Raw genomic sequence first — 576,716 nt, 5'->3', positions numbered from 1 at the left:
AGGGGCGAGGACCCAGGCCAGGGGCTGCTCTGACACTCTGTCACTGCCCAGGGCAGGTGGACAGTCGAGGGATCCCCACAGTGGCCCAGACTTCCTGGGCAGCTCTTCCCACAGCCTGGCCCTGGCTTTGAGGTGGGGATCTGGGGGCCAGGAAGAAGAGAAGGGGCAGACGGCGGGGCCTTAGGGGGAAGAGAAGGGGTAGGGGGGTACAGAGGGGAGTGGGGCTCCTGCATGTGTCCTACCTTTGCCTTTTGAAAAGATGGTCATCCTGACCTAGGCACCTTATACAATGAATAGGCAGAGACAAGCAACTTAAACTGTGATTCACAAAAGTCCACATGCTAGGCAGGGAGCTACCAACAAAAAGAGATGTGTGCTAAGCCCCATCCCTCACATGGCTACAGGCACCTCTCTGCTAGCCACCCACAACTGGGATCCCTTGCCTAGAGTCGGGGGCCTGTGGAATGTCTCACAAAAACATGGGGGGCAGGGGGAGTATAAATTTTATATTTTTAGCTCAGTGTGCAGGTACTTACCTGGGATGTGGGAGACTTCCGTTCAATTTCTCTCCCTGCCCCCATATGATGCAGAGAAGGGATTCAAGGAAGGCTGTGCCACCTCTCAGGTGAGTGCCCTGACCGCTGGGCTGTAGTGTATTCGGATGCTGGGCTCCCTCAGTCTCTCCCATTGAAGCTGCTCCACTGTGGATAAATAAATGGTCATTTGTGCCAGAGGGAGAGGGACGAAGCACAAGTGTGAGAGGGACTCTGCAGCCTGGTGGTTAGAGCACTCAGGCAAGAACCACTTCTCTTTACCCCAGTGGCTAATTATTGAGCCAAAGTGCAACACCTTCAACCTGAGAGAATGAGGGCCCTCTCCTACCAGCAGAATATCTCCTAGTCCACTGCTTAGGGTAGTCACGTGAGAGCTGGCAGATCCCAGTTCAAATCCCTTCTTCTAATCAGATGGTAGGGGGCAATTAGGCTATGGGAGGCCCCCAGCTCCAGTGAGTACCTAACCACTAGGCTTCCTTCACCCCTACTTGTTTGGTGTGAACTCCCCTACAGGGCACAATCTGGTAGCCTGGCTCTGAACACACCTACCAGAGCGAACCCTGCATAGGGCGTCAGGTGGCTGAAGGCCTATCTTCCCCCGGTTTGTGAATTCTTCTGGGGCTCAGGTGGGAGTTAGGCGTCTGGACACCTAGAGAGCACCAGCAGAGCAAGTGCACAGAGTTAGAAAATATAGGTGCTCAAGGAACTTTTTACTCCAAAAACTACGGTGCTGAGTGAATTTAGGCAACTACAGGGTTCAGCCGGAGTTTTGTGACTTGCAATGGAGCCTAAAACTGGGACTTCGGTGCCTAAACGCCTAAGTACTTTTGTGACTCACCATACTGGCTAAGGTATTATGTATACAAACGAGAGTGTTCACTAGTATCACTACTCATTTGCATAAAAAGCTTTAGCCCTCCAGTCTGGGAGTAGAACAATACCATCTAACTTATGTGACGAGTCACCCACCATGAATAGCAAATAGCTGAAGTGCAGAGTTTGCAAACAACCCACTGGGCTGAAATTTGTTCATACACAATTCAGCAAGTACCAGTGAGTGGCTAAACTCAGGCACAGTTCACAAACAAGTGGTGTGAACCAAAAGAGGGCTAGATGTGTCTGATAACTGATTTACAGTGAATAATTCTACCAGCCCTAATTCTAATTATGCATTTGTAAATCTAAGTACACTGTGCTAATAATAGGCATGAAGAAATATTGTGACCCAGTTCTAACAACAGATAACTGTTTATGTTTAGTCACATTTTTGAGTTATGGAGCTTTGAGATACATGAGATCCTGAGAAGATTTCTTTAATGGGAATATAGGCATCTTGACAACACAGCTTGTGATCTTTGTTCAAGTCATTTAGTACAGCATCAAGAAATCTGGTCCAAGCTGTTCATGACTGGGGGATTGGGGCAGATCCAGGACTAGAGGTCAGGCCAAGTTCGCATTCATACACAATGTATGTTGTGTTTTAATAAGGGCCTTTTCATACTTCAGTCTGCCTCGCTTTGCATGAAGCTGTAAAGCCACAGGCAGTACTAGTTAAAATGAAAAAGGAACAAATAAAACCTGAGCCTCTCGCACTTTTAAGTTCCATCTATTTTCCAGGTTACTTCATCAAGACCCATCACAGCTGTAAGTCAGATGTGCAGTGTGCTTACCCTGTGCTGGATGGGAACGCCTCCCCCTGAGCGAACGATCCAGTTCTTGGCTTTAGTGTCTCCATTTGCTGAAGGCATGTCAAGCCTGGGAAAATCCAACAGCCTTGATTTGCTGATAGTGGAAACACTCTTTTTTTTACACACAGTTTAAGCCTTTAAAAATGGTTATTAAAACCCATTGATATGGGTGGATCCTTCTCACTGTAGGGTACTGACAAGGGAAACTTCACTCTCTCTCCCAACTATTAAAATGGTACCATCATGGGATTCAATACTTCTATGCTGGTGCTGGCAGCAGCACTACTCTTCAGAGCTGGGAGGCCAGAGAGCGGCGGCTGCTGGCTGGGGTGCCCAGCTCTGAAAGCAGCCCTGCCACCAGCAGCAGTGCAGAAGTAAGGCTGGTATGGTATTGACTATTGAGTTTCTGAAAGGGATACAGTGTGTACAATACAAATTCAGGCACACATCTTGCAAAGACTTCATGGCTACTTGATGAGCAATCACACTCTACAGAGAAATATACATGGTCACAACAGGGAGAAGCGCAGTAGGAAAGAACTGAATGAATGTAAAAAGGTACATTTACAGTTCATTTACTTTTATTTTTAAGGCCATTAAGCTTGTTATTTATAAATGTTAGACATTCAAAGTAGAAAGAAACTGTACCCGCCCTCCCCTTCCAATTCCCCCTTCCCTCGGCAGTGTCCTCTATTTGGGAACTTGAAACATGGTAATCCTACACTAGCAGAAGTCTGCAGCTCTGGGCTGGGAGGTTTGCTCCTAGATGCAGGGTAGCACTGCCCTTAGTGGATTCTGTGTGTGATGAATTCAAAGCTCATGAAAGGAGCCATTAAACCTAATCAAGAAACTATTATAATACATCACACTTCAGTTGTGCCCTTCTATGCAGAGCTGCACTCACTCATAAGAATATCCAGAGTTTCAGTAGTTAGGATTTAAAGAACAAAATCTCCAGAAGTTTAGAAACTCAAACTGCAGGGCGTAAACCAACTTCTGATTGATTAGGATTAGGAAGGAACTTTCCCTGGAGGCAGGTTATACTGCACTTTCCTCTGAAACATCTGGTGCCAGGAGACAGGACGATACTAGACTAGACAGAATTGGATCTGATCAACTACAAAGATCGCTATGTTCCATAAATCAATTAAAGCCCCTATGTGATAATTAAGTATTATTTCCCCCATTTTCTAAATAGAGCAGTGTGGCAGGAAAGGGGTGACTTGTCTAAGGTCACAAAACAAGTAGGACTCATATCTCCTGAACTTGTCCCATTCCTTGACCGGTCATGCAAACAGGTGACCAAGAACAGATAATAGCACACACAACTGATTATCTGTATTCGCAGTTGTCTGTGGAGAATGTGACTGCCCATTCATGGATGCAAATACATAGAATCATAGAATATCAGGATTGGAAGGGACCTCAGGAGGTCATCTAGTACAACCCCCTGCTCAGATAAGGAACAATTCCCAACTAAATCATCCCAGCCAGGGCCTTGTCAAACCTGACCTTAAAAACCTCTAAGGAAGGAGATTCCACCACCTCCCTATGTAACTCGTTCCACTGCTTCATCACCCTCCTAGTGAAAAAGTTTTTCCTAATAGCCAGCCTAAACCTCCCCCACTGCAACTTGAGACCACTACTCCTTGTTCTGTCTTCTGGTACCACTGAGAATGATCTAGATCCATCCTCTTTGGAACCCCCTTTCAGGTAGTTGAAAGCAGCTATCAAATCCCTCTCTCATTCTTCTCTTCTGCAGACTAAACAATCCCAGTTCCCTCAGCCTCTCCTCAGAAGTCATGTACTCAGTCCCCTAATCATTTTTGTTGCCCTCTGCTGGACTCTTTCCAATTTTTTTACATCCTTTTTGTAGTGTGGGGCCCAAAACTGGTCACAGTACTCCAGATGAGACCTCACCAATGTTGAATAGAGGGGAATAATCACAACCCTCGATCTGCTGGCAATGTATGCACCTGCCATTGACAGTTTTTTAGTGGGGGCCTTTTTATGATAAACAATTGTCTAATCCATTCACAAATGAAAAATCAGTGGCATTTTATAGTGAGTGTCTAATAAACTGTAATAGGAAATATAGTACTGGATAAATACAGTAACTACAGTATATAAGCACACAGTTGTTTCATATCCTTAAAATGTAACTGCATGCCAAATAGATGAACGTACCAGACACCTGCCAAACTCATAAACTGTTACAATTTCTTTACACCCAGGGCAATATTCCAGTGTCCTCTATAAGGAACTCCCATTATATACCAAAATATGCACAAAGATCAGAAGAAGATAATGGCTAGGATCCTAAATGTGCTTAAAGCATTTGAAACCTCATTTGATGTTTACTTGCATTGCATAGCTACTGTAATTGTACATCACTAACTGGGTCTTGTGACCATATCATACAGGTTCTTGCACATCTACTTACGTGATTAATGTACTTTCATGTGGCCAAATCCCAGAAATTAGCATATAGGTAGAATAAATGGGTTACACACACAGAAGATGCATGGGAATGAAATACAGACTCCTCTGGCTCATCATAAAACCTCTACTGAGGGAAGAGCAGAGATGGTCATGCCTAAACTACACTGAGAACTTTTAACTCTTGCATATGATGACTGGCTGCCATGGTGAGCTGCACACAGATCTGTGTTATGATTTTCCAAAAATAAAGAGCAGCCATATACACCCAGTCTGAAATAATACCAAGCTCCAATAGAGCATTTTTGTAATAAAACAAGAAAGAACAAATGCTGAGGCTGTATGTGAGAGCCCAGCAAGCGTGAGTCACTCTGGGCCAACAGACACTTCGAAGTACTTTCCAAAATAGAGAGCCTAACAGCAGCTTGCTTGGAAACTTAAAGCAGCAGTGCACAAAAAGAGACAAAACCAGTTACATAACTATATACACTAGATATAACACGCAGTGGTCAGTTGACAAACAGGCTATGGTACTACTAGAGCCAGGGCCGGTGCAAGGATGTTTCATGCCCTAGGCAAAACTTCCTCCTTGCGCCCTCCCCCGTCCCCGAGCCCTGTGGCAGGTCCCCGACCCCCCCGAGATGCCCCCCCGCAGCACCTCCCCACCGTCCCTCCGCCCTGAGGCGCCCCCCCTGTGGCAGCTCCCCACCCCACCACCGTGAGGCACCCCTCCCGCAGCAGCTCCCCCCTTCTGCCCGGGGAGCTGTGCAGCATCTCCCCACCCCACCTCACCTCTGCTCCACCCCCTCCCTGAGCCCTGCAGCAACTCCCCACCCCCGCCTCCGCCCTGAGGCACCTCCTCCATGGCAGCTCCCCACCCCCACCCGGGGAGCTGTGCGGCAGCTCCCCACCCCAGCTCACCTCTGCTCTGCCCCCACCCCAAGCCTTGTAGCAGCTCCCCACCCCCCCTCCGCCCTGAGGTGCTCACCCCATGGCAGCTTCCCCCTCTGGCCCAGCTCACCTTTGCTCTGCCTCCTCCCTGAGCATGCCATTGCTGCTCCACTTCTCCCGCCTCCCAGGCTTGCGGCGCCAATCAGCTGTTTGGAGCCACAAGCCTGGGAGGGAGAGAAGCAGAGCGGAGCAGCATGCTCAGGGGAGGAGGCAGAGCAGCGGTAAGCTGGGGCGGGGAGTTCCCCTGCATGCCACCCCCCAACTTACTTGCTGCAGGCAGCCCTCTCTGCGCCCCCCTGCCCCAGCTCCCTCTGCCTAAATGCTGGCGGTGACTAGCGCAGCCAAAGATCCAACCGCCACAGTCGCTGCCGAAGAAAATGCCGCTCCCCAAATCCTAGCGCCCTAGGCAACTGCCTAGGTCGCCTAATAGGTTGCACCAGCCCCGACTAGAGCAGTGGTTCTCATATTGTGAGTCGCGACCCCAAAATGGGTTGCAACCCTGTTTTAATGGGATCACTAGAGATGGCATGAGACTTACTGGGGCCTGGGACTGAAGCCCAAGCCCCACCACTCAGGGCTGAAATCCTTGTTCCTGTTCAGCTGCACTGGCCAGCATTTAGGGGTGAGGGACCCAAGGCTCCACCCATTCCCCTGATTCTGTCCACTCACCTGCTTAAGCAGATGCACCCCACTTAAGCAGATGCACCCCACTTAAGCAGGTACATTGGCCACTTACTTCTGTGTCCCCAGATCCAAAGTCCAGGTAGTTGTGAAGGGTAATTCTTATTCCCTTGTGCAGGCACATAGCCCAAATCACAATCTAGACCCATGTAAACATAACTTAATTTCAAAAGTTAATTACAAGGTATTTACCATGTGATTAAAAAGATAATTCCCCCAAGTAAGATTTTATAACCGCTCTCCAGTCTCCCATACAAGATATGTGATCTCGTGTGATGTGCTTATATTGCTAGGCCCATTACTTAAGACATTTAAAACTAACTTTTCCAAAGCACTAAAAAACACATAACAAGCCTTCACTAGACTAAATGATTTAATGAGGCTTTTCCATTTCTGACTTCTAAAACTCAAAGGTCAGCAGAGCTCAGAGTGAGGATTGCTTAATTCATTATAACCACAATGAACTTCCCTTAAGTCCCTAATGATGATGCAACAAACGCCAACTCTAAATTCGCCTTGTTTACAAGAGCTGAAATTTTCCAGCTAGTCCCTTTTTGAGCAGATGTTTCTTTACAGTTGCGGTGCATGACTGACATTTTCACTGTTTCCCTAAAGGTAACAAAAAACTTGTTGAGTCTCCCAAACTTAAGGGGGTGGACGGGGAAGCAATTTTGTTTGTTGATAAACAAAGCCCTTTTATATTTAGATACTGCTTCCCAGCAGCCCTCTGCCTCCTCAGGCCTTATTTGCATATTCTTGCAACATTTTCCAGCAGTACCACCAGCGCCATATTGTTGGCTCCCAAACTGGTTTGTAAAGAGCCAGCAACATTAACTTTTGACAAAGCCTTTTGAGGGTGGGAAATCTTTATGCAGGGGCTTTCATACTGGGAAAGTGTTTTGGATCCATCTTATTTCAAATTTAAAACTGTTGACCATTGACAGGTTTTTAATTCTTCTGCCTTTCTCAAAGCAATTTGCTTTTCTTTTAGCGTCAAAAACATGCAGATTATTTTTAAAACCCAGGTTCTCCTCTTTCCCAGGCCTGCTCTTAGTACCCTAGATGCTGCAGTGACATAACAATACATACTATGTGATGTCACAAATATTGCAGATGATGTCATCAACACAGGACTAAGACTTCACTGCTGGCTTAAGAGGAAACAGAGGCTAGAGTGGTAAATTCAAGTTTGCCTAGGGCACTATTTTATCTAATGCCAGCCATGCCCAGGGGAGGGGCAATTGGAGAGGGAGAAGGTATAGTTTCTACTGCACTTTCTTGCTACTTTGAATATCTAACATTTATAGATAACAGGTGTAATAGCCTCAAAAATAAATGTAAATGAATTTTAAATGTACCTTTTTACATGCATTCAGTCCTTTCCTACTGCCCTTCTTCCTATTGTGCCCATGCATATTTCTCTGTAGACCATATCTTTCTCAGCAGTGGTTGATTGCTCATCAAGTGGCCATGAAAATCTTTTGCAAGATGTGTGTCTGAAGTTGTACTGTACACGCAGGATCCCTTTCAGCGACTCAATAGTCAATACCATGCCAGCCTTACTTCTGCACTGCTGCTGGTGGTGGGGCTGCCTTCAGAGCTGAGCAGCCGGCCAACAGCCACTGCTCTCTGGCCGCCCAGCTCTGAAGGCAGTGCCACGGTCAGCAGCAGTGCAGAAGTAAGGGTGGCAAACCAATAAACACACATGCTGCTACTAGGGCACTCTGGGAATTGCAGTTTTACCAGTGTCTAATCTGGGACGAGAAAGGAAAAATCCTGGACATTTGTTCATATATCAAAAGTCCCTTCAGATGGAGATCAGAGGACCAAGAAAAGAGGTCATGTCTGGCGAAAACCCAGACATATGGTAACCCTACTAAGCCTCCCTAGATTGGGGAGGTGGGGGAGGAGAGTCTCTAAATCCTGGTCCAGATCCCAATGTTGTGGCTCCAGCCCTTTTCTAAAATTTTTCTAAAATAAAATCTCTAGATAATGGGGGGTGGGAAACCATTAAAATCTCCTTTTCACCTCTCAGAGGCTTGAAAGTTTATCACAGCACAAAAGGAGGGAGGGGCAGATTAATTGTTCCTTTCTGAGACTTGCATTTGAAATATACATCAACTACACCATTGAAGTTGGGTGAGATTGTGCCATTAAGTCTACACAGAAAAAAGAATTCCACAGCAGCAAGTCTCAGGGCCCAGCTCAACTCAGGCTCCTGGGGCTCGCACTAAGCTTATAAAGGACTTCTTTCAACCATAGATGGGAAGCAACACAAGTCTTAGTAAGTATAAACTTTCCTCCTGGGGAATTCTGCACCAAAACATTACATTCTGCACCAAAAAAATAAAAATTCTGCACACAGTATTCTACAATTCTGCAAATTTTATTTGTCAAAATAACATTACATAATCATGCCAGTTTCAATTATTTTGGTGATTTATTTCAAAATACCTGTCGGCAAGTATGTCTGTAACAATACAGACACACACAAATTCCCCAGGGAATAGAGAGTTAAAGAAACCCCTATGACAACCCAGTTCCTGCTTCTCTGCCCCCCAGAGCCCAGGGATAGGACTTAGAGCCCAGGGGCAGGACTTGGACCCGTTCTGGGCACCACCAAAAATTATACAAACCTACCGCCCCATCTTGGTGACGCCCCCAGACAGTTTGGAGTCAGCACTGCCTAGCCTGCTTGGTGGCCCATTAAGGACCATCAGCTATACAACTGACCCATTGAGAGAAGGTAAGGGCAGCTTGTGTTTGGGACAAAGGAAGTGCAGGCTGCACGGCAATACACTATAAAAGGCAGCTGCATCTTCTACACAAGTTCTGGAGGTAATGTTACGTTTGAACTTTGGCAGTTGATTCCCAACTTTCACCCCCAAGAAAGGTCTATAAGGCTTGTCTACACATGGACTTGGTCCTGATTTTCCACACATGGAGTTACTTTTGACTGAGACAGAAGAGCATCCATACAAGCCCAGGACAACAGACAACTTGGATTGTTTTGCTCAGTTCTTTGTAACAATTTCTCAGTTGCTTTTTTGACCCTGCCTCTCTACGGCCTGCATACATAACAATCTCACCTAAGTCACCTCATTCAAATTGTGGGAGGCAAAGGATTATAAATGACATAAACCAGAAATATATGTGATGATGTAATTCTGCGCAAGTTTCATTAAAATAAACTAGCTAAGCGGTGCACAGGTAGACAAAGAACCGACTAGAGTCTGAGGGTCAGATTCAGAGCTGGGGCATGCACATGAAACTACACTCTCTTGGACCAGTCCTCAGTTTAGTTCCGATAGGGGTAGAAAGAAGTGTTACATCAAACAGATCAGTGGTTCTCAACCAGGGGTCTGGGCTGTGACAGGGTCCATGTACCCCTTGGGGTATGCAGAGGTCTTTCAGGGGGTACATCAACTCATCTAGATATTTGCCTAGTTTTACAACAGGCTACATAAAAAGCACCAGCAAAGTCAGTACAAACTAAAATTTCATACAAGGACTTGTTTATACTGCTTTATATACTATACACTGAAATGTAAGTACAATATTTATATTCCATTTGATTTATTGTATAATTATATGGTAAAAATGAGAAATTAACCACTTTTTAATTTTTATGTCTGATTTTGTAAAGGGCTGCAGTAGCCTGGAAAGATTGAGAACCACTGAATTAGCTGACATGGTTACTCAGTGAGGGCTAAATGTATCCTTCCAATATCATGGTCGTCTCCTAAATGTATCTCTCCCCAGATTAGCACCCAGGGCATAGCTAGTAGCATGGTCTAGTAGATAGGGCTAGGGATCTGGTATTGGAATACCTGGATTCTATGATAGATCTGCCCTGTGACTGGGGGCAAATCACTTAGGGTGGGATTTTCAAAAATATCTAAGTAACTTGGGGGGTGAAAGTCCCAGTGAAAATCCATGGGATTTGTGCTCCTATATCACACAGGTCCTTTTGAAAACCCCACCCCTAATCTCTCTGGGTTCCTGTCTGTTTAGATTGTAAGATTTTTGGGGTAAGGACTGTCTCATGCTATGTGTGTTCGCACAAGTGCCTAGAATGCACAATGGGGCTCTGATCCTGGCTTGGGCCCCCAGATGCTATTGTAATACAAATAATATTAATATAAACATTTCCAGTGGCACACTGGTTGTACAGCGTGTAGCATAGGAAGAACATAAGAAAGGCCATACTGGGTCAAATCAAAGGTCCGTTTAGCCCAGTATCCTGTCTTCCGACAGTGGCCAATGCCAGGTGCCTCATAAGGAATGAACAGACTACATAATCATCAAGTGATCCATCCGGTCACTCATTCCCAGCTTCTGGCAAACAGAGGGTAGGGACACCAACCCTGCCCACCCTGGCTAATAGCCATTGATGGACCTATCCTCCATGAACCTATCTAGTTCTTTTTTGAAGCCAGTTATAGTCTTGGCCTTCACAACATCCTCTGGCAAAGAGTTCCACAGGTTGACTATGCATTGTGTGAAGAAATACTTCCGTTAGTTTGTTTTAAATCTGCTGCCTATTAATTTCATTTAGTGACCCCTAGTTCCTGTGTTATGAGGAGTAAATAAGACTTCTTTATTTACTTTCTCCACACCAGTCATGATTTTATAGACCTCAGTCATATCCCCCCCTTAGTCATCGCTTTTCCAAGCTGAAAAGTTGTAGTCTTATTAATCGCTCCTCATATGGAAGCCAGTCCTTGCCCCTAATCATTTTTGTTGCCCTTTTCTAAACCTTTTTCAATTCCAATATATCTTTTTTGAGATGGGGGTGACCACATCTGCACACAGTATTCAAGATGAAGGTGTACTGTGGATTTATATAAAGGCAATATGATATTTTCTGTCTTATTATTTATCCCTTTCTTAATGATGCCCAACATTCTGTTTGCTTTTTTGACTGCCGCTGCACATTAAGTGGATGTTTTCAGAGGACTATCCACAATGACTCCAAGATCTCTTTCCTGAGTGGTAACAGCTAATTTAGACCCCATCATTTTATATGTAAAGTTGAGATTTTGTTTTCAGTGTGCATTACTTTGCATTTATCAACATTGAATTTCATCTGCCATTTTGTTGCCCAGTCATCCAGTTCTGAGGGATCCTTTCATAGCTATTTTCAGTCTGCTTGGGACTTAATTATCTTAAGTAGTTTTGTACTATCTGCAAATTTTGCCACCTCACTGTTTACCCCTTTTTCCAGATCATTTATGAATATGTTGAATAGGACTGGTCCCAGTATAGACACCTGGGGGACACCACTATTTACCTCTCTCCATTCTTAAAACTGACCATTTATTCCTACCCTTTGTTTCCTATCTTTTAACCAGTTACCAATCCATAAGAGGACCTTCCTTCTTATCCCACAACAGCTTACTTTGTTTAATAGTCATTGTTGAGGGACCTTGTCAAAGGCTTTCTGAAAATTTAAGTACACTATATCCACTGGATCCCCCTTGTCCATTTGCTTGTTGACCCCCTCAAAGAATTCTAGTAGATTGGTGAGGAATGACTTCCCTTTACAAAAAACATGTTGACTCTTCCCCCAAAGAATTATGTTCATCTGTGTGTCTGACAATTGTATTCTTTATTATAGTTTCAACCATTTTGCCCGGTATTGAAGTCAGACCTGTAATTGCCAGGATAATCTCTGGAGCCCTTTTCAAAAATTGGTGTCTCATTAGCTAACCTCTAGTCATTTGGTACGGAAGCTTATTTAAATGATAGGTTACAAACTACAGTTAGTAGTTATGAGTTGCACATTTGAGTTCCTTCAGAACTCTTGACTGAATCCATTTGGTCCTGGTGACTTATTACTGTTTAGTTTATCAATTTGTTCCAAAACCTCAATCTGCGACAGTTCTTCAGATTTGTCATCTAAAACGAATGGCTCAGGTTTGGGAATTTCGCTCACCTCCTCAGCCATGAAGACCGATGTAAAGAATTCATTTAGTTTCTCCACAATGTCCTTATCGTCCTTGAGTGCTCCTTTAGCATCTTGATTATCCAGTGGCCCCACTGGTTGTTTACCAGGCTTCCTGTTTCTGATGTACTTAAAATTTTTTTTGCTATTACTTTTTAAGTCTTTGGCTAACTGTTCTTCAGATTCTTTTGGCCTTCCTAATTATATTTTAATACTTCATTTGCCAGAGTTTATGCTCATTTCTGTTTTCCTTACTAGGATTTAACTTCCACTTTTTTAAAGGATGCCTTTTTGTCTGTCACTGCTTCTTTTACTTTGTTGTTTAGCCACGGTGGTACTTTTTTGGTTCTTTTATGTTTTTTAATTCAGGATATTGAGCCTCTGTTATGGTGTCTTTAAAAAGTTCCCATGCAGCTTGCAGGGCTTTCGCTATTTGCGCTGGACCTTTTAATTTCTGTTTAACTAACTTCCTCATTTTTGTGTAATCCCGCTTTCTGAAATTAAATGCTACAGTGTTGGGTTGCTATGGTGTTTTCCCCACCACGGTGATGTTAAATTTAATTATATTATGGTCTATTACTATTACCAAGTGGTCCAGCTATATTCACCCCTTGAACCACATCCTGTGCTGCATTTAGGATTAAATCAAGAATTGCCTCTCCTCTTGTGGGTTCTAGGACTAGCTGCTCCAAGAAGCAGTCATTTAAGGTGTCAAGAAACTTTATTTCTACCTCTTGTCCTGAGGTGACATGTACCCAGTCAATATGAGGATAGTTGAAATCCCCCATTATTACTGAGTTTTTTATTTTTATAGCCTCAAACATTTCCCTGAGCATTTCACAGTCACTATCATCATCCTGGTCAGGTGGTCAGTAATATATCCCTACTGCTATACTCTATTATTAGAGCATGGAATTACGATCCACAGAGATTCTATGGTACAATTTGGTTCATTTAAGATTTTTACTTCATATGCTTCCATGCTTTCTTTCACATGTAGTGTCACTCCCCCACCAATACAGCCTGTTCTGTCCTGGTATATTTTGTACCCTGGTGTTCCTGTGTCCCATTGATTATCCTCATTCCACCAAGTTTCTGTGATGCCTATTATATCAATATCCTCATTGAATACGAGACACTCTAGTTTACATATCTTATTGTTTAGACTTCTAACATTTGTATATAAGCACTTTAAAAACTTGTCATTTTTTAGCTGTCTGCCATTACATGATGTAGTTAAATGGGACTCTTTTTCATTTGACTGTTTCTCATCAGTTCCTACCTGTATTTTATCTTCCATCCTCTCCTCTTTACTAGGACATACACACTCTCCATTAATAGATCCTCCCCTAAGGGATGCCTCTGTCTGAACCACATGGTCTTCCGCACCTGTCAGCTTTCCCCCAGCTCTTAGTTTAAAAACTGCTCAATGACCTTTTCAATTTTAAGCACCAGCAATCTAGTTCCATTTTGGTTTAGGTGGAGCCCATCCTTCCTGTATAGGCTCACCCTTTCCAAAAAGGTTCCCCAGTTCCTAATAAATCTAAACCCCTCCTCCCTACACCTTCCATGCGTTGAGACCCTGCAGTTCTGCCTGTCTAACTGGCCCTGTGAGTGGAACTGGAACTGGAAGCATTTCAGAGAATGCTATCGTGGAGGTCCTGGACTTCAATCTCTTACCTAGCAGCCTAAATTTGGCATCCAGGACCTCCCTCCTATATTCGCACCAGACAGGCAAGTCACCATGTGGTTCTCCCGGTCATCACAAATCCAGCGAGCTATGCTTCCAATGATTGAATCCCACATAACTATTACCTGTTTCTTCCTAATAACTGGAGTTCCCTCCTTGGGAGAGGTATCCTTGGTGCGAGAGGATACCACAACATCATCTGGAAGGAGGGTCTCAACTATGGTATCTTAAAGACTAACAAATTTAGTTGAGCATAAGCTTTCATGGGCTACAGCCCACTTCATCGGATGCATAGAATGGAACATATATTGGATGAAGTGGGCTGTAACCCATGAAAGCTTATGCTCGAATAAATGTTAGTCTCTAAGGTGCCACAAGTACTCCTGGTCTTTTTGCAGATACAGACTAACATGGCTGCTACTCTGAAACTATGGTATCGTTTCTCTCTGCTCCAGTTGGATGTTCTCTTTCCCCGAGTCTTTCATCCTCCTCAACAGGACAGAGGCTGTTAGACTGGGACTGGGACCATTCTATTGTGTCCGAGAAAGTCTCATCTATCTTCCTCTCTGTCTCCTTTAGGTCCTCCAGTTCAGCCACTCTGGTCTCCAAAGTTCATACATGGTCTTTGATGGCCAGGAGCTCCTTGCACCAAATGCACATATACATCATCTGTCCATAGGGCAGGTAATCATGCATGCTGCATTAGGTGCAATAAACTGGATAGCCCCCACTCTGTTGCAGGACTTCTGCCTGCATTCTCTTTTTACTCCTGCAGTTTGTTCCTTTATTGATGTTTTGTTTTTATCAGGGGGCATTTTTGACTTTAAGCTTAAAGAATGTTAAGTGTATCTAGCCCCTACACGCACACACGCTCTCCCTCTAAACTCCTTCACATAACTCCCCCATTAACCACTCCTATAAATCCCCACCCCACTTTCCACTCTGATCTAGATGAAAGAGAAACTAGCTAGGTTCTCTGCTTCTGAAATGAATATCAGTCTCAGTGAAAAACTGCTGAAAAAATTACTATGTTAATAAAGGATTTTTCCACTTTTGTGACCACTCCTGGATGTAACCTTCTGTTCTGATTTCCTCTATATGTCTGATCCCCTGCCCACTTTGGCTGTTCTCCATCCCTCTGAAAGACAGACAGTTCATTTTCTGTTGGGTATTTTCATTGTCACGCAGCCTTGTCTCGTCCTTGTTGTTTGTCTCTGAATTTTATCCTTAATTCATCTAAAAAGAACTAAATTAAATGTTTGTTTGAAAAGTACTTTGCCTTTTACCATGCTGTATCACTCTGATCTGCTGAGATCAATACCTGCAGTTAGCTTGGCCCAGCTGTGATCCTGTCAGTTCTCCCAAACTATGCAACATAGGACCAGCATAGGATGAGAGGGTTCCAAGAAACACCAGCTTGTTTCTGGATGTGGTGCTGGTGATTCAATAGGAGGTGCTCTTCTCTCTGAGTCAGCATTGACCCAGTGTCCCAGCCTGCTGCCAGAGAGCCCTTTTCTACCACTGGAGGGGATATTTTAGGGGTGGTGGGATGTTATTAAGATATTGAGTAAGATTTTCAAAGGCACCTTAGGGTTGGATGCCCAGTTCCCTTTGAAAATCCACCTAACTGCCCCAGGCACCTTTGAAATTCCAACCCCTTGTGATTACCTGGGCTGGATTTAAAGCATAAAGGAAAAATGTACATTGCCTATTTAAGACAACAAATGCAAAGCTACCATTGCCCATTTCAGAGGAGAAGAGCAGGTAGAAGGTAGCGAAATAAAGTATCTTTCCTCCCGCGACCTCCTCCTGTCCCTCATTCCTGCCACCCACCTCCCTGTTATTCAGGCCTGTAATCTGAGTCATTTGACTCCTCCCTCTCCATTGCCTCACACAACCAAGCTGTGTCCAAATCCTGACACTTCTTGCTCCGTAGCATTTCCAGTCTATATTGCTCAACCTCGAGGTCCTTTCTGGCTTTCCCGGTGCCCAGTTCGCCCCTTCTCAGGTCCACTCAAAATGCAACTTCCACAATCATCTTCTGGCCTGTTGCTCAGACCATGTTATTCCCCCACTTCTGTGAAAACATTTTAACTTAAAATGTATTTTCCAGTCCCTTCCTCCCCGCTCCCTCACCCTCCCTACACACACATTTTGACCAATAGAAACATGGATACAAAATAAGTAGGTGAATCAAATACAACGTAAAAGGGAAGTATGACACATGGGTATTTCTTCAGCAATATTAAATATTAGCTGACATTTTTTATTTCTAGTATTCAGTGGTATCAATACATCAACATAGTGCATCAAGATCGTTCTAGATACTTATATAAGCTCCTTGCAGTCTTTCATGAATTTTCCCTCACAGCATCCCTGTGAGGTAGGGACATGCTATTATTCCCATTTTACAGCTGGGGAATTGAGGCATAGAGAGAATAATTGACTTATCCAAGGTCACATTGTGCAAGGAATTAAACCTGGATCTCCCAAGACCCACATTAAAACTCTAACTGCTGGACTTCCTCTCAGGAGCCAGCTAATACGCAGCTAAGGTGCAACTAATTTTATCCATCTCTGAGCTGCTTGCTTAAATACCTGTGACCTCTTTGTATGCAGTGTTGTTGCAGCCATGGTGAGTCCTAGGATATTAGAGAGACAAGGTGGTTGATGTAATATCTTTTATTGGACCAGAAGTTGATTAATAAAAGATATTACTTCACCCATCTTGTCTCTGTGACCTCTTAAAGAAATCTAACAAAGTGCCTCTATGGTCCACATCCAAACATAATCCACTTTGGGGTGCCACATTGTAGGAAATATGTTGATAAATGGGAGTGAGTCTAAAGGAAAGCATCAAAAATGATAATAGGTTTAGAAAACCTGATCTATGAGGAAAGGTTGAAAAGTTGGGCATATTTAGTCTTGAGAAAAGAAGACTGGGGCAGGGGACAGGTGAGGGAGAACCTGATACCAGTCTTCAAATATGTTAAGGGCTGTTATGGTAATCAGTTCTCTTCCCTAACTACAGAAGGTAGAACAAGAAGTGATCAGCTTAATCTGCAGCAAGGGAGATTTAGGTTAGATATTAAGAAAAACTCCCGAACTCCAAGGGTAGCTACATACTAGAATAGGTTACCTAGGGAAGTTGAGGAATCTCCATCACTGGAGGTTTTTAAGAACAGCTTTTTCAGTGATGTGGGCTGCATGCATAGTTGTGCAGTACCTCAAGGGGAAACATTCAGAAGCAAAATGGCATTTTCCATGTGGGATGACCTCACACACATGGTGTTTGCAAGGTCATGCTGTACTGAGAGAGCCATTTTGAAAGCATCCACACAGTGTGACCTTGCACGCACCATATGTGTGAGGTCACACTGCATGCAGGATGCCATTTTGTAGAGCAAAATGGTGCAGAGCCAGACACATTCAGGAGCTGGACAGAATTATCCTGAAGGCCAGATCCAGCCCATAGACCACCAGTTGGACCACCCTAGATCACTTGTCAGGGATTGTCTAGGCATACTTTATCCTTGTTCAGTGCAGCAGCCTGGACTAGATGACCATTGGAAATCCCTTCCGGCCCTGCATTTCTATGAGTCTGTTATGGAGTAAACCAAAACTGTAAAAAGCTGATCCAGTTCATGAAATGGCAGAAAAACCTATTTTAGATGAGATTATAATCACGGGTATATGTCCCACCTCAGCACTTACCTCAAAAACAAATTCACTATTGTGCTTCTGAGATTAGAATCATAGAATCATAGGACTGAAAGGGACCTCGAGAGGTCATCTAGTCCAGTCCTGCACTCAAGGCAGGACTAAGTATTATCTAGACCAGGGGTTCTCAAACTGGGGGGTCGGGATCCCTCACGGGGTCATGAGGTTATTACATGAGGAGTCACAAAGTGTCAGCCTCCACCCCAAACCCTGCTTTGCATCCACACTTATAACGGTGTTAAATATATTTAAAAGTATTTTTAATTTATAAAGGGGTGAGGGTCGCACTCAGAGGCTTGCTACGTGAAGGAGTCACCAGTACAAAAGTTTGAGAACTACTGATCTAGACCATTTATTACAATTTATTATTAGAATCGGACTTCTTTTTAAGTCCTATGCCTTATATTATTGTTACAAAAACTCTGAGTGCTGCTGTCAGTTTCTCCAGTTGTGTTATAGCTGTTGGGAATGTTACAAAGCTACATTAGAGGGAAATGCCTAACTTCGGCATATATTGATAGTTATATATTTAGATATATAGTACGTTCAAAAGCACCCATCCAGGGTCCCAGGTGCCTTTGGCATGTTAATCAAAATACAGTGAATACATCAGATAATTGCAGCAGCCTCCCTGAAACCTGGAAGGGGTGAGAAAACCCCACCTCCGTCACATTCCCAGCGTTCAGTGCATCCCTCCGCAAAAGTCTATGAAGAGAGATGGGATTTGCAGTGTGTCCTCTAGCTCATAGGCATGGACTTTTTCAGACCAAAGCGAGAGCAAATTCCAAAGCTGGGCTATGCTCCCCCATGGAGAACATCCTGGCAGGGTAGTTCCCTCTCAAGTTCTAAGAGGCCTCTGGCTCTAGCATCTCCGATGATCTCAGTTGCAGCAGGATGGCACAGGGAGATGCTGTCTCTCAGGAAGGCAAATTCTAGGCTATTTAGGGCTTTAGGTCAAGATCACATGCCGGGCAGCCTGGGCAGAACTTGGAGCACTCGTGTCATGTGCTGGCAGTATGAAACTCATATTTATGAGCAAGTGTTGCATTCTTCACAACATGCCTGCCTTTACTGAACAGCATGGTCTCATTGGTGTAAAAGAATAATCCTAAATGCCTGGCTATGATGGAAAACTAACAAGGCTCATGAGATGTCAGAGCCAGGGGCTATTTTACTCTGCAGAATCTTCTCTGCGCAGCTTGTAGGATTCCACCATCTGCTTGAGGTTCACTTAAAACTTTGTTTGTGTTGAGCAAGGAGCCAGACTTGTGGTCTCTAAGGACACTAATGGGCAAAGCAAACACTGTACTTGGCATCGTTCCGGGAACAAGAACAAAGAGGCAGGTTGTAGAGTTGTTTTCGAACAAGAAGATAGTGAGAGATCTAAAACAACAGGAAAGCCAAGTTGTGCAAGACTGTACAGTGCGTCCCCAAAAGCAGTAAACATAATTAAAATGATTTAGCTTGTAGCAAAAGATAAATATGCTACTTATGTCCATACCAAAAGTCATAGCTACGCTGACGCATCTTCTGTGGTGTGTTAACCCTTGTCTACTATGCAAGCCATCTCTCCAGGAATAATCTCTTTCTATACAGTGTATACTCAGTTCAGACTTTTTCCTTTCTTCACCAAAGAAAAATCCTTCATGGCAGTTTCCTGGCTCAACAGATAAAAGCTGAGGAGTACAAGATGGTTTTCAAAACTATAAAACAAATTTTCAGTGACTATTTCAGTTAGTGACTACTGCAAAGCTGTAACCGTTTGACCGCTAAAGATGTTCCCAAAAACTTGCTCAGCATGATAACACAGGGCTGAGAGCCAAGGCTGAGGTAATACAGTAATTACTTTACCAACACAATAGCTGAGCCAAAAGAAAAATGCAGTTCAAATCACTTTTAATTGAAAGTGCTTATTGAATTTTAGAATACCCTGACCAGGCTTTAAAGACCTATTTTCCTTTGCCCCATCTAACCTCTGAATGACTATTCCCATTAAAATGGGCTGGGGATATGGTAAGGAAATTCCATGTGAAGATGATTGCTGAAGCAAAAATGAGTAGGAGGTTCGGACACCATACAAATGTTTATTATTTATAACATTAAAAGCAGCCAGAGACTAGGGTTTCCTTCACTGAATTCCAGCCAACACTAACAGCCTCGGTCATCCCCATGTCATCTGCCATCTCTGTGCCATACCCTGGAGCCATGGGAAGGCAGGAGAGGACTCCTGGTTTGCTCCCTGGAGTGTATGTAACTATGTCTTTAAGGATTTTGTTGTCGGTTGAACTGTGCATTTAAATTTCTAGGAGTCTGCTGGAGACAGCTTCCATTTTGTGTTTGGTTCTAATGGTGCCTGTTACAGAGGCTGCTCGCACTATGCTCTTTCTCATGCTGCTTTTACACTCATTCTTCCTTGTTTGGTGGCTCTCTTAGGACCAGATCCTCAGCTCACAGCAGAAAGCTCTTGTTAAACAATTGTTAATTAAGCTGTACAACACCTGTGGGGATAAGCAAGGCTTTGCTTGCCACTGAAAAGCAACTGCTTCTTGGTGGAGCTACACTATCCCAGTTCAGGACCAGAAGTGAAGAACACCATTTCCAATTGAAACCCCAGGCGGCTACTGAGGCAGGGAGAATAAACAGCTAAGTTAACAACCCTCCTCTTACACAAAAGTCCTACGGGATCTTTAATGCAACACAGCTGGTCTGGGCCTTGATTTTAATCTTAGCGGAAAGGCAGCCAGTTAGCTAACACCATGCTGGGGCACTGGGTTTAGTCAGGACCAGAGGGCAGAGCACTCACTGCTGAATCCTCAACACCTCCTCTGTAGTATTTAGATATGTGTGCTCAGAGATCTCCCACTCTGGAACTGAGTCAGCACAATGTGAGAGCTAACAGGTTCACAGCATAAGCAGGCAGCAATTAACGAGACACCGGCCCTGTTCAGGAATCTAGTCCTCATCCTTGCCCATGAAATGTCCCCAAAGCACTGGGGTCATCCCCCTTATCCCTTGGGTGTCTCCTCCACAGCCTGACACGTTCCCCTGTCACGCGGTTCTTCTCAATAGCCTGCACATTGCCTTTCATGCTGTTGTTCCTCACATTAGAAGTGATACCCTGCTTCATAGGCCCTTGTGGGTAAAGCTTTGGCTGCCTCCCTTAAAAAAAATTAGGAGAAAGATCAGCCCCATATGATGTCAGAACACTACAGATGCTGCAGGACGAATGGGTATAAACTGGATATTAGGAAGTTTAGACTTGAAATTAGACGAAGGTTTCTGACCATTAGGGGAGTGAAGTTCTGGAATAGCCTTCCGAGGGAAGTAGTAGGGGCAAAAGACTTTCCTGGCTTTAAGACAAAGCTTGATAAGTATATGGAGGGGATGTTATGATAGGATCGTTAATTTGGGCAATTGATCTTGAATTACCACCAGACAGGTCTGCTCAATGGTCTGCGGGGAGATGTTGCATGCGATGGGTACTGAGTTGCTGTGGAGAACTCCTTCTTGGGTGCTGGCTGGTGACTCTTGCCCACATGCTCAGGGTTTAGCTGATCGCCATATTTGGGGTCGGGAAGGAATTTTCCTCCAGGGCGGATTGGCAGGTGCCCTGGAGGTTTTTCGCCTTCCCCTGCAGCGTGGGGCACGGGTCGCTTGCTGGTGGTGTCTCTGCAGCTTGAGGTCTTCAAACCATTTTTGAGGATTTCAATAACTCGGTCCTGGGATAGGGGTTGTATAAAATTGGATGGGTGGGGTTCTGTGGCCTGCCTTGTGCAGGAGGTCAGACTAGATGATCAGATTGGTCCCTTCTGACCTATGAGTCTATGAGTCTATGAGTCTATGAGCCTCTGTGGCTGGACGGTTGTGATTACAAGAGGTATTTCACTTGATGTGCTGGTACTTACACACACAGTGGGCGCTGCAGTGTGTTTCTTGCCTCTTTCACAAGTGCCACCCCTACCAAAGTGGCACTGCCGAGGACTAACATGGCGGGATTAGAAATGAAGATTGGCTCTGTTTGTGACATCATGCCTGGAAGTCCCCGCTTCTGGACATGGCATTTCCAGGGAAAATATTGCAGCACAGCTGTTCAAAATCACTGCAGCTAAGTGGGAGCATGGGGGATGGGAAGAGATGTCTACAAGTGCTAGTGGGTATTCCAGACCATCCCTGGATGGAGTTAATCTGTGTGAGTACAAGAATCATGCCAGTAGGAGGAGATAGCTATTATCACTGATTATAGGAGCCTTTGATTAAGATTCTAAAACTCAGTCTTAAATTAGACAACTAGCTTTACTGAATACAACAGATTTACTGCAGGTCTACACAGTCCTAACAAACTCCCAGTGTATCCAATGGAGCCAGTAGTAGATCTTGTCTGATGTAAAATCTGGGACACAGGGTAACATTTACACAAACACCATTTTCAGAAGTGACTTAAGCACTTAGAAGCCTAAGTTCCATTGACTTTCAATGAGATTTGACTCCTTAGAAACTAAGGGCCAGAGCCTCAAAGGTATTTAGGCACCTAACCCCCACTGATTTCAGATCTTCTAATCCCCCCCCCTCCACTCCCCAGAAAAATAAAAAACATTTGTGGGTATTAAATGATTGCGCGCTGAAATGCTGGTATATTTATTTGTGTTCCTAGGCTGGAAGCAGACAATCTGCAAGTATTCATTGACAGGTGCTGTGCTGTGGATTGTTGTATGGCCTGAGCAGAACAGCTCACATGGTTCCACAGCAAACCTTACAAAGCCTTGTCTACACTAAACCGTGTTCCATGGATTGAGACTATCCCCAGTGGGGGTCAAATACTGACCATGATTCAGCAGCTGTGCTTGTTTTAGCTCCATTTCCCTGACCAGTGGTAACAGGGAACTGTTGGTCCCATCTACACTACAAATACTGGGCTAAGACACTGAGCAAATCCCTGAGACCTTCTAATAACAGTTTTTTCCTCCTGTGTGGGTGGAACCAAACCATTGGATGGTTGGAACTATGCTAAAGCCCTGAAAAAATAAGGTTGTGTTCTTATTGTTCTGTAAAATGGTTAGGCTAGAGTATGGGCCTATCCATACAGGTAAGGCCAAACCATGTGATAACACACTAAAGACACTACTACCCCATTTACACTCGGTGATAAAACGGACTAAGAAATGGTGCCCACACTCTGTGCTTGGTGGTTTTCCATTTCAGAGGAATTTGTGTATTACACTAGAAAAGAGGTATAGGCAATACTGCTGTAGCTGTGTCAAAAAGCTTGTCTTTCTCTCCAACAGAAGTTGGTCCAACAAAAGATATTACCTCACCCATGCTGGCTCCCTAGAAAGAGCTGTAGGTTGACAACAGCGGTCATCAACAACATAACCAGTCTCAGTATCTGTTACAGAATCACCTCCTTCCATACAGCATGTTATTCCACCAGAGGATCTAGCACGCTGATAACTGACCCCTGTTTTCAGTCATAGGTAGGGCTGTGTTTATGTCACGGAAGTCATGGAAGTCGTGGAATCCGTGACTTCCAGAGACCTCCGTGATATTCTCTGCTCCAGCCCCAGGGGCTGCAGGACGCTGAAGCTGACAGCCAGTGAGGCTCTGGAAAAGTTCCAGCAACAGCCTTGTGGGGGGGGGGGGGGGAGAACCTCGGGCAAATAGCTGGGGTGTCCCGTTTTCTCTTTACGGTCACTCTGCAGCTCCCAGCCACCGTAGGCAGAGGGAAACCATGGAGCCGCAGCAGCAAAAGTCACAGACAGGTCACGGCTTCTGTGAATTTTTGTTTATTGCCTGTGACCTGTCTGTGACTTTTACTAAAAATAACCATGACAAAATCTTAGCCTTAGTCATAGGTCACTTTCTTTATGCAGACAGAGCTGCTGATGCTGCCTGCGTGGCAGGCACTTGTCACTGAGTGTTGATGGCTTCTTGTGAAAATCAAAGCAGAAGGGGTTTTAAAAAGCAACTTATCTCAAAGAGAATCAGGCAGGCAATTGCAACATATTATACGAGTTACTAGTGTACTTGGATATAAAAGGGTTGTCCCTGGACAATTCCCCAACATGGACTGCTGCCTGAGCCTTCAATGCCTTGTTTGATCATCAGGCAGAGATGGTTTTTCAGCTCATTGCACAACACTGCAGCTGGAGCCATCAAACCAAAGGTGATTACACCTCCTCTCAGATAATCAAGTCAGTATTTGTTCAATAGGCAAGGGGTTTAGCAAGGGTGCTCCCTTCTCTTCACTTGGCCCTGGTCAACGCTACGAGTTTAGGTCGAATTTAGCAGGGTTAGATCCATTTAATCCTGCACCCGTCCACAAGACAAAGCCATTTTTGTTGACTTAAACGGCTCTTAAAATCAATTTCTGTACTCCTCTCCAACAAGGGAAATAGTGCTGAAATCAACATCACTGGGTTGAATTTGGGGCAATGTGGATGCAATTCAACTGTATTGGCCTCCAGGAGCTATCCCAGAGTGCTCCATTGTGACTGCTCTGGACAGCACTTTGAACTCAGATGCACTAGCCAGGTACACAGGAAAAGCCCCAGGAACTTTTGAATTTTATTTCCTGTTTGGCCGGCGTGGCGAACTCAGCAACACACAGCAGCACAGGTGACCATGCAGTCCTCCCAGAATGTTTCTATGCTCCCCCATCATCTCCATCCCTGAGGTTATCGCAGATTAGAAGGTGGAAAAAAATGCAGTCGTGATGACAAGTTTTCCGAGCTCATGCAGTCCTCCTGCACTGACAGGGCACAGCGTAATGCATGGAGGCATTCAGGGACAGAGGCCAGGAAAGAATTGCTGTGTTTGCTTAACGGCAAAAGTATCATGCCTCACTGGTGACCCTACCTGAGCCAGGTCGCTGTGTCACATGCACTCTGCGCTGCATCAGCCTTGTGCGGGGGCATGACCGCTTTGTGAGCACGAAGGCCGTAGATATAGACACTGCATTAGGTAGCTTCTGTAGCTAGAGAAAACATTCCTGTGCATTTGGCAAAGTCTGTGGCAAAAAAAGAGAAGCCCTGTAGTGTAGTGGTTATCACCTAATACATGAAAGCCCTGTAATGTAGTGATTATTATGTTCACCTAACATGTGATATCCCTGGTTCAAAACCAGGTAGAAACAGGTCACTGTTCCTTTTTCTGACTCCCCTCCTGCATTTTTAGTCTTAGAACAGACCGCGCTGTGAAATTTTACTTTGAATTATATCAATTATGAATTAAATAATAGAGTAGGTACTGCTGACTGGGAGAGCAGCCTGAGGCAGAAGCCTCCCGCTCGCAGGATATTCCAGGCAGGACTGAATCTCCATGAGATGAAACTTAAAGAAGAGAATGACCTGGAGTTACTCCCATTCGGTCCTCTAAGAGGAGGATAGCCATGTCTGTTCAGGCACCCCTGATCGACCCCGGAAAAAAAGAGCGAAACTATTGTCTGCTGTTGCTTTCATGGAAGGAGGGTGGGAGGGGGATTGGGAGCTTAACCCAGAATTCCAATAGGCAGCGGAGACTGCGGGAACTGTGGGATAGCTACCCACAGTGCACTGCTCTGTAAGTCAATGTTAGCCACGGTAGTGAGGACGCACTTTGCTGACTTAATGTGGACATACGCAATAGACTGTACAAAATTGAATTCTAAAAAATCGACCTAATTTCATAGTGTAGACACACCATTAGACTCACAAGTGAAATGTCCCCTCTCAGCAAACTGAAAAGAGCCCAGTCAGTATTTCCCTGGTGGGCCTAGTGCTCAACTCCTAAAGGTTTATTCATTACTGGAATGCCAGCAAGTAAGTGTGTGTGCACGCATATGCCCACACACATAGAAAGGAGGGATTCTACTTATGTTTTTTCTTTATATATTTGATGTACAAAATGAGTGTATTAAAGAGCAACCATTTTTTAAACGATTACTCAGTTATACAAGCCAACCATCAAATCAAAATATCAGTCTGTCCATTATTACATGTGCATTATTATTACATATCTATGGGCCTCCCCTCACCATGGTATATAGCTGACGATTATTACAGTGCTGCCGAGAGGCCCTGCGTGAGTCCGGAACCACGTTGTGTGAGGTGCTTGGCGTAGGGGTAGTAAGAGACTGTCCTTGCCCTGAAGACTGTAATCTAAACTTACAAAAGAAGGGTGGGAGAAGGGATCCCCTATTTTCCAGATGGGGAATTGAGGCACATATTAATAGGGGGTGGCCCCCATCAAAGTCAGTGGGAGCTTTGCCATTCATTTCAAAGGGGCCAGGATTTGACTCCAAATGTATAATCCAAATCTCATTGAAACCATTGAAGACTCCCAATGGGCTTTGAATCAGGCCCCTTCTTGGTCCATCTCCCAAGGACACATACGAAGTTCATTATAGAGTGAGGACCTGAACCTCAGTCCGACTTTAGTGACATCATTTCTCTTGGTACATTTTAATAGACTCCTAAAGCTAAAAAACTGTGCTAAGCGTTTGAGTGAATAAAATAGTTGGTCATATTATTGGGCAGAAAGACAGTACAACTACTGGTTCCCTCTAGCACCATGATCTAAAGCAGTGTAGAGCATCCCTTGTTGACTGCCCCGTCTTTCAGTTATGAGGGAAAGGAGCATCAAGTGCTGTGAAGAAAAGCTGGCAAACTCTTCGCTGTTCTGCTGCTCTCCGTATCATCTTCTACCAATCCATTCCCTTCCTAGTGTTTGGACAGAGTGTGATGGCACAACAGCTAGCAGGAGGGACACATAGGGATGACAGTTTAAAAGCAACTAGAAGTGAAAGAGAGTGGGGATGATATATATGGAGATTGGGGAAGGATTAATTACAGCACAGATAAGACACTTGGAATCCTTCCAAATTCTGTAACATATAAAGAGAGCTATGAAAAAAAATCTCACAGAGAGAAATCAAACGGCACTTTAAACAAGCAAGCGGAAAAGTTGTGGCTGGAATTAGGATTTTGTAACAGGCTGCTTTAAAGAGGGACTAGTAATGGCATGAACCTTTCACCACCTGTTCAGATTGAAGCCAGATCAGTAGGGGCTGGAAGGCGCTGCCACCTGATGGCCGTCCAATGGCACTTGCAAAATGTAATGAATGACAACATGTCACCTCCTCAGCAATAACAATGGAATGGTACTTCCCAGCCGGAAGAGAGAGAGATGCAGCTGCTAGTTGCAAAATGGCCACTTTTGGGCTGCAGCTGCTTGGCTCAGCCAAATTTAAAGAGCCAGTCGCAGAAAGGCATGCTAGGAAAACAATCCTCTACTGTATGGAGAGTTAGAGTAGCACATGCTGTTGGGACAGGGGTTACTTTGCTGTTGTGCCTGTCACTATATCATAGGCTAGTCTAGTTAGTAGTGGAGAGGTGGCCACACTACACGCCCAAAAGGACTATTGTTTGGCAACCTGTTTGGTTGGATTAGCATCAGCAGTGAGGCTAAGAATCGAACAGGCATGGAGTCTTCCATAAAGGGAAAAGGGGTCAGTGGTTTTAACAATTATATATTCAACCGCAGCTAGAGGCCAGCACGAGAAAGGCCCCCATCATGCTAGGTGCTGTACAAACATATAGTAAGTGTCAGTCCCAGCTCAAAGAGATGGCCATCTCCTGGTGCTCAGTTATTAGGCCACTTTTCTTATTCGTTAACCATCCATTTTATGTACATATATAGCCCCCACATTGTCATAGTATGTGAGCACCTCTCAGCCTAGGATGCATTTATCCTCGCATGTGGGGTAGGGATGTGCTACTGTTCTCATTTTATATATGGGGAACTGCAACACCCAGAGACTAAGTGACTTGCTCAGGTCACAAATGAAATCTGTGGTGGAGGAGGAAATGGAGTCCAGGTCTCCCAAGGCTCAGGACAGCACTCTAGCCACCAGAGCATCCTTCCCATTAGGGTCCTACTGTAGATGGATCTAAAAGACAACACATACCAGTGGTCATAGGTGCTGGAACTAGGGGTGCTGCTGCATCCCCTGGCTTGAAGTGGTTTCCATTATATTCAGGGTTTACAGTTTGGTTCAATGGCTCTCAGCACCCTCACTATATAGACTGTTCCAGCACTCCTGAATACCAGGTTGACAAGATGAATAAGTGGACCGGAATTCAGGCAGTAATCAAAATATCAGTTTTGTTTCAATTTTAAACCAAATCGGAAGCCATTTTGTATTTAGGAGGCAGCTAACCTAAGTGGTTCTTATTGTGTAGCACATCATGCAGCACAAGTAATACCCTCACCAGTACTGGAAGCTGTGGTTCTAACACAATTAAACATGACTTTTGTCTTCTGACCTCTCCACCAACACACTTTGTCCCTATAACAGGGTGTGGCAATCAGAGTCTACAGGGTTTGTTTTAATGAAAGCCTATTGAAAATTGTGTTAGTGGTCTCACGAGACTGCACTGGAGAAGAACTGTGGACATAAGGCTCATAGAGAAAATGATGACCATAAATGAAAAATATGGCATCTGCTCCTGCAAACTGCTCCATGCAGGCAGGGCCCTATTGAGGGCAAGGGGCTCTGCATGGACACAGGAGGGTGTTGGAGGCAGTTTGCAGGATTGGGGCCTTCGATCAGAGGCCATTTTTACCATTTTTAACATAACCTAACTTTGTTTTTGGAAAATGCCCAGCCTTCCCCTGTGCCAATGGTAGACATGCTAATCTTCTCTCTCTGCATTTTGCTGAGCTCTTTGCTTGTTAACTGAGTAATCTGTCACCAGCCACTAGATGCACAAAAGATGTGAACTCCCAGCATGACTCATAGAATCATAGAAGATTTGGGTTGGAAGAGTGTCATAAACAGATAGCTAAGGGTTAATGTCTCTTCCACCTGAAGCACCTGACCAGAGGACCAATCAGGAAACCGGATTTTTTCAACTTTGGGTGGGGGGAATTGTGTGTCTGAGGTCTTTTGTGAGTCTGCCTGCTTTCTCTGAGCTTTGGAGAAGTACTTTCTACTTTCTAGTCTTCTGTTTCTAAGTGTAAGGACAAAGAGATCAGATAGTAAGTTCTATGGTTTCTTTTCTTTGGTATTTGCATGAATATAAGTGCTGGAGTGCTTTAATTTGTATTCTTTTTGAATAAGGCTGTTTATTCAATATTCTTTTAAGCAATTGACCCTGTGTTGTATCATCTAAATACAGAGAGAACATTTGTATGTATTTTTCTTTCTTTTTATATAAAGCTTTCTTTTAAGACCTGTTGGAGTTTTTCTTTACTTCAGGGAAATTGAGTCTGTACTCACCAGGGAATTGGTGGGAGGAAGAAATCAAGGGGAGATCTGTGTGTTGGATTGCTAGCCTGATTTTGCATTCCCTCTGGGGGAATAGGAAAGTACTTTTTGTTTTCAGGATTGGGAACAGAGAGGGGGAGTCTCTCTGTGTAGTTTCACAAAGCTTGTGTCTGTGTATCTCTCCAGGAGCACCTGGAGGGGGGGAAGGGAAAAAGGATTATTTCCCTTTGTTGTGAGACTCAAGGGATTTGGGTCTTGGGGTCCCCAGGGAAGGTTTTTTCAGAGGGACCAGAGTGCCCCAAAACACTCTAATTTTTTGGGTGGTGGCAGCAGGTACCAGGTCCAGGCTGGTGGCTAAGCTTGGAGGTTTTCATGCTAACCCCCATATTTTGGACGCTAAGGTCCAAATCTGGGACTAAGGTTATTACAATGAGCTCTTTGCTTGTTAACTGAGTAATCTGTCACCAGCCACTAGATGCACAAAAGATGTGAACTCCCAGCATGACTCATAGAATCATAGAAGATTTGGGTTGGAAGAGACATCAGGAGGTCATCTAGTCCAACCCCCTGCTCAAAGCGGGACCAATCCCCAACTAAATCATCCCAGCCAGGGCTTTGTCAAGCCAGGCCTTATCTCCTCATCAAAGTGTAGTGTGAAATTTAGAGCCTAGAGTTAGGATCATCTAAAAGGTAGTATATCAAACAATCTAGAAGGAACATTCAGCAGGAATCAGACTGTCCTACTTCACTTTAGGGAGGAGGCTGGGGTTACTCCTTCTCAACACACTTCCTGTTTTAACTCCCCACCCCAGGCTGCTTTCCCTGCAGTATCAGCAACATTCTTGCTTGATCTCCAACCTAAAAAAGTGCACATGGATTCATTTAACTTGCTGTTACCCAATTAATCCCCCAGCATGGGACAAGGTTTGCGTCGGTCCATCGGCAACTCATTCCTCTTTTATTACATGCTTGGGGTACTCCAAGGGATTATCGCACCATCACTATGCTAATGATCTGTCACGTCTTATTCTTCATTGCAGTGGCCAGCAAATCACTTCCATGGATGTCCCAAAGAAGGCCTGAGGGCAGGTGAATAGGCTGGGGGAATGGCTGATAAGCCACAGGGCCAGGAAAATAAAAAGCAGGAAAGTCCACTCCATAGAACTGCAGAGGGAGACAAAGATGCACTTGGACCAAACGTTCCAGTGGGAGGGAGAGAAAATGAGGCCTGCTTATGAACAGCAGGATTTACCTGACTTTTTAATGCCCATTTTAGTGCCTAATGCGTTCTGTTCCCTGAAATGTGTGAGCAGAGATCAGTCATGCTTGTACGTCCTGCAGCTCCTGAGAATTATACAAATATCGTTGAGCTGTCAGTTCCAGTCCCAGCCCATGTCAAATGCTTTGACGCCTTCGGGGGGAGACTAGAAAGTATGAAAGAGGATCGCTCCTAGTTTATTTGTTCTTTCCCAAGTAAAGTGGTCATCTTTGCAAGTCTTTCAATTAGAGTCATTAAATATTGAGCCACTCCTTATTCCTTCACCTCTCACCCAGCAGCTTTATTTTATTAGGTGAATTTATTGCTGACAAAAGGTGTCAGATTATCAGCCCCAAAGGCTCTGATTACCCACAGAAGTACCATAGCACGATACATATGGAGCAGTATCATTTTCCTCTGCCATTACTAAAGAACCAAACACAAAATGAAACAAGCCCCAAATGACTCCATCACTCTACAGCTGCATTTTCAGACTCAACAATACTAACCTTCAGAAGAACAGAGCCAACCCACCCCCCACCCCACCACTACCCACCAAAATCCAAATGCTACTTAAATCTCTAGACAGAAACCTAGACATGCAACATACAAGTTGCTGGGAAATCTGGATTTGAACTCACAACAGTATCCTGTTCACAAAATATAAAGTAACCAATGGGGCTAGTCTCAGGTTTTCATCTAATGTCCCATTGTCTAAGGAACTTCTTCCAGGACACTTGAAATGTCCCAGTTTTTCATTTCAACAATCAGACCTTTTTTCTTTTTTTTTCAATAGCTAGTGTTTTTTCAAGATATATTTTGAAGAATTTGCTTTGTATTTCCAGGAACTAACAGTCCAATGGAACTAAGGTTCAGTAATGCACAATGTTTGGAGAGAAAAGAGAGCTGAATGAATGTAGATGTTGTCCGATCTGTACTTTTGCTCAAAAATGTATGTTCAGTGTGCCATAATAAACTCACTCCGATGCAAAACTATGGGGAAAAAGCTTCCTCTCCGAGAAATGGGCAGAGGTTGCCACTGAGTCAGAAGCTGCCAGTAGTGATACTCACACACATTTTTTAAGAATGTACTTCTGTAGGAGTATTTCACAATCTTGAAAAAATGTCACCACAAAAATGACCCAGTTTTTGCTTTCAGTATGGTCACCATACCTAAACAGAACTTTCTTACTAGCAGATCACCACCCCAAACTCAGTAAAATAGGCAGGACACAGACAAACCTTCGTGAATCATGACTCCTTCAGACTAGAATACAGCAAAAAGACAGTTCTGCTGGCATTGGAGGATGGCTTTCTTTTGGACTTGAACAGAAACCCACCGGCCATGCTGCTGCTTTGTAATAAAGTTTTGTGAGAGTATAATTTAGTGTCCATGATCATCAGTCCTCGGACTTTCCATACCAGCTAGGTCTCAGTGGTGATGGTACGTGGGGCTGGAGACAGCTGCCTCCTAATTCATTCTGCATAAGCCACTGTCTGGCTGTTAACAATTTTTGTCAGTATAGCCCTTGGTCACAACGCAAGTGGTAACCTCTAGGCCTATAAAGCCCCATCTAGTCTTGTGCCAGTTGAATAATAAACATATAGATTTTAGATATCTGGTCAGAACTTGAGCACACCTTTATTACACCTCCTAGTAAGTACAGTAGTGAGGATGATATTTAAACAAGATGGGGCTGCTATAAACAGCTAAAATACTGAAAGACTCAGTTCTGAAACCAATATTAGCCTGAAAACACTCTCTTGACATAAGGAGACATAGTTTAGCATTTGTATGGCTAAAAAGGGGATACAGAGCAACATCTGTGTTCTGTTTGCTAATTTTGCTTTGCAAATATATTCCAGCAGTACATACCACAAAAGAGTCTTAAAGAATAACAATTGGTGGCAAATTAAATACAGAACAAACAAACACTGAGCTATAATTGATTCCACCCTCAGTGAGGTGGAGGGACAAATTCTTCACATAGTTATCCCAAATGTTACTTGTTTATCTAATGATGTTATTTATTGTTGACCTACAGCATCATGATATTTACTCTGGAAAAAGTCTGCTTTTAATGCCAGAGCTATTTTAGGAAATTCAGAAATTAAGGGCTTTATTCTGATCTCATTTACAACACGGTAAATCAGCGGTAACTCCACTGACGTTGTTGATTGAGCTACACTGTTGTAAAAACTACTGTTAATGAGATCAGAACTCAGCGCAGAATGCCTTTCAATAAGGATACTTAGCACTTACATAACTTCACTGTACATCTTGAAGGTATTTTGCAAAACACTGGTTGTGTGAGATTGGGCAATTTCCCTCTCTGTTCCTCATGTATCAGAGGGGGAGCCGTGTTAGTCTGGATCTGTAAAAAGCAACAAAGAGTCCTGTGGCACCTTATAGACTAACAGACATATTGGAGCATAAGCTTCATGGGTGAATACCCACTGCGTCGGACGAAGTGGGTATTCACCCATGAAAGCTTATGCGCCAATACGTCTGTTAGTCTATAAGATGCCACAGGACTCTTTGTCATCTGTTCCTCAGTTTTCCCTATCTGAAAATTGGGATAATGATACTCACTAACCTTCTTAAAATGCTTTGAGATTATGATGGGCTCCATCAGGCCTTCTCTGCTCCATGCTGATGGCATCTGCACCCTGATATCCCCTTGCTCAGGCCAAGCTACCAACAAGACTTAGTCCTCCAGAAGCCTACATAGCCAGGAGGAGACACTGACCAATCAGAAGCCAACAGACCAGTTAAGAAGACTTACTTGCTTTCTCTCAGGAGCAATGTTCAATGAGACTGGGACAGAGAAGGAGATCTTCAGTGCCAACCCAGAGCCCCAGGTCAAGGCCAGGCCTTCAAGCACTGCAACTAAGCGCTTGCCATTGAGATTTTGTTTGTTTATTTAAAGGCTCAGACAGCCACTTTCTGAGTTTATTTTTATTTAACTGTGTAGAGACTGTCGCCGAGCTTACAGCACATGCCATCCTACTCTAAGCAGGCAGCCACAACTTGTGGACTTAGGCAGGGAGTGGCTGCAGTATCACGCTTGGACCTGCAGGGGATGCTTCAGAGCAGCCCCACCTTGACAGAGATCCATGGATGAATAGCACCCTACTGTCTGCTAAGCATTAGTAATTGAGGCCTGGTCTACACTACAGAGTTAGTGTAACCCACACACCTCCTGGATGTGGTGTTCTGTCCCCTCTAGTGGCACCGAAACCACTTAGAGAGAGAGGTAAAATGAGAATGTTCCACAGCCTTAGCTAATAGCCAGCTAGCTTTTAACTCATGTGGTAGAGGCTCATGCACTAAGTTCCAGGGGCCCCATGTTTGATTCCGCCCACCAACGACTGGGATCTGTCAGCATTACATTCGGTTGACATAAGGCAGTTTACGTCGACCTAATTATGTCAGTGTCCACACTACAGCCTTGCTTCCGCTGATGTAAGTGCCCCACTACACCGACATAATAATGCCACCTCCACAAGAGGCATAGTGCTTATGTCAGTATAGTTAAGGTGACCTAGTGTCCACCTAAACATTGTGATACTTACATCACCTGTTGGCTGTTATTCTTGTCAATTTCACAGCGCCACTCTGCTGCAGATGACTCACAGCTGGAGCTGTGAAATTGACAAGAAAGGCTGGTAGGCTCCCTACTATGAAATTGAGCCCAAAACTTGGCTCACAGCTCTCCGCCCACCCAACTGGAGCCCCGATCGCCCACCCTGTGGCAACAGCACCAGCTCTGAGCTTGTTGCAGAACTCAGAGCTCTGGCAGTCACCCCAGGGTGGGTGGGAGGCTCAAGCTCAGAGCCTGGCTACCTCCCGGGTGCTCAGTTCGCAGAGCGAACAAGCTGGAGCCCAGATGCTGGAGAGCAGGGAGCTGAGAGTCCAGGCAGCAGCTGGGCTCGCAGCTGGGAGCTCCATGCAAGGCTGACAGCCTGGACTCTCAGGCCCCCTCCCTGCGCCTCTTAAGTTGGTGCAAGCGCTCCTGGTGAGGATGCATGCCACTGACAGAAAGAAGGTAATGTGATATGAAAAACCATAGTAACTCCTGCAGTGGCTGTATGTCAACTTAAGTTTGTAGTATAGACATGCCCTAATCCTTACACTGCCACTGTGGCAAAGGGAAATTTTATTATCCCCATTTCACAGATGGGAAAGTGGGACAAACTGGTTAAGATAAAAATTTTCAAATATGGCTGCCGCCTTGTAGGGCTCTAACCCCAGAGTGATGCAGCTGTGGGTGGGGTGATTTTCAGAGCAGGTGAGTTCCTGCACTTCCCATTTCCCGCTCGGTTAAAATGGGCTGAGTCAGTTGTGCTGAGAAGTTTCCACTGACGAAGTGAGTCAGTGGCACAGTCAGCATCAGAATTTGGGGGCTTCTGATTCCCTGCCTGAGCTCAATCTGCTAGACCAGAAATGAATAGGGAGCTGATCCCACATACCCCCTGGAATCAGTGCAGCCAAGCCAGGATTTTCAAAGAAACCTAAGGGAGTTGGGGTCCTTGCTCTCTTTGAAATTCCTAGCCACGATGCCTAGCACACCCTGTGGAGGGAAAACAAAGTAGCCTAAATGCTCACAGAATCACACAAATTATATATGGAAAAGTGCAGCTATGTCTTAGCTGTACCCTCCCTTCACCAGCAGCTTTGTCCCTAATTGTGTGTTTTCTGGGGCTTTGTCCAGTCCACTTTTAAATATCTCAGACAGTGAGCTTCCACCAGCAAGTACAGAGCATGTCAGTGAAAGCGTCTCTTTCTTCCCCTAATATACATTCTCTGTATGTTAGACTAAAGCTATTCGGCCACACCTCCATTAGAAATCCAGAAGAGCAATGAAATTCCCTACCCCAGGAGAGTGGCATGAGTTCATATCTTGCCTCTTACAGGGCACTAGATACGCCACATTTTTGCTGACAATCACAAGTTCTTGCTCCCATAGATGGCTCTCTCTAAAGAAGACCCACAAAATAAAACCCACCAAGGGAAAAGCTGAGGCATTCATCTCACCAGGATGATATGGAAATGCTAAGGTATTTGGTACCTAGATAACATGGCAACTGGCACTCTAGATAGAAAGAAAATGCCACACCATGTAACTGATCATAATATGACAGTGGCTTGTACAACATATGGGTGGAAACCTGTTCCCTCTCACACCGCTCACATGAACATATTTGCCTCACAACATAAGGAGGCAATCAAACGTAGTGGTGGGATCAATCCAGCACAGGAAGACTCCATCTCTTATGTAAGCAGAGTCAGGATAAGCTCTACCCTGACATCTGGTGGGAAGAATGTCAGAGAGTGTATTTGCATAGGCACGCCCACCCTATCCCAGACTGCTGAGCGGTGGGACTGCTTGGTGACAAATGACTCACCCTCAGTTGGGTGGTACTTGCTAGACAAGGGACATGGGTTCCAAAACCCAGTGAAGTAGAGAGGCTGGGGACAGGTATCTGTGCCTGGTGGTGCAGTCTTCTTGTGGAGCCAGAAGCACCAGTTGCACCCCCTCCTCTCTCCACTGTAGAATGTCAGAGTTGATTTTTTTTATTCCCTCAAGAATCTAAATACAGGTTACTGAGCTAAATGCACTTTGGGCTAATGGTGCACTAGCACTGGGGCTCCCCCACTAAGAGCTGAGATCGCTAATCACAAAAAAGCTGAAATGACTGAGCTGAGAGCACTGAGTACTGTGCTAACTAGTGGGGGAGCCTGAAGATATGCTGTGGAACAGAGCAGCTGGTGGAGTGGAGCAGTTGCGGGGACGGCTGGAGCGGATCACGGGACAGCTGGTGGCAGCAGAGCAGCTGGCAGAGCGGAGTAGCTGTGGGACAGGTGGAGCGGCCCACAGAGTGAGCAGAGCCGAGCAGTTTTGCAGAGCAGCTCATGGAGCAGAGCAGCTGGTGGAGCGGAGCAGTTCCTGAGGACGGCTGGAGGAGCAGAGTGGAGCGGCTGGTAAAGCGGAGCAGTTCGTGGAGAAGGCGGAAGCAGAACCCACGGAGAGGCAGGGCAGTTGGCCCTGGACCACGTAAGGTGCCCCTTTCTACCCAGGCTGGGGGGAGGGACCTCTACAGATAGACTCTCGAACTCTGGGGTGGCATTGACCAGAGACTTTTGGGTTGTTGGACTTTGGGGTGATTGGACTTAAAACCCTAAGCGGAAAAAGGACAGTGCCAAACGTACTTGGAGGTGGGTTTTTGTTTATGGTTTGTGTTATAACCCTGTTTGTGGTGTTTCTCCAATGGGATGCCGCATTGATTCCTTCCTTTATTAAAAAAGATTTTGCTACACTCAGACTCCGTGCTTGCGAGAGGGGAAGTATTGCCTCCTAGAGGCGCCCAGGGGGGTGTGGTATGTGAGTGTCCCAGGTCACTGGGTGGGGGCTCGAGCCGGTTATGCATTGTGTTACTGAAATGGAACCCCTGGATACTGAACCCGGCCCTTGTTGCTGCCAACTAGAGGGGCAGAAGGGTTACACTTATTTTTATACTTCTGGGATGATTACTTAAATAAGATGATTGGAATAACAGAGACTTGGTGACTCACATGACTGGAGAACTGTCATGGATGGGTATAAATTGTTCAGGAAGGACAGGCAGGGCAGAAAAGGTGGGAGAGTTGCACTATATGTAAGAGAGCAGTATGACTGCTCAGAACTCCAGTATGAAACTGGAAAAAAAAGCTTGTTGAGAGTCTTTGGGTTAAGTTTAGAGACGAGAGCAACAAGGATGATGTTGTAGTGGGTGTCTGCCATATACCACCAGACCAGAAGGATGAGGTAGACGAGGCTTTCTTAGGACAAGTAACAAAAGTTTCCTGATCACAGGCCTTGATTCTCATGTGGGACTTCAATCACCCTGACATCTGCTGGGAGAGCAATACAGCAGTGCACAGACAATCCAGGAAGTTCTTGGAGAGTGTTGAGGACAACTTCCTGGTGCAAGTGCTGGAGGAACCAATTAGGGGCCATGCTCCTCTTGACCTGTTGCTCACAAACAGAGAGGAATTGGTAGGGGAAGTAGAAGTGGGTGGCGACCTGGGCAGCAGTGACCATGAGCTGGTTGAGCTCAGGATCCTGACAAAAGAAAGAAAGGAGAGCGGCAGAATATGGACCCTGGACTTCAGAAAAGCAGATTTTGACTCCCTCAGGGAACTGGGAGGATCCCCTGGGAGGTTAATATGAGGGGGAAAGGAGTCCAGGAGAGCGGGCTGTATTTTAAAGAAGCCTTATTGAGGATGCAGGAACAAACCATCCTGATGTGCAGAAAAAATATCAAATATGGCAGGTAACCAGCTTGGCTTAACAGTGAAATCTTTGGTGAGCTTAAACACAAAAAGGAAGCTTATAAGAAGTGGAAACTTGGACAGATGAGTAGGGAGGAGAATAAAAATATTGCTTGAGCATGCAGGGGTGTAATCAGGAAGGCCAAAGCACAATTGGAGGTGCAGCTAGCAAGGGATGTGAAGGGTAACAAGAAGAATTTCTACAGGGATGTTAGCTACAAGAAGAAGGTCAGGGAAAGTGTGGGACCCTTACTGAATGGGGGAGCAACATAGTGACAGATGATGTGGAAAAAGCTGAAGTACTCAATGCTTTTTTGCCTCCATCTTCACAGACAAGGTCAGCTCCCAGACTGCTGCACTGGGCAGCACAGTATGGGGAGGAGGTGAGCAACCCTTGGTGAAAGAACAGGTTAAGTACTATTTAGAAAAGCTAAACAAGCTCAAGTCCATGGGGCCAAATTCAATGCATCTGAAAGTGCTGAGGGAGTTGGCTGATGTGATTGAAGAGACATTGGCTATTATCTCTGAAAACTCGTGGTGATCAGAGGAGGTCCCGGACAATTGGAAAAAGGCAAATATAGTGCCCGTCTTTAAAAAAGGGAAGAAGGAGAATCCAGGGAACTACAGACCAGTCAGCCTCACCTCTGTCCCCAGAAAAATCATGGAGCAGGTCCTCAAGGAATCCATTTTGAAGCATTTGGAGGAGAGGATCAGGAACAGTCAATATGAATTTGCCAAGGGCAAGTCATGCATGGCCAACCTGATTGCCTTCTATGATGAGATAACTGGCTCTGTGGATATGAGGAAAATGGTGGACATGAAATACCTTGACTTTAGCAAATCTTTGATATGGTCTCCCACAGTATTCTTGCCGGAGAGTTAAAGTATGGACTGGATGAATGCACTATAAGGTGGATAGAAAGCTGGCTAGATCGTCAGGCTCGATGGGTAGTGATCAACGGCTCAATGTCTAGTTGGCAGCTGGTATCAAGCGAAGTGTCCCAGGAGTTGGTCCTGGGGCCGGTTTTGTTCAACATCTTCATTAATGATCAGGATGATGGGATGGATTGCACCCTCAGCAAGTTTGTGGATGACACTAAGCTGGGGGAGAGGTAGATATGCTGGAGGGTAGGGATAGGGTCCAGAGTCACCTACACAAATTGGAGGATTGGGCCAAAAGAAATCTGATGAGGCTCAACAAAAACAAGTGCAGAGTCCTGCACTTAGGACAGAAGAATCCCATGCACTGCTACAGGTTGGGGACCGACTGGCTAAGCCGCAGTTCTGCAAAAAAGGACCTGGAGATTACAGTGGACAAGAAGCTGGATATAAGTCAACAGTGTGCCCTTGTTGCCAAGAAGGCTGACAGCATATTGGGCTGCATTAGTAGAAGCATTGCCAGCAGATCAATGGAAGTGATTATTCCCCTCTATTCGACACTGGTGAGGCCACTCCTGGAGAATTGCATCCAGTTTTGGGCCCCCCACTACAGAAAAGATGTGGACAAATTGGAGAGAATCCAACAGAGGCCAATGAAAATTATTAGGGGGCTGGACACATGACTTATGAGGAGAGGCTGAGGAAACTGGGCTCATTAATCTGCAGAAGAGAAGAGGGAGGGTGGATTTGATAGCAGCCTTCAACTACCTGAAGGGGCATTCCAAAGAGGATGGAGCTCAGCTGTTCTCAGTGGTAGCAGATGACAGAACAAGGAGTAATGGTCTCAAGTTGCAGTGGGGGAGGTCTAGGTTGGATATTAGGAAAAACTTTTTCACTAGGAGGGTGGTGAAGCACTGGAATGGGTTACCTGTGCAGGTGGTAGAATCTCCGTCCTTAGAGGTTTTTAAGGCCCTGCTTGACAAAGGCCTGACTGGGATGATTTAGTTGGGGTTGGTCCTGCTTTGAGCAGGGGGTTGGACTAGATGACCTCCTGAGGTCTCTTCCAACCCTAATATTCTATTATTTTATGATCTGGCACCATGGCAATGGGCACGGGCTGACAAGCAGAACAGAATAGAATTGCTACCTTTCTGAATCATGGTGAAGTTTATCTCTGTGTATGTGCGTGCACATACTCATACTTTTTGAGAGTGGGAGGGGAGTTTGCTATCCACAATGCCATTCCTTGAAATCTTCTTAACCAGAAGCCAAGTATTGTGGTTAACCAGAAGCCAAGGAATTCTCTTTTTTTTTCCTAACATGAACAAATAGACCATGGTAGTAAAGTTGAACAAAAGCTCCACATTTGCTTCTCCTGTTGCTGCAATAAATTATGCTGTCAAGCTGTCACAGAACCTGATGTCATCACAGACATGAAGCAAGGATGAGCTTTAAAGGACATCTCTTCTCTTGTTATTGTCGTGCAAATTTCCCCTTAACAATGTAAAAGCACCAGAATGCAAAAGTGAAACAAAACATTGACACGAAATGTACGAAGACAACAAAGTTTTGCTCTCTTCAAGGAGAAGCTTCAGCAAAAAGGACTCATTTCAAAACAATGTCTTTCCTGACATCCCTGGTGCCTCTGACATACTCAGGGCACAGTTGCTAATTATGGATTCAAACTTAGCTTTGATTTGAACAATTGTTATTGTTTGCAAAATTGTCCAGTTAGTCAAGAGGACTTTGAACAGCTTCAGACAGACATAACAAAGAGAGGGAAGCAGGTGACATGAGGGCAGATTAAATTCAATGTAGACCAGCATTTGGTGATGCTCGTTGGCAGGAACGATTTGAATTACACATGGATGGCTCCAGATTAACAGTAATTGTTCCTGGGTTGAGAAACTAAGGGCCAGATTTTTAAACATATTTAGACACCTGTGATGAAAGTGCACAGTTTTTGATAATTTTTTTTATTAATCCTATTTGTGCCTCGGTTTCCCCCTATATTTTGCATTGCTACCCATTGCAGGGAAAAAGGATTGAGTTTGCTCACAGGGCAAACTAAGAGACAGAGAATCATAAGACTGGAAGGGACCGCAAGAGGTCATTTTAGTCCAGTCCCCTGCACTCATGGCAGGACTAAGTATTATCTAGACCAGTGGCTCCCAAACTTTAACAACCTGTGAACTCCTTTCACTAAAATGTCAAGTCTTGCAAATCCCTTCCTAAAAATGAATATTTCCAGGGATTTTCTCCTTTACCTGAATATAAATTATAAAAGCAGTGATCTTGGAAATATAAAATTTGTTTTATGGCATGCTTATTACACACTATTTATTATTTATCATTACAATATTTTTATTACATTATGAAAACTGCAACACTCTTCCAAGATTTCACTTTCGTCGCTTGTATCACTTTGAATAAGCTTGTTATAAGACAAGGCCCATATGTTTCATCAAAGAGTATCAGATGTGAAACAGCATGAAGCTATTTAAGAAGCCAACTCAAAGAGTTCCTCCTACACAAACATTCAGGTCTTGAGCAGTCCCAGCAAACAGTGCACGTTACAATAAAGCTTAAACTTGTTCTTCATAATCATTTTAAAAAAAACACTAGCTGCCTAAATAATTTTAAAATCAGCAAAAAAAATCCACCTCCCTTTCCATCTCTTATAAGGAGTCTTGAAGTTTAAATCTCCTCAGTGTGATAGATATGCTTGCTTTGATCTGCTTAGCTCTTGGAAGTTCAGGGCTCCAGGCTGCTGGCCCCATGCTGCCTGGGGTCCCTAGGGACAGCTCTGTCTGCCATTAGGTAATTTTTTTCCAAGAATCTCCTGCAACATTTCACGAACCCCCAGGGGTTCCTGAACCCCAATTTGGGAACCACTGATCTAGACCTTCCCTGACAGGTGTTTGTCTAACCTGCTCTTAAAAATCTCCAGTGATGGAGATTCCACAACCTCCCTGGGCAATTTATTCCAGTGCTTAACCACACTGACAATTAGGAAGTTTTTCCTAATGTCCAACCTAAACCTCCTTTGCTGCAATTTAAGACCATTGCTTCTTGTCCTATCCTTAGAGGTTAAGAAAAACAATTCTTCTCCTTTCTCTTTGTAACAACTTTTTATGTACTTGAAATCAGTTAACATGTCCTCCTCTCAGTCTTCTCTTCTCCAGACTAAACAAATCTATTTTTTTTCAATCTTCCCTCATAGGTCATGTTTTCTGGATCTTTAATCATTTTTGTTGCTCTTCTCTGGACTTTCTCGAGTTTGTTCTCATCTTTCCTGAAATGCGGCACCCAGAACTGGACACAATACTCCAGTTGATGCCTAATCAGTGCAGGGCAGAGTGGAAGAATTACTTCTCTTGTCTTGCTTACAACACTCCTGCTAATACGTCCAGCTAATGATGTTCACTTTTTTTGAAACAGTGTTACATTGTTGACTAATATTTAGCTTGTGATCCACTATGACCCCCAGATTCCTTTCCACAGTTCCCCTTCCTAGGCAGTCATTTCCCATTTTGTGTGTGTGCAACTGATTGTTCCTTCTTAAATGGAATACTTTACACTTATCCTTATTGAATTTCATCCTATTTACTTCAGACCATTTCTCCAGTTTCTCCATAGGTGTGTGTCACTCTGTCTGTGTGGAATGAATAGATTCATTAAGGGACTGGCTGAAATCAACCTAGATCAACAAGGAGGCCATAGAGACAATGGAAGCTCTAACGACTCCTGGATTTTTTCGCCTCTCAGCAGGAAGCTGAGCAAAGACCCTAGCAGGAGAACAAAAAACTGAACTTACATTCTTAAAAGTTTTGTCACTCAGGGAAGGGTGTGAAAAAACACACACCTGAACGACAAAAGTTTTAATGATGAAAAGCGCCAGTGTGGACAGTGCTTCCTCAGCTGGAGACAGTCTCCTGATGATCTCTACCGTGACCTCCCATAATTGCATGCAGCTCACAGTAGAAGTGGAATGTATGGGGCTGTGACCCAGAGCACTCATTCGCATCCCTGGCTTTTTGGTACGCTTGCCAGAGCTCCTTGATTTTTCTATGACACTGCTCTGTGTCCCTGGAGTAGCCTCTTTCCATCATGGCCTTGGAGACTTTAGCATAGGTCTTTGCCTTCCTTTTTTTGGAACTTAGTTCTGCCATAACAGACTCATCTCCCCAACATGCAATGAGATCCAGTACCTCCCATTCAGACCATGCTGGAGCTCATCTGCGAATCTGGGACTGCGTGATCTCCTGTGATGGTGGACGCTGCATGGTCGCCTGTGTTGGTGGACTGTGCTGATGGTCACCTCTGCTGATGGTGACCAAACAGGAAATGAAATTCAAAAGTTCCTGGGGCTTTTCCTGCCCACCTGGCTAGTGCATCGGAGTTGAGAGTGTCGACCAGAGTGACCACAAGAGAACATTCTGGGATAGCTCCCAGAGGCCAATAATGTCAAATTGCATCAACAATACCTTTAACCCGGGATTGCGTTCTCGATTTAAGTGGTACTCCACTTGCCGAGGTGTAGTACAGAAATCAGATTAAAGAGCTCTTTAAATTAAAAAAAACGGTTTGGTCGTGTGGACGGAATCTTTTTTTTTTTCGAATTAACTCAGCTAATTCCAAAATAACAGACTAGCGTAGACCAAGCATGGTATAAATAGCAATGATTGCCTTAACCTCAATCAAGGACCTTCAAAAATACTGCTTTTGTTTTTTATTAAAAAGCCATCTTCATTTCATTCTCTTTGCTTACGCTAACCACATGTGTCAAGTTTGGAAAACAAACAGCACATTCTTTCCAATGATGAGTATTTACACAAGGTCCAGCTTATCTGTGTAAAGAATAATCTGTGAACTCTGTTTGGCCTCTTGAGTAGCAAATATAAACCTTGTTTCCCCGTAGTGTTGACTTGACATAATAACTAGCCTGGACAAAGGTCTCTTCAGTATGTCTCCTGGGGATTTCTGTTAATGACTAAAGGGTTCGCTGCTAGAGCTGGCTGTATCCACTAATGAGGGCATCTTTAGCTCTCTTCATACCAAATGCCTCAAGATGAACAGCGATCAGCTTAATCACCATAACTTTGTGGTAAGCTTTTAATAACAGTCATCATAAAAATAATACTTTGTATCTTTCATTGAGGCTCTCAAAGCACATTACCAAGGTGGGAATTCCTAGCTCCATTTTACAGATGGGCAAACTGAGGTCCAGAGAGTCTGTGACCTTCTCAACACCCCAACACAGCTGGAGTCAGAGCTGGGAATATTATTGCTGATGTTTATTATTTGCAATGCACTGATGGTGTGCTTGGCACTGTAAAAAACACAGAAGAAGACATGGTCTCAGGAGTTTATAGTCTTAGGACCAGTTCCAAAGCCCATTGAAGTTATTGGGAATCTTCTCTGTTGATTTCAGTGAGTGTTGGATCAGGTCTCAAATGGGCTGACAATTAAAACCAAATTCTAATGTACAGATTTTAATGCCAGAAAGCACCATTGTGATCATCTAGTCTGAGTTGCAGTATGATACAGGGCTAAGAGTTTCACTCAGTGATTCCTGCATTTAGCTCAATGTGATTGAGCTCAAGTCTGCTTTCCAGGAAGACATTCCATTTTGATTTAAAGACTTTGAGCAAGGGGGGATCCACTACATCCGGTGGTGATCTGTTCCAATGGTTAATTAACTTCACTGTTCACAAATTGCAGCTTGTTTCCAGTTTGAATGTGTCTAGCTTGAAAATGGGGGGTTTCCAGTATTTTGGTGAAGCAGGTTTATATCTAGGCTTGACAGAATTCAATTTTTATTTTTTTTATAAAATTTCAGCGGCTAATAGAGATGTTCATTTTTAAGCAATTTTACCAATTTGTATCTATTTAAGTTTTCACAGTTGTGGGAAATTATGGGCAGGTCAGGCAATAATTATTTAACGATAGTAGACCTTGAGATTCAAAAAGTTAAAGCTTTATAGCAGTTAAACACAAATTGTCAACATCACATGTCAAAACAGAGGAAGTAAAGATCCTTAAACCCAAACTCTAAGACACACTCTCATTGAGAACTTTTGTTAATTTGCCCAGCTGCACATTTTGATTATTATCGGTATAAACATGTTTTCCTTGGTTTGGATGTGTATGGGGAAAATGACATTTACCAACATTTAACCAATAAACATCTACTCCTTCCAGGCCTGTCTATATCTGTAGGCTTCAAAGAAGAAATATACTTTAAAAATGGGATATGAAAGCAGAGAGAGAGAATAGATGGTTAGACCCCAGATATGGACCTCAAGTCTCCTAGTTCCCAGTTCCCTTTTCTAACCACTGCATGACTGGCTTGAAAATGCTGAAAGAGTTATGCTGGAAAAGATGCCTTGACTGCCCCCCGCCCCTCCAGTCTTTTTCCACCTGCTGCAGCCTTCACGGTGGCTCCTTCGAAATCCAAATGCTCCCAGTGACTCATTGGGAAATGATGGGTTTTAGCTTCTAAGAGTTGTGCTAAGCGAGAGGGAAAAATAAATGCTATATTTTTTTCCATCTTCAAATACATTTACATAGCAAGTATCAGCAGCAAGGACTGTGTTCTGGTGACTGCGTGACTAAAGGGTTTTAGCTTCATCTTTCCACTTCAGCAACTTTCCGGAGAAGTCTCTATTGAAAATCTTTCTTCAACACTGTATTTTCCATTTTGCTTTGTGGCCACCCATAAGGACCTTGATCCTGCAAGTGTTTGTGCAATGCACAGCCGGGTGTGCAAGTCTGTTGTGCTCCAGGACAAGCAGAGGCTATGTGTGAAGTTCGGTAAAACTAGATGTAATGTGAATCTCCACACACCCTCTGCGCTCAATCCCTTACTCACAAGTACACAGAGGGAAAAGAGAGGTGAGGTGTAAGCAGAGAATGGGAATGTCTGACGGGCTTAGGGATGTTCCTCATCCAAAGCTCACAAGGTGCTTAGTAACAGATGTGATCCTCCTTTCAGGGCTGATCCAAAGATGGTGGAAGTCCAGGAAAAGAGTCTCACCGACTTCAGTGAGTTGAGCATCAGGCCTGTTGACCTTCCACAAACTGCAGTCATGCAGCAGCACTCCTAGTAATGTGGAATTGGGTTCCCCATGTCCTCAGCTGTTATTACTTTGCATATGTACACAACACTGACCGATGCAGGAAGGCACCTAGGGCAGTGGTCCCCAAACTTTTGAGGGTCATGCCCCCCCACTTGTGTCCAGTCCCCACCTCCAGAGCTCGGGCCAGGTACAGGGACAGGACCTGGGGACATGGCTAGGGGTGGGACTGGAGCAGAACTGGGGGTGGGGAGGGGCTGGGTGATGCTCCTTCCCCACCTCCCATGGGGGCTGGCTCAGGCCCCAACGTGCCTCCTCAGATGTTCTTCTGCATCCTCTATGGGGGCATCCCCACAATTTGGGGACCTCTGACCTAGGAAGTTAATACAGTAGATCTCAGCACACCCAGAAGCAGTGCTGCCCCTTCTCACTTCATTATTACTAATCAAACACTTACCTCTGTTGCACCTATACCAGCAGCTCTGTGCTTCCTGCTCCTGTCTGTACACACGGTGCCAGTATTGGCTGGATCCCACTTCCAGAGAGAGGACCAAATAAACAGAAAATAATAAAGAAACTCTTCAGTAGTGGGGGCTTGGGTGTCCTCCTCACCCCCGGGAACTGACTTTGCTAACAAAGCTCAGCCAAGGGCTTATCTGCACTAGAAAACACCGGCAAGTTAGAACAACCCCCGTTAGGAGTGATATTAACTAACATGATGCTAATTATGTCTTTACAGTCAGTCCCCCAACCTCGCAGGCCCCAGTGCAGGTGGTGTGACAGGTCAGATACGGGCATAGAGATGGGAGGAGATGTGCCTGTGACACTCAGTGCTACAAGGATTTGGGCTGCAGCACAACCCATAGGTAGCCTCGAGGAGGCTGTCAGAAAGTAAAGTAGTTCCTGGGGCTGCTCTAACTTACACTGGAAGCCATATTGGCTCACACAGCAGTCCAGAATCTGGGTGGCACAGCAGTGGCTTAAAGTTATCTTTGCCCCCAGCATCCTTGGGTTGCTCAGAAAGTGTAGTGCAGAATCTGCCTTACAATCATGAACACAACTTGTTTCTCTCTCTGCCAGGAGAAGGGATAGCTCAGTGGTTTGAGCACTAGCCTGTTAACCCTAGGGCTGTGAATTCAATCCTTGAGGGGACCATTTGGAGGTAAAAATCAGTACTTTGTCCTGCCTAGTGAAGGCAGGGGGCTGGACTTGATTACTTTTTAGGGTCCCTTCCAGCTCTATGAGATAAGTGTATCTCCACTGACTCAATGTTAAGGTCAACATCTTATTTCTCTGCAACCACCTTCCAAAGGTCTCAGCTTCTGGTTAGGCACCTACGTGAACAGGTTTTTTTCAATGGGAATTGTTGGGTGCGCACTTCTGAAAACCTAGTCCTATAACCATAGCTCCGTAGCAGATTCAGCAGAAAATCTGAAAGCCTCAAAGAGGATGGAACTTGTGGCCAGAGAAAGTCAAGTGAGTCCATTGGCTGGACAAAAATGGGAGGACTCCCAGCAAATATTTGGTTCCATCTTCGGTTTAAAACGGTCCAGCTCACTGGAGGGCTTGAGAAATGCTGTCACGCAAAGTCCAGAAGAATAAGCTTCCTTTCCCACAGACCCCTGACATTACAAGTCTGAGGCAGTGACAAGAGCTGCAGAGATGCTACTGACAAATCTGAAAGCTACAGAGGAGTCTAGTTGAGTTAAGCAATACTTAGTTGTGAATTAGCCCCTTAGGGGATCCCTGAGCTAGAGAAAGTGGAAATCCATCAAAGAAACAAACAAAACCAAAAATAAATAGCTGAGGAGAAGGGAGAAGGGCCAGCCCTAAGGTCAAAGAAAGAAAGTGAAGATCCGGCTAAGAAAGCAGCAGGGTGCATTAATAGACAAGCTGCTGAATGAGGAAGAACAGGCTTAGAACCACTTCTAACCAGAGATGGTTCCAAACTCAGATAGTCTTACCCTACACTTCAGATAAAGTTTATAGTTAGACTTCCTAGGGCTTTTCAATACACAGATATGGCAGAAGTAGAGATTATATAAAGCATAAATGGCCATGGTTTGGAAAGGGGGTATCTAGGGTTAAAAGAGGGGCGAGTGCTGGAACTTAGGTCCTAGTTCACTCACACATTTAAGCACCTGTTTGAACCCATCTCTGTACAGCAAAGCTCTGCAGCCCAGGGGTGGGGGCTGCTGATTGGAGGCTTTAAAGAGTTACGTGATAGGTCTTGCTACATGCAGAAATTCTCCTTTTCCCAGCTCAAATGCTGAATCCTGTACAAATGCTGACTTTCACCGCTTCATCTGCCCTTCCCTAACGTCCTTCTCAAGGCGTCTGCAAGCAGCTGGCTGATTAGTTTCTCTGGTGCAAGGTGTTTTGCTTCTGAATTTTCTCATATTTTTCACCAAACCCAATTGAAAGAACACTGTAGAGATAAATGATGCTTTACAGGGACTATCACGCAGACATCCAGAGTTATTTTTCTGCCCACATGTTCCCTTTAGGGTCTGACTGCGCTGATGTACCGAGTGACTCATCACATCGCCTTTCACAAACGGGTTACTAAGCACCACTAGCACTGCCTACCTGCGTAGTGCACTAGGTAACAACCACCATGGAAAACTTTCCTTTAAGTAGGTAGCTGCCAGGATGTGGATTCAAACTATTTAATTAAACTGCAGGGTTTTTTTATCTGCAGTTAGCCTTTGGCTCATCAACTCCATTTGTTCAATAGCTTCATATTTCAATCAATTATTTCAGATTAATCGAATACTCTCATTGACCTTTACTTTTATCCTTCTACTAGTCTGTACACTAAGACAAATCAGAGGACACAGCCTCAGAATAGGTGTTTTGCATGAAACCCATTTCCTGGTCAGTACTTGTTGGAATGAATGTCACATTTTGAAAAAAGCAACTTTGGGCTAGATTGTGACTTCAGGAAAGCAAAGGACATTGTCCAAGCCACATCATCTCAGGAGTGGCCTAGGAAGGCACTGTACCTTACAGTCACCCATCTGAGGCACAATTCCTTCCCTGCTTCCCCCTTGCTCCAAGAGGGTAGGAACAGGCTGCTGGCCTACACTGGCAGAAAATTGTAACATTCCCATCTACCATATAAATCAGAAGCTAGGAATAGTAGAAAATTGATAAGTGAAGCAAACGGACACAAGGAGAACTCTATGGCCAGCAGAGTTAAGGAAAACAAGTGGAAGTTTTTAAGGAACTCAAGCTATTTAGCTTAACAAAGAGAAGGGTAAGGGATGACTTGATTACAGTCTATAAGTACTTAAATGAGGAATATATATTTGATAATAGGCTCTTCAATCTAGCAGAGAAAGGTAGAACATGACCCAATGACTGGAAGTTGAAGAGAGACAAATTCAGACTGGAAATAAGGCATAATTTTTAACAGTGAGGGTAATTACCCATTGGAACAATTTACCAAAGGTCAGGACCGGCGCTAGGGGTTTGAGCGCCCTAGGCGGACGGCAATTTTGCCCCCCTGTGCGCTGGTCCCGCGGCTCCAGTGGAGCTGCTGCAGTGGTGCCTGTGGAGGGTCCAGTGCTCCACGGCTCCAGTGGAGCTGCCGCAGTGGTGCCTGCGGGCGGTCCACCAGAGCTGCGTGAGCAGGCGACCGTCCGCAGGCACGACTGCGGCAGCTCCACCGAAGCCACGGAGCACCAGACCCTCCGCAGGCACCACTGCGGCAGTTCCACCGGAGCCACCAGCAGCCCTCTCTGGCAAAACGGTGCCCACCATTTATTCTGGCACCCTAGGCGATCGCCTAGGCTGCCTAAATGGTAGCGCCGGCCTTGCCAAAGGTCACAATGAATTCTTCACCAATGACAATTTTTAGATCACGGTTGGATGTTTTTGTAAAAGTTCTGTTCTATGAATTATTTTGGGTAAGTTCTATGGCCTATACTGCCCAGGAGGTCAGAGCAGATGATCACAATGGCCCCTTCTGGCCTTGGAATCTATGAGCCTATGAACCACCACCACCACCATTCCCACAGCATCTGCTCAGTTCTGCTAGCTGGCGCATAGGGGGCATGGCCAACGCTTCACCCATTTCCTCACTGACCTGCTCCAAGGGAAGGGTAAGTGACTGAGCATGTTACTCCTGTGTGCTGCATCCCAAGATCTGGGTAATCCATATGCAGACACATAGATCAGTTTTCTAGCAGATAGTTTCACAGGCTTTTTGTCCTTGCTAAAATCTTCTCATACCAAGTAACTGGATGTGTTGTAACCCACTCTGCATCATAACAAAGCTTGAAATGTAAGCTTGTTAACAACACCTGATTCTCCTCTCAGTTATATTGGTTGTACACTGGTGTAAAGTTATGGACTGAAGTGGAGTTGCTCCGGATTCATGCCAGTTCATGTGAGAGAAGAATCAGGCTTGTTACTGCTCCTTCTTTGGTTGTTCCGTCCCTCCTGCAATTTATTCTTATTATCCTTTTGAAATAACTGAAAACCTAGCAGTTATTCAAGAAATAACTAGCCTGGATTACTAACTCATCACATACACTGCAGTTCTCAATGACAAATTAATGCCTGCTATGAAACTCCACAAAAAGATGCCATAGTGAAAGTCTGATTTAAAAAAAAAAAGCAAATATCACTTGGAAAAGTACATACATACATACATACATACATCATATTATCAAATTGAGCAGAGTACAGTGTAATTTGGGATTCTTAGCATATTATTATTATATTTGTTTCCAACAGATTGTGCTAGGCAAAGTTTTCAGCAAAGAATGTAAGCACATGCTTAACTTTAAGCACATATAAATTCAGGCCTGTTCAGCAAAGCACATAAGCATGCCCACGGGACTTAAACATGTGCTTATAGTTAGCACATGTGCTTTGCTGAATCAAGACTCAGGTGCTGTACTAAAATGAAGGCACAGTTCCTGTCTCAAAGTATTTATGCTCTAAAAAGACCAAGCTGAACAGAGAAATGGATGGGAACAACTAACTAAGGTGACCACATGGCGATTGGCTCCATTCTGATAACACTAAGTCTGAATTGCATAATGGTATATGGATTTTGTTGGAAGTCTTTTAAAGAAAAGTTGTACAGACTGTTCCAACTTACCCTTCCTCCTAATCAATATCAGCTTGTAGGCATCGTGGTAGAAGCAGCTGTTCCAGAGGGACTGGAAAAAGGAACGGGTAGCCGCTTTGCAGATGAGGTTGGCAAGAGGTAGGGGATGATGTGGAAGGAAATGCAAAGGTGTGTTGTGGGAGAAGCAGATAGGTGGCATGTCAAGGCTGGCAGCATTAGCAGAGTGGAAGAGACACATGGAACGAAGTGAGTGAGACCTGGATGGACAGGGTAGGGAAAGATATATTATGCAGGGCCTTGAAGGCAAGGACAAGAACCCTGAAGCAGCAGAGGAAGAGAAAGTGAAATACTGAAGAACTAAGGATAATGGCCCACAATGCATCCCTGGTGTAACTCTATAGATTTAATCTGTGATACATATGGCTCAATGTACACATTCTATATTCTAAAGTAAACAGAGAGTCAGAAAAACTTGGCTCCAGTCCATTCCACCCTCCCCTTCTTCCCTTTCCCTTGTCTCATTGCTATTTTGCTTTTTGCAGCTAAGTGCTTTCTCCTACTTCCTGCTTTCTCCCTCATGCTGAGCTAGCCACAGACTGCTCCAAAATAGGCTCCTTAGCCTTCCACCAGCCTGCCCTGAAATACGAGGTTCAAAGTGCCTTTTTGCAGCATTTCCAAAGAAAAGGTTGGAATTCAGCTGAAAGTATTCCAAGGAAGGCCTAACTTGCAGTACTTTCATTTGGCAGAGAAATGACTGTCATTCCCTGAAGCTTGACACACTCCAATACCACAGTGATGGGGCCCACATGAGTAAATACATGAGTAGGTAGGTGGATTCCTCTATTTCTCTAATGGGATGTTGCAAGAAAAAGGAAATCAGAAACTATTTGTGCTTTTATTTTTACTTTTCCGTGGAAGGAAATATTTCTTCTTCCACAACCGTCCATTGCTAACTTATATCTACTCCTTAGTGTTCGACAGCACAGTGTGAAGACTCTCAGCAAGAGTCCATCATATACTAATATGAGCATACTGTGTTAAGTAAACATTTCCAGTTATGCATTTTTTTCACTAACAACATTCCTGCTATGATAGGCTCCCTTTGGAAGATTTGCTTTCTGAAGAGTGCAAGAATTGGAGACAGGCTGTCACCTCTGGAAAATTTCATGGCAAGTAGGGGAGACCTGCTTTTCTTCAAACATGTTTGCTGTTATTGGATGTAGGAGCTCAGTTGTGTGTGGAAGCATATTTCACAATGCCAAAGAATGAAGGATACTGTTGCAGTCCAGATTCTGATCCCAGGCACACCAGTGAAGAGACAAAGTAACTCTTTTGCCTTCTGTAACTGAGGGTGTAACTGAGATCAGAATCGGTCCCACACACTGCTGGTTACAGGCAAAATTAAACAAGCTACCATACAGTGCCATGAAGTGCGTATTAAAAGTATACATAAAAATCTGCATTAGATTAGTAATTAGTGACTGATTGCAAATTGTGATAGCTGGGAAATAAAGAGAATTTTTGAAAACGTAAGGTTAGATTGTAACTCCAATAAAAGCAGGAAATGAACAACAACAATAATCTAAATGTTGGGGAAAAAAAGTGCATGACTCAAAAGTCCTGCACCAGAAACTGCTGTAAGCGTCTACACTTGTTAATATGATTCAAAACAGATTACAAGACACTAGACAAATGCCAAGTTCAAAATCAAGTAAGAGCTAGAGACTAAATATAACACTGAACTTCCAGACAGCTATTGGAACTGGAATTGAAGGACAAATGCTATCCTGGTAGGATTTTCTTTACCCATTCCTCACGAAGGCCAAAGTTATCGTGCTTGCCAAGCAGGAAGGCAACATGGACACTCACTTGACATGTCTGCAAATTCAAAGGCTGTCAGCATCTGCCCTGTTGCATCACTGGAATGTTTAAGGCAATTTGTTCAGCACTGCACAGCTCATCAAGTGTGGAAAATAGCCATCCACAAGAGCTGGGAAAACAAACCATTATAGCGATTGAAAGGGTGGATGTGAAAGCGTTTATAAATATCCGCTGCAGTGATCTGTTTGTATGTGGGATTTATTGGCTCACAGTGAGAAGAAGCACGAGCCATTACTGGATTAAATCCCCAAACAGCTACATGTGGCCCCGCCCACACTCCACCTAAAGGCCCCTTCCTGCTGCTAGTTGGCCCCAGCCCAAGCAGGCTGCTCCTCTTCTAGGAAGCAGGCTGCTCACAGACTGGCTAACCTAGTAAGGAGGGCTTAAACTAGGTTCGACGAGGACAGGTGAGCAAACCCCACAGGTAAGTGGGGAACAAGACCTGGGAGATGGGTTGGAAACAGAAGGCAGCACGGGCTATAATGGCAGAGAGAAAGGAGGGTCAGGGCAAAGCTAGGAGGCAAGATCAAACCAGTATCTTAGATGCCTATATACAAATGCAAGAAGTATGGGTAATAAGCAGGAAGAACTGGAAGTGCTAATAAATAAATACAACTATGACATTGTTGGCATTATTGAAACTTGATGGGATAATACACACAACTGGAATGTTGGTGTGGATGGGTATAGTTTGCTCAGGAAGGATAGACAGGGGAAAAAGGGAGGAGGTGTTGCCTTATATATTAAAAATGTACACACTTGGACTGAGGTGGAGATGGACATAGGAGATGGAAGTGTTGAGAGTCTCTGGGTTAGGGTAAAAGGGGTAAAAAGCACGGGTGATGTCGTGCTGGGAGTCTATTACAGGCCACCTAATCAGGTGGAAGAGGTGGATGAGGCTTTTTTCAAACAACTAACAAAATCATCCAAAGCCCAAGAATTGGTGGTGATGGGGGACTTCAACTATCCATATATATGTTGGGAAAATAACACCGTGGGGCACAGACTATCCAATAAGTTCCTGGACTGCATTGCAGACAACTTTTTATTTCAGAAAGTTGAAAAAGCTACTAGGGGGGAAGCTGTTCTAGACTTGATTTTAACAAATAGGGAGGAACTTGTTGAGAATTTGAAAGTAGAAGGAAGCTTAGGTGAAAGTGATCATGAAATCATAGAGTTTGCAATTCTAAGGAAGGGTAGAAGGGAGTACAGCAAAATAGAGACAATGGATTTCAGGAAGGCGGATTTTGGTAAGCTCAGAGAGCTGATAGGTAAGGTCCCATGGGAATCAAGACTGAGGGGAAAAACAACTGAGGAGAGTTGGCAGTTTTTCAAAGAGACGCTATTAAGGGCCCAAAAGCCAGCTATTCCGATGGTTAGGAAAGATAGAAAATGTGGCAAAAGACCACCTTGGCTTAACCACGAGATCTTGCGTGACCTACAAAATAAAAAGGCGTCATATAAAAAATGGAAACTAGGTGAGATCACAAAGGACGAATATAGGCAAATAACACAGGAATGCAGAGGCAAGATTAGAAAGGCAAAGGCACAAAATGAGCTCAAACTAGCTATGGGAATAAAGGGAAACAAGAAGACTTTTTATCAATACATTAGAAGCAAGAGGAAGACCAAGGACAGGGTAGGCCCACTGCTCAGTAAGGAGGGGGAAACAGTAACAGGAGACTTGGAAATGGCAGAGATGCTTAATGACTTCTTTGTTTCGGTCTTCACTGAGAAGTCTGAAGGAATGTCTAGTATAATAAATGCTTACGGGAAGAGGGTAAGTTTAGAAGATAAAATAAAAAAAGAGCAAGTAAAAAATCACTTAGAAAAGTTAGATGCCTTCAAGTCACCAGGGCCTGATGAAATGCATCCTAGAATACTCAAGGACTTAATAGAGGAGGTATCTGAGCCTCTAGCTATTATCTTTGGGAAATCATGGGAGACGGGGGAGATTCCAGAAGACTGGAAGGGGGCAAATATAGTGCCCATCTATAAAAAGGGAAATAAAAACAACCCAGGAAACTACAGACCAGTTAGTTTAACTTCTGTGCCAGGGAAGATAATGGAGCAGGTAATTAAAGAAATCATCTGCAAACACTTGGAAGGTGGTAAGGTGATAGGGAATAGCCAGCATGGATTTGTAAAGAACAAATCATGTCAAACTAATCTGATAACATTCTTTGATAGGATAACGAGCCTTGTGGATAAGGGAGAAGCGGTGGATGTGATATACCTAGACTTATAGTAAGGCATTTGATACGGTCTCGCATGATATCCTTATCGATAAACAGGCAAATACAATTTAGATGGGGCTACTATAAGGTGGGTGCATAACTGGCTGGATAACCGTACTCAGAGAGTAGTTATTAATGGCTCCCAATCCTGCTGGAAAGGTATAACAAGTGGGGTTCTGCAGGGGTCTGTTTTGGGACCGGCTATGTTCAATATCTTCATCAACGATTCAGATGTTGGCCTAGAAAGTACACTTATTAAGTTTGCGGACGATACCAAACTGGGAGGGATTGCAACTGCTTTGGAGGACAGGGTCAAAATTCAAAATGATCTGGACAAATTGGAGAAAAGGTCTGAGGTAAACAGGATGAAATTCAATAAAGATAAATGCAAAGTGCTCCACTTAGGAAGGAACAGTCAGTTTCACACATACAGAATGGGAAGAGACTGTCTAGGAAGGAGTATGGCAGAAAGAGATCTAGGGGTCATAGTAGACCACAAGCTTAATATGAGTCAACAGTGTGATACTGTTGCAAAAAAAGCAAACGTGATTCTGGGATGCATTAACAGGTGAGTTGTAAACAAGACATGAGAAGTCATTCTTCCGCTTTACCCTGCTCTGGTTAGGCCTCAACTGGAGTATTGTGTCCAGTTCTGGGCACCGAATTTCAAGAAAGATGTGGAGAAATTGGAGAAGGTCCAGAGAAGAGCAACAAGAATGATTAAAGGTCTTGAGAACATGATCTATGAAGGAAGGCTGAAGGAATTGGGTTTGTTTAGTTTGGAAAAGAGAAGACTGAGAGGGGACATGATAGCAGTTTTCAGGTATCTAAAAGGGTGTCATCAGGAGGAGGGAGAAAACTTGTTCACCTTAGCCTCCAATGATAGAACAAGAAGCAATGGGCTTAAACTGCAGCAAGGGAGATTTAGGTTGGACATTAGGAAAAAGTTCCTAACTGTCAGGATAGTTAAACACTGGAATAGATTGCCTAGGGAAGTTGTGGAATCTCCATCTCTGGAGATATTTAAGAGTAGGTTAGATAAATGTCTATTAGGGATGGTCTAGACAGTATTTGGTCCTGCCATGAGGGCAGGGGACTGGACTCGATGACCTCTCGAGGTCCCTTCCAGTCCTAGAGTCTATAAGTCTATAAGGGAAGCCTGCTGGGGCTGAGGCTAGGGCTGCTGGGACTTGGGTGGCTGGGGCCTCCTAGCACTGTGGGGACCCCAGCACTGAGGTCATGCTGCCAAGTGCTCCAGTTCTGCGGAGGAGGGAGGGAAGCTGTGTGCCACCTGCCCGTCCAGTGCTCCAGGGCTGGGGGTGTCTGTGCACCGTGCACAGGGCATGCTGGGGCTGGAGGCACTCGGGTGACCCAGGGTTGGGGGGGGCTGGCGGCTGTAGAGAAGGGGGCCTCTGGGCTTGTGGAGAAAGAGGGAGTGGGGCCTCGGGCAGAAGGGGTGGGCTGGGCTAGGCTGGGGGCTAGCCTCCCTGAGTCCGTGGTTCACCACCACCCATGGGTGGTACATAGGTCATGTGATGGCCCCTCTGCATGGGGTGTCTTTCACCGAGGGTGGTTAACTCAAGAATAGGCAGAGAATACAGGACCGGGGTAGAAAGAGTAGAGTTGAAATAATCAAGAGCTGTTATTATTTTTTAAACAAGTTTCTGGGTCAGAGGTTTTCTGCACTTTCTGGTGGGTTTTAGAATATTTTCTGTCTTTTATCTCACCCTTCTAAGGAGAAAATAACCTACATTTTTCCAGGATGCACGTCAAAGCCTCCAGTGCCTTGAGGGCACAGAAGCACTCAGACCTACAGCTTAGTAGAAAAAATTGTCCTGTGGAACACACTTTGAAATGCTGGACACTCTAAGCTATTACTGAGGACTTGATCTTGGCTGGAATTGATACAGGTAATGTAACTGATATCCAAAAGGCATACCCCAGTAAAAATCAAGCTTGTAAATACCTCTATGCCAAGATACATTAGGAAACTATCTTGGTGCCAGGAAGAATGGCAGCCCATCATTTCTTTTGAAAGAGAAAAGAGTGAGAGGAGCCCCGGGATGGCTGATTTCAGAGTAGCAACTGTGTTAGTCTGTATCAGCAAAAAGAACAGGAGTACTTGTGGCACCTTAGAGACTAACAAATGTATTTGCGCATAAGCTTTCATAGGCTAAAACCCACTTCATCGGACGCATGCAATGGAAGATACAGTAGGAAAATATATATACACAGAGAACATGAAAAAATGGGTATTGCCATACCAACTGTAACAAGGATAATTAATTAAGGTGAGCTATTAGGTGAGCTATTATCAGCAGAAGGAAAAAAACTTTTGTAATGATAATCAGGATGGCCCATTTCCAACAGTTGACAAAAAGATGTGAGTAACAGTAGGGGGAAAAATTAGCATGGGAAAACAGTTTTACTTTGTGTAATGACCCATCCACTCCATCTTTATTCAAGCCTAATTTAATGGTGTCCAGTTCGCAAATTAATTCCAGTTCAAATGGACACAAATCAGAGGCCAAGAATTATAACATTCAAAAACCAGTCAGAGAACACGTCAACCTTGCTGGTCACTCAATTACAGATCTCAAAGTCACAGTAGTCCAACAAAAAAGCTTCAAAACCAAACTCCAATGGGAAACTGCAGAATTGGAATTAATTTGCAAACTAGAGTTACTACTGATGTGAGTTTCATAGATTCATAGATTTTTGAAGCCAGAAAGGGACCATTAGATCATCTAGTCAGACCTCCTGCATGTCTCAGACCACAGAAGTTCACCTAGTCACCCCTGCAGTGAGCCCAATAACTCAGAGTTGTAATCAGACAAGTGAAATTGAGCCAACCAGTTCCCCTAACGAGTCTAGTTCAGGAAAGGGAGCTGAGTGCATAGAACCACATCTCACTCAATTAAGACCCAATCCTGTTCCCATTTAGGTTAATGGGAGTTCAGTATTAGGCTCATAACTATTAGTAGTGGAACAATAGGTTAGTCCACTATTATCATTATGTATTATGCTGGCAAACTGAGACCCTGTCCAAGATCAGTCCCCATTGTGTACTCCTGGGAAAATTCTGCACCACTATGCGTGTGCATAATTAATGTGCTGTGCATATTTTTAATTTTGTGTGTGTGTGCAGAAAATAACTTCAGCTGGAAAGTTTCTGCAGTTTCACCTTTTGCCCACCAGAGGGCATTGTGGTGTTAGAACAGAGCAGTCACTCCCAGCTGGCTAGGAAAGAATCATAGAATGTCAGGGCTGAAAGGGACCTCAGAAGGTCATCTAGTCCAGGGGTTGGCAACCTCTCAGAAGTGCTGTGCCAAGTCTTCATTTATTCACTCTCATTTAAGGTTTTGCATGCCAGTGATACATTTTAATGTTTTTAGAAGGTCTCTTTCTATAAGTCTATAATATATAACTAAACTATTGTTGTATGTAAAGTAAATAAGGTTTTTAAAATGTTTAAGAAGCTTCATTTAAAATTAAATTAAAATGCAGATCTCCCTGGACTGCTGGCCAGGCTGGGCAGTGTGAGTGCCACTAAAAATCAGCTCATGTGCTGCCCTTGGCACGGGTGCCATAGGTTGCCTACCCCTGATCTAGTCCAACCCGCTACTCAAAAGATGAGTGATCTCCAGGCAGATATTTACCCAGCTCCCTAAATAGTCCCCTCAAGGACTGAGCTCACAACCCTGGATTTAGCAATCCAATGCTCAGACTGCTGAGCTATCTCTTCCCCTGCACCTGCTGTGCCTTCTTCAGAGCACCTACTGTGCCAGGTCAGGAGACAGGGGCTATGGGGAGACAGACAGCGTGTGGCTGCTCGGGGGTCACAGATAGGGGGTCATAAGGGCTTTTGGGGGAGGACAGACTTGGGCAGGGACTGAATGGGAGTGGAGGCGCAGGGCCACAGGGGGACAGGGAAGGAGGTGCTGGACCACATAGGGAGTGAGTGGGGGCACAGAGACACATAAATACAGGGGATGCAGAGACACATGGGGATGGGGAGTCTGAGTGGGGGTGGAGGGACATGTGGACAGGGGCAGATGTGCCTGACTGAATGCGAGAGGCTAGGGTCAGCCAGGCTCTGCATGGAGGAAGCTCCCGAACAATCCCTCCCTGCCACCCAAAAAAACCTGTTCCATACTTTTCCCACCAACAACCTACTACCTTCACACCCAGGCTCCTTCCCAGCCATTATTTCCCTCTCCCTCAGCTCCTCCATTACCTCTGACTTCCCAAGCCTTTGCACTGCTTCTGAGGGGTGCAGGAAATACGATTCTGTATTGTAGTTTAAATGAATTATTACTCAGAGTTCTGTATTAATATGCCTAGTAAGGAATCTGCCAAAAAACATTTCCTGAATCTTTTTCTGTTGTCTGTATTGTTAAAGCCATACTTGCTGTCAGGTATATTGAAATAAATTACCAAACTAATTGAAACTGGTGTGATTATATCGTGTTATTTTGACAAATAAAATATGCATAATTGAAATGTGTGCAGAATTTTTAATCTTTTGGTGCACAATTATATTTATGTATTTATTTATTTTTGGTGCAGAATTCCCCCAGGAGTAACTGTGTCAAGCATTATAAAAAACATAGTAAGCAACAATCCCTGCCCTGATGAGCCTAACAGAAGAAAGACACAGAGTGGGAAAAAGGGAGTATTATTAGCTCCATTTTACACAAGGGAAACTGAGGCATAGAGAGATTAAACCCAGGGTCACAATGAAAGTCAGTGGCAAAGCTCCTAAAACCACATCAAGCATGAAGAGCTGTTCATTCTTAACAACCAACTCTGCAAATGTTTCTACAACAATTAAAAATAGTCAACATTTTAATCAGATTTGTTCTCTGATATTCAAGAATGAACTCAAATCTCACAGCACTGGAGAACCACCCCATTGTCAGTGTATTTCAATAATAAGGCCAGAGCAAGTGAAATGTCTGGTCTAACTTTGAAATTTCTTCCTTCTTCTTGTTCTTCTTCTTAGCCCCGGTCTACACTACGAGTTTAGGTCAAATTTAGCAGCATTAGATCGATTTAACCCTGCACCCATCAACAAGACGAAGCCATTTTTGTTGACTTAAACGGCTCTTAAAATCAATTTCTGTACTCCTCCCCGACGAGGGGATTAGTGCTGAAATCAACATCGCTAGGTCGAATTTGGGGTAGTGTGGATGCAATTCGAAGCTCCAGGAGCTATCCCAGAATGCTCCATTGTGACCACTCTGGACAGAATTCAGATGCACTAGCCAGGTACACAGGAAAAGCCCTGGGAACTTTTGAATTTCATTTCCTGTTTGGCCAGCATGGCAAACTCAGCAGCACAAGTGACCTTGCAGTCCCCCCAGAATGTTTCTACGCTCCCCCTAACATCTCCATCCCTGAGGTTATCGCAGATTAGAAGGCAAAAAAAACGCACTTGCGATGACATGTTTTCCGAGCTCATGCAGTCTTTCCTCACTGATAGGGCACAGAGTAATACATGCTGGCATTCAGTGGCAGAGGTTGTGTTTGCTTAACAACAAAAGTATCATGCCTCACTGGTGACCCTACCTGAGCCAGGTCGCTGTGTCACATGCACTCCGTGCTGTGTCAGCCTTGGGTGGGGGCATGACCGCTTTGTGAGCAGGAAAGCCATAGGCATTGCATTAGGTAGCTTCTGTAGCTAGAGAAAACATTCCTGTGCATTTGGCAAAGTCTGTGGCAAAAAAAGAGAAGCCTCATAGTGTAGTGGTTATCATGTTCACCTAACATGTGAAAGCCCCACAGTATAGTGGTGATCATGTTTGCCTAACACATGAAATGGGGTGGAAACAGGTCACTGTTCCTATTTCAGACTCCCTTCCTGCATTTTTAGTCTTAGAACAGACCACGCTGTGAAATTTTACTTTAAATTATATCAATTATGAGTTAAATAATATGGAAGCTCTCTCTAAGTTATAGTCCCAGGTTCCTTACCCTTTCAGCTGCTCTGATAAATTAACATTTTTGTTAGAGGTGGGGGAAAATGTTCATGAAGCCATTTATAGGGACTAAATGCTATCTAGGACTCTGAAATAATCTTAACATGGCCCATAGAGTGCAATCCTTTGTTCTGGATCTGTCATTCCACAAGTTGAACTGCTCCTTACTACTGTCAGGCTTCATGAGCCATGGGAGCAAGGGGCAGGCTGGGGTAGGTGCAACTGTGCGGTGCTGCCGGCTGGGAGAGCAGCCTGAGGCAGAAGCCTCCAGCTAGCCTGATATTCCAGGCAGGACTGAATCTCCATGAGATGAAACTTAAAGAAGAGAATGGCCTGGAGTCGTTCCCATTCGGTGCTCTAAGAGTGGGATTGCCATGTCTGTCCAGGCACCCCTGATCGACCTCATCGAGGTCTGCCAGCTGAGCGGGGCTAAGCGGGACCCCAGCTGGCAGAAGACGGTGAACGGAGCCCCAGATCAGCAGCAGTCTGAGCCACTCAGCCCACTGCTGGTCTGGTCTTCATCCGCCGGCCCAGCTCAGCCCACTGCCTGCCTGGGGTTCCAATCATCCAGGCAGGCAGCGGGCTGAGCGGGGCTGGTGGACAGGACCCCGGAGGAAAAAAGGCACAAAACTGTTGTCTGCCTTTGCTTTCACGGAAGGAGAGAGTGAAGGGGGCCTGGCGACATGTACCCAAAACCACCCGCAACAAAGTTTTTGCACCATCAGGCATTGGGAGCTTAACCCAGAATTCCAGTGGGCAGCAGAGACTGTGGGAACTGTGGGATAGCTACCCACAGTGCACCACTTTGTAAGTCGATGCTAGCCACGGTAGTAAGGACACACTCCGCTGACTTAATGAACTTAGTGTGGACATACGCAATAGACTGTATAAAATCGAATTCTAAAAAATCGACTTCTATAAAATTGACCTAATTTCATAGTGTAAACATACCAATAGACTTTAAGGGCAGAAGGGACCATTGCGATCATCTAGTCTGACCTGCTCATTGCCGATATGGAACCTCACCTACCCATTCCTGTAATAGGCCCATAATCTCTAGCTGAGTTATTGAAGCCTCAAATCATGATTTAAAGACTTCAAGTTACAGAGAATCCACCATTTCCTCTAGTTTAGAGCAGCAAGTGATCCATGCCCCACACTGCAGAGGAGGCAAAAAGAAAAAATCAGACCTGGGAGAAAATTCCTTCCTAATCCCAAATATGGTGATCAGGGGCGGATCTAGGGATTTTGCCGTCCCAAGCATGGCAGGCAGGCTGCCTCCGGTGGTTTGCCTGCGGATGGGCTGCTGGTCCTCCGGCTTCTGTGGACCTCCCACAGGCATGCCCACAGGAGGTCCACCAAAGTGCAGGAGCAGCGGCCCCGCCGCAGGCAAGCCTGCAGGAGGTCCACCGAAGTTGTGGGACCAGCGGACCCTCCTCAGACAAGCCGCCGGAGGCAGCCTGCCTGCCGCCCTCGCAGCACCGGCAGAGCGCCCCCCACGGCTTACCACCCCAAGCACGCGCTTGGCGTGCTGGGGCCTGGAGCCGCCCCTGATGGTGATCAGTTCAACCATAGCATGTGGCCGAGACTCACCAGCCAGACACCTGGGACAGAATTCTCTGTAGTAAACCAGAACCCTCCCCTATCTAGTGTCCCACCTCTGGCTGTTGGAGAGATTTCTTCTTCTTCTTTGCAAACACACAGCAGGTGTTAAATGTCAAAGCAGTGATTTTCCATCTGCTCTGTTAAATGTTTTTCCCCACTGAAATGAAAGGGAGAAAGATGTCTGTCTCTATTGATATCTCTGTTTTCTTTTCTCACCTTCCTTTGTATTTCAAACAACTCATTCACATTTCCCCAGACACAGAACTAGACACTGGCATCAAAAGGTATGTTTCGGATGGCCTCTTTCAATGGCCTCGATTCTGTGTGTTCTTTTATTCACACTGTGTGCAAGCAGCAAGGTCAAACAGGCATCTGCCAAGGTGCTCTGGTAGTGACATAATTCACAAGTACAAAGGCTGAGAGGTGTCATGGGAGACTCTCCAGGGCATTGTGTTGCACAGCATGCTTTGTGTTCACCACCTAGTTCCTCTTAATCCTTTACAGCTGCTTTATCCCATTGACCTCCTCTCAGTTTTCTTTGCAAATGAATCCAGAAAGCTCTTTATTTTAGCAAGTTGGTTATAATGTTATCAGTGCCAAGGCATGTACAGTACTCATAGAGGCAACTTACAGAAAGGCCCACACCCCAATAGGCTAATATCTGAATGAAGTCACAAATAAATGCTGCACTTTTATCTTGTGTGGAGCCCAATGGCAACATTTTCTTCTACCTTACATACTTATCTGGCCCCATTCATAACCCTGCGATGCAGGGAAGTGCTGTGATTCCCATTTCACAGATGAAGAAGTGAGGCACAAGAGAGTCTAAGTGACTTACACAAGGTCATCCAGGAGGTTTATGGCAGAGCAGGAAATGGAATGTGGGTCTCCAAGTTCCTAAGCTAATGCCCAAACCAACAGCTCATCTTTCCTTTCTAGCCACAATTGGCCTCAAAGTGGCAAAGCACTTAAGTGCAAGCTTAACTTTAGGCACATGCTGAAAGTCAGTGAAGTCAATGGGACTTGAGCATGTGCTTTGTTGAATTAGGCTATTTAATGTACTTCTAATTATATTCTTCTTGTTATATTACTGTTGTGCGGTATTAACTATTGACCTTTATGCTAAAAATTATGTTAGCAACTGAATGTACTGAAGAATTTTACAGTAAAGTTTTGATAGGCTTATGCTTTCTCATGACTGCCCAATATTAGGGTTGTTGCATGAAACAGCATCTAAGACATACATTTATGGAATGGGTCTAATTTAATAACAGTTGATAAGCTTGCCATAGAAAGTGTAAACCAGCCTATAGCAAGTAAGAGACAATGCTCTAAAATTTCTCAATTCTAGGGCCCAGATTCACAAAGATACTGGGGCACGTAACTCTCAAGGAAATCAGTGCCTAGGCAGCTAACTAAGAAGCTCTCCAACTCCACCTAGATCCTGACAACATCCTGGACCCCTCCCACTCAGGTTTCAGACCAGAGCATGAACATGGACTAGGCATGGTAAGAGGAGGTCATCATGAAATAAATTGCTTAGGAAGGTTGTGGAATCTCCTTCACTGGAGATTTTTATGAGCACATTAGACAAACACCTGTCAGGTCTAGATAATACTTAGCCCTGCCTTGAGTGCAGGGGACTGAACTAGATGACCTTTTGAGGTCTCTTCCAGTCCTATGATTCTATCAGTGCCAGGAGCCAAAGATCACTACTCATGTTGGACCTCTCCACAACATTCAACTGGCTGACCAAAGACTTCTGCTGTCCTGCCCCAGAGGTGGGGAGGGAGAGCAGGCGCATGTGGAGATGGCTTTGACCATTTCTCTCAGACTGCACCCAGAGTGGCATGTTGGGACCCTGCTCCTCCATCTCCAGAGCTCTCATCTGAGTCACACAGCCACAGGGGGGAGGGATAACTCAGTGGTTTGAGCATTGGCCTGCTAAACTCAAGGTTGTGAGTTCAATCCTTGAGGGGGCCATTTAGGGATCCGAGGCAAAACTCTATCTAGGGATTGGCCCTGCTTTAAGCAGGGGTTGGACTAAATGATCTCCTGAGCTCCCTTCCAACCCTGGTGTTCTATGCTCTCCAACATCTACATACAGTCAGTAGGGGAGATTGTGGAACTGTATGGACTTGAAAGCCAATGACACCCAATTCCAAGGGTTTCTCTGAGATGAGCAACTGGATGTAGATGACCTGACAAAATCTGGAAATAATAGAGTAATACTGGTAGAGAGAGGGAAGCACTTTGAAGAATGCACAACCTCCATGCATCACCCCCCATCAAAGCAGATGGCCCTAAAATTGTTAAGCTGGTCTACAGCCTTGGTGTCCATCTACATTCTTCATGTCCATGTCTGCTGGAATAGCCACAGCCATGAAAAATGCCCTTTACCAACTCTGGCTGGCAAGGTGGCAGTGCCTCCTTCTTTTGGATTCAGCCTTATTCATAGTGATCCATGAGCCCCAGCCTCACATATTACAATTTTCCATGCTTAAGAATGAACTCACAAACCCTAAAAGATCCCAGATCCCAGCAACACAACAGGCTGCCAAGAGCCCATCAAACCTGTGCTTCACTCTCTTCACCAGTTCCCTGTGGAATACTGGTAAGATGTCAAGGTTTTGGTTCTCATCTTCAAAGCCCTTCCTAGCACTAACCCAAGTTACCTGAGAGATTGTCTCTCCCTCTGTAACTGTGACCTCTCAGGAGAGCTATGTTCCAGTGGAATAATCAAACTGAAGGATGAGATTTGCAAGGATAGCAGCCAGGACCACAAATCTGGAACTCACTCTCCCAAGAGACCAGAATAACCCTGAACTTCACACTTTCGGAGCAAAGTGCAAATCCCACTTTCTTTGGTTGAGTTTTACCACCATAAATCCAATCTGAAAAATAAACAATTTGACTAGGTCCAATTCCTTGTGCGCTCTATAATTTTGAGAAGCACTCTGACAGCAGTGTTGGGGGCTGTATAAGACTTGGATGTGGCAGATTAAAAAAATTCTTTGAGAAGGATAATATTCTATTCAATTCTGTTGGTTTCAAAGTGTTTTCTATAGAACTATACTGGCTCCATCCCTATTAATTAAATTCTATAGGATTCTTTCTACAGTGCCATGTATACCTTCCCCTGGTGCAACTTAACCAATAAAACAAGAGAGTGTTTTAGTAAAACATTATCAAAGTGTTATTGAATGCATGTGAAAGCAAAGTTACAATAATGATTGGGTTAAATTATGTACTTTGCATGCCTTGGCAATAAATCCAGATTATTGGGCTCTAAAGGTTGCCAGAAAAGGCTTTGTAGAATACCATACTGCTAAAAACTTAATGAGTTTTAGTAGAGAAGAACATAATTCTAAAGTTCAGCAGAAGGTGTATGTTTGTATGCAGTGACTAAGTGTATGTGAGTGGGAGGCAAATGCAGATGGTTGGAAATATGCTACTACTGCTAAACACATATGATGTTTAGTAGTCTATACCAGAAATCAGGACTTGTCTAAAATACGCAGTTCAGTTACTAGTTATTGGTTGTGATGCTGAGTCATCTTCAGAAGCACTGCATCCCCCCAGTAACAACATTTTCCATTCTTTCTGGAAAAAAACGAGGTCATATTAAGAATTTGTCTCACAGAGAGTTTGCAGAAGTATAAGGGGAACCAGACAAAGGGAAAAAACAGTTCAATAAACCACACTGTGTAAATTTTCTGTTAAAAGCAAAGGATGTACAAGTTGGTTAGAAAGCAATTTGCTTTTGGTACATAGGAAATTAAACTTAAGTACATTCCCAAGAGATTCTCCATTTAGGCTCAGCCCTGTCTTCTCTTTTAGGTGCCTTTTAGACAACTAGCTAATTAGGGAAAGGAGTGTCTCACTTTGTGTCTTGTACTGCTCCTGGATTAGTTGATGCTTATTGATATTACTAGTGAAATTACTAGTGAAATTACAGAGAAATCACTGGTGAGTGACTGTTCAGTAAATCCAACTTGTGGAGTTTCTAATTCTATCCGATATCTTTTCTGGACATAATTTTTACCTTTAGTTAAATAATCTTCACCCTAGGGGTTGAGAAGCCAGTTCTACAGCTCTGCCTAATTAACACAATACCCCAGTGAGGCCTTTCAAGGGTCTTTTTTGGAATAGTTGAGTGGCTGATGCCATTAATGTGAGACTTGTTAGTGTAGTGGGGGAAATGGAGAGCTGGGAATACTTGATGGGAAGAGCAGTGACACTTCCTTGGGAGGAAAGTTTGTATTGGAAAAGAATCCCACTGTGAAATGAGTATTTAGAGAAAACATTACCTGATAGTTAGGTATGTGTGAGTGTCACGTTATTGACTTGAACTGGGACTGTATAGAACATGGTTGCAACCAAAGTCCTGTAGTGGCGCCAAATCTTGTATAAAGGGGGTCAAATGAGGGTCTAAGACAAGGTTGCTAGTTATGATTTAGCTATCTGTATGTATATATCATTTTTGTATTTAAAGTTATAAGTATTGGCTCTATACTGTCTGTATTTCAAAATTATGCTGTGCTTCTGGGTGACACCCCAGACAAGTTGGTATCTCTACCTAGCCTGCTTGATGGCCCATTAAGGACCATCAGCTATACAATTAACCCATTGAGAGAAGGCAGATACGCCTTTTAACTCAGAAAAGTATGCAGGAACTTGCCCATGTGACTCCAGACTCCATTTTGCTGTAATTTTCCACAGTAAGGACAAAGAGGTGTTCTTACACCTGGAAAAGATTATAAAAGGATGATACCCCATCTCCATCTTGTCTTCAGTCCTGCTTCTTACCTCTGAATGGATTTTGCTACAAACTGAAGCTCTGAACAAAGGACTGATGACCGATCCCTGCAGTTTATTCTATCGCTGCTACAAGCCTGAACCAAGACTTTGCCATTACTGTATGTAATTGATTCCATTTAACCAGTTCTAGCTCTCATTTATATCTTTTTCCTTTTATGAATAAACCTTTAGATTTTAGATTCTAAAAGACTGGCAGCAGCATGATTTGTGGGTAAGATCTGATTTGTATATTGACCTAGGTCTGGGGCTTGATTCTTTGGGATCGAGAGAACCTTTTTTATTTTACTGGGTATTGGTTTTCATAAGTATTTGTCCCCATAACAAGTGGCACTGGTGGTGATACTGGGAAACTGGAGTGTCTAAGGGAATTGCTTGTGTGACTTGTGGTTAGCCAGTGGGGTGAAACCAAAGTCCTCTTAGTCTGGCTGGTTTGGTTTGCCTTAGCGGTGAAAAAACCCCAGCATTGGGCTGTAACTGCCCTGTTTTAAGCAATTTTGTCCTGAATTGGCACTCTCAGTTGGGTCCCACCTGAACCAGCATTGTTACAGTGAGCCAAGAAAAAATATAATGACATTTTTTTCAAGCTGAAAACAAAACCCAGGTCAAAGGAAATCCTACTAATATTTATGGATTGACCAGAGGGTGAAGTAAATGGAGAACTAACTACTGACCTTCAAAGGTAAATCTGTCTCTATGAAGGGAGAGTCACATGGCCAGGACACACACTCTGGCAGAGCCAGCTCTTCGGCTAGCTGGGGGAAAAGGCTGCTATGCAGTGGTGAGCTGGAGCCGGTTCCCACCGGTTTGCAAGAACCGGTTGTTAAATTTAGAAGCCAGTATAGAGCCAGCTGTTGAAGGACCCACTGCTGAAGTGCCACTGAAGACCCGGAGAGAGTGAAGGACCGAAGTGCCACCAGAGACCCAGTAGGGAACTGGTTGTTAAGATTTTGGCAGCTCATCACTGCTGCTATGTATGGTGGCTGGGTTCTCGGCACGTTTAAACATCCACCTGCTTGCACCTAAGAACTCAGGCATCAAAATCTGAGGTCAGCTTTGAAAATTTTAGTCTAGGTGAGATGCCCAAGGCCATAGAGAGTGTCAGAGTCAGCACTAGGGTCTAGCAGTTCCCACTCCTGTGCTCAGTCAGCTAGACCATTCTCTCTAGTGCACAGTGTCACCACAATAGCTACATGAGTAACGAATCCACACACCTGCCCCCCCCACATCAGCATGAGAAACAGACAGCACAAGCTATCATTCTATCTCTGCTTGCATTTCACAATAATCAGTTTCTGACTTTTAAAACACCACTTAGAGTGTGTATGAAACACCAAAATGGAATAGAACTGGGAGACTCTCAGACAAATGTGTGCCACTGCAATTGGCCTGAGTGGGAACTGCGTGAATGCGTTGGAAGAGTAGAATTTAGCCCATTGTATGCGAAAGCAACCCAAATTGTGGGGTGGGGGCTTGGGGAGCAAAGTCATCTCCCTGGGTAGGCCACAGCAGCCGTGGGGCAATAGCATTTCTCCTTAGATATGCCACCAGTGGTTAATAGCCAAGTGCTGGGCTTGGCTGGTTGTCACAGGGCCCGCCCATCAGGAAAAACAGCAGGAGGAAGTGTCACTAGAACGCTTCACTGCTCAAGCAGACAGAAAACATATTTCACATTGGGACAAAGGCAGACACTTTTGTATATAGAAAAACTAGACCCAGCAGCTCTGGGAAACTTAGGGTGACTAGGTGTCCCAATTTTATAGGGACAATCCTGATATTCTGGGCTTTGTCTTATACAGGCACCTATTTCCCCTCACCCCATCCCGATTTTTCACACATGCTATTTGGTTATTCTGGGGAAAATGTATATGATGTATTTCTGGAGGGACAGCTCTGACTCTGAGAATGGAAGGGTTACGGTGCCAAGAAGTACACACAAATGTAAAGTAGTTTAGCTGAACGAAAATACTAACTGCTTGTATGAATACTTTAATTCTGGAGGCCAGAGCTAAAGCCTATAAAATCTAAGCCCAAAATTGGATTGGGCTTAGATTGGAGAAAGAGCCACTGATCAATCAACAATTAGTCTGTGGAACTCATTGCCACAAGATATCATGGTGGTAATGAGGAATATAAATCATCAGGCTTTGGGGTATGAGATAACTTCCAACTAATGGGATGTAGGAAGCAATCTCCCCGTGGACATGTAATTTCATAACTGCCTACTGCAGGGCTTCTTACACCTTCCACTGAAATAGTAGATTCAGGACACTCTCCGAGATATTTGGACTATTGGTTTGAACTAGTATCACTCACTCACTCATGCCCGTCACCCCAATTGGGGTATGGGCCGCCAACCACAGATCTCCAGAGTCCTCTATCCTGGGCCATTCGATCTAGCTGGTTCCAGGTATAGCCCATTTTTTTGCTATCAGCCTGAAGGTCGCGTCGCCAGGTGTTTCTTGGACGGCCTCTTTTCCGCTTGCTTGGGGGTTCCACAGCAGTGCCTGTCTGGTGATGTTAGTTGGCTGCTTACGTAGTGTATGTCCTATCCAACCCCACCTTCTCCTTCTGATTTCTTCCTCTGCTGGGAGTTGACAGGTCTCTCCAAGAGGTGGATGTTACTGATGGTGTCTGGCCAGCGGATCTGGAGAATCCTTCTGAGGCAGCTATTAATGAAGGTCTGGATCTTCCTGATGGTTGTTTTGGTTGTCCTCCAGGTTTCAGCTCCACACAGTAGGACTGATTTCACATTGGAGTTGAACAGTCAAATTTTTATTGCCAAAGACAGCTCTCTAGAGCTCCAGATGTTCTTGAGCTGTAAGAAGGCTGCTCTTGCCTTACCAATCCTTACTTTGATGTCTGCGTCTGTGCCACCCTGCTGGTCGATGATGCTATCTAGATAGGTGAAGGACTGCACTTCTTCCAGGGGGCTTCCATTCAGTGTGACTGGGTCATTGCTGATGGAGTTAATCCTAAGGATCTTGGTCTTGTCCTTGTGAATGTTGAAGCCAACCTATGATGACGTGGCTACCACTACGTTGGTCTTCTCTTGCATCTGCTGTTTACTGTGCGGAAGGAGTGCAAGGTCGTCAGCAAAGTCCAGGTCATCAAGCTGGGTCCACAACGTCCACTGGATTCCGTTCCTATGCTCGTAAGTGGATGTCTTCATAATCCAATCGATGATGAGGAGAAAGAGAAGTGGTGACAACAAGCATCCTTGCCTGACTCCAGTTTGCACCTGGAAGCTGTTAGTAAGCTGCCCTCCATGGATCACTCTACAGTGTATACCGTCATATGAGTTCTTGATCAGGTTGACCGCCTTTGCTGGGATGCCATAGTGCCGAAGGAGCTTCCAGAGGGTCTCTCGATCCACGCTATCGAACGCTTTCTCATAATCAACGAAGTTGATGTACAACGAGGAGTTCCACTCCATAGACTGCTTGACTATGATGCGAAGCGTTGCTATCTGGTCCATGCATGATCTATTCTGCCGGAAACCTGCCTGTTCATCTCGTAGCTGTGGATTGACGGCATCCTTCATTCTCTCTAAGAGGACTCGGTTGAAGACCTTCCCTGGCACTGACAGGAGTGTGATTCCTCTATAATTGGCACAGTTGCTAAGATCTCCTTTCTTGGGGATTTTGATGAGATATCCCTCTTTCCAGTCTACCGGAATCACTTCTTCTTCCCATATCTTCTCAAAGAGGGGGTACAGCATTTCCACTGAAGCATCCAGGTCTGCTTTCAGGGCCTCTGCTGGGATGTCATCAGGTCCAGCCGCCTTCCTATTCTTCATCATGGTGATGGCTTTTCTGATCTCATCTCTGGTTGGTTTATCGCAATTAATTGGGAGGTCCTCGTTGGCTGGGTTGATATCTGGTGGATTTGGTGGTGCTGGTCTGCTCAGGAGTTCCTCAAAGTGCTCCGCCCATCTGTTCATCTGTTGTTCTATTCCTGTTATAGACTTTCCCTGCTTGTCTTTAACGGGACGTTCTGGCTTGCTGAACTTTCCAGACAGTCGCTTGGTAGTATCATACAGCTGTTTCATATTACTGCTGTATGCTGCCTGCTCCGCTTCTGCTGCCAGATCATCCACATACTCTCTCTTGTCCTTCCTGATATTCCTCTTCACTGCTCTATGGGCTTCAGCATACTCTTTTTGAGCTTTGGTCTTTGCTGCTCTAGTCCTGCTGTTATTGACTGCTGCCTTCTTCTTCTTTCTGTCTTCTATCTTGATCAAGGTCTCTGCTGTGATCCACTCTTTCTGCTGGTGTTTCTTAATTCCAAGCACTTCCTGGCATACTGACCTAAGTGTGTCTCTCGGTTTCTGCCATCTGTTTAGTACACTGTCTTCCTCTTCCTCAGACCGATCCTGTAATACTGAAAACTTATTCTTCAGCGTCAGTCCAAAATCTTCCTTGGTCTTATGGTCCTTCAGAAGGCTGACGTTGTACTTCACTCTTCTGTCTGACGCGTCTATCCAGTTCTTTTTCAGCTTCAATCTGGCCACCACTAAGTGATGGTCAGACGCCGCGTCTGCTCCTCTTCTAACTCTAACGTCCTGCAAGGATCTTCTGAACTTCTTGCTAATGCAGACATGATCGATCTGATTTTCTGTCATGTCTGCTGGTGATACCCAGGTACTCTTGTGGATCCGCTTGTGAGGAAAGATGCTACCTCCTATGACCAGGTTGTTAAGTGCACATAGATCCACAAATCTCTCTCCATTCTCACTCATCTCTCCCAGAGCGTGGGTCCCCATGACTTGTTCGTATCCTGTGTTCTCAGGTCCAGTTTTGGCATTAAAGTCTCCCATAAGGATGATGATGTCTTTGTCTGGGAGAATCTCTAATATTTTCTGGAGTCTGTTGTAAAAATAAACTTTGTCCTCCTCTTCGCTGTCATTAGTTGGAGCGTAGCACTGAACAACATTCATCTTAATCCTCTTCATTTTAGTTCTGAAGGATGCTGTGATGATCCTGGGACCACGTGCCTCCCAACCAATCAGTGCTCTCTGTGCCTGCTTGGACAACATGAAGCCTACTCCGTGTGTGGGGTGCGTCGCTCTCTTCATGTCCTGAATACAGCAACAGCTCTCCTGTCAACAGTCGTCTCTGTCCCGCTTGCGTCCATCTTGTCTCGCTAATGCCTAATAGGGTCAGGTTGTTGCTCCTCATCTCTGCTGCAACCTGCGCCGTCTTTCCTGACTCGTACATGGTCCTCACGTTCCATGTGCCTATGGTAATCCTCCTGGTTGCAAGAAGGGTAATCGGCTTAGTGGCTTCCTCACGGCTTTTACCACCCAGCGTCATGCATCTTCGAGTTGAAGACCGTTCTTTTTCCAGGGTAAAAGTCTCTGTTGTCTCTATTGTTGGCGTTTCTGTAGCAGGTTGATTTTTTACGAGGTGGAGTTGCTAGCCCCACGCCCAACCCTCCTCCTTTATCCTGACTTGGGACAGGCAGATGGCCCCAAAGGACCTCTCTGGTGGAGTTTTGAACTAGTATGGCAATCGCTTTTGTTCTAATTCTAGTTTAGTTTGGAAATTTTGCAAAATGTAATGCTCCTCCATAGTCATTCATCCATTTAGTTTCTTATACAACTTGTGCACTTGTGTCAGTGCAGTGTGTTTACAATTCCATCCGAAGAATCAAGTGTGTAGACACTCTCATGTCACACTAAACATTTTTATTAGCCATTACTCACTATTAGTCACACTATTAGTCTGGAGACAAATTAATTTCCTTTGCTCAATATTCATTAGTATACTAGTATCATTCTCTCTCTGGCCCAGTGACTAAGTATTTATCCAAAGTGGAACAACTTTAATAGGAGAGACTGAGGGAACTCCACATCAGAATATCTCATAGCTCAGTGGTTAGTGCACTCTCCTGCGAGGTGGGAGACTGCTGTTCAATCCCTTCAGCTTGAGGGGAACTGAACTTGAATCTCCCACGTCCCAGATGAGTGTACCAACACCACTGGCTTTAGAATTATAAGGTGAGACGTGGCAGCAGCACCTCCTCTTCCTCCACCCCAGCTTTGTATGGAGCCCCTGCCTCAATCACGCTCACAAGAAACAACTTAGGCACCTGACTCCAGGAGAGGGGTTCCCAGTTGTGGATTTCTAGCAGAGGTAAGTGCCTCACTGCAGCCTAGACTTCGGTGCCTATCTCCATGAGAGGAGAGGGGCTTAAGATACACCCTTCTCCTTGGTATCTCCCACTGGCTAACTTAGACAGCTCCCTACCTAGCATGCTGGCTTTGTGGATCCTGTTCTAAGGGGCCTGCCTCTCCCTACTCATTGTACGGGGAGCCTAGGCACCTAACTCAGGTTTTGTGGATCGCTGTGTTGTTCCTGTAATTTTCTAGGTCCCTAAAAGTTAGGCTTTGCTCAATGTCACAACACCTAAGTCCATTTGTGGATCCAGGCTTAAGTCACTTTTGAAAATGCTCTTGAGAATTTTACCCAACACCTGTCTGAAAAATCAAGGAAATAAGATACAATAAACATTGTCAGACATTTCTTTGCATTTTCATAGTATGAAAATTATCTCACATTGTTAACAAATTAGCAAGGAAGAAGTAGGTGAGAGGTCACTGCTTCATGCCCTGTGTACTTGAAGCTTTCTTCCCAAAATAGCTCTTGAAAATGCTTCTCTATGCAGAAACATTCTGATTACAAGCTCAGCAGACTATAGTTAGAGGATTACTTGCCAATTCTCTATTTCAAATTAAAACTAACCCCTATATTACATTTTGCTTACTAGTTAGATTGTTAATGCAAAAATTACTGTCTCTTGACTCTTTCATATAACAAAACTGAAAACAAGGAGCAGAAGGTATAAAATTGTATGAATATGGAAATAATTCCTGACAACACTCAATCAGAAACATCAAAACTTAGGCTAGATAGCAAGTCTTCCACAACACAAGCACATATTTTAATGGTCCACATGAATTAACACTATTAATTTTTCATTTACCATGTGTAGGTTCCAGGATCAGGTCTTCTTGCTCTCAATACATACATACTCAGTATTCAAAAATGCCCTGCACAACAAGTGGAGTTGCTGATGAAAAGGCTTGGTTGTTCAATAATCTGTTTATCAGAATTGAAGTTATTATGCCCTTAAAGCTTCAGGAGTCAATTCAAGGAGACCTCTGAGTTCATAAATGATGACATGAATTATATCCTTTGTTGGCAAGACCACATGTTCTCAAATATATCTGCTACTACAATCAGTTTGGAAGACATCTAGATCAGAATTATGTGAAAGAGAGAAAGAAAGAGGAACATAGTCAAGTCTAATTAGATTTAGTGCCAAAGGGGTACTTCTTTTGCCGATATATACTGAACGGGGAATATGGCATTTAAATTCCAAAATTATTTATTTCCCTGTTAATTTATATAGAAACTGATAGCACCGTCCAGTGGCTAGTGCCATAGCTGGGCATTAGGAGACCAAGATCCAATTCCCAGTTCTACCATTGCATTGCTGCTTGACAGTTACCTCTCGGCCTCATAAAATGGGAATATATTTTTCTCTGAGTACAATGATTTAAGATCTGTGGCTGAAAAAAAATCACAATTTAAGTGACAAGAATTATTGAATTACTAAAAAGATTTTTAGTTTGTTATCCAAAATAGCTTTTGTATTTTCACTTTACAGATCTACTAAAATGGACCTAGAGAATATAGCAATTTAAGCGGCCAAGGTGTTTTTATTTTGCTGACTTTGGAAGGACAGAGAATTCCTAGCTCTCCAATGAAATCTCTTGTGTCGCTGCGGGATGTGTGCGGCAATACATTGTACAGCATATGCTTTGGAGAAAGTGTGTGGCTGAAGCAACATCTAGTGGTTAATGCTGAACAAGCAGCCATTCACATTCAGCTCAAGGCTCATTTTTAAAATTCAGTGTTTAGGTAATAAGGGCAAGGACTTGGGTAAACGTCACAATATGCTTTCTGTAATCAACATTCAAAGGAGAGTTTGCTATAAACAAAACTTTCTGTGGACATGCACTCACTGTCACACTGTCTGGAGTGGCTCACAACTCTGAGTGCCTCTGTAAGGCCAAACTGTCAAAAACAGGGTGGACACCCCAAAGTGGTGATATGTTCTATTATTACATTTCACCAACCCAGTAATAAACAAACTCCCAAAGCACTACAGTAGTCTTATAATGGAGTTACAGACAATCCCCTTAGACACGCTGCTCTATCTTGTCACCCAGGCAAGCTGAACTCTGTGATAAATGGTCATTACGCCAAAAAAATCACAAAAAATTCAGATTACACCCAGTCTCAAGGGACCAGTTTCTCACCTAGGTCGATTTGCATCCTAGATCTCACACCAAAGACAACACTGGTAGCCAATCCTATAGTAAACTAACTAAAGGTTTGTTAGCTAAGCAAATGGAATGAGAGTTCTTGAGAGGCTAAAGCAGGTAAATATATATGTACAGGTGAGTCAGTCTACAATTTTGAAAGGTAGCACAGATGTAGTAATCTGCCAGCTTCCCAAAAGTCTTAACTCTGGGGATCTCCATCTTCTCATTCAGTTATGCTGCCCTGTTAGAATCCAAACAGTCCAGAGTTGGAGAATTTGTTCCTTGTGTCCACACTTATAGCTTCTTTTCACAGAAGAATAAGTTGACAGTTCGGCTACCCATGTGGGCTCTTTGATGATGGAGTGGGGAATGAGGCATTTAGAGTCTTTGATCTCTGATCATCACACACAATGGCCACTTGCTTTGAAATGTGCAGGAATTAGCACCTTCCTGTTATAGTCTGAATCACACATGGTTTCCTTATGTTTGGTCAGTCATTTAGGTATAAGGTATATACAATATAAATGTTTGCTATTTCATTCTAACATGATACAGATAAGTGAATATAATGCATGCAACATCTCATTCGTTTTCATGAGGTTTAAACCCCAAACACATTCTAACGCATTCAACAACCACTTTCATCTATCCTAATACACAAGTGAATTGGCCTGGATTCCAGCTGCAAGTTTGTCAGTTTTTTGCTGACGCCTACTGTCGGGGTTCCCTCCCCACTCTGAACTCTAGGGCACAGATGTGGGGACCCACATGAAAGACCCCCTAAGCTTATTTCTACCAGTTTAGGTTAAAACTTCCTCAAGGCACAAATCCTTTCCTTGTCCTTGGATGGTATTGCTGCCACCCCCAAGTGATTTAGACAAAAATCCAGGAAAAGGGGCCACTTGGAGTCCCCATTTCCTCAAAATATTCCCCCATCATCCTCTTTCCTGGGAAGGCTTGAGAATAATACACTGGGGGAGGTGTTGGATCCATGCGTGGTCCCATATTAACACAGGGACCACGTTACCATGGATTGCAATGAAGGTAATTAAATTTGTGATCCATGCGTGGTCGCGCGCTATAACCGAATTCGCGCTATAAATATGCACGTTTAGCAAGGGTCTGCTGTATACTAACAAATTAGTTACAAAGTGAGCACAGACCAAACCCTTGGGTTTTTAGGACACTGAAAATCAATCAGGTTCTTAAAAGAATTTAATTTAAAAAAAAGTAAAAGAATCACACCTGCAAAATCAGGATGGAAGGTAATTTTACAGGTAAATAAAAAGATTTTAAAACACAGAGGACTTCCCTCTAGGCGCAGCTTCAAAGTTACAAAAAACAGGAATAAAACTCCCTTTTAGCATGGGGAAAATTCACAAGCTAAAACAAAAGATAATCTAATGCATTTCCTTACCTTTACTTACAATTTCTGTAATTTTAGATGTATCATTTCAAATATCTTTTCAGGAGATGGCTTACCTGCTTGGTCTCTCTCTGTCCTGAGAGGGGAACAAACAAAGAGAGCACAAAAACCTTCCCCCCCTGCCCCGATTTGAAAGTATCTTCTTTCCTTATTGGTCCTTTTGGTCAGATACCAACCAGGTTATTTGAGCTTCTTAACCCCTTACAGGTAAAGTGATTCTGTACCTCTGGCCCAGAGGGATTTTATGTTACTGCATACATAAAGGTTGTTACCCTTCCCTTTATATTTATGACACCTACACCTTGGCTACAGCTGGCACTCAGCTCACCAGCACCACACTCCCTATCTTCAGTACAAAATGGCTGAAAAAGTGAAACAAGTGATATTAAGAGTCATACTCCACAAACAGGACTAGTCTGTCACTGAAAGAACAAGATTTTTTTTAAAAAAAAAAGTGTAAATTCAGTGCTTCTTGGAGGTGCTGCAGACTGTCAAGAACAGAGATCTTGTTCATACACAACTTTCACCAATTTAAAAATCAGATTTTATTAAACAATACAAACTCCTGTGCAGGCACTCTTAATTGGGTTTATTGATTCATCCGGTGACTCAAGTCTACTTATGTAAACCAGGTTTAAAATGAGTCATGTCCACACATGCAGCTCACTCTGCTTTAAAAATCACATAATTAGAGACACAAGGTAGGTGAGGTAATTTTTTTGAATTGGACCAACTTCTGTAGGTGAGACAAGCTTGTGAGCCACACAGAGCTCTTCTTCAGCTCTGGGCCTGACCCAAGTTGCACTGGCCTAAGAGCATTGTTCTGTTGAGACTGGTTTCATTGTAGTGATGACAGGATTCGTAACAGCAGTGGCTGGCGCCTGAGCTGAGCCAAGCCAAGTAAACATACTGAAGATTGTAAGATTAATATCAGAGTCCTTCCAATAATGGAATGTGGGTCAGTTTAAGCAGTTTCAAAATTCACAGGATATGACCTCACATTAATTCCAAGATGCCACACGTTAATAAGTCCATCCAACGCATTTCCTAGAATGGTGATGTGGATGGTTCATATATGTAAAAAGAGTTTAATGTAAAGCAGGCTTTCAGAAAATAATGGAAACATTATTTTGGAAGGCTGAAGTTAAGGGCAAAGTAAACTCCAATAAAATATCTTGTTCTCTCCAGAGAGAACATAAGAAGATGATAAAATGAAGTAATCAGGTTTTTGAAGGTGAAGCATGTGGAATAGAGAAATAGCCTGCAGTTTAATGAACCAGCTCTATCAAAACTAAATATGAGGAAATTCTGTCAACTTGGATGAGAATCTTTCAGTTAAACTTTCCCAATTTTACGGCATCTAAGGTTTTGTTGAATGCTTAGGAAGTCTCACGAAGGGTATGTCTACACTACAAGCATTACTGTAACGCAACTGCAGGGTGGGAGCTAGACCCATTGTAGTGCAGACACTTCAGCAATAAAAGGGGTTTTTCCCATCGCTGTGGTAAATTTGACACTCAAGACAGTAGCTAGGTCAAAGGAATAAGTCTTCTGTCAGCATAGCTGCATCTACAATGGAAGTTAGGTCAGCTTAACTGCATCGCACAGAGTGTGAAAATTTTCACAGCCTTCAGCGATGCAGCTAAATTGGCCTAAGTTTTAGGTCTATACCAGGCCTATTTCTCGAGTTACATATGTAGTCACTGCCCTGAAGCAGTTCCATGCATTATCACTCTGTACATTGTAACAGAGAAAAGAAATAATTTAACATATTGAGTCACTAAAGTAGGTAATTATTCCAAAACTATCACTTGTTGCAATTTGAAGAATGCTCCATGTATGTAATTTCTGTGGCAGCTTGGTTCTTTGAACAGATCCTTCACGATTCCCCTCAAAAGCACAACTGATGTTGAGTGCTGGTTAATGTTTGACACTACAGATGTTTAAAACAAATTATGACTTTGAGTAATATAAAAGAGGCAACTAAACGTTTTGACAAGCTTTTATTGTGAAATATTGGATTTAGAAAAAGGTACAAAATGTCAATCAGATGTGTGTCAATACAGTATTTCAATAGTCTATACATGTGGACAGCTGAATAGCTTCACTGCAGGATGCATATTTAGACATACTATCTAAAAAGGGACCGCAATATTCACAGACTTAAAATACATAAATAACTTGAGCCAAAGTGGCAATCACCTGTCAATGTTAATTGACAACTAAACACAGGCTAAAAAGCACATTACAGTACAACATCTCTCTTTCCAGATCAACATTAAAAGAACATCAGTTCATTATGTCAATAGGCTACAGCTCCAGGATCGCATTAGTCAGGACTGGGATTCAATTTGCTAGTTTACAAACTTTAAAATTTAAAGTTAAAAGTTAGGTTACAGAATAAAGAGATCAAATATTTAATTATAACTAAATACTGTGAAGCCCCTAAATGTTTTTAGCATTGGGTTCTATAAAGCTCAAGAATAATATTGAACTTTTCCTTAAAAAAAAAACGACAATTTATATTGCAGCTCAAGGTTGTTTGAATAAGAATCACTTAATGGGATAATTCATCAATTTGATGTGCATGGTTCTGAATTAGTTTTTAAAATCCACATGCACCATGGACTGGTGGCCAATAAACAGGAGAAAAAAGCCCCCAGTATCAAAATATTATTCTGAACTAATGAAAGTCAGAAACACTTAATTTTTTTTTTTTTTTAAAAACCTCTCAATACAACAAACATCCCAATAGGATAGCAGCAGCATTTTCTATCCTAGCTGTATTAGTAAGTTTAAAGAACAGTTTTTATAAACTTACAAAGTTGATCTTCATGTACAAAAAAAATCAAATACACCTTCACTGTAAGAAACAAGCTAGCCTGATTTTTCCAATTTATAATTATTCCATAGACTAAGTGTTTTCTAAACTGTTGAAGTTGTTCACAATTCAGTAGCATCTGGGTAGATAACTAGAGGACTTTAGATTAGTCCTCCAAGCAGCAAGATATCAGACAACAAAGCTAGCTGAAGTGCAAGCAGCTCCCAAGTCACCAAATCAACATCCACATCTGAACTACAGCTACCATCTGACAGACAACTGACTATTCCAAGTTAGGCTGGTTTAGAACTTGCCTTCCTAAACAGTGTACCCCAGTTATGTGAAGTTGTTTCATCCTACTAAGACACTTGTACTGATGTCCATTAGGAGCAGAGCTAAAACTGAACTAAGTGAATGTAAAAACAGAAGATTCCATTCAAGGGTTGAACAATAAGCTCTCATTTGACACCACATCCATTCTGTTTATTTATGTACTGACCACTACAGTTTTGGCTACTGTTTTCTTGATGTGTATCTTTACTAAACTAAGTACGTGTCAATCTAATTACTTAATTTTTAAAAAGTGACCTTAAGTTACAAGTACAGTTAAAACCAAGACAAACTGAATATGCAAGTTTTAAAAATAGAGTAGTGAGTATTAACTATACTGCTAATTCAGGATATAACTGTGGGAGTACAACGCTTGCTATGAAATTTTAAAAAGTTAGCCCTGGGCCAACAGGAAAAATACATAAAACATGATAGTTTAGTGTGGCAAAAACCATACAAATTGTTTATTTAGGAAGTGTTTGGCATAATAAGCACTAACCAGATTCAACAAACCCTACAGATGCAATCTAATAAGGTTAAAAAAGGCAATACACATCTGTCCATCAATTGGCTAGTTCTTAATGCTGCTTCAAGCACTGCACCAGCAACTTTGATCTTTGTTTTTGATTTCTCTGTACACACATTTATATATACACAAACATTTATTAAACATGATCTTAAAACAAAAACATTATGTACAAAATACCAACATTCCTATAAATTAACAGTTGGAGAAAGGCACTTGCAAGAAAAAAGTCTACAGTAAATCTTACAAAAAACCACACTTTGCCTCTGGTACTGTACAATAGATAATTTTTCAATAAATTCCTATCACAAGAATGTAAAACACTAGTTACTCACTTGTTATCACTAAGAATATAACTGTTACAATTATATTTACACATATGTATATATCTTTTGAGTTTCATTTAAGAGCACCATGATTTCCATCCTAAATGTCCTATATTTTAATACAAAGCAAAAGAACAGTTGCCAGAACCCACTGTCCATATTCCTATTCCAAAAGCGTTGTCCTTGCAGATTTACAAACTTGAAACTGAACTTTTGGCCAAACTTAGCATAGTTTAAGGGATTCAGCTGCTGCTTTGAACTCTGTAGAAAGTACACCTATTGTGTTATTGCATGATGTGTTTTGAAGAGAGCACTGTTGTATTACCCCTCTGCAATTGTTAAATACTATTGCTGGCAAAAAACGTTCCCAATATAAAAAAAGTAAAATAAAAAATTTCTTCAAGCCAGTTGAAGTACTTTATCTGAACAGTTTAACTAAAAAGCTGCATATTAGTTATAAAAATGTGTAGGAAACATGCCGAGTAATCTTGTGTGCAAAAATATTTTTCCACTACACAGGATTTTAAGGGCTTCACAGAATTACTCAAATTTACATTGAGTAGTAATCCTCATGTAAGTAACCAGGTCCTCATGGAGATGTTAGTATACTTCCACTTTTATCAAACTTTTTACCCTTTGATAGTGCGGCAACCTGCTTGAGTAGTTCTCTGTTTTTGGCCTGTAATATAGATAAAAAATGATTTATAGAAAACACTTCCTCTTCAGTTTAAACATAACAGAAACACCATTCAAAAGTCCTAATAGTTACTCTTAATTCCAGTACTATATCCATCAGTGATACACTGCAGAAAGAGCAACAAACTTCTTGAATAGGAGGGAGCAATTATTCAACAGTGCCATGCACAACTGTCTTGCTGAAGTTATGAAGCTACCACCCGTGTAAAACTTTGCATTATGTTGATTTATTCTCAGGAATAGAAGTTTTCAGCACAGCGCAGGTATTTAAGCTCCACATCTTCCACTAGTTTTATAAAGGAAGATATAAAGCCAAATCTCTGACATGGATTTGCAAAATCAATATATCTACTGCATTGTAGATAGATATTTCTGTTCATTCCAGAATTTATCATTTCAGGTTTTCCTGCTGCTTAAACAGTTGTACTTTCAATGTGGGTTACATCATTGCAAGATTAGCTTCTTGCACTGCAATAAAATTGTGCAGTTATGCTAGGTCATTATATCATCACCTAGAATAGGTATATCAGTGTTTCTTAAAGTATGAGGTTTGCCCCTTGAGAAGGGGGGCATGAGGAACTACCTGGGAGGAGAGGATATGCCTCAATTGCTCTAAAAAAGTATCAAGAGGCTATGTTTGAAAAGAAAACTGAAGATAATGCTGGTGTAACTCAGAGTGAGAGCGAGTGAGCCTATAACAGGTCAGAGATGGGAACTGACCCATCCATTTCAATGACTGGTAACTCATGCAAGGATGACAGTGCACAATGCTTCTATTTAAACTATTTCATTTCTCAAAGCAAATATACAAAATATTTTGACATCAACTCTATTAAAACTATTTTTAAGTATTTACCTGCAGTTGCTCCACTGTTTCCTTGTGAGCTTTTTCCATACTGTTCATTTTTGTCCTTAAATTAGACTCCTGGTACTGAAAGTCTGCCTTCAACTCTGTCAACTAAGAAAAACAACTTCTATGAGGATATTTTGGAAGCCTACCTCATACGTATTTTTAACCAACTCTTATGCCTCAAAAAAAATTATTTTATGGATCTTAAAAGAGTCTCTCGGGGACACTGACTACTTTTTTCATTTCCTGCTTCTAGTGTGGACATGGTTAAAAATATCTTACACCACAAGTCAAATATCTTTTACATGTGAAAGTCCCATTTGGGAACTGGATATGGAAGACTAGTCCTTCAAAGTATTTTCAGACATTGGATCACACTGATTCATAATACTCAGCTTTATTTTCAGCCACGAGACTTGTCTGACAGGCCTTAGCTATGACACTGGCACAAAGCTGTTTTTTGGGCAACAAATTTGAAGTACAGTCCAAAACTGATGTGCCAGTAGAAGAGGTTTTAGAACAAACTGATAAGTTAAACAGTTATAAGTCACCAGGATCAGGTGGTACTCACTCAAGAGTTCTGAAGGAACCGAAATATGAAACTGCAGAACTCCTAACTGTTGTATGGAACCTGTCACTGAAATCAGCCTCTGTCCCAGATGACTGGAAGGTAGCTACTATAAACACCAAATTTTTAAAAAGGTATCCAGAAGAGATCCTGGCCATTACAGGTCAGTGAGCCTAACTTCAATATCAGGCAAAACTGGCAGAAACTATAGTAAAGAACAGAATTATCACACATGAACAGGATTTGTTGTGCAATAGTCAATGTGGCATTTATAAAGGGAAATCATGCCTCATAAATCTACTAGAATTCTTTGAGGGAGTCAACAAGCATGTTGATAAGGGTGATCCTGTTGATACAGTGTACCTGGACTTTCAGAATGCCTTTGACAAGGTCTGTCACCAAAGGAAAGTTTCACCAAAGTTTCAAGGAAACTAAGTAGCCCCGAGTTAAGAGGAAAGGTCCTCTTACAGATCAGTAAGTGGTTGAAAGACAGGAAACGCGATAGGAATAAATGGTCAGTTTTCAAAATCGAGAGGTGAACATCGGGGTTCCCTGAAGATCTGAACAGGGACCCATGCTGTTCAACATATTCATTAATGATCTGGAAAAACGCGGTAAACAGTTAAGTGGCAAAGTGAGCAGATGATATAAAATTATTCATGCTAGTAAGTCCAAAGCAGACTGCAAGAAGTTAGAGGAATCACACAAAACTGGTTGACTGAGTTAACACTTAATTCTGCCATGAGAGCAGGGGACTGGACCAGATGACCTCTGGAGGTCTCTTCCATTCCTGTGAGTTGATGACTAGGCAACAGAACAGCAGATAACATTTGCCACTGATTCGTGAAAAGTAATGCACTGGAAAAAATAATCCATACTATACACATACAATGGTGGATTCCAAATTAAACATCACCACCCAAGATAGACCTTGGAGTCACTGGGAATAGCTCTCTGAAAACTTCTGCTCAATGCACAGCAGCAGTCAAAAAGTCTAACGTATGTTAGCAACTATTAGGAAAGGGATAGTTAAAATATCATAATGCCACTGTGTAAGTCCATGGTGTCCCCACACCTCGAATACTCCGTCAAGTGCTGGTTACCCCATCTGAAAAAAGGACATAGTGCAAAGTTCAAAGAAGGACAAAGATGACCAAAGGTATGGAATGGCTTCCATACAAGGAGAGACTAAAAAGAGTAAGACTGTTCAGCTTAGAAAAGAGATGACTAAATCTATAAAAATCAAGACTGGTTTGGAAAAGCGAATAGAGAAGCACTATTTACTCTTTCACACAATACAAAACCAAGAGTCACACAAGGAAATTAATAGCTTTAATACAAACAAGAGGAATTACTTTTTCCACACAGTGCACAAGTAACCTGTGGAACTCGTTGAGATGGTCAAAGGTATAAGAAGTATAACATAGGTCCATCAACGGCTATTAGCCAAGATGGTCAGAGCACAATCCCAAGCTCAGGATGGCCCTCAACCTCTGACTACCAAAAGCTGGGGTGGAAGATGCATAATTACTGCATAATTGCCCTGTTTTGTAAACTCCCCTGAAGCCCTACTACGGGCTGCCGTTAGATACAGGATACTGGCTAAGATGGACTATGGCAACAGTTAATTAGCATAAAACTGTAATTTACATGGCAAATATCTATAGACATAATAAAATGATTCTGAAGAATAAGTCTATTATATCTCATTCCTAAATGGAGTGTAAATTCCCATTGATCTATAATTGCCACTGCAAACATTGCATTGATAGGAGAATTAAAGCACAAGTGAAGTTTATATAGAAAAGTTACTTATCTTTTAATTCTCCTCTGAAGACTATCTTACAGGTTTCTTGACCCTGGGTCTCAAATACCAAGCATGAAACAGGGAGAAATAAATGCTTTAGAGGCACACTGATCCCCAAAGACAGTGGGCAGAAGCACAAACCATCTAAGACCTGTAGTGCCACCCTTGAAGCCTTCTAGTCAAGTTTGATTTATCAGGAAGTGAAGCCCCCCAGAGGCAAATAAGCCAGTCGTAACAAAAGGGCTGAAAAAGCAGTAACCTTACAAAAAGATTCCCCTCCACTCTGAATGGAGCTGGGAAAGTGAAAATCCTGCAAGATCACATCTTCTGACATACCAGCTATGTAATATTCTCAAAACAGACATTTTTCTGAATCTCCTTGTGGAACCCAGATACTTGCAGGCAAGGAGACCTACAGACATCCATTCATGAGGCAACAGCTCTTCGTACCTTGTCACTTGCGTATAAAAGAACACCTGCACCCAGTACTGACTCAGCCCCACACTTTTATCCACCATCTTTGAGTTCCTGGTATCTGTCCTGTGGACTACATTCAGTAAGTTCCCCAGTATTTAATATGCCATTGGGCCATGAAAGCCTGGCAGTTTCTGATGTGAAGGATAATTGTCTGATATTTTCTCTAGCTATGGTTGTCTTGACCACCAAGCTTTTTACTGGGATAGGAGACAATGATGGTAGAGTCCTGGGCAGCATGTACTTCTCAGCAATGTTTGACACAAAAGAAGCAGTGTGAGTTGTCTAACACACTTTTGCCAAGTGGTCCAAAATAGGATGCAAGAATATGGCCACCCTATTGGATGGATGTTCTTGTTCCACGTACGTACTAATTGTGGTCCTTGTAAATTCCTGGACTGGTGCTAATCCAGATCCTACCAACTTTATGCATTAGAGGAAGTCAAATCCTTATAGAGCATGTCTTGTTACTCCTTCAGTTAATCAGTTCTGCATCAAGGAGGCAGACACTATATCCCTCACTAACATCATGCTTCTACTAAGGCAGCAAAGTAGTGAGCCAAAGGGGCACTTTGGTGCATTAACTATCTCAAAAGGCATCAACAATGGCTGTGCCCAGATCCTCAGCACAGGAGCTGTGGGGCTTGTGTACTGCTATTAAAGGAGCCAATCATGGGGTACAGGTATCAAACTCAGGCTTATCTTGATGAAGGATCAGAGTGATGGTACTGTACTGTGCGAAATCACCAGGGGAGACATGGCTAGGTTGCTGAACACACCATAGAGGCTCCCCAAAGCAGTCTTCCCTGTCCTGAACCAATGTGAAGAGAAGATGCTGCAGTCTATAATGTGAAGCTGCCCAAAGTTTTTGGAAGTGGTGAACTGGAGGGCAGGTACCTCTCTTCTAGTGTCTCCTGCTAATTATTTGTTTGAAAGAAAATTCCTCGTCTGATGTGACAAAAGTCAGTACCATTCAGCACTGAGACCTTGATTTGTGGTAGAGTCGTATCTAGATGGGATGAAACAATTTTTCCCCCCCAATGGGAACTAGTTTGCTGGGCTTAGAGGGAAAAAAGGTCTGCACAAACGTAGGTACTGCAGGCATGGAGTCCAGGTGGTCAGAGGCTGACTGAGGCTTGTATTTCTATATTTTTTCTTTCAGAGCTTACCAGGCTGGCCACATGCTGGACTTATGGGAGTCTCTGGGGAATGTGTTAAGGAGGGCTTAAAGAAATTTCTCACAGTGCTTGGGTGCACAGGGCAAACATCTGAAGGCCCTGCACATATTGTCCCATTACTTTGAATTAACAACTCCCATGCTGAGGATTCTGTGAATATGATCATTTATAACGGACCTTTCAGCCATACAGATACTGGTCTTCCTTCTCACCCAGGTGCTGAGGAAATGGATGTTATTCTGAAAGAAATTAATACCTGAAAAAGCTTTGAAGTTCAGAGAACTGGGGTGCCAAGAAAAAGGTTCTAACAACAGTAATACTAAGACGCTGAAGCACAAGTTGCCAAAACAAAAACTCAGGCCAAACAGAAGTTTCTCTGTGATCCCCAGAGGTTGGCAACCTTATCAATGCTCCTAGGGAAACAGCGGCCACAGGGTAAGAAAAAATGTGAAGCCAAAAATATATTTATAACAGTTAGGTACTGAGTGTTTAAGAGCTGAAGAGGTGCAGCTCCTGTGGAGAGCTATGAAGATCAAAAAGGAACTGGAAGGTTCTGAAAGTAAGGGTTAAGGCATGGGATATCATACTACCACTAGCTGAGGACTACTTGTGCTGCTATTTGCTACTGCTGACCTAAACCTTGGGGAGTTCCAGCTATTTTGCATTAAGAAGCCGAGATCCAGGAGCGAGAATCCTCCACAGAGGAAAGTGAATTTACTTTTTCAGAAGTAGAATATATTCCATAATACGTCTTCTGCACCTTAAACTTAAAGTAATGAATAGCCATATTTACAAAGGCTCAGCTAGCAATTCTGAAACAAGGATTTTGCAATCACAATATTAAGTGACAAATAAAATGTAGCATGAGCCTAATCACTGCCTCTAACACAAGTATTGTCCTCTGTCTTCTCAATCATTCAAATTGTGAGATGCATTTTGTCTTTCGAATCTATACCAAACTGGACCTCCTAGCTAATACAATTAGCAAAACATCAGTTCTATCAAATATCTTCTTGGTGAGTTATGGAGAAAGTTGGACCAGTGAAGAACTGTATTAAAACAGCTCACAGTATTATATATACATGCACTCCGTAAATGTTTAGCTACAGTATCTACTCACTGGTCGTCTTTTAGTTATTTGATTATAGTGCTTATGTAAAAGGGCTAATTGCACCAACAATCACTATTCTAGAATTAAAGGTAAGTGTTCTGATAAATGCTTGGAACTGAATCACTACCAAGTTAAGAGTACATGAAGTGAAATCAAAGGGGGACATATGAACATTAATGTTAATAAATGGGACCAGCTAGATTAAGTACTGCATTAGCTTTCAGTGAAACAGTTATTTAATGAAAATTGTACTGTAAGGAGAAACTATGCGCAAAGACCAATGACTCCAGAATATAAAAACAGAGCAACAAAATTCAGTTTAGTGTTTTGCTTGTAAAAAGGGCACAAATGCACATTACTGTGTGCCCACTTTGTACTCCTATTGTTCACCTAAGCTTCCTCACGCTGCCCTTTTTGTGTTTCACCTAGATCAAATTTAAAGAGTCAAAATGTAGTTTCAGTTTCCATACTGATTTAAGGCCTCCCACTGACTGAATTCAGTGAGAATTTGACAAAACTCTTCAGAGGACAAGCATTGAGGGACTACCAGAAAAGGTAATGGTAGCTTTTGTATTATGAATTGGACTGCCCAATTCATTTCACTTTAGCCACTGAATAGCTAGAGATAAGGACCATTCTAAAAGTGGTCCAGATTAATTAGTTTAGACTCAAAGATTCAATATCCCAATACAAGACCCTAACATTGCAGTCCCAACAGCACCCATTTACACCAAGGACACAACCTTAACTGGTCAACAAGTCAGTTGTTTAAGAGATGAGCTTCTAATACAGCTTTAGAAAAATGAAAATATTTGGGATTGTTTTTAAAGATAGTATGCTGCCTGAAAGGTGGGTTTCTTGTATACACGTCATACTAGTCATTATGTTCAGGGAGAGTTGCCTTACAGCTAAAATACATACAAGCTGGGTAAGTCTGCTACTTAACTTTTAAAAAGGACAATCTGGAAATGTTATAATCTCTATTCACAAAACAAATTTTTGGTATTAATTTTGTTTTAACATTCAAACAATTGTAAGGTTGACAGCTCCTTGAGTTCGCAAGATACAAGAAAAAAATTAATAAGGTCTTATTAAGCAGCTGTAGCCTTTACCTTTTTATCTTTTTCTAAGATAGTTTGATCTCTTTGCTGCAAAAGACGTTTGAGTGACATCACTTCTTCTTTCAACTGACTTATGAGGACAAAGTTGTCAGTTCCCCCACTGTCTGTTGACTGATTTATAGAGCTACTAAAATTAAAAGAAAAATCTGTTACTTGCAAGATCAACAGAATAACACATTTTTCAAAGTTCAAATTGCTTAATTAACAATTCCACAAACATCCTTAAGGACTAATGCAAAAAAAGTATGTACCTGACAGAAATGGATGCAACTGGCAAATTACCTTACTAATGGCACACATTACATACACCTGCAGAAATATAATTGAGTATTAGCTTTGAGGGGGTCAAATTCTTCTTAAGTGAAGCAGCCTCTTTGTACATTTATTCCAACTGTTGATCAGAGACAGAATAAGTTGTTCAGTCTCACACATTTAGGCCCAAAGACATTTTCTAGATACTACGTCAGTTTAAAGCACCAGATTCAAAATCTATGTCCTTCTGAAAAAAGTCACTGATGTCAGAATATTCTTCGTTTGGTAACTGTGGCCTTATACTCTACTTTTGCTTCCCTTTTCCCAAAGCAGCTAAAAAAAAAAAAAAAAAAAAAAAAAAAATGGGGACAGTGCCAGATTTCTACTGGTAGCAAACATTCAACTGACTGACAGCACTCTGCCACAAAACCTTAAAAGTTACTAGGATGAAAGTGTAATTTTTCGCCTTTCTAATCTGCCAAGCAAAAACAGCAACTGGCAGCAAACCGATGGTCTACTTGGTTCAACTATCCCAGCTGCAGAATATAAATTTACCTATCTCCATTGGATGGCTTGGATTCCAGTTTGGGTTTTTTCTTTGGAGTTTCATTCTGAATAGCTGCAGAGGATTTATGGCTGAAATCAAACAACAAATATTATAAATCAAAAGCAGCAGAATGGTCTCAGAGTGCAAAATTGACCAACCTACTACTATTTACATATAAAATGACTCATACACATAGAGATTAGTCTTGAACAATCAGAGATGAAAGCATGAAAAAAAATTATCTTTCAAATAAAGAATACAAGATTCATTTGCTAAAAAATTCAGAAATGGGCAGTGTAATTACCTCTGTTTCCACATTCCCTGATCTTGTTCTGGACTCAGATTGCTGATTCTGAAATACATGTAATTAATATACATTCAGCATCAGGTCAACTTCCATTACCATTGTCTGAAACTGAAAAAGCATCCATATCTAAGTTTTGTGCACGAGAGCAGCTCAGTTTATAAATTTTTAATTGGATGGCTAATTAGCAAGGCACCTAGTAAGCACATTTGGGATTACTCCTCATCAAGGCCAGGCTCATTTGAAAACAGTTTTTAAACTATTGCATGCTGGCGTAAGGCACAAGGAGCAGAGTTAGGGTTGACAATTCAGCCTTGGTTTTAGTATTTCCCACTTCAGCAAACTTTATATTATTTTAATACTTGACAATTCTGAACAGAACTTAATTTTTTTTTTTTTAAAGTAGAAGTTGTACCTTCATTCATTTTCAAGGTAAGCTGACCGGAGAGCACAAGTGAAATGGTTACGCTCAACATATGTGCAACTAAGAACACTGCATTGGATGAAACTGAGCTCCTGCAGAGCCCAATTTAATTCATTACACACTTTAAACCTCCATGTGCACTGCCCTACCAACAATACTAATAAAACTGGATAGTGCAAGTTGATGGGAAACCACAAAGACTGTTTAGAAAGGAAGGTGCCTGTCCATTGGAGCTATCAACTCTGTTTTAAGTTTGGAATTGTGCATTTTAATAATTAAGCAAATACATGCATACACACTGAAGTTCTTCTCCTTATGACACCAAGAAGGTATTTGAAAATGTTTTATTTATTAGATATTTGCCACGCTCTCATGAAATAAGATTTGACCAGTTATATCTTGGGTAAGGCAAAATGGATTTTCATCAGATATTGTAAGGCACCTGTCCTTCCTAACATTAATCTGCTTGCCAAAAGTTACTTTCTTCTTCTGACTGAGCGATATAATGGGAAAATTGCAATTTATTTCCCCTCCCCGGTCTTCATTTTCAAGAGCAGCTGAACCAATTTTCCCCGTAAGCTTTAAAAAAAAAGTAGTTTTTCGTTAGATCAGACCTGCAAAAGTTTAAGCTTAGAAGATAGTAAGAATGTCTTTAGCAATTGAAAAATGAAGTTCGCAATGAAAATGTTTAGGGTGGCCTTAGGAATCTATGCATTCCAGCTATAATTTTTCATTGTTCAATCTGAGAAATACACAATGTTATAAAGAGGTGCTAAAGTACAACTATTTCAAGCGTACAGATAACATCTGTATGATTCTTACACCAGTGTCCTTTTAACAGAATGGTAAAACAAACACTAAATCCTAGGAAGCAGCTGCCTACAAAGACTGATAAGTGTTTACAAGTGGACAAAACTAGAGCTACATGACAAAGAAACTGGTATACTGTTTAACCCAAAGCCAGACAGCTGCAAACACTCTGAAGCATAATTAGAGTGACAAGTTTAAAAGTAAGAATTAAAATGACAATAGCATTGCCCTGCTACTGATGTGACAGCCAGTCATTGTAAGATCTGAGGCCTTTTTCTGCAGCCACATTAGGGGAGCAGCTGCCATGAGCTAAAAAGTAGAAAAATCACATCATCACATTCCATCTAAATTACATTAAAACAATGAAATATCTGTCTGTTAAGATGGAGATCCTGTCCTAATAGTACCCACTACCACTAGATAAAGAAACAGATCTTAAGATGTTTAAAGAAAACTTTGCTCAATAGCATTCTGTCTGGCAAGGAATCATTTTAACGGTTGTGACTGTGAAATCTATCTCTCTTTATTGTTTTGCCTTTATGGTCCTTACTTCCCTATTGTTTATTTGTATGGTTTCTGTCTGTTTCTTTGATTGTTTCTGTATGTTGCATAACTAGATTTAAATCTTGCAAAATAACTAAGGTGGTGGGGTATGATTGATTGAAGAACTGTTTTGCAATATGTTCAGACTGGTAAAAGAATTATTTTGTAGTACTTTAGTTTAAAATGACTGGTTAAGGTATAGCTAGGGCCCTATCAAATTCATGGTCCATTTTGGTCAATTTTACAGTCACAGGATTTTTAAAATCATACATTTCATGATTTCAGACATTTAAATCTGAAATTTCATAGTGTTGTAATTGTAGGGGTCCTGATGCAAAAAGGAGTGTGGGGGGAGGGAGGTCGCAAGCTTACTGTAGGGTGGGTTGCGGTACCACTACCTCTCTGTGCTGCTGGTGGTGTCAGCGCTGCCTTCAGAGCTGGCTGACCAGAAAGCGGCAGCTGCTGGCCAGGAGCCCAGCTCTGAAGGCAGAACAACCCACAGCAGCAGCACAGAATAAGGATGGCATGGTATTGCCACCCTTACTCCTGCACTACTGCCTTTAGAGCAGCCATCCCTCTCTGGTTGCCCAGCTCCAAAGGCAGCGCAGAAGGAAGGGTGGCAATACTGCAGCCCTCCTACCCCCTGCAGCCACCTTTTGGGTCAGGATCCTGTTTGAGAAACACTGGTCTCCCACATGAAAACTGTATAGTGTAGGATAAAAGCACACAAAAGACAAGATTTCAAGGTCCGTGATGCATTTTTCATGTGCATCTGTGAATTTGGCAGGGCCCTAGATAGAGTTAAGCAGACTCAAGTTTAACTATATAAACTGGGGGTCCAAAAGGAAGTTCTTTGGAACCAACTCCAGGACACAGCCCAAAATCAGAGCTGCGAATGATGTTGTACAGAAGTTGGAGGAGCCCCAGCTGACCTGATCTTGACTGGCCACCAGGAAAAGTTCATCTGCCTTATTGGGAGTGGTGAGCACTGTATGCTGCGTGTGTATATTCTGTTTTGGTAACTGTTAATAAAGAGATTAAAAATATTATTGTGTAAGGCTCTTTCACTGGTAAAAGGCCTTGCAAACCTGCAGAAGTTCACTCCGTGAGCCCTAAGAACTGGGTAAGGTAGGTGCCTTTGGCCCCAGGAAAGCGTGCAGGTGCCTAAATTAACCAGGTTACGTCCTGAGCCCACGGAATGGTAAAGGTGGGGTGCCCTAGAGTGTGCAAGTAATACCATGAATGTCCGTCACCATGGGATATTCTGGCATTTACTATAATAATTGGGGAAAATCAGAGGTGAACTGCTTCTAGCCCAAAGATGGTGCCATGACATCATTTATCTACTTCTCATATAAGTAAGCCCGTAAGCATTTCTAGACTTATGGGCAGTTTCAACATCAGCTAGTAATTAAACTGCCAAAAGGTTTTCCTTTCTACTAAGTCAATTCTAGTCCATTCCATTTATAGCAATACTGAAACTCTGCTGAATTTGTAGAATAAATTCACAGAATGTTATTCCTATTTTCAATTCAGTAATGTAAACAGCTACTTTCGTTTCACTAATAATCCTGTCACATAAAAAGTTGCAAGATTTTTCAAGGTCCATAAAGTTTCAGAGTATTTACTTGTGATGGCTGCTGCTGTGACGATGATGATGGTGGTGGTGATGATGGTGTTTCGAATGATGCTGGTCTTTCTCAGCAAGAGACGAGGATGACGAATTAGAATGTGAAGACCCTAGGCTCTTCCTCTGTTCCTTTGTCTTCTGCAGTACTCTCTTGTAGGACAGTGTACAAAGCCAACACAACAGCTTCCCATCAACCTTTCAGGAAAAAATTCACAAAGAGTGGGCAACTGTACTTTGTGCTAGGAGAAGGATCGCTTTAGAGGAAAAACTCTTACTTTTACTTGCACAGAGATAATAGTCTTAACTGGTTTGGTTTGAATTCTTTTGGCTAAACCTTCACAACCAAATACCACTACTGGGACTACAGAATATGGATTTTATTCTTTAATATACACAAAAAAGTTAGAAATATACATAGTAACAGTCCATTTTTGTGCTGCAATTTTTTTTATTTACTATACACTATGGGAAGTGGTAATGAAGGCCAGTAGTTACCTTCTACAATAAATGACACCAATGAAGTCAACTCAATATACTGCATCATCTTTTCTAGTTAAGTTACATTTCTGAAAAGTGAATCCTCTCCTCTTCAGCATTTTAGTTGCCTTGTAAAAGTGGCTATATAACATGTGTTGGACATATGTCAAATATTCCTTCCCCAATGCCAACCCCTCTCCCGCAAACACAAATTAAGAGGAAAATCCTTACTCCTAAGCAAATTTTTACTTTAGGCATCATGCACACTCAAGTCTTCTTTACTCAGGGCAGCATCAGAATTACTTGGTTTGTATTGCAGCTGGTCTAGGCAATTATTTTTTAGCAGTTAAGGAGAAAAGAAGTTTCCTGTTGACAGCACTGTTTTGGAGTTCAATTAAAAAGCACGATCACCCATAATGTCATTTTACCACCACTTTCTGGACAAATGGTTTTGGCAAGTGCCCCTCTAAGAAATTAAAATACACACGTCTGCTGAGAGCAGCCTCTTTCTTCTCTTCAGCCAAATTCTATGGTTAAAAGGAACCCTTGCAAACTGAAGGATAGGACAAGGTGGAAGCGACAGATCCAAGCTAAGGAAATTTGTAGTGTTGAAGGTTAGGGGGAGCGGTTAAAAAAAACAGACTACTCAACTGCCATGGTCAGATTACTTTTGGTTTATTAAAAAAGAATGAATTTATTCCAGAATAAGTCAGTACAAAAGCACTGAATCGCCATCAGGGGCAGCTCTAGGTATTTGTCACCCCAAGCACGGCAGGCAGGCTGCCTTTGGCGGCTTGCCTGCGGGAGGTCCCCGGTCCAGTGGATTCGGCAGCACACCTGCGGGAGGTCTGCTGAATTTGCGGGACCAGCGGACTCTCCGCAGGCATGCTGCCGAAGGCAACCTTCCTGCCGCCCTCATGGCGACCGGCAGAGCGCCTCCCGTGGCTTGCCGCCCCAGGCACGTGCTTGGTGTGCTGATGTCTGGAGCTGCCCCTTATCGCCCTGACTCAAAGTTTAATACAAAATGCTATGTCAGATCTTTGTTAGAAAGCCTAATTAAATTATCTTTATTCCACGTTGCTACTTGTGAAATTAAGTCCTGCTATTTTTTTAAGAGGGAAATATTTCAAACTGTATCTTTTGTTTTCAGACCCAGCCTTTACAGTACCACCACAACAAAGCATACCTTCCTTCTTCCCTCCTCTTTGCGATCAAAAGCACATTGCTGCTTGCACTGTTCACATGTCTGAGGTGGTCCATATTTCTTTTCTGAATTTGTGCAACGCTGGCATTTAGTGCCAATAAATGCTGCAATAATATTACAGTACTGACAAGGCTTGGGCTGAAAAATAATGGAGAATTAGAAATTAGTACATTAAAAAATTCTTAACAAATTAGCACTACAATTATTAAAAAAAATCATGCTTCTAAACTAGTTTTTAGAACTTGAAAGTAAGAACAGTAGGAAAATTTGATATTTAAATCAATGATGGCCCTAGTTTTTTTGCTTTGTTTTAAAGTGATGCTAGCTCAATTGAGACAAAAATAGTGTTTTGCACACAAACCTACGTACATGCTCTGTGAAAGAAGTGCACAAGTTTTTTGGATGTTGCCTTCTCCAGTTTATCTGTCATTTTTTGCGTCGAGAAATCTACCTAAACCTAGAAAGAGTAATTAGATCATTTGCACTTCCTGAAGGTTTCCGAGAACAAAGACGACCTTTCAGATACCTAAGGGACTTGATCACTGCAGAAATTAGAAGCACTGCAGGCACAGGCTTCACATATAATGCCTGCTTCTACAACCCTATGGGGAATAAAACAAACCTTCAGCTAATTAAGGGTAAGTCTACACTACCAGCCAGATCTGCAGAGAGCGATCGATCGATCAGAGATCGATTTATCACGTGTAGTGTAGACGCGATAAAATCGATCCCTGATCACTCTCCCATCGACTGCTGAACTCCAGCTTGGTGAGAGGCGAAGCAAAGTCGACGGGGGAGCGGTGGCCATTGATTCCGCGCCGCGAGGACACAAAGTAAGTGATTCTAAGTTGATCTAAGATACGCAACTTCAGCTACGAGAATAGTGTAGCTGAAGTCAAAGTATCTTAGATCGATCCTTCCCCCCAGCCTCCCAGTGTAGACCAGGCCTTAAAGTCAGTTAATTGAGTTTAACCTTTACTGTAAAATGAAGCCAATAAAGACCTGAAATTAGAAACTAAAATTACAGTAATCAGTTTCTAAAAAATTCCCTTCTAGTTCATATATGACCTTATTTTGCTTCGAGGAGGCTGCCTTTTTTGATAAAGTAGTGCCTCGAATCTTGGTGCATCTATATTATGCTTGGTGAGATGTATTACAACCCTTTAGAACTTCCAAAAGAGATCCTACTTTATCCAGTTTAAGTTTACACAGAGCTGGGTAAATTACATGCTGGTAATTTTTACACTGAACTAGTCCAATAAATTGAATATTACGTAAAAATGTGTTAATCTAAGGGCATAGTTTACAAGATTTAAGTGCTTCTGTTCACATGAGAAATTGCTATGCATTACCAACACCTTCTCTAAAAGCACACAGTGTAATTTAACTGTTCAAGAACATGGACTCAACTATTACATGCAAAACTTTTCTAATACAGCACTAAGTTACAACTAAAGATGAGGAAATATAAATAATTCCTACAGTAATATTAATCAGGCCACATTATACAAGTAGAATTTGATAGTACATTGACAGCACGTGGAGTCAACACTCCTTCGGAACCTTCATTTTTGTATTATTTAATAATGGAACCTTCATACTGCATAACCAGATTTTAACATTGAGTTGCTCATTAAAAAAAATACCAACGGAACACTAAGCCTCTCAGATAGCTAACATCATATCTTGTTAAGTGAGCATTTATGAAAACAGGCAGGGATTTACTGTATACATATAAAATGCACAGACTTTAATTTCTACTACATGTGCAGGATGAACAAGTTTCAATGACTCATAACTATTGAAGTTGGTTGTGAATTGCCCTGAATCGTTTGAAACTGAGCCATTTTTTAAATTTTGTGAAACAGTATACCATTTTTATAAGTGGGAAAAAAACGCAAATATCTGAGGGCTTTTTCCTTAAGCTTTTCAGATGATTTTTCTTAGGTCAGAGAGTAAGCACAGAAACTTTAATTTCAAAAGATTAATTTTTCAGGAAGAGGGGTATGTGTGTAAAAGTGTCTATAACTGAAAATATTTTACAATCTTAACTAGTGATAATCTAAATAAGCTTATAATACCAAGATACATGCTACTCTTTGCAACATCTTTTGCATCTGTAGACCAACTGAAATTTGTATGTATTTTTGACAATGAACTGCCAACTCACCGTTCCAAACTGCTTCACGTTTTGGGCACATTTCTTGCATATTGTGTTAGTTTTGCTAGAGAGAAGATTTTGCAAAGTTGAATTTAACAACAAGCACAAACTTTCAAATTCTTTCCCATACGCCATTACCATATAATATGCATGCAAACATGAGCTACACCCAATGTCTAGTTAAAGAAAACCAGGTATGGAGGGGGTCTGCCTTCTTTTATGTTTATATAGTACATTTGGGGCACTACAGAAAGCAAGGCATTAAACATAGTCACAATAACTCATAGAATACACTTCCAAAAGCCTAATATTTTCACTGATAATTAGTTTTTCTCTGCAGATATTATTGATAATCCACAACAATATTTGTGGATTTGAGATTTTAGCCACACACATGAAGGAAGTGTTTGGTGCCAATTTAAAATCTGAAACTATTTCAGCCTTCAGAAAGGAGAACACATACATACCTCTCTTGCTGGAATTCTGATCGGCAGTAAGTACATTTTACAATGGGATGTGCAATTCGACATTCCTGAAAGAAAAACGTCAGTAACTATTTATCAAAACAAACAACCATGACATTACAAGTTAGTCTCATCTAACTTCTTCAGATAGCTTTTATATATTGTTATTTTACACATCCGCTATGCACTATACATTCATGCTTGAGTGGTTTTAAAAAAAAAAAACTACACAGGCAGTAGTTTATCCTACAGCTTGCTCTCTGCCATCTACCTTTGTAGCAACTGTCCCATGTTACATATTTAATAAAGAACAAAACCCCTTTTTCCCACAGGAAGTAGAATGCAGAAAGCGTGAAGGGGTTATGACATTTATCATAAAACAGAAAACAATTTTTGAAGGAGGGATGTTTAAAACCCACTATTATCATTTTCGTCCAGGAAGAGCTAAGCAGAGGATTAGCGTGACTAATGCTCAACGCTGGTGTAAGGGTGAAGGTAAGTGCTAGTATTTAACCATAGCCCAGAAGTGACACTACAATGGCATTGCATCCTGTCACTCAGGCTGTAGCTCTAGGCAGATCAGTGAGCAGAGCCAGATGCTGGAAGTGCAACTGGTTTTGTAAAGTGGTGCGCGAGCTCGCCTTGGCTCATCCCTTCGCCAGGGCAAAAAGGCCCCTTCAAGCATCATCGGAAGCCGGGGGACTGGCTGTCCTGAACAAGGGGCAGCCTGAGCATTACAGACAGGGCAGGCAGGGAGCAGATGGGGTAGCGACAGAAACCCTGTGCCCAGTAACAGCCCCCCTCAGCCCCTCTTCTTCTTCCCCCGCCCAGGCCCCCCTTCTCCTTCTCCACCCTCCCCCGCTCCCCTCCTGCTTCCCCCTCACCACTTCTTCCTCTCGGCTGCCCCCCACCTCAGCACCCCCAGCCCTCTCCCTAGCCACCCCTCCAACCTACCGGTCCCGCCTCAGCCCCCCGGCGCACCCCCACCCCCCGGGCGGGCGGGAGGGAGGACCCCGCAGCCCCGGCCCCGGCGGACCTTGCAGAGCTGCTGGCCCTGGGAGAGCTCCTCGAAGGGGTAGCGCTGGTTGCACTTGGTGCAGGCGTACAGAGCCGGGGCCGCCGCCGCCGCAGCCATACGCGCCGCCGCCGAGAGGGAGGGCGCGAGCTGCGGGGAGGGAGCCGGGCGAGGGCAGGGGAGGGAGGCGAGGCTGACGCCAACGACTCAAGCGCGCCAATAACCCTCCGCCCGCGGCCTCCAGCCGTGCCCGCTGCGCCGCTAGGCCCCGCGCAGAGCCTTGGCCGCGAAGCCGCTTCCTTGTGTCGGCATCGGCTTCGCCCCGATGCCGGCCCCGCCCATACGCACCTCAGCCAATCAACGCCGCGCGCCAAGCCAACCTTCAAACCTTGTAACCCAATGGCAAACCCCGCCCGCTCCTGCAGTAGCCAATCAAAGCTCGGATTCACGTCCTGCGGTTTCTATTGATTGGATCTCTTACTCCCTTCTTCACTCGCTGCTCCGATTGGCCTGCTCAAGGCCTGTTCTGATTTCTCATTGGCTAAAAGGATACGCGAGCCTCTTGACAAAGACCGTCCTCTTCCGCCGGCCGCGATACGCGCCTGAGCAAGAAAGACCTTATTTCAACAACAAACCTTGACGTCACTACCCTTCTCCGATTCGGTTGGTCAGCGCAAGCGTTTTAGAACGAGGCTACGCCCCTTCCGCCAAACTTTCCCCTTCTATTGGACAAACTGCATCTTTATAATTTGATTGGACAACTGACACGTCAATCAAATGTCGGCTTGTGACGCACAGACGTTGTATTTCATAAGGGGCGGCATCTATGCTGGGCAACCCCTCTCCCTCCTTCTCATTGGTCAGTTGCGATGTCAGTCAAGCACCACCTTGGTGGCGTAGAGGCGCCTCTCGTACGGGAGTGGGGGTTGCGGCTGTATGGGCGTCGCGGCCTTAAAGGGGCCCGCACCTGCCGTGCCCGCCTTTTGGGGACATGGCGGCGGCTGGTGACCCCCAGCACATGGTGAGAACTGGCGACGGGATGGGCGCGCTCCCCTGTCCACCAGTACGAGCTGGGGGGCGAATGGCTCTGAGGGCCGGCGGGGGGCCAAGCTCCTGTCAGCCTAGCCCTGGGGAGGCTGGACCTGGCTGGGAAAGATCCCCCGGATCACCTGAGGCTCCCCCCCATCACAGGATCTAGTGGGGATCCCCCGGTTACCCCCAGAGCACGGATCTGGCTCGGAAAGATCCCCCTGGATCACCTGAGGCTCCCCCCCCAGCACGGATCTGGTGGAGGTCACCCCCACAGCACGGAGCTGGCTCGGAAAGATCCCCCTGGATCACCTAAGGCTCCCCCCATCACGGATCTGGTGGGGATCCCCCCGGTTACCCCCGGAGAACGGATCTGGCTCGGAAAGATCCCCCGGATTACCTGAGGCTCCCCCCCCCAGCACAGATCCTGGTGGGGATCCCCCGGTTACCCCCAGAGCACGGAGCTGGCTCGGAAAGATCCCCGATCACTCCCCCGCAGCCTGGATCCCCCTTTCATCCCCCCCAACAGGGATTCTGGGGGGACTCCCCCTGCCAAGATCCCCTCTGGACCCCTTCCTGAGCAAAAACAGCCAGATTCTGCCCTGCTGTGTTACTAAGCACAGAGCTGGCTGGGAAAGAGTGCTAGAATCAATTCCTTCCTCCAGCACAGTTCCTGGTGGGGAAAGACGCCCCAGGAGCACATCTCCTTTCCCCAGGACAGGTCTTGGTGGGAATTCTACCCACCACCCCTGAGCACTGACCTCGGTTGGTTGGAGGTGGGAAACGGTGCCCCCCCTCCTCCTCCCCAGCATCTCCATGTTTTGAGACTTCTGGGCACAACTGTAAAGCAAATAAATAATATTGATAGCTTTTATACATCTCTTGGTATCAAGCTGTTTCTTACCACCCCTCAGCAGCTTGGAGCTGGCTAAAGAATTCTGGATGGGTAACATGATTGTGATGTTGTGTGGAATCTAATAAGCTAATAGCACGTTTACTTACAAAGGGCTACAAATATCTATTAAGAAAACTTATAATATTTTGTGTGTGTGATGCAGAAAAATATACAGATCTCTGAGTGTAAAACCTCTCAGTGGTATTACTGGTTTTTAGTGGGAGTCTTTGTGTTGCACAGCACAGTCTGGTATCTGTGGCCACCAGAGAAGTAGTGGAGACCAACACAGTTTGATAAGAAGAGGTGTTTACGTTACTAAAAGCTGAAGCCAAAACCTAATCCAAGCAGAATAAATTGCTAAAAGATATTGAACATATAAAAAACATGTTTGCAAGATCAAGTGAAATTTTGAACTTTAAATGTCTTCAGTCTAGTGGTGCATTTGTATGACAGATCTGATAATGCTTCAGATGTTAAAAGGCTGGCCCTTTTAAAAGTGTTGCTGTTCCCTCAAACTCTGGTGTAGTGAGGAGGGTACATTCCCATCTAAAGGACTTTTTGATTCAAAAGAAATAGAATGTTCTAATAATTTAATTTTACATTGAATTTGTATTTTCCAGCACTTTCTGGTGTCTGCCAGAGTTGTTGGTTTGATGATGTCTGCACTAGGACTCATCATAGGCTCAGTTCAGCACTGCTCAGGCTTAAAATTAGGCATTTGCTTAAGAACCCTGCTAAATCAAGGCCTAAAAGCCCAAAGAATCACAATCTAGAGACCAGAAAGGTATGTCTTCATTGCAGCTGGGAGAGAGCCTCCCAGGCTGGGTAGGTGGACTTACGCTAGCTCAGCTTAAGCTAATGTGCTAAAAATAGTGCTGTAGACATTGTAACTCAGGCTTTCAAGCTTTCATGGCCCCCTGGCTCTGAATTTGGGAGTGCCAGGCTGAGCTGCAATGTTTACACAGTTATTTTTTATTGTGCTCGTTTGAGTCTTGTCTACCTAGGTTGGGAGGCTGCAGTGTAGACTTACCTCAACTGTCCCCACATGCACCTTTCCCAAGAAGCCTAGCTCAAGGAAGCACAGTGCGACCCTCCTCTCCCCTTCTCATGGAAGTCAGAGTAGGGAGAGGAAGAAAGCATGACTGTTGTGGGGAGCACAATAGGACACAATTGAGGGTGCTGTAGTGTTCCGTAGGCTACCAGGCAGGTGATCGTAGAGAATTGCTTGGCCAGTGAAGCTAGAATAGCCATGAGAATGTCGTTTCCCCACACTTTCCTGGTCTGCTGCCTTCACCTGACATTCGTGGCCCTCAGAAGTGAAGTCTGCTCTTTTTGCTAGCAACTGCGTTTGTGAGAGGACGTGCAACTGCTGGGAGGGCATGAGCCTGACTTCTGAGAACTTCTGGCAATCGGCCATAAACCATTCGATGAAAGTGCTGTTCCCACTTCCTGGGCCACAGGTTAGACTCAGCTGCCTGGTATGACTGAAACCTGGGCTACGCTTAAACTTAAGTTGATGTAGCTACAGTGCTATGGGGTGTGAAAAATCCACATGCTGAATGCTGGAGCGATCTGACCTAACCCCTGGAGTAGGCACAGTTAGGCTCATGGAAGAATGCTTCTTTTGACTTAACTACTGTTGACTGGGGAGGTGGAGTTCCTATAGCACCTGAAAAACTTCAGTTGCTGGAGGAAACCTCTACACCAGGGATCAGCAACCTCTGGCATGCAGGCCATCAGGGAAAGCCTCTGGTGGGCCGGGCCGGTTTGTTTACCTGCCGCGTCCGCAGATTTGGCCGATCGTGGCTCTCACCTGCCACGGTTTGCTGTCCCAGGCCAATGGGGGCTGTGGGAAGGGTGGCCAGCACATCCCTCTGCCTCTTCTGCTTCCCACAGCCCCCTATTGGCCTGGAGCAGTGAACCACGGCCAGTAGGAGCAGTGATTGGCTGAACCTGCAAACACTGCAGGTAAACAAACCAGCCTGCCATTAGCTTTCCCTGGCGCGCCGTGTGCCAAAGCTTGCCGATCCCTGCTCTACACTGTGCTGCTACAGTTGTTTGACTACAGCACTGTAGTTGTGCTGTTACAGCCCCTGTAGTGTAGACATGGCCTAACCCTGTTTAGCTTCCTCAATTTTGTCTCACTAAGCTTTCTCCACTGCTGTGGCCCCACCTTTCCACCTGCAGCAGTCAGAGTTTATAGGGGAGGGGAGTGGGATGTAGGGATGCTTGTAGTCCTCTCGGCATAGTCCCTAGGTGGGCATTCTGAATGTTATATTTTCTGATGGGACAGAAGTCAGAGCAACAGCCTTGGCCTCAAATCAGAGAGAAGATTGAATAATAAAGGTAATCTCAAATATACTGTTAAGATGTGGGCTTTTAAAAGTGGAAACCCATCCTCAGCTGGGGGTTTACTGTATCTGCTCTGTTAGAATTCTCAATGTTGGTGGAGTGAGAAGTGACAATGCTAACTCTTCATACTTTGGAATAGCAAGTGCCACACTAAGGCAGTTTTACTTCTGATTGTACTGGGTCTATCTAGAAGGTTGGCTTCAGTTACATGAGCTTGTAGTTGACCTTTGGCTGGCTTCTCTGTGAGCTTGCGCAGGTTTGACACTGGGCAGTGGATGGCTAAGACTGAAGTATCCAGGATGGGTTTCTTCAGTGTTGGTTGAACTTCCATGTGTGTGAAGGAAGAAGGGAAGATTCAGTCTCTGAATGAAGTGTTTTGGCCAGGAAGGGCATGGGTTGGATTTACAAGTGTTACATCAGGACTCCTTTATGGTGTCAAGAACTGCTTGATGAGTGAATGTATGGAACTCGGGGAAATGCAGGCAGGTGGAGAGCCCCTTGGGGAGGGATTTGGCACAGACATTTTTAGTAAAAGTCATAGACAGGTCACTGGTAGTAAACAAGAATTCATGGCCCGTGACCTGTCCAAGACTTTTACTATATACCCCTAACTAAAACATGGGTCAGGGGATGTGGGTGCCTGGGGTGGGGTGGAGGGACGGTCTGGGATGCTACAAGTGCTGGCGGGGGAGGGAGAGGTGGCCCAGGACCCCTGCTGGTGCTGGGGGGAGGCTACGGTGGCGTGTGGCTTTGGACCCCCGTTGGTGGGAGTGTATGTGTGTGGGCTGCAGCGTGTGGCCTGGGACCCTGCTTGGGGTGGTAGCATGCAGATCAGGGAAGGGGTGGGGGGCAGGGGAGAAGGAGAGTTGGTGGGGCTAGCAGGCTCCCTACCTGGCTCTGACCAGCGTGTCCCTGCAGCTCCTAGGGGAGGAGTGGCCGGGGGGCTCCACGCACTGATCTCGCCACAAGCACCAGCTCTACAGCTCCCATTGGCTGGGAACCGCAGCAGTGTTCGGAGCCCCCTTGCCCCTCCACCTAGGAGCTGCTCCCACACATCCAAAAAACTAAGGGTATCTGTGTTGGTGATGGCGAGGAAGGGTTAATTTGTAAGACAGCATGTCAATGCCAGAGGCCAGTGCAGAATGGTGATTATTCCACAGGTCCTTGACTCTCATCCTATGACTGGAGTATTGCTGCCATTTAGCAGGCTTTGGAGTTGGTTGGAGTTCATGAGTCCTCGTGGTCAAATCAGGATGACTGGTCTTTTCTATTGCCTGAGCCATTGGCTTTCGTGAGGTGATGGTCTGTCCAAGACAGTGTAATGTTCTCTATCTTGATATCTAGGCTGAAGATCAGGGTATGATTATTATCTATGTGAATCTGTCCCACCCTGCATTTGTGCCATCCAGCATAAGACAATCAAATTGCTATTCCTTTCCTCTAAAAAGGTACTGTACCTAGATACTACCTGCAGAAAAACTCAACTGCAAAATTCCTAGGCAGCTTTGCCCATTAGGAATGTAAAGGAGTTGGGTGCTAGTACCTGCTGTCATCTGCAGCTTCAGACTCCACCCACTTTCCCCATTCATGCCTGGATCCAAATTTAAAATCTCATGGATCCTCTCCCACTCCACTTCCCTCCCTGCTGACTCTCTCCATCTTGTGCCCACCTCTTCTTGCTGCCTTTATGCAAGGTTACTACAGTTACTTTCTGGAAGAACCTTCCTTTGCCTTTCTGCCTCCTGGGTTCTCCATTTCTTTATAATCTCATCTAACTTGTGTACAGCCTGTACAAATCTAATCTAAAAAGGTGTTTGCTCCCTTGCTTGTACCTCTTGATTTTTCTCCTGTTAAGTCTAAGAGTATTATTTATGCTATGTCCACACTACGGACCTTACAGCTGTACCGCTGCAGCTGCACCGCTGTAGGTCTGTGTAGCTGCTCTGTGCTCTCCTGCCAACATAATAAAGCCACCCCCAACGAGCAGTGGTAGCTATGGCATTGGAGACACTCTGCTGCCAACATAGTGCTGTCTACACGAGCACTTTTGTTTTCACAACTTATGTCATGGGGGTGACGCCCAGGAAAGGGAAGAGAAACTGTGCTTGGTGAATATGGTCCATGAGTTAGATTAACCCTGATGAAGGTCCCTCCATTTTCATGTTAATTTTTGTACATTTCAGGTTGTATTTCCTGAAACATCACATACAAAGGGGGTCCTTCCCATAAGAGTTCCAAAACCAGAAAAAAAATTAATTCTTTTTGTAACATTATTTCTTTTTAAGCCAATCTCATAGATTTTTTGTGGGGGTCGGGGGGGGGTCTGTCATGACATTTGAGTTGGTGAGGTTGTGATTTTATTGGGGTTATGAGTGCTCTCTTACTGCTGCTGTATATGCTGTTCTTGAAACTTTTAAAATTCAAATATCCAAATCTCTGTAAAGCTCACTATTTTTCAGTAATTTACAGAACATCTGGAACAGTTCAGTCCTGTCTCTCTTTGTGGAATAGCATATGAAACTGTTCCTTGGCCACATTCATAAGTAAAATGTACTTGACAGCATGATATTATTTGGACTGTGGCAAGAAACGTTTGTCTGAACTATACAATGGTATAGACAAGCTGGGGGTTGTCAACATTGATCCAAAGTGGATGGCTATATTGACTCTTCATTGCAACATTCAAACAGAGATTAACTGAATGAACATGATTTGTAGCCAGATTGTTCTCAAGGGAAATTCAAGTAAGTAAAAGGGGCAAATATTTATTTTGCTTATGGAATTTAATGTCCAAGTGTTTAAACAGACTATCTGAAAAAAAATTGTTTGTTGGTGGCTAGGTGCTACTTAAGCAAATAAAGAAAACCGCAGTTGATTATACGTCCCTAGGCTTTTCCATGCAAACATGTTTTCCTGAATGCTGAAGACCTGTTATATATATGCTGGGTGCCAGTATGCACCTAGCCTGTCCCCTTCAGTTGTGGGAAGTAAAGGGTTAAAAGTCTGGTGCTGGGGCAAGTAAAGTGAAACAAGGGAGCAGAACAATTTTTTTTTCTTATTTACATCAGACCCTGTTTTTGATATGATTTAGGGTGAAAATGAAGCTCATAGTCCCAGATTGTGGGGCAGGAAATCTGGCCTTTGCAATGTAATTATAGTGTTAGTCTCTTGCAATGCTCATGAAAATCAAAATGCAGCTGAGCACTCTGTCAGTAATTAGGAGCTGGGGAGGAGAATTGTGTACCATAGGCTGGAGTAATTTGCCAGCTCCCCTTCCCAGGCTCTTCAGAGGGCATCCATTAGCCTCTCCCCGTGCTCCTGTAGCAGAACCTGATGGCATAATGACCACCATATACATCTGATTCTCCCTGCTTGTTGCAATTAGTGACTGGAAAATGAGGGTTGCAAATAACAACTTTGTTTCATTTTTCAGGGTATTCTACGTGGAAGTTGTAAATCTGCATCAATCACAGATGGACTCTCTGCAGCGTCATTTGTAGATTATCCGAAATACAAACCCTTCATTAATTCTGATTTGCAGCGTTCCCCTGAGAAACCAGTAATTCCATATCCAGAAAGTAACAGCAGAGGTAATAGTTCAGTCCAGCATCTATTGCCGTGGGATCTAGGTGCCATGTAAGAAGCATAGAGCATGCCCACAAAGGGCTGTAATCTCACTGATTCTCCTGCTTTTACCCAGGGGAGGTGTAGTTTAATCTCTCCTCACTTTCATGTCATTTCTCTTTCCTTAGTTCCTCCTGTTTTGCCCTCCTCATTGTCCCATTATAAATCTGTCTTAGGGTGATACTGCTCCCAGGGAAAGGTCTAATCAAAGAGGTGCTGCTTTTATTTGGATCTAAACACTATTTAGTACAGCCCAGAGCAATATTCACTCCATAGCTCAGTGGTTCTCTTGTACTGGTGATCCCTTTCACACAGCAAACCTCTGAGACACTTTTTTTTTTTTTTATTAAGCACTATTATAACTGCTGGAGGTGAAGTGGGGTTTGGGGTGGAGGTGGACAGCTTGCGACTCCCCACTTAATGACCCCAACCTCCAGTTTGAGAACCCCTGCCATAGCTGGAGTCCCATGGCTGAGAATCTTTTACCTCCTGTGCCTAAAAGTCTGATTTTGAGCCAGTCATGCTGCACTGAAAACGAGTGCAATTTCCTGGATGGATGGGTAGCTGGCTAATGACTTTATAATGTAGCCTATGACTGACATATGGTCCTGCCTTCCCAGCTCCCCCAGTGATTAGGGCTTTAATTTGAGCTCAGAAGTAGGTTTGAAGGAGAGGGGAGGCACTCAGTGTAGAGGAAGGGGCAGGATACAAAAGGTAGAAGGGGAAGAATTGCCAGAGGAACATTTAGAGGACGCGGAAAAGCACTACATATGAGGGGGTATGAAATGAGAGCAGAGTTGTATGGAGGGGTGGATTTGTGAAGAGTTTGAGATTCCTGGAGGGAAGATGGGAAAAAAAGGAAGGATTAAGCCGAACCTAAACAACGGGATTCAAACTCTAGGTTATAAAGCAGCATAACGTGGTTGGAGTGGCTGTTGTAATGAGGTCTGACTTGGGAAAGGCCTGGTCCTTATGGCCAGTGTGTAGTAAACTCCAAGCACTTAGTGCTTCTTAAATGTAACATGCACTCTGGCACATAAACTGCTTTCTGTCCTGATAGTGCTGTTGATACATAATTAAAGGAGCACTGTGGCTGAAACATAGAAGTATTCAGTAGTGCAGGAAGAGCTCTCCTGAGAATTATTGATGAAGGTATATTTTCATATATTGCCTAGTGGTAAACTGAAGCCAGGGTGTGCAGCTGGTTGTAATCCCTTCTGGTTTTCATTGTTCAGCGCTGAAGACCTTTAACTCCAGAACATTGACTTGTAAAATAATAGTCTGGTAGCAAAAATGTGAGAGAGGGTTTTTTTAATTCAAAAACCGTGCTGTGTGATCTGTACCATAATGAAAAAACAAACAAAAATCCAGTCTCTTGCTGTCACATTGGGAACAGAGCCATACTGTCTAAAACCCTGTCTGCCTGTGAGCTCATCCAAATATTTAGCTACTTTCCACTGACTGTTTGTGTCCATACTTTTAAATCCTACAGTTTCTATAGCTGTAATGTATAAAAATATACATCCAGGCACTTATTTATTTATATATTATTATTTATTAATTAGCTACTTTAAGAGTAACAATGGTTTTTGTTCGTCTACAATTCAGAGTTTGACATCTTTGCTTCAGAATTTTCCCACTGTAGTATAGTAACTGTTCTTTCCCTTTTGTGATCTTATACCAAGATGTCAATATCCACCTTTTCATGTATTCATCTTTTTAATAAATGCACCTGCTTTATTACCTTCAGTGTGGGCTTCAGTATAGAGGGGTCATGTTAATGTGACTTTAACAATACTAATCTGCACATGTGGTCTCTGTGTAGATGTATTCTACTTTATTGGGACTTCACGTGGGGTATGGGTGTGAATCCTTTTGCAGAACTTGGGCCTGTATTAGACAATACAGTGTAGATCCATAGTACCTTAGATGACCAGCATAAGGTTTCAGCTCAAGAAGATGCAGTTTCTTTTTTTATTGTGGTTGACTGTCTAAAGATTCTGTGGGATAACTGGTGGTTTAAAGGAGGAATTTGAATTAAGGGTGCAAGTGAAGTGAGGAGGGAGTTCCAAATCCAAGGGGGAAAAAAGGGAAAAAACAGCAATGGGAGAAGGATACAAAAGTGGCACCCAGAAGGGCAGCTTAGGAGGAAAATAGAGCAACACTCTGGAGAAGAGGATTTTTGCATCTCTTCTGATTCACGTTCGCTTCCCTGGTTTCAGTGAGTATTCACAGTGTACACTCATGCACTGGTTGAGTCTGTAGCCACATTGAAATCCTAGCGAGTAATTGTTTATATCAGGGGAGGGCAAACTATGGCCCGTGGACTGGATCCGGCCCATCAGGGCTCTCAGTCTGGCCTGTGGGATTGCCAGCCCCATGGCGCAGCAGGGCTCAGGCAGGCTCCCTGCCTGCTCCGCTCCCAGAATGAGCTGGCACCACATCTCTGCAGCCCCTGGAGGGGGCGGGGGGGCAGAGGGCTCAGTGCGCTGCCCTCGCCTGCAGGCACTGTCCCCCGCAGCTCCCATTGGCCAGGAATGGGAAACCGCAGCCAATGGGAGCTTCAGGGGTGGTACCCACAGGCGAGGGCAGTGTGCAGCAGAGCCACCTGCCCTGCTCCACCCCACCCCAGCCCCAGGAGTCACTACCGAACATGCTGGCCACTTCCAGGAGCGGTGGGGGGCCAGGGCAGGCAGGGAATCTGCACCACGGAGCCACTTGAGGTAAGCGCCCACACCCTGAACTCTTCCTGCACCCCAAACCCCTGGCCTGAGCCCCTTAACCCCCTGGCACACCCCTTCTGCACCCCAACTCCCTGCCCTGAACCCTCTCCTGCATCCCGTACCCCTCTGGCACCCCAGCCCCGTGCCCTGAGCGCCTTCCTGCACACTGCACCCCCTCCTACACCCTGCACTCCCTCCCACACCCCAACCCCCTGCCCCAGCCCTACATTCATGGCCCTGCATGCAATTTCCCCACCCAGATGTGGCCCTGAGGCGAAAAAGTTTGCCCACCCCTGGTTTATATATCCTATTGAGCTTATAGTGGCGTATCAGTCTTGCACCTTACTACCACGTCAGTGCTAGCCTTCTTCTACCTATCTGATAGAATGTGAGATGCAGTCAGGAAATCTGTTGTAGATTATATTAATTTAAAGGCAATTTCTCTGTCACTGAGCACTAGCTCCAATTGTCCAGGATGTTTTCATTGCAGGTAGAGTTGAAGGAGGGAGGGGGACCAACACCACCCAGCAAAGATGGCCAGTGACTCTTGTGATATTGTCAAGGGCTAAAATCAACTTGTGGGTAAAGGGGCCTGGGAGTAGGGGCTGTCCTGTAGAAGTTGTCCCCAAACCGCTAACTGATTTCAAAACCGGATCAACTGAAGCAAGTTTGTTCAGGCCAGTGCAGTCTGGTTTACCCAATAATACCTCATGCACTTTGAAACTCTATTAAGCTGAGACTCTTTAAAAATCAGTTAGGACCTTGGGGGAAATTTCCCCAGTATTGACCAGACTTAAGGGACATGAGTGTTGCATGGGTCTTGGCATGTGGAGGGAGTGCAGGAAGGTAGCAAGAGGAGGGAATGGTTGCCATTTGTTAATATATGAACACATTTAGAAAGAAACCATTTAATATTCAGGTGGCAACCTGAGGGCACTGTCTCTTAGTGGCATGTAACAAGAGTGTCTAATTCAATTACAGCAATATTTTCTGCTCTGAAGAATCTTCAGGAGAAAATTCGCCGACTAGAGCTGGAACGGATTCAGGCAGAGGAGAATGTGAAACACTTGAGTAAAGAAACATCCGACTATAAGAAAGTGCTAAATGAGCAAATACAACAGAGGGAGCACTCCAAGACGGAGGTGTCCAAGCAAAATCAAGGTTTGTTTACATGTAGCCTTTGCGTGGTCAGGGTGCTAGCAATACAAACTCCACCCAAGGTCGCTGACTGGCTTTAGTGTATTGTGTGGGAACATTCTGCCAGGAATGAACTGTTTGTGTGGTGTGCCCACAGAGACTTAGGGCTTGTCTACACTTAAAATGCTATGGTGGCACAGCTGCGCCACTGCAACTTCACCGTTGTAGCACCTCGGCATAGACACAACCTACCTACCCTGACAGGAGGGGTTCTCCCATCAGTGTAGGGAATCCACTTCCCCTAGAAGTGGTAGCCAGGTTGATGGAAGAATTCTTCCAGTGACCTAGTGCTGTGTATCCATGGACTTACGTAGGCTTAACAGCATGTGACGATGCGGTTCTGGCGGGACCCAACTGAGAGTGCCAATTCAGGACCAATTGCTTAAACAGGGCAGTTACAGCCCTAGGCTGGGGTTTTTCCACCTCTAAGGCAAACCAAATCAGCCAGACAAAAATGACTTCGGTTTCACCCCACTGGCTAACCACAAGTCACACAAGCAATTTCCTTAGCCACTCCAGTCTCCCAGTATCACCACCAGTGCCACTCATCCTGGGGATGAATGATTATGAAAACCAATACCCCAGTAAAAGAAAAAGGTTCTCTTGATCTCAAAGGACCAAGCTTCAGACCCAGGTCAATATACACATCAGATCTTACCCACAAATCATGCTGTTGCCAATCCTTTAGAATCTAAAATCTAAAGGTTTATTCATAAAGCGAAAAAGGTAGAGATGAGAGCTAGAATTGGTTAAATGGAATCAATTACATACAGTAATGGCAAAGATCTTAGTTCAGGCTTGTAGCAGTGATGGAGTAAAGTGCAGGTTCAAATCAAGTCTCTGGAGAACATCCCCCACTGGGATGGGTCATCAGTCCCTTGTGTAGAGCCCTCCAGAGGTAAGAAGCAGGATTGAAGACAAGATGGAGATGAGGCATCAGCCTTATATAGGCTCTTCCAGGTGTAAGAACCTCTTTGTTCTTACTGTGGAAAATTACAGCAAAATGAAGTCTGGAGTCACATGGGCAAGTCCCTGCATACTTTGCTGAGTTACAAGGCGTATCTGCCTCCTCTCAATGGGTCAGTTGTGTAGCTGATGGTCCTTAATGGGCCATCAAGCAGGCTAAGCAGAGATAACACCAACTCGTCTGGGGTGTCACCCAGAACTACAGCACCAATTTGAAATACAGACAGCATACAGCCAATACTTATAACTTCAAGTACAAAATGATACAGGCATACAGACAGCATAATCATAACCAGTAACCCATAACCTGATCTTAGACACCTTATATGACCCCCTTTACATAAGATTTGGTGCCATTACAAGACCTTGGTTGCAAACCATGTTCTATATGGTCCCAGTTTATACCAATAACGTCACACAGCATTGCTCAGGGAGGTGGATTTTTCACACCCCGACTGATGTAGTTAAACCAACTTAATTTTCTAGCATAGGCCAGGCGTTAGGGCTTGTCTACACAAGGAAATTGACTGAAATGGCTATTGCAGAATAAACTATTTTGGAATAGCTCCCTGTGTGGACACTGTGATTCCAGAATAAGAGTGTCCATGTGGGGAGTTATTCCAGAATAGCTATTGTGCTTTAAATTTACACCCTACATTATTCTGGAGTAATTTACTCATAGGCTATGTCTACAGTACCGCAGTAAGTCGACCTATGCTACACAACTCCAGCTACACGAATAATGTAGCTGGAGTCGACGTGCCTTAGGTTAAGTTACCATGGAGGTCTACATCACTGGGGATTGATGGGAGAAACTCTCCCGTTGACTTGCCTTATTCTTCTCATCAGGGATAGAGTAGAGGAGTTGACAGCAGATCGCTCTCCAGTGTTGATTTGGCTGGTCTTCACTAGACCTGCTAAATCAACTGCGGGTAGATCAATCTCAAGCCTCAATCACAACTGTAGTGTAGACCTAGCCATATATACATTCCTTTAATGCATTATACCTTGTCTACACTGGGAAAAGTTAAATTTTTCTGCATTATTAGAGCTCTGGAAGGGCTGCCAACGGTGGCGCATCTTGATCTTGTTATGAGTGTAGCCTTGTACTAGGTTCAGCAGGATTGGAGATGAAGAGGTGAAGTCACTCTCTGGAAAACAAATGGAATACACCTCTACCACGATATAACGTGACCCCTCATACAAGACGGTATAACGTGACCCCTCATACAAGCTCTGAGCAGCATGTTAAGGGTGCCGGGGCAGGGCGGGGCCGAGGTGTTCGATAAGGGGCAGAGGGTCTCGGGAGCGGTCCAGGGCTCCCTTCCCCCTGCGGCTCCCCTTCCTCCCTGGTCTGGGGGGCAGGAGCTGTGGGAGGGCATTTTTGGGGGCCCCAGAGTCCCAGAGTGGCCCGGGGAATTAGCCGGGGGCTGGGAGCAGCCCCCTCTGCTTCCCTTGCCCCGGCCCCAGCTGTGTTGCTTGGGGGAAGGGACCCCCCTGCACTCACCAGAGGCGGCAGAAATGGAACAGCCTGGCCCCAGCCCGCTCCACTCTGCCAGCTCCCAGCCACAGCACTCCCTTCCTGCTGCAGGTGAGTATGGGGAGTGTCCTTTCCTCACCCTCCCCACACTCACCTGCAGCGGGAAGCAGAGTGCTGCAGCTGGGAGGTGGCAGAGTGGAGTGGGCTGGGGATGCCTCGCTCCGCTTCTCGCCATAGGTGAGTGCGGGGAGGTTGGGGAAAGGACGCCTTCCGCACTCACTGGCAGCGGGAAGCAGAGCAGCCCAGCCGTGGCGCTCCACTGCCCACAGGGCAGGTGAGTGCAGGACCTTTCCCAGCCACCCCCAGCGACATGGCTGGGGATGGGGCTGGTGAGTGCCTGGCAGGGGATGGGGGTGGATAGGGGTTGGAGCAGTCAGGGGACAGGGGGGTTTCATAGGGGGTGGGGTCCTGGGGTGATTAAGGATGGGTCTCTGCAGGGGGTGGTCAAGGAACAGGGTGGGCAAAGCAAGTTTGATATAATGCAGTCTCATCTATAACACGGTGAGATTTTTTTGTCTCCCGATGACAGCATTATATCAGGGTAGAGGTGTAATTCCAGTTGTGCTCAAATGAAGCTAGTGGTCTGTGATACATGCTAACAGTTCCTGTTGTGTGTCATTGAGCAGGATTTGCAGGATTCTGATTACTTGCCTAGTTGTAGAGACTGTACATTGTGAGTGTGAGAAAATTAGCACCAGGATTTTTCAGGTAAAGTGGCCAGACTGATTTCCTCAGAGTAAGAAAAGATGTGTTGGTTGTGCCACTGAACTAGAACTGTTTAAGACTTTTTTCTTTCTTTTTTTTTTTTTAAATCACAGATTACTTTTTCTGTTAAGCTATGGAGGGAGTGATGTCCTAGTTGACATGAAAGGTTCCTACAGATTTTACTTTATTGTAGTGCCCTGTGCAGGACAGTGTTTTTTGTTTTTTGTTCTTTTTAATCCTGGTCCCATGTCACTCTGCAATACCCACTCTCTCCTCCACCCACTCTCGTATTGTTTCTTACATTTTTATCCTGCTCCCATCTGCAAAAACCTTAGATCCTGTTTGAGAGTCATATTTTCCCCCGTGCTACAAAAAAAGTCAGTTAATATATTATAAATATAAATGGAATTCAGAGACCATTTTTACCACTACAAGAATAAAACAAATCTTGCTTAAGCCATGTAAAAAATATACTTTAACTGTTATAATAGACATCAAATCTTCTCGCTTAAATTTAAGTATTAAAAGGTTGTTTTTTTTCAGTATTTTCTTGCAAATTACCAGTGTCTGATTTTTTTTTGCTCACCCAATCTTGCCCATAATAAAATATGTTTTACCCACTCCCACTATTTTGGCAGTGGGTCCTGTGGAACACGCAGAATCCCAGTCCCGTTGCAAGGCTCTGCTCTACTGGATGATTGGTGTCATGGAAGGATTTTTAAACTGTGAGCTCTTTGGGGCAGAGACTGTTCCTTTGTTTTGGAGCAGCACTTAGGGGGATGCTATTGGAAGAGAATTTACTGACTGATCTCACATTTCCACTTTCTCTATCTTAGAACTGTCTTCTCAGCTGGCAGCTGCTGAATCTCGTTGCAGGCTTTTAGAGAAGCAGCTGGAATATATGAGGAATATGATAAAGCATGCAGAAAATGAAAAGACAAGTGTCTTGGAAAAACAGGTAAGTTCCCCAATCCAAGTTTACCTGCTAGTTATACTAGAGAAGTTTAATGAATTAAGGCATGATGTTGAGTAATCATTGTAATTCTGGCACCTTTAAATGTAATTCTCTGTGCTGTTTTAATTTGTCTTTAAGCTAAATAAATTAAGAATACAGTTCTCTGCTCATATCTGCCAGTCCTATTTCAACACTGATATTTTGCTTTCTCCTTATGAACACATCTCTTGTTGAAATCAGATGTGCTCTCACATTATGATGCTGAATCAATAAATCCTGAGTCTTAGTTCCTTCCAATGACAGATCCATACCTCTAGAACAGTGCTTAGTCCTGCCTGCAACCCCCCTAAACTCCTCGTTAGGGTGACCAGGCAGCAACTGTGAAAAATCGGGACGGGGTGGGGGGGTAATAAGAGCCTATATAAGAAAAAGACCCCAAAATCAGGACATCTGGTCACCACACTCCTCATCTATAAATAATTCCCCCCCCCCCCCCCGCAGATGTTTACATCCTTAACACATTTGTAGAGACTTATCTTGGTTTTCTCCTTGCATTATGTGATGCCTCTGCATGTTCTCAAACTCAAGGTTTGGATGATTGTTGAGGCTTTGGTGGTGCATTTCTAACAGTTTTTTGCTTTTTCCTTTTCTCTTTGTAGGTCACTTTAGAGAGAGACCGACTTCTAGATCAATCTCATGTTCAATCTAAATTGGAAAAGCTGGATTTGCTGGAACAAGAATACACCAAACTAACTGCAATGCAGGCTCTAGCAGAGGTCCGTCATTCCTCTTGCACACTAAATCAGATTTGTCTTGGTCATGAGTATTGAGCATGTTTTGGTCCTCTACCAAAAGATCACTGATAGAGCTGAATGTGCATCCTGCAGGAAATTCTGATATTTTTTAACATTTTTGACCCAAATCAGGATGTAAAGTTGAATTTTTTGTATGGAACAAATTCTGAATTGTTTACGTTTCATAGACCATCAGGATTGGAAGGGACCTCAGGAGGTCATCTAGTCCAACCCCCTGCTCAAAGCAGGACTAATCCCCAGACAGATTTTTGCCCCCGATCCCTAAATGGCCCCCTCAAGGATTGAACTCACAACCCTGGGTTTAGCAGGCCAATGCTCAAGCCACTGAGCTATCCCATTTAAACATTCCCAAAATTGAGAGGTTTCATTTTTTTTTTTGTTTAGAAGACCCCAAACTCTTCATTTATAGTCATTTAAACATTAAACTGCATTTTCTTACTGGCGCATATTGCTTTATAGGAGTTGTAGTTTGGGAACCTGCTGTATCTTTTCGCTCACTGACCAGGCTCCCTTGCTGGACTACATCTACCATGATGCACCACTAGGATTACCAGCTAGCTGGTATTTGACTGGCCTGGCCAGTTTTTTTTTATGGATTTGCCAGAAAAATATTTAATATGCCATTTTTTTTTAACGTGAGATTTGCATTCTCACAGTGCAGTGGGATATCTAATGTTAGAAGTTTGTGTTCAGTTAAAGATGCTACGGTGTTCCCACTTCCGCAGTTTACGCGATAACCCAGGGGTCGGCAACCTTTCAGAAGTGGTGTGCTGAGTCTTCATTTATTCACTCTAATTTAAGGTTTTGCATGCCAGTAATACATTAATGTTTTTAGAAGGTCTCTTTCTATATGTCTATAATATATAACTAAACTATTGTTGTATGTAAAGTAAATAAGATTTTTAAAATGTTTGAAGCTTCATATAAAATGAAATTAAAATGCAGAGTCCTCTGGACTGGTGGCCAGGATACGGGCACTGTGAGTGCCACTGAAAATCAGCTCGCGTGCCACTTTCAGCACGCGTACCATAAGTTGCCTACCCCTGTGATAACAGATCAAAACTGTTGAAAATACAGCAGCTTTCTGCTCATCAGCATGCAAGCACATCACATGCATGTGTTAGAGGGTTTGAGTCACGTGAGAGTGAGGAGACATGTCATGTTATCAATCTTATCTATATGTATTCTCTTTAGATACTATAAATGGGCTGTGGGGGGGGGGGGGAATATTGCCTTGGGGTTGGAGTTTGGGTTGTGGTGGGATGGCCTTGTTGGGGACCCATCATTTCAAAGGTGGTAACCTTCTGCACTACACGCAGTGTTGTCAGAGGCAAATCTATATTGCATTATGGAAGATGTAGTCCAGCCAGGGAGCTTGGCTCATAGGAGAGAATGGGGACTTGAACTACAGTGCCCAGAAGGCAACACACTGATAGTTTCATAAAATAAACTGTTTCCCTATTTGAAACTAAATATTTTGGGTCAGTTCAACATAATGCAATATTCTTATTCAGGTCCAAGTTACCCAAAAATGAAATATTTGTTTTCTTGAAGAATTTAGATATTTTGGGGCAAAATCAAATTGTTTTTTTCCCTCCCTGTGCAAAATCTGAGCCAGGAAGCTTTGATCAACTCTTGAGACTAAGACCTTTTCTAAACTACAGAGCTTTTGCTGGTATAGCAGTGCTGGTATAGCCCCTGGTGGAGATGCTATGTAAGACCAGAGTTCTTCTGCTAGCGTAAACAACACTAGCCAAGTTGACAGGCACTCTTCTATAGCATAGCTGTGTTTGCAACAGGGCTTTGCCAGTATAACTATGTCAGCTAGGGAGTGTGAAACTTCATTGACTTTAGTGCAGTTACACCAGCATAAAATAGGCTCTTAGTTTTCCAATGACTAGCAAGGTGCTAAAAATCATAGCCTGAGTAGAGAAACTGGATTTATGGTTTAGTACAACAATCTCTAACCCATTAACAAACCCCTCCTTCCTTCAAGATACCTTCTCTCCCATGTCTTTCCCCCTGTATATGGCAGGGTGCTAAACAATCTGTCCCACCTTGTCTTTAGCTTTGACACTGGGAGTACCTTTCCCAGACCTGACAAGGAGCTCGCTGTAAGCATCTCTCACCAACAGAAGTTGATCCAATAAAAGAGATTACTCCTTGTTTCTCTAGTATCTGGGACTAACACAGCTACAACAATACTGCACAGACTTAGTAATGCACATAACTGTGTTGGGGGGGAAATGTAATATTTAACAAATATGCTTCCATTTATTTACATAGCAATTGGAATACAACGTACATTTGTTTTCTGACGACAGCTTGATTTTGGATTATGTTAGGGTGCAATGTTTAATCTTCAGTGTGAAGGCTAAGTCATGTTCTAGAGTCCTGGGCCTTTTTTACTGTCCATTCTAAGGTTCTGATTTTTATGAGACCTGTCATGCTCATCACAAAGCTGTGACTTCATCTCATTAAGCCAAGGTTTTCACCTTAGGAGTGACTTGCACCGAGGAAAATGGGTGCTTTTTTACTGCTTCATGATGTATAAAGAATCCCTGGAAGGATTTTTCAAAGGGTGTGCTTTTTTTTTTTTTTGGCCTGGTATTTTACTTAGAAATGTCAGGAATGTGAAGTCAGTCTTCTCTGGCTTTGCTAGAAGACCACTTGGATGTCTCTTATGATTGTTTGACCTCTGTCGTCAGCTTACAGTCTGGATGTTCAAAGACCTCTATTGTCGCAAATGTTTGAGGCATTTTAGTTACACGTGTTTAAAAATAAACCCAAAATATGTTTCAGGTCTCTATTCTAACTTGCACAGTATCTGACATCAAAAATGTGCTGGTTCTTTAGCTGTCTCTTTGGCCTGAGACACTGGACAAGACCTAAATTTTAATGTAAAAAAAAATGTTAAACCACTTTTAGGCCTGTTATGTATTTTTAAAGAAAGGCAGTCTCCTCATTTTTTCCTCTTTGTAGGTTACACCCTTCACTAACTTGCTCTAGCCTTTCAGGCATTGTAATTAATGTCTTATTGAAATAAACTGGATTTTCCCATGTGTATTCAATTTTAAATATTCAGGCCTGCTTGTACTTGTTAAAGACAGATGAGACTCAGATATTCTGAATCTGAAGGGAGTCTTTGGTCTAAAACAATGCATTGAACTATTTAGTTTTAATTTTGTTCAAGTTCCTATTTTAAGACTTTAGAAAAAAGGAACCAGGCGTTCCACCAGTAACAACATTTTTCTTATTGAACTTCAATTAGAAAAAAATGAAAGAACTGGAACAGAAGCTCCAAGAGGAGGAACATGCAAGGAAGCTTGTGCAGGAGAAGGCAGCTGAGGTAACCAGCAAGTAATCTTTCCCTCTTATTAAACTTTCATTTAAGCTCACTGGTCGGATCTCTCATGTGCTATGTAATGAAAAGCTCGGTGCAGTCTGGTTGGTGATGGAATCCAAGAATACCAAAGGCACCACTTTCTCTTCTGTTCTTTTGCATGAAATGGTGGAAAACTTTCTCTGGCAGGGCTGGGAACTGGGGAAGGGTGACATTTTGTGACTTCCCCAGTCCTGTCAAGAAGAGGGTGTCCAGTAAGTTATATTTTACTATAAAAACACAAACTTAGTCTGGTGTTTACTTCAGATAATCTCCAACCAGGATGATGAGGATGCAGTTTACCATTACCAGATCTAGCCAGTGCACTCAGTTAACTGGATGGCTTTCAACTCCAGCTAAATCAAACTCCCTGGCCTATATAGCCCCCTCACCCTGAGCTGGGTGAAGCTTCTTGTCATTCGAGGCTTCCAAATCATCTGTTGTCCAGTTCCTTTCCAAGACTTCCTCACATGCTTTTACATGCTTCTTCCTCAAGCCCTTTTTGCCTTAGCAAAGATTAGGACTGCTGCCCTTCCTGAGTCTCCACATGGGCAGACATTTGCAACACATCCTACCCTCTCCTCCCCAGACTAAGGAAAACAGGTCTTTTTATACCAAGCATGCTTTAACGGCCTGCCATTCCCAAGGCTACTGAACTATAAGTCCCAAAGCACTCATGTTTGGTAGAGACCACATCACAGGACTCAGCTGAGTTAGCTTTGTTTGGTTCTGCTCTGAAAAGTTGAATAGAAAATGATTGACTTCCTAGAGGTTTTTGACCTCTCCTAAATGACCTAGGATGGAACTGTAGGCCTGTTTTAGGATGGATAGAAAAATATTTTCTACTGAATTCAAGGGTTTTTTTATTTTAAGTGATTTCTGTAGATTATCTATTGGTTTCTTGACAGTTTAAATTCACATCTCCATTAAGGGTGACTGTAAAAATAGCATGGTGGAGGTTCCATGTTTGTCAGAATCCATATTGCATTTGCTCAGTGTCCAAGTAAGAGCTGTGTTTTTTCAACTGCTAACCCTACAGACTCAACCTGGACTCAGCATAAAGCTGGATTCTTTCCCTTTCACATATCCTTGGAGGCCATAATAAACATCAGTTACATGGATACTGCTGTATTTGAAGGCTGTTTATAGCTGGATGGTTATAACTAAAGGCATAATTTGGCCTGCATCTTATTAGTGGGACTTGTTATTGGTGATGGGAGGCGGGGGGGGGGGGAGGGGGATCTAGAGCTGCCATTCAGCCCAGGTTAAGTTTGCAGGACTAGCAGTTTATGGAGATATTGGCACAATTAACAGGGAATCCCACAATTCTAAATTTAAAATCTCTTCAGAGCAGAACTATGCTTTAAGTAGGATCAAGGAAAAAAACTGAGTCAACACTTTACAATAACTAGCAATGACTAGAGGACAAAAGGATACCATCAAACCAGTATTGCCTGCATCAAGATATAAACCTCTCAGGCCAATGACCTTCTTAACTTTGGTGCCATGTACATCACTGGCACTATAATAAATAATACTCTGTGTGCTAAAGTAGCTGGAAGGTAACACCGAACACCAGCACTGGTGCTTATAGAGAGGTTGAGGGGTTCTCACATTAATCCTGCATGTTCACTGGTGGCTGGAAATAATGATTTCTGAAGTCATGTCTTAGAACTTTTGAGGAAAAGAATTAAACTTTTTATATTGATCCATTTGCACAGTGATCACTCCAAACCTCAACTTTTTCAGTAAAATACAGAATGTATTCAACACGAGTCAACCAAAGTGGAAGGAACTGGGATGTCCTCAGAGATGTGGCATCATTTACTGACGAGGCAGGGCTAACGCTTTGACAGTCAGCAGTGATGTAAAGGAAGTGCATGAATGTAATGTTATTTCACACTTGCCTGCAGGGAAGTGGCTTGTGGCTCATTCAGCCTCTCATTACGACTGGTAATTCTTCATTGAGCTAGAATTCATGGTAGTTGTTTAGATCAGAGGTTCTGAAACTGGTACATGAGTTTGATCCATCCATGCACTTTCCAATCACTTTTTAAGGGGGTATATGAACTAATAAAGCTTTGGAGCCCCTGGCTAGATGTACTTGGTGTCACTACTGTAGGTGTTTAACATTGCAGTAATACCTAGAGGCCTCAACCACATGGGCGTACTGTTGTTCTAGGCACGTACAAGACCTACAGTAAAGGACAGACCCTGCCGCAAAGAGCTTACTGTCTAAAACTTGCTCCTTGGTTGGCCAGTCCTAGACTGCAGGGTTTGATTGTTTTGGGTTTTTTTAATACCTTCCAGTTATTTTAAAAAAAATCATAATTCCCACTATTAACTCCATTCACAGCTTCAGACAGGACTGGAGACTAACCGCATACTGTTGCAGGCAGGAACGCCATCAGTTCCTCCAAAGCCAAGGAAAACAAAGAAGAAAGCCAAGCAGCCAGACAAGGTAGCACGCTGTCATTGTAAATTGTATTGGGAAGGAAGGAGGATGAAGTGGGTGGGTGAGAGGGAGAGATCAGGTAGCTGGCTCTTTTTTCCTAGAAAGCAGAGGGGTATGGGTTTGGCAGGGTCATGTCTAATGACAGTTTCTCTCTTCTTAGAAACGCCCTCTCACGAGACATTTCCATGCACAACCCCACTACAGGCTGTGTCTGGGTGACGTGCCATTTGTCGCTGGAAAGGTGAGTGGGGTTAATTCTGAATGCCTACAAGTAGCAAGCTCTGGAGAATTTTACACTTTGAGTATGAAGTTAGTTCAGAAGATGGGGCTCCAGGTCATGGTTGCCAACTTTCACACAGTAAATAAGCACCCCGACTTGCACAGTAAGCCAAAAATCAAGCTAATCCCATTTCAAAACAAGCCAATCCCTAAGAGCCCCAACAATGTGTGACTAGATCCCCCAGCGTGCAGTCTGGGACTGTGGTGGACCCTTTGTGCACCCCTGACACTCTCCCTCCCCTCCTGCCCACCTCGCTTGCTGGGAGCCAATCAAAAAAGAAGCTACTAGCCAACTAGCAACACTCAAGCCATTTAAGTAAAAAACAAGCCCAATTTCTGCATTTTTTCCCACAGGTTTGGCATCTTGTTTGGTGCTTTCATGACACCTAGTGGTCAGACTACTTAACAGTTCTATTTTCCTTTAAACTCGTAATTTTCCCTCCAGCCTTTCCTGCAATACTTGGTTTTGTCTTCTGTAACACCGAGCTGGCATGCTCAGAACCGTCTCCCCTGCTCTCAGGGCTGCTAGTCAAGCACTTTTCACAAGCATGGATTCACTCATACACAAAGCTCTTCTTAAAAAAGTCACTAGCAGCAAGTCAAGAGAAATACCACGTAATCAGAGTTGTTTCTAAATAAAATGTCCTACAATCGCTCTTGCTCTAGGTTGTTAAGAGATCTATTCACATCTACTTTACTTTTCCCCTTCAGTCTACTAGTCCCAGCCATTCTGTTGGAGCCAATGTACAACATGTGTTGCATCTAATGAAACAACACTCTAAAGCTCTGTGTAACGATCGTGTGATCAGTGATGTTCCACCACCTAAGCCGACTGGCAACGCACCTCACCCCAGCAAAGGCAGAAAGTCCTCTTTCTCAACAGACTCCTCAGTATCCCAGGAAGAGCTTTCTGAAGTGTTGCTGACTTTACAGGATGAATTTGGGCAGATGAGTTTGTGAGTCCTGTGATTAAATTACAAGAGTGAATGTTTTATACTGCCAGTGATTTTGGTTTGGTGGTGGGAGTTTTCTGGAGAGAAGGGGGTTATACAGTCCCTTATCCAAAGATGATGGATGCTTTTAGGCAGGGGTGGGTCAGAATTTAGTTCTGTCCAATCATGGCAGCCTTTTTCCCCTGTAACACTGATTAACATTTAACTTCGGTTATGACTACATACTAATGCACCGAGCCCTGCAGTATTTACAAGCAGCAGTTCCAAGAGGTGCACCTCTGAGTTTATTCATAACACATCAGACAAGTGAGTAAATGTGACTACTCTTTTGTGAGGGCTGCCTTGCTGTTCTTTCTGCTAAAATAGTCATCTAGTTATCAGGATCTAAACTGCTTCACTAGTCTCATGTATCATCCATAGTAGGAGCACAGACCTGAAATAGCAGCTAATGCAAATGAACCAAGGAACTGCAGAATGGGAAACAGGACTCTCCTCAGAACGGACTGAGCACTAAGACTATGGCTAAAGGAGGCCATCCATGTAATCTTAAATTAGTAATATTTAGGCCTAACTAATTTGATCAGTTATCTAGTGCAGCAGCAGTGGCCCATGTATGCATTCCACGTTGACAGCGCTCACCAACAAGAACATTACAGACTCCTGTTATGCCATCATAGCTGAACTATATTGAGACAGTTTCTGGTTACTAATAATATGCCTCCCTAGAGATGTCATTTCTCAGGCAAGTGGGCAAACAGTGTAAAGTTGAGAAAATCACACGCAGGCTTTTTTTCCGTCTTTTTGTAAGTGATCACCAACAGCTAGCAAAGCTAATCCACGAAACCCCAACTGCTGGCCTGAGGGAAGACCTGGAGCGGGAACTTGAGGCATTGGTGAGAAGAATGGAGGCAAAGGCAGACCAAATAAGTAAAGTCCGGAAACATCGGACCCGGGTAAGTCAGTTGCCTGTAGTTGCACTTCTGTAAAATGATTATTGTGAGGAATCTGTCACTGTCTGAACTGCTGCTATAGCTGAATTTGGAAGCAGCAGACATGACCTGCCTTGTGTGATCACGGGAGAGAGCCATTTGTACATGGGGGAAATCCCACAAAGACATTCTGCAAGTTGTCAAATGACTAACTTATTTTCCTCAAAGTATGTTAGTTTTGTTTTTTGGTCACCCAGACTTTACTCAAGAAAAGGTTTGGGTCTGTTTTCACTGTTGCACTACATTTTTGGGCAGTCCTCTGCTTTGCATATGCTGATCTATCTGGTCTTGCTTTAGAATGTACATTTCACAAATATTGGAGGGAAAGTTAGATAGATACTTTAATCCTGTATTGAATTCTTCTTTCTCTAGTCTTCCTTCATCTTACTGAAGTTTGTTTTGCCCCAGAGATCAAATACAGTGTGGCAAGCCTGTTCAGTTTACATTGCTGTGTAGCATATCTTTGTGCAGTTTTCAACCCCCTCATCTCCAGCTTTGACATTGTGTGTGCTCTAGAGACAGAAACTTCATCTGCCTAAAGTCAAAGTGTTGAAGACTTAAACTGCAGATGTCATCTGAAATCAAAAGCAGTTGAGCATGTTTCCCACACACTCACTAGGATCAGAGGTTCTCAACCTTTTTTCTTTTTGAGCCCCCCTTCCCTCCAAACATGCTCTAAAACTCCTGCATATAAAAGCCAGGGCTAGCGTTATGGGGCAGCAAGCAGGGCAATTACTTGGGGGGCCCCCATGAAGCTACATTGCTCAGGCTTCAGCTTCAGCTCCAGGTGAGGCTCAGGGATCTGGGTTTCATCCCCCTTCTGCTCTGGGCCCTAGTGAGTCTAATGCTGGCCCTGCTTGGAGGCGTCCCTGAAAACTGTTTGAGGACCCCTGGGGGCCCCGGGCCCCTGATTGAGAACCAATGCACTAGATTTCCAATCAAGCAGATGACTGAAGAATTCATAGCCATTAACCTATTCTGCAGAGGAATGTCTGGGTCAGTGGAAGAAGACAGTGTATAGTTATTCCTGTCAAGAAACTGAAACAGTTGTTGCAGACTGGCAGGTGTAGCAGCATTGACATTGTATGGCAATAGGCATGGTTCCGTGTGAATACTGTATGCCCCTGACTAGAAAAAAAATTTCCTGCACCACTGTAGTACTGAGAGTCGCATACTGTCCTATTTACACACATTTACAGCTGATGCCAGTTCTTTATACCACCAGTGTGTTTTAGAGCTCTTGAAAGTGATACCTCAGGTAGCTGCTTTCTAAGGACAGTGAGTGGCCTGTACAATCTGCAATAGGTAAATGGAAAACTTAATTTTTAGTAATCGCTGGGAAAAGGTGGGCAGTGGCTGTGTGGATTGGAGACTTAAGTCAGTTCTTACCCACATGGCCTCACAATTGGAGAAACTCCCCTAGAATCAGTTAGAGGATTTCTAAAATAGCTAACACTAATTCAGAACACAAACTGCATTGGAATCAGATTTTATCTCCATATTCTTAAAGATTTATGACATTATTACTTGGCTATAGCAGTAAATATATATGCTGTATAGGAGAAGTCTTCTTAAGTATTCCAGGAGATTGGCTGTCTTGGTAATAGATTCTCAGCTTTCTATCAGAGTCACAGGCACGAGTGAAAGGGGAGATTTTAATTCCATTGGGAGAAATAAGTAAACTGAAGCCGGGCTGCTCTTAATGTTTCTCTTTGGGCTTTCCTTTCAGCTGGAGAAACTCAAGAAAGAATGTAAGTCCAAAAAGTCTCGTGCTGAAGAAACACGAGACAGCCGGAGTGGAGTTAGTGAGGTGAAAGTAACAACCACTGTGACAACTAGGGGAAAAGATGCTGGCCCCATCAAAGTGAAACCTGGAGAGAAAAGCCGGAAAAACCTTCAATTGTTGCGGGACATGCAGAGTATACAGACTTCCCTTCAGAAAGATGATGTTAGCTGGGACTACTGATTTCTGTACTGGTTGATATTTTCCTTAAACTCCACCAGTCTGAACTTTACGTCTCACATTCCAGGTCTAAGAGATGCCTTTTCTACTGTGTGAAAGAGACTACTGTTTACGAAGTGCACTTTTTAAATGTAAACCCCACCCCCCATTTTGCATCTGTAGGTCTGATTTATTATGGTTCTAATCCATCCACAACACAGATTAGAGAAAGCAAGGCCTCATTTCTAATGTATCTAACTACTGAGTCTATATGTAACCCTCCATTATCTCCCCCTTTGTCAGCTGTATCCTTCCTCTAAGTCTTCCCTTCTAGCCTCCTCCTTCCATGCCTGCTGCACGATGTTTTATTTCATTATTCACATGGGTGGCTTGTCTAAAAGATGTGTGGCTTCACAACTCTTGCTATTGAACTTCTGCATGGGGCTGCTTAAAGGCATATCACCATTTGAAAATGAAGCTTTAGCCAAGAGTCTACAAGGTGTTATCAGTTGCTGGAAGTATACACAGTTGCTGACAGCACAGCCTTTGAGAACATAAGAAAAAGCAGGCGAACCTTATAAGTGTTTTGTTTAACTATCCAGTTCCAGGTCTGCTACCTTCCATTAGCCATTATTAATTGCAATGGACACTTCAACTCACTCACAAAGAAAGTAATTATCTTTTGGACTAGTTTTTCTTACCAGTTGACTCTCATTTAATAGTAATGATGTCTTAAGACTGGAGAGAGAAGTCTTCTGATGTGGAATATTGGGATAAAATCTATCATTTACTAGTGCACTTTGGCTGGAGTAGTAAAGTGCAGACATTTTTAATTTGCAAGTGCCTTAATCATGCCATTTAGTGCTGGCAGCTTGCTTAATTTTAACTTGAAATAGTATTCATTTTGACTTGGATATCTGCTTTTTTTAGTGGTGCAGGTATGAGTACTAAATGACTCGCACACTTAAGTGAATGTTATTTATTATATTAATAATGTAAAGAATGTCACAGTAATGGCATGTACAGAAGACAGATTCAAATTACCTGTGTCTATAAAGTTTTATGATTGGAAACCAATAAAATTAACTTGCAAATTTGAGTGAAGTAAGTTGAAATTTCTCTTTAACTTTCTAATTATCTAGCTGTGACTTATTACTCCTCATAAGACACTGATATTCAGTTCAAAGAGTAAATTGTATCAGTGTTGTTTAAAAAGTCCTGCCACACTAAAAAACTCACCTGAAGCATTGCCTGAGCAGACATGTTAGGTGGCATGAGTAGAGAGGAAGGATGGTAAGTAAGTAAGTAGTGAAGATGGGAGACTGGCACTTGGAAGACGGGGGTTAAATTTCCTGCTCTGCCACAGGTATCTTTTAACCTCAGGTAACTCCTTCACTCTGTTTGTTTCCCTACCTCGGAGGGGTATTGAGGCTAGATATTAAGTGTAAGGTGCTCATGTTAAATAATTTTGAGCTAGCAAATATTTGAGATAATGAGAAAATTCATGAACTGCCCAGGGATTGTTACTGGGACAATAGGCAAAGGAAAACACTCCCTTTGAGCAGGAAGTTGCTCTAGTCGTATACAAAGCAATTATGTTACAGTAATTCTACATCTACAAAGCTTGAATATCAGCAAAACCACATTGCTTACTGAGAATGCCATGCAGACGTTTCATCTTTCCTCCACTTTACTCTGACTCCTGAAATGGTTACGGTTCAGTGATGTGTCAACATTCAGGGTTTTGTTTTTGTTTTTTTAATAAACTACTACTAAATACTAGTGGAAGGGAGAGCAGGGCCCAAGGAGAAAAAACCACAGCCACTCACCACTTTGTATTAAACTTAAGGAAACAAAATATTAAAGGGACAGTAATACATACCTAGTGAAACTGCCACAGTGAGGGTAAAAAGGTAAATGACTCTTCCATATAGGTTCTCATACTGCACTGCGGTCCCTAAGAACTCAAGACCAATGCATTTTATATAGTGACAGGACAGGCCACCAGTCTGTCATCTCTCTCACACACGTGAACTTAAAGCAAGTTGTACACTCCGCATACATCATATGGTGCAAAAATGAGCACAACCTGATTATTTTTTTAATCTCATTAAGGCTCGTTACCCTAACAAATGCAGTGATAACCCTTCATCTTAATGCTGGGCCATCCACAAGAGAAAACTTCACCCTAATGGGTTGACATAGCTGCAGGAGAAAGAGGGAGGCCCACAGTAAACCACAAGTAGCTTTCCAAAGGGAAATCCACTGCCTTAGAGGGAATGCAGCCCCTCAGAGGCAATATACAGATACTGTCTGCACAAAAATCAGCCCAGCTACTCTGATCAGAACATACAGCTGCATATGGAAATGAGATCCAAAGGCAAAGCTAAGAAGCCCTTACAAATATTTTGACTTTTGCTACACCCCCCAACCTTCTCATTCAAGTGCATATGCCTGTATTTGGAAAGACACAATTAAAATGAAAAAATCAGTCCAACAAAAATAATCAACAAATTGTCTGTTTTCACCCTGATTTCTACAATAAAGTTATTAAACTTGATTTTGGACAAAGTTTAATTGATCATTGTGCAGTTGGCAATGATTCTTTGTTCCAAGCACACTCTATACTCTTCTCTGACAGAGAAAAAATTATTACACTAGTGCTGAAATATGCTAGCAGACTACACAACACCATCAACTGACCACTACTTTTACATTGCAATTGTAATACATGCAGAAAGCTTTCTTTGGTCAATACACTTACTGTCAACAGAAAAGAAGTAAAATAGTTTGAATTTTAAGTACATCATCACGATCCCGCATTGAAATATGGAAATAACTGTTTACACTTACCTCAGCAAAATTAAATTGAGTTGATCCCAGCAAGTGTTGCACTTGCCATGTTTTATATAATTTGCTTTGCCAGCTCTTGCATATGAGGCACCCCCTCCCGCCCCCAAAAAAGGGCTGCAGAAACTACTGGGGGATCTGTTTCCCACCCCCTTAGTAATTAACATTTGCTTCGTAGTACTGAATTGGATGAAAATAAGTGATGATTCCAGGTGAGGGGGATGGAGGTAAACTTGGTCCCAAAAAGGACAAGCTAAGGGAAACAAGGGGTTCATCCACTACCATGTCCTACAGGTAGAAGCTGCCCTTCCCGTAAATAAGGCATCGCTTTGCAGTATTGGGTATATACCTAACAAACAATGAAGTCTGTTTCTTTTAAGTTCCACCTCCATGACAGAAGTAAAGTTGCAGAACTTGGCCTAGCTTCCCCTGATGTATATCAAAGTGATAGGACAGAGCGAATCTAACTAGTAAAAAGCATTCTATTACTTGGGTCCTATCAGCATCTGCCTCTCAGTGAGACGTTGGCAAAACAATTCAACTGACAGTTATACTGAATAGTTTTGAATAGTTATATTGAATAGTTTTGACACTGATAAGTCAAAACTATTCAATGGCTCTGTTCTAAACGTTTGGATCAGATATGAATTCTGCAGACTGATTTCTTACTTCAGTCTTTTTTTGTTTCCTTTCAGCGAGGTGGAGAATTTTCAGAGTCTTCCTCCCCCTCTGTAGATATGTTCCTTACAGAATACTTCGTGCCAAGCAGTAGTCGCTCATTCAAAGCAAAATGATTTCTAACAGCTAAGTCAGTGGGAGCGCTTGGTTTTGTTTTTAAATGGCAAGTGCAATTAGTTTTAGCATCATCTAGCCACCAAAAAGATTGCATAGGGGTCTGCCCTTTTTTCAGCTTAAGCTTCCTCTAGTGCTACAGTACTAATAAATTACCCTGGAAAGAAATGTAATAAATAAGGTAGTTGGTGCCTCCAAGACACCAGGATCTAAATTCAAAGGGTTTCCTGCTACAGCTGCCCTTTTAAGGTGGTCGTGGGAAATAACAGAAGTCCATATTATACAACTGTCTGTACAGGAGTGACACACTGTGCAGGAGAGCCAGCTCTGTCCGAGGATGAGGTTGATCGGTTGGTAATCTCTCTCTGGAGCTCCTCCACTTTCTTCTGCAACTCGGCCCGTTTGGCAAGAAGTTCCTTGTATCGACTGTGGACAGGTTCCTGCAACGCAAAAGAACGTGCAGCTGAGTGGAAACAAAAGGCTGCACAGGCCAAGTCTGCTAAACCACTAGATGTTTTTGTTGCCTCAGTTGCTCTTTATCCATTTTTAAGTTTGTAGGGTATAATGGTTACACCATCCTCTCCTGTTACAGCCCAGAAGCAAATGAATTAGCTGTTCTGACTTCCACATACCTTGCCACTTATCTGTCACCTGTACTCTTGCAGCCTGCTAGTTCCAGGGCCCTGATGCTTATGTCCTTAGCTGCTGTATTTTATTTACAAAACTGATTTGGGAATGAGACAAACTAACAGGTTAATAACATAAGCACTGTGAATTGTAAAAGCTGAGACCTGCAGATCTCTCGGTCACCTATCCCCTTGGCATCTCAATACTGTTGATAATTAAGTAGATATAGAATAAGGGCACTTTGGAGATTCTTCTAAGTATCTCTAACTTGTCTTAAATGCTCAACGGTTTAGTGTTTAAAAACACTTATTTCTAGTGACTAAGATTTTCGGAAGTCAATGACTAAAGGTAGGCCCCAAAGTCTCTATTTAGGCATCTAGGGTAAACATTTCAAAAGTGCCTACGTGATTTGCGAGACTAAGTCCCACTGATGTTCAATGAGGCTCGGGTGCCTGAGTCCCTCCTAGAAGTGGGACCTGGCGCTTTTGAAAATTCTATGCCTGCTCAAGTGATTTGATTTCTCAAGGTGCTGAGCACCTACAGCTCCCAGGGATTTCCAATCCACTTACTTGGGAGTCTAAAGTCAGCCAGCCAGTTTTTAAAATCATGGCTGATATTTTTAAAACTAAAGTTGGCGCTCAGTTCAATTACACGTACCACAGGTATGGTGCTTGTAATTAAGTTTTGTTTTTAAACTGAAGCTGTGGCAGCTTGGGCTTGGAAAGCATTGCTTACTGTTGTGCAGCTCCCAGAGGCCAAGGTGACTGGTTCCTTAGGAACATCAGAGACAAGATTTTTGACAAACATAGTATTTTAGAAACAAAATGGTCACCTGTGGTTTCATCCTTGGATTCCATCTGATGTAATATCCCACCCAAAGCTCTAGGTGGCGCATGCTGGCCACAGGATACAAGACATGGTTGGCGTAGCACACATACAAGGGATTAGTGAAGTCTTCAAGTTGGCTATTGATGTAAGACCACAGTGACACAGTCTTTTTTGGAAGGCCCTTTAAGGAAAAAATAAAAGCTGTTTTACACACCCAGCCATATGAACAATAGTATTTATCCACACAGCTTTATGAGTATTTATACCAGCATACACATATGTTTAAAATACATGCATATGCATATGCATATTAATAAAAATCTGGCTGCGTTTCCATAACTAAAAAAATACATTTTATGCTTTTTTTTCTAGAATATAAACACATGCAGGCAGGCATACAGCGTGGCATGCAAACATCCCTTATTCCCAGCTCAACCTGCAACACGATCAAGGGAATCGCCACGGGCACAAAAAGGGGAAGGCTGCCCGGAGAGGAGATGGGGTTTTCTGAAGCTTTGAAGGACAGGAGGTACATGACCATTAATTTTGTTAAAGCGTCCCATCTTTCAAATGCTCTCAAAAGAGGGCCCAGGGTATTTAACTGCAAAGAAAAAACATGTGTTCTAGGCCTCAATCTAGCAAAATGGCCTAAGTATGTGAGTAGTCCTAGTGAAATCACTGGGACTACATATGGGTCTAAGTGCTTAGCTAGACTGATGAGCCTCAAAGAGACAGCGAACAGAGCATGTGTTTGCTTCTTTGGAATGACAAATATTCAAGCCTCATTTATACTGGGAAAACTGGGACACACAATTCACCAGCAGTGTGGTTTTAATAGTGATTTTGACCACTGTGTTGTTAAATTCAGCTCAGTGCACGTCTACGCAACACAGTGATTAAACACCATAGCCCTGACTAGACTACAGCCTCCACTGTTGCCATCCTCAGTGGAGAATTACAGATGCCATTTTTCCTAGTGTAGATGCAACCTCTGTGTAATTAAATGGTGCTTCCAGCATTAGCAAGCTGAGACTGAGTGAGCGCCATTCATTTTCCTTTTGATTTCAGGTTGTGGTTGTACTTGTAACTTTGGATTAGTGTTTTAAGTCATGCAAATGTACACAACATTCCTCCACTTGCACTGTGGGTCTTGTAACTGCTTTAAGCTCTGCCAAGGTAGGCCAGGCTAGAGTCCAGAACCATCCAATGTAACGAACTACAGCCACATTCCCTTTAATAGCTAGCAGTTCCATTCTCTCCAGGGAAAAAGGCACATCTGGCACCCTGTTACTTCCATGTTGTTGGATGTATGGTATGACTATGCACACATTTTAGTTTATACAATCAGTCCACTTTCTAATATTACTGGGCAGGTAGTTGAAAGTAGGATTTTGTTTGAACATTAGATAAACATCTCCTTGGCAACTGATAGCTGTTAAGACAGAGGCTAAGGGTTGAAGGTGCCTTTAGAGATTCTGAATACAGTGAAATGTACAAAAGTCTGAAGTATAGCAATTAAGCTATGAGTAGTTTACACCAGTTTACAGGGGGGAAGAATCCTGAATGCCAGCTGTTCGGTTGGAAGATCTGTTAGGACCAAAACGTGCTCCCACGGGAGTCACTGGGAATGGGAACAATTCCATCAGCATCATTCACCCATTTTAGGAACATTGAGAATTGCATTCATCTTGGAAAGAGGTGAGGCCTTACCTCCTTCACCCTCTGCTGCTCACTGCCACACAGGAACGTCCCAAACAAACAGCTATACAGGTGGTCCAGAATGATCATCAGGAAACAGTCATTGAATTCAAATGCTGTAGGAAACTTCAAACACAACCAGGAATATTGCAAGTTTATTTTTGTTAGTACATTGCTCGTTGCTAATGAACACACATACCACTGTAACAGCCAATCGTGTTAGTTAATGAGCTGAATACGTCCCCTATGCATTTCTAATACAGGATTCGTTTGTGTTATTTGGCTGCCCTGTCTCCAAAATCATACTACTACTTTCTCAGAGCAAACGCTTCACTCAAAAATCTGCTTTACATGTGCAATAAGGAATTCTGAGCAAAAGCCAGAGGCCTGAAGGGTCTGATCACTGTATTTATATATACCCAGAGCTGCTTAAACTGGAGCTCGCACAGGTCTCCAATGCCAGAACTGTAATGTGGTTATGAACAAAAGAGTGCAGCCGATATAAAATAAACAAACGCTAAGTAGGAATGAAAGCTCCATCTAGTTAAATGGAAACAATTCATGCATCCAATTGAGAGTTTTCCATGAGGCTGCAGAAGGCCATGAAACTAGTTCACATGCTGGGAATAGGTCGTGGGAACCTAGGAATTGCCATCACATGCAAGGCCTTAACATTGGCTGAAGCCTCTAGGCCTACTGTACCACAAATGTATAACAACAATCTGAGCTGCTTGGAAAACAGGTACAAAACTTCACAACATTTTTTCTCCTTTTGTTTTAAAAACAGTTTTTCAAAATTTCATCAGAACTTTTCTCAATATTGAATAATTCTGACTCCCTCTATATAGGGTGGAAAACCTGCGGGGGGGGGGGGGGGGGAAGTTGTGAAAACTGTGTTCCGATCTGGAGTTGTGTGTGAGTGTGATATGGTGTGTGTGTGGGTGTGGAGGGGGAGACAGTCAGAGCAGGGCCAGGGGACAAGAGAGAAGTGTGGGGATGATTTGAAATGATGTGGTGGGGGGAACACAAGGGGACAGCACGAAATGTTGTGCTGTAACCCTTCCCATCCTGTCCTCCCTGGCTTCAGAGCCCTATTCCCGAGGCCAGATTATATAACAGGTCTTTCCCATCTCTGATGCCTATGAGTCTATGTCACCGGCTGCCTTTCAGTCCATCCCAAACACCTACTCCGCCCAAGGAACTTGATGACCACTGCAAAAGATGCTTTAGCAACTTCCAAGAAAGGGATACGCTGCCACCTCTCCTGTTTGGCGACTGAAAAGTACCATCTAAAATGGCATCCCTCTTCACTATAGGCCATTTTTTTCAATGGTGTCTAGGCACCTTTGTCAAAAGGATAAAAATACAACCTACAGGCCCTGGCGCAGAGGCCAAATGCAGAATGGACACAGTGGCATGGCTCTCACTCTAAGCCACTAGAGACGTTCCCTCAAGAGCAGAGGAATTTAAGTGGCCCTGCTTGTACAGTACCTGGTCTGTGGGTAAAGGAGACACTCCAGTGTTGATAATCATGCACAATTTAGGAGCAATGCATTCACTTTTAGAAGAGGTTAAAGTGAAACAAAACCCAGCTGTCTTCAACCCCTTCTCCCCTCACACAATTAATACCACTCGGGGAAAATAAAATTTTCAAAAGCCACTAAATGACTAAGGAGCCTAAGTCCTATTTTCAAAAGTGTCTTAGGCCCTTAGGTTCCTAAATCCCATAGGCATTCAATGACAGGATCCTAACTTATTCAGTTACTTTTGACAATTGTACCTAAACAAAAACAGAAAAGAACAAAAAAAACCACACAGAAGATGCTGTATTTTAATTTAGAAGTTGAGCAGCAAGATCACTAGCCAGACGCACCCATTTAAGTCCTGCATAAAGCAAGTTTGTAGCTTAGAAATTTACCTGTCTTGTCATTTGCCAGACACAATCAATAAACTGGAGAAAAACGGGAGATCTGTCTGCATCTGCATGATTCTTATCTCCATGGCCAACTCGCTGATACAAAACAAAAAAAGGACATGAACTAGTACGGTGCTTCACAAAGAAATAGCTTGGACTCTGTATACCCAGGTTACCAACGCAGCAGCCCGCAATAGCTGTAAGATGGTCTAAAAGTGTCCTGATTTTGCTATGTTTATATTAGTAAGTGCAGAAGAGGAGTAGCTGTCCAGAACTAGTCTTTGAAGAGAGTTCCTTTCTCAGAGACTTGTTAAGTGCACTTAAGAAAGAACTAAAAACAAAAGTGATCTGAATAGAAGCTCCAGATGTTATTCTGGCACTGACTTCATTTAACAGTTAGTGTTCAAAAGACAAGAAAAAAAGTTTACACTTTTGTTCCTTTAAAGGATATATATCATCATCATCATCTTCATTCAGTAGTACAGTATAATGGATCCAAGAGTTACACAGAAACATAGCACCTAATGATAATTATAACATAGCACTTCCTAGCTGCCAAGCCCTGTACAAACACTAGCTCATCCTCACCACCCCATGAGAGGTAGTTACGAAAGTGCCCCTAAGAAGTAGGCCTCTGACACTGACCTTGCTGTGTGGCCTTGGGCAAATCACTTAAGGTCCCAATTCAGCAAAGCACTGAAAGCACAGAGGTTGTAGAGGAGGTTTTAAACTAAAGGCTGGAGGAAGGCTAAGAGGTATGGAGGACCACACGGTTTGACCCAGTATAGCCACTCATCTGGTCTCAGGCATGTAGGTAATAATAATACCTCTCTCTTATAGAATACTTTTCATATGTAGATCTCAAAGTGCTTTACAAAGATGATCAGCATCATTATCTCCGTTTTATAGATGGGACTAATCATCTCCTTACACCTTAAGCACATGGTTTACTGTTTTGCTGGATTGGGCCCTCAATCACTCAACTACCTCAGTTTCCCCACATGTAAAATGGGGGATAACATCACAAGTATGCAGATAGAAAAACTTCAGTGACCACCCAAAATCACATAATGAAATCAATGCTTTAGGGCAGCAGGTATAGCTCAGTAGTTTGAGTATTGGCCTGTTAAACCCAGGGTTCTGAGCTCAATTCTTGAGGGGACCATTTAGGAAACTGGGGCAAAAATCTGTCTGGGGATTGGTCCTGCTTTGAGCAGCGGGTTGGACTAGATGATCTCCTGAAGTCCCTTCCAACCCTGATATTCTATGATTGGCTGAAATAGGACTGAGTGGACTTGTAGGTTCTAAAGTTTTTATGAGGGGAGGGATAGCTCAGTGATTTGAGCATTGGCCTGCTAAACCCAAAGTTGTGAGTTCAATCCTTGAGGGGGCCACTTCGGGATCTGGGGTAAAATCAGTACTTGGTCCTGCTACTGAAGGCAGGGGGCTGGACTTGATGACCTTTCAAGGTCCCTTCCAGCTCTATGAGATAGGTAAGTATACAGTATTAGACCAGATAACCTTAACCAACATCAACTGACTGTAGTCTAAGGACGGTGAGGAAAAATCAACAAAGAATGTAATGTGCCAGAATACATATCAGTGGCATTCACCTTTACTCTGTGAGCTCAGCTGTGATCAAGTAATGTTGATTAAAGGAACATATATAACCATGTAACTAATCCAGTGAAAGGCTCTTCGTTGAACACCCAGCAATTGAATCTGCTCAAAAGGCTATTGACTCACCAGCTGAAATCTGTGCCCAAAGCTCAGCCATTCCTTCTCCACAAGCACCTCGAAGCCCCGTATTGTTCGATAGTAGCCATCGAGAATGAGCATGGACAGAGAAGTGAGCTGAGCTGTTCGGTCCCAACCATCGCTGCAGTGCACAACCACGGAGGTTTTCCCCGACTCCACCTTATCAGCAATCCGAAGAGCACCGGCAAGAATTAGCTGTGACACAGACAGGAGATTCGTGAAGTTTCTCCATAGAATATGAACTACAAGTGGAGAATTGCCTGTGACACCTCTAGACAAGACAAGGGCCATGTCTGCTTCACAATTATAACCGAGACAGAGGCTTGGTTACAAGGTGGTTATGCCCCAGTGAGGTTACAAGTTGTAGGGTAGACATGACTCTGGAAGTGTCCCAGTAGCCAGATTAAATACTTGGACAGTCCAGGATTTAAACCCAGTTACCTGGACAAAATTAAATCCCATCTATGCTACAATTTTAATCCTGTTTTAACCATGTCAGGGAACAGTGCTGCTGTAATTAAGTCCCTTGTTTCGGCTACAGCAGTAGTGTACATGGGAAAACTAGATTGATTATATTTTGCCAAAGGAAGAAACTGGCAAGCCTGCTTTTCCAAACACAACTCTGTACAATCATTTTTTTCATGTAAATGCATAATTTCAGGGAGGTGACCTTTATGTGCCAACCCTGCAAATACAGGTACTCTAATTTTGTCAGATGAGTGAGACTTGGGGCGTATGTACATAGGGAAATTGGCTGGTATAACGATAGAAGAATAATTATTCCTACTGCAGCTAAACTGGTCAATTTCCCCATGTAGACAAGCCCTTGTTCCAAGTGTTAGTGCATGAGACATTTTTACATTAATAGGTTATTCACCCCAAAAATTATCTACCTATAAACACAGGCACCTGTGGAATACTGATTTACTTTGGCTAAATATTTTCTGCCAGCCGAACAGCTGACATCAAACTACTCAGCGGTAGGGAACAGTGCAGGACAAACAACATAGTGTACTATTCTTCCCAAAGATTTGGCTTGCTACCTCCCACTTTTAGACTTGAAACTGCTGGCTTTACCTGGGACATCTGTGTAGTATGTACCCACACACAAAGTTTACATTTTGGAAAGGAGAAACCCTCACTGATTTTCAGTGAAATGACAACATGTGATAAAAATCATAGGCCAAATCTAGCAAAAATCTATGTTAATGTGGCAGCTGGAAGCTTCTTATTTATAAGTAAATGGCTTTTTTCCCCCCTCTCTAGGGCTGTTTGCAACTGCGAGCCCTTAATACCCATCTAAAGCAGGGGAAGCTGATGGTACTCAGCACTTTACACAAATAAGCCGGTCAATTTTTTTTTCTCTCTCTTGGTTTATCAGGATTATAGAGCATTTTATTTTAAAAGATTTCCCTCCGGGGGATGAAAGTGACTTAATAATTCATCTGGTGCCATTATATTTTCTCCCATACAAAGTGAAAAACATATATTTTCAGTGCAGATTACTTTTATAGAAAAGTAAGAAAAACAAGAATGAAAGAAAGAATTAATATAAAGTTTCTGTGAGAGAGAACACTTGGACTTTGGCTCCAATCCTGCGAAGACTTACACATGTGCTTAGCTATATGCATGTGCTTAACTTTACTCACTATCATGAGTCCCAATGAACTTCTCATTGACCACAATGGAACTCCTGAGAGTGCATAAAGTTAAGCAGATGTGTAAGTCTTTGCAGGATCAGGATCTTATACTATAATATTCTGAGTCTGAAATGAAACACAAAATAGCAGCTGCCTCACAGCTGTCCCAGGAGTAGACAGACTCTTCTGCTTTTATGTAAGCAGAATGACCCCTCCTTTCAGTTAGACAGATACATACATCACAGATACTAACACACATGCACACCTTGATATGTTCCAGCCAATGAGTGGATTCCAAATTGGACAGCCAATGAGTCTCCTCAATGTTAGGATATACGATCTCTTTCAGTTTTCTCAATGATTCTCTCATAACATGAATATTGTGAATGTCCAAGAAAACTAATTCAGCATTCTGATAGGCATCCTCACTTTCATAACCCCCTCCTTTAGCCTGGGAAATAAAAACAAACCCATAGGAAATCATTAACAAAAATGTATTTGGTCTTTCAATTCAGTAGCATTTACAGGACAAATATTATTTGATATGTATTATCAAAACAATTACAAATCAGCTATCAAAATCATGATGAAAGAAAGCAGGAAACAGACGTGTGCATTGTATTCATTTTAAAAATGGGGACAAGGCTATTCCTGAACATAATCTTAATAGATTTTTCCTGCAGAAATGGTTTTTCCTTAATACTATAATTTCACCTATGTTAAAAACTGCTGAATATCATATACAGGGGTTAATTTTTCTTTTTGAAAATTATTAGTTACCATGGCTGAAGTTACAAATTCATCAGACTCACTATATTACAGTCTGGCAGTCCCACTTTGGGATCCTATGGAAAGGGCTACATTTTCCCCACTGGTAATTGCCCTTTAAGACAGGGGTTCTCAAACTGGGGGTCGGGACCCCTTGGGGGTCACGTGGTTATTACATGAGGGGGTCACGAGCTGTCAGCCTCCACCCCAAACCCCGCTTTGCCTCCAGCATTTATAGTAGTGTTAAATATATAAAAGAGTGTTTTTAATGTATAAGGGGGGTTGCACTCAGAGGCTTGGTATGTGAAAGGGGTCACCAGTACAAAAGTCGGAGGACCGCTGGGGGTGATGAACATAGAGAAAATCCAGAGCCTAGGCAGCAAAGGGATTCTTGCATGTAAACAAAGCTCGATATCTATTGTATGCTATGTAACAACATTAAAACGCGGGTCTGGTCCTGGGCTGCATTCCTAGTCATTCTACTGAATCTCTGTCTGACGCTGAGAAATCACACGACAGGCCATCAAATTTTCAAAAGCAAACATGGATGTCAGGTGCCCAGCTTGAGGCATCTCAGACCCTATTTTCAATGGTCCTGAACATCCACAGAGATGTGCTCAATGCTTTTGGAATCAGGCCCAAGCTGCTGGGCAAGAAAAACAGAAGTATCAAAGATTCAAGGTGTCCGAATCTCTGTTCTGAACTGCTGATCAAAACACCCTGAACAAAGCCTGTTCTTAAACCCTCTGTCGCTGGCTTAATGGTCTTTTCTTCCTCTACAGTTTGTAGCCCTGATCCTGAAACTGGATTCATGCAGGTGGAGTTCCACTGGATTCAGCAGGACTGTGTGAAGGTGGCAAGGCTCTGCCTGCACGAATCTACCTGCAGGATTGGAGCCATTGTCAATGCAACAATTCTATCACGGAAACCGCATCTTCATCCTCACGGATACTACTAAAGGAGGGTGGTAGGCTAGCTCTGAATTGCAACATCCCCTGCCGCTGAGAGAGGAGAGCACATCTAACCTTATTGGCTACAGCATTAACGCTAGGTCTCGCATCAAAGATGAAGATTTTATGGGACTGAGCATTGGAATCCATGATGGACTGAAGATACTTTTCATCCTCTTTGCTTCGCTTTCCACTCACTCCAACCATCGGCTGGCTACAGCGCGTGATCGTAGCTTGGCTTTCGGGATGAATCCATGACAAAACCTTTAACAATACACAGGGGGAAAAAAGGGAGACAGGAACTCAGTAGGATAGCGAAATGATTCACCTGTAGCTGATTCTATTGGATCCATTCCTTGTATTTGATTTGGTTCCAGAGGATTGGATCACATTAAGTCATGACTGAATTAAAGTGACAACACTGTCCTGTATTTTGTTCTTTCACTTCAGTACGTTCCCAAAGCTGGAACCCACTTACAAACGTATGAATATGCTTAAACCTGACTTTTAAATGGAGTACAGCTAATTCTCCTGCCATTCAGTTATGAGCTGAGTAAGACGGACCCCTTTTCACACATGCCCATTGTGCTGAATTTTGTTTTAGTGTTCCCCATTTAAACTGTAAGCTCCTTTGGGCAGGGACTTGTCTTTTTATATATATGTGAAGCAAATAGCATAATATTGGCTGCTTCTGAAATAAAGGTAATGATTATGACATTCCTTATTTACAACCTGATGTTAAATAAGAGTCTTCTTTAACAGTAATAAAGGACTTCAGAAAAAAAAGTATTCAGTTACCCCCACCCCACCCCAGAAATCAGAAAAGGCAGAAAATTGTCAATAATTAACAGGGATAATTTTGTATCTGAGAAAATTAAGTCTGGATTTCGTTCAATTTTCTTATCTTCTTCGCACTTCAGTTTAGTTTATATCTCTTTCATAACATTAATTCCACAGAAAATGCTGCCTTTAAACTCCTTGAAGAGGTCTCCCCGTTGCTTTTATTATCCATCAACCATTTGGGTTTGCTCCTTGGCATCCTCTTTGTCTGATCATTGCATTATTTATCACAGAATCATAGAGTATCAGGGTTGGAAGGGACCTCAGAAGGTCAACCAGTCCAACCTCCTGCTCAAAGCAGGACCAATTCCCAACTAAATCATCCCAGCCAGGGCTTTGTCCAGCCTGACCTTAAAAAACTCTAAGGAAGGAGATTCCACCACCTCCCTAGGTAACCCATTCCAGTGCTTCACCACCCTCCTAGTGAAAAAGGTTTTCCTAATATCCAACCTAAACCTTCTCCACTGCAACTTGAGACCATTACTCCTTGTTCTGTCATCTGCTACCACTGAGAACAGTCTCGATCCATCCTCTTTGGAACCCCCTTTCAGGTACTTGAAAGCAGCTATCAAATCCCCCCTCATTCTTCTCTTCTGCAGACTAAACAATCCCAGTTCCCTCAGCCTCTCCTCATAATTTATGTGGTCCAGCACCCTAATCATTTTTGTTGCCCTCTGCTGGACTCTTTCCAATTTTTCCACATCCTTTTTGTAGTGTGGGGCCCAAAACTGGGCACAGTACTCCAGATGAGGCCTCACTAATGTCAAATAGAGGGGAATGATCACGTCCCTTGATCTGCTGGCAATGCCCCTACTTATACAGCCCAAAATGCCATTAGCCTTCTTGGCAACAAGGGCACACTGTAGACTCATATCCAGCTTCTCGTCCACTGTAACCCTAGATCCTTTTCTGCAGAACTGCTTCCTAGCCATTCGGTCCCTAGTCCGTAGCAGTGAATGGGATTCTTCTGTACTAAGTGCAGGACTCTGCACTTGTTCTTGTTGAACCTCATTAGGTTTCTGTGGTACAAAGATCTTTATAAAACCACATCAAAGTGTCTTCCTCTGTCATACTCACTGGTATGCGACCTCTTGATCTGAAAGATGCCACTCTCTTTAATTCTTCATCTGGAATATTCACGGGCACGACTAGAATGGCAGGATATGTATCACACAGCTCATAGCGCTCATTTATCTTGGTTATTCTCCAGCTTTCATTGGGAATTCCCTGCATATGAAACAACAGTAGCTTAGAAAATAAACTACTACAGGGTCCCCAACCCAAGGAAGAGAGACCAGTGGACTTTGCCATCACTTCTAAGAATTTAAATTCAAGGGCACATACAAGCGTGTCTGTATTAGGGAAGGAAACTTATGTCAGCAACACAGATTGTATGAAATGACCCGTTACCTCTCTTGTCTTTGTGATGAGTTGGTAAAGTGCTCCCCTGCGAGAGGGACAGTGATTTAGTTCATGGAGACAGAGCAGTGGAGAATATCAGGGGAGGTGGGTAAAACTACAAGACCCAAATCACACTCATGGAAAATATACTGTGAAGCAGGTGAAGCGATGCTTTGAGAGCAACTTTCCCCCTGCTCCCATTGTGGCCCCTAACGTAACAAGCTGCAGGAACAGCTCATGACTACAGAGCGCAGAACAGGAGCTGGCTAGCCCAATCTTCTCCTCTTCTCTGTTGCTCAGCTCAATCCTGGATGGTACCCCAGTGATGCTCGCCTTTTTGGTGAGTGGGATAGTGGGGATGGGAACCACCAGAGAAGGTGGAGGGGAGACCAGAAGGGAGAAGAGTCAGTAAAGCACATGGAAAAGAGAAGGGGATGGGGGGACAGACAATGGAAAAACGAGATTGAAAATAAAGGTGCAATGTTAGCAGCTGTGTCAGGACATGGTTCAGAGGACACGGGGTTCCCATCAACCAGTCACCCAAGCCAAGTTCATAAGGAACTGAGAAGCTCTGTTTTAGTGTGTCCACAACACCAATTCTGTTTTGACACAACTGTTTTGGCATGTGGCTGCACCTGTGAATTCTGGGATCCAGAAGCACTTTTTCCTATAGCCCCCAGTGTGGCAGTTGTGGAATTCGTATGTAATAATCTAAGACTACTGAGATGGAAGAGTTTTATGAACACTGAAAGGGGCCTGGTCAGCGAGGTAAGCCTACGTATAACTAGGGTAGGTTATTATAATTTCCTGTATAATTGTACTGATCTAACTTGTATTGGGAGCAGTGGAGTGTTTATTATATGCCTGCAATGCTTCAATTCAATGGGGGCTGAGCAGGAAGGCAACATAATGGCTTCCCAGATGAGAACATCCTGGTACACACTTGGAAGAGAATGAGGGAGGCTATGAGTTGCAAGGACCCTTCCTATCTCCTGTCTCTGTCAGGCTGCATGCCTTGTTTTGCTAAAGTGGGGCATTAGCAGATCAAAGGGCTATAAACAGTTATAACTGGACTGTATTCCTGTGAAGGGAGGTGATTAAAGGACTGAGAAAGATTTTAAGTGACAATCCCTGAAGCAGGAAGCAGCAGTCAGAGATCTGTGAGATCTGACAGGGAGACAAGCTGGCACACAGAGAGGTATGGATGCCTGGTAGGGAGATGGTTTATCTTCTCCAGGTAGGCTAGCACCACTTGCAGTCCCTGAACTCAGGAGCATCAAGAGTTGCATCTGTGCATACTCTCTGCGTGAGGGCCCAGGGAGGAAAGCAACTTATGCCCCCTCCATTCAGGGGCCAGACACAATCTGCCTCATAGTATTGACTCATGCTGTTCTTTAATCACTTACTTACATTCACAGCATCTAAACATGCAGCATATAAATTTTTATTCAACTGAATCACTCCCCCCCTGCTGGTCACATGGTGAAAGTGCAGACATTGAATCAGAGTGGGTATGACAGCAACAATCCCATAGAGCACATGTACTTAAAGTTAAGCATAAGTACTTTCCACTGACTAGTCTCATGCTTAAAGTTAAGCATGTGCTTAACTGCTTTACTGGATCAGAGTCTAATTGAGGGCAGATTCTACACTAAGCCTGATTTTGAACCGTTTCCGATCAATTCCTATTTTCCCTTCCTAGGAAATGTTCCCCTTTAAAAATCTGTTCTCTTTCTCTACCTTTCTGCTTGGGTAAGCACTGATGCTCTTCCCTCTACAGCACCACTTCAAGTATCTTTTCCTATTTGTTTGTTCTGAAGCCTGCATGCTGTGGTTCCACCAAGCATCTAACCAGAGCATAGTATCATTCCAGCATGGCTTCCTTAGGGAAACATCACACATTTCGAGTTTCAGAGCCCCTTGGAAGATTTTCCAATTGCTCCCCACCTTGTTTGAAACTTGAAAGCTTTACATTATTCCCAAGTAATCTAGAAGCCTTTTGGGTTTAACTGACTTTTATTCGTTTGGCAGTTCTGTTTCATATTTTGCCAGTCAGTGTGTAATAAAAATCAGGGAGCGATTTCAGTTTGAAATTTAATTTGCCACAGATGATCTCAATTACCAGCTCAGACCCAAGCCTCTCTGAGGTCCTTTTGTTCTCTACACGTTGTTTATTATTCTCCGTCATTTTATATGACCGATAAATTTTTAATAAGTTACATGTTTCTCTCTTTTCTCAGGGACATTTACAGAGTAGTTTTGGGTTCACTAAACATCCTTCCTAATCTCCAGGATCTCTATTGTAGCAATGTCCTCTAGATCATTTATACAAATCTGAAGAGAACACATCACATCCATGGTTTCAAACATCTGGCATTGGCAACCCTTTCCCCCTCCCGAAGTCAGGCCTTTTCTGAATGCCTGACAGCTGGATTCTACTTGTTGCCCTCTACTCCCACATCCAGAGGGAGAAGATTCACTTGGTCTGTGAGATGCCAATTAACGTGCAAGACCATGGGGTCCCCATAGAATCAATGCATTGCTTGTGCCAAGACCAGCTCTCAGAATTTTTTTAAATCCGTTCCAGAGGTTCTCTAGATAACACATACATTTTGCCTCTGTGATTTCTGTTCAAACTTCATAAGGACCTAAGCAAACCTCTAATTAAAGGGGGCCAGGTCATATCATAACTGCCTATTGAAGGGCTGCTTGCGTCTTGCTCTTTAGCAGCTGGTACCAATCATTTTGGAAGACAAGATGGATGTTGGGTCTGATCTGGTATGGTAATGACTATGTTCCATCACTGTCAGAATTCAGATTATGGCTCGTCTTCATTGCAAAACCCAGTGTGTTTTCACACCAAGATAGCTAACTCGATGTAACATCCTAGAGGAGACAAGGCTTTGTAATTTTTACCTTAATGTAACTAGTCAAAGTAAACCCTAGGCTTGAGGAATGGGGTGGGGGTGGGGGAAGAAAGATGGTTGATCTCAACTAGATAAATACCTGAGTGTTGTTTCCCCTCTGATTTTACACTGAGAGAGTTATCTCAGTGCAAACAACTCACTTTTCTTGCAGAGAAGACATAATCCAAGGCAGTATTTACACTAGGAAGAATTTGGTAGGGTTCCTCCACCGTGCGCCCTGAACATCTAGACTGCAATTTTATAGCCCAGCACCCCAAGCCCCACAACCTCAAGTCAGCCGACCCAGACCATGGCTCTTTTATTGCAGTGTAGACGTACCCCTTGAGTTCATTACCTCAAGTTAACTGATTGCCAATTAACTCAAAGTAATTAACAACTTTGTAAAGACCAGTCTGGATACACTCCAAACCTTTGTTCCAGCCCACAAACATTTGTACCTTACCCTGCCTAGGCTGATCCCTTAAAATAGCCACCAAGACAACATACAGTATCTATTTCAACATTTATATGGATTTTCTCCTTCCAATTTCCTACTTAAAACATTTTAAAAAAACTCTTTAAAGAAACTTTTTTATTTAAAACCAAAACCTCTTAGGAAACTGTAAATGTATAGAAAAAGGATTAAAACTAATTAAAGCACGATGGAAAAACTGTAACCCATCACTGAATAGGGGCTGACTTACACTGAAAACTTACATTGGTATAGCTATATCTCTCAGGGTGTAAAAATCCTCTTACCCCTGGTATAGACAGTGCTAGTCTGCCAGAAGAATTCTTCCATCGATCTAATTCGGGCAGGTGAATTAACTACAGTGATCAGAGAACCATGGTAGTGGTTTTAAGCGTAGACATATCCTAGAAAGTTCAATGACTTTGTGTCTCCACCAGCAAAATTAGCACTCATTTCAGGAGCTGCCAGCAACCGTGTAGCTCAGAGGTCCCCAACTTTTTTGTGGCCAGTAGCACATTCATGTTTTCAGAAGAGTGTGGCGGGCGCCAACAAATTTTCAAGGCTTATTTTGTATTTGTACATTAAATAATACAAAAAACATCGTATTTAATATTATATAATATATGAATCCAGAGAGAAGCCAGTGAGAAGCCGCGAGGACAGAGAACACCGGCGCCCGCAGCCCCGGAGTTCTCTGTCCCCACCAGGCGTGGGGCCCTGGCTTCTCTCCCCTGCTTGGCACTAGGTGGGCCCCACGCCTGCCGGGAACAGAGAACACCGCGCCCACAGCCTGAGTTCTCCGTCCTCATCAGGCGTGGGGCCATGGCTTCTCTCCTCTGCTGGGCACTAGGCGGGCGCACATAAATGCCCCGGCGGGCACTGTGTTGGGGACCATTGGTGTAGCTGATAATATAGTAAAAAACCCTGTGGCCCTGTCTACGCTATCATGAAAATAGCAGGCATCCTGAATCTCATTTACACTAATGTTTAAGGTGTTGTTACTGCCTGTGCAGCTGTACCTTTGCTGTCAGTTACTGAAATATGCTGACCAATGCCCTGATTCTGCAGACACTTCTGATTAGGGTTATTCCTCCTTACATACAATCAGTAATTATATTCCAGCAAAAACCTTAACTTTTGAAGAATAATGTACAGGAGCAAGAATGTGAAACAAGCACCTACCTGTCTTCTGTACTCCAAAATAGGATCGTACACCTTCCAGCCATTTTCAGGGAAAACCTCTCTGTATTCAAATGCAAAAAGGGGCTGAGAGAAAGAACATTTAGCATTAAATACTCCAAGTTCATTTTTCATGTTATCTGACATCTCAGATAATAACCTGCAACTCTTCTTTTGTTTCTACTACACTCCTTTTCTTTAAGCCTTTGTAAAGTAACTGACACTCCCGTTCTACAGTGTAATTAACACACTAACGTACATTCTTTCATGTTCATTATCACACTGCTCCATTACCTCCTACATTACAGGGACAAAAGATGTTTACTGTTAAAAGAAAATGACTTGTGTGGCAAGAAGGCTCCTCTCACACATTATGTAGAAGTACATCCTTTACTCACCAGCATCTAAAGCAGTGGTTCTCAAACTTCTTACTAGTGACCCCTTGCTCATAGCAAGCTTCTGAGTGTGACCTCCCTTATAAATTAAAAACACTTTTTTATATAGTTCACACCACTATAAATGCTGGAGACAAAGCAGGGTTTGGGGTGGAGGCTGACAGCTCATGACCCCCCATATAATAACCTTGCAACCTCCTGAGGGGTCCCAACCCCCAGTTTGAGAATCCCTGATCTAAAGCAATAACTGCATGGTCATCACATCCTTGAACGGACCAGCTGTTCTGCAGATGTGAGAGTAGTCAGCCACATATTGACTGTGAACCCCTAACAGATTTAATTGTATCCTGAACATTTTGCTCCATTACAAGCATGTGAGCATCAGTGAGAAAACTCCCTGCCCAGGCTTCTCAAATGTACAGTGACACAGAGGAGTTGCATTTCCTTGACACATGAAGAAGAATATTCCTTTCCACGGAAATCTTAGTAAAAGGCGAAAGATTTATACGAACTGAAGAGAAAGCAGAGTACATTTCAATTACAAAATATGGCATGATCCTGCAACTGCTTGCATGTGGATGCACCAATCTGTCTGCACAGAGCCCCACTGAAATAAGTAGGTCCCACTCAAGCGTGGCACAGGATTGGGGAATTTATGAACTGTGCATTCTCCCTTTGCTCAAACAATTTCATGTAAAATGTGACAAACTGCTGCTCTAACTCCCATGAAGTCAATGAAAAGACTCCCGTTGACTTTAGTAGAGTTGGATCAGGCTTTGAGGCCGTACAGGCATTTAATAACTATTAATAAATAATAATAATAATACTATACACTTAGAATACTTTCCATTTAACATCCTAGTGCTTTACATATATTAATTAATAAGGTCTCAGCACTCCTGGGGAGTAAGCAATTTATTATTGTTTTAGAAATGAGACAAAGAAGTGACTTGCCCAAGGTCATATTGGACGTCTGTGCAGATACAGGAACAGAAACCCACCTTAGGACTCCTGATCTTGTGCTTTAATCACTAGACCAGACCTCCTGTCTTTTTAACATACCTAGAATTTCAGAAGACCTCATTCTAAGCAGCATTTTGTCCAAAAGAGTACGTCTACGCTGCAATTAAAAACCTGCAGCAGGCCTGTGCCAGCTGATTCGGGCTAAGGGGCTGTTGAACTGCACTGTAAATGTCCAGGTTCTGGGACCCTGAGAGATAGGAGGGTCCCAGAGCTCTGGCTGCAGCCCAAGCCCAAATGTCTACACAGCAATTAAACATCCTCTTAGCCTGAGCCCCATACCCCAAGTCAGCTGGCACAGCGTAGACATACCCAGAAAGGATTTAAGATCAGCATGTCTCCTCTCACAAATAAAGTTGCCCCATAAAAATAGTGGATTATTTGAACAAAGCTGGGCACCAACATTCTGCATCTTCTAGTAACAGCAGGAGAAATACCTACCAAATTATTGGATACTGGAAAAGCGTATTTCATTAAGTTCTCAAATATGGATCGCCTAGTTCGTCCCTCAGGTTTATGAGCAAACCGTAAGTTTCGAATGTCCTAGAAAAGTTAAGCAAACCATCACATCAAACTGTTATTACCTTAAATACAACTTGAATGTGCATAGTGATTCCGAGGAATCCAAGGAGAACTGAAATACAGAACTGTAACCCGGGTTTCTAAATCTGAACAGTTTCTATGAACAAGGTCAATGGTCCGGCTAGATCATGAAGACCAATACACTGTACTCTCCTACAAAACCAGAATTCTGAAGCTAGAAGAAGGCTGGTTCAATACATTTTACCCAAAAGGGAGAAACTCCTCACTCAAAACACAGACATTTGTAGTAAACAATCTAAGAGCCTACAGTAATCAATGGAAAGTGGTGGTCACACTAGAGGGTTCATACATATGAATATCCCTCTTTCATGTATGAGGAGTCAGGCCAAAAGAAAAAATGAGAGAAACAGCTAAAGAAAATAGAAGGCTGCCTTGCTTGGATCTGGGTCCTGCTTCTCATGCAGAGGAAATTTCAGGAGACAGTGTCCAGAGAAGACAACAACTATGGTGCACTGAGGAAGAAACTAGAGGATTTGTCTCAGATTATATCCAATTCCCTTGACTAAGCATGTTCACAGTTTGGGAGCCTTGGTAGAATCCCACCTGCTCAAACAGTAGCAGAGACCAGGACTACCTTTTTTCCAATTGTTTGTCCAAGAGGCTGTAGTATCCTTTCCTCTTGGACATGGGCCTTGTCCTAAAGGCCTGAGTTCAGCTTACTTCAGAAACCACCTTTATCCCCATACAGGCCAACAGGGAGCTCCCTTGCTGTATAAGGCAAGGATCTACAGGTAGGGTGTTGCCTTTGGAATTCATTTTTCCCCTTCCCTACCTTGGTCTGACATAGCCCAGCTTTGATGATCTTCTGGGCACAAAACAGCATCTGCCATTGTGTGCAATCATTTGTGGTAGCTGGCTGGTGTTAGGTAGGGGCTTTATTTATTTATTTATGGCCTGGTTAAGTAGTGGCTAGATGTTAGGGAATAATATGCTGGTTGTACTAAGATCGTACAGTTAATTGATCCAAGATCGCTGGACAGGTATTCTTTTCAATTTATTAAATTGAAATAAATGAATAAATAAATCATTCAATGAAGGCCCTGGATCCCCTTGTCCTTCCCTTGCTATGGACTATGTACAAGAGGTGAAGACTGGTTAATGATCTGGAAGAAGACTCGTGTGCTCTCTAGGGCTGGCAGGGAATTTTTCAACTAATCATTTTATTGTTGGAAAATGCTGAGTCATTGACACCATAACTCTTTATGGAAATATATCGGTTTCGCTAAAACTTTCATCAGGAAAGTTTTTTGGGTCCAGGATGGAATTTCTGGTCAAAACCCATCCCATAATACCCCGATTCAGAGGAGGTACTTGAACCCGTATCTCCCACATCCCACGGGATTGCCCTACAGAGTCAGTTTCTCTCTCACACACACACAATCTCCCCTGTAAGAGCTGTTTCAGTGGGCCCCTCCTGAGAATGCCTCTGAGAGCAATGGACAATGGAGGCCCACTGATTCAGCAGAGCACGTAGAACATGTGATCCATGATTCCATGTTTGAGGCAGTAACCTTCCATACACATTGGCTGAGGATATAAATGGAGTCTGTGACACCACCTCTTTGCCTCTTTCCTGGTCCACCGGTCTGGATTATGATTTCTAATAAAGGGAAGCTATGAACAATGGACTGAGGACCCCCCATCTTTCGGGTGATGGAGATTTATTGCAAGATATTAGATTTAACATCACTGCTATTATCCCGATCGACAAACTCTGAAATCAACTATGATGTATATGATTCACTTTAAGCATTTAATAACTTTCTTCCCTTTTTGTATTAATAAACCTTTAGTTTTCTAAAGGATTAGCTACCAGTGTGGTTTTTGGATAAGATCTGAAGTATATTTTGACCTGGGGTGGGAGTCTGGTTCTTTGGAACTGGACGAACCTAATATATGTGATTTCTGGTTTTAATAATCATTTATAACAGAAGTCTGGTTAGTCTTGGTGGTGCATAAGGGGCTAGAGGGCCTGAAGGGAACTGTCTGTGGCTCCATAACAACTAGTATAGTATTTTGGACGCATACATTTGTCACTGGCTTGCTGAAATCTTATTATAGAGCGTACCACCAGTTTGGGGAACATGCCCTGTTTTCTGGCAGTCTGAGCTTGGCGCTCTTACCTGTGCCCCATATCAGGCAGCGGGACACTTTAAAAAGAAATCTTCTCCCCAGACCACTTACCTTGCATACAATCTCCAGCCCATAAGAATTCTCACCACGGCTGGAAGCACCTCCAATTTTCTCCACTCTGTTGATCACACCTAAAGAAGCATCTAGGACAAACGGTGGGTCCTGGAGACAGTTGAAATTTGTTAGTTTAAAAGGAAAAAACAAATAAACCAACCACCAAAACATATAACTGCTACTTATACAGAGTCATAACAGAGGGCCCAGCGCTTCAGAACATACAGTAGACCAAGAAATTAAATGGTTACAAAGCTTACCCTTTCCATGCTTTTGAAATATAGTCTGTAGTTTGTAACTGTCATTGTTCCTCTTACAGCTCCAGTGAACGGGCAGATGTAAGTCACATCTTTGGCTAATAAGTGAAAGAAAGAGAAAAGCAGCCAGTGCAAGTTTAAGGTTAATCTCTAGGAGCAAAAACCTAATAAGAGTAACTTACATTTACAGTTTTGTGACTCTTACTCATATGGGCAGCCCAACTGAAATCAATGGCGCGACTTGCATGAGCAAGTGCTTCCAGGTCTGATCAAGGGTTGCACAATCCTGCGCAGAATTAGGAGTGCAATTTCCATTATTGTTATAAAGTAAGGGTTCAAAGTAAAGGCTATTTGTGCTCCGGTACGAAACTGAACCTGCATACAAACACCACCACGTGAGCACATCTCTAGGTTACACACATTGCTCTCAATATCACTGTCCAGTCAATGCTTATCCAGAAATAAGGTAGAAGTTTGCAAAGGAAAGAGCATCTAAGTTTTAGCACAAATCACGCACCACACTAACACCAACAGAAACCTTGTGGAACAACCGTGCAATTTCAAGAGACATTTGTTTTACTACTAGCACACCAAAACAATATCAATCCTTTGATCTTTGTATGGGTGCACATGAGGAGATGGATGAAATGTGTTAAAAAGACGAGGGGAAAAACAAAATAAAACAACAGTTCACAAAGAGAAGAAGGCAGAAGTTATATATGGTTACACAGTTGATTCACAAAAACACAACCTATTACTATTAAAGTTTATTAAACATCCTAATGAGGACTGGGAGCCTCATTGTGTTGGACGTGACACAAACATAGAAAAGAGACCATCACTGCCCTGAAGGGCAAATAGTTAACGCTGTGTAAAAAACACCATCAAACTAAACATGGATCCTGGTCAGTGCTGTAATACCAATTCAGATACCATCATAAATGCAAGAAGCCACTTTTCCCATGGCTGCTTTTAGCATGAGTAGGTCCTGATCCTTCAATTAACTCTCAGACAGTGACCTTCTGCATCTGACTGGTACAAATAATCATAGCTCTGTTGAAGCCAATGGAGCTACACCAATTTACACCAGCTGTGGATCTGACTGAAGGAGTTTTTTTGCCAATTGCCAATGATTTTAATCGTTAATTCAGCAATAAAGTCAATCTGCCACACATGATTATTTTTTGAGTTGAGTGATGACGATTCAAAACAGTCTCCTTCTGAAAAGGCGATCAATGCTGCTCATTCATTCCAGGCAAGAGGTGCTGCTAGCTCTCTACTGGGAACACTTCCCCTAACAACCCTTCTGTTTCATGTCAGTTAAAAATGCCAACAGTCAAGTGACGTTTTACCCGCCCCCCACCTTCAGTCAGTGCCACTCCACATGTCATGTCACTAAAACACTCTGCACGTTCTGTGCAGTGGCACCAGCTTGCAGCACTCTGCAATGAGAGGTACCAGCATGCCCTCGCTGTCAGCGGCACAAACCATCTTTTCAGAAAAGGCTTCTTGACTACAGCGGCCAAATTCAAGCAGCTCACAAAGAACAGACCTCCTTTAGAAACCCTGCCGGACCCATTTGTCACAGCATGTGACTTCCAGTGAAGTCAGTGGGAGAGCTTGCCTGGCAGTCTGGCAACAAGAGCGTCATCACTGGGTTCCCCAGGCTGCCAGTGTTGGATCCGGGTGGAATAAGTGCACACAGCTCAGGGGTCGATGGGGCAGGAGAGGAGCATGGGCTGAAACAGTTTGTGTTGCTCATTACTGACCCCTTGAGCCAAGTAAGGAATTACATTGATAGGTTCCTACACTGACAGGCTAGACAGAGTCCTGATTGGTTACTTGAGGGTTCTTAGAGAGTGTGGAGGCAGGGGTTGGAGTAAATGAGGGAGCAGAGAATTTTTTTGTGGGGATAAGATTGCAATTTTCCACAAATTTGTTTTCTCACTGAAACTCTGATCAACCATTTTGTTAAATTTGCAAATTTTGAACATTTTTGACCAGTTCTAATTAAAATAAAAAATACTTAGTTCTTACAGAGTGTTTTTCGTCTACAAATCCCAATGGCATTTTACAAAGAAAAGGAAATATTTGAAACCAAATAATGGGGAGGAAAAAAGGCATCTTGGTAGAGTTTCTAAAATAGTGAAGCTAATCTAAACCATTTACAGGGCAAAAAACCTTTTGAAAAGTAAATAAAATATACTCCTATACCAGGGATCGGCAACCTCTGGCACGCGACTCGCCAGGGTAAGCACCCTGGCGGGCCAGGCTGGTTTGTTTACCTGCCATGTCCGCAGGTTTGGCCGATCACGGCTCCCACTGGCCACGGTTCGCCGCTCCAGGCCAATGGGTCCTGCGGAAAGTGGTGGCCAGCACATCCCTCGGACACGGCAGGTAAACAAACCAGCCCGGACCGCCAAGACGCTTACCCTGGCGAGCTGCATGCCAAAGGCTGCCGATCTCGGTCCTATACAATGGAATCAGAATGAAACCTATAGGGGTCTACAGAAAGGACTCAAACTTAATAGCATTTAATGGAAAAAGGTATCTCAGCTATGGAATCCTATAGACCGGTTTAAAAATTCTGTAATTCCCTATTATAACCTATAGCATGTGCCATCTTTCTGTATTTTGTTTTTAGAACCTATATATTCTGCAGTATCTTTTACAAAACAGATACAAATACTAGTGACTCTATATATTTAAACGGCATGTCTACTCAGCTAAGAAATCAAAGTTGTTGTCCTTAGATTTCCTGGGAAATGTCTGCAACCCCTTAATAGCTGAAGATATTTAACAACTATCCACATGTGAGAAATAACATGCACCTATGGGGCACAGGACGGTTTAAATGTCAGCCTCCAGCCACTAATTATTACTGAATGTTTGGAGTTTGAGGGGGAAAGGACATGAGTTTTTCAGCAATGATCTATTCTTCCAAGACTCCATAAGGTCACTTTTTAGGGGAAGGGAATGAGGCAAGGGAAAAGATTAGCATGGCAGATCAACTATCCAATGCTGTTATTTATGCGATGTCCCATTTTAGAATCTCCGAAACAAATCAAAGCATGAGAGGTTTGATTAGAATTTCATTCCATGGAATTCACCAGCAAACCTACTGTATTCAATCACATCAAAGAGCCTCAATGAAAAAAGCCAGAACAAAACCAAACCCAAGAAATTAGATGAAGGTTTCTAACCATTAGAGGAGTGAAGTTCTGCAACAGCCTTCCAAGGGGAGTAGTGGGAGCAAAAGACATATCTGGCTTCAAGATTAAGCTTGATAAGTTTATGGAGGAGATGGTATAATGGGATAGCATAATTTTGGCAATTTGTCTTTGACTACTAGCGGTAAATATGCCCAATGGCTTGTGATGGGATGTTAGATGGGGTGGGATCTGAGTTACTATAGAGAATTCTTTCCTGAGTGTCTGGCTGGTGAGTCTTGCCCACATGCTCACGGTTTAGCGGATCGCCATATTTGGAGTCAGAAAGGAATTTTCCTCCAGGGCAGATTGGCAGAAGCCCTGGGGGGTTTTTGCCTTTCTCTGCAGTATGGGGCATGGGTCACTTGTTGGAAGGTTCTCTGCACCTTGAAGTCTTCAAACCATGATTTGAGGACTTCAGTGGCCCAGGTCAGCTTCAGGCACCAGCCCAGCAAGCAACTGCTTGGGATGGCCAACCATGAGGGGCGGCAAGTCCAGGTCTTTGGCAGCAATTCAGCAGCAGGCTGCTCACTCCCTCTCGGAGCAAAGGACCAGCCACCGAATTGCCGCCGAAGACTGAAGCAGCGGCGGTAGAACTGCAGATCGCAATTGCTTTTTTTTTTTTCTCTTTGCTGCTTGGGGCAGCAAAAATCCTGGAGCCAGCCCTGTCAATGGCTCAGACACAGGTTTGATATAGGAGTGGGTGGGTGAGATTCTGTGGCCTGCATTGTGCAGGCAGTCAGACTAGATGATCATAATAGTCCCTTCTGACCTTAAAGTCTATGACTCTATGAGTCTAACCTTAAGCCTCCAAACTTTCCAGTTGTCTCAGTAAAAAGAAACACAGACAGGTCTAGACATTGACTTGCAGGACAAATTTGACTATTGGGCAGACTATAGTTACTTAGCCTTGCCCATGACTGTGGCTGACAATGAATCCATTCAATACATACTAGGGATTATGGGAATTCTGTCTAATCAATTAAAAAAAGCAATTAGAGCCATGTTCACATACCCATGTCTTTAATGGTTTCTCCTGGCAACAAAGGTGGTTCTTCCATTTCAGCCAATTTATTAGACTCCCTCAGGACCTATACAATAATGCAACAGGAAAAAAAATGAATCAAATTAAATTTTCATATATCAAAAGCTCACCCTTTTGATGTAATGCAATTGGTCAATAATATCAACAGAAATGAACCCTCAGCACTCTGATAGGACCTTCCACTTGGAGCTCTCAAGGTGCTTCTCAAATATGAACTAAGTAAGCCTCATGAGATTCCTATGACAACTACGATTATCCTACTGTGTAAAAGAGGAAACTGAGGCACAGAGATTAATGGTGGGACTTTACAAAGTACCTAAATGACTCAGAAACACAAGCCCTATTGAAAAAGGTGTTCCCAAGTCACTTAGGCACTTTTTGAAAATCCCACCCTAAGTTGTTATTATTTATTTGTACTGTCATAGTGCCTAGGAGTCATAGGCCTGGACCAGGACCCCCATTGTACTAGGCACTGTACAAACGCAGAACAAAAAGACACTCTTTAACCCAGAGTTTACAGTGTAAGATATGAGACCACAGACAGACCAACAGAAGAGTGCAAGAAAACAATGCGATAATACTGGTCAACATAAAAGGCAGTGTTTGTGGCTCACCAGCTGCCTAACTGCTGTCAATTTTTTTGTAGATATCATGGCGAAGGCGGGTTTTGACCAAGTCACTTGTCCAAGTCATACACCAGGACAAGATCCGAGTTTGCAACTCCCAGTCCTTGCTGTGTCAGGGGGCTGGAGCCCAGAAGTGAATGACAGAGGCTCATCTATATTAACTTTAAGCCACCTGGGGAATCTGCCTGCACAGGAGAATCCCCACCTACTAACTCTCCATCCCCTTGGGCACTGTGGGAGGTACACAAAGGAAACAGAGTGAGAGCTCAGGTCCTGGCCCAACATTCCTTAATTACTTTCCAGCAGATGTGGGGTGTGCATGTTTTGACCTTTCCCTTTCAACAGAAGGAGGACACTTGGCTCCATATGACGTCACCATCACGCACTGATGCTTGTGGCATCTGAACCAGGACAGATCTTGTCAGCTGAAAAGTTTTGTTGAGACAACATGCATTAAAACTCACTACCGCAGCGTGAGGGCTGGTTGATGTGTCTATGCCACCTCAAGTGAGTAAGTAAACTTTAGCACAGGTAAGATCCATTAGCAGGCAGGCAGGAGGACATACTGTTAATGAGCAGCCATACTGAAAGTGGCATAAGAGAGTGGACGGAAACATTTACATTCCCCTTCCCGGAAAAGAATTTTCTTGCTGGCAGTGATCAGAAAGGAAAAGTACAACAGCACCAAGCTATCTGCTTTAGAGGCATTTGATAGATACTAGCTGTCTACAGATGCCAGTTTTCCACCTTTTAAATATACTTGTAGAAGGGCTTATTTATCAAGATGACCTGCTAGTGCAGAATTTCCTTTTCCCTGCTTGAGAGACAGTTTTGACAGCCCATGCGCCTACTCATTCATTACCCTCTTCCCTCCAGGTCCTGCTCCCTTTTATGCATTCCACTTTAAAACCTCTTCTTAGTTCCTGAGTAGTACTCTTCATATCACTCAACTCCACACTGTGTTCTAGCAGTGCAGAGAAACTGACTAATCTCCCCAGCTGAAGAGTGACCAAGCACTTCAGAAATCTCAACCCACTCCTGCTTCCCTAGCACACTAGTGGGCCCAATCCAGAAATGGTTTAAGCGGCGGTGATTGTGACAGAAATTGTGTTTAAGCCAGCCCCTCCCAGCCATCTGTTTTTCATGCCATCACCCTGCTCCTCCTGGTGTATATGTTACACCAAATCAAACCCTTTACCAACATGTGATTTCTACCACCACTTATTTCATCTATAAACATGATCAAATGGACCAAATTCTTTCCTTAAACTGATTTTATTCCAGTCCAATGCTATCGAGTTAATGGAGTCACTTCTAATTTATACTGCTGTAAGTGGGAGCAGAATCAGAACTTCTGTTGAAGACAATGGGCTTAAGTCTACAAGAAATGCCTGATCTGGCTCAGTGTGAACACTTGTTACAAATGCCTTGTCACACTTCTAGCTACACCAGCATAGTTAAAGTGGAACTCTCTCCCCTCCCCCAGTGTAGACACAGATATATCAGTATTCTGGTTCAGCTAAAGCGAAATAAGCTATACCAGTATAAAGCACCTTACACTGGTATAACTGCCTCTACAAAAGGAGCTTATCTACAAATTCCTATGCTGGTACAGCCCCCTAGTGGAGACAGTCCAGCATAGCTAATCCATCTCCCTGAATGACACAGAGCAGGAGTTGTCAAACTGGGGGTCAGGACCCCTCAGGAGGTCACGAGGCTATTATACGGGGGGTTGTGAACAGTTAGCCTCCACCCCAAACCCCGCTTTGCCTCCAGCATTTATAATGGTATTAAATATATTAAAAAGTGTTTTTAATTTATTGGGGTGTCGCACTCAGAGGATTGCTATGCGAAAGGGGTCACCAGTACAAAAGTTTGAGAACCACTGACATAGAGGTGAGGTAATATCTTTTACTGGACCAATTTCTGTTGGTGAGAGAGACAAGCATGGATCCTTATGGGTATCTTTATTCAGGAAATATCTGAAGTATGGGCTTACCCTCAGAAAAACTGCATTTTGTTTTTATATACCCTCAGAACTGCCAGTTTGTCTCTCTTACCAATAGAAGTTGGTCCAATAAAAGATATTACCTCATCCACCTTGTCTCTCTAATATCCTGGGACCGATATGGCTACAACACCACTGAGAGAGACACACAAATTGCAAGGAGAATGGGATAAGGCAGAATGAAGACTTGTGTTTGTTTGTTCAACAGAAAAGAGAAAGAGCTGTTTTTATTTGCGATCAGGAAATCCCTGCAAAGGCAATTCAACAAGCCTGCCTGAAATCGTACTCTGGAACCTCACAAGTCTGTGGTCAACTTTCATGTAGGATCAGCCAATGGTAGAACTTTAGGAAAAATAACTTGCCTGCATTCTGCAAAATAACACACAGAAAAAAAAATATGTTTCAAGATTTTCTCATAAGAGATTTATGCATGCATGAAAAGACAAACAAGATCAAAGACTTCCTGGAAAAGACTTTTTAAAAAAAAATGCATTAGACTGAGGCTGTGAAAATAATATGTAGCACTGTCTTTATTACAGCCAACTTAGCAATAGCAAAAGTAAAGAAATGAAACTTGGATCCTATTATTGTGTCAAATTCTGCTCTCAGTCACATCAGAGTAATCCCGCAATAACTTTACTGAAGTCAATGGGTTGACTCTGGATTTACTCCAGTGTGACAGAGCAGCTTTGGGCCAATTATTCTTTATAATTTCAGTATTAATTGCCAACTTCATCTAGGGAGAACATCTTCACAGTACAGATCACCACACGTGTACACGACATTATGCAAAACACAGGAAAAGTTCCCCACCCCCAAACAGTTTGGGATGTAATGCTTTTAACACTTCTGCCAGAGCCAGTGCTTACTATTCTCCCATTGACATTAACAGCACAGTGCCCAACAGTAAGAGTGAGCAGTACTGGGCCATAATACTAGCAAAAACAAACATGAAGCTGGGGAGAGCACTTCATAACCCCAGGAATTGGCAATGAGTCCATGTAAGGAGGTCACCCAAAAGAAGTGGGTTCTAAACAGGACACTGCTGGAGAAAAAGGAAGAGGGCTTAGTACACAGGAAAAAGGAGAGCCTGCCTCAAGTATTGGGGCAGAAAGCAGTTAGGAAGCTGGCAGTGGGAGGAGACAAAGGGTACATCTACACTACGAGATTATTCCGATTTTACATAAACCAGTTTTGTAAAACAGATTGTATAAAGTCGAGTGCACGCGGCCACACTAAGCACGTTAATTCGGCGGTGTGCGTCCATGGTCCGAGGCTAGCGTCAATTTCCGGAGCGCTGCACTGTGGGTAGCTATTCCGTAGCTATCCCATAGTTCCCGCAGTCTCCTCCGCCCCTTGGAATTCTGGGTTGAGATCCCAGTGCCTAATGGGGCAAAAATCATTGTCGCAGGTGGTTCTGGGTAAATGTCATCAGTCATTCCTTCCTCCGGGAAAGCAACGGCAGACAATCATTTCGCACCCTTTTTCCCTGGATTGCCCTGGCAACCATGGAGCCCGTTCAGTTTTTTTTTTTTTTCTTTTTTTTCTACTGTCACCGTATGTGTACTGGATGTTGCTAACATACGCGGTACTGCAGCGCTACACAGCAGCATTCATTTGCCTTTGCATGATAGCAGAGACGGTTATCAGTCGTTCTGTACCGTCTGCTGTGCCATTGTAAATTGGCAATGAGATGACGGTTATCTGTCGTTCTGTATCGTCTGCTGCTGTCATGGGTGCCCCTGACCAGGAATCATTCCTATTTTTACCCAGGCGCCCCCGGCCAGCCTCACCTGAGGCCAGCCAGGAGCACTCACGGGCTCATGACGAGGATGGCTATCAGTCCTACTGTACTGTACCGTCTGCCACCAGGGAGGGGTGGAGAGAGGATGCTACTGTTTACTGCTGCAGCACCGTGTCTACCAGCAGCATGCAGTATACATAGGGTGACATATAAAAAAAGTCAAGAAACAATTGTTTCCCCTTTCTATCACAGAGGGGGAAGGGGGGTAAATTCACGAGATAAGACCCTGAACCACCCCAGACAATGTGTTTGACCCTACAGGCATTGGGAGCTCAGCCAAGAATGCAAATGATTTTCGGAGACTGCGGGGACTGTGGGATAGCAGGAGTCCTCGGTACCCCCTCCCTCCCTCCATGAGCATTCATTTGATTCTTTGGCTTTCCATTACACGTCACGCAGCACTGTGCTGTGGACTCTGTATCATAGCCTGGAGATTTTTTTAAAATGCTTTGTCATTTCGTCTTCTGTAACGGGAGCTCTGATAGAACAGATTTGTCTCCCCACACAGTGGTCAGATCCAGTATCTCCCGTACAGTCCATGCTGGAGCTCTTTTTGGATTTGGGACTGCATCACCACCTGTGCTGATCAGAGCTCCATGCTGGGCAAACAGGAAATAAAATTCAAAGGTTCGCGGGGCTTTTCTTGTCTACCTGGCCACTGCATCTGAGTTCAGATTGCTGTCCAGAGCGGTCACAGTGGTGCACTGTGGGATACCGCCCGGAGGCCACTACCGTCGATTTGCGGCCACACTAACCCTAATCCGATATGGTAATACCGATTTTAGCACTACTCCTCTCGTTGGGGAGGAGTACAGAAACCGATTTAAAGAGCCCTTTATATCGATATAAAGGGCCTCATTGTGTGGACGGATACAGCGTTAAATTGGTTTAACGCTGCTAAAATCGGTTTAAACGCATAGTGTAGACCAGGCCAAAAGGGGGAAATCTCAGTTGTTTATATACATCATTACTTGCACCGGTTTGCAATTGTTTTTTGTGTTGTTTCTACCTGACTTCTGAGCACCAAAATCTCCACAGTAAGCCATCAAGAAATGAAACCCAAGGTCACATGGTCTAATCTGGCCTGTGCACTTGAGTCCTGACTCCAACCGTCCTCTCCTTGTGTTATGCAAAGTAAGGGGAGGCTACAGGTTCCCATATGAAACTGCTATTTACAGGGTTGGCTCCAGGTTTTTTGCTGCCCCAAGCTGCCAACATTATGGTCAGGATTAACAGCCTCGTTTTACAAAGCCAAACTTGACCTTTTTGTTGGTTTTTCCATCCAGCTAATCCCCTCCTGACTAAGCCCCCACCCAAAAGGTTTGAAACAACACCACACTAAAAAGGACCAAAATGGTGGCACTAACACAGCATTTGCAAACTGTCGCTCTGTTCACTGTGCTTACAACATTATACCCATTTCCCCCACCCTGTGGCTGCGAGTCTCAGTTGGCCCCCTCAGCATACCAGAACAGAACAGTAATAATCCCTTTTGCATTCCCAGTCTCTGAACCCTCACCCATTCGTTTTTCAGAGCTCCCTGTCAATTTTACATTGGCCAACACCACGTCACTGACAGCTGAGACAGTATGGGCGAAGGGGTGGAGGAGTGAGCAAAGAAGGGAGTGGGCTAACATAGATTTAAAAAAATTAATCTTCCAGCTAACAATTCATTTGCTGATAAAACAGCCATGGATTCAAAATCTAGTCCCAAAAGGTCAGTAACGCTTTAAGCTCCCTCAGTAAACTCTTTATCTAATTGATTACTTTAATGAGTTATGCAAGGAAAACATATTCCTGAATATTATATCCAAAACTTTTTTTGAAAAAAAATGCAGTTCTTCTGGGTGTAAGCACATACTTCAATTCTTTCCCAAATAAAGATCCTTCCCTGAATCAGGGCCTTATATCGTAAACTGGGCCTTATATCGTAAGCTGTTAAGACAGGGACTGTCTCGTACTGTGTGTCTGTGCAGTGCCTAGTGACACAAAACCCCAATTTTCTGGACACTACCGTAATGTATATAATAACAGAGAATTTTCTTTTTGCATCTGTGATGTTTTTTAACCCCCCCCAGAATGTAAAAAGCAACATGCTCCTATAACAAGGTATCTAAAGACATTCTCCTGATAGAGTAAGGCCTCTGTGACCTTAAGAGCTCCCGTATGTCAATTGACAAAGAGCACCCCCAACACACTGTTGTCAGACTATCTAGCCAAACAATGTCTTGTAAGGTGACACACTGGTCACAAATATCACTGCAAGATGCATGTATGGGTTGTGTATATATAGAGTTGTGTATATGGGCTGGAAATATGTTTTGAATGCAACTGATGAACAAGCCTGCCCTAGACAACAAAATGTGGATTTACCTGCCCACATGGATCAAGCTGACAGGCGGATGAGAAAATAGCATGGCTTGATTACAAGCCAAGGGCAATGAAAATATATTTGCATCTAAGGTAAACAGAGTGGTCAAGTTAATTGAGAAAGCAAAGTGACCAGAGGATGAAGGAGGGGCTGGGCACTTGCACCCCGAAGGACAAGCAGCAGGGAAGAGGAACTTTGTCTGGATTTACCCATCAAAGAACGCATTTCAAAGATTTTGTGGATTATAAAATGAAAGAAAGGGACTCCTTTGTTATTCATCACTTAAGGGATAAAAGGGGCTGCGCTCTTAGAATCTGACAGGAGGATCCCCCAACCATGTGGGTTGCGGACGCTGAGAAATGACTGTAGGTGCAAAATTGACTAAGACCAGGATTGTCATCTGTTAAATTTTAAACATTAGGAAGCATGTTTTATATATAACTATTTTCTGTTTCTATTCTCTCTGCTTAGTATCACTTAATTTGCTGGTCTTTATTAATAATCTTATTCTTGTTTTATAATAAATCCATCTCAGTGCTATTATATTAAAGTAAGGTGTGCCTCCTCTGGCGTGTAGCCTGTGTCTTTGTAGTCAGAAGGCTTGGCAATTTCTGTGACAGGGGCTGGAGACTGCAGAGGAATGTTCTTCCAGGGTGCTCGGGAACTAGGGTTCACCGAACATTCCCTGCAAGACCAGGTTAAGACTGACAGAGTCTCAAGGAGTTTGCTGGGGCAGTGGACAGACTGGTGTGGCAGGGAGCTGACACACAGAGTTTAAGCTTCAGCAAAGCTCTCTCTTGCTGAGGTAGGGGGTAATACAGGGGCTTACAGTTCTGGGCACTCCAAGAGAGTATCACAGCCTCCTCCTCTAACTTCCTCCTTGATATAGCTGCTACCTTTGCACAAAGTTAGTCTCTCCTCCTGAATTTACAGTTCTCCACTGCCTTGTGTAGCTTTTTCAAGGCATTTAATCTTTCGAGTGAAACTCCATAAGACACTACCAAGGTGTATGTACCAAAATCTATCCTTAGCCTAGGATACTGTTAAATGGGTATTAAAGGATCTCAGGGGGGAAAAAGGGAAGTGGGAGTCTCCTTGCATTCACAACAATAAATAACGGAGGCCCAATTCTGCACCACTGAAGTCAATGGGAGCTCTTCACTCACTCGAATGGTTGCAGAATCAAGCCCTTGATGCTAATTTAAGAACAAAATAATTGATCACTGGTGCATTAATTTCTCCATTGATCAAAACATTTCCTACAGAGACAGAGAGAGCCAATTTTGAGGGCACTGTTTTTCTGGAATTTGCAAGATGCTTCTGTTTCCTTAATGCTAAATTAGATCAACTATAAAACAGTAATTATGTTTACTAGATAAATCCCACAGTGCTCTGCAAATATTGTACATCTTCAGAGAGATTTTCTGCTGTCATTTAGGACTATTTCAACGGCACTTTGGAAGGATTTTTGTGCTATGTTTCTTACTGAAAATGTAATAAATTATAAACTGAATGAGTAAATGGGCTTTTGTTGATTACTTTAGAATCACTGGGGATACCATGACCAGACTACCTATGGAGCATAAAGGCAGGACAACGGCAGGACTGAGCCATAGGGCCTTTTCTAGGGATTAATGACCAGATGGGCTGAGTACAACTATTCAGCCCAGCATGTCGTTAATCCCATGGAAATGACAGTGTCTTAATCTTTTGGCTGTTACAAAGTGAAAATGGGAATTGAACAAAACACCAAAGGCATATGGATCACTTCAGAATGGTACATCCAAGGGATCCAACATTCTGTACAATAGCCAATCCACCCACAGGAATTATCTCACAGCATTCCATTCAGTTTAGAACAGAACATCAGGCTGAAGACAGTCTCTCAACCTGCTTTAAGATAACAAAACTCTCGTTCCAATTATAATTAAGCCAGAGAATATTAGGCTGTGCCTTGCTCTATTCTGGAGAACCACCATCTGATAAAATGTACAATGCAAGTGCCTTCCAGTGATAGCTTTCCAAGCTTTAAACAAACACAAGCAAGCAAGCAAGCAAGCAAGCAAGCAAACTAAATAAAATTCATCGGCCGTTGCATCTTGTATGTTTCATGTAAGTATAACAAGGCTTGAAAAATCCACTTGCCTACTTGCCACTGGCTTGAAGAGCTTTAAAAAGGTTTATGGCCAGAAGATTAGGTTCTTTTTAAATAACTAAGACCACGAAGGAAATGAAGATGGTTTCCATTGGAGGGAAACAAAAATCTCACAGCAGTGTTTTCCTGGTTTATTTTTGTTTTGTTTTTCATGACTAACCTCCCCATCCACCCACTCTCAGTTCCAGCTATACAGGCACTTCAGTCATTTCTTGGTCTGTAGTAATTTCTGGGCCCTTCAAACTGACATGTGAATGTGAGCTGAGGGTTAGAAATTCAAAGGAATTCATTGTAGAGGGCCACCAAATGGGAGCTGACTGGTCTCCTTTCTCTCTGCAAATTTAAGTGGCTTGGTGCTTCCAAAATTGTCTCAATAGGCTCCTACAGCAAGCCATCACCTACTCAACATGTCAGCCCCTCCGGCACAGAACATCACAGAAAATATTTATTTAAACAAGTTCAAGGTTTTTAATACAGAGCTTTCTTCAGCTCTAATGGTGTCTCGGGAGGCAACTGTTCCGTTAACAAGCAATGGCTATCCAATATCTTTTGACAGTGCAGTGGCCTTTCTGCATCCACTTTTTAATTATTTTCCATTTGTTAAACAGATTCCTAGAGTGATAGGTTAAACCATTAAAGCTCCCAATGAAAGAAATAAACTAATCCTAAAAATGCACATTAATGAAGTTCAGAGCTCCAGTCTGCAGCAGGTAAGTTTACCTTTTGTGAATGAGCTGATAAGTAACAAAAAATTAAAAGTAAAAATCAATGCTCTGGTTGATTGAGCATTTGTGATAAACTCTGCAAACCATGCCAAACTATACAAAATTGGCTTTCAGATCAAGGTACTAATTTCACTTAGGAAATAGTGCTGAGTAAGGTAGAAGTTCCAGATGTGAAATAACAACTATTTATCTACAATCATGTAACACGTGCCAAAAGAGGAGGAAAAAATAGCTCTCCTAGTGCAAAGACAACTAAACCCACAAAAAATCAAATCTTAGCAAAGTATTGAATGCAGTCACCCTTACGAAGAGTCTTATTAGAGTACAGTACTGCACTCCTGCTGGCTTCTTATTCCAGCATACTGAATATTTATCTGGAAAAACCATAACCTCTTCTCTAGTTCTACTCAGCAGAAAGTAGAATTCAGGAACTTTGCAGCTAAGAAAAAATCAGCAGAAATACCTGAAGGCTATTTGCTTACTCTCTTTAGGTTTCCACTCCTTATGGATGACAATCATAAATGATTCCAGAGTTCTCTCTTTATTTTACATTAGTTTATATTAAAACTTTCAGGTATATTAATTTAAGCCACTTCTGCTGTCTTCTGACCAGATGAGTACTCAGGGGATATTATTTTCATCTAACAAAGACAGAAAATTGACCCCGTCTGGCTTTTTTTCCCCATCTAATTTGCATTAAATCAATATCCTGCAACCTTACGTTTAGCTGGTGCATAATGATGGAGGTATAAAAAGAAGGTGGGAAGACATGAAAAGGATAATCCTGCTCAAACAAGTAAAATCTTCCCCATCACAAGGCAGCTGAAAAAAAGAGATGGCAACTCTCATGAAATATTCCATATTTATAGTTCTGGAGACTTAAGCCTTCTCTCAGCAAAAACACTATTGCATAGGCAGGGGCTGCTCACTCATCACCAGCGTGCCATTCCAGACATGAGTGTGCTGAGGGACAAGAGCATAATTCAGTCTCTGTAACCACTCAGTCCTTTGCATCTCTGTTCATCGATAACTTATTGTTTTAGAGAAGAAAGCAAGTCCAGTTCCCACTCCAGCCTGTTCTCCTGCCAGATGCAGGACACAGTTTGGTGGGGGGAATGCCCATCCCATTTAACCAACTTTATCTTCTGTTTAGGAAGCAGAAAAAGAGAAGCAAGAGAAAAAACAAAACAACTGCTATGACTGGCTGCTTCCCAAAGGCCTTGCCTACATTAAAGAGGTAAGCCTGGTGAGGTAATATCCTTTAAAAGAACAACATCATCAGCGTAGTCAAGGTCTGTGAGCAAGAGATCACCAATCTCAATGCCTATGGACCTGACGGAATGCTGCATTATGAAATCCATTGCCCGACAAAAGAATGCAGGGGCCAGAATGCAACCCTACCTAACACCAGATACTGATTTAATACGCGCTGACATCCAGTTCCCCAAACGAACACAGGCAGTGGTTCCATTATGAAGCTTTCTAATCAAGTCCAGCAGAGTGGTAGGGATATCTACGCCCTTTAAGGCCTTCCATAACGCAATACGGTCTATTGAATCAAATGCAGCCTTAAGATCAACATACACTAAGTGCAGGGGCTTCCTGAACTTGCAATGTATCTCTGACAAGTGAAGGATCAAAATGGCATCTACGGTTGTCCTGTTCCTAATAAAGCCTGACTGTTGGGGACGACACTTTCAATGTAGCAAAGGTGCCAGGTGTGCCAGCAAAACATGCACAAACACCTTCCCTGGAACAGAGAGCAAGGTGATCAGCCTGTAGCTTTGACATTCACTGTGTGGTCCCTTGACCTTACAGAGTAAGATCACAATACTGTCCTTCCAGGCGGCTGACAGGGTTCTAGTTCTCCACATCAAACAAAAGATGGCCAGAAGTGATTCTGCTACAGGATCAATAGCACATTTTAACAGCTCCGAGGGGATGCCATCAGCACTGGCTGTGCATCCGTTTTTTAGTTTAGAGATGGCACACTTCATTTCATCCAGTGTTGGTGCATCAGTACAAATGTCTGGATCCAGAACCACAGTGACTGCCAGATCATCCAGCTCTGAACAAGCAGCAACTGGAGGATGGTTCAGGACACTGTGATAATGTTCCACTCAGCGTGAGAGAATGTCATCATCTGATTTATATGGATGGCTTTGGCTGTCATTCAGGATGCTGTTCATAGTGACTACTTCTTGACTGCTGAGGTTGTGAATGGCACGGAATGCTGGCTTCAAGTCGCCCCTGGCTAAGCAAAATTCAACATCATCCACCACTTGGTTATAATATGCCTCGCGATCGCAGAGTGCCAGGGTGTTTAATTTTCACTTCAACTGATTACGAGTGCGCTTATCTCCACGTTTGTGGGCTGTAGCCTTCAGTTTAATTATCTGGAAGGCCTCCTCTGATAGCCATGGTCAGCATGCTGGATGCCTATAGATAATCGTTTGCTTAGACGTTATCAGGGACCAGGCAACCTCCACGTCATCTGGCAAATTAGTTAGAGCTGAGAATCTGTCAATACAAAACCTGTTGGCTAAACTGGCACACAGAGTGCATCCATGTCAAATTTCTTCATCATTGCAGAGGGCTTACGTGCTCGTTGGAGCATCAACACCATAAGGTTGATCACTAGATGGTGATCTGTGTTCTCCACGCATTCCACACCACAACACACTCTACAAGAGGTGAAGAGACGCCTATCATGTGTAATGATGTGGTCCAACTCCTTCTGAGTGACACCATCATGAGAGATCCATGACATCTGGTGCATGCATTGCCACTTGGACCATGACCCAAGAATGGAAAGGTTCTGGGAGGCACAGAATGTATGCAAGTGGCAAGAGTTACCATTGGGTGTGCCTGAACAATAATGACCTGTTCAAACTCAGTTTGCAGGGAGACAGTAACTGCATTTAAGTCATCCAGGATCACAAGATTATCATGTGGAGGGACTGTGCACACTAAATCAATGCATACTAAATATTCCAATTGACCGTAGAAATGATCTTTAACGGAGTCAACAGATTCCTCCGTCGGCGCATAGACTACTATGACAGTGAGGAACCAAGCCAATGTTTAAGACATGCAGTAAGTAAACAAGGAGACACAGGTGTCCAGGTTGTCAGGGAGGACTTGGCCTCAACTTGCAGAAGTGGTGCTACCCTACATAGATGGTTGGGGCTGCTAGAATACAGAAGTAAAGAATCTTACACCTTGTGACGTCCGTGATCTACCAGTCTTGCTTCTGTTAGGCCTGCGATCGATATACCAAGCTGGTCCATTTCGCATGAGACAGCGACCTGATGACCAGGCCTGGGAAGAGTTGCAACATTCCAAGTTGCAATTTTGGTGGACTGTCGGAGACCGCACATACAATTGGATGTATTGTCACAGTGCCTGCCGACATCAGAGGATGCACATCCTCCGAGGGGCCTTGGCACAAACCCGTCACGTTTGCACTGTGGGGAGACAGCACCAACAAGGCATCTACGGTTGAAAGTAAGGCAGGGGCTTTAACTCTGGTGCTGAGTACTAGGTTATTCATGGTCCAAAAAACCCAGAGCGAATGATTATCCCAGGAAATACTTCGCCCCGCTGGGATGAGACAGAGGCGCAGTAACGCGACTCTTTTCCTGGTCTATCACTACTGGCTTCATGCTGTGTGACCTGAGCCACTGAGTCTGTCTCAGAGACTTCCTTGGCCTCAGGTAGAGAGGTGCAGCTGCTGCCCTGCAGCCTTTGTTAGCCATCATTTTCAGGGTTCATGTTGAATCTGTTCACCTTGCATAATGCTCCAGGCGATATTTCAGACAAGCCTTCATCGCTGATGGCATAGCTCCAGCAAGCAATCCCCTACTTCATAAAGTTTCACTGGGAGGTTAATATTGGCTATACTACCAGTAAACCATTCCTCTTCCCACTTCCCAGCAATATAGTTATGGGTCCTATTCCCTGCCCATAAAAAACAGCTCTGCTCCTCCCAGTTTTATAGTCCATAAAGGAACACACAGGCCTTAATGGAGGTTAAGGGCAAACATTTGACTATTCAGAGGAGTTTGCTGACAATTTCCATACCACCTTATCCACGGCTTTCTACCTGCAGGTGGTATCTTGGGAGTGAATTCGATCCTTTTACCAAGAACTACTCCAAAGTTTGAATGTAGTGAACCAAGCATTTTCCTATGAGTGAAGAGCCAAGTCAAGGTGGCAATCTCTAGGAATGTATCCCATAAGGATGACAGCACTAGCTACAAAATGACTAGTGAGATGTATAATAGCTAAACACACATGATCGTAAGCATTTAGGAGGATTTTCCAAAGCATCTAAGGGATTTAGGAGCATGATTCCCATTACGTACTTAAGTCACTTTGGTGCCTTTTAAAATCTCACCCTAACTAAACAAAACATCATGGCTTTTCCAAGGGATTTTCGCTTTGAATTAATTCTGTTCCTGTCTGGTAGCAGGTTGATGGTTTATGCTAATATATGTGGCAGGGGGAAAAAGTGCATTCCCTACATCAGATTCTAAACTTCTTTAGTCAAGAGACAATCCAACAATGCCTGCAGCTTAATACTGCCGATTGTAGCAGCTAAATATTACTTAATGTTGGATTTATGAAGTGAAAAATTCTGTAAATTGCAGTGAAGGGTGGATTTAATCTTAGATCCAGGTATCAAAATGTTTACTATAAAAAGCTTTATATAAGTTATAAGACGCATCAAAGAGATAAGAATACTGAAAATGCACACTGTAGGAATCACTAGTAATAGCCTCTCTTGCCCCCTCATCTCCAAGACACACACACACACACACACTTAAACTGTTGCCCAGAGGAAGTCTGCAGGCACAGAGACACTAGAGAAAAGTAAAAAGAACAGGAGTACTTGTGGCACCTTAGAGACTAACAAATTTATTTCAGCAGGAGCTTTTGTGAGCTACAGCTCACTTCTTCAGAGAAAAAGTAGGAATCCACAGGGGAGAACACAAATCAATTCTGCTAAAAATTCCCCACAGGAAGCGCTAGTGCAAATTGCCTTGCTGAAGCTACAATAGAGTGTTTTTCCATTGCCACAGAGATTTAATTTCTAGAATTGAGCTGACTCATACGCAGAGCAAGAGATCAAGCAGAGGTAGGAGTGACAGATCCCTGTAGCAGCTTATTCTAGCAGTGATGCTTTAGTTACACACCCACAAGTGCATTTTCAGTGATTGACAGAATCACTTCAAAATCTGAAAGATGCTTTTTTTTTAAATGCTCCTACAAGGCACCTTCTTTATAAGACCATCACAGGCCCCAAGCATTTTGTATCTATTGTCTCCCACGTAAGCGATTCCACACAGAGACAGAAGATTTTCAGAATAGAAAATAAATAAGATGCTCCCTCAAGTTCTCTTCAGATCTCAGGACCATCTAGGTGGAAGCCCTGTGCATCTACCCTGGCTTGTGCAACAGCGCACAGATGTGGCCAAAACAGCAAAGATGATGTTAGGATGTGAAAAAAAAATGGTACAGATAATTTTTGAATGCCTTTATATAAGTCAATAGTGCAGCCTGATCCGGAATACTGTGTGCAGCATTGGTCTCCTCATCTCAAAAAGGATATTGGAGCACTAGAGCGGGTTCAGAGGATGACAAGTATGATCAAGGGCCTGGAAAAATTCTCATATGAACACAGATTGAAAAGACTGGGATTATCTACCTTACAAAGGAGATGAATGAGAGGGCATGATAAAACTATATTCAATGGTCTAGAAAATGAGATCAGGAGCTTCTGTTCTCTTTGTCTCATAACACAATCACAAGGGGACACTTGTGAAATTAAAAGGTGGGGAATTCAAAGCCACTTAAAGAAATACGTTTTTCACCCCACACAATATGTGATTAAACTCATCACCACAGAAAGTCACTGAGGCTAAGACCTTAACAAGATTCCATAAGGGGTTGGGCATTTATGTGGATATCGAGAACATCCAGAATGATCAAGGATAACCAATTTTGTGGAAGGAATATTAAACCTACTGCTTCGGGGCTTACGTCAGTCTCTAACTATTGGCGATAAGGATGGCAGCAGATTACCCCTCCTCTGCTTACTGTGTAGTGATCTACTCCCATCCTTACACCTTCCTCTACACAGGGCTCTCAAACTGGGGGTCATGACCCGTCAGGGGATCGCAAGATGATTCCATGGGGATCAGGAGCTGTCAATTCCTTGGGGCTGACAGCTTCGAGCCCTCATTACATTAATTCTCTCCCATTTTTAATTGATAAGTGGTGGGGGTCACACTCAGAGGCTTGCTGTGTGAAAAGGGTCACCAATACAAAAAGTTTGAAAACCACTGCTTACTGCATCTGGCACTGGCCACTATTAGAGACAAGATACCAGATGAGATGGGGTTTTGATTTTGATCCAGTATGGCAATTCCTATGTACTAGTGCTTCTGACCCCCACCTGGCCCTCTTTGGCTTCACAGGACATGACACTGGGTACTCCCCTGCTACATGTTTTCCCCCTGAACCTGCTGTATGGAGAAATATCAGGCTGGGACGTGGTTCCACAACATGGATGAGGAAGGCACGCAAGTAAAATGATAAGAGCCTTTTTGGTGGGGTGCAATGAGAAGGGAGAATGATGTCAGAGAGCAGCAGTCTCCTCTTCTCCCACAGTCCCGACTCTTACAGTCTCCTCTCCAGGCATGGAGCCCAAGCACTGGAAATCCCCCCCTAGAGAGACTGTCAAGTGGTGAGGCAAAGCAGAGGGGGAATAATGCCATAGAGGTCATTCTCTCACCTTCCATGGAAGATATGTCCATGGCATAGAAAGGGACAAAAAGGCCTTGTGTGTATATGTTATAAAGATGGCTGCAACAGAGACTCCAAGCATATCAGAGCAAAGCAAAATAAATAAATAAATAAATAAATAAATCTGTTGAAGTAAAAATAGCAACAAAAAACCTCTTCCTTTTATAGACAGATAGAAAAAAATTAGTAGCCATGAACAGAAGTTTTTCTGTTTTAGGGGATCCCAGATTCAAGCAATAAAAATAGTTGCATTCATACCTTTCTCTCTCGTAGCTCATCATTCTAAAATCGGCAAATAATGGACGGTAAGCACAATTTGTTCTACAGTCCTGTGCTACTCGGGTTGCTTATAAAAACTGGGAACATAAAGGGGAAAAAGTAATGGTAACAAGAAATATCCTGTAAATGATGTAGCGAGGAGGTATTGTGTATACTTCTCTTGACATCTTGGGAACTCAAGACAAGTTATAAAGTTACATACAGCTACTTCTGTTCCATTTGGAGCCAGTGATTGAGATGGACCTTCCTAATGACTATATGAACACTCTGTATCTAAAGTAACAGATTCCATGAGCCATTTGATAGCCCCTGAATTGGACCATCCCTTGGGGCACTTGGACCACTGTGAAACATGTCCTCATTTGTTGGCAAAAATGACAAGAGCTGCTAGCATAGCAGGGGCTAGACAGCCATGCAGAATGTCCTACCCAACTTTCCTGCTGTGGGAAGGACTGAGCCCCACTCTCCATCCTGAACAGGGAAGCAGTACCTATTGATAGTTTACCAGAGCATTTTCACCAATTTTAAAGGTGTGCAGAGATTGGTATCTGTGGCTTCTAATGCCTTGTCTACACTACAGTATTGTCGACGCAAATTATGCCGACAATAAAAAACCAGTATAAGTACATTGCTTGTTCACGTTCACACAACACTCCACCTGTCAGCAGAGCACGTCCACAGTTGGTGCTCTAGCACTGACAAAGAGAGCAGTGAACTCTGGGTAGCTATCCCACTGTGCTACTCACCACAGCGAGTTTCTGCTGCTAGGAAGGTGAAGTGGATAGCAGTGTATCAGAAGCGCGCATTCAATGTCCCATTATGCAGTTTTTTCAATCCCATCTTTCCACAGGCTTTTGACTGCATTTCACAGCATTTTTCAATGACCCATTTACTGCACGCCCACCATCTCTATCCAACAGCTCTTCACTGTTGTTGTCACTCTTATGAATGCATCATGACTGGCCAAGCAGTATATTATGAGCACCCAATCTGAACAGGAATCAGAGGTGTGCCAGGGAAAGAAACACCACCAGGCTACTTTTAGCATTCAGAGCAGCTGCACATGGTGGACCATCACTTTTGGACTAGCACTGAGCGGTGGGATTGCATCTTTATGCAGGTCTGGGATGATAAGTAGTGACTGCAGAACTGGAAAGACACCTGGAACTGTGTGCAGAGCTCGCCCCAGCACTGGGTGCAAATACACCAAAATGAGAGCTGCTCTCTCAAAGGAGGAGCGCATGGCAATCATTGTGTGGAAGCTGGCAACTCCAGACTACTACCAGTCAGTCGTGAATCAATTTGTAGTCGGGAAGTCCACGGTTCAGACTGCGTTAATGCAAGTGTGCAGAGCCATTAATCACATCCTGTCACGAAGGACTGTGACTCTTGGCAAAGTGTGTGAAATGGTGGATGGCTTTGCAGCATAGGATTCCCTAATTGTGGTGAGGTGACAGATGGGATGCATATTCCAATTTTAACCCTGGACCATCTTGCGACGGAGTACATCAATAGAAAGGGATACTTCTCTATCGTATTGCACATCACTGTGGCTGTTTCACTGACATCAACGTGGGGTGATCCAGGAAGGTGCATGACATACACATCTTCAGGAATGCTGGCCTTTATGAAAAGCTGCAAGCAGAGGGTTTGTTTCCAGACCAGAAGATTCCAGTGGAGGATGTTGAAATGCCCATAGTGATCCTGGGAGACCCAGCATCCCCCTTATTCCCACGGCTCATGAAGTCTTACATGGGAAATTTGGACATAGCAAGGAGCGCTTCAACAATAGGCTGAGCAGGTACCGGATGATCGTAGAATGTGCCTTTGGCAGATTAAAAACACGCTGGCACTGCCTTTACAGCAGATTAGAAAATATTCCCATGGTCATAGCAGCCTGCAGTGCACTCCCTAATATTTGTGAGGCTAAGGGTGAAAAGTTGCCTCTGGGGTGGAGCACAGAGGCAGATCACCTGGTGGCTGATTTTGAGCAGCCAGACACCAGGGCTATTAGAGGGGCACAATGGGGGGCTGTTCGAATCAGGTAGGCTTTGAGGCACCATTTTGACAATGAGCTCCAGTAACAGGTCTTTCTATACAGTACTCTGCCATGATTTGTTAACTTGCTGCCTTGCATGAAAATATTGATGATTCCTGACCATGATCTGTACTCAGCAAATGATCAAATTGCCACTGTGTATAAATTCCAGCAGCAACTACAGATGTGAAGGAGACAAATAAAGATTGGTTATCTTTCAGAGAGTATGTTTTTATTAAATACCAATTAACAACACACACAAAAGGCTTGGTGGGAAGGGAGATAACAATGAAGGGCAGTGTAGGCTCTTATAGCTGCATGTTAAGTCCAGCTATTGTTTTGGAATCTGTCCGAAGGGGTAGAGTGAACAGGATACGGAGACAGGCTGGGATGTTGCACAGAATGTGTGGGAGGAGTTTGGAAATGGCATGGAAAGTAGTTCTGTATCAGCTGCAGGGGGAGGGAGGGTGTGAGTATGTTCGAATTCAGCCTGCAGCTAGATTAGAGACTTCAACATCTCAGTTTGCTCCTCCTTTCTGTACTATTCCATCATTTTCTTTTCAAGTTTCTCTCTGCACCCCGCGTTCCTGTTTTTTGGCCTCTGAGGATTGGAGCACCTCTGGAAACATGTCCTCTTTGCTCCTCCTTGGTCTCCTCCTTATCTGGCGGAAGTGCTCCGCAGGTGTGTAGGTTTCCTATGAAGGCCACATCTGCAGAAGTACAAGAAACAATAAACAGAAGCAAGATTGTTAGTGCACGCACAGCATCAAATCATTATAGCAAAATGCACCGTTTTTAAAAATATGAATCAGTTTCTCACTGTTCGTTGGCAAGTACACAGTTCGGCGGACACCCTGAACATGGTGAGTTCAGCTCAGGGGGGGAGAGCACTGAAAATGGGGAAAAGAATCTCAGTGTTTTAAAAGGGGATCACTGCAGACGACGAGGGACAAAATTGTAAATTCTGACACCATTTTCCACAGGTGGGGGGTCAATGAAGCTGATATGTCACTCCTGAGCATAAGCAAGGATGCAAGGGTGCATCTCCTGCATGCATGTGGTGTAAGACAAGGTCCCTATGCCGCTCACCTGTGTGCCGCTTTGGTTCCGGCACAAGTGATTGCCGAATGGCATGGGAAAGTTTTCTACAATATGGGGAAGGAACAAGGAAGCCTTGCCAAGGAACTTCCAACAGAAGATTGGCAAGTACATCCAGGAAAGTTTCCTAGAGATCTCTCTGGAAGTTTCCCCTGAAATCTCTCAGTTGTGCATTAACACACTGTTCCACCGCACTGCTTAGCTGCGCAAGGAAATGTGAAGCACACAAACACAGCTAGTCTTGTACATTCTCATCCCTTCACCCTCTTCTAGAATATACAGAGCAAAGGACAGCTCTGCCTCATGTAACCAAGCAGCATCAAAAGATCACTTACCAGACCTCTCCTCTCCTGCCTCATGTGCCCCAGAGACGGACTGCTGGGACTGACTGGACCCCTCCAGAGTGGAAAAAAAGATCCTGACTCACTGCACCACCACATGATCCTGCCATGTGCTCCATATCATCCTCCAACTCGACCTTCTCATCCACGACTTTGTCCTCGGGGTTGAGTCCGCAGCTTCCAGCCCTGCCGAAGTATTCACAGGGCTCTTGGTGGCGGATGTGGGCTTGACACTGAGGATGGCGTCCAGCTCCTTATAGAAGCAGCAGGTCTTCGCTACAGCACCAGATCAACGGTTTGACTCCCTTGCCTTCTGGTACGTGTTAGAGGGCTTATTCCTTCACCCTCTCACTCCCCTGGTCCTCCTCGCATGAACAGAGAGCAACAATACCTGAAGTCCGAAGGTGCAAACAATTTGATGTTTATTGGGGTGAACTTCCAGCAAGCACGATTCCAGTTTCCTTCCTCAGTGTCCCCCTTCCCAGCTCTGACACCACAGACCCTTGCTTGTGTCCCTGTTCCCATTCCCCCACTTAGCAAAACATGATTCCAAGTCCCCGACCTCCATTCCCTGTTCCCATTCCCCCTCCTTACTTCCTGATTGACTGCAGGCTATATAGTAAAACTTGAGTTCTGCTTATTTATACCTTAACCGATCATTTTACTGAAATGTAACTAACCAATTCTAACATATTGTAATATGATTATTTAACCAATTACATCCCACCACCTTAATTGGTTTACACCCAACAAAATTAATTATACAGCAGACAGAAACAATCACAGAACCAGAGAGAGATTATACAGAAAAACAATAGGGAAGTGGAGACTACAGTGATAGAACAATACAGAAATGAGGATTTCACATCCCAGCTATTGATAAGTGAGTTCTTGCCAGACAGGATGCTATCAAACAAAGTTTCCTTTTACATCTTTAGGCTCTTCCCTTTCTCAGGAGGTGATAGGAATACAATCCTGTCCTGATATTCCTAACAGCCCAATAGCACCTTATTTCAATGTGACTAGTTTGGAATGTGAGGATGTGACCATACACTTCCCAGCTTATGGCTGCCTCTGCTGCTCAGTCAAAGGCCTTAGCCTAAAAACAGGGCCTCAGACTGTCAGAGTAAGAGAAGGCCCTTACACAGGCAGACAGTAATTTTGATTCTTTCTTTTATACTTCTATAACTAGCTAAGTGATAAGAATACACCTAAATTCTTAAAGTATAGGCCTTTGCAGACAGGCCTGAATATCGATATCCTAACAGTACGCCTGCCTCAGCTCCTTTATCTTCACATGGCACCAATGTGTGTCTCGTTTGCAGCCCTTATCCAACATGCCAGGAGAAATCTGACCATAGGTATCTAAGTTCCCATAGCTGGAGCGGAGCTGGGGCTGCATAGCCTCTTCTCCCCACAGACCCGGCAGATCCAACAACTCAGGTATGCTTTAAGCAGGAGAGTGCTTGCTTCGTGATCTGCCATGGTCAGCTGGGAAGATGCCATGTGAGCTGTCCACACTGAGCAAACAGGAAGTGGAATTTTAAAAATTCCTGGGCCTTTAAAGGGAGAAGGACAGAAGCCTGTGTACCTGCTGCAGGGCAGCGGAGTTCAAACTGCTGACCAGAGCAGTCAGGATGGGCATTGTGGGATGCCTCCTGGAGGCCATTTACAGCAACATAACCAACCAGTGTCTACACTGACACTTCGTCAATGTAACTTTGCTGTAAAACGCTCTATGCCTCTCATCACAGTGGTTTTACTTTGTTGGCAAAGAGAAGAAATTGGTTGACGGGAGGAGCACTGTAGTGTGTACACCTCTACTGTTTTGTCGATAACAGCTGACTTTTGTCGACAAAAACTCTGCAGTGTAGACAAGCCTAACTCTCTTACTCCCTGCCCTTGGGCTACAGTAGGGAAAGTGGCATTTGGGGGAAATTAGGAATTGGGAGTGTGCATGTGATATTGTGCGAGGATTGTGTGCGTGTGATCCAGTGTGAGGTGTGAGGATTGTAAATAAGTCTGTACATTTTGGCTGAAGTGCATATAATGTAGCTGAGGTGATACTGCCATGGTGACCTTATTTTTGAATGTGTGTGTTTAAATACCCATCCCTAATGTTGCATTTTATGGGGCGAGGGGAGAATCAATTTATTTTTTACAGAAACACAAAAGCATGCAGTTAAGTACTAGCTATTGCAGCAGAAACCACTATGCACTGAAGAAAAAAAGAAAATCTAGAACAAGGCTGGGTTCTTTGAAAATATGCTCACTCTTACTGGCCAAAAACCTAAGAGAGGTGGCATATTTAACTCCTTTGCCCTCTGGTTCCGATTTAATTAAATGAGCCATTGAGCAAACTCTTCCATCTTTTTCGTGGTCAGCAAAAAATAAAGACAAAGCAAAAAAACCTACAGATGTATGCAACTTGAAAGGACATATCTGCCAAGACAGCTACCAATGTTGTCACTAAAATAAGGTAATACCGCACCACTTCTGGTAAGAAGAGAAGCTGGAAATCAAAAGGTCAGCTAGCAAGGTCCATGAAAAGTACCCGCACACAAACCAGATTTCACAATCTCAGATTTAGACAGATGCAGAATTCCTTCCATCATATCAAGAGGGAAATGTTGATTCTCTGGTGCAATCAAAACACAGGGGATCAAAAGTGGTATTAATGAAAATAAAATTGGCTGTTTAGTAAACTTACTGATATTTTCCTCCTTTCATGATATGGGCTTCATTAAAGCGGTACCACTGATGGGCCCCCTTCTCTAAGGTGCTGAGTGACCTCAACATCCAGTTCAGTGAATGGAAGGTAAAAACACCGGGCACTTTAGAGGATTGGATCCTAAAAGAGCAGTATTTAGTAATCTGTTCAGTACTGCTTGATTTTCCATTTGTGGAAGATAATCTCCAAGATAACAATAGGTGTTTACAGCATTTTCAATGGCAATAGTACTTGCTGATCTCCATTAAACTTGTGCATGAGGACAGAAAAGCAGAGTAACCATTTAAAGAGAATTCTTTCAGCTGAGGAAAAGAGGTCCAACAGAAATTTTTTTCATGTCCATTACTGCTTTTTCCACTCATCTCTCAATCATCTGTGTAGTTTTAGCCCAAGAATGAATGAATACATACATACATACATACATACGACGGGCTGGATTACAGAAACCCTCTTTGGGACTGCCACCTGATGTGTCGAGATTACCTCTGAGCCCTGCCTGGTTTGAGACAGACATGCTAGCCTGCTACAAACACAGACCCAGGTCTGAACAACATCCCCCAAAAGCTGCAGGATTAACTGAAAACAGCTTAAGAAGTGTTCCTGTCTCCAATACTCAGATGCCCAGCTTCCAGTGGGGTCCAAACCTCAAATAAATCCATTTTACCCTGTATAAAGCTTATACAGGATAAACTCATAAATTGTTCACCCTCTATAACACTGATAGAGAGATATGCACAGCTGTTTGCTCTCCCTCCCACAGGTATTAATACATACTCTGGGTTAATTAATAAGTAAAAAGTGATTTTATTAAATACAAAAAGTAAGATTTAAGTGGTTTCAAGTAATAACAGACAGAACAAAGTGAATTGCCAAGCAAAATAAAATAAAACATGCAAGGCTAAACCTAATACAGTAAGAAAGTAATTACAGATGAAAAGCTCACCCTCTGAGATGTTTTAATAAGCTTCTATCACAGACTAGACACCTTCCTAGTCTGAGCACAATCCTTTCCTCTGGTACAGCCCTTGTTCCAGCTCAGGTGGTAGCTAGGGGATTTCTCATGACTGCAGCCCCCTTTGTTCCGTTCCACCCTCTTATATATCTTTTGCACAAGGTGGGAATCCTTTGTCCCTCTCTGGGTTCCCACCTCTCCTTCTAAATGGAAAAGCACCAGGTTAAAGATGGATTCCAGTTCAGGTGACATGATCACATGTCACTGTAAGACTTCAAGCCCTCGTTCCTCCCAGCCTGACTCACAGGAAGACCTGAAAGCAAACAGAGCCATCCACAGTCAATTGTCCTGGTTGATGGAAGCCATCGAGATTCCAAACCACCATTAATGGCCCACACTTTGTATAACTACAATAGGACCTCAGAGTTATATTTCATATTTCTAGTTTCAGATACAAGAGTAATACATTTATACAAATAGGATGACCACACTCAGTAGATTATAAGCTTTGTAATAAAACCTTACAAGAAACCTTTTGCATGAAGCATATTCCAGTTACATTATATTTACACTCATTAGCATATTTTCATAAAATCATAAAGAGTGCAATGTCACAATACATACACACACACACACGCAGGCATGCACACATACAAATCAAACATTGGTTAATTTAAGTGGGAGTTGCATGGTCTGAATTGAGGGAATTAATAAGAATTTGATATAATTGCAGTTAAGGTTGTAACGGCGCTTCCAATCTTAGGCATAGTCTAAGCAATGAGACCAGGAATCAGACTGTCTTGTGATCTGGTCCCAGTTCTGAACATGAATAAACCACAACTTCCTTATTTCAACATCCCTATTTGCAGTGGGGGAAGCTATATATTTATATATTTATCTGCCTCATCAGGTTGTTGTGAGAATGAATTCATGAGTGTTTGTGTTGCAGATAGGGATCCTCAGACAGAAGATACTAAAGACATGAAAATCATCATCAGAAAATAGGAACATATGTCAAATTTTCAAACTGCAGCCTAATGTTTAACTACAAATGGCTGAAAGCCTCAAAGAGTCAAGTATCTTCTTCAAATGGAAACAATCAAGTCTTTGTAATAGTAAAACTAGGGGATTTTCTGTTAGCTGTGGAAAGATACCAGCCATGGAAAAAATTACACTCGCCAAAAGAGCACTGAGACTAAACTTAACACAAGCCACAGTATAAAAAAGAAAAAGACCTGTGTTGCTTTTGCCAACTCTTACAATTTTATTGTGAGCATATGCCGTTTGTTTTATAGCCCCAGTTCCTGGAGTTTTGTGATTATGAGAAACTCAGCTTTCATTTAGAAAAAAAAAGTTTCTAGACCTTATTATATTTTGCAGACAAGCTTGAGAACATGAACACTGAATAGAAAAGAAACTAGAAGGAAAAACAAGTGGATCCCTATTTTTTTAAAATCCCATGATTTTTAAGGAAGATGCATGATTTTTTAATACTTTTGGCAATACTTTAAGCTCTTCTTTGGGCAGAGATCATGTCTTCATACAGGTTCACAGAGCATCTTATACAATGGGCCCATGATCTTGACTGAGGCATCTGGATGCTATTGTCATATAAATAATAAATTAATACTAAAAATAATGAAAATGATATTAAAAACTTAACTACAAAGTAGTGGCCATACTTTGAAAGCTATTAATGGTTCTACCAATATCCTCCATTATAGGTACATGAAAATCTATTTCAAACCAGTACACACTTTAAACAAATGTGTAACCAATTTTAAGTACCGAAATAAATGGTCTGATATTCAAAAGTGCTGAGCATCCTCTGACGGAAAACACTCCAATGTTCACACACTACATGCCACTGCAATAATCTTTTACAAAATATGCCTTGTGGGGTATCATTTAAAAACTAATGACTCACTGGTCAATAATACCATGATGAAATGTGCGTAGCAACATTATATGTCAAGTCAGGAATTCCCCCTGAATAATGCTGGTAGCACAGGTTCAAACCCACGAAGCCCCAATAAGGACTGGTCAAGCCAGTCTTAAACACAGAAATGTGTGTTTACCTCAGTTTACATATAAGTTGTGAACAGGATCCTCAGATATCAAGAGGGGGAAAGACAGGAGACAAGAAAAATCTGCTTTTCAGCAAACAGAGGTGGGAAGAAACAGTGTGAGTCCTCTTTCACTGTCGTCTTCTTTACCCTTGGAATTAACTTTAACTGGGGGTAAGGTAACCCTCGGGAAAATGCATTTGAAAGGGTGACTGGACTCTAAAAGTGAGGGGCAAAACCACACCAAGTTCTCTCTCCCTATCATCTCTCTTTTTCACTTAAGATGACAAAAGAAACAGCTGTGGGACTTTGGGAGCAGATCTTGGCCTGAGAGTTGGGTCAGAATTGTTAATGGGAAAACGTGGTAATGGACTTCATCTTGAACAAAATCTAATTTGTTAAGTTTAGTACTAGGAAGCATTTTATCTTTATTTCTCTTGTAACCATTTCTGACTTTATGGCTTATATTTTTACTCAAATAAAACATCTCCCCTTCTAGTTAAATACATGTATTTTATTGTTTTATTAAAATTAATCCAGTCTTGTGAAATATTTGCATAATTTCATTTAAGATAGAAAACTGTTGTATGTTGATCCCCGTAGAGAGGCAATGCACATAATATGGTCTGGTTGTCCAGGAGAAGGCTGAACAGTACAGAACACAGATTTTGGGAAAAATTTGAGACTGGGAGTATGTTGGGATCACTCTGTAATTAGTTACCAAGGCTGGTGGAAGCCAGAGTGTGGCTGGTGTTTGCTGTCAGGCTGCTGGGGTCAGAGTTGCTGGACCAGAGCTGTAGCCATACACACACTCGGGGTGTGACCTGCATGCTGGCAGGCTGTTTGTGAGTGGCCCAGGTGGGAGCTACAGCTGCAAAGCATTGCGAGACACCCCAAGTTGCAGGGCAAGCAGTGACAAAGCACCTCACTGGTCTGGATACTCCCACAAATCCCACAGGCTTCAGTATGAACTGCAGGTACATTTCAGCATCCTGGCCATCAGACTACGTATTTAGGTGTCCAGCTATGGAATTAGTTGCCTGGCTCTAGGTACCCAAGTTTGATATTTTGATTTAAGAGGTCTTTGTTAGAGGAGAAGTCTATATCACTGGGGGTACCAGCTAGTATTTGTCAGTGATCATTCCAGTGCAAGCTATTTTAAGACAGATGTTAAGAGCCAGATATTTCAAGAGTTCAATGTTCACAAACGGGGCCAGATTTTCAGAGGATCAGCTTCCATCGAGGCACCAAATTAAGGTGCTGTGAGAGCAGCTGGGTGCTGAATCCGGCCCTTATTTAGGTGGGCTGAACTCTTGGAAGTTGAACTCTTAAAAGTCTGATCCCAAATGTGGAACCACTTACAAGACTGTTTATTCAGTAACAAAGGAAGCAATGGTGTAGAGATCAAACTAACTCCTATTTCAGCTGTTGGGTTCTGTGTCCCTCTCCAGCTCCTGCTAAATAAACTGTGCTGTTAATCTGGAGGCTGAAGTCTTAAGCCACCACCAAACACTGTACTTGGGATCTCACTGTAGCCTCAAAAAAGGAAATACGTACCCTCAAATCTGGAGAAAAGTTGTCTGTGGAGGTGGAGACAGAATCTGATGACACAACCGAAGCAGATTTTGTATGCACTGACTGGTCCGAGTGAGAGGTGGAAGCACTAGAAAGAGACAAATACACGTCAAACTTGTGCATTTCTGAGTTTAACTAAAGCGAAAAGCTTCAATTTCAAACATTTATATAAGAGATGTTACTGTGTTACTATGCGATTTACCGGCCTGACCATAGATTTACCATGGAAGTAGGGAAAATGAAATCAGAACAAAGGAAAAGTTTCTTCCATCAATTGTAACTTTGTTCCTTTGGGTTTTAATGTAACTCTCATGCACTACAACAGGCTCTTCCCCCTAGATCCTTGTACATCCCTGGTGACATGTAGCACTATTTGAGAAACTATAACATCATGGCAACATCCTGTTTTTCTATATTGCCCCTCCAGTATGGCTGTGCATAAATAAAATTAGTACTGTTGCACTGTGTATTCACACTGAAACATTCCCTTTAACCTTACCAGCTTACACCTAGCATTAGCACTCCTGAAATGCTGTGCAACTGTAGCAAAACATCCTATCTCCAATAGTACTCACAAAGGTCCCAATGCAGCAATCAACTCCGTATGGGTGGAACCTTGTGTCCACATGGAGCCCCACTGACTTCAGTGGAGCTCTGCATAGAGAGAAAGAACTTGCACACATAGCTTGCAGGGGCCAAGCCTAGCTTTGGCCAAGGGCCAAAGTCCAGCCTTAATGTCACCATCAATTGTTATATTAGTTGAGCATGTGACATCACATGCTGGAAACATCTAGGTGCAGGCTTTCGGATAGGTCTGGAGACCTGTTAGTTGTCTCACAGGTTTTTTTTCCCCCCCTGCTACTTGACTCTTTCACTGGTAAAAACAAACAAACATCAAATTACAAAAAACATTCAATTTCCCCGCTTTCAAGTCTGGGGAAATCCTATACTGGTGCCTTCTAAAAAAAAGCGAGGGATTACTACAGCAAATGTGGCTCTGGCTAGGAGTAAATACTTTGGCTACAAGGATAAAAATGCAATGGTAACTTTTTAATCCTACTACTAGGTGATGAATAATTATTTTCACTTGAAGTTTCAGAAATAGACTCAAGAATAAATTATTTAAAATATGAACTTGAGACAAACAATTCAATGTGGTTTATTATTGTGGACTGTTAATCACTTCATTTCCAAACTACTTAGTTCTGGGAATTAATATACACTAAGGCAATGCTGTATTTTGGATGTTATCATAGAACCACTTGTACATCCAGTGTTTCACAGACAGTAAATGAAGCAAAGTCCTGGAAAAAAATAATGTAAAGCCCAATCCCACAACATTCCCTCACTTAGGCATGGCCTTACTTGTGCAAGGCCTTGTCTACACAGCATGCACTGATTTGCTTATACCAGTTTAGTTAAACCAGTGCAAACCCCGTGATGGACCTTCTTAAATCAGTTTAAGCCTGGTTTATATCAGTTTGGCTTGTGCCTTCCAAGTAACCACCCAGGGATTTACAAAGGTTTAACTAATTCGACTGAAAAAAATAATAATCAGACCTTGAGTTCATCTGGTGCGACTTTGTGTGTGGACAAATCTTGAGCAAAGGTTCACAGGATCAGGTCTTTAGACAGACATCAGCTCACTGGCACTGTACGCACCTTGGGCACACAATGCCACCTCTTCTAACCCTCCTCTCTCACCACCTATGCAGACTCCTCCCCATCAGCATCAACATTTCAGTTATGGGAGTCATCCCATAAAGTGTCACTTTTATGCAAAAGTCCCCACCATTAATATCACTTCCAGTTCTCCTTTCTTCAATTCTTTGCATCTGAGTCCAGACCTATATGGCAGGTGCCAGATTCTCCACTGACTTGCATTTTGGGTCCACCTATGCAAAGTGTAAGTAAAATGCTATCAAATCTGGCTGGTAGAGTTTTAGGCTCATTTTGCACAGGGAGAAATGACTACCTAAGGGACAAGACAGTGGACGTTCAGTTGAGATTGTAAGAGCACTTGGTATTTGTTGATCATGCTTAGTCCCAAATGGTTTTTAATGCAGGTAAATGTTTGCACATTCTAAGCGAAATTTTCAAAAGTGCCAATCGATCATTGGTCTAACATCAGGGACAGCAGAGTGAGTCCAACATGAGCACTTTTGAAAGACCTACCCTGCATACACAGCAAACACCACTTATGACATAGCTGGATTAGGCAGCTCTGAAGAGTCTACATAGGTTGCATGTGTTTGGCTCAGTGCCTCTATTCACCTCATCAGTCATTAATACTAAACTGAAATGAAGCTAAGGAACCAACACTGACTTAACAAAGAACTTAAACTCAGTTGGCTCATGACATTCTTCCTCCTATCAGTACCAGTCAGGTTTGGGTTGACATGGCTCTGTTGAGCAAATTAATTAACCTGATGTCCCTTTACACACCACATTTATTACCTTCAGTGGTTTAGCTAACCTGGAGTTCTCCTATGTGAAAAAAACTGAAGCCATGTGGCCTAATACTCCTTGAAGGAAAAGATAGTTCTGCAGCTAATATACAGACCAGGAATGAAGAACTGAGATCTGTTCTTAGGTCTGCCACAGATATTGTTTGAGATTTGGACAAATTATTTAACCTCTCTGTGTTGTCGTCTCTCCAGCGTACGAAAGCCTTTGCCACCCTGAGATTAGACCACTATACAGCACTCTGCTTGGGCCCATTCAGAAGCTGCGCTTAGGCTGAAACATGGCAAATTACTTATCAGGGCTGGATTTCCAATTAGGTACAGTAGGCATGTGCCTAGGGGCACCAGCATTTTAGGGGTGCCTAAAAGCTAATACACACAGCTCTCCCGCGGGTAACCAGGTTCCTGGCACGGGTTGGTGGCTGCTCAGCATGTGGGGCTGGAGCAGGATGAGCGTCCAAGTCAGCCTGGGGGCGCCATGAGCCGCGGATGGTCGGGGCAGCTGCTGAAGGAGCTAGGAGCATCCCAGCCCTTTCCCAATCTCGTCCGCCCGCTGCCCCTGCCCCATGCAGGGGAGAGAGAGGGAGGGGCGTGGAGAGCACCCCGTTTACCTGCACAGGCAGACTGGGCTGCGGGAGAGATGGAAGACACCCAGGGACCATTCGCCTTGTGGAGAGGTACAGTCCCCCCTTGCATCTTGCCTGGGACAGGTGGGCTGCGCCCCAGCTCAGGCAGGGAGCACCATGCATGGCAGAGGGTCTTGTGCCTTCCTAGGGAGGCTGTGTTTATATTTCTTTTCATTTTATTTTTTACAGAAAACACAAAGGTCAGCTGTGGGCCAGGGGGGACGGGGATGCTGAAGAAGATGCTGTGCCTAGTGACGCATAAGATGTAAATCCAGCCCTGTCTGGTATATGGTGTTTTGCACTGGAAGCACATTATACCAGTGTTCTGGGAGCTGCACTGGCAGTCTGTGGGCATCTGGGTTCAGTTCAAGATGTTTGTTTGAACCATTAAATGACATGGGTCTAGGCTACGCAGCAGACTCCCTCTCTTCTTGCTCCACACTACTGCAGTTACAATCAGTGGAGACACTCAAGGTGGAGATTCCTTAATACGGAACAGAGAGAGCTGCTGCCCGGGCACACTCTACGAGGGTCCTTAGATTCTGCAATGCGCCTTCACTCCCAGGGATTTGTTTGCCTTCCAGACCCACTGTAAAACTGTTCATTTTTGCAGGTATTTAAGGAGGGGCTGAGACGAGGATGTCAAGGATGAATTTGTTACCTGGGGAATAATGGCAATATGGGATGGGGTGAATTGTGACTGTACGGATGGGTGGCTGTAGATTTTAATGGTCCTGTGTAATTGCTGGTTTTGAAAATTGGAAGGGGAACCCAAAAAATGGGATGGCCATGTATGTGTAAGAACTCTAACAGCAAGACCTCAGCAGGTGTAAATCAGCACAGCTCCACTGTAGTCAATGGGGCTACGTCACCATGGGGATACTTAGATTTCTGACCCCTCACTAGGATGCTGAGCACCTACATTCACTGATGTTTTCAAAATACCTGGAGCTCTTTGGAAGTGCTAAGTATTATATTACTGATCCTTTAGAATACACCTCAGTCTCCCAAGTACCTCCTAACCTCTGCTCCCCCCAAGCTCCAAAACTCAGCTGCTTTGCCTACTTCCTTTTTGCTACCACTATTAAATGGGAACAGAGCTCCCCCAAAGTGATTCAAAGGCACTGCTGAGGAAATGTCCAAGAATGACTCTTCAGAGTATTCTTGCTATTTCGATCCTAATTTGTTCCTGCAATCACAAGCAGTTTGGGGGTATGCCTACCACCGATGTACAGTCTACTCCTCATCCTGATAATTATATTTTACATTGGCAGAACAGTTAAATGCATTCCTAAAGACCAGGTTTCTAACTATAAATTAGACCAAGATTTGTCCAGAGGATGGAGTCTGCAATGCCCTCTTTTACTATTTACCCTCATTATTGAGCCCTGGGCTATGGGGAGCAGATATATGCAATTAATAAGGGAATTATAATGAGAACTAAATTCAGTGGCTCAGCTGTTGGTAGGGTGCCGATCATTACTAGGATTACCCACAAGAGGCTAGATGCCTTCCAAACATAATAAGATGCAGTCCTTGCTCCAAAGAACTCACAATCTAAAAAAGCAAGCCACATACAAACGGTGAAGGACAGAAATAAAACATACATTTTTAAAAATCTCTGTATTATCAGTTATTTGCTTTGCCCATTATTAGTTCATGGGCGGGTTGGGCCCCCCAGACTCATTCAATAGGGGCATTCCATGTGCAGAAGAAAGCATCGATTCTGTTTGGAAGAAGCATACAATCTGGCAGTGTGAAGATGGGAAGATGCAATAAGGAATAAGAGCAGATAAGGAAGGAAGGAAATAGAAGCTGAAGTTAGTCAAACTATGACGGACCTTAAAGGTGAAAAAAAAATGTAAACTTGATGCAGATTGCCACACTATTTAAGCAGTAATGAAATCTCATCCCATATAGTACCTAGCCTTCGCCTGTAGCAGGCAAATTGATCTATTTGGATATCTTTTGTACTTAAATAGTCTGAAATTTAGATTTTTCGAAAAAGGAAATAGATATCCTAGGGGAATTCCAGAAAGGTTTCTTCTGTGAAAATAAAACCTATGTTTTCTTTTTTCACATCCCAAGTATACAACATAACCTTTCCTCGCAGGTCATGGGTTTTGAAAATAAAGTTGTGGCAACAAATTTTACCGAGTTATATGAAGCTCAAGCACTGTGACAACTTTTGGCAAGAATTTAGAATAAAGTCATAACACTACCTTGTCCCTGTGAGAAACTGGGTAAGATGAATCAGCCACCAGGACTTGTAATTACTATAATGGTAATTTCGTAAGCAGCATCTTAATTGTTTCCACCTCTTGATCAACAGAAACACAGGAAAGCACACAAGTGGCAGACCAATAGCCTCAACCAACCCTGTGCAGCTTGGGATGGGGTGTTTCCCAAGGAAACCGTCCAAAACTTTCTTTTTCTGCTATACTTGTTCAGCCTCTGAAGGGTGAGAGTGGGACAGATGCCTCTGTCTCTATGAAATAAAAAATAATGGCCAAAATTTTCAAACTTGGGTACCTAATATTAGTCTGTTAAATCCTTATTTATGCTCCTAAATATAAGTTTGACTTGATTTTCAAAGGGGTTGAGCATCTGCAATTCCTAGTGAACTCAATGGGATGGGTGGGGGTGGTCAGCACCTCTGAAAATAGGGCCACTTTCATTTAGGGTGACTGAATAATGTGTTGGGTACCAAATTTAGTGTCCTAAGCTTGAAAATCTTTGCCAGGCTCATTCTCATGAGGAAAGCAAGCAAAATAACCTCATAGGACGCCAGATTGATGCGCCAATGCTTTCTTTATGAATGTTCCTGCCTGCTGCTGCAATGAATAGCTGCTTTTTGCTTGCAGAGGTGTGCCAGCTGCTCGAATACTAATTGGTATAAGCTGCTCACACATTTTCACTTCATCAAACTGTAAATTTTCTTTCTGCAGCCACTGAACTGATATGGAAAACAAGTGATAAAATGCAGCACTGTGCTCTGTTGTTTCAGCTGCAGAGGTCATAAAGGAGAGAAGCACTGCAGAATATACTTTCCATTTCCTCTCTTCCTGTTTTTCTCAAAGTTTCTCTTTATGTGCAATCAATCCTGAAAATGCAAGGTGAAAACTGCAAATTAATCATGACTAGTGGCAAAAACAATTTAATTTGGAAATTCCAAATGCCAGAAATCTGGCATCCAATTGGTTTGAATTTTGTAGTCGGGCCATGCATAGGAGCACTTCCAGTACCTCATGTACCTTCTTTTAAAGCATAAATAAACAGAGTTACTGAGCACTCCCTGCTCATTTTCAGCATCCAAGATGGCAACACTTCCCTTTCAACACTCTTCCCTGCTCCTCTCTCTCCTTCACAGAAGGAAAAAGAAATACTGAAGAAAGTTTGGGTCATAGCAGAACAGAACCCATTCCTCCGAGATATCGCTACTCCTCTCCATCCAGCCAACGCTGACCAGAAGACAAGAAGTCCACCTTGCTGTTCAATACATGTTTCCCATTCAGCAGTTTACTAAGGGCCTAAACATGAGGTGGGCAAACTTTTTGGCCTGAGAGCCGCATCGGGTTTTGAAAATTGTATGGAGGGCCAGTTAGGGGAGGGGGTCGTGGCCTGGCCCCCATCCCTATCCACTCCCCTCCCTGGGACTCCTGCCCCATCCAATCCACCCTGATTCCTGATGGTTCCACAGGGACCCCTGCCCCATCCACGCCCCCCTGCCCCCTGACTTCCCCTGAAATCCCTGCCCCTGACTGCCCCCCACTACCCCATCCAACCCCCCCTCTCATTCCTGACAGCCCCCTGGGGACCCCTGCCCCATCCAACCACCCCTTCTCCCTGTCCCCTGACTACTCCCCGCCGCCCCATCCAACTCCCCCTCCTTCCTGACTGCCCCCCCAGTACCCTTGCCCCCATCCAATCCCCTTGTTCCCTGCCCCCTGACCACCTTGACCCCTATTCACACCCCTGCCCCCTGATCACCCCACCAAACTCCCCTGTCCTCTATCCAACCCCCAGCTCCCTGCCCCTTACCGCGCTGCCTGGAGCACCGGTGGCTGGTGGCGCTACAGCTGTGCCGCCCAGCTGGAACCAGCCATGCCATCACCACCATGCAGCACAGAGCACCAGATCAGGCCGGGCTCTGCAGTTGCACTGCCCAGAGGCTCACAGCTCCGCCCACTCGGCGTATTGCACAGGCGGCAGAGCGAGCTGAGGCTGCGGGGGAAGGGGAACTGCAGGGGGAGGACCGGAGGTAGCCTCCTGGGCCAGGAGCTCAGGGGCCGGGCAAGAGGGTCCCACGGGCTGGATGTGGCCCGTAGTTTGCCCACCTCTGGCCTAAACCCTCATTCACGCAAGGATCCCAGTGACTATGCAGCACCCCTTAATGGCACAATTCTGCAAAGTACTGAAACAGATGCTTGCTTGGCCTATCGGCAGGAGTAGACTGTTTGTGCCTGCGTAAGGGCTGCAGAATAGGATCCCAAACTACAACATTTAAAGATTACTATTTTAATTGATTTGTAGACATTAACACCTAAAAGCCACAAGTGAGATTTGGGCCCCACTGTGCTAGGCACTGTGCATACACAGTGCAACAGGCAGTCTGGGCCCTAAAGAACTCTCTCAGTCTTAACCAGGGGTTTTCACAACAAATTTTTCCGTGGCCTCAGAGTGCGGCCACCAACGCTTGCTGTGACAATTTTTCCTAAAATACTTCATTAACTTTAGAAAAAAGAAAAATTAGCACGGGTACATGTCCAAATCATTGTAATCTATCTATGCAGGGTGGGTTTTTTTTTCTTTTTTGTTTTTAACAGACTCAGTAATAAAAATAGTGTATAGTTGTCTCTCGTCTTTATTGGACCTAAACGGAATAGAAACACAAATAAAGTGCTTTGATCATTCTTGTCATTTTTCTTATTGTTTCTGTTGCTTTTTTTGGTTGCTTTTTTTTTTTTTTTTAAAGACTTGCTAGCTACTAAGTGTGCTGTGAAAAGTTATATTAACAAACATACCAGTATCACTTTTCACAACAGACTTATTAAGCCCGGTGACAAATTAAGCCTTGGATAGGGAGGTAGGTACAGAGACAGCAGGGGCTAGGGGCGATGGGGCACTGGGGGAGGCAGTGGGGGGCAAAGGTGATGGGGAAAATGAGCTTGGGGCCAGAGCCCATCACCATACAGCCAGGGTATGGAGCCCAAAGCCCCATGCCCAGGAGACAGAGCCTGAAGCCCCGTGGCTGGAGCCTGCCACCTGAGGGCTGAAGCCCAATCCCACTGCCCCTGGGAAGGTGAGGAACTCACTGGCTGCCTGTACCTCCAGCTTGTATCTCTCCAAAGCGGGGCAGGGCCCAAACACTCCTGGTGGCCCCTGGGGACGGGCCAATGCTTTGCGTCTGCCCCGCCCCCCTAATCACTGCCCAGGAGGCTGTGGCCGTAAGAAAAGCCCCTGGTGGCCGCATGTGAGAAACACTGGTCTAAACAGAGAAGACAGACAAAGGAACCATTTTCCCCCATTCACTGATGAGTCAGACTTGAATCTTCACACCAAAATGGACCAAAAAAACAGATTATCCTACCAACAACAGAATGCACATACAGACCGTAACTTAATCTATTATACATTTATATAAAACGTACGCACATACAAAAGCTCAGCATATTGTATTTATACTGTACATGTACCCAGTATACAACTGACTACATTTAAGAGTTACCTAGAAGTCATGATTTCTCTTAACACTGTTAGATACTACTTTATCTTCTGCTCGACTTAACACATCTCAGGAAAAAAGCCACAGACAAATATATTTTTGAAATAAGAGACAGATAATTGGCAGGTGCCCTCTGGCACTCAGAAGAGGCAGATAGTTATATAACATAGGACTGTAGCCTTCCCCTTCAAAAGTTTTGGCCATGTCACAGTGCTAAACAATCTTAAAAGAAGCCACTTCAGCACACAAATCATTGTGCGTGTGTGTGACAGACTTAAAATAGCCCCCGCGATACCTGCCTGAATAAGAAAGATTCACTTCTGTTGCCAAGCAAACCAGGGTTTAAATCTGACTTCAGTGTTCCAAGCAAAGAAAATGTCACTTTCTATAAAGTTGATTCTTTTAAATAGCGTCCTGAGCTGAATATATAGTACATGTTTTCCCATTAGCAATAAAGAGAGTGCCCTATATTTTGACCGTGAACAAGCTTTTCTAGGAATGCAAATTTTGCTCTCAATAGTTACACAATGGACTACAGTCTCACCAGCATTGCTCATTCTCAATTAGTCATTCTTTTATTTTTTTTTTTTTTAACCAAGATTCACAAAACGCCTGCAGCACTGGCTAAACAACAGGCCAATTGTCTGAGATATTAGCAAGATTCCAAGGACAGAAAGCCAACACCCAAAGCCTAACTGAAAAGCACCACATAATTAATAACAACAAGCAGCCCTCGGTATCACGCTTTCCTGAGTTAAACAGCCCAGAAGGTAAAAACAGAAGAATACAAGTGTCATAGGCCCAAATCAAAAACATCACGTGGAAGACGACGACATCATGATCTGTATTCATGAGAGAAACAAAAGAGGAATCCGCCTAGTATTTTCCTCTCTAAGGGCGTGGCTACCCTGGAGAATTGTAGCGCCGGTGCTGGCTTTACAGCGCTGCAACTCACACAACGTCCACACTTGCAAGGCACATCCAGCGCTGTATCTCCCTGGATACAGCGCTGGCTGTACTCTACCTCTGCCTGGGGAATAACGACTGCAGCGCTGGTGATGAAGCGCTGCTCCGCCAGTGTGGCCACCAAAAGCGCTGTTATTGGCCTATAGAGGTATTTGGAGGTATCCCAGAATGCCTGTTTAGCCACTCTGCTCATCAGTTCGAACTCTACTGCCCTGGCCTCAGGTGACCCGCCCTTTAAATGCCCCGCGAATTTTAAAAATCCCCTTCCTGTTTGCTCAGCCAGGTGTGGAGTGCAATCAAACAGTGAATCTTTGCAGGTGACCATGCCTCCACGCGCCAAACAAGCCCCAGCATGGAGCTGGCAAATTGCTGGATCTCATCAGTGTTTGCGGGGAGGAAGCTGTGCAGTCCCAGCTGTGCTCCAGCCATAGGAATTACAATACCTATGGGCAGATATCAAGGGCTGTGCTCGAAAGAGGCCATGACAGGGACGTGCTGCAGTGCATGGTTAAAGTGAAGGAGTTGCGGAGTGCCTATTACAAAGCCTGCGAGGGAAACCACCGCTCTGGTGCTGCCCCCACGACCTGCCGTTTTTACAAAGAGCTGGACGCAATACTTGGGGGTGACCCCACCGCCAATCCGAGGACCACGATGGACACTTCAGAGCAGGGGGGAGGAAACCGAGAGTGAGGGTACTGGGGTGGGGGGAGACACCCCGGAGTCCCAGGAAGCATGCAGCCAGGAGCTCTTCTCAAGCCAGGAGGAAGGCAGCCAGTCGCAGCAGGCAGTACTTGGTGAAGGACAAGCAGAGGAGTGGGTTCCTGGTAAGCGGCTTTTATTTTCAGAATGGAAATGTTTCGGGAGAGGAGGGATGGTTAGGGCTGCATGCATGCATGCCTAGATGTGGAATAGCCCATTGATGTGGTCTATCACGTCGCTGTAATCGGCCTTGGTAATCTCTTCAAAAGTTTCAGCCAGAGCATGGGCAATGCGCTTGCGCAAGTTTATTGTGAGAGCCACTGTGGTCATTGTCCCAGTCAAGCTAACGCGTCCATGCCACTGTGCCGTGAGAGATGGGGGAACCATTGCTGCATACAGGCAAGCTGCATAGGGGCCAGGGCGGAATCCACATTGCTGTAGAAGACCATCCCGCTCTTCCCAGGTGACCTGCAGCAGCAAGATATCTTCCAGGATTAACTCCTGTGGAAAATGTTGGGACACTGTTCAGTGTAGGTGCCCCCTGCAGCTGTTTGCTTTCCCCAACGCACAGAAACCCCAGTACAGCCCTGAAGCAATCAGTCCCCCTTACTCACCATTTCGGGGCTCCTGTGGGTTATGTGCGCTCTCTTTGGTATGGGAAAATTATGCTATTGTGAAGACTGTAAACTCCTTCACTGTGTGGGAAAAACTATCTGATGTGATATAAACAATGCAGCCTCTGTTAACTGTTGCCTTTTTTGCCTTTCTACAAGCAACCTTGAGTTCTCAGATGCTCGTGTTATCAACAGCTGAAAGACTTCAAAACCTCTGGAAGAAGCCACGAAAAACCAAAGACGACCTGCTGCAAGCAGCTATGGATCACTGCCAGAGAGAATCAAAAAGCGCAGGACTGGAGGGAAAGGGAAAGCAGGATCCACCAGAAAAAAGCAGCGGCCAGGAAGAAAAGCACAAAGCAGCTGATAAGTATCCTGGCGCGTCAAGTGGACTCTATCCAGGCGCTCGTAGCCATGCAGGCAGAGCACTACTGTGCCGCCCCCCCTCCTCGACCCAAAGCTCTTTCCCTTGTGCTCCAATGTCAGCTCAAAACCCCCTTCCCCAGCATCCAGGTTCTTACCACCACCAGCTGCCTCCAACACCTGTATGTTCATCAACCAGCCCTGAGAACTACAACCCTTACCCTCTGCACTCAACCCATTACCATGCAGTATTGGCATCCTGAAGTGCAGTAGTCATTGCACAGCACTCCAGACATGACATATTCAAACCTGTGACTGTACAGTTCCCCACCGCACCCCTCTGCCCTTTAAGGTTCCCAAAATGTTGTGTGTCTGTCAATAAAGTTATTTTCTTTTCAATAAATGAATTCTTGGCTTTGAAGACAGCCTTTATTATTGCAGAAAGTCAAAAGATACCTTAGCCCAGGAAAGAAACAGGCACTGCAAATCAGCTTAGGAAAAACAGATTTCTACTAACATTGTAACCACTGCACTTCACTCCGGTGCAAGGCATCAAACATTACTGTTGGTTTTCAGCCTCAAATTCCTCCCTCAAGGCATCCCTAACCCTTGAAGCCCTGTGCTGGGGGTCCCTCTAGTAGCCCTGCTCTCTGGCTGTGCAAATTCAGCCTCCAGGCGTTGAATCTCAGAGGTCCATGCCTGACTGAATGTTTCACCTTTCCCTTCACAAATATTATGGAGGGTACAGCACGTGGATATAACCGCAGGGATGCTGCTTTCCCCCAAGTCTAGCTTCCCATACAGAAATCTCCAGCACTCCTTTAAATGGCCAAAAGCACACTCCACAGTCATTCAGCACTGGCTCAGCCTGTAGTTGAACCGTTCCTTGCTCCTGTCAAGCTTCCCTGTATATGGTTTCATGAGCCAAGGCATTAAGGGGTAAGTGGGGTCTCCAAGGATCACAACGGGCATTTCAACGTTCCCTACTGCGATCTTCCGGTCTGGGAAAAAAGTCCCGGCCTGCAGCTTCCTGAACAGGCCAGTGATCCGAAAGATGCGTGCATCATGCACCTTTCCAGGTCAGCCTGTGTTAATGTCAATGAAATGCCCGCGGTGATCCACAAGTGCCTGGGGAACCATAGAGAAATACTCCTTCTGATTAACGTACTCAGATGCCAGGTGGGGTGGTGCCAGAATAGGAATATGCGTCTCATCTATTGCCCCTCCACAGTTAGGGAAACTCATTTGTGCAAAGCCATCCACAATGTCCTGCACATTCCCCAGAGTCACGGTTCTTCTTAGCAGGATGTGATTAATGGCCCTGAAAACTTGCATCAAAACGATTCCAACGGTCGACTTTCCCATTCCAAACTGGTTCCTGACCGATCGGTAGCTGTTTGGAATTGCCAGCTTCCAGATTGCAATAGCCACCCGCTTCTCCACCAGCAGGGCAGCTCTCAATCTCGTGTCCCTGTGCCGCAGGGTGGGGGCGAGCTCAGCACACAGTCCCATGAAAGTGGCTTTTTTCATCCGAAAGTTCTGCAGCCACTGATCATCCTTCCCAGACTTCCACAATGATGTGATCCCACCACTCAGTGCTTGTTTCCCGAGCCCAAAAGCAGCGTTCCACAGTGCTGAGCATTTCCGTGAATGCCAGCAGCAATTTTGTGTCGTATGCGTCAGGCGCCTCGCAATCATCGTCGGACTCTTCATCACTTTGGATCTTAAGGAATAGCTCAACTGCCAAACGTGTTGTGCTGGCGAGACTCATCAGCATACTCCTCAGCAGTTCGGGCTCCATCTCCCACAGAAATCGCACTGCACAGAAACCGTTGAGAGAGTCAAGATGGCGCCAAACGTGGACGGAAAAACAGAGATTGCTGGGATGTGAAGCGATGCATCACGGGGCGTTGGGACAGGAAGCAGAATGACCCGCATCCTTCCCACAACCCACGGGGCCAAAATGGGACGAGGTGCTCTGTGGGATAGCTGCCCATAATGCACCACTCCCAACAGCGCTGCAAATGCTGCAAATGTGGCCACACTGCAGCACTGGTAGCTGTCAGTGTGGCCACACTGCAGCGCTTTCCCTACACAGCTGTACGAAGACAGCTTTAACTCCCAGCGCTGCACACCAGCAAGTGTAGCCAAGGCCTAGGTGTCATAAACAGATAGCTAAGGGTTAATGTCTCTTTCACCTGAAGCACCTGACCAGAGGACCAATCAGGAAACCGAATTTTTTCAACTTTGGGTGGAGGGAATTGTGTGTCTGAGTCTTTTGCCTGCCTGCTTTCTCTGAGCTTTGGAGAAGCAGTTTCTACTTTCTAGTCTTCTGTTTCTAAGTGTAAGGACAAAGAGATCAGATAGTAAGTTATATGGTTTCTTTTCTTTGGTATTTGCATGAATATAAGTGCTGGAGTGCTTTGATTTGTATTCTTTTGAATAAGGCTGTTTATTCAATATTCTTTTAAGCAATCGACCCTGTATTGTATCATCTTAATACAGAGAGACCATTTGTATGTATTTTTCTTTCTTTTTATATAAAGCTTTCTTTTAAGACCTGTTGGAGTTCTTCTTTACTTCAGGGAAATTGAGTCTGTACTCACCAGGGAATTGGTGGGAGGAAGAAATCAGGGGGGGAGATCTGTGTGTGTTGGATTTGCTAGCCTGATTTTGCATTCCCTCTGGGGGAATAGAAAAGTACTTTTTGTTTCCAGGATTGGGAACAGAGAGGGAGATTCACTCTGTTTGGATTCACAGAGCTTGTGTCTGTGTATCTCTCCAGGAGCACCTGGAGGGGGGAAGGGAAAAAGGATTATTTCCCTTTGTTGTGAGACTCAAGGGATTTGGGTCTTGGGGTCCCCAGGGAAGGTTTTTCAGGGGGACCAGAGTGCCCCAAAACACTCTAATTTTTTGGGTGGTGGCAGCAAGTACCAGGTCCAAGCTGGTAACTAAGCTTGGAGGTTTTCATGCTAACCCCCATATTTTGGACGCTAAGGTCCAAATCTGGGACTAAGGTTATGAATTCAAAGGAAGTATCAAAGTCAATGCATAGTTTGGTGGGGGAGGGGGATAAAAATAAAGCTCAATCTTTTGGCTCTGCCATCTTTGCACTCTGTGATTATTGTATAGGTTCCAATAAGGTGCTAGTGCTGTGGATTAGGGTATTTAGGCATTACCCACACATTGGCTTTGATGTGCAGAGACTCCTTTTGCATCTTCCTTAAGTGCTGCAGAAAGACTTGTGCTGAATCCACTCTGAGCGGCAAAGTGAACATAGACAGTAGTGGGAGCTCCCCATGACCCCTTTTTTATTCCAATTTTGTATTTAAATGATACAAAGTCCTAGAATCTGGCATGCAACTGTGCATTTTAAACAGTGGGAAGATAGAACACAGCAGTGAGCTATACAAAAAAAAAAAAAAAGAAAGAAAAGTCTCCAGGCTGGTGCAGGATGGCACTCAGCTGCAAAGGAAAACCCAAAATAATATTCTTATCCAAAAGATTTTAGACGAGTACTGGGAATACACCACATTTTACCTCTGCATCATCGGCTGAAATTCAGTCCATGTCAGGAGGGATCAAAATTTCTTACGATCTGAAAGCAGATGGATAACCCATGTGAAGTGACTTAGCTGGTCTTAGTCCAGTTCCTTCTGGATCAGTGTCTGCACTGCAAAAAACACCACCATCACTGGTCATTTCAGTTGCAGAATGATGGGCAGGGCAAATGAATCACCACTCCCAAGAAGGAAGAGTGAGAAGAAAAGATTGCTGGATGGTTAAGGCATTCTCCTAGTACTTGGGAGACCCAGGTTCAATTCCTTGCTCTGCCACAAACTTCCTGTGTGACCTCAGGCAAGTCACTCAGACCCATATTTGTAAAGGTGTTTAAGAGTTGCTCTGCTTAGCGGTGTACAGTCCAGGTGACAGACACATCGGGCCCATTTTGAAAGGTGACTTAGGCACTTAGGAGCCTAGGTCTCACTGAAAGTCATTAGGATTTAGGCCCTAAAGTACAGCCCCTCGAAGTTATTTGGGTGCCTAATTCTCATTGAAATCAATGGGAGTTAGACACGTAAATGCCTTTAAGAAACTGGGCCTTAGTCTCTCTGTGCCGCCGTTGCCTATGTGTAAATGGGAATAATGATCCCAACCTCACAGGGATTTTGAGGATAAATATATTAAAGATGGTAAGGTGCTTGGATATTATGATGAGGGCGGGCCAAATAATTTTCCCCAGCCACCCCAATAAAGATTGAGGCACACTGTTGTGCCAGCAGGGCTGGCTCTAGGTTTTTTGCCGCCCCAAGTAAAAAAACAACAAACAACAACAACAACAACAACTCTGAAAGCGCAACTGCCAAAGCCAAAAAAAAAAAAAAAAAAAAAGATGGCCACCCCAGCCACGTGCTTGGTTTACTGGTGCCTAGAGTCAGTCCTGTGTGTCAGTGTAAGGAAACCTAAGTTGGGCCTGTTTTGCACTCTGAGGTTTTCTGTTTATAGGATTTCCAATCTAGTCCCATTTTTAATCACTAAAACTTCACTTAACATTTAAAATAAGAAATAAATAAATTACATTTAAAGGGTGGAGGTTCAAAAACGTAGACTGGGTATGTAACCTAAATTAGAGTCCTCGTAGGTTACTGTCAGCTCAAACAATACTGCCTGCTGAGAGTTTACTCAGTTCAGCCCTCTCACACACAGTTGGCCACTGCTAAAAGATGGGGCAGAAGAGTACTGTGAAGGTCAGAAAATCTACCAGGCCTACTCAGTGCTTTCCAAAAGGTGTAACAAAGCAGAGAGCATACTGAACTCTGAATGAAGAAGGCTCCCCCTGAGAATAGAAAGTGGAGGTAGTATTTCAGGGTCAAAAAACAAACACAGAGAGAGAGATTGTATATGTTGCACACTTTCTCTGATGAGCAGGGATAGGGATGAAGCCGTGGCCAAAATGCTGATGTATTCCAGTGATTCCCCAGAGAACAGTTTGTTAGGGGCCCTTACTAGTTAGCACATTAGAACAGCCCAGTGCGTGCAAGGAAAAAAATCAGAAACTGAAACTAATTGATTATCTTAAATCTTTACCAAGTAATTATTAGGGCAACAAAACTTTCATGAACTGGATCAAGAAAAAGACCGGAAAACTTTGTACTTTTTGGTAGGACACCAAGGGAAGATAGCCCAAATAGGATGAACAGATAAAATAACTTCTAGGTACTACTGTACTACAAAGGAGTTCCAGTCACGGAACAGGACCCTCTTATGCTAGCCGCTGCACACACCGATTTAATAGTAAGTCTGTATACCTACCATAACTCAGTCCTTACTCTGTTGGAGTCCTTTTTCTATTTTTAAACACTCGCATAAGAAAATAACTTATACTGTCAAACATGCTGTTTATCTTTCATTAAAAAATTAGTTACTAAGAATACCAGCAAATGACTAATCACTGACATTTGTAATTCCAGACTGGGATTAATTAAAAGAAAGAAGAAAATGTATTTTTGAATACACCCCCCATTTGGAGAGTCACCTATTATCCAGTAGAAATCCTCCAACAGGATACCCAGATATTCTCTAGCAGTCAGATGTTAAGATGCAGTGTGCTCTGACTGCAGATGAAGCCTGGAACTGGGATCAGAAGCCTACTTTCTAATCCCAGGTCAGCCACTGTTACATGTCCCTAGGTAAATCAACATCTACTGGAGATGTGGGTTCTCAGCATTTCTGAAAATCAGACCCCACAGTCCAGATTTCCAAGTATTCAGCACCCACAACTAGGACTAGATTTCTAAAAAAGCGCAACTCCAATAGGTACCTAAATAAAGATTTTTTTAAAAAGAGCTCAGCAGCCAGCAGCTCCCATTGTGAAGCATGGGCAGGATTTCAAAAGAGTTTAGCACTTGACATACTCACCACTTCTGAAGGTGTCTAAATGGTGTTTGGAAAATCTGGTTCTGTCTCTCTCAAGCTGAGCACCCAAAAATGGAGACATCCAAAATGAGTGAACACTTTTGAAAAGGTGAGTCCCCAACCGCTCCATATATCAATTGTCACATCTATATACTGGGGATAATCTTGCAGGATTGCTCACCTAACAGTAAAGGTTGTTATCTCCATAAATAATGGAAGTTATGTTTGCCCCACCGAGAAAAGAATTTATCATGCTAAAGAAAATAACTACTCATCTTTCCTGAGCTGCCAATGGATTTAAACACCTAAGAAAGAAAAAAAAAAGTATTTATATAGTTCCTCTCCTCCTAAAAGAGGGAAAAATCTAAGGCTAGGGCACCTCTTTTGCTGAGTGGAGGTAACTTTTTTCGCAATGTAGCAATAGGGCAATCTGCTTTTCCTTGCTTGAGACCACTTGGAGTTATGGTCTGGAATCAGAACATATTAACCTAGAAATACATCCCTCTACTGCACTGGAGTGTAGCTGTCCTACCACAACCAATGAAGAAGTTGGTTATGATCCTGCCCCCATTAGATCACCAGAAGCTATACTGATGTTGCTAATGCTGTTCCTAGCCTGAAGGTGGGAATAGGCAACATGGGATGGAACACTTGACGATTACCTGTTCTGTTCATTCTCTCTGAAGCAACTGGCATTGGCCACTGTTAGAAGACAGGATACTGGGCTAGATGGACCTTTGGTCTGACCCAGTATGGCCATTCTTATGTAATCACATAAGTAAGGGTCACAGCTGATCAGCTGCTTGACAGCAGATATTAGCTCATAAGTGGTGGCATCCAGTAGGAAACTCTACTACATTTTCCCCCCTCTCCAGAATGGCTCATTCAGCATCACACTGTCCTGGGAACATTCCCCTCCAAATTCCTGATTGGGGCTTTGGAACAACCACAGAAGAGACTGCCGTCCCCTCCCACTGTGGGGCTTCCTCCTCTGAAAATTCTTCTGAGGTTTTACACAGCCCATTGCATGCTGGGCCATGACTTTCAGAGGTTAGTGAGGTGCTCTGGGGATACATCTCCAATAAAGCTTATACTTACATAGTTAATGTGGCCCAAATCCACAGAGGTATTTAGGTTCCTACTTTCTGTCTGTTACAGCTATCCCCTATTCCATTTTGTTTCTTACAGCTGTCCCCAGACTCCATTTTGTTTTCTGTTCTCCTGTGGCCGCCCTTCCCTGGCTGTTAAGTTGTTTACCAGGGCCACTGCCCTTCTCAAAGGGAGGGCCCCTTAAGTTGTTTAACAAGAGCCAATGCCCTTCTCAAAGGGATGGCCACTTGTGCTGCGTGCTAAGTGGGACCACTGCCCTGTTCAAAGGGTTAGTCCTGTTATCACCTCGTTGAGCCTGGGCTTGGCGTAGGGTAGGCAATGTCCAGAGCTGCAAGACCTAATGTGTTTTTAAGATCCTGGACATGAGTCATAGGCCTCATGTACTCTTGAGTCACCTATTGCACAGGACTATGTCCAGGCATGTTTCTGGGCTTACCTTCAGTTTTTTCCCTGTGCCCCCTCCCCTGTGACAGAAGGAGCCTATCAGGATTACTGGCGGGAAACTGCCCAAGTTTGCCTTTAAAACCAGACATTTTTGAAACACACCTCAGAGAGGTTCCTGCATTGCTGCCTGGTCTGATCAGCCAGGGGTTCTGGGGGGTCCTTTCTCCGCTCTTGTTTTATTTTTGAGCGTACCCCCGTTTTTTGAACGCCCCACCCCACGAAGAACGAATTGCTACTGAGAGATCTCCTGATTATTGAGACTGTACCGAGCCCTCCTTGCCTCTTCTGATGTTGCTGCTGCTTCTGCCTTTGCTGCTGCCTTGGGGACTGGTAAGAATCCCTCTGTAAAACTTTCTATACTTTTATTTTATTATTTTAGCTGCTGGCTCTGTTTCCCCAGCACACAGACTCAAGCTAAACCTTGGTCTGTGTCTTAAAACCTCTCAAACTCCAGGGCTCTTTGCCGCTAAAAATAAGTTTGTGCCGCTGCTAAGCTCTGCTCCTGTGGGCTTTGCCTTGGGGCTCTCTGCTTTCAGCTGTATCCATCGCTGTAGCCACCATCCCTTGGCTTCCTAGGGAGCTGGGTCCTGGACACATATCTCTCTGCCCTCTGTAACCTCCCCATAGCATAAGGTGCACCATAGGTCTTGTTTTTTTTTAGTTTAATTAGTCATAGTTTGTTAAGATTGTAGAGCTTGTAAGTTTCAACTGCCTTGTTATAGTTTACTGTTTTGTTGCTCCGTATAGTTGCTTGTTATAGCTTTGCTTAGAATTGTGATATTTGTTGTTTTGCCTAGTCGTTGGTTAAGACAGATAAGGTTTTTTGCTGCTTAAATTCGCCTTCCTGCTGTCCTGATCTCTCCCTGAACTTTCCCGTGTCTGTTTTTCCCCCGCTCCAATCTCCCTCTCTGTGTGTTCCTCCGTGTCTCCCTGTTATAACCCTTTGCTGCTTTTCCCCCACATCTGCACTCCCTCTGAACTTCCCAACTCCTTGCTGCTTCCCCCCTGCATCTGCATCACCCTCCGAACTTCCCAAACCCCTTGCTGCTTCTCCCCCTGTATAACTTCCCTAACCCTTTGCTGCTTTTTCCCCCGCATCTGCACTCTCTCCGAACTTCCCAACTCCTTGCTGCTTCCCCCCCCGCCCCGCGTCTGCATCACCCTCTGAACTTCCCAAACCCCTTGCTGCTTCTCCCCCTGTGAAACTTCCCAAACCCTTTGCTTTTTTTTTTTTTTACCTTTGTTTTTGGTGTCCGCTTGTTGCTTAAACCTCTCTCTAGCCCTTCTTTACACTTCTCCGCTGCTCCTCCCCTACCGAAGATCACCATCACACTGCTCCGTCGTCCTTACCCTGCAGGGCTTCAGAGTCTCTCGCTGCTTCCAGCCGCTCGTCTGCATACCACTAATCACTCACTCCCCCCCTCCTGTTTCTTGACCCAGCCTTTATATTGATATTGTATTGTTGTACTGTAACTCACATTTTACTTGTAATTATAACACCCCATTGGTTGCCTCCACTTTTCTGATATACTTTGTATTTACATTGATGCCACTGTGTTACATTGTGTATCTAGCTATTAACTCATATAGAAGCTACCATTTTATTTTGCATTTCTTTTGGGTACGCTTTGCATTTCCACACTGTATCTAGAGTTGCTTATTGACTGTACTGTATCCCATTGTGCTGAACCCCACTTGCTGTAGCCCACTATTAGAACTCCCTACACTGTTCAATAAGAAGAACCCCCCCCATCGTTGTCTATTGTAAACACCCTATACACCCCATCCCATCGTATTTCATTATTAAATTCCCACCATTTCCTTTTTTTTCCTTTAATAAAGAAATTAATTGGAACCCCAGCTGTGTGGTAATTGCTCCCCAAGATCCCATATACCTGCAGGCAGGGACACCTTCCACTGAAATCAATCGGAGTGAAGAGCCTAAATACCTTTGAGGATCTGGGCCTTTGAGCTTTTGTACATTGATGTAAGGTGCTCCCAGTAACTGGGGACACAACAGCTCTCCAAGGAGCTGAGATCATTCCTTCCCAATAAGGCAGTGGAACTCCCGTTTTCAGTTGTAAGGACAGCCTGAATTTCAAATCTCAGCTTACTCTGAAGTGTGACTTTGTTAAAAAGATATTGCAGAGGTTCTGGATCAAATGTGTTCAGTTTACAAGTAAAAAGATGACCTCTGGGTTTGTTTGCATTTTTTCAACTGTCAACCCAGCCAACACATGAGGGTTAAGCAAGGTTCTTTCTATCTTGCAGACCATCTCTAGTAAGAAGAGTTCAATTACATCTGTGCAACTGCATTGGCTTTAACTAATGCACTCAACACCACCTAGGCAACCTCTATTTGTCTTCAATTGGTTTGCACAGGTGTAACTGACTAAAACATAATAAATAAGTATGTTTATGAGTCACAAGATAGAGTAGAATCCAGCTCCCTCTCTCTCAGCTGTGTTGGCTCTACATGACTAACATGCATAAAAAGGAATGAGGATTTATTTTTCTCATCAAAGTCAACAGATGACTGAGTATACAGAGATCTGTAAAATGGCGACATTTTTACATAGTCACTTTATTGACTAGAACAGCATTTCAAATGTTATTTACTGCATCTGGGGGTGTAGATTAGAGAACCACTAGCTCTGTCGCTCCATAAGGTAGGTGGGAGGTTGGAAAGGAATGGAAAAGAATTAATGGAGTGTAAAAGACCAGAGAAAAGTAGGAGAAAGTTTTTAGTTAACTAGCCGTGGTGGGACTATCTGCCAAAAGAAAATAGAGACAGTAGACAAATGGGGAAACAAGAACACAAAAAATTCCACTGAATTTTTTTCTGGGTCTTGTTGCATTTTTTCAACCAACCCTTGCAGAAGTGTAGTGACAGTTATAGCAGCTAAAAACAGACCTGCCCTTCATTTTAACTGTCTTACAATGCACTACTGATTATTGGGACGTAAACTTAACTGTAATAGGATTCCTCATTTCATTTATTCCCACTTCCCCCTCACTTCCTGTGCTCTTCCTAAACCACCTACTTCTACTTGAGATTCTCCTATTTATGCATCCAAGCACCACTTCAGCTCTTCTGGCCAGAGTGTTGCACTGGGAACTCATGTTCAGCTGACTATCCACCACCACCCCTCAAATCTTTTTCATGCCTCTTTATACAGCACCAGACAAACTATAAGCACTGAATAAACAATAGCACGAAAGTAGGTCAAGAGAAAAAGGATCATGAAGGAGAAGCCAGGAGCTTATAGATCCTGCTGATTAGGCTGAGAGGGTGTGTTTGGCTTTTCCTTATTTTTCAGAATCAGTTCCTGTCTTTGCACAGAGGCCATAAATGAATTAGAAAAGGACAGTGATAAGAAAACAGCAGAAGTAAAAGTGATGCATAATTAAAGGAGCATAGCTAACAGGACAATAATTTAAAGGGAGAAAATGATGTAAGCAACTACTTCTGTGAGCAGGACATATAGTTGAGATGATGGAAGACAGATACCCTTATGGTGTCTGACTAAACAGAAGATGGAGAGAGAATGTTGACCAAAACCAAAGAGTTCTTAGTATGAATTACCATCATTGGGCAAAAAAAATGCCGAGCTGAATTGTGAGAGCAGCCAAGGACCTCCATGGTCTATAGGGCCAGGAAACAGCAGCAAATTATGTAGTTTGACAATAAAACAGGTAATTCTGAAGTATAAGTAGGTTGGATAATTATTTTTTAAATTGTAAATAATCTGTAGTTAAGGAAATTGTCAAGCAAACAGATTATTAAACACATAAAAGTAAGTTTCCATCTCTAAAAAAGGCAGCACGGTCAAGCAAATAGGCACCAGATTGGGAGTCAGGGACCTGCGTTCCAACCGTAGCTTTCTCTCTAACTAGCTGTGTGCCCTTGTGCAAGTCATGTCATTTCTGTGTGACACTGTTTCCCCTCCCCACCCTCTGCCTATCTTGTCTATTTAGACTCCAAAGGCCACATTTTTAAAGGTTGTTCGGTGCCTCGATCAATGGCAGTCAAGCAGCTAGGCACTTCTGAAAAACCCACTAGGCACCTATCTGGCACATCTGCAAAAATATCTTTAAAACCCTAGCCCCAAGCTCTCCAGGGCAGAGATTCTCTCTCCTCGTGCTAATTATAATACAAGAACTAAAAGCAGCAAAGGGTCTTGTGGCACCTTATAGACTAACAGACATATTGGAGCATGAGCTTTCGTGGCTGAATACCCACTTCGTCGGATGCATGTTCGATGAAGTGGGTATTCACCCACGAAAGCTCATGCTCCAATACATCTGTCAGTCTATAAGGTGCCACAGGACTCTTTGCTGCTTTTACAGATCCAGACTAACACAGCTACCCCTCTGATACTTGACAAGAATTAAAGGAACAGATGAGTGTACTGTATTTTATTGTTTAAATCGTCACACACAGCACTTTTTAAATACATAGTCCCTTGGAGACATCTTTTCAATAATAGTTGCATGAACAAAGAAGTTTGCATGTTTCTAACAGAAGAGAAGGTCAGAGCAGAAGGTGGAATCTTAGACTCAAGGACATTTAGAACCTACATCAGCTAAAAGTAGAGATTACCAAAGTGGGTTGAAGATTGCTATTTTGACAGCTCCTGGAAGATTTCATTTTTTCCTCAGTCAGTGATTCCCAAACTTTTCAAAACTGTCACCCCTTTTAGGCTACCAGTATTTTCACAATTCACTCCCAAAATCCTCAGCCCCTGATAATGGGCTTTCCCTATGATACAAATGAATTATTAGGTTTTATAATCCATTCATTATGTTAGCAACATACACAAAAATGTACAGTTGTACAAATTAGCACCCAAATATATTTCTGTTTCAATTAAGTGTAATAATTTATCTTTCACATATTAGCATTAATGATGATTGAAAATGGATGAGCCTCTCTGGAGTCGTTAACAGGTTCTAGACACAATGTGAAGTTTCTCAGACACAAAAGTAGCTCATTCTCAACACTCAGTTACCGACTGTACTTATTTCTAATGGCACCCCTCCTTGAAAATCCTGCCTCACATATATAAGAGGAACCAAAAGGAAGAAGCATTCTCACAGCCTATGAAAAAAGTGATGGATATCTGTGCTTCTCTGACCACCAAAACCAGCAAAAAAAATCTTCTCTTTCAAACTGTAACTTCAACAAGTCATCACAAGGCAACTCAATCCAGCCATGTGATACATCTGGCAGTAATGTGGTTTTGGTGTCAAACATTCAGAGAGAAAGCCCCCAAAGGGATTACAAATCCATCTCCTTCCGATGTTAGCCTTGTTCTCGGGGAAAAATTCTTCAACTAGGACCTTAAATTGCTGTCCAAGCAGGTGTCCACAGGACCATAATCAAGACGAACAGAGCCCCTCACACCACTTACAGCTATTGTTTCAGCCTGTCTGCAGATTCAGGCAAGCATCTCTGCATCTGTTTATGCTCAATTCATGTTATCAGAGTTATCAACAGAACCACAACAGTAAGTAGTATAATTATTTTAAGAAAGGGAAGAAAAGGGAGAATGATTGTGACTCTCCAGAGGTTACAATCCCTACTTTAAAAACCCCTGAACTAAACTATTGCTGTTAGAACTAGTTGTATTCTTCATGAAATAGGGTTAGAATATTAATTGTTACCTCTCTTCCCATAATATGGTTTATTTAGTATTCAAGTGCCTCCATAACTTCATACAGGTACTTTGAATCTGTTTCTTAGAACAGACTGTTGCTTGAGTATTGCATTGGACTATTGCTACTCAATGGGACAACAAACTTCATAAATCCTAACTGTAGGGTGTGTTCACATCACCTGTGTGGTTAGCTTGATTTCAAAATGAACATCACTCGTTGGAGGCTTTCGCTCTTAAATTTTAGAAACAGTTTGTTTTAACAATGGTTAAGCCAAATTCAGTTTATTTCTGAGTTAAAGTCATCGAGTAATTCTCCTGAAGTCAAAACTTCAGATACAAGGTCATTGTAAACTACAGATTCCAGGGTCCTGAAGACATTGCATGGTGAGCTAAGGCACTGTTGGGAGCATGAGACCTAACTTTCTCAGTTGATATATACATTTCAGTACCATTAAAGTGACCAGGGTTCTTGAGTGAGCAATAAACCTTTCCAGCTGTGCTAGGCCATCCAACATTTTGGACTGTGCCATAAAGACCTTTTATTACAACAAAATGGACTTATAGAAGAAATCAGGATTTTTTTAAAGGTTTTTTTAAAAGGTTAAATGCAAACTATCCAGTCTTTACAGTTCAAGACAACATCCACAAAAATGAGAAGTTCTGAGTTCTAGAGTTACCTTTCCTTTTGCAGCTAAGCTAACTTACATGCAGAAGTAGTAACACAGATGGACATGAAAACAAAGCAGAACCACCAAAATGAAAGAGCTAAGAATTTAAAGTATCACTTCTCAGAAGCAGGGCAAAGAATAACATGAGTGCTGGAGATACAGAGCTCTAGAATAAAGGAATTGGTGGAGGTTGCTAGCTGGTATGATTCCACAAAGCACGTGAATGCTCTTTGGTGAGAGATAGCTGAACACGTCCTCCATCTACTCCACCTCTCATTAGTTGTTAATCTCAACCCCATCCATCTGGCACAACAACAGAACCCAGAGCTGGAGATCTATTCCAAATACCTTTTAAAAATACTGTGTGCTACCTCAGATATATATGATTTGCATTCCTTTACAATCTGCTTTCTTTGTCAGACATCTTTAATTGCTTGAGGAAATTAAGTTCTGTTATAACCTATCTGAACACCAGACAGGTATTACTTTTTTTTAATATGCTAAAGAGAAACCCGTCAATATTTTACCATAAGTAAATTTTTCAAAAGTACTTACAGGACTTACACTAAGTCCCATTTTCAGTAGTGACAGGCACTTAAGGGCAGATTTTTAAAAGTATTTAGGCACCTGAAGATGCAGATAGATACTTTTGAAAATCCCATTAACTGCCTAATTCCTATAGGTGCATATCTGCATCTTCAGGTGCCTAAATACTTTTTTAAAAGTCTAGCCCTTAGGAACTTCAGAGCCTAAGTTTTCCTGAAAGCCAATGGACTTTAAGTCATCTTTGAAAATTCTACCCCAAAGCTCTATATTGTGATTGTTAAATGCAAGTTTATGGGCAAGGGGAAAATATTTTGCATTGTCTTTTAAAGCCAAAGCTAAAAACTCTATGGATAGATGGTGTTCATTTTCCATTCAACGACAAAGTCAGTTGTGCTGAGTAATGAATGGAGAAATCTCAGTGCCCAGGCCAGCTGATTGACAACTAGTGGTAAGTGAAAGCAGACAAATTCAGTGACATATCATCATGGGAGAAGACACAAGAGAAAGACTCCTCTATAACAGAGAGAAAAAATCACTAACTCCTTATCTGTCCTGTTGACAAAGATTTAACATCATACACTGCAAAAGGGAATCAATTTTTATGGTCAAGCTCGTCATCGCCTTCTGCGTGCAACAGTTTGTTTAGTCCCAAGAAGAGTTATTTCTGCATGTTACTTACTCACTGGAGTAAAAGTTGCATGAAATGCACACATACCAGGTTCTATTAATACACCTCTACCTCAATATAATGCTCTCCTCGGGAGCCAAAAAATCTTACCACGTTATAGGTGAAACTGCATTATATCGAACTTGCTTTGATCCAAAAGAGTGTGGAGCCCCACCCCCCTGGAGCGCTGCTTTACCGCGTTATATCCGAATTCACGTTATATCGGGGTAGAGGTGTAATAATATCGCCTAGCTCTTATACAGTGCTTCTCATCAATAGATATCAAAGCATTTCACAATCTGGAATGCATTTGTCCTACAAACACCACTGTGAGATAGGAAGTTTTACTATCCTCATTTTTAGAGATGGAGAACTGAAGCACAAGATCAGACAGGATGTCTGTGACAGAGCAAGGAACTGAGCCTAGAACTCTCAAGTCCTAGGCTAGTGCCCTAACCACTAGACCATCCTTCCATTTTAATGTACATAAAATGTCAAATACCACTGCTGACGTATCCCACACACTTCACTACAAAGAAAAAACTAACTCCCAAAAAACTACAGTATCATCCTGAGAGCACTTTCTCACGCAAGTACCTTTACTTATGTGAGTTCTAGGGTATGCACGTGTGTTTCCAGGAACACATCCTATGAGCTTACAGGCATACACAACTGACCTAACTTTGCAATCAGATCTAAGAAAGCTGTACGATGAAATTATGTCAGGGTGGGGTATAAATGCATCATATCTGTCAGGTCATCTTTCACTTTTCCAGTTTTTTAATGTCATTTAAAATGAATAATTATGCTCTTATAACCCAACAAGGTTTCATGCTTACATACGTAAGAGTAGTGAATTTTGAATGAATTATATCTGTATTCAGAAGGTGATTATTACTATTAAATAAGAAAGCCAGATTTATAAAACTAATTATGGCACCTGCACAGTACACTATACTCCCGACACCATCCCCATAAAAATGAAAGATTTTTTTATTAGCAAGCAGGTATAGTGCAACTATAGCACATCACTACAATCACACTGTAACAACTCAACATTACTGTCGTCTAGCAGATCAAACTATTATAAGTAAGACTTAAAGAAGTAAATCACAACTGTCTCCAGGGAAGGTGTTACTGGCTAGACCCCAATCCTACAAAATGTAAGTGCGTGTAACTTTATGCATAAGTAATTCAACTGAATTCAGTGACACTACTCATGTGCATAAAATTACATATATACTCACATCTTCACAGGACTGGAGCCTTAATTAATAAATAACCCTGTGTGAGAGACAGGCAAACAGAAAATCTGTTGTTTAGTCCATAGGAAAACTATTTCCTTCCGCAATCGAATCACTAGAATTACAGGAGGGGATGGTACTACCGTATATTACGCGGTAATACTTCCAATTAGAATACCGTTTTAAGTTGCTTATAACTTTACCAGACTTTAATAGCTTGAGATGAAATTTTTAATGCGAGGGGTCTGACTTGGCTGAATTTTAATGAAAAATTTCAGCTAAAGCAGTTCAGTCATTGCTAATAACAAGGCTAAGGAAAAATACATTGTTATGCTCATGTTAAAAAATTCTGATGACCTTCGGAGCAGGGACTTGAAATTTGTATGGGGAATAGCCTTTGTGTCAGGAATGTGATTTTTGTCATCCCCGTGAAAATCCACCCAAATTTGGCTCAGAGATAAGACTTGCGGGTGTGGGGGAAGACCACAGTTCACACATGCTTAGTAGAGACTTCTTGGATTTTAGCAGCTAAATCCCAAAGATTCCATCCACTCAGGGCATGCTCCAGCCCAAGGCTGAGCAGGACTTTCCCTGCAACCGCAGCTCTGGACCATGCTAGGTCTGGTCATCTGAACTGAGAGTGGGGAGCTGTCACTCGTGAGTTTTCAGGGTACATCTACACTTCAAACTGGGGGTGTGATTCCCAGTTCAAGGAGCCATACCAACGCTAGGTTTGACTGAGCTGGCCAGCTAAATATATAGACTTCAGCCATGGTAGTGCCACCAGCGGACGTGGCAAGTCACCCAGCTTCTCTGACAGGTACATACTTGGGATGACTAGCACCACCTACTGCTCAAACTGCTACAACTACAGATTATTTTTAGCATGCTAGCTCAAATCAGACTCATAGACGGACTTTAAGGCCATAAGGGATCATCATCTAGTCTGACCTGCAAATTGCAGGCCACAGAACTTTACTCACCCACCCACTGCTGTAATAGACCCCTAAACTCGGACTGAGTTACTGAAGTCTTCAAATCATGATTTAAAGACTTCGAGTTACAAAGAATCGACCATTTACACTAGTTTAAACCTGCAAGCGACCCATGACCCATGCTGCAGAGGAAGACGAAAAAGCCCAGGGTGTCTGCCAATCCAACTTGGGGAAAAATTCCTTCCCAACCCCACATATGGCAATCAGTTATACACTGAGCACGTGGGCAAGACCCCTCAGCCAGACAACGGGGAAAGAATTTGCTGCTGTAACTCAGAGCCCTCTCCACCTAGCATCCCATCACCAACCATTAAATTTGCTGCTAGCAGCCATACCTCAGCTATGTGCCATTGTAGGCAGTCTTGTCATACCATCCTCTCCACAAACTTAACAAGCTCAGTCTTGAAACAAGTTAGGTTTTTTTGCCCCCATTGCTCCCTTTGGGAGGCTGTTCCAGAACTTCACTCCTCTGATGGTTAGAAACCGTCATCTAATTCACCAGACCTAGGGCGGGTATGCCTCCTTGAGACGGGAAGCAAATTCCCAGCTCAAAGTGCAGACATACCCTCAACGATCAGCGTGGAGGAGAAAGCGTCTTGATTTTAATGAAGAGGGGTGAAGAGCTGGACCCATGGGAAGGAAAAGGGGAGTAGACTGGGACAGGGAGAAAAAAACTGGCACTGAAGGCTGGCATGGGGAGGTGTAGAGAGAAACTGGGAGTTGGGGTGGTGGTGGGGTGACGGGGACTGGGATCCAGGAAGAGAAACCAAGGGGTAAACTGGGAGCTGGGCAGGAAACGAGATTAGATGAGGAGCTGGAGCAACTGGGACTGGCTGGGCAAGGGGACTGGGAACCAGTAGGGTGGAGGAGATACAGATTTGACAAGGAGCCGGGTAGGGGAAGGGGAAGCTCTGTGATTCAGCAAGGGGGTTGACTTCAGGCCAGGGTGGGGAAAACAGATCAGATGAGGGCCTGGGAGGAGGGAACTGCGAATGGCTGGGCAACAAGATTGGGTGGAATGAAGACTCCAGAGAGTCAAGACTTACACTCCCCTCCAGAGCCTGGAATGGAGCCCAAGATTCCAGAGGCCTGGTCTACACTACGCGTTTTAACCGATTTTAGCAGCATTAAACCGATTTAATGCTACACCCGTCCACACAACAAGGCCCTTTATATCGCTATAAAGGGCTCTTTAAACTGGTTTCTGTACTCCTCCCCGACAAGAGGAGTAGTGCTGAAATCGGTATTGCCATATTGGATTAGGGTTAGTGTGGCCGCAAATCAACGGTATTGGCCTCTGGGCGGTATCCCACAGTGCACCACTGTGACCACTCTGGACAGCAATCTGAACTCGGATGCACTGGCCAGGTAGATAGGAAAAGCCCCGCGAACTTTTGAATTTCATTTCCTGTTTGCCCAGGGTGGAGCTCTGATCAGCACGGGTGGCAATGCAGTCCCAAATCCAAGAAGAGCTCCAGCATGGACCATACGGGAGATACTGGATCTGATCGCTGTATGGGGAGACAAATCTGTTCTATCACAGCTCTGTTACAGAAGACGAAATGAGAAAGCCTGGAGATTTTTTCAAGTGCTATGATACAGAGTCCACAGCACAGTGCTGTGTGACAAGCATAATGGAAAGCCAAAGAATCAAATGGACGCTCATGGAAGGAGGGAGGGGGTACTGAGGACTCCAGCTATCCCACAGTCCCCGCAGTCTCCGAAAATCATTTGCATTCTTGGCTGAGCTCCCAATGCCTGTAGGGTCAAACACATTGTCCGGGGTGGTTCAGGGTATATGTCATCAATTTACCGCCCCTCCCCCCCATGAAAGAAAAGGGAAAAAAATCGTTTCTTGACTTTTTTATATGTCATTCTATGTCTACTGCATGCTGCTGGTAGATGCGGTGCTGCGGCACTGAATAGCAGCATCCTCTCCTCTCCCCTCCCCTCCCCGGTGGCAGACGGTACCGTACAAAAGGACTGATAGCTGTCCTCATCATCCTGTGAGTGCTCCTGGCTGGCCTTAGGTGAGGTCAGCCAGGGGCGCCTGGGTAAAAACAGGAATGACTCCCGATCATTCCCGGTAGATGGTACAGAACGGCTGGTGACCGTCCTCATCATAGCAACTGGGGGCTGAGTTCCATCAGCCCCCCCGTTTCATGTCCAAAGAAAAGATTCTATACTGCCTGGACTATCACAGCAGCGGGATGCTGGGCTCCTCTCTCCCCCACCGTTTAATGTCCTGCCTGGAATATCACAGCAGCTGGAGGCTGCCTGCCCCTCATTTTATCTCACTAAAAACTCAGTGTTTCTTATTCCGGCACTCTTTATTACTTCATCTCACAAATGGGGGGACACTGCCACAGTAGCCCAGGAAGGTTTGGGGAGGAGGGAAGCAACGAGTGGGGTTGTTGCAGGGGCACCCCCCATGAATGGCATGCAGCTCATCATTTCTGCGGGATCTGACACAGAGCGGCTGTGCTCTCTGGTTCTCCGATACACTGGTTCTCTAGTACACTTGCCTCATATTCTAGGCAGGACTGACTCTATTTTTAGATAAACCATAAAGGAGGGATTGACTCGGGGAGTCATTCCCATTTTTGTCTTTGCGCCCCCGGCCAACCTCAGCAAAGGCCAGCCAGGAGCAAAGACGGTTACTCACCTTTGTAACTGTTGTTCTTCGAGATGTGTTGCTCATATCCATTCCAGTTAGGTGTGTGCGCCGCGCGTGCACATTCGTCGGAAAACTTTTACCCTAGCAACTCAGTGGGCCGGCAGGTCGTCCCCTAGAGTGGTGCCGTCATGGTGCTCGATATATACTCCTGCCGGCCCACCCGCTCCTCAGTTCCTTCTTGCCGGCTACTCCGACAGTGGGGAAGGAGGGCGGGTGTGGAATGGATATGAGCAACACATCTCGAAGAACAACAGTTACAAAGGTGAGTAACCGTCTTTTCTTCTTCGAGTGATTGCTCATATCCATTCCAGTTAGGTGAATCCCAAGCCTTACATAGGCGGTGGGGTCGGAGTGAAATGTGCAGAATGAAAACTGCTGAGCCAGAGACTACAGCATCTCTTGACTGTTGAACCAGGGCATACTGCGAAGCAAAGGTATGGACCGAGGACCAATGGAGCTGCGCGACAGATCTCGTGGGTAGGAACACGAGCCAGCAAGGCGGCAGATGAAGCCTGAGCCCTGGTAGAATGCACGGTGATGTGGCTTGGGGAAATATGAGCCAAATCATAACAAGTGCGGATGTATGCCATCACCCAAGATGAGATCCTCTGAGAGGAAAACAAGCAAGCCTTCCCTTTGGTCTGCTACCGTGACAGAGCTGGGGCACCTTACGAAATGGTTCTGTCAGCGCAATATAAATGCGAGCACTCTACAGATGTCCAGGGAGTGCAATTGTTGCGCCCATTGCGTTGAGCTGTGGGTAACATGAAAGGCCGAAACCACCCTAGGGAGGAAAGCCGGGTGCGGTCATAACTGCACCTTGTCTTTGTGAAACCTAGTGTACGGCGGAACCACCGTAAGAGCTCTGAGCTCGGAGACTCGTCTGGCCGATGTAACAGCTACGAGGAAAGTTGTCGTCCAAGACAGGTATAGCAGAGGGCCGGTCGCGAACGGCTCGAATGGGGGAGACATAAGTCTGGTTAAAACTAGGTTGAGGTCCCAGGTTGGGGCTGGGCGGCGCACCCGAGGGTGCAAGCGCTCCAAGCCCTTGAGGGACCTCGAACCCATAGAGTGTGAGAACACAGAACGTCCACCTTAGCCTGGCTGGAAGGTAGAGATGGCTGCCGAGTGTACCCTCAGCGATGATACCGCCAGGCCCTGCCGCTGAAGGCCAGAGGCAGGCCAAATAGAGGGGATCGAGACCTCGGTAGGAGCAAGATCGAGTGTATTGCACCTGTAGAAGAAGCGCTTCCACTCGGCCCAGTACGTCGACCAGGTGGAAGGCTTCCTGTCACCCCAGCTCAGTTACGCAGCAGCCACACCGTGAGGCGAAGAGGCTGCAAGTCCGGGTGACGAAGCCTGTCGTGGCCCTGAGTGATGAGGTCTGGGTGGGTTGGCAGGGTAATTGGGTCGGTTATTGACAGGCCGAGCAACGTGGTATGTCAGTGCTGCCTGGACCACGCTGGAGTGATCATGATGATGCTCGCGCTGCCCCTGCGGAGTTTGAGTAGGACCTAATGAACCAGTGGGAACAGTGGGAAGGCATAAAGGAGTTGGCCTTTCCACGGCATCAGGAATGCGTCCAAGATCGATCCCGAGGAGAGACCTTGGAAGGAGCAGAACATCTGGCATTTTCTGCTCTCGCAGTAAGCGAACAGGTCTATGTGAGGAAAAATCTCCACTTCTGGAAAGCAGAACGCCTCACATGGGGCAGAGTGACCACTCATAAGACAGTAAAGACCTGCTGAGTCAAAGCGCCAAGGCGTTCCGAACGCCTGGGAGAAAGGACATCACCAGCTCCATCGAGTGGGCCATGCAAAAGTCCCAGAAATGGATGGGCTCCTGACAAAAGGGGGGAGGACCATGTCCCTCCCTGGTTATTTATGAAGCACATGGCCGTTGTGTTGGCTGTAAACACCGAGATACAACGGCCTCGCAGCTGCCGCTGGAACCCCTGGCACGCCAGGCGGACTACTCTCATTTTTGGGGCATTGATGTGGAATGCCAGCTCCCGAGAAGACCAAAGGCCTTAAGCTCGGAGGTGACCATGAGCACTTGAGCAGAGAGATGACGCGTCCGTCGTCAGAGGCAGTGAGGGCTGGGGCGGATGGAACTGCATCCCTGCCCACACCAGGGAGGGAGTTAGCCACCACTCTAGGGAGCCTAAGGTGCTCGAGGGAACGGTGACTACCATGACCATTGGCTCCCTGTTCGGGTGGTACGCCGAGGTGAGCCGGACTTGGAGAGGACGGAGGCGGAGCTTGGCGTGTTTGGTTACAAACTTGCAGGCAGCCATGGACCCAGGAGACTGAGACAAGTGTGAGCCGAGGTCGCTGGGAAAGTCTGCGGACCTCGGATGATTGTTGCCATCGCCTAAAACCGCAGTTGTGATAAGTAGGCTCCGGCTAGGTTGGAGACCAGGATAGCCCCTAGTAAGTCCAACCTCTGCGTGGGAACCAGAGTGGATTGCTCTATAGTAATCATCAGGCCTAGACCTGTGAATAAGACCGTGACGATGCCCACGGGCTGAGTGGTTTGTGTCTCGGAGTCTCCTCGGATAAGCGGATCGTCCAGATACGGAAAAATGCATATCCGACATCACCAAAGGTAGGCGGCGACTATGGCCGTAAACCAGAAGTACTGACGGTTGGCTAGAAAGCGGAGGTATCTCCTGTGCAGAGGGAAGATGGCGTTGCGAAAGTACGCGTCCTTCATATCGAGGGCGGCATAGTAGCCCCCAGGAGGCAAGGATGGAATAATGGTTCCCAGGGATACCATGCGGAACTTCAACCTTATCCTAAACTGGTTGAGTCCGCGCAGGACTAGGAAGGTCTGAGACCTCCGTTCGAGTGGAGGACTAGGGCATAACAGGAGTAGACCCCCTTGCCCCTTTCGTCAGTCGGCGTCTGCACCTCTTGTACGAGGAATTGCTCGTGAGAGGGGTCCCTGAAGGGGGACAGGGCTGAAACAAATTAGAGGTGGTACCTATGCTCCACCGTGCGCAGGACCCAGCGATCTGAAATTAACTGGGGCCACGCCAGGAGAAAGCGGGATTGGGATCCCGGCCTGTGACTGGTACACCGCCCTCAGGCGCACCTTGGAAGGTTTGTCTTTGGTCCCAGTGGTAATTGCGAGGGACCTTGACCTTGGCTCTTTAGGGGTCCTGACGTTCGTCTGCGACCACCTTGGCCTCGCCGTTTGCCAAAGTCCTGTCTCTGGCTAGGCACAGAGTATGGCGGCTGGGGACAGAAAGGCCTGCGTTTGGTCGCTGGCATATGCATGCTGAGAGAGCGCATTAGGACCCTATTGTCCATAGGCTTCGCAGCCTGGGGCTGTCTTTGCCGCGAAGAGGCCTTTACCAACAAAGGGTAAATCCTGAATGGCCTACTGCAGCTCCGGCCGGAGGTTTGAAACCTGAAGCCATGAGATGCACCTCATGGCGACACCAAAGGCCAGAGTTCTGGCTGCTGAGTCTGCTGCGTCCAAAGAGGCCTGGAGGGACGCTCTGGGTACCTTTTTCCCCCGTCCTCCAAGACGGCAGCGAACTCTTGGCGGGAGTTTTAGGGAGAAACTCCATAAACTAAACTACCTTCACTCAGGTGCTATAATTATAGCAGCTAAGCAAGGCTTGTTGCTTTGCTACCCAGAGCTGCAGGGCCTCTGCAGAGTACACCTGGCGGTCAAGTAGGTTCATTCGCCAAGCCTCCTTTGGTTTCGGGGCTGGCGCCCGCTGGCCATGCCAATACCTCTCCTTAACCGATTGAAAGACTAGTGAGCAGAGAGGAGAGCGGACAGACGAGTAGTCGTACCCCTTAGAGGGCCCCATACCGGGTCCTCTACCTCTGGGACCTCCTCCACCTCAGGTTGTGGAGGTACTAAAAAAAGGCATGGGCAGAGTCTCTGACTCTATCGGACCTTGCCCAACTCAGCACCGGGGATCGGCACCAGGAGGCGTACCAGTACCTGGAACGAGATCCAGACCTGCAACCAGAACGGTGCCGGGAGGTCGACCGAGATCTCGAGGCTCGGGGAGAGGCTACGGGAGTCACGGTACCTGTCGCGGTGCAGGGAGTCGGAATGGTGCCGATAGTAGCGGGTCGGCGAACGGGATACCGACCGGTGCGGTGAGTGCGACCAGTACCGATGAGGAAAACAGCACCGGGACTGCAAGTGATGTCGGGTGTGCCGATGGGACCTGGAGCGTCTGCGGGACCGTGATCATGAACGGTGCCGCTCTGCTGTGCTGGCAGAGGATGGTCATATGAAGAGACTGTATTACCCGCACCGGCGGTGCCGGGGTCAGGCAGCATCGACTCTGTCATGGCAATGAGATCCCTCGCCGTTGGTAATGTCTCCGGCGTGGAGGGAACAGCAGGCTCAACCACAGTGCATACTGGGGAGCTGTCAGGCACCGGATTCGACGGCCCTCGTGGGACCGGGATCGACGGTACCGAGGTCGTCAGAGCTTCGGTAGGTGTCGGTGCTGGACGATCCGACTTAGACGAGCTCTCTGGCTGCGGTGCAGTTGGCACAGAAGCAGCAGGAGCAGTAAGCTCAACCACGGCGCGTGCCAGGGAGCCGTCAGGCACCGGATTCGACGGCCCTTGTGGGACCGGGATCGACGGTGCTGACGTCGTCGGTGCCTCAGCAGGTGTCGGTGCCGGGCGATCCGACTTAGACGAGCTCTCTGGCTGCGGTGCAGTTGGCACAGAAGCAGCAGGAGCAGTAAGCTCTACCACGGCGCGTGCCGGGGAGCTGTCAGGCACTGGATTCAATGGCCCTGGGGGACTGGAATCGACGGTGCCGATGTCATCGGTGCCTCTTCAGGTGTCGGTGCCGGGCAATCCGACTTAGATGAGCTCCCTGGCTGTGATGCAGGTGCCACGGAAGCAGCAGGAGCAGGGGGCTCAACCACGGCGCGTGCCGGGGAGCCGTCAGGCACCAGCAGGAATTGTAGGCTTTCTCGACCTCGGAGGAAGGGAGCGGTGCCGAGTCGACTTCGGTGCCGGCGACGGCCGGTGCCGAAAGGCCTTGGCAGTACCGGCGGGGTCCGGTGCCGAGGAGGCGCTTCTGCCAGCTGCTTGATCATCGCTCGGTGCCAAAGGTGGAGGGGTAAGTGAAAGTCCCGCTCCTTTTTGTTCTCGGCTTAAAAGCCTTGCAAATGGGGCACTTAGCTGTCAAGTGTGATTCCCTGAGGCACTTCAAACAGGAGTCGTGTGGATCTCCCTTCGGCATCGGCTTCTGGCAGGCCGAGCCCATTTTAAAACCCGGTGAGCCGTGCATGGGCTCCGGCACCGGGTGCAGGGAAGGGGCTACTTCCTGAACCCCGCTAACTATTACTAAACTAACTATGTTAGCAAAGAAAAAACGTATAACTATACAAATATATATATAAAAGGATTATAACTGCATAACTATATACGAGAACTACGAGTAGCTAGGGAAGTGGAGGTCAGCTAAGCCGCGCTCCACTGTTCCAACGACCGACACGGGCAGTAAGAAGGAACTGAGGAGCGGGTGGGCCGGCAGGAGTATATATCGAGCACCATGACGGCGCCACTCTAGGGGGCAACCTGCCGGCCCACTGAGTTGCTAGGGTAAAAGTTTTCCGACGAATGTGCACGCGCGGCGCACACACCTAACTGGAATGGATATGAGCAATCACTCGAAGAAGAACCCATGATAGCAGCAGACGGTACAGAACAACTGGTAACCGTCTCTGCTACCTTGCAATGGCAAATGAAGGCTGCTGTATAGCACTGCAGTACCGCCTTTGTCAGTGGCATCCAGTACACATACAGTAACAGTGACAAAAGGCAAAACAGGCTCCATGGTTGCCATGCTATGGCGTCTGCCAGGGTAATCCATGGGAAAAGGGCACGAAATGATTGTCTGCCGTTGCTTTCACGGAGGAAGGAATGAGTGACGACATTTACCCAGAATCACCCGCGACACTGTTTTTGCACCATCATGCACTGAGATCTCAACCCAGAAGGGGGAGACTGTGGGAACTATGGGATAGCTACGCAGAGTGCAACGCTTCAGAAATCGATGCTAGCCTCGGTACATGGACGCACAACACAGAATTATTGTGCTTTGTGTGGCCGCGTGCACTCAACTGTATACAATCTGTTTTACAAAACCGATTTATGTAAAATCGGAATAATCCTGTAGTGTAGACATACCGAGTCTCACCATTCCTCTGATGTCAGCAAACATCTGTAAAACCCACTGGCAAAGTGTCCCACTCCCTTTCAGTGCTGGTTCACAATAGAGGATGACAACCTACTAGTTCTATCAGTAACTCAGTTAGCTCAAGCGGCAGGGGTCCTTGTGGGAGAATCTAAAGCAGGGGTTCTCAAACTGGGGGTTGGACCCCTCAGGGGGTCATGAGGTTATTACATGAGGGGGTTGCGAGCTGTCAGCCTCCACCCCAACCCCACCTTGCCTCCAGCATTTATAATGGTGTATATATATATTAAAATGTGTTTTTCATTTGGGGGGGGGGGTCGCACTCAGAGCCTTCTTATGTGAAAGGAGTCACCAGTACAAAAGCTTGAGAACCACTGATCTAAAGGTTCCAACCTTATTGATGACCCATGCGAGTGTAAATATGATGCCACATGACAGAAATTCTGTTTTTTCTATTTGCTTTTTTGAAAACCTAGGAAATTAAATAGAAACAACAAGATTATCAAGGTTGTTACAGAGACAAGGTGGGTGAGGTAATATCTTTTACTGAGCCAACTTCCAATAAAAGTTGGAATGACATTCCAATGAAGTTGATCCAATAAAAGATATTACCTCGCCCACCTTGTCTCGCTAATATCCTGGGACCAACACAGTTACAACACTGTAAGCAAATTGTTAAGGATACAAAATCAACCACTCAAAAGTTATGAACTGCTACAATATAAATGGTCAAACATCACTATCAACATATCCCAGAGGCATTGTTATTGATAATTATACAAGTGTAATTTTGTAAACACAAAAACACAAATAATCACTTCTTAAGGGATCCAGTGGATAAACCAGAGATTTTTATGAAATTCTGAATTATATAATTACACAATATTCTTAGAGTTCTTACTGATTTTCAAGCAAAAGTTGTTTTAAAACAAGTTAAAATTACGCATTTGCAAACGCCTTTACAAAATATCAAGTAATCCCAAAAAATTGGAAGTCTTCAAACTAGTTCTTAGGGGATTTTCTTTTTCTTTGTCCATTTGTTTGTAAATCAACACAGATTCAACTGCAAATCACCACATTAAAAGTGCATATGCTATTCCTGAGCCTCAATTTCAGCTTCAGCAGGAGCCATCAATCCAGGCTGAATGCTTCAACCCACATCCAAGGGCAAATGTCAAATCACGGAGCCCTGCCCTACATGGGACCGCAATCCCTTCCCCCTGCTGGGTAAAAGCTGCACCAGTTCCATCGCTTTTATCCACCGTTTCTTTGCTTTGCTGGCAGTGGCTTTTTTGTTTTTTTGTAAAGACCCATCACTCACCGGACCCATAGCCTCTTCCAAGGGCTGTTTACGGGGACCACCCCAAATCACCAATGGACCCAGAAACCTGATTTCCACCCCCATCTCCAAGAAACTTCAGCCCAAATGAAGCAGCCCCCGGTGCCGGGATGTGACTGCTGGAGCCCGGGCGCCCACGAGCGAAGCAAGGGCGGAATCTCCCCAGCCCACCCGGCCTGAGGCTGGGGGGGAAACGGCCCCGGCAGCGGCAGCAGCTGCTCCCACGCGGGGGTGGGGGGCTACTGTAGGCTTTGCCAGACACCCCCCCGGTGGCTTCCTTCGCTGGCCAGGCAGCTCCAAAGCCGGAGCCCGGCCCCGCTGCCGCGGGCGGTGCTGGGGGGGAGCCGGGGTACCTGGAGAGCGAGTCCACGCTGGGCTGGCGGGCTGCAGCCGGCCTGGGGCCGAGGCTCTCGCAGCTGGAGCTCTTCTCCATCGCGGGCGGCGGCGGATGGGGATGGGGACGGGGCGGGCTCGCCGGCGGCCGCTCAGGCTCGGGGCCCGGGGCCGGCTGGCTGCCCGCGGGCTGCAGCAGGGCGGCCGAGGTGGGGCCGGGCGGCTGCCATGTCCGCCCGGCGTGCAGCGCGAGGGGGCGGGGGAAGAGCCAGCCCCCCGGCCCCGCCGGCGGCGAAGGGGAGGAGAGACGCCCCCGAGCTAGGAGGCGGCTGGGACCGTCCGACCACGCAGCCTCCCCACTCCCCCACGCGGGGCGTAGGCCGGGCCCCCGCTGGGCCGCCTGCCCAGTGCCCTCGGCCAGCCCCCGGGAGCGGGAGCGGGGTGAGCCCCTCAGTCAAGCCTGGGGAGGATGGATGGCCGGCCCGGGACGCCTGAGATCCAGGCTAGAGAGCAGCCACTCCCGCCCTTTCCCATTCCCGGCCCGGCGGAGGAGATGCCCGAGGCAAGGGACTGGTCCCGCAGCAGCAGAGATTGACCCCGGGAGATTGCTGCTAAGCGGGGTGGGCCTGACACTGCAAGAGCCCCCTCCCTTTCGCATCCCCTGGCCAGGCGTGCAGGACGAGGGTGGCCAGGGGAACTAATGCTGCTAAGGAAGCAGTGGTCGCAGGGTAGGTGGGACCAGCGCAGTGATTGGAGCCACACCAGCCTCAGCCCAAAGTGACAGTTTCTATGTAGGGCAGACCAGGAGGAAAGGCAGGAGGAGGGGAAAGGGGACCCCATTCATCCCTGATGCGTTTACAGAATCATAGAATATCAGGGTTGGAAGGGACCTTAGAAGGTCTCTAGTCCAACCCCCTGCTCAAAGCAGGACCAATCCCCAACTAAATCATCCCAGCCAGGGCTTTGTCCAGCCTGATCTTAAAAACCTCTAAGGCTGGAGGTTCCACCTCCTCCCTAGGTAACCCATTCCAGTGCTTCACCACCCTTTGATGCCAAAAGTGTTGTGTCAAGGGATTAACTTGGCCCATGGGAGTGATAAAACAGCCACCATGAAGTTGCTAAGAGGCAAGGGTGGGATGAACACCTTGCTGGAGACCACCGGCCCGTCCCCTCTCCCAGCCAAGACAGAAGGCGCAGGGGCCAGAGACCCATTGCTGGTGATGACAGCAGGAAGTGGGTAAGGGTAGGATCCTGCTGAAGGGGGGCCACAAGTCTGGAGATCCTTTCCTGCCCAGCAGAGCAGAAAGAGGAGAGAGCCCCAGGGAGATACAAAAGATGGATGGATATGGTGGTAACAAGCAGAAAGAATTAGGCCCAGGAGGCCTGTAATTTTCTGCTTAGTGGAGTTGCTGGAAGGACACTTCAGAAGCATTTATTTGGGATTTAATCTGTGATGTGTTATAGCCTCCTGAAGAGGTTGAGAGAGGGGCATCTGTTTAGTAGGAACTAGACAGATGATACCTTAAAGAAGGATTTTAACCCCAAGGAAAACATTCAGATCTCTTAAAAAAAAACACCAGCCTAACAGTCAGTCATGTTTCATTCTTGTCTATCATTTTTTGCCTTCCACATTTGTTAACTATTGTAAAATCATAGAGAACAAAGCTGGAAACACCCTGTCTAGAAGGCCCTTAAGGGGTTCACGTGTGTGTTTGGGGGAGGGGGAAGAGCAGGGTTGTGGAGGAAGGATTGCTCCCTACAGTATATTCTCCAGTGCTAATCACTAAACGTATTTACATTTAAACAAAAAGGGCTTTTCTTCGTCCTAGCCCCTCTCCCAACTTCATCCTGCAGATGCGATGACAGCGCATTTATTTCCATGTTACAGAACTGCAGGTGACAAATGCAGGGCTGTGACTGTTCTGTGGGATCACACAGAAGTTAGGCATGTGGGAGAGAGCTTGTTGAAGTGCTGGGCAGGAGGTCACAAGGAACCTTCCCCACTCCACTATGTGCCTCTTCCTCAAGGTCAGGTGCAATGGTAATCCCCAAACTCCCCTGTCTAGTGCCCTTGGAGATGCAAGCCACTTCCAAAGGCCATGGAATGTTGCACCAATTCTGCTATTCCCTAGAAGGGTTTGTGCCTACAAAACTCCCTGAGGTGACTGTTAGCAGTAATATTACTGTGATGGGTTTGGTCACAGAGAACCCCTGGGATTGTCACCTTACGTGCTAGAATTACCTTTGAGCCTGTTTTCCCTGCCAGCTTGGGACTCCAGAACCCTGCCTTGTTGAACCAGACACTCTAGCCTGCTCCAACGCAGACCCAGGTCTGGTCCACACCCCCAAAGTTGCAGATTTTAACCAAAAACTGCTCAGCAGGTCACCAATCTCCAACATCCAGACACCCAGTTCCCAATGGTATCCAAACCCCAAATAAATCCGTCTTACTCTGTATAAAGCTTATACAAGGTAAACTCATAAATTATCCTCCCTCTTTCATATTTATAGAGAGATATGCACAGCTGTTTGATCTTCCAGGTATTAATCACTTACTCTGGGTTAATTAATAAACAAAAGTGATTTTATTAAGTATAAAAAGTAGGATTTAAGTGGTTTCAAGTAATAACAGACACAACAAAGTAAGTCACCAAGCAAAATAAAGCAAAAACATGCAAGTCTAAGCCTAATACATTAAGAAACTGTTTACAGATAAAATCTCACCCTCAGAGACATTCCAATAAGCTTCTTTCACAGACTAGACTCCTTCCTAGTCTGGGTCCAATCCTTTCCCCGGCACAGTTCTTGTTAGTTCCAGCAGACATCTTAGGTGGAAAACAGAGGATTTCTCATGACTGCAGCCGTCTTTGGCACAAGGCTGGAATCTTTTGTCTCTCTGGGTCCCCACTCCTCCCTTCTAAATGGAAAAGCACCAGGTTTAAGATGGATTCCAGTATCAGGTGACATGTTCACATGTCCTGTGAGATCCCAGCCTCCGTTCTTCCAGGGCTGGCCCACACGTACCCAGGAACATAGGCGCCGACTCCATGGGTGCTCTCCCTGCTCACCTCCACTCCGCCACTCCGCCTCTTCCCCTGAGCGCGCCACCTGTCCTCTTTTTTCCGCAGCTCCCAGGGCTTGTGCCACAAAACAGCTGTTTTGCAGCGGCAGGCACTGGGAGGGAGTGGGAACGCAGCGCGCTCAGGGAAGAGGCAGAGCCGGGGTGGGAATTTGGGCAGGGGTCCAATAGGGGCATGGAGGGGGTGGAGTTGGGGCTGGGACTTTGGGGAAGGGGTTGGAATGGGGACAGGAGGGCGCAAGCACCCACCGGCTCCGGAAAAAGTTGGTGCCTATGCCCAGGAAGGTTCGCAAGTAAAGAGCCATTTACAGGTCATTGATTCTGAAGCACCTTTAATGGCTTTCACTTAATGGGTTTACATCAGTAATACAAGTTTATATCTTATTTTCCTAACTTCAGACATAGAAATAATACATGCGAACAAATAGGATGAACATACTTAGTAGATCATAAGCTTTGTAATGCACCTTACAAGTCACCTTTTGTATGAAGCATAGTCCAGTTACATTATATTCACACTCATAAGCATATTTCTATAAAACATGATTTCCATAAAACAGTTACACTACACCAGTGGTATCCAATGCAGTGCCCGTGGAGCAGGAGTGAGGCCTGGGGGGCAGGGCCTAGAAGGAAGGGGCAGGAGAGGGTTTTCAAGAGGAAGAGGCAGGGAAAGAGAGGTTCCAGCACTCCTGCTGGAGTGTCCGGCTTTTAGATATTACAAAGTTAGCAAACCTAACCAGGCCAGTGTGTTACACAGGTGTACTTCATGTCTTATGATGTTTACACCTTATGGCAGAAACTGGTTAAATCTGGTTATTAGTGTCTTGATAGATTGTCTTCTGTGCAGGCTGAAAATGACAGTTTTCACATGCTTGTAACTTCCTTAAAAAAAACCAATTTTCTTTTCAAACCAAGTAAACGCACCACTTCTAAGTGAGGAATCTGTGTCAAGCTTGTTTTAATTTCATCCATTTTTGCTGTGACCTTGTCATTTAAAAAAGTGTGTTTAGAAAAAAAAATTAAATGGGAAAATATTTCCCATAACTCAAACAAGGTTTCTAGCAAAAATTACAACTTTGTCAGGCAGGAACCATGGAAAATGTCAGACTAAACATATCAGTGTTTATGAGCAAGCAATAGCAGGGACTTATGAATAGGGAAGGATTTTTGCAAACTTAAATATACACCAACCTTGCTTAGAATAGGATCAGTCACCACTATAATAATCTGTTCTATCAGGGCTTCTGTACAGTATCCCTCTAATATGTGTGTGACTAATCACCTGCTTTAATAAGTTGTGAGCTAAGTCACAAGATTTCTTGTTTTCTCTGATACCTGTAGAAGTAATATCTCCAGATAATAACTCATCCAGCAGGAAGTGGATTTTGCCTTCTCCCATTCCAGTGATGCCTGTTTTCCCCATTCTGTTCCTTTTCCCACTCACCCTTTCCCACTATAAACTGCTATTGTGGAACGCTGGGTAGACAGGCAAATATCCTTCTAAGTAAATGCTGATATTTCTTCATGAATCAGCCATCAGGGGGTGCACTAACAGCGGAAAACTTGCATCTTTGTAAGAGATTAAATTAAATCTTACCCATTCCTGATGATACGGTCCATTTGCCAGCTCTTCTCAAAACTGAATTCCCAAGACAACATACATTTGTTTCTGTCTTCAAGACTTTTATTCAGAGTCTTTAATTATCTGTGTTTAGATATTACCTTTACCGCCTCTGTTGACCATAGTTTGATAATGGTGCAATCGTTACAAAAGTCAAGTAGGAATTACAAAAAATACATCCTCCTTTGCTATGTGAAAGTATTAAAGCGCCTTCCTTTCTTCCTAATTTGCCATTGATGTGGCATTGCTAAGTAGTTTATTGATGAAGTGCTCTGTTTGCTTTTCACTTCCCTGTTTTGTTCTTGGCCTTATCCCCAGGGACTGTGAAACCCTATAGAAATCCCCATTGATGCTTAGAAAATGAGAACAAAGCTAATCACCTCCTGGATCTGTCTTGCTGTTGAAAACAACTAACAATCTGCACAGTGAGTCTTTTGCCCAGCAATACCTCTTTTTTAAAGTCAGCAAGAATTTCTCTCTGTGAAGTGAGTTACCTCAGGGCTCTTACAAATGCCAGAGAATTAACGAAAGGCTCCAACCGTAACCAAAACCAATTAAAGGCAATTCACAGAACAGTTTTATAACTGGTGTAAAATGAGCAGAGCTCAGTCTCAACCTAGTTTTTCTTGCCAGATCCCTTACTATTGTCTTACAAATCACATTAGAAGCTGTTCCTTTAGAGAGGACAGCCTAACTGTGATGTAATGACTCAAAACATAGCAAATATTATTAGAAAATTAAAACCACACCAAATAAATAACACAGTCTCATGCGTTCATCTTTAAATATTTCCAGTTGACACAGGTAAGTTAAATGAAATCCCGAGAGTCAGAGATAGACAGAAAGTTGTTTAAGAAAATTCATTAAGGCTATTATCCGAAATGGAGGATTGTCAGATGTCCTAAAAAATCCCATTGTTAATTGTGCTTCATAGTCTCCCACTCTGTAACATCTTTTATGAGCTTAAAAAACATTTGACTGACTTTCAGAGGTGCTTAGCACCTGTGGCAGCCATTAGCTGAAAGATCAAAAGAAAGGGTGGGCTTGTGGTTTGGGAATTAGCCTGGGCTTTAACGGTTCTTAGTTCAGTTCCTACTCGCTATGTGAGCTTGAGCAAGTCATACAGGGTCTGGGTCTTCTCTTGCTGGTGTAAAACTGGTATAAGTGGGAGGAAAATCAAACACTGGGGCTCAATTTTGCATCTGTAAAATTCAGATAATGTTTGTCCTGTCTATTTAGACGGTAAGATCTTCAGAGCAGGGACTCTCTCTTACGGCAACATGGCCCTGGTACGTGCTTGGAACTCATAGGTTCTACTCTCTGCAATACAAATAAATCATCACTGGATCCTGATCGCTGTTGGAAATGGCCAAAGAAAAACTTCACTGGTGGGGTCCTGCAAAATCCTAAAACCAGTTCTGTCTGTTGGAGCTCTTAGAAGCCTCCATATTTCCTCTCCTTACTCATAAATTCCTGTGTCACTGCCTGACTCTTTCTAGCCAACTCTTTAAATAGTTCATGGCCCTCCCAGTTTCACACAGTGTGCTTGCGTCTGTAGTATCTGCATCAGGCTCCGACAAATCTGCAGCATGACTCAGTCCAATAATTGTTCTAAAACCACACAACCAGAGACACCCTGGTGTCTCCCTTAGATTCATTAAAATGGCTCTCAGATTTATTACATTTTCTTGTCTGCACATTTTAAGGGCAGTGGGCAGCTGTGGAAAAAAGGGATGAATTGTCACCGGCTAGACTACACAGGGATGTATTGTCCATGAATCACACTGGAGGTGGTAGGTGTTGTTTTTGTCAAGCTATATCACTGATTGCAGCATATAGGGTCAGGGTAGGAGCAGTGAGAGCCCTGACAACTCGCAGGGAGGCTGACAAAGAAACAAGCTGCCACGTATTGAATGTGGGATTATAGCTGTTGGTGGTTTCAGGAACACCTGTTACAAGATGGTCATGGGGAATGTGCAATAGTTCTTGCTCATGAATGATGCTTTTGTTGCCAGCATAGGTGCCAGTCAAAACCAGCGAAACCAGCATGGGGGCCTAAGGCTGCACTTAGGTTGTCCTCAAAATTGCTGGACAAGAGGTCACACTGAGGCAGATTAGTTACGCTAACATCCAGAGATGATCAGTCACAATGTCGTTCTTTTGGTCCTAACAGCACCCTGATGGTGCTTTCGCCTTGCATCTCATGCATGTCCACTAGAGGCAGAATGCAATGGCTTTTAGGCCTCAGTGTATGATATTTCATTTGTTTAGCACCAGGGGTGGAGATTGGGGGGTGCGGGAGGCAGGTAGGGGGGTTGCCCCTCAAACTGCATCTTTCTACTTCCCTCCCAATCCTGGCCCTTAGCACAGCTCCAGAGCACACAGTCCTGCCTTGGTGAAGAGAATGTGTAGGGAGGAGGTTGTTTTGGGGGGGAGGTTTGGAAGAGAGGGATTTTGTGGCAGGGGGGGAAGCTGGGGTCAGGGGAGCAGCAAAGGTACAGTTGGAAGGTTTCCTCCTCCCTTCCTCAGTATCTGGCTTGCAGGCAGCGAGAGAGAGAAGTTGCTATTTTGCAGGGGGGAGTAACAGAGACACTCCCCGCCCCCCCGTGCACTGAGCTGTCCCCCTCCATCTCAGTTGCCAGTGGCAGGGTGTGGGTGTGCTGTTTTGCAGTGGGGGGTTGGGGGACCCCTCTCCCCAGGGCACTGACCTGTCCTCTTCCACCCTCCCATCTCCACTGTCCATGCTAGGAGCCACTCCTCCCTCCATTGCAGGCTGTGCATGGTGCACTCCCTAGCCAGCCATCCCTCGCCTGGATGGAGCATGAAGCTGCCAGCAGGAGCATCCTTGGCCTGTTGCTGGCAGCTGGGCTCACTCATTTTGCTGACTGGGCACTCCTCTGACAAACCCAGGGTTCCCCTGTCCCAAACTTGGAGTTTCTCCGCTCCACACCTCCCATCGCTCACCCCACACTGCACTGCCCCACCCCTTCCGAAACACGCTTAACTGTTCATATGCCACAGCCCATCCCACCTCCTCCACCTCCCCGTGGGCCATCTGTCATCAGTGTCCTCCATCTTGGACCAAACTGGTCTCTCTGTCACCCCCCTCACCCCTCTACCCCAGTTCTCTAGGGCTGAACCTCTTCTCTAACTAGGATAACAGGCTCTGTCTTCTTTATCTGCCCCTCCCCTCCCCATCTCTCCTTGCCAGCTGCAGGAGACCCGGGCTCTGTGGGCTGAGCTGGCGCTGTGGCAGTCCCAGGGCCGAAAGGAATGTGTGTGATGGGCAAGACCAAGGAACCTCAGCTGCCTCCCCCTACAAGAGCCCCTGGGAGACAGAGGCCAGCTGGAGCTTGCTTATTGTAAAGGGGGGACCTGAAACTTTGGCTCTGTTTGGGGGAGTGAGGTCAGAGCTTTTGCTCCTGGCTCTGCAAGGGAAGGGGTGCTGGGCATCAGTGGGGTCCACTGCCTTTGGGGATGAGGGGTAGCATCTGCCCTCAGGCCACAGCACTGAACAGTCAGAGTCAGGAGGGGAGTGGAAAGACACACCCTTGAGTACTGGCCCCCAGCTGGACTAGGTCCCCTGCAGACTCTAGCCCTTGACCGTGACCATATCTGCTTTCCCTGTGTGATGGCGCCCCCCACCCCCACATAAGGCTTTATGGAAATATGCTTATGAATTTATATGACATAACTGGAATATGTTCTGTGCTACATATGCCATGTAACATATCTATGTAAAGGTTATGATCTACTGAATCTATTAATCCTATTTATATGCATGTATCATTTTTTTATTCAAAGTTATGAATATTGCCCGTGTACTGGTTTGATTTCTAAATAACCTTAGTAGAACATTTGTTCAGTTCTGGGAGAAAGGAATTTGCAAAGTTATGTGCCCAATCAAGAAGCACTTAAAGAACAATGCACCTTGGAATGACCCAATCCCCATAAGTAGTCTTACTGGAGACATTCAAGATACCATGTGGGCAATGGCTTCTGCCTGTAAAAACTGTGAGTTATACATGGACATGTGACTTGCCCAGGTGACTCCAGAACTCCATCTTGGAGCTGGACTTTGCATAGGAGAGAGGAGGGGGTCTCCACCCACAAGAGAAAGTCTATTTAAGCCCGTGGGAGATCCCTCCATTTTGTCTTCAGCTGGCTAAAGAGAGAGCATCTCCACTCCAAGGATATCTGAAAGAAACTGGAACAAAGGACAGTAACTACAGGGAGTGTGAGTGATTGCTGGACCCAGACTAGAAGGAGATTAGTCTGTAAAAGGAAGCTTACTGGAACTGGTGAGGTTTTATCTGTATTCAGTTTTCTTAGACATTGACTTACGTGTTCTATTTTATTTTGCTTGGTAATTGACTTTGTTCTGTCTGCTATTACTTGGAACCACTTAAATCCTACTTTCTGTATTTAATAAAAATCACTTTTTACTTATTAATTAATCCAGAGTATGCATTAATACCTGGGGGCGGGGGGGCAAACAGCTGTGCATATCAGGGCTTTGGAGCTGTGCTCCGGCTCCGCTCCAGCTCCAGGCAAAAACCTGCAGCTCCACTGCTCCAGAGCTGTTCCGCGCTCCAGCTCCAGGCTCTGCTCCAAAGCCCTGGGGCATAACTCTCTATCTAGAGGGTGAACAATTTATGCATTTACCCTGTATAAGCTTTATACCAGGTAAAATGGATTTATTTGGGGTTTGGACCCCATTGGGAGTTGAGCATCTGAGTGTTAAAGACAGGAACACTTCTTAAGTGGCTTTCAGTTAAGTCTGCAGCTTTGGGGCACGTGGTTCAGACCCTGGCTCTGTGTTGGAGCAGACTGGCATGTCTGGCTCAACTAGACAGGGTGCTGGAGTCCCAGGCTGGCAGGAAAAGCAGGGGCAGAAGTAGTCTTGGCACATCAGTTGGCAGTTCCCAAGGGGGTTTCTGTGATCCAACCCATCACAGTGCTCGTATAAGGATTTCTCACATGAGCCAAGCCAGTAGGCTCTGGTTCATAGCCATTGCATCCCATTGAAATTCTGCATATGGGTCACAGTTACATGTCCATTAAAATTAAACCACCATTGTTAGAAGTGTGTTGTCAGGTCCTTTGTGGCAGGACCACTTTTAGAGTAGTCAGAGCGCTTGTGAGAAGCTTGAGTAAGAAAATTCTAGGTACCATTCTCAATTATTAGGAATTGGTGAATCTCGAAAAAGCTGGGCCCTCATTCTGCAACCCTTACATTGAACAGTTCCTCTGAAGTCCATATGAGTGTTTTATTCAGTATGCTTCTGAGTCATGGAACTGGGGCCTTGGAGTGAGTCTTACAGTCTAGAACTAAATGCTGATTTTTCAAATAAATAAATTGTCAACATGTGTATATAGATGACAGAATTTATGCATGTTAATTATTTCAGTTGCAGTAGCACTTACATGCACCAGTTGGGGATCAGAGCCTCACTGTGCTAATCACTGTACACATATATAATAAGAAGACAGTCCCTGTCCTAAAGATTCTGTTTCACTTACGTTCATGTGTCTCTGACGGAAATGACATTCGCATGAAGCAAAACCATGCGGTGATGTTAATTGCAGAAAGTGGTCTTAAAACTGGAGACACAGAGATAGGACACACAAAACAAATATTCTATTCTATATAGGCTCTTAAAACCACATCAACATAGTATCTCAGCACCTTTCAGTAGTTGTGCATTAAGCAACTACTCATCTGTCACGTGTTGTTTGTTTTCTCATCATCTCCCCTGGGGGAGGATGGATGTAGGAATAAAGTAGGAATGGATACATTTTGATCCTTCGTTTTCCAGAACAATTTCAGATTCACTGTACCAGTTCTTGAAAAGCTGCCTAACTTGTTTTAGAATCAATAAGGTGTGCAGATTTCGTTATTAACTGGATGAGGATGTACAGACATAAGAGCAGGTGCAAACACTCTAGAGGACTGACTTGTTTGATGGTGTTTTGCCAAACTTAGAATACTGAAAGAAATTAAGCTTTCTTTCAAAAGTCAGTAAGGACAAGTGCAAAGTACTCCACTAAGGAAGGAATGATCAGTTGCACACATATAATATGGGAAATAACTGCCTAGGAAGGAGTACTGCAGAAAGGGATCTGGGGGTCATATTGGATCACAAGCTGAATATGAGTCTACACTGTAACACTGTGGAAAAAAAACCCTAAACATCATTGTGGGATGTATTAGCAGGAGTGTTGCAAGCAAGACACAAAAAATAGGTCTTCTCCTCTACTCTGTGCTGATTAAGCCTCATCTGGAGAATTGTGTCCAATTTTGGGCACCACATTTCAGGAAAGATGTGGACAAATTGGAGAGAGTCCAGAGAAGAGCAACAAAAATGATTAAAGGTCTAGAAAACATGACCTTTGAGGGAAGATTTAAAAAATTGGGTTTATTTAGTCTGGAGAAGAGAAGATTGAGAGGGGACATAACAGTTTTCAAGTACACAAAAGGTGGTTATAAGTAGGAGGGAGAAAAATTGTTCTTAACCTCTGAGGATAGGACAAGAAGCGATGAGCTTAAATTGCAGCAAGGGTGGTTTAGGTTGGACATTAGGAAAAATTTCCTGTCAGGGTGGTTAAGGACTGGAATAAATTGCCTAGGGAGGTTGTGGAATCTCCATCACTGCAGTTTATTAAGAACAAGTTAGACAAACACCTGTCAGGGATGGTCTAGATAATACTTAGTCCTTCCATGAGTGCAGAGGACTGGACTAGATGACCTCTTGAGGCCCCTTCCAGTCCTACGAGTCTATGACTTTCTTTCTTTCTTTTTCTTTCTTTCTTTCTATGTAGCAGGAAAGTACTGTGAAGTGTAGCCAAATTCTCTTGTTATCTGACACCCTTTTGTACTTCTAGGCAGAAGAAACTGAGGAGCACATGCACAAAGGGCCTGCAGACTTAAGAACATACATGAGATGAGTGAAAACAAGGATACACATGGCCATGGGCAGTGATGAGCAGCCAAAATGTTAACAACATGTTCCCTCCTCCTCACCCCATGAGGGGGTCATGGCCACCCCCCCAGGACTCCTGCCCCATCCACCTCTCTTCCCTGTCCCGATTGCCCCCTGCCGCCCCATCCAACCCCTCCCCTCATTCCTGATAGCACCCCAGAACCCCTACCCCATCCAACCACTCCTTCTCTCTATCCCCGACTACCCCTGGAACCCCTGCCCCTGACTGCCCCCTGCCATCCCATCCAACCCCTGCACCTTCCTGACTGCCTCCGGGGACCCTTGCCCCAATTCAATCCCCGTTCCCTGCCCTCTGACCGCTCCATCCCTATCCTCCCCCCCAACTCCCCTGCCCTCTTCCAAAACCCCCTCCCTGCTCCCTGCCCCCTTACCGCACTGCCTGGAGCCGCGGGGCTGTGACCAGCACCAGCACTGGTGCTGCGGGGCCGGGACCAGCACCAGCACTGGCACCGGCACCACAAGGGCCGAGCCAGGCTGGAGCCACGGGGCCGGGACCAGAGCCGGCACTATGGGGGCTGAGCTGGGCCAGGCCGGAGCCACGGGGCCGGGACCACCGCCAGCACCGTGGGGGCTGAGCCAGGCCAGAGGAGCCAGGCCAGAGCTGCCAGGCCGGGACCGGCGCTGCAGCAGCCAAACCGGAGCTGCATGGCCGGAGCTGGGGCGCTCGGCTGGGGCCGGGACTGGATGGGGCTAGGGGCACTCGGCCGGAACCAGGAGCCAGGCTGGAGGGAGCCACTCGGCAGTGCTGGTCCGGCCGCACCTCCCCTTCCCCGCACCGTAGCTTACCTGCGTGCCTGCTGCTTGTTTCAGGCTTCCCGCGAACATCTGATTCGTGGGAAGCAGGGGAGGGGGAGGAGAAGGGGGGGAGGAGTGTTCAGGGGAGGAGGGGGATGTGAGCTGGGGCTGGGGGCAGAGTGGACAGCCGCCTGAGCCTTTGTTAAATAAAGCCCTTATAGAACCGGTTGTCCCCGAACAACTGGTTCTAAAAGGGCTTCTAAATTTAACAACCAGTTCATGTGCACCGGTGTGAACCGGCTCCAGCTTACCACTGTCTATGTCCTCATCAGTCTCGTCAACATGCTGCCGTTGCTTCCTCACCTGGTTTTGCTTTGGCAGGTTCTGGTTCTGCATATACTCCAAGATGCTGCATGTGGTGTTTACAGTGCTCATAACTGCCGCGGTGATCTCAGCGGGCTCCATGATCCCAGTGCTATGGCGTCTGCGCTGAAAAAAGGCGTGAAATGATTGTCTGCTCGGACAGAGGGAGGGGCGACTGAAAACATGGCTTACAGGGAATTACAGTCCACAAAGGGGGTGGCTTTGCATCAAGGAGAAACACAAACAACTGTCACACGCAAAATGGCCCCCTCAAGGACTGAACTCAAAACCTTGGGTTTAGCAGGCCGTTGATTTCACGGAGGGCAGGAGGAAGCAAATGAATACAAAACAAATCAGTTCTATTTCTTGTTTTGATCCACTCCATCTATCCTTTACATCTTTAGGGTGGCAGCAGACAGTGCAGTTTGACCACTCCACCCCTATCCTCCCCCCCAACTCCCCTGCCCTCTTCCAAAATCCCCTCCCTGCTCCCTGCCCCCTTACTGCGCTGCCTGGTGAGCGGCAGAAGATGCTGCATTATGACTGCTAGCCATTGTCATCTCCTGGGTGCTCGGCAGAAGGAGTCTGCCCAGGCGCCCATGACTGACTTCACCAAGGTTGATTAAAAGAGCACCCAGGAATACGACGACGACAGCTACTGATCATAACGCACTGTCTGCTGCCAAAAGGCAAGGAGCTGCTGCTGTGTATCAATGCAGTCCCATGTCTGCCAGCACCCAGGACAGTTATGATGACTGCCAGCTGTGTGGGCTCCATGCTTGCCGTGGTATGGCATCTGCAGAGGTAACCCAGGAAAAAAGGTGCGAAACAATTGTCTGCCATTGCTTTCACGGAGGGAGGGAGAGAGAGGCGGGCCTGATGACATTTACCCAGAACCATCTGCAACACTGTTTTTTCCCTGTCAGGCATTGGGATCTCAACCCAGAATCCAAATGTGCAGCAGAGACTGCGGGAACTGTGGGATAACTACTCACAGCTACCCACAGTGCAACGCTCTGGAAGTTGATGCTAGCCTCGGTACTGTGGACACAGTCCGCCAACTTAATGCACTTATAACATTTTGTGTGGGGACACACACAATCGACTGTATAAAAATGATTTCTAAAGAACCAACCTTTATAAATTCAATCTAATTTCGTAGTGTAGACATACCTTAGACCAGGACTCAGGGCTAGTCTAAGTTCTGCAGAGCAGCGTAGGATTGAGAGGGCACAAAGTTGTCTTAAAGCCACCTTAGAGGTACAGCATGGACGCTCACCCAATGTCTTTTCTGATTTAGTTTCCACCAGTCTGGCTAGTTAAAGGCTAAATCTGTAGATGTGCTGGGAGAACTACAGTTTCTGACCTGCAAATTGGACCCTCAGCTATCTGGGCTGGTTAAATCTGTTGAGCGGTATGGGGATCCGAGTTTTGGAGATTGTCAGCTCTTTCCTTTGTAGGCCAAGGTGCTATCTTTGCTCAAGTGGCCTTTGGTTAGATCTTCTCTCAAGATGGATCTGACAATCTCGCTATCAGAATGTTCTGATTCTAACCATCCTGTTTAGAAAAGGTTATTGAGAAAGTAGCGACAAAGCCACTCTGGTTTCTTTTGGAGACTGCCGTGTTCCTTGACCGTTTCCGAAGGGAAGCTTTGAGCTGGCTTTTTGTCCACAGTGGGGTTTGTTCATTAGTGTTGTATACTGCCATCCCACATGCTCAGATAATATGTTGGAGATTTTTTTAATACACACAAAAAGGAATGTCTGACACATCCATGTGTAGATCTGTAGATCATGTATGCATTTTCCAAGAGTTTTTTTAAAAATGGTACAATCCTTCCTGATCCTGGATTTATAAGGAAAATAGTTATTTTACTATCATCCAACAGCTTTGAAGTTGTATTGAAGAGCGAAGAAAGCCAAACAGTTAATTCTTCACTAATCTTTTAAATATCCACAAAAGCACATTGCACTCACACACGTTTAAGCCTGGTTCTTTAGAAGCTGTATGTCTTCTTCTAACTCTTCTTTTAGCTTTGCAGCTTCATCAGATCTGAACAGAAGCCTGTAATACTTCTTTCCATGGTGACTATCTTTCTGGGAGGCGTGGAGTGGGATGTTTTTTACATAATAAAGCGTTCATCTGGATTGAATTGCAGATATCTAATCCTCACACACACTACTCTTGTTTGGTTTGGTGAAATGAACAAAGACATCAATTTAGACATGCTCAGGACTGGATTTAGGCATCCCTCAGACCTCCTGATCGTACCAATGATTAACCAATGTGCCTTGGTCACTTTAACACAAAGGGGAAGCTTTGAATAAAAAACTCTTTTTCACAAAGGTATGAATAACAGATTTTCTTATGTTCATCTTATATGTATATAAAGAAGAGAACTAAGGCAGCAGCAGAACAGCATGGACAGAACGCGCCCATGACTACAGCAGTATTTTTGTAGTTTGGAAATAGAACGATTGTATTCAAACGATGACATTGATGAATGAAATAAAGTGTTTTAAGAATTCCTTATTATATATTGGTTCATAAATTACAAAACCATCTTGCACCAATGATTCTATGATTCAATCTGATTCTGTTTTCTCTGTCTTTTCTCCAAAATTCTGACACTGAAATATTAATTTTTGCTAAACGAAAGTTGTAAACACCAGAGAGGATGTAGCTAGGGTCCAATTCTGCCTTTCGAATCATAAAATATCAGGGTTGGAAGGGACCTCAGGAGGTCCAACCCCCTGTTCAAAGCAGGACCAATCCCCAACTAAATCATCCCAGCCAAGGCTTTGTCAAGCTTCACCTTAAAAACCTCTACAGAAGGAGTATCAGAGGGGTAGCTGTGTTAGTCTGGATCTGTAAAAAGCAATGAGTTCATAAGCTTTTGTGGGTGAATACCCACTGTGTCTGACGAAGTGGGTATTCACCCACGAAAGCTTATGCTCCAATACATCTGTTAGTCTTTAAGCTGCCACAGGACTCATTGTTGCTTTCTAAGGAAGGAGATTCCACCACCTCCCTAGGTAACCCATTCCAGTGCTTCACCACCCTCCTAGTGAAAAAAGTTTTTCCTAATATCCAACCTAAACCTCCCTCACTGCAACTTGAGACCATTACTCCTTGTTCTGTCATCAGGTACCACTGAGAACAGTCTAGATCCATTCTCTTTGGAACCCCTTTTCAGGTAGTTGAAAGCAGCTATCAAATCCCCCCTCATTCTTCTCTTCTGCAGACCAAACAATCCCAGTTCACTCATCCTCTCCTCATAAGTCATGTGCTCCAGCCCCCTAATCATTTTTGTTGCCCTCTTAACTCTCGGATCCATGTCCTCATCCTCTGTTCTTTGCTCTCATGTTGGCCCCATTATTGTAGCCCTGACCTCTCATGTCAGCTAGTGCAATTCCCATATCTTCCAGCTTTTTAAGAAGCACATTTGTCATACTAGCTCCTGTAGTATCATCAATGCCCATACATTGTAGGAAAAGCTTTCTGACAGTCACCATTGCAGGGACATTTTCACTAGGTTCTGTTGTTGTTACAAAACACACCATTAAAGTCATTTGTTCCGTATGGTTGATGTCAGGTGTGCAGTCCAGAATAACAGTGTACTATCTTGTTGACTTCAGATCTGCCACAATCTTTTGTTTGACTTTTGTTGCCAATAACTGTATGATCTCATTTTGAATTGTTTTTCCAAGGTAGTGGGGTGTGTACAATTCTTGGGTGGTGACTCTTCTTAGATGTTCCTGGAGTACAGCATCAAACTCAGCCATCAGCTCCACAATTTTAAGGAAGTTTCCACTGTTTGGCATGTACAGCTGATCTGAAGTGCCACACAGTGCTAGGTTTTGAGTAGAAAGCATTCTCACAATGACAACGAACCTTTTCAGAACATTTTTCCAGTAAAGAGACTCTGGTGCAATCTTCTCTTGATGCTGATCATCTATGGTGGCCTTTAAACTTAGTCTCATCTCAAGCTCTTTCCACCTATTGAATGTTCTCTGGTGATTTGCTGCCTTCTCATGGCATGCCAGATTTCTAGATTTTTCCAGTCCTTTGTTCCTGTAGAACCCAATGTGGCTGGAACATTAGACTGGAAGAGTTTGCAAGAAAAACAGTATGCAGCATTCTGCGTTTCTGAGTACACAAGCCATGGCCTCTCCACTTTGTCACCATTGGGGATTTCACACCAGTAATGTATTGGATGGAAACTTCTATTTTCATTGTCTTTGGGGAACATGAAGTTTTTCAGTTGCTGTGGCCCATGCAGTATAAGGAAGACCCTCGGGCTACTGCTCAAGTGGGTCCACAGTGCTGGATTATCTAGATTTAAGGAACTAAACTCAGCAGCAGGCGTTTCTTGCGCCTCCACCACATTCTTCTTTGATCTACACTTTTCTTCAGGAATGTGCATGGTTACATCCATTTGAGATGGAGAGATGGATGCTGCAGTAACTGCCAGGTCACCTGCACTCTGACTAACTGGAAGATCAGGCATCTCCTCACCACTCACATCCTCACTGGGGCCGGAAGGCTCATAGTGAACATTTGTGTCTATGCATCTCAGGAGAGCTCCTTCCTGTTTAGATAGAACAGCTTCCTTTGCTTTCTTTCTTTTTCTGAATGCTGCCCCAGAGGGGCGTTTTCTTCTTTCACTCATGACTGCTGTTCTGTGCCAGCTATAGTGGCTCTCAACACTCAGTTGAAGGAGACAAATAAGTAGGCTGGTCACAGAGCCTGAGTGAGGGAAGATATCAGCATCTTAAGGGCCTAACTGGCTGCTATTACTTCAGCTGACTGCCTGGTCTCCTCAAGTGGGTTCAGGGAAGTAGCAGGAAACAGGAAGCTCCCTGAGAAGCTGGTGTTAATCAGTCCAGGCTCTGGGGGTGCTAGACACGTACATCAGAGGCGGCTCCTCCTCTCTCTCCCTGCAGCTCCTGCTGTTTTCTGTTATTCCTTCTCACCTTTTCTCCTGCCTGCCTGTTATGTCTCTTGTGCCTTCCTTCCTCCAGCACAGCACTCCACCATCTCTGTGCATCTAGAGTAGAGAGAATACATATGCACCAGCAGCAGACATGATTTTCTACACTCTGGGTCCTTGTGGCGCCCTCATCACAGTCTGACACCTGAAGCGGCCGCCTCAGTTCACCTCATGGCAAGTCCCGCCCTGGAACCAGCTGCCCTCCTCACCAAGTTCCATATCCTCCTCCCCCAGACAGCCTAGAATGCAGGGCAGGGGAAGCTGTTATCCCTTGAACTCAACTTCAGGGGATGGTTCATGGAGCAGAAGGCTCCCATTCCCACAGCTTTGACTGCTAGACAATGCAATTGTAATAAGCTATGTGTGCTTGCCCCTCCCCACTTGCGTTATCAGGCCCTTAGACGTGGGTTATCTTTGCTATTCATTGCTGTCTCTGTTCAGTGTTTGTTAGCATAATAAAAATGCATGGATTGAGGACAAGAGGCTCTTTATTCATTGTGCACACTGTGATTGGTGGGGGTTTAGTTTACAGGGCAGTATGTGCAAAAAAGGGGGCAGCTTGGTAAGGAACAACACACAGAACTACCATATCGGTGTTATATAATTCACTAAACTGACGTTCACAGCCTCTCGGAGATGCCGTGCACCTCAATGTGCTCTTCTTATTTCCCTGGTGTCTGGCTGCTCCTAACTGGCAGCCAGGTGATCTCCCCAAGGCCCCAACCTGCCAGAAACTCTCCCCTGCATACTTTCACAGATATTATGGAGCACACACAGCAAGCAGCAACAACAATGGGAATATTGGTTTCACTGAGGTCTAACCCAGTGAGTAAACTGTGCCAGTGCACCTTTAAACGTCCAAAGACACATTCTACCACCATTCTGCACTTGCTTAGCCAATGTATGAACTGCTCCTTACTGCTGTTCAGGCTGTCTGAGTACGGCTTCATGAGCCATGGGAGCAAGGAGTAGGCTGGGTCTCCAAGGATAACTGTTGGCATTTCAATGTCACCAACAGTTGTAAGAAGCTGTTTTCTGGTCTGGGAAGAAAGTTCCTTCTTGCAGCTTTCTGAAGAGACCGGAGTTCCTAAAGATGCACATGTCATGTACCTTTCCTGACCATCCTCTGTTGATGTCAGTGAAACGGCCCTTGTGATCCACTAGTGCTTGCAACACCATCGAGAAGTACCCCTTGTGGTTTGTGTACTCTTTGGCAAGGTGGCCTGGTGCCAAGATAGGGATGTGCATTCTGTCTATCGCCCCACTACAGTTAGGGAATCCCATCGTGGCAAAGCCATCCACTATATCCTGCACATTTTCCAGAGTCACTACCTTACTTAGCAGAAGTGAATTGATTACCAAGGCTACTTGGATCACAGCAGCCCCCATGGTCGATTTACCCACTCCAAACTGTTTCCCAACTGACTGGTAGCAATCTGGCTTTGCAAGCTTCCACAGTGCCATCACCATTTGCTTCTCAAGTGTCAGAGCAGGTCACATTTTGGTATTTCTGTGCTTTAGGGCTGGAGAAAGCAATTCACAAAGTTCCATGAAAGTGGCCTTAAGCATTCAAAAGTTATGCAGCCACTGCTCCTCATCCCATACCTATATAAAAGACGGTTACTCACCTTTGTAACTGTTGTTCTTCGAGATGTGTTGCTCATATCCATTCCAGTTAGGTGTGCGCGCGCCACGTGCACGTTCGTCGGAGAAACTTTTACCCTAGCAACTCAGGCGGGTCGGCTGGGCACCCCCTGGAGTGGCGCCGCTATGGAGCCCAATATATATCCCAGCCAACCCGGCCACCCTTCAGTTCCTTCTTGCCGGCTACTCCGACAGTGGGGAAGGACGGTGGGTTTGGAATGGATATGAGCAACACATCTCGAAGAACAACAGTTACAAAGGTGAGTAACCGTCTTTTCTTCTTCGAGTGATTGCTCATATCCATTCCAGTTAGGTGATTCCCAAGCCTTACCTAGGCGGTGGGTCGGAGAGAGATGTGGCGGTATTTAAAACTGCTATGCCGAAGGCCGCATCATCTCTTGATTGTCTGACTAGCGCATAGTGTGCGGTGAATGTGTGGACCGATGACCAGGTCGCTGCACGGCATATCTCCTGGATAGGCACGTGCGCCAGGAAGGCTGCCGACGTCGCCTGAGCTCTCGTGGAATGTGCCGTGAGGTGGCTAGAGGGGACATGAGCTAAGTCGTAGCATGCGCGAATGCATGCAGTTACCCAGGAGGAAATCCTCTGAGAAGAGATTGGTTGACCTCTCATCCGTTCTGCGATTGCCACAAACAGCTGAGGGGACTTCCGAAATGGCTTTGTTCGCTTGATGTAGAAAGCGAGCGCTCTGTGTACATCTAAGGAGTGCAGCTGCTGCTCCCACCGGGAAGAGTGTGGCTTCGGGAAGAAGACCGGGAGGAAGATGTCCTGGTTGGTATGGAAGGCAGAAACAACCTTAGGGAGGAACGCCGGGTGGGGTCGCAGGTGCACTTTGTCCTTATGGAAGACGGTGTAGGGTGGATCCACTGTGAGAGCTCTCAGCTCGGAGACCCGTCTGGCCGATGTAATGGCCACCAAGAAGGCCGTCTTCCATGACAGGTACGTGAGCGAGCAAGTCGCCAGTGGCTCGAACGGCGGGAGCGGGAGCCTGTTCAGGACCAAGTTAAGGTCCCAGGTAGGAGCAGGGCGGCGTACGGGGGGGTAGAGACGCTCCAGGCCTTTAACAAACCTGGCGACTAAGGGGTGGGAGAATACTGAGCGGCCACCCTCTCCTGGCCGAAAGGCGGATATGGCCGCTAAGTGCACCTTTAAGGAGGATGCCGCCAGGCCCTGCTGCTTAAGGTACCAGAGGTAGTCTAGGACTGTGGGAATTGGGGTCTGCGTAGGGTTCACCCCTTGAGAAGCGCACCAGCACGAGAAACGCTTCCACTTGGCCCTGTACGTTGAGCGAGTGGAAGGCTTCCTGCTGTTAAGGAGTATATGTTGGACCGGTGCGGAGCAGCTGAGCTCCGCCGTGTTCAGCCATGCAGGAGCCACGCCGTGAGGTGCAGGGCCCGTAGGTCCGGGTGACGAAGCGTGCCGTGATCCTGCGTGATCAGGTCTGGGTGGAGAGGAAGGGGAATTGGGGGGTCCACAGATAGGTCCAGCAAGGCGGTGAACCAGTGCTGTCTGGGCCACGCAGGTGCGATCAGGATTAGATGCGCTTTGTCCCTGCGCAGCTTCAACAGGACCTTGTGCACCAGAGGGAACTGAGGGAAGGCAAACAGGAGGTGACGGGTCCATGGCAGGAGAAATGCGTCCGTGATCGACCCGGGAGAGAGACCCTGAAAGGAGCAAAACTCCTGGCACTTCCTGTTGGACATGGTTGCGAAGAGGTCTATGCGGGGAAATCCCCACCTCTGGAAGATGGAATGGATGACATCCAGTCTGATCGACCATTCGTGGCAGAGGAAGGATCGGCTGAGTCTGTCCGCCAGCGTGTTCTTGACCCCTGGGAGGAAGGATGCCACCAGCTCTATCGACTGGGCTATGCAGAAGTCCCAGAGTCGAATGGCTTCCTGACATAGGGGAGACGAACAGGTTCCCCCCTGTTTGTTGATATAATACATGGCCGTTGTGTTGTCCGTGAGTACGGAAACACAACGGCCGTGTAGGTGTCGTTGAAACGCCTGGCAGGCGAGGCGGACTGCCCTTAGCTCCCGGACATTTATGTGGAGTGACAGCTCTTGGGACGACCAGAGACCCTGGGTGCGCAGGTCCCCTAGGTGGGCCCCCCACCGCAGGGATGATGCATCGGTTGTTAAGAGTCATCTACGGTTGCTGTGGATGGAACGGCATCCCCGCACATACTAGGGATGGGGTCAGCCACCAGTCGAGGGAGCGGAGAGGGTCGGGGGGGACCGTCACCAATACATCCAGGTGGTCCCTGCTCGGGCGGAATACGGAATGAAGCCACGTTTGGAAGGGCCTCATTTGGAGCCTGGCATACTTTGTCACGTAAGTGCATGCGGCCATATGCCCTAGAAGTGTGAGGCAGGTGCGAGCCGAGGTGATTGGGGAGGCCTGCAAGCTCCGAATGATCACAACGATCGTCTGGAAGTGAGGTTGAGGTAAGTAGGCCCTGGCCTGAGTAGAGTCCAGGGTCGCGCCTATGAAGTCTAACCTCTGTGTGGGGACCAGGCTGGATTTCTCGGCATTGAGAAGCAGGCCTAGCTGGGAAAAGAGGTCCGTAACGGCCTCGACATGTCGTCACACCTGCGACTGGGAAGACCCTTTTAGGAGCCAGTCGTCGAGGTACGGGAAGACGTGGATTTGCCGCCGACGGAGGTGGGCGGCCACAACAGCCATGCACTTGGTAAACACCCTCGGGGCCGTGGAGAGGCTGAAGGGTAGGACTGTGAACTGGAAGTGCTGATGTCTGACCGTGAAGCGAAGGTACTTCCTGTGTGGTGGAAAGATGGCGATATGGAAGTACGCGTCCTTCATGTCAAGAGCGGCATACCAGTCTCCAGGATCCAGGGATGGGATAATGGTTCCCAGGGAGATCATGCGGAACTTCAACTTGAGCATCCATTTGTTGAGGCCCCGCAGGTCTAGGATGGGTCTGAGACCTCCCTTGGATTTGGGGATCAGAAAATATCGGGAGTAGAATCCCTTGCCTCTCTCGCCTAGAGGTACTTCCTCTATAGCTCCCGCCGCGAGGAGGGAACGAACCTCCTGCAGGAGGGTTTGCTCGTGAGAGGGGTCCCTGAAGAAGGACCGGGAAGGGGGGTGGGAAGGGGGTGAGGAAGCAAATTGCAGGTGGTATCCGTGCTTCACTGTGCGTAGCACCCAATGGTCTGATGTTAACTGGGACCATGCCGGGAGGAAGTGGGAGAGGCGGTTGGAGAAGGTACGGGAAGGATCCTGTCTTGAATCTGGTATGCCGTCCCTGGGCGCACCTTCAAAAGCCAGACTTGGGGCCCGGCGGTGCCTTGGAAGGCCCTTGGCTTTGACCTCCCTGGGAGCTGGATTGGCGTCTGCGGCCACCCCTGGCCACGCCGTCTAGTGAGGTCCTGCCTCTGACGGGGTGGGAAGTATGGGCGTCGTGCTTGGGGCCTGAAGGGTCTACGCTGGGTGGAAGGTGTATGCATCCCCAGCGAGTGACTCGATTGTCCTTCAGGTTTTGTAATTTGGAGTCCGTCTTGTCCGAGAACAACCCTTTCCCGTCAAAGGGTAGGTCCTGGACTGTATATTGTAGTTCCGGGGGTAGTGTGGAGGCTTGAAGCCATGAAATGCGCCTCATGGTTATTCCGGAAGCCAGGGTTCTGGCTGCCGAGTCAGCCGCGTCAAGGGAGGCCTGTAGGGAGGTCCTGGACACCTTCTTACCCTTTTCCAGGAACGCGTTAAATTCCGGGCGTGAGTCCTGGGGTAGCAGTTCAGAGAACTTACCGACCTCCGCCCATATGTTGTAGTTATAACGCCCCAGTAGGGCCTGCTGGTTGGCCACACGGAGTTGCAAGGCTCCAGCTGAGTACACCTTGCGACCCATGAGGTCCATCCACCTAGCCTCCTTTGATTTGGGGGCCGGTGCCTGCTGGCCATGCTGTTCCCTGTCGTTGACCGACTGAACCACTAGGGAGGAGGGAGGAGGGTGGACATACAGGTACTCGTACCCCCGAGAGGGTACCATGTACTTCCTTTCCACTCCCTTAGCTGTCGGCGGGATGGAGGCTGGTGACTGCCACAGGTTATCGGCGGTAGACCGGATAGTCTTTATGAATGGGAGGGCTACCCGGGTAGGTGCATCGGCCGAGAGGATGCTCACTACCGGGTCCTCAACCTCTGAGACCTCCTCCACCGGTAGGGTGATATTAAGGGCCACTCTACGGAGGAGGTCCTGGTGGGCCCTGAGGTCTATAGGTGGGGGTCCCGGCGCTGACGACCCAGCCACTGCCTCCTCTGGCGAGGAGGAGGAGGAGGATACTCTGGGGATGAGGGTATCCTGCGCGGTCTCTTGTTCTTGGCCTGGTTCCTGCTCGTGTTGACCCGGGGAGTCTGGAGGCGGCTGTTTGTCCGACACAACCACGGGGGGGCAGGAAACAGTGGCCTCCGGCACCCGATGTTCTGAGGCGGTAGAACGTGTCTGAGGCACGGGGGCACCCTGGGCCTGATGGTAAGCCCAGGGTGTCCAAAAACCCCACTGTTGGGCACCCGCGTCCTGCGGGTGGGGCTCTTGGAACACTTCCAGCAGTACTTCGGGGTCCTGGTCCCGTTCGTAATAGCTACCTGCCTGGGAGGATGCCGACGTGCCTCTAGATGGCCACGGTGGAGCGGCGAAAGTCGGTGCCGAGGTACTAACAGATCTCACACCTCTGGATAGTGGTGACCGGTGTCAGTATTGGTGTTGGGAGCGAGACCGGGACCTGCGACCGGCTCGGTGCCGGGAGGTCGACCGGGATCCCGAGTGCCTTTGTCTAGATCTGCTCCTGGAGGTGCGGCGCCCACTGTGATGCCGTGAGCTGGAGCGGTGCCGGGAGTACCGGGTTGACGCTCTGGACGTCGACCGGCGCCGGGAGCCTGACCGGTGCCGAGAGCGTGAGTGGTACCGAGGTGAATGGTGCTGGGAGCCTGACCGGTGCCGGGAGTCTGATCGGTGCCGGGGTGATCGGTGCCGAGGCGATCGGTGCCGGGAGTCCGACCGGTGCCAGGATCGAGATCAACGTCGCGAGCCTGAGTGGCACCTCGATGCCGAGCGTCCACGGGACCGCGATCTGGAGCGGTGCCGCTCTGCCACACTGACCGAAGCTGGTCTGGTCAGGGTCGGTTTGCCCATAGAGCATAGTACCCGCACCGGCGGTGCCGGGGGTAAGGGCAACGGAGCCTCGGTGATGGCAATTAACTCTCTCGCTGCGGCAAACGCCTCCGGGGTAGAGGGTGAAGCTAGCTCTACCACGGTGTGCACCGGGGAGCTGCCAGGTGCCGGACTTGACGGCCCTCGCGGGGTCGGAGTCAACGGTACCGGCTTAGACGGTGCCACGGCAGGTGTCAGTGCCGGGCGATCCGCTTTTTGCGCAGGCTCTGATTGTGGGGCGGTTAGTGGCGAGACGATCTGCGCCTTCGGCTTCAGGGAGAGGGAGCAGCTCTGGGCCGGTTTCAGTGCTGGTTTTTTGGTGGTAGCACTCGGTGCCGTGGCAGTGCCCTTGCTTACCGGCTGACTTGCGCTCGGTGCCGAGGGCGAAGGTGTCAGGGCCGCTTCTATAAGGAGCTGTCTCAATCTAATGTCCCGCTCCTTCTTGGTTCTCGGCTTAAAGGATTTACAGATCGAGCACTTGGCCGATAAGTGCGACTCCCCGAGGCACTTCAAGCAGGAGTCATGGGGGTCTCCAACTGGCATGGGCTTCTGACAAGCCGAGCACTGCTTGAAGCCCGATGAGCCGGGCATGAGCTCCGGCTCCCGGTGCGGGGAAGGGGGGGGATACCCCCGATCTCCTCAACTACCACTAAAACTACACTAACAACACTAGATAACTGACTAACTAACAACTATATATCTATATATGTACAATAATAACTATAACTACTATATACAACGATAGCGAAATGAGCTGCTAGGGAATGTGGAGGTCAGCGAAGCCGCGCTCCACAGTTCCAACGACTGACACGGGCGGTAAGAAGGAACTGAAGGGTGGCCGGGTCGGCTGGGATATATATTGGGCGCCATAGCGGCGCCACTCCAGGGGGCGCCCAGCCGACCCGCCTGGGTTGCTAGGGTAAAAGTTTCTCCGACGAACGTGCACGCGGCGCGCGCACACCTAACCGGAATGGATATGAGCAATCACTCGAAAAAGAACTATGCGGTCCCAACAGTCTGTGCTTGTTTCCCGGGCCCAGAAGTGGCGTTCAGCTGTGTTAACAAGCCTGGCTGCTGTCGCCAGCATGTGCAAATTGCTCCATTCCAGGCTTCCAGCACAGCTATTTGTGTGCCATCACATTCTTCTCCACGGCGGCTCCTGGATAGGCTCTGCAAATACTGCAGGATGATGCACAAGGTGTTTGCGATGCTCACAACAACAGTGTATAGCTGAGTGGGGTCCATGCTTGCCATTCTATAGTGTCTGCATGGGTAACCCGGGCTTAGGCATGAAAATGATTGTCTGCCAGTGCTTTCAGGGATGGATGGAAGGAGGAGGCAAGTGCATCATGGGAGGCTGATGACATGAACCCAAAACAACCTACGAAAATGTTTTTGTCCCATCAGGCATTTGGAGCCTAATCTAGAATTCCAATTGGCAGTAGGAACTGTGGGATAGCTGCCCACAGTACATCGCTTCGTGAGTCAATGCTAGGTAGTGAGGATGCACTCTGCTGATGGACTGTGCATAGTGGGGACATGCAGCATCGACTTTGTAAAATCAGTGGCTAAATGTCAACTTAAATAAATTTTACCTAATTTCGTAGTGCAGACATACCTGATCACCTTATTTGGGGTTGGGAAGGAATATATCCCGCAGAACAGATTGGCAGAGGCCCTGGGATTTTTTTGCCTTCCTCTGCAGTGTGGGGAATGAGTCACTAGCTGGTTTGAACTAGAGTAAATAGTGAATTCTCTGTAACTTGAAGTCTTTAAATCAAGATTTGAGGACTTCAGTAACTGAGCCACAGGTTATGGGTCCATTACAGGAGTGAGTGAGTGAGTGAGGTTCTGTGGCCTGGGATGCACAGGTCAGACTAGCTGATCATGATGGTCCCTTCTGGCCTTTAAGTTTATGAGTCTGATTGAGCTGGCATCACAGGGACTCTGGCAACTTGGTTTACACCAGGGGTCGGCAACCTTTTGGAAGTGGTGTGCCGAGTCTTCATTTATTCACTCTATTTTAAGGTTTCGCGTGCCAGTAATACATTTTAACATTTTTAGAAGGTCTTTCTATAAGTCTATAATATATAACTAAACTATTGTTGTATGTAAAGTAAATAAGCTTTTTAAAATGTTTAAGAAGCTTCATTTAAAATGAAATTAAAATGCAGAGCCCCCCAGACCGGTGGCCAGGACCCAGGAAGCGTGAGTGCCACTGAAAATCAGCTCGCGTGCTGCCTTCGGCACCCGTGCCATTGGTTCCCTGCCCCTGGTTTACACCAAACATTCAGGTTCTTATTTTTTTCTAAAACAAGATGGTGGTTTTTACACTGCACATGACAATATTTTCATGAGACTCTTTTAAAAATGCAAAGAAGAAAGAAATTGGGGAATTTAAACATTCCCTTTTCAGAGTTGTGATTCTAGAAACAACAGCTTTGTGGCAGCGCCTGGGATCCAGGAAATGAAACTGACTAGAAACAAAACTGAACCAGACCTGTAGTTTCATTGCTCCAACTGAGTGAAACATACAAAAAATGAAACAAACTGCATAAACAGTGTAAAGCAATTGGGAATTTTAAAAGTCATTCAGTTTTAATTATCCACGACCTTATTTGTAACACAAGGATGGAAGCTAAGAACATATATGATTTTTATTTTGACAGTATCCTAGTCTTCCCCCCTTTGCTGCTTTTCCCTGCAGCGTCAGTATTACAGTGGGATAGGGTGGCATTCTTTAAAGTGCTGGAATAGTAGCAGTTCCTGCGAGACAAATCAGCTGCATGGGTGAAGGCCAGCCCTGTTTGGACATTTTGTGGAGCTCCGTGTGTGATGTTACTTGCCAGGAATAAGAGATCATCAATCTCCCCCATAAGATGACCAGACAGTAAGTGTGAAAAATCGGGACAGGCGGTGGAGGGTGGACACCTATATAAGACACAGCCCCAAATATCGGGACTGTCCCTATAAAATTGGGACATCTGGTCACTCTACTCCCCCAGAAGATCACTGTCCTGCTAGCCAGGGACCAGGCTGTTCTTGAGACCCCTCCTCCCTCCCACCTTCTCTCACAGCTGGGGCTGAGCCTACTGGGTGATGTTTTTGCATTAGCCAGACATGTCAAAAGTAGCTGCATAGTGTCCGCCACCCTACACAAAGTCAATTGCAACTACCGACCCCTCTCCCCAAAAGTCAATGAGTGTCCCCTACATCTGTGCATCCTGATGCTGCTGCCGCTGTGTCTGCTGCTCTCCTGGGGCCCAGGTAGAGTGACCAGACAGCGAGTGTGAAAAATCGGGATGGGGGTGGAGGGTAATAGGCGCATAAGTCCCAAATGTCAGGACTGTCCCTATAAAATTGGGACATCTGGTCACCCTAGGACCAGGGAGCCCTGGGCCAGACTTCAGGAATACTGGGAATGTGTTGCCATCGTCACTTCCCCCTAGCCAGATGGAGCAGCTGCTGGAAAGTCAGCTGTGGAGTGGAACAAGGTTGCAAGCGGAGGAGGTGGTGCTTGAGGCTATGAAGGTGGAACTAATCTCTTGGGGCAAGAATGCCTTGAACTCTGTAGCCGGCTGCACAGCCATTGGGGAAGCAAAGCCTCCTTGTGCCAACAGGTCTGTCCCTGGGGCAGTGGTGGTGATGGTGAGGGCTCAATAGCACTAGGGGGATGGAGGGGACTGGGCCCCTGCCAATGGACAGAGGTGGGGGACAAGGATTCCCCTGACTCTATGTGCAGGGGGCTGAGAGTTGGCCCAGCCTTTGCCATGCAAAGTAGAGCCCGGGAAAGGCTCCTCCCCCCAATGTCAGGGCTTCCCCCAAAGGAATTCCCATCCTATTGTGGTGGGCACAGGGGGAGGGCTTCCCCAAGCCAACTAAGTGCAGGAGCTGATTAGCACAGCCAGCACAAGGGGATGTGTTCCCCGACAGACTGGGGGGCAGCAAGCCCCAGGAGCAATCCCTTATAGAATGAGGCTGGAGCAGCCGATCACTCCCAGACCACACCAGAAAGGAGAATGGAAAGGCCACTTGGCCATCCCCATAGACTTAGGAGAGGATGGACATTAGAGCAGTAGCAATTTTAAGGCAGTGGGGGCAGGAGCAATTCTAGGGGGCAGCAGCCCACAACTGAGTAACTGGAGTAGAGGGGAGTGGTGCAAAAATGTTGGAGGAGCAGGGAAGGTCAGGAATAATAATATAGGGGTCAAGATATCTGGAGCAGTGTGTGGGTTGGAGGATTAGGAAGGCAGAAGCATGGAAGATCAAGTGACTGGAGATGGGGGGTTGGGGTGAGTTTGGGGGCTGGGACATGGGGTCAGGTCCGGATGGCTGAAATAGTGTTGTGGGGGTGCAGGGCTGAGGAAGAGGAGTCAGAGGATTTGGGCTGAAGCAGTCAGGGGGGCCTTCACTAGCTGGGGGCAGCTCTCACTCCTTGGCCTGCTCCTTTCTGGGCAATATGAGCTGCTACTCTCCCACATCGGACCCACAAAGGGCCGGTGGCATGTCCCTTGAATGTATTGCTTTTCTGTGGCTGTGTATGCAATCACAGTTGCTCTGTAGGCAGGTAGGAAAATGCATGAGTACTGTGCAAGATGCATGACATTTGGCAGTGCTGGGACAAGACTTATGAACTACTTCAGTCTGACTTAGCCCATTTAGAGTCGGAAAATGGGACTCAAGGAGTTAATATGCTTTGTGTTGGCCCTTGCGTATAAGTGGATAAACTCAGCCTGTCTTGAACCACAGGCCTGGTATATTGGGCAGCAGCGTAGTGGTTAAGATGCAGAAAGCCTTAACTAACTCCCAGATCAGAAATGGCACAAGAAATCCTTCCGCTGAAACTGACATTGAACATTTCCCCTTAGACCAGGTGCCCACTAGCCTTGATTTTATGGGAACTAATTCATAACCCACCAAGAGACTAAAACAGTAGCTGAAGTGCATGAAAAGTTTGTCATTGCCAAGAAATCAATTCCTCAGAACTTGTGGAACTTCTAAAAATAGCCAGGCTACGATTAACATTTTAAACCATGTGAAATCACACACAATACAAAATAATCTTGTACATCTTGAAATTCTTTGAGATCACGATAACATGTAATGATACATGGATACTGAATTTAAATCAAACTAGAAGGGAATCACTGCTTAATAGACACAATTTAGACTCGAGAAAAAATGTTAGTTCCATTTAAAATATTCTAGTACTCTGATATTTCTGACTCATGTAAATGTCAAATCATATTCCAATAGCTCAAAACATGTAGATTTTTGTCACACCTTTCTATTAAGGTTCCATTTATAAAAGGCTTATAAAGGATTAGTAAATTATTAATATATGCTACAAGTATGTTATAAACATGAGTTTACAAATGGTTATAAGCACACCAGTGGAAGATATTATATAAGGTCATAAGCAAATGATTGACCAGCCAAACTCTGTAACAATAGATTTAGCCTTTACTAAAAAATCTATTAATCATTTATTAACTCTTAATAATAAGTGCCTTATAATCTATTTATGAATGGAGCCTTCATATAAAGTGTGAGCCAGGTTTTAAAATGTTCTGATACACATAACTTTACTGTAGTAATTATTTATAATAATGAAGATATTGCCTCAACCTATAGAAAAATCAAATCTCCCTCTCAAATGGACAGTCTTAGCAAACAGAAGTTGTAGGATACATTTTTTCAAAATATTCCTGTAATTTAATGAAACAAATGAATATCTGAATAAATAGACATTAATGATGAAATTCACATTAAGGAAAGAGACATCCAGGACATTTTGACTGATTTACTTGGTGGAATTTTGATAGCTATTGAAAAAAAACTTACTATTAATGTTTAGGTGAAAAATAAATGGAGTCGAATAAGTGTCACTGCATAGTTTAGGAGGTATATACAGCCACATGTAAAAATGCATAAAACACAAACATTTATGTACAGCAATTTTTCCTTTCAGTTTGTATAGAGAAATACTGTTTTATAATATGAGAAAGTATAAAGCAGACATACATGCAACAAGCACATGACAGTTACACATAAAAAAACCCAAAAGCTACAATAAAAAGTGTGTTGAAACCTGGAATGTTTTCATACTGAGGTTTCAGGAGAGCTTCAGATTTGAATGTATCTGAAGTATTTTTAAAGGCTTGATCCGAAGCCACTTGAAATCAATGGAAAGATCCCAAAGGTCCCATTCTGTCCTCCCCCACAACCCAATGTTTAAGTCCAAGGATGAAAATAAGCAATCATACCATACAAAACTTTGTATATTAGAATACAAAAGGTAACCATTTACTTTTTGTATAAAATACAACTTTGTAGATAGTATATTTATTTCACATATATATAAATATAACCCAAAGAATATGATTTTATTATTCCTACCAAAATATTATTATTAATTTCTTGTTTTTACAAAAGTTTACAAAACAAATAAATCTTTATATTTACAACCCAATACTGCAAAGAGCTCCTGGTCTAGGGTGAAAAATATAAAATAAGGGTAGTGCATGCAGCCATTGTTACACAGAGAGAGATCATTTTAAAGAGATGGGGGTTCTTAAGAACTGAGACTGGTTTCAAGTTTTGGTCACAAAAGTCATTCATAAGCTCACATTTAAAATGTAACGTGTATATCTTAACAGGGCAGTAAATGGCCTTTGCTGCATGTGAGTTTAAATTTATTTAAAATATACATTGTTTAATACAATTGTGACAGAATTTAGACTCAATAAAGGGCCTTATCCAACGCTGGCCATCAATGGAAAGATTCCCATTGACTTCAGCGGATGCTGGATTAGGCTGAGGGCCAAATTGTGTAGTGTTTGGGGCAGATTCTCAGCTGTTCCCATTTACATCAGCTGAGGATCTCGTCTTCAATGTTCAGGAATAAAATGTAAGTTTTGCCTGAGTCAGGACTGTGGTAGGGGGCTCCTTGCTATTGGACAGCAGTGGCACATGAGTACATATGCTATGTCAGGTGGTTACCAGCCCACTTGCTCAGGGCTCCTGATTAAAGCAATGAGGGAGGAGTGCATACTCAGCCACTGTTGAACAGGAAATCACTCACTCACACAAGAGCTTTAGCATCGCTGCTGACCAGCTCACTGACACTGTGTATGGGTGATAGAGGTGGGCTGATTTTGATCCTACACCTGATTTAAACTGGTGTAACTCCATTACAGAAATGGAACTGCTCCTCATTTCTACAGGTGCCAGGGAGCGCAGGCTCACACCCCTGCTATCACTCTATTCCCATATGTCCATATGGCTTCTCTCTAAATCAAGCTGGGACATTATGTGACTTGTGCTGAAAAGCTGTTTTGTTTTTTGGGCTAAGTAATATCTGCCCTTCCATTCCTTAGTGATCAGATAGAGGAGGCAGTCCTGCTCCCTGAGCCCGAGGGGTGTGGCTGGGGGAGAGCGGCTATTGGTTCTGGCAGTGCTGAACATTCCAGAAAGGGAGTGTCTGGGCGGGTCAGAAATGTAGTCAGAGCCCTGGCCCCCTGCACTGGGAGGCTGATGTACCTTTTCTAAAGGTGTCAAAGAGGCTGCTGATCTGAGTCTCCTTGGAGATAAATCCCTCCAGACATCACCATCTCTTGTGCCATGCATGTCTTCCCCTCTCCACCATTCCAAAGCAGCTCTCCTTCTTGGAGTCCTACCTGATTGCTCAGAGTAAGACTCTGGCTAGGCTCTGCACAGGCACATAAAGCAGGGAGGGTTTAGAGAAGTTTCCTCCTCACCCACCTCCATTTCACCGTCATGGTGTCTGAAAGGGGGAGAGGCAAGGATAGGACTATAGCTCTGACCCCACCTGCCCTGGCCAGCACAGCCAGAAAAGTGCATTGTGGGAACATGTTGCCCCCTCTCCAAGGGTGCTGAAGCTGCTGCTCTTGTGTGTGTATATGCCAGGAGTCCTCAAGAAGGAACTTCTCCACAAAGAAATGATGGATCAATTAAAACCTGTAATGGTGGTAAAGTGATACCTTTTGAAGCATTATGTTTCTGGTCATCTCTAGGCATCTGCAAATGGGCTCTATATTCCCTAGCCTTATCTGACTCAGACAACCTCTTGAAGGATCCTCACCACATCAGCGCAAGCAACATCTTTCTCACCTTGCCGGCAGAATCCCTTCCCTCATCCTCCTGCTAGGAGAGTGACTGGGAGAGTAACCAGGCTGTCAGGTTTCAGAGGGGTAGCCATGTTAGTCTGACTCCCCATTGTTTTAACCAGGCTGTGAACTAACTAGTTTGTAGGGCCAGATTCTGGTACCTTGACTCTGGCTGAAGGGTACCTCACTCTGCAAGTAGTCCCATTGATTTCAGTACATCAGCTGTACATCTTGGTTTCAGAGGGACAACTCAGAGAGCAAGGGATGACTCAACCTGAGTAAAGGGATCGGAATCTGGCCCACAGTGAGCATCCGTCAAACTGTCATCAGCAGTTTTAGCTGTGTCTCTCTTCTGACTCCCTCGACCTGGTGAATGAGAGAGCTACGGATATTCTCCACAGGAGTCACGCTGCATGTTGTCCGACTGAATCAAAATGGAAGTCTTCCCATATGCACATATATCCCAGCGCTTGAGCAAGGAAGAAGCAAATAGCTGGGTACATGTGGAACTCAGATACGGAGTGGGGAAGTATTCTTTTGGGGCCAAATCTTCCACCTCTATCTCACTCAAGCTGTTCATTCAAGTCACTGGCACCATCTGTGAGAGCAAAGGAGCAGAATTTGGCCCTTGAGCTTTGGAATGGCTGATGGCATATTTACACCAGAAAATACACCGAACTTGTTACCTATTGGAGAAACAGCCTCCCTTGTTACAACAAACCAAATCCCAGGAGACAGAGTAAGAGCTAGTGACCACTCTGGGGTGTGTCTCACACAAACTGCTTTCCTCCTTCCTTGAAAGGAACCACTTGCCCTTTTCTACACAAGTTAGGTGGTTTAAAATGAAATCAATTGCAAGGAAAAATGCGAGTTTCTACTATGTAGAAGTAAACAATTTTTATAACATACAAGAATTAGTTGTACAGAGGGCCTGATTTTGGGAGGCACTGAGTACTCTCAATGAGAGGGGAGAGCACTGAGCAATTTGTTCCGGACTGCATGGAGTCAAGCCCATAGTGAGGTGGCCACTTGCATCTGAGACATGAAGTTTCATGATCTGCACACTGTTCAGGACCTCTGTTTGCAGAATGCATGTTATACACAATCCTAAGACAAATGCAGACAGCTCCCATGAGAACAACAGGTGCAGTTCTAATGAGTTGGCCACAAACCCCCTCATCTGTTTTTAGCTTAACAAGTATAACTATCACCCTACATTATATTTTATCTGGGGTAAGATTTAGAATCAGATTTTGTTTTTAGACAATCTCTTCAAACAAAGCAATCTCTCCACGTGGATCCTTATTTTAAACCATTGGTTCTTAGACAGCCCAACCACTGGAGAGTAAATTAATAAAGCAGATTGTTGGAACTTTAAAGAGAGAGCTATAGTCAATCCTGCCTCCTAGTACTTAGAGCATGTTATGTTTTATCATCAGCATTGTCTCTTATGAGTGGTTCCCCAAGATTTCATCAAGGTTGATGTCTTTCATCCAGTCATCATTACCAGGCTCTGTTTTCAATAAAGAGTCTATAAAGTCTGAATCACTGTTGAGTGCAGGCCCTATATTATCACCATGCTGGTTAAGAAAGTCAAAGGCTAAGTCATTCCCATGGTCAGTTCCTTGGTAAGCCCTAGAGTTTTGGTTTGTAGATGTAAAACTGGTTGACGGCAGGGATGATGGTGGTGTCATATTTGTTCCTGGGTGATTCACGTTAGGCACAGTCTGTGCTCTGATCTGGTTAGCTCCTACACTTAAACCTCTTAGTGACCCAACAGGTTGTCCGTTTATTGTTTGGTTCATTTGGTTTAGAGGAGGTCTCATTTGCGCTGCTGTTGTTAATTGGTTTGGAGGTGCCATAGCATGCTGAGGAAACTGCGGGTTGCCTATGGAGCGCTGCAGAGACTGGTTAGGATATGGAGTGCTCGTCGGGAAACGAACTCCTGTAGGTTTCAGTGCATCCTGCTGCTTTGTTGCTGCCTCTTGAGGGGCCCAGTTCTGAGCAGCAGCACTGGAAGTGATCATCACATTGGATGGTCTTTGTGCTGGGATACCTGTTGCTCCGTGGTTTAAACCTGCTCTCACTTGCTGAGAGTTAACCGCTGATCCAGTCCCAAAAGCTGTTACGTTGTTTCCTTGTGCCAGGGCTGGCTGGCGAGACATCATGAGGTTATTTTGACTGGTTATGATTTGGTTTTGGTTTCTGTGTTGCTGCACTTGGTTCATTCCTGATGTCACATTGTATGAGCTTGGTGGATTGCAAGGAATGTTTCCGTAACAGCCCATGTTCCGGGTTGCTGGAATAGAAGGCATTCTGGTTCCATGGGGAGCTGACAAAAGGCTAGAATTCTGTGACAAAATGCTATGAGTTGAAATAGGATTTGACAAAGACAGATTGGAGCTCATACTCACTGCCAGAGAACCACCTGGAAAATGAAAAGAAAACACAAACAAAGGTCTGTATTGTTAATTGGTTCACTAGCACCTGCAGTAGGTTAAAATCTAAATTTCCCTATAGCCTAAGCTCTCAAATGGTGTATGTTGTCCTTGGTGAGGTCTACAAAATGCATATGAACCAAAGAAAGACCAGATCCTACTTCCATTTAAGCCAGTGGTGGTCTCTCCATTGACTTAGGCGGGAGCTGGGTCAGATCCACAGTCTTTGGCCGCAGTATCAGTTATCTGTAATACTTCTTCTTCCAAACATTAGAAACAACAGAAAAAGGCCCTTGGCAATAAAATTGACAACCCCTGCTGAGGAGAGAGGAATTTACTGTATTTTCACGGTGACACAACACTAAGTATAGGAGGCAGGATACTTAAGTGATTAGAGTACAGCAAAGCAGGGATCAGGACTTCTGATTTCTTATTCATTCTGCCACTGATTCCCTGTGTGACTTTGGTCAAGTCACTTAACCATTCTGAGTTTCCCTATATGTAAAATAGGGATATATACTCACCATCCCTGTGCCTCTGTATCTGGGCCACAATCTGTGCAGTGGGCCACAATCAGCAAGAAACTAATTATCTTCACCCATTTTTCAACCCCTTCACAAGCTTCCCTCAGTCTGGTTCCTAGACATGGTCTTATAATATATATTATATACTCCAAATCAACATGACTGAACTTCAACAGCAGGAACAGCCCTAGGAGTATGAGAGACTGGGAGAATCCAGCCTGGTTCCACCACAAAGCGCGTCCTCGGCAGCTAGTCTCAAAGAGTGCTATCAATAGGCCACTGGGCTGCACTATTCTTTTGTAATCAAAGTAAATATCAGTGCTCAGTCGCTAACCTCATTAATCAATCTACAACTTTGACTGCACTAACAATTCATGTCTTCCCTACTGTTTCTTTGAAATATGGTAACATTTGTCAGTAGTACCAAAGAAGACCTGGGGCCTGATTTTCTTGGGGAGGGATAGCTCAGTGGTTTAAGCATTGGCCTGCTAAATCTAGGGTTGTGTGTTTAATCCTTGAAGGGGCCATTAAGGACTCTGGGGCAAAAATCTGTCTGGGAATTGGTCCTGCTTTGAGCAGGAGGTTAGACTAGTAGATGACCTCCTGAGGTCCCTTCCAACTCTAGTAATCTATGATTCATTAGCACCAGTGTAAATGAGGACTAGCTCCTCTGAAATTGATGGAATTAATGTAAGAGGAGAATTGGGACTCTGTTACCAGGTTAAATAAAGGAGCCTTAATACATTTACAGAATCACTTCACTTACTGCTGGCCTGAAGCCATTCCTCAGGTGGAACATGCTAGCTCTTTAACAACCCCAAGTACTATCACCCCCCAATTTAAGTGCCTTCCCATGAGATCATTACCAGTCAGATGTACAGAGGACCTTGCTTCCATATTTCCTCCAAAAGACAAAGTTTGCTCTTTCTTTGTGTTACTATTTTTATCCTTGTATTTTAAACCAAAATATTTTTCAGTCTAATTTCTTCCAGATGGGAAGAAATTTCTTTCATAGCAGTGTTGTCCAGACAACATCTCCAGTGCTTAGACACCAAGGGACACAGTGGTACTGAAGAGAATTTATTGCCAGGTTCACCTGCCATTGTCCTGGGGTTTATTGTATTAGAGAGGAAAAGAGCCCAGGAATGCAATGCTTAATAATGTCTCTCAGTGTCTCCACAGTATTTCATTTAACTTCTTGCTGTTCTGAGCTGTTTCCCTTCTTCCATTACTTGAGCATAGCTATTCCCAGAAACAAGCAACAGATTCCCAGCTGCTGCTCCCTTGTGCAACAGTTTCCTAATCAGTCCATCTAGTGGTTTCCCTGTAAGCTCGTAGCAAAGCCCCATCTCCTTTTCTACTCAGAAAAGCTGCTCTGCTCCCTGTGTATATTCAATCATTGCTAGTGACTTGAGGGACAGAATAACAGTATACTCAATCCTGCTTTGGCATGGGGGAATGGACTAGCTGACCTCTTGAGGTCCTTTCCAGCTCTACATTTCTAGGATTCTAGTACTGCCAAGCCCAAATCTTCAAAAATAAGGAGTCAGGCCCCAAAGTGTCATGAGGCTGGCATAACATTTGTGAGATTAAAGAAAATATTTGGGTTATTTTTATTTGTCTTCTGATTTTTGAGTTTTAGGGTTTTAAATAAAAGCAGAGAGTCCCAGTTAATCATGGGACTCCAGGAGCTGGGGCTTTAAGAAAAATAAGTATCACAAGATGCCCAATCAAACTGCAAGAACTGATGGCGTTTTCACTCTTGGTTGCACTGCAGGTGATAATACAGCACAGACAAACTGGGTTCTATTATTTCTGGGTCACTGCAATTGGAGCTGGCCCTTTAAGAGAGCCAGGGACCAACCTACCCAGGGCCGGCGCTACCATTTAGGTGACTTAGGCAATGGCCTAGGGCGCCAGAATTTTTGGGGGGCGCTATTTTGCCAGGGGGGTGGCAAGCGGGTCCAGTGGACCTACCGCAGTCATGCCGGCAGACGGTCCGCTGCTGGAAAGGCTCCAGTGGAGCTGCCGCAGTCATTTCGGCAGACGGTGCGCTGGTCTAAAGGCTCCGGCGGACCTACCGCAGTCATGCCTGCGGCAGGTCCACCGGAGCCTTTAGACCAGCGGACCGCCCGCCGGCATCACTGCAGCAGCTCCACCGGAGCCTTTCCAGCAGCGGACCGTACGCCGGCATGACTGCAGTAGGTCCACCGGGACCCTGGGGGGCGGCGAAATGGCCGTCCGCCTAGGGCATCAGAAACCCTGGCGCCGCTCCTGAACCTACCTGTGACAGGCTCCTGTAAGGGAGAACAAGTCAACCCAGCCCCACCTGGAAGCAACTAAATTTCTATGTGGCTGGTTGCGCTAATTAACTAATGAGCCAGATAAAGGGCTACCAGGGCTCCACTGGGGTGGTTCCCAGAGAGCTAGGTCTGGATGACAGGGGTGGATCAATCCATCAACTGCTCTGTCCCGTTCACTCCCTCTGAAGTATCTGGCACTGACTGCTGTTGGAAGACAGGATTCTGGGCTAGATGGACCATTGGTCTGACCCAGTATTGCCATTCTTATGTTCTTGGAGGATGCTCCTTAGGAGAGTTGCTCCCAGGAAAGCTAAGCAAGAGAACTCTCCAGAGCAAGGAGCCTAGAGAATGTGCTCCCAAATAGTGTTAGGAAGCCCAGCCAGTCAGGAACTACAGGCTGCCCCAGAGAAAAGCTGCAGCTGACACATCTCTGCAGACCCCGGCTCTGGGGAAGGATTCTTTCAGATAATGGAACGAGACCTGGTTCTAGGGAAGGGACCCAAACTGAGAGAACACTTCAGAAGGGGAGTGGTGGATACAGGTGGGAATGGATAAACTGAGACTGACTTTGTCAACCCACAAAGACATTAGGTGAAAACTTGCTTGTATTTTCATTGGGTCTTTGGTTAATAAAATAGATCCCTCAGAAAGGATATTGTTCCCTATGTAAAGCCTTGGTGAATTCAGTGATTACACCAAGGGAGACTGAAGCAGGGAGACCTCTGTACAATGCCAGACTTGACTAACAGGCAGGGCCGACTTCAGGCATCAGATTAGCAAGCAGGTGCTTGGGGCGGTCACTCCAAAGAGGGGCGGCACGTTCAGGTATTTGGTGACAATTCGGCGGAGGGTCCCTCATTTCTGCTCGGAGCGAAGGACCTCCCGCTGAATTGCTGCAGATCACGATCATAGCTTTTTTTTTTTTTTGGTCTGCTTGGGGCGGCAAAACCCCTGGGCTGGCCCTGCCAACAGGGGGCACTAAAGGGCAGGTACACCTTGTGACAGAACCGTTTGCTAAATTTGAGCCACTGACACCTGTGAAAACTTGCTGAAGACAATGGATCAGAGCAAATGTCACTAAGGGCATAACTTGACCTGAAGAACTTTGTTACTGAAGTAGACATATGGGAAGGAAAGAACCCAGCTGGACTCTCAGATCCCAAACTGAGTTTACAAGGCAGGCAGTTAGAAAATAAAGTCCTTTTTACTTGTGAACTGAGCACATTAGATATGGAGATCACTGAAAGGCAAATGCTACCGAAGCCCACAATCCTGTTTTTACAGGGTCATTCTTCAGAATAAAATCCCACTCTAATCTTGTCTGCTGCATTTTCCTTACGTCCTGCCCTCCTCTCCCTGTATCTTTTTCTTATTCCATTGCTGTGGGGACAAAAACAGAATAAAAGTCCAAATTCATTCATCTTTATTCCTTATTAGGCACAACTCCCACTGAAGAAAGGACTTGGCACAAAGGGATTATTCTGGAATATTGCTAATTATCTCTGTTAGTTTGGGCAAGGAAAATGAAAGGCATCAAATTTAAAATGAATCAAAAGAACTTTTTTTTACACAACACTAACTGACCTGTGGAACTCATTGCTACAAGATATCATTGGGGCCAAAGCTTCAAAAAAAGAGTAGATGGCTAAATGGTTATTGAGATCATCCATAATTATATCAGATAGGATAAAAATCAATGAATTAAGGATATAGGCCCTCAGATTTCAAGACATAAACCAACCGCCTACTGTTGAGTAGATTCTTCCATTAAGGGGGTTTCTTGCCTATTCCTCTGAAGCAGCTGGTATTGGCCAATGTCAGATACTTGATACCAGACTGTATGAAATACTGGCTAATTCCCATTATTATTATTAATCAGCATTTTTCAATAATGCCATAGCTATAATAATGAGGTTTTAGAAATGTACAGTATAGGAGCAACCTGTAGAACCTGCAGGGGGAGATGTGTTTCAATCTGAACGGTTCCCCCTAAATATTTCCTGAGGGTGGAGGAACCTTCAAGACATTATTCTCCATTACTCCATGTACAGTTATTTACACTAGTGCAAGGTGGGTGTACAATGTTGCCACATCAGAGTGGTGGTATTTTACACCCACTTGGCATGTGCTTTTGCACTGACGTAAGTGACTACACAGAGAATCAGGCCCATCTTGTCAGTACTTGCCGGGGCTGTCTGGATAGTCTTCATAACCAAGGCTTTCTTTTGGTTAAGTATGCTTACCAGAATACTGGTTTGCTTGTTGCATGCTGATCACATTCCTTCTCTGGTCTTTATAATCTGGTGGTGGCCTTGTCAAGTGTCTGTTCAATTGATCTTGAGGAGCGATTTTCTCCTAGAGAATTAGAGCAGAAATGGAAATATGTTACTTGATTTGCTTTCTACTCGCACTTAGAAAGTGGAAGCTGTTCCTTCCCGTTGCCCCACCCTGCCACAGCGGTAGAGCTAAACAAAGTGTTGATATTGCTCTTCAGGGGCCAATCTATTAAAGCCAGTGGAAGTCTTACCTTTGATTTCAATGGGCTTGCGTCTGGTTCTACTCCCATTAAAATTACGGTGTGCTACTTCAAGCTCCAGCAGTCTAGTCATCTGTTTTTCATTATTTTGTGTACCACTAACTCTGAAAACTCTGCCTCAGTTCAATTCACCCATGGCATAAGTGAGTATAACTCCATTAACTTCAGGGCGCCCACTAAGCAATGGGGATTTTGACTCATCGTCTAAATGAGCTTTCTCTCCTATCACCCCTTATACGTCACTCTTTTATACATCGGCATAGAGTAAGAACTTGAAGACTGCAAGGCAAATGTGTCATCAGTAATGGTGTGCCTCATCAAGACCAGAACAGCCTGAGAAGTGGTGAGGTGAAGTGGGGGATATATAATGCTTCAGTAGTCAGTATTCTGATGTATGGCACTGAAACGTGGCCCCTCACGGTCAAGATTGAAAAGAAGTTGACCACCATTCAGATGCAGCATCTCAAAATGATCAAAAGCATTAAATGGTATAAACTCCCATCAAATGAAGAGATCTACTTTCTAACTAAACAAGTCCCACTCTCTCAAACAGTAGCCCAACACACTCTACAGTGGTATGGTCATCTGCTCTGAAAGCCTACCTTCTTCCCACTGAGAATCAGCTTCGACTTTGACTCAGTGGAAGCAAAAGATCCTCTGGAAGCCCTGAAACATGATGGCTGGATGGCATCAACACAGACCCATCTACACAGGTATTCTACATGGTAATGTGCCAGATTTGAGTCAGGACAGAACATCATGGGCGGCGCATAATGCATTCAGTGGCCTCTGTGTTGTCCACGCAACAGCCTGACAAGGAAATCCTTTATAGCTGCGAGGAGCTCCCTGTAAAAATCCATAAAGCCACTACAATTATCCATCTTTCCTTAAAACTCCCCTCTGCTGCAATGCCTACAAAAAAACCCGACCATGGCTATGCAGTTGGTGTGCAGTAACTGCTATTTGTCATGATAATTAAAACTGTCTCACTATTGCCTTGTGCTTCTCCATCAGTTTGTTGCATCTGCTTGTCACTCATCTTATGCTTAGATTGCAAGTTCTTTGGGGGCAGGCACTGTCTTTTCGCTCTGTCTGTGTGTGTACAGCACCAAATAGAAGGGGGCCCAATCCTTGACTAGACCCTTTTGGCACTGCTGCTATACAAATAACTAATAACTTACTGTATGTAACAAATGACAAGAACCTTCTCTGTAAAAAGTCCCTTGCTCTGCTCTTATTTATGCCCGGGCACTGCTTGGACTGTTGTATAGCTAAAGGGTGAAAACAGCATTACAGACCCATGCTGCTTGAATGATGTCAAATGCAGCCAACAAAACTGCATGTTACCAGTTATTTAACGTGGTGATCGCTATTGTTGGAATAAAATTTGTTTCAAAGAACAAGTTCCAAATAACGTTAGATTAGAAGCTGTTTGGAGGAGGGACTATGAGTCTGCACTGTGTCTAATGCCATCAAGCCGTGATCCGAACTGGAGACATTGGGCGCTGCCACAATATGAATAAATAACCAAAATAATACTAGCTTCTTCTCGAAGAAGAAAAAGCAAGAAACTGAAAAACTGAGGTTTGGGAACTAAAGTTTGAGCCTGTTACTTTCACCTTCCTACTCTTCTCTTCTTTCCAATGTCAATCCTTTCCATCCTCCTCCTTCCTCTCCATTGCGCTGTTCTGCATAGACCACACTCCTGATGAAATCCCCTCCGTGTTCCACCTTCTGGCTGTAGCCCTTGTACCGAGCCCGTCAGTCTTATCCTCCTAAGAGGTGTGCCCTGGGAAAGCCCATGCCTCTAAGACAGAGGTGGGCAAACTATGGTCCGTGGGCCACATCTGACCTGCGGGACCCTCTTGCCCGGCCTCTGAGCTCCTGCCCCGGGAGGCTCTCCCCCTGGCCCCTCCCCTGCTGTTCCCCCTCCCCCACAGCCTCAGCTCACCCCATCACCAGCACAATGCTCTGGGCGGTGGGGCTGTGAGCTCCTGGGGCAGTGCAGCTGCAGAGCCCGCCCTGACCTGGTCTCTGCTGCGTGGCTGGATGGAGAAGGGGTGGTTGGATGGGGTAGGGGTCTGGGGCGGGGGCAGTCAGGAATGAGAGAAGGGGTTGGATGGGGTGATGGGGGGCAGTTAGGGGCAGGAGTTCCAGGGGCAGGGTGGTGGATGAGCCGGGGTCCCGGAGGGGCTGTCAGAGAACGGCGGGGTTGGATGGGGCAGGAGTCTTGGGGGGGGCTGTCGGGGCGAGAAGCAGGGGGGTTTAAGGGGAGGTGGCCGGGCCACACCTGGCTGGGGAGGCACAGCCTCCCCTAACCGGCCCTCCATACAATTTCCGAAACCCGATGCGGCCCTCTGGTTTGCCCTCCCCTGCTCTAAGAGATGACGCCGAGATGCTGGTAGCAGAAAGTGCACGCTCCGGTAAGAAAATGGCCTTGGGAGCTGAAGAAGCCAAAACCCTGTGGTGGGGAGAGGATTCTGCACTGCGGCCATGTCTGTGACAGAGGGAGAAGAGAGGAGCACTGTGACAGGGTGGAACGGCCAGCACATGGTTAAGGGCTGCTTGTCACATAATTCAGCTGGGCTGTAAAGGGGGGGACGTATCCTCTTCCAGAGAGACAGAGATGCAGCCTGTTTGCTCCAAGGGAAGAGCTTCTGTTTGTTTTTTTCTCCTGAGGAAAAGGCCTGAAAAGAGACTTGGCCATAGCACTGAATTCTTCCTGCGTTGCTGAGGGAGCCCACCACACTGCAGGCATTAAGTTCAAGGTGCTAGATTCATAATCTGACCATGTCAACAGCACAAATCATTTTGTCCTCATTAAGGGCTTGAGCCAACACGCATTGAACACGGTGGCAAAACTCCCACTGATTTTAATGGTAGAAGACCAGGCCTACTACTCCTCCTGGAGTGTGTAAGCAAATAGAAACTTGTTTGACCTAAAAATCTATGTCTCCAGAGTGCTACTCATAAGCTCACAACCAATGACGCCTCCCAGGAATGAGCCTCGGTGTCAGCAAGTCTGAGGAAGGATTTGGGCTTTCACCTTTATTTGTTTATAGTATTTGTATATAATAATAAACTACTAAATTAGCAATGCTGATTTACATACAGTTGTCCCTAGAATTGTGTTTACTGTCCCTTACCTCCTGAATCTCACCCTTTCTCCTCAGCAGGCTAAACACTGCACTTGCGTTTCATCCTTGGGAATAGTATGGGCCCTGGGCTGAGGCAGGCAGAGCAGAAGCAGCCTCCACTAAAAAAACTGCTGGGAAAATAATCTCAAAAACTGGGCCCATTGGCATAATGCTCTGTTTGTGAAAAGTGGTACGTATATTCCCCCTTTTGCCCCCAACAAATACATGCCAAAAACCAGAAGCCCAAGTTGTGACACTCTCCATGAGTCGTCAAAACTTCAGACAGAAGGAATCTGCTCACATCTAACAACCCAGCGTGCACACCAGTGAGCAGCAGAAGTGTCCTCTGAAGGTTCACAGAGGCAACATGTGGGTGGTCTCTGAAGATTCCTACCATCTGCTAGTAAAGGGAGCTGAACATCCTCTGTATCCAAACAGCTCTGAGGCTCTGCAACCTGCTCTCTTTGTCAACCTGCCAGAAAAGTCTGTCCAAACTCTTTCCTTTAGCTGAAACATAAGCTATATTTGGAGTGAGGAAAAGAAGAGATTTTCTGATCAGAGCTGAAGAAAGTGGCAAGTAGTAATCTGCAAACCTCAAAGGGCACAAATTTCAGAATCATAGTTAGAATAAGGCCTTGTCTCCGTTACACAGTTTTGGTGACAAAAGTCAGCTTTTGTCAACCAAACAGTGGAGGTGTACACACTGAAACGCTCCTCCTGCCAATGAAATTCCCTGGTATGCGACAAAATTAAACCACCTCGGTGAGCAACACAGAGCTTTCTGTGACGTAGTTAGAGCAACGTAGACACTGCCCTGGCTTATGTTGTCCTAACTGATCTCCAGGAGGTGTCCCACAATGCCCATCCTGACCACTCTGGTTAGCAGTTTGAACTCTGTTTCCCTGCAGGTACACGGGCATGCACCCCTCCCCTGTTTAAAGGCCCGGGAACTTTTAAAATTCCTCTTCTTGTTTGCTCAGTGTGGACCATTCACACAGCATCTTTCCAGCTGACCATGCTGGCTTTCCGCACTCCTGCCTGGAATACGCTGGAGCTGTTGGATCTGCCGGGTCTGTGGGGAGAGGAGGCTGTGCAGTCACAGCTTTGCTCGGGCAGATTGCTCGTGGCATGCAGGAGAAGAGACACAAAAGGGACACACAGCAGTGCTGTGCTAAGATCAAGGAGCTGAGGCAGGTGTGCCAGAAGGCAAGGGAGGCCAACTGTTGCTTTGGTGCAGCACCAAAGACATGTGGCTTCTACGAGGAGCCGCTCGCCATCCTCAGCAGTGACCCCATCTCTACTGCCAAGAGCTCCGTGGATGCTTCGGAGGGACAGGAAGCAGCAGCCAGCAGAGTCAGCCCTGAGGATGAATTGGTAGATGAGGAAGTGGAGTTGGAAGATGTGGCACATGTGACAGGGTTGTCTGGTGGCAGAGCGAACCAGGACCCGTTTTTGACTCTGGAGGGGTCTAGCCAGTCCCAGGACTCCGGTTGTGGAGTGCATGAAGCAGGAAAGGCAAGCTCTGGTAAGCATTCATTTTGCTTTGATACTGCACAGTGATAGGAGGTTGAAGTCTCATTTATTTTATTCTATGGTAGAGGAGGGATAAGGGATAGAAATTAATGACAGAGTCTATACAGCTACGCAGTGGGGCCCTGGTGGAAAAGGTTGTTAATGTACACTGAGATGTCCAGGGACTCCTCCACAGAGATCTCTAGGAAACTTTCGTATAGATACCCTGCAATCCTCTGCCGAAGGTTCCTTGGTAGATCTGCCTTGTTTCTCCCCCCACTGTATGAAACTTTGCCATGCCAACTGACAATTACTTCTGCAGGGACCAAAGTGTCACACAGGTGAGCAGCACACGGACCTCGTCTGAAGCCACATGCATGCAGAAGATGCACCCCTGCATCCTGGGTTACCCTCAGGAGTGAGATATTGGGCTTGATTACCCCAGTCTATGGAAAAGGGTGCCAATATTCAGAACAGTCTCCCTAGGCCCTCTTCGCAAACTACCCAGACCAATTATCCCCTCTTGCCCATTCCCCCTTCTCAATCACCTCTGAACTCACCATATTTGGGACTTGCTCTGACTTGTGTGCTAGCCAAGGGACAGTGAGGAAGAGGAGTATGTAACTTTTATGATTCACTCACAATACTGTCTCTGTTCACTGCTTCTTTTGCTTCTGCAGCTATGCCCTTGAGGGCCAACTCATACACACCAGCAGAGCGCCTCCATCAGGCAAGGAGGTGAACCAGTAGGAGTAAGGAGAATGTTTCGCAAAGTGCTGCAGTCTAGAGATACAGCAGACAGTGAAACAAGAGGGTGGATGGAGACAGTTAATGAAAATGCAGACCAGATAGCCTGGAGAGGACGCAGGGGCAGGAGTGGATGACAAATCGACAGGAGTGGATGATAAAGCTACTGGAGGGCCAGAGAGAGATGCTCAAGTCCCTCACAGTGCTATAGTCTGAGAAACCTTTGTGAAAGACTCATGGTAGCTGCTGTAAAAATTAAAGCATAGTTTCTATAGGCAGGAACATTTGCTCAGGAACAATTAAAGCTCAGGAAGCAAGCATTACAGGGGTCACTCAAGGTGGCAAGTAAACATTGCCTGGACAAATGCATCACATAAAGACACATTATTGGTGCTCACTGTCAAAATGCTCCTTCAAAGTCTCCCTGATTCAAATACCATCCTGCTGAGCCTCTCTAATTGCTTGGGTATCTGGCTGCTCAAAATCAGCAGTCAGCAGACCCACTTCACCTCCAGGGAAACTTTTCCCCCTTCACTTTGCAAATGTTATGTAGAGAACAGCAGGCTGCTACAACCATCAGAATATTGTGTCCTCAATGAGGTCTAACCTGCCAAAAAGGCAGCGCCAATGACCTTTTAATCTGCCAAAGGCATATTCGACAATCATTCGGCACTAGCTGAGCCTGTTGTTGAAGTGCTCCTTGCTGTTGTCTAGGCTTTTGGTGTAAGGCTTCATGAGACACGGGAGCAAGGGATAGGCGAGATCTCCCAAGATCACTCTGGGCATTTAAACATCCTCTATTGGAATCTTCTGGTCTGGAAAGAAAGCCCTAGCATGCAGCTTTCTGTACACCCCAGCATTCATAAAGATGCGTGTATCATGAACCTTCCCTGATCAACCTGCCTTGATGTCAGTGAAACAGAGCGATTCATCAGTGCCTTCAAGAGCATGAAGAACTAACCCTTTCTGTTAACGTGTTCAATCACCACTCACTTTTCCACTGTGAGGGCAGCTGTCATTCTGGTGTCCTTGCACCACAAGGCAAGGGCCAGCTCTGCACGTAGTTCCAGGAAGGTGGCTCTGCATATCCAAAAATTCTGCAGCGACTGCTTGTTATCTTATACATGCATCACAATGCAATCTTGCACTCAGTGCTTGTTTCCCAAGCCCAATACTGATGGTCCACCATATGCATCTGCTCCATGAATGCCAGCAGCAATCCTGAATGGTTACTTTCCCTTGCATACAGCAGGGCAGGCACCACAGATTCACTTTCTATTTTGCAGCTCATGAAATACTGCAGGCCCAGCTGCACTGTGTTCATAACACTCATCACCAGACTGGTTAGCAGTTCAGGATCCATGCTTTCAGGCAGAGATGGCAGGAACACAGTTTACAAGGGCTGATCACATACGGCGCAAAACAAAGTCAGAAGCCCATGGAATGGTGGGATAGAAAGTACTGTATCATAGGACAGTGAACATACCCCCATGATGCATTGCAATCTGTTCCCAGATCTCCCAGTGGCACAGGGTGGCGAGTTCCATAGAGGGATAGCTACCTATGATGCAATGCTCTCTCTCTGTCGATGCAAGAGCACCAACTGTGGAAGCGCTCCACCGACACAAGGAGTATTGTGTGGACGTGCACAACCGATGTAATTAAAGCAGCTTATGATCATCAACATAACTTAAGTCAACTTAACTCTGTAGACACAGTCTAAGTATCCAAAAACTTAGGGGTGGGGAAGGGGAGGGAGGTTTCTCATTTACACAAAGGCTCCTGTACACCACTCTGGCAATGTCCAGGGGCATTAAAGCAGATGTAACTTACAATTTATTTTCAAGATTCTTTATACTGCCAGAACATGAAAAGGAGCTTTGGTGTAAATAAGAATCAGGCTCTGGATGTTTATCTGAAGCTGATCAGAAATCAGAACTATTCCAACCTCTTCTGCTTGAAATCTCACACAAACAGACCTTGTGAGAAATCTGGTTCTGAACACTCTTTGTTGTGGTATTCAGGCATTTCCAGATTTCAGTTTTGGAACCTGTGGTCTGATTAAGATTTATCAGGCTCATCTTAATGAACCGTCCAGCCTGAACCCTTGTGAAGAACAGAAACCTTTTAGCGCCCATAAAATCTTGGTCTGCAGCAATTCCTTTAAACTGCAACTGAGATTGCTTTATGTGTATGTCTGTGCACTTGTGCATGTACAACAGTGCAGAACAAAAACCAACACAAGCTGATCCACAGAGGGATTCACCTTGCAGTTATTATTTTAATTTTCCCTTTAACTTTTGTTTACTTTCCTTTTAGCACTTCTCAAGATGCATGTAGGGCCTGATTGTCCATTGTTCCACCCTTTGCACAGTAATCAACACCAGTGCAAAGTGGATATAAGGAGCTACCAATCAAACTGGTATGATTTCACATCTACTTTACAATAGTGTCAATGTCTGCACAAGCTACAGGGTAATAAAGAATTGGGCCCTTAGGATTCAGAACTACAAATAAGGCAGCATGTGCACTTCCTGTAACTCATAACATGAGAATCCTGCTACACCAAGAGAAACTCTCTGCCTTCCTTCACATCGACGGGGAAATATGAGAACTGGCTGCTAGTAGTTAAAGGTGTGTCAACAATATGAAGTGGGATTTATACAACCCATGATCCAGCAAAACACTTAAGCAAGTGCTTAACTTTAAGCACCTGACATTGAAGTCAATGCTCCTGATTCCCCTTTACAACACTCTGCCCATGTAAAGAAGCCTTAAAGTGGGTGTAAACATAATTTACATCACTTTAGCCTTTCTACATAGCCAGAGTGGCCACAGCGGCTTCAGTATAAATGAGAATCAGGTCCACTGGGGCCACTCACGTGCTTAAAATTAAGCATGTGCTTTGCTGGATTGGGGCCATAATCTGGAGAATTAAAATGAAACTGAGCTAAGGGAAATTTAGACTCAATATCAGGAAAAATCTCCTAATGGTGAGAAGAATTAGACTGTGGAATAGTCTCCCAAAGGAAGTAGTGGAAGCTTCAGTGCTTGAATAATTTAAAATAGGCTGAACAGAGCCATCAAGAATATTCTATAGGGAACAACCGTGAATGTTCAGTGGATGGACAAAGTGACCTAACTCATCTTTTCCATCTCTCATTTCTATGAATCCGATGAAAATGTATTAGACATAAAATAGGAATTAGAAAATTTACTGTTTCTGCCAACATCTGCTGCTGTAGAAGGAGCTGCTGCTTTTGCTCCATCATCTGCCTCTGCAACGCCTGTTTATTTTCCATCAGTTGCTGATTCAACGTTGATTGCTGGGATGAGTTCATGTAACCACTTCCAGTGTTTGGATTCGAGCAAGTACTGGAACTTGGACTGGGGCCTGTACCTTGACCTATCACAGAGTGTTGATCCTGAAAACGAAGAAACATCTTATGAATGATAAAATGAATAAAATAAAATTAAAAATGATCAAGAAGAGGCAATGACTCTTTTTACCACTTAGATTATTAAAGATCAAGTGTGGGCCCCTGCTCTTTAAACTGCAGGACAAGAGACTGATAACAAAGGCTCATATAAAGAATCAAGCCAAGGAAGTAACTCTAATGCTGTATGGAAAGCTTTGAAAACCTACCATGTGGTTTCAGTGGGAAACCTTGACATTTTAACAGAAGTTTATGGAACCTCAAAGGAAGTAACTGAGCTGTCCTGGGACTTTTACAGGGAACTCCCATAAGAACACATGGCAATTCGTATGATTACATGGCAACAGACACTGCATCTACTGACACCTAAGATCTGGTTAGGAACAACAACTACTATATTGAGACTCTCTATTAGAAGTGACAGCTATTTGTAACCTTGTTAGAAAACAAGAACGTGGTTAGTAGTCACTTTACAGTGCAATGACTGGTGCCTTTTCATTGGCTCCTTCATGTGCCTCCAGGAACAATCTCGGTGAAAGAAAAGAGGAAATTCTGGTGCTGCAGAATTAACTCCAGTTATTATTATTGATCGTGTTTTTTCCAGTAGTGCCTAAGACAGTAGCGGATTAGCGAATGGGGCCCGAGCTCAGGGGCCCTGGCCCCGGCAGACAGCTGCTGCAGGGCAGCAGAAGCGTTGGGTGGGTGGGAGAAACCCCTGTACCCTGACCCTGCTCCCTGGCAGAAGCACCAGGTGGGCAGGGCGAGGTGGGGGAAGCCCCCGGGCCCCGACCCTGCTCCCTGGCGGAAGTGTTGGGCAGTGGAGGAAGACTCAGATCCCAACCCTGTTCCCTGGCAGAAGTGTTGGGCAGGGGGGAAGCCCCTGGACCCCGATCCTGCTCCCTGGCAGAAGTGCCAGGTGGGTAGGGCGAGGTGGGGGAAGCCCCCAAGCCCCGACCCTGCTCCCTGGCAGAAGTGTCGGGTAGCAGGGGAAGCCCCTGGGTCCTGACCCTGCTCCCTGGCGGATGTGTTGGGCAGTGAAGGAAGACCCAGACCCTGACCCTGTTCCTTGGCAGAAGTGTTGGGCGGGGGGGGGAACCCCTGGACCCCGACCCTGCTCCCTGGCAGAAGTGCCAGGTGGGTAGGGCGAGGTGGGGGAAGCCCCCAAGCCCCGACCCTGCTCCCTGGCAGAAGTGTCGGGTAGCAGGGGAAGCCCCTGGGTCCCGACCCTGCTCCCTGGCGGAAGTGCCAGGTGAGTAGGACGAGGTGGGGGAAGCCCTTGTGCCCCGACCCTGCTCCCCAGCAGAAGTGTCGGGCAGCAGGGAAAGCCCCCGGACTCCCTGGAGGAGCTCTGGCTTCCTGCCACGGCCTCAGGGCTGGGGGAGCTCTCACTGCCCGCTGCGGACCTGGCAGGGCCACAGAGGGAAGGAGCAGAATGGGGTGGGGCTGCAGACAGTGCTGCAGGCAGAAGGGGCAGAATGGAGAGGGGTCCCCACTTGCTCTGGCCCAGGACCCCACAAAACCTTAATCTGCTTCTGGCCTAAGGACCGACGAAGAGAAAGTGTTTACAATCTAATGGGACAAGACAGACTCAGGGTGGGGAGAGGGGTCTAACACATGAGCAGAGGGAACAATGTGATGGCAGCAAACGGCATGGTCGTTCCATGAATTTTTTTTTGGTGGGGAGGGGTGAGTTAGGAGGGGATTCTCTAAATGGGAAGAAAGGAGAAGAGAGGGAGGAAAAGGGGTCAGAAGGTAAAGGTGTGGAGTGAACCTGAGGTGAAGAGACGATGAGAGAGGGGGAGGAGGGTTGGAGCAAACGGCCAATCAGCACAAAGCCGAGCAAGTCCAATCAACACTGCTGAAGTTCTCTGCATGTCCAGTGGTCCCTGCTTTGGCTGCTTCTTGCCCAACCGGCTGGCTCCTCTCTGTAGTTTTCCACACAAGGCCACACTGGGGTGCGGAGAAGAAGAGCAGGGTGAACATCTTTTCAAAAGGCAAAAGCAGGAGCCCCACCCTCTCCATGGCCCTGCCCTGGCCCCTCCTCTTCCCCTGAGACTCCACCCCCTGCTCCTCCTCTTTCAACTATACCTGTTCTGTTTACTTTCTTGTTACAAACTAGACAGAAAAAAAGATTTTGATGACAGCAAGGTGCTTTCTGTTGAGTCATTTCACCAGTAGACAGACCTCCACTCTTCCATAAATATAGAAAAAGAGCTACCTCTGTCCCTGTATTATCACACAAAAACCTGGCACACTCCAATGCCACATGCACAAAGTTGCACAACTATAGCTCAGACAGGCGCTACTGGGGAGTTAGCTAAAATTATGGGGACACCATTTTCCTGACTTTTAGGCTCAATCATTACAACTCATAGAAACAAAGCCACCCAATCTGAAAAAGCTCCAGCTGATAACAATATGCAGCAGACTGTCTGCTCCACACCATAGGTGTCCAAGAACACATCACCCTGGTGCTCCACTGTCTGCATGGGCTTCTCCAGTGATTAGAGTCTAACTCCAGGATTCTGTTCACTGGATTCTTCTAGCTACTTGAGAGACCACCTCTCCCTCCATGACTATGATCTTCCATGACAGCTACATTCCACTGGGATAATTATATTTCACTAATGACAGAGACTCATGAGTGCCAGAGTCAGAACTTTCACAGGCACCAATCCTAGACTATAGAACTCACTGTCACAAGAGACAGGAATGGCTACCTTGAGAACTACATGCAAAGTTTATTTCTGTGACTTTGCTTTCCCTCAACAAGTTCTATACACATACAAACACACTCACAAAACCAAAACATACATGAAAACAAACTGTAAACTAATCCAATTACTTCTCCTACCAGCTGGGAAGGAAAAAATACATTGCTGGCCACTGTTCGCAGTATTGTTATAGCCATGTTGATCCCAGGATATGGGAGAGTGATATAATGCCTTTCACTGGACCAACTTCTGGTGGGGAAAGAGGAAAGCTTTCATGCTCCACAGAGCTCTTCTTCAGGTCTTTGTGGATCCTGAAAGCTTGTCTCTCTCACCAACAACAGTTGGTCCAACAACAGATCTTACCTCACCCACTTTAACTCTCTGTTGATGCAAAAAGAACAGGAGTACTTGTGGCACCTTAGAGACTAACAAATGTATTTGAGCATAAGTTTTCATGGGCTACAGCCCACTTCATCGGATGCATACAGTGGAAAATACAGTAGGAAGATATATACATACACAGAGAACATGAAACAATGGGTGTTACCATACACACTCTAATGATAGTGATCAGTTAAGGTGAGCTATTATCAGCAGGAGAGAAAAAACTTTTTGTAATGGTAATCAAAATGGTCCATTTGGAGCAGTTGACAAGAAGTTGTGAGGAACAGTGTGGGGGGGCAATAAACATGGGGAAATAGTTTTACTTTGTGTAATGATCCATCCACTCCCAGTCTTTATTGAAGCCTAATTTAATGGTGTTCATTTTGCAAATTAATTCCAGTTCAGCAGTCTCATTGGAGTCTGGTTTTTAAGTTTTTTTATCATAACATTGTGACTTTTAGGTCTGTAATCGAGTGGCCAGGGAGATTGAAGTGTTCTCCGACTGGTTTTTGAATGTTATAATTTTTGATGTCTGATTTATGTCCATTTATTCTTTTACGTAGACACTGTCCGGTTTGGCCAATGTACATGGCAGAGGGACATTGCTGGCACATGATGGCATATACCACATTGGTAGATGTGCAGGTGAACGAGCCTCTGATAGTGTGGCTGATGTGATCTCTGTTGATGGCTATTGCTACTTCTAATTTAAAATAATTCTGCGGCATTCAGACAGGGCCATATAAGTAAAGTGTTTACCAATCTAAATATGACATAAAACCTATAACTTTCTTTTGAAGCCACCTGCAGCCCCCAGGGCAGCATTACAATTGCACCTCTGAAAATGTAATGGACTTTTACACAATTCTGTCTTGCACACATTCTTTTCAATTCAAGAAATAATCCAGAATTGCTCAGACACTGCCACATTCTTCAGCCCTTATGTTAGCTGTGAGACAAAGTATTCCTTTCCACAGACCAGCTTGCCAAGATGTTGTGCAAGCTTTTGTACTTCTTAAAATATTTTGAAAGGAAAAATATGTTACAATAAATTGGCTTTGACATCCACATTCAAACTACACTCTAGCTTAAACCCATCCCACATGTTACATCCATTAATAGGATTCATCTGTTTTCTCATTGCACAGAAAATGCAGACTTCCCCAATGTATGCTTTCGAAATTCATGGTAATATATGTAGATTTATCGCCCCATTGCCCAGGTAACTGTGGGTTTTATTTTCAGATAAGCTGGACAGTTTCACTTCTCGATACCTAATACATGATTTTTAATAATCATATTTAGAATAGCAGTTGGCACAAAAAATAGCCATTTGGGAAAAAGACACTGCAAGAGCAGTGTAAATCATGAAATTTGAGCTATTTTATTTTTTTTTACTGTCCAAGAAACAAGAGTGTTAGTCTATGAATCTATAATGTGTTATTTGTCCGATTCCTGGTGTTCCAGAGGAGGCGATGTGAGGTGAGCAATTGCCTAATAAATCATACTTGATGCAGAGGATTAGTTGTGCTGCAGACTGACCCTTAAAGAACTGGTGCTATTGGGCCTGATTCTCCTCTCACTTCCATCAATATAAATCAAGAGTCCATAGAGCTGCACCACAGTAAAACAGGTGCAAGTGAGATCAGATTTTGTCTAACAAGATACGGTTTTTTAAAATATATATATACAGTGAGAAATTCTGGCCTGGGTGGATTTATACTGCTGTAGTTGACAGTAGAATTTGGCCCAATATGTTTTATATCTAATAATATCAAATATTTTACTGGAATTGTCTTTCCTTTTTAACTAGACACCAAGTATACTGGGCAACATTAAACCATTTCATCTTCCAGAATGAAGGATGAAATTGATGTTCGATGGGATTGGCCTGTGGAAGGAACTTCCTGAGGAAATGAGGCAAATCCAAAGTCAGACAGACTTTTAGGAAATGCTGCCAAACCTTCTGACAGAACAGGATTTGTCATTATCAAATGGTAAATTCTGTTTTCTATTAGGACCTCCATCTTGTATAGGGTGACCATATTTCCCCAAGTGAAAACAGGACACCGTGCTCCTACTCCTCCTGCATGGGGCTCACTTGAGCCACCTGGTGTTATTGCTCACCTGAGCCCCTACCGCGCATGGGGCTGACTCAAAGCCTCTCACTCCCAAAAGTCTGGCCCCAGCCCCCTGGCACTGCCACCCACCCAAGTCCTGCTGCCTGGGGCTGGGGCCGACCACTCGAGCCCCGCTGCCCAGCATCGCTGCTTGCCCTATCGAATGTTCCTCCTTGTCCCCGAGGGCAAAACAGGACCAAATGCCCAGTTTTGTCAAAAAAAGTCAGGCGGTGCGGGACAGGGCTTAAAAAAGGGGACTGTCCTGGCCAAAATAGGACATATGGTCACCTTAATCTTGCATCATGTGCTGAATATATCTAACCTTTCACAAAGCAAGCCTATGGAATTGCATTCCACATAGCCACCTTGCTGGGGAAAGATGATTGACACCTTGTTGAAGGATCATAATGGAGAAGCTATCAAGAAAGCAATCTAGGGCCATCAGCTTTGATGGTCTGTCAATTGCTGGCCCATCCCCCTCCCGGAATAATGCACCTTCTACTCAGGGACTTGAAAGAAAAAGGGACAAGCTTTCCAGCAGAGCATATTGCTAAAGGAGATTATATTTAAGCAGGGGTGCTGCTCTGGTCGGGGGAGCATCCATCACCACAAAACTAAAAAGTTTGCAGGAACAAGAGGGCAAGACAGACTTTGCTAAGCCTGAAATACTAACAAGCCTAAAAAACGCACAATGAGGACTCCTTGTGGCACCTTAGAGACTAAGGGCTTGTCTACATCACAAAGTTGCAGCGCTGGTGAGGGGGTTACAGCGCTGCAACTTAGGAGGTGTACACATCTGCAGGGCATCACCAGCGCTGCAACTCCCTGTTTGCAGCGCTGGCCGTACTCCCGTTTTGTCTCGGGTGTAGAGGATCCAGCGCTGGTGATCCAGCGCTGGCAATCAAGTGTAGACACTTACCAGCGCTTTTCTTGACCTCCGTGGAATAAGCAGGTATCCCAGCATACCTGAGGAAGCCTCTGGTAATCAAGCTGGTCTCCTTCCCCGGTTTGCTCTCGCGTTCCCCGAACCCCGAGCAAGCAGGTCTCCTTCCCTGCGGTTTGCTGGGTGGTTCCGGGAACGCGATAGCAAACCGCGGCGAAGATGGTCTCCTTCCCCGGTTTGCTCTCGCGTTCCCCGAACAAGCAGGTCTCCTTCCCTGCGGTTTGCTGGGTGGTTCCGGGAACGCGATAGCAAACCGCGGCGAAGCTGGTCTCCTTCCCCGGTTTGCTCTCGCGTTCCCCGAACCCCCGAGCAAGCCGGTCTCCTTCCCTGCGGTTTGCAGGGGGGTTCGGGGAACGCGAGAGCAAACTGCGGGGAAGCTGGTCTCCTTCCCCGGTTTGCTCTCGCGTTCCCCGAACCCCCCTTGAAGCCGCCCAACAGCGCTGCAGTGTGGCCACATCTAACACCACTTGCAGCGCTGGTTGCTGTAAGTGTGGCCACTCTGCAGCGCTGGCCCTATACAGCTGTACTAATACAGCTGTAACAACCAGCGCTGCAAAATTGTAGATGTAGACATACCCTAAGAAATTTATTTAGTCTCTAAGGTGCCACAAGGACTCCTCATTGTTTTTGCTGATACAGACTAACATGGCTACCCCTCTGAAACCTGTTAACATACCTCAGGGCTTGTCTACATCAGAAAGTTGCAGCGCTGGTGAGGGAGTTACAGCGCTGCAACTTAGGAGGTGTACACATCTGCAGGGCACCACCAGCGCTGCAACTCCCTGTTTGCAGCGCTGGCCGTACTCCCGTTTTGTCTCGGGTGTAGAGGATCCAGCGCTGGTGATCCAGCGCTGGTAATCAAGTATAGACACTTACCAGCGCTTTTCTTGACCTCCGTGGAATAAGCAGGTATCCCAGCATACCTGAGGAAGCCTCTGGTAATCAAGCTGGTCTCCTTCCCCGGCTTGCTCTCGCGTTCCCCAAACCCCGAGCAAGCAGGTCTCCTTCCCTGCAGTTTGCAGGGTGGTTCGGGGAACGCGAGAGCAAACCGGGAAAGGAGACCAGCTTCGCCGCGGTTTGCTCTCGCGTTCCCCGAACCACCCTGCAAACCGCAGGGAAGGAGACCTGCTTGCTCGGGGGTTCGGGGAACGAGAGAGCAAACCAGGAAAGGAGACCAGCTTCGCCGCGGTTTGCTCTCGCGTTCCCCGAACAAGCAGGTCTCCTTCCCTGCGGTTTGCAGGGTGGTTCGGGGAACGCGAGAGCAAACCGCGGCGAAGCTGGTCTCCTTTCCCGGTTTGCTCTCTCGTTCCCCGAACCCCCGAGCAAGCAGGTCTCCTTCCCTGCGGTTTGCAGGGTGGTTCGGGGAACGCGAGAGCAAACCGCGGCGAAGCTGGTCTCCTTTCCCGGTTTGCTCTCGCGTTCCCCGAACCCCCCTTGAAGCCGCCCAACAGCGCTGCAGTGTGGCCACATCTAACACCACTTGCAGCGCTGGTTGCTGTAAGTGTGGCCACTCTGCAGCGCTGGCCCTATACAGCTGTACTAATACAGCTGTAACAACCAGCGCTGCAAAATTTTAGATATAGACATGGCCTCAGACTCACAGAGGGGTGAGATCAGACAAGGATAAGGTGCTTTGAAGAGTAAAGTGACTGTGGTGAAGAAATTCCTATGCTAAGCCTTTGTTTCATGATTCCCTGTTGCGTTGTCCCCAAAGGGGTTAAACTAGAAGCCCAGAGAGCTCACAGCCTAGGTGGGACTCAGAGAGCACATGAAAAAGACATGGGGGGCTCAGAGGTCTGAATCACTGGTTTTGGAGTCTGGGGCAACTGGACTGCAGAGTCCCATCTCCCAAATAAGGACATCAGACAAGAGGTCTGTGCCTGCAAGTCTGTCCTATGGTTCCAGAGCTAGAAACAGTGACTAGACTCTACCCAGACCCAGTTTCCTTCTGAAGCACGTTGGATCCAGCTATTGGGTCCACTTGCAACAGATTGCTATCACACAGAGGGGCACAGGGCTAGGTTGTAACACCTTCCCCTTCAAAGACACATTTCCACTATAGCAAGAATGGCATTCACAACACAGACACTCCTCTCCTCCAAACAACCTCCCCTCACAATGAATGAGCAAATAAATAGAAACAAATCTGTAACAAATCAACGGGCAAAGAACCAGAGACTGTGAAGTACATGAGAGACTTGGCTATTGCTATTATGAGGAAGGGGCTCAGATACTCTGGTGATGGGCTGCAGTATAAAACACTAAGATAGACAGACAGAGAGATGGACAGATTAGATAATAACTCTAAGCAAGTAATACTCCAAGGGTTTGTTCATGAAAACCAAGAGGAATTTTAAACACATTTATGTAACCAGCAAATCAAAACATTCAGAATCAAATTTTCTTTTCCATTCTACTGCTGCTACCCCTGTTTATGTCTCGGGGTTGCAGTAGTAAATTGAGGGGGAAAATTTGGCTTCAAACGTACACACATAAATGTTACAACAGACTTTCCTTTGTTTCTTGTGGGTACATGAGGTGTAAAATGCAACAAAAATGCCAGACGAAGATCTTAATTTAGTTCTACCCACCGCACATCCAACCTCCACCCGCAGGCTCTAAACACCATTATTTGTTGATATCACAATACGGGTGATATCACCTATAACTCAAAGGCAGCTCAATCATTGTTATGAAAATGTGCTGAAGATCACCAAAAGTGACCCTGGCCTGATACAACATATACTGAGAAGTAAGGAATTCTGACCAGATTTCTACAGCCAAGTTACATATCCTTGAAAGAGGCGTTAATAATGGAAACACTGACACATGGAAGAAAACAATTTTTGCTCTCTCATTGGGGCCGACCCATGCACAGCTGACTCATGGGTCAGCTTTATTCCACCCCAGATGGGTTACGCAGTCATCCTTTACTTGTGTAATTAAACTGTTTACGTACTCCTCTCTATTTGCGGCTATATTCATAACTGTGCTGCCTAGGTATCTGGAGCCCTGAGTATCACAAGAATTTTCCCTTTGTTTTATGTTGGTAAAAGGTGCCTACAGTCTGACATACCTTGGGCTTCTGTTTACCGTGTAATACAATAGTGAAATATTCTATATAAAATATTCTGTTCTCTTCTGTTTAGGCTTTTATACTGCAGTAACTGAGCACTTCTACCACAAGGACCCAAAACATTTTACAATGCCACTTTCCAGCCTTTCATCTTGCTGCTCCCTTCACCGTTCTTTCACACTCATCTTGGCTCCATGCCTTGTATCATCCTGGTCCCCATCTGCTACAGTCTCCCACTTGCATTCTATCAAGATCCCTCCCGCTCCTTCTTCAAATCCACTTCTTCCTGGAATTCTTCTTTCTTTGCCCTCCTCTTTGGTGATGTGTTCTCACTGTTCTGAGTCAGAACGGGTGCTCTGGCCTGGTCTATATTTAAAATATAGGTCGACATAGCTACATTGGACAGGGGAATGAAAAATCCACACTCCTGACTGATGTCGCTATGGTGACCTATCCCCTGGTGCAGAGGCAGCTGTATCTACGGACGAATGCTTCCATTGACCTAGGAAAGGAGTGGTTGAGAGCAGTGGTAGTGCTACAGGAAAAACCCCTTCCATTGGTGTAGGCTGTGTCTACACTACGTGGTTGTGCCAGCATAGCCACGGCACTGCAGCTATGCCGGTACAGTCCCTGTAGTGTGGAAATACCTTACAAGTCTTGTCTTGCAACCACACTTGGGGCTCCCTGGGGCACTTTGCTTGTCTGAAGCACAATGCATCAGGAGCACCTATTGGGATAGTGCACCTCTGTATTGCCACCTACCACTGAGCTGGGCTTAATGCCACACTGGAGAGTCAAATGCATTTATAGGACATGATAGGACATTCCCCTACCTTATAGAAATCTAAGCCTAGCACCTTCATCCAGTAGCAGCAGCTTTAAATGTGCCTTGTATGCATGACACAGATCTATAAAAAATTATAATTATTTACCTAAAAAAACACATTAAGGGCTTGAGTCTCATTTACACTAAGGCCCCTTCATACTGCTCTAGCAGTGCAAAGTAGCCTTTATTGTGTCTGTAAATTATAGAATCATAGGACTGATGTTCTCAACTTGATATGGCCAGGCAGAGTTGGCCAATGGGAAAAATGCAGCTCATGGAGTCTTGCAAAGTAAACTGTAGCCCTCTAGAGGCCAGGTATAAATCTGTATAACTCCACTGAGATAAAAGACTGTCATATGCTTCTGTGCAACTTTGGGCAAGACACTTAGGCAAGCCTTTTCAAACTCAGGTGCCTAATGTTAGGTACCTTAATAAGTGCCCTGATTTTCAGTGGTGTTGAGCACCTGCCTCTCCCATTGGAGGTAAACCAGCATATATGGTTAGGTACTAAATATTATTGTTTCTATTTTCTATTTTTTCCCCTTATAGAGCCTTCCCCAGAGACCCTGTAGTGACTGGAGCCATCACTGCGGATTGAGGACAGCTGACCATGGCTCCCCCAGAATCAAACACTACTCTTGGCTGGGCCCATGGCAATTCTTTGAGAGCAACACCAGAAACTCCAACCCCTTGGCATCTCTCTTCCACACCCCTCTTAGTGAGTTCTGTGTTGAGCTTGTGAGGTGAGAGGAAAGGCTGCATAGTAATGGAAAGCATTTTTTTTATAGGCAGCATCACAAAGGGAAGCAGGGAATGTTCCTGAGCCGTGCTTCAATATTACAGCAATAATGGTTACAGAAACATGATGATAGACAGACAGACACCACAAAGCGAAGAGCAAAAGTTGACATTCTGAGCTTCCCCCACAGATTTCTCTCCCTGTCAGCTTGTCCAGACCCCTGAAATACCTCTGCAAGTTTTCATTTCTGAACACATAATTCAAAGGCATTTTATGGAAATTTGGTTGGAAAAATGGACCCAAAACTTTAGCTTCCCCTCATCCCCAAAAGGGCGGTGGAGTTGGTGAATATTATTTTCAGTGGGAGAGAATGAAAATAACGTTTGCTAAACCACAGCTCCCTTGGAGACTTTGCCTCCTAACCAAGGAGAGTTGGTATTTGTGACATAATGGGGTTCTAGTTCTCGAAGATTTTCTGTCAAAAGGAGCAGACATTTTTCCCTCCCTTCTGTGACACCACAGAGTGGCTCATTTTGTTTTGACTGTCAGGCTCAGAGAAATAGCTCCAACCTTTCTTCTCTCCTTACATTAGTGCTGGTTTAATGAAACAAATACAGTAAAGTTCTTCAGATGTATTCACGAAAGTCTGCCCACGGTCTGATGCTTGGCTTATGAAAACCTCTAGCTCCAGCTCTCTCCAGGGGAGAAGCTTTGTAACATTTTGTTTGTCTGGCAACTAATTCTGTACATTTTGTTCACTTTTCTTAAGCAGTGGGTCTCAGTTTCCTCAGTCACTATAGCAGGCTATTCATGGTGCAGATCAAGGTTTCTACATAGATTTATTTTCCTCTACTAAGTAGTTAAACTTGCTTGCAAAATATTCCAGGCAAAATATATATACTGTATAACCCCGTAGGTTGTATCTGCAAGCCCTACACAAATGAGGAGTCCTTAACTAACTTGAACAACCCAAATGTTGGCCTCTCGCTCATCTGTAAGATGGCACTTTCAAGAGCATAATACTTGCTAGCCCCATTCTGAAAAGGAATCTACTGAAGCGCAAAGTCTACTTTCTGCAGTCGCTGGGCTTTTCCTGGAGGTCTCGCTTGCCAGCACTGACCTAGTCTGACCTTGCTTCCACTGCGAGACACAGAGCTCGGCAGAACTGTTCTGACATTTATTTTTTTTTTGCCAAAACCAGCAGATTTGGGTCAACTGAAACATTTCAAAAGTTTGTGTTAAATTTACCTAACTGTTTTGACAATAAACAAACAAAAAAAATTCATAAAAATGTTGGCATTGACCTGAAACCACTTATCTGGAATGTTTTGGTTCAGCCACCAAACTGGAAAATTGGTTATGAGATCACAGCATAAGCAGGAATGGCTGCAGAAACTCTGTGGGTAGGTCTACACTGCAATTAGACACTCACGACTGGCCAGCCGACTTGGACTCGTAGGACTCGGGCTAAGGCACTGTTTAATTGTGGTGTAGATCTTTGGACTTGGGCTGCTCTGGGACCCTCCCACCTCGCAAAGTCCTACAGCCCAGACTCTCCAGCCTGAACCTGAACGTCTACACAGCAATTAAACAGCCCCTTAGTCCGAACTCAGCAAGCCCAAGTCAGCTGGCACGAGCCAGCCGCAAGTTTTAATTGCGGTGTAGACACACCCTGTGAAGTAGAATTATTATTAATTATTACTAGGAATAAGTTAAATAATCTATTAATTTCAATAATAGCAGAATATATAGGGCCAGATCTTCTACAGGTGTAAATCAACATAGCTCCATTGATGTCAATGAACCTATGCCAAATTATACCAGCTGGAAATTTGACCAACACGTATCAGAGCTGGATAAAAATAATGTTATGCAGACAGGACTTACTAAGCACAGTGGGCCTAATTCTCTACTGCCTTGTACCTTGTTTAGTCAAAGTAGGTGTAAAACTCTACCATTTTGTTTGGTAGCATCTTACACTCTTTTTACTCTCACTTTGCACACGTGTACAAGATGACACAAGGTGTGAGGCAGTGGCAAATCATGTCCATTGTTTTGAGACTTGTTTTGAGACTAAGGATATTGTTTTAATGTACAGAGCTACCTTAAAGTATATCAGATCATAATCTATTCAGATGCTTTTACAGAGCCAGATTCTGCCAACACAAAAAAGTTTATACGCCTGTCAGTATCCTTACAGGCTCTAATGCGACTACTCACATGGATAAAGTTAAACACGTCTGTAAGCGCAAGACTGGGGCCAAACACTGTTCCAGCATTTGAAAGAACTGAAGATTGGAAAAGCACATGATCACTTTTGGTGTCAAACATCTTGAAATCAAAAATTCCAGGTGAACAATGCAAAATATTTTCCTTTGATAGTTTTTTTTAAATGTTCACAAAAACTTTCCCTCGATCACATGGCCCCACTTCTGCATTTGCCTTCCATGAAAATCTTCAGCTGTCCACCTTGATTGGCAAAAATGTGGAAGTCACATTTCAAAGGCATGTGCACGAGGATCTGTGGCAACCACATTTTACAACTGCACAAGCAAGAATTGCCTGCCAGACTTGCTTGTGCTCTCCTCCAATAAGAGAAAGGAAATTACCTATGTGTGACTTCTCTGGCCATCCACAGCCGAGGTACACAGCTGAAAGTGCCAATACACATGAATCAATCCAAAGAGTGCAAAATTTGAAAAGAATGTCACCAAAAACATTTGAAAATAATAATATATTTGTGGAATAACAATTGGCTCCTATATATTCCATGCAGGGGCCCCTCTGTCCCCAACTCATCGGTAATTCAGGAAATGATTTATGTGGACAGATGGACCTATCAATTCACCTGGAAGTAGCAGGATCAGAGAATAATCTGAGTTGTCCAGCTTCACTATATATTTAAAGCACTACAAGGCATCAATGCCTTACAGTGTCCTAGCTGAAAAGTAGCCCCGCCAAGGTCCTGACCAAAGGCAGGACCACTAATTTACATCTATTTAAGGTGCTTATGTGGCCCCATTACTGTAGAATCTGAGTACTTCACAATCGGTAACATATTACCTTCGCAACACCATTGTGAGATAGGGAATTACTATTATCCCCATTGTACAAATGAGGAACTGAGCCACAAAGAGACTAAGGACCAGAGTTTTGAAGATATCCAGACACTTACATATGCAGATAGGCACCTAGTGGGATTTTCAAAAGCACTTAACTCCTAATAGCAGCAAAGAGTCCTGTGGCACCTTATAGACTAACAGACGTATTGGAGCATGAGCTTTCGTGGCTGAATACCCACTTCGTCGGATGCATGTCCGACGAAGTGGGTATTCACCCACGAGAGCTCATGCTCCAATACATCTGTCAGTCTATAAGGTGCCACAGGACTCTTTGCTGCTTTTACAGATCCAGACTTAACACGGCTACCCCTCTGAAATCAATCTGACTTGCGAAAAGTCACACACGAAGCCTGTGGCAGACCAGAGCATCAAGCCTAGTTCTGCAGCATCCAAAGTGAGAACCCTACTGACTGGACCATCCTTCCTCTCTATGGGCCAGTCTCTCCTATAACAGCGGAAGATGTGGGTCTGTGCCTGGGACATCATTGAGTGACAATGAGTGAAAAATTACTAACTTTGCTACCAAGAAATCCCGCCCCCACCCTTTCTTAATTGCACAATCATTTTATCCTGGCATTTCTCCAATATCATTTTCTGTTCCCTTGGAAATTTAAAGCAGCGATAGCAAAATAATACAATAAATAATAATAATAATAATAGTTACTTTACATGTACTAACTTGGCCAATGTACAGAATCATACCAATCAGCAAACACCTTTCTTAAACAACCACTTTCAAATTACAGATGAGAAAAAGAATCAACTTAGTTATTTGCGCTGTTTTTACTATAAACACTTTTAATCACTTTGTTTTTTAATTTAACAAAACAAGCTACTCATTCCAGAGCCTGTGTGTGCCAAGTTTTGGCTTGCAGTTTTGTTTTTTAAATATATTTTTGCTATCAATTTAGGAACATGAGGGTTTATGTGTGAAATGCTGAAAAATGGTATAGCCACGAGCAGGCGCTGCTATGAAAGTGCCTTTGCTCTAGCTCATTAAAACCTGGGCAAAGACAGAATTGCATTTTTTGCATGGGCTGAAGAGCAGATTCAGTACTTGCACAATCTCATAGCAACAGACACAGAAACAGTGCCTCATTACTAGCCTTGTCCAACAATCAAGTCTTTAACAAGAACAAAGGTTGACAGTGATTAATCATTAAGCAGTTTCTTGTTCCTTTCTGCACGTGTTCTATGCAGCCTCCTGCAGAGTCAGTCTGGCATACTTCCTGTCTGTGCTACACAGTGCCCATGTCTGGGCAGACAGAGAAGCCTTTTGCAAAAGCTAAACACACAGCTGAACATCTTGTCTCTTATTCTTAGTATAGCAAATTCTGAATGCATGCGCATTCTGCAAAAATAATAAACCCTCCCCTATACATCTGATTACTATACATTCTGTGGAAATGACCTAAATAGAGATTTGTCCACATGAAACATTTCCCCAGAGATTTCAATGATGTATTATTAGAATTTTCCCAAGTAAACCAGGATAATATTTTAATGTGATCTTCTGGCCTAAGCGGTATATTTAAAGGTCTCCATTTTGGAAAGATTTTGGTTGTTTGTAATGAAAATAACAAGCATGTATTGAAATATCAACATATAAGGTTACTGTAAAATGTCTACATCAGAGATCATGGGTGAAATCCTGGTTCCATTAAAGTAATGGCAAAACTCCCATCGCCTTAAATGGGAATAAGGTTTCACTTCCTGTCTCTAGCCACCTACAGTTTCACTGTTCCCTTAGATTTCAGAGTAGCAGCCGTGTTAGTCTGTATCCGCAAAAAGAGCAGGCATACAAAAGAACAAATTTATTTGAGCATAAGCTTTCATGGGCTACAGCCCACTTCATCAGATACATAGAATGGAACATATAGTAAGAAGATATATACATACAGAGAACATGAAAAAGTGGAAGTAGCCATACTAACTCTAAGAGTCTAATTAATTAAGATGAATTATTATTCCCTCAGAGTGACCTTAGCCTATACATTATGGACCAGATTCTCAGCCTGATTATATAGACATGGACATAGATGTAGTGTCAGATTCTCAGACAGTGTAAGTGGAAATGGCTCCACTGAAGTCTGTAAGGTGCTGTAGTTTTAAATGTTCCACATGCTCTTATTTATATTAAAGGGAATGGGTTTATTTGCATGAGCAATGATTATTCCCACAAAATAAGTATTACCTGTTCTACTTCAATATTATCATTTATTTCAAAGCTGTTAACAGGAAAGGAAACTTCAATGCATATACTGCAATAAAATAAAACCTTTAGTGTGTGTGCTTGTGTGAGAGAGAGACAGACACACCCGTGTGTGTGCATGCACCAACACACCCCTTTGTCTCTCTCTCCTCTATGAATTCTATGCTACATACATATATGTACAATGAGATTTACATTTCCTAATTGCAGCTTTGAAGCAAATGATGAAATTGAAGTAATACATACAAAAGATCTGCAGTTCTTTTCTCCTGTGAATAATCCTTGGGCGTCCAAGGAGTCTCATTGATTTGTGACTGTCGCTGGGAAGGAAGAGTACTCCTGTAAGTGTGGGTTGCAGGGTCAGGTGCTAACACTGTAGCTGTCAATTAGTGACTTTCTTAGACATATAATGGACACAAAACTACACACACAAAGGGTAGGAAAAGATCAGTTTTTCCTCAGTACTTAGTACCAATACAACTTACAATACACCAGCAAATTACATTTACTTTCGTATTGCTTAATTTTCAGGCTAATCACCAGTCTGTTTTAATTTTTGCCATTGATATTTATCCACTCTTTATTCAGCCATATCTGCTAATTTAAACTAATTTGCTTTGTTTCTAAATGAAAATAAAGCAATGAAATAACTATAAAACCCCACTCGGGGGGAAAAAACTAAACAAACAACACTCAGTATTCAAAGGGTCTGAGTTTTACATAGCGGGAGGGGGACATCAACCTGAACTAAAATGTTTAATGAAGAAAGGAAAATAATTAAGGAATACAAAGAACACCATCAACAAAAAAGCCCACATAGCTAGTGACTGAACACTTTCATACAAACGGACACGACACAGATGACATAACAGTCAGTGGCACATCATAAGATCAAAGCACTCCTGCCGTGAATGCACAGCAAGAACATGAACATCTTTAAACTGGAGCCTCCTGGGATCAACTTTCTAAACTAACAACCCTGAACTCTGAACTCAGATGGAAAATAATGCTGAACACTGAAAAGCAATACTTCTACTGTACGGATAACGTCTCGTAGCCTGGACCTGCCTGCAGCCTCCAAATGTGCCGATTAACCCCCTGTGTGGGAGATTTAAAACACACTGTTGCATTGGAGGACTTGTTTCCAAGCTACATATTCTCTAATAATGAATTACATAATTAGGAACCAAGGCATCAGGATGCGGGTTAGGTGTCTCTGGGGACAGAGTAGGGAATTAATGGTTTCCCAGCTGTGGACACCTGGGTGTAGGTCTGATTGGGCAGCACACAGTTCCATCCGAGCAGGCAAAATTACCAATCTATTGTAATGACCTGGATATTTAATTTTAAATGGCTACCCAAGTATATAGCACTTGTAAATAAAGCACAAAACCATGCAACTCCCTCTGTTATAAGAGACCCAGGGTCTATATTGGTGCTTAATTTGAAGGACTGACTTATAGTTAAGGGCTGTTGTCATCCCTCTGTTTTGCCACCCAAGTGAGTGTGGTAAAGGATGCTGCTGGGCAATGATGACAGCCCCAGGGTTAGACAGATCTGCACAATTTTTAATCTAGGCCAAAAGTAGTTTCATTAAAATGTGAACAAAGAAGGTTCTCCAAAGAGCACTTAAGGGGTTTTAAAGCATCTTTTGTGTATGTGTCAAGAAATGGTAACTCGGTGCGATTTTGTCATGTGTCCTCATATATTTACTCTGTTTAACCTGTGGCATTACTTGGCATGGGAACTGTGAAACCATGTGTGGTTGCATGCTAATATTGATATACAGCTTACGGACTCTTCCCAGAGATGCTGGAGTCTGAGTGTGTGGAGCAAACAGAAAGGTTTGTGAGGGTGCGTGTGTGTATGTCTGCACTGAATTATTTCATTTGTTCATCACTATACCCAGCTTTCTGGTAATCAAAGTAGGGCCAGCTAACAGGGTGAGAATAGTTTGGTCCACAATGGACTAATTCTCTCTTGGGCAATATGCCTCTGAGAAACTGTTTGAGAAAATGCTTCCGTAAATAAGAGACAAAAAAGAATGATAATTATAGTGTTTATTATTTACAATGCCCTAATTATGTTACAATACAAATAGATAATACAGAAATGCCCTTCTTACACCTGATAAAAGTGCCATTCATGCTGTTGGAAAGCTTGGCTGCCAATAAACAGCCTCTTCTGTTCCTCTTGTATCACTTTTCTACGAGGGCAATTAAACAGCCTCTTCTTCCCTTCACTCATTTTCCAATCAACATATTCTTATAATTAAAAAAGAGAGAGTTAGTGAACAGGAAGTCATGTACCACAAGTTCTCTGTTTTATTGACAATAAGGCTATGTGGTTTAGTGGTTAGTGCCCTTTCCTACTAATTAGAGGATGTGGGTTCCGGTTCCACCCATGGCTGCTAATCTGGTGTGATTAACTTGACCTGCCTCTGTTTCTCTTCCTGCTTGTTGTCTGTCTTATCAAAGTATACTGTAAGCTCTTCGGGGCAGGGACTGTCTCTTACTCTGTATATGTACAGTGCTGAGCACATGTGATTCCAATTTTGCTTGGGGCCTCTGGGGATTCATGAATTGTAGCTTTTGACATACCAACAACCAGTATAGCTCACAGCGGTTGGAGTGACCAACACCCTGTTTCCTGGACTAATGAGGAAAGCTTGGATTCACTCCTGTGCCCTGGGTCAGTACAAACCAATTATCCATTCAACATGGGGCCCAAATGGGATTTAAGTGATATATTGGCTTTGTGATGCCTGGTGTAGGGGTGAATTTTACCCAAATGTAAAAGCTGCTCTTCAAGGATCACCAGAAGCTTCCCCCACCCTCCCCCCCCCAAAGCCTGCACTCCACAAATTGTTTTGTTTAGGGTTTGGGGCATTAAATTTGCCTTATGTGTTTTGAGGGCCAGATCCAAAATCAGTGGAAAGACTCTCACTGCTATAAAGGAAGGTTCTAAACAAATACTGAGATTTAGCCAGAGAGAGACAACTGGGGAAGAGAAAGGGGAAGGTAGCCTGCTTTTCAATCACAAAAGAGTGAGAAGGCAAACGGACCTGCAAAGGGGACGACGGCTCTTTTGTGGCACCTCCAGCATTTTTTATCTGCAAGGTTTCTCTGTCTTGGTCACTTCTCCTGGCTTCACTTCTGCCATTTCTAAGGTGTACAGATTTATAAACCAAAAAGAACAAAACAAACGTAATATTGCTTGTTACACTGAAATCCGGTTCTGCGCTGAAGAGTGAATGTAAACATGGCACCTTCTCTCTCAATAGGTCCAGTCCCTCTGAGTTAGAGCTCTTCATTTTAATGACCAAATATCCTTTTTTATGACTTTTGTCTCCTGCAAGCTCTGCACAATCAACACAGCTACCAGACCTGAATTGTCTTCTTGTGCATCAGCAGCAGAACAGTTTATTAAGTTTCTATCACTTCCACCTCTGGATTCACTCCTGTGTCCTGGGTCAGTACAAGCCAATTATCCATTCAACATGAGGCCCAAATGGGATTTAAGTGATGTATTGGTTTTGTGATGCCTGGTGTAGGGGTGAATTTTACCCAAATGTAAAAGCTGCTCTTCAAGGATCACCAGAAGCTTCCCCCCGCCCCAAACCCTGCACTCCACAAATTGTTTTGTTTAGGGTTTGGGGCATTAAATTTGCCTTATGTTTGAGAACCCTGCCCTAAAGCCTAGTGGTTCCCACACTCTCCTGGGAGACCCTGCCCTGCGCCAATGGACATTTAAATATTTTATAAAAAGTTGAACAGCTTCAAGAGGCGAGATTACCACACAAATACCCTACACCCAGTGGTTAGAGAACTCCTCTGGGCAGGCCCTCTCAGAGGTCCAGAGAGGCCTGGCCCACTTCTAGTCTTTGAGGCCGCTAGCCATAATAAAAATAAAAAATTACAACACATGAAAACAAAATAAGGCACCAAAAAAGAGTGAGAGACATAATTTGATTTTTTTTTTATTTAACAAATGCTTTTCTAGCCTTTTACTGTGCAAATGCACTAATTATTGAGGAAAAATCTAGCTTTCGGGCAATGTCACAGTTGATATTAAGCATGGCGAGCCCATTCAAATGCTCTTGTCCCATAGTTGAATGGTGACAACTTTTTTACCAGCTTCAACACACTGAAAGTGAGTTCACCTGAAGCCACTGATGCAGGCAAACAGACAAAAATACACAATGCAATTGTGATATTAGAAAATACCCTGAAGAGTCCAAGTGTGAGTATTTCTTGAAGCAATTCCTTTGGCTCGCAATCCAATTTAAAGTTCTTGGAATACATTTGTTTGAGGAAGATGACCTCATCACTGAGATCTTTTGAGATTTCTTTGTTGTACTGTTGCTGAAATTGTTCAGCTGCAGAAAGTAGATCTTCATTAGTCAGTCTGTTAAACTGCCAAAGAAACCCAAAAAAGGTACAAATTAGTTGCAGTGACTCAAATCAACGTGTAAGAACCAGATTGAAGAGAGTCGATGATGACAAGACATTGACCCTATAATGCTGCTCGACATCGGATTCAGTAGGTAAGTTGCGACTGGTGGAGAACTCAGATGAATGTCAATATTCTGTGCTACTAATTTGGATTCAGTCAGGGTCGCATCCCATTGTTCATGAATCTGTTGAACGTCACTGATAAGACTTTCAATGTTATCCCTCTCAACATCAAGTGTAGCATTGTGTGCTTGAATTACCAGATTAGTTTGGTGGATCCTTGTAAGTAGCTTCATCAACACAGATGACATCAGAATGCATTCAAATTTGGACATGTGCTTCTCAACAGACTGAGGTTCAGTTTGAGCCTGTGCAGTGAGATTGAGAGTTTCAAGCTCATTTAAAGCCTTTCTCACTGAATTCAAATGCTGTGCAACTGGTTGAACACAATCAATCCATGCAGACCATCTAGTTTTGGACATCCCATGCAGTGAAACAGAAACATATTGCTTCAGAATGTCCCACCTTTGTGGACTGCTACTGAGAGATTGTACATTTGCTGAACAGTTTCAATCAGTTGCATGATTCAGCACAGTCAACACCTACAAGGTTTAGTCTGTGGTTTCCACAGCTGGAGAAAATACAGTTTGAATTATGCTCAAGCAGAACTATTTGTACACCTTTGTACTTCCCAGCCATATCAGATCCATTGTCATAGACTTGACCAATGCAAACTTGAAAATTTAACTTAAAACCTTCTAGAATTGCTAGTACTCAAGCAGCAATTTCTTTTCCAGTTTTTCTTGTGAAATTATCCAACAAAATAAACCTTTCTTCAACTGAAAATTTTGAGCTGTCTACAGTCTTAACATATTGAATAACCAGTCTGTTCCTTGTGAGAACAATCTGGAGTAGCATCAACAATGATTGAAAAATACTTGGCATTTTGAATCTCACCAAGAATTGTTGTTTGTACGAATGAACCACATAGCTCAATAGACACGCTTTGTATGCGTGTGGAGAGATAATGGACTTGCATGTGCTTTTGACTCTTGCGATTCTTGAACACGTTTAACATGCTCTGATAAAAGTGGGTCATATTTGCTGAGGAGCTCAACTCTGTCTTGAAAGTTTCCATTTGCATGATCACCAATACGTTGACTGGAACCAAAGAAAGCCAATCCGTGCTCAGAAAGAAAAAGGATGGCATTCAGGATGCGCTCAAGAAGTTTTTTCCAGTTGTTAGTTTCTGTAGAGAGTTCAGTCAAGAGTAAATTAACAGCTGAACTTTCAGCTGAAGCTGCTCTACCGGCTGATTTTCATGTAACATAGTTTTCATTGTGTGACGTTGAACTCTCACGTGATGGTATTCGGTCTTTCAACTTCCTCCAACCTCTGTTGAAGCTCCATCCTGATAGATCAGAGAGAACTGATGCATTTGCAGCACTTTTGTTCAAAATGAAGCAGGGTGCACAGTACAGAGACTGGTTATGCTAGAGTATGGAAAAACAATCTCTTGTGCGGGTCCCACCATTTGGAAGAATTTTTGTCAGCAGATGAGTAGGGAAAGCATGACTATCAGCATCTCACGGAATGTTACTTGGAATTTCAAAACAACTAATTTGAAGAAAAGATTGCATTTGGGCAGCATTGCTCTTGTCAATAATTTCAATGTCAGTCACAGTCAAACTTGTAGTACTCATGCATTGCTCTTGCTCCGTCAGATCTACATCTGCTGCTGAGTTGCTGCTGAGTTTCTTGATTGTACACAGGGTCTTCTGCTGCATCTGTTACTGTTGGCACACTTCCCTGACTACTGTCCTCATGTTCGGGTATTGGCATTGAAATATTACCTGTTGCAGTTGCAGAGTTTTCATTAGCTGTAGTCTTGTTTGTTGGGTAAGGTGTGTTTTCCAGTGGTTTGAGAAGTGAAGTTATTGGCTTTGAGCTCTTAGCTGCTGCTTCACTCAGTTGTTTTTGCCATCTCTTGCTTCCACCACTTTCAAATCTCCTCTTCATAGTGATCTATCTGGCCAATATGTAGCCTGTCCACACTTTAAATTTTCCGGTGTGAATCAAAACTCAAGCACACAAGGTATAATTTAACCAGCTGAGCTAAAGACAAATGGATGACATATATATAGTAAACACAGACATGGATACAGACAGAGGGATGGTGTCCAAAAATTTCAAATGTATGTCCTCATGAAACTCACTGTACAAGACTGTCCTCACAAATGTTCACCTTGAATCTGGGCCTATAGACTATGAAAGCCTATGATGATTGCCACGCTACCAAGCTAGGGCTCAACCCACCAACCAGCCAACTTTTTTAGCTACCATATGAAGATAATAATAAGGAATTCTCACACATCAATAATGCCTTAGTCAACTAGATCTAAAACTTTAAATACACTAAAATGTAACAATTCTCTACCTTTCAACACACACTTGATCCAGCACCAGCCACAAGTAGTAGTTTGTTTATATAATCATCTGATTAAATTAAATTAAATCAGGTGCCTAATCCCTTTGTGGATCTAGTCTGTGTATCCCCTCTGACAGTCTGCAGAGCGCTGAACACAGAATGACTGCTTGTCTCTGCAGAGAGCAGAATTCTTAGAGATTTAAAGAGACAGCACACAATCTATGGGATAGATGGCCTAGCAGTTGCATAGCTAAAAATACATTGCTGATTTGCTCATTCCTAATAAAAAGGGACAATCCCCTTCACAGTTGACAGATATTTCAGCATCTTTGATGTCATTGTTCTTGAGAGAGTTTTGGAATATAGGATCTCAGTTTCACTGATCTTGATTATGGGCGATTTTTAATTCCTGATAAAGAATACAGTTATTGAACCGTAATAGCTTCCATTTCTGCCTTAAATTCCTCCTCTAATCCCCAAAAGAGAGGTAAAATGTTTTGGTGTCATTGTAGGAAGACTCACGGTAAATTCTGATTATGTTGAAAACTGGCTGCTTATGACTACAGTCAGAGCTACAGTCTCGCCAACTGAATAAGACACTCTTCCACGGAGGGAATGCACAAACTAAGATACACTTGGTTTTAAAATTTGCTAACAAGAGCCTTTCAGTTCCAGCCCATATTTTAATACATTCCTCACTCCTGCAGATGGCATTGCCTACCAATGGAGTGTACACCTAGCCAAAAAAAAAATCCACTCTCCCTGGAGAACAGTGCATTATTTTGGGAGTAAACAGGATTTATCTCAGCTCTGCCTCTGTAGTAAATGTCTGACCCAAAGCCCACAGAAGTCAATGGGAGTCTAACTGAGCAGATCCCCACCTCTTTCTCTCTTTTCCCCATCTAATATGGGGATAACAATATCTCCTTTCTCCAGTCCTTCAACTGGCATGTCTATTAAGATTTTGAGCTCACAGGGTAGGAACTCTCGCATCATTTTTATGCACTAGCACAATGGGATCCTGATCTCAGCTGGGGCCACTAGCTGTTAATAATACATAAATAAAGTAATTAACTAATAACAGTGTCAGCATGACAAAATAATATATATTGGAATTATTCTCAGTGACTCTCAATAGGTATATGCTAAACTGTACTATTATTATTTTAAATACAACAATTTCTGTATTTCCCTAAGTGGCTGGCATGCAGCCAACAATTTAATAAAGCTGAAATGCCTTCTGTCAGTCTCAGCTTCTGACTTTTTTTCCCCAGGTACCATAACCCCTTGACTTTGGGCACCACAATATATCTATGAAACCGAGCAGATTCTTTTGAATCAGATCCATCCTGGAGAATTTGACCCCAGTTTTAGAACACTGACAAGGTTTGTTCCTGTACCAGTGTGAGGAGCCAATATGTTTGGGAGATTTGCCAAAGCACCAGTTCAGCCCAATTATCTGGGACGCATTCTGGGAAATTGCTGCCTACAAGCAAAACGATGGCTGGTTATCCTCACAGTAACTGATGCCTCAGCAGAAACTCTGGCTTTGTGGTTTCTCTGCTGTTTTAAAGCAGGACTTCAGTCAATGTCACACCCATGATACAACAAGGTTGCGTATAAATTTTCAATATTAAATGTTGTTGATTGCAACAGATTTTCCCTCTAATGTCATCCAAAATCCAACTGTAAAAAGCACATGAAGTGAACAAGCAGCTGCAACTTTATTTGATTTACCTTTGTGTTATGATGGGGCCCAGTCCTGAAAACTATAACACACGTATATAGTTTTCCTCACATTCCAGTCAATGGGACTTGCGGCAGTAGAGAGGGGATTACAGCGTGTTAGTAGAAGCTGGTGTAAGTCAGGACTGAATCTAGCCATGTGTCTCTAGTTGAAAGGTAGCTGGCTCTGGGTAAGAGATTCTATCTGTCCTTTGAGAGAGATGAATCAGCTGCAATGAAACAGGGATGGAAAGTTCCCAAGGACATGGCAGAGATTGTAGAAGTACCAGTAAGGACCATGCAGGCACCTTCCTGAGCTGCGGAGGAATGAGAGGAATGGGAGGAATGGAATAAAGGAAATATTGTTCCCAGGCCTCCAAGGGGGCGCTGGCTTTCTGGTCCCTCTCCAATAAAAATAAGGACATGTGGTGACCACCACAATGAAAAGTAGCTCAATGTTGGGGTCCACCACTTGATTATGTAAATTACATTCCAGAGTGGATTAATGTATGAAAAAATGAAAAAGTCTCCTGAAAAATGCCCTGTAGCCTTGGGAAGCTGGACTAACTTGAAGCTAGGTGATCATCAGTTGTGGTCACCTCTTCTCCATTCATTGCTGTTAATATTTCTGTGTATGTCACAACCCTTATTATTAACCAAGGCATCATGGCCCAGATTTTTAAAGATACTGAGCCACTGCTGCACGGAACGCATCAATGTCTAGACTGACTTAAGAGTCTCATTTTCAAAAGGGATTTAAGCACTTAGGAGCCTAAATCTCATTGAGTGTCAATGGGATAAGCACGTCAATGCCTAAATACTTCTGAAAATCTGGGCCTGGATCCCAACCTTCGGGGGAGGCCACTAGCATTCTTCTGGCTTTACAGGTGAGATAATGGAGAGGTTGTATCAGGTCACTTCAAGAACTGTGAACAGAACCCGGGTCTCTGCTATTGCACAGCCAAGGCTTATTCGCTTGACCACACTTTCAGAATGAAGGTGCCAAATTATGTGCTTGGCTGTCCTAACTGTAACCACGAAACCATACTTTGCTTCCAGAGTCAGGACTAAAACCCAGGAATCTTGATACTCAACATTCCAGCAATGTCTAATAAATAGTTACCATACCAGCCTCTAGTGTGACCTAGGTCAGGTCTAACTGATGCCAGCTAGAATAGTCTCCTAGGGACTACTTTGCTAACCGAAGACCACTGAAATGCACTATGCTCTGCCCATGCTCCCTGCAAGCAGGCACTGGCCCAATCAAGAATGGTTGTGGGGAGGAGAGAGAGAGAGAGGAGCAGAGCTGGCTATGCTGTCTTTATGTCTTCTAGAGGTCCTCTCTTGCACTACTGGAGCAGCAAAAAGGCTGAACTGATTACTGCTCTAACAACACAGCTCCTGAAGTGGAAATTTCCCAAGGTGGCTGATAAGCTCCAGGAAGAGAAAAGTACAAGCTGAAAAAGCTTGGACTTTAGTCCCTAAATCTTTCACCTGAGATTTTAAAAGACATTAGTCCAGGCAACAAACCTGGAGATGTAGTTAGACAATAGAGGTATCTTTCCACTGTCAAGTACTTGGTAAATATTCTACAGCTAAGGCAGAATTCTGTGCTGAAAGGGTTTTCCAAGCCACTCCCAAGCACTGGGACAGAGAGGTATCTTCTGAGCTAATACATATTTCTTCAGCCAAGAGCCAAGGAGGAGAGAGAAGTAATGACTGAATTTCTTCCCGAGGTCTGCAAAGGAACAACAGTCCCCATGCTTTTTAGAATGAGGAAACAATGGCAGTAAACCCCTTTTTCTTTGTGGGAAGAAGGGCTGGTCTCTGCAAGCAGAATCTTGTGAGCAAGAAGGTGTGAGAAATGATTGATAGAAAGAAGGGAGTGAAAGTGGCTGTGGGAAACTGCCACCACACTGGGCATGAAGAGAAGAGAGGATTAAACCTTCGACTCTGTTTTTGCAATTAAACCTTCAGAGTGATTGCTGAAAAGGAGCATGGGAAGAAGACAAGGGAGCCAAACTGAGAGCTTCTGAGATGTGCTTCTGAGAACAACCACAAAGCCCATGTTCATGAGAGAAATGGTGCAGCCATCTGTGGAAAGGCTATTACCTTGTAGCTCTCTCTACTAACATTGGCCCTGTCTGTGCAGCAGTCAAGCAATATTTAAAGGTAATAAGTAAGTGAATAAATAAATAATACAGCTTGGAAGGAAATAGGATATTCTTCAAAACGTAGGCCAAGAACATAACCTGGTACCTCTGAAGAAGAGACCTGGATTGAGGATTAATTCAATTGAGACCTGGATTGAGGATTGTATAGACTTTGAAGATGGAAATAACTATAGGTTTGTTTTCCCTAAAGATGTGCACAGCTTCAAGTGCAGGCCAGCCAGCCATCTTAGTGCCTGATGGGAGGAAAGAAGAGCTGCAGGTGGCAGAGGGGCAGTGTGGAGTTGGCTATATGTGTATGTATCATAAACCTTATCCCAGATTTGGACCTTAGCGTCCAAAATATGGGGGTTAGCATAAAAACCTTCAAGCTTAGTTACCAGCTTGGACCTGGTACTTGCTGCCACCATCCAAAAAATTAGAGTGTTTTGGGGCACTCTGGTCCCCCTGAAAAACCTTCCCTGGGGACCCCAAGACCCAAATCCCTTGAGTCTCACAACAAAGGGAAATAATCCTTTTCCCTTCCCCCCTCCAGGTGCTCCTGGAGAGATACACAGACACAAGCTCTGTGAATCCAAACAGAGTGACTCCCCCTCTCCGTTCCCAGTCCTGGAAACAAAAGCACTTTCCTCTTCACCCAGAGGGAATGCAAAATCAGGCTAACAAATCCAACACACACAGATCTCCCCTGATTTCTTCCTCCCACCAATTCCCTGGTGAGTACAGACTCAATTTCCCTGAAGTAAAGAAAAACTCCAACAGGTCTTAAAAGAAAGCTTTATATAAAAAAGAAAGAAAAATACATACAAATGGTCTCTCTGTATTAAGGTGACAAAATACAGGGTCAATTGCTTAAAAGAATATTGAATAAACAGCCTTATTCAAAAAGAATACAAATCAAAGCACTCCAGCACTTATATTCATGCAAATACCAAAGAAAAGAAACCATATAACTTACTATCTGATCTCTTTGTCCTTACACTTAGAAACAGAAGATTAGAAAGCAGAAACTACTTCTCCAAAGCTCAGAGAAAGCAGGCAGACAGACAACAAAGACCTCAGACACAAAATTCCCTCCACCCAAAGTTGAAAAAATCCAGTTTCCTGATTGGTCCTCTGGTCAGGTGCTTCAGGTGAAAGAGACATTAACCCTTAGCTATCTGTTTATGACAGTATGGCCTTGTATATGTAATAAATACCGAAGGATTTGATGAGCTTGAGGGTAAAACATCCCTCTCCTCGTAGTACATCCCACCCTCTGAAGGAAGAATTCAGTGGAAATACCACAAAGGGGGATCATCACTGAGTTGTCTTCCTCTCTTGGGTTTTCCTTTGGAAGGAAGAGTGCTTGGTGTATACAATTGACATTATAACTACACACTTAGAATTTATGCTTGATGTCAAGATAACCTGGCATACATATTTGTGACAGAGATGTCCAAAGCAGTTGTATGAATGCTTAAACCATTCCAACTCTTCCTAGACAGTTCATTTAAAAAGGCTACCCGGATGATTCTATGACCAGCAATATAATGGTTATAACAAGCCACCAGAACTTGATAATTTGTCTCTTATGCAGTAAGACTGAAGAAAACCTGGCTTTTTATTGCCCCTGGATGCTTTCATGACCAGATGTTAGGCTACATTTGAGCAGGCTTCCTTAGACATCTGAACTTTTCAATATTTATCTGGACCGTTTGAGACTCTCCCATCAATAGTCTTCGGATAGCAAAGGGTGCATCATTTGAAGAAGGAGTGGAGAGTGGACTGAAAATCCATTGGAGAAGATAAAGGTACATTGATCTGTTGTGATTATCTCTGCCCCATTTGGAACATTCCTTGAAAAATCTGCTCCTTGCTGAAGGCTTTATTGTGCACCACTGACTCATCCCTGTGATGGCTCAGATGAGTAGTCCCACTGACTCTGTGGCTCGGAGAGCTCATATGTCAATGGTACAACTCACATAAGCATTTACTACCATAAGCAAGGGTTGCACAGTTTAGATCCTTTGGATCAAAAAACATCACAAGGATCTCTCCTAATTCTCTTACCCCTTGTCCCCTGCTGAAGGCAAGATGATCAGATGGAATTTTGATGAGAAATTTGAAGGGCATAAATGGGGACATTATCTCTCCTAGTTATATGCTGGGATCTTTAGGGAACAGAGGCAACAAGGAGAGATCTTCAGTTAACAGAGTTGCCCCCCACTGTCATCCTTATGGGAACTTGAGGAAGCGTGCTACAGAGTCCTATCAACCTGCACCTTTTGCTCTGTGGAGGGAGGATCTGGTGTATCTGAGACTGTTATCTATTTCCTATAAAGTATGAGTTCCTCACACAGAAAACATCAGAACAAACTGACAATGGAGACTTGAAGGCTGAAGATGAACTTGCCACAGTACTGTCTCTACAATCAGCTACTCCCTCCTGTCAGCCATAGCGAATGCTGAATCGTGCTGAGTCTGTGGTGTTCTTTTGCAATTTACTCACATGTTTTCTTTGCTACAGGTTAACAAAAATGACAGGAGGAGGAAAACATTCTGATACAATCATACTCTTAAAAGATTATATTAATCTTTCATATACTGTAGATACAGCCAAACAGGGGGAAAAGATTTTTTAAACAGAATGTAATTTTTGCATATGGAAGTTGTTTTATTTGTGAACATTTTTTACTATACTTTTTTGGAGGAGAAGGAAAAATTGACTTACTATGATTGCCTAAAAAACTTGAGTTTGAAATTTATCTCGTTTCCCAAAAAATGATCTCTCATCTGATTTAATACACGTCTTGCATGCCAAATTTCCTGTTTGGAACACTTTAGATGGTGAAACTAAGGTATTTCAGTTTCTTTTTTTATCTGTTCAAACTTCAGAAGAATGCCAGTTTTGACATATAAAATGTGCCTTCACATTCTTTTCATTCCCCTCCCCCTCATTTTAAAGTTTATTTGACAATGAGACTGTATTAACTTTTTGTACCAACTTGGACGTTCCTTCTGCTGACAAATCCATGGCGCAAGCAAACCAAGTCCAGAAAAATTCAACGCTAAGCTCTGTTGGAAGAATTTAACTTTTTGCACATGCATATGTTCAAACATATTAAAAGTAAACAAAACATTCACCTATACATATTTGCAAAAAGCTGTCAATTTTTATGATGATAATAATAATAAGATAGCTGTTCAGCAACCGCTCTGATATTCCAGGTAAGATTTTGGTGCTGGAATTCTTTAACGGGTTATTTGACGTGTTTTGAGATGGGTAATGTACCTCGTTTAGTACAAGGGAGGAGGAAGTTTCACAGGATTGAGAACAGATATGTTGCTTCTGGGTTCTTAATTTGTGTAGAATACTCCTTGCACATCCCCCACACCCTCTGGCCTTCGTTCTCCCCCTCAACGCCCCCTCCCCCCATTTCAGACATTTCTGGACTCTGACAATAAGGGTTTTTTTTCAGGTGCTAGAAACTAGGGGTGAGTGAAACGGAGGATATTCAGACATGGCTAATAAATTCTGGGGGCCCCAGTGAGCCTTGAATCTCAATAGCATCCAAATCCATATATCATCCTGACCTCCCTCTTCCCCTTCTCCTCCTAACAATCCCTAGGTTTTCCTACTGGCTATTACTTATCCAGAACCACTGGTAGGTCACTATATTTACTGGCTATTTCTCACTAGGTTACACTGGTGAGGAGGTAGTAGTGCACAAAGAAACTTTGTGTCCCACTCCAACTTTAGTCCTCCTCCATGGTTGTGAGGGGTCCTGGCAAATGTGCATGCTGTCACTCTAATTAGCCAGTTATATCGAGGGGTGGTTAGGCCGCCTGGTCTTCCCATGTCCTGAAGCAGTGGGAGGGTAAAGCATTTTCCTCGTCCTGACTCTGCCTCTTGATTGTCTTTTAGCCAATTGTAAGGCCTAGAGTCCCAGAATGTTCTAGACTATTGGAAACTTCACCCATATAGCCCAGCATCATTAGGAACATCCTGGGACTTTAATGACCAAAATGCCATTTTGAGGACCAAAGTAAATGAGAAAATTTCCAAAATCTCAGAAAGAATGAAATGCAGATCAGACAAGAATTCCAGATACACTTTTTCTTTCTCGCACACACACCCTTCCTCACAATCATCTCTGAACACCTCCAGACCAAAGAGGTTTGTTTGAGCTTCATATATTCAAGAATTCAAAGATTCCATTACCATTAGCTGTTAATTATTGAATGCCTCCAGTGTGTTAGATGCTGAATTATGAAGGAAAATGTGGCACTTATTAGTTAAATTAGACTGATAATGCAGTACAGACATATTTATCCATTTTGGGTGGCCACAGTTCTACTCTCTCCTCTGTCCTTTTCTGTACATCCACTGCTTCTCTTCCCACCTCTTTTCCCAATTCATTTGCTTCTCTCTGTTTGTTTTTCCCCTTCCTTTGCCCCCTTCACCTCTACTGCCCAGGATGTGGTCAGCCTGAAAACCCTGCTCCCCATCAAAGCTGTGAAGAACCACAGCCCAGACCTCCTCCCAGCCAGGTACAGTTTTCACACTTTTCAGCTGATTGGTTGCTGAGCTCTGGAGGAAACTGCACAGAGCACACAGCACAAGTGTTATTTGAGACAGAGGCAGTCAACTTCTAACCAATAGGAAAACATCAGCTCACGTGATTCCATCACATAACAGGTGTGCACACATTCTAAAATAGCATCTATCCTTCTGGTTACTCCAGCAACAATCTATGAAGCACATACTGGACCAGATTCTCTGCCAGTGTAAACTGGCATTACTTCACTGTACTGAACACAATGTTTTTAAAACGCATATTCTGTGGCCAGGGTTTTCAAAAGGTCTCAATATTCCCCTAAATCCACTTCCATCGAAATCAAAGTTTTACCATTGATTTCAATGGGAGCAGACTTATTCCCATTGACTTCAACAGGAACAGAGTTGGGGCAATGCTAAACATTTTTTAAAATCCCACCTCCAGTGCCCTGATTTTAATTAAAGTAGTACCGCTGCCCCTTAACAAGATCTGGTTAGATTTTAACAACCATGAAGAACCCTGGTATCTTGAGTCCTCTTATTTCTGTCACTATGTGCTGCGAGATATCATATCTCTTATTTCACATAACCAATGCAGTAATTAATTATTTACTAATCCGACTGCAGTGAAAAGAGAGCTTCTTTCATGAAGGCTATCAATTAATGTTATATAGATATAAAATTGTTATAAAATTGGATGGGTGGGGTTCTGTGGCCTGCCTTGTGCAGGAGGTCAGACTAGATGATCAGATTGGTCCCTTCTGACCTATGAGTCTATGAGTCTATGAGTCTATGAGATGGGCACCAGTGTATATGATGTTTGATTTGTCTTTCTATAATAAGTTTGGCTGGCATGAAATATTCTCTGATAACTCATATCTGATGTCTCCCTTACTGTTTTGTGATTTTAAAAATCTATTATTATTCACAAGGAGAAACAAATAAAAGTGCTAAAATATATGTCTCCTGTAGTGGTGTTGTGCAAATTTCAACATTTCAGTGAAACACAGTGGGTTACAAGGTAATAGTAATGAGTATCAGAGAAACGGAGAATTAGATCAAAGAAAGTTTTATTCCTAGTATGATGCTTTCTACCTCCATTTTTGTTTTATTTTTAGATTGTGTGGGCCAAGGTCCTACAAATATTTGCACAGGAGATTAACTTTACTCCCATGACTTTAGTGAAGCTACTCACCTAAGTACAGTTAAATGTGTGTGCGTGTACGTTTGCAGGATCAGGTCAGGGTCTATGTTTTGGATATACCTATCGATATTAACGGACGGCACAAGTGGGGAGGTCGCTTTTATTAGGTTGGATATTAGGAAAACCTTTTTCCACTAGGAGGGTAGTGAAGCACTGGAATGGGTTACCTGGGGAGGTGGTGGAATCTCCTTCCTTAGAGGTTTTTAAGGTCAGGCTTGACAAAGCCCTAGCTGGGATGATTTAGTTGGGGATTGGTCCTGCTTTGAGCAGGGGGTTGGACTAGATGACCTCCTGAGGTCCCTTCCAACCCTGATATTCTATGGTTCTATGATGATAACTAATTTATTATTATTGTTGTTATGGTTTAGTAATTTCCCTTTCAAAATGCCTTTGTGGATTTATTTTCTCCACTCTTTACCATTCTTTATGTTTTTACTTTTCATTCTCCCTTAATATCCTCTTTTACTAATTGCACCAGATCTTCCATTTTGCCATCTCCCATCTTGCTCCTCCCTATACATTCCTCTGTAGTCTCAAATAGATCCCAGTAATTTAGTAGTCTAATTGTACAAGAACAGAAAACAAACTTTACTTTAAGCTGGAGAGCAGAGATGCCATTATAGAACTCCAAGCTTCAAAGAAAGTGAAAGCTGGAATTCAGGTCTTGCCAATTGCTGCTGACTGACTATTGGTCACTTGATAATTAATTTCAGCCCCCACGTTATTTTGAGTACAGACTGTTTGTTTTCACTTCTTTTTTTGACAATGTCTGTAATAGCCAGCAGATGGCACCTGTCTCTAACTTCTAGCAATGTGTACTTTTGCATCCAAAGGCAATTAAAAGTATTTCTATTTTATAATAGTTGAATACTTTATTTTTCTCCCACAAATATATTTTTACATTGTATCTATGGTGGAAAATGCTAAATGAAAAGCAGACAAGAATAAATCTATACCACGCCATTTATGCCCTGCAGTTTGAGCTGTTAGGATGCTGCTCTCTGTGTTCGCAGTGACACCACAGGCTTTCAGGATGTGATGAGAGCCACAATTTAAGAACAGGTCAGCACAAAGAACAAATTAATAGTTTAGGCCAGTTCCCTCTGTGATCGAAACTATTAGTACAGAGACAAGGTGGGTGAGTTAATATCTTTTATGGGACCAACTTATACACACCTTGTGTCTCTCATATCCTGGGACCAACATGGCCACAGCAACACTGCAAACAATAATAGAAGGAATCTATTAGTATAATCATTCTAGATTGTTGTGTAGCCTATCATCTAACCAAGTAGATAAAGCAGTTTGTAATCTCACCCAGTGAAATAAAATAAGGAAACAACAACAACACAACAATGCCCATATACTCCCTCTCTAAGAAAGAGGCAGTTACCACCAGAGTATGTTATGAATGAATGAATCGAGCAGAGATTTACATGGCTGCTTTTTGGATGCAGATCCTCCCTTCATTTTACCACAGATGAAGACATGAGTGTGATTGAATGACTTCTAACGTCTAATGACACCTGTGCTCCAGTGCTTTGTAAACTTCACACATGAATACACTGATCCACTTCCAGATGATCCGGGAGGCCCCGTTCTTTTGTAGCTCACACAAAAGAAACAGGGAGGGGGAGCAAAAGAAACAGGCAGCCTATGGAGCCAAGTCTTGAATAAGTTCAAAACTTCTAAAGGGACCTGTGTCTACTGGGGATGGGGATATTAGTACTGATGTGAGGGCCGGTGAAACCATTTAGGCAACCGTGCTGGGATTTGGAGGGCGCCATTTTCTTTGACAGTGACTGTGGTGGCCAGATCTTCGGCAGCCCTGGTTGCCGCTGGCATTTAGGCGGAGGGAGCTGGGGCAGGGGAGCACAGGGAGGGCCGCCTGCAGCAAGTAAGGGGGGGGCGGCACGCAGGGAAACTCTCCGCCCCAGCTCACCCCTGCCCCGCCTCCTCCCCGACCCGCCATCACTGCTTCACTTCTCCTGCCTCCCAGGCTTGCGCAGCCAATCAGCTTAGGCGCCGCAAGCCTGGGAGGCGGGAGAAGTGAAGCAGCCACGGTGGACTCGGGGTGCTCGTGCGCGGAGCAGGAGTGAGCTGGGGCGGGGGGGAGAGCCTCAGGGCGGAGGGTGGGGGCTGGGGAACTGCCATGGGGGAGGCACCTCAGGGCAGAGGGGGGGAGCTGCCGCGGAGGGGGGCCTCAGGGCGGGGGCGCAGGGGGGGGGCGCAAGGTGGACGTTTTGCCTAAGGTGCGAAACATCCTTGCACCGGCCCTGACTGGTGTAGCTACACTGATGCCATCCAACAAGGTGGATGTGCTGTAGTGATGTAACACAGGGCTTGTCTCATTTAAAGAAGAGTAACAACTGTTATTTTGGTTCTCCTGTGATACTGAACTAGGCATATCTAGAGAAAGAACGTGAGCCTCTGCAGACTGATTTAAAGGAATAAAGCCCTGACCTAAAGCCCAATGAAGTTACTAAGAGTCTTTTCATTGGATGGGCTTTGGACTCAGCCTTAAGTCTCCCAGCTGAGATCTGTAGCAGACTCACATCCTCCAGGTATCAGGCACACAAGGGGACACACAGAGCATGCTGAATAGTGGGCTACACGACCCTGTTTTACATCAGTGTGGTGCATCTATTTGGTGTAGCAGCAACAGTAGAAAAAATGCCCAGTAGAAACAGGCCCTTGCTTGTAACTCAGCAGTTTTATGGAGTCACCACACACGAACCATTCATTGCTCTTGAAGAGAAATTTTGGAACAATTTAAGGACTTGAGGCAAATAAAACCCCAAATGAGACTCCATTAGTAATAATGCTTCAATAAAGAAATCAATTTATAGGTGTAAGAGAGAATGGTGCATCTCCAAAAAAGAGTTAATATTGCTTCATCTGGGAATTGAAACCAACTAATACTATACCATAGCTAGTCATCTGAAGCTGAAAGACAATTGGCCTTCTGGTCTATACACATACAGAACAAAGACATGAAGCAGGAGCAGCATAGAAGAACTGAAAATATCTATGAACTCTCACAGGAGAGGTCATATGTATCTGTTCTGCCTTGCACCTATGTGCGAAATAAGATCTTCTTCCTTGAACTAAGAGGAGGGAAAATCCCAGATCGATTCAGCGCATGTCAACAAACTTGTACTCTGCTTAAATAGAAGCTTCACTCTATGTAGCCCTGGTCTATATTTAAAAATTTTGCCGGCATAGCTATATGATTTTGTGCCAACACAGTTATGTTGACAAAAGCTCTAGTATAGAGGGAGTTATATTGGCAAAAGAGTCCTTTTGCTGATATAGCTTATTTTGCTCAGGGAACTGGTATCAGCTGTCCTGGCAAAAATCCTTTCTGGATGGTATTAAATGAGTCTACATTAGGAGGGTTTGCTGGTATAGCTATACAGATAGAACTAAATTGACAAACCCTTTTAAATGCAGAAAAGGCCTTAGGTGTTGTCTAAAACACAGTGCATAATCAACATCCGTTGTTCCTTCTAGCCAAACTCTAAGCCACCCTCTGTCCAAACACAAAGTGATATTTAGAGTGTGGTTTGGCTATTGCTGATCCCAGAATTATGTCTAGGTCAACCATGCTAGCTAGCGTGGCTGGGGGACAGTGTCATGTTTCAACAAGTGATGCAATCTAGTACTCCAATGTTGTCCCATACCGCCCTGTAAATTCCCCTAAAGTGGCCTGTGTGGCTACTCCATTTCCAAGGGATCAGTCCAGCTGCCATTGGACGATGTATGCCCAGAAGTCAATGCAGCTCAAACAACTGAGTGCTGCACCTGTGTGGAGGCAGTGCATAACAGCAAACTGGATGAATATATGTGTACGGTCAGTGTGTGGATGCACCCCAAAATGGTGAAAATCAAATGGAAACATTTCTGCTTTATCGAAAGGAAACATTAAGTTTGAAAAAAAAATTACTTTTCAATTTGCTAAAAATTTGGTTCATGGGTTCCCATGCACTGCTACAGACTAGGGACTGAATGGCTAGGCAGCAGTTCTGCAGAGAAGGACCTAGGGGTTACAGTGGACGAGAAACTGGATATGTGTCAACAGTGTGCCCTTGTTGCCAAGAAGGCTAATGGTATTTTGGGCTGTATAAGAAAGGGCATTGCCAGCAGATCGAGGGATGTGATCATTCCCCTCTATTCGACATTCGTGAGGCCTCATCTGGAGTACTGTGTCCAGTTTTGGGCCCCTCACTACAAGAAGGATGTGGAAAAATTGGAAAGAGTCCAATGGAGGGCAACAAAAATTATTAGGGGGTTGGAGCACATGATTTATGAGGAGAGGCTGAGGGAACTGGGATTGTTTAGTTTGCAGAAGAGAAGAATAAGGGGGGATTTGATAGCTGCTTTCAACTACCTGAAAGGGGGTTCCAAAGAGGATGGATCTAGACTGTTCTCAGTGGTACCAGATGACAGAACAAGGAGTAATGGTCTCAAGTTGCAGTGGGGGAGGTTTAGGTTGGATATTAGGAAAACCTTTTTCACTAGGAGGGTGGTGAAGCACTGGAATGGGTTACCTAGGGAGGTGGTGGAATCTCCTTTCTTGGAGGTTTTTAAGATCAGGCTGGACAAAGCCCTGGCTGGGATGATTTAGTTGGGAATTGGTCCTGCTTTGAGCAGGGGGTCGGACTAGATGACCTCCTGTAGTCCCTTCCAACCATGATATTCTATGATTCTATGATCTGAAACAAATACAGTATTTTTATTTTTTGGAATTGCCAGTGAATGGAAAAATCTGTTATTTGCACATAGGGTTGCCAACTTTCTACTCGCACAAAACTGAACACTCTTGCCCTGCTCCCTGCCACATCCTCCTCTGAGGCCCTGCCCCTTCTCGGAGGCTCCGGCCCAGTTCATTCCATCCCTCCTCCCTCTGTTATTCACTCTCCCCACCCCTCGCTCATTTTCACCAGGCTGGCTCAGGGGGTTGGAGTGTGGGAGGGGGTGAGGGTTCTGGTTTGGGGTACAGGTTCTGACGTGGGTCCAGGGATGAGAGGTTTGGGGTGCAGTAGGGGGCTACGGTTTGGGGGTGGAACTGAGGGGTTTGGAGTATGGGGGGGGGCTCCTGACTGAGGCAATGGGTTGGGATGCAGAAGGGGGTGAGGGCTCCGGCTGGAGGTGTGGGCTCTGGGATGGGGCCAGGGATGAGAGGTTTGGGATGCAGGAGGGGGCTCCAGGCTGGGGGGTGGAGCTGAGAGTTTCAGAGTATGGGAGGAAGCTCCAGGCTAAGGCAGGAGACTGGGGTGTGGGAGGGGGTACGGTTTCTGGGCTGGAGGTGCAGGCTCTGGTATGGGCCGGGGATGAGGGATTTGAGGTGTAGGAGAGGGCTCTGGGCTGGGGCCGAGGGGTTTGGAGGGCAAGAGTGGGATCAGGGCACGGGAGGTGGTCAGGGGCCCAGGTTCCGGGTGGCATTTACCTCAAGCAGCTACTGGAAGCAGCGGTATGTCCCCCACTCCAGCTCCTACGCAGAGGTGCGGCCAGGCGGCTATGCGCGCTGCCCCATCAACAGCCACTGTCCCTGCAGCACCCATTGGCCGTGCGGAGCCCCCTGGCTGCCCCTATGTGTAGGAACTAGAGGGGGGGACACGCCACTGCTTCTGGGAACGAGGAGCCATGCCTTAGCCCTGTTGTGCCACTGAGTGGTGCTGACCAGAGTTGCCATGGTCCCTTTTCGACTGGGCTTTCCGGTTGAAAACCAGACAGCTGGCAATCTTATTTGTGCAGGTTTAGCATTCAGCCTTGGCCTAGCCAGGTTCCTATTGAAGTCAATGATAAAATGCTAGCAGCAGAGGTAGGCCAGTGCTGACGGCTTTGGAAAGTCCCACTTTTAATGTTTACATGACTTGTCCCTATAAAGATGTTGGGCATGAATTACTTTGATGCGAGATGGGATTTAGTGGTTCAAAAAGAGCAGAAGGTGGATAATGCATGGAAGTGGGAGGGAGAGGAAATAGGTTCTGCTCTGTCTGCCGCAGATTTCCCATGTGACCTTAGCCAACCTTAATGTTCTGTGCCTTCGGTTCCTCATCTGTAAAAATGGGGTTAGTACTTCCCTACCTCACAGAGGAGCTGCCATGAACATTCTTGAGTAGTCACTGTACAAGGACAAAGTAGTATGAAATTGTGCCCTTAGATGTGTGCATAGAGCTCACACTGAAGTTAACAAGCACCCTATGTGTGCATTTGGAGGACAGAATTTAGTTCTGAATGTGGATTAGCACAGCAAGATTTATCGTTGGGACGCTTTGCCAGTGGAGCTCATTTAGCAGTATTTAGAACAGACAACACTTACCACAAAGAGCTTGTACTCTGCGCAATCCAGGAGAAATGGCCCTTACAGCAGAAGGGCAATATTTTGCTTCCAGCACTCTTGGATCAGTATAAATCCACATTCCTTTACGTAACCCCAGGGCTTTACTTTTGTCCACATACCTGTACCTTTTCTTCCCCCTTGCACCTTTCCTCACCCTAACTGGTGGCTTTCCTTGCATATTTGCATAGAATGGCAGGCTGGGCCAGCCACAAAGGGAAAGGGAGGAGAAGAAGCAGCAGCCAAGAGGAGGAAAAAAGCCTCCTTGCCCTCAGTATTTAGAGGCTTGAGGTGATAAATCAGAGCGCTGGTTGTTATTTCATTGTAAGGAACTAGCGAGTGTGTGTGGGGAGGTGCTGTATAAAAACCTCTCTACAGTATTAATCTTTCTTTCCAAGTAGTCCCAGGGACGTGGGTGCCCAACTCCCACTGAAAGTCCATGAGAGTTGAGTACCTGACTCCTTTAGGCGCCTTTAAAAATATGAGGCTCCTGTTCTCTGTTTGCTTGCCATTACTTTAGCTAGTGCTATGTATTTCTGAAGCCAGTCCTTATCCTCCATGATGCACTCAGTCTTCAGTTGATCAACTGTATTTTCTGTTCTCAAAGGTTCACAAGCTCAGGTCCCTTGGCTAATTCTGCAGTGCACTAAGGTCAGTATCTCCAGAGGCTATGCTGTGTCAAAAACAGTAACAGAAGGCAGTGTATGTCTTCCAAAAATGCCTGCCTTCCACATTCAGAGCGTGCATTTCAGCAAATTACAAGGGCCATTTCTGTTCAGATAAATATGTTTCTTGCAACCAGCTGCACATCCATGTAACAGTAATGCTTCTGTTTCAGTAGGCAAGTCTATTATGTCTGTAACTGTCTAGCCACAATCATTCAGAACACAAAAGCAATCACATAATCTCCTTATTCTCTGTGAGATAAGTAAGGTTCCAATAAATGGAGTACTTCTTCTCCTGAGGATTAAATCCCCATTTGAGGGTTTTTATTTTAAATTATCATTCTCTTTAATAAACCACTGGTAATGAAGGATTTAGAATCAAAACTTCCCCTTAGAGACTTAAAACTTATACATACATACATTTCTCTCTCTCTCTCTCTGTGTATATTATTATTATATATATATAATTACACAATCACTACATTCAGAAGAACCTTTTGATCTGATTCCACAAACATGCACCTTTCCAAAGAGAAACGAAGTGCCATGGTTTCATGCTTGTGGTTTCAAGTTGCAAACTTTAAGCTTTCACTGACCTTTGTATAGATTACTATTTTTTTGAACTTCCAGCTTGATGGTGATGACAAAAACAGACTCAAACAGCCCCGGCCCCCACAAATAAGGAAAATCATTAGCTATGTTGCTTTTCTGGTTTGACAGTAAAAGAGCAACAGCTTTTTCTAAAGCAACAAGACTAGGGTGACCAGATAGCAAGTGTGAAAAATTGGGACAGAGGGTGGGGGGTAATAGGCACCCATGTAAGAAAAAGCCCCAAATATTGGGAATGTCGCTATAAAATCAGGACATCTGGTCACCCTAAACAAGACATTCACAACAATGTAAAACCTTGTCTTCCTAGACATCTGTGCTGAGTTCTGAATCAGATTCACATCTTGACACTGTTTATCACTGTCAGGACTTTATTTCTGACACTGAATGACAAGACCCTGGACCTCCTCTGACCTGGCAACATGCCTAGGCAAAGGAAAAAATGGCTTCATACAGTTTTTGACCTAAAAAGAAGAACTGTTTTCAGGATAAGCAGCAGCTTGTGGCTTAAAAATGAGCAACCGAAAAAGAAAATAATTGCAAGGCAAGACAGTGAATCAAGTTTACAAGAAACATATTGGTCATGAATGATTAAGTGAAAAGATATTCCTCTTCTCTACTGTGCCTCATGATTAATGCAGCATTTAAGGTACACTTAGGAAAGGTCAATATGGATTAAAAAGATCTTACCAGGAGAGTTTTGCCTTAGACTCAGTCTTCCTCAGACTCTACCTATTTCTCAAAGTCCCTTACACACACTCTGCAGTAGGAAGCCCCTGTTTTTCCCAGTATGAAAAAGTGTGAAAGAATGTTATACTGAAAAATAAATAGAATAGAATAGAATAGAATAGAATAGAATATCTGAGTTGGAAGGGACCTCAGGAGATCATCTAGTCCAACCCCCTGCTCAAAGCAGGACCAACTCCAAAGCCCTTTGTGCTACAGAACTCTTGGTACTGTATCTCACACTAAAATCAAGAGGGCAAAACTGAGGGGGAGCCAGGTGATTCCCTGCATGCAATAGGAGCATACAGCTGACATACAGAAGTGTTCTCATACTATGGCGATGAAGGGCTATACAAGAAGATTTGATTATAGACAGACAGCCTCTGCAGCAATTCTGGTCCTCCGCCTTGCACTAAAAACAAGAATACAGAAATGGCGGTGAACTTTTGCACGAGTCATTCTGTTTAGTAATTGATGAAATCTTAGCTTGTGGATGAGTCAGATCAAATACACGAATATACAGTAATTCCTGGGAGATATAAATTCATTTAGTAAAGAGAGTACTCATGTGGCCACAACTTTAGATTGTAACTCTATAGGGCAGGGACTGACATTTATTTTATGTTTGACTAGCACCCGGCACAATGGGGTCCTGACCTGGTTTTCATTTAGCTTCTACTGAAATCTAAATGTTATTAAGAAATAATAATAAATAATAATAATACCCTAATAGTTGTGTTTATAGCTCGGATCCTGCAAACACTGACTGTAGTGGGACTCCTGACATGAGCAGCATTAAATGCACACATTAATGTCTGTGGAAGGGTCTTATACTATAAGCTCTTCAAGACAGGAACCCATTTTGTTACATGCATTTCAGTCTTATCAAGTGTCTAATGAAGTCAATGGGAGATTTAGCATAACATCTAGCATATTTTGGGACATGACAAATAACAATAAAAATGCAACCATCTTAAATTATAGTCGCAACTTTTGAGAGCACTTTGGATAACACTCAATTTTAAAATAATGAAAGTTTTTAGAAAGGCATTTCAATTTTTAAAAATATTCTCTTAGTTTTGGGTCGGACAATGTCCTTGGGTAGAATTAATTATGTGGCTATGGAAAGCAGGCAGGTATTCAGAGACAGTTTTAAACTTCAATGTCTATTAACAGGAAATCCTTTTAAACTGTCATTCTGCTCCTACTCCTTCCGTGGCTGACTCTGCAACACATGCTTAAACACTGCAACACACTATGCTGAGACATTATTGCTGGTCCTTGGTGTTCATCAGTAGATTCAGGTCATGCATCCAAGTGACATTTTTTAAAGGGGAGAAATTTCATTTTTATAGTTTAAAAAGATTTAAATCTCTGAGTCACTGAGATGCCAAAAACATACAACTTCACATGGCCATGTTCAGATTTACTTTTCATTGCAGAATCACACATCAAAGCTTCCCAGCTGTCAGCAGTGCCAACTCTACTTGAGGTTTGAAAGTCAGACTATGTTCTTTCTAGCCTATGCATCACCAGCAGTAATACAAAGCTTCCGCAATCCAAACATAGTTACCAATTCTGTTGATGATGTGAGAGCCAGACTATGATCTAGTCAGTTCTCCCTTAGGCCACGTCCAGACTACCCGCCGTATCGGCGGGTTAAAATCGATTGCTTGGGGATCGATATATCGCGTCTAATCTAGACGAGATATATCAATCCCCGAGCGCGCTTATATCAATTCCGGAACTCCATCAACCCCAATGGAGTTCCGGAATCGACACGGAGAGCCGCGAACATCAATCCCGCGCCATCTGGACGGGTGAGTAATCCGATCTTAGATATTCGACTTCAGCTACGTTATTCACGTAGCTGAAGTTGCGTATCTAAGATCGATTTCCCCCCCCCCAGTGTGGACCAGCCCTTAGATATCGCTGCCCTGCATTGCTAATAGGAGGGGAAAAATAGTAAAGACTTGTTTGTGGCAGTAAAGTAAGTAGATATGACTCTGAGTTAGGGTGACCAGACAGAAAGTGTGAAAAATCAGGATGGGGTTGTGGGGTAATAAGCGCCTGTATAAGAAAAAGCCCCATATATATGGACTGTCCCTATAAAATCGGAACATCTGGTCACCCTACTTTGAGTGCATGCCGGGGCCAGATCAGTTGAGTAAGAATGTGCCTTTTTTATATCTTCACTTTTCTAACTGTCACCATACTTTAATATTAACCTGTGGAACTGTGGCCTTTGCATTAATATTGCAATAGTACTGAGTAGCGTAATTGGGTTATCTTACACTATTTTCTTGCAAAAGCCTTTCTTGTTGGTACACAAATGGAGATTTAGCCTATGTGGTTATTAAGTTAATTTTATTCTCCTTCCCCTTTTATTTCTCCCTGGTTTTCTATTATTTTATTTCTCCCTGCTAGCTCTGCTTCTAGTGAAAGAGCTAATAACTATAACTGCATCCCATGACAATTCCACGATGTGATGACAAAGATCCTTTGCCCAGGGCTGGAATCATATTATATTTCTAGTCATCAACTTCAATATTCCAGTCAACAGTGCACTGAACAGTTACAAACTGCAGAAATTCTCTAATGGGCCAAGTTCATCTCTGGCATTCCCTTTGTGTGTCTAAAACAAAGGTTTAAACAGAGGTAAATATTCTTTGGTATGTGTTTCCTTCTCAAATATTTCTTTGTTACATGTGTTGATAGTTTAAGCTACAGGCTCTGACTTTTGTTTTTCATGGTGAGTGCTCCTCTCTGCCCCTCCATTGCCTCCCATGTGAGCAGAGGTTGGAACCTGAGCGGAAAGAGGCTGAGCGGGGGCAGGGCCTCTGGCTGGAGCACAAGCGGAGCGGGAGATGCGGCCATGGTCTGGGCACCATGACCCACGAAAGATTAATCCGGCCCTGCCAGTGCTGAGCACTGCCTATTTTTTTTCAGTGGGTGCTTGAGCCCTGCAATACCCATGGAGTTTGCACCTATGGTTCAAACTCTACTTTTAAACAACAGCCACACACAGAAGAAAGCCACCAGCTATTAATCCTGTGAGCCGGCTTTTCAAAAGACTTCAACTTCCATTTTACGCTCCAATATATATGGACAGTTGTTCAGAAGACCTCTGCATGTTGGGTGCATGTTGGCTGTTGAGCTTTTTTGAAAATGTAGCCACGAGAATCTCTGAGAGCTGCTGGGCACTGAGCCTCAAAAACCTGATCTGAGGCTCTTCTGAAAATCCAGAAGAATGTAACCGTCCAGGGCCAGATTTTCACACCAGCTCCACACCCACCAGCTCTCATTCAGGCTCCTGCATGAAGCTGGGCAGATTTTTTGAAGTGCCCAGCCAGCAGCTCTTGTTCTCAACAGGAGCTGCTGGGTGCTGAATTCATGGCTATGCAGCCACTTTATTTGGGGGCCTTAATGGCACCTAAGCACTTCTGACAATGTGCCCTCCATTTGTGATAACCTGCCATTTGAAATCACATGCTGTTTGAGTCTGATGTACCCTAACACTTCGTTATTTCACTTTGGCAGTTTAAAGTGGGCTTTAAGTGGGGTTAATGTAACTGGCTCATACTTTAAGGGCCCTTTATGCTGCCACTGCAAAGGGTACCTAGTGTAACTAAGAGCTGGCCCCATCTGTATATTTGGAATTCATGGTGTCAATTGTTATATACTCTGTGGCACCTTTTCACCGCTCCCAAAGTGTAAAAAGGCCTTGGAGTGGATTTAACTGTAATTTATTGCACTTACTTTAAGGTCCCTTTACACTGCCAGTACAGCATAAAAGGGGCTTAGTGTATATGAGAATGTGGTCATTTTGATTCATGACTCGAACTTGTGACAATGAGAACTGCTGGTCACATGGGCAAAGTTCTCAGATCAAGACCAAGTGATGCAAAGTAGACACTCAGACAGTCTCTCTTTTTCTCTGATGAGTGAAAATGCTGCTTCACTGGTGACAAGTAGAATTTTCCCTCTGTTAACGTCACACTCCACTTAGAGTAGTTTTGCTCACGTGTGCATCTTTCATGCAGCTTTGACGTCATTTCTAATGGCTAATAAATCTTTCTTTGAAAATGAAAATTAAAAATGTGCATCATGAATTATAAGGTTACAGCACAGAAGAGTGAAAATTTATCATCTGAACATCTGCAGTATTATTTTCCCCGTAGACAACCCTATGCCACTATTTCTTAACTTTTACATTAGCTGAAGCACCATAACCTTTCCAGAAATACATTATCCCTGGGCTACATTTTGGGTCTGCTCCTGCTCCCACTGCCATCCTCTTCACTGGGAGCAGGACTGGGCCCTCTGTGTTCATATTTGTGAAAATGAAGGATATAGAACAAGCACAATATGAGAAAGATTACAAATGACTCATTGCTGAAGAGCCATAAATTCATATATGACATGGGAATAGGGTTTAAGTTCCTGATTTAAAGGCTTCACTTATGACTCTGACTAGCTCGCCATAAAGTAGCAGAAAAAGTCAAGTTAAGGATAGTGTTATTTATCTTGCTTCTTTAGTCAAACCTCCCAGGTAGGTAAAACACAGTATGTAACTACCAGACCAACAGGGGGCTCAAAGTTTTACCTGTACCGCAGTTTCATATCAAAGTTATTTGCAGTAAAAGGGTTCAGATGCTATCTTAGTTAAAGTCATGTAACACCACTGAATGCATGCCCATTTTTTTTCTCCCAAAAGACTATGTGGTCAAAAGAAATGGGTAGGAGAGTTATGTTTTTATCGCACATGCACATTTTCTCACTCTCCTTTAAACCCCCAAGCAGCTTATCATCTGCAGCCCGATTTCCCAAAACTAGACCCATTGCCTCACGTGTGTTTTGTTCCTTGTTTATATCTTGTTGGAAGTCTAGAAAGAGACTCCGGTGAGGCAGAAATTAAGATTTTAAAAAGTCATTTCCTGTGATCAAAATTCACATCCTTGGGTTGCAGTTAACAAATCTGTCTGTTTTATAAAGCCAGATGAGTGCTAGCAGAATGATAGGATTTGGCCAGACAGAAATTCCCATCATTCTTTAAATCTCTTACACAGAAATTGCTGGTGAACCAGTCTGGGGAGGAAGGAGGGAGGGGAAAGGATGAAATGCAACAATCTACATCAGTTTATTATCCATGGGCAATAAGGGTATATTTGAAAAATACGTTTACACTCAGCAATTACTATGTGTACCTTTCATCTTGACCACAAAACGTTATTAATGAATTTGTGCCATTTGGCTGTGAGAAATATTGTTTTAGCTCTGCAGAATCATCTCCCTGAGGATTTGTGGAAGCATTACCTCAAACATCAAACATGCATATTTTAATGAACAGTATTCGTCTGTGCTCTGCTAAGCTACAGTTCTAGACTTTCAAAATGGCAAAGTTAATGAGTTCTCCCCTCTTCCAATTAAATAAAAATAACTAAAAAACTCCTTTTTGCTGGTGGAGGTTTGAAATGAGCTGTACTTAAAAAAAACCCCAAACACACCTATTCTGTATTTAAAAAAAAGTTATTTTGAATGTGTAGACTAGGATGATGAGTCAGTGAAGTCAATGGAGCTATGCTGATTTACACCAGTTGAGGATCTGGTCAGATCACTGCAGTACACTTAGTAGCCCATTCAAATCTTCCGAAGCCCACAGGCAAAATTCTGCTCTTTGTATACCCGTGCACAAAACTGGAGTAATTCCACTGACTTCAGTGGAGTTACTCTGGATTTGCACAATGGCGTAACAGAGAGCAGAATCTGGCTCCTTTTGAAATGAGTATATGTTTGAAAAAACTGAGTAGTGGTCTGAACTGTACGTTAGGTACAAAGAGATAGGTATAGGCGGCTGTTCTCTCTATAAACTTTTAAACTGATACCACATGTGCCACAAAGAGCAGACTGGCAGGCTGCTCCTCTGTTCCTACTGACATACACTTACACAGATCCACATCATTACTGCTCCCTGCTTTGTCTTCTCACAGTAACTTCCTCCATTCATTCCGAGCTAGGATGTGGTCCCAGGGGAAAGCTTAGGCATCTCACTTTTGGCAAAGGAGCTCATTCCCATGGAAGTAAGCACAGCTTTTACACCACCATTTAACAACATGGCAACATTCTCATACATTAGACTCATTTCCTCACTGCCTTTACTTGAGAAGCAAATGCTGGAGAAAAGCCAGCCTATGCAAAGTGAAGCAAATTCTGAAACTGTTCATCTCCTCTGAGATGATTTACAAAAAACTCAATTCTGTTTTATCCTGTACTGTTAGTTTAGGGTCATTATAAATACATGACTTTGGATTATTTTACATTCAGAACTCCCTCGACAATACAAACAGGCTGACCAAACAGTAAGGATTTCTGAAAAGCAACTTCAATTCATAAGCTCATGTTTTAGACTGAATTTGCATCCATTTTGCCTCAACTGAAATACAAGTGGGTGTAATAATGTGTACAGAATTTTACAACAGCACAGTCATCTGAAGGAACAAGGCGGGGCAAAAAAGGAAACTTTTGAAGCTGATGAAAGATTTTTCTTTGTAGCTGAAAACTAAAATAGATCAAAGAAATAAGAGACAGACCTAAGCTGCAAAATTCAGAGATGGTCTTTGAAAACCTGCTCCCACCAGCTGCAGGCTGTACTGTGGTCTGAAAACCAGATTGGAACACACCAGAGAATTCTATCCAGGACACTTCAGTTGCCCAGCTGTAAACTTCTTCAGCACCTTCCCCCCAAAAGGGAGGTTTGAGACTAGATCCTCAGTGCGCAGTGATGGTTTCTTCAGCCATTCTTTGACATATTTCTGCTGAGCTGGCTCTCTGCTCCTCTTCAAAGAAGCCTTGAAAATAGGTCCCATAGCGTGTTCACCTTCACAAGTCACAACCGGCAAGGATCTTGTCCAAAGTTGGAGGGTCCATGTCCCACAGGTCATCATGGGACAAGGCATTGTCAAACCCAAACAATACAATGGCATTTCTGGATGAAATCTGATTGTGTCTTCTCCTATGCCAGTCTCACTTTGGCTGTTCTCTTTCTCTCTCTGCTTCTGCTGCAGATAAAGAAGTGCAGTGAAGCCTACAGCTGATTTGACTGGTCTTGTCAGCAGAAAAGATAGAAATATACTCAGAGAGCGTTCAAACGACAAGACCACTTCCACATCACCCATAACTCATTCCCACTGTGCTGAACTTATGGCTCTCAGCCACTCACACTACTACATTTTGTTCCATACAAGTTCTTATACCACCCTCATCATGGAGTGTGTAATAGACAAGCTTCTCCTACCTCCGATACACCGTGAAACACCAATGAGGTCTCCACAAGTAAAGTTTAACGGTAATGAGTTTAGGCTCTTGGGGTGCTAGAAGTGTCTGTCACTGTTACAGTGTATTAACAATTTTGTGTGCTTTCTATACATATGGTGTATACAATTAACAAACATATAATTTATTACCCTTTCTCACTGTAGCTGAATGTTTTAAACAGAGGACCTATTCATCACTCTCTAACTAGTCCAAACAAACAGGTCTCCAGTGTTGATTGATGAATATATCGGGTTTCTCTGCTGCTGCTGCCGCTGCTGAATTAATTTTCTGAGTTTACTTTCCACATGGTTTTCTTTTTTTAAGCAGCATTTGGAAAATGTAGGGACTGACTCATTACCACTAAGGCCCCTTTACACCGAAGTGCACCTTATTGTGTAATTCTATTTCCATCCTCTTTAAGGGCCTTTTCTACTGCCAGAACGGTGGGAAAGGGTCTTAGGTTTAATGAGAATCAGGCTCAGAGTCTTTTGCTTACAGTTTTTTGAAAGCAGAGAATAATAAAACAAAAAAATGGAAAAGTTAATACTGCCACAGCTATTTTTGCAGGACACTAGCAATTCATTTCAACTGCCTTATACAAATCAGCAGAAAGTCTTTTTGAATATTATAGGGGAAGCTGGAAGCCACCCCTCTATTTAGGCTGCCTAACACTTTATGTTCTAAAAGATTCTTGCAGCCATTTTCGAGAAGTTCTAACACGTCTATCGTTTGTAGCAAACCTTTGAAATTCAGCAAGGACAGAGCCCTGAAGCTAGAGACAGGCCTTTGACTTCCCCATGAAATTTCATTCAAATTTGGATGGTTGAAAATCATCACTTGCTTTCTGCTGCTAGTGTTCCTCAGGAAAATTCTGGCACCGTGGCAAAATAACAGCGGAACATTAACATTCTGAACAGATGGGCCAAGTTGCAACAGCAGCACATGCTGCACTAGGAACACCTGGAAAATGCCAGATCAGCTGTAGCAATGGGGGAGGAAAAGAAGGGAGCCTTCTTCCCAAATCCAGCACATGACCTTTCCTCTGAGAGCACCACATGGGCAAGAGATCCCCCAGCTCCAGGCTGGGGGGGAGGGGAAGAGAGTCAAGCTGGGTTTGCTACAACCACCTTTCCAGATCCAACACACGGTCTCTGCCGCCCTTTCCTCCTTGGTGGGTACCACATGGGCTGGAGACCCACTACTTCAGTGGGAGAGACAGAGCCAGGCTGAGCTCCCACTGACTACCCCCTAGATCCCACACATTGCCTTAGTAGCCCATCCCCCACCGAAGTAACAGCCTACTCCTGCTACCAGCAAACATAGTTAGCTTTGGAGCTCAAGTGGGCAATCTCTGCACTACGGTGGTAAAAGTTCAGAGTTTGAAACTTGCTGCAGATACATGATGGGGTGGTTGATACAGCTGTACATAAAAAAAACTTGGGCTTTCCTTTTTTAAAATAAATCTAGGAAATTACATACAAAGAACTACGTGAAAAGAATGTTATTAGGTTCCAAGTCACTGATTTGAAAGGGTGCTTGCTTGGCACCTTGGAAAATCAATTCATCTAGTTAGATGCCTTATTGTGGCTTTACGTACCTAACTTTTGGCCACTCAAGTTTGAAAATGTTGACTTTAACTTCTGTCTCAGTTTCTTTATCTGTAAGTTGGTTACTTAGTAACCGGCATCAGAGGTGTGGTGGGATGAATTAGTTAATGGATGTAAAATAATTTGAAGATGCTACATATTTATTTATTTATTATTACTACACAGTATTGGAATTCAGATGCCACAACAAAGGACCATCTTCTCTCCCCCAACTATCTCATTTGTGCATTTTTATTTGTGCACTTTTAGCATGAGGCTGAAATAATGCAAAAACTGGTCATTTACCATCTGGGAACTGATATCCTACAAGTCCAGCTATAGCATTGTTTTGTCACTATAAACGGCTTGCGGGGACAGTAGAAAAGGTGTTAGAAACACAGACACCTGTACAAGAGCCCACGCACACCCAGAGTAATTACTCTGAGAAATGCTGCTCTTTTTCCGTGAGGCCTAGGGATCTTGAAAACTTCATTGTAGTGAGGCTGCAACAGGAAATCAATCACTTGTTCTGCTTTACACACTCTCTTTCTTTCCCTGAGAATACCGTGCTACTTTATTGTTCAGATCCATTGCATCAACTGCGAATTTCAAGCCAGAGTTCTCTAATTAGTAGCCACAGAACTGCGTTTCATTTGGTTTTGTTTTGCATAGTGGCCTCCTCTGCTTGAAAAACAACAATGATGAATAAAACAGTCCATTAGCATTGCATCCCTTTGATCACAGCAGTCCAAACATTTTTAAACTCCTGGGAATCAAATTTAGACGTTCTTATAGAAAATATCCCAGGGCCTTTCATTTCTTTTTTTTTCCACAAATGATTTTTATTAACTATCAATGTGCAAATGCAAGGATTGGAGTATCAGTCTAATGGTTTCTGACTCACTTTGGATTCCACTGGAGGAGGAAAAAAAAAGAAAAAAGAAAAAACCCTCCTGAACAGATTATAACAATAGACAAAACTAATGATAACTAACACAGCCAGGGTCCTTTGTGTCAGCTGTGCTAATGCATGGTACACACACACACACACACACACACACACACACACACACACACACACACCCCCAATCATCCCCTTCTAAGGGCCTGTATTCTGCTCAGTACATGCCCACAAACTTCCCATTAGCCTCCATTATCAAGAGGCACACATGAACACACAGCAAGAGGACAAATCAATGTCTCAGCTCATGAGAGCTTGTGTACTGGCCCGGGGGGGAAGGGGCAGGAACTGGGAAATCTGGAGAAATAAAATGGGCCTGGAGATGTTAAAGTCACAGAATCACCCAGGAACACGCCTAGTTTTCTTGAGCTGAGACTCTTCCCCAGAGCTGAGTGAGCAATTTGGACATGGATGTCCAAATCCCATGATGTGGCTTTAAAAGTCACAGCCTGGACATTTTAAGATTCATTTTTACATCTCTACAAATCCAGGGACAAATTCCTTAAGTGAATATTTCCAAGTTATTAGTCCATAACAAGTGAATACATCTCATCAAAGATTAAACGCACTATACATTACTTTGTTTTACAAAATAATTTGCTGAATGCATGTGGCTATTAAAAACAGCTACGAAGAGCCCAGCCCAAAGCCTGCTGAGAGAACGGAAAGACTCCCATTGATTCCAGTGTACTCTGGATCAAGCCCTACTGCTTGTGAAACGTACCGATCTGAACAGCATTTTTAGGATGAAGCCAGAACCCAGCTGTCTTTAGCTCAAGAGTAAATTTCCATGTTTGCTAAGGAGGATTTAGTTTGTGGACTGCAAATAATCCACAAGTTATTTACCTACTTTAAAAATAAAATTCACCCTTGAAAACTATCAGAAGGCTACTGCGTTCTAAAACCAAGGGAAGGGATATGGAAGGGTCTCCTACATCTGAGCCCAAAGGAGATGACTTCTTTCTCGAGGTGCCGGACTACATGGTGGGCCAACACCACTTAAATGTTCAGCTACACAGGAGTGGAGGGATCAGACCTTGAAGGGGTGAGGGTGGGAAAGACTTTGAGGCGAGAGGAAGGGGCAATGAGTGAAAAATGGGATGGAGGAATTCAGTGAGATAATCCAGGGAGGTAAGAGCAAAGAAGAGAGGGCAGAGTGTGGCAGGGAAATCATTTAGCTGCAAGACTGAGGTTTTCAAAAGAGTCATTGAATTTTGGGTTGCTAACTCCCTCAGGCGCTTTTTGAAAATCCCAGCCTAAGTCAAGAAGGGATAATAAATGTAGCTATGAAATTAACAAGAATAGATTAGTGAAACAGGTGAGCTAGCTAAATGATACAAACCACTAATTAAACAGACAATCAGCAGGGCAGGGCAGGTTAATTAACTGGCCAGAGCATCAGCTATGCTAGGAAATGAGACAGGCAGATGGTTTTGGACTGGCTCAGTTTGTGTTTTGGTTTGGTCAGTGTGGCACATAAATGGTTAATGCACGCCTAAAACACTACATTAAAAGGAACATAATTGGGTCTGTTGCTGTAATAATGTAAATTATTCATTAGTCTGGATCAGTTCCCTGCCATGGAAATATCCCACAGGTAGCACTGGTCAAAATAGGGATAAATGTTTTGCAAAAGTTTCCAGGGAAAAAGTAGTCCATTTTTTTGCTGGGAATTTTTGAAATTCCAATTATTTTGACCAGCTCTGCCCACAGGAAAGGAGGGGATGGAAAATTCCAGAAGGATGAAGGCCCCTTACGATCGTTACTGGAGAAAGGATTGGTTTATGTCTCCCCATAAAATGCTCCCCCACCCCGCCACTCCCAGCCCATGGCATTCTCAAAAGCCAAAGGGAACCAATCCAAACCCATCTGCTCGTCTTTTCCCTGGTCTAGCGGTGCTTGACACTTTATATACACATAGGAAGAGACAGCCTTTGCCTTGAAGAACTTACAAGCAAGCCAGACAAAGGGTGGGAGAAAGGAAGTATTATTACCCCCCTTTACAGATGGGGAATGGAGGCACAGAGACAGTAATGGCCTCATTCAAAGCCTACTGAAGTCAATGGGCAACTTTCCATCCTGGGAAAAAGACAGCAAAGCCATTCCAGAACTTATGGATCCCACAGGAGGCCAGGATCTTCCATGTGAAGGCCCAGTTCTGAGAAGGGGAAGATCAATATAGCAGGGATGCTCTTAGCAAGTAATCCTGACAAGAGCATCCGGGCTGCTATTACAATTTTGCTCTCCCAGAGGAACGAAACTCTCACTAACATGAAAAGATGAGATGTGCTGGTCCCACATGCACCATATTTGTATTTTTCCATAAAAGGTTAAGTCTATCAGGTTCGGCACTTTCCTTTGTGGTGCCCTGGCGTATTGCACTGTGCCAGATGTGTGCAACTCTAAAGAAAAATAAAAGTGAGTGCCCAGCAGATACCCTGGAAGCAGTTAAATTAGCACCCAGCAGGGACAAATTTGCAGCTTCAGGAGCAAGGTTAAAGTTAATGTGTTTTCATTCCTGGAGCATATTTGCAAGTGTATGACAGTAAAGATATAATTCTTAGGGCAAACTGGGAGGGAACAGATGTGTTCGGACTAAGTATGAGGAGCCAGAACCAACTCACACCATCTGCTATGAATTTGAATCTTTACAGTTCTAAACAGTTCTGTTAATTACTATATCTTTGCATGGTTCCAGTAGAGACCAGGAAGACTGCATGAAAGAGGCTGTTTTTTATTATTGACATTCTAGCTGAAAGCAGAAAACACTGAAATTCTCCCAAGAAAGCCTGTTTTTCGCTAGGTTTACAGTTTAGAGAAGTTCAGATGAGTTTAGATAAGCACTGGATAAACTCGGTTGTTCTTTGAACCTCAACGAAAGCATTAACCCTTTAGTCATTCACCCTATACTTACAGCCCAATTGTGGCCCAGCTTGTGTATAAGAATGGCCATACTGGGTCAGATCAATGGCCCAGTTAGCCTAGTATCCTGTCTTCCAACAGTGACCAGTGCCAGGTGCTTAGAGGGAATGAACAGAACAGGGCAGTAGTGTGAAGAAATAAGGGGGTGCAAGGTTCCACATTACTCCTTTGTGCTGGCTCCTCATACTGCAGGTGGTAGCACAGAAGAGGATGGAGGCTCTGTGTTTCTCTCCACCCCTGTGCAGGCAGATGGGAGGGGGTGGGAACTGGGTGGAGCCACAGCTCCATTGGTCACTATAGATGTGCCAGCACACGGGGTGGGGAAGGGTGGCAGCACCATGAGGCAGATTGTAACTTGCAGAGGAACAATCTGACACACGTTCTGTTCAGTAGGAAGCACAGCAACACACTGCCCCTTCCTTGGGGCTCAAAGCAAATGCACAACTGAGGTCTTAATTGGGACCTCCTATTACCTATTCTCATCCAATCAATCTGACATTGTGTGTGTCCTACAGGCTGCAGCCCAGAGGCAGTGTAACCCAATAGATAAGGGACCTGGAGTCACCTTGGCTCTAATTCTTGGTTCTTCCACTGACTCACTCACTGATCTGGATAAATCAGTTAGCCGCTCGCCACCTCACTCTGCCTGCTTGTACAATGGTGATAATGATCCTCACTCACCCAGCGTTCATAGATCTCCCAATTATGGAAGGGCTAAATATTGCTAGTATAATGCTTTACAAAGTTAGGTTGGGATTTTCTATGGAAACTAAAGGAGTGAGGCACCCAAATCCTACTGAATTTCAGTTGGGGCATAGCTTCAAACTCTACCCTCATAAACAAACAAAAAATAAGCAACACACTGCATGAGTTTTAAGTAACCCCAGACCACTGCTGGAATAAACATTATACATAAGCCTCTTCAAATATGAAGTCCTCAGGGAACTAACTGTCTAAGGATATGGCTGCACTGTCATTAAAAAGCCGTGACTGGCCGGTGCCAGCTGATTCAGGCTCATGTTGTGTGGGCTAAGGGCTGTTTAATTGCAGTGTAGACTCATAGAGTTTAAGGTCAGAAGGAACCATTGTGATCATCTAGTCTGACCTCCTGCACACTGCAGGCCAGAGAACCTCACCAACCCACTCCTATAAAAGACCCATAACCTCTGCGAGAGGGTCCTAGAGCTTGGGCTGCAGCCAGAGCCCGAATGCCTTTACCACAGTCAAACAGCCCATTAGCCTGGGCCCCTTAGCCCGAGTCAGCTGACACGGGCCAGCTGCAGGTTTTTAATTGCAGTGTAGACATATTTCACATTTTTCAGCCAATTTGGACACTGAAATGGAGAGTGTAGGACTTGTGACATTCTCTGTAAACATTCTCTGTAAACCAATGAGTGTCCATGTAATCGATGCTGACCGCTGGTATACATTCAAATTATTATTCAGATCAGATCATTTAACCCTTGTATGAAGAAATGCAACCAAAATGGAGCTAGCACCTAGGCTGAGAGGATTTTTGGTAGTAAGCAGTAAAGAAGGGTGCACTACTCTCCTCCTCAAGCAGGGTTCAGCTTCTCTGACTGCAGATCCAGAAGCTACAGAGCCCTTTCCACTTTTAATCTAAATCCAGATTAATCCCTAGTCTGCAGCCTAAATTCCATCTATGCTGCATGGCCGCGCAGTGCCCATTAAGCCCCATGCAGGGGCTCAGGCCTGCAGCGGGGAGAGATGTCTCTCCCCCAACACGGACCAGCTCATGGCAGGGGGAGAGGTGCCCCTCCCCGCAGCCCCAACCCAGCCTTGGCACGAACCTGCCACGGTTGGGGGGAGAGGCACGTCTCCCCCACCCAGCCCAGGTGCTGCGGTGGGGAAAGAGAGCTGGAGGGAGTCCTCTCTCCCCGCCACAGCCCCCAGGAAGTCTGCACCCCAAACCCCTCTTTCCCAGCCCCACTCCAGAGCCCGAGTTCTAACAGTCAGCATGTTACAATAAGCACTCTTCACTAAAGAAGTGGCGTGTCCATGGATAAGAAGAGTAAAAGCCAGATTCTGCCGTTTATACCAGTGTAAATGTAAACCATTTCCACCAAAACCAAAATGCGTTCCTGTGGATTTACACTGGGATAACTGAGAGCAGAAACTGTCCCAAAGTCTCTCTAGACCCATAGGCTTAGTTGAGCCACTCATATCACTGTAAAACATATACAAATATAAACAAGCTCCTGATTCATGCTAATGAAATATCAAGAACAGCAATTTTGTGACCATTTTCCTCACGGCTTAGCATAAGGGTTCAAGGAGAATTCGGCTGAGATCTAGGCTCACAGACTGGGCCAGGAGAGGTGTGGCTCTCAGCCTCGAGCACTTCTGAACTGTTCAGGGTTCTCTTACGGTATGGTACAAAGCTCTGTCAGCGAGGCAGAAGAGCACATCAGCCCAGCTGGTCAAGGACCTGGTACAGGGAAGAGGTCTAGGGAATGACCAGACTTGGGCAAGTGAGGGCTAACTCCCCCCAAAACAGTGACTAACCACATCAAATTTCCAGGGTTTTGGAAAGAAGAAATACACTGCTAGCCTGCCATGCTGGTGGAGTAATGTCCTCCCCACAATTTCCAGAATGAGCCCATCCCTAGAAGGGATTATGAAAAAGATGATTTATTATGTAAGTGCTGACAATGCACTCAGCTCTGTATAAAATGACACTGTCCCTGGGTGTAATTTCAGAAGATGCACAGGGAGAGTCAGAGATTTAAAAATAAGGACAACTGGTTGCCCATATGAAGTAGTGGGTGAAGCTCTCATGACTCCCACTTAAATTGACCCCAAGATCTGGGAGTCACTGACTAAATACAGTTATCAGGACATAATGGCACATCCCTAAAGCTGCATGAATTGCTGTGGCTTTGTTCCACCGAGGGTTTGGTGAATTTATTCTGGTTTCTGTTCACCTGAGTTCTTTCCCCTCTCATAGTGCATACAAATGAAAAAAAGAGAATCTAAGCTGAAACCTCTGAGTATAACGTGCTTTTGGATCAAAACTATAAGAGGAAGGATGGTCCAGGGGGTGGTCTAGGACTTGAGAGACCTGGGTTTAGTTCCTGGCACTGCCACAGATTTTCTATGTGAACTTGAGCAAATCACTTAGCCTCTCTGTGCTTCAGTTCACCATCTGTAACATAGGAATAATAGTACTGCACAGATGTGTTAAAGATTGTGAGGCACTTAGATGTTAGAGTGATGGCGGCCATATAAGTACATAAGAACCAGAGGTGGTCAAACAATATTTGTTTGGTGAACCTGGGCACATATTCTGTTCAATTTTGTTTTAATTATTTGATTAATCTTATTCAATAAGTCACACAGCTGATCAAAAGCTTTCAAAAATACGTGCTGAATTTATTCAACTCTAGTCAAAATGACATTTTTGGAGTAACTCCAATAAAGCTAATGAGGATTCTAACTCTACAGATCTTGTAAAGGAAAAGGATCATGTCTTGTAGACTCCACTCCCTTCCTTCCATGAGCTTCACCTTCTGCCTTGTGAGCCTTTCCACTCCTTTCCGCCCCAAACCCGAAGTCTGACCCCAAGACCATCCTTCAGTGACTGGTCCATCTTCTCTGAACACTAAGTGAAAACTTGACTTCAAATTTCTCCCCAAACTCAGTCATCCAGGCTTTCCCCAAACCCAATCCAAGTTCATTAAAAGGGTTGCAAACTTCATTGAGCATGGGCTGAACTTTGGCTTATAATGAAACCTGAAAGCAAGAGAGTTTGGAATTTTATTACAAGAGAGTTTTGCTATGACTAGACGCTTACCGGTAGAGAGTGGGAAAGGCGAGTCCCCACAACACAGACAGAGAATAAAACACATGAGCAAACAAAACCCCAATTCAATGCAGCCTCTTTCAGAAAACCAAGACTATTTCATTCCCACGGCTTGTCCCTAGAGGCTAAAAAGCATCTAAATTATCAAATCCCTCTGAAAATCTCCAGTATAACACAAAGTGACTGAGACAGGCAGAGAAATTATAAGCCTGGCACTCCATTTAGCGAGCTTTAAAGCCATAAAGTCATGTCCAAATGCTTTCTGGGGACTTCAAACCAGGAAATTATCTAAAGCATGTGAATTGATAGCTGACAGCTGCATAGTGCCATTCGATGGTGGAGTTACAGCAGCTCTCTGTGAACTGTGAACTCATGCTTCCATGCTACAAATCCATCTCTCAGCCACAGTATTGAAGGGCCATATTCCACACTCTGCTTTACACTTTGTACAGTATCTAGTATAATAAAGCACTGATTTCTCATTGAGGAATTAGCAGGGCAGTTGCCTAGGGCGCCAAGATTTGGGGGCACCAAAAAGCGATGCCCCCAATTTTTTTTTCAGCGTTCCTCCACCCAGCGTGCGGTCGCTGCTCCACTTCTACCGCCTCCCAGGCTTGCAGTACCAATCAGCTGTATGGCGCCGCAAGCCTGGGAAGAGAATTAGAGCGGGGGCAGGGTGCTCAAGGAGGAGGTGGAGCAGAGGTAAGCTGGGGTGGGGAAGTGCCGCACGGCTCTGGAGGGGGGGTAGCTGCCACTGGTGGGTGCCTCAGGGCGGGGAGGGGGGCAGGGAGCTGCCGCAGGGTTGGGGGCGGCGCAAGGTGGAAGTTTTGCCTAGGGCACGAAACTTCCTTGCACTGGCCCTGGGAATTAGGCAGATGAAATAATAAAGTCAATGATTAACCATTAGTAATTAATAATTTACTGTTCTTATTAAGGAGTGGAAAGCCTCACAAGGCAGGAGGTGAAGCTCATGGAAGGAAGGGAGTGGAGTCTACAAGACATGATCCTTTCCCTTTACAAGATCTGTAGAGTTAGCTTTGTTGGAGTTACTCCAAAAATGAATTTAGTCCCATATTTCCCCCAAAGTTCTTACAGCCTGTGTACTTCCATGCCATGCCCATCCATATAGCTCAAGACTCTTTCCCCTACTCAGATGAGGATGCTTTGGCAGTTTCAATTTTAACATGTTTTAATAAAAACAAAAAACAAAAAAACCCTCTCTTCTTATGAAAATGTCAATAACTTCATATGAAAAGTAAATTATAACTTTAGTTTTCATTAAAAGTCCAATTTGGAGATACCTGAAGCCTCTCACACAACCTATAAAAAAGACCTTTCTGTCTCAGTTTCTGCATAGGCTGTCTCTGGCTGGATGATCATTTTCTGTGGAATATTTGATGATAATCAGAAAAAGCTTTTGTTTTTTAGGAGAGCTTGGAAAATGAGATTTTTTTGCTTTGTAGGAACATCTTACGTGAATTTTTTTGGAATGCCATATCTCAAACCTGACTTTGAACAGACACTCCACACTGTGCTTTATATACATTGTATGTCTTTCCTGAGGTTTATTACCTTTCAGTGATTTTATGAAAGGTTGTGGGACTGGTTTGGTGGGAACACCAGACAATTCAGAAAAAACAAGGTGGAGTCCTTGTGGCACCTTAGAGACTAATAAATGTCTCAAGGACAAGAACTCCTTGTTGTTTTTGCTGATACAGACTAACAGGGCTACCACTCTGAAACCTGACAATTCAGAGAGATTTTAACAGGGTTTATAAGCTTCTTGAGAGCTCTTGAAGCATTTATCGGGTCCAAAGCAAAACCTTTCAGAATCAGCAAACTCCACCACCTAAATCCCTAGCATTCAAGAAGCTGAAAAGCTTAACATCTCCTGTTGCACATCCTTCAGACTTTGTAATATCTGGAGCTCAAATAGCCAGTTGAAGGTGCTTACATATTCTGCCAGCTCAGTTTAAGGAGTCTGTTGGCTTTGGCAGCTAAAACGTGATGTACAAAGAAGTTTAGCAGGTGAACAGCATGACAATTACAAATACCGCAGGCCAACCGTGGATCAACAATCTCTCTCTGTAAACATACCCTATATACTCATTCATTAGCCTGCTCGTTTATAAGCTGACCCCCCAAAAATGGACAGGTAAAAATAGCAAAAACTGTATGACCCTTTCATAAGCCAACCCTATATTTCAGGGGTTGGAAAACTTTGGCTCTCGGCTCATCAGAGTAAGCTACTGGCTGGTTGGGGCGTTTTGTTTACTTGAAGCATCTGCAGGCATGGAGCACCCACTTCTCGCATCTCCCATTGGCTGGGAATGGCGAACTGTGGCCACAGGGAGCTGAGGGGCTCCATGCCTGCAGACACTCTAGGTAAACAAAATGACAATGTATTAGATATTCAATTCAATGATTCCATAGAGTTTAAAATAATCAAATTTTGGTGTAGACCCATTTATAAGCCAACCCTCGCTCTTTGATGCATCATTTTTTACCAAAAATATTCGGCTTATGAACGAGTATATATGGCAGCTCCTGCTTCTAAAGAATTTCACCACTGTGTAGTGACTGATACAGAGCTTTGGAGTGATCGCTGTGGGGCTAAAAGAGGATGAGTTATCAGTTCAGAGTAGGGTGACCAGAAAGCAACTGTGAAAAATCGGGACAGGGGTGGAGGGTAATAGGCTTCAATATAAGAAAAACCCTCAAATATTGGGACTGTCCCTATAAAATCGGGACATCTGGTCACCCTACTTCAGATTGTAGATGTTCCAGAGTTCTTGCTACAAAACTCTCACAACCTATGCTTACCTTTCCAAGCTTTACGCAACAGCACTGCTATGGGTCAGACTGCCCCATTGTGCTCACAAAGCTGTGCGAGATGATCATGAAAACTCCCTTGCAGAAACTCCTATTAAGCATTCCTTACAATGAGAAGTGATTGGGGCTCTGAAAAAGTTCACATGGAGAAAGCCTCCCATGCCAACTGATCCTGTGAATGCACAGAGAAGAGATCCCAGATCTGCATAAGGAAGAGACATTTTGCATATAGAGTTCATGCCTCCATATTGCTTGGCTGGCTCCCCGCCGTCAGGCAGTATTGCTCCAGTAGGAGCAGTGCTTCCATATCCATAACCCTGAAGCTTGCTCAGCAGCATCTGGGCAAGGGACACAGTAGGAAGCTAACACTGCTTCAAGCAAGTTACTGTTAGTGTTTTAATTTGCATCCAGAATGTTGTCTTGCGTATTTTGCAAAAAATATTCATGTTTATAAGAGTCCTGCCTGTCTTGTCTACGCTGACAGATTGCTGGAGGAGCACCATCATGGCTGCCTAACGAGCCTGTCCAAATCCATCTGACTGCCAGTCTGTTAAGAGAGTGGGGAAACACTCCTGTAAAGACCATTAGAATACAATGGCTAACTAACAGAGATACAGCCAAGGAGTAACAGATCCCCTGCAACACAGAATCATGAAAAGGTTGGGCTAGAAGAGACCTCAAGAGGTCATCTAGTCCAGCCCCCAGCACTGAGGCAGGACCGGGTAAACTTAGATCATCCCAGACAAGTGTTTGTCTAACCCGTTCTTAAAACCTCCAATGATGGGAGTTCCACAACCTCCTGTGAAAATCTATTAGTGCTTAACTATCCTTATAGTTAAAAAAAATTTCCCCCAATATCTAACAAATATTTCTTGCCCCAGATTAACCCAATTACTTTCAGTCCTACCTTCAATAAACATGGAGAACAATTTATCATCCACTTCTATATAGATTCACAGATTCTAGGACTGGAAGGGACCTCGAGAGGTCATCAAGTCCAGTCCCCTGCCCTCATGGCAGAACCAAATACCGTCTAGACAATCCCTGATAGACATTTATATAACCTACTCTTAAATATCTCCAGAGATGGAGATTCCACAACCTCCCTATGCTGTAACAGCCCATAACAGTCTTCAAATATGTTATAAGGCCCCCCCACCCTCTCCCCTATCCCCAAGTTTTTTTCCTCAGGACTAATTCAGGTTTTCTAAACCTTCTAACATTTTTGTTGCTCTCCGCTGGACTCTCTCCAATCTGTCCACCTCTTTCCTACAGTATCATGCCAAAACATGGACACAGTACTCCAGGTGAGGCCTCACCAGTGCTGAGTACAGCAAGACAGTTATATCCCCTGTCTTACACAGGACAATCCTGTTAATATATCCCAGAATATTAGCTGTTTTTGCAACTGCATCACATTCTTGGCTCATATTAAAATTATGATCCACTTTAGCCCCCAGATACTTTTCAGCAGTACTACCACGTAGCCATGTATTCCCCGTTTTGTAGTTGTGCATTTCTAATTCGAGTTATGCATTTGATTTTTCCTTTCTAAGTGTACTACTTTATATTTGTCTTTATTGAATTTCATCTTGTGGAATCAGAGCAATTCTCCAATTTGTCCAGGTTGTTTTGAATTCTAATCTTGTCCTTCAATATGCTAGCAACGCCTCCCAATTTGGTGTCATCCGCAAATTTTATAAGCCTGCTCTCCAGTTTATTATGCAAGTCATTAATGAAAATGTTGAAAAGTACTGGACCCTTGACCGACCCCTGTGGCACTCCACTTATATAAGTCCTTCCAATTTGACAGCAAACCACTGATAACTACTCTGAATATAATATTTCAACCAGTTGTGCACCCCCCTTTGTCGGAATTTCATCTAGACCATATTTTCTTAGTTTTCTTATGAGAATGTCATGTGGGACTGTCAAAAGACTTACTAAAATCAAGATACATTATGTTTTCTGCTTCCCTCCATCCACTATGCCAGTAACCCTGTCAAAGAAGGAAGTTAAGTTGGTTTGGCATGATCTGTTCTTGACAAATCAATCCATGGTGGCTATTGCTTATTATTTTATTACTTATTACACTATCAGCATAATATAGTCAAAGCTGATTCCCACAGCTGCTCCCGCGCCAGCTTCTTCAAACCAAAAATAAAAAGAAATCCTTTCTGCCTGAAATTTCTCATATGCTGTCTCCTACAAGGAGATGAGATTTTGGGGCAGTTTATGATTTATTGACCAAATTGTTTCGGAAGTTGAAAATGAGTTTTCAGTTGTACAAGTCTTCTAATTTATTTTTATAGATTTCTACTTTTTGTACTACCAGATTTCATCTCAAAACAAGCTGGCCTAGATGTTCCAGTTTTGTTTGACCCATTTATATCGGTGCTTTCAATTACTATTTGGAAAGTTTTGTTTTTCCATTTTCAATCATTAGTTATAGGATTTTTTCCCCAGCTATAAGAAATTCACAGGTTACTTAGCAGACTTTATACATTTGAAATATTGCTAACCCCAAGAATTCAAATCATAAGTCAGCCCCCCCAAAATCATGACATTAGCTTAAAATCATGAGATTAAAAAACCTCCAATAACATTCTTTTAAAATTTGCTTTCTGGTTTCTGAGCCTTTAGGTTACATTTGGGTCACATTTTCAAGCTTTACTCTACAACCATGAAAGATAGAAATGTACTTTTTTTTTAAAACAAAAGCTGAGATTCTCCTCTAATCACATGACTCCAGGAGCTTGAGCTTTAGGAAAAGAAGCAGCTATCACTAGATTCATGATTAAAAAATTGCAAGAGTTTGCAACACCGCCTTTATCTGTAGGTAATTGTATAGTGCTCCTCACTAAGCATCTAAGCTCCTCATGTGCCTCAGTGAATTTTATTCTCACACCACACCGTGAGGCAAGCATTTACTCAGAGGCGGCTCTAGGTATTTTGCCGCCCCAAGCACAGCACTCAGGCTGCCTTTGGCAGCTTGCCTGCAGGAGGTCCCCAGTCCCACGGATTCGGCAGCACGTCTGTGGGAGGTCCGCCGAAGCAGCAGGACCAGCGGATCCTCCGCAGGCATGCCGCCTAAGGCAACTTGCCTGCCGCCCTTGTGGCGACCGGCAGAGTGCCCCCCATGGCTTGCCGCCCCAGGCACGCGCTTGGCATGCTGGTGCCTGGAGCTGCCCCTGTATTTATTATTCCCATTTCCCAGATGAAGAAGTGAAGCACAGAGACACTGAGTCTCTGGTGTCTTCTAACTTGTACAGCTATTTATGCAATGGTAGTCACTTTGCACAAATATAAATGACTATACAAGGGCACTGGAGAATCAAGCCTTGTGAGATTAAGGCCAAAATTATCAAAAAGAAGCCTGTAATTCTGAGTGTCTCAGTTTTTAGTGCCCACCCTGAGTTATCTACTTCCTGCTATTTTCTTGTCCTTGCTCATTTCTACCACATATAGTTACATTATAAGCCTACAGAGCCTACATGAAAGAGATTTTTTTTAACCGATGCCATACATACACACAGTCCATTCATACACACAGTTATGAGCCTTTCAGTCCATACATACACACAGTTATGAGCCTTTACATGGTTAGAATTTATTTTTCCATTCTATTATAAACAAATTTTCCAAGAAAATTAATACTTAAAATGGTGCTAGGCAAACCCAGAAATAACATGTGAGCAATTTTAGATTTTCCTTTACAAACAGACAAAACAATTCCCAGACAAAAGTTTGTCAAGTTAGAGTCAATAGATGTCTAAGAATATTGTTATTTCCTAATCTCTGTCCTCCAGAAAAAACAATGACATAGAATTGACATTGCAAAGATATTGCCTTAGAAAAGGCACAAAAAAAAATGTTGTGGTTCAAAGTACCCTAAATGTTATAAGCATGAAAGTTGAACATCCCATCACCAGCTCTTGTGCAAAGGATCTCCATTATGTGTGAGTGGCCTTTGCATTTCATTACAAATTTCTTTAGCCCAGTCTCACTAGGAACCACGACAGAGTCTATTGCACAGAAAAGGACTGTTTTACTACTGTTTGGCTACGTCCAGACTACCCGCCGTATCGGCAGGTTAAAATCGATTGCTCGGGGATCGATATATCGCGTCTCATCTAGACGCGATATATCGATCCCCGAGCGCGCTTATATCGATTCCGGAACTCCATCAACCCCAACGGAGTTGCGGAATCGACAGGGAGAGCCGCGAACATCGATCCCGCGCGGTGAGGACGGGTGAGTAATCCGATCTTAGATATTCGACTTCAGCTACGTTATTCACGTAGCTGAAGTTGCGTATCTAAGATCGATTTCCCCCCGTAGTGTGGACCAGCCCTTTAGGAGGAACACATCTTACCTGTCTGTGCTGTTGAGAGACGGGATACTGCAGTCCTGAGATTTGTTGGCTTTGCTGCATTTTCTGAAGTATCATCTTCTGCTGCAATGCTAAGGATACGTTTGGTGGCCTTTGAAGAGGCTGGTTTTGGAGAGGTTGAGTAGGTTGCTGCTGTTGCTGTTGCACTGCAACAGGGCTCTGTAGCTGCTGAGGATAGTGCAGAATAGAAGGCTTGCTTTGGGATCCCAAAACTGAAGGCATCTGCTGGTTAGTTTGCTCTGAGTTAAAATGACACAAAGGTTTTGTGTTGCCATGATGCTGCTCTAGTGGTGATTGAGTGTTGTTTATAAAGTTTCTGTTGAGATCCTGAGGCTTTGGTTGCATTACGATGTCAATGGGGCTGCTCTGGGTTGTGGCGTTTGGTTTATAGATATAGTTATTCATCGTTTTGGACTGATTCGCATTGACAGGTACCCCAGGCATGGCTGAACTTTGGGGGCTAAACTGCTGCTGACGAAAGGAAGGGCTGGGAATTTTCTCTTGTACGAATTGTCCTGGGGAAGGGCCTGATGGGGACAAGGTGGGCCAGCTGGATGGCTGGTTTTGCTGCTGCTGCTGCTGAATCAAGGCATGCTGTTGTCGGTTGGCTGCTATTTGTTTTAGCTGCTGGGCGTGAGATACTTCTTGCCAGTTAGTCAATGATCGATTTGAGACAGAAGAGACCTGCGAGGACTGTGCTTGACTCTGAGGCACCGAAGGGATTGGTGAAGAGGCGGACATGGCAGCGTTGGACATAGTGAAGGCTGGTCCTGTAGAAGAAGGCCTCATTTGAGGGGAGCCTACAGGTGCCTGATTCAAGCCTGGCGAATATTCACTCTTTATCACTATTTTCTCCATCTGCAGAGAAGATCTAGCAGCGCCTCTCTGGTTTTGCTGCCCAAGATCAATGTTAAACGGCTCATCTTGTTTTATGGTGGCATTTATCATATTTTCTAGTTCAAGGTCACTCATTGGTGGCACCGATATGTTAGTCAGTTCATTAAACAGCTCCTGAAGCTCTGGGTCCATCATCTGTTCCCCTGTATCTTCCCCATATCTGTTAGGGAAAATGTTTTCATGGGACATCTGATCATCCAGGTGTTTGCTGCAAGATATGGTTTCTCCTGGTTCTTTCTTGACCTCTTTCAAAGGCATATTAAATATATGCCCACTAGAGTGGGTACTGTTTGTTAGGTTGCTGGTCTTTCTTTGTGATCCTTGCCCCACAGACAAGGTTCCTGACATTGACTGGCTTTGGCAATTGTTAACATGTCCACCTTGTCCCATAGAAAGATTATCACCCACTCGTATCCTCTTAATATCAAGGAAAGAGTTATCTGAAATACCATTGGGTCTCTTGTTGTTAACAGGTGACAGATTTACCACCAACTTCCTCTTCAAGGAGCCCTGGAGCTGAAAGAAGTGGGGAAAAAATAAATTATTAATTGATATTCAAGATCCAGTCCAGAGTCAAATCAAAAGCAGGGAGATACTAATTTGATGCTCATAACATGAGATCTTGAAAAATTAATTAACAAATGTTGTGCAATACAGTAGGATACTCTGGAAATTAGCAGAAATTTGTGATACTAAAATTAATGGAATTGGAATAGATTTCATAAATTTTAAGACTAGCAGAGCTCCTTATGATAATCTAATCCGACCTCCTATGTCACACTGGGCACAGAATTTCACCCAGTGATTCCAGCATCTGCTCCATAAGATTGTTCTGACTGGCTGGTAGAGAATCTATGGACTCTCTGAGAGATGTTTTCAAAGGCAAAATGAATAATTAGCCATCCAGCTCCCACTGTCCCCAGATATTCAAATATGTCTGAAATAATACTACTAGGAGAATTTTACCTTGTTCACATACTGAATTTAAGGCAGTGAAGTTATGCCAATTTCAGCTAAAGATCTGGCCCATGAGATACCTTCTACTACAGTACTATTTTTTGCAACTGTGCACGTTAATTTATTAGTGCAGAATTAGGCCCTGGACATTTGTGTTGTGAAATATCTGCTATAAAATTAAATACAGGTTATGCAACATGCCCCAGCTAACACTGATCTGAGACCCACAACTGTTCATCTCCTTGCTTTTGAACATTTACGTATATATTTTTATACACTCACAAACAGTGTGGGTCAGATATTGAAAAATATACACATACAATTGCACACCTACTGTATGCTCAACTACCAAAATTGGGCATGCTTTATCATGTATTTGGGTGTGCAAATTCCCATCTTGCACATATACAAATCAGGTGCATTATTCTGCACACTTTTACAGTATATAAAAGCAACTAGGCAATTGCATGTTTGAAATACAGGACAACGTATGCATCCTCTAGTACCTGTAAGCAGAATTTCAGAAACACTTTATAACTGATTGTATGCATTCACATTAATGTCAATGCTCTTGTTGAGTCCTTTGTTCTTTACACAACCAATGTACTATGAAGGAACGTCCCCAGCACAGTAGGCTTGAAACAACTGTATTTATTAAATATACACAATATCCAAGTTTAGCTACATATGCTCTGGCTAGCTTCTGCAGTACAGAACACAGTCATTGCTACTAGAACACTTACAAACTATTTAAAGAAGTACTATACTGGTGGTGGTGGTGCCGGAGGGGAGGGGTTGCTTTCATTTTTGTCCCTTAACCATAAGTATATTGACGCAGGTGATTTATGATAATATGTCATTTGATGAATGGCCTGGTTTTTACTTTGGTCTAAGAAACCACGGCCCATGTCAAGATATGATGTCTTGTGACTATCTGGGGCAGAAACAAAAAACTGGCAAGCCCAGTCTCCGGTAACATATGCCCAGAGGTGAAAGTAAGCCAGTACGCCCCGGTACAGATCAGCTTTAAATTCCCCTGGCTGCAATTTAAAGGGCCTGGGGCTCCTAGCAGTGGCTGGAGCCCCAGGTCCTTTAAATTGCCAGCAGAGCCCTGCTGCCGGAGCCCTGGGGAAGTGGCGGCGGGGCTTAGGCAGCGATTTAAAGGGCTCCTGCCACACCTACTGCCCCATCGCCACTACACCAGGGCTCTGAGGATGATATAAAGGGCCAGGGGCTCCCGGCAGCCGATACTGCAGCGGAGCCCCAGGCCCTTTAAAGCTCTGCCAGAGGCCAGGGCTCTGGGGTAGTGGTGGCAGCTGGGAGCCCCCTCCGATGGTGATTTAGAGGCCCCACCTCTTCCAGTTGAGGCCCCACCCCTCCTAAGGAATCCAGAGTTCCGGTAAATCCTTTCAGTTACTTTCACCCCTGCACACGCCATTTTTTTTTTGCCAACTATGCTGACTTATGATACCACAAAAATCACTTATACTATACACTTTCACATACAGATGGCCTTGACTTTGTAGAACGGTATTCTGGCCTGTGACCCCTGAATTTAAGGACTTGTCTGGAGTTGCTCCTGATTAGCTGTTCCTTATCAACTCTTGAGTGGATACTCTTATTCTGAAATGTGTACATCCGTGGAATTAATCAGGAACAACTTCATGTGTAGACAAGCCCTTAGATACAGTCGGTGCTTATCCTTTTGTACCATTCAGGTCACTGAGTAATCCCCTCGAAACAGCTTGGGGAAGATATCTGTCCACCCCCCTCCTAGCCTAAAAGAACTGTCCACCCCCCTCCTAGCCTAAAAGAACAAACGTCATGTTCCAAAGATAGTGGGATGAACTGCCATTTGCAAATCTACAATGTAGTTTTGTTCTTTCACTTTCTAGCTGAAGACATGCTGTTGTCTGTTCTATTTTCACCCAAATAACTGGGTGCATTCAGTACACTGAGTTTGTATTTTCTCTTTCATGGCACAGTGAGTGAGATTTTTGGGTGGTCATTCACACTACGGAGTGCAGTGACTGTAATCTGGGTAGCACGTTTCTTCGTAACACATGAGTCACTGTACTTTCCTTTGCATAAAACCAGAAAACTACATTTCCTTTCACCATCATCTTTGCTATCATTTTGCTTATTAGAAATCATTCTCAAGTCCCCAGATTCTTCTTTATGGGAAATGGGGACGTCCCTAGTCAAAGTACATGTTCTGCTCTCCTACGTTTTGCTGACAGAAGGACTAAAGAGATGATGAATAATGTATTATCTGCACACAAGTGGGTTACCTGGAACTTACAGCTTTCTTGATGAACTTTGCATTTGCATCGGCATTTTGAAACATGACTAGCTGTTTAAAATGTTCACACACTCTGAAAACCTTTGGACAATGGGCCCTGATGTGATTAACAACGTTGTTGCTGAACAGCACTATGTGTATCTGATACTTAAAATAATATTTTAATTAACTAATAGACAGATGTAAACAGTCACATGAGACTACTTCAACAATGGAACTCAACAGACAACTATATACAAGAAAGCCATGGATCACCACACCTACCTTCATAGTTCCAATAACAATCCCAAACACACCAAGAAACCTGTTATCTCCAGCCAGGCACTCAGATACCACAGAATTTGCTCCAAGGAGAAAGTCCGGAATATACACCTTAATACACTCAAAACTGCCTTCGCCAAACAAGAACACTCTAGAGAAGTAGATTACATCATGGAATGGGCCACTTCGAGACTGCAGACTACAGAAATAAAACCCCCTCTGCCTGTGCACCTTTAGTTGTCACCTATCACCCCAAGTTGGAACTGATATGGGATATCAACAACTACAACCTGTACTCTATGGGGACCCCATCCTTAAAGAAGTCTTTCCTGATCCCCCTCTTCTGGCCTTCAAACAACTCCCCAGCCTCTCCAACCTTAGCATGAGAAGCAAGCTCCCCACAAACCAGGACACATCAACTCAAAGTGGCACCAGACACCGCCAGATCAACAGATACAAAATGTGCAGACATCTCTCCACTGCTAACAGCATCCCCCACAACACACCTTTCAAGGTCAACAGGATCTATACATGCCTATCAGAACATCTGGTGTGCCTCTTCCAGTGCGCAAATGCCCCAATAAAAATTATATGGGTGAAACCAGACAATCACTATGCTCTCAAATGAACTCACACAGGAAAATGATAAAACACAAAAAACACCCTAGCACCTGTGGGAGAACAATTTTCACCAAGTGATCACTCTATATCTGACCACTAAGTCCTTATCCTTCAAAGGAAACTACAACACCTTCAAAAGACAAGCCTGGGAGCTTAAATTCGTAACTTTGCTAGACACTAAAAATCATGGATTGAACAGAGATACTGGATTTATGGTTTATCACAACAATATATAGTCTACTAAAGCCCCTCTGCCAGCTGCTTTTCCCAACCACCTCTCTTCCTTTCCCCCCACTTCACCTTGAATGGACCCTTGAAATGTGTGTTAACTACTTATGGTAAACAATCTGTTCCACCTTGTATTTTGATGTGACACTCCGAGTATGTTTCTCAGACCTCAAATAAAGCTCTATGTAGCTCGAAAGCTTGTTTCTCTCACCAACAGAAGTTGATCCAATAAAAGGTTATCTCATCCACCTTGTCTCTCTAACACCCTGGGACCAACATGGCTGTAACAACACTGCATACTTGAGACTCCTACCATAGAGAGAGATGAAGTAACAGGGCCACACACAAATCAGTGGTAACACCAGTAATAATACCATCTACCTTTTATATAGCACTTATCACTCATAAATCACAAAGTAGTTCAGTATCATTATCCCAATTTTACAGATGAGGAAACTGAGGCACAGAAAAGGGACATGATTTGCTCAAGGTCACTTGCAGAGCTGTGAATAGAACCCAGGTGTCCTGACATCCAAACCATTGAGCTGGCCACTGGATCACATTCCTTCTTCTGTAAGCTAATTATGTAATGATACTATAATGTATGCTAGGTATAACAATATGAATGTATTGTTCTGCTACATCTCGTGTTTCCTTATCTGCATCCTGCTAAAATGCTTGCAAAAAGGGCCCATTCAGTTTTATTTTTTTAAATCTTCAAAACATTTTGCAAATATTAATTAATTCATCCCCAACAACAGCTCTGGGAGGTAGGTACATGCTGTTATGCCCATTTTACAGAACAGAAACTGAGACCGAAAGAATAAGGGGCAGAGACTCAAGCCCTGCTAGGATAACTCTATGCTCCCCAAGAGGTACAAAGGGACCTTCAAGCAGCTCAAAAGGGGTTGCAGAGGATTCTCTCTGCTGTATGAGATTGATTTCCCTCTCCTGTTTAGACGTGGGGGAGGGGACAGGAAAGGGAAACATACAAAGGGTGGGGCCAAAGCACTCATTCTTGATTGGCTGGTGCAGTCCCATAGGACTAGACCAATCCAAGAGCCACTTTCCATCCTCTCTTCAGCAGTATCAAGTTGTTCTGAAAACTGCAGTCACTTTGCACTGCAAGGGTTTTCACCTCTGTGTTTGGTGATAGGTTGTGTTGTGTTTGGGTGAGTTATAATCTCCCTTATGCAAAGTGCCCCATCAGAAGCTTGAGAAGAACCATGCCTCTATAGAGGGAATCAACCAACCAACCAGCCAATCTAATCTCATTAGCTATGTTTTTATGTTGGCATCCATCGCTGTAACATCTGAACATTCTGTGCATGTGAGCAGAGAAAGAAGGGATCAGACTTCATCCTGCTTTAAAAAAAAAAAGAAGGCGCCTATTGAACATGCTCAGAACTAATTTTTCTGTTGCTGATAACTTTTTTTTAATTGCACAAGCAAAGTACATGCACCTCAGGAGGAAAAAACCAGCCACTTCAATTTCAAGCATCAGCAGTTCATGTTGTAAGTGAGGACTTTAAGCTTCGGCTCCCTGTATACGTGACTTTTTGCACCTAACACACATTTCTCAGGCTAGAGGTGTTTGTGATTATAAATTTACAGTGATCTGAACTGTGAAATACTGAAAACATCTATGATGGGAAATCTGTAAAATGACAGAAACTGGGAGCTGAAGAAGCCCTTTGTACAGTGCTATTCCACAACAGGTAGGCAGTACTTAACATCAAAGTGTTTCCTGGCAGATAATATTATTGTAAGATCTCTTGATAAACGGGGTGCTGAGGAGTCAGCATGGGTTCATACACGTACAGCAAGGAAGCTCTGGATTACTAACTGCTTAAAATACTGGTTGTGAGACAGGGGAGTGCTTTTACTGATCCTGCGGTGGAATAGTGCCAATAGAATGCAAAACTCTAGAGATGACTGGTCCAAATGTCACCGAGTGATATTCACCCTGCACAAAGGGCTCAATCACTTCACACTTAAACCCTATTGTGAGGACTTGAATGGGATTTAGGAGATGTATAAATCTTGTGCTGGCTCCTCTGCTGAGGGGTGAATTTTACAAAACTACAATGTTTAAAATGAGGACGATGGTGGTAAATTTTTGTCAACATTGCAAAGGCATAGGGGCCAAATTTCACTCTCATCGATACTGTTGTATATCTGGAGTAATTCCATTGATCTAGTCATTAGAGTGGAGCAAAAAACATTGGGGGAAATTTCTGTTTTTTTGTTGAAAACTCCAAATTTAAAACTAAACCTTCCCCCCCCTGAAAATCATTATTAAAAATGCTGAAAAATGCTTTCAATTTTTTGTTGAAAAAATGAGATGTTTTTAAGGGAAGTTTATAAAACAATAGAAAACATTTCAAAATTTCAAGGGGAAAATAATTGGCATTTTTCAACCAGCTCTTCTAAACAACATGAGGGCCTGATTCTCACACTGGCCGCGTCCAGAGGACTGTCGCTGACCCTTGCAGGAGTTGCACATAGGTGACCAAGGACAAATTTTGGCCATCACTGTTGGCAAATGACAAGAATGCTTTTTAAAATTCCTTTTTTATTTAGTCTCCATTTCTTTATAACCGTTTGCTTGATGCCGATTCTTCTGTTGGATAGCACTCCACAGTTCCTATTTTCCCTTTACTTTTAAATATTGTGTGTGAATATGTTACTTGTGAAAAGTTCTAAATTGACAGTCTTGCAGATTTAAGTCTTTTGGCTTTCTACAGACCAGATAACGCAGCGTCTCCCCACTCTGGCCTGTCAGTGTATCTCTACGGTGACCTGGAAGGGCTTTCTTCTCTGCTGCCCATAGAAGCTCAGTTTCCATGCCTAATTAATCTTTGATCTGCCTGCAGAGATTATCAATTTGTATCAGCTGTGAACGTCTGTCTTCTTTAAATGTCTGTACCTAGCTACTAAGGGCTGGACTGAACCACCAACTTATTTCATGTAAGCTATTAAGCAAACTTCAGATAGTAACAACTTTAAGTGATTACCAACCTAGGCTGGCTGAAGACCTAGTGGGGAAAGATCTCCAATCTCCTAAAACATCCACTCTCCCATCACTGGAAATTCCATACTCAGAGTTGTGGCAGTATTAACTTCTACTTTAGAACAATGGATGATATGCCGCACAAACTCATGCAAAAACTTCATGAAAGTTACTACCAACTTCAAAACAAGTGATCATCATAGTTGGAAATGTGGTGAGGCAGATGACATGGTGACATTAAAAAGGGTGGAATCGTTTTGACATGAATACAAACATCTTTGCACCTGCTCTTGTAAAAACATAAAATATAATCAAAGCTGCTTTAGAGGATATCTTCCTTTTCCCAGTCTTAGATCTGTTGTACGTATGGTGCTGATTGCATTGATGGAGGCACTGTTAACAATATCTTTTATATTTTGGGAAGTGGATAGGATTTTAAATTAGCTATATGAAAAATACTGAAAATAATCAAAGAAGGGGTTTTGCCAGAAAGTTTGTGCAGAAGGATGACAAAATTAAAAAGGAACCCATTTGAAAGAAGGAAAATACATTGCAGATATTTTATTATTTGTATGGTGATAGCATCACGCTGACAGACCTCAGTCATCAGCAGGCAGGATCAAACTGGGGACCTCTGAAGCTTAGTGCCTGAGCCTCTACCACATGAGCTAAAGCCAACTCACTGTTAGCTAAGGCTGTAGGAGCAGACTCATTCATTGCTCTCTAAGTGGTCTTGGTGCCACTAGATAGGACAGAACCATGACCAGGAGGTGTGTGGGTTACAGTAGCACTAGGGGCTTCTATCAGGGCTCAGGGCTGGTCTACACTACTGCTTAAGTCGATATAACTTACAGAGCTCAGGGGTGTGATACCCTGTGAGTGGCATAAGTTACATCAACCTAAAGCTGTGTCCATACCATTCTATGTTGGCAGGAGATGTTCTGCCGTGACATAGCTTCTGCCTCTTGCGGAGGTGGAGTAATTATGCCAATGGGAGTGTGCTGACCCGTCAGCATAGTGCGTCTTCACCAGACATGCTACAGCGGCACAGCTGCACCAGTGTAGCACGGTAGCGTAGACTTGCCCTCAGGATCCCGTTGTGCTAGGCACTGTGTGTCTTCCAATACCTGGACATGACAGTGAGCCTCCTTAAGGATTTATGACCTGAATCTGCAAGATGCCATTAAAACCATTCCTCCCACTGATCGAATTATTTCAGGAGCACACCCAATGAAACACTCAGCACCCTGCACAATCTTAATTTCACCTGGACTTGGTCTAGCCAGGAGAATCCCAGAGAGGTGCCTGAGGTCCTCCCCATGTTATGTCTTTTCTCACTGGAGTGGAGGCTGAAGACTCCAAAGAGACGGAATGGAACACCCTTTGCTCCCTACCAGCGTAACATCTCCAGAGCAGTGCAAAGCTGCTTCTTCCACAGAACTGAATGTTCCACAGAACTCAAGTGCTCCTTTACTGATGCTGCAACACAAGACCCCTGGGCCCAGGAAAGAACGAGACTTCTTACTATACCCTTACAAGACAAAGGTTGCCGTTAAGACCAGGGGAAAATGACCTCCCACCAGCTCTATTCTTAAATCATCCAGCTGCTTTGACAGTTCTCTTCTGCTGAATGTGGACCTGACCCAGTTGCAATGTAGCGCTGAGCTATGGTGAGGGCTGGCTCACTTCACTGGCTCTTCTCAAGATTTAATATGCTCACTCTTGTTTTGAGCAGCAGATTTCTTGTGCATGTTTGCTGCATAAAGGACAAAGCTGAAACCCTACATTTTTTTATCTTGATATTAAATTTTACCCGTCCTGGCTTAAAGCACAGAGTCTGCACAAATATGACACATTATAGAGATGTTACTACAAAGTCCAATCTGCAGGGTGAAGTTCATCTTGGAAAAAATTGTCATTGTTCAAGGTGGATTGAATTCTGGGAACTCAGTCATCCCCCAATCACCCTTACAGACCATAGTAGCACAACACAATTAATTCTCTTGCTAATCAAATGATTAAGAAGTGATACAAGTATTTCCCCCATTTACCGTAATAAACATTAATAAATCAGAAATCATGGTAACAGATAAGGATGTTCTCCAGCTGACAAGTATCCATTTAATTCTCGTTAGTTGGGGACAAGGCTGGAATAGTAATCAGTGTGTTAAAATCCCACAATTTACCTTCATTTATGGAAACACAACATCTCTTGCCAATTGAAATTACCAACGTAAAAATGCATCTATATTATCCACAATGTACTGTCTAGAAACACAACAACAGGGCTTTGGTCCAAGTCGTTGAAGCACAATAATTATACCTCTCTCTTACGCAGATTCTACATCTGATGGATTATAAAATCTCATGCCTAGTTCTTAGTGTTTAAGGAGAATAGGAACAGAGAGAAACAGTACAGCTTTAAATAGGTCACAATTGCTAATCAGGATGTAGCATTTGTAATTCTGTGCAAAACAAATAGGCATGAAAGATCTGCATTCTTTATGCTATGTGCTGTGTATTTTTCCTTTTACAGAACGCTCCCTTCTTTCCTCTCTCCGATTCCTTTCAACCATGAATAAATTAACAATCACTTTATGTGAAATATACAGAAATTAATGTCAACATTTATTGCCATGAAACGTGAAGCAAAGAGTAATGCAATCTGATCTTGGGGAAATACAAATGCTTAACTGATCCTATCCTGATGAGAAGGAAATATCAAAGGCATTATAAATGTTGACTGGATGATCAGGCATGTAAAAGAGGTCACCCAACACCACCCTGTACATTGTTTACCAGTTTTGTAAATCAGCTTAAAATATTTAAAACACGTACTGTCTCACACAGGAAGCTCCTAATCCTCAAAAATGTGGCTGTTGTGATTTGATTTGCCTTTAGACACTACCACACAGTAGATTTAAATGAAGTGATTACTGGGTGCAGTCTGGCAATTGTTTTCAATGCAGCAATGCCAGCACCTACATATATATACCCCACCCATAGATTTGTATTACCTGTCTGTGCCCCAGTATCCTACACAACACCAGCCGGTTTTTAAATGTTCAGTCAATGGAGAGAGAGAGAGAGAGAGGGAGCGAGAGCAGACATCCAGCCAACACCAGAAACAAGGAAATAACAAGACCACTCACATTTTTTGCAAATCAACACATGTCACATAGGAGACTCATGCCAACCATTTGGCCTTGAGGTCTTCTTCAGGGCAATTTATAGTTCACAGTCATTGCTTCTGAGTTGAAAACCCACTTCAGTGTACCTAGTCATTTTTCTAGTATCAAACAAACTCTACCTATGGGAGGGAGAAGTATTCCTCCCTCCACTGCTTTCACCAAGGCTCTTAGAATCAAGGGAGAGCATTGTATTGGTGGCTCTTAATTAGCATAGATAATCCAGCTGTTGACCAAGCCAACAGATTCTGAGTAAGATGAAGCAGAGTTGCTAAGGGAGCCAATGACTTTCTTTCGGCCTGATCCACAACCCATTGGAGTCCACAGAGTATTTCAAAGGACTTCATTGGGCGTTGGATCAGAGTCCGAGGAGAGGAAGAACACAGGTGCGGACCAATGGACACTGCTAGCAAGAGTCTTCCAGTTTCTGGCACATGGAGCTCATGCGTACTGCCACCTCTCCATAGTAGAATACATACAGACACCAACACTTGAAGAAGAATCAACCTTTCGTCCCTCAAGTGGCCCTCGAGAAAGGCTGGTTCTCAGGGCAGTGTGGTAAAAGCTTGCAAGTTAGACCTGTTCTGATGGATACATATTTATTCCTATTTAGTGAGTTATCTAGTAGACATTTTACAATCTAAGAAAACAGCTACAAAAATTCAAAGAGATCCATATCTAAAAAAGAAACCTGCAATGTATTGTAGATAGAATTCTCCCCATTCCACTTCCCGCCCCTCCAGGAAAAGTCTTGACAAAGAAGTAGGCCTTGCAACTTGCACATCAGAGGTATGGATGAGAATTAAGAGTTATTCTCCAGGGCTGTTGGTGCTCTGGCAGACATGGATGACTTAAATCTAAGAGCTGTCAATCATGCCCCTTGCATGATGGCTTGGGATAGGGAGAAGAGTAGGGAAAGAATGTTTTCCCCTATTCATAAGTGGAATTCCACTTCACAATTGTATACATACCAGTATTCATCTGCATAAATACATGCAGTGTGAATCAGTGTTTAAATCAAATGAAATAGTGGGCCAGAGTCTCAGCTGGTGTAAACTGGTGTAGCGCCTTTGTCTGGCCCAATGCTTTTATGAATCAGTGCTGAAGGCTGAGATCTTATGAACCAGCATTTACTTTAACTGTAGATTCCACCAGGAACTTTTGTTGGATGTCTGTTGCAATAGACACCTTGCCTTTTTTCTCCTGCAATACAGACTTCTATTGAAATAATTCAGTGGAGCAGGCAAGATACCAACATCTCTTGACCACTGAGAAGAGCAAAAAAAAAGTCCTTAAGGATATAGAGCTGGTGGATACCTGGGACAATGAATTAACAATGTCTGACTTTTTCCTTCCCTCTGTTTTCAAAGCTATTAGTAACAAAATCTGGCAGGCTGAAAGGCCTGTGCTGTCGGGCTGTTCTGACATCCATATTGTCAGTTTAGAAACAGAGTTTTTGCATTTACGCAAGTATGCCCATTCTCATTGAACTCGCCACATGGAAAAATATTGAGCATCAGGAAAGAATGCTGGAGTGTGCTTAGTGTCTGAACTCCACTAAATTCTAAAATCAGTTTGCATTTAATTAAAATGTTAACAAACAAACAAAGAGCAATTGCCCAGGCTTTTCTTTTAGAAACAGGGAATTTTTAAAGTAAAATATTCTTTACTCGCTGAAGTTAATAAGGCTGAATGAGTGTAATCCAAGGTACTACTCGGTCTTCTGTCTCCAAAGCACCATTGTCAATAGGAGATTGCCTTGCGGAGAGAGGTGAAGATGTATCACTATGACAACATAAAATATGCATTTCTAGCAGCTGCACTACTGAGATAAAGTTTCCATTTTTATTTAAAAAGTAGGGAAAATAGATCCAGAGCCTAAGAAGCCTAACAGTGCTTCTTAGTTAGATGTTTTAATTAAAGGTAAATTTTGCATTGGGGTGGCTGTGGTTAAAGCACCAGGCAAAGGTCTGATAGCACAGGCCAAACAGCACAAGAGGCTCTTTCTTTCTTGTTAAATGTTCAGTGCGGCCACAGTCTTATATGGCTTTTAAACTGCAGGCACCTTCACATAAATGTTCACTTTTTAATAAAAAATCCAACCCAAGATGTTTGTAATCCTCGCCTCCTGATTTAGATGTTTTAATAATGTGGGATTTTAGCTTGGAAAGATGGTGGCTGCCATGGAATTAAAACTCTTATCTGTGCCTACTTCAGGCAGGGGTCCCAGACATAAGATCAAAAAAATAACATGTATTTTACAAACAGCACGTGCACCTGTCTTTTAAAAATGATTTCAAAGCAATTCAAATTACATGCAGCATTTTACTGGGCAAGACACTTTCCCAACAGAGGTGCCCCATTAGATACTAATTTTGCATTTTAATATAATTAATAGGGTCATTCAATTTAATTACCTTAATCAATAACACTTTCAATTAAGAGTCTTAAATTTCATTTACATTGTTGTAGATGTAATAAGGCAGTCACTGCATGTTAAATCTGTTAACCATCATTTGGGATCTGCTCCAAGGCACCCTGAAGTCTACAATCATCTTTCCACTGGCTGCAATGGGCACTGGATCAGCTTCTTTGGGAGAAGAGGGAGATGGGTAGTATAGAATGTATTTAACTGGCTCATATTGAGGGCTTTTTTAGATTGTGTGTGAGGAGAGAGAAATGATCATTTCTGTAGATGGGTTATTTATTGTGCGGGGGCAACGATCCATTATTTGGCTTTGTTAATTGCTAAAAAAGGAGCTGATCTTGCAATCAGCTCAGCACAGGCTGAATTCTCTGCACTCAAGGAGCCCCAGTGAATTCAATGGAGTTTTGCTGACACAGACCTGATTTTAGGCTTGGAGCTTAAATGATGTGAGGTCACCCACCACACAGGATGGATGCTCACTGGTTACTGTAAGAAATTAGGTAAATACGTGCATTCTGATTCACTAATATGTATTTACTGGGGCTCTCTAGCCAGGTCAACATGTTCTCTCACTGACGGGTGATCTTCACCACACAAGCTTCAGTATTAACGTATTCAATTTTAGTAGAATCAAGCTTCTGAAATAACGACTTGTCTGCACTCTTTCCAAAGACAAGAATGCAGGGATCAAATTTCTCAGCTAGAGGAGGAAAACATTTGTCTTCTTAAAATGTATCAAATGCTGCCAGAAAGAGTCACGAAAAGGAGCTCCTTAAAGACAGGTAAATTCAGAAAAACTAGTGTGTGTCTATTAGGCCTTAATCCTGCAAACTGACAAGCTCACAAAAGGGACAGTGGGTGGACACAATGGTGATGTCCATGGGAATCTGCAGGGCCAGTGACTGCCTTAATGCACCATTGTACTTAGACTGGAAGGGCCAGATTTAGAAAGGTATTTAGGGGCCTAAAGATGCAGATAGGCACCTTGAAGGATTTTCAAAAGCACCTAAATGTTTAACTCCCATTAGTTTATCGTGTCCTTGTCTTTTCATGTCTTTTACAGAAAAGTCAAGTAACTGAACTGGATTTAGATTTTGAACATCCTGGATAGATCTTTGCTCTCTGAATAACAATAAGATCTGTATCATCCTAAAGCTCTTATCCAGTATAAGGTGCCACTACTGGAGCACATCACACTCTAATGTAGTTATCCTCACAACACCTCTATGAGATGGAGAAATTAGCACTTCCCTATTTACAGGCAGAGAACTGAGGCTGAATTACTTTCCCAAGGTCACACAGGAAATCATAGAAGAGCAGAAACTTGAACCAAGGTCTTTTCAGTCCTGGATGAATGCTTGGGCTCCTGGACCATTCTTTGTCATGAGCCAGCCTGCAGGCTGAGCCACACAGATGGATCGTTGCTGGAGCTTTGCTGAAGTCAGCGTGGCTCTGCATAGGCAGAACAGTCCAGCCTCAAAGCTCAGTTCACAGGATTGAGGCCAAGGTTTTTATTTTGTTGTGCAAAGAATCTCTCCTTTGATACAAGCCAACTAAGGGCTCAGTCCTGCATACACAAACACGCTCAACTTTGCTTACACAAATCCCAATTATGATTTGTGTTGCCGTAGCACTGAGGCCCTCTAGGAATGGGCCAGGACCCCATTGTGCTAGGTGCAAAGAAACAGAACAAAATGATGGTCCTTGCTCCAGAAAGCTTGTGCCAGATTTCCAAAGGTACCTGTGCTTCATTTGTGCCAAGGCTTGCCAGGGCTGAGCCCTGGCACCTCTAGGCCTGGCAGTTCATAAACTTAGCACCTCTGGGCTGGCTGCATCAGTTCTGAATGTAAAAAACATTCCTTGCACGCTGGCACCTCTTTCATTACAAGATATGCACAGGGTATATAGGCACCTAAAGATGCAGATAGGCACACAGTGAGATTTTTCAGAAGTGCCTGGACACCTAACTCTGCGCTTCTGAAAATCTCCCTATCTGCACCATGAGTGCCTAAATACCTTTAAAAATCTGATCCTTGGTCTCTGTGTCTCAGTTCTCTATCTGCACGGTGAGGAGGGTAGTACTTCCTTCCCTCACAGGGATGCTGTGAGGATAAAGATTGAGAGATGCTCAGATACTACAGGCATGGGGGTCATCTGAGTACCTAAGAGAGCTATGGATCAGCTCTATCTTGGGCCCTTAAACCAGCTGTTCTAGACTGTGGCAGTGAGAGCAGGCACCCTGCACATGGCTCCTCTGCTGAGAATGCTCTGACATTGGTCATGATAAACTAACAGCTGGAGCTTTCTAGCAGATCTTTACTACTGAGGCGAGGCAGTACGATAGGAAAGGAGGCAGTCAGGATCATAACCTGCCCCGTGAATTGCATTTGGAAGGGACAAATAGCCAGTGCAGACTGTGGAGCACAAGTTTTATATGCTCATAATGACAGTAGTTGCCCTTCAAATGTACCCAATTGAACTTATTTAAACAGGGACTAAACTACATTAGTAGTTCAACTATCCCTCTTACTTCCCTCTATTTACTACAGGAAATACCTGATTACTGGATTTCGTTTCAGGTGTTACCTAAGCCAAGTTTTCAAGTGTTGGGGTATTACACTAAAGCCAGACTCTGCTCCCATCCCAAGTCAGTGGGAGCAACACTGGGCCCCATAAAGGGCCTTGGTTCCCAGTCCAGAATTAGAGCATCTCTACTACGTACAAACTTGGTGCTAAAGTCACAGACAATGTGCTGGGAAAATAAATACATTGCAACCCAATATACACGGGTTCGCATACAGTGTGGTAGAAGCGGGGCTCCAGCAGCGCTTTAAAGGGTCTGGGGCTCTGGCTGCTGCAGGGAGCCCCAGGTCCTTTAAATAACCGCTGGAGTCCTGCTGTGCTTTAAAGGGCCTGGTGCTGTGGCAGCGGAGCTCCGGCGGTGATTTAAAGAGCTCTGGGCTCTGGCCACTGCAGGGAGCCCATGATCTTTAAATCACCGCTGCAGCCCTGCCACCACTACCCTGATATAATGGCGTTTCACCTATCATGCAGTAGGGACTTTTGGCTCCCCACGACTGCGTTATATCGCAGTAGAGGTGTAGTCAAATGAATATATTCAGAGGAGGGAGTTCCGGAAGGAATAATGCTGCAATCTGCTCCTGGGGTTTGGGCTAGTAAGGCACTACAGAATGGGTGCTTTCTGCTTACAGAGATTTCTCAGGTAAGCTCATATTGATGGAACAAATATTAAAGTGGACATTCTACTCTGTGCAGTGTGGGCTTCCCTGGAGCAGCCACTAGGGAAGGTGTTGGCAACAGGGCTCCACTGGAGAGTGCTTCCATGGAGATGCAGTGTGGCATGGGATGGTCAGCCCTAGCTTTTGTGAGGAGACACTGTAAATATGGCTGTGGCCTAAAGAATGTCTCAGAAGATTTGTGGGTGCCAAATCCCATGGTGGCACAGAAGCAGTGAAGAAAGTTTGGCCGCTCTTAGGAATGTTCTGGAAGAGCTCTGTGAGGGGAAAATTGTGTAACCCCCCCCTTCCCTCCTACAGATTTTATCATGTAGAGGATGACCTGACCAGATTTGCTGCAAGCAGAGCTGGTTGGAAAATATTTGGTGAACATTTCTTTTGAAAATTTTCCATGAGAATTCATTACAGTTTCAAATTTCCAAACACATTTCACCACAGCCAGCTTGAAAAAAGCAAAACGTGTTCTGCAAAAATGTCAAAAATTCAAACAAAAAGTAACCAGTTATAACAGCAGGCCAAAATCTGATCCGATTTGGTCAACCAGATGGACTTCAATGGAATTACACAAGAGTAACTGGGGCCCTGATTTAGCAAGGTACTCAAACGCTTGCCTAATGTCAAGCATGTGTGAAGTTCCATTAATCTTATTGGGACCACTTAGTAGAAAGAAATTTCTAATTTTGTCATATAGACCTCAAATAATGAGATCAGTTTTACAGTGTGGCTGAAGGATTACTAGCCACAGGATCTAAGCCCTAGTTTTTCTACCTACTTGCTCGGAAACCAGCAGTGATGTGAAGAATTCCTCTATGTGTTCTTCACATTTGTGAAGACTTGTGGGAATATATGTGTGTGATTTGTTAATATCCTGAAGGAACAAATCATGTAATGGAAACATTGCAAAACTGCCTTCTGAAGAATTTCACTGCCTCGTTTTCCAATTATTAATAGTACCTAGTTTAAAAAGAGTATGATTTCCCCAAGTCTGAATTCTCCTCTACTGGTGGACTATTTATTAAACAGGAACAGCAGGTTGAAGCTGTTTACACTTAGGAACAGTTCATACAAATCCTAACGAAGATGAGTTACCATAGTTACCTATGCAAGCTACTCAGTACAACACGGTTCCTTACTAGAACCTATGAGTTAAGGTCAACTAAATATTTTTTCAGACAACAAAATAATTTGCTTGTTAGTGGAAGTTAACTGGAGTTATCAAGGAGGAGAAAAGTAGTGCAAATGAAGGAAGAAAGTGCATAGTGGATATTTTTGTTTTGCTGTTGTTGGTTTGTTTTATTTTTTTGGTCCAACAATTCTGTAGGGTTCACACCAGCTGGAAATTCTGCAGTGTAACTGGACAGCTGGAGAGTTCAGAGTAAAAACACATTTAGATCTTGGCACAGATTTCTGCCTTCCAATCCAGCTCCATTAGCAGCTTCTGTACAGTATTGTTCTGCCTCTAGGGGCTGTAAGAATGAAAAAAAACTTTGTTCAACCTAAACTTCCTTTCCTCCTCTGCTGTTCCTGCAGACTTTCCATTCTAGTGGCTCTATTGTTTCACTTGGAAATGTCAGAGCTGCCCAGCATGCCTATTTTATAAGGAGTATGTTCCATTTTAGGAGGCCAAAAACACACACCATGTTGTTCCACAATTAATTTTCTTGAAATTTGCTTGGGCTAACTACAGCTTCTCTGAAATGGCCTTTTCAGGACCTAGATATGTATTTGGACTGGTAGCTACTTTTGCATGTGTAATGCTGACAGACCCTGGTTGTCAGCAGGCAGGACTGAACCTGGGACCTAGTGCATGAACCTCTACTGCATGAGCTAAAAGCCAACTGTCTGTTAGCTAAGGCTGTAGAGCAGACTCATTAATCTCTCTCTTTAAGTGGTCCCAGTGCCATTAGATGAGATAGAACCCCACACCCAGAACGTGTGCAGGTTACACGTGCACCAGCTTTGCATCAAAGCAAACAGGACCACTGAGGACAAGGATAGCTACTCTGCGCCATGTCATTTGGATAAGGGACTTTTCTTCTTTTGCTCAGGGGACAAGGAAAGAGACTAAACACCTTAGGTCTATGAGAGCTTTAGCCTGAAGAAAAGAACAGTGAAAACAATGGAGGAAGAAGTGATCTGAGATATCAGGAGAGGTAAAGAAGAAAGGAAAAGGTAAGTGAAGGGAAAGACTCAGAGCAAAGCAGGCACAAGGAGCTAATTATTTTGTATTCATTTATGGCGGAGGCACTCTGATGCCACAAACCCATCAGTAACATGAATACACTGAACTGCTCCCCCATCCTCAACCCCCTAAATCCCACTCTGAACTCCCCCGTTAGCTTTCCACCCACTGCTCCTGTTTTCCATCTCCTGCCACTCACTCCTCCACCACAAACAGCCTCCCTACCTTCCAAGCTGGGTCCCACTCTTTGGTCCTCCATTTCACTTCCCAATGGGCCCTGATACTTAAACCCATCTCTTCTCCATACACCCAGATTTGTCACAATTGAAGGGAATCAGAGGGGATTATATGGCCTTGCATTCTGGGCCAGATCTCCAGTGGCATGAATTAGCTTAGCTGTCTTCAATGATGCTTTGCAGATTTACACCAGTTTGTGATCTGGCCTAGAGTTTAGTGACTATGTTAAACTGGCATCTTCTTACTGAGACAATCTGTTTCCTTTGTGTGTTTGGGATCCATTCTTCTGGGTCTTGGGTGGAGGACGAAAGCTCTCACTTGTTTTTTCCCCCCTCTTTCTCCTTTCTTGTTACCACTGCACAAGCCAGCACCGCTAAGAGAGAGGGAAATACATTTTATTCCATTTTATGAATCTCAAAAAATTCTTTAGTAAGTTCTCACCAACTCCAGCTGCTCAAAGCCAGTGGGGCTGCAGAACTGTTACTGAGAGCATAATCTGAAGATGGTAGGCTTGCAGATGTGTGGCTTGGAGGCTAATTTTACCTGCAGAATTTTTATCGCCGGGTTTGATGCGCAAGAATAAAAACAGCCCTTAGTTTGACTCAGAGCCTCAGCTGAGTTTGCAGGACTGGCAGTCAAAAGACCACCACAACAGGCTTCTACTTGTAAAATAAACATATTAGAGCTAGAAATAAGAGCATATTTCACCCCCTGAGACAATACGCATGGAACTCCTCAATGCTATTTTGACATGCTCACTTTTCAAAGGTGACCTGCACTGGAAGATTTTCTAATTACCCATTCCTAAGAAAGCATTTGATTCATCTTCACTATTTAACTGTGTATGAGGAACTCATTTCGCTGGAATCACTCACCCAAAGACAAAAAGTTAAATAATTAACCACATATGGTCTTCAATGCAATTATCAGTCCCAAGAGATTAGCAGACATATAATCTTACGGCAGCCTGTTTCGGCCCACGATAAACAACAGAATGCAGGACTAACTCTCAATCTACAAGAGCAGCCAAAAAGTTATATTCTTGGTTTGTTTTACATCGGACAAGATTTCTTAAAATAAGGGATTACGGTTATTTATTAAACTAATCAATAAGACTAGCTGTTCCAGTGGCACAGGTAGATTATTCTTGTTCTTGTGGGTTGAAACCCAAAGAAGCTTGCCTTCCAGGATCAGTTCCAGCTCTTACCAGGGTGATTTAAGCATGGGGCAGAGCTGCGCTGGAGAAAGAGGGAACATAAAATATGCTGGAGCCAAACTGTGAATCCATTTATACAACATAGTAAACTGAAGCCACTGCCTTTGTTCAGAAAGTCTTGGCAAACCAGGTCTATTGTAGATGTCATGCAATGATGTTCACAAGGAAGTACAAACCTGCATATTACATTATTTAATGTTTCCAGCCTCTGCAGCATGGTCCCAGACCATGACATCCAAGCTGAGTAATAGATACTGCTGAACAGCCTGATTTATTGAAAACTGAGTTCAAAGTCTTTCTTGAGCCGGAGAACACTCCCAACCTCAAACCCACCATGCAGACAATATAATCCACAGAAAAGAGTCGGGGATTCTTGTTGGCTGTGAGGTCTTAGGTGCAGGAAGGGGCAGCTCCAGGCCTCAGCATGACAAGCGTGTCCTTGGGGCGGCATGCCGCGGGGGGCGCTCTGCCGGTTGCCGGGAGGGCGGCAGGCAGGCTGCCTTCGGCGGCGTGCCTGCGGAGGGTCCGCTGGGGAGCCGCGGGACCAGTGGACCCTCTGCAGGCATGCCTGCGGGAGGTCCACCAGAGCCACGGGACCAGTGACTGGCAGAGCGTCCCCCGCGGAATACTGCCATGCTTGGGGCGGCAAAATGTCTAGAGCCCCCCTTGGGTGCAGGCACCGTCATTTACAATATATTTATACAGCAGCTAGCATAATGGGGTGCCTACTTTACTGAGGCCCCCCAGTGCTAATGCAATATAATCTTAAACAACTGTAAAGGGATCTTTCCTGTTTCCAAGATGCTGACATTGGTGAACCTGCTCCAAAACAATAGTAGCCACTGCTGTGGGGATTACCCAGTGTTAATCTCTGCAAAAATTTGTTTTGGTTCATTTAAAACCATTTCACTGAATCAGAAACAGATCTTCATTTCACTAACATCTTATTACTCATGACCTCAACTGAAGAGAAAAGGAACGGTAACTGTCCAATACCCAGTGTCAGTTCCACGGGAAAGCAAACAGAGCGGTCATCTTGGGTGCAAACTTCCAGGGGGTGCTTTACTGCTGTGCTGCATGGATGTTGTTTGTTTTGCTGATTCTCTGGCTGGCAAAATGCCTAGGGCCACTCCTGACAGCATCTTTGAAATGCACATACATCCATTGCCTAAATGCAGCTTTAGAGTCCTAACTTTGGGCACTCATGTTTGAAATTTTTGGTGTAACTATTTGCCCAAGGAATGCATTGACTCTAGTACAGAGGTGGGCAAACTACGGCCTGCAGGCCACATCCAGCCTGCGGGGGCTGTCCTGCCTGGCCCCTCCCCTGCTGTCCCCCATCCCCTGCAGCCTCAGCTCGCTGTGCGGGCAGCGTGGCAGGCTCTGGCCAGGCACCGCGTCTCAGGGCAGATTTACCATTGAACACAGGGTGCCCTGGCATGGGGCCCCCCAAGAACAGTGGGCCCCAGGGCCAGGCACTCAGGCAGCTCAGCACTGGTGCACCACCCCCAGGCTGGGAGGGGCTGCCCTGCGGGGGCAGGGGAGCGGATGGGCAGGAGCATGGGGAACTTGGCCAGAGGACTCAGGAGAAGCACCAGGTGGCCGCGCACCCGGCTGGGGAGAAGCGGCGCTTTGAAGGGGAAACCGCTGCTACTCTCCAGCTGCGCAGCTGCCTCTGCTCCTCTTGAGTCCTCCGCCTGTGTTCGCAGGGCCACATTCCGAAAGGGACTTGGGGGTAGGGTGACCAGACAGCCAGTGTGAAAAATCAGGACAGGGGTGGAGGGTAACAGGAGACTATAAAAGAAAAAGACCCAAAAATCGGGGATGTCCCTATAAAATCGGGACATCTGGTCACCTCACTTGGGGGGGGAGGTCCAGGGGGCTGTTAGGGGCAGGGAGTCCTGGGAGGGGGCGGTCAGGGGACAGGGAGAGGGGGTTGGGGTGGGTCCTGGGTGGCGGTTAGGGGCAGAGGGTCCCAGGAGGGGGAAGTCAGGGGACAGGGAGGATTGGATAGGAGGCGGGGATCCTGGGAGGGGCTGGTCAGGGGACAAGGAGCCGGGGGGAGGTGGATAGGTCGGGAGTTCTGAGGGGGCAGTCAGGGGGCAGGAAGTGGGAGGGGATGGATAGAGGGCGGGGAGAAGGCTGTTTGGGGAGGCACAGCCTTCTCTACCCGGCCCTCCATACCGTTTCACAACCCTGATGTGGCTCTCGGGCCAAAAAGTTTGCCCATCCCCGATCTAGTACATAGCTCACCAAAGCACAGAGTTCCACAGTGCCTTTTTATTTTAAATAACCTTCCAAACTTCTCTCAGAGGACTAAGTCCAAACTAACTCGCCTGCAATGTGAAACAAGCCACAGAAAAATCATAAGCATAATCCTTTCAGTAGCATCTCCACAAGGATCAGATATCCAGTTCCTGACACCACTATCTACATATCTGAGAGATCAAATTATACATATTTGTATTATGAAACAGGCTGACACAGTATTTTCCAGTGGCGAAATCCCAGCTCCACTGCAGTCAGTGCATGTTTTGTCATTGACTTCAATGAAGCCAGGATTTTACCCCAAATATATAATTTTTGAGCACAGCGAAACCAATTAAGACAAGACCAGAAGCAGGCAATGGAGAGTCTAAGGACAGCTCTGTCACTTCTATTTAAATTTAAACTGTTAATTTTTGTTTAAAAACTCTCCACTATTGTTTTGTGCCAGAGGGAAGCAAAACCACTCTCCTATGTGCACACATATGCAACTGTACCTATTAATTTCTTTTTCTGATACAACCCACTCTTCCATCCCCTCAGCATCTGACATACACCAGGGTAGACTTCCTTGGACTAAGAGGCAGTGTGCTGAGGACGTAAGTTACAGATCAGTAAGTGGATGGGAATCTAAGGGCCAAATTGGAGTAAAGGCTTGGGCCAAACGTGACCAAAGTCACTGGGAATCTTTCCACTGACTTCAGTGCGCTCTGGATCAGGCCTTCTATCCAAAATAATTCTATTGACTTCAGCAGAGTAGCTCCAAATTTACACCAAAACAACAGCCAGAATTGTCCCTAGATCTCCCATTGTGCAAGCAGACTCTGGGCCTGTGTGGAACCTCTCTGAAATTAACTGAAGGATCGAGGCCTTAGGTAGTTGAATTTACACACTTAGAAGAAGGTGTAAATCATACTGATTTTCACCTCTGGATTTGGCCCACTGGTTTAAATAGAGCCCTTCCTTATTAATGAAAGGACAAACAAGCCCAGTGTGACTACTCATGTGAGTAACAGCCACTTGAATAAGGGTGGGTTTGTAGGATGAAATCCTAAGTTTTTGTTTTCTTATTAATGGTCTCTTGGTTGTCTTATTTTTTCACCCTCTACATTCTCTGAGTTTCTCTTGATAAAGCTAACAATGCTGCAGTTGTTTTGCTCCCTGTAGCTGTTTAAAGCTCTGTTTTTTAATGGCAATTGACTTCGGGCAGTGGGGATGGGTGGGAAACCAATTTATCACTCACCCACATTGTTTGTAAAGTTAGTGTTTAGTTTGACGTAGTGGTGTACACTTCTCCTGCGCCAGCTCCACCTCTTTAAACTTAGCAAGATTTCATCTGCAGCATCTCTTGCCAATAAAAACAGTCATTCTGCATTTGCTTAATATAGTCTTCATTTGAGCAAACCGAACCGTTTACATATTTAATGTACCTGTTTTTCTATCCCAGCTCCCTTTAATGCTTGGCATTTGGAACCTTATTAGTTCCTAGAAGTTATGGTGATTGGAACTTTATAAACAGATGAGAGAGAAGAGGGATATCACCATTTCCCAAACTATCTTTATAGTAGGGTGACCAGATAGCAACTGTGAAAAAATGGGATGGGGGTGGGGGGGTAATAGGCGCCTATATAAGAAAAAGTCCCAAAAAACATGACTGTCCCTTTAAAAACAGGACATCTGGTCACCCTATTTAATAATCACTTCCATATAACACATCCTCCTTATCTGACCTTTTCATAGCTCTTCTACTTGCCTCTAGGATGTAAAAAACGTATCTCCACAAAATTAACAAAATCCCCTTTCTTTCTGATTCCTTAGGACCAGATTCTGGCATCTCTTACTCAGGCTGAGTAATAATTTATTTTGCAAATAATCCCACTGAAATCATTGGGACTACTTGTTGTGAGAAGGGTGGACCTTGTCAATTATTTCTATTATTTAATTATAGTTTGATCTAACCCTAGGATTTTCTAATGGAACTCTGACATGGGGGTATTATTTATTTATATTCCCCTTCCAGGACCTGTACACCTACTGTGAGATACTGAGTAACCTGAACTCTCCGGGGTAGATGTTTAACTGGTGAAAATCCTCATAACTTCACTTAATGGCACTATGACAATTCACACCAGATGCTGCCTCCCACTGTCTTCAGTGCAAGATGATAGTATTTAGCACCTCTCAGAACTGGGCTCATTTCTGTAGTTGCTCCTTTTTAATACAGTAATCTCCCCGTGTTAGTAGAACAATGCTCTTACCCTTGTATCTTGTTATGTTTAATTTGCACGCTGCTTATTTAATCTACAGGAGTTGTTTATATTCCTCTTTCACATCCAGAAAGGAGGGATAAAACCCTTGTCATTTCAAAAGGCTGTGTTTATCAAATACATTTTTCATAGGCTAGAGATTTGTTGATCATTGTCCATCAGGACAGGCTTCTGTGTCTCTGCCTACAAAGAGCACAATCTATTTCTCCCTGCAGAACTGAAGACATTTGAACAACTCTGAAAACCCCACTTTCCGCTTCACTTCCTGTAAATAACTTTACACTTATTCTGAAAGCTGACCTTTCACTCAAACAGCAATCTTTGTTACTGAAAACCTTAGAAGAGAGAAATTCTATTGAATAGTTTGAACTTAGAATAATTATTCTATTCCCTAGGTTTATTTATGTTTCTATACTGCAAAAGAATGTCAAATCATCTACATGTATGTGGCCAGAATCTCTTTGAATACATTCTGGAAACCAAGCCATGTTCCAAAAGCATATTTAAGTAGTCGTCAGTGTTAGTTTTTCTTAAACTGCTTTTAAAATACAGCCATCAGAGAACTCAAAAAAAGCTCACTACAACCACCACCAAGGTCCTCAACTTTCCATGAGTTCAGGCAGCCTAATGCACAGCACTGGCAGATACCAAATGCATGCAAAGTACATGATGGAAATTGCTTTAAGGGAAGCCTATGTTATTAACTATTTGCAACAGGCCTGTCAAACAAGAAAATTATCAGTAGAATCATATACAGATTGGGCTTGGTTTTTAAAATGGCTAGAGACAAAACTGCACACCCAATTTGCGAGTGCAGTTACTATGCCTGCTTGAGCAAATGAAGTAATTGTGTATGCAAATGATCAGATCTGATCATTTGTGCATGTAATTACTCAATTCAAATATGCAATTAACATAACTGTATGTGCAAATCAGGTGCAGAATTGCATGCAATTGGCTGCCCGCTAATATTGTAAAAATCAGACCCATAACCTCCACTATTAATGTAATTAAATCAGAGCAGTGGAATTCTGCATGCTGGATAAATCTAATTAGATTCAGTGTGTAACAATTTGCCAATAAGAAAGTGAGTAGACAGATCTGTAATCAGGCAGCATAACTATAACACTGATTAATTCTTTACTCAGAAAGGGAAAACTCTATAGTATACTTAATCTAAAATACCAGGGGAATTAAAAACCTTTGCCAAAAGGAAGATCCAAGAGTGAATGGGAATCAAAGTCTTCTTTAAAAAATGAGTTTGCTGTTTGTATTAAACGGAAGTTTTCCACTGTACAAGCTTTGTGAATTAATGATTAGCTTTATTATTTGTTTACAGCCTGAAACTACATATTGGATGTGATCTGAGCTTACCTTGTATCCCTGAGTTTCCACAGTCTTCCAAGGGAAGCAGTGGAAACTTCACCACTTAGAATATTTCTCACAAGACAATGCACTAGCAGATATTTTGTAGGGAACATCTGTACACTGAACCAGAAGTACTTTTAGTGCTAATTATGACTGCACTGGCCATTTGTACTACATTTAAATTTCTAAGTAAGTGTGATTTATAGCAAAATGTATCAATGTCGCAAAGTATTTCTCTTTGAGATTTGTACTTAAGTATTCATTCTTCCCCAGGGGTGGATTGTACATTTTATAAACCATATCTATGAAAACACAGGGACCAAGAAGTAGACAAAAGATCAAATGCAGTTTATGGCTTCCCTCCAGTTTGCTCTCTTAGATTTGGAGATACAGTCCATGGAGAATGATCATTCTAATGGGCATGAGACCAGGTCAGATTCCTATAACAGTTTTGTTTTTCTGTGCTTGAGTTCTCAGCCAACATGACTAGAAACTGCCAGGTTCTGTTGCCAACTCTCGCGATTTTATCATGAGTTGCACAATATTTGGTGCCTCACCTGCTTGAGTCAGGTGGAATTAAGAATTTCAGGTTTGAGTTTTTTTTAAATGTTTCCAGCCCTCATGGTTGCAGGCTGGTAAATGTGAAGCAAGTGCACCTTAAAGTCTCAAAAACTAGAAGGCAAAAAGACGACAAATTTGATTTTTAAGCCAAATTCATGATTTATGAACGCTTGGGCTGGCAATGCTGCATCTGTCAAGGAAGACAGAAATAGAGGAAAACAGAATGGCTGTGTGCAGTTATCATTTTTAGAGTATGTAGTTTCATATGCAAGTTAGGCACAACCATCAATGCTCAGTGGCAAGCTATCAGTGATAATCTTGGTATCACAAAGTTTACATACAGTTGAGTTAAAAGGCTCAATTCTGTCCTCAAAGCCACATGGTAGGCAAGATTCTGATTTTACTAATACCGTCAGTGGCATAAAACCACCATAAATGATATCAGAATCTAGTGAGTGGTCCCTGGAAAAGCCTGTACCTTACAGGGGTGCTTGCAATTCCCCTTCCAGGATCTGTACACCTACTGTAAGATACTGAGTAACCTGAACTCTCCGGGGTAGATGTTTAGCTGGTGAAAATCCTCATAACTTCACTTAATGGCACTATGACTAGCTGTCAAAATCTCCTAGTCAGTTAGAGAGAACTGTTGGCTGGCATTTCAGGCTGAGGATGGGCTTTTCAGAGGACAAGGGTATAATCCCACACCTTAACCAAATCACTATAGAGATTTTTTTTCGGTGTTACAGGAATAGGAATAAACTGGGATGATCTTTAGATAATGGAATTCTGACTTCATATATTGGTCTCTCGTGTTCAGTGTAACTATTTATGGTATCATTCAAGGCCTAGTGGTCACAAGATATACCCCCACTCAACACAAAGGCCTTGGAATGAGTTAAATGTTGACCATTTGATGTCGAACATCAGGGTCTGGTAGAACACTGGAAGGAGGAACTGCCACTGATATAGACCTTCTACTTAGAATACTTTGCTACCAGCTATATATATTTCTGAGAACAGATAGTATGTTACTCTGCAAATGTCAGTTCCTCGTTCTACATGAAGTATCCATAATATCAAGGATGACAATTGAAATAATTAAAAAAAGAAGCAGCACAGAAAAGTTTGTTACTGTGATGATGGAGAACCAAAGCCTGGGTGTCTTTTATGCTGACATGCCAGAAATAAAAGCCAAAAAACCAATGGAGCTATATTGATTTACAGCAGCTGAGGATCTTGCTCTCCATGTCTATACACTTTACCAAAATACACCTCCAAGTGGGACAATTTCTTAGACTTTGTTAAACCCATAATGAGCATTCAGGTTCTTCTGTCGTACAGAACATGTGCGTTTACTGGTGGGTTGTGGCAGAGCTGTTGGTTGATGCAGCTCAGAGTTTCCTGTCTGTTCTTAACAGATGTTGATGTTTCATTCTTTTTTCAATGGTGATGCACAGTACTTTAGCACTCTGCAACCTTAAGCACTTGGTTTAAATCTATTCACAGAAAGGCAAAATCATTCAGATCAGATTCATAGATTCTAGGACTGGAAGGGACCTCGAGAGGTCATCTAGTCCAGTCTCCTGTCCTCATGGCAGGACCAAATGCTGTCTAAACCATCCCGGATAGACATTTATCTAACTTACTCTTAAATATCTCCAGAGATGGAGATTCCACAACCTCCCTAGGCAATTTATTCCAATGTTTAACCACCCTGACAGTTACAAACTTTTTCCTAATGTCCATCCTAAACCTCCCTTGCTGCATTTAAGCCTGTTGCTTCTTGTTCTATCCTTAGAGGCCAAGGTGAACAAGTTTTCTCCCTCCTCCTCATGACACCCTTTTAGATACCTGAAAGTTGCAAGCATTCCTAACAAACTGAGTTGGGTGGGTTTGGAGTCTTTTTTTTTAAAATGAATTACAGTCTTCACTGCAAAAAGCAACATACATTTTTGCAACATTCAACTCCACAGCTAGTCTGACTACAGAAAGATCAACACTTTATAAACAGACACACCAAGAACACAGCCCTAGTCGTGGATTCTTTTAGAGAGTCAGTTTTTCTGTTGTGCAGCAGTTTCACAGCTGTCGAAGGGGAAGAACCGAGCCTTACTCCAATGTGCATGCGTGCCATCTAATCCTCTAGGATGGGATTTGCAAAAGAGCTAGGCACCCAGCTCCTATTTGAAAGTCAGTGAGAGTTGGATGCCATACTTGGGACCCTTTAATGTTTAGTATTGTTATCCCTTAAAGTTAGGCAGGGGTTCTCAAACTTCATTGCACCATGATCCCCTTCTGACAACAAAAAAATTACTGTATGACCCTGGGGGGGGGAGAAGAGAGGGACTGAAGCCTGAGCCCACTCAAGCCCAACTGCCCCAGGCGGGGGGCCAAAGCCCAAGCCCAATTGCTCCAGGTGGGAGGTGCGGGGGAGGGAGGGGGGAGCAAAGCTAAAGCTCAAGGGCTTCAGCCCCAGGCAGGAGGCCTGTAACCTGAGTCCCGCCACCCTTGAGCTTCAGCTTCAGCCCCGGGTGGTGGGGCTCAGACTTCAGCAAGTCTATGCCAGCCCTGCCGACCCATTAAAATGGGGTCGTGACGCACTCTGAGGCCCCGGCCCCTAGTTTGAGAACCACTGAGTTAGAGCGATCAGTTCATTCTCAACCCCATTGGCCTCTTCTGCACCAATAAAGTTGCTTGATGAGCTAGATTTTTTGTTGTATTTGCTCTCAGTGCTGACAGATGAGTCTAAGTGTGACAAAATTTCTAATCTTTCATCACCTTCTCCCAAAAACAAATTTGCAAAGTTTGTATTTGTGCAGGTGCTCGGGCAACAGAACAGCCCAGGAGATGCTGAATGTGCATTTCAACATGGATCATCACTGATCCCTTGTGCACTCTTCCCCACCGGGATTACTCGTATCCTTCCATATAATCTGCATGGGTGGAGGAAGGGTCTGTAAGGTTGGACAGGCTATTCAGAATACAGGTACCAAATAAGGCCCTGGTCCTGCAAGGTGCTCAGATCCTCTCTGAGGGCCGAGCAACTGAGAGTGTTCAGCAACTCACCGGACACTTTTACAGAAACATCCTACAGAATTATTAGAAAGTGACATCATGACTAGAGAATTCTATGTCTTGCCTTTAATAAACCTGTCGAAAGGATCTTATCTCTATTCAACTCTCTAGGTGATTTCTGATAATAGAAGACTCTCTAATCAGAGGCTATGTCTACACTTGAGACAGAAGCACTGCAGAGCTGCAGCTGCAGCATTCCAATGCTTCCTACAGTGAGGGCCGGTGGAGGGAGGCAGCTTCTCCCATCGCTATAGTTAATCCACCTCACCAAGAGGCAGGGGCTATGTTGATGGAAGAGTTCCTCCATCTACCTAGCCCTGTCTACATTGAGGTTAGGTCGTCAGAGCTACTTCTCTTAGGGGTGTGGATTTTTTACACATAGCTATGATGATGTAAGTTTTCAGGGTAGACCAGCCATAATAAACTAAGGCATACCAGAATCCAATGGCAGGAAGCTGAAGCCAGATAAATGCAGACTGGAAATAAGTCATTTAAAAAAAAATAATTAGAGTAGTTAACCATTGGAGCATCTTGCTAAGGGATGTGATGGATTCTCCAGTATCGGAAGTCTTTAAATCAAGATTGGATGGCAGGTTTGGGTTCAAACAGGAATTATTTCAGGGAAGTTGTATGAGCTGTGTCATACAAGAGGTCAGACTATATGACCACAGGGTGCCTTCTGACTTGGAGCCTATGATGGGTGAAATTCTACGGCCTACACTATGCAGAATGTTAGGCCAGATGATCATAAAGGTCCTTTCTGGCCTTAAAAGCCTATAAATATGGAGCAGTCTGCATAGATCCTACTCACGCAGTTGAGCAGTTACTCACAGAAGCAGTGCCACTGAGTGCTTACCACTGTGGCCTCATCGCATTTTGGTCTTAAATGTCAAAAGAACCCTACTAGTTAAGTTCTAGAGGACTCAGACAGCTGAAGTGAAGAGGAGCGGAATTTAGCCCAAACACATTAATCTTATTCAAATAAGATCTTGTTACATTTTTATTTGATTAATAGTGGACAAAGTCCATTTGTGTCAGCTGTTGTCATGTAATGGCGCCTGATAAGCGGTCAGGGAATTACAAGATGATAAAACAACAAAAAAAGGGCGATACAAGGTTAAAGGGGGGAAAGGTGCAGATTAAAGATTAGGGATCTTTGAATTCTCCATGGTACTTTTCTTTTAAAGTTAATTCCCACCCACATATGTGGCTTTTATTGGAGTAGTCAAGCATAATTCAGCCCTTGTAAAATCTGTTGAATTAAGGAAGCTGCCACAAATGAGGGAAGTGTATTGAAAACCTACAATACAGAATACAGCTAAACTGCTCTTGTTCATCACTGAGGCGGTTCGGCTGTCTATAGGCTAATTGCCTGCTGCCTTGGTAGATGATTTAGGTCTCCTCAATAAACCCTTTTGCCTCTAGTAACTGCTGCACAGATGATGTGTAGCTGTAACAGATTTATCGTGGCATCCCAGCTCCATGAACAACAAGGTGAACTGCGGACAGGGTGGGAACAAAGATAAGAAGGGAATAAACTTTTAACTTTTCATTTTCTTGCTTTGTGCCACTCATAACCTTTATGGGTGGGGTGTAGATATTTAGTACTAGACATCTGAAAATTAAATCAGAAGGCTGTTCATACTGGTTCAGCCTGAATGGGGAGGGGAGGGGATGAATGATTGTGACCACTTGGTGATTTCTGGTTAGTTTTGGCCCAATGTTTGTGCTCTTTGCATCAATAAAAACAGATCAGACCAAATGGATCATCCCCAACATAAACAGTCTTTCCAGGTCATTAATGCCATCAGATTACAATTCTATAATATGGTCATCTTGATTGCATCCATACTGAAATAAAGTGACTTAGGGCACACAGTATTGGGAGGCAGGACTCCTGTGGTACATTCCCAGCTCCAATATTGACTATCTATGTGGGCAAGTCACGTAGGCTCTGTCTACACTACAGCCTATGCCTGCATAACCTATGTCACTCAGGGGTGTAAATAAACTACCTCTCAAGCAACATAAGTTACACTGACATCTGCGCTCATATGCACAGCACTACATTTGCAGGAGAGCTTCTTTTGCCAACATCATTTATGCCACTCATGGAGGTGTTTTTTTAATGCTAACAGGCGAGGGCTCTCCTGTTGGCATAGAGCATCAGCGCCAGACACACTGCAGCAGCGCAGCTGTACCGATAGACATGGCCTCAGTTTCTCTGTCCCCCACTTTCTCCATCTTCAAAATGGAGATCATAATGCTACCTACTACTGCATAGGTTTGTGAGGCTAAATGAGTCTTGGTAAAGTCCTTTAAGATCCTTGAGATATAAATAGTATCAGAATTACTGTTATAATTAGCATTCTTTGTTGAATACCATCAGCATGCTTGGTGCTATTCAATACACAAAGGATGGCAAAGTCCTTCCTTCACAGTAGATTGGGCTCGGTTTGTTGTATTAAAGGAGAGTATTCAAGGAGTCCCCTTTGCGTACCTGCGCGGGGACAGGACAGAGACCCAGTCCTTGTACTCAAGACTTTGTGGGACTAACTTGTTACTCATGTCCACAAGGAGGTGCAGAGTCAGTGCCCCCGCCCTCCCTCCACATCACTGGTTTGCTGCAGTGGGGAGTGGACACAGCACCTGGTAAAGGGTGGTGTCTGTAGAGTAACTGCATTTCTCCTAAACACCAGAGAGCAAAATGCCTTCGAGGCACTGGAGTGGTGCAACCCAACCTTCCCTAATGTAGGGCTGTGCCTTGGAGGCACACTCATAGCGTACATAGTTTGACAATCCTTGCTCTGTTTTCCCACTTATAAACCACAGTCTCCTTTCTTTGCATGCAGCCTCCAATTAATGGCAGGTAAAAGCTAGGCTAAGAGTGGGACTGTCACAGTCCTACAGTTGCCACTGAACAGCCTGTCTTGCTGAATGAGGGTTGTGGTTAGGTGTTTGGCTGCGTGTGTGTGTGTTCCCTCTGTGTGCCGCCCCAGCTTTGCGCAGACAGCTGGCACGGCAGACCTCGAGCAAACCGCCCAAGGACCACAAGATCCATTAAGGCATGGAGGCACCCGGTCAGGTTTATTGTTGACGAAGCACAGTACTAGTATCCCGCAGACTCTACCACACCACTAGTACATGAATGCCTGTAACAATAGACCAGCTCAGTGAACGGTGGGACTTTCCGTTCCTCTCTAGGCCAGACGAAGACACTCGCTCTGAGATACCTCTTTATACCTTGATACAAACAAGTTATATATTGCCCCTCTGACATAGTTAGCTACTGCCCCCTGACATGGCTAGTTATCACTCATCACCTTGTACATGTTGGTTTGATCAAAACATCTCTGTTACATACACTCATCCTGACCTTATCTTTTAGGAGGGGTCAGTGTGTCCCTGTTATCCGTGGGGAATGTTTTTGTACCATCCTTAATAGCAGGATGTTCTGGTACCACTTGATATCAGGATGTGTTTGTGCGAGTTCTCTGTGCCTAGCACTTTTTAGGAATGTGTATTTCTGCAATATCAGCCCTGTTCTTGCCAGACTCTGTGAGCAGGTCCTGTCTCTTGCTCACAGCATGTCTTTGCTTTATATTAGTAAAGCTTTGACTACTATGTTAGCCCAGGCCTTTGATACAAGGGCTTATGTCTCAGGCTGTCTTCCTACTACAAGGGTAATCTGAGGACAGGCCATGCCAGAAACCATTGGCAGTGCCAATCTCAGAACAAAGCAACGAACTGGCTTTACAAAGTCCCAGTATGTGGCTTTGGATTGTGGCAGTGTCTCAAAAGGCTGGTGGTGCCTGAAAAGTCTTTCTACTTTGGCTTGATCCTTGCCCTGGTTTGGACTTAGCACTACCTTTACATCTTCTGTCATACTGTAGTCTGTCACTGACAGAGTTCCACAGCAGTAATGCTAAGTGCTAACTTGCCTTCCCCCAAAAGCTCCATTAATGTTACATAACCTGGGCTCTGTAATTCAGAAGGGTGCCTCCCCACAACTGCTTCTGAAAAAACAAAACCCAGATAAGGATACCGCTCAGAATCAGGTTCAGGGATTGGAACCGGAGGACTTTTTGTCTGTGAATACAAGTTTGTAAAGTTCAGTCTAAGTTTCTTACACAGCCCTGACGTTCACAGGCAGCCCACACAACCTAACTGAACAATGAACTGCAGGAAACATTCCTCTGCTGGACTGCCAGAAGGGGATTCAAAGCTAGGATTTATAGAGTTAAGAATTACATAAGGTTATAATACTACATACAGTGCAGTTTACATTCAAAAATATTTTATAGGCTTACTGCATCAGTGTTGTAGAATTTCATAAGCAGAGACTACACTTTTCCATTGCCTAGTTCAGGGGTTCTCAACCTCTCTCTTTCTGAGGCTCCCACAACATGATAAAAACTCCACAGCCCAGCTGTGGCCACAACTGTTTTTCTGCATATAAAAGCCAGGGCCAGTGTTAGAGAGGTAGCAAGAAGAGCAATTGCCTGGGGCCCCACACCTTAGGGGGCACTGCAAAGCTAAGTTGCTCGAGCTTTGGCTTCAGTCGCATGGGGTGGGGCTTCGGGACACGGGCTGCAGTCTCGCAAGGCGGGACTTTGGCTTTCTGCCCTGGGCCCTAGTGAATCTAATGCCAGCCATGCTTGGCAGACCCCTGAAAACTACTTACGTCCCCCTCCAGGGGGCCCCAGACCCCTGGTTGAGAACTACTGTCCTAAAGCACTGTTTAAAAGCTGAAGGAAACTTATCAAAAGCCAAAGTGATTAAACTATACATAGTTCCTACTACTTAGCTTTAATTAAAAAAAAAAGAAAAAAAAAAAGGACCTCACATGGATGCCTCAACCTGAAAAGCAGGAACAATGAGGTTATTTTTGCTGCATGTCCTTTAGGCTAGGTAAGAAATATTGATGGTCCCTGTTTGTGTCGTCACAATGCACATCACAGAATAGATTCCTCAATGCCTAGAAAGAGCCTTCTACTCAAATTACAAAGAAGAGTGATCAGGCTGGACTAATGAATTTCAGAAATATCATCTAAGGCAGATGTGTTAACAAAATACTGAAACGACATAGGAACTTGCCTAAATAAAATTTACAAACAGTGCCAGCTAACTGGGAAAAAATAGCAATAACCTTTTAAAACATTAATTTAGGCTTGTATAAGAAGACAAAGAACCTCTAGTTTTTGAAAGCAGGCATTGTCTCCCCTTTTTATTTCAAAAGAACTGTGGCTTGAATACAGCACAGCAGGGTGTTTGTTTTCTAAAGTTGGGTCATTATCAGAGTGTTCAATGCAGTTTGCCAATAAGCCTTTATTTGGCAAAGCTTAAAACTGCTGACAAATGAGATTCTTCCTGGAGCAGTAAAACAAGGCACTGCTAAATATGCCTAATTACAAAAACACGCCAAATGCTGTTGAGAAATACGTGAATTTGCGAAGATTCAAATGAATGACTTCAAATCAGAAAGCACGGAAACCCTCCAGTGTCTGACACCTCACATCCCAGCCTACTAGGTGGATATAAACTATACAAACCTGTAAATATCTTCGGACAAACCTTGGGGCCAAATTCTACTTTAGCTTACACCTAGGCTTGGTAGATTTTTTTTTTTAAATAATTTTGACAGATAATATTTGTTTTTTAAATCAATTTAAATTTTCACAGACAATTATTTAATGACACCAGACATCAAGATTAAAATAGATAAAGCTTTATAAACCCTTAGAACAGTCTCTCCACACAAGCGTAAGATCAGAGTAAGGAGTAAGTAAATGGGGTGTTAGGTCTCTTGTTTTCAACCATGTCTTCAAGGATTTGCTTACTCGGCCTAAAAAAAATACTGAGCAGCTGCCTTCTCTAAGCTCCTAACTGTTTTCCCTTGGCTTCTACAACTTTCCAACCTGGTGCATTAACTGATGAAGAGGTTAGCATGTAATTAAAACCCATTTAAAACACTAGGATTCTCCATGCTCCTTTCTAGGTAGGGTCAGGTTACTGTAGGACTTGAGTTTATTAGTAGTATTACTGTAGCACCCTAGTCATGGATCAGGACACCATTGTGCAAGGTACAGTACAAACACAGATATGGTCCTGCCCCAAAGAGCTCTAGTTTTCTGGGAGAACAGAGTTTGAGTTCTGCTGTTATTCTCACACCATCACAGCTACACATAAGGCCAATGCATCTGTCATAACTCCACAGTAATCAGTGATATGACACTGGAGATGAATTTGGTCCGTTGTGATAAGTGCTGTTTTTAAAAATGCTTTCACCTACAGTAGATGTCTGTTTCTGTCTCAGCTTCAACTGGTCAGCAGCTGTGTGCGTGCAACACTCTCTGATGAGAGAATGTAAGCATAAAGAACAGCAGTCAAAGAGACTGATGTACAGAAAGTGCTTTAGAATTGGCTTTCCATTGCTGAACAAAGTCCACTAGCTGATTTAGAATAAAGCACTGAGGCAGTGATGGCTCGTCTCTTCAATTTCAGGGCATTTAACAATATTCCTAGGCAAAACTCAAGGTAAAATGCAGTCCAGGGTTAAATGGCCAAACTCTCAGCAGGTATAAGTCAGTATTGCTTCAGTGAACTCCACTGAATGCTGATCTACACCAGCTGCAGCGTGGCACAAATTATCTATCAATTACTTAAAGTGTAGTTCTATTTAAAACAACATTTTGGGATTCCATGTTATTACCTCTCAGTGATTTCCAGATCACATTTGCTCAGTTTCCAAGACATTTTTATAAGCACTACCTGCATAAGCGCACATTCCATTCTCAAAAGTGTCTCAGGCCATGTCTACATCTAAAGTTTTGCAGCGCTGGTTGTTACAGCTGTATTAGTACAGCTGTATAGGGCCAGCGCTGCAGAGTGGCCACACTTACAGCAACCAGCGCTGCAAGTGGTGTTAGATGTGGCCACACTGCAGCGCTGTTGGGCGGCTTCAAGGGGGGTTCCGGGAACGCGAGAGCAAACCGGGAAAGGAGACCCGCTTCGCCGCGGTTTGCTCTCTCGTTCCCGGAGCTACCCAGCAAACCGCAGGGAAGGAGATCTGCTTGCTCTGGGCTCCGGGAACGAGAGAGCAAACCGGGAAAGGAGACCCGCTTCGCCGCGGTTTGCTCTCGCGTTCCCGGAGCCACCCAGCAAACCGCAGGGAAGGAGACCTGCTTGCTCTGGGCTCCGGGAACGAGAGAGCAAACCGGGAAAGGAGACCCGCTTCCTCTACACCCGAGACAAAACGGGAGTACGGCCAGCGCTGCAAACAGGGAGTTGCAGCGCTGGTGGTGCCCTGCAGATGTGTACACCTTCAAAGTTGCAGCGCTGTAACTCCCTCACCAGCGCTGCAACTTTCTGATGTAGACAAGCCCTCAGTCACTTAGGAGCAATGAAAGTCAATAGGACTTAGCTTTTAAATATACTAAGTCACTTTTGAAAATGAGACTTAAGGTCAATTTGAGATGTAGTGTAAAAATTCAAAAAGCATCTAAACTACACCAGTAATACACCTCATTAAGGTCAAGATTACTGGTGATGATGTATGAGCAGGAAAGAACCCTGCTCAATTTTCAGATTGCAGATTAAGTTTGCAGAGCTGGCATCCCGAGCGAAAGACTATCTTTGTTTGCAAAGTGATCAAATTTGATCTGTGAATAACTGAGACATAAGAAACAGGGCCCAACATGAAAGTCTTTTAAAAGAGCCAGTGTTCAAAATAGAATAATACTTTGGGAGGGGGGAACCCACATGAGAATACTGTCATGATGTCCAAATACACAAAACATTAGCCTGAAAATTCAGGCTTGACCTTAAAAATATATATAATTATTTGAAAGTGTTAAAGTGCATAGTTTGTCACTCAACTATCCAATTATACCCAAAGCTAAACTCTTGGTTTTGAGATGCTTCTAGATCTCTGATGTGACCACCTGGAATTACACATAGTGCTGGGCATGTAAATGCCAGAAAAATATTCACAAATTGGAGGGCACTCAGAAAACACAACAAAAGAGATCAGGGTTGATTTATGAGGAAGGATTCAAAGTTGTAACTATGTATAAGTGGGCTAAGTGAGAGGACACTTGATATGAACACAGAGCAGGGCGAGTTAATTATTTAGTATAGTAGAGGGTGTGTAACTAGGAGCAACAGAGTAAAACTAAGAAAATTAAAATGTAGGCTGAATATCAAAAACTTTCTAAGTGTGAAGTGTATTAGGCTGTGCAGAAGTCTCCTCTGGGAAGTGGTAGAAGCTCTTTTGCTTGAGTTATTTAAAGTGGACTGGACACAATACTAGAAAATGAACTGTAGGGAACAATTCTGTACCGGCAGGAAGATGAACTAGATGATCTAGTGACCTAGGCAGCTCCTCGCATGTCCCAATCTCTTATTTGTGTAAGTCCCTGTCATAACATTTCTTCCCAGATCTGGACCTTAGTGTCCAAAATATGGGTGTTACCATGAAAACCTCCAAGCTTAGTTACCAGCTTGGACCTGGTAATTGCTGCCACCAGCCAGGAATTATACAGTGCCTAGCTCACTGTGGTCTCCCCAAAACCTTCCCTGGGGGACCCCAAGACTCAGATTCCTTGAGTCTCACAACAAAGGGAAATAAACCATTTCCCTTCCCCCTCCTCCCCTCCAGGCGTTCCCTCCCTGGGTTCCTGGAGAGATATACAGAAGCAAGCTCCGTGAATCTAAACCAAGGGATTCCACCCTCTCTGCTTCAAGTCCTTGAAACACAAGCACCGAGAGATCTAACCTCTCTCCCCACTCACCCGGAGGGTATGCAAAGTCAGGCTTAGTAAATCTAACAGAGATTTCTCCTCCTGACTTCTTCCTCCCACCAATCCCCTGGTGAGCTGCAGACTCAATTCCCTGGAGTCCCCACTAAAGAAAAACTCCAACAGGTCTTAAAAAGAAAGCTTTATATAAAAAAAAAGAAAAAAAGACATTAAAATAGTCTCTGTATTAAGGTGACAATATACAGGGTCAATTGCTTAAAGAAAAACAATGAATAAACAGCCTTATCCAAAAAGAATACAATTTAAAACATTCCAGCAACTACACACATGTAAATACAAAAAAAACAATATAAACCTATTGTCTTACTATCCTTGTACTTACGACTTGGAAACAGAAGATTAGAAAGCCTGGAGATTCCTGTGGTCACTCTCAGAGCCGAGAAAGAGAACAGACCAAGAACAAAAGGACTCACACCCAAAACTTCCCTCCACCCAGATTTGAAAAAGTCTTGTTTCCTGATTGGTCCTCTGGTCAGGTGTTTGGTTCCCTGTGTTAACCCTTTACAGGTAAAAGAACATTAACCCTTAGCTAACAATTCTGTACCGGCAGGAAGATGAACTAGATCTAGTGACCTAGGCAGCTCCCCATATGTCCCAATCTCTTATTTGTGTAAGTCCCAAATGACCTTCCAGACAGTGTTGGGTGAACTACTTCAAGTCAAACAAGACCCTGACTCTTCCCCTAGTATTAGGGTATGTCTACACTGCCATTAGACACATGCGGTCAGGCCCGTGCCAGCTGACTTGGGTTCAGGCTAAGGGCCTGTTTAACTGCACTGTAGAGATTCAGGCTTAGGCTGCAGCCCAAGCTCTGGGACCCTCCCACCTTGCAGGATCTTAGAGCCCAGGCTCCAGTCAAGCCCAACCATCTACACTGCCATCAAACAACCCCCTAGCCCAAGCCAGATTCAGCTGCATAGGCCAGCCACATGTTTTTAATGGCAGTGTAGACATACCCTGAGAATCAATTTACACCAAACCATTTCTGAAGTAATATTTCCCCCCCCTCCACTTGGTCTGGAATCAAAAGTAGCAAAATACCCTATGTAAGATGTTCTCATAGACTTTCCAGCTGGTACTAGAAACAGAAGTTGCCAGAAATCTGATGAGATAATTTGTTCTCAGGAGATTTTCAAACCAACTCTGCAGACTCTAGGGACTACTCCAGTAAGCATCTGAAGTTGGCAATAGCCTCTGAATGGATTCCAAACTCCACTTCTTTTGAAATTCACCCTTGCTAGAAAGAGTAGAGTATTGTTGCATTATCAGAGTGTTTGCAAGCAAACAAGGGCACTAAGTAATGAAATATTAGTGCCAAAAAGCACAGTCAATGGCTGTGCAGGTACAGTTCCCCTCAGACACAAAGGCTGGCATGAGTGAAACCTGTATGACTTGTCAGATTTCTGAATGTAAAAGAGAAGCGAGCTAAGATATTTGTCTTGCTGCAGTATTATAGCCAGAGAATGTTGCCAAAAAAATCTCTCCATTACTCATCATAGAGGCAAAGTTAATAGATGGGGTGGAACTGGAACTAGTACTGGTGTTCTGTGGGAGACACTGATTACCTCTGTTTTTGTACTGCACCAACCCAATGAGGTCCTGATTAATCATAATAAATCCCACAAATGATTTCAATCTCATTTTTAATATAAATTGTGATACTGTCGCCTTTCCCGCATATACTGCAAAGAACTTTAACTGAGATCTTTACATATCAGGCCCAAACACTAGCCTGCTGAGTGACCTTGGACAAGTCACTTCTCCTCTCTGTCCCTCAGTTTCCCCATCTGTAAAATGGGATAACGATTATGATCTCCTTTGTAAAATGTTTTGAGATCTACTGATGAAAAGGCATATATAACAGCTGAGTATTATCATTTCAAGTGCTTTCAATATCTCAGATGAAAGTCACTATGCAATTTACTACTGCAATGCATTAATGAATGCTTTAAATCAGGAAGTGCCTTACTGCTGTGAAAAATTTCCATACCAACAATCCTTTTTCATGGTGAAATGATACAAATGCTCAGGAGTCAATACAGCTATTATCTCTTCTGATGGGTAGAGATAAGGAGTGTGTGGTAGGAAGTTTTTTAGGCGATGTTTCAAGCTGTATGTTCAGTGCCAACATACGCATCAGGACGCTTACAACACACTGCTTAGCCTAATCTGAATACTACTTGCACTATTCTAGTAAGTGAAATGGGGTTCCTGCTTTGAATACCAGTAGCTAACTGGCCAGTAACATTAGCAAAATATTTCTTATTGCTGGCAGTTGGCTAGTTGAAAAAGCACACAAATTATGAGATTCTTTTGTGGTCATATAATATATCAGCAGCATCTTCCTGTTTTCTATTTCCATAGAACCCTCAAAAGCAATAACTCCAGAGTTCAAGATTCTTGTCCTTGCCTTCAAGTTCCTGCAAAACGATGACCTTCCATATTTATCAGCTCCAGTCCTTTTATGTATCATGCCCCACCGTGTCACTGACAGTGATACCTGCTGGCACAAATTTAGCCCTAGTGGTACAGCATCTACAAATGCAAAGATAGAAGAAAGGCAATAGAGCTTTTTATAATGCAATAAAAGTAATTAAATATGACAAATTAGAAAATGTGATTATGAAGTTTAAATAAAACTTTAAGAAAGGAATTTATTACTTTTGAATATATAAAGTAGATTTAGTTAAAACTAAAAGATTATGAAAATTTTTAAAGAATATGAAAACATTTGATATTTTGTAAAGCAATGTTTTAGGAAGCTTTGTTGTTAAACAAAGAGTCAAAACTTCCAAAGTTTTCTGGTTTCTGGAAAGCTGAAAAAAGTTTTGCTTTTCAGATTGGTTCTCAGGATTCCCCTCACTCCCTTCCTCTTTTCACAGGAACACAATGAAAAAAGAAAAAAGGGGGTTGAAGTTTTTTTTTTTTTAATCCAGCCGAAAAAAAAAGGAAACTAAAATTTCAGTGTTTAAGCTTTCAGCTCTCATTGGAAAAAAAAAGACAGTTAAAATTTCCTATTTTTTTTCATTTTTAAAAAACATTTAAAAAAAAAGTCTTTTGTTAAAAAAATTAAAGGAAAGAATTTCAACCACTTGTAATAGCAAGCAAATACGTTCTTTAGACTACGCAGGCTTGTAACTCAGCCATTAGAAGCTAATACATGATAATGTAGGAGCATTTTGATACTGCAGAGATGGGAGATATTCCAAGCCACAAGACTGATAGTAATTAGACTTACAAAGAAAACAATACTTAAAATATTAAAATATAAAGGCTAAAATGTTAAAATAGAAGACCAGATCCACAGCTGGTGTAAAGTTGATTTACATCACCTGAGGATCTGGCCCAAAGAGTGCTGCTTTAGTGCAAACCAAGATCTGTATGCATCAGAAATGATTTGATACCATACAAGGAGCTTGATTCACAGAGGTTATGCTGCTGTAAAACTAGTATAACTCCACTGAATTCAGTAGAAATGCATTGGCATAGAACTGGAGTAATGAAGTGTTAAATCTGGCCCACTATATTTTGTTTGTTCATCAAAAGAGTATTTAAATACCTTTATTAAATATAAAGAGCCAAATCAATTGAATGGAATTATGGCAAATGGACACCAGGTGAGAATATGGCCCATTGTATTTTGGATAACTTAGCGTATGACTACACTACAGCCACTACAGTGGCTGCAGCTGGGCCACTGTAGCATCGGATCATAAATGCTTCTGGCACTGTCAGAGAGTTTTTTCTGTCAAAGTAGTTAATCCAGTTGTCCGACAGGCTTCAGCTAGGTTGACTGTGTCTATGCTGGGGGTTAGCTCAAGCTAACAACATTGCACAGGCTGTGAAATTTTTCGCCACCCTGAGCAACACAGCTAGGTCAATCTAATTTTTAAGTGTAGACCATGCCTTAGTTAAATTAAATGCAAAAAAAAAAAAAAAAGGCCTTGACTGAGAAAATAAAACAGAACATATCTGAGAAACAAGACAAAAAATACCACTATCTGAACTCAGTTTTGGCAACAACAAAAAATAGACACTCTGTGGTAGGCTATACAGCCTTTCCTTGCCAACTAAGGGAATTTGCAGGTGTTAGATTACCCACAGGAGGTCTGGCTTGTTGTTCCCTTAGGGCAAAATTCTGCTCTTTGATCCTTACTGCTGATCTTGATGGGAGTTCCGCATGAGGTCCAAGTGAAAAGAATATGCAGTAACAACCACACTCTGGAGAAGAAATCTACAGTATAGATCCAAGATTTTTCCCTAAGAGCTTTGCTTTCTCAGTAAAGCTGGGGGGAATGTTTTCCCCGCAACATTTTAGTTGCAGAACTTCTCCACAAATAGAGCACCTAAAGTACCAAGACAATTGTTTTTCAGTACAAGATGTTATTTGAAATAAATCTGTGCAGATACACATGAAAAATAAAGCTCCTTTGCTTAGCATTGTCAAGGATAGCCTAGGTCAGGGGTAAGCAACCTATGGCACACGTGCCGCCCTGATTTTCAGTGGGTCCTGGCCACTGGTGCGGGGGGCTCTGCATTTTAATTTAATTTTAAATGAAACTTCTTAAACATTTTAAAAACCTTATTTACTTTACATACAATAGTTTAGTTATATATTACAGAAATAGAAAGAAACCTTCTAAAAATGTTAAAATGTATTACTGGCATGCAAAACCTTAAATTAGAGTGAATAAATAAAGACTCGGCATACCACTTCTGAAAGGTTGCCGATCCCTGGCCTAGGTCAACCATCTAGTTTGGTCCTGTACACAGAGTTAACGGCAGAGCTCTTTTCCTAAAATGGCTTGAGTCAGTGCTCTCACTATAGTCTCAGTTATAGATTTCATGTGTAACTTTTACTGTGACTCTTCTCACAGAGCAGATTTGCATTCTGAAAGGTGTTGACATAAGTGCTGTTGTAAAGGTTTCTCTGAATGCCTGCCTAGCAGCGTTCATTCAAACACTGACCTTTTCCTGAAAATATCCTGTGTTTTTTATATGGAAAATGTGTTGTGCTCCTCCTTAATACCAGATCTCCCTTTCTTTCCTGTACAGTTTTGGTTTATACACTAATACAAGTCATTATGGAGATGAAGGGCCTGAATCTTATTTACACTAAGGCCCCTTTAAACTACTGTGAGGAAGTACACTCACCTCTCAAGAGTTCCTCCTGTCAGCTGGGTGTGGTGCTGCAACTTTCATTTTTTCCTAGCGCCCCCTGTAGGGTGTTGATCTAGTCAGGCAGGTCTTTGGTGGCTCAGCCCTCTGCCCAAGCCACACAGTCAATAATGAGTGAATGAACCCCTTCTGAGGCAACAAAGGGCCTATCGCTGTGCCCCTGTCGGTGTCTTTAGCCCTGACTCTGGACTCAGTTCTCAGCCCCTTCTGGACTAGCTTTACGTCCATCCCTGCCCTGTTACAGAGCACTGCCTCAAGGACTTTCTCCCTCAAGACTGTGTCTTCACCTGTTCTTTGGTGCCCCAGCTCTCCAGCCAGGTCATCCCTTGAGATTAATCCCCTTCCAGGGTAACAAAGGTTCAGTAAATGGTTGGCCCTCTCCAGGGTCTTGAGCCCCATCTCTGGGCCTGTTTAAACCCCAGCCCCTTTTTTGGGCTTTTAGTAAAGAGTCTGATCCCCTCCTTGGGGTTTAGGCCCTTTCCCTGCTGACTGGCGGGGAAACCCAGGCCCACTTGTGACTCAAGGTCCCTACCCAGGGACCCTATAAACAGCAGCCACATACTGCTTCCTTTAATGGTTCTTCCTGCTGCATTCCCTGGGCTGATTCCCATTCAGTCCCATCACCTTTACCTGTTACCCTAGGCTTACAGGTCATTGGATTCTCTCTCTCTCTCTGCTCCGTGCTTGAGCAGAGTCTTGCCCATGCTGCCTCACCTGGAGAGTATCTCCATCTTCCAGTCCTTTTTCACTTTTCTGGTCCCAGCCAGTAACTAACCTGCTCAGGCCTTGCAGCTCCTTTTATCTGAGCCTGCTGCACTCTGACTGCTTCCTTGCAGCCTTTCTAGGCAGGGCTGAAGGACCCACCTTCACTGCTCTTCTCCTGGGGCAGGATGTGGTAGACCACAAGGCCTCCAGCAGGGCGCCTCAAAGGGCCTGGTACACCCCATCACAACCACTGTAGCAGTACATTTACATCCACTTTAAGGTTCAATTGCTTTAAAGGGTGGGTAAATTTACACCTGCTTTCAGACCCCTTAACATTGCCAGAGGAAGGTTAAGCGGCCTTAGTGACAGTGAGAATCAGGACCTCTATGCCAATCTAAAGAGAAAAGGATATATTCTGAAAACTTCGATTATAAGATGTAGCTATTCACTGGTTCACATCCCACCTTCATAACAATTGTTATGTTATGAATTGAGTGGATGGAATATCAAGTTTATGTACACATACCACAGTCTGGGAACCCCTGGTATATAGTAAAATTCACAGTCTCAGCCTTCTCATCAAGGAGCTCAATGTCCTGAAACAAGAATACCTAAAAGATCATCTAAGTCTCCAGCCTCAGGACTGGGGTCAACAGGCACAATGCCCACAGCAAGGGGAAAGCTCATAAGAACATAAGAATGGCCGTACCGGGTCAGACCAAAGGTCCATCTAGCCCAGTATCTGTCGACCGACAGTGGCCAATGCCAGGTGCCCCAGAGGAAGTGAACCTAACAGGCAATGATCAAGTGATCTCTCTCCTGCCATCCATTTCCATCCTCTGACGAACAGAGGCTAGGGACACCATTCTTTACCCAGTTTATTTTATAAGCTCATCTGTACAGGAGACAGAGCTCTGTGGGGCTGATCCAAGACTGTGGAAAGAACTCCACAGAACCTCAGAGCCACCAAAAGCCTTGGCACTGTCTGTTCCCAGGGCTATTGCACTTCACTGACCTCAACTTCAATAAGAACAGAGTGTAGCAGGCATAATGTAAAAATGAAGTGTTAAAAAAAATTACCCCCCAAAAATTAATTTAAAATATCTTATACCATTTATCTCCTAGAGAGAATAACAGAGGAAGGTAGAACCACATGTGACATAGGCTAGTCACATTGCTTAATGCACCTCTGGAAGGCTCTCAGATTACTACAGTGATAGGCGTGGTATAACAATCTTAACAGAATTAAATAGGATATGTGGGAGCAAGACCTAAGAGTTTTTAAACAAAAGGAGATCTGAGAAATATGCCCATTTCTGTGCTGATCATTTGGAAACAAAGAATACTGTGTTAGCCAAAACCACTGTGTGCCTACAACATTTCCATCCCTCAGGAGGGCAAAGAAATTAAGCCAGGAAGCTGAGCAGCACTTTTCATCTCTATTCTACATAGAAGTTTCGTTATTATGTGGTACAAACAGGCTAGAGATCACAGCCTGACTCTCCTCTCATTGCACCAGTTTCATACCCATTGTAACTTCTTGGCTTTCAGTACAATTCATTTTGACTTTAATAGAGTGTAAATGGGAGAAGAATCAGACCTTTTGCTCTCTTGATCCTGTGTTTTGTTTACATCTCTGTGTAGGGTCTAGAACAGGGGTCGGCAGCCTTTCGGAAGTGCTGTGCCGAGTCTTCATTTATTCACTCTCATTTAAGGTTTCGCGTGCTGGTCATACATTTTCATGGTTTTTAGAAGGTCTCTCTCTACAAGTGTCAAGGTATTTTTCCCACTTTGAACTTTAGCGTCCAAAAAGCGGGGACCTGCATGTACCCTTCTAAGCTTAATTCCTAGTTTAGATCTGATAGCGCTGCCACCAACCAGAAATTCCAGTGTCTGGTACACTCCCTGTCCCCCCAAAACCTTCCCTGGGGGACCCAGGACCCAAACCCCTTGGGTCTTAAAATAAGGAGAAATAAACCATTCCCCCTCCTTCCACCTCCCAGACTTCCCCCTCCCTGGATTACACTGAGAGGCTACACTGATCCAAACTCCTTGGATCGTAAAACAGAGAGGAATTAACCTTCCCCCCACCTATCCCCGGGTTAGTTTAGACCCAATCCCCTTGGGTCCTAAACAAGGAAAAAAATCAATCAGGTTCTTAAAAAAGAAAGCTTTTAATTAAAGAAAGAAAAAGTTAAAATTATCTCTGTAAAACCAGGATGGAAAATGTTTACAGGGTCTTCAGCTCATATAGACTAGAGGGACTTCCTCCCCCTTCGCCTGAGATTAAAAGTTACAGCAAACAGAGGTAAAACTCCTTCCAGCAAAATTCACATTCACAAGTTAAGAAAACATACATAAGACTAATCCGCCTTTTCCAGCTATTACTTACTATTTTGAACATGAGAGACTGTTTCAGAAAGATTGGAGAAAGACTTGGTTGCACGTCTGGCCCCTCTTAGCCCCAAGAGCGAACAAAACAAAAGAAACAGCACAAACAAAGACTTCCTTCCACCAAGATTTGAAAGTATCTTGTCGCCCCATTGGTCCTCTGGTCAGGTGTCAGCCAGGTTCACTGAGCTTCTTAACCCTTTACAGGTAAAAGAGACATTAACCCTTAACCATCTGTTTATGACAACAAGTCTATATATTATATAACTAAACTAGTGTTGTATTGTAAAACAAACAAGGTTTTCAAAATGTTTAAGAAGCTTAACTTAAAATTAAATTAAAATGTTGATCTTATGCCACCGGCCCGCTCAGCCCGCTGCTGGTGTGGGATTCTGTTCACCTAGGCCAGCAGTGGGCTGAGTGAGGCCTGTGGCCGGCACCCCAGCTAGGAAGGGTCTGGCAGCCAGAACCCCGACCAGCAGCGGGCTGTGCAGGGCCAGCAGCCAGGACTCCAGACCAGCAGTGGGCTGAGCGGCTCAGCCCACTGCCGCTCAGGGGTTCCATCCTCTGGCTCCTGCCAGCCGGGATCCCGGCTGCCGGACCCGCTCAGCCCAGTGCCAGTCTGGGGTTCCAGCCCTGCCTACATACAGTGGGTACCTACCTTGTCCCTGGTTCTGGCCCATTCTCTTCCTCTCTCTGCACTGAGTTGAGAGTGGGAGTGGACCGAGCACAGGGCTGGGGGTGAAGGGTCTGACCAGGAGCTAGAATGAGGGAGGGGGCTCAGGATTGGGGCAGGAAGTTTGGGTGTGGGGGCACTCATCTGGGCAGCTCCCATTTGGTGTGAGGTGGGAATGTGAGTGATGGTGCAGGGGCTCCCGTTTGGTGCTCAGGATGGGGAGGGGGATGTGTGGGGTGCATGGGATTTGGTGGGGCTGAGGACGTGGGGGGTGCAAGAGTCAGGGCAGAGGGCTAGGGGTATGTGAGGGGGTGCAGGTGTCAGGGTAGGGGGGCTGGGTATGTGTGGGGATGCCAGTCAGGGCTGGAGTCATGGGGGGGTGAAAGAGTCAGAGGGCTGGGTGGTACAGGGCTCAGGGCAGGCATCTGGGGGTGTGTGGAGGTGCAGGGCTCAGGGCAGAGGTCTGGTCGGGGGTCAGGGCTCAGGGCAGAGGGCTGAGTGATTGCCCCCCCAGAACCCCCAAGCCCCCCACTCCTTGTCCTGACTACCCCCTCCTGGGACCCCTGCCCCTTATCTCCTGACTGACCTCCTAGGACCCTACCCTCTACCTGTCCCCGGACTGCCCCAACACTTACGCACATCCCTGCACCCAGATAGACCCCCTATCTAACCACTCCCCACCCCCTGACAGGACCCCCAGAACTCTGGACCCATACAACCCCTCCCTGATCCCTGCCTGCCCCAACCCCTCTCCACACCCCTGCCTGCTGACAGGACCCCCCAGAACTCCCAACTCATCCAACCCTCCACAAGGAGCTCCTTGTCCCCTCCAGAGACCCCCCCACTCTAACTGCTCCCCCAGGACCCTCCTTGCTCCCTGACCCCTATCCACCCCTCAAACAGACCCCGGGCTCCCATACCCCATCCAACCCCCCTGCTCCCTGACTGCCCCCACCAGAGACCCCCACCCCTAACCAGCCCCCGGGATCCCACCCACCCTGCTCCCTGTCCCTTGACTGCCTCCACCCCTTACCCAACACCCCCCCGTGGTCCCCTTACCATGAGGCTCCCCGCTCATCCAGAGCCCTGCCCTGCCCTGCCCTGCCCCTCAGAGCACTGTGCACGCGGAAGCAGGGCTCCAGATGAACGGGGAGCATCTTTCCCTCCCCATGGAGCCAAACGCTGTCCCGCGGGAGCGCCTAGCCCCAGCCCCTAGAGTGCTGCACGCGGGGCGGCAGGGCTGTAGGAGCAGGTGGGGACGGAGGCTTCCTGCGCTCAGGCCAGAACTCTGGCCTCGGACCGCGGACCCCGCAGCTTGCCACGTCGGCAGGATTTTTAATGGCATGCGGAGTCCCAGCAGGCAGCCGCGTGCCATTAAAAATTGGCTCGCGTGCCATCAGTTGCCAACCCCTGGTCTAGAATAATCTTTGTTTTAGCCTTCTAAATTCTCTGCTGCAACATGGTAATATCAGCACATTCAGGCATATCATGTACTCAGTCTGATGTTCCTATTGGTAAATTATTCCACATTTGTCTATTATAAGAGTTTCTTTCACTTTCCTCCAAAATACCTGGTAATGGTCAATGTCATTGACAGGACACAGGACTAAATGGACCATTATTCTGATCTGTTATGACAGCTCTTATGTAGTAGGACTCATATTGATAAGCTTCATCCACAGCAGCAGTATCACAATGAAAACTAAAAAAAGCCACCAAAACTAAACACCCCAAGGAATTTTAGAAGGGAAATATGCATACCTTGGGCCAGACTCTTCTCTAATACACCTTTAGCTGAATCAGTGGTCTACATATGAAGTTAAACCAAATTAACAAAAAGTGTGAATTTAAAGTACGTTAGTTAAACTGCATTAACCCCCTCCACCCCATGAACCTGTCAGAATTGCCAGGCAGCTGATTGAGGCAGCAGCAGATGCAGGCTAGAGCAAGATCTGGTTGGCACAGGCCAGAGTAGGAGCAGTCTGTTGAAACTACTAGTAATGAGAATGCTCCCAACCAGGTAGCAACACTGAGCAGATTGGAAAGATGCTTCCCTTAGGACCCTACATACTTGGCTTGGGATCACCTGGATGGGTCCTCACCTGTGGATTGGCTGAACCCTGGTTGAAGGAATGGCATGGGGCTTATCTCAAAATCTGCAGGTAACTGCCTCTGGTGACTCATCCCACTCTGGTGCAGAGATGACTCATCAGTCTTAAGCAAGCTTGGGCTCAGAGGTAACTCAGAGTATGCCTACACTGCAATAAAATACCCACTGCTGGCCTGCGTCAGCTGATTTGGGCTCACAGGGCTTGGGCTGCAGGACTATAAAACTGCAGATAGATAGTTAGTTGTGCTCAGGCTGGAGCCTGAGCAAAAATGTCCATCTAGTCTTGCAGCTTGAGTCAACTGACACTAGGGTGAGCAGAAAGCAAGTGTGAAAAATCAGGACAGGGAATGGGGGTAATAGGCACCTATATAAGAAAAAGCCCTGAATATCAGAACTCTCCCTATAAAATTGGGACATCTGGTCACCTTAACTGATATGGGCCATCCACAGGAGTTTATTGCAATGTATGCATACCCTCAGGCTTAGGCAGGCTCAGACTCAGAGGTAGCACAGGGTACGTCCAGACTACCCGCCGTATCGGCGGGTTAAAATCGATTGCTCAGGGATCGATATATCGCGTCTAATCTAGACGCGATATATCGATCCCCGAGTGCGCTTATATCGATTCCGGAACTCCATCAACCCCAACGGAGTTCTGGAATCGACACGGAGAGCCGCGGACATCGATCCTGTGCCGTCTGGACGGGTGAGTAATTCGATCTTAGATATTTGACTTCAGCTACGTTATTCACGTAGCTGAAGTTGCATATCTAAGATCGATTTCCCCCCCCTAGTGTGGACCAGCCCTCAGAATCCTATAGTTAGCTTAATTCACTTCTAAATCAAAAGCAAACTAAGGTCACTTTGTTTCTGAATGAGAGCATCTACACAGGGATTTAATGCACTTTAAATTCACCCCTTTAGTTAATGTGGCTTAACTTCCTATGCTGACATGCCCAAAGTTGCACTGGTTTGACTAAACATGTGTTCTAGATGCAAGCTAAACCACTACTGGCTAGTCATAAACTGAAAGGGTTTTGCTAATTTGATTTTAAAAAAGAAAAACAAGGGCAACTTCTGTGTGCAGACAAGGCCTACAATGCTGGGAGAATGGCAATAATAGGTAAATGAGGAATCCCTTAAAGTTCCTTTGAATCATAGCTGTGCTTTTGTTCTAAATCCCTATTCTCTCCTAGTCTGCTGCATCTGTTATAAAGTGTTAGATTTAAAAAAAACAAAACAAAACAAACAAACCCTCAGTTAAGTTTCAATTTGCTTCACAAGACTGACAAAAGGGACTTAATCCTTCTTGGAATTTGCAAGCTGTCAACGGCTGAGAGTTAGCCCAGTTTGGTGGAATTTTTACTTGAGAATTGTTAATACTGTTTGGGGCACAGGTTTGTTCTGATTGATTTGTCTGACCCGTTCCCCTCCAGCTGAGAGTTAGGGGAGCCACACCAGCATAAAACTGGTGAAACAGAGTGGAGCATCAGGCCTACTGAATGAAATCTTGGCCTCATTGAAACTAATAGCAAAGCTCCCTCCTTGATTTCAACGAGGCCAGGATTTCACCCATAGACTTTAATTTTCTACTATGATCAGCAAAATGTCAGAGTTTGACATAATTAGGTTTAACTGACAGCATAAAAATGTTGTGAAAAAACTCCCATCCAGATGCTTTTGACTTGTCTTTTAGAGCTGAAGGCCCATATCTTCAGTGGGAGTTAAGTGCCTAAATACCTTTTACAATCGGAGCCGAAGTTCTCATTACAAATGACATCAGGCCTGCTCAACCATTTAGAAAATGCAAAGGAAGACTAACAACAGCTACAAACATCTTTTTGGAAGGAGGATAATGGACATAATTTGCAATCCAATTAAGGAAAATATTTAGACATGCCATTATCACTTCCTGGCTGGATTACTGTAATCCACTATTTACAGGTCTCTGTTCTACAGTACTTCCTTGAGGAATTTGCAACTTTTGCAGAACTCTGGCTCCAGAACACTCGCATTACTCCTGTGCTGTGATGTGAGAACTTTCCTGACTTCCTCTGAAGCAGAGAACTTACTTTAAAGATATTTTGAATATACACTTTAAGATTCCAAGCATTTTTACACTGGTCTCAAACTTTACTCAGTCTGAAAATTTGGAATGGTATCAGGAGGTTTACTCTAAAATAAAGGATTACCGACATCTCTCCTAGAGCAGGATTATGAACAAAGGTGCACAATGGGACATTTTCTGTCTGCTTAATGTCACACAGCTAATAGTGAGAATTAACATTTTTCCTTAGTTATCTTCAGCAATTACTCATGGGGCCTCTGTGGCATGTGACTGTGCTACTTTGATTGAATTTCCAAAAGGGTCTCAGCCAAGGTCTTGAGTCACCACTGTTTCAAATTGGTTACTCTAGGTTTTTAAATCTACTGGAACTAAATGAATGGAGTTAAACTACTGCAAAGGGGGAGTTATGCAATGGGAATCAACCCCCAAATCTTGATATCTGAACCCACAATTTTGCTCACAGAAAAACTTGCAATTTGAGCTCAAACAGCATTTGCTTTGCATTCACCAATCATGGGGCTGGGCACCAAATACAAAGAAGTGTTGTCACAAATACACAGACCACTCTTGAAAACATGCTCACTGTGTCCCAGAAACCAAACATAAGGATCCATACTGCCATGCAACTAAAAAAAAGACTATTAAAACAGCCAACTAAAAAACCAAAAGCCCCATCTTTGATCCTTATTATACGTTAATCAGTATAAAGACAGAGAGAGCAGGGGACACGCTCATTTGATTTTAGCTTATCGTTATATTTTCATCCTGTTTAGACAGATCTTTGCCTTCCCAATCTATTCATTTTCGTTACTCAGTCAATGCGTAATTAGCCACAGCATCTTCCATTCTGTTAAATACTGGATTGAAGAGGCTGACGGTTACCCTAAGTTCTTTGAAATGTAGCTCATATTCCTAGACTGTGCTAAGTAAAAGTACTTATAACCATGCCCCAGGCAAAGTACTGAAATAATTTTCTGATGGCACCAATAAAAATACACATTTTTTCCTCCCTCTGTTGAGCGTTTCTTTCCCTAAAGGTATCATCTGTGCATACCACCTTTTCGTTTGCCTCACCAGGGTCTATACTGGGCAGTTAAAGTGCTACAGATTAGAGCGAGCTGCAATTGACCCCTCTCTACCGAATAGTTTGTGGTACCACTTCTCCCAGAAATCAGCCTGTCATCCTAGGGAACAATTGCCTAGTTTGTTTGCCTATGGCTAGAATGGCCCCTGGACAAGGATATGGGGCAGCTGCAGTAGAGGTCGGGGAGCTGTAGTCCTGTGCCTCTCTCATTCCTCCATCCCCTCTCTCCTCTCCTTCACCTCCACATCTCCTCTTCCCCTTCTCTTTTCCCCTCCTCCCTCCCTTTCTCCCCCCTTCCCCTCTTTGCTCCTGGCCACAAAGACTGAGGCCTTTTCTATACTATACAGTTTTGTTATATTACGATGCTCCTCCCGCCGACAAAACTCTCCTGCTTTGCTGATAGAATAAACCATCTCCATGAGCAGCGTGGATCTTTTTGAGGCAAAGTTAGAACCACAAAGCGTCAGCGTAGATGCTGCATTCGTTACGTTGCCATAACTGGCCTTCAGGAGGTATCCTACAATGCCTACCGTGACCACTCTGCTCACTGTTTTGAACTCCGCTGTCCTGCACCCAGCTACACAGGAATGCACCCCTCCCCTCTCAAAGCCCCTGGGAAGTTCTGAAACTGCTTAGTGTGGGGAGCTCACATAGCTACTGCCCAGCTGCCCATGCCTGGATGACATGGGAGGGAGCGGATCTCCTGGGTTTGCGGGGAGAGGAGGCTGTGGAAGAACTCTGAGGGAATCACAGAATCAAAACCCAGAATCCTGCTCTCCCCAGCACTAGGACTGCAATGGCTGCTGTGGGGAATGAGGGGAGAGACTGCTGTGCTGTGCAGAGCCAAGGTTGATGTCGGGGTGTCCCCACATCCCCACTAGTGTGCCAGTCTCCATTGAGCTAGGGTGGGGAGACAAGGGGACACCAGCTGTCTGTGCACCAGCTTCTGCTTCAGGATTCGTTGCTTCCAGCTATTGTCTGAACTTAAAGAGAGCGTGCTGACATACTCTCCCCCAACACACACACTCCCCTAATACACACTCTGTCTCACTCTCTTTCTCACACACACACACATTCCCTGTCACACACACTCCCCTCCCCACACTTCTGTGGGCTTCATGTATTAGTGTTCAGCAATGTCAGTTTGGTCATATTTCCGAGTGCTACTTTAAGAAGTGATTAAAATGTGTTACTTTTGGGGCATACCCAGCAATCATTGCAAGGTTCATAGCACACAAAAATTGCCAGGCTCAACACACGAGAGCAACACGAATTACCGTGGCTCAGTGTTAATACGCTCCTTCAAGGCATCTCCCAGCCAAATAGCCCCCCACTGGGCTCCTCTTATAGCCTTGTGTTCATAACACACATCACAATACCAAAGAGCAGCGCAGGATCCATGCTTTCTGACAGAAATGGCTGGGTTGCAGGTTACCAGGGCAGTTGAAAAGCGGCTGGCAATCTAGTAGGATGCCCATGGAACAATGGGATTGAGAAACCAGCATTATGCAACACTGTGCCTGCCCCATGAGGCATTGCAAACCCTTCCCAAAGCACCCTGTGGCCAGTTGTACAGTGAGATAGCTACCCATAGTGCACTGCTCTCTGGTGTGTTGATGCAAGAGCTGGTATTGCGGCTGCGCTTCACCGACACAAAGAGCATAGTGTGGACACGCAGCAGCAGTTTAATAACAGCAGTGGCTGTATGTGAGCATATCTTGCATCGACAAAACTCTGTATTGTAGACAAGGCCCGAGTATTGTTCCTGACTCAAATGCTAAACGAAGCAGGCAGCTCTCTGGAAGTGTAAATTACCATCTGGGTAGAAGCAGGAAGGGAGGGAGGCCCTGGCTCACACTAGCCAAATGTGGGGAGCCTGGGACCAGGCCTTCAAAATGATGGTCTCAGAGGATAAAAGCTGCTGGAAGAAGGACCACTATGGAACAAGCTGAAATTTAAGGCTAAAGGTCACCACACCCTGTGAGTGTGTGTAATGGCCACCAATGTGCTGAACACTGGTCTACTCCTAGCCTGAGCCTTATGAAACTGAAGCCCAGCTGAGCAGATTGGGTTAAGTGGATGGATCAGGTTCAGGGGGTCACTAAGACCCTGGGCCAGGACAGGGGGTGTATACAACAGCCAGAGATCAAGGGCAGGGCAAAAATCCCATGGACCCAGCAGCCTTTCTGGGGGTCTGAGTCAAGAGAAAAAGACCAAGTCAACCGGAGGAAAAAGCAGGGAGGTTCAAGGAATTGTGTGGAGGGGCTGTGTAGGTCCCAAGCATGGTGAGGCGCTGCCATGAGTTCTGTCAGGAGGGCCCCTCAGACAGAGCAGGGGCCAGCCAACCGGGTTCCCTCCCAGCAGGAGTCCCCACTCCACTTCTTACTCTGGTGGCTCAAGGCTTCCTCAGTATAAAGGGGGCTTCTGCAGGTTCTGGCAAGACAGTAGGCAGAGCAGGACAAGGTTCCGGCCACACTCTCGAGTCCCAGCCGGATGGTATTTATTGCAGCAGTAAGCATGTGCATGGCTTAGCAGGGACATTGGGCTGGGGCCAAATTTCATTGATTTTGCCAGTGTGCCAAGTGTTGGAGCATCACTCCAGATTTCTGGTGCTACAGTGATGCTCTGGACTCCACCGGCAGCACTACGCCCCTGGATTACATTGAGAGACAATATGTATTTAAGCCAGTCTCTCTCTATCAGATTTGCTCCATTTACAAGAACAACTATAGCGTTGTTTTTTAAAATGGCAGATCTGCAAACTTCCACTGATGTTAATGGGAGCTACTAGATGTTCAGCACTTTTGAAAATCAGGCTGCTTTAGGCGTTTAAGTATGAACTTAGGACCCTAACTTTAGACATCTTGGCCCAGAGTCACAAAAGGACTTAGGCACAGAGACATTAAGCATAACAACGCCTAACTTTTAGGTGCCTAGAAAGTCATTGTGAGCCAGGGCCGCCCAGAGGATTCCGGGGGCCGGGGGCCTGGGGCCGACGGCGGCAGGCGGCTCCAGTGGACCTCCCGCAGGCGTGCCTGCGGAGGGTCCGCTGGTCCCGCGGCTCCGGTGGAGCATCCGCAGGCATGCCTGCGGGAGGTCTACCGGAGCCGCGGGACCAGCAAGGGGCAGGGCGCCCCCTGCACAGCGAAATGTCTAGAGCTGGCCCTGTTTGGCGGTGGGGGGCCCCCGCCGCGCGTCTTTGGGGCACTTCGGCAGTGGGTCCCAGAACAGAAGGGCCCCCTGCCGCCGAATTACCGCCGAAGACCGGGTTGCACTTCAGCGGCAGGTCCCGCTTCGGCGGTAATTCACTGGTGGGGGGTCCTTCCACCCTGGAGCGGAAGGACCCCCCCGCCGGCAAAGACCGGGAGCAGAAGAAGCTCCAGGGCCCAGCCCCGCAAGAGTTTTCCAGGCCCCCTCGAGCGAGTGAAGGACCCCGCTCCAGGGGCCCCGAAAAACTCATGGGGGCCCCTGCGGAACCCGGGGCCTGGGGCAAATTGCCCCTCTTGCCGCCCCGTCTGGGCGGCCCTGTTGCGAGCTACAAAGCCTGAATTAGGCATCTCAGCTCCTAAAACAATGCGGGGGAGAGACCGGTGCCTTAGAATGCGATTCACCAAAACCAGCATGCTAGGCAGGGAGGCTCCTAAACTAGCCAATGGGAGACAGCAATCAGAGGGATGGGTCTTAAGTCTCACTCCTCTCAGAGTTTGGCACTTAAATCTGGGCTTCAGTGAGGTCCTTATCTCTGCTTGTGATCCACAACAGGGAACTGCTCTCTGGGAGTCGGCAGCCTAAGTGCCCAAATCATGAGAGCAAGTGAGGCAGGCACTGAACTTCACACAAAATGGCCAGGAGGATGAGATGGTGATGCCCAGATTATAACTTTCAGGCAGTGGTTAGAGCACTCACCTGGGATGCAGCAGACTCAGATTCAAACACTCCCTCAGGGCAGAGGGGGAGAAAGGATTTGAACGCTCAGGGAGGGTACTCGAAGCACTGAGCTAAGAATAATTCGGTGGGCACCGCCAGCTCCGGACGGATTTTGAATGGGACCTGATCTGGAAGGCAACCTCTGAGCAAGCCTACCGAATCAGGCCCCCCATTGATGAGACAGGCAGAGGAGAGGAGTGTCTATCTTCCCTCAGTTCATGGACTGCTGTGAGGGTCAGGCATCTGAACAACTAGGGGGAGGCAGCAATGCGCATGCCGGAGACAGAAACACAGGTGCCCAGGGAACTTGTACAGCAGAAATTTAGGAGCAGAGCGAGTTTAATTCCTATGGAGCTCAGCGGCATTTGAGTGGGAATTTTGTGGCTTCTAAAACTGGGGTTTAGGTGCTCAAGTTTTGTACACCTAAGCCCAACTTTTATAAATCTCATCCTAAAGGACTAGTGCACTGCACTGTCTGTGTAATAGGGTGCTCAGTCTTTTGGTTCCTTAAAGTGGACCCCAAGTCCTATTGTACCTCAACTCAGTGTATCTACGAGGAGGCTCTGACAATGCAGCCAGTGAGCTAGGCTTTCAAGGGTTAATGCCCAGCTAGTGTTCAGACGAGGTACCAGTGGCGAGCTAAACAGATGCAGCTGAATCTATTTAGGCTAAAAAACTTTAGAAGAAGGGGATGTTATTCCCTCACAGAGGGAAGGAGAAGTTGGTGTTTTGGTCACAAGCCCAGGAGGGGAGCTCTGGGAAACATAGGCGCTACCCTGCTTGGCTTGTACTTATTTAATTTGCATTTTTACATTTATTGCACATGTGGTCAGGGAGGAGTAGATTTCCAAAGATGTTCTTCTTTCAGCTTTGGAAACATCCATATATAATAATTCCTTGTACATTAGTGTTGGTGTTAGCAAATCTGGGATGGAAAAAACCCCAAGATTAGTCAGAGTGCATTTTGACTGACATTTAAAAACTCCTACTCTCTTGAATAGCACACAAAAAGATCCTGAATAATCATTAAAACAAGACAGTTTGCAAAGCAAAACTCTTCGCTGCTGTTTATGCTGTTGATAGATCTGTGTGAATCATTGATTTTTTTTCAGTTTGGTGACTGAACTGAAAAGTAAAAAAACAAAAAATGGGTCAACCCATTTCCATTTTTTTTCCTGGTGGATACAAAGAAGTTGGAAATTTCATGTTGGGTTAAAAAAATGGAACTGATTTTTTTTAAAATAAAATAGTGAAATTCTGAAACAAAACATCTTTCCAAAACAAAAGTTGAAACATTGATTGGAAATGCCAAAACAGGCCTTTGTGACATTTTAAATTTTTAAAAATTCAATTGAAATAATTTGCCACATAAAAAAAGCAACCCATACTCAAATTGTTTCAGTCAATAACTCAAATCTGCATTTTTTGGGCAAAAAAAATGATTAGTACAGAAAGCTTCACCCAGGTCTAGTTGCCAACCGTACATCACAGAACAGCTTTACCTGGAGTATGGGCCTTATAGAGAAGCCTGGATAGAAAGCTGAGATGGAGCCAAACAAAAATCCTAGAACGCTGAAAAATCTTGGGGTGTTCAAAATCCATCTCAAGTCCATGTCTTAGAATAAGGCAAGACACTTTTTTGGAGGGCAAAAATTAAAGAGAGAAACAGAATTTAATCGAACTGAATCTAACAGTATTGAAAGCTGCATAACTCATCAGTTGTCTGTAGGAGTATGAAAGTCAGATCTACTAATCAGTAGCTAAAAAGCAGCCTCGGGGCTTTGCACTTGGCATCACTGAATGGAAAAGGTTAACTAGTCAACGTATAAAATATCCACTAATATTAGAGTCAAACAGTGACACTGTCCAATAATTGACTTATGGATGAGATGTGCATCTTTCACCATCTTGAGGTTGCCAGCAGTCATAGGAAATAATGGACATAAGAAATGAATGTCTTTGTGTATCAGGCCCAAACAACAGCAGAGTGTGACAAGAAGTGGGTGAATCGTATCTCCTGATAAATGAAATAATATCAAAGGGTATGCAGAATCTATCCCATGTCAGAAGGACTAAAGGTTAAATCTCTCTCCATAAAATGGAGAAGATTCCCAGGTGTCCTCTCAGGAAATTGCCTCATTTCCTTACAGAAGATTCAAGGAGGAAGTGCCCCTTCAAAGTGGGGAACTCACATTTGAGTCCTAACTACTTGCAGCAGGACTGAGTTTAGCTTATTGGGTTTAAAGAATCATTATTTAAATGGCATTACTCTGGATTTAGGGCTAAATCTGGAGCTCTCATATGCATGAGCAGGCCTTTGTGCGCATGAGTGTAAGTGTATGCAGAATCTGGCCCTTACACTGATGTAACTAAGATCTGATTCGAACCCCAGATGCCCACTTACTCCACTGCTCTTTGGCACAATTATGAGAGCAGACCCAGACCCTTTAATCATTTCTTCTGGCCACGGCTCGGCCAGTGACTCAAATTTTCTCATAGGTGAAATCTGACAGCAGAGCAAGTTCGAGGATGATTTTTGTATGAGAAACCCTAGGAGTGCGTGGAATAAGGTTTTGTATCAAATAACATTAAATCATCCCCTGGTTGTGGATAGTGACTGTCTCATAGCAAATGGTTTCCTTAGCCTTGAATCTCGATGAAGTGGTCAGACTCCCTGACAAAAACCATAAAGGGAGACTGGAAAAATGGTTTCCTTCATTCCCTAATTATGAAGAGCACGTTTCATGGACTCAACGTGAATTGTTAACATACAGGCTTCAGCTCTTTCTCCCCATTACTCCTGACCTGGTAGCCAAAAAACACAGTGAACATGTGGTGAATCGGATCTCTAGATCACTGTACACAGAAGAACTGTTACGGCGTATTAGTACAAAAAAAATAACATGCTGCCCAGCTGCAGGAAAGTGGATCTGGTGGTTGTCACATATATTTTAATATAAAATGCCTAAAAGGTGATGTCAGTAAAAGCAAGCCATAATGCAAAAGAAAAGGGGGGGGGGAAATAGGATTTTTAAAGGGATTTTTACATACAAAGTGTGTGCATACAATAGCTACAATTGAGTTGTTTAAAGTTAAAATTCTCTACATTTCTGTCTTTTTAAACGGAGCACTAGAAATTTAAAGGGGCAGAGCCCACGATTTCAGTGGAGTTATGCTCATTTAAACCAGCTGAGGATCAGCTCCAAGTATTCTAGTAGCAGCCTCGAGTATACAATGCTCTGCAGCTCCATTTAGACACAAGTTTTGTGTCTGTCTTTTATAAACTGTTTCATCCTTGTTGTATGAGAATTTGGGGAGGAGAGAGTGGGTCTGTAGCAACATATAAATATAATGGTGGTGGCTGCTAATCTTTGGAAAGTTTTGAACCCAACCTCCTTCAAGGTCTTACTGGCAAATACTTTAGCTGTCTCTGCCACACAGAACCTTGCATTCTTGAGTTGTTTATTGTTCACAAGCTGATAACCTTGATGGAGACATCGTAAAAATGGACTCTCATCCTAAAGGAGGGGCTTGGCAATCAGTGTGAACTTTGGGAAGCTGCCGTCTCCCTAACATGTACATTTTCGGCATGAGAAATAACTGGTGCTGAAGGATCCCATGTCATTAGTACTATGGAATATCTCATTTCAGAATGAGAACATGCTGCAAAATTCCATGAGCCTGTAACTGAGCCAAGACAGAGTAGGTGGGAATTTCTACTCTTTCTAGAGCATTATGATAGGATTTTTATTTTTAAATGTGTGTTAGCCATGAGTGTTATAGCTAATCCTTAAATGTGCGTACAATGAAACCTTAACTATGTGAATGTCAGGCAGAGAATGGGTTAATCTGGCATCTTCCATTTAGTCCAAGTAAATATTTTTCTTGGTTAGGAAACTAAGCCCAAGTGACAGATATTGCTTGAGGGAGTTGCTGGTCAAGACTGAGCTGCGTTGACAGAGCTGTGTTGGAAAGCTTGAATACTGCCTGCATATAGCCAACATAACCAGACCTGTGACCTTCTCAACAAGAAGAGAAGAGAGAATATAGTTTGAAAAGCATTTGAGTTCTCACTAGAAACACTGTTCAGTGTTAGGGTGACCAGACATCTCTGCTTGCAGGAGCCATCCAGAGGTCCCAGATGGTTTTGCGGATGTCAGCTCATATGCTATGGTGTTGGGCAACTATAAAAAACTAGACAGTAAAAACAAGGACCCAACTACAACCCGGAATGCCTGGTCACCTCCTCCTGCTCAGGCAGCACCTGGGATAGGGAGGCAAGGAGCCTCTTCTCCTTTAAACAGGAAGGGAGGGAGAAGGCCACAGCTCTCGCTTAGTCAAGAGATGGAGGGAAGGAGTGGAGCAGCTGCAGCCAATGATATTTCCAGAAGAGGGGAGGAAATAGCAAAGAGTCCTGCTCCCTTAAGGGGGATGGGAGTGAGGAGGGGAGCAGCAGCCCGAGAGACCAGCAAATCACTGAAGGGGAAGCACTAACTGAGAGGGTAATTTTTTGGGGGGGAGGGGGAAGCATTAGTTAAGACAATGGACTTTTGGGAAAGAAGCATCCTCCTTCTTTCCAGCTACCATCATGCTGTTTTCCGCTGGGGAAATCTCACCACCCTCTTCAGGCTGTCATCATGATCACTGCCCTTATCACAGCCCTGTAAGAGCCCAAAGGGCTAGGCAGCTGATCCTGCTCTCACTGAAACCAGTGAAAGCAGGACTGGGCCCTCATATAACAATCCCAAGGCCCGATCTGGAGAGGTGCTGAGCAAAGCTGCGTGGAGAAAGGCAGTCCCGTTTCACGGAGAATTTTGAAATTTGGTTTCATTTTGATTCGGAATGAAATCCAACATTTTCAAAGTTCGCCATGAGAGATCCAAGGCACTCCGCTTGGTGAGCTGCCCCAGAGCTGCTCACAGGCAGACACCCAGGAGCCAGGTGATTGCGCTGGCAAGAAATCAGGTAGGATCCCAATGGACATCTTACTGCTGACAGGTTTCTGGCAGAACTTCAAAACTGAGCCATTTACTCAAAACAGTCCGATTTCAACAAATCAACAAGTTCCAAGGAAGAAATGTGTTGTCAGAATTTTTCTGACTAGCTTCACTGCTGAGCGCATAGGATACGTTCCAGAGGGCACAAGCCAGTATGGTACAGAATAGCATGGTACGATACATAGCGTTGGAGACAATATGGAAAATGGGCAGGAGGTGGTCGTTATGGCAAGATCCTGCACCCCATGAAGTCAATGAGAGCAGGATTGTGCCCCTTAGCCCTTCAGAGCAAGGAACTCGTTATTTGTCCGCTGCTCAGTGCCATGTTCTCTCACTGTGCTGTGAGAAGAACAGGAACCATGTTGACAGACTGAAGAGGGTGACTGGGATTGGGTCCTATTATTGGAACATAAGGTTATCAAGGACTTGATCCTTCAAACCTTCATTTACTTGAGCAAGCCATAGTCTCACAAGTAATCCTGCCGAAGCCAACAGGACTGACGACTGGCATGAGGAAGGATTTGCAGGATTATGCCCTCACTTTGTTGAAAGATATATTAGTGTTACGGTACACAAAACCCATGTGCAATGCTTAATGAATGAAGTCTGGGAGTTTCAGTGGGAGCTGGGCACCCACGTCCTGGCAGCCCCTTTGAAAATCCTACTCTTAGACTATGAAAGAGAACAAATCCCAGGGTGTGTCTACACGGGCACCACAGGGTGTGACTGCAGCTTGTGTAGAATAAGCACGCCAGTGTTAAAACCACAGCAGCGAAGCTGCAGGTACACAGGCTGTACCAGCCTGCCCAGAACCCTGGGTAATTATTCAGGCAGCTAGCCTGTGCTGAAACTCATACTGCCATGGCTTCACTGCTCCAGGACCTGAGCTAGTTACATTAAAGCAAGCTCGGGTATGTCTGCAATCACACCCCACGACTGCAGGGCAGACATACCCTAAGAGGTCGATCTCTTCCCAGTAATCCCGAACCATAAATAACGTAGCTCAGGCTCCTAACGTGATCCTCAGCTACTGACGGCTAACATAAATATTTTACAAATAAGCTGAAAGCACCATCAGAATTTTTCCAATTTAAATGCTTTCATTTCTTTCTTTATTTTTACAAGACTAAATAAAAAGCAGGGCGGTAGAGATAGAAAGCCCCCTGTGTATTGGCACTAGATAATTGTGTGATGGTCACCGTCCTGGCCTACACTCTGGGGTCCTCCAGAGCTAAAAGCATGAGCTGCTACAGGTTGGGGCTGTAACAGACTCAAGCCAGGTCTACACTACAAAATTATATCGACCTAACTTATGTCAACATACAGCCACCAGAGTAATTAAATCACTTGTGTGTGTGCACACTTGGCTTCTTGCATTGGTGATGCACGTCCTCATCAGGAGTGCTTGTATTGATTGTATTGTCAGTGTGGGGCACTGTGGGATGGCTCCTGAAAGCCAGTAACAGTCGATGAAAGCAACACAGTGTCTACACTGACACTGTGTTCACTTAATTACATCGACCATGACTCTACACTGTTTGGGGAGGCGATGTTACTAGATCCAAATTTAAGTGAAGACACTTCCACGCTAGACTGATGCAAGGCAGCTTATGTCCACCGGAACATATAATGTAGATCGGGCCTCATAACCTTTACAGATGGGGCACTAAGGGGGACCTGTAAAACCCACCCAGCCTTCCAGTCACAGGTTACAAATGCAATCTTTATAATGTGCTACATTTGTTTACATTGCATGTGCTTATTAGCAACTCTAACAGCTGCCAAACACTTGGAACTCAACCCTGCCAATTCATGAGAGTAGCACCACTGAAGTCAATTGGGCTACTCATGAATGAGATTTTGCAGAAGCAAATCCTACAGCTGTAAATGCACCTGAAGTTTAACCTGTAATATGAGCAATAAATTACTTGCACATTTTAGTTTCAGAATTAACACATAATCTGTTCATTTCTGAAAGTCCGGAATCAGATCCTGGTTTAGGTCACACAGAAATTCAGTGTGGGTCTGATCCTACTCCTAGTAGATATTTGTCCACATCACAAAAACAATGTAAATTGGGCAATCACTACTCAAGAACAGGTTTCAGAGTGGTAGCTGTGTTAGTCTGAATCAGAAATAACAGCGAGGAGTCCTTGCTGCACCTTACAAACTAACCAATTTATCTGGGCATAAGCTTTCATGGGCTAAAACCGACTTCATCAGATGCATGGAGTGGAAAATACAGTAGGGAGATATTTTCCACTCCATGGATCTGATGAAGTGGGTTTTAGCCGATGAAAGCTTATGCCCAAATAAATTTGTTAGTCTCTAAGGTGCCACAAGGACTCCTCGTTGTTTTCACTCAAGAACAGGATCCCAGTTCCGCAGCCCTTCCTCTCAGGAGTAATCCTTACTCAGCAGAATACTCTATGGGTACGTCTACACTATGAGATTATTCCGATTTTACATAAACTGGTTTTGTAAAACAGATTGCATAAAGTTGAGTGCATGCGGCCACACTAAGCACATTAATTCGGTGGTGTGCGCCCATGGTCCGAGGCTAGCATCGATTTCCGGAGCGTTGCACTGTGGGTAGCTATTCCGTAGCTATCCCATAGTTCCCGCAGTCTCCCCCGCCCCTTGGAATTCTGGGTTGAGATTCCAGTGCCTGATGGAGCAAAAATCATTGTCACAGGTGGTTCTGGGTAAATGTCGTCACTCATTCCTTCCTCTGGGAAAGCAACGGCAGACAATCATTTCGCGCCCCTTTTTCCCTGGATTGCCCTGGCACACGCCATAGCACGGCAACCATGGAATCTGTTCAGCTTTTTTTTTTACCGTCACCGTATGTGTACTGGATGCCGCTGACAGAGGTGATACAGCAGCGCTACACAGCAGCATTCCTTTGCTTTTGCATGATAGCAGAGACGGTTATCAGTCGTTCTGTACCGTCTGCTGCCATTGTAAATTGGCAATGAGATGACGGTTATCTGTCGTTCTGTACTGTCTGCTGCTATCATGGGTGCCCCTGGCTTAGGTCGGCCGGGGGCGCAAAGGCAAAAATGGGAATGACTCCCCTAGTCAATCCCTCCTTTATGGTATCTAAAAATAGAGTCAGTCCTGCCTAGAATATGGGGCAAGTGTACTAGAGAACCAGTGTATCAGAGAGCACAGCTGCTCCATGTCAGATCCCGCAGAAATGACGAGCTGCATGCCATTCACAGGGGTTGCCCCTGCAACAACCCCACCCGTTGCTTCCCTCCTCCCCAACCTTCCTGGGCTACCGTGACAGTGTCCCCCCCATTTGTGTCATGAAGTTATAAAGAATGCAGGAATAAGAAACAATGACTTGTTAGTGAGATAAAATGAGGGGGAGGCAGCCTCCCGCTGCTATGACAGTCCAGGCAGGACATTAAGCAGTGTGGGGGAGAGGAGCCCAGCATCCCGCTGCTATGACAGTCCAGGCAGGACATTAGGTGGTGCAGGGGAGAGGAGCCCAGCGTCCCACTGCTATGATAGTCCAGGCAGTAGAGAATCTTTTCTTTACACAGGAAAGGGAGGGGGCTGATGGAGCTCAGCCCCCAGTTGCTATGATGAGGACGGTTACCAGCCGTTCCGTACCATCTACTGGGAATGACCGGGAATCATTCCTATTTTTACCCAGGTTCCCCCAGCCAGCCTCACCTGAGGCCAGCCAGGAGCACTCACAGGCTGATGACAAGGACGGCTAGCAGTCCTACTGCACCATCTGCCACCAGGGAGGGGAGAGGAGCGGATACTGCTCTTCACTGCTGCAGCATCGCATCTACCAGCAGCATTCAGTAGACATAGGGTGACACTGAAAGAAGTCAAGAAATGATTTCTTTCCCTTTTCTTTCACGTGTGGGGGGAGGGAGTAAATTGTCGAACTATACCCTGAACCACGCCGGACAATGTGTTTGAACCTACAGGCATTGGGAGCTCAGCCAAGAATGCAAATATTTTTCGGAGACTGCTGTGGACTGTGGGATAGCTGGAGTCCTCAGTACCCCCTCCCTCACTCCATGAGCGTCCATTTGATTCGCTGGCTTTCCGTTACGCTTGTCACACAGCACTGTGTAGCCTGGAGATTTTTTTCAAACGCTTTGGCATTTCGTCTTCTGTAACGGAGCTCTGATAGAACAGATTTGTCTCCCCATACAGTGATCAGATCCAGTATCTCCCGTACGGTCCATGCTGGAGCTCTTTTTGGATTTGGGACTGCATCGCCACCTGTGCTGATCAGAGCTCCATGCTGGGCAAACAGGAAATGAAATTCAAAAGTTCGCGGGGCTTTTCCTGTTTACCTGGCCACTGCATCTGAGTTCAGATTGCTGTCCAGAGAGGTCACAGTGGTGCACTGTAGGATACTGCCTGGAGGCCAATACAGTCGATTTGCAGCCACACTAACCCTAATCCAATATGGTAATACCGATTTTAGCGCTACTCCTCTCATTGGGGAGGAGTACAGAAACCAATTTAAAGAGCCCTTTATATCGATATAAAGGGCCTCGTAGTGTGGATGGGTACAGCGTTAAATTGGTTTAAAGCTGCTAAAATTGGTTTAAACACGTAGTGTAGACCAGGCCTCTGTAATTAGACAGCCCCTCCCTCTCCCAAACAACCTGAGCACCTCACAAATATTAGTGACATTATCTCCACAATGCTCCTGTTAGATCACTGTTACTGAGCCTGATTCAAAACTCACTGAAGTCACTACAAGGACTCCCACTAACTCCAGATCAGCTCTATTGCCCATTTTATAATAGCAAGTTGAGGTATGCAGACAGGTCCTCAGTGGGTATAAATCAACGTAACCTGGTGACCACCACATAGTGAGAATCTGGCTTTCTCTAAATTCTGGAAGCTCACAGAGGGTCTCAGCAGAAGGGACAGGACATGAACCTAAAACTCTGGAGTCAGGGCCGGCTCTAGCCATTTCGCTGCCCCAAGCACGGTAGCATGCTGCGGGGGGTGCTCTGCCGCTCGCCAGTCCCGTGGTTCCGGTGGACCTCCCGTAGGCGTCCCTGCGGATGCTCCACCGGAGCCGTGGGACCAGTGGACCCTCCGCAGGCACATCTGCGGGAGGTCCACCAGAGCCGCCTGCTGCCCTCCTGGCAACCGGCAGAGCGCCCCCCGCGGCATGCCGCCCCAAGCATGCGCTTGGCGCGCTGGGGCCTGGAGCCAGCCCTGTCTGTAGTCCTGAGGTAATACTTTACCACAAGACCATGCTTCCATTGTTAGTCAGCTGACTAAGCATGAGCAGAGTTGAGATAAAAATGGCAGAGCAGAGTGGAGAACCTTTACCAATATAATTTCAAACACAAATTAAGTCATTACAGCTGAGTTTAAATTTAAACTACATTTTGAAGTAGTTTGGTAACTAGTAATACATTTGAAAAGTGACCCAGAATAAGTGAGAAGTTAATCTCTTCTTTTTAAAAATTATGTGTGTGTGGGGAGGGATATCATGTTGCCTTATTTCATTTGAAAGTGATAACTTTTTCATCACTACATTTTAAAACTGTGTAGTACGGTGTCTTCTAAAATAAATTTCACATGAAATATTATATGTGTTAGGGGATCTTGTATTCCCAGGGAATGTGAGTATTCATTTCACTTGTCCTATTACAACTTCCTACGAATTTACTCAGCTGGCTTCAATCAAACAAAAAAAAATCTGTGGGAATCTCTCTCTGTGTGTATATTATGAAGCTACCAGGCCCTCACACTGATAATTTAACACCAGCAAAGTACATGAGCAAAGATGGGAAAATCTGAGTAATTCAGATTCATGTTCTTTCCAGATTTTTGATCTACAGAGGACACAGAGCACTGCCTTAGCACTAGCCTACGAAATATAACAGCATAACTGGCACCCCTTTTTTAGAAACCTAGGGCCACCTCTGCTTAGCACATGCACACGGATGATAAAGGTGGGGGGAAAGGTTTAAACAACCACAGTAGTGAGTAGAATTGTATACAACAAGGACATGATCCTTTGAGGTGCTGAGCACTTCCTGTAACTTAAAGGGCGTGGCTGGCATTCAGGTCCTTACAGGTGCCTACGTAGAGTTATTCCCACCCAACTTCGTTGTAGAAGAAAGCAATTCAAGAGCAACCCCCTAATACGATTTCATTCCTGGGCCTCTCAAGTAGGCTTTACAAGATTACCAGTCTGTGATGGTCAGTGTCCCTGGGACATGCTGTCGTGATTTACCAGCGTGAAACTGGCGTAAGAATAAAATCCTTTGTATCAAGCCTATCCATGTCATCACAATGTAAAATTCCAAGAGCATCAAAGGCCCAAATCCTCAAAGATATTTATGTCCAACACACATTGATTTCAATGGGAATTAGGCCCCTTTGAGAATCAGGGCTTAAGTGAGTTAGGAGACTAAGTCCCATATTCAAAAGTTACTTATGCCCTTAGGACCATACAAAGATTCTGATGTGTCCAAGGTCGCCTGGTGTGATTTACAAAAGCACCTAAACACATTAAGTGCCTAAATCCTTCAGTGGGAGTTAGGTGCTTAAGCACTTTTGAAAATCACACTAGTCACCTACTGGCATCTTTAGGCACTTGAATACAAGGGGGAGGTGTGGGGAGAGCACTTGCTGTGAATAGGGAGTGGAGAATAAGTGGGGGAGTTAGAGGGGCTACTGAGACTCAGAGGCAGGGAGTCAGCCTGCACCAGCCTGGGTAGGGGAGTCTTGGTAATTCCTCCTGCTGTTCCTAGGTACCCGATGCCCTGTGTCCCACCCCCGACTGCTCCGCAGCTGGTGCCCTGTGCACTGAGGCCCCTCTGCTCCCCACCCAGGTGCCAGCATCTTGTCCCATCCCTCACCTCACCCCAGCAGCTGGCCCATGTGCTCCTGCCTCTTCCCCAGGTGGGTGTCCCCAACAGTACCTATGAGGGCTGGAAGTCAGGGCCATGCCACAGAGCCCGACCTGCTCCCTAATGGCTGGCCTGATATTCTGCACCATGAGAGCTGCTCCACACCTCCTCTGGATCCTGCTCTCATCTCTGCCCTCTCCAGCATGCACACAGGAGCAGAACATAGGCAAATCCCTCTCTTACCTGTAGAGTGGGATGGAAAACATTGGGGATGTGGAAACATATCCACCAGCCCAATGTTTCCATTGTGAGGGTGGTAGCCACCTTTGCCCTGCTTCTGCCACCCCTGCCTGAACGCCTTTGTAAATCTGATCCTTCAGAGCATAAGATTCATTGGAAGTCTGTGGGATTTAGTCTCCTAGGTCACTTTTGAAACTAGGACTTAAGTTCCCAAGTCACTTAGGCACTTTTGAAAATTGTACCCATAGTCTATTTTAGGTAGTTATAAGCTGTATTGAATCTCTGTTCTCTCTCTTAGCACGTTAGTAGCATACATAAAGAAGCTATTGTATGGAAGCTACCCCCTGGCTCCTAAAGACTAAGGTAGCCATATTTCAAAATAAAGACTAAGACATTTTTGTGGCATCATTTTTTAAAGTCATGACAGTACTTGCATGCTGAACTGTAGTGCAATTTCAGACACACTTTATATTAAGGGTTAATAAATTAATAGCAGACTAAGGCCCAGATCTGTTCTTCCCCAGTGAATCATCACAATGTCCAGTAGATCACAACTTCTTACGTCACCGGTTAGATGCTGCAGAGTGGGCAAAGCAAGACGCCAATGGAGGCCACCTCTCTCTGCCCGGATCAGTGGGTAGTCAGCAGTCCCCAGACCATGGTGTACTCCAGGGGTCAGCAACCTTTCAGAAGTGGTGTGCCGAATCTTCGTTTATTCACTCTAATTTAAGGTTTCGCGTGCCAGTAATACATTTTAACATTTTTAGAAGGTCTCTTCCTATAAGTTGATAATATATAACTAAATTATTGTTGTACATAAAGTAAACAAGGTTTTTAAAATGTTTAAGAAGCTTAATTTAAAATTAAATTAAAATGCAGAGCCTCCCGGACCAGTGGCCAGGACCCGGGCAGTGTGAGTGCCACTGAAAATCAGCTCGCGTGCCGCCTTCGGCACACCTGCCATAGGTTGCCTACCCCTGTGTACTCCTTGCTTTCCTAAAAAATCCAGGAATTGCCCAGAATCCACACACTAGCAGCACACATTTCTCTGCCCTCAGCTGTCAAGGGACCTGTCCTGGCAGTTCCCAACCTCCACCCTGTGGTTATGTCCACACTGCAATAGACCAGCAGAGAGTCTCAGAGCCTTAATTTTAATTTAATTTTAAATTAAGAAGCTTAATTTAAAATTAAATTAAAATGCAGAGCCTCCCGGACCAGTGGCCAGGACCCGGGCAGTGTGAGTGCCACTGAAAATCAGCTCGCGTGCCGCCTTCAGCACACGTGCCATAGGTTGCCTACCCCTGGTGTACTCCTTGCTTTCCTAAAAAATCCAGGAATTGCCCAGAATCCACACACTAGCAGCACACATTTCTCTGCCCTCAGCTGTCAAGGGACCTGTCCTGGCAGTTCCCAACCTCCACCCTGTGGTTATGTCCACACTGCAATAGACCAGCAGAGAGTCTCAGAGCCCAGGGCAATTGACTTGGGCTCACACTCCAACCCGAGCCCAAAAATCTACACAGCTATTTTTAGCCTCATAGCCCAAGCCCCACAACCTGAGTCAATTGACCCGGGGTTCTGAGACTTGCTGCCATGGGTTTTTCTCTGCAGTGTAGTGTCTTTGGAAACACCATATTAACCTGCCCGAGATCAGGAAGTAGCCAATTCCTCCCCGTCTCCCCCCACTCAGTCAACCAACCCAAGGCTTACATCATACTTCTGGTCCTCATTTCTCAACTCCTCCCCAGCTGCAACCCCTCTCCTTGTTCCAGTATTCCCGACTCACAACCATACACACTATGGCTCCTCCCCACCCAACACAACAAACATTTTGGTTGGGCCAGCTGACTATTCTGGTGTGTTCACAGTAAACCTCTCCATAAAATAAAAACATGTTATACCACAGAGGCAGCTTGTAGCAAGCAACATGAATTATGAAAAATGTACTGAACAGGTGTGCAAAGGTTGGGATAGAAACATAGTGGCAAGCTGTTCACCGGGGTAAAATCTGAGTCATTGAGACCATCTTGGCCTGTGTCACAGAAATAGCTGGAACTCCAGTTCTGCGCCAAAAAAGCCCAAACACACAAACTCCTGAAGACTGAAAAACTGCTATTTTGCATGGGGGAGGGGAGGGCTTATATCTCCAAATCCCAAATTTGAATCACTCTGCACTGCCACAAGGCATAGAAAATTCCAAGAAAACCTGTGCAAGCACAAGGATTTTAGAGCACTAAGGAGCGTTGTCCTGGAAACAGGAAGGATAGAATGATGTTGGAGGGCAGCACAGGAGGGTCTGAAAGGTGCAGAGTGGCCTGTTCATCTCGACTGCATGAGAGCACCCCAGGTAGAGGACTATAACCTGAAAGAATGGCTCTGAGACCTGTGATCTGTTCCACTCATCTCAGCGGGTGTTCCCAATCCCACACCCCCAGAGTGCCTCAGAACCTGTGACATGCAGGAAGCATGCCTGTTCTCAGCGGCCTGGCCAAAGGGGAAGGACAAAAGAAGTTTTTGGACTGAGTGGTGGAAGATTGCTACAATTTGAATATGGATTTCCAAACTATTCCTAAATCCTTAGATCCACTTATTTCTACAAAGAGCCTCACTCTCCCCTTCCTCTCTCCTCCACCCCCCAGCAAATACCTCTTCATAATGATTAATAGTGCATTGCTTTCCCCAAAAAGCAATATGGAACTATTGTCTACAGGATGTATTTGTAAGAAAAACAGCAAGCGTGTTAGAAAACTGCTTTGATCACCTGACAGAAGAAATACGAACCCTTCTCTCATATTTCCAGCTTCGTAAGAAGTCCACAATAGGATTTTTAGGCTGATACTGCAAAGTTCAAAACACAGGCTTTGGCCAAATGCTGGGTGTTGTCATCACTGTCTGATCCAGAGGTCACAGCGGCGGGCCAGATATTCACACATTACAACCGCATAGTTCAAACTTAATCTAATTAGTGGGTAGCAAATATTGATTCCTTCCTTTTTAAAATTCCATCTTGGAAATAGCCAAGGGTAAATGTTTCACTAAATATCATATTTAGGATTCAATTTGGGCCTTCTTCTTCAGTGTTCTATGGGTGAAACTTTCATTGAAACCCATACGTGTATGGGGGCCTTAAATTCCATTTCATGTGGACAGAAGGAGATCTGATCTAAATAAAACTCCCAACTCCCCATTTTAATAGAGTTTTTCCAGTGACCCCCCAACCCCCAAACAAAAGCAACCCACATTAGTGACTATAGGTAATCCAAATATTTTTTCACATCTTTGAATTCTGTAGAAGTGGGTATTCACCCACGAAAGCTCATGCTCCAAAACGTCTGTTACATCTGAAGAAGTGGGTATTCACCCACGAAAGCTCATGCTCCAAAACGTCTGTTAGTCTATAAGGTGCCACAGGATTCTTTGCTGCTTGAATTCTGTAGTGAGTGCTAGGGATTATAGAAAGGTCATAAAGTAGCACCTCGGTGCAAATGCTATTATGCATCCTACAAAGTACCAGGAGGGTCACATATACTTTGCTCTGAAGAGTCTAAATATTGCTGGAGATAGGTCTGGCCTGAAGAGGTCAGCTCCCAGTCCAGACTCTTCCAGTACTTGAAGGTATTCAGAACCATGTTTTGGTTCATCTCATAATAGACTGGGGCATCTGTGACATTCAGTTTTGGACAAGGATCTGAATTTTTCTAAAGTTCAGGGCTGTTTGGATCAGGTTTGTTCAGGCTCCTCACTGATTAACAGAAAGCCCCTCTACAATTTAGAATAACAGATAAAAAATACAAATGAGTGAGAATTGTAATGATGATTCTTGTAACAATGTGTTCATCTTATGGACTACTTTCTGTTTAGCACATAATCACAGTTGATTAATATGGGTCAGCAGTAGTTAGGGTTCTTCTGGCAGCTGGAGAAGTGCCATTCTCCTGAGAAGTATCTCTTTGGGGACTCTGTTTGCAGAGGTTTAATACAGTGGTGCATTCTAAGGCAACTACAGGATATCCAGAACAGCAGAGTGGGATGGCTGGAGCTAATCTCTTGTTCTCATTCCATTTCCCTTAAACCCAGAAGTCTAACTTGTGATATTTCATTTCCATTTCACAACTGCATACTCCAGTTGCAAAATAACTGGTGGCAGTGATAAGCGAGGGAGTCCTCTCAGTCTGTTTTACAATGCTACCATAAACCTATCGGCTATGTCTAGTTTTCATATGCACCATCACCCTGGAATCTAAGGAGCAAGGAAAATGAAGGAGCAAAAACCCTAATGATGAAAATTTCTAGTTGTGTCCTAACCATTAGACAGAAGACAAGACTCCTGGATTCTGTTCTTAGATTGAAGACTCTAATACAAATAATATACTATGCTATTCCACTGACTTTATACAGGACCTTGGGTGAGTTACTTAGCTGACTCATCTGAAAATCTGGTGTTTTGACGGAATACCTGCCTCAGAGGTGCTGCAAGGCTAATGTACATATTTACAAAGCGCCATGGGAGCCCCCCAGTGAAACTTGCTATATTCTCAGTATTTTGTGACCCTTTAGGCATCAAGTCAGGAAAAACAATGCCGATCCAGCAAACATGGGTAAAAGCAACTATCATTTCAATTTAAGGCTGGGATCAATTATATTTTAATCTACCAAGTATGTACAGTAATTAACAACAATACTTGGCACTTTTATAACATCTTCCATCAGACAATTTTAAAGCACCTTTAAAATGTTAATGACCAATCAGTACCTATGCAACAGGGAAGGGATGTTACAGCTTCTCAGCAGAATGAGTTTTGTTAGACACCTGCACAAGAAAGAAAAAGGCAAAGCAGCACCATGTGGGTTGTGTTACTGAATTATTCAGCCTGCAATTGACGAATTTTCTACTTATGAACACAAGAAATATAATTATTTTTAGGTCATATGAATGAGAAATTATTATGTTCACAGCTACTGTATATCCCAGGTGTGAAGACAACAGATACAAATGCAGAAATTAAATGCAGAAATTCAGGTCTCAGTAACATTGAAATTGTGACTCAAAGCCAAGAAATTCAAAGACATTGGCTAACACTCACACAGTTGCAGGAAAAGACAAGTTTCATCCCCAAGTGATTTTTTTCACCAAGTTATAAGTCCCTAAACTTGGCCTTTAAATGTTGCTTGCTAACACAAGCTTTAATCACAAAGTTGTAATTGCAGTACATAATATTAATACTAAACTAAATGTTTCCAAAGTTCTGAACTTCCCAGGGCTTCTACAGATCCCTGCATTCAAGTTTGGTAAAATAGCCAGGAAATAATTTACCTTGGAGGGCAGGCCTAAATACCTCCAAGGATCTAGGCTGTGGTGAACTAGGGACAATATGCAGAGCTGTAGGTCTACCTGAAATAATGAATCAAATATTCTGGTCAAATGCACAATAAGACCTGGCTCTGATAACGTGAGATCAAATACTTGATCCATCTTCACTATGCTGTCAGTTAATATGAAAAGGAACGTTGCTTAATCATTAGAGCAAAGAACTTGTATCAAGACTGGTGGGGCCTTATTCTTAGACAGAGTAACAGAGTGGAAAATTAGGCCCCTAGATTCTATTCCTGATGCAGAAAATGTTTATAAAGTGCTCTGAGATCCTTGGATGAAAGGTGTTAAGTGCCTAAACATTAAAGACACCTGCCTATTCTAATAAAAAGATTAGAGATTTCCAAAGTCAATGAGGTTGTCAGGCTGAGATGCTGCTTCTTTACACTACAGAAAAATTGGTGGGGTCCCAAATCCTGCACTGTTACACTGATGCCATACAACTAACCTCAATAAGGTTGCATTGACGTGTCATAAAAGAGGGCAAAATGTGGCCTGGTAGGGCCTGATTTTCCGAGGTGCTCAGTACCCCATAGCTCCTACTGACTGCATCTTTGAGAAGCTCAGCCCTTCTCAAAGTCAGACCTCTAATCTCATCTTTCATTGCGATACATGGTCTGTCACTCTGTGGTCATCAGAAAACGAGGGGGGTACTGACAAAGGGCACTAAGATTTGACTCTTTCATTGTACCTTGTTTGGAAAAGGTTTAAAGCTAAAGTAAAATTTTTCTGAACCACCATGAGATTCACTGACAATGGCAGGATCTGCAGGTCTCAAAAGTTGAATCCTGTTGATTATGTTCATTATAACAACACGTGGGGAGCTATGGCAGCACGGCCTGAATAATCACCGGAACACAACTGTTTATGAAGGGTTGGTCTTCAGAAAGATCTGAGTGCCAGGGAAGAGTTTCACAACCCCATTATAAAAACCATACATCTTTTCTACCCATAAAGGCACTGTGGATTTGGGAGGCTGGAGGGAAATGGGTGAATTAATGTGCATAAGGCACTTCGTTGTGTACAGAGGGAGTGGGCAAAGGAAACAATTCCAATATGCAAAACTTTTTGGAAGGGAGTCAAATAAAGAAAATTCATGAGCCAGCACTTTGTTCTGATGAGCTTGAAACAGCAGCAAAAGCACAAAGCTGGCCAGTCTGCATATGTATTGCCAACAAGAAGTCAAGAAAGAAACAAAGTTGGCAGTGAACCAAATTATTGTATTGACAGTAACAGAGGAAAGTCCCTTGGAACTCAGCCACGGCCTCACATCCTACCATGTGAGCAGACAACATTCTGGTTCAAAGATTGTGCCAGCACCAATGGCTTCAATACACCTGGCTCCAAGTTTGTGGAATTCCCTTTTTGCACACCAGCATTCTCAGACCTGGCTTACAACGGGCCTTTACTCTAGTTATTTTCTGAATCTTTGTGGCACGGTTACTCTGTCGTGCTGTTTGATATTGTTGAGTAAGTTCCTGCCTCTCCCTCAAGGCCTGAGTCAATGGGGTTTGTGCCAAGAACATGGGGATTGGAATCAACCTCCAGCACAGGCAGGCAGGGTGCAGGCAGGGTTGCTCCACAGTCCCTTTGTGGTCACTGTTTTTGCTTCAGGGATAGTGTTTGAAATCCCTACTGATACCTTCTGTGGGTGTTTGTGGCCACTAGATCTGTGTAATTGTGGACTCATGGGCTACACCCTGGTCCTTTCCCGAGCCAATGCTCTCTCGTAGCCAGAGAAAGAGAATCATGGAGGAACAATGTGGGGAGTGGAAAATAGTTTTCAAAAAGGGGGAAATGTTGAGAAATTTGGCACACATCCCTTCACCTCTACATTCAAAGACTATATGGCATTACACGCACGAGACCAGAGGGACAGTGTGGGCATGATAAGGGGACTGATGCTGCAGTCCTGACCCAGACAAAACCCTCCTTGACTGCTGTGAGATTTTTGCCTTACGAACAGAGCTGCAGGGTCACATCCTCGATAAAACTGACTTACCCTAAAGAAGGCTATTAAAAAGTGACTACTGTATTACAAAATACGATGGCCAATACAATAACAGCACAGAAACCCCCTATTCCATAACTGTTACCAAGCCAGAGTGTATCATTGAGTCAGGGGCCACAGATTCTGCCTAAATGTGGGGGACCCACAAGGTTCTGCCCCTTTGTGGCCCCACCTCTGCCTCATCTCTGCCCCCTGAGGCCCCACTCCCTCCAAGCCAGAAGTCAGAGATGGGCCTGGGAGCCCAAGCCCCTCCACCTGCCTGGGATGGAGAGGGGAGGGTCCAAAAGCATCCCCCAGCCCATCCCCCCATGCCCTGGACCCCCCACCCAGGGCAGGTGGAGGGTCTGCAGCTCCCCCCAGCTGCCCAGGCTCCCCAGCTGGGTTTTGCTTCTGGCCTGGCTGCGGGGCAGGGCCTTGGTGGGAAGAGGAGGAGAAGGGGACTGGGCCCCTGGTGAAAAGTGGGTGGTCCAGGCCTGTCCACTTTCAAAAATTGGGAGGGCCATGGCCCCTGGGCTCCCTTGTTCTGGTGCCCCTGCACTGAGTACATCTACACTAGTGCCTATGTCAGAATCCTGACAAGGACAGTCAGGACCAAGGGTCAGAGCAAGGTCAAACCAGAGGCTGAGAGTAGCAGAGGAGTTTGTAATCAAGTCCTAGACCAGGATTGATACCAAGGATCAGAGTCTATTTCAGGGCCTGGAGGTGAGATCAAAGCCAATAGAACAAGAACAAGGAGCAGGACTGACTGTGGCAGCTATAGAAGCTCCACACTGTTGCCTGGATACTTTCTGGAAAGCCCCTTGGGTTTATATAGGGTGAGGGAGCTAATCAGGAGCCATGAGGCTGCTGCCTGTCAGACCCCTTGAGGCAGCACTTCCCATGGTCTGTGTCAACAGCAGGTCACGAGTAGTGGTGTACAAGCTGGTTACAGCTGTTGTGGGGTGGCAAAATGGAGATGGGCAGGCCTGTGTTTGAGACCTCCTGGGCTTTACATTGGTCATATGTCCATGCCTGTGATTGTGCCATCACCCCACTATTGTCCACACCTAAACCCCAGAAGCATATGTCAGAGGGGAAGTAAACTAGCATGTCTGAGGGTTGTGGGTAAGTACATGCCACATCTGTGGCACAGCCCCATACCTATGCCAGTTTTTAGTGTGAATGGGATATGTGACAGTCTGTACCCCTATGTTCACCCCTTTTTCAAGACTATGATACATTTTTGTCCTGGTAAAATATGTGTGGCAACACTGTATGTAAAGTTATAAAATTCTACTGTATAATATTACTGAGATATGTTCCAAGTTTACAAAAGCAGCCACAAACCAGTTCCTCCAAGACAACAGGCAAACTGACTCCTCACCCAGGTATCAATGAAATCAAATGGACATTCACCTGGTTAACGTGGCTGTTCTTTGACAGAAAAAAGGGTGTGACGGAGAAATTTACATCTTGGCAAAGAAACAACTGGAGGTTCCCATCCCCACAGACTTTCTGTCTCCTGAACCCCAGCTGGAGATCATTCTCAAAGAAGAGTAAAAAGTGTAAGGGTGGGGAACAGACACCCCAAGTTATTCTTCCCTGTCTCTATCCACAGCAGCCACAACACTTGAGGAACAAAGAAAGAGCGTTGGACTGAGTAAGGGATCCTGTCTGGAATCAGGATCCCTTATTGGAATTCAACCAGTAAGACTGCTGAAGCATGTGGTGAGAGAGACATTGGCTTGAATTCACTTAGCTTGTTGAGAGTTAGATATTAGTTGCATTTTACTTTTATTTTCTTGTAACCAATTCTGACTTTTATGCCTCATTACTTGTAACCTCTTAAAATCTATCTTTCTGCGGTTAATAAACTTGTTTTATTGTTTTAGCTAAACCAGGGCTTGGATTAAAGTGTTTGGGACACTCCATTTGTGCATATAATTTTCTATTAATAAAATGATGGACTTGTGTTAAAATGAGCTTGTATTGTCCAGGATTGAGCTGGGCAGTACAAGATGCACATTTCTGGGGGAAAGTCTGGGACTGGGAATTTGCTGGTTTTTCTCTGCAGTGTAATTCAAGAGTGGCTGACCACAGCTCTCAGACAGTATAGCTGTAATTTACATGCTGCAGGCTGTGTGTGAGCAGACCAGGAGTGGTTGCTCTCACAGCAAAGCCGTGTAAAAGGCATCGCAGGTTGGAGAACTGCGAGGGAGGACACACAGCTGTTCATCAATCCAGAGTGTACCCTAGGTAATGTCACAGTGTAAGGGGCATGTACTGGGTCTCAAATTTCAATAGTTCTTTCCTACAATTTCCTGACTCCTACCCAGTCTATACAGGTCCCTGTCCCTCTATTTTCACTGTACAGGAAGACAAATGACTCCAACAGTCGCTCCAGGAGGGCTCATCATACATGTTCTTTCTAAGAGGAGCCTGATGGGGTGATGTCAAGGGCTCACAGTACAGAACCTCAAGTTGATCACAACCACTCATCAACTCTACTGGGCTTCATTGTCTAATGGGATGCTGATGAGGGCCAGGGCAAGGAGAAAACAGGTATCACAGAGGATGCCTTGAAGACCTACAGGACAAGGAGCCTATGATTCTGCATTTCTGCCCAGAGGAGCCAGTTGAGGAAGCCCTGCACTGACAAACCCAAGAAGGACCTGGAGTTGTGGCAGGAACCAGAACCTGCTGAAACTGGTACATTACAATGGACCTCCACCCTCCTCGCCAATATCCCCTCTTGCTCTGGTGCTAAGTTCCTAATTTTAATACACTGAGCATTTGAAGTACTGTACACTGACTTTTTCTTCCTGGATAACATGCCACACATTGCTACGCCTTTGTGAGTTTAAACTAAAGCCACAGCACTGTCATGCCTTATCCCCTCCATCCAGTCCCCACTCCACTCACCCCAAAATGGCAATGAGAAGAGATTCATTAAATACCACTTACTCACCACGATTAATATTAACAACAAGGAGGAAGAAAGAAAGCCTAACTAGGGAATGAACAGCTTAAAGAATATTTAGATAAGTTAGATGTGTTCAAGTTGGCAGGGCCTGAAGAAATTCATCCTAGTGTACTTAAGGAACTAGCTGCTGTGCCAAGAGGTGTGTACATATGGAATCCCTGATTTCCCTTGCCTCAGGACCAGTGTACATGTGGATGGGGCCCGGCTTCCTGTAATGAGTTTGTAAATCGGTCTTGTCCTGAGCCAACTCAGGACAGAAGCACTCCCCCTTACTCTCACAAACATTATGGCATGTGCAGCAGGTGACAATTATACAAAGAGCATTTGCCACATCCAGACAAGTACATAGGCACCGCAAATGAGATTTCAGTCTACCAGACACACGCTCTACAACCATTCTGCAGCTACTGAGCTTGTAATGAATTCCCTTTTTTCCAGAGAGCCTGATGTCAGGGTATGGTTTCATGAGCCCTCTTAGGAGTGGGTATGCGGAGTCCACCAAAATAACAGCTGGCACAGACATACCGTGCAGAACAATTTCACTTCTGGGGAATAAAGTCCCTTCTTTCCCTTTCAAGTACAATCCTGATCTCCTCAGCGCTTTGGTGTCATGAACTTTTTCAGTGTTTCCCACAATGATATTCATGAATCTGTGATTCACTAAGCCTTTCAGAACAAGTGAATAGTAACAGTTTGGGTTCACATACTCACTCACCCTTGTGGTGAGTGAAGTATTGAGATATGGATGCCATCGATGACCCCTGCACAGTTCAGAAACCCCATCCTCTCAAATCCAGCTATTGTTTCTTACTGCAACCACCCGTGGGTAAATCACAGTGTTAACTGCCTCACAAATCTGTACAACTAAAAACCTACAGTGGGTTTTGCAACCCCAAAGTGGTTTGCAACGGACCTACAGTTGTTTGGTATTTCCAGCTTCCACAGGGCAATAGCCACCTGCTTCCCCACCAGTGTGTGGCTTCCCTGAATCACATGTCCTGGCAGTGGAGGTTTCGTGCAAGCACCTCACACAGCTCCATGAAGGCCTGTGTCTTCATTCAGAAGTTCTGAAGTCCCTGTCCTTCATCCAAAGTTTCCAAAATGATGTGATCCCACCACACCGTGCTGGTTCTCCTGCACCAGAAGTGATGGTCTACCCAATACTGGCATTCACCATAACAGTACCATGTGAGCTAAATAAAATGTCATTGACACTCAAGGTCAGCCATCACTGACATGTCAAAAAGTTCTGCCCAAATTCCATTCAGCATGCCATCAATGGTCTACTCCACTGCCTAAAAATGTGTCCTGCAATAGGGAGCAGGAGCAGAAACAGATCATCATCTCCATGTCTTCAAGTCAGTGTGGCCGGGAATAACAGTGAGGGGTGACTTGATCAGGAACTGTGTGAGGTGGGGGACAGTACCAATAAGACACAGCAAAGCAGTTCCTAGACACACAGAATCCTGGGATGCTGTCCCTGAAATGGTAGCTCTAACATTGCATAACAACAGTGGCAGTGTGGACATGAGTATATGCATGTACACAGCATTATACCTGTGTCCAGTCCAGCATAATGTCAACACTCAGCGTGGGTATGGGGAGCATGTGCAGGCATGTGTATGATTCAGTACTCAAGCATGCTCACCAGTGTAGACAAAGCCTTTGTGTACAGCCCAGAAAAGGAAATTAGGTGACCTCTTTGCAAAATACATTGTCCATTTAAGCAGAATGTCAATTTCTTCTTTTTTCTTTTTGAGAACGACCTATCTTTGTTTAAAACTTTTCTTTATCCTTCTCCTAAGGATGCAGGGCCTGTTGGAGTAGGGGTCATGGGCCTTTCACTCAACCTTTTATTCCAAATGCTATTTTTTTTCAATTTAAATTCACTCCCGCTCCTCCCTATGCACAATCATTTTGTGTAGCACAACAAAAGGGGTCTGACAACCTCCTCTGAGAGCACTTTTTTATTTTACTGTCATCCCGAATAACTTTTCACTTTGTTAACTTCTTTTCTCCATCCAGGAAAAATGAGGGATTCATAGCTTTGGTAGCTGTTCTCTATTCTACATACACCGATCCTCTTTTGAATGCTTCTATGCATTGTGTTAGATGAATACACAATGGGTAAAACCTTCAAGGGAGTGAAGTCAGTGGGTAAAATTCTCAAAAATGCCTTAGTAACCTAGGATTTTAAGGCCCATTTTCAAAAGTGACTTAGGATCTGATTTTTAAAGGGATTTAGACATGTAAAGATGGGATTTTCAAATGGGAGTTAGGTACCTAGGCACTTCTGACAATTTCAATAGGCATATATATGCATAATTAAGTGCTTAAATACCTTTAAAAATCTGACCCTTAGGAGCTTAAGTACCACTGTGTTCATGTACAGTGCTGCAGTTGCATCAGTGAAGATGCTCCTACGCCATTGTAGTTAATCCACCTTCCTGAGAGGCTGTAGCTAAGTTGGTAAGAGAAGCTCTCCCATCAATATAGCGCAGTCAACGGGGTGGAGGGTTAGGTTGGTATAAATAAGTCACTCAGGGGTGAGGATTTTTCATACCCCTGAGCCACATAGTTATACCAATATAGGTATGTAGTGCAGACCTGTCCTAAAGGAGTGCAGGACACAGATCTTTTATAGGGCAGGACTAGATTAGGGAATCCATTCAGCAAGAGTTAACGATGGCCCCACAGAAAAAGCCCTCAGTAGCAAACACCAATTCTGTGATTTAGCCTCCCCTCAGTCATGTTGTCACACACAGGTAGGTACCAATGCTGCAAACACTTATGAAAGGAACTCAATGCATGTGAACAGACCCATTAGTTCACTCACCTGGGTAAAGTTACTCACTTGTGTAGTCAAGGACACAAACTTCTCAGCTCCTACTCTACCCCCCAACCCTTCCTTGTTTCACCGATGTAATGCTAGATTACCCATACTCTATGCAGATGCATCATTTCACCTCATGCGTGGTGTGAGTGAGATTTCTAAAAGCACAAATGGCAGTTGGGTGCATAGCTCTGAGAGTGAGGCATCTGCAAATCTCCCTCTGGTTCACTGCAACCCAGCTCAGTATAAATGGGGCCCGTTTTTCTTTGATTATTAGGAAAGCACTTTTTGTCCCTTTCAGACTCTGAGTCTGATCTTGTCAGACCTTCTGTACCTTCTGTGAGCCGCTCTGTCCCCTCACCTTGCATGGATTTCAATGAGAGCTGAGGGCACTCAGCATTGACGGTGGATTTAAAGAAAGGCAAGTTTGCCAATTACAACTGAATCCTCTCCTTGTGGGATCCTTCACTTGGCTTGAAGATCAGAGAGAGTTTTAATATAGTTCTCTTGCATGGAGCCTCCAGTTCATCTGCTGACTGGGGGCCTTTATTTTTAAGCTTAGCAACAAATAGGAGGTGCCCAGCACCTCGCAGAATCAGGGCCTGCAAGAGGGACAAAGAGATAAATTGACCAAGGATCAGGATTAGGGAAGAAAAAAGAATCAAGATTAAACAGGACCCAGCAGCAAAGCAGGGAAACCCAAAGTGAGAAGAGAACATGTAGACCTCGAAGGATAAAAGAGAGAAAGTGTTCCATTCATCTGAATAAACATAATAAAATTACAGCCTAAACAGTCCTCCAAGGTAATCCAAGGAAATTTGCTCCCCGTATTGTTTCATAAAGAGATATATTCCTATCGCAATAAAAGCTCTTGTCTTCTTGAAACTGTTGCAGCAAATCTTAGTGCAATTGTAAAACCTGTGGCTTTGGGTGCTCCGAGCAGTGCTTTGTGTGAGTGTGTGTGTGATCTTTCTGCTCTGAAACTCAGTGCAGCAGAGGGTGTCTTATTAATTATTGGCTGGCCTATCTCTTAAGCCTTTTAAAGGGTAGTAGGTGAGCTGTCAAAGTAGTTAATACAGTGCTGCTGGCACCTATTAAAAACGCCATGGAAGAAACCAGTCTGGTGTGATAAAACAATTTGGAAACAAAAAAGGCTTCTGTTTTATATCGATTTGAGGGTAGAGGAGCTTCACCTTGGCAACTTTCCAAGTATGAGTTAACACACCAGGCTGCATCCTGCAAACACTTACACAGGTGACTTCATCCAGAGACATCTGCATAAGTGTTTGCAAGATCAGGCCCCAAATAGGAACAAAATGGTGCTTCAGTCAGGCTATTCTTTATCTTTATTTCAGAGGCTTGTCCTATATGTCCTGGTATGTAATGCTCCATTTCGACCTAAGGGATGGGTGTGTATCTATACGCATGTACATATACCAGGGGTCAGCAACCTTTCCAAAGTGGTGTGCCGAGTCTACATTTATTCACTCGTTTATTTCATGTGCGAGAAATACATTTTAACGTTTTTGAAAGTCTCTTTCTATAAGTCTGTAATATATAACTAAACTATTGTTGTATGTAAAGTAAATAAGGTTTTTAAAATGTTTAAGAAGCTTAATTTAAAATTAAATTAAAATGCAGAGCCCCCTGGACCAGTGGCCAGGACCCGGGCAGTATGAGTGCCACTGAAAATCAGCTCACGTGCCACCTTTGGAATGTGTGCCATAGGTTGCCTACCGCTGATATATACTATATACATATAAAGATAAGAATTCATCTTCAAAGTATGGATTTTATTCTTACAATAAAATTTGCCACACTTGTTCAGGTGAAAGTCAGGGGACAAATGAAGCCTACAGAGTTTTCATCATTGCCAGTCACAAGCATTCAAAAATCTAGAAGCAAACTCACTAAAAATCATGAGACTGGGTTAAAAATTATGAGATTTTACAATAAATGATACATTTGGGAAGTCTATTTATTGGCCTTCTGGTGCCTTTAGGGTGCACTCTAGTCACAATTTCAGGCATGAGGGCTAAAAACTCAGCTTTCCTTAAAAAACTCCCAATAATAATCATAAAAAAAAGTTCCCGTGAAATCACCTGGAGCACACACCAATCATCATGAGACTTGGGGGACAAAATCACAAGAACTGAGAACACTTAGGTCTCCAGTGCAGCATGTAGCCATCCTAACTCTACGTGCACCATATGAAAACTACAGGTCTCATCATGTCATGTGATCAAGATCAAGTTTTGCATGCTAGGGACACACACACCCCTGTTTCTGCAAGCTTCCCTCCATATAAAAATGAATGCAGTCCATGGACATGGTGTTAAACTCTGTGGGCCACATTTCGCTGACAGGTTACACTTAGCTCTACTCTGTTCAAACTGCCTGTCAGGAATAATATTTAGACTTGGAAGATGACATCCTGCCACTGAATTAACAATAATCTGCAGCCTTCCATTTAGATCAAGTTAGAGCCAGGCATGCTCTGGGATGCAGTGGGCTGCACCTCTGCATTATGGAGAAATGTTTTTGTTTATTTTTAGGTTATAAATGTAAATAAAATAATTAAGTCAATGCAAGGTGGCTGCAATCCACCCAACTTAATAGCTGACAATGTGAACATCAAATAGAAAGTTTGGAGGTGTGGCTATTACAGAATGCGTGTTGGCAATAAAACATGCAAAGCAATGCAGGGCTACACATCTACATTTTTATAGGGGAAGTCAAAGTCCTTTAAAACTTGTGTTTACTTAAGGTAGTTGGTTTTTTTCTCTTTTTACCATTGATGTCATTGCTAGTATAAGCCTTTTATGGTCATCACTTAATAGTTGTCTCTCTGTTTCAAAATCAACAAAGAGCAAAGAAAAAGACGAAAGAAAGCAAAAAAAAAACCCTGCTTCCTCCTTGGGAAATGGTGTAGGTTCATGGAGGAAGCTGTCTTCCTGTTTTCTCCATAATAGCAGCTTTGCATGGTTTTAGCAAGTTCTATGACTCTAAGCCTCCTCAATATGGTGTATGTTCGTCTAAACATCTGGCTGCTTTTTTACTGCAAGGATAAAACATATTTATTTTTCACAAACCGTACAGAATATTACTTGCCTAGCATATGATCTGCTGGGTCCCTAAAAGTAAAAATATACAATGAGATCAATAGACTCATGTCTGTGTTGTAGTAGTGTCAACAGGATTAACTCTGCAATTATAATGGAATGTGGCCCAGACTCCCCCACTGCTTGTTTTTATTTTTAATCATAAGTGTTCTCCTCGATACAAATTTGTGTCTGACATCCTGAAATAAAAAATAATTCCAACTCAAGACTGCTTTGTATATTCAAGTCAGATCCAAAGATACTCTATCAATATTTTTTCCTGGGCCTATATATATATTAAAGACCACCATTTGGAAGGGAACACCTTTTTTTACTTTGTCTAGAAGCCATCTTTCTCATTTATCCGTGTGATGCTAAAAAGTAAAGCTCATGCCATACAGTTCAGAGCACTGTACATTAGCAAAGAAACGAGAGTTCCTTTATTATCTAATGGCAGTCTGGTTGCAACATCAAATCTCAGTGGGGAGGGCACTCAAGCAATAAACCCGGAAAAAAACATTATAAATCAACAGATCTTGTAAGCTTCCCATTCCAAGTGCTGTTATTTTTAGACATACTGCATGCAGGGGTAAGCAACAATGTTGCAGAGTGCTTCACTAAAAAGTTTTAATTTTTTCACTCAGTGTTTCACCTGCTGCCTGAAATTATATATAATTTTATTGCAAACAACAAGCCTAAAAATGGTCTATAGCTGATATTCTGAAAGATCTGACAAGAGACTAGCTACAGTTATTTGGTCCGTCAATTGCAAACATCTTGCAGCCCTTGTATTTGTGCAGTTTCCACTTAAGCAAAGAGTTTTTATGCTCAAAGATTGCAGGAATTAAAACTAAAACTGTTGCACCTTTTATAGAACAGCGGTCCCCAAACTTTTTACCTCGCGCATCCCCTTACCCCAGTCCACCCTCCCTCCTGCCCCCCACAAGCTGGGGACGGGAGCAGGGCCATGGCTCTGAGGGGGGCTGGATGTGGACAGGGTAAGGGGGCCAATCTGGGGCTACAGATGGGGTGGGGTGGGGGTGGAGCTGGGAGCGGAGCCAGCAGCCGGGGCCAGGAGTGGAGTTAGGTGGCACTCCCTCCCCATCACCCATGGGAGCTGGCCCGGGCCCCAGCTGTGGACCCCCGAATGTCCCTCTGTGTCCATTTAGGGGGGTACACCCCACATTTTGGGGAACTCTGTTTTAGAAGGGCGATAGGACTGAATTCTGCTGTCTTTATATTAAGAAGAACTCCCATAGGAGTCAGTGGGTGCTTTGCTCACTTATGACTCAGTTCAGCCAAGCATATAAGTATGTTCTTAAGTTTAGGCATGTGCCTGAGTTCCACTGACGTCAACGGGAATTAAGTATATGCACAAGTGTTTTGCTGTATAGGGATGGATTGCTGATTCAGATACTTAAGGACTGCAGGATCTGACCCTGAATTTAAATAAAGACTAAGAACTTGAAAGTGAAAGGGTCACATTCTACTCTCATTGTAAATTTGCAATAAAGGCAAAATTTGGCCCAGATGGACTAGAAACAAAAGTGAAACTGACCAGTTTACTTCATTGCCTCAGCTGAGAAAAATACAAAAGGCAGAACAAAATAAACAGAACACCCAGGATAGTAAAAATGGCCAGATCCTTCTCCAAAGGCAAAATCACACTGATACCAGTGAGATCAGATCTGGCATTACAGCAACCTAGATTCTAAAACTGCTTAGGGACAGATCATGGTCCATCCCGTTAGTCAATCCCTTTCCTCTCTCACGCCCATACCATGGTACCTCCAGTACCAATGTGAGAATGGAAGTAGGCCCTGCAAAGCCACTTACAAGGCAGAAAGGGGTGGAGACTGGGCAGAGGCATACCTCCTCTCCTTCCTCCTGTATAGACCAGGCACAGACTCGGAGCAGTTTTTTTCCCTCAGCAAAGAAGCAGGGTACCTGAGAGTCAGATTGTGACTCTTGGATCCTGACTCTGGGTTGTTACCCCTGATACACACAGGAAATTAACTCAAAATCTAATCCCAATTAAAAAAAAATTGTTCCTGAAAACATGATACTTTCAACAATAATGTCCAGGCAATATAGTTATGTGGAGAGTAATTCACAAGAACTAAACAATATGCATCTCTCTTTACCCTGATATCTAAGCAAGAGCCACATAAGTGTTTGACATAGATTACCATCTATATGCTTTAATACAAATCATACACTGAATGTGTAAATCATCAACAATTTAGATATTAATACTACTTGCTCAGACGCCCAGGGCACATCTAATCTAGCTTCTGCTACAGTTAAATATAAGCTATTCATTTGAATATAAAGATAGAAATTCAGAAAGTTATCCATGCCTGAATAGCTCTGGATCCCAGAAAGTTAGAGCCACAAAGGAGGGCACAAATGCAGAGTAGATAGAGTCTTCCTCATAAGTTTAGGGTACTTTTTTTTTAGCTTCTGCCAGTCCCACTGCAGTATGAAGGACCAGACAGGTCCAGCTCCTGAAACAAACACACCAAAGGATACTGAAGTGAGTGTGAGCCTCCTCAAACCAGTGATCCCCAGCCTGCGCTGAAGAGACAGCCTAATACCTATTGAGATCTGGGAGCAGGCGGGCGTCTGAAGGTCCCTTCCGCAGCCTATGGGGTGGAGTGACAGAACCTGGGCTCAAATGATTCCGGGGGACAACTAATAAGAAAACAGGAATCGTAGTAAGGGCATAGGGCCAGAAGTAGGGAACCTGAGGGGGACACCAAGCAGAGAACCCCAGACTGCACTCACTGCTCCTCAAAGATCTAAGGAGCCAGCTGATGTGGCTTAGAGGAACTCTGACTGGATACGTGATTGAAGGGAGGAACAGAAATAGGCTCCAGAGTTGCAGAGCACCTCTCCGCCCAGCATGCTCCTCCTAGTTTTATAGATGGCCACTTTGGCCAGCACCAGAAGATTGACAAGGAGGTCTCGTGACTTCGTGGGGCCCCGGACAGGGTGTGCATAGATCAGGAGGTGCGGGGACAAGTGCAGCTCGGGGAGCTGAGACTAGCAGTCATTCTGTATAGGGTATGTTCTGATCTTTTTGCAAGGAGATTCATAGTATGCAGCTTCACAGCAGTCTTGAGAGCCATGAGAGTCAAACAGCTGCACTGCGATGACTAAGGAAATACCTCCAACTAGTGTGTGCTCATTTTTGGAATGTACAATCTTAAGCCATCAGCTATAGAGAAGTGAACTGAAGATCAGGAAGGAAAATATGATGGTGTCCCCCATTTTCCCAGTCCATTGCCACAGACACAGATGCATGCACTTCCTTTAATCTAGCAGCAGTGAGAATTTTGGCTCTGGGATTCCCTTGAGCCCTCTCCCCACAAACTGGAGAACTTCCTAAGACCATTCATTTCCTGCCTGACCTGGATCCCAAGTGTTCTTTTTTCCCCTGCTAATTCCCAAAGCCTGGTATTACATTATCTTTGAATCCAACAGCGGCTTACACATTTCCAAACAATGATTACACGTGTAGTTCAGGAGGTGCTATTTAAGTATTAATGACTCATCTGGATTTTTATCAGCCAAGTCACAGAGAGCTACAGCAGATCTAACGTTTAGCTACAACCAGCTATGTGAAAAATGACCAAAAAAGTATTCATACCATTAGCAATTTAAAAGTAGTTAAAAAATAGAAGGTCTTACAGCTTTTCATGCATGAGCTGTTATCTCAGAAGAGGCAGTGCCTCCTAGTGTGTAGAGCAGCAGATTATAAATTAGGAGTTCCTCACTTTAACAGTGACTATGGCCTTGTCTACACTATGGGAGTAAGTCGACCTAAGTTACGCAACTTCAGAATAAAACGTAGCTGGAGTCAATGTAGCTTAGGTCAACTTACTGCAGTGTCTAGACCATGCTGCATCAATGGGAGACGCTCTCCTGTTGACTTCTCTTACTCTTCTCATTCTGGTGGAATACCGGAGTTGACGAGTGTCATCTGCGGTCGATTTAGCGGGTCTAGTGAAGACCCCCCAGTGCAGCGATAGCCACAGCGTCAATCGGTAAGTGTAGACATGCCCTCATAGTGTGACCTTGGATAAGTCACTTAACTTCTGTATGTCTCATTTTATGGATCAGTAAATTTGATACCTCAACGGAGCTATGCTTAACTCATTAATGTGTGTAAAGTGCTGTGAGAGCCTTGGAAAGGACAATATATGGAAGTGAAAAGTGGTAGTGCATTATCTATCTGGGTAATTAAATACAGTACAATAGAAAGTGAAGAAAGAAAGTGCAGGACAGATCCTTAGCTGGCATAAAATGCTGAGGATCTGCTCCTGTATGTATAGTATCTGTTATACAAACTGCATCTGAGACCCTTTAGAGAGTCAGACAGCACAGAAGACCAGTGTAAATTATTTTAGTATTTCCTTAAACAAGCGCCATGAGTAAACTAGATGGGAAGTGCCAGATTCTCCATTTTGCACTAGTGGAAAAAGGAAAGCAAGACGTGTGGAATATGCTGCCATTCGGATGTGATAGTATTTTACACTCTCTTTGTAGTGATTTCATGACTAGACAAGGCATGGTGAATTGCTCCCTACGTCTAACTGAATGTGGTTACATTGGCAAGACTTGTGCTAAACTTTGCCCTTGCTGCTTCCCAATTCCCCCTTTCCTAGTTGAACATTACCGATTTACATTGTCTAGTTAGCTAGACGGTCAAGTATTCAGGGCAGGGACCTTGTGTGAAATTCTGGCCCTGTTGTAGTCAGTGGGAGTTTTGCCATTGACCTCAATGGGTGTGTCTAAATTACAACGTAAACCTGGACTGCGGGACCTGGGGCTGTGGACTCAGTGTTTCCAAGCCCACACGTGAGCATCCACACTGCATTGTAATCCTGGGCTTACAATTGCTGGACCTGGGTCTCACGGCCATGCTACTGCGTCCACATAGCACTACACAGACCTTCTGACTCAGGTCTGTGGTTTGAGCTGCATCCACACTGCAAAATGACAGGGCTTGGACCCAAGTTACAATGGGACTTAGACTCTGACCCATCCCCTTAGCGAAATCCTAGGACCTGAGTCCTGAGTGCTTGCTGACCCAAGTCAGACTGTCTTGTGTCTGGATGAAGCTGAAGCCTGAGTCAGAGGCCGGGCTTAGTATGCAGTGTAGATATACACAACAGGACCAGGATTTCACCCTTTGTCTCCATGCCTGTCTGTAAAACACCTAACATACCATCTGAGCTCCATTCAGTGCAGAACTGCTTCTGAATCAGCCAAGATGGAATAGATTCCATGATGTCAGAGAAAAGGATAACATAACTGATAGTCATTTTCTGACCCTCTTCCCATGGCTAACCACGTTTTAAACGAGCGGACGAAATCCCAGGTCTAATGACTTATCACAGTGAGAAAACTGGGCTCTTTTTAAACACACTAAAATATTATAGAGTTCGACAAATGGAAGTGCCACAAAAGCAAATGGCAGAGGAGGCTGGGGAGGTGAAAGTTTGGGTGGCAGTTTAAGTGAAGTACACTGAAAAGTAGCTGGTTTTTCCTCCATCGTTGTACTAGTTAATCTTCCTGGGAACAAGCTGATATTTATTCATCCCAGGAGAGTGTGGAGTTGTTAGGAATCCAAAAGATACCAAAGGATAAGCTTTAAGGCTCTGCGCCATTAGTCGTCTAATGGAAGAAAGTGGCACAGTTCTTTAGAGATGCATTATACTTTTCTTCCCCTTCCAATTTAGTCTGAATTTCACAAAATTAAATGTGGGTTTAAACTGATTCACTCTGTGAGGACTACCCTTCTCCTCCATGGGACTGTCTTCAGTCTGTAGGATGTGAAACGGTCCATATTCATCAGACTAATGCAGCGTGGCCCCAAACAACATTGTAACACCCTGTTAGAACTTAGAAAGAACTTATTTCTGTGTTTGGAAAGGGAACGCAAGGAAAGGTTAAAACATCCTTCTTTCCACATAGCTTTCTACTGATTCCATTCATATACAATGATCATTTAACTCTAGGCAGTGGGGCAATGACAGACATACGGACACTAAAAGGAGAGTGAGATTTTCAATCTATGTCCTGGTTGTTGTGCTTTGCTCTTCCAATTGTTGAGAGGGGCACTAGGAAGGATGCCCTATTGTTGAGCCACATGACTAGGAGTCAGGAGATGTAGGTTCAGTTCTGAGTTCTGCCCCAAACTCTCTGTGTGACTTTGGCCAGGTTGCTTAATCTCTCTGAGCCTCGTCTCCCCCTCCTTAGAATGAGGACAATAGCACTTCCTTTCTCTTGCCTCACAGGGTTGGTGCCATGCCGAATTCATTCGTATCAGCAAAGCCCTCTGAGTTCTGCAGATGGACAGCTCTATAGGGCCTGACCCTACAAGGGACTGCCCTCCCCCAATCCCCAGTGACTCATTTGAGCCAGCAAGTCAGTGGAAGATTAGATGAGACTACTGAGCATCAGCCAGGGTCAGGCCCAATAAGCACAAAGTACTGTTAACTAGCAGCCCTTCTGAAATATTTAAAATAAAAATATCAGTGCCATGATGCTGCACCTTTCATCTGAGGATCTCAGAGCACTCAAACACAGAGGCTAGATTCTGATATCCTTACTCAGACTGAATAGTCCCCACAAATGCCCTCACTGAAGTAAACAAGACTCTTACTGAGGAAGGTGCTACACCACATGAATAAAGGAAGGCCCTTATTAACCTACCCAACTCATATGAGAGAGGTAAATATTATTATACACCTTACAGATGGGTAACCCAGAGCTGGGGTTAAAGTATCTTACACAAGGTGACCACAGTAATTATTAAAAACACTTGACAGTTACTATTTATATCTACACAGAGTGCCAGTGGTAGCCACAGAGACAGAAACTCAGAGTCCACTCCCAGGTCCGTGCTCTAACCATTAGGCACAATGAACAGCATTTTCAAAAGCATCGAAGTGACATTGTTTGCAGTGTTGTAGCTGTGTTGGCCCCAGGACAAGAGAGAGACAAACTGGTTGAGGTAATATCTTTTACTGGACCACCTTCTGCTGCTGAAAGAGACAAGCTTTCACGCTTACACAGAGCTCTTGTTCAGGTACCTCACGCAGACAAGAAGACAAACTCTGTGAGCTTGAAAGCTTGTCTCTCTCACCAAAAGAAGTTGGTCCAGTAAAAGATATTACCTCCCTCACCTTGTCTCACTAAGTGATTTATTAATAGAACTAGTCAGGATTTTTTCTACAAGATATTTTCTCATTGAAAAATGCCAGTTTTTCAAAACGAAAACTTTTTGTGAGAAGGGGTCAGGTCCGACAAATTTCTTGACTTGAAAAAATTTGGAAAGAAAAGATTTCAAAATGGCTAAATGTCCTGTTTTGACGTTTTTGAAACAAAATGGTTTTGATTTTTTGGTTCATTTCCATTTCACAATTCAAGGTAATTATAGTTAAAAATAAAGAAATACAGAATATTCTAAAGGAAACATTTTGATTTACCCAAATTGATTTTTTTTCTTTTGTTTTGCCAGTTTGTGAAATTTTAGAAATTTTGACTTTTCAGGATGGGAAATGTTTTTAAAATAGTTTTCCAGGACGGGAAAACTCTTGCCTGCCCAGCTCTATTTAAGAGCCTGATCCCACTGAAAATAAATAGGATTTAGGCTCCTAAACTGCTTAGGTATTTTTGAATTTTCTATAAATAAGCCTTTATTTGCTTTTGCACGAGTGTTACATTGTTAGCATCCCATTGCCTTCTGTAGAGATACTCCTGATTCACCGTGGCTTATGTCAGTGCAGAATCAGGCCCATTGCCACTCCGTATTTCCCTTCAATTACCAAATCAATGATTTTAAACTGAAAAAGCTAAAGGACAAAGAAAACGAACCTCCCTTGTGAAGACTAATTGGCCAGAGGGCACACGTTTTACGATCCTGCTGCTAACCGAACACACATATAGTGAATCAATGTATCCAGCCACTTCAATCACAGTGCCAGCCCTTGCTGAGGTACTAAGAGCTGCAGAGACACATTGACAAAATCCAAGTACGGTCTTTGACACAGTTATCAGTCTTACGTCTAGTCTAGAAGCAGAATACATGCGCTGACCTTCCACTGGTCTCAGCCTCATGCTGCAGGGTGTGTTTGTGTCCTGTCTTTTTCCTGATTTGAAAATAACTCCTGACCTCCTTAGTTTGTGGATGCGATGTGCCAAAATGCCTCTTCTTGGAGGCCATTGTTCACTGGGCAAGCTAAGTTTCGGAAGGGAGCAAACACAAGACAGATGTGTGTATGTGTACTGGGGAAAAGGAATGATTGCTTGATATTGTCAAGTAACAATAGAGCACTGGGATTTTTTAAGTGAGTTTCGTGCTTCTGAATAGTGCTAGACTGTCAGACTTGCTTTCAGCTTGTCTACACATAGAGTTGTTCCTGATTAACTCCATGTGTGAACCCTCTTATCCTGGAATAAGAATGCCTTCTTCCTGGTTACCTTAACCCACTAGCTGGTCTAACAGATTCATAGATTCATTTGTTCCAAGGCCAGAAAGGACCACTGTGATCATCTAGGATGACCATATTTCCCAAAGGGAAAATGGAACACCGGGTGGGGCTGGCCCAAGCCCTCCACCCCTCCCTTTGCAGGGCTGGTCCGAGTCGCTCACCCTGCCTGCCCCCTGCGTGAGGCTGACGCTGGCATCACTGCTTGCTTGAGCCCTGCCTACCCCCTGCCTCCACCACGCCGCAGGGCTGGCATAGCCACTTGCCTCCTGCACATTCCTCCACACCCCATTTTTGGACAAAAGTGGGCATTTGTCCAGTTTGCTCTTGCCAACTGATCAAGTTGCCAACTGATCAAACAGGACAAATGCCAACTTTTGCAAAAAAAGTTGGGATAGCCAGGACAGGGCTTAGAAAAGGGACTGTCCTGGCCAAAACGGGACGTGTGGTCACCCTAAGTCTGACCTCCTGTATAACACAGGTTATAGAACATCCCCAAAATAGTTCTTAGAGCAGATCTTTTAAAAAAATATCCAATCTTGATTTAAAATTTGTCAGTGAGAGAGAATCCACCACGACCCTGGTAAATAGTTCCAGTGGTTAATTACTCTCACTGTTACATATTTATACTTTATTTCCACTCTGAATTTGCCTAGCTTCAATTTTCAGCGATTGGATCATCTTCTACCTTTCTCTGCTAGATTGAAGATTCCATTATTAAATCTTTGTTCCTCATCTCGATGCTTATAGATAGTAATCAAGTTACCCCTTAATCTTCTCTTTGTTAAGCTAAACAGATTGAGCTCCTTGTGTCTAACTCTATAAGGCATGGTTTGTTACTCCCTCCAGTTTTTAAAATGTTCTTCTCTTATGGCCTAGTCTGTACACAGAAGCTGCACGGGTTTAACTTTAAGTGTGGATATTCTACATCACGTTAAGCCCAGTTTATGTTGTTGCTGTTATTGGATTGATTTAACTGATGTAAGCCAGGTTTAAAGCAACGGAGAGTGTCCATGCACAAAGCGGCTCCAGTTTACCCAAAATCAATGCGATATCACCTATCATAATTTATTATATTATTATTATCCATGTAGCTGAACTGGTGCAACATCTGTATTTAGAATAGCCCACAGAGCAAAAAACTGTAGAAACCAGAGACTGTGATGACCTATTAGATCAAGTAGCCCATTCCCCATAAAGCAATTTACATCACAAATAGATCCAAATGTATCTCCTGCCCCCATACTGACTTCAGCTGGAGTTCAGGTTGCTCAGCCTCCCTGTAAGTCCAGCCTATCAGGCTACGATTCCCTCCCTGATATCCCTTTGCTCTGGCTAGCCTATATGTGCAGCATATTAGGGGGAGTCCATGACCAGAACCAGAAGGCTGAGCAGGAGAAGAGGAGGCATGGACACTCTCTTGCTCTCACGAATGGTGCTGACAGGACAGAGAGGGGTTTGCATGTAGGAGTTTGTTGCTTGTCAATTGCTCTGTAACTCTTTGCTTCCTATGAATAAAGTGGGTGTCTTTAAGAAATTCCTTTGTAAAAAGCCTGTGAGTTCCTTGCTTTAACTGTCCGTTGGTCCCCAAAGAGTTAAACTATACACTAGTGTGCCCCCGAGGTGGAGTTCTGGGAAAAGTATGTGTGTACACTACTGAGGAGAGAATACACCTGGGCCTCGCATTCCAAGAAAGGGTACCAGATAGGAAGTCTGCACCACAGGAGTGTCCCTGAGATGCTGGAATTAGAGACTGACAGTATGTCTACATCTACAATTTTGCAGCGCTGGTTGTTACAGCTGTATTAGTACAGCTGTATAGGGCCAGCGCTGCAGAGTGGCCACACTTACAGCAACCAGCGCTGCAAGTGGTGTTAGATGTGGCCACACTGCAGCGCTGTTGGGCGGCTTCAAGGGGGGTTCGGGGAACGCGAGAGCAAACCGGGGAAGGAGACCAGCTTCGCCGCGGTTTGCTCTCGCGTTCCCCGACCCCCCCTGCAAACCGCAGGGAAGGAGACCTGCTTGCTCGGGGGTTCGGGGAACGCGAGAGCAAACCGGGGAAGGAGACCTGCTTGATTACCAGAGGCTTCCTCAGGTATGCTGGGATACCTGCTTATTCCACGGAGGTCAAGAAAAGCGCTGGTAAGTGTCTACACTTGATTACCAGCGCTGGATCACCAGCGCTGGATCCTCTACACCCGAGACAAAACGGGAGTACGGCCAGCGCTGCAAACAGGGAGTTGCAGCGCTGGTGATGCCCTGCAGATGTGTACACCTCCTAAGTTGCAGCGCTGTAACTCCCTCACCAGCGCTGCAACTTTGTGATGTAGACAAGCCCAGTGTCAGGATGCTGCTCAGTTGGCTATAAAGCACACAGACTCCAAAAGCTGAATTCAGCACAACAGGCTGGTAACAATCCACAAAGGGGCAGTCGGCCAGGGCTGTAACACCACGCATCGGGAAGACTGAGACATTCGCATACCCAGAACCAAAGTCCAGGTGGCTTGCACAGGGATGTTAGGAGGGGTCTTTACTCTGGTGTGTGGCCAGGTAGTCCAAGTCACCTCTGTGATATGTGGGCACCAGAATGTGAAGACACTCTGCTGTGTCCCAATTGCATCCTACCACAATGTGACAATTCACTGTCATGGCGTCACGTCACACCCAACAAAATGTTAAAGTTTTCATTAATATTATATCAACACATGAGCAGAACAAATGGGATGTCACGGGTTTTGCACAGCTCTGGAGAATGAATTTTCTACAGTCGGCAGCAATGCAAACCAAAAAAGGACTTTTCCAGTTTAAACCCAAAGCTGGAAGCTCAGATTCCGCCCTAAGAAGAGTTGCCTGCCAATTCCCTGACAGGAACGTTCCTCCTTCACTCAACTTACAATATCTTGATAACAAAGTAATACAATAAAATATGGATTTGTTCTGAACATCTGATCCATCCAGCTCAGCTCCGCTTTGCCCCAGGCAAACTGAACATTCCCTTTGATTTCATTTACATTTTGTGACACTTCCCTCAAGTTTCAGAAACCTTTGTCCCAAATGAGACAAGGGAAACACTTCCCTGCTCTGGTACCCAGTTAGAGAGCAGGGTTGCACCCGCTGTCGAGTGCGTCAACTATTCTGATGTCAGAGCAGGGAAGTGTTTCCCTTTGCACTGCTTAGCTCAGGAGCGGATGGCAGGGCATGCACCACTCCTGCTGCCTCAATCAGGAGCAAGGGTTCATCCCACTGGTGCACACTGCCAGCCACAGCCTATGTGCCTGCACCGTCACTCATGCACATGCAGCACTGATTCTGCCTCCAAGCGCAGAGCACAATTCCTCCGTCACAGTTGGGCATGACGTCAGGCTCCCACGCCAAGACAGCACAAGGACAGCATCCTGCCCTGATGCTTCCCGGCTATAGTGATGGGTTAGGTATGGTTCTCCCTTACCACTCTTCTCCCTCTGCGCAGACTCAGGTCAGGCCAAACACTACAACGCTGGTTACCGCTAGCATGTTGCATTTTATCTCGGAAAGCTGTCAGCAGTGCAAACATTTTTTAAAAATATGACTTCACTTTTAGCCAATGACTCTCTTTTGGTTTACATTTTCCACATCCTTTTTCCAATCCTCAGATATGCATTTAATCCCCTCACATTAGAGTGAAGGTATTCTGCTGCTGAGTGCTCATCAGGAGGCAAAACTTCTGTCTCCAGTAAAGTTAAGGGTTAACTAGCATAAAACACTTAACAGGCCAGTATAATCCCCGGTGCCACTCCATTAGTTTAATGGAGGTCAAACTGACACAACTGGCTTCATTCTGATTTTACACCAGTTTCACACTGGTGGCTGTCCATTGACTTCAGTAGAGTTAATCTTAACTTTCACTATTTTAAGTGTGAGCAGAATCAGGCCCATGATATTGAAGGTTTCTGATTTTTATCCTTTACAGTCCAAATATTTAGCAGAAATCTAAATCGCATTCTCCTCTGGAAAATGCAGCTCTGCTCTTTCTTGTTATTTTATTCATATGCTGCTTTTCATACCAATTAGGTCTCTAGCTATGTCACTGTTCTATAGCTTTTCCCTAACTTCATAGTGTGATATTAACAAACAGCAGAGAACAAGTGAAAAGGAGAGGTGCAGAAAAGGTTCAGAGATGAGAACAATGGCTTGCTAGTGTGTTTACATGCTTACCACTGAATACAGCAGAGACTGTGTCTGCCAGGAAGTTTTATTATTTGGATAACAAATTTGCACTTCAGGATGTCTGAATGTTACAAGCATTATATCCTTACTTTATAGCTCTTGCACTAATGTACGCATTTTCCTTTAAAGTACTTTGTTGCAAGTTAAAACCCACTCCTCCTAACAATCTGTGTAATTCAATACTTCCTTTGAAAACCTTCCAGAGGAAGATTAGAACAAGTTTAGTGATTACAGACTATCTAGGGTCCACAGATGCCAGTAATCTATGGAAACTGTGAATTCTAAAGTGTGATGTCCAAATGTGATTTAAAATCCACTGTCAAATCTCCATTTTTAAGAAAGTTTTTTTTCCTCAAACTGAATTATTCTACATAAAACTAACATTTATCTCAAATACAAACAGGCACAAGTTGGGGAATTAAACAACATGGTTTCTTTGTTCCTGACAATGCTCAAGCTAGGTTTGCTCTGCATGAAATAATCCACGGTAGTTCCAACAACTCCACCAGATAAAGACTGTCTGCTTTGGAATCTGTCTGCAACAGTGTCAGTGATGAAAGGCAGCTGTGGAAGGTTTCAGTTTATTCTGTTTAAAGGCCAATAGTGGACTCCCACACGAATGGGAATTTAAAACAGGGTCACAAATCAAACCTGAACTGCGCAATCCTCTTAGGTGAGCACTATTTGTACCATATGTTTTACAGGTTAATTTCACTTGAATATTGAATAAAACTAAAATTAAGCCCAGATTTTCTAATGCAGCACCTATGATGTGTCCTCCAGATGTGCACACACACAGAGACTGTAATGTTTGAAAATCCTCCATTTGTATATGCAAAGGGTCATTTGTGCCTGCAAACTTGGCAAATGTGCACCTAACTGCTTGTTTGCACCTGCAATTTGTACATGTGGATGTTGTGTGTGCAGTGGGTGCATATCCAACTTTTCCTGGCAAATCTGAGGTGCCTGTTTTGAAAATTTGCCCCAAAGGCTATGTTTACACTACAGCTGGAAGGTGTAATTCCCAGCTCAGGTAGACAGGCATGTGCTAGCGCTGCTTGAGCTAGCGCAATGAGGCCAGGTCTACACTACAGACCTATATCGCTATAACTACATCACTCAGGGGTGTTAACAATCCCACTCCCCTGAGCGACGCAGTTACACCGACCTAACCCCCACCCCCATGTGGACAGTGCTTAGGGTGACCAGATGTCCCAATTTTACAGGGACACTCCTGATATTTGGGGCTTTTTCTTATATAGGCTCCACCCTCTGTCCCAATTTTTCACACTTGCTGTCTGGTCAGCCTGACAGTGCTATATCAGCAGGGGAACTTCTCCTATCAACCTAGTTACTGCCTCTTGGGAAGGTGGATTAACTACAATTATGGGAGAAACCAGGGCTGCCCAGAGGATTCAGGGGGCCTGGGGCAAAGCAATTTTGGGGGCCCCTTCCATAAAAAAAAGTTGCAATACTACAGAATACTATATTCTCGTGGGGGCCTCTGTGGGTCCCAGGGCCTGGGGCAAATTGCCCCACTTGCCCTCTCCCTCCCCCCAAAGTGGCCCTGTGAGAAACTCTGCTACTGGTGTAGCATCTTCACTTAAGTGCTGCAGTGGCACAGCTGCACCAGTGCAATGCTTTGAGTGCAGACCTGCCCAAAGAAGAGCAGTGTATCCATGGGGGCATGGGAGGCTGCTTGGGCTAGCCACCTGTGTACAACCCTGTCTGAGATCCTAGGTTATTACTCAGGTGACTGCCGCAGCCACTCTGCTATCTTTAGTGCACTCCCTCCAGCTGGGAATTACACCTCCCAGCTGCAGGGCTGTCGTTTAACCTTTCTGTATTGACTGTTACACACGCAGATCCTCACACACAGAGATGGAAAGAGATTCCCAAGTCTTTAGAGTCAGCTTTTCAATTATGTGTTTTAAACCTACAACCACAAAACCACCCGCTTGCGTTGGGAAACTTTTCCAGATTAAATGATTGAGTTTGTTCAAGTTCGAACAAGCGGGCAGAGCTGAACTGATCTAAAATACGGCATGCCAATCACAAGGGGTTCATAGCAGTTATCCGTGGCAGGCTGCCTGACTGACGAGATCTATTAGCAAGCAGAAAAAAACTGGGCCCATGTCAATGAATGCTCCTCTCTCTGAACAGAGGACTCAGATCCAGTGGGTCTGAATCCGAAGCAGACTTTTGGTTTTACAGCTCTTGAACCATAAAGTTTTACTAACCCCAAACTCGTCTTTCATTTGAACTTATTTCTGTAAATAGCACTAGAAACCTTTTGCAGTAGTTTGCCACATTTTCAAGGAAAAGACAAGCAAAAACTCAAGGCCAGTGCTATCCAAGGGTACCTGGGCACTGTGTGAGCCAGTCTCTTGCCACCGAGGAGCCTCTCAAAGCTTCTACCCAGGTTTCTAACCTCTCTTGGCTTTCAGGACATATTCTGAATTTGGTGTTCCCTTGTGCTTCTCATTTCCTCCCAGTTTCCACCTCCCTTTTGTCACTTAATCATGGGGCCTCTGTAGCCTCACATTTTCTCATGGTAAATCTGGCATCTTTATTAAATCCAGATTGTCTCACTCAGGGCAAATGTTCACAGGTAAATCTCCTGATAGGCAGCTATCTCTGACTCAAGAGGACATTTAATCCTGTAGTTGTCAAAGGAAAGGTGGTAAATCATCTACAGCTGATGTTCAAAAACCTGCCTCTGTTAGTTGAATAATGCTGCTTCCCCTGTATTGTTATACCATTCTAATCCCGTTTTCACACCTTTTGGACTGAGCTTTTCCATACTTGGTCTCTAAAGATCTGATCCTGCTTCCAGTTCAGTCAGTGATTAAATATGATGCAGGATCAGACCGTAAAGAAGATTATAATAAAAAAATAACAACCGTTTGGTCAAAATCCTGCCAACCAGTTTGGAGTTAAGAAAGAGTTAAAAAGCTGCTTGGTTTCAGTTTAAGGTAGAGATTCTTTAAGATGCTCTGCACGGACAATCCCCTGCATCATCACAAAGCCCCACTGAATTCAGTACAGCATCTGAAGGAGTTTACAGAACAATTGTAACTCCACCAGCAGTTTCAGTGCAAAGTTTGCCAGGTGGCAACACCTGTGGAACTTGCAAACTTTGCAAGCCAACTGCTCTGTGTTTTTCCATTTTTTCTTTAAAAAACCGCACAGCACACACTGAGAAATTAAATGCAAAAAACCTAGTAGTGTTCATGGAGCACTGAGGCTGCAAATTCAAGCACTCAAGTGTGAGAATTCCAGAAGCTAAAGGTTCTCCCACAATGTTAATTCAGCCATGGGACAGATGTGTATCATATTCTATTGCTGCATCCTTGTTAAAAACAAAATGTTCATGCACTGAGGGTGAGATTTTCAAAAGTGGTCTGCATTTACCTAACTCCACTCCCAGGATTCCACTGGCTTCACTGGGAGCTGAGTTAGGCCAACACTGAACAGTTTTGAAACTCTCACCCTAGGCCAACATTTTCAAAAGTGGGGCTTAACATCACCTAAATCCTACCTAGATTCCTAAAGGAGTTCTCTAATCTTCGGAGCTGCTAAGCCATTGCTTTCAACTGTAGTTGCGGATGTTCAACATCTCTGAAAATCAGCTCCCTTGCATTTAGGTGCCTATACCTGGATTTAGGTCCCTAAGCTCCTCTAATCACAATAATGGAGGAATGTCCTGATTTTCAAAATCACTGAACCCCCAGCAACTCCCACTGACTTTTGGGTGCTTAGCATTTTTGAAAATTAGTCCACTTTTTCAGGGGCCTACCAACAGATTTAAAGAGCCCAACTTTAGGCTCCTATTTTTGAAAATCTTGGGCCTTAACAGAACTACCACACAACAGCAAAAGGGAAAGGGTTTATTCATGCTTTATACTTCAAAAAAGAAAATTAACCAGATAGCCACAGATTACTCTTTAACAATGAAAAATGCAGGCAAAAAATTGACAAAGGTAGGCGAAACATCCACCCTGCACCCCCCCTCAGCCCTGTAGCAGCTCCTCGCCCCCTCCTCCACTCTGAGGCGCCCCTCCTGCGGCAGCTCCCCCTTCTGCCCTGAGGCCCCCCTCTGCAGCAGCTCTCCCCCCTGGGGAGCCGTGTGGCACCTCCCCACCCCAGCTCACCTCTGCTCCGCATCCTCCCCGAGTACGCCACCCCTACTCTAATTCTCCTCCCAGGCTTGTGGTGCTAAACAGCTGATTGGCACTGCAAGCCTGGGAGGCGGGAGAAGTGAAGCAGCGACTGCACACTCGGGGAGGAACCGCTGTAAAAAAAAAATTGTGGGCACTGCTTTTTGGCACCCCCAAATCTTGGCGCCCTAGGCAACCGCCTAGTTTGCCTTAATGGTAGCACTGGTCCTGTAGCCAAGGGTTAAAACACAGATACAAACCTAGCAGGTGAATATAGAGAAAAAAAAAGTCTAGTGCTGCATCTCTCCCACAGCCTTTCCATGTCATTTTTACAACATATATACACAGGAGTGCGTGCGAGTGTTTTCTGTGCAGAATGCAATCCCTTTGGGGCAGGGATCTGTCTTCTTATACATTGGTTACGAATATTCTCCTCCCAAAAGCCACACAAAAATAAACATTACTCAAAGTCAAGCATAGATCTCCTGCTCTGTGCAGCGGAAACTGAAAGGTTTGCAGAAAATGACGTAGAGCAGGGGTAGGCAACCTATGGCACACGTGCCAAATGCGGCACGTGAGCTGATTTTCAGTGGCACTCACACTGCCTGGGTCCTGGCCACCGGTCCAGGGGGCTCTGCATTCTAATTTAATTTTAAATGAAGCTTCTTAAACATTTTTAAAACCTTATTTGTTTTACATACAACAATAGTTTAGTTATATATTATAAACTTATATAAAGACCTTCTAAAAATGTTAAAATGTATTACTGGCACGCAAAACCTTAAATTAGAGTGAATAAATGAAGACTCGGCACACCATTTCTGAAAGGTTGCCGACCCCTGATGTAAAGAGCTATAGAAAGTGAATGGATAAAAAGTTCTTTGGATGAAATTTCCCAGGCTTTTAAATAATAAAACTATAAAAACAGACATTCTATTGATTAATTTGTGCAACGGAAAGAAACTCCTGTAAGGCAACAGCTTCTTTTTTCCATGCAAAAAGAAAGAACATGAAGAAAGATTCAGGGTTTTCTTAAAGGAAAAAAAAATAATGCAAGTGTAATCCACGTTAAAGCAGATAAAGTACTTTAAACAGAACATTCAGTAAAGATAACAGTGCAATAAAACTTATAATGAAAAATTGAGGTTATCTTTCTAAATGTAAGGATTTTCTTCTTCATCTTAGCAAAAGAAACACTGCTGCTAGTATGAATAAATTCCATTGTGGTAACACGGGTCTAAGAACTACAATAGCTCTGCTTGTGGTCTCTGGGACTGGCTTTTAGAACAAATACGTTGAGCTGGGAGGTGGGATAAATATTTATTCTCTTTATCATTTTATCTTTCACAACAGAAGAGACTGTTGATATCAAACCCTGCTACTACATCCTCTGAACTAGATATAAACAGAACAAACATTTATGCCAGGCATAGCGTCTACCCTCATTGGCAGGAAATGTCATTAATAGCACTGACCGTTGCTCATGCTACCACATATATTTACCATATCTTGGGGGGATCATTGTGCAGTGAAGAATGAATGCAACTGTATTGTTTTCAGGGGAGCAGTAAAGAGCATTTTCTAAAGCTGGCCAGGAAACCAAATTTTAGTCCTGGGAAAATTTTCAAGTTTTCAGAATTTCGCCCCCATCCTGAATGGGGATGAAAAGCCTAAAACGCAAATATTTTTGTAGGACTGAAAATCCTGCAATATTTCATTTTGGAAAAACCAAAATATATAATTTCCAAAAGGAAAAAAGCTCCCCAGGATTCCTGGCACCTGCTAACTGAAATTGACATGATTCTTGTCAGTTTCACACAGCCCAGCACTGAATACCAGGTGAAACTGATCAAACTCCTTCACATGGGGCCCAGTCTAACACACCCTCTGCACTGTCACCTCCCATAGACTTCAGCTTCCATTGGTTTCCATGAGATCTGAGGGCACTCATCATCTTACAAGTGTTGAAACCACTCAATATGACTCTTCTCTTGCACGTCTGAAATACCTCAGTGTAATATTCATGATAAAACCAAAGCAGAACTTTTTATCTAAATCCTCAAACCTCAGTAGCTTGGATAGCATAGAACCCACATCCAAGCCACCATGGTTTTAGGTTAGCAAAACCAAACTTCAATCAATAAAGTCTTGCAAGAGAAATGAAAATTATCTCTGTTTGCCTACTATGAAGTCAAGGCACCACCAAAATCTTTTATTGAATCCCTCCCCAACCATTCCAGTTTTGCAGTTTGGTTTTGCTAAAATGAGGCCTGCAAACGCAAAATCTGATTGGTGAGTAGTCTCTAACCCCAAACCCATCCCTCTCAGCCCAACACTAGTTAATACTGAGCAGAGCTGTAGTCATCTCCATATGAACTTCAAATAGATTTGAACAAGAGATTCTTTATACTAGACTGTGCTTGTTCATTTTGATGGCAATGTGTGATTGCTTCCCAAGAATATGTTGCTCCAAGCCCCAGATCTTACACCACTTTGGGAAAGGGCTACAAAGAAAAAAAGGGAAGGAATAGACAACAGACAAATATGCCAGCTAATCCTACCCAGTGGGCCAAATTCTGCCCCCAGAGTTGTGCCTATAGCTTCCACTGAAATGAATGGAGAGCTGCGTGGACAGAATTTGTCTGATTTGGTTCAAAACATGAATGCAAGATTTTGACTCTTACAGTATCAAGATAGCTTCCTCTGAAACACTTAACACAAATGGTTGGGAGTACTGTACTATAACTATGCATGACCATGCACTGCTCTAGTATACGGCCCAAACCCTGCCATCATTATCTGTCCCTTACGCAAGAATAAAATTCCACTAACTTCACGAGATTTCCTTGACTAACGACTGCAGGGTTTGTCCCTAGATCTTCAATCCATGTGTTTTGCACCTTTCTGAACACTAATAAACATGCTGTGAATTTGTAGGGACATATTAATTTAAACCAGCACCAACACGACTTTAGAACAGGATTTCAAATTTTGAAATGTATTACAGAAGAGGAACATTCACACTGCGTTTCTTACTGTTGATTGCCTTTCTGGAAGTGTTTTCAGCACTTCCCAATTAGAATATAAGTGGTTAAAAGGACCTTTTGAGGACTCACTGTCAGCTGGCATTCTAATGAGAATTAGACAATCGGAAATAGCCAGCTCGGAGGCCAAACAATTAGCCAGACAATTAAAAGAGTATGTTGTATGGGGTTTTATGTGGAATAGATAATGGACCCGCAATATTTGTACCAATAAAGCATAAGGCTAAAGATGAAGTTAATTTTCCTTTTCAGCAGCTAACTGGATGGTTTGTTTCATTTTAGTCAAACAAAAAGGATGTATTTTTCCCTGTTCACAAAAAAAAATTGGTATCTTTTGGTTACAGAATTAGGGCCAGATCCTACTGCTGTTATGTCACTGTAGCGCCATCACTAGAACTATACTGATTTACAGTAGCTGAAGATCCTGGCCGATACAATCTGAAAATAGAATGGGAAATTTACTGAGAATCAAAGAAGGGACGCAGGCTTTAAGTTTCCACATGCTATACATGTAATAGAAATTTCTCTCTCTTCTGTTGTGTGTATGCATTCAGGGTCTGATCCTGCCATGCGCCCAGTGCCTCTTCTTTTATTCTAAGTCCAGTCCTGACTCCTCCTCTTAGCGTAACTCCCATTGAAGTCAATGGGTGATCTGTGTATGGAGATGCCTGCAGGATCAACCCTTTTGTTTTTAGGGCCAGAACATCCCAGTGAATACACATCAGTCTTAACGTTTTGTTTTTCGTCCCTATATTCCAAACCTTTAAGTGACATTGGGTGGACTGACACATGCATCACAAAAGTGCCTGTGTCACAATGTACCACTACAAAGGTGTGTTGAGAAGAGGTCAGAGATAAAAGGGTTGCAATGTTCCCATAATGCCGCACCTCTTTGCTTTTCAAAGGGCTGGCTCATAATGGCTGCAGTATGTTTCACACTTTCTTGCAAGGACAAAGACAGCTAGGCACTGGGCCATATACACTCTAAACATCCGATTCGAGCATCTCCAATATCTGTGACATCCAGATCTGAGTCCAAATTTTATGTCATAAAAACATCTCTACTACAAATACCATCAACGCAGTACACAATGCCACATATAAGTGAATTAAAATATCAGAAAGGTGCCATATATTATTCCCACACCAGACCCAGAATCTCCTACACCTTGAGAAGGTAGGGCCATGAAGGGGCTGTGCTTGGTCCTCTGTGACATTAAGGCCCTGATTTAGCAAGTTACATCAGCAACTGTTGTAACTGCAGTCAAATTTAAAGTTCTATTCTATACTTTCTTATATTACACTCATCCCCATAGTATCAGAGCATCATACATAGGAACAGCCACATTGGGTCAGACCAATGGTCCATCTAGACCAGTATTCTGTGTCTGACATGGGCCAGTGCCAGATGCTTCAGAGGAAATGAACAGAAGAGGGCAATTTAGAGTGATCCATCCCCAGTCGCCCAGTCCCAGCTTTCAGCAGTTGGAGGTTTAGGGACACATGGAGCATGGGGTTGCATCCCATCTGGGCTAACAGCCGTTGGACTGATTCTCCATAAACGTATGGAATTCTTTTCTGAACCCTCACAACATCCCATGACAATACGTTCAAGCGGCTGACTGCATGCTGTGTAAAAAACGACTTCCTTTTGTTAATTTCATCAGGTAATCTCTAGTTCTTGTGTTGTGTGAAGCAGTAAATAACACTTCCTTTCTCCACACCGGTCAAGATTTTATAGACCTCTACCCTATCCCTCTTAGTCATCTTTGTTCTTAGACGAATAGCCCTATCTTTATAATCTCTCCTGTGTGGAAGCTGTTCCACTCCCCTAACCATTTTCTCTGCCGTTTTCTGCATCTTTTCCCATTCCAATATATCTTTTTTAAGATAGGGTGACCAGAACTGCAAGGTGTGGTGTACCGTGGATTTATACAGTTCCATTATGATATTTTCTATCCCTTAACCAATGGTTCCTAACATCCTGTTCGCTTTTTTGACTGCGGCTGCACTTTGAGTGAACGTTTTGAGAGAACCATCCACAGTGACTCCAAGATCTCTTTTTTGAGTGGCAACAGCTAATTTAGACCCCATCAGTTTGTGTGTATAGTTGGGATTATTATTTACAACGCGCATTACTTTGCACTTACCAACACTGAATTTCATCTGCCATTTTGCCGCCCAGTCTCCCAGTTTGGTGAGATCCCTTTATAACTTGTCACCATCCGCTGTGGACTTAACTGTCTTGAGTAATTTTGTACCATCTGCAAATTTTGCCATCTCACTGTTCAACCCCTTTTCCCAGATCATTACAAAATGCTGAACAGGACTGGTCCCCATACTGGTCCCCGCTATTTATCTCTCTCCATTGTGTCAGCAGGAGCCCATTGCAAGTGCCTCTAACTGAAAGATGTAGGATATTGAATATGATGTGAGGAAATGAATGCTCCAAGAATCCTGGGGCAAGTGGAATTTTGAGGACCCCAGTTGGAATGACCTGCCATCTTAAGTACTTGCTTTGGAAAAGTGAGGTCTCCTTGGCTTAAACTCTTTGTCACAGATGTCAGCCTTTGGGTCTTTCAAAATCCATGGCTGGGAACCCCCTGATTGGGGGTGGGCTCTAGAAATGAAGAGTCTCTGCTTTCATTTTCTTAAACATCTGCAGCAGGAAGCTGCCTAAAGTTCCATGTCCCCCCAACCCCTTCCATCCTTCCCTCTACACTTCTTGATATCAAGCAAGTCAGCTGAGTGTGGGGTGTGTACTCCAAAGAGTCCTCTCACTCTGCCTCCCCCAGATCCTCAGGCCACTGCTGTTGTATATCTAAGTGTGATAGGAATGGACATAAATTGTGGGGGTGGGGGTGGCGGGGGAATATTGTTTCACTGGTTCTGCCCAAAAATGTTTAAGTTGCCTTTGATTGGTCAAGATGATGAGGAAGCGAGGCCCCAACGTCATATGCCCCCCTCCCCATTAGATCTCTGCTGGTCCCCACACTACCTTCCCCTTTTGCTTTATAAAGTCCAGGATGCTGCCAGAAGTGTGCTGTCATGTTCTGCATTAGGTTTCTGGGTTCTGTGGTGTACCAGATGTCATGTGTTGTTGCTTAGCAGAGAGTACCAACAAAGAGTAAAAATTTACTATTTTGGTTTGGTGTCTTTTGGTTGCAAAAGACTAGAAGCAAGCTTTTGTACATGAGACAATGGAATCCCCCCAGAAAACAAACCATTTGGCAAACAAGCTGTTGTTAAGTTTTACACTGGGTTGTATACTGATGTGTTTTGCTGCACTGGTGAGGTTTTTATTTTGCAGAGGTTTACCGCACATATACAGAAAGACACTGTCAGTTTCTCACACTGTCCCAAAAAGGTCTGTGAACTGCCATGTGTCAATATCGCATGCTCAGTTGCAAATGTATTTACCGTGCATTGGCACAGCTCGGCTTAGACTACAATTACCAAATGACAGCCGAGGCCAAGCTTAGTGTTCCCAATAATGCCCAGATGTACAAACTGGTTTTCCTCTAGCATGAAAACAGCTGAGGAGAAGGAGAAGTGCCTTGTATTAGGAGGAAACACAAGTCCTCTCTAATCAGAAAATGCCACTAATAAAAATCCCACTTCAGCTACACAGAGTATGTGCGTGGGAATGTCTGTCGCCTGCACTCCTGAAATATCAGAGCATAAAAATGATCACTCTGTACATTTAATCAGTGCATTTGGTTGCCTTACTTTATTGATTGTTCTCTACTTTTAGCCATAACAGAGGACTACGAAAATCTGCTTAAAGGTACTTTCCTGCTTCATGGACTCTGGCGCCATGAACTCTAGCAATGATCCATACTGAGGGGCCTCTCGCCTTCCTGACTAGAGTCCTGATTCATCAAGGTGCTGAACGTGAGCTGGTCCCTGCAGTCCTAAGGTTTTTGCCCACCTCCTTCCTTATTAGGCTGTCTTTTCATGTTAGTCCAGCCATTCTGTATTCACAATTCAGCACAATGAGCTGAAATGCAGACTCCATTGACAGCTGCTGGAAGCTGCTACATGCCTGGGACCAGATTATGCCTCCCACAATGCTCACTCAGGTAGGGGAGAGGCAGGAGGGACGCCGCCTATGCGGTGGTGCCAGGAAAGCATAATTCCACCTGACCTGTTGGGGACTAAGCAGTTAGGGGCACTCCTTGCCTTACCATGAAAAAGATGTTTGACAGTCCTTTGCTAAGGACTAAACCCGGGACTGTATCAGGTCTCTATGTAGTTTTCCGTCTGTCGGAGAAAAACTCAGTTCTCACTTTTCGTTTGGGTGCAGCAAAATCAAATACTTTATTTTCTCTTTACAATTGCATAGAGGGAGGGAGTGCCCTAGGACACAGGGTAGCTAACAGAGACTGTCATGCATTACAATCCCCTACAGATCCCTGTCTGTTCTTTCTCTACTTCCATACGTCTCACTATCTCACACACACAGCTGCATGGTGTAGCAGCCTTCCCTGTTCCATGTCTCTCTGTAGGCAGCAGAGGTGGTTCAGGATGGCATATCTGGAGAGGCATGGGTCGGACAATTGGTCCATCCTCCTAGCACAGCAAGATGGCTGTGCTGGATAGTGTGTAGGCAAACACCTTTTTCACGGTGTGGCAAGGGGTTTTTAAAGCCCTTGCATTTCATTTTCATTCCCATGCAGAACCAGCAGAAATGTTACCTTGGATCAAATTCAGGAATGCTCATGATAATAATAATATTACTTTCTGCGCACCGATAGTGGAGTAGCAAAAAGTGGTAGTTACACACAGTGTTGCCAGGAATGATCCCAGCAAGCAGGGCAGGCAAGTTTGCTATTGCTAGCATTCCTAACTATAAACTAGCTTGATTTTAATTTTGCATTTTCCCTCACTAAAGATGCTCAGATCCAGTGATGGGGCATAGAGGGACAGTCCGCAAAACAGGTAATTCTTTTTTAAAAATAAGTGTGGTCACATGCTGATTCTCAGTAAAAATTCACTAGTAAGGAGCACTAGTGCTAAGATTTCATTACTCTTGCAAAAGATTCTGTAATAGGTTTACCAGTACACTCTGGGTATCATTAATAACATACAACTACATGACATTCTGTGCTTTTTTCAATGGGGTTTGCTCGCTGATTTTGCCGATTTTGGTAACATGCGTCAGATCTCCCTGTTGGTGAAAATCAGGTAATTTTATATCCTGGTAATCAACATTGAAAAAAGAATCAATAAAATCTTGTCATAAAATTCCACTGACATTCAAAATACGTTATTGATGCTGTGACCGGGTGTATAAATCCCTCACTGGACAGGAGGGGCTTAAGGAGCAACTCTGGGCTAAGCTGAGACCTTGGTTTATAGGCAGGATTTAAAAGGGAGCCAGACACCTCAGTCAGGGGCTGGCAGGCCAGGGAGAAGGACATGTTCTGGGAGCTCCAGGGAAGGATGTAAGCCAGGGAATGGGGGAGGCGCAGCACCCAGAGACTGGGATCAGGGCTGGAAGCCCAGAAGGTGGCACTCTCCAGGGACGGACGGCAGCCAGCTGGGATGCAGAGGGAGGTAGGAAGTGACCCACGGAAGCTCACTTGAGGCTGACATCAGGCACCACTGGGTGAACGAAGCCAAACCAGGCTCCCAAAGCCCTGAGTCAGAACCCAGTGGAGTTCCCATATCCCACCTGTGAACTGTACCTGTTATGCAGAGCAGCCACCCATGAACTGCACCCACAAGCCGGGACTGCTGTCCAGAACTGTACCCATCAGGCAGAGTTGTTACTCGAGAACTGCGCCCACTAGGCGAGGCTGTCGCTGGAGACCAACCATTGGGGGTGACTGCCACCTTGGGCTCTAACCACTAGGCAGAAGACGCTGCCTTCCAACCACAGATGCAATTATTGCAAAGCCTGAATTGCAAGTGTTCCAGGCACTTCGGATATGAGTTTCAGAGGAGCTGCAAATACAGCACAAAGTCAATGGACAGTGTTTTCTGCACTGGTATTGAAGTACAAACTATACAGAACTCCCACTGACTTCAGTGGGGTCAGTATGTCTCCCATAATGTCTAAGATTGCCCTCTACTCTGGGATCCATACCATAATGAGGCACAGTCGGCAAATACTGGCTTTTCCAGTTTTGTATTTCATCTGGATATACTTCCTAAGTTCTCCATTGTATGTCTTTGGCTTCTGAGCCCATCTGTGCCACTTCAGGGTACATTTTCCTTGTGGTGTGTGGAGATTTAGCTCATTAATGTACTGTTAATAAAATATGGCAGCTCAGTCCCTGCACATCACACTGATAACGTCCCCTTAACTGTAAGGAGGTTTGCCCACAGCAGATTCAGCAGCAGAGTCTTCTATTTGTTTTTGAGTTTTAATGACTGTCTGGTTATAATTATCGAATCTCAATATTTACAGAAAACTGACCTCTCTATTGTGCAGCTAACAGCACAATCCCAAATGTGCGAAATGCCAGGTTGCTGTAAATAGAGAGCTGCTCACTAGCCTTCAAGAGCAGTTAAACCATAAACAGTAACTGACATTTAATGATCGCAGTGTTTACCAAAAACCAGCTGTTCACTGAGCAAAATTCTGTGGAAATGCAGTGAGAGTAGAAAAAGGCACAGGGAACCTCTGCCTTGCCCCCACCAGAGACAGAAATGATTGGCATCTTGCCCTCCCTTGAATTCTAGGCCTGATCACTGAACCTAGTGGCACTCCACAGCCCCAAACTGCACAGCTGGCTGGTTACAATGTGTATCCATCCTGGGGGCTTGGCCAAAAGCCTCCACTCTCCAATATGCCAATAAGATGGCATGGCAGACCGGGGAGCACGGAGCAGCCTGTGTGACAGGTAGCAGAACAGCAAAGGAGTCACAGAAAACCTCCAAGAGTTTCAGCAAACCTAGCAACAAGACAGACAGTCCTGGCTATACTGGCAGGCAGGCCAACAATGAAACCTCTGGCAATGTATTATGAGCCAGGCGCAGGTGCAGCAACAGCACCCGGAGAAGTTGGTGAGCCCCTGGCAGGGAACGCTGGGCGATGGGCATAGGACTATGCAAAATGGGCCTGACACCAATACCTTTTTGTTAATATTCAGGAGCAGGCCGGGAGAAGAGGGTTTGGCTTTCCGATTAGCTCCCTTCCTCTCAGGAGAGGCATAAGTTGTGTATATGGTGGTGAGTGATGTACAAGCAGCTGACTCTGATATAGTGAAAACAGCCATTCCAGATTGAATGGGCGTATCTGCTGAACGGTACCGGCAGACGTTATGGTCGGCAAGATGGTCAGAGGGAACACAGTCTAGGGCCTTTGTCCCAAACTTATCTGATTGGGGCCACTAGGAGGCTGAGACTGGATGACTGAGGAGTTGTGATTATTATTATTACTCTTATTCTGGAACAACTGCTACACAGCCTCCCCGTGGTCACTAGGGTTTGGCTGCAGAGATACCAACCCACTGCATGAGACAATGCTGTAAAACTCTCTGTGGAGTTTGTGAAGGCAGGCACCCCACTGAACCAGCCCATCAATTTAGAGAACACAACCCCAAGGGGGAAAGGCAGGGAGCCACCAATGAAAAGGACACCAGTAAAGAAGAGGGCGAACAAGGAGACCGCACCCACTCACCATCCAATGAAGAGTTATCAGTGTGTGTGTGGGGGGGGTCAGAATATTTGAAAAGGAACTGCTCCACATGGACTGTAATTTCGCTGAGTTCTGTGGGTGAACAGAAACCCTGGGGAAACCCACCATCTCCATGAGACGGGGGCACCCACAAGGGACTGGCCTGATAGACTGTCACAGAATGCTCATTGGTCAGGAGCGACTGGGTGAAGCCCTATGAGATGGTGTTGGGAGAGAGTTTAAAACTGACGTGAATTCATGGGGAGGAGAAAATCTGCCCAGAGTACCTCTGGACTTGTGAGGAACATTTAGAAGGCAGCAGGTTAGGGTGATCAGGACTCTGCCCCAGCTGGTATTAATCACAAGAGATTGGAGCTCTTTTCTTTTAGGAAGGGACGGAATTCACGGAGATCCAAATGGCCAGAAAGGGCACGACCAGGGTGGCCGAGGTACCAAGGAATAGGTCAGGAAGCAACAGGAGGGCTAGAGAAAGAAGAAATGGGGCATGCTAGTCAGAAGACAAGCCAAGAATTCAAAGGCCTGGGAGAGCACCCTAAGGTAGAGGGGACTGAAAAGGAGGCAAAAATAAAACAGGATTTAGTGGAGAAAGAAGGCTTAAGGGGATGAGGACCAGAAGGCCCCTGAGCAAGCACAATTGGGTTTGAACATTGGAAGTAACTTGGGTAAGGTAGGAGCAAGGGAGACCTTACAAGCAGAGGAGTCCAGTGGGGTACAGGGTTGCCTCCAGCGTGAGAGCAGGGGGGCAGAGACAGATGTGACCCATTTGAATACACCTTTTGCAGGCGGAAGACAGAGAAGGCTTCCATAGCCATACCAGAGAGCCAACTGAGAGAAACCTTGTCCACCAGTGGGGACAGTAGCTCCCAGAGGAAAGGCTGAGCCCAGGAGAGAAGGGAAAGGCTGGGGGGAAAAGAGGGGGAAGGTGAGTGACAGAATGTGAGTAGCCTAAGGCTGGTCGACACTAAAAGGTCAGGTTGACCCAGCTACATTGCTCAGAGGTGTGAAAATACACATGCCTGAGAGACGTAGTTAAACCAACCTGACCCCTGGTGTAGACAGTTCCAGGTCAACCTAGCTACCACCTCTCTGGAAGGTGGATTGCCTACAGCAATGGGAGAGCCCCTCCAGTCAGCATAAGTTGTGTCTACACTGCAGAGCTGTAGCTGTATCACTGTAGCCAGTGTAAAGAAGCCCTGACTCATCACTCTTTGCAAGTGTCCCTCCATGGGCCACACTCAGGAAAGGATGGCCAGGAGGAAGGGGCAGAGAAGCCCAGGAACTCAGAGCCCCTCCTTCCCCCTCCACTTGCTCTGTGCCTGGGGAGAAGGTAAAAGCCCTATGTTGTGGGGGGACGAGACTTGACTGGCACATTGTAAATAAAGCAGGTGGTGGTGAACCAATGCAGCAGTGTGTGAGGACTGTTTGCAGTAAGGAATTAAGGGTGAGGGAACCCCGCCCTGTGACACCAAGCCTCAGGTCCTTTGCAGCTGGCAGGCACTCTGAGGAACGTAGGCTGCTTCTTTCAAAATCAGCTGTAAGTCGTGCTAAGCAGCATGCTCCCTGAGGAGTGCCTCGGCACACCTCTGCCCCACCCCGTCGCTAGCCCTCTGGAGCAGAGCAAGGATACAGTTTGTCCCATTACCACTGTCCCTTTGGTGATTTTGGCCTCCTGTATCAATTCTTTAAACAAGCCATGCAGCATGAGGTGTGTGCCCCCTCTATGAGGGAGGCGCCTGATTCTCATGGAGAACTGGTATGTTCCCTAGTAGCAAAAATAATGCCTCACACCTAACTAAGTGCCTTTCAGGGGAGGATCTCAAAGCGCTTTGGAAGCATCAATTTATTAAGCCCCTAAATGCCCCTATGATGCAGGATTTATTGATATACCCTTTAGGATAGCTAAACAGAAGCAAAGAGAGGTTCACCAGTTTACACAGTGACTCAGTGGCAGAGTCCTTACTCCTAGGGCTTGATCCTGCAAGGTGCTAAATGTCTCCTAGGAGATGCTCAGCACTCTCAATTCACAGGTAAATTGCAGGGCCCTCAGCACTTTGCAAGATCAATACAGCAGACCTCCATCCTAGCCACTAGATTACACAGCCAATCTCTCCAATAGAGTCCACTGGCAAAAAAGAAACAGGTGGCTGTCGAAAGCTCATGCATTGCTGTTGTTTTCCACAAATGTCATTGGGCCAGTTCCTCTGCTACAGCGCAGTTGCTTAGTACCTCAGTGCCAGTGCCTTTTGACCACAGAGCCAGTTAATTTGGCCCCAGGAAGATCAAACCATTGTAATGCCCCTCTGGAGATGCAGATCTGGTATAGAAGCTTCTTCATCACTGCACTCCCTTCTGCTGGTGTCCGGGTATGGCCAGAGGAAAGGGAATGGAGTTGGGTTGTCTAAATGCTGTCCTAATCCCCTGTGGTTGTTTCCAGACATCAGTCTGCTCTGTCTTATGCTTGGGGACTGTCCCTGCATCCAGTAACCCCAGGACTGTGTGAGTGAACTTTTTGTCACCCCGACTGTGCTGTGAGCCAGATCCAAAGACCTGACCCATTATGCAGAAGCGTCGGCTGTTCAGTGTAATAACCGTTCCAAAATCAACTTTTCATAATACTTTTATGGATGGCCCACGTTCTCCATCTCCTGACACATTCTGCAACTATTTACTTAACTCAATTGTGAAAAAGCAAAGCTTCAATTCCCCAGAGACTCTTTCGTAGGCTTGTTTATCACTATGTTGCAATGGTTCTGCTGTTGTGAAATCCTCAAGCTGAAAATTCGAAAGGAAATTTCTAGTGACAAGCTTTCCTTGAGGCAGTAAACAAACAGAATTCATTAAGGAAAAAGGAATAGAGGCAGAAAACACCCTAATTATCAGACACACGCAAAAACTCCTTTTCAGCAGAATCGTGCTGAGAAAAAAAATCATTGTGCCAGTTTGGTTTTTAAGTCTTTCACTGACTTTAATAGCAGTTGAATTCGGAGAGTCATGTTGCACCTTTAAACAGCATGTTTCCATTTGCCAAGCTCAGAAAGTGCTAAGTCCTTTCTACACCTTCTTAAACAAACTCCCAAAACATTGCCCTAGGAAGTTCTCTGGTGTTTGCTCACGGACAGACTATCTGATTAAATAAAAAAATGAATCATGAGCTCAAACACTAGCTGACAATACTAACGATTTTTTTTACCTGTAACACCAAGAATTGTATGCTCTGGCTTCATGTTAAAAAATGAGCTGATTAAACCATAATACTATGTGTTTTATGTAGCCTAGAGTTGAATGAATTACTGGCAGGAAGCACAGCTCATGAATTCAATCAAAAATCCTTTCATTTGTCACAGCCACTTCCTGTCCGTCTTTTAAACATCTGCTTCTCCTGTTCACGACAGAAAAAGTCTTTATTAAAATAATAAGCATTCACCAATACTTCCCTTGAATACAGCAGGCAGTTTCTCAATGAAACAGGCTTTCCCAGTTCAAGTTTATTTTATATATCTTTAATAGCTTCCTTGTACCCTTCTCTTTCTTTCCGCTTCTAAATTCTGGGAAATCTCAGACTGACAAAAGAAGACATTTTTTAAACTGCTTACACATTCACAAGCTTAAACGGCCCTTCGCCTTTTGGCCAATCAGGAACAAGTGTTTGGGCTGTTTCGCTGGCAGCCATACCAAGAATCACTTGCACGCCTTAAATGGCAGCCACTTCCTGCTGGAGGAGGCCCACGCTAGCCAAACATAAATCCAGCACAGAAGGCCACAGAGGGAAGCAGGAAGTGTTGCTCAAAGTTGAGCCCCTCAGGATTGTGAAACGGCTGCTGGGCCAAGCTAGCAGAAGTGTCACCGGTCTTCTGTCATCAGCCCTCGAGTGGTGCAGTGCAGTTGAGCCCAAATCAGAAGGCCCAGATATTCAGTCTGTGAGAAAAGCAGAGCACATCCTTTATATATACACCTCTACCCTGATATAACGCTGTCCTCGGGAGCCAAAAAAATCTTACCGCGTTATAGGGGAAACTGTTATATCGAACTTGCTTTGATCCACCGGAGTGCACAGCCTCGCTCCTCCGAAGCGCTGCTTTACCACATTATATCTGAATTCATGTTATATCAGGGTAGAGGTGTATATATATTCCATTTAATTGAATTATAATGCAATTAAGCCTCTTTCACTAATCTCACGATTTCCTGGCCTATGCTATTTATTTTTTATGCAACTGATGGACCTCAGCTGTCTGATCTCACCCCTTGCTGTCCTTAAATGTTGTGTGTGCGCCATTTTCTAGCAAAGGTGGAATCAAAACTTTTTCTATCTACATGTTTTGCACTTTCAGGTGGTTCCATATTTCCTCCCAAGCATCTAACAAAATTACATCATTCCAGTGAAATGTCAAATACATTCTTTCAATTAATTTTTTTAAAGAACTGGTACATAATAATAATTATTAATAAATTAATATAATGCCCAGCTCTTATATAGCACTTTTCATCAGGAGATCTCAAAGCACTTTACTAAGGAAGTCAGTATCATTACCCCCATTTTACAGATGAGGAAACTGAGGCACAGCACCGTGAAGTGACTCGTATCTAAGGGATCCCTATCCGCTTTTCCAGCTTAGTGACCCACTATACAAAATATATAGTGGTATTACTTCATCCACCATCAAACTGTAGTCAGCCCTGGGCTGAATCATGGAGCTGTTTAACAGAGCATAACAGTGACTAAATAATACCGTGATGGGTTCGACAGACAATCCCAAGAGAGACAGCCATAACACTGGGAAGGTTTAGGGCTGGAGGAGAACAAGGCTATGTTAGGGAGAAACTGCAGCCTCGCAATGGTTAGGGTTACAGCATCATCCACAATGTATACCGGATGTTCAAACCTCTTTTTAAAAGGCTCAGAAAAAGGCATGAGGGAGCAAGGTCAAGAAGAATCACTTGCCAAAATTTGACATTAATTGACCCAGCTGATTCTGAGATTTGGGTGTTTGAAAAAAGTAGTCAATTTGCTGGAGTGGCAATTTCTTAATGCTTTTGTGTCACATCATGTCTCAAAAAGAGTGAGGTGTAGGGGACACTTCTTGTGAGTGTCCGAGAGCTAACATGACAGTAGAAACCGGCTTTCCAATGTGTGGGTGTTTTTTGAAGTGCAATTGCTCTTTTAAAGAGTAGCTCACTTCAGGCCTCATTCAGCACTGATCTATGTTTTTGGCCAGTGTAACCCCAGTGAAGCAAATGGAGTTACACTGGTGTAAAACTGGAGTATCTCTGTGGTGAATCAGGGCCTTTAAGTTTTTGCTGTTCTCCAGTAATTTTTTTTTCTTCACAACTTGAACTCTAGCTTAATCAAATTTGTTTGACTGGGCATTCAGCTGGAATTGCACGGAGACTTTTCATCTCGCGCGTAGCTGTATGTATGTACAATCTTATAGCAAACTAGATGGCAGAAAATATTACTGACCTCTCCGTTAGTGTATCACAGAAGGCTTTTGCTGTTGGTGCTGGTGTACATGCACTTAGATTTAGGGCCCAACTTTGCTCCCAATGACATCAATGGAAATTTGTCATTGGCTTCAGTGGGATCAGGACTGGGCAGTAAGGCCCTGATTCTGTAAAGACCTAGCACATGTTTAACTGTATATAAGTTGTGGCAGGTTCAGGACAGGGCCCTAGAGGCCAACAGTCTCCTTTGCCTCTCAGATTGCCTTAGACAGTCTTTGTAAGATTTGCGAGACCCACAAATAGCAAATATTCCTAAAACCTCGAGGGAATCTCCAGTTGTACTCTCTAGTCCACTGCTCCAAGTGGATTTAAGAGATGGCCGGTAGAAAATCCTTTGTGTTTAAGGGAACTCGGCCAGCACAGCTACTGTCTGCACCAGATACCACCATAGCCCACAGCATAAGGGGAGGAAGGGGGTACATTGGAGGTACCTCATGGCAGGCAGGCCTGGGGGACCTGAGGACAGTGCCATTAGTTGTAGTTTCTCCTTTGTGGCTCTAACTTGCACCAAGGCCAGGAAACTTGAGATCAGGCAGTTGCAACCTACAAAGAAGTAAGGGCTGCAGGCAAGAACCTGCCTCTTACTCCTTTTAAAATGCAATTTGCAATGTATTTTCAAGAGCTCCTGTGAGAGCCGGCTCTGAATGTTTCCTCAGCTCAAGGCAGAAGAGTTCCAGACCTGGAGGATTGGTTCAGCACACCATAAGGAGAGGGGCCAGGTTCAAAGTTCTGAGCCAGACCCAAACTTTTCTAGCGTTCCGGTTGCTCAAACTTGGGGCTTTGGTTCAGGCCTGATTTGATGGAGGAAAAAGCTGAAGCGAAGAAAAACCTTTCCTTAATCCAACTAAGGCAAAACCCACTAGTTTGGTGCAGCTGTTTTCCCAAAGTAAGATTCAAGGTGGGCTCTCAGGTTTTTAAGCCCTACCAATGAGACTCTGGGGGGGATGTCACCTTCTTCCGTTCCCATAATCAGGTCCCCCACCTCCACGTTCCCACTATCTACAGAAGCACTTTATCCCCACCCTTCCTTTTTGGAAAGACACACTTCCTTCAAATAGAGTAAGAAGTGGGAGATGGAGCTGAAGTGCATCTTTCCAAAGAGGAAGGGTGGGGTCGTGGGAATAAAGCATTTCAATTTCTTCTGTGTCTCACTGAAACCAAAGGGCTTTATTCTCTCACCTTCTTGGTGGCGTCCATCCCGTGAAGTTAGAGCAGTGCACCTTAACAAAAGCGAAAGGAGAGAAGAACCAAGCCCCAAATCAGAGGAGACTGTACTTAGGAAATCAGGGGTGGTGCTCTGAGGTGAGTGCAGTAAGAGGCCTTTGAAGTGCTGGGGCCCCGTGCAGCTGCCTAGGCCTAGCGCAAACATTACATGGGACTTCCACTTTGCTAATGACCACGAAAGCAGTTCCGGGACGGTCCCACTTGTCCTGACAGCAGCACGGTTTCCTGAAATATTTACACATTTGAAAATGAGGAACTCGTCATGGACCCGTCTCTCTGCCCGACAGTTCTCCCTGCCTCTGTACCCTGTGCAAACTGTTAATTCACTGTGGAACAAGGCCATGATTTACACACAGTTGCTTCTCTTTTCATGTTGAACATGATCAAAAGGATAATTACACAGAGTGGAATTCTGCAAGGACAAAAATTGTGTGTGATCTTCCTAACATAAAGAACTCGCTGTGTGTCTGAAAACCCTCCCATTCGTTCTGCAGACAGCCTGCCTCAGCTTTCAGCCAAGGAGCAGCGTGCCCTCTCTGAGACCTTTAGGGTTGCCAACCCTCCAGGATTGGCCTGGAATCTCCAGGAATTAAAGATTGATCTTTAATTAAAGATTATGTCCTGTGATTAAATTTCCAGAAGTATGTCCAACCAAAATTGGCAACCCTAGAGACCTTCCCTAGAGATCTGCTGTTCACCCCAGCAAACTCAGTCCATCTCTTTGAGTATACTGGGGTTCAAAGTGAAAAGCACGGGTGGGAAGTCTTTGTTTTTCTGTTAGTTAATTACATGTGGGGAACTTCACTCAAAGATCACCATTGCCTGTTAAGCTCACTGAAACCAAGCTGTTTGTTAATAAGAGAGGCAGTAATGACTATCCGATACCATGTAAACAGGAAAATGGGCTCTAGAGATTGTTATGACAAGGACTGGGGCGGGGCTCCTGTCTTTTTTCCCCCATAGAGCTTCACACTGGGTCAAAGCCAGCCCCCACCTCTTCAGCTGCAGAGCCTTCCCCACCGCCCAAGAGGCAGAACTACTGTGCTATCATCATGAAAGGGATGCACGATACCAGGGCAACGCAGAGCCAGGGTGAATGGAGATGGGGTCTGGACTAGATGACTTCTCAAGGTCCCTTCCAGCCCTACAGCTTTATAAGTCTACATCAGACGGGTCAGTGGGCATCCTCCAATCCTACCACCCCCACTGGGTGGCTGTTAGGAGTGCAAAGGTCTACTTCAGTTCAGGACTTCGAGTAACCTCAGTGGAGCAGCATAGGGCAAGCATGAGTCATCCAAGCCACCCTATGCATGTCTCCCCCAGATTCCTTGGGCTGAGGTTTGACCCTATAACCAGAGAGTCACTGTAAATGGAATTGCTGTTTGCACATGGCAATGCACTGAGACAATATGGGATTTATCTATAAGTGGAGTTTCATTAGATCGGCATTCCCTTTGTACATTAATTCTATCTCCTCATTTTCAGCTTCTCTTTCCTTAAACTTCACACTGAGTAAGATCTGTAGCAGTGGGATGACTATTGACTGGATCTGGTTGGTGGTCTACACTGTATGATCTCTTGTTAATTTTTCATATCCCGCTCAACAGGTAGCCTAAGATTATCTGGGTTGTTTTTTTAACAGGAGACAGATGGGAACTGGATGTCAAGTTGCTATTCTGAAGCGTGGGAGCTTTGTAGCCTTTTATAAAATGTGTGATATTAAAGATAATTTAAAATGAAATTAGTTTCTGGCATTTAACAATCAGGGAAACTAAATATAAGTGTGTGCTCAGTAAGGGGACTAGAGGGAGATAATTAAGTGGTCTGATCTGGAACAGCCAGGTTCCCGAGAACCACGCACGAAAGTAATTAGATTTGGTGAAAAGGGACAGATTCTCATTGACACTAACACTGCACTGGCAGTGTAAAGCAGATTTATTTTCAATGAGAATCTGGCCCTTAATATTTCCAAACTATTCTACAAATCTGAAAGAATTAATCTTCATAGCAGCCCTGTGAGGTAGGTAGGCAAATATTATTATTCCCATTTTACAAATGGAAAAACTGAGATACAAAGGGGCTCACATGAATTGCCCAGAGCAAGTCAGTGGCAAGACTGGCAATAAGGTACGAGGAATGCTGTGCTCCCGCACTCACGCTCAATCCACTAGACCGTACTGCCTTTCTCCGCAATGTGACATACAGCACAGGAATCGCAGGCAAAGAGAAATCCTAGCGGGAGGGGTCTGTTAGATGAGACCTTACAAATCAAGGGCAAGGGTGTTTGGTGGGAGTAGGGCAACCAGGACATTAAGAGATGGACTTTAAAAGATGCCTGTAGCAGGGTGGCTGGTGCTCAGGGCTGAAAGACCTGGGTCACCAGCCCTGATTACTAAGGAGACTCACCTGGGAGATGATGAACCAGGTGATTGCCCTATAAAGACCAGCAGGAGGTGGCAGAAAGGGGGAAAGTTGTAGTAGGGAGTGAGAAAGGATCGTGCAGGATGATTCTAATACTGGGGGAGTCTTGAAGCTGAGCTGCAGTCAGGTAAAGCCTGGGAGTAACTGGTGAACTGGGACCCAGCTTTCATCAGAAAGGCTGAGAATCCCCTACCCAGAGGGAGAGAGCTAGGGAGTGGGGGGTTGGGCCTGGAGGGCCACTGTAAAGACTGAATAAATGTGACCTCAGGAGGGGAAAAATTAGTTACTTTTGGACTGAATTATTAAGGGGCCCTGAAGAAGGGGAAATAGAGGCAGGGCGCTGCAGAGTGGCCTCTCGCCATGGGTGGGTGCGTGGGGAGGGGCTCAGGAGATGGCTGACCCTGTAACAGTACCACACAGAGGTGCTGGAATAATTTGTATAGTGGGGGTGCTGAGTCATTGAATCAAACTGTAAACCCTGTATATGATGGAAACCACTTACCACTAGATCCACTTACCCCTATGGTGCCACAGTACATCCTGTTAGAAGAGGGGACTGGATCAGTTTACCAGACTCATATGGAGCGGGTGAGAAAGTTGGCGGAGAGCTCACTTCTGTCTGTTTTCATTTTGTTTTTTAAATGTTTCTGCAGAAATTTTCCAGCCAGCTGTATTTCCCTGTGGTGCTTCATGTTTATGATATATGCGTCTATATGCAGATACAGAGGGACAGATTCTCTTCTCCTGCTCTAGTCTGTGTGTAACCCACATATCTTCTGGGTGTGGTGTCCTCTCCAATCTAGTGGCACCAAGACCACTTAAAGAGAGAGCGATTAATGAGTCTGCTCTACAGCTAAGAGGCAATTGGCTTTTAGTTTATGTAGTAGAGCAGCGATCGGCAACCTTTGGCACGCGGCTCACCAGGGCTGGGCCGGGGCGGTTTGTTTACTTGCTGCATCTGCAGGTTCGTCCGATTGCAGCTCCCACTGGCCATGGTTCGCCGCTCCAGGCCAATGGGGGCGGCAGGAAGCGGTAGCCAGCACATCTCTCGGCCCGCGCCACTTCCCGTCGTACCCATTGGCCTAGAGCAGCGAACCGCGACCAGTGGGAGCTGCGATCAGCCAAACCTGCGGACGCGGCACATAAACAAACTGACCCTAGTGAGCCATGTGCCAAAGATTGCCGATCTCTGCAGTAGAGGCTCATGCACTAAGCTCCAGAGGTCCCCGGTTCGATCCTGCCTGCCAACAGACCATGTGCACAGACTAGAGTTGTACCATAAGGAGCTGTGGCAGAATTTCCTTCAGTGTAGATACAGCATAGGCCTACACTGGACCCCTCATAAGCCTCCATGTAAAGGATATGCAATAGGCAGCTGAACATTAACACACCCCTAGGGCTGATCTAATGTATGTTGAGGGCTGATTCAGACCTTGGCGTGGTACAGCATCTAGATGGCACAAAGGTGGGTCCTGGAATGGCACCTGCCCAGAAACTCAGCCAGAGTTGGTGAAGCACTTTGGGATCTGCAGAATGAAGAGGCATTTGGTGATATGTAATATCTGTATAGCTTAAATAGCTAATTTTCTGACTCCTTTCTGAGTGTCCACAGGCCCAGATTAACTGTGTGCACTTGGTGTACCTGCACGGGGCCCTCATTTCAGTGGGGGCCAAGGCATGGACTCTGTGGGTACTCCAGGGCTCAAGCACCCACAAAAAAAATTGTGGATGTTTAGCACCCACAGCTGCTTGGTAGCACAGCTGATCAGCTGTTTGGCGGCTGGGTGAGGGTGGAGAGCAGCAAGCGGTGGGTAAGTGGGGACCTCAGGGGAGGGGCTGGAGCAGGGGTGGGAAAAGACAGAGTGAGGGTGGAGTCTCAGAGAAGGGGCAGAGCGGGGGTAGGGCCTCAGGGGAAGGGGTGAAGTGGGGGCGAGTTCTTGGGGCAGAGCGAGGGTGGAGGCAGGTTCTTGGGGCAGAGCCAGGGTGGAACATCACTGTGGAAAAATAAAACTCAGCGCCTATGGTGGGGGGCCTTTGGCCACTGAGGAAAGCAACGCAAAGGCTGAGTGGTGCTGCAACCCCATGCACCAGGTCACAACATCTCTTGCTCAGATGTGGTCCAGCTGCCCTTCCATCATTACAGAGGGGTATCTGGGACAAATCTGAGTGAGAGGCACTGCGACCTAGCCCTTGACCTGCCTCACTTCGACCGTAACCACTGAACCATCAGAAGACTTGTCGTGCTCCCCCAGAAAGTTGAGACCCTCTCTTCTAGGAGGGCAGCAGGGGAGTGGGGAGTGGCAGGCTGAAGTTTTGCCTAGGGTGATAGTTGCCTTGTATATCACATGCTCTTGTATATCACATGCTCTGTCTAGTTTAAAGAAGGGGGGACAACTTTCATAATGCACAAGGCCCCAAAGTTCTTTAATGTGGGCTTGGATATCCATTAAGATTTGCTACATCTGTATTCTTGTATGGGTTACCATAGAAAGGTTACAGATACCACATTTAAATGTACTTCACAATAATGTTTCTAAAACTGACAGTTTGTTACCAGAGAATATTGTAATTCAGAAGGCTGGAACAAGAGTTTCTTTGCATGTATGGCTCTAGCTGGGTTAGGCACAACTAGTGGGGAAGAGAGGTGAATAAAACAAAAGCACCGGATCTTGGGGCCAGCCTAGCAACCTTGTGGTTAGTGTTTTGCACCACTATACAGGAAACCAGGGCTTGACTCTCACTGTCCAGGCCAGAAGACTCCGTGCACACAACCACTGATGAAGAGAAAATTAAAGCCATGTAGGTTTAGCTCAAGCACACTCAAATTCTGAGCTAGTTTGGGTTTGATCTTCATTGGCAAAGCAGAAGGACTTTGGGAGGCCAAAGACTCTTAGCTTTTATTTATTTATTTATTATTATTTTAAATCTTTTGACCTAGCTGGATAGCCTCAAACCTGCAGTGGCTGCAATTCAGGTCAGATGAGCTGCTGCTTGTTCGTAGCTTTACATCTGTGATGCTCCATTGATTTTAGTCAGGTTACTCCTCATTCTCACCAGCATAAGTGAGAGGAGAATCAGGCTTGCTGCGTTCTGAGTTGAAACAAGGTGTTTTGGGAGATGTTGTGTGGGTTGAGTCACATGGTAGTGTCAGATATGACCTTAACCAGACCTTAGAAGTAGTGCTATGGACACCACTCTGCTAGCTGCAATTGCTTTTGCTTTTTTAAAATGTGAAATGGCTGCTAAATATCTGATGAGTAATTATTACCTATGTGTATTAGCCATTTGTCCTCACAAATGCCACAAGAATCTCCAGCAAGACAGCAGAACTCCCACCAGGGACGGCCCCAGCACGCCAAGCCGCGGGACCAGCGGGAGGTCCACCGGGACCCACTGGTCCACTGGGACCAACGGGAGGTCCACCGGAGCCGCCTGCCGCCCTCCCAGCAACCGGCAGAGCACCCCCCGCGGCATGCCACCCTGCTTGGGGTGGCGAAATGTCTAGAGCCACCCCTGACTCCCGCCATAGGTCTAAAGATCCCTTTACCCTGAGACCAGCTCACTGAGAGAACAGCCCATCACAATCCACTGTGACAATAAACTAGGATTAAAAATATGCTCTGCAAGGGTGTGAGCTGGGCTAACTTCCCAGAGCAGCCCTCTCCCTGGGATTTCAGTGTGCCCATAACTTCTTGACGCCTTACTGACTTCTGTGAGTCAATGTCTGCAAGCTCCACCCTTCCCTCACTCTCAATTTCTAGAGAACTGTCACTTATAACTGATTGTGAACCTCACAGTCTGGAGCAGGGACCTTCTGGGGTTGGAGCTGTACAGGCTCACTGAGTAAAAGTGCCATCTGATGAGAAAAGCATTGTCTAGCTGAGCCCACTAGGGCACTGGGCTGTCTGAAATGCCTGGCTCTGCCACAGTGTGACTCTGGGAGGGTTACACAACTTCCCTGTTCTGAGTTCGCCACCTGTAAAATGAGGATAACAACACTTCCCTACCTCAAAGGGTGGTTCATTACTGTTTGCAAAGCACCTTGGTGATCCTAGATAGAAGGTGCTCTGAAGTTGCAAAGTACTGTTGTTTTCATTACCTCATACTGGGCTCCACGTAATATCCATAATGTCTTGGAAATATTACGGAACAGAACTGAAATCATACTAGACTCAATACGATTTCAATAGCAGAAATCTTGACTACTACCTAAAAATCAGCACCCTGACTGCTTTGAGAGGACAGGCAGTTACCTTCCACTGCAGTACAGACATAGCCTGAGATACTTGGGCCAGAGTACAACCATTTGATCAGTTAAAATCAAGCTAAAGAGATTACCCTGTATCTGCACTATGGAAAAGGATAAGTTTAGGTTGGGTTTAGCTAGCACATTAAGCCTGACAGAGGATGTATGTCCATAGTTAAATGTAGTGATCTACCGCCGAGTTACTTCCCTTGAGTTAGCCCAGTGTTTCTCAAACTTCTGTACTGGTGACCCCTTTCACATAGCAAGCCTCTGAGTGTAACCCTCTCCCTTATAAATTAAAAACACTTTTATTTATATATATATATATATATATATATATATATATATATATATATATATATATATATATATATATATATATAATAAAATTATAAATGTTGGATGCAAAGTGGGGTTTGGGGTGGAGGCTGACAGCTTGTGATCCCCCATATAATAACCTCACGACCCCCTGAGGGATCCTGACCCCCAGTTTGAGAACCCTTGAGTTAGCCTATCATGAGGGAAAGCAGCCACCCTACAGAATAACAGCTGAGTTCTCTAAGGGCTGGTGGAACACCCCCTCTGGAGCTCTACTCCTGTATGTGTAGAGGTAAGGTTTCTGGGGGCACATGCCATAGTTCTTTGCACTACAGTAAACCACGCCATTCTATATAAATATATTTGTTGTCAGTGGTGTAGCCAGGTTTACAGTGTAGGGAGAGCAAACATAAAAAAGGTGCTCTCCCTTGGCTCCTCCTCTGGCCAAGCCCCTTGACCGGACCCCCCATCGCCCCGCTCACCTTCCATCCTGCGCCACCGCCTGTTCCTGGTCTGCTCCCAGTGCTGGGCGTGCTCCACGCGGGGCTCGCCAGCCAGGCGGCCTTAAAGGCACAGGGGCCCTTTCACCTCCCCCCACCCGCCGCATTAGCAACGGGCGGGGGGGGGGCGGGGAGCACTTGCCTGCCAAGCCCTGAGCCGAGGAGCCAGCCCCCTCGCTCCTCCGGCCGCGTCCGCTGCCCCCGCATGGCTCCTTCAGCTGTCCTGCTGCCAGAGCCAGCTGGCAGGCACTACTTCCACGCCGGTCTGCTGCTGCCGTCCCACGGCTCCTCTGGAGTCCGGCTATGCTGCTTCCACGCTGGCTGGCCACCCCACAGCTCATCCGGCCATGCTGCTGGCAGTGCTGGCCAGCAGGCGCCGCTTCCGCTCCTGCTGCCCTGAGGGGAAGCGGCTGCTTCCACTGAATCCCGCTAGCTACGCTACTGTTTGTTGTGTCTTATGGGAGAACTTGCCTCTCCCTTCTGTGGAGCCTGCGTGGAAATGGTCTGAACCCAGCAACTCGTTAAAGTAAATAAGTTACAGGCTGCCTTGACCATTTTTCCTGAAATGGTCAAGACCAGGGTGGCTTGATTTTAAATCACCAATTATAATGGTTTAAATCAACAAGCAGGAAACCTTGATATAAATCATCAATTTTAATCTTGTTTTGTATTTGTACTACTTAGGTTTTTTTTTTTTTTTAAGAAAAGTTTGGTTCTCATTGGCTGGTAGCCATTAAAATAGGTTGATTTCCAAATAGTCTTTACAGTAAATTTGGTACCTCTTTTTGCTAACCAGGACAATGCCCTAGATCTATATACATTTATTTAATCAGTTATATGTATTAACATACATTTACTAAGATTCTTAATTTTCACATATCTTTGGTTATGCTAGAAAATGGAAAATGATGCATTTCTTCTGATTGATTTGTTTTACTTGGGATTTGTGTCAAGTTCTATTCAAATGGAAATTGGAATTCAATTAAAATGTGCAAAAACAGTATTTGTGGTTTTTTACTAGTTAAATAAAACTACCTTAAATGAGCTGGATACACAAGAAAAAGGTCTATCAAAACATGTCTTGTATTTTAAGTGAACTGATTTAATAAACAAAGGAAGTTTCATCTGCAGTTAGTGAATTGAACTGATTGTTTCTGGTCCTTTAGAAGTAGTAGATTTTATCCTCTCCTACCTAGTTTTATTCATAGCTTGGAAGAGGAAAACAAACTTTCCTGCCTTTTCAACTCCCAATCAGCTTTTTAACTTTGAATGAACTAGTAATGGAATTGAACTAGTTGAAAAACTGAAATGGAGAAGAGGCTCTTGTCAAAAGCTGATTTAGCATTTCAACAAACTCTGGTGCCAGGGTCTTCAGGCAATGACTTCCACCAGTTCAATGCTTTGACTTTCTTTAAAACTTCAGCAGCAAATGTATCCTGCTCAATAATATTTTTATTTAATGTCAATGATTTTAATAGATTATAGTAAATGCGGGCCATAGAGGTTGTCCTAATTTCAAATTAATTTTAAATTTGATTTATTTTTAAAAACAAAAGTATACTTAATTTAAATTTCAAATAGTCCAATTTTTTTTTATTCAACCTGGTCAAAACACCCTTGGTAAGAGCCTATGCTAGCTACTGGATATTACTGATAATATTAAAAAGTTGCAATTATATGTATTGCTCTGAAATCTGCAACACGTAATCTGAGGGCAGCTCGTATGTGAGTTGGCAGGGTGTATCCCCAATAACATATTCCTGCAAACAAATTATATGCATAGGGTAAAAGGAAAGATCTGACAGTGTGCTGTGCCCAGTTCTGATCTCATCTGCACTGCGGTAAATCAGGAGTAACTCAGTGAAACCAATGGAGTCACACCTGTGTAAAACCGGTATGGGAGAGATCAAAATCAGACCCAAGCTATAACTCCTGCTCTCTATCTAAGGAGCCACAAACAAACTTAAAGATAGGTTAGTGCTGTCTGAGATTTATGATACAGTTCCAGGCTGTCTAGGGGTATTTTGGCCTCACCTTGTCTAACGGCCCACAAATAATAATCAATTGGAAACACTCAATACCAAAGTATCCAATATCCAGGCTCCCTGACATTGTGGCTGGTTGTGCCCCCGTGTTTCCCTTTGGCGTTTCTCTCCCTGAAACATGTAATGCCAACGTATGTGACCACAGTTAATGTATTATGGTGGCAGTGATACAGCTATGGTAGAAGGAGACAATAACATTTAAAAATATATTCAAAATAAAAGGCTTGATCTATCACAGCATTACTCCAGTTTGAAATCAGTGGAAATAAACTTGAGTAAATGAGGTTACACAGCATATAATTGGAGTAGCAGTGGTAAATTAGGACCACAGCATGGGTAAAATGGAAATTGGTTTTCTAAGATGTGGTATATGTTAAATGTATCAACTTTTTCTAGGTTTTTGTGCCAAAAACTAACAAAGCACTAAAAAGTTCACAGGCCCAGTTCTGCCCTCAATTCCACACATGTAAATCCAAGTGTGACTAAGAACAGTGGAGTCCTCGCAGACTTCCACTGGCAGAAATGAGGGCTGAATTTGGCCCTGTGTTTCAGTTTGCAAGAATGCAAGTGGTACATGAAAATGAGACCGTTTCAGGAAAATACAAATGTAAACTAGTGGAAGGCAAAAGAAAGCAAACAGTCCCTTGCATTTCATCTGTCTCAAGGTGCTATAGAGTGAAAAGCTTCAGGGCTCCCACGCAAACAAGAGCTCCCCTTTCAAACGTGTTAGCTACAAATTGAAGTTAAAAAAAAAAAAAAAAAGACAACTCAACAACCTCAGCAGCAGCACAAAACATCCTTTGTTGCCGGACGTGAGAAAAACACACTAGCTTCTAAAAAAAAACATAGGAAGGAAGTGGAAGAACCTCAGAGGCGAGTAGGAGTGTGAAAGGAATGCTGCTGCATTTATTCTCCCCCTTCCCCCGGCATGCGAGGCTGATGTGCACAGCCAAAGAGAACCATTTGGGGTTCCAAAGCTTTCACTGTTACTTTAACCCCAGTAACATGTCTCCCCGCTGAAATACAGAAGACACTAAAAGACGGCTACACAGATGAATCTGTTAGATTCTATACAGCTCCAAAACGACAGAGGCTGCCAAAATGATCCGAAGAAAACAGAAGAGTCATTTGAAAACAATGTCATGAAAAGGAAATCAATTTTGTATGCATTTCTGAGATTAATGACTAGCACAAAACAGAAAAAAACCCATGGACTGGAAGGCTAGGATTGTCTTTGGGGTTGTTGCAGAGAGTCATGGACATAGGAATACAATGCCTTCTACCTGTACCTACATGTCGTATATATTGCAACTTCAAAACATCTAATTTCCTCAGTAGTGACCCACAGCCCAGTAGCCTAAACTAATTAACTACCTGCTGAGGCACAATTACTGCTGGAAGCACTGTCGCCAAAGAACACTTATTTGCTGAGTATTACAAAGCGAGCATTTGCTTGAACTTTAAAAAAACTCTATCATTTTAACAGAAATTTGAATTCTTCCCCAAAGACAACCAGGAAGTGGAAGAGTTCTAAGAAAATGAAGAGTTTTACTGAAATCAGGAGATGATAGAAATCGTAATTTGTCAAGTTTTTTTTTTTAAACAATGCTGACATCCCAAGATGTCACTGTCTTACAAACACTAAATGGTTAAATTTCACAACCTGTGAAGTATTAGGAATCCCACTGTGCAGATGCTCAATTGGAAAGCTGAAAGGGCTGATTTTCCTTTCCCTTGTATAACTCCTATGAGTTCAGTGAAGTTAATCCCGGTGTACACAGCTGTAATATAGAGAAGAAGGCACCCAAATAATACAGAAAAATATTTACATTTTGCATTTTTCTTCACTCATTCTTTATCACTGATGAGGTGATAGATTTGATCTGCTCCTGTTTCACCTGAAGTCATGTTGGTCCACCTCTGGCATCACACAAATTGCAGTAAAAATTATGTCATCACAAGGAGGCATGAAGGACTTTGGGAGGAGGAAGGGAGAGGGGAGATCAAAAGCAGATCGCAAAAGAAACAAAGACCCCCAGGCCAGCTCCTCAGCTGCGATAAATCTCCAGCAAGGGACCTGGCCCTCTTTTCCATGGAAGTGCTCTGAGTAGTAAGCAGGGAAAGGTAAGAAATTCAGAAAATATTACACGTACACAGAAGTTGCTTCCGAATAAACAGTTTTTCAGAATTTCTCATTGCCTTTTGGTTACCGTGGCAGCTTCCACTATGTTCCAAGTGAGCTCATCTCCTGTGTCCCACACTTCTGGTGGAAACTAGAGGCCTGGTTCTTCAGCAACTGGCACCTTGCAGAACCATTTAGGCCCGTACAGGGTGGGCGCAAAACACGGCCCAATCCAAACAGTAGCATTTGACACTCACTTCACATAAGGTCAATGACCTAGGCAAGGCAGGGGAGGATCAGGCCCTGGTCTCTCTTTGTGTTTCACTCTGATTATGCAGGTAAACCAGAGCACTTGATGACTGTCCTTTAAATGTGCTCCCCTGGGCACAAAGCGTGTTTATCTAAGGTACTCATATGGCCCCAGCTATTGTAATATCTGAGCATCTCATGGTCTTTAATCCTCACAACATCCCTCTGAGGTAGGGGTTTTATCCCCATTTTACAGTTGGGGAACTGAGGCCCAGAGTGACTCAGGGTAGGCCCTACACTGATAGCAGTGTGTAGAGGACAGATGCTGCACACCCAGCTTGTACAGGTATACGCAGCAGTGTAGCCGGTGGGGCACTGCTTTCACAAGCAGAATACAGACACACCAGAACTACGGGTTGTGTATTCCGCACGGGCTCCTACACACCCAAGGGATGCCTCCCATGTCTACACTGCTATTTTTAGCTGTGTAGACTCCTGCTATTTCCCTCTGCCAGAGCCTCTCAGTGCCAGGTATAGCTACACGCTGCAGTGTGGACACAGCCTGCTTTTCACTGTGGTGTGTAGTTACATGGACCCTACGCGCTGCTGCCAGCAGAGATGAGGCCTAGGTGACTTGCCCCAGGTCACACAGGGGTCCATGGCAGGGCAGTGAACTTAGGCCACATCACCTGCTTTCCAAGCCAGTGCCTCAACCACTGGCCCCTCCTTCCTCCCTTCTCAATGAAAGCTCTCAACTCTGATGTCCACGGTGCTCCTGATTCTGACAGAGCCAGATTTTGCTGACTGTCAGGGCATGTCACAAGGACTAACTACTTACTCAGGCTTTTCCTGAGGGTATGACTTGAGTGGCTGGGTCTCTGAAAAAAAATTGTGCGTGTGTGTCTTCAGATTTTTTTATTGTGAGCTGACATTGGTTCAGCAGACACCAGAGTGATGACTGTTATTTAAATGCACAGATAGACAGTGCATGTGGCTTTATTTTTGTTTACATGGGCAAAGCCTTCATTGCCTCTCCTATGGTTCCCCTCCCAACCAGCCTCAGAAATAGAGAGACAGCTGGGGCAGAGGCATCTGGAAAAAGCCTGGGCAGCATAGATTCCATGGAGCTACATGGTCTCGTGGTTAAAGCCCTAAGCTGTGATTCAGAAGAACCAGGTTCAGCTTCCAGCTCTTCCATCTGCTGCCTCTGTGAGCTTAAGGAATACTGATGAGCTTGCTCCAAAGACACTGGGAAGCCTTCAATATTCATTGAGTCAGGCCCTTACTCTTGCTGTGATTCAGTCCCTGATCTTCTGTTTGTATGTGGTAGCCCTTTCTGCCCATCCTTTGTCTAGTTAGGCGGCAATGCTTCAGAGTGCGGCGGCCTGTCTCTTGATGTGTGTCTAGCTCCGGGGCTGTAGCACCCACAGAAAAAAAATAGTGGGTGCTTAGCACCATCCAGCAGCCCTCCTGGTCAGCTCCTGCCCCTCCCCTCGGCCACCACAATTAGCTGTTTAGCGGCGTGCAGGAGGCACTGGGGAGAAGCAAGGCGGGGTGTGCTTGGGGGAAGGGGCAGAACTGGGCAGGAGCAGGAAGATGTGGGGCAGGGCTGGGGCTTGGGGGAAGGGGTGGAGTGGGGGCAGGGCATGGGGTGGACCAGTGATCGAGCACACCCCTCCTTCCCCAGCAATTCAGAAAGATGGCACCTGTGAGCAGCACTGCTGTAAAACAAATACGAATAACAGAATGTTTTCTGTTTGGTGGGAGGCAACACACACACAGGAAGAGATTCTGGAGATATCCCATGGTTACCCTGCCATGGTTTCTGTGCCCCCAAATTCTCCCCACAGATATTTCCATGGCACAGGGAAACCTGGGTGCCCTCCACGCAGCTTGTGTACTGCTCTATGTTGACTTAGATAAAACAGTACAACTTCGTAGTGTTGACTTAGTTACGATGGTATAAAGCTGCTGATATCGTAAGGTTTTATATCAATCCTGTCAACAGGTCAGGACATTTGAATGTATGTGTGCCATGCACTTGGGAAGCTATTCCACCAGCTGTTGCTGGAGTCATTGTTAAGGTTTGCATTGTAGGGTCAGTTTGATGGAGCTGGGGTATGTAACTGTTGGAGATGGAAGTGAAACCCAACAGAATATCACAGTTTGTCGATTAGAATTGAGGGTAGCATGAAGGTGGAGGGAAACACACAAGTCTTCCCCTTAACATCTTATGTACATCCTTTTCCGGTTTTGGGAGGGTAGGTGTGCCCTACTGCAATGAGACCTAGTTTTTATCTGCTGATTATTATATACATTCAGTTATTTAACTTGCAAACAAGTTTGCCAACTAATGTCAACATCACAGAAACCACTACCAGAATTAACACTTGTCCCCTGAGAACTGAATGGTACCCATCAGTTCATTTCAGAAAGGCCATTAAACAACAGGTAGACAAGTCCAGTTCTGGTCAGTGATCTGAAGCAGTGAGCTACAGGAGAAAACACTATAACCCATTACCCACCTTCTGAGCCAGCCAGTCCATTTTTGTTTGTTTTCTTTACAGCAATCTCTTGAGTGGTTGCAGAAATGTAAACTGAAAGTGCTCCTGACAGATTTAAAACAATTAGGAATGTCTTAAAGTCAGTCAAGCAGAGCTTTTGTTATGATAATAAAGAATGTTCTTTGCTGGTGTATTTTCAAAGAAGAAAATTAAAAAGAAATACATCATGAAGGAGCTGACAGTGCTCAAAACCCACATCCTGTTGTTATCCATGGGCCTAGTACTGGATAGTACTGGTGGCTGTGAGATGAACTTTCCCATTAGGCCCCTTCCAAGCCCTTAATCCTGACCCAAAGGGACCTTCTTTCTCTCTCTTAAAGGGAGAGAGAAATCAATCTCTCTGCTGACTCAGCTGCAGGCCTCTTATGTCAAAGAATATTAACCCTGCAAAAAAAATTGCGTAGAGTGAGGTTTTTGTTTTTTCTTTAAATGATGTGGATCGGTGATATTTATAGACTAAGTTCCTGTCCCTGGGACCCATTTGTTGCAATCGAATTACTTTCCTAAAGCATCAAAGACGGCGATTCTAGAACTGGAACACCTTGTTTGGTCTTCATTTCTTCCAGTCTACTTAGAACCCATAATGTCCAACACCAGATTAAAGTCATGCATGCTACTGCTCCTAGCTCTGGTAAACCACTCCTGCAGGACTGCTTTACCCGAGAACCCCAGCCTCTTTTCTTTCTCAGGCTTCTTAATGGCTACTCATGTGTCTTTAATTTCCTAAGACAAGCCCAGTTCCTTTCAAGATGTTCCCCTGACTTGTTCCTATTACTGTCAGATGTTGGGCGTGCACACACGCTCGCTCTCTTTCTGCTCTATGCTTCTGGTAATAAACTAAGATATATATTTTAATAAGATGGTGCCTCCTCCCCCATCCTATTGTGAAGCTGCCTCATTCAAAGTGAAGCTGTGGGAACTGATCCTAACTTCATCCTAATTTTCAAATCTTTGTAATCTTTTAAAATGCTAATAATGCTTCATTTAGATGCAGGAGTAAAAACTTCACCAGAAATCCCCCCATCTGGAAACATTTACAGGTTCATGGTATCTCTGCCTCTTACCATGTTTCTACAAAGTCTCATTTACAAGCAAACCAGACTTTCTGCTCAGATAGTCATGAAACTGTTGGCAAAATTACTTTTAAATCAGAGCCCTGAGGATCAGTGCTGAAATACTAACAGGGCCTTGCCATATTCCACTGTTACAAAAATTGATTCCACAGCGGCTCCTTGAAAAAAGGATACAGCCCTGTCAGGCTATTTGGCCATATTCAGCACTCAGTGACATCAGTATAAAACCAGAGTAACAGCCTGGATGGCGTTGAGTCCGGTTCTGATCTCACTGACAGCAGGTTTGGCCCAGTGTAACTCCAGGAGAATCAGTGGAGTTCAATCTTCTGGATTCACACTGTAAGGGACATCGGAATTTGGTCAATCTCTCTCTTCTGCTCCTCTTTGTGCAAATGTTCATATTCTTGCAGAGCCATGACAGCCATATATGCTAATATGTAGCACAGGGGACCAGGAGGCAAGACTCCTGGGATTGGTCAATGTTTGACTTAGGCCAATGTTTTCAAAACTTGTGGGGAGGGGAGCCTGATTCAACATTTTGCTGTTCCCCCTCTATAAAAGCTAGGCTACTGTGGGCATAAGACTTCTGGGAAATACCCCTGGTGCCAGAGGGTTGGTTCCCCATACCAGGTGCAATGCTGGCTCATCATCTCTGTACCTCCTGTGCAGTAGCTCTGGAAGCAGTGAGCACTCCGACGGGAGTCTGAGGCGAGGTGGCTGGCATAGACTTTGAAAGGCCCCAACCCCTGAATAGGCTATGCCCAAACTGCCTCCTCTGTGTTCCGGTGCTGGCATATTTGGGGGAGGCAAAAAGGGAGATAACCAAATCTGCCTACTGTGAGGTGTCTTGCACCTACTTCTGAAGCATTTGGTGATGACCACTCTCAGAGGTAGCATAGTGAACTAGATGGGCCTTTGACCCGCAGACACAGGAACAAAGGAATTGTTTGACTGGATCAGAAGGATGAATCTGGCTTACAGTTAGACCCCATAATCCATATTAAATTTACAGGCCTAAAATATAGACTGAGGATCCTAACTTTAGATATCCAGGTATGAAAACTTTGGCGTAACCGTCTCTCTGCCCCCATCTGTAAATGGGCTCACTTTATCCTTTATCACTGCAAAAGTGATGGTGTGAAACTTTATAAAGAATTAATGTTTAGAAAGCACTTGAAGATCACTGATTACAAGGCTCTGCAGCAGTGCCACATTCCAACCCCCTAAGTAGTCAAAAAAAACAAACAAGCAAACCATGAGATTGGCTTAAAAATTATGAGATATTAAAAAAAAAAAAAAAAAACAACAAAAATAAATGTAGGGTTTTTATTTATATTCATTTTCTGGGTTGGAGTATTTCATGTTTTCAAGGTTTTCTCCGCAACCATGAGGGCTAGAAATGTATTTTTAAATTTGTACGCTGCCTAGTACAGTAGGTTCCTGGTCCATGACTACAGCTCGTAGGTGCTATGGTAATACAAATTAGTAATAACCACAACACGCCGGGAACAGGTACTGACTTATTTTTCGCAGTGGGTGCTCCATCTCCGCTCCGCCTTGAGGCCCCGCCCCTACTCTGCCCCCTCCCCCAAGACTCCGCCCTCACCCTGCCTCCTCCCACCCTGAGGCCTCGCCCTCATTCCACTTCTTCCTGCTACTACTCTGCCCCTCTCCCCAAGACAACCCACCCACTTACTGCTCTTCAAGTACCTCCCGCCAGCTGCCCAACAGCTGATCAGCAGCCCTGCCCAACAGCTGATCGGAAGCCCGGCCCAAAAGTTGTGGCTGGTGGGTGCTGGGTGCTTGAGCCCCGCAACACCCATGGAGTCAACACCTATGAAGGAAAATGTCAACTATCGAGTGATATGATAAAAAACTGAAAACTGGCAACACTTCAAGTGTGAAGTGTTATCAGAATTATCATTTGTTGTCCAGTTGAGCTCAGCAGTTTCCTCATGCTATGGAGTGCACAGAGAGTGCGTTGGGTGGGGGAGGGCTTTAGCACAGTGCATAATTTCAACATAAAAATCCTTCTGCCAAGATATCATAATCTCCTGGCTCACAGATTTGTACAGGTTGAGGAGAGGAATGTGCTAAAAAAGAGAGAAGCCTTTTGTACTCCTACCACTTGTGAGCAACTCTTAAAGTTATGAACTTGATTCTCATTCATGCAAAAATTTGTCAAAATAAGCCATAAATTTTTACTTATCAGAGCCATTTGTGGTAATTAACCTTGCAAAACACTTTGTTCACTAGAGATAAGAAACTTTCAAAATATGACACTAGTACATATCATGACTCCAGTAAAATGATCACCTGGACAACAAATTAGTGAGGAGCTTGTTTCTGTTTGCTTGGCATTTACATAAAGGAGATACCAGGAAAATAATGAAGCAGTGCTATAGAGGAAGAACGTTCCAGTGATTAGGGCACCAGTCTACAATTTGAGAGATCTGGGTTCATACTCCCACTCTGCTCCATACTTCCTGCATGACCCTGGGCCTCACTTCCTCATCCCAGGGGATGTTGTGAGGATACAAGCATTAAAGACTGTGAGGTGCTTGGATACTGTGGGAATGGTGGGGAGGACACATAGGTACCTTAGGGTATGTCTGCATGGCAGAAAGACACCACTGGCAGGCCCGTGTGGGGCTATAAAACTGCAGTATAGACATTTGGGCTGAAGCCTGGGCTCTAGGACATTTTCCCCCTTGCAAAGTCCTAAAGCCTGGGCTCCAGCCTAAACCTGAACATCTGCACTGCCATTTTATAGCCCCGTGCCCAGAGCCCCATGAGCTTGAGTTAGCCGACACAGGCCAGCCACAGGTGTTTTGTTGCCGGGTAGACATACCCTTAGATGTGTTAATTGAGTGGGCCTCATGACATTAAAAACCTGGAGAATTTCAGTGTTAACAAAACTTACAGAAGTACAGTTTCTAATGTTTAAGATTACGTTGTGAAAGAATTGTGGTTTTGTTTGTTTGTCTGTGGCCGACAGCTCCCTTCCAGGCTGTTTCTTCTCTTTCTGTATCGCAGTAGCAGCCAGAGATCCCAGTCAGGATAGGCCACTGTCAGGACTTAAAGTCAGCTGGAGCTGTCTGGAGCAGCACTCCGGTACATATTTTCAAACCCACAAGGCAGAAGCCCCGAGCCCTAGCACCTCTCAGGAGCTAAAGCCCTGAGCCCTGGCACCTCCCACGGGCAGAAGCCCCAAACCCTGGTGTCTCCTGTGGGACAGAAGCCCAGAGGCCCTGGGAAATACTCTGAGAATTTAAGCCCTGGCGGCTGTTGTGCTAGGCACTAATACACAAGTAGGCATGGTCCCTACTGCCATTCCCTTCAAAATGTCCTGAGAATAACTGGTGGGACTCAACCAGCAGCTTCCATTCCCCTGCACTAATTATTATGTAGCTAGCTATTATTATAATTAGTAGCACCATTATCTGTTTAGCACCAAAAGTGTGCTAAGTTCTTTATTTGTTTATTACAGTGTTCACGTTAACTGATCCTCATACTCTTGTGGGTATGACTAGTCCCACATCTTTATTATGGGGGGGAACCGAGGCACAGAGGTGACGTGACTTCCCCAAGGCCACACAGTGAATCAGTGGCAGGATTCCAGACCTCCTGATTGTTCATTCTATGATCACTCCTCCAGGCTACAATGCCTGTAACCGCTCTAAAACAAGGAATGGGTCCTGCAATATTCCAGCTTAGAAAGTTATAAATACAGCTCAAAGTTCTGGTGAAACAATAATAACCCAGAAGAGTGTAATCTGAGCCATTTAGATGTGTATATAACCCGGACTTTGAGAGGTGTTTATAACATAGTTTGCAGATTTCCTGTATTTCATATTATATTTTGGAGCAAATGTGGACAGCAGCATGTTACAAAAGAGAAAATATTCCTCACAGATGCTGCGCTTTCCTGGTTGTCTCCCATCTTCCAAGCTCCAGCTCTTCTCTTTTTTCCTACTGTTGTTGTTCTCACCCCAGTCTGGGGCCTTCAGAATCCCTTGGTTCTTCCCCTTCTGGTTGCCTGATGGCCTTAGACAAAGGGACCATACAGCTGGCAAAACGGGCCAACTGGGAATCCTCCTGGTAAGCCAGATGTCCTCACCTGCTGCAGAGCCAACAAAATGGCAGGAAACTTGGGAACACGGATAGGGCTAAAGACTGTGGAGGAGTTCCAGAGTGCAACTGGGCTCCAGCTCTTCCTACCAGAATAGCCCTGGGGGTGCTCTAACATGAAGAAGGGGCTAAAATAACTACTAGCTAGCGCCAGCATACGCAGTCAACCTTGCCATCTTTTCCTTCTTTGACTCCTGCACTGTACAGAGGTTGGGGGTCACTTGAGAACTGAGGTTCTTGTCTCCTCTCTCTTTTCTCCACGTCACTCCTGCCCCTTGTCCCTCTTTCAGACTCCTTCTCCTCATGACTCTTGTCCCTCTGCCCTGCTTAGGAGGCAAGATATTTCAGAAACAAGGGAAAGGTCATCTGGTCCAACATGCCTTCCCCTTTTTTTCTGATTTATCTTAATCCCAACTTCCTGCTTTTTCGCCACACTCATCAATTCTCTCTTCCACAAACAAATCTAGGTTTTGCTTGTACTCCCGCATACTCTTTGCTTCAATAGCCTTTCCTGGTACTTTATTCCATATGTTTATTGCCCTTTATCGTTCCTTGCTTATTTTATGGTATCAAGATCTGTTCCTTGGGCCAGCCTCAGCAGGCAGCGTCCCCAGCTCTTCCCATGTCGCTATCCCTGGACAAGGACAATTCTATCAGTCCCTCGGGAGCTCTTTTGGCTTTTTCTCCTAAAAGCGAGCAGAGCTGAGGATGTTCTGCCTAGAAAACTGGAGGGAAATCAAATACCCAGAGATGCTGCTAAGTCAGTATGTTGTGAGCTGTAGTCTGCATAGTGTTTACCTCAATTAACGAGTAGTTTGTTTTGCAAGGTTCACTATGCTAACTTTAAAGTGCTTTCATGTAAGCCTAATTCTAAACAGACTATTAGCTCTTTAGAGCTCTTTGTTCTGCTTGTACAGCACCTACCGGCTGCTACCACATACAAACAAATAATAATATTTGAGTGCAGAGCTTTTCTGACAAGCCTGCTGATTCGATTTTCATACTCATTGGACCCACCACTGTTGGTGGTACTGGGAGATGGGGGCCATACTCCAGCTGGTTTGGTGGCTGCTGACCATGTTCCAGCACCCCCTGGAGGCATTATATCTGCATTGTCCTTACGCCTACAGGCATAGATCATCCAGCCGCTGCCAGGTGTTTGCTGTACCTGCTTTCTGCCCAGCAAACCACTTGTTCTAAAAGCCATAAGTAAACCTTGAATTTCATAAGCTAACTCTCACTTGCATATCTGCTCATTTAGGCCTAATTTTGCAAATTGTCTTGTCATTTTGGGGGACTGCATTTTTGGGTCTTCTTCCTGTGCTGAGCACAGAACACCTCCAGCTGATGTCAAGGGAGGGCTCTGAGCGCTCAGTACCTCTGAACATCAGGCATGATGTAAGGACCTACGGCTTCTCCGGCAGCCCTCACACACAGCCCTCACACCCTGGACTACTGGAAGTGAGGGGCTAGCAGATCTCTGACCTTCCCCGAGGCACAGCCTATGAGGATCCTGACTGAGGATACTGACAGGCCCCACTTATTGGCCCAACCATACCATCTAAGTAACTGGCTGCTGCACTGGATCTGATTCTTGCTTGGTTCTTGAGTCTGGCTCTGACCACTAGGTCTGACCCCTGCTCCAACCACTAGGTCAGACTGCCCATGTCCTGTGACACTCAGGAACTGTAGCACCCATATTAGTGGACTGTGTAGAAAGATTAGACCTTCGAGCCTGATTCAATGGCAACCTGTGGATGAGGCCCATAACTAGTCCTGGACCCTTCACATGTGATTACTGCCATGAGAAAGATTTGGTCCCAAATGGCACAAACACACTTTACTCTTATTCTAAAAAACTATTAAAGAAGAGGAAACTGCACATAAAGTTTCCTACCACAGGGGCTAGATTCAAAACCTCACACACATACACACACACACACACCCCCCATGGATCTGTCTCGTATCTTGCTTCAGCCATAAATCCACTATATTCTGGAATGACAGCAGGTTTTTATCAGGAAGTAATTGTATATTTCAAATGTCTGGCAGATGTCCTAAGCTCCCTCGTTTATAACACTGAAGTTTTAAAATAAGCCATAAAATTCATTAAAATGCAGTACTCCCAACCCCACGCTTTTAAAAGTCATAAGCTGGGCCCTCTGAAACCATGACTGACTTCAAAAATCATGAGATTGGTTTAAAATAATAATAAAAAGAATCCAACACTTATTTCCTTCTGGTTTCCAGGGGCTGGAACAATTTGTATCACGGGGGTGCTTAAAGCCATTGAATCAAACTGTAAACCCAATATATGATGGAAACCACTTCAAGCCACGGGGTGCGGCAGCACCCCTAGTTCCAGCACCCCTTCTTGTTTCTGAGCCTCTCATAGACTCATAGACTCATAGGTCAGAAGGGACCAATCTGATCATCTAGTCTGACCTCCTGCACAAGGCAGGCCACAGAACCCCACCCATCCAATTTTATACAACCCCTATCCCAGGACCGAGTTATTGAAATCCTCAAAAATGGTTTGAAGACCTCAAGCTGCAGAGACACCACCAGCAAGCGACCCGTGCCCCACGCTGCAGGGGAAGGCGAAAAACCTCCAGGGCACCTGCCAATCCGCCCTGGAGGAAAATTCCTTCCCGACCCCAAATATGGCGATCAGCTAAACCCTGAGCATGTGGGCAAGAGTCACCAGCCAGCACCCAAGAAGGAGTTCTCCGCAGCAACTCAGTACCCATCGCATGCAACATCTCCCCGCAGACCATTGAGCAGACCTGTCTGGTGGTAATTCAAGATCAATTGCCCAAATTAACGATCCTATCATAACATCCCCTCCATATACTTATCAAGCTTTGTCTTAAAGCCAGGAAAGTCTTTTGCCCCTACTACTTCCCTCGGAAGGCTATTCCAGAACTTCACTCCCCTAATGGTCAGAAACCTTCGTCTAATTTCAAGTCTAAACTTCCTAATATCCAGTTTATACCCATTCGTCCTCGTGGCTACATTAGTACTAAACTTAAATAATTCCTCTCCCTCCCTAACGTTAACCCCCTTGATATATTTATATAGGGCGAGCATATCCCCCCTCAGCCTTCTTTTGGCCAGGCTAAACAAGCCAAGCTCTTTGAGTCTCCTTTCATAAGGCAGTATTTCCATTCCTCGGATCATCCTCGTAGCCCGTCTCTGAACCTGTTCCAGTTTGAATTCATCATTCTTGAACATGGGACACCAAAACTGCACACAGTATTCCAGATGGGGTCTCACCAACGCCGTATACAACGGTACTAACACCTCCTTATCCTTGCAGGAAATACCCCGCCTGATGCATCCCAAAATCGCATTTGCTTTTTTAACAGCCGTATCACATTGGCGACTCATAGTCATCCTGCTATCAACCAGTACCCCAAGGTCCTTCTCTTCCTCCGTCGCTTCCAACTGATGCGCCCCCAACGTATATCCAAAATTCTTATTATTAATTCCTAAATGCATGACCTTGCACTTTTCACTATTGTATTTCATCCTATTTCTATTACTCCAGTTTACAAGGTGGTTCAGATCTTCCTGAATAGTATCCCTGTCCTTCTCCGTGTTAGCAATACCCCCCAACTTCGTGTCATCCGCGAACTTTATTAGCACATTCCCGCTCTTTGTGCCAAGGTCAGTAATAAAAAGGTTAAATAAGATCGGTCCCAAAACCGATCCTTGAGGGACTCCACTGGTGACCTCCTTCCAGTCCGACAGTTCACCTTTCAATACGACCCTCTGGAGTCTCCCCTTTAACCAGTTCCTTATCCACCTTACAATCTTCATATTCACTCCCAGCTTTTCCAATTTAACTAACAGCTCCCCGTGCGGAACCGTGTTGAACGCCTTACTGAAATCTAGGTAAATTATATCTACCGCATTTCCTTTATCTAAGTAATCCGTCACCTTCTCAAAGAAGGAGATCAGATTGGTTTGGCACAATCTACCTTTAGTAAATCCGTGTTGCAATTCGTCCCAATTACCATTGACCTCTATGTCCTTAACTACTTTCTCTCTTAAAATTTTTTCCAAGACCTTACATACTACAGACGTCAAGCTAACAGGCCTATAATTACCCGGATCACTCTTTTTCCCTTTCTTAAAAATAGGAACTACATTAGCAATCCTCCAGTCATACGGCACAACACCCGAGATAATCGATTGCTTAAAAATTCTCGCTAACGGGCTCGCAATTTCACGCGCCAGTTCCTTTAATATCCTCGGGTGGAGATTGTCCGGGCCCTCCGACTTCGACCCATCGAGCTGTTCAAGTACGGCCTCTACCTCAGTTGCAGTAATATCCACTTCCATATCCACATTCCCGTTTATCATCCCTCCATCATCGCAAGGTTCCTCACTAGTCTTATTAAAAACCGAGGCAAAGTACTTGTTTAGATGTTGGGCCATGCCTAGGTTATCCTTAACCTCCATTCCATCCTCAGTGTATAGCGGCCCCACTTCTTCTTTCTTTGTTTTCTTCTTATTTATGTGGCTGTAGAACCTTTTACTATTGGTTTTGATTCCCTTTGCAAGTTCCAGTTCAATGCGGCTTTTAGCCTTCCTCACTTTATCCCTACATGTTCTGACCTCAGCAAGGTAGCTTTCTTTACTGATCCTGCCTTCCTTCCACTCCCTGTAAGCTTTCTGCTTTTGTCTAATCCCCTCTCTGAGTTGCTTGCTCATCCAGTTTGGCCTGCAACTCCTGCCCATGGTTCTTTTCCCCTTTCTCGGGATGCAGGCTTCCGACAGTCTCCGCAGCTGTGACTTAAAGTAATTCCAGGCCTCCTCCACATTTAAATCCACTAATTCCTCCGTCCAATCCACTTCCCTAACTAATTTCCTTAACTCTTTAAAATTAGCCCTCGAGAAGTCAAAAACCCTAATCGCAGATCTACATTTGTTTATCCTTCCATCTAGTTTGAACTGAATCAGCTCATGATCACTCGAACCAAGGTTGTCCCCTACCACCATTTCTTCTACGAGGTCCTCACTGCTCACCAACACCAAGTCTAAAATGGCATCCCGTCTCGTAGGTGCTTCAACTACTTGATGAAGAAATCCATCCGCTATCACATCCAGAAAAATCTGACCCCTATTATTCGTGCAAGTACTCGTCCTCCAGTCTATATCCGGGAAGTTGAAGTCCCCCATAATCACACATTTCCCCTTTGTGTTTACTTCATTAAAGACATTAAAGAGGTCTCTATCCATATCCCAATCCGATCCCGGCGGTCTGTAGCACACCCCAAGCACTATCTCAGGGGAAGCTCTAGTTGCTTTTTTACCCAGCGTGATTTTTGCCCAGACGGACTCCGTCTTATCCATTCCATCGCATCTTATTTCGCTACATTTAATTTCATCATTGATGTACAAGGCTACTCCCCCACCTTTGCCTTTCTTCCTGTCTTTTCTGAACAGCACATAGCCTTCAATACCCGTGCTCCAGTCATGAGTACTATTCCACCAGGTTTCGGTAATCCCTATAATATCCGGCTTCACTTCCTGCACGAGTAACTCCAGTTCCTCCATCTTGTTACCTAGGCTCCTCGCATTAGTGTACAAACCTTTTAATTTTCGGCGTTTGGCGTCAGTGACATTCTTTCCCCCGTCGTGCACAAACTGTCTGCCACCAGCATCACCCGTTACTCTGGTTTCTACTCCACTATTCCTCCTTGGATCAAATCTTGGGGCCGCAAGGGTATCCCCGCTCACTTTGTTTACTTCCCTCTCCAGGTTATGTTCTGGCGTGGAGATCTCCCGAACATTTCCCAACCATCTCCCCCAACTTTCTAGTTTAAAGCCCTCTTGATGAGGTCGGCGAGCCTCCATCCTAGAATCCTATTTCCCTCCTTGCTGAGATGAAGTCCATCGTGAGCAAACAGTTGTCTATCCGTAAATGCGTCCCAGTGACCGTACATCCCAAAGCCCTCCTTATAACACCACTCCCTGAGCCATCTGTTGATCGCCATAATCTTGTCCCTCCTTCGTCGCCCCGCTCTAGGAACCGGCAGAATCCCACTGAAGATCACCTGAGCCTCGATGTCTTTAAGCCTCTTCCCCAGTCTGAAATAGTCCTCCTTGATACAGTCCAGCGAGTAACTAGCTGTATCGTTCGTTCCCACATGAAGGATAATCAACGGATTTTTTCCCGCTCCCGCTAAGATCGTATTCAGGCTCAAGTCCACATCCTGTATCTTAGCCCCCGGCAGACAGCACACTCTTCTGTTCTCCCGATCCGGTCTAGTTACAGGCCTGTCTACTCTTCTCAGTAGAGAGTCTCCAATCACGTAGACTTGCCTTTTCCTGGTGACAATGCGATTCTCCGGTCTATCCCCCACAGCAGCTGGCCGTGATTCCTCCTGATTTGTATTCGACCTCACAATCCTCCTAGGGCTCGTACTTGATGTTGCCTCCACTGACTGCTCCCCTCCATCTGCAGGACTAGCTGCTTGCCTCTTCTTCCTTGCCGTTACTCCTTCAGCAGCCCGCTGTGTTCCATCTTCATTTCCCAACTCAGCAAACCTATTCCTGAGTTCTATTTGTCCATCGCTGGCCCGTCTTATCCTCTGTCTGGTTCTCCTAGTGACATGCTTCCACCGTCCACTTTCCTCACCCAGCAGTCCCTCCTCAGAGTCCTTAGGTCCTGCTTTTGTCCGCTCGTCTGAGCTTGTCCCCCGTGCCTCATCATGTCTGTGTTCCATCATCTGCTCAAATCCCCTTCTAAACTCAGCCAGAGTTTCCACTTGCATCTCCAGTCCCCTTACCTTTTCCTCCAGCAGCTCTATCAGACGACACTTCATGCAGATGAAACTCCTTTCAGGTGCTCCCTCTAGGACCGTGTACATGCCGCAGCTGCCGCACCCAGTCATCCTCCGTGTGTCTGCACCTGCTGCCTCTGCCTCCATCGTAGCGCTGCAACTCTGTGCCTGGCAATCCACAGCTCACACCGCACCGCAGGCCACCGACAAGCGCAGGGCTGCCTCTTCCCTGGTCTGCCTTCCCGGTTCCTCTGCCTTGGTCTCCCCTGCAACCTCCCCCTGGAAACTCCCACTGAAACTCCCCTGTGAGCCGCTCTGTTCGCCGCCTCCTGTGCCGCTGCAGCTGACTGTGCCGCTGCCTGAGTGCCTGGCTCCTCTGAGTGCATTTGCTTATGTTTTCAAACATTTCTCTGTAACCATGGGGACTAGAAACATACAGAAAAAAAAATACAAATAAAGCTGAGATTCTCACCTAATCACATGCTTCCAGAGGCTAGGGCTTTACAACACACACCAAATATTGCAAGGAGTTGGTCATGCTGCATATGCAAATTCACATTCATTTTTACACAAAAGATAGTCAACCACTATAGGTGAAATCTGCCACTGATGTAACTTCATTGACTTCAAGGGACTGATGCCAGGAGACAATTAGATCCTATATTACTTTAGAATAATGCACTATACGTAATAGGCTTGGTTAGACAAGGCAGTCAGAGTGGATCTGCTCATTCCAATGTATTCTTTAGAAGATTAAATGGACAAAAATGTTAGTTACAGACTCTTCATGGGCATTTAGACTTACTGGAAAGGGTGAAGAGATTTGGCATGTGTAGAAATGAGATGGGAAAACAGGAGAAATATTTTCCCTGTGAATAATTATCCACAAATGGTGTTAATCATGAGTGTGAGACAATAAAACCTGACTTTATGGAAGGGGCTTGGTGAAGATGACAACAAACTGTGTGCAAGAGCAAAGGAGCATTTGGTACAAACCCAGCTGTGACTCAGCACAGATTAAAAGCCTGCTGGCTTTTTGCACATCAGATCCTTGTGGGACTTGGTCGGCCCCCAAATCTTTTTCAGTTCTGAAAGTGGGAGAGTGCATGTGAAAGTTTCCAATGGCTCCTTTAAGACAGCTGAATGGCTTCTGTATTTTTGTGCCTGCCATTCTCATTGTTAAAGGCCTCCACTGGATTGGGTCAGATACTGCTCCTGTTGAAATCAAACGCAAACCCCGCCCCCACCTGCACTGACTTCAATTGGAGCAGGATCCAAGGAAGCATAAAGATCTGCTGAAAGAAGGATAGTAAAATACCTATTTGCAAGAAAGAATTTGGAGTCGTTTAATGTTGTTTTAACAAACTCTCTGAGCAGCACCTGGCCTGAATAGCCAGGCTGGGACTAAGGAAATGGGGGAGGAATCTTAGCTCAAGCCTGCAGAATGGCTGTGGTGTAACTCTGTGACATCATGCTAAGCCCCACCACGCCCGAGACTGCAGTTGGAGATTCCCTGGCCACTCCTCAACCTGCTCAGGGCTACCCACCACCTGCCATGGAGGGGGCCACTGCTCATGGACCACAGCCCCACGCATTGCCCCACAGAATCCCGCCCCTGGTATGCAATGCCTCTGCTTCCAAGGATGCCTATGCAGTTGCAGAGAAAGGATGTGCCCTCACATCCAGGCTGGAAAACATCTCTGGAAAGCATCCTCTACATATTGAGCAATGCTTTCCTGGGATGTACATAAGGAGCATGTAGAGGCAGGGGAGCTGGGATGCACTGGATCAACAAGGTATGGAAATATTTACTTCATCCGTGGGATGGTGCCAGAGGATTTGAATATCCTGGGAGGATTGGCCTTACTTTGAAATGCTTTATTTCTGTAAATAATTGATAAGATGAGAGTAAAAAATGCTTAAGAATGACTGCTGGACACAAACTGCCCCTCCCACTTGTTTAAATAACATGAAGGTTGTGACACAAGCTGACAAAAGAAAGGAAATTTACAGATATAGCTGCATAATTCAGCCAAGGCAAACATGTCCCTGGCAACTCCCAGCCAAAGGAGGTCACTTTCATATTTTGGTTCCCACAACCAAAAAATATTCACTGAGATGCCCAATGGGGAGATATGTAGGAGCGTGTCTGAGTATACTCAGTTAAAGACAGAGGAGCTTTCAGATCGGAGTGTCTGATACAAGGGGGCACATCAGCTGTGCGATCGTCCTCCTACAGCCTATTTCCATTAAGTGCTTAATGTTAAAAGGACTAATGCTGGTCCAGGGCTTTGAAGACATACTGTGCTATGTAAGCGCTCAGGGTTTGCTGCAGGCTGTGGAATCAGTCCTCTTGAGCACTGAGACTGGGATTTGCACAGGCACCCCACTCTCAATAAATGCCAATGTATTTGGGTGCCTAACCCCCATCAGCTCCTTTGAAAATCCCAACCGAAGGGCTCAAGTCTAGTTGTAAGCTGCAGCGCATGGTATGGAGCAGTATAGAGCTGCACCCACTCAGCCGGGGCTCCTAGAAACGTTGCTCTTCAAGCAGGCATAATGGCGGCTGCACTGCTCTTTGGCCAGGTTCCCTCCCATCTTTGTGGATGGCACAGGGGGAGGAGAGTGGCAACGTAGCCCCATCCCTCTCCACCCTTGAGAGAAGTCTAGTGCTGGCAGTGGCGCTAGACTCTCATATGACTTGTGTTCCTCTGAGTTCAAAGGGTATCATTGGGCCCAGCCCCTAGATAGAGGAATAAGGGAAGAGAAAACTCTCTTCTTACCCCATGGCCTACCAGTTCATGCCCAGTGACAGCCAGTTTCTCCTCTCCCGCCCATTCAAATAGAGAGCAACTCCACCGAAGTCAATGGAGTTACACAGATGTAAACCCGGCATAAGCAAGAGCAGACTCAGGCTGCTGCAGAGCACTTCACAGGTATTGTATCTGAAATACAGGATAGCCCTCTGCTGACAACGTAGACACAGAACTATGAAAGTCGCTTGCTGGGATTTTTGCTAGAGCCATTCCAGCACTTCAGTATTTCCCTGATATACACTCGTTTGCAAGGGCTTATAAATGAGACACAAAAATTCACTCCGCAATTCGCTGTGCAGCCTTTTCCTCTGTGTATGCTTTAGCAGCTGAAAAAGCAGCTACAATAAAATGATATTGTACAGTACATTAGTCTGTATTGTGAACTCTTGCAGCTTTAATATTTTCACACCAAAAATATATAGTTTTTAAAGTTTAAAAACAAGTTTCCTCTGCACATTTCAAGTACATAAAAGGTTGTTACAAGGAGGAGGGAGAAAAACTGTTCTCCTTAACCTCTGAGGATAGGACAAGAAGCAATGGGCTTAAATTGCAGCAAGGGTGGTTTAGTTGGACATTAGGAAAAACTTCCTAACTGTCAGGGTGGTTAAGCACTGGAATAAATTGTCTAAGGAGGTTGTGGAATCTCCATCATTGGAGATTTTTAAGAGCAGTTTAGACAAACACCTGTGGGGGTTGGTCTAGATAATACCTAGTCCTGCCATGAGTGCAGAGGACTGGACTAGATGACCTTTTGAGGTCCCTTCCAGTCCTATGATTCTCTGCACCATAACATTTTTCTCCAGCAACAAATACATCAGAATGGTTCTGCTAAAGGCAGTCAACTTAATGTTAAAGAATGCCAGGTCTTCAAACGGCTCCCCTCCTCCACCAACCAACTGGCCTGATCATTTGGACTTAAAAATATTCCGAGTCAGCATTTGCATGACACACAGAGTCTGGAACTGCCTGCTAGAAGGGATCATTAAGACATGGATACAAATAGGGTTACCAAGAACACTTCCTGTATATCCAGAAAAGGATCCAATCTCATTAACAATGTCATTTATGTACGAGATTCTGCCTTTTATCTCTGTTTACTTCTATTTGTGTATCATACCAGTCTCCACAGTCCCTTTGGCATGGAGGGAGGTGTGGCTGGCCTGTAGTACACCCAAAGTCGTTTGGCTGAGGCAGATTTATTTTTGCCCCCTCCACACCAGCCAAGAAAGCAGGGACTACAGGAGTGGAGTTAAGGTTCTGAAAAGTGCTTCCTGCAGGCTGGAGCAGAGGGGACACAGGACCAGGATTCATTCATCTCCTGAAAATACTCCCAACCCAGAAAATGACCACTCTTAAAGTGGAGCTGGCCAGTGATTTGCAAGAAGGCAGAATACCCAATGTCGCCCTTGAAGGTATAAAGCTCCTGCCTCTCCTTCTGTATTATTATTTGTATTGCAGTATCACCTTGGATCTCCAGTCAGGTGCTAGGTGCCGTACCAACAGGACACAAACATGGTCCATGACCCCAACAGTTTGCAATCTAAGCATAAGACAAGAGCGGACAGGCAGATAGAGGCTGACGGAGGCACACAAGGATGCAGTGAGACAGTACTGGTCAGCATGACAGACACTGGACTGAGTATACCAGCTGTATAACTGGCATCAAGTTTTGTGTAAATGTAACCCACACACCTCCTGGGTGTGGTGTTCTGTCCCATCTAGTGGCACTGAGACCAGCGGCGGCTCCAGGCACCAGCGCTCCAATCGCATGCCTAGGGCGGTAAGCCACGGGGGGCACACTGCCGGTCCCTGCGAGGGCAGCAGTCAGGCAGCCTTCGGCAGCTTGATTATGGGAGGTCCGCCAGTGCCGTGGATTCTCGGCGGCAGGTACGCCAAAGCCGCGTGACTGGCGGACCTCCTACAGGCAAGCTGCTGAGGCCGCGGGACCGATGACCTCCCGCAGGCGTGCTGCCAAAGGTTACCTGACTGCCGTGCTTGGGGGGGCAAAAAAGCTAGAGCTGCCCCTGACCGAGACCACTGAGAGAGAGAGAGTTAAATGAGTTTGCTCTACAGCCTTAGCTCATAGCAAGGTGGCTTTCAGCTCATGCGGTAAAGGCTCATGTATTAAGCTCCAGAGGTCGCTGGTTCAGTCCTGCTCACTGACAGCCAGGGTCTGTTGGTGTTACATAAGCACCATGGCAAAGGAGAGTTTGAGGGAGGATTAGAAGATAGTTTTGTGGATGTCTGTAGAAAGCTACTCCTAATCATGAGGTGCAGTGCAGGAGAAGGCACAAAGGTGTTTGTTTGAAAATATAACAGGTAGGAGGTGGAAGCTGGCATCACTGGCTGATCAGAGGCAGGAGGCTATTTCTCAATAGTGTATGAAAGCTAAGCTGTGAAGGGCTTTGAAAGTGAAGACAAATATCTTATATCTGATATGATGGAGACAGTGGAAGGGACATCAAATGTGTGTGACACAGTCAAAGAGACCAGCTATCTTTGCAGTAGTGTTTTGAATGGCTATAATTTTTCGGTCTGTCTTCATGTTTGGAGGTATCAGGAGTTTGACTAATAGTACCTAATTCTCTGTGAATGTCTATTTTCTGCTAGAATTGAGGTTTTGCCCAAGATTTATCACTTGCAGGTTTTCTGAATTCTCAGCTGTCCTATCTAAAAGCCTGAGTGTAAAACCCTTACTCAAGTGAGTAGTGCAACTGGGATTGCTTGCATGAGTAAATGCCCATCCATGGGACTTACTTAGAATTGCATGAGCTCTGTCCCGTGAACAAACAAAAAATGAATGCATTGGCCAAATGCTCTCAAAGGGCAGAATTTGACCAATAATGTGGAGGCAGCATATGTTAGTCATTATTGGGCTACACAGTAAACACATGGGTGTTTTTAAAGAGTTATCCTGCATTTGAGACCTACAAAGAGTGTGCTTTCCAGCTAGATCTTTTTTTAATTTGGCCTCATTAGCTGAAACCAGTCCATTTAATGTGCAACACACGATAATGCTTTTATTGTGTTTTTATGATCTGCAACAGCTTAGCTGCAGAGAATTGACACTGGGTGCCCTAATTAGACCTTTATAGGTAGCCATAATTTTCTTTTCATGTACCCATAAAGACTGATAAATGAATCCACAAGTACATGAACACAATCATCTGCTTTCTCCTTCCTTGTTTTGATCCAGCCCTAAAGGACCCACTTGCACAACTCCCTTCTGTGTGTTCTCCTTTAAAGGCTAATTTCTAATAGACAATTCAACCAACGGCAATATTTTTCCATATATGATGCCAGGGAACAAGAAGCAAACAAGATTCTTTCTTATCATTTAATTATTTCTATTCTAGGCAGAAGCTGATCCATCAGCAATGAGAAACAAAAGGGGGTGTAATCTGTCAGCTTTAACTTTGGCTCAGTTATTTAAAATGCAAGGAGAACTATGAAAAAAATTAATAAAATAGCTGGCAATTGTCAGGTAACCAGTGAAAGGTGAGGGGTGGGACAGAATCCCTTGGAAAAGAAAAACAAACCATAATCACACACTTGAAAATACTTCTCACACCAGTGATTAAAATCTGTCAACAGAGACAAAAGAATAATTTTCAGTAAGGGTCGGGGCCCTGATTCAGCAAACCATCACGATTCAGCAAAGCATTTAAGCACGTGCTTAACGTCTATGCCTAAGTATTCTGATGAATAAGGATGGATTTAAGCAAGGATTTATGTATTTTTCCTAAATAGGGTTTCAACCCTGCCACAATAACTGCCTAAATTATTCCTGCAAAATGCCCATTTACAAGTTCACACAGGCAGTTATTGTGTTCCTCGTGGAAGAGAGGAGTCAGAAATCAGGTGTAGAAAACACATAGGTTCTGGCAACAATGCTCTTTAGTTTATAGACTCAGGAACGCATCTGGGGTCTCAGTAAGTCATTGCAAAGGGTGGACCTAAATGCTGGCAGAAAACGAGCAATTGTAGAAAGGATTGCTGACTACACAACAGGTACCTGTGCCTGCAAAGCAGATACCTGCACTCATGAGCCTATGCACAATTACCCTCTTGGGTATCAAAATAAAAGCTGACCAGAATGCAATGGTATACAAGAATTATACTAGCAAATAGTCAACCATCAGCTACAAAGGGGAAAATATTGCGATAAGCCCTGAACAACAAAGCTATATCAAGAAAACAATGCAGTGTCAGGTGAGCCAACAAAAGAAAGCTGGCTCTTGCAATGGGGCAGAAAGGGTACAGCTCTTGGTGCTGGTGAGAGAGAAGAGACGCTTGACAAAATAACGATCACAGGGCATCCCACCATCAGCAAAGGAAGAAAAGCAGTAGCTTCATGTCCTTTAGCAATAACATCTGGGGGAATTCACTCCAGATAATAGCCACAGTCAGAAATTTATAAGGGCTGAGGGCAGTTAACAGGCCATTTGGGGATATTAATCTGATGGGAGATACTCTGGAGAATGTAACTTTGATTAACAGGCGCTGTCTGGTGTGATATATGGACAAAAGATTTTAAAGCTAAAACAGACCATTCACAGCAGCACGCTGAGGGGAGGAGCCTGGCCTGGAGGTTACACCATGCGCTGGGAGCAAGGAGGCCTGAGTTCTATTACTGACCCTGGGCCGGATTGCCCCTGGGACCTTGCAGCCACTGGGGTAAACAAGAGGAGAACCTCCCCATAGGTGTGCAGCCAAGGCCTGGCTGTCAGCTGTGTCTAATTATGGTGTGCCGAGGGTGCTCAGCACCATATAGGCTCAGGCCTTCAGGCATGGCGGCGCTAGCTTGGCACCCCAAACACAATCCAAACTCACATTAATAATCTGTTCCTTGACGTGCCCGGATGCCAGCACTTTTACTCAGAGGGCGTTTGTTTTAACTTGACGTTTTGCATGGACTCACAGGGCCAGTTTACACTTGGCACAGCTGAGGGGAGGAAAGTGGCCCAGAGCTCACAGGCACTGCCGCATCGGTCGAGGTCAGGTGGGGGGACGTGCACTCTGCCCCTCCTGCTTTTGCCATGCCTCCCTTTCCCTCCCTCCCAATGTGGAAGAGGAGAAGTGGAGGGCGAGGAGCCATTTAAGCTCCTCCACATCACCCCAGGGTCCCCCTCTGTCACTGGAGAGCCTCTGCTCTCCAGCTGCTTTGTGCTAAGCAATCGGGGTCTGAACAGAGGACACAGCACATAATATTTATCCATCCACAAAGAGTGCGAAGAGGGATTGAACCACACTGGCCTTAGCACACTGTTTTGTGTCTTTCTGCTTATTGTGTACTGGAACTTTTTCAATAAAAATCTAGGTTAAAAAAACAAAGAACAGTACAAGGGTGCGGGGGCAGGGTGGAACATATTGGAATAAAGTCACTTGGATTCATTCATCCCTGGACTGTAATGAATTGACACCAGAGACGAGTCTGGCCCTCACACAACCCCATTACAATCAAGTAAGTGAGGGCAGAGTTTGGGTCCTAGACCTGACCACCTGTCCTTTGTTTACCGGTAATTTTGAAGCGTGGTTTATTAGGAACAGGCAAATGGCACCTGGAGTCTCCAACTTTCTGGAGACTCTTACATGCACTGCAGAAATAACAGACATGCCAGACTTTCTGGAAAAAATATTTGCATCACAGTGAACAGCCCCATCTGCCAGCGGTTGACGCGGTGCCTCCAGCTCGATTCTGCACCCGTTGAAGGCAATGGCAAACCTCTAACTGACTGCAAAGGAAGTAGGCGATTGGTCCCTTACCACTTGGTCCTCTGCTCTCATTGGTCACTTTCATTTTAACTCAGAAGTTGAAAAACACAGTCCTAAGGAAGAGGCTACAGTTAGTAAATGCTCTCTTTTTTGAACGTCACCATTCCATTTGATCACTGGGCACCCCGTGTTCTGTAGAAACCAATTAAACTGACCCTGTTACCTCAAAGAGTCCCACCGTAGCTAATTAAGATAATCCACAGTGCACTATGCTGCCTAACTGCAGTATACACTGTCTTTAAGTGATGACCCAATTCTGGAAGGTGCAGAATATCTACTGAGAGCCTCAGGGGTGGTCAACACTAGGAGCTTACATATGGATAGCTACTTCCCTCGGAGATGTGAATAGTCCACACTCCTGGGGGACATAGCTATATGAGCTGATCCCTAGTGTAGGCCGTGCTAGGTCGATGGGATAATTCTTCCATCAACCTAGCTATCACCTCTTGGGGAGGTGTATTAACTACAGCGATGGGAGAACCCCTCCTGCTGGTGTCTAAGCTGAAACATGATAGTGGTACAGCCCCAGTCACGGCCAGCTCCAGGGTTTTTGCCACCCCAAGTGGCAGAGAAAAAAAAAAAAAGCAGCGATCGCGATCGGTGGCAGCTTCACCGCACCGCTTTCTTCTTCTTCGGCAATTTGGCAGCAGGTCCTTCCCTCCGAGAGGGACCAAGGGACCCACCGCCAAATTGCCACCAAAGAGCCAGACTTGCCTCCCCTTCCCCTTGGCCGCCCCAAGCACCTGCTTGCTGAGCTGGTGCCTGGAGCCGGCCCTAGCCCCAGTGTTGCAACTGTGCCACTGAAGCATTTTAAGTGTAGACATACCCTCAGGTCTGGCCTACAATACAGACCTACATTGGAATAACTATGTCACTCAGGCGTGTGAAAATTCCACACCCCTGAGCGACATAGTTATACCAACCTAACGTCCCACGTAGACAGCGCTATGTTGGTGGGAGAGCTTCTCCTGTTGACAAAGCTACAGCCTCTCAAGGAGGTGGATCAACTAACCTAATGGGAGAGCTCTCTCTCCCATCAGCATAGAGTGTCTTCATTAAAGCGCTACAGCGGTGCAGCAGCATTGATTCAACTGCGCCAATGCAGTGTTTTAAGTGAAGACTTGTCCTCAGTTTCCATTTAGAGTTCAGAGGCCCAGCACCGTCCAGGAAGTGCTCAGAAACTCAGAGGATTAGACCCACACCTTGCAGATGGTCTGTACCAGCAGTTATCAAACTGTGGGTCAGGACTGGCATTAGACAGGGCTGGCGTTAGACTTGCTGAGGCTCGGGGCTGAAGCCAAAGTCTTAGCCCCACTGCCCAGGGGCTGTTAACAGACACAGACAAAAGAAGGCAGAAGAGCACCCAAGACCTGCACTGAAGACTGCTTCTTGGAAGGTGCTCAATGCCCTCATCTTCCACTGACCTCAATGGGATGTGAGGGCACCCAGCACCTGGCAGGATCAATCGAAGACGCTAGGAGGCTAATCTAAAGGCAGCAGGATGGCTTGCTGATTTCACATTGGATCTGAAATAGCACTTGCGAGATGGCAGCCAAGGAGCAATAAAATCCTGCTACTTGTCTCTCAGGACAGCTACTCATTTACCTGGAGATTTCTGAAATGCAGGGTCTCTACTTTCTAAAGCCAAACTTCAAGGAGGGTTTTTGGTTTTGTTTGTTTGTTTTTCTCCTATTACCCCTTAAATGTGCCTAACTGTTTCCCCATTTCTGGAAGCCCAGGGAACCCAGAGCAGGCATATCTGGGCTGTGGGGTGGACGGAAGGAGCAGAAGCTTGCTGTGCAGCATGCCCTTTCTGAGGTTGTATCACAGAGATTGGGCTTTGGCAGTTGCATCAAGCAGGGGCTGAGAGAAATGGCCCCTTTCTATACTCCCATCACCCTAAATTCAACCTCATAGGCATTCCCTGACCAAGAGAATGCACACGCTGTAATCACTTTGTTACGCTGCGTCTCTGACACCCTGATGGGGATTCTGAGGAACTGGCCAAAGGAGTCAGCATAGGGGAACTGTACTGGGCAATGAGGAGGCACATGGCTGCTGTGTGGATACTATTAGCCTCTGAGGATTTAAGGGACCATTCTCCCTGTACTAGAGGGACGAAAAAACTCTGAGGAAATTCGGGTTGAGATTCGCATTATTTCTTTCCATACCGAGGAGATAATACTGCTGAAAATGCGTCCAATTATAATTGGAAGCCTATTGCCCATGGCTGTCTCTTTCTAAACCAGGGCCAGTGCAGATGGTTAGCTCTTTCAAGGAGGGAATGTGCCCTTCATTTATTTGAAACGTACCACATACTCCTGTGCTGTCTACAAAGAAGACAACCCAGACACCAAAATATCCTCATGGGCACCTCTTCTTAGTCACAACACGCACACTATACCCCATGCTCTCCAAAGCATACTCCAATCACACTGTTTTGAACTGTACATCTATTCTGCTGGCATAAACCAAGATACAGATCCCCTAAAATGCAAAGTCACCAGGAAGGGAGCAAGTTGCAGAACAGAAAGGCAACTAGAAGCTGCTCTTCACCGGAGAACGTAAGAGCCCAGTGATGCCCGAAACATGGGAGGTGCTACATGTCAGGTCCTTTACATTTGCCTTCTGGATTTTGTGCTTTCAAGGTTCATGCTTTCAACTGTTCTTCACCAACCACAAGGGCTAAAACATATTGGAAACTGAGAGTCTCTCATAATCACATAACTCCAGGAGCTAGGGATTGAAGAAAAAACGCTAAGTATCATGAGACTTGTGATAAAAATCGCAAACGATGGCACCACTGCGGAAGTGTACTTTGCAAGCCATACCAAAAGTTTTAAAAGCCATAAACACAAATTGCACATTCAATTTTTAACATGCTTGAACTCACAATAAATGATTCACAGTCTAAAATATATCTGCCAACTATCCATCAACACTGCCATGGCAGGTATGCAGAGGAAAACAGCACTGTGAATGAAATTTAATTTAGCAAAGTCACATTTCCTTTCTTGGAAGCTTGAGAACAGCAGTAAAAACCGACGTCTCCAGCCAGCGTTTAACAAGAGTTGACTAGAGCCAGCTAGAGTTTGACTGTAGTTGCGTGACGAATGTGTATAATTTTGCTCCCATTAAAAAGGCAGGGACATTTTGACCTCCCCCCTCTCCCTTCCTTCCTGCCCTGGGTATTTTGTTGTGTGGCAGTAGCTATATACTGAAATGAGTAACCAGGGTTAGTGAAGGTAGTTTTGGGTGGGTATGTAAAAGTTATTCACAGCATACGCAGCCTGCCCTAATGAGCACACTGCATGCACAGGGCACAGCCTGAAAATCTGGAGGAGGGTTAATGAGATGATTCTTAGAGAGGTACAGCAGCTTAACTGACTCATTTAAACTAAACAGTGAACCTCAGGTCTTTCTAGTACCAAGTTCATGCTTAAAGAAAAGCAAAATCCAGATGCTTGGGGCTGTGCTAGTTGCCAACACGGTACACAGTTTTGCAAGGGAGTGTTAGCCAAATAGGTCCAACACTAGTGGGCTAATCAAGTCCTATTTATGTGAGTTTTGGTGGATTTTTAGCACATGAATAGGACTTTTCAAATTGTCCCCATGACAATAAGTATTAATCCTCCCATTTTAGAGGATTTGACCAAGCCCATGCAGAGAGACCATCTCCATGCCATGATTAGAATGAAGGAGTCTATTGCTCTCAGTCCTTTATTAGCCTCCGAGACCCTAGTGCTTCTTGCCTTGCTGCGCATCATCATAAGGTATTACAAGAATTAGGTAACGGACTTACTACCGACTGACAATCCTTAAACATCAAGGTAAACTAAACCCAAGCCAAAGATTCAAGAAAAGCAGCTCTAGGACCAATTTCTAAATAAGACTTGAAGAGCGGTCCTGGTAATTATAATCTCTTAATTCCAGTCACTCTCCAGAGTAACATAATGGAGCTAATATTAAGAAAGAAAAATACGGAAGCAGCTAGAGGGTAATGGAGCCAGGAATAAGAGGCAGCATGGGTTTAAAACAATGAGTTTTGCCAGACAAACCTGATTGTTTTTTTTGTTTGTTTGTTAGAATTACAAAATTATTAGTGGACAAAATCTTAATTGAGAAGTGATATCAGATTTGCTTGGCTAGGGACACTATCAGATGGACTGAACACTGGCTGGAAGAGCATAATCAACGGCTACTAGATGGTGGTGTAGCGAGTCGTGGGGGGGTGATGCACGTATCAACGTTAAGACAGAGAAACGGCAAATGACGAGGACAGATGCAAAAGGGACCTAGCGAGGACAGAAACATGGGCAGAAACCATAACAGCCTGAGATGTAACATGGAAAAATGCATGCTGCTACATATGGGGAATAACCACCTGACACACATTCACTCACTCAGATGGGGAAACCTGGGAAGGGCTAATGATGACAGAGATCTAGAGGCGATAGCGAGCCACAAATTAACCATGAGTTTGCAATGTGACTTGGTCTGGGACACATCCTCCAAAGGCACCCTGTCATGGAGCTAGGAGGAATGAGTCCCTGGCTGTATTGATACTGTGTGATCGCACCTAGAATAGGGTGGCCTGAGCTAGGAACTTTTGGACCAGACAGATGCTGATGAACCAAAGAGACTTTTGAGAGGAGCAACAAAAACCCCCTGGTGGCTCAATCCTTGGCCCCGGTTCTGGCTGTCCTAAAGGAGAATAGGGACACAGGCCTCCATAGGTGGCACAAGGCCAGTGTAACCAGTTCTACACCAACCATTCGGCCGTCCTCCCTATAGGAAACGTGCTGGGGTGGAATACATAGCACTCCACCAGATCCTCAGCCCCTCAGACTGCAGGCAGCATCACTCAGAGCAGCCCTGAGATGGTTTTAAATGATGCTGGGGGCTGTTTCTGTGTCCCTGTCCGGCCCAGGATTAGAGGAGTGGAAAAGTGGCTGAGATCCACCTTCCCTCCACCCCCTCCCAACTTCCTCTTGGCACAACAGAGGCCTCAGCTCAGGGGCAGGAGGGATTGATTTATTAGGAAAACTCTGCATAGTTTGGCTCTGAAACAACTAGGGGGAGAGGGCCTGCCTGATAACGAGCTGCAAATATTGAAGGGTGCAAAAAGCAAGCAGGAAAGCAACTTATTTTCCAAGGTTTCTCAGCACTCCCCTGCTCCCCATCTGGGCATGCCTGAGGTGCCACAGCAAACAGGAGCTGAGCTCTTTTGAAAATCCAGCCCCAATTTTGGGTGCTGGGCCCTTTTAAAAATCTGGCCCTTAGGCTGCTGCAGGCGGGTGTCACACATGCAGTGAAGAGAGGGGAGAGCTAGGCTGAATATCAGGAAACGTGCTGCCGGTGAATTGTATTTGGCTGTGGAACAGGGGTTCAGAGGAAGTTCCTGCGGTTGCAACTTTTAAGCTAAATTAAATGAAGCACAAGCAAAGGTCCTGCCGGGTTCAATCCTTCATTGGGAAGGAGAAGGGCTGGATGAACTAACAGGTCTTTTCCTCCTCAGCCTGATTCTGTGATTTGCAGTGAAGGTTCCCTCGCCAGCACAACGAGCATTACAGCAAAGGAGCATCTGAGCCCAAATCAATAATCCCCCAAGAACTCTCACCCATTCAAAACAACTGCGAAGGCGGAAGAATTCTATGAGCAGATGTAGCCTGCCCCCTAGTCCCATCTGTTCACATCAGAAAACCACCACGCAATCTGGCACAGATAGCAATCTCTGCTCAAGACAGACCCCGGACTGGAATAGCTGGATTGTTGCAGGTCAGGATTGCAGAGCTGTGTGGAAAGCTTACATAGCATCTGCCAGTACGACGGCTGACTAAAGTAAGAGCTATCGTGCCCTAAATAGCGAGCAAAGCCTTGGGAAAATAAAGAACCTGTGTGAGATAAGTTTCTGCCTGCCAAGTCTCCTCACTGAAGGAGGAGCATTAGGGACACATATCGCACTCCCCAGTGAGCCTTTTTCTCCTATCGATTCCTTCTCCTCCACAAGCTCTCCCTGGTGCAGCAGAGTCACTACATGGCTGAGTCAGCAGCAAAATGACATACCTACCAAGTGGAACTGACTGGCTTTGAGAATAGGAGGCAACAGATCAATTTCCTGTTTGGCCACAGACTTCTTATGTGAGCCTGGGCAAGCTACTGTGTGCTGATGGCACTTCCCAGGGGTGTGGTGAGGACAAACACATTATCCATTGTGAGGTGCTCAGATACTGCCGTGTTGGGGGCAGCTATCTAGCCTCTAAGATATCAATCGAACTAGCCTGTCAGCCAGCACTCCCTATACATGGGGATAAGCCTAAGAATAGCAACACCTCACCATGCTTTTCCTTTCCTGTACAAACTCAAGATGCAGCATTCATTATTAAAAATATACCTGGCAATCTTTGGGGACAACCTGGCAATACAGAGATGATCAAGTGGCCTCCCTGCCCTAGCAAAGCAACTCAATTTAAATTATTTCTGAGATCACACACTATTAATGGGCGCTCCCCATGCTCTTCTATTGATCACTGACGTCAAAAGCTACCAGCGATGTTTTATTCTGAAATGTCTTTCTTTTTCTTAATGGGTTTTCTTGTGCCGGTGTTTGCGGAGTGCTTACTACCCTCTGGGAAGGATAAACATCAGGGATTATTTTAGGCCTGTATGACCTTGCTGAACAGTAACATGACTCCTCCATGCAGCATTGAGTGCAGACTTGGCAGACTCAGGCTGTAAGGAAGTCTTCTATTGTGCAGACTTGCTTAGCCTGTGAAGCTAAGAGTGCAGCTTACATGCACCAAGCTGTTACAAGGCTTTAAAGAAAGTAACTGACTCATTTTTAGAAAATCAAACAGGATCACAGACGGAAGTAATAACTGGCCTTAGAGGAATATTGCTGAAATTTTACAACCCTGTGCTTGATCCACACTTATGATTAAAGAGAAAGAAGATAGTAAATGACTTCTTTGATGATGGAAAACAAGACACTGTGTGCAGCTTAAACCAGCATTCGATTTATGACTGATTTTTCTAAATCTTTATAAAACAACCCAGTGCAACATCTGAGGTGATGTTCTCTTTTAAACTAACAAAGCCATATTTCACATTCCTGACTGTGTGCCTTGGTCAGCCAACAGCAGACTTCTCTTCCCCTAACAAAATGATTTGTTGCAATAGAGACTGGGATAAGTCACAACAGCTGTAAATCTGAATTCTGCTTCTATACACAGGCCTTCTGCACCTGCAAGTGAACTTTCTGTTTGGTGGCTGAAACAAACAACCTCGGCGATAAATGGATTTATTAGCTGTAACATGTTGGAACTACTACGAGGCCCTGGAAACACGTATGGATGGAGTTATGAACTACTGAAGATTCACTCAGATTGTAATCTGCCCAGTGTAATATAATTATTTTCATGCTGTTTCCACAGAGCTTGTTCTTTTAAATCTCTTCTTTGATTTAAAAAAACAGCAACAACAAACACTCAGTTGAGCGAAGTCCTGTCGCCCTGATTCGGCAAAGCACCACTATTCAGGAAGCACATGCGTGGCTTTAAGCACATTTTTAGATCCCACTGGAGTCAATGAAACTTAAATGCTTTCCTAAACTGGGAGCTGTAGTAAGACAGTATAAGGTAAGAGGGGCCTGATCACTTGTCCATTGAATTTAATGGGAGTGTAGGTCTCTGCATTGACTTCACTGGGTGTTGCATCAGGCCCCAAGGCATGCTGGTCTACATGTATAGCTAAACAGCTAGGACAAAGTCCTACCTCTGGGGGTATAATACAGAGGGGCACCAGAGGACCTAGGGGACTCCACAAGGTCCACTTTACAGAGGTTCCTTTGGTTTCTCCTCTTGGGGGTGGGGTTTAAGATGCCGTTGAGCAGCAAGGGATATGGCCTCCAAACTCTGCAGCTTCTAGACACGTCTGGGAGAACGGAAGCTGCAGTACTGCTGTTATGGTGCAGACTGTCACTGGATACTCTGCCTGGATTCAGGGAAACCTCCCACCCTCTTTGGGGAGTGCAGAAACAAAGTAGGATTTCACGGTGCTTACAGCAACTAAGGTTAGCAGTTTAGCATGCTCCTTATTGAGCCTTGTGGTCCGCCAGAGAGCCTACATGCCCACTGCTTGATCCGCACAGCCCAGTCTACCACAATGGGTAACGTCAACTCTAGCAAAAAGAATCAAGGCCAGGTTTGGTATGTTAACTAACCTCCACCAAACCATGATCTTTCTCCTAGCGTGGCGACATTACAATAACTTCTACCTCGACTGGGCAGGCCAAAGTGTATTTTGAGGGAGCCATTACACACCCTGACCTACTCAATCAAGGCAAAAGGCATCACAATGAGTCCACACTCGGGAAAAGGTTGTGGTTAGTTAATTCCCCAATTCAATCCCAGCCCATTGTTCTAGGGTACACAAGCCCAATGTGAGTTTCCACAGAGTCAGGGAAGGAGGGAGCATGGAGTGCAGACTCCTAACACAGGTCTGTTGAATTTCATTCCCCGATGCTTGTAGAAGAATATGCAAGCCTCTGAGACCATCCTTTGGGGCTGGGAAGCCATATAAACCATTGCAGTTTGCCCTGATGTTGTTTCTTTCCTTGGCTGGACGTGATCCACTAGCTGCTCTGTATATGCTAGGACCATTTTCCCATGGAGAAGAAAAACAAATCAGGAGCTTGGAAGCTGACGTCCTGACTATCTCTGACTCCACAGTCTGTGTTACTACAGAAAGCTACTCTTACTGTCTATACCAGCTCTTCCTGCAGAACTCTTGGCAGACCAGCATAATGGAAAGAAGATGAAGAATGAAAAGGTTCTAGAGAAGGAAACATGAATGTTATGAAAAATGAGATGTGCAAGCACTACCCAGGAGAACGTGCACTGACAACACCTGGGTTGATTTGGAGGTTAGTGCCTTTGATTTAAAAGCTGTGTATTTGGATGGTTTTAGTCTGTACTGAGTAGCAACATTCTCTTCGGAAGCCAATGGTGGAGTTGTGCCCCTAATGCCCGTAGTCTATTTGGCCTATCAGCTAGTAAAAACATCCCTCTCCTTTCAAGGAACATCATTCACTTTAATCCCAAAGTTATCTACATTCCATACATATCTAGTGTCTATTGTTGAACATTATCAGGCCAAATTTTCTGCTGGTATAAATGAGAGCATCTCCACTGAACTCAGTGGAGTGTCACCAATTTGGCCCATCTACATGGAAATAACGACTCAGAAAACTGAGGTTATAGAAAGGGTGATTTACCCTAGAAGAATGACTCACAGGGCAGTTTCAGTTTCCTGAGTGAACACGTTTCTTATGACCCTCATTTTTGCTCTTTGTCACAGACTGCATCCCAGACTTGGCAGTCTGAGAGGTATGATTACAAATATTGAAGTTCTCATTAAGTTGGAGAGTCCTTGAATGGGCAGCGACTCCAACTCTAGCTTGAATTTGTGGACTTGAATTTGTGTTCCAAAATGTTACAACCACCAAACAGCTGATATTAAAAGAAAAGGGAAATAAAGAATATATAAAAACAGTTACAACAGCTCATCAACTTTAAAGCAAAACTCAGATTCTTTGGGGCAGATCCTCAGCTTGCGTAAATAGTCATAATTCCACTGAAGTCAATAGAGACGTGACATTTACATCAGCTGAAGGTCTGTGGCTTTATGTTTTTTTATCCACTTCAAGGTTTCTCTATCTGTGATTTCTCCCCCTCCCACACATTTCAACAACTGTATACTTCGGAAAACTCAGACACTGAAATATTTAGAAACTTGTTTTTTAACTAAGCCAAATATATCTTGCTAAGTACACCAAAGCACACAGTTTTAGGACCTTGTCCAGCTCCCAATAAGTCAGCAGAAGGTTTCATCATTGCTGTCTGTGTCTGCAGCGCCTGGACCCAAACTTCTCAGTGAAAACCATGGGTCAGATAGATAATCACCATGGCTCCACTGAAGCCAATGGTCCTCATAGGTTCGGTCAGATCGTGACAAAAGGGTTTGCAGGATTCACCCTATGAGTGAAATCCTGGTTTGATTGAAGTTAATGGGAGTTTTGCTATTGACTTCAATAGAACCAAATTTTCATCCTATATTCTGAATTTCATCTCAAATTCTAAACAAAAGTCACTCAGAAATGGTTTCCTTCAAAAGCTTAGATCAGAATTTGTTTTAGAATAATGGACTTTTGCAAGTTAATACCCCTGTTTTATTAGTATATTTAAATCATCAACCCCTGAGATGTGCATGTTAAAATATAATTACTAGGTGCATCTTTTTCAGCACTGTTTGGAACAAAAACAAAACATAAAAAGCAGTATTTAACTGGAGCAAATGGCTCTTCAGAGCCCCAAGATGCACTCACAAAATATCCACACACCTACATGAAAACAGGACGCAGCAGATCACATTAAAGGAATGCAGTCAGCATAAAAGTCTTGTATTTAAAAAAATGCTGTGTGAATAATTCTTGGATAGATTTTTTTAAAACCTAGGCTCAGATCCTGCAGAGACTTATGTAGGCACTTAACTTAGGAGGCAGTGATCTAAGTAGATAATCCACTGGCCTGGCACTCTGAAGTCTTAGGTTCTGTTCCACTGATGTGCTGGGTGACCTTGGACAAGTCACTTTGCTGCTTTTTGCCTCAGTTTCCCCTTATGTAAAAAGGGGACAATGATACTGACCTCCTTTGTAAAGCACTTTGAGATGCGCTGATGAAAAAGCATCATATCAGAACCAGGAATTATTAACTTTACACACTGTGAGTAATGGGCCTACTTTGCAGGATCAGAACATTCATTTACCTTGCACTATTTCTTATTTACTTTTTGCACTTCATTCAGCTGAGATAATGAAAACAGTCCAGTCTCTTTCCACTTTGGTTTTTGGAATAGATCAAAGGCTTTAATAGACTCAGGCTGGGCAGAACTTCAAGAGCTCCTTTCTGTGCAGATACAGGCAATTAAACAGTTCTGTTGGCTTCTAGGGGGGATTACTTGAGATCTTATTGTTTTTACTGCTCAGAATCCAGTACTAACAAGTAAGTAGAACAGTTTTCCAAAGAAGATAACAGATTTTTTGTTTGCATCTCACATATTTATTGAAAGGCAGACTTAGTAAAGTGCACTCTTTCCTGCTCCCTTATTAAAGCAATCCTGTGCTTTCCCCCTCCTCCTCTGAATTGCTACACAGGGATATGGTTCTGCAGGGCTTGCTCACTCACACAGTTGTAATAAGTCAAAGCAGCTTGGCTTGCTGCCCAACAAAACACAAACTCCCCTGAAGTCTCCAGCTTTTCCATGGCAACATCACAGTCATCAACACAGCAAACAATCACTCCAGTCCATTCTGCTTCTCCCCTTGTAGCACAGAGAAGGATATCTTTGCACCCAGCTCCTGGACCTGTACTAATTATCATCCATGAAAGGAGAGAGAGTCTGAGATCAAGTTACCCTCTGCTCCCAGCTTTAAAAGAGATCAAAGGAAGGAACAGGCATAGAAATACTGAACACTTTTAGATGCACTTTTTCTTAAGAAGACAAGACCGGTGCTGTATGCCCAGTGTATAACTGCTGAAAAAATGTATGCATAACTGTGTTCCTCAAGCCTGAGTGATTTACTTATGTCACCAGAACCCTCCTACAGTCTATGGCGTCTGAAGGCCTGATTCTTCTCTCACTTACCCACATGTGGCTCCACTGGGCAACATTCTGACTTCAGTGGATTTACTCCAGACCTTGACAGTGCAACTGATACCTGCTCCTGACCACCTGATTTCAGTACTACTACTCCTGATGTACACAGGTGTCAGAACTTAAGCAGAACCAAAGAGCTTGGCTTGCCACTGCCTTGCACCTAACGTGGTAATTTGCACCTGTGCAAAGTGGGGTTAAAACGCCACTGGTCGCATTTTACATCCACATTGCACAGGTGCAAATGACTATACAAGCTGCAAGGACATGGCAAACAAGGCCTATAGGGCCCCAAATCTCATTTCCACTATAGCTCCTTTATACTGCTGGATTCCCTTTACATTCAGACCTGTCTCCACTACAGAGTTAGGATGACGTAAGGCAGCTTATGGCTACATTACAGCCTTGCTCCCACCAATGTCAGGCCTGGTCTACACTACGCGTTTGAACCGATTTTTGCAGCATTAAACCAATTTAACGCTGCACCCGTCCACACAATGAGGCCCTTTATATCGATATAAAGGGCTCTTTAAACCGGTTTCTGTACTCCCAGACGAGAGGAGTAGCGCTGAAATCGGTATTACCATATCGGATTAGGGATAGTACTGGCCGCAAATCGACAGTATTGGCCTCCGGGTGGTATCCCACAGTGCACCATCGTGACTGCTCTGGACAGCAATCCAAACTCAGATGCACTGGCCAGGTAAACAGGAAAAGCCCCGCAAACTTTTGAATTTCATTTCCTGTTTGCCCAGCGTGGAGCTCTGATCAGCATGGGTGGCGATGCAGTCCCATATCCAAAAAGCTCTCCAGCATGGGCCATACGGGAGATACTGGATCTGATCGCTGTATGGGAAGATAAATCTGTTCTATCAGAGCTCCGTTACAGAAGACGAAATGAGAAAGCATTTTAAAAAATCTCCAGGCTGTGATAGACAGAGGCCACAGCACAGTGCTGTGTGACAAGCATAACGGAAAGCCAAAGAATCAAATGGACGCTCATGGAGGGAGGGAGGGGGTACTGAGGACTCCAGCTATCCCACAGTCCCCGCAGTCTCCAAAAAGCATTTGCTTTCTTGGCTGAGCGCCCAATGCCTGTAGGGTCAAACACATTGTCCAGGGTGTTTCAGGGAATATGTCGTCAATTTACCCCCCCTTCCCCCCCCCGTGAAAGAAAAGGGAAAAAAATCGTTTCTTGACTTTTTTATATGTCACCCTATATCTACTGCATGCTGCTGGTAGACGCAGTGCTGCGGCAATGAATAGCAGCATCCTCACCCCTCCCCTCCCCTCCTCGGTGGCAGAGGTACAATATGACTGCTATCCATCGTCATCATCAGCCCATGAGTGCTCCTGGCTGGCCTCAGGTGAGGTCGTCCGGGGGCGCCTGGGTAAAAATAGGCATTCTCGGTAGATGGTACAGACCGGCTGGTAACTGTCCTCATCATAGCAACTAGGGGCTGAGTTCCAACAGCACCCCCCCCCCTTCATGTCTAAAGAAAAGATTCTGTACTGCCTGGACTATCATAGCAGCAGGATGCTGGGCTCCTCTCCCCCCCACCGTTTAATGTCCTGCCTGGACTATCATAGCAGCTGGAGACTGCCTCCCTCTCATTTTATCTCACTAAAAACTCAGTGTTTCTTATTCCTGCATTCTTTATTACTTCATCACACAAATGGGGGGACACTGCCATGGTAGCCCAGGAAGGTTTGGGGAGGAGAGAAGCAACGGGTGGGGTTGTTGCAGGGGCACCCCCTATGAATGGCATGCAGCTCATCATTTCTGCGGGATCTGACACAGAGCGGCTGTGCTCTCTGGTTCTCTGATACACTGGTTCTCTAGTACACTTGCCCCATATTCTAGACAAGACTGACTCTATTTTTAGATAAACCATAAAGGAGGGATTGACTCGGGGAGTCATTCCCATTTTTATCTTTGCGCCCCTGGCTGACCTCAGCTAAGGCCAGCCAGTGGCACCCATGACAGCAGCAGACGGTACAGAATGAGTGATAACCGTCATCTCATCGCCAATTTACAATGGCACAGCAGACGGTACAGAACAACTGGTAACCATCTCTGCTACCTTGCAATGGCAAACGAATGCCGCTGTGTAGCACTGCAATACCGCCTCTGTCAGTGGCATCCAGTACACATACGGTGACAGTGACAAAAGGCAAAACGGGCTCCATGGTTGCCATGCTATGGCGTCTGCCAGGGCAATCCAGGGAAAAAGGGCGTGAAATGATTGTCTGCCGTTGCTTTCATGGAGGAAGGAATGAGTGACGACATTTACCCAGAATCACCCGCGACACTGTTTTTGCACCATCATGCATTGGGATCTCAACCCAGAATTCCAATGGGCGGGGGAGACTGCAGGAACTATGGGATAGCTATGGGATAGCTACCCACAATGCAACGCTTCGGAAATCGACGCTAGCCTCAGTACATGGACGCACACTGCCGAATTAATGTGCTTAGTGTGGCCTCGTGCACTTGATTGTATACAATCTGTTTTACAAAACCGGTTTATGTAAAATCAGAATAATCCCGTAGTGTAGACATACCCTCAGTGCCTTACTACACCAGCACAATAACTCCACCTCCACGAGAGGTGTAGGGCTTAGGTCGCTGTAGTTAGGGTGACACAGTGTCTGCGCAGACACTGCGTTACTAAGGCTACGTCTATACTAGCGCGTCTGTCGGTATCATTTATGTCGCTCGGGGGGGAGGTGGTGAAAAAAACCAATCCTGAGCAACATGAGTTATGCATACACAAGCGCCAGTGTGGACAGCGCTGTCAACGGGAGAGTGTCTCCTGCCCACAGAGCTACCATCGCTCGTTTGCAGTAGTTTAATTATGCGGATGGGAATCCCATCAGCATAGAGCAGTGACATGGGAGATTTGACATCATCACAGCTGCCGTAAGCTGTCTGGTGTAGATATGGCCTGACTATTGACTGTCCTTCTTGCTAATGTCACAGCTCTGTACTGGAGCTGTGACATTGACTAGAAAGGCAGGTAGTCTGCTGCCTGGCTCATAGCTCTGGTGTGGGCCTCTGGCTGTAGCCTGGCTACCACCCGGGCTCCCTGCTCCCCACTGGGAGCCCCGCTGCCACCCATGCTCTCAGCTCCATGTTTCCCACTTCAGGCTGGGCTACTGCCCAGACGCCCAGCTCTAAGCCCAGCTGCTGCCTGGGCTTGGAGCTGGGAGCTTGGGCGACAGTCTGGCTTGGAGTGGGGATCCAGGAGCTGGGAGCCCCAGCAGCAGCCCGGCTTGGAGCGGGGAGCCGGGAGCCTTCGTAAGTCTGTGCAAGCACTTCCGGTGAGGACACACTCCACCAGCAAAAGGAGGGTAGTGTGGACATGAAAAAACGCAGTAATTACTGAGGTGGCTGTATGTCGATTTAAGTTTATAGTGTAGACATGCCCTCACTTCAAGGCCCCTTTACACTATTAGAGCAGTACCAAATGGCCCTAGCTCTGGTTCACATTAGCAATGTTATACCATTTTAGCTATGTGGTTTAGGGAGTGATTTTTTGCAGATATAGTCAGACCACTATAAACCCTGAAGTGCGTGCAGTTATACCAGGATAAGCACTTTTACACTGCAAGTGTGGTCTAGGAGGGGTTTGCTAGTTTCACTATCCTGGCATAGTTAAAGCAGCTCAACTTTCTAGAATAGACAAGCCATTAGTGTAAACAAGAATCAGCCCCATCGTTTTTTCTAAACCACTATAATCAGGTAAACACTTTTCCAGAAAACAGTACCTTTGGGCTCTTAGTCTTACACCAAGACCACTTTGCATCTCTCTAGCCATGCAAAGGGGCTTTAAAGTAGGAAATTACACTGACACCCATATGAAGGGTGCATTACACCCCTAAAGCTGAGCAAAGCACTCTTATTGTACATGAGAATCTGGCCCACCAGGCTGAAGTTTCTCATACCCCCAAATTAATTTTTTGGGGGGTAAGTTTGGTAAAATTCCATTGGGCCCCTTTGGAGTCATCACCCTGTGCAAAAGGGCATATTTCATGCTTTACAAAACTGTCCCGCTTCTTTCATTGTGTTAGAAAAATGGCTTCATTGTTACAAGTTCAAACTCTGTCTCCAATCTGGTGTTCAACTTGGTGGGTCTGATTCTTATTTACACTGTTCTGGCACCACAGGAGGCCCTGGAGTGGGTGTAAATTACACGTACCAGAGCAGTGTTAAAGGGGTCTTAGTGAGAACCAGGTCTGATTTTCTTAAACAATGGACCTAATTCTCATTCCCGTTAAGGCTGCTTGATGCCATTTCAGCACTCTAATGGGGCCTTAAAATGGATGTAAAGTTGTTTTCTACCCACTTCAAGCTGCCTTTACAGTGCCCATGTACTAGGCCCAATATCTGCTGGGCTTAGGCTGACAAAAGGAGCTGAGAATAAATAAATTACACACAAATGAAAACAGTGTTCTATGAATTAGCAAAATCACAGTGACACCCACTTTGAGGCGCATTTTAAAAAAGCCCTGTTACTCTAACATAATGACAAGCCCCAAATTCGGACCACATCCCCACCTGCTTCATCCTCTAGTACTACCACCAAACCATTCACACACATCACTGGACTGACCCGACACCATTTCTTAAGCACGTTAAAAAAACCCAAATAAGTTATATATTGCTGGTGAAAGATGTTAAAAACACAAGTGCAAGCTGGGCAGCAGCCATCCAAGCTTCCACACTGCCCAACCAATGTACTTCAACACCAACCTGGAGGGACGATTCAATAGCCAGGAGGCACGTCTACCCACCACCTGCCCTCACTGCTCACTCCTTAAATCACTCCCTAAACCACACTGCCAGAAAGGATACCAGTAAGTACCAGCAGCAGTGCTAGTCTTTTTTTAATACAGACTTTTGTCCAGAAAGAATTGAAGGGAGACCACCGATATATTTCACACAGGCAACTGAACAGCTGTCAGATGCTAATAACTCGTGGCCAGGACCTTATGTTAGATTCTAACTAGCAACCTCAAGTGAAAGACAGAATCCCCTTTACCCCTTTATTAATCACCAGAAGGATCAAGTCACCCATGTGAGTCAGATTCTGTCACCCTTACTACAAATGGAGCCCACTGGCCAGTGTGTGTCATGCAGGCTCCTCTATGCCTGAGCCCCAGAGGATAGGACTCTCTCTAAAAAGTTGTCTCTTTAGCTCAAGCTGCAGGGGCTTGTGATTTGATCGCTGTTGCCTTTCAAGTACTTGCATACTAAGGTAAATGAACATGAGGAAGAGCGGCAGAGTTGGGGGGGGTTCAGGGTTCAGTGTGTGTGTGTGTATATATATGTATATATATATATATATATTTTACACAGTAGTTCAGTGCTGACTTCAGGCCTGAGTAATAATAGCAAAGTAAAAGTCTGACTCCTGCAAGAAAATTCTTTCCTAGTATTATATACAGACGGTTTCAGGATTCAAAACAAAATTTCATTTAGATACTTAGAGCGTGATCCAGCTCCCATTTAACTCCATGATGAAATTCCCACTGACTCTAGCAGCCTCCAACATGATCACAGCAAATGTGTTTTGAGTTACCTTATAAGGGATAACATTCACCAAGTTGGATGTAATAAGGATGTAATTCCACCAAGGGATTCCAGTGACATCATAACCCAGGAGAGAGCAAAGATCAAATGGTTTATTAACCTGGGATGGAATTTCAGCCTTCTTTCCATAGGCACAGGTAGAATGTGATTGTCCTCTCACACTGATGTAAATCAAGAGTCAATTGGGGTTACACATGTGTAAATCTGGGGAGAGGCTAATCAGACCCTGCATCTGCATCGACTGCTTACCCAGAAACAGCCCTGCTGGAGATGGTCAGTATTTCAGGCACCCTTGCACACTCCAGTACGAGGAGGCTGGTGGTGCCTGCCCACTCCGTGGTTGCACCGGGGGAAGAGCTCCTTACCATTCTTCCAGCATTGCTACACAAGACGAGGAACAATTTAACCCAGGATAAGGAAATAAAATAGGAGTTCTTAATCCCACCTTCCTGCTTTACGGTGCCATCTCTTCCCATTCCAGAAACAAAATGGAGGCTCACATTTTCAAAGGTGCCTTGGGGAAGTAGATGCTCAGTTCCTATTAACTGAAGATCTTGGCCCCATTTTTCACTTTTATGTATTTCTATCTTCTGCCCCTCTCACTCTGTGGGTGCTAGTATTTACCACTATTTACTGTTAGATTATTAGCTTTAGATAAATTGAAGGGTGGATTCACCAGCCAGGGCAGTCCAATCAAACCTAAACGCCCAAGTTTAGTTCCAGGTCCCTTTCCTCAGGGTGTGCTTTATTAAATAAACAGAAGCTGCAAAAGGCTCAAAGTATAAACTCCTTAGGCTTTGTCTACACTAGTACTTTTGTTAGCAAAACTTTTGTTGATCAGGGGTGTGAAAAAACACACACACACATACCCCGACCAACACAAGTTTCACTGACAAAAATGCCAGTGTGCACAGTGCTATGTCGGTCGGGGAGACGCCCTCCCGCCAACATAGCTACCGCTGCTTATTGGGCATGGTTTAATTATGCCGGCAGGAGAGCTCTCTCCCACTGGCATAGAGCAGCTACACGGGAAACCTTACAACAGCGCACCTGAAGCGGTACAGCTATGCCGCTGTAAGGTCCACAGTGTAGATGTGGCCTCAGTGACAGAGACCTTGCCTGTAAAATGGGAAGGCAGAAGATACCTCCAGCGACAACATTCCTGCCCCTGCCTAACAGGCAACAAACCCTGTATCTGGCTGTAGGTCACATTTATTCCTAATCATGTGCTCAGAGACTACAGTTCCCAGTTTTAAAGGGCCAGAACAGGTGCTCTGGGATGCACACATGCACCCAAAGTCCAGCAGCCTGTCACACTCTAGTTTTTGAACGCTTCAGCCATATAAATATTGTGCATCTCTCACTATTTTAATAATTTTATAAATTTCTGCTTAAGGATAACATCAAGTCCTTTGGGCTCAATATTTATGCTCTGTAAAAGGAGTCAATGAGAAGGCTTTCATGATTTAAAAAACATTAACATAAGTTGTCATGGTATAATTCCCCACTCTGAACCTTAGCGTCCAAAAGATGGGGTACCAGCATGAATTCCTCTAAGCTCAATTACCAGCTTAGAACCTGTAGCGCTGCCACCAACCAGGAATTCCAGTGCCTGGTACACTCTGATCCCCCCAAAACCTTGCCCGGGGACCCCCAAGACCCAGACCCTCTGGATCTTAACACAAGGAAAGTAAACCCTTTCCCTCACCGTTGCCTCTCCCAGGCTTCCCCTCCCTGGGTTACCCTGGAAGATCACTGTGATTCAAACTCCTTGAATCTTAAAACAGAGAAGACAATTCACCTTCCTCCCTCCTTCTCTTTCCCCCTCCCAGACTCTTCCTGAGAGAGAAAGTAATCCTGGCACAGAGAGAAATCAGCCTCTCTCTCCCTCTTCCCCTCTTTCTCCCCATCAATTCCCTGGTGAATCCAGACCCAGTCCCCTGGGGTCTCACCAGAATAAAAAAAACAAATAGGTTCTTAAACAAGAAAAGCTTTTAATTAAAGAAAGAAAAAACAGTAAAAATTATCTTTGTAAATTTAAAAAAAATGGAATAGGTACAGGGTCTTTCAGCTATAGACACTGGGAATACCCTCCCAGCCTAAGTATACAAGTACAAATTAAAATCTTTTCAGCAAAATACCAATTTGAACTCCTTTCAGCCAAATACACATTTGCAAATAAAGAAAACAAACATAAGCCTAACTCGCCTTATCTACCTCATACTCACTATTCTGGATCTATAAGAAACTGTATCAGGGAGATTGGAGAGAAACCTGGTTGCACGTCTGGTCCCTCTGAGCCCCCAGAGTGAACAACAACCAAAAACTAACAGCACAGCACAAAACTTCCCGCCCTCAAGATTTGAAAGTATCCTGTCCTCTGATTGGTCCTCTGCTCAGGTGACAGCCAGGCTCACTGTTCCTGTTAACCCTTTCCAGGCAAAGAGATATGAAGCACTTCTGTTCTATTAACTCTTACTTATCTGTTTATGACATAAGTGAAAACAGGTTTGGGATTATTATTATTTTTTTAAGACGTCAGGGTTGTTTCACCCACACATCTGCAGAGAACCAGAAAGTGAAACTGACTAGAAATAAAAGTGAAACTGACTATAGCCCATTTCCAATCCCCAAACTGAGTAAAATCCAGACAGTGCAGAAACAGTATGAATGGGAGGGAAACATCTCATTAACATTATAGCAATTTGAATAATCAGAGATATTATTAGTAACACCGCAAAAGCACTTTTTTTTTTTTTTTTGCTTTTTTCAATGTGATTTTTTTCTAAACGGCAGGAATATTATTAAGCCATTTGAAACCACTCAACAACCGGCACATCAGTTACATCATCTCACGGTTTCTTATTTTTAATGAAGATAAGTGCAAGTTTGTGATCCCAGCAACCAATCTGTGCAGGCAACCCCTTACCACTGCTGAGTCTGGTGGAACTCAGTGGGACTCCACAAGGATTTGCCACATGGAACACTTTGCAGGGTCATGGTCCCAGACTTTTAACTTGACATTTAGATTATGAACCTCAGGTCTCATTTCTGTGTCTCTACACTATGTTTCTACCAAGGCACTAATATCGTTCCTGTCATTCCTGGATAACAAGGCAATAAATGAATTAGAAATGCTGATACTTTAGATAAGATAAAATAGATTACAGAGTGGAATCTCTTCACCAGTTTTGAATGGAGGCCTAACATATGCCTTATACAGCAACAGTATAATCTCTTTAGTGTTGTATTCTAGACCATTGCTAATATAACCTTGTACCTAGATTGCCTATTCTATCACTGCTGTGCACTTGGCTGGATTCAAATATCAGAGGGGTAGTAGCCATGTTAGTCTGGATCTGTAAAAGCAGCAAAGAATCCTGTGGCACCTTATAGACTAACAGACGTTTTGGAGCATGAGCTTTCGTGGGTGAATACCCACTTCGTCAGATGCATGTGACGGAGTGGGTATTCACCCACGAAAGCTCATGCATCTGACAAAGTGGGTATTTACCCACGAAAGCTCATGCTCCAAAACGTCTGATAGTCTATAAGGTGCCACAGGATTCTTTGCTGCTTTGGCTGGATTGTATCAATGATTTTTCTGGCAGTAATCCTACATATTATTTTTCTGATCAGTGGGCTGTTCCATTCGGAACACAGTCTCTAACGTGTCTTCTTGCTCCCAGTGTAACTGTTATTCTTACCTTGCAAATGTTTAATATTTTGTATAAGCATCTAAAACCTTCGACAGACTCTTTTAAAAACAAAAGTAAAACGAATAATGAACTAATGGTGCAGTTATCTACAGTGCATTTACGACTTACTGCAGTGTTGCCAAGCCCCAGCATTCAAAAATCATGAGTCAGGCCCCCCCAAATCATGAGATAGGATTAAAAATCAGGAGTTTGAGGTTTTTTTCAAATATATTTTGGGTTCATTTTGTCTTCTGGTTACTGAGCCTCTAGGGTGCACTCAGGTCTCAATTTCAAGCTTTCCTCCATAACCATAAGGGCTAGAAATTTAATTTTTCTTAAATAAAGCTGAGATTGTCTCATAAACACATGAATCCAGGAAGTACAATGAATTCTTAAGCTAAGACTATGGACTCATTTCTGCTCTCAGTTATATGGGTGCATCACCATTGGGACTCTGTCTTTATTCAGATTACAGTAGAAATTAGGAGCCTAAATACCTTTGAGGATCTGGCCCTAAGTGACTAAGTCACTTTTGAAAATGGGACATCACCTCCTAAGTCACTTAGATACCTGAAATATTACCCATTGTCTTCAAACTGAGATGAGAACAGCTCGCCCCTTTCTTTCTTTAGTCGGACAGTCCTCAGGGCCTGATGCATTTTCTTCTGCATCATTGTCTGTGGTACTTGATCAATGAGTGGATGCATCATATTAATCAAAGGCACTTGTGATCAGACATGCTCAGCCAGGCATCTCCTGATTATTTTATTTGCCTACATCTCACAAACTAACAGGGTCATAGACATTGCACTGAATTTGCAAGAACATTTTAATTTTAACCTTAATGCATCTTCATTTATTTTTAATTTGCCAAGATAATCTGCACATTGACGTGAATGTGAAACAGTTTCTTCTTGGATGCAGAACTGTGACAATGGCAGGTTGGTTGGGTTTTTTTCAAACCCTGGACAGTCTTGGGCAATGAGACTATTTACTTGCTTAAAGTCTGATATCTTGATGAAACAGGACCATAAAACCAGATTCTCAGAAATTAGGCCCTATTCAGCAAAGCGTGTGCTATGAGAAAAGCTGCAAGAAAAGCATTTAAGCATGTGCTTTAAGTGTTTTCCTGGATGCAAGACTTTTCATACACAGTCATGTGTGTGCTTCAATATTATGTGGTTAAACTCCAGCCATATAAAACCCACAATCTTAGTGTATATTAATATAGTTTTTTGCCCTGAATTTCTTATAACAATGAAAAAATAACACTCCTGAACTAGTCCCACAGAAACTTTTAGCAAAAGGGAAGGAGTGCACATACTATCATTAAATGATTAGTTGAAGGAGAGAGAGAGAGAAAGGAGGAAATAGGAGGCAAAAAGGGAAATGTTAAATGACCAGGGCGAGAATGGGGAGACATTGTTATAGAAGAAACATTAGGAGAGATGAGGAGAACACGTGGAAACCATGTGTTCAGCAAGTCTGTGTTAGTCTGCCTCTAGCTCAGAAGAAAAACAACATTACAAGGTAGTGTCAGGAGCATGAAAGGAGGAAAGGCAGGGGGAGACCTCAGGTGAAAGGGGAGTGAATGCGGATAAAGAAGGACAGTTGGGGGCGGGGTAGAGGAGCAGTCAACCACTAGGGACAGATTTGAGGGTGGTTTTTGGTGGGGGGTTTTCTGAGATCCAGGTACATACAGTACATCCTGGGAGTAACATACATTACAGCAACGTTATGGAGTATTTCTGTAAATAGGCCTTTAGATACATGGGTGATCCAAATGCACATTTATGAACTATGGGCCAAACAGAATAAATACACATCCCATATAGAGAGTTTTCAGAAGGGATGTTATTGACTTCACATGCCGTCATGGCATTAATGAAGTGACTAGAATTTATCAGGTATAGTAAATACGCCTGTTGAAGGTTTTATATTTGTGTGTATATATAGAAAAATTTTAAAGTACATGCTGTTTATCCAACAGACTGGATTAACTTCCTCTGAGCTATTCTGGTCTACCCTGCAAATATGTGTGTTAAAAGTCCTTATGAAAAGTAGTTACTGTGTATGTGCACTTTTCAAAGCTAAATACCTCTGGTTACAACATTGTTGGTTTCTAACTACCAAATGTGACTGGATCATGTCACAGAGTAATTCAATGCCAAATTTTATTTTGCAACTCAAACCTGTTTTTCAAATATACTGGTGGGAAAAAAATGTGTCTTAATCTTTTAGTGCAAATTTCTGCTCTGAGTTACTCACATCCACGCATCCACACTGAAGTCAATCGGTGGTGGAATATGACTTAGCACAGAGTCTGTTTTGTAAATTCATAACTTTGCAAAAGTTAAACGATTCTTTTAATGTCAACTTGCAAAAAGAAGGAAAAAAAATGTTCCCAGCTGTTGGCCATCAAATGCCAATTCAGTCTACAGCAAATGTTCACAAGTGTGTTCCAGCTCCTGAAAAAGAGAGCTTTCGGTGACACACTGACACAGCCTGAACCACAAGCAGAACTGCTATCATTATAAGGATTATATTTAATATTCTACTCGGAAGTTAAGGGCCAAAAACCCATGACCCTCTTTCTCCTCAAAAGCTGGCCAAAAAGTATAATACAGACTGATTATGTGAATATACAAAGTCAGTAGGGAGAAACTAAAGAAAGAACTCAACTTGTGAAAATGGATCACCAGGTCAATTGCTGGAATCTACTGGAGGGTTAAACAATCAGAAGGAAAAGTGAAGGCATGGATATGAAGTTAAGATCAATTGGACTGTCAGTAAAAGTAGAAAGTAGTTTAAAAGAGAAAAAGTATGTGATTGGCTGTGTTAAGAAAATAAGTCAAACACCAATAAAGATGCTACTTATTTATTAATATATTATTATTACTTATTACTTACTTATTTATTAAAATGCACAGAGGCCACTGTCAGGACTGGGGCCTGCTGGGTTAGGTATTGAACAAACTCAAATACTTATGTACATTTTCATTTTACACAAGAATAGTCCTATTGACTTCAATGCGACTACCCAGGCATATAAAGTTAAGCACATGCATAAGTATTTGCATGATCAGGGCCATAGAGATTGACTGCCCCTGTCTTGAAGATCATGCAATCTAAACAAATCTATCTCAGAATGCCACAGAATCAAATCCTTTCATGGGATGGAAATCAATACACTTCTCTGCAACCATCTCTGATTGTACACTAACATATATTAAAATTAATGGAAGTTTTCCCATGGACTTGAATGGGATCCAGATCAAACCCACATTCCTGTGGAAATCTCTCTAGCAGTAGTTTTTTATCTTGAGCCTCAAACACCTGCCAATCCCTATGCAGTTGTGTACTCTCTCCCCTTTCCTTGCAAGCAAATAGGACAGAGGCTTAGGGACCTGGGTCTTACAAGAATATTTATTACACTGAAACACCTCTTGCAACTATTACAGAGTGGTAATGACAGAAAAATGAGGGTCCTAAATTCTAAATAGGTGACTGATTAGTAAGGTGCTGTGTCCCCAACATCTCCCACTGAAGTATTGCAATGGGAGCTGCTGATTGCTTAGTGAATTAAAAATTGGGGTCAAGATCCTCAAAGCTCAGATGCTCAGATACTACAGTGATGAAGGCAGTCTAATAAACTATACAGAATAGAATAGAAAGGCAAGTGCCTAAAATTAGCCTTCTAAAGCCATAGTTGGGCTCGTAAATATGTTGTCTGATTTTCAAAAGTGAGAAGCCTAAACTGAACAACCTTTATGGCACTTTTGCCAAATGGCATTGCAGTGACATGTCTGAAATCTGGTGGACTGGCTACACAGAAAACAACTGCTGCTGTCAACAAGGTCTTTTCCTGCAGGGCTAATTATTCTAATAAGAAAGCGGGAAAAGAAATTATCATAAGCAGGAAAATTACTGAAAACTCCCCAGTTTGGGGTTCAGCTCAGCGCTTTAGTGTGAAGGCCTGAATTCTCAAAGGCATTCTCCCCACTTGACCTATCATGCATCCACTCAACCCCTATGCAAGGGACAGGGGAACCTGAGCTGGAATGAACCCCTTATTCACTTACACTAGGTATTGCTTTCGCAGCCTGTCTAATCAAAGAATTTTTCCAGCCTATATTTACCTCCCCTTTTGTGCTGCAGTACTACACAACCGTGGGAATGGAGGCAGTTGTGGCCCTGCTGATATGCAGCACAATCTTGTTTGCTCTGAAAAGGTCCTCATCCAGAGCCCATTAAAGCGAACGGAAAGACACTCTTTGACTTCAATGAGTGCTGGATCAGGCCCCAAGAGCACACTGCACAATGCCGTATGCAGCAATCAGACACAACTTTATCAGAACTGACATGCATCCTTCCGCAGCTGGCACAAAAAAGGCCTGTCTCCAAGAGATTTTCCAAAGGAGGGCTACTGCTGCTGAATAATTAATATTCTGGAGACCTGCAGAAATCAACAGTATGTGCGTAACATGGTGACCGTTATTCAGCAGACAGCGTGCACTGCGTTCAGCAAGCCCGCTTCCTTACACCGCTGTCACCATGACTATAAGAAAGGGATTCTCCCATTGTTTACTACAGGCTCTTGATAAGTCATTACCGCTCTGGCCAGAGTTTGCCTCCAGTCACATTTCTGAAGAAAGAAACCACCGATGCAATTAACTTTCTGTTCAAGACAATCCAATTTCAAGGCTTATTCTGAATGAGACAGCATCGCACAGCCAGGAATGACAATAAATGCATATCTCAAGTATCTCCTTACTGCAGATTGTTTACTAGCTGCATGTTTTATTAGTACACTAGGTAAACTCCATGAGAAATAACTGTTGTAACATGCTTCCACGCAATCACTAATTTACAGCAAAAGCATCAGCGCTAGATACTCAACAGTCATGAGTAACCCCATAACAATAAACCAGGGTTCAAACAATGGAAGAAAACAAAACTGGGAAAGATTTCCGCTTGGAAACTCCAAGAGATTATAAGCAATGGTATTTTTTAAATTATGCAGAATACCTTGCCCGTGTCCTATAATGAGATTAGCATGTCATCCACCAAAACATCAGTTTGATCTGAATCCCTGCCCCTTACACAGCTAAAGGATCACATATAATGGGATAATCCCCTTATGGCCAGTGACGGCAGTGCATGGCAATGCAGTACATGACCTCTTTTGTTCAACATTACGCTGGCGATTTAGTTACCAAAACTAAAAATTGACTCTGAAGCTTTTGCAAAGTTCTCCCTACATTCCCTGCAGGTCATGGCACACAAAGCAAAGAAATGATTAATGGGGCCTGGACTGGGAGTCAGGAAGTCCAGGCACTATTCCCAGTTTCGCCATTGATCCACTGTCTGACCATGAGCAAGGCACTTCACCCCTTTGTGCTTCTGTTTCTCCTCCAAACACACGTCTGTCTTGTCTAATTTTTAGACTTCAGAGCAGGGAATGTCTCTCACTAGGTATTTGTACAGTGCCTGGCACAACAGGGCCTCAAATTTGGTTGGGGCATCTAGCCAGTACTTTAATAAATAAAATCATTACAATAACAATAGTGGCTGGGGTACCATATGAAGGCATGCAGCATATAAATGCGTTTTGTGACAACAGAGAGAAGATAGTACAAACCCTCTGTAATGGTTTATTTGCTGGTGCAGTATCTTACTGGTTTCTTGCAAACATCAGTTAGGTTTCTGATTTGCAGCAAGTGCATGGGTTTCTTTTGTTTCCATAGCAGGTAGATTACTTTGCCAGTAATCTCACTGAACTTTCTAATGGCACATTTCCATGTTCGAGCTCTTCCATGCCCATATCCCATCTATGCCAGTTTCCTTGATATACTGCTGCTACTTGGATCCAAAGCTCAGGAGAAGACCTTACAAGAATGATGCAAGTCAAATGACCCAAGGGCACAGGCATCAGAGCGGGTGAACTCAACAGAAATCAAACCATTAGGCTGTCAAAGTTCTTTTGGTAGATTTGAAAAAAAACGTATTTCGGAAATAATTATATTTTTATTTTTTTATTGTTAATTATTTCCTTTTCAGAGAATTTCTCAAAATGTGGTTCTCAGCGGCAGCAGCTATGAATCTGCCCATGATGCTACCAGGGTGGAATCACAGGTTTAACGGCAGGTAACATGAATAGTCGTGAAAACATACTGCCGCCAGCTGCCGCCGGGCAGTGCTTGTGCTGCCTATCCGAACAGCAGGTGCCTTGGCTATGCTCGTGATTCCACTCCCACTGTCTGTCACTAATTAGCACAAGTGCTGAGCAGCATCACTGCACGGAGGCAGCCAGTTTGAGTAAGACAATAATCAGAGGCAAAACAGCCAGCAAGACAACAGACATGAAACAAAATACATGCAAATATAAACAATAATAACGTAAAAGGCTTTCAGATGAGAATGCCACCCTCTTCTCTAAAAAGGAGGGACAGTTAAAGTCAACTCTTAAGATTTTAGTGTGAGTCTTGCAATATTTGACGCCTTACAAAAAGCCTCAGCTCCTGGAGTCACGTGATCATACGAGACTCACAGCTTTCATGTTGTTGTTTTTTAAAATAACTTTATAACCCTTGTGGCTATAGAGAAAAGCTTGAAAATGTGACCTGAGGGCACCATGATGGTTCAGAAAAACAGAGGGCAAGTAAAAAGAAGCCAAATTTTGTTATATAAAAAAACCTCATGATTTTTAAACCAACCTCATGGTTTTTGGGAGCCTGACTCATGACAGCTGAATGTTTGGGGTTGATAACTCATGATTGGGAAACTGATGCAAAAAGAACTGATCTGATTTATACCAGCATGGTCTAGTGAATAGAGCACTAGATTGGGACTCAGGCAAAGCGATTTCTAGTCCCAGCTCAGCCTCTACAATCACCTTTGGTGGGGAACTGTCAGTATTTTGTACTTGGCATAGTGTTGGCACTTACATAACAATAATGATTATTAATTAATTATCCCGATGCCAACTGTCCAGTGGCAAATGGGAAGCCTTCCCCTGGCAAATGGGGGGACATAAATCACCAGTGTATGCTTTCATTTACAATAAAATCCAGCCTTTGTAGTTGCTATGATGTAAAAGTGATCCAAATATCAACCGGTACAATCTGTTTTTTCTGAGTCTGCAGCTAATACAGATGCCTCATTCACTGCTCAGAGCTCTTCTGGGCAGCAGCAGAGCAAAATGGGTAAGAGCCCTGTCATTTCACTGCTCCTAATCTGATCTCTTTGGAAAGCAATGTGCTGTCAAGAATCATATCAGCTCCATCCTGCTGCTGTTGGCAAAGCTATGAGAGGCACCCACTGGGGAGTGGGACCCAAGATTTGGCGACAGAGGAGGGGCAGAAGATCCAAGATCTCATTTCCTTCTTCTCTTGACAGAGGCCACAAGGCTGGGGGATGGATAGAGATTCATGGGTTCTGTATACATTTAATGTGCTCTACTGAAATTACTGTTAAAAACCGACACTATTGAACAGAGGCTTATTTAACCATCCTATACTTCTAGTGCATTTAACTAGTGGGGATCCCACTTTCATCTAGGACTTTGTCTAGTTAGTTTAGTCTTCTGGCTAGTTGGTGTCTAGCAAATTTTTCCTGTCCTGATCATTTGTAAACTCTACTACAACTTCAGACCACATACACCTTCTTTTGCACTTAGGCAGACAGCTTTCCTTTGGGGCTGGGGGGGAATCTTAAGGTTGTTAAAAAAATTATAATACCAAGTTAAGTCAAGGTTTTGGAGAAGCAGCTCATGTGACTCACAGAAGTACAGTCACCCTTTCAAGAGTTCAGACTTCCCCAAAGAGAGATTTACATTTTCGCTGGAGTCACACTTCTCAGCACAGAGGAAACAGAAGCATTACCACTCTCCTCTGCTTAGGTAGCACACACCAGGGATCTGAAGATGAGTAACGGCACATGTGTAAACCATGCTGTGAAATACGGCGTAAGGGCCAATGGAGGCTAACTAACCAATTCTTTTGGCTTGGATGATTTGTCAGGACAAGTCGTATTTGAAATTTGTTTTGCTGCTTGATAGCTACAGAAGCCCTGCAGGTAAAAACTGCAAGTTAAACTACTGAAGAATGCAGGGGAATTCCATGAAAGTTACTCAGTGGTGTAAAGGCTTCAAAGGAAGCAGGTGCTTTGGCTGAGAAGCTAGACCTGAACAAGCCTGGCCAAGCTTCTCAACTAGCAGACACTTAACAAGTGTTAACTTACTCAACATTTAATTAAAAATACACTTGATATGGCTCCCAAGGGTTCCCCCAGATTTTGGTTCAGAGAATGGTTGTACAGCCAAAGTAGATTAAGACAAAAGGGGCCCAGATCCAATCTAAACAATGGTTCCCTGCAGGCCAAAGGGCTCTCAACAGTGACTCAAAGCCTTTCTACCCACAAAGTGATCCGAGCTGATGCATTTCTATCTGATTCAGATACATAAACTTCCCTTACCAGCTGCAGCACACTGCAGCCTAACAAGCTTTAAAACATCCAGAATCAGGGCTTGTCAATGTTTAAAGTGCTACCGTGACACAGCTGTAACGCTTCAGTGTGGACACTACCTATGCCAACAGGAGTGATTCTCCCATTGGTGTCGTTAATCCACCTACCCATGAGGTGGTAGCTAGGTCAGTGGAAGAATTCTTCTGTCAGCCTAGTGTTGTCTACACTGGAGGTTGGGTCGGTATAGCTACATCTATGGCTATTAGCCAGGATGGGCAGGGATGGTTCCCTAGCCTCTGTTCGCCAGAAGCTGGGAATGGGCGACAGGAGATGGATCACTTGATGATTACCTGTTCTGTTCATTCCCTCTGGGGCACCAGACATTGGCCACTGTCAGAAGACAGGATACTGGGCTAGATGGACCTTTGTTCTGACCCAGTCTGGCCGTTCTTAGGTCTCTTGGGGGGGGATTTTTCACACCCCTCAGAGACATACTGGTGTAAAATTCTAGTGTAGACCAGGCTTCAGTGAAATGCAACCACTTCTGGGGGCGGAAACTGGCAATCAACTCTCATTCACGAGTGGCACAGGGGTGTCAGAGGGGAAAACCTGGGGCCGAGGATACTAGGGTGAAGCACCTACTCTTACAGAAGGTGCCAAAAGGTCTTTAATGAGCAGACCAAACCTCAGTATTTCAAGTGTGAATCTACCCTGAAATGTGACTTTCAAACTGGCATTGGCGTGGTGAGGGCTCTGTTTTTATTGTCTCTCCATGATGTCCAGCATAACCACCCGTAATAAAAGTTCTACAAGCCAAATTCAGCTGTGCACTCCTACTGCCTTTCACTTAAGCCCTCAGCGACACTGTGCAAACCCATTGCCGTCCATAGGTTTGCATAGGTGTGACTGATTGGGACTTAGTGAACTCGAAGGGCTAGTATCCAGCCCCCTCTGCTAGCTATGTCTGCTCTACAGAGCTGCAAACCAGACAGGGCACACACAGGGAGAAGACATGTGGCGCAAGAGGCCATTTCCACCCAGTCACTTTCCAAAGTAAAGAAAATAATAACAATAAAAAAATCCACAGGCAGTTTTCCCCCAGCGGAGAGGAAGAGTGAATGTAGGAAAGAATCATATGTCACAAATGACAGTCACATCACTAAGCACACTTGTGGCAAGAAGTTCAGATACCATCATGATGGTCATAGTATAAGAACCCGAAGAGAATAGTAATGCCTCTGAGAGGAAATCCCTACAAGCCCCAGTGCAAGGTACTCAATCTACACTGGAAAAACAAAGATGTATCAGCCCTGTTAGGATTAGAACCTACAGTTCCAGAGTCTCTAGGTATTACAAATCTACTGTTCAGATCACTGGAAAAAGGCCTCCGGCACATAACTGTAACAGATATGTAATGAAAACCAGAACAGTCTGACTATTACAGTTTGCGCTGGGAAGAGTAACCAAAAAAGGTCAGTTCTTTAGGAAAAGATGGCTGTACACAGACAGCATAATAAGGTCTCCTAACACTCTCCTAGAGAGGAAATTTGTCACTCAGTCAGACACAGTCACAGGGGTTCAGCCAACAAGTCTGGTCTTTATTCGCCCATCAGAAAATATTGCTGGCAAAAATGCTTTACTAGGGAAAAAATATTTGTTTTAAACTGCTAACTGGAAACCAATTAGTATCAAATCAAAAACCCAACACAGTTGTACTAATCGTCTGAACTGTTTTACACTTCCAAGCTAAAAATTAATATTTCAAACTTCATGGGGTGTCAAATATTTACTTTTGTGTGCCATCCACCCGATACCCCTAAACACGATAGCTTTTCAATAATGTGAAGGACTGTATATGGCCACACCCAATCTTTCACTGGAGCCTGCTAGGGTATGTCTACACTGCAACATAAGCCCAGGAGTAGAATTTGATGTTAGCAAACTCTAGGTTTGTTAACCTAGGGCTTGAGGGTCTATACGCATCTGTACCCCCAGGTTAGGAACTGTTGAACCCTGGGTCCCAGCTTGGGTCTCCAGCATCTACACTGCATTATGCAGCCTGAGTCCAACCACTCATATTCAAGACTTCCTAGCACTCCAGCCCTTTGTTCGTGGTGCAGTGTGGGAAAATTTGACTGTCTACCAAATTTGACTGTCCAGAGAACAAAGAAAGTCAGTCTGTGGTACTGTGGGATACTTTTGGTGGACTCCCAAAGCACATTTTCCAGTAGGACTGTATCTACACTACAGAGTACTTGGGCTTGAACCCTGGGTCCCAGCTTGACTCAGGCTTGGACCCTCCACCCTCATGGGATACTGGGACCCTGGATACAATCTCTGGGTTATTTGTGGGTAGACAGAAATGGGGTTTGGCTTGAGCCTGAGTTTGAACCCAGGGCTTACACTGAAGTGTAGACATACCTTTGCTGTATATATGAAAACCTGGCCTAAAGCATGTGGATTCAATCCATCTTTCTTCACCAAGGACCAGCTCCTGCTCCCACTGAAGTCAAGGGGAGTTTTGCCACTGACTTGGACAACACCAGGATTTGTAACAACTTCTACTAGGGTCTGTAAAACAAATTACTTCTGGGGGAATTCTGTGGCACTGCGCATGTGCAGAATTCATGTCCCCCGCTGATTTTTTTTCTCGGAAGAATACGGATTTTGCTGGAGAGATGCTGGAGAGATGTTATACCTTTCACCCAACAGAGGCTGCTGTGGCACCAGAAGAGATGGCAGGCAGGCCAGAGAGGCTGCATTCCTTGCAGTGAGGCCAGGTGAGGTGGCACCGGACGGACAGAGTGGGACACATGGGGCTGTTTGGGGGGGTGTCACAGACGGGGGTTCAGAAGGGCTAGTGGGGGGAAAAGACTGGGGTGTGGGCTCATGAGCTAGTGGGGTGACAGCACTGAACCAGGGGCTGAATTGGAGGTGAAATGGGCTGCAGGGCCACATGGGGACAGGCGATGGGGGCTGCAGGGCCACATGAGAACAGAGGATAGGACGTTAGGAACACATGGGGATGGGGAAGGGGGCTGCAGGGCCACATGGGGATGGGGGGTGCAGGGACACACAAGGGCAGATATGCCTGACTGAATGGGAGAGGCTAGGGGGTCAACCAGGATCTGCATGGGGGAGGCTCCCGAACTCCCTAACTATACTTCCCCCTCACAAAAAAAAACTGTTCCATACTTCTCCCGCCCATACCCAGCAATCCTCCAGGTTCACTCTCAGGCTTACCTCCCTCTCCCTCAGCTCCTCCATTATGCCTGACTTCCCCCAGCCTTTTCACTTTTTCTGGGGAGTGCAGGAAATACGTTCCTGTATTGTAGTTTAAATTAATAACTCAACGTTCTGTATTAATATGTCTAGTTAGGAATCTATCTGTCAAAAAAAATTCCCTGAATCTTTCATTGTTGCTGTTGTCCATATTGTTACAGACGTACTTGCTGACACATATTTTGAAATAATTTACCTAAATAATTGAAACTGTCATGATTATATTGTATTATTTTGAGAAATAAAATATGCAGAAATTTGCAGAATTTTCAAATATTCTGGACAGAATTTTTAATTTTTGGTGCAGAATTCCCCCAGGAGTAATAAATGTAATGATCCAGCATTCTTCAACAGATAAACCATAAGCCTCGATCCTGGCTCATGCAAGCAGAAGGGCTATGCTGTAGCCTGAGTCCCCAGAAGTTGTTATGTCCATCTCAGGGCCTTGTCTACAATGAGGGTAATTACACCAGGGTAAGTGTACCCTTGCAAAACCCCTGTGATTTGCACCAGTACAACTTCACAGTTCATATAGATGCAATGTGTCCACGTTAGGGGGTTGAATCAGTGCAAAAAATCCTCTGGGCAGATAACACCTTAGCTATAGCTCCTTTGCGAGATCATGGGAATGCACCCCAGAGCAGTAGCTCTGCTGCCCTTGGAGAATGTGAGGAGAGAGTTTACCAGCATAACTCATCACTTTCTGATGTGTGGGGAAGAGGGGTCAGAGGACCAAGACCTAGGCTTGCCTGGTTGTAAAGGGACCCTGGGGGCTCTGGTCAGCACTGCTGATCAGGCCATTAAAAGTCCGGTCTGTGGCACAGCAAGGCTAAGGCAGGCTTCCTGCCTGTCCTGGCTTTGCGTGGCTCCCAGAAGTGGCCGCCATGTCTAGCTCCTAGGCCCAGGGACAGCCAGAGAGGCTCTGTGTGCTGCCCCCGCCCTGAGCGCCAGCCGAGAACCATGTTCAGTGGGAGCTGTGGGGGAGCACTTGCAGATGTGGATAATATGCAGAGCCCCCTGACCCCTCCGCCTAGGAGCTGAACATGCAAGATGCTTCTGAGAGCCACCTTAGGTAACTGCTGCCCAGCCAGAGTCCGCTTCCCAAACCCCCTCCTGCACCCTAGCTCCCTCCCAGAGCCCACACCCACTCCCACACCCCAACTCCCTGTCCCAGTCCTGAAGCCCCTCCTGCACCCAAACTCCCTCCTGGAGCATCCCACAGCCCTTTCTGCACCCCAAACCCCTTATCCCCAGACCAACCCCAGAGCCCACACCTCCCAGCCATAGCCCGCACCCCCTCCCACACCACAGCCCTCTGCCCCAGCCCAGTGAAAGTGAGTGAGGGTGAGGGAGAGCAAGTGATGGAGGGAGGGGGGGATGGAGTTAGTGGGGGGCAAGGCCTTGGGGAAGGAGTGGGGAAGAGGCAGGGCAGGGAGCAGGGCAAGGGTGTTCAGCTTTGTGCAATTAGGAAGTTGGCAATCCTAACAGGACCTCACTCTTTCAAACAGTGAGCACACTCTGAATGACTAGTGGGGAGCCGGGCTTGTTCTCCCCAGCCATGATATGGCTGGAACCCATGAAGGGCCCCCTTAGGCCATGTCTACAGTTACAAGCTTATAGCAGCACAGCTCTCCCATTGACATAATAAAACCAGCTCAATAACCAGCAGTAGCTATGTCAGTGGGAGAGTGTCACCCACTGACAGTTCTGTGCACACAAGCTCTTATGCCGGCAAAACTTATGTCACTCAGGGGGTATTTTTTTCACATCCCTGAGTGACAAAAATTTTGCCAACCTACGTGCTAGTGCAGGGGTAGGCAACCTATGGCACAGGTGCCAAAGGCGGCACGTGAGCTGATTTTCAGCAGCACTCACACTGCCTGGGTCCTGGCCCCCGGTCCGGTGGGCTCTAAATTTTAATTTAATTTTAAATGAAGCTTCTTAAACATTTTTAAAACCTTATTTACTTTACAAACAACAACAGCTTAGTTATTTTAGACTTTTAGAAAGAGACCTTCTAAAAACGTTAAAATGTATTACTGGCACGTGAAATCTTAAATCGGAGGGAATAAAATGAAGACTTGGCACACCACTTCTGAAAGGTTGCCGACCCCTGTGCTAGTGTATACATGGCCTTATTCTCTGGCTCATAATTTCCTCCTGTATTTTGAGAGCACAAGAATTGAATAGAGTAATTCGGTACACTACAGTAGAACCTCAGAGTTACAAATACCAGAGTTACAAACTGACCAGTCAACCACACACCTCATTTGGAACCGGAAATGCACAATCAGGCAGCAGCAGAGACCAAAACAAAAAACCGAATATAATACAGTACTGTGTTAAATGTAAACTATTACAAAAATAAAGGGAAAGTATCCTTTTTCTTCTACATACTAAAGTTTCAAAGTTGTATTAAGTTAATGTTCAGCTGTAAACTTTTGAAAGAACAACCATAACATTTTGTTCAGAGTTACAAACATTTCACAGTTATAAACAACCTCCATTCCTGAAGCAAGCATGACTCTGAGGTTCTCCTCTACTTGCTATGTGATATTTGACTACTTGAATTTTACATCCCCATACCCTGTCAGGGGGTTTTGAATACCTCAGGTAATGTTCTAAGGGACAATTGGTAAGGAGAACACCCACTTCTATGATGCATAACAATGATTTAGAACTGGTGATTTTCTGTATTCCTTAATTAGCTAGTCCTCCCAAAGAAGAAAATGAACGGGAAAGAATGTCTGTGTATAGTGTCCAACACAAAGTAGGAAAATTAGTAATGTACAGTGATACCACTACACCAATGAGGCTTCATGAGCTAGCACTTCTTCGGAGTCACAATTTGGTTTGGGTATTCAAACATATCAAGGAAGTCATCCACTGCATTAGTCAGATCTAAAAAACCCTCAAAATGCAGCTATACAAAAACTAGTGTGACTATTTCAAATTTCTTCTCAGAAGCACACAAATTTAGCTCCATCCTGTAGTTAACTTTGAGCTGATCTGAGGGCATAAGAAATCGAAGCTAAGTACAGCATTTTACAGCACAAAGCAGGCAGACAACCTTTAACACTGTTCCACGAACAAGGGCAAAGCCTTCTTCGCTCAAAAGAAGAAAATCAAAGTATTTTCTTGAGACTTGTTTTGTTTGTATCCGTAGCACTTTCAAACAGCTGCCTCCAGTTATCTGATAATAATCGTCACCACTAGTTAAAAACCACACCGGCCTGCTCACTGAAATTAGAAAGTGACGCTTTTTGGAAAGTACATAATTAGACAAAAGCCTTTTATCATTTTAAAGATGAATGCAAAGCATTTAATTAACACTCACTGAAAAAATAAGATAATGGCTTACTTGGCTGTGATGGGAAATACAGAGATTTAATCTGAACACTGGATCTGGTCTCAGTGTCTAACTCCCTTTGGACACAATGTTATCAGATTCATGCTTACATCATCACCCTCAGTACGATGCCGAATAATGTGGCCCCAAATTTAGATCCACAGATTGTAGCGAATACCAGTGTAACATGAGAGAAACAACAACGCCGGTCCCATTTTAGAATAAATTAAGTATTAAAAAGGCGCACACGTGTGTGTGTGTGTGCGTGTGTGTGTGTGTATGAAGCTATTTTCAGTCATTCAAATAACAGCCATCACTGTCATTCTTTGTGTGTTTTTCTGGAGTCCTGGTAGAGAGGAAAAGCAGCATAGTACATGCTCCAAGAGCAAGGCAGACCCCTCATAAAAAGAGTAGTGAGACTTCCCTCTTTTGTATCCAAAAGACTCAGGCCTACACTTTCCAATTTAAAAAACTCAACATGCCTATTCATCATGCCATTTACAAAGTGGCATTATCTGTAAAACTCTTGCAACTTTGCTCCATAAAATGTGTCCTGTGATAACAGCAAATAAACCCTTTCTGGGTCAAGTTCGTACTTTAAACACCAAGTCTGAGAAGCAGTTGTTTAGCTACACAATCTTATATAATGTTAAGAATTCATCATATTTAAGTGTTTGCTGATCTTCCAAATTTAAAGCTAACCTACACACACACACACACACACACACACATTTTTTTACTGACGATCTGCACACTGTATAAATATTGACTGGGTCACTGGGTGCAAAAGCAATAGCAACAAATTATTGCCCAGAATTAAAATCGTTCTTGCGATTGTCTGAAGCCTTGGACAATATGTTAAAATACACCAGGGATCATTTAATCCACTAGGAATATTTTTAATGTTGCTTTTGTCCTCTAACTCGGTAAATATTCATTTTAACCTTTTAAATTTTGTTTTAACCATTTACTGATTATGTATTTTTCTTAGAGCTGGCCTCAGATGGAAGTTAAAGAGACATCAGAGAGCAGACATATAATGACACCAGAGTTATTTTCTGTGTGTGGAATTATGACAAGTCATCTAGTTTGGAGGGCAAAGTCACATACTAATTTGGGTCAAATGCATACATATAAACTGATTACAATCGTTCAAAAATCCAAAAGATTAATAAATCAATCTAGATACTGCCTATCGCCACAATCCTGCAAAGACTTGCTTAACTTTGCCCATGTCAGAGACTATTTATCTGTGTAAAGTTAAGAACATGTGCAAGTGTTTGCAGGACTGAGGTCTACAGGCCTGATCCTGCAGCCGTGAAGTCAATGGGGGTTTTGCTACTAATTTCAGTGAGTGCAGGATCAAGACGTATGCGTGCCAGCATGTGTAAAAACATAAGAATTACCAGACTGGAACAAAGCGATGATCCAACTAGTATGGCATCCTGTTTCCAAGAGTGGCTTCAGAAGAAGGTTAAAATGTAGCTATACCCATGTATACAGAACTCTATCTAGACAGTAATATTTTACACTGTATTTTTACACTTTAGAAAGACTTGTATAGCTTGTCATGCCAACAAAGCCTCATTCAATTGAACTGAAATGGAGACATGTACGTATGGGGGAGATTTAGCTGGCTTGGTTTTTTTACAGATATTGATTTATATATATTACATACACATCAGCTTTGGAAGATCCTATTTGCTCATTCACCCATTGCCAGATTCCCCCCTCCCCTCTTAATCATAAAACTAAATTGTGGGTGAATAAATGTGTCTGGGCTGGTGTATTTTTAAGGCCATCATGAATGGTGGGGGATAGATGCACAGTACACACAGCACGCTGGGGATATCAGAAACATACATCATCGTAGTGGCAAATAAAGTTCCTTTGCAGGAAACAAGAAGTTGTGATGGGTGTGCTGGAGGCTTTCCTTGCCTTCGCCACTGACAGACATGTCATTTTGTATATATGCCAGTAAACACAGAAGACAGCAGGTTCCCGCACATCACACAAGTGCGCTAGTAGCATCTGCTGCCCAGGCACCCTGCACGGATGGCATCCCATGCTCATGCCCCATTTATTCACACTGTCCACAGTAATAGCACCAGATCCTATGGCCCCTGGGCTGACAGCACCTGATGCTCACACACCTGTGCCAATGGCCCTCAGTATCCATGCATTCTACATTGATAGCACCCAGTACTCATGCCCCACACCAGTGGCACTCAGTACTCCCATCCATATTGGTGGCACCCAGTGTCCTATATCAGAGACACCCAGTATCCAATGTCCCATACCAACTGCACCTAGTCCCCAACATCCAACAGCAGTGGCACTCAGTGCCTCATACTTGTGGCTCCAAGTATCAAACTCCTGACACCAGTGGCGCCTGATGCTCACTCACTCTGCATCTGTGGCACCCCATGTGCACACACCCCACACTGACCGTAGGGTACCTGTGCCTCTGCCCCTGCCCCACTGGCACCAGGTGCTCACCCACGGGCGCACCACCTGCAGGCGGCGCTGTGAGCTGGAAGGAGACGGGGTCTGACTTACCGCAATGAGGGCTGAGTTCCTCTGCCCCCCGTCGGCCGCTGAGCCCGGCTGCTGCTGCTCCCCGTTGATCCCACTTCTGCCCCCAGCAGCCCCGTTGCTGAGCAGCTGCGGGTGATAGTCCGGCGGCGCGGCAGGGGGAGCTGGGCCGGCGCTGCCTGCCCCCTTGCTGTGCTTGCCGCTCTTCCTGGCCCCCTGGCCGTGCTGCACCAGGTTCAGCAGCTGCAGGGTGCTCTCCCGCTCGCGGTCCGAGCTCTCCGCCCGGCCCCGCTCGTAGCGTCCCTCGCAGCTCTGGTGGTGCTGGCGGCAGACGGCGATGCGGGCTCGCAGCCGCTCCACGATGGCGCTGTGCACCCGGGGGGCCACCGCGCCCCCTCCCAGGAGCCCGGCCCCGAGATCCGGGGCCTGGGGGGGAGCCGTGTCCCCCATCCTGCCGGCCACGCTGCTGCTCGCTGCTGCGACTGGGTAGCGCCTGCGATGCTGCCCCTGACAACGCTGAGCTCTGGTCTCACTGCCACATGGATGGGGACGGGGAGGGAGGGATGGGCTGGCTAGGGGGGAGAAGGGGGTCCGGGCCAGGCAGTCCCCAAATCCCGATCAGTCTCCCCCACCCCCACCCCTTAGCAATCGGGCTTGACCTCTCTGGAGGAGTTTTCCAGAGCTGGGGTGGGGGCGGGATGGGACTGACCCGCGATCGCTAGGTATTTGCCAACATAGAATTAGAGATGATGGGCGGGTTGCGTCCCAAGACTGCGGAGAACCATTTGAAGGAGGGAGATAAACACAAATTAGAACAAGGGGGAGGGCGAAGGGCTCATGGGTGAACACAGCAAAAATCCAGGGGGGGCTGGGGGGTGAGACCTTTCTAAAGGGGAATAATAATAAAAACAAATCAAACCACCAAGCCACTGCCTTAAAAAAAGAACCAGTCCCCCAGATGGAGGGACTCTCCCTCCCAAATGAGTGAAACTCGGCGGCTTTATTTATTTAATGTTGGGGAGGAGGGAGCGACTCTTTAAGGGGAAATTTCTCCAGAGGAAGAAAATTGCAGTGATGGGGCGCAGGAACTCAAAGCCTTCCCCTTGTTTTGGTTTGGTTTAATTTGGTCGAGAGGATTTTTTTTATAAGCCTTCAGTGAACGTGCAGCTAAAGGGGCGGGAGGAGGAGGTTCAGATGAGTTAAGTCTTTGTGTTTTCTCGTCTCTCTCTCTTTGCTCTCCAGTCTTCTTGTTTTATTACTGTCTCCAACTGTCTGCTGCTAATATTGTAGCTCCTCTAAAAATAAAAGAGATGGATCCCCAGTTGGTAACAATGTCAGTAACTGGACTTTCAGACCATGCTTTGCTTTCTATTAATCCAGCCACTGTTAAGTGTTTATAGCCACCCCCGTCACCCCAAGCAATACAAGCAAACTAAGAACGTAGGCAAGTATCACCTTTAGCATATTTTCCCTGATACCCCACTTCTCACTCCCCCCGATATGTCCGTTCCGAGTACAATAATCAAGAAAAGCACGAGAAAACACACACACACACAGAGACATATCGCTCTTCAGAGCAATTACAAATGATAGTGAAACTTACAAACTTCCAGCATTTCGCACCCAGAGTAGTCCACTGATTTTCCTTTGTGTTTTTGCATATTCCATCCCCCAAACAGTGGGTCTAGGTGCTTGTGGTGCAATTCTCAGCGATGACTCTGTTGGATTCCCCCGCTTGATAAATGAAAAGTACCTTGTAATATCCCTTTCTCTTTCTTGTCTGTTGTTAGCTGCTTTGCTGATCCTGGCTTACTGCACGGGGGTTACGGGTACACACAGGCTTTCATTGTGCTCGGATAAGGCAGAGCGGCGGCGGAGGAGAAAGCGTCTTGGGAAGCCCTAGTGGAAGGACGGTGTCACTGCAGGAAGAAGTAATAGCCGCAGAGAAGCAAAAGACAAACGCGAAGCCTCCAAGCGGCAAAGGAGACGAATGAAGAGAGAAGCAATTTATGAACTATGATCCCAGTGGTTTATTTGCATGGATGGAAGCCAAGGAAATCCCCTTTTCCATCCCCAGGTTTATATGCTACCTCTTCCCTCGCTCTGAAGGTCCAATAATTTCCCTTATTCCTAGGGAATGCATTTCCCTCCTTCTGTGTATATATATCTTCGAATTGCCTAATCATCCACTAATTATATTAAGGCACCCTGCTTACCCTCCTGCCCCAGCATCAAGCCCTTTGTGCAGTTACTAGGAGTGTCACAGATACATCACAGCTATGAACTCTCTTAGCAGCTGCATTTCTCTGCAGTATAAGTGGAAAAACAAAAGTAGTCATTCTTGTACAATGCTGTGTGTAGGTATCTGAGCAGACCAAGGATCTTTGTGGTCAAGGCTAGGAGTTGGGAGTTCAGATCCCAGCTCTGACACAGACTTTCTGTGTGTGCTTGGGCAACTCATGGAGGCCTAGGTCTTTACATGCCTAACTCCCATTCAAATAAACAGGAGTTAGGCACCTAAATATCTTTAATGATCGGGGCTCTAATCTCTGTGTTTCAGTTCCCCTCTGTAAAATGAACACAGTGATACTTCTTTTGTCTGCCTTCTCCATTTAGGCTATAGGATCTTTGGGGAAGGCACTGCTTCTCATGATTGTGATTGTACAGTACCTAGCACAATGCCCCCTCTTCTCATTTGGTAGGACTCGAATAGTAATAATGTGGATGTGTTATAGTGACACACTAGAGATGCTTGATTAAAGGTGAAAATGTACTCTCATTTATGACCCTTCATTTTCAGGTGCTAAGCACTTTCCACACACACAAAAATAATTTTTTACTTAAATTTAGAAATAATGAAGCAAAAGGATTCTAAAAATCACCTAAAACATACATTCATATAACATACATATATATGCAAGTAAACCCAGCCATGCTTATTTCACTGTGATCCAAGAAACTGCACATTTAAATAACCACTCATAGGGGGTTCTCAGTGGTTGTTGTGTCTGAGAGAACTGCCAGACTGGTCCCACAGCACAGTCAACATGCAGGGCCAAATCTCACTGTCCTGTTCTTTTTGATCTAACAGAACCCAGTTCTTTGATTTTAAGGCATGCTGCAAGCCCTGTCTGGCATCGCAGGCATTTGTAGGAGCTGAGTTGAGAAGAGGGAAGTGTGGCTAAAGTGGAGAGGGGATTTTTGTTTAGCCCTGAATGGTTGAATGAATGTGGAAGAATTTATTGGTATTTATTTGATATATTTAAAAGAAAATAGCATTCATATGCCTAAAGCAAACATTTTGAAAAATCTAAATTGCTTAAGAGTTGCATTGACTGCAATGGGACTGAAGAATATGCTTAAAGTAATCATCTGTTAAAGTGCTTTACTGAATTGGGGCCTTGAATTTTGAGCCATTTCAGCAATTAGTTTTTCAGTGATGCTTCTTGTCTCTAATTAAAATTACTGCAATTTGCAAACCCTTTGACTCCCATTTATACTGTTTGAACACATTTGGTAGCCTTTGTGGGATTGTTTAACTTAACAAGGTCAAGGAGTGCTATGTTCATCCTGTGTCCATTTTTTTTTGTGCACAACTACAATGCCCTTATTATGGACGAGGGTCATGTGCTTACATTTTGCATACATTGCAAAACAGACCTCTTAAATATAAAACTAATTTCTGAGATATAAAAATCTAATAGTCAAGTATCATGCATCTGATGAAGTGAGTATTCACCCACGAAAGCTCATGCTCCAAAACGTCTGTTAGTCTATAAGGTGCCACAGGATTCTTTGCTGCTTTTAAAAATCTAATAAAAACCCAGCAGAGAGAGTCCTTAAGAGTTAGTCCTGTGTACAAATTATTTCACAAATATCAAATTCTCAATTTTAGATCACATTAATTTATTGCCTGGAGTAACACTGAATATATATAAAACATCTAGGTTAATGAAATGAACAACAAGGTGTGGTATCCTATCAGTTTAAGAGAAGTAAAAAGAAAACATGATCATTCTAACATTTGCTACATCATATATTTTCTTAAGCTCTTTGGTTCTGACCTCTGGACTCAAATTATAAATGTACATTTCTTTTTTTTTTTTAAATCAACAAGATGTAATCAGTAATTCAAATTAATAGAACATGTTTACTGTCTGCAAGATATTTACCATATTTACATGTATTTATCCAATGCACCCACACTGTTTATCCAGAATGACTAAAAGAAGGTTAGAGCTGAAGGCCTTTATTTATTCAAATAAAAATAAACTAGCTAAGTTAAATATGGGAATACATGTAATTGCCTTCTGATATGCTAGAAATTTACTTTCTCACACCAGATGCTCATTGTCCATTCTGGCCTTAAAAATCTAGGAATTTACCGACACTATATACACCAGTCTTTGAAAGGAGGTGATCACCAACAGCACCTACGCAGTCCCCTCTTTCACAAATTTCAGCACAAACACTAATGCCCAGTTCCCAAGAAGCTATTCTGCTCCAAGAGCTGACCCCAGTTAGAGAGACTGAGGCAGAGAACACGTGCTGTTCTGCTTGCAGCAACTCCTCCCAAAATAATTTGCATCACAAAACTAACACAGAACTTCTTTAAAGATTCAAAGGTGCTCATATTAAGAAAATACAGTATCTCCTCATTTAATGTCCTCCTGCTTAACATTGTTTCAGAGTTATGTCGCTGCTCAATTGGGGAACATGCTTGTTTAAAGTTGTGCAATGCTCCCTTATAACGTCGCTTGACTGCCTGCTCTGTCCACTGCTTGTAGGATTTTGTGGAAGAGCAGTGACTTTACAAGGGAGCATTGCACAAGTTCTTCTTCTCCATCTCCTCTCTCTCCCTCCGAGTGCTTCTCCCACTGCCAAACAGCTGTTTGGAGACGCTTAGGACTTTCTGGGAGAGAAGGGAAAAAGCAGGGGAGCACCGCATCTCCACTCCTCATCCTCCCTCTCAGAAAGTCCTAAGCACGAAGCACTGGGAGGAAGAGAGAGTAGGGGGGATGTGGTGTGCCCCAGAGAGGGGTGAAGTGAGGGTGGGAAGAGGTGGACCTGGAATGAAGCAGGGACGGGAAGAGACAGGCCTGGAGCATCCCCCGGAAAATGTCAGTGCCTGTTCTTCTCCTGGGAAGCTGCCACTGCTGCTGAGAAGGTGCTTCCTAATGCCCTTGCCTGCAGTGGGCTGTGCTGTGTGGGGTAAGCCAGGGGCACTTCCCAACCACAGTACAGTACTGTACAGTCTGGCCCCAAAAAACCTTGGAACCTAACCCCTGGCATTTACATTAAATCTTATGGGAAAATTGGATTAGTTTAACATTGTTTCACTTGGGCTACGTCCAGACTACCCGCCGTATCGGCGGGTTAAAATCGATTGCTCGGGGATCGATATATCATGTCTAATCTAGACGCGATATATCGATCCCCGAGCGCGCTTATATCGATTCCAGAACTCCATCAACCCCAACGGAAGTCCGGAATCGACAGGGAGAGCCGCTGACATCGATCCCACGCAGTGTGGACAGGTGAGTAATCCGATCTTAGATATTCAACTTCAGCTACGTTATTCACATAGCTGAAGTTGCGTATCTAAGATTGATTTCCCCCCCATAGTGTGGACCAGCCCTTAAAGTTGCATTTTTCAGGAACACAACTACATTAAGTGAGGAGTTACTGTAATTTGTAAGATGACTGTGTGAGACAGCCCCATCTGGTGACTCCTGCCATAACAATTAAGTACAGACACTACTTTATTTTCTTGAATAACAAGGAAATTAAATGCAAAAACCAATATTAATGCAAAATTTAGGTCACAAATTTAAATGCAAACATTTTAAGAAATGAAAAAGTTAAGCATCTCTTATTAATGTTAACTCTCCCACATTGCACACACTGCATAGTCAGATGGTTAATAGGATTTAAAATACATATTCTCAATATATGCAAATTAATATTACTTAACAGAACATGTTTAAATTTTGTTACCATTACATTAATGTAGTCTTTTGGAATTTTGTAGTGATGTTTAAGTAATATTAAATCAGAAATCTAGAATTTTATTTGATGGAATAATGTTGTAGTGGAATCAAGATTTCACATTATTTTAAGAAGTACCATAAGTTCCTCTCCACTCTGCAAAAGGTAACATATGTAATAATGGGAGATGGGGCTAGTTGGGAAAGGCTGCTAAGGAGCATACATCTCACCCACTTCCGATAAATGTGTTTGGGGCTCTCTGGGAATTCTAGCTGGCCACAGAGGCAGAGCTGGAAAGGAGCTGTTTATTCTATGTGGCAATGCTGCACTACAAGTCCCCATGTAACCCTTTGGAGCGAATGCATGTAGGGTTTTGAAATACCTCTTTGGCCACAATTCCCACCAGCTTCTTCCTTTCCAGATACCACAATGTTACCGGAAAAACCCATCCACAGCCTTAACTGCATTTTCTTACCTTTGACAAGAATATCCTGGTCTAAGTTCTAGGAATTAAGGCCAGGCTTTTGGAAATTGGGGAAAGCCCTCTCAACCCCCCCATAACTGCTTAAATAGTGTTCTGTTGCGAAGGATGTGTCACTGCTCTGTGCAGTAACAAGTAATGGCTAATGTCACTGCAGCTACTGATCTGCCCTCACCCTAATGCCTTGCTCTGCTTCTTGCTTTTGCTCATATGGGGGAAGACTGAAAGGGCCAAATTCAGAAGCGATGCACAAGAGCTGGAACGTGCAAGTCAGTAACTGGGGATGTGCCTAAGCTGGCAGAATCCACATGAACCAATAAAAAGTGTAATTACAGTCAGACGTCTCAGTTTTGCCACCTGATCTGTCAGTCTTCATGCAGCAGGTTCCCTGGTGCAAGTACATTTTTGGCCTTTCAATGCTGTGTGCTGGGTTTCTTGCCAGAGTGATAATCAATTTGTTCCTGTACTGCCTCTACAGTGAGGTGAATATTTTTTCTATTGTAGACCAAAGAAACTATTTTTTTAATTAACCCCTTTTTATTTTGGGTGGGAAAACATATGAAGTATGTTAAAAAATAGTACAAAGTAGTCATTAAATATACTATATGGTTTCTAGCCAACACAGGAGAAGGCACATACTTAAAAAAGGACTCTTCACTTACTCTACATTAAATACTGGTTATTAATAATTCTTTTTATTGCATGAGAAAGAAATGGTGGAAAAAGGTGCAAAGCACATTCATTTTTATTAAAATGCATCCCCTATTTTGTCAGTGCAGTTTAACTGAAGAGGTGGCAGTAGACATCTTCCATTATACAATACAAAACCATTTTCCACAGTTGTACTTTTTAACAATGATGTGCTCAAGGTTTCTAGACATGAACAGTGTAATCTTAAGCATGGTAAATGTCAGAGAGATACAGAAACCCTCTTGAACGCTAACACAATATTAGCTGGAAAAATCAGTGTCATTGCCCACTTTTGCAAAGGAGGTTAAACATAAGACTTCTTGTTGCAAAACTGTATTCATCTGCAAAGATGAAGACTATTAGAAATGTCAAAAAAAAAAGTTGCATGAAAGGAAAAGTAGTATGCAACAGTAAAGTGGTACTGTGTAATAATTTCACCCTCAAGTGATAACTGTGAATGCCCGGGGCACAACCATAACTGGTGCCTGGTGTGCATTTGACAAGGTGGTGTGTAATGCACTACACAGGTTTTATTCTTCTGGTGCACTGTACAAGAGGCCTGGTCTTCCTATAAAGTGATGTGATCAGGGCCAAGTCTAGTAGGATTTTCCTCAAGAGCCTGATCCAAAATCCATTAAAGAATATAGGTGTCTCTCCCTTGACTCTGACAGGCTTTGCATCAGGCCTCAAATAGCAATGGAAAAAAAAGTGGAGAGGGAAGCAAGTCTTCACTGCAGAAAGCAGAGTTAACTCATACCTTTGCCACACACCTTGCAGGATCATATGTAAGTGCTAGCATGGGAAGCAGGGCAATTGGGTATCTACCAGAGGTAATCTGGAGGGTGATTAATGCATTGATATTTTATTCTGACAATATGCAGTTAGTGGCATGAAGACACACTAGGACCTACATAATTGAAGTGTATGGATACTGGGATACTGCCTGTGAGTAGATCATGTACTTAATATGAATTCATTTTACTGCGTTGATTTAAAAAAAAATTAAGCCTATCCCTGCAACATGCTCAGCCATAAAACCACCACTCCCAGGGTGACAAGCATGCATGACTACAAGAGTATTATAATATTGAATACAAAGCATTGTTAGACAGTAGGTTCTCTTCATAGGTATGATCAGACTACACCCCAAGAATAACATTCACTTTAATATCTGTTCCTATGTAGGGTTTAAACAAATGACTCAACAGTAAAAAACATCCTTCACTTTCCCAGGAGGTAAGAAGAGTTTGAAGTAGTTATCCTCTTCCACAACTCAAGCAAAAAAGAGCAGCATTTACTTTCCCCTTTATCACTAAGCTCTCTGCTCCCCCACGGCCTGCTTTCTTTTATGTGCAGCAAGTAGGCCAAGGGGTTAATGTGTGCCACATCACTAAACCCCTACATCTCTGAAGACCCAGGAGAGAGAAAGTTGAGTTAGGGCTTTATGTGTCCCAGAGAGGTACGACACCCCAGCACACATGCTGGTAGATATAACACAAACAAGGTTTTGTGTAACTTCGCACCTGTCGGCCAGGCGATTACTGTTATTAGTTTTGCAGGAATTATCCACCTATCTTCCAGAACATGGTAGTAGCTATTGTGGCATCTGTACCACATATAGACGTCTTTCATATCAGACGCTATGGCCATGTGCAAATTGCACTATTCTAGGTCTCCAGGGATGAGAAATTAAGTTCGTTTTGATGCTGGATTAAGAATAAATGTGTCTGGTTATGTTTCATTCTCACTATAACCATGCTAACTAGTTAATTCTCACTTCAAGTTCACAGGGATGTGATGGGATGCAATCTATACCTTTTATTGAAGTAGTCCTACCCCAAAAAGGGTTAATTGGGGCTTACCAGCTCTCACATCTCTGCCATTGAGCTAGGCATCAATATTCAGAAGTTTTATTTCATAAATACATAGGTACTTGGACACTAGTCTTTTGAACCACAAAGGAAAGTTCAAGTAGCCTATGCATAACAGACGGTTGTTTACTTCATAAAACATTTTTAAATCACTATTTTGACATTTAAAATTAAGGGGTATAAAAGAATATGCTGCTCTCTCTTTTTATATGTATAGCAATTTACAGGCACAGCTACAGACTTAAATACAATGCAGTGTAAGAAAACATCCTGAAAAGCATTTGGAGATACTTTTGTGGACAGGTGGATATCACAGCTAATTAGAGATTTTTACAAAGCTTCTTTCGAAGAGATGAATGACCACTCAGTCCATTTTCTCTTCTTGGAAGTAATCTGCATCATTCATATATTCTTCCAGATAATCATATCTCTGCATATAAAATAAAAACCATGTCAATTAATCAAAAAGACAGCAACTGAATGAAGCAAATACATTGCTTGTTGTGCCAAGCTGAATTCATAAACAAGAGCAGCAGCACTGATTCAGAAGCAGAGAGAACCAAAGCCTAATTTGGTAAGCTTGGCTCTACTCAGATAGTTTGTCCTATAGTATTTCATGAAGCTTTAAGAAACCAAAATAATCAAGAAAAACTGATCCTGATACAGCAACACTGTGGAGGCTTACCCATGAAATACATCGTACTATCTAGGTGTACCTGCATCAGTATTGCACCATGTAGCAAATGACTGACTACTGCAGCAGCATATAATAAAATAAATACAAGAATAAAAATAAATTAGTATGTGTTACTAATAATGTTACATTGTGCATTTTGATATGACATTAATATGGGCTCATTTTGCCAAAAATATTCATGCTTTAAAAACTCATTTTAAAAGGGCCCTACTATTTCCACAGGAAGTTGTCCATTTAAACAGAAAAGCAAAAATGGGTCCATTCCAAAAGAGAGGTGGCCTGAAAGTCACATTTTTAAATGGAGAAGAATAAATGGCCAAAGAAGCTGAATTTGCTTGGAAGTTTGAATTTGAGATCCAGTGGAGGAACGTCTATCAGACAAATATGTAAGCTGGAAGTATTTTAAATGGCCCAAGCAAAGCCCTCCTTTGTCTCTGAATTACACTCTCTTTCAGCTTAAGGATTTCCCTCCTTTGGGTCAAGTTATTGGCCCTTTCCCAACAGTCAAACTCACACATTGTCACTATTAATAAAGGTTCTACAGGCCAAATTCCATTCTCAGTTACACTTGTGTAACACTGTTGCCTTCATATTATGCTTTGAATTACACCTGTGCAAACTCAGACTCTAACTGTAATTGGAACCAAATAAATTACTTTGCTGGTGCTGTGGAATAGAATCTGGCTCCCCCATCTTACCTCTCCAGCAGTGCTAAAAAGTGTAAAAATCAGTAGGGTACTTGCTTACTTTTGTGACTAAAATCAGACTGATTATTTGCAGGGAGCAGCTTTGTTCTGTAAATCGGTACTATTTCTGAGTCACTTTTCAGAGCAGAACTGCATTTTATGGGAAGTTATTACAAATCTTGCATGGCTGATGTCTACCCTTTACCATCTTGATTGAACTACAGTAGACCACAAATGCACAACATCTTACAACTTATTGCTTAGTTAAACCATGGACATTTTATTCAGCATTGCTGTCACCACCTCCTTTGATACAAAGGAATTAACTCAATGACAAATTCCATCATACCTCCTGAATCCAGCCACTCTCTTCCAATTGACTGAAAAGCCTGTCGACTGTGTCTTTGACTGGCTCATCCTGAATGCCCTCCACCTCTGTAACTGAACAGCAGCGCTGATACAACTTGAATTTAAAATGTTTCAGATTATGATAAACCCTTGTACGATTTGCGCACACACTGCCAACCTTCAAAACCTATATAAAAAAAGTGAACAAACTTGGTTATCTAAGATAAATTAACATGAAGCAACGATCATCTCGACAATAAAATGCATGGCTAAATCAGTTTGGTATTTTGAAATAATGAACTAAAACAGCCTTTGATACTATATGATTTACTCTATTTTTTAAGCAATGTAGCCCCCACATTCTTTGCACCCCAACCATGCAGAGGCAATGACCAGTGATTCAACGCAACTGCAGTTCTGTCTGCCCCTGTTCCTCAAGAACCACTATACACTGATGTGCAGAAAAAGTGAAATGCTACCAGTAGATTCACCCGAGCAACTCTGTTACAAAATTCCCTGAAGTTTAGAGGAAAACTGATTAAATCCTTTCTAGTTTATACTTACTACCTGGTGAAGTCATAAGATGTAGCCACTTCAACATTCATGGAATTAAAGTGTATGCAATAAAGTCTGGATTTATTAAGAATAAAAGCTCAAAGCCTAAAAAGCAAAAGTTATATCAGGGTCACACTAAGGATGCACAACCATTTTGGACATTCAGGAAATTTTAACAAAAAAAACCAATCTCCAGAGATGCACCAAATCCACATACATGTATGTTAACTTTTTCTTTTGCTAAAGCTATAGAAGAGTTTGACAAAATACTGGTTTTAAATACAACCACAAAAAAAAAAACGCAGTGCATGTATGGTGGCTAAGTTAACAGCACTGTGGGAACATAAATCCTTGTATTCCACACTCATCACCATTTTACACCTGGGAAGCCTCCGTGATGCAAAGATAAAGACGCTGCATTTGATGGCCTTGTATATTTAACAATATGTGACTCAGTGATATTTACAGGTAGGCAAATGGTAAGTATACATGCATATACACAAACAGGTTTTAGCAGTAATAATATTACATACAGGCAAGTACACAGATACCTATTAAATAGTTGGAACAGATTTTATGCAAAGCTGGTATTGATGAAGAATGATTATGTTCAGGTAAACATATAGGTGTTATCAAAAATGAGTAAAATTCACTATGAGACCCTCTGCATCCTTAAATCCACATTGAGATCGTCAGGGGAAGTTATGGGAGGAGTAGCAGTTCAAGTGTGCTTATGCCTCCCTTAGCTTCCATAGAAGGGAGCTTCATGCTAGCTCCACATAGGTCCATGTTTTAAGTGGCTATCAGGTCACATCAGAAGAGGGATTTATCCAGTATAAGTCGCACGGAAGGGCAGGGATTGATACTTTAGCCTATAGATTGGAGTAAAGCCTCTGGGAATAAAAAGGCCCACAGCTACATCTGGCCTGGGTTTTTCGTGGGTTTTACCTTCCCAGCCCAGCACTTCTCCTGCACATAGCTCAGGTAACTTGGGCTTTATGCAAGAGAAATGGATTTCACTTTATGGCAGTGGTTCTCAGCCAGGAGTATGTGTACCCCTGGGGGTATGCAGAGGTCTTCCAGGGGGTACATCAACTTATCTAGATATTTGCCTAGTTTTACAATAGATTACATAAAAAGCACCAGCAAAGTCAATACAAACTAAAATTTCATACAAGGACTTGTTTAGACTGCTCTATACACTGAAATGTAAGTACAATATTTATATTCCAATTGATTTCTTTTGTAAAAAATGAGAAAGCAAGCAATTTCAGTAATAGTGTGCTGCGACACTTGTATTTTTAATGCTTGATTTTGTAAGCAAGTAGATTTTAAGTGAGGTGTAAATTGGGGGTACACAAGGGAATCAGATCCTGAAAGGGGTACAGTCGTCTGGAAAGGTTTGAGAGCAACTGCTTTATGGTACACAAATAAGAGATTGACATCTTTCCAGTGCAGTACAGTATTGTTTTAGCTTGAGGTTATTTTTCTGTTTCTTGTGTGCAACAAGTACCTAATTGGCTAAGGCCCACTGCTCCTCAAAGTAGAGTGTTTAATTCAAGCTGTGGGATTCGTGATCTCAGATTGCATGTAGTTTTGCTTTGCCATATTATAGCTGCAAGATTTTCTCCTCTGAGTCATAAAGCAATGATACATTTCATTGTTACTGTTAATATTCTGAATATTTTTGTGTGTGGCTTAAGTGGTTGCTTATGGTCTTTTAAACCTTAAGCAGGCTAGATTTTAAACAAAGTCTACATCCTAGCTTTTCTGTAAGCATTTCAGTATGCGTGACTAAATGTTTACCTATGTGAGTGGTCCCAGATACTTGACATCATTTTCCACAGCAGAGGTTGGTACTTGCTGTATTTATTTTGTTGGCAATTACTAGATAGATAGCTGAAATTTAGGACTAATTTTCAACGGAATTCTCTAATTCCAGTCATTAAAAATACAGGGCCAGATCTTCAGGTGATGTGAATGAGCATAACTTCAGTGGGAACACACCAATTTAGGATCTGTCCCATATGCAGTGATTGCAAGTACACTGGCTTGAGGTCCAGGATTTGCTAGGGCTGTGATTCTGCAAGTGACTGCATGTGAGCAGACAGCTGCACCCACATGGAGATCCACTGTTCACCCACCCACAACAAACTGCAGGATTAGGACTGATGTTTGGGTCCCAGTGGTACTGCAAGAGTTCAAGACCAGAAACAGCTGTAAAGGTTGAAGCCCTAAAATTCTATGCCTCAAAGAATGCTGTAAAAATCACTAGAAATCTGGGGAATCCAGCTTCACTTACTGCACCATCCCAGAATACCCAACAATCAAGAGCTGGATTATAGATATTTATGGAGCAGTTGAAAATAATGTGTATATTCACTGCATTCACTATCCAGCTTGTTGCATTCAGCATAATATTTTTGTATTAAACTAATTCAAAATCTTTTTTTTTTCATTTTACCTTGAAGTTTCCCCAATATGGTACAATTTTAATATTACAATCTACACTTTGTATCTGAAAACATTTCACTTTTTTTAAGCAAGAAAGACTTTGTTAAAGTTACCAAAAGCTTCTTTAGAACTCAAGCCTTAGAAAAAGTTTATATATTGCATTCATTCTAATGATAATTTCAGAGATCTCACTGACTTTTCCCTAATGCTTAATTTATCTGTGTTGGGTGGCTCTACTGGCCAAACTTGTTAAGCCTGTTGATGTGGAATGCACAGAGTGACTTGACCACAGAGGAGAAGAATGAGAAAAGAGACACCGCAACTGTCATGTTTACTCTTAATATAAACAATGTTACTACCAAGTTGGCAAGCAGAAGACCCGGTCCAGATAATAGGGCACAAGGCAGCAAAGCAAAGCACTGACATCTATAATGCTAAACTACATATGACATCTTGGCCTAACCAAGGAGGGGGTAGGAAAGAAAAAGAAGACTATGCACAAAAACAAAAAATAGTCACTGGAAACCTAAGTAAAACAACAACCACACCCACTGCCAATGGTATGACAAGAAAAAATCCAGAGATCACAGAAAAAGGAAACTGTACTTGTTACAGTTTAAGGGGATGTGCTGAGATGCAGAAGAAAGGATTGAAGTGAAGTTTTCATCCTCTCTCTGGGGTGCTTTTATATAGTTTTTAAAAAAAACCCAAATTGCATAGTACCATCCATTCTGATCCACTGAGGCTGCACTGACTTTTCCTTCAGTTATTTTCCTGATGTGCCAGTTTAGCATTGTGCTGTCCTCCTGCAGTTAAGCTAATTACCATGAGGCCAAAGACAGGACATTTGGGTCAACAAGCTGCAGATGAAACTTCCAGCACTGTACTAGTGAGCAGCACCCATTACTGGCCAGATTATGGATCACCACAGGAACAAGGAGGTAGTGTGGGCAGCTTCCAAGGAGCCATTTTACAGTAGCAAATGGGGCAAATCTAGTGTTATGTAACATTCCCTGGTTTGTTTTGTGGCCTCTGAACTAGAACGTACTTCCTCCTCATTCCCCCAAAGGATGCATTTTTTGCAGGTCAGGATACACTATGATGGTTAAGTGTTAAAGAAAAAAAAATCTAAGCTCCAGCCTTTTGATATTGAGTAGTCCAACCCAAATTGAGAAGATGAACTGTAATGAAAGTAACTCTATAAATTCAGTCTGGCATTGTACATCTGTTCCAATTTTTAAAATGGCTTGTGCTCTTAACTGGGATAACAGGCCATCCAGGAGGTGCCCCAGTAAAGAAGATTCTGTTTGGTGACACATGCAAGACCTGGGAACTGTGGAAACTTATTCTGCTGAGATGTGCTGTATGCCATGGGTCCAGGGATTAGTCAAAGTTTTGTCTCTGTATCTTTGTGAACTAGGGATTACATTCTAGCTACATGGGGGAGGGTTATCAAGCTTCATCCAGGAACTAAAGTCAGTAGCAGTTGATTATTAAAGATCCCACGATAGGAAAACAACTCTAGAGAAGAACAAACAAATTGCATATAGACTAACTCCTCACTTGACGTTGTAGTTATGTTTCTGAAAAATGCAACTTTTAAGTGAAACGATGATAAACAAATCCAAATTTTCCCATAAGATTTAATGTAAATGCGGAGGGATAGGTTCCAATGAAAATTTTTTGTGACAGACAAAAGGTATTAAATACTGTACAGTACCGTACTGCGGTTGGGAAGTGCCCCTGGCTTACCCCACACAGGCACAGCCCACCGCAGGCAAGGACGCTAAGAAGCACCTTTGCAGCAGCAGCAGCAGCTTCCCAGGAGCAGAACAGGCGCCGACTTTGCCCAGGGATGCTCCAGGCCTGCCTCTTCCCATCCCACTCCAGGCCCACCTCTTCCCACCCCCACTTCACCTCCTCTCCGGAGCATGCCACATCCCTACTCCTCCCCCTCCCTCTCAGCGCTTCCCTGCCACGAAACAGCTGTTTGGGGGCGCTTAGGACTTTCTGGGAGGGAGGAGGAGGAGTGGAGATGCAGCATGCCACCAAACAGTTGCTTGGTAACAGGGAAGCACTGGGAGGGTGGGATAGGAGGCGGAGAAGAGGAACTTGTGCAATGCTCCCTTGTAAAGTCACTGCTCTTCCAAAGAATCTTACAAGCAGTGGACAGAGCAGGCAGCCAAACGACGTTAAGGGAGCATTGCACAACTTTAAACGAGCATGTTCCCTAATTGAGCAGCGACTTAACTTTGACAAAATGTTAAGCGAGATGACGTTAAGCGAGGAGTTACTGTATTGATTGAGGCTCGGCTCAAGAGGCCCAGCAGACACAGTCTGAATACAAAGGGTCAGCCTGAACTGGCTGAGTATTCCTCAAACTGACATGTGATTGTAACCAAGGGGGAAAAACCCTGCTGGATGGGTTTGAAGAACTGGAAACTTACTAGGGTTTCCATGTGATGCGTAACACCTTGTAAGCTTATTATTCATATAGACCAGGGGTCGGCAACCTCTGGCACGCGGCTCGCCAGGATAGGCACCCTGGTGGGCCAGGCCAGTTTGTGTACCTGCCGCATCAGCAGGTTCGGTGGACTGCAGCTCCCACTGGCCTCGGTTCGCCATCTCAGGCCAATGGAGGCGGCAGAAAGTGGCGCGGGATGTGCTGGCTGCAGCTGCCCGCCACCCACATTGGCCTGGGACAGCGAACTGCAGCCGGTGGGAGCCGTGATCGGCCTAACCTGCCGATGCAGCAGGTAAACAAACTGGCCTGGTCCGCCAGGGTGCTTACCCTGGCAAGCTGCCTGCCAGAGGACGCTGATCCCTGATATAGATTGTTTTATTGTTTTTTGGTATGTTAACTCTGTAATGCTTTTGTCCTAAAAATAAGCATACTGTGTCTGTGATAGCTGGCTGGTCATTAAGAGCATGAACTGCAGGTTCTGGATTCAGGTCAGATGTGCTGGGACAAATCACAGTAAACTGCAGGACTGAAAGCCTAAATCCCTGGTTTGGAGGCCCAGACCTAAAGGGGCATCACCCACTGAGGAGTGATGGCTGGAGTAACATGATATAAAGAGGCACCCTTGAGCAGATGATAAAGTGAGAACCACGACACTTTTTACTGACTTTTTTCTGGTCCTAAACATCCTTGTCCTCAATAATTCATTACCTCCTTGAGTTTAGGTGGGGGTTTTGATGTCTGCCCTTGGAGACCCGTGTGCCTTCCGAGGGCAGCAATACAAGATTTACGATTGGACTGTAATACACTCTACACTGACTTTGTCCTCACAGGTCATTAGGATTTATTGCTGTCCTGTGACAGATAAAGCAAAAGAAGAAAACTAGATTCAGGGACTTACTCCCATCACCCTGGTATAGAATAGCTCAAATCTGTTAACTGTCAGGCACACTACAAGGCTCATCTATTTTCTCAGGTTTTCAGTGACCTGCAAGTTATAGTCTGTCTGATTATTTGATTTAAATTTTGTGGATTGGAGTAAGTATGGATAGGTTAACTAGCTAAATGGAATTAATTTCTTTATTTTTAAATATCTATGCAAGTGCCTAGAGCTTTAGGATAGGTGATTTCAAATATGAATTTAGAAGAAAAGAATCAAGTTTTGCAATTTACAAATGATGCTAAAATAGTGTTGAAAATTTGTTCAACAAACTGTGAAAGATATGGATTAATAAAATTCAAGAAGTTCCCTATAAAATCAGATTCAAGTAATCTAACAGAGAAATTACTAACTATGCTTATAAAAGAAATATTGATATTCTATAGAACAGTATTTTTGGAGGAGACTTCATAGAAGGTGTAGATAAACCTGAGATCATGCATGAAATTTAATATTAATTTTCCATTTTATGGTGGAAATATATGTGTAGTGTTTTCAACCAGGCACTGGTCAATCAATAATTACTTGCTTCCTTCTACTCAAGGTTCTTCCAAGGTTGTAGCTCCAGTAAGGTGAAGAATGATGGTGAATAAAGATTCAAACATCTAAATTCAGGGCAACTAAAAAACCCAACCCCATGCACACCACCTTGGGGGATTAGTTACGATGATGAGATCATCTCTCATTATTTCACCATCTGAAACGTACAAAGCACCAACCAAGAACACAAAAGAATTAAAAAAAAAAAATTACCTGTTTGTCATCCAACATAAAGTCATCGGTTTCCAAAGTTCTATAGTTGTACAGCTTTCCTGACAGCAACACAGCAAACTTACAGTACCGATGCAGTTCACAAGCTTGACAGGATCTATTTATTGGAGTTTTCATTACTATGCGGACTTCAGGGTAACAATCCACTCGCTCCTACAAAGACGTATTACATAAAACTCTTCAACAGGATATCCCCTAAACCAGGAGTCTCAAATTCAAATGACCACGAGGGCCATATGAGGACTAGTACATTGACTTGAAGGCCACATTACTGACACCACCCCCCCACCACCCTCGGCCTCGCCCACACTCCATCCTTTCCATGAGGCCCTGCCCCCCCTCTTCCCTGCCCCCATTCCAAACCCTTCCCTGAGATCCCCACCCCAACTCTGCCACCTCCCTGCTCCCAGCGGGTGCAGGAGGGGTGTGGCAGGGGCTCAGGGCAGGGAGTTGGGGTATGGGGTGCAGGAGGGGTGAGGGATGCGGCAGGGGGCAGCAGGGGGCTTAGGACAGGGGGTTGGGCTGCAAGAGGGGCTTAGGACAGGGGGTTGGGCTGCAAGAGGGGCGTGGGGTGCAGCAGGGGGCTCAGAGTGTGGCAGGGAGCTCAGGAAGGGGGTGTAGGGTGTGGCAGAGGGTCAGGGTGCAGGAGGAATTTGGGGGGTGGGCTCTGGCCCGGCATGCACCAGGGGCAGGGTAGACTCCTTGCCTGCCTGCCTGCCCTGCCAACCCCCTCCCCTTCCAGGAAGCAGCTGGAACCTGGGGGAGGAGGGGCACAGGGGTCTGTATGTTGCTGTTTCTTCGGGCATCACCCCCAGCAGCTCCCGTTGGCCGGGAATGGGGAACCGCAGCCAATGGGAGCTGCTGGGGCCGCTGCCTGAAGCAAGAGCAACACAGACCCCTGTGCCCTCCCCCCTCCGTCTCACGTTCCGGCCACTTCCCAGAGCAGCGCAGGGGCAGGCCAGAGCAGGGAGGGAGCCTGCCCTTTCCCTAGTGCGCATCGGGCCAGAATCACTTTAGGCAAATGCTGTGGGAGGGCAGGGGGGCCACGAGGAGCTCGCGGGCTGCAGAAAATAACCCCGTGAGCCGCATGTTTGAGACCCCTGCCCTAAACCAAGGCAAAAACTCTTGACTACGAGATGCTGAGTGCCCTCAACTCCAATGTCTTTGGAGCACTAACCAACCCCATTCATATTTCCATTTTTCACTTTATTTGATCATATTTCAACTATTCTCCTCATTCATATGCATGCGACTGAATTATTTCACACTGATTTCATATTATAAGTTGTATGAACTACATTATGAATTTCTTGGAAGATATAAAATTTTTGTACTGGTTTGTTTCTTTAAAAGAAATCTGCAAAAATTTATTGTGACAATAACTGTCAAAAGATATTCTTTGAAGTGTATGTGTGGGGCATTTACCGAAGTCAGTGGAACAAGCATTAATACATCTTTCAGAGCAGAATGTAGCTAGAAATACAGGAAAGCAGCCATGATGTATTTACACACTACCCCTCAATATTCAGATGTGTATTAGCATGTAGTTTGTGCACCTAACTACTGGATACACATACAAGAATCATAGCTAATTAAACTATGCAGAAATGCCTGCATACTAAGGGGCAAGATCATGCCCCAAAATATGGAAAGAAACAGTTATTAGGATTTGTATTTTCAGTTAGGAGTGGAGTATATATATTTTTTTGACACCTGGAGCCACTTTATTGACCAAGACAGAAGCTAGATACCTTATATCGTTCTTTCCAGCGACTTCTAGAGATTAAATTTTCAAGACGAGGTTGAATAAAGCGATCATCCAAATAATGGAGTGAGGTTACCATTTCTTGTGCATATCTCTTTTGCCTTGTTCCATCTGTTCAAAGAAAGAGTCACTAGAATAGAATATATGATGTTCAGGGAATGTATGTTTTTCTTCCAGCCACGAAATCTTCACGGAGATGAGTCTACACACTGAAAAGCATCCATATAATTATTTACTGATTGAAGAACGGTAACTTCAATGATTACTAGGGATATTTACAATGAAATCTGTTGTCCAGGAAAGATACACAAATCATTAAAATTAACTTTGATATAGTCATAAAGACACCTGTCCACAGCAGGTGCTGCACAATAATAAAGTAGAATAGAAATAAAAACTCAAAATATGAATAAACTGCCCATTCAATCTGAGAACTGTTAATCTCAAAATATAACTGCTCACACTTATCAAAAGTCTGAAAAAACAGATGCTCCTGTCCTTTTCCCTACGTTTGTAATATAATTGCTTAATGAACAATTTATATTTATATTTATATTTATACACAGACCCGTTAAGTTAATTCTAAGATAAAAAGTTATGTGAAGAGGGAGTACATGATAGTAACATTACAGTATTGTAAATAACTTCAAAACATTTATTACAAACCAAGGAAATCAGAATGTTACATAAAAACGAAGTTCAAATACGTTAAACATATAAACAATTTCAACGTTCCATTCTTAGCGATGTCATACTAAAATGCACTAATCATTATTCTATTTGTGGTCACAGATTAGATTACAATGGATTTTTAAAACACATAGGTTCTCCCCCCTTCTCCTGCTCAATGATAACATCACAGAACAAATTAAAGTTGGATACCACTGGCCTATATAATCATATTTACTGATTGTTTTACCTAATTATCTTAATTACAGCTAATTTCCTCAAAAGCAGCGTATGTGCAAAATTTCAGTAAGTTTTAACTATGTGGAAAGTTTGAAGAAACAGTGCCTGTTAAGTCAATTATTAAGACAGTTGAGGACAAAAAAGTGTGACACCGTGCTAAAATGGCTCATTTAAAAAATATTTTTAACTCAAACTAATTAATAGATTTACTTGTAAGTCCTCCTATATTCATCATACACAACATCTTCCAAGAATAATGCAAAAGATTCATAGATTCCAAGGCCAAAAAGGACCAACTGTGATAATCCAGTCTGACCTCCTGTATAGCACAGGTCACAGACCTTCCCCAAAGTAACTCCTTGAGCGTATCTTTTAAAAGTGGTCAGTGATGTAAACTGTTCCAATGGTTAATTACTCTCAGTTAAAAATTTGCACCTTAATTCCAATCTGCATTTGATCGTGTTATAGCTTTCTCTACTAAACTGAAGAACTAATTATTAAATGTGTGTTCCTGAGGCAGACTGTAGTCAAGTTACCCCTTAACTTCTTCTCTGTTAAACTAAATAGACCTGTGTCTACATCACTGTAAGGCATGATTTCTAACCCCTTCATCATTCTTGTGGCTCTTCTTTGAACCCTCTTCAATGTATCAACATCCTTCTTGAAGCGTGAATGCCACAATTGGACACAATATTCCAGTAGCAGTTGCACCAGTGCCAAATAGAGATAAAATAAATTCTCTGCTTCTAATTCAAGAGTCTCCTGTCTATGCATCCGAGGATTGTATTAGCCCTTTTGGCCACAGCATTGCCCAGGGAGCTCCTGTTCAGCTGGTTATCCACCGCAACCCCCAAGTCTTTTTCAGAGTAATTGATTTCCAGGATAGACTCCTCCATCCTGTAAGCATGGCCTACAGTCTTTGTTCCTAGACGTATAAATTCACAGTTAGCCATATTAAAGTCCATATTGTTTGCTTGCACCTAGCTTACCAAGCAATCCAGATTGCTCTATATCAGTGATCTGTTCTCTGTTATTTACCACTCCTCCAGTTTTTGTGTCAACTGCAAACCTGATCAGTGATTTTGTTTTCTCTTCCAGATCATGGATACAGATATTAAATAGCACAAGGCCAAGAACCAATCCCTACAGGTCCCTACAGTACATCTACTTGATGACGACTCTCTGTTTATAATTACATTTTGAAGCAGTTTTTAATCCATTTAATGTATGCCATGTTAATTTTATATTGTTCCAGCTCTGTAATCTAAATGTCATGCAGTTAAGTATCAAAACACCTTACAGAAGTATATAACAGTATTACTTTGACCAACCAAACTTGTAATCTTATCCAAAAAAGATATCAAGGATTGGAGATGCAGGTGAAAACTCTGGTCGAGTTTAGAAGGGGGAAATCGAGCGGACGATGGAGCAAAAACATGATGAGACTGAAGGGAAAAGATCAGATTTGAGATGGAAGCAGGGCCAAAGAACGCTGAGGAGAGACTGCTGGGTGAGGAAAGTAGACGGTGGAAGCATGTGACTAAGCGAACCAGGCGGAGGAAAAGGACAGGCTAGTGAAGGAGCAAGAGTGCTCAGGAACAGGTTTGCGGAATTGGACAATGAAGAAGGGGCACAGCAGGTGGTCGCTGAAGGTGAGAAGGCAAGGAAGAGAAGCACAGCTAGCCCTATGAGGGGGGACGAGTCAATGGAGATGCCACCAAACATGAGCCCCAGGAGGATACGGCATGGGTTGCAGAGGATTGCAAGGGTGAATACGAATGGAGAGGACTTGCAGCCAGAGGGAACAGGGAATAGACAGAAGAATCGCACCGTCACCAGGAAAAGGCAGGCCTATGTGATTGGGGACTCTTTACTGAGAAGGACAGACAGGCCTGTAACTAGAGTTGATCCAGAGAACAGAAGGGTGTGCTGTCTGCCCGGTGCTAAGATACGGGATGTGAACCTTGGGCTGAAGAGGATCCTAACGGGAGCGGGAAAGAATCCGCTGATTGGCCTTCATGTGGGAACGAATGATATGGCTAGATTCTCACAGGAACATATCAAGGGAAACTATGCCAGGCTGGGGAAGATGCTTAAGAAAATTGAGGTTCAAGTAGTCTTCAGTGGGATTCTGCCTGTTCCTAGAGAAGGGCAATAAAGGTGTGAAAAGATTATGGCTATCAACAGATGGCTCAGGCAGTGGTGCTGTAAGGAGGGCTTTGGGATGTATGGCCACTGGGGGGGCATTCATGGACAGAGCACAGTTCTCTCAGGATGGACTTCACCTGAGTAAGGAGGGAAATAGTCTTCTAGGATGGAGGCTGACAACTGATTAACAGAGCTTTAAACTAGGAACTGTGGGGAGGTGGTTGGGAGATGTCCAGGTAATCTCCACGCCGGATTTTAACATTGAGAGCGAAGAAAACAAAGCAAGAAAGGATACTGTCGTGGGTAGGAGAATGGACCTATGGAGGAAGGGTAGATACAATTCTAATAGGTGATACTGGCGGTAGAACGTCTGGCCCTAATCAGGTAAAGAATGTGAGTGAAACCAAACAGCAAGAATTAAGATGTTTGTACACCAATGCGAAGAGCCTAGGTAACAAAATGGAGGAACTAGAGTTACTGGTGCAGGAAGTGAAACCTGTTATTATAGGGATAACAGAAACATGGTGGAATAGTAGTAATACCTGGAGTACAGGTTTTGAACAGTATGTGCTGTTTAGGAAAGACAGAAATAAAGGCAAAGGTGATGGAATAGCATTGTATATCAATGATGAGGTAGACTGTAAAGCAATAAGAAGGGATGGAATAGATAAGACACTCTGTCTGGGCAAAAATCACATTGGGGAAGAAAGATACAAGAGCCTCCCCTGAGATAGTGCTTGGGGTGTGCTATAGACGGCCAGGATCTTATCTGGATACAGACAGAGACCTTTTTAATGTTTTTAATGAAGTAAATACTAATGGGAATTGTGTGATCGTGAGAGACTTTAATTTCCCAGATATGGACTGGAGGACAAGTGCTAATAATAGGGCTCAGATTTTCCTAGATGCAATAGTCCATGGATTCCTTCACCAAGTAGTTGCTGAACCAACAAGAGGGGATGCCATTTTTTATTTGGTTTTGGTGAGTGGTGAAGACCTCATAGAAGAAATGGTTGTAGGGGACAACCTTAGTTCGAGCGATCATGAGCTAATTCAATTTAAACTAAATGGAAAGATAAACAAAAATAGATCTGTGACTAGGGTTTTTTATTTCAAAGGGGCTAACTTTAAAGAATGAAGGAAATTAGTTAGGGAAGTGGATTGGACTGAAGAACTTGGGGATCTAAAGGTGGAGGAAGCCTGGAATTACTTCAAGTCAAAGTTGCAGAAACTATCAGAAGCCTGCATCCCAAGAAAGGGGAAAAATTCATAGGCAGGAATTGTAGACCAAGCTGGATGAGCAAGCATCTCAGAGAGGTGATTAAGAAAAAGCAGAAAGCCTACAAGGAATGGAAGATGGGAGTGTACAGCAAGGTAAGCTACCTTATTGAGGTCAGAACATGTTGGGATGAAGTTAAGCTAAAAACTATGTAGAGTTTTCCCATGCAAATAGTAAAAGGTTCTAGATCCATATAAATAAGAAGAAAACAAAGAAAGAAGAGAGACCGCTAAACACTGAGGATGGAGTGGAGGTTAAGGATTATCGAGGCATGGCCCAATATCTAAACAAATACTTTGCCTCAGTCTTTAATGAGGCTAATGAGGAGCTTAGGGATAATAGTAGGATGACAAATAGGAATGAGGATATGGAGGTAGATATTACCACATCCGAGGTAGAAGCCAAACTCAAACAGCTTAAAGGGACGAAATCAGGGGGCCCAGATAATCTTCATCCAAAAATATTAAAGGAACTGGCACATGAAATTGCAAGCCAATTAGCAAGAATTTTTAATGAATCTGTAAACTCAGGGGTTGTACCGTACGACTAGAGAATTGCTAACATAGTCCCTATCTTTAAGAAAGGGGAAAAAAAAGTGATCCGGGCAACTACAGGCCTGTTAGTTTGACATCTGTAGTATGCAAGGTCTCGGAAAAACTTTTGAAGGAAAAAGTAGTCAAGGACATTGAAGTCAATGGTAATTGGGACAAAATACAACATGGTTTTACAAAAGGTAGATCATGCCAAACCAACCTGATCTCCTTCTTTGAAGAGGTAACAGATTTTTTTAGACAAAGGAAATGCAGTGGACCTAATTTAGCTCGATTTCAGTAAGGCATTTGATACGGTTCCATATGGGGAATTATTAGCTAAATTGGAAAAGATGAGAATCAATATGAAAATTGAAAGGTGGATAAGGAACTGGTTAAAAGGGGACACTACAACGGGTCATACTGAAACGTGAATTGTCAGGCTGGAGGGAGGTTACTAGTGGAGTTCCTCAGGGATCGGTTTTGGGACCAATCTTTTTATTACAGACCTTGGCACAAAGAGTGGGAATGTACTAATAAAGTTTGCGGATGACACAAAGCTGGGATGTATTGCCAATACGGAGAAGGACCAGGATATCATACAGGAAGGTCTGGATGACCTCGTAAACTGGAGTAATAGTAATAGGATGAAATTTAATAGTGAAAAGTGCAAGGTCATGCATTTAGGGATTAATAACAACAACAACTATTGTTATAAGCTGGGGAGGCATCAGGTGGAAGTAACAGAGGAGGAGGAGGACTGCAGAGTACTGGTTGATCACAGGATGGCTATGAGCTGCCAATGTGATATGGCTGTGAAAAAAGCTAATGCGGTCTTGGGATGCATCAGGCAAGGTATTTCCAATAGAGATTGGGAGGTGTTAGTACCGTTATACAAGGCACTGGTGAGACCTCATCCGGAATACTGTGTGCAGTTCTGGTCTCCCACGTTTAAGAATGATGAATTCATACTGGAACAGGCACAGAGAAGGGCTACTAGGATGATCTGAGAACTGGAAAACTTGTCATATGAAAGGAGACTCAAAGAGCTTGGCTTGTTTAGCCTAACCAAAAGAAGGCTGAGGGGAGATATGATTGCTCTCTATAAATATATCAGAGGAATAAATACCAGGGAGGGAGAGGAATTATTTAAGTTCAGTATCAATGTGGACACAAGAACAAATGGATATAAACTGGCTATCAGGAAGTTTAGACTTGAAATTAGATGAAGGTTTCTAACCATCAGAGGAGTGAAGTTCTGCAACAGCCTTCCAAGGGGAGTAGTGGGGGCAAAAGACATATCTGGCTTCAAGACTAAGCTTGATATGTTTATGGAGGGGATGATATAATGGGATAGCCTAATTTTGGCAATTAATTCATCTTTGACTATTAGCGGTAAATATGCCCAATGGCTTGCGATGGAAATTTAGATGGGGTGGGATCTCAGTTACTACAGAGAATTCTTTCCTGAGTGTCTGGCTGGTGAGTCTTGCCCACATGCTCAGGGTTTAGCTGATCGCCATATTTGAGGTCGGGAATTTTCCTCCAGGGCAGACTGGTAGAAGCCCCAGAGGTTTTTTACCTTCCTCTGCAGCATGAGGGACTTGCGGGAAGGTTCGCCGCACCTTGAAGTCTTTAAACCATGATTTGAGGACTTCAATGGCTCAGACACAGGTTTGATACAGAAGTAGGTGGGTGAGATTCTGCGGCTTGCATTGTGCAGGAGGTCAGACTATTTAATCATAATGGTCCCTTCTGACCTTAAAGTCTATGAAATCTATGACATGAACTATTTTCCATAAATCCATGCTGAGTGGCATTAATTATATTTAATATAATTCTTTATTAATCAAGCCTCATATCAGCCACCGCAAAGGACAAATCCCTGATACAGAGAGGAACTCATCCAGATTTCAAAATACGTTCCAAACCTAAAAGAATTAAGCCCTACAGCACTCTTCTTAAGGTTTGTCCACAGTGACTTTGTACAGCGCCCTAGCCTTCTGCACACTATTGTACCCTGGCTCCACTGTGATGCACAAAACTCCACCAAATCCTGTAGGAACCTAAACTCAATCAGTGTCTAAGTTCTCCCTAGAAGCCCACGTTTTCCCCTCTGAGCATGCACACTGCTGCCTTCCCTCAGCTTCTGGATACCTATCTCCCAGCGTAAGTGCAAGGGCAATTCACAAACAGGGAAAGACAGATATTGATCCACTTAAGTCATATGTGGGGCCCTAAAAGTTAGGCATTGCAATGCTGAGCACCATGGCACCTAAGGGCAGGTCTACACTTCAATGCAGTTGTGCCACTGTAATGCTTTAATGAAGATGCTTTAAGCCGATGGGAGAGCTCTTCTGTCAGTTTAGTTAATCCACCTCCATGCGAGGCGGTAGCTACTCTGGCAGGAGAAGCTCACCAGCACTTCAGTCAGTACAACTAAGTCGCTTGGGGGCATGGATTATTCATGCCCCGAGCAATGTAGTTAAACTGAAGTAATTCTGTACTGTAGACTAGGGCTAAGTCCCTTTGTGGATCCCACTCAGAGGCTTTGTCTACACCAGGGGTAGGCAACCTATGGCACGTGTGCCAAAGGCAGCACGCGAGCTGATTTTCAGTGGCACTCACACTGCCTGGGTCCTGGCCACCGGTCCGGGGGGCTCTGCATTTTAATTTAAATTAAGCTTCTTAAACATTTTAAAAACTTTATTTACTTCACATACAACAATAGTTTAGTTATATATTATAGACTTATAGAAAGAGACCTTCTAAAAACATTAAAATGTATTACTGGCACGCGAAACCTTAAAATAGAGTGAATAAATGAAGACTAGGCACACCACTTCTGAAAGGTTGCCGACCCCTGGTCTACACTGACAATTGAATAACAAGGCTTGTGTCAGTGTTAAAAATAGGTGTTAAAAAACAAACCAAAAACCCACACCCAAAAGACAAAAGTTTTGTGTATGAAAAGCACCAGCATGAACAGCGCTCCTGCCGACAAACAGCAGCTACACTGCCTGCCTTTTAGCAGCATGGCTGTGCCGCTAAAAGGGGTGTAGTGTAGACAAAGTCTAAATCTCTACACAGCCAAACCCTTAGATTATTCTCTGTACTTCACAGATGGAGTAAACTGAAGCAGAGAAAGGTTAAGTGATCTGCTTAAAGCCACACAAGCAAGTCAGTGGCAGAACTGGGAACAGAACCCAGGAATTCTAGTGCCCAGACCCACACCAACTACCAAACATGACTTTCTTACGCATAAATACCATAATATTTTACCCCATAGGCATTACATTTTCTGCCAGGTAATGTTACTTACCGTACAATGAGCTCAAAAAAGTGTCATCAATTGTGTTGATGAGGAAAGCTTTTACAACTCTTTGGAAGTGGACATAATGGTCACAGCGAGAGACTGGAAAAGAATGCAACCAGATAAAGCAATTAACAGTGTAAAAAAGCCACACAAGGAACAAATTACATACAGACCACACACGTTTCATGCAAAATTTGATAAAGATCTACCTAATCTCAAAAACGAAATACAATTTTTTTAAAGTAATTTTTCAATTATTCAAAATTTCAATTCAATAAACTTCAAAAGTCCTCTGTTTCCTTACAAGAACTTTCATTTAAACAGTGCCTTTCATCCCAAACAATATCAAAGAACTTTACCATCCAAGCTATACATGTGCGTGTGTGTACACACACACACACACCCTTCCACTAGCTGATTATACCTTGGAGACAGGGGTTTAACACAAATTCTCTTGAACAACACATGGCAATAACACAGTATTGTTAATGACAGAAAGCAAAGGATACTGTATCCAAGAGAAACTGCAGGAGGAACGTTAGGTAGCTACCCAAGAATAGTAATTACCAACAACAGAATTCAGCCAGAACACTAGGGTTAACTTGGCTGACTTTGAAGAATGCAGCAAAAATTTTAAGAACCACAAGAAGCCAGAAGTTTCATGTTTCAATAGGAATTTGATACCCAACATTAGAGGCTGAATAATTTACTTCACCTCTAATTGAAAATACATTTATAGCACCTTACCAACCCCCTGCAAAACAAAAAACCACAACAGTAAGATAAAGGAATAAAATGATTGAGTGTTGTTATGGAAGCTACAATGCCTCCACAATAAGCTACAGCATTTTTTAATTTCAATTTTCTACTTTCAAGCTATCATGCACTTTCACGCTATTTTGAGCTAATATAGACAAGTTCTAATAAACACCAAATCATGGGTTTACAAGCAAAGTATTCATATCAACTTGTGGCCTATTTTAACCTTACAGCGTGGAATGTAATAGTCCAGTAATTGGAATTTTGATGTAGCCAGTTCTTTCCCTTGTGGTTGGTTTTCATCCTCAGAATGTTCTGCACATTCTTCCTCATCCTCAACTATAAAGTCTTTCATACTATCATCATTATCATCAATGTCACTGCTTTCTGTTGGTGTGAGGGGTAAATGATAGGATGATTCTTCTATTATTTCCACATCATCATCATCATCATCAGAATCCTAAGTAAATTAAAAACATCTTAGAACAATCATTTGAATACTTCTCCTTTGAAATTTTCAACAACATTTGCTTAGTAAAATATGCAATTTTGTGTGTAACACACGCACACACACACACTCTTGGCCTTTGAATATTGCATGTTCAATTAACAAGAAAAGAGATTTCAATTGACTAACAGTCCAAACAAGAGAAAGTTTACTTCACATTTAATTCATATAGATCTCTGTTTCTGTGTCTGTCTGTAGCAATTTTCTTAGCTCTAGAAGTCTAAGCTACCTCAATTAGGTGGCATGTTCCTCCATTGAGGAGGTTTGGCAGCCCCCTCCAATATCTCCGTCAAGTCCTTTTAAAGAAAAGGAATTTTAAAAGAAAATAAAAAATTATGGGAACATATCCTTAACTATTTGGAGAAGATGGACAGATGTGTTCTAATGAGTTCAGTCTTTTGGCTGACTATGAGAACAAACAAAAAGGAGCTCTTCAGCCCTTGGCAATAAAAAAAAAAAAAAAAAAAAAAAAAAAGAACCCCAAACTGAAGGCATCAGGGACAGTACCATTGCATAGTTGCAACATGCATTTGCAGAAAGTGTAGGGGATGAAGCTCTTGCAACTTTTGGGGAGCCCCCAATCTATCTTGAGAATAAAATTCTGTGAGGTGATATGTATGAAAAAACAAAGTATTAAATTTCAAAGGTAAAAACATACCCCACAATATTTACTATTACTGGATGCCCGGGCTGAACTTTGTCTTGCGAGTTCTTTCAGTTTCATTAGCTGCTTCTGTTTTCTATTAGTCAAGTCGTCTTCTGCAGTAGGGGTTTTATATTGTTCCTGTTCCTGAGAACACTCATCTTCATCCATTATGCAATAACGTTTAGCAAATACTTTTCTAACAGGGATGTCACTGTCATCACTCCTGTCACTGTCATACATTACAGATGTGCTTGACCTCTTACGCTTCCCTGGAGTGATGCACTCATCCTCCACATCCTCTACGACTGCGTCATCATGGCCTTTCTCCTCATGATCTGTAAGATTATACCTCTTAACCACAGTTTCTTGTTTTTCATCCACTTCGTCTTCTGAAGTAGAGGGGAGTTGTTCATCTTCTGAAGCAGATGTGGGTTCTTCATCACTGTCAAGCAATATGGTCTCTCTTTTAGTCCGCCTCCAATCAACCCGAGATTTGGATGCTGGTTCTTCTATTCTTGTGTTCCTCCTGGTTTCATACCTTCTGAAAACTGGTTTTGTTTCCATTGAAAGGCTACCACAATAATAAAAAACAAACTGTATTTACCAAAAAACCCCCCCAGAGTAGCTATGGTACCAAGATATTCAAAACAGTATGAGAGTATGCATTATTAACCTAATAAATCTATAATTAATGGTCTATTGCTTAGAGAAGCTCTCAGACAAAAGGGCTGAGCGTGCACAGCAATAATTTCGTGGTACGACATAACAATAACATTATTATAAGGTATCAAGAATCACACACACTCCCAAACACCAAGCATTAGAAAAAGAGGAAAGTCAAACCCACAAGTAAAGTGGAGGGGAAAAAAATCCCATAATTTGAAAGTTTTAATTTAAATTTTACATTTAAATGTATAATAAAGGTGTTTAATCAACCTTAACTCTGCCCCTTAGTGATGTCCAGAGGAAGGGCGTGAGTAAAAGAACTAGAATAGGAAAATACTACAAAAGACACATATCCATAACAATAAGAACAAGAGTACTTGTGGCACCTTAGAGACAAAAATGTACTTGAGCATAAGCTTTCATGGGCTACAAGTACTCCTATTCTTTTTGGATACAGACTAAGATAGCTGCTACTCTGAAACCTACGCAGAACAGAACATCTCATTTCCTTGGTAACAAAAACACTAGCATGCTTCACTCTTACTGTGCAGACTCTGGCTTCCCTATGACCATTCATTCACAGGGCCTTATGATGATATCTCTGCATTATACCCAGCACAGTGACTTTTTGACTGGGAGTTTCCTCAGTTTATTCCAAATTCATAACTCTTCAGCGCCTCAACCCCCTGCCCTGGGGTGAAACAGAGCAAGGGCTTTTCAGTCCTGAAGAACCGAGGCCACGGCAGGAGGCAGCTGAGCAGCGGAGCCCTGGGATGCTGGGACTGCAAGGAACTGCGCGGTAACTGGGGTAGCAGCTTCTGCAATGGGGGCCTCATCGGCTCAGGCGCGGAGCCCGCCCGCCAGCCGACACATCGCCTCCGTCCGCCCCAGGGCGACGGTCTTTTCCTAGGACCGTCACGGGGGCGAGGGACAAGCGCAGCTCGGACGCCTCAAACGGGCGGCCCCTTACGCGACCCCCTCCCAGCCCGCCCGGGGACGAGAGCAAGGCGGGAAGGCAGCCGGATGCCGCAGCCCCGGAGGCGCGGCGGGGAGCTGCCGCCGGCTCGATGCGCTGGGAGGGGAGGGACGGCCCCGCTAATAGCCCAGCCCGGGGCGCACAGCGCCGGCGGGCAGGTTAAACCGTCAGCGCCCCGCGCAGGGCTAGTCCCTCCGGGGGGGAGGGGCGGGGGCTTTCTCGCGGCAGCCCAGACAGGACACCGCGCGCGCCCCCCCGAGGGGAGGGGGTCAGATGGTGCCCCCCCCGTAACGCACATTTAAAGGCTCCGGCCGCGCGCCCCCCAGGAGTCCCCGCGCCGACTGCCGTTGCTCCCCCAGCGCAACACCCAGACCCTCCCTCCTTCAAGTTCAGCGGCCTCGCAGGCAGTGATTGGCGCGTCCCGCCTGTCACTCACCCCCACTCTGTGTTGACGGAAGCGCTGGGAGGCAGTTGGAATGGCGTCGCGTGACCCGGCATGCTGCCTGCCTGGGCCAGCTGCCTGGGGCGCAGGTTGAGGTTTAGGATGATGTCACTTCCGGGGTGGGAACTGTTTCCCTCCTAGGCAGAAAGGTCCCAGGGTGCTGGGTGGGAGGGAAGAGGCTCTTGGCCTGGCTGTGACTGGCACTGGGTTGTGCAGGGTGGAGGGAAATATAGAGAGCGAGCACCTGGGACCAATACTAGAGCTAGGACCCTCTTGGCTCCAGCTGGGGAACAGGCTGTTGGAGCTAACCTTGTTCAGTGGGGGTAGGGAATCAGCACATCTCTGACTGGCCAAGGCAGTGGAAAAAGACCTGGGCCTGTGCAGGTCTGACCTGGAAGAGGCATGGTGACCTAAAGGAGACGGGGCTGCAGTGTTCTCAGTTGGCCCGCTATGCACATCAGCCCACATACTATGTTGAGAATTGAAGGCAGAGCATGCCTCACTTGATGGAAAGGTAAAGTAGTGGGTGTGCTTCTGCCTACATCAGAGTCCAGTGGATGCCAGGGTCCTGACCTGGCTCTGTATCTTACTGGGGGCTGTGCCTAAATTTATGCACCTGCGGTTCTTTCTCTGGCTGTACCACAAACTTCCTCTGTGGACTTTGACAAGTCATTTTGAAAGTGTAAGCTTGATTCGCCATCTCCCTGAACTGTGTATCATCATTTATACCCGTGCTAAGTGGGTGTAAATGCTACTATTGTGGTTTTGGGACTGTTTTACACCCACTGTACACCACACAGGAAGGGCAGTGCAGCCCTGTGGCTCAGTTACCCATGCCAAAGGCCTCATAGACTCAAGGACTGGAAGGGACCTCGAGAAGTCATCGAGTCCAGTCCCCTGCCCTCATGGCAGGACCAAATACTGTCTAGACCATCCCTGATAGACATTTATCTAACCTACTTTTAAATATATCCAGAGATGGAGATTCCACAACCTCTCTAGGCAATTTATTCCAGTGTTTAACTATCCTGACAGGAACTTTTTCCTAATGTCCAACCTAAATCTCCCTTGCTGCAGTTTAAGCCCATTGCTTCTTGTTCTATCATTAGAGGCTAAGGTGAACAAGTTTTCTCCCTCCTCCTGATGACACCCTTTTAGATACCTGAAAACTGCTATCAAGTCCCCTCTCAGTTTTCTCTCTTCCAAACTAAACAAACCCAATTCTTTCAGCCTTCCTTCATAGGTCATGTTCTCAAGACCTTTAATCATTCTTGTTGCTCTTCTCTGGACCCTCTCCAATTTCTCCACATCTTTCTTGAAATGCGGTGCCCAGAATTTAGGCCTAACCAGCGCAGAGTAGAGAGGAAGAATGACTTCTCGTGTCTTGTTTACAACACACCTGTTAATGCATCCCAGAATCATGTTTGCTTTTTTTGCAACAGTATCACACTGTTGACTCATATTTAGCTTGTGGTCCACTATGACCCCTAGATCTTTTTCTGCCATACTCCTTCCTAGACGGTCTCTTCTCATTCTGTATGTGTGAAACTGATTGTTTCTTCCTAAGTGGAGCACTTTGCATTTGTCTTTATTGAACTTCATCCTGTTTACCTCAGACCATTTCTCCAATTTGTCCAGATCATTTTGAATTTTGACCCTGTCCTCCAAAACAGTTGCAATCCCTCCCAGTTTGGTATTGTCCGCAAACTTAATAAGCGTACTTTCTATGCCAACATCTAAATCGTTGAAGATATTGAACATAGCCGGTCCCAAAACAGACCCCTGCGGAACCCCACTTATTATACCTTTCCAGCAGGATTGGGAGCCATTAATAACTACTCTCTGAGTACGGTTATCCAGCCAGTTATGCACCCACCTTATAGTCACCCCATCTAAATTGTATTTGCCTAGTTTATCGATCAGGATATCATGCGAGACCGTATCAAATGCCTTACTAAAGTCTAGATATACCACATCCACCGCTTTTCCCTTATCCACAAGACTCGTTATCCTATCAAAGAAAGCTATCAGATTGGTTTGACACGATTTATTCTTTACAAATCCATGCTGGCTATTCCCTATCACCTTACCACCTTCCAAGTGTTTGCAGATGATTTCTTTAATTACTTGCTCCATTATTTTCCCTGTCACAGAAGTTAAACTAACTGGTCTGTAGTTTCCTGGGTTGTTTTTATTTCCCTTTTTATAGATGGGTACTATATTTGCTCTTTTCCAGTCTACACACTGATAAGGTCAGAATATATGCTTAGGTCACCTAGTCTGATCTCCCGTATATTACAAGACATGAAATTTCACCAAGTTACGCCAGTACTGAGCCCAATAACCCGTGTTTGACTAAAACATTCCAAGAATACAGGAACTTTTTTCAATCAACTGAGGATTTTATTTTGGTTTTAAAGAGTAATTTAAGCCATTTTGTAGGCTGTTGACAAGTATTCTCTATTGTCATTCCCTTCTTCTTCCCTCCCCCACATTTTATTGACAGAATTGCATTTATTTTTCAAATAGTCAAATCTTTACTATTACTGCCCTTGCAACTGTAAAAATCTAGTGCAGTTTCACATTTTGTGATGTAGTGCAATCAGTGGATAACAGAGAGACGTAAAGAATCATTAAATATTTTACAAATATTTCAGAAGAGAGATATGATGTTTTCTGTATCACGCAGTAAGGCCTATTAATATTTTCAGATCAAGTTCATGTTGTCAATGATACTTAGCTCTCAAAATTTGAAGCCATGAAGCTTTCCTTTATGCTGTGTTGTACTATTTAGTTTTGTGTCACAAGGTGGATCAAAATCAGCCTTGTAAAAGGACCATAGCCCAGTTCCTCAAAGGTTTTTAAGAGCCTAACTCCTGTGGAAGTCAATGCTTTGTTTTGGAGATCTGCACCCAGTTTCATATCTCAACTATTTATAAATTCACACCGATAAGGCCAGAATATATGCTTAGGTCATCTAGTCTGATCTCCTGTATATTACAAGACATGAAATTTCACCAAGTTACACCAGTACTGAGCCCAATAACCCGTGTTTGACTAAAACATATCTTCCAGGAAGGCAACCAGTCTTGATCAGAAAAATGAAGAGATGGAAAAATCCATCACATTTTAGTAGTTTGTTCTAATCTTTATCATTCTCAGCTATGGGACCTGATGTTCAGAAGTGCAGAGCATCCACAGTGCTAATTGATGTCAATATTCAGTACCCCAAAAAAGTCACTTCTATAGTGCTTAATTCTGTTCCTATTCAGCTAATGGCAAAAATCCCTCACTGACTTCTGTTTGTTTGGGAGCAATCTTGCTCCTACTAGGAATGGAACTATTAATAAGAATTTTGTTTAGTTTTACAATACATTAACTTAAATTGGCATATGCATTACTAAGTAGATTTAATCACATGAAGAGTTTGAAGGGGGAGTAGCAAGCTGTGTTTGAGTTACAGGTCATTAAAAAAAAAACAGTCCTGATTTGAGATGGTCTTTTTTTCTATTGTTTTTGTCTTCGTCTAGCTTAAATATAATTTGAATTTTCTTCAACCTTTGTACTAACAAAATCAAATCAAAACATTCTCCTTTGCCTTCAGAGCAAACCTGACAATTCTAGTTTTCCAGCCCATATAATTTTGGGTTGGAAATCAAATCTTTACAGAGGAAGCTAGTTGCAGCCCTAACTGTGGAGTAGCTATAGCTACTCCATAATATTGCACATCTGGTGGTGATATCCATGTGATAAATTGCATTTTTCATGCACTTTTGACCACTTAAGCTGCACTCTGTTAAGTATTCTATCCTCCTTGGGACCTATTCAAAACAGTTGTAACCTCCCACAAAAATGTTTCTTTTGGGATAATCTCCATAAGTCATGGCTTTGCCGCTTGTAAGTAATTTGGCTATTCTCAATGCATGCCATACTCTATATTTAATGCTAGTCCTATTCCGAAAGTCAATACAGCAGGGCATATATATATATAGTAGAAGAATATATATTTTGGACCAAGATTAGCATTTTATAGTGTGGAAACCATCAAGTTGTTTGTTGGGTAGGAATTGAGACTTCATGACCTTTGTAAAGCATTCTTTAGCTGGAACAAATATTACAGTTGCACTGATCTAAGGTGTGTTGATAAATATTGAATCTTGTTCTCAATTTTATTTTCAGGTGTAATTGTTATGTAGACATCTGTGATGAATAAAAGGGGGGATATCTCCCTTTGATGGACAGCCAGTTAGCTGTAAAATCCCTCTTGGTCGTTGTTCTTTACTTGCTTTATCTGTAAAGCAGTGGTCCCCAACGCGGTACCCGCCGGTGCCATGGCGCCCACTAGGGCATTTATGTGTGCCCTCCTGGTGACATGGTGTGAAAAGTAGTGCCTAGTAAGGGAGAGAAGCTGCGGCCCCGCGCCTGCCAGGGACAGAGAACTCCGGGGCTGCAGACTGCGGGCGCCAGTGTTCTCTGACCCCGGCAGGCGCGGGGGTGCGGCTTCTCTCTGTGCTGCCCAGAACTGCCAAAAAAAAAAAGGCGCAGCATGGACTGCCGCTGCCCGAACTGCCAAAGTGCCAAAAAACAAAACAAACAAAAAAAAAAAAGCCCAAAAGGCCAAATCAGGAAAAAAAAATCCGCTCGGACTCTGACGCCCCAAGAATGGACGGAATGCCACCCCTTAGCATGTGCCGCCCCAGGCATATGCATGCTCCACTGGTGCCTGGAGCCAGCCCTGTATGTGAGTATTCTTCCGCTGCACCAATACTGCTGTTCTCTTGTTTTTTGCTATTTATTATTTTTTTAACATTTTGCCCCCAAATAAGTGGTTCAAATAAAAGACAACATGTATTATTTTAACACAGAGTGGGAAGAACCCTATTGTTTTACTAAAAATAAAGGGAAATGTGTTTGCTTATCGTGTAGTGGTATTGTTGCAGTGCCAAAAAAACATAATATTGAACGCCATTTCCAAACTAATCACAGCTCTTTTGACATTAGCTAGCCACTTAAATCTGAGTTGAGAAAGAAGAAAATTAATCAACTCAAATCAAACCTATCTGCCCAGGAATTTGTTTTCACTAGACAAGTGGTAAAGTCCGAAAGTGCTACTATTGCTTCCTTTAAAATTGCTCATCTGCTCACAAAGAAGAAAAATCCCTTTCAAGATGGTGAATAAATAAAATGAAAACTGTTTGATATTTATTTTGTAAAAACTCCTTAATTTTTCTTACAGGTAGATAAAAACAAGCAAATTCACATGGTAAGATGAAAGAGTAATTAATACCTTTTACATGTAAAATTACCCTTTTTATCTTATAGGTTAATATATTCTGTAATATTAAATGATGTTTTTTGTATTATTTAATGTACAAATACAAAATAAGCCTTGAAAAATTGATGGCGCCTGCCACACATTTCTGAAAACATGAATGTGCTATTGGCCTCTAAAAGGTATCATAAACAGTTTTCATCTTATTTATTTTTAAAAAGTAAAACATTTTTGAACTGCTGGTCCAAATATATTTATTATTCTTACTTTAACATAGATAGCTAGTTATGGTTAATTAAAAATATTCTTTGTATTGTTACTTGTGTCTGGATTTCAATAAACAAAACAAACAAATATGAAAAACAGTTAAAGAAGTTAATCATATACGCTCATCAGCACTTAGTAGAAAATAGTGCTCATTAATTCACATGGTTTTTCTAATAAAGTCAGTGTGACTTTTGGCACTGCAATTCTTCAGCCAATTTTTTGTAGTTGGGAGAGTAGGATGATATTCCCGTTTGTAAGCAATCGTCAACATGGGCATCTGTAAGCTGAGATCTGTATTTTGATTTTATGATGTTCACTGTTGAAAACAGAACTTTGTATAGATAAGTGGAACTGAAATAAGATTTTATTTTGTATGCTACATTTTTTAAGGCAGGAAACTTTTTCGGTCAACCAGATTCCAAAAGTTTTCATCTGTTGCGCAGGATTTTAGAACAATGTCATTTTGAAGGCCCAAAATCTCCAGTTCTGCGGGGGTTTTTTTGGCAGTTCTGGGCAGCGCAGAGATTAAGCTGCTTATAGCATGGCTACTCTGTCCCTCCAGCCCAGAGAACAATAGACAAAGGCAAAGTTTCTTTCCCAATTTTAAAAAGTTCTATCATTCCACTGGCTCTTTTGGTCAGGTGCCCACCTTTTTAACCCAGTGGTCCCCAATGCAGTGCCCGTGGGCGCCATGGCACCCGCCGGGGCATTTATGTGTGCCCGCCTAGTGACACGGTGTGAAAAGTAATGCCCAGTAGGGGAGAGAAGCGGCGGCCCCGTGCCTGCCGGGGTCAGAGAATACTGGCATCCACAGCCTGCAGCCCTGGAGTTCTCTGTCCCTGGCAAGCACAGGGCCGCCGCTTCTCTCCCCTACTGGGCACTACTTTTCACACCGTGTCACTAGGCAGGCACACATAAATGCCCCGACGGGTGCCGTGGCACCCGCAGGCTCTGCATTGGGGACCACTAGGTTAAAAAGGTGGGCACCTGACCAAAAGAGCCAATGGAATAATAGAACTTTTTAAAATTGGGAAAGAAACTTTGCCTTTGTCTATTGTTCTCTGGGCTGGAGGGACAGAGTAACCATGCTATAAGCAGCTTAATCCAGGTATGATCATAAATGATCAGATCATATCTAGAGCTACTTATCTGAACTCTAAATGTGTAAGTAAATCAGAATGGCTAACCCTAATCATGTCTAGCTATTTCTTATTGGCTTGTGGACTCCTCTGTGCAAACCTCAGATGCTTTTGTTTGCTTGTAACCTTTAAGCTGAACCCTCAAGAAAGCTATTTTGGGAGCTTGCTTTTTGGAATTGCTCTTTTAAAATCTAGCAAAAACCTAAGTTCCAGATGTATTTTTTTTAATAAAATTTACCGTTTTTTAGAATAGGATTGGATTTTTGGTGTCGTAAGAGGTTTGTGCATGTTGTTTGATAAGCTGGTAGCCACAGCTAATTTCCTTTGTTTTCTTTCTTTCAGCAATTCCCCGTGTGTGTAGGGGGGGGCAGGGAGGGGTTGAAAGGGCTTGAGGGTACCCCACAGGGAGGAATTCCCAAGTGCTCCTTCCTGGGTTCAAAGGGTTTTTATTGCATTTGGGTGGTGGCAGCGTTTACTAAGCGAAGATCAGAGAAAAGCTGTAACCTTGGGAGTTTAATACAAGCAGGGAGTGGCAAGTATTATTTTTAAAATCCTTGCAGGCCCCACTTCTTCACTCAAAGTGACAGAGTTGGGATTCAGCCTTGACAACATCTATCAGATAGCCTTTTTCCTGGACAGATATATTCTTTCGATAAAGCTATAAACAGTTCAAATCAAAAGTTATCCAATGTGGTGGATAACATGTCTGTCTTTACTATCTGGAAGTTGCAGCTAGGGTTCAACATTTATTTAAAAAAAATATTACTCATCACAGAATTGTTTTCCCTCTGCTTGATCTGCTGTAGCACAACAGATACTGGTCCTACAGAACAGCCTATTCCTATTGACATTATTATTGCAGCAAGGTCTTATTCACATGCAGACCTTTCTGTATATTATTGGAAAAATAGGTGATAATAAAAATCAAAATGGTATGAAATAGTATGAGCTAAATGGCCAAACCTTGTCCATCTTATTTGCACAGTAATAACATTGTTCATCATGGAAAGCATATGAAATCAAAGGGTGGAAAGCAGTTTCTTTAGGTGGTTGGCTGCATTCCTATTTGAAATTATTATTTTAATGTTGCTGGGATTTTATTGTATTATCAATGATGTGTGAGGGAGTCTAGAGTCATAGAATATCAGGGTTGAAAGGGACCTCAGGAGGTCCGTAGACATGCAGACTCACCCCTGCGGCGCCTCGTGCTGGTGACTCCTGGGAATTAGCTTGTTCTAGCTCTGGAGCGCCCTCTGCAGGCCAGTGATCTGCCTGTCCTCTGGTCCCCGTGCCCTTTTACATGGGGTGCTGCCCCCTGGCAGTAACCCCTTTCTCTCAGGGTCTCCCCTCCCTGGGAAACCTCCATTCTCTATCCCCACCTTGCCTCAGTATATGGCTACTGCCAGTCACTGTCTAGCCCCACACCCTGGGGCAGACTGCAGTATCAGCCTACTCATCACTGGCAAGGAGGGTTTGGACCTGCTGCCTTGGCCTACCCTCTGCAACCCCCAGTACCTTTTAGCCCAATGTTAGGCTGCAGCCTGGGTCTTTCAGCTGGAGCTCCCCAGCCCTGCTTCACTCAGGTATTCTGTCCTTAGCTCCCTGCAGCCAGGCCCTTCTCGCTCTACAAACAGAGAGAGACTCCTGAGCGCCCGGCTCCCAGCCTCTTTATACAGGCCAGCTGTGGTCTGATTGGGGCATGGCCCAGCTGCAGCCACTTCCAAATCAGCCCAGCTTAGTAGCTCCCAGCCACAACCTTCCCCCAGGGCTGTTTTAAGCCCTTCAGGGCAGGAGCAGGCTAAGCACCCTGCTACAAGGTCATCTACAGGATGTTGGCCGATGGAGACTCCGGTGACTATGCGGCTTGTTTCCGATCCATGGTCCGTTCACGAATCCGGGCGGAGTTCCTTTGCGCGGCGTCCGCTGGCTCCCTTGACGCCTTTGAGGAGCAGTGGGCGCTGTCCGGGGTTCTCTGCTCGGTGTCCCTGTCAGGTTCCCTTCTTATGACCCTTTGACCTCACTCCTGTCCCTGTTCTTTTATTAGTTGTCCCCCGAACTCAGTGGGTTCTGTGGCCCTGTGGTTCCTCCCCTTAGGCTGGGGGAGGATCCTTTAGCAGTGGGCGGGCTTTGCCTGCCCAATTCCCAGACACCCAATAGATACAAGGTCATCTACAGGATGTTGGCCGATGGAGACTCCGGTGACTGTGCGGCTTGTTTCCGATCCATGGTCCATTCACGAATCCGGGCGGAGTTCCTTTGGGCGGCGTCTGCTGGCTCCCTTGACGCCTTCGAGGAGCAGTGGGCGCTGTCCGGGGTTCTCTGCTCGGTGTCCCTGTCAGGTTCCCTTCTTATGACCCTTTGACCGCACTCCTGTCCCTGTTCTTTTATTAGTTGTCCCCTGGAATTATTGGTTTCTGAAGTCCTGTGGATCCTCCCCTTAGGCTGTGGGGGGATCCTCCCGCCCACCTCTCCAATACCCAATAGATCCAAGGTCATCTACAGGAGGTTGGCCAATAGAGACTCCTGTGACTGTGGGGCTTGTTTCCAATCCTTAGTCCATTCACGTATCTGGGCGGAGTTCCTCTGGGCGGCGTCCACTGGCTCCCTTGACGCTTTCAAGGAGCAGTGGGCGCTGTCCGGGGTTCTCTGCTCGGTGTCCCCATTAGGTTCCCTCCTTCTGACCCTTTGACCTCACTCCTGTCCCTGTTCTTTTATTAGTTGTCCCCCGCACTTAGTGGGTTCTGTGGCCCTGTGGTTCCTCCCCTTAGGCGGGGGGGGATCCTTTAGCAGTGGGCGGGCTTCGCCCGCCCACTTCCCAGACACCCAATAGGTACAAGGTCATCTACAAGAAGTTGGCCGATGGAGACTCCGGTGACTGTGGGGCTCGCTTCCACTCCATGGTCCGATCACGCATCCGGGCGGAGTTCCTCTGGGCGGCGTCCACTGGCTCCCTTGACGCTTTCAAGGAGCAGTGGGCGCTGTCCGGGGTTCTCTGCTCGGTGTCCCCATTAGGTTCCCTCCTTCTGACCCTTTGACCTCACTCCTGTCCCTGTTCTTTTATTAGTTGTCCCCCGCACTCAGTGGGTTTCTGAAGTCCTGTGGTTCCTCCCCTTAGGCTGGGGGAGGATCCTTTAGCAGTGGGCGGGCTTTGCCTGCCCAATTCCCAGACACCCAATAGATACAAGGTCATCTACAGGATGTTGGCCGATGGAGACTCCGGTGACTGTGCGGCTTGTTTCCGATCCATGGTCCATTCACGAATCCGGGCGGAGTTCCTTTGGGCGGCGTCTGCTGGCTCCCTTGACGCCTTCGAGGAGCAGTGGGCGCTGTCCGGGGTTCTCTGCTCGGTGTCCCTGTCAGGTTCCCTTCTTATGACCCTTTGACCGCACTCCTGTCCCTGTTCTTTTATTAGTTGTCCCCTGGAATTATTGGTTTCTGAAGTCCTGTGGATCCTCCCCTTAGGCTGTGGGGGGATCCTCCCGCCCACCTCTCCAATACCCAATAGATCCAAGGTCATCTACAGGAGGTTGGCCAATAGAGACTCCTGTGACTGTGGGGCTTGTTTCCGATCCTTAGTCCATTCACGTATCTGGGCGGAGTTCCTCTGGGCGGCGTCCACTGGCTCCCTTGACGCTTTCAAGGAGCAGTGGGCGCTGTCCGGGGTTCTCTGCTCGGTGTCCCCATTAGGTTCCCTCCTTCTGACCCTTTGACCTCACTCCTGTCCCTGTTCTTTTATTAGTTGTCCCCCGCACTTAGTGGGTTCTGTGGCCCTGTGGTTCCTCCCCTTAGGCGGGGGGGGATCCTTTAGCAGTGGGCGGGCTTCGCCCGCCCACTTCCCAGACACCCAATAGGTACAAGGTCATCTACAAGAAGTTGGCCGATGGAGACTCCGGTGACTGTGGGGCTCGCTTCCACTCCATGGTCCGATCACGCATCCGGGCGGAGTTCCTCTGGGCGGCGTCCACTGGCTCCCTTGACGCTTTCAAGGAGCAGTGGGCGCTGTCCGGGGTTCTCTGCTCGGTGTCCCCATTAGGTTCCCTCCTTCTGACCCTTTGACCTCACTCCTGTCCCTGTTCTTTTATTAGTTGTCCCCCGCACTCAGTGGGTTTCTGAAGTCCTGTGGTTCCTCCCCTTAGGCTGGGGGAGGATCCTTTAGCAGTGGGCGGGCTTTGCCTGCCCAATTCCCAGACACCCAATAGATACAAGGTCATCTACAGGATGTTGGCCGATGGAGACTCCGGTGACTGTGCGGCTTGTTTCCGATCCATGGTCCATTCACGAATCCGGGCGGAGTTCCTTTGGGCGGCGTCTGCTGGCTCCCTTGACGCCTTCGAGGAGCAGTGGGCGCTGTCCGGGGTTCTCTGCTCGGTGTCCCTGTCAGGTTCCCTTCTTATGACCCTTTGACCGCACTCCTGTCCCTGTTCTTTTATTAGTTGTCCCCTGGAATTATTGGTTTCTGAAGTCCTGTGGATCCTCCCCTTAGGCTGTGGGGGGATCCTCCCGCCCACCTCTCCAATACCCAATAGATCCAAGGTCATCTACAGGAGGTTGGCCAATAGAGACTCCTGTGACTGTGGGGCTTGTTTCCGATCCTTAGTCCATTCACGTATCTGGGCGGAGTTCCTCTGGGCGGCGTCCACTGGCTCCCTTGACGCTTTCAAGGAGCAGTGGGCGCTGTCCGGGGTTCTCTGCTCGGTGTCCCCATTAGGTTCCCTCCTTCTGACCCTTTGACCTCACTCCTGTCCCTGTTCTTTTATTAGTTGTCCCCCGCACTCAGTGGGTTCTGTGGCCCTGTGGTTCCTCCCCTTAGGCGGGGGGGGATCCTTTAGCAGTGGGCGGGCTTCGCCTGCCCAATTCCCAAACACCCAATAGATACAAGGTCATCTACAGGATGTTGGCCAATGGAGACTCTGGTGACTGTGCGGCTTGTTTCCGATCCATGGTCCATTCACGAATCCGGGCGGAGTTCCTTTGGGCGGCGTCTGCTGGCTCCCTTGACGCCTTCGAGGAGCAGTGGGCGCTGTCCGGGGTTCTCTGCTCGGTGTCCCTGTCAGGTTCCCTTCTTATGACCCTTTGACCGCACTCCTGTCCCTGTTCTTTTATTAGTTGTCCCCTGGAATTAGTGGGTTTCTGAAGTCCTGTGGATCCTCCCCTTAGGCTGTGGGGGGATCCTCCCGCCCACCTCTCGAATACCCAATAGATACAAGGTCATCTACAGGAGGTTGGCCAATAGAGACTCCTGTGACTGTGGGGCTTGTTTCCGATCCTTAGTCCATTCACGTATCTGGGCGGAGTTCCTCTGGGCGGCATCCACTGGCTCCCTTGATGCCTTCATGGAATAGTGGCCGCTGTCCAGGGTTCTCTGCTCAGTGTCCCTGTCAGGCTCCCTCCTTATGACCCTCTGACTGCACTCCTGTCCCTGTTCTTTTATTAGTTGTCCCCCGGAATCAGTTGAGTTCTGAGGTCCTGTAGATCCTCCCCTTCGGCTGTGGGGGGATCCTTTAGCAGTAGGCGGGCTTCTGCCCGCCCACTTCCTGGAAACCCAATAGGTACAAGGTCATCTAGTCCAATCCCCTGCTCAGAGCAAGACCCATCACCTGACAGATTTTTGCCCCAGATCCCTAAATGGTCCCTTTAAGCATTGAACTCACAACCCTGGGTTTAGCAGGTCAGTGCTCAAACCACTGAGTTATCTTGGATAGGCATTTTTCATCATTTTAAGTCTAATTATGTAATAAAATACTTACGTAAATGCACTGTATAGAAATCAGGGTGGATTTGATTTAAATCACTAATCAGGAAGACTCGATTTAATCATGGATTTTTACATAAGAGTGCATTCTTGTTGGTTGTTATAACCTTAATACATATTCTTCACAACTCAGAGCTAGATGCAGGTTTCATTTTTAGAAGGTACACACTATACATTTTAAAGTGATTTATTTTGAAAACTTTGCAAAATAGTTTTGCATCTGTATCAGAAAATGAATGATTGTTTGGTTATTTCATTTACCAAAGGTAATTGAAGCAGATATTTATGAAGTCACTGGGACATGAACTGTCTCCAGTTCAACAGGTTAATCATTAATGTTCGGAGGATATTCTTGCCATGCTGTATTATGAGGAGAACATAATCAGGCAGACATTTAAACTGTTTTATTCAACTAAAACAACAACGTTAAGTATTCTGGATTTTTTCTTCAACAGCAAACATATAATATTTTTACAAAACAAGCGTATGAATTTTTAAACTTAGTTAAACATTCAAGTTTTTTTAAAAAATCAGGCTTGTTTTTGTTAAAATTGTTTTTAACTAAAATAGTTAAATGAAATATATATATATATATATATATTTATATATATATATATATATTTATATATATATATATATATTTATATATATATATATATATTTATATGTTTTTAAAACAAAAATTAAATCATCAGCCATGTCAACATGAGAAACTTAAAATATTTGCTTCTGCTAATAACTCAGTTGTCTTCACCTTCATTTTCCTGTTTGTTCATAATCTGGAAAAGAAAAACAAGCTTTTCTGCTTTTTCAGGTCCCAAACAATTTCTCAATTTGGAATGAATTAGTCCAAAGGAAGAAAATATTCTTTCTACACCGGCAGAAGAAGCTACTGCTGTTAAAAGTGAGACTGTCATTTCAACAGTCTCTGAATCCAAGTGGTTAAATGACTTCCACCAGTTTACTGGTGTGACTTTCTTTAAAACACCATCAGCAAACATATAGTTCTTATTCCTAAACTGGGTCTCTTTTACATCCTGCTGCCGTTATAGGTTTTCCCTTCTAGTGAGAGAATGGTATGGTAGATCTCAAATCAATGAACGCCACACTCAGAAAGCCTCAAGACTTCTGGAATATGCTGCTCAAACAGTTTCACGTTTGTTTCTACTGCCTGTCCCTCCTCACATTTATCTCCAGACTTCTTCTCCTTGTCCAGATCTATTCCGCCCCCAAAAATCTTCTATTCATTGAACTTTTTGAAACATTGCACTTTTAGAGACAGGTAAGGGATTGACTCCGTGTATACAAATTTGCAGAGCAACAACAGAGTTGAGTCTGTTATTTCTCACCTCTATATTATTTATTTATTTAGAAACATTTTTGCTGTTAACAAGCATGTTATCTCTGGAAACACAAATCCACAGTTTGAGAACTGCAAAACTAAGCATCTCTGATGGTATCTTCTAGACCAGGGGTTCCCAACACGGTGCCCACGTACTGGCTGGTGGACGAGCATCCGTCAAAATGCCGCCGACAAGCTGCGTCATCCAGAGGTCTTGCCGCCGAAATGCCGCCGATTTTTGGCGGTATTTTGGCGGTGACGCCTCTGGATGATGCTACTTGTCGGCGGCATTTCGGAGGCGACGACTATTGATGTTGCCGCTTGTCGGCGGAATTTTGGCAGATGCTCATCTGCCGCCACGGTCCTCCGTGGCTCATCCTCTGGCGCCCGCCAGCTGAAAAAGGTTGGGGACCACTGTTCTAAACTGAGCACTGAGGCCCATTGTGTAGATAGAAAGATTAACATAAATAATCTATACAGAAGCCCCTGGAATCCCATAAGATTGGGTCCCTAATCCATGAACTATTGGAACTTATTTACAAAACTTTTCTTAAACATGACATAAATATATTGTCTCATACTATAGAATTAGAATGTATAGTCCCTATTCCATGATAGCTCAAAGGTATCTCATCTTAATTAAAACTATCTTTAGATAAGTTTTTTCCTCAAAAAGCATTTTATTAAAAAAATCTGATTTAAATAAAAAAAAATCTGATTTTTTTTTAAATCATTGATTTTTATCCACCCGGGTAGAAACTGACCCAAAGTTTAGTATTTTTTTCCTCCAAATAGTGAGACCTTTTACATTTCAGGAGTGCTATTCTATGTATACTTCTCCCTATGCTGTTTGCTCGATGTTATTGGAATCAAAAACCAAAAACACAAGTAGAAAAAGACAGCTGATAACATCCCCATCTAGTGGCAAGAAATATGAAATAAAACAAAATGTTTAGTACACTTTTAGTAATAAAGGAATTAGAACTGACTAGCTAAGAAAAAAATCTTAAACCAGTGATTTTATTCTATACAAATGTTTATACTTATCTGCAATGCAAAGAATTTGTCATAGCTTCATTAATACACAGAACATCAGCTCTTCACAGAAAATGAAACACACTACAATACAGCAGTTCAGTACAAGGCCTGTTTTGAGGCTTTAAATGGGATTTATGAGGTTTGTAATCCTTATTCTTGCTTTCTGCCCAGGAGTGAATTTCACAGAGACCAACTCATAAACTAAGTGGCTTTATGGAGTTAATATTTAGCCTCTCTAAAGGCTCTGTCCTCCTGGGATTCTGGAATCCTATTCCATGGACAAGAGTTCTCTTTGTGTGCTTTTGAGGTAAATCATTCTTACTAGAAAAGCTGTCTGTCATGCCTATGGGAATTCTTGTTCATGTAACTTGTAGGTCATGATTGTTGATACCTCCCCATTTCTGTGGGGGAGCTAAAATCTTTTATCTTCAAAGCCTAAATATATAGGGCTTGATTAGAACAGAGAACCAGCTCTGCTACAGGTAAGATTGAGCATCACTTTGTTTAAAGAACAGTTTATTGGCTTTGGTTTTGCTGAGGTTATACACATAAAACTGTACTAATACAATGGTGAATCAGGCTTAGAGGGTTTGAATTGTACTCTGCCACGTTAAAAAAAAAAAAAGAAAGAAGAGCAGAGTGTTTCCTTTCCAGGTTAGATTTGACATTTAATATCAATCACATACGTCCATATCAGCAAGGCATCCGTTTCCAGCAATGGAATGGTTCTATTTGGAATGGT

The 576,716-nt window shown here is 44.3% G+C and overlaps 5 protein-coding genes, 1 long non-coding RNA gene and 1 pseudogene across 8 annotated transcripts; 1 reads left to right on the top strand and 6 right to left on the bottom strand.

Annotated features, from left to right (window-relative positions):
* Positions 1-78,798: 78,798 nt before the first annotated feature.
* Positions 78,799-98,767, bottom strand: FAM76B (family with sequence similarity 76 member B). 2 transcript variants are annotated; one of them, XM_050942188.1, is made up of 10 exons: positions 98,470-98,767; positions 97,437-97,501; positions 96,979-97,033; positions 94,791-94,946; positions 93,126-93,322; positions 89,721-89,768; positions 89,425-89,505; positions 88,609-88,741; positions 82,365-82,466; positions 78,799-81,491 (listed from the first exon to the last, which is right to left on the bottom strand). In XM_050942188.1, the coding sequence occupies exons 1-10, from the start codon at positions 98,566-98,568 to the stop codon at positions 81,402-81,404; spliced, it is 1,026 nt and encodes a 341-aa protein (XP_050798145.1). In that variant the 5' UTR covers positions 98,569-98,767; the 3' UTR covers positions 78,799-81,401. The 2 variants fall into 2 exon arrangements, with proteins under 2 accessions (XP_050798145.1, XP_050798138.1); XM_050942181.1 differs by having other exon boundaries at positions 88,609-88,744; positions 98,470-98,766.
* Positions 98,768-99,318: 551 nt separating this feature from the next.
* On the top strand, positions 99,319-126,348 carry CEP57 (centrosomal protein 57). The gene is made up of 11 exons (XM_050941677.1): positions 99,319-99,469; positions 106,158-106,314; positions 110,053-110,232; positions 114,316-114,437; positions 115,094-115,210; positions 118,521-118,598; positions 120,988-121,092; positions 121,247-121,327; positions 122,077-122,321; positions 123,127-123,271; positions 125,037-126,348. The coding sequence occupies exons 1-11, from the start codon at positions 99,440-99,442 to the stop codon at positions 125,271-125,273; spliced, it is 1,497 nt and encodes a 498-aa protein (XP_050797634.1). The 5' UTR covers positions 99,319-99,439; the 3' UTR covers positions 125,274-126,348.
* A 1,457-nt stretch (positions 126,349-127,805) lies between these two features.
* Positions 127,806-221,556, bottom strand: MTMR2 (myotubularin related protein 2). Its single transcript, XM_050941314.1, has 15 exons — positions 221,438-221,556; positions 182,151-182,256; positions 154,560-154,635; positions 150,339-150,433; positions 150,076-150,186; positions 147,730-147,831; positions 145,877-145,960; positions 140,993-141,142; positions 139,151-139,339; positions 137,623-137,808; positions 135,706-135,912; positions 133,963-134,055; positions 132,057-132,170; positions 130,351-130,527; positions 127,806-129,331 (listed from the first exon to the last, which is right to left on the bottom strand). The coding sequence occupies exons 1-15, from the start codon at positions 221,515-221,517 to the stop codon at positions 129,170-129,172; spliced, it is 1,932 nt and encodes a 643-aa protein (XP_050797271.1). The 5' UTR covers positions 221,518-221,556; the 3' UTR covers positions 127,806-129,169.
* Positions 146,727-146,793, bottom strand: LOC127043413 (uncharacterized; annotated as a pseudogene).
* On the bottom strand, positions 173,672-177,687 carry LOC127046027 (uncharacterized). Its single transcript, XR_007772907.1, has 3 exons — positions 177,555-177,687; positions 174,839-175,235; positions 173,672-174,115 (listed from the first exon to the last, which is right to left on the bottom strand). It is a non-coding gene; the product is annotated as an uncharacterized LOC127046027 (long non-coding RNA).
* Positions 221,557-251,114: 29,558 nt separating the features above from the next.
* On the bottom strand, positions 251,115-529,728 carry MAML2 (mastermind like transcriptional coactivator 2). The gene is made up of 5 exons (XM_050940453.1): positions 529,303-529,728; positions 335,631-337,061; positions 270,598-270,804; positions 261,691-261,802; positions 251,115-256,610 (listed from the first exon to the last, which is right to left on the bottom strand). The coding sequence occupies exons 1-5, from the start codon at positions 529,726-529,728 to the stop codon at positions 255,631-255,633; spliced, it is 3,156 nt and encodes a 1,051-aa protein (XP_050796410.1). The 3' UTR covers positions 251,115-255,630.
* A 6,692-nt stretch (positions 529,729-536,420) lies between these two features.
* Positions 536,421-561,568, bottom strand: CCDC82 (coiled-coil domain containing 82). 2 transcript variants are annotated; one of them, XM_050941701.1, is made up of 8 exons: positions 561,159-561,568; positions 559,093-559,651; positions 558,158-558,386; positions 557,174-557,266; positions 548,972-549,096; positions 547,203-547,373; positions 540,041-540,226; positions 536,421-538,738 (listed from the first exon to the last, which is right to left on the bottom strand). In XM_050941701.1, the coding sequence occupies exons 1-8, from the start codon at positions 561,218-561,220 to the stop codon at positions 538,673-538,675; spliced, it is 1,491 nt and encodes a 496-aa protein (XP_050797658.1). In that variant the 5' UTR covers positions 561,221-561,568; the 3' UTR covers positions 536,421-538,672. The 2 variants fall into 2 exon arrangements, with proteins under 2 accessions (XP_050797658.1, XP_050797666.1); XM_050941709.1 differs by lacking the exon at positions 561,159-561,568 and adding an exon at positions 561,019-561,132.
* Positions 561,569-576,716: the final 15,148 nt, after the last annotated feature.

Source organism: Gopherus flavomarginatus, chromosome 1 (genome assembly GCF_025201925.1).
Source record: "Gopherus flavomarginatus isolate rGopFla2 chromosome 1, rGopFla2.mat.asm, whole genome shotgun sequence".
In the NCBI taxonomy this organism is placed as follows: Eukaryota; Metazoa; Chordata; order Testudines; family Testudinidae; genus Gopherus; species Gopherus flavomarginatus.
The sequence above is the reverse complement of the archived record's forward strand: the minus strand, read 5'-3'. Positions and strand labels throughout refer to the sequence as shown.

Bases quoted from the DNA above. Each gene is read 5' to 3' on its own strand.
- FAM76B (XM_050942181.1), bottom strand. From the start codon at position 98,568: ATGGCTGCGGCGGCGGCGGCCCCGGCTCTGTACGCCTGCACCAAGTGC. The intron at 94,947-96,978 runs GTGAGTTGGCAG...ATTATTTTTCAG, and splicing joins ACGTGAAGCAGTTTGGAACG to CCCAAGCCTTGTCAGTACTG. The intron at 82,467-88,608 runs GTAAAGGCTACA...TGTTTTTCTTAG, and splicing joins TCTTAGAAAAAGATAAAAAG to TTGACAGAGTTGAAGGCAGA.
- CEP57 (XM_050941677.1), top strand. From the start codon at position 99,440: ATGGCGGCGGCTGGTGACCCCCAGCACATG. The intron at 99,470-106,157 runs GTGAGAACTGGC...TTCATTTTTCAG, and splicing joins CTGGTGACCCCCAGCACATG to GGTATTCTACGTGGAAGTTG. The intron at 106,315-110,052 runs GTAATAGTTCAG...ATTCAATTACAG, and splicing joins TCCAGAAAGTAACAGCAGAG to CAATATTTTCTGCTCTGAAG.
- MTMR2 (XM_050941314.1), bottom strand. From the start codon at position 221,517: ATGGAGAAGAGCTCCAGCTGCGAGAGCCTCGGCCCCAGGCCGGCTGCA. The intron at 147,832-150,075 runs GTAAGTGGTCTG...TAACTTTTCTAG, and splicing joins GGCTGGAGATTGTATGCAAG to GACATTCGAAACTTACGGTT. The intron at 141,143-145,876 runs GTAGGTGCTTGT...TTTCATATGCAG, and splicing joins TTTTGGAGTACAGAAGACAG to GGAATTCCCAATGAAAGCTG.
- MAML2 (XM_050940453.1), bottom strand. From the start codon at position 529,728: ATGGGGGACACGGCTCCCCCCCAGGCCCCGGATCTCGGGGCCGGGCTC. The intron at 270,805-335,630 runs GTAAGATGTGTT...CTTCGTTTTCAG, and splicing joins TCTCTCAACAGCACAGACAG to GATCAACACTCTGTGATAGG. The intron at 261,803-270,597 runs GTAAATTTTCTA...CTAATTCTCTAG, and splicing joins AGCAGATGTTGGCAGAAACA to GAGAAAATCGCTCCTCAAGA.
- CCDC82 (XM_050941701.1), bottom strand. From the start codon at position 561,220: ATGCCGGGTCACGCGACGCCATTCCAACTGCCTCCCAGCGCTTCCGTC. The intron at 559,652-561,158 runs GTGAGTGACAGG...TTATTGTGGTAG, and splicing joins TCCGTCAACACAGAGTGGGG to CCTTTCAATGGAAACAAAAC. The intron at 558,387-559,092 runs GTATGTTTTTAC...TAATTTACTTAG, and splicing joins GTAATAGTAAATATTGTGGG to GATTCTGATGATGATGATGA.